A 576,716-nucleotide genomic window follows, 5' to 3' on the forward strand; every position below is an offset into this window, starting at 1 on the left:
GGGAGGGTTGAAGAGGGGGTGGGTTTTTTTAATGGCATTTATTAAGCGCTTACTATGTGCAAAGCACTGTTCTAAGCGCTGGGGAGGTTACAAGGTGATCAGGTTGTCCCACTGGGGGCTCACAGTCTTCATCCCCATTTTACAGATGAGGGAACTGAGGCCCAGAGAAGTTAAGTGACTTGCCCAAAGTCACACAGCTGACAATTGGCGGAGCCAGGATTTGAACCCATGACCTCTGACTCCAAAGCCCGTGCTCTTTCCACTGAGCCACGCTGCTTCTCCGGCAGTAGGGGGAGAGAGCTCAGTGAGCATTTTTAAAGCCAATGGTCAGAAGTTTCTGCTTGGTGCAATTCAGGTGAAATCCCTGATGATTTTAATTATAAGCTTCACATGAGGTATATCCCATTCAAAATCTTCTTGGAAAATATTTCTTGAAAAAAATTCATTTATCCTATTCAGATATCCTTATCACATCCTATTCTGCCTTGATTACTGTACCAGCCACTTTGCTGACCTCCCTGCTTCCTGTCTCTCCACACTCCAGTCCACACTTCACTCTGCTGCCCAGATTATTTTTCTACAAAAATGTTCAGGCCAAGTTCTCCCCACTCCCTGAGAACCTCCAGTGATTGCCCATCCACCTCCGCATCACACAGAAACTCCTCACCACTGGCTTTAAAGCCCTGGATCACCTTGCCTCCTCCTACCTTACCTCGCTACTCTCCTACTACAACCCAGCCCGCAAACATCGCTCCTCTAATGCTAACCTTCTCACTGTACTTCAATCTCGGCACCAACCTCTCACCCACATCTGCCTCTGGCCTAGAATAACAATAATTATGGTATTTGTTAAGCTCTTACTATTGTCCAGGCCCAGTACTAAGTGTTGGAGTAGATACAAGGTAATTGGGTCCCTGTCCCTGTCCCACATTGGGCTCACAGTCTTAATACCCATTTTACAAATGAGGTAACTGAGGCATAGAGAAGTAAAATGACTTGCCCAAGGTCACAAAGCAGACTCAAGGAGGAGACAGGATTATAAACACTGGTCCTTCTGACTCCCAGGCCCATGCTCTATCCATGAGACCATGCTGCTTCCCTCCTCATATACTGTACTCTCCCAAGCGCTTAGTAAAGTGCTTTGCACACAGAAAGCACTCATTCATTCATTCAATCATATTTATTGAGCGCTTACTGTGGGCAGAGCACTGTACTAAGCACTTGGGAAGTACAAGTTGGCAACATATAGAGACGGTCCCTACCCAACAACGGGCTCACAGTCACTCAATTAATACCATTGAATTAATCCAACAGACAATTTCTCTCCTCCCTGTTTAAAACCTTATTGAATTATTATTATAGTTATGGCATTTGTTAAGCACTTACTATGTGTGAAGCATTGTTCTAAGTGCTGGCGGGGGGGATACAAGGTGATTAGGTTGTCCCACATTGGGCTCACAGTCTTAATACCCATTTTACAGATGAGGTAACTGAGGCATAGAGAAGTAAAATGACTTGCCCAAGGTCACAAAGCAGACTCAAGGAGGAGACAGGATTATAAACACTGGTCCTTCTGACTCCCAGGCCCATGCTCTATCCATGAGACCATGCTGCTTCCCTCCTCATATACTGTACTCTCCCAAGCGCTTAGTAAAGTGCTTTGCACACAGAAAGCACTCATTCATTCATTCAATCATATTTATTGAGCGCTTACTGTGGGCAGAGCACTGTACTAAGCACTTGGGAAGTACAAGTTGGCAACATATAGAGACGGTCCCTACCCAACAACGGGCTCACAGTCACTCAATTAATACCATTGAATTAATCCAACAGACAATTTCTCTCCTCCCTGTTTAAAACCTTATTGAATTATTATTATAGTTATGGCATTTGTTAAGCACTTACTATGTGTGAAGCATTGTTCTAAGTGCTGGCGGGGGGGATACAAGGTGATTAGGTTGTCCCACTTTGGGCTCACAGTTTTAATCCCCATTTTACAGATGAGGTAACTGAGGCACAGAGAAGTTAAGTGACTTGCCCAAAGTCAAACAGCAGACGAGTGGCGGAGCTGTGATTAGAACTCATGACCTCTGACTCCCAAGCCCATGCTCTTTCCACTGAGCCAGACTGCTTCTCTAAGGCACATCTCCAAGGGGCCTTCCCTGACCAAGCCTTCTTTTCCTTTCCTTCAGCTCCCTTTTGCATCACCCTGACTTGTTCCCTTTATTCATCCCCCCTCCCAGCCCCATAGCACTTACATACATATTTGGAATTTATTTATACTGATATCTGTCTCTGCCTCTAGACCGTAAGCTCGCTGTGAGCAGGGAACATGCCTGTTATATAGTTATGTTGTACTCTCCCAAGCACTTAGTACAGTGCTCTGCACACAGTAAGTGCTCAATAAATACGATTGACTGACTGACCCATCAATTATTTGACCAGGGGAAAAAAAAAACAACTGAAAACTAACATTTCTTGTTAAAACACAGCTTGACAACTTAAACTTTTAGAAATCCTCTCCATATAGGCTATTCATCTACACAAAATTAGCCTTCACATCATATTAAGGTGATGTTTAAAGATGTGAGCAATCCACTGTGGGAGGTAATACGTTCAATTTTCCCACAGGCATCTTGATTCCCAAGCCTCTTGAAGATCATCAATTTGGCTGTAAAAAGCAGAGTAGCCTAGTGGAGAGAGAGCACAGGCCTGGAAGTCAGGGGACCCAGGTTCTAATTCTAGCTTGTTTTTCATAGGGGCAGAAGGTGGGTAAAGGAGAACCTCGTTTGCCAGACTGGGGAATGAAGAATGGCAGTTAAAAAGGCATCAAGATATTGCCCTGAGCAAATTTGCCAGCATTTCTTCAAATGTTGTCATGTTATCTTTGAGATTTAATTGCTATTTCTCAGTTTTCTAATCTGTAAAATGGGGACCTGCTCTCCTACCTCTTAGATTGTGAGCCCCATATTGGACAGGGACTGTATCTGATCTAATTATCTCGCAATCCACTGAAGTACTTAGTACAGTGCTTTGGCCCGCAGTCAATGCCTACTAAATACTATCATTATTACTATTATTATTATTAATAGTACCTGAATCCCCTAATTTTTTTGCTTCACAACCACAGTCCACTTCCTAGGGAAGTGAGCCATGAATAACTCTTCTCGGATTCAAATATCCGAGCACAGGTGCCCATCCACCAATTTGTCCCCCTGACAGCTACACCATTGATGTCACCATTTTTTGTTTGTTTTTATGGTATATGTTAAGTGCTTTACGAGGTGCCAGGCGCTGTACTAAGTGCTAGGGTAGATAGTAGCTAATCAGGTTGGACACATAGCTAATCAGGTTGGACACGGTCCCTGTCCCTCACAGGACTCAGAATCTTAATCCCCATTTACAAATGAGGTAACTGAGGCACACAGAAGTGAAGCGACTTGCCCAAGGTCACTCAGCAGACTTGTGGCAGAGCTGGGATTGGAACCCAGGTCCTTCTGGGGTCTAGCCTTCTAGTTCTCCACCACATCAGCTGTGTGACTTTGGGCAAGTCACCTCACTTCTCCATGCTTCAGTCACCTCATCTGTAAAATGGAGATTAAGACTGTAAGCCCCACGTGGGACAACCTGATTACCTTGTATCTACTCTGGTACTCAGAACAGTGCTCGGCACATAGTAAGTGCTTAACAGATAACACGATTCATTCATTCAATCGTATTCATTGAGCGCTTACTGCGCCGAGCACTGTATTAAGCACTTAACCATCTGTGAGCCCGCTGTTGGGTAGGGATCGTCTCTATATGTTGCCAACTTGTACTTCCCAAGCTCTTAGTACAGTGCTCTGCACACAGTAAGTGCTCAATAAATACGATTGAATGAATGAATTATTATCATTATTCTGACAATCAATCAATCAATCGTATTGAGCGCTTACTGTGTGCAGAGCACTGTACTAAGCGCTTGGGAAGTACAAGTTGGCAACATATAGAGATGGTCCCTACCCAACAGTGGGCTCACAGTCTAGAAGGAGACTCCCAGGCCTGTGCTCTATTCACTAGACCACACTGCTTCTCAAAGCACCTTCACAGCAAAAGCAGGAAGCGACTGGGCTGCCCCACCTTTTTAAGCCAAAAAGGGGCGGAAGGGGGAGCCAAAATGGCAGCTCCGTGCCTCGCCAGATGGCAGGGTGAGTACAAGCTTTTCTCATCTCCCCTCTACCCTTCGTAAGCTTCACCTGCCGGGCCACAGCATGCAGCGGTGGCCAGCCTAACCAAACAGGGAAGGGGGATCACTCATCCCCCAAACCAGCGAGGGCCAAGAGCAGTCCCCGTGCTGGTCACCGCACATGCTAATAGCAGCCGCCGGTTGGCTAAGTGCTGGGCAAGGAGTGAGCTTCAGGAACCAGTAGGAGTTTGAATCTTTCTCTCTCTCTCTCTCTCTCTTCAGCCCCCTTCCGCCTCACCGCCAACTCCCATTTTTCTTCTCTCTCCTTCCGCCCGGTAGTACACACACCAGTCTTACCAAACTCCCCAGCCCTCTCCTCATCCGGCTTCTCTTGCTGGCACTAGTATGAGTGGAGAGTTTCCCCTGAATCTGTCCTGAGGCCTGGGCAAGAGTTGGGGTGGTGTCCAGAACACGGCCTCCAGTCTGCCTTCTCCCCTTTCTGCTCAGCAGCTTTTCAGAACCGGGCAGATGGGGGACGAAGGGAGGATTTGCAGGGCACGGGCAAAAGCTGGCTGAAAAACTGGCAAGTGCACGGGAGCATATTGTGCATAGAGCTTTAATTCTATTTGTTCTGACGATTTTGACACCTGTCTACATGTTTCATTGGTCTCCCTCTTCTAGACTGTGAGCCCGTTGTTGGGTAGGGACCGTCGCTATATGTTGCCGACTTGTACTTCCCAAGCGCTTAATACAGTGCTCTGCACACAGTAAGCGCTCAATAAATACGATTGATTGCATGAATGAATAAATGAATCCACGGTGGGCAGAGATTTTGCCTCCCTCCAGCTGATACTTGTGGTGGAAACTCCCTCCCTGGCCAGACTTCAGCGTGGATTTCCAAGTCAGAGCAAGGCCCAGGCCTTCTGGGGCTACCTACTGTTGACTCCCTTCCCTCCTCCTCCTCCTCCTCTTCCCCTCCACCCCCATCTTAGCTGGAGACAGCAATTGCTAAGTAGGCCCAGACGGTGCGAACTGCACGGCTCTTCGCACAGCAGCCGTGCAAAGGTTTCGTTTGATTTGGCCCCTCTGCAAAGAGAGGCTGCCAACCCCTCCACTAGACTAGCGTTTCCAATGGAGTCTGGGCCTCAGTTACCTCACTTCTGGGGGCCCTGTGAGATTTTTAGGGCCCAAAGTAGCTGGTGGAGGAACGGACGAAACAGGGTTAGGTCAAAGAGTGCAGGAAGCAAGGAGAGGAACCATGCCGGGGAGAAAGAATCAAGAGACCTGAGATGATGTGTGGACGGGACAATTACATTTTAAGTGAGAATAAACACGTTCAGATTTCATCAGTTTTTCCCCCCTCCCCTTCAGGGTGGTCAACCCCTTGTGCTCAGACTACCCATTTGACTTGACTTGTTCACATTTCTGTTTTGTTTTGCTCAGTTTCAATTGAACTTGGCCTTTGGAAAGTGAGTTAGAACCACCTTGTATTCACAGAGGATAAATGGGACCAAGAGTCCATGGGATAAACAAAAACTTTAAGAGGAATGACTGACTGCGCATTCTGCTTCTGGGCGAAGGTTAAGGTGGAAGCTTGAATTAGCATCAAGAATAAGGGCAAAAACAGTGCCCTATCCCAGACTGATCAGTTTCAGAAGGGCAAAAGGTCACCAATTCCTTGTCTTTTTCTGCAAACCATCTGGCTCTCTCTGTTTAACCCAGAAGTTTAGATAATCAGTATCAGAGATCAGCATGAGATAGCTTTGCAGTATTTTCCAGCCTTAGGGGGCAAATGTGCCTGTGTTTACATAGAGAAGCAGCGTGGCTCAGTGGCAAGAGCCCGGGCTTGGGAGTCAGAGGTTGTGGGTTCTAATCCCAGCTCCGCCGCTAGTCTGCTGTGTGACTTTGGGCAAGTCGCTTAACTTCTCTGGGCCTCAGTTACCTCATCTGTAAAATGGGGATTAAGACTGTAAGCCCCACGTGGGATAACCTGATTACCTTGTATTCCCCCCCCCCCCCCCCCCCGGCGCTTAGAACAGTGCTTGGCACATAGTAAGCACTTAACAAAAGCCATCATCATCATTATTATTATCATCACTATTACAGCCCTTATACCATAGGGTATCCCAGAATGGAACTTCAAAATAAGGCAGAATTGAGCTTGCTGCTTGTACAGAAATTTGGAATTGTACTACGGAAGGAAACCAAAAATCGACAAAGTTCCACTTTATGGAAGAGAAAGGAGGTGGGTGGGCTAGCATGACATCCGCAGTCTCAATCTCATCCTACTGGACTGTCACAGGCTTATAACCAAGAGGCAGTTTCATTTCAACAATGCTGATGAAGGCTTCAAGATTTTACCTGCAACTTCCAATCCTCACAGGAACATTGCATAACAAAACTGCTAGGCTTGAACTATGTTCCTGTCACAGTATCCACATTCTATTTCGATTCTATCAGTTCATGACCTTTCTTCTAGGAAAAAAAACCCCACAGGCCAGTGATATTTTGTTGTTATGAACATGAGAGGTGCGGAATTGACTAGGGGCAAATCAAGCACCGGCAAGTATTATGCAACCTACCGCTGAATAATTTTAGCAATACTGCTGGACTCTGATACTTGACCTGGGTCTTCACACAGCTCTGTAAACATGCCACAGACCTGACCTGTACTTCCCTTTGGTTAATTTGTGCTCTGGGCTTTTCCCGGGCAGGAGCCCACTGTTGGGTAGGGACTGTCTCTATGTGTTGCCGACTTGTACTTCCCAAGCGCTTAGTACAGTGCTCTGCACACAGTAAGCGCTCAATAAATACAATTGATTGATTGATTGATTGAACCGTCAATGATGTGATGTTGCTAAATGATAGAGCCCGAGCTCAGAAAGCCAATTTCACTTGTAACCTAAAAGCAGACCCAAAAAAAGGCTCGCAGCGGGAAAGTTTACTTGAATTCATCCCTCCCTACCCCAGGAACTGCTCCACCTCCCCTCCCCCTCCATCGCCCTCCCCTTCCTGCTTGATAGCCTTTATCAAATTGAGTGAGACTCCAAAATTAAAAGGTGAAAAAAAACAAGGAAAGCCCACTTTGGTACAGTCAGGAAAAGGCATGGAAGGAATTTAAAATAGGACAGGAAGCGTGGAAATCATTTTGCTTCATAACTGGGAGGTTTTTTTTTTTTTCATTTTTAAAGATAGGTCAAATTCTACCTTTGTTTCATCCCTGAAATATCGTCCCCATCCATTTTATGGCACAATCGCTGCCTCGTGAGCTCTCCTTTTCAATCTTCTCTTCGGATGCATATTTAAACGCAGTGGAAAACAAAATCTCAGTGTGTCACATGGAAAGCTGCCACGTTGGACTCTATTTTTTAATAATCTGCCGGAACATCTCCGATACCAACCCATTTTACCTGAACAGCAAGATCTACTGTCATAGTTTTCTCACAGCAACACCCAGGGCTTGTAGGGGCCCAATTCATAAAGGATGTGACAAAATGAGAACTGTGGATCAGGCTGATATACTTTGCGGGCAAAACAGAAGTTGAAAACCAAAAGCTTACAGCCCCATCTAGTGCTTAAAGTGAAAACTTGAGCTGAAGATGGGTTGGCCTTTTCCCCACCTCACCCCTCTGGCACAGGCCAATAGCTCAGGAGAAACTGCTCTTCCACCCTCCCAGCTGGAGATCTGCCAAGAGGAGAGCCGCTGGAGGATTCAGGCCTCCAGCCTAGAAGGTAAGTTCGCTTGAGACATTAGCCTCCCAGGGAGCGGAGGCAGTTTGGCTCTCATTCCATCCCTCTGTCCCTGTAGTTTTTGTCCCTCAAAGGAGTCTTTAGTAAAAAGTTGAAGAAGTCAAGCCTCTGCATCTGGTCAGAGTGAAAACTGCCTGCTAAGGAGCAAAAAACTAGTTTACAATTGGATGATGGATGGACGGGGCGTCCAATGGCTGGAAACTCCACTAACAACCTAATGGAAGAGCTGACAATGGGTCAATCTTGTGGAGGGTGGGTAGATAATAATCATAATCATAATAATTGTGGTATTTGCTAAGCACTTACTATGTGCCAGTGACTGTACTAAGCGCTGGAGTGGATACTAGCAAATAGGGTTGGACACAGTCCCTGTCCCACGTGGGGCTCACAGTCTCAGTCCCCATTTTACCTATGAGGTAACTGATGCACAGAGAAGTGAAGTCATTTGCCCAAGGTCACACAGCAAACAGGTGGCAGAGCCAGGACTAGAACGCATGACCTTCTGACTCCCAGATGTCTATTCACGACACCACGTATGCTGCGTCTGCCCTGCCCAGACAAAGCAGTAGACCCCTAGGAGTAGCACAACTGCAGGGGTGGACAGCAGCAAAGTGCTTCTGACCCCATTCCCTCTCACCTTATAAAAACTCTCACTCCTTCCCTCCTCCCCTCCTTAACTTCCATCTTCAACCGCTCACTCTCCAATGGCTTCTTCCCTTCTGTCTTCATACATGCCCATGTCTCTCCCATCCTAAAAAAACCTCCCTTGACCCCACTGCCCTCTCCAGTTATCATCCCATCTCCCTCCTACCCTTCCTTTCAAAACTCCTAGAGCGAGTCATCTACACTCGCTGCCTCGAATTCCTCTCCTCCAACTCTCTCCTGGACCCAATCCAAACTGGCTTCTGTCCCCTCCACTCCACCGAAACTGCCCTCCCAACGGTCACCAATGACCTCCTTCTTGCCAAATCCAACGGCTCCTACTCTATCCTAATCCTCCTCGACCTCTCGGCTGCCTTTGACAGTCGACCATCCCCTTCTCCTCAACACTAGAGTATTTCTACCTAGACTGTGAACCCGTTGTTGGATAGGGACTGTCTCTACATGTTGCTGATTTGTACTTCCCAAGCGCCTAGTTCAGTGCTCTGCACACAGTAAGCACTCAAATACAATCTAATGAATGAACACGTTATCCAATCTTGGCTTCATGGACTCCGTACTCTCCTGGTTCTCCTCATCTCTCTGACCGTTCATTCTCAGTCTCCTTCATGGGCTTCTCCTCTCCAGCCCATCCCCTAACTGTAGGGGTTCCTCAAGGGTCAGTTCTTGGTCCCCTTCTGTTTCCCATCTATACTCACTCCCTTGGTGAACTCATTCGCTCCCATGGCTTCAACTATCATCTCTATGCGGATGATACCCAAATGTACATCTCCTCCCCTGTTCTCTCTCACTCCCTCCAGGATCGTATCTCCTCCTGCCTTCAGGACATCTCCCCCGGTTGTCCACCCACCACCTAAAACTCAACAGGTCCAAGACTTAGCTCCTTATCATCTTCCCTCCCAAATTCTGTCCTCTCCCTGACTTTCCCGTCACTGTGGACGGCACTACCATCCTTCCTGTCTCACAAGCCCGCAACCTTGGTGTCATCCTTGACAATGCTCTCTCATTCACCCGACACATCCAATCCGTCACCAAAACCTGCCGGTCTCACCTTCACATCGCCAAGATTCGCCCTTTCCTCTCCATCTAAATCGCTAGTTGTTAGTACAATCATTCATCATATCCTACCTCACCTCCCTTCTCTCCTTCTACAGCCCACCCCGCACCCTCCGCTCCTCTGCCGCTAATCTCCTCACCGTACCTCGTTCTCGCCTGTCCCACCATCGACCCCCGGCCCACATCATCCCCCTGGCCTGGAATTCCCTCCCTCTGCCCATCCGCCAAGCTAGCTCTCTTCCTCCCTTCAAGGCCCTACTGAGAGCTCACCTCCTCCAGGAGGCCTTCCCAGACTGAGCCCCTTCCTTCCTCTCCCCCTCGTCCCCCCTCCATCCCCCATCTTACCTCCTTCCCTTCCCCACAGCACCTGTATATATGTATATATGTTTGTACTTATTTATTACTCTATTTATTTATTTATTTTACCTGTACATATCTATTCTATTTATTTTATTTTGTTAGTATGTTTGGTTTTGTTCTCTGTCTCCCCCTTTTAGACTGTGAGCCCACTGTTGGGTAGGGACTGTCTCTATATGTTGCCAACTTGTACTTCCCAAGCGCTTAGTACAGTGCTCTGCACACAGTAAGCGCTCAATAAATACGATTGATTGATTGATTGATCCCGACTGGATTACTGCATCAGCATCCTATCTGATCTCCCAACCTCCTGTCTCTTCCCACTAAAGTCAATGCTTCACTTTGCTGCCCGAATTATCTTTCTACAGAAATGCTCTGGGCATGTCACCCCCACTCCTCAAAAATCTCCATTGGTTGCCTATCAACCTTCGCATGAAGCAAAAACTCCTCACTATTGGCTTCAAGGCTCTCCATCCCCTCGCCCCCTCCTACCTCACCTCCCTTCTCTCCTTCTACAGCCCAGCCCACCACACCCTGCTCCTCTGCCGCTAACCTCCTCATTGTGCCTCGTTCTCGCCTGTCCCGCCATTGACCCCAGGCCCACACCCTACCTCTGGTCTGGAACCCCCCTTTTCCTCTGCTCCGTCCCCCCTCCCCATCGCCCCTACTCCCTCCCTCTGCTCTACCCCCCTCCCCACCCCACAGCACTTAAGTATATATGTACATATTTATTATTCTATTTCAATGATGTGTATATATCTATAATTCTATTTATTTATATTGATGCTACTGATGCCTGTATACTTGTTTTGTTTGTCTGTCTCCCCCCTTCTAGACTGTGAGCCCATTTTAGGGGAAGGATTGTCTCTATTTGCAGCCGAATTGTACTTCCTAAGAGCTTAGTACAGAGCTCTGCACAGTAAGCGCTCAATAAATACGACTGAATGAATGAGTGCTAAAGAGAGGCAACCTTCAGCTTTCTACTATTTCTGCCATTTTAACTGCTGCACCCATTAGTTCCACTGTAATGATGACAAATATTGAAATGCATAGAAGAGAGCAGCAAAAGATTATCACCGTTTTATAATTTACCAAAGTGCTTTACCTATGGAGACTTCAAATGCCCTCTGCTAGCAGGATGCAGGCACTGGCCCAGGGACCTATTAGTCATTTCCCTTGTCCCTGTCTCCACTTCTCCCCCCTCTACACACCCAAGGCCATCAGCACGTAGCAGAGACAGCAGTAGAGGGCAAGCTAAGCCAGAGTCGCCCAGGGCGGGCAGCACCTTGGTAAGGGGACAGAGCTGTGGCCTGGCCCAGATTCATTCATTCAATCATATTTATTGAGTGCTTACTGTGTGCAGACCACCGTACTAAACACTTGGAAAGTACAATTCGGCAACAGAGACAATCCCTGCCCACCATGGGCTTACAGTCTAGAAGAGGGGAGACAGACATCAAAATAAGTAAACAGGCATTAATGTAAATAAATAGAATTATACATATGCACATATATACACAAGTGCTTTGGGGCGGGGAATAGAGCAAAGGGAGCGAGTCGGGGCGGAGGGAAGGGGGAGCTGAGGAAAAGGGGGGCTTACTCTGGGAAGGCCTCTTGGAAGAGGTGAGCCTTCAGTAGGGCTTTTGAAGGGGGGAAGTGTGATTGGCGGATTTGAGGAGGGAGGGCATTCTAGGCCAGAGGTAGGACGTGGGCCAGGGGTCGACGGCGGGACAGGTGAGAATGAGGCACAGAGAGAAGGTAAGCACCAGAGGAGGAGATGGGATGTAGGAGAGAAGGGAGGTGAGGTGATGGAGAGCTTTGAAGCCAATACTGAGGAGTTTTTGCTTGATACGGAGGTGAACAGGCAACCACTGGAGATTTTAGAGGAGGAGGGGTGACATGCCCAGAACGTTTCTGTAGAAAGATAATCCAGACAGCAGACTGAAGTGTAGATTGAAGTAGGGAGAGACAGGAGGTTGGGAGGTCAGAAAGGATGCTGATGCAGTAATCCAGTCGGGATAGGATGAGTGATTGTACTAACATGGTAGCATTATGTTATGTAGCATTACATAGATTATTATTATTATTATCCTTATGGTATTTGTTAAGCGCTTACTATGTGCCGAGCACTGTTCTAAATGCTGGGGTAGATACAGGGTAATCAGGTTGTCCCACATGGGGCTCACAGTCTTAATCCCCGTTTTACAGATGAGGTAACTGAGGCACAGAGAAGTTAATTGACTTGCCCAAAGTCACAGAGCTGACAAGGGGCAGAGCCGGGATTAGAACCCACAACCTCTGACTCCTAAACCTGGGCTCTTTCCACTGAACCACGCTGCTTCTCAGTAGATGAGCTGAGCGATGGTGCAAGGGGCCACTGCTGCTCTTGCCACCTACTTCATCGATAAAACTGAAACCATCAGGGGTGCTCGCCCTGAAAATCTTCCCTGCTACTCCCACCCCTTCTTCAGTTCACCCATCTTTCCTGGCAGCATCTCGAGATCTCCCACTTTCTCTTAAAATCCACCCCTCCACATCTGCCTCCAACCCCATCCCTTCACACCTTAACAAAACACTTGCTTCCTCCCTTCTTCCCTCCGACCACCATTTTCAACTGTTCCTTCTTCAATGGTTTCTTCTCCCTCAACTCTCAAACACACTTAAATATCCCCTATCCTAAAAAAATCCTCCCTGGATCCCACGGCTCCCTCCATCACCCTCATCTCCCTGACCACTGAGTTGTCTTCGCCTGCTGTCCCAAGTTCCTCTCCTCCAATTCTCTCCTTGACCTCCTCCAATCTGGCTTCCACCCCCTTCACTCCACCCAAACTGCCCTCTCAAGGTCACCAATGAGCTCCGGCCTCTACTCCATCCTAATCCTCCTCAACCCCTCAGCTGCCTTCAACACTGTCATAACCTTGGCTTCACAGACACTGTCCTCTCCTGATTCTCCTCCCATCTCTGGCCGTTCCTTCTTTTTGCAGGCTCTTCCTCTGCCTCTCACCCCCAATCTGTGGGAGTCCCTCAAGGCTCAGTTCCGGGTCCCCTTCTATTCTCAATCTATGATCGACCCTCCCTTCGAGAACTCACTTGCTCCCATGGCCTAAACCACCATCTTTATGCAGATGATTCCCCAATCTACATCTCAAGCCCTACTTTTGTCCTTCTCTGCACTTTCCCATTTCCTCCTGCCTTCAGGGCATCTCTACTTGGATGTCCCAGACACCTGAAACATGTCCAAAACAGAACTCATCTTCCCACCCGAGTCCTGTCCTCCCCGACTTTCCCATCACCGTAGACACCACCACCATCCTCCCTGTTTCACAAGCCCGTAACCTTCAGCCATTATCCTCAACATCTCTCCCCTCACTCTCCCCACCTTCAAAGCCTTGGAGGCCCCATCTCCTCCAAGAGGCCTTCCCCGACTAAGCCCTCATTTCCCCTACTCCCTCTCCCTTCTGCATTGCCCTTGCACTTGTACCCTTTATTCACCCCACCCTCAGCCCCTCAGCACATATGTACATATCCATAATTTATTTTTTAAAGTCTTTCTCCCCTTCTAGACTGTAAACTCCTTGTGGACAGGGAAAATGTCCTCCAATTCTGTCATACTGTACTTTCCCAAGTGCTTAGTACAGTTTCTGCACACAGTAAGCATTCGATACAACTGATTGATTCTACTGAGAAGCAGCGTGGCTTAGTGGAAAGAGTGCAAGCTTGGGAGTCAGAGGTTGTGGGTTCTAATCCCAGCTCTGCCACTTGTCAGCAGTGTGGCCTTGGGCAAGTCATTTAACTTCTCTGTGCCTCAGTGACCTCATCTGTAAAATGGGGATTAAGGCTGTGAGCCCCACGTGGGACAACCTGATTACCTTGTGATTACCCAGCACTTAGAACAGTGTGTAGCACATAGTAAGCTCTTAACAAATACCAACATTATTATTATTATTGCCCCAAGGACTTGCCCAGTGCTTTGAACTCAGGGAACACTCACTCTACCGTGGTATCCACGCATACACACTCATCTATGCCCCTCCAAGATAAACATTCACTATGCAAGGAAATGGTGGTGAACTATTTACCAGGTCAAATGGTTATATTTTTACCCAGACAACTTTTATCAACCTGTGCTTAGAGAAGCAGTTTGGCCTAGTGGGTAGAACACGGGCAGGGGAGTCAAAACGACTTTCTAACTCCATCCTTTCTAACTCCATCACTTGTCTGCTGTGAGACCCTGGGCAAGTCACTTGGCTTCCCTGGAACTCAGTTACCTCATCTGTAAAACCGGGATTGAGACTGAGCTCCCCTTGTGGGACAGGGACGGTGTCCAACCCGATTTGCTTGTATCCACCCCATTCATTCAATCGTATTTATTGAGTGCTTACTGTGTGCAAAGCATTTTACTAAGCGTTTACGAGAGTGCATATAATAAACAGACACATTCCCAGCTCTCAGTACAGTGCCTGGCACCTAGAGAAGCAGCGTGGCTCAGTGGAAAAGAGCATGAGCTTTGGAGTCAGAGGTCACGGGTTCAAATCCTAGCTCCGCCAATTGTCAGCTGTGTGAGTTTGGGCAACTCACTTCACTGTGCCTCAGTTACCTCATCTGTAAAATGGGGATTGTGAGCCCCTCGTGGGACAACCTGATCACCTTATAACCTCCCCAGCACTTAGAACAGTGCTTTGCACATAGAAGGCGCTTAATAAATGCCATCAGCATTATTATTATTATTAAAGCTTAAAGGCTACAATTATTACTATGACGGCAACTTGGTATTTGAGATCTTGGCCCCAGAGAAACTCTAGAATCCAGGGTGAAGTCAGGGCTGAAAGAATTAGTTACATAATTATGGATAAGGGAAATTATATAGAGATCTACGGATATGGAAAGGTTCTAACTTATTTGAGAAACATGATATGAAAACATTTGCTGGGAAACATCTTACAAATAGGGTATGGATTTTTTTTTGAGAGATTAACCTGATTTCTGTCCACAGAATTTCTTATAGGATTAAACCCCTCAAAATTAAGGGGGTTTTGGGGGAACATTTTCACTGCCAAACTCAAGTCCGTTTACAAATCTATCTTCCTTGGGCATCAGCTGAGCTGTACAGGCATTCCCGGAACTGACAGTGCTAGATGTTGCAAAGCACAGCCAGGGCTAAAGAAAAATTGGAACAAATTTTCCGAACTCAATTACCGATAAGAAAACTGTTGGTCCAGTGGGAAGAGCACTTCTCTGGGAACCGGGAGCTGTGGATTCTAGTTCTGGTTCAGCCGGCTGGGCCTGTGCCATCAGCGGTGAAGGTTTCTGAGTCAAGACTCAACTGGGGCACACAGCTGGCCTAACGTGGGTGGCAAAGACTGTAACCGCCTAGTTAGGTCATAAGGCCCAGCTTATGCCAGGGGTCGCGTCAGTCATCAACGAGTCTTGCAGGTACAAAAATCTTTGCGCGCATTTCACAGTGTGCTGACGACTGAAAGCCCCCTGTGGGCAGGGATCGTGATTACCAACTCAATCATACTGTACTTTCCCAAGTGCTTAGCACACTGCTCTGCACATGATAAGCAATATCACACTACACGGAGATCAAAATAAGACTGTTTTAAAGCGGGATGTCTGAACAGCTTGGTCATTTTTCAACATCTTCAATTTTTCCCTCGGGCAGAGTTCCTTTCTTTCCATTCTGTTATGTCTGACATTTCCTTAGGTAAATGTCATCCATGGTCGGTTTTTAATTCATCTCTAGGGTGTCATCATTCTTTTTGCTCCAAAAGGACCCTCCCACCTCAAAAAAAGTTCAAGTTTAGATAGACTTTGGAGTCCAGTATCCTAGGTTAAAGCCAAGTGGCCAAACACTTCAATATGCCATCAGGTAGCTGCAAGGGCACAAACAGCTCTACAGCCAAATCCTGAAAGAAATATTACTAGAAAAATGCTTACTTTGCAGGATGTCCAAAGTCTCTCCTCAGCATCTCCTCGTTAATTCTTATCTGTCTCTTAAGAAGAGATCTCCCACCTGCTTTCATAACCTACACCCTTCATATGTGCCGACTCCAACCCTTCACATTTTTATAAACACTTGTACTCCCTCTTCTTCCTCCTCTGACCGCCACCTATGACAACTCACTCAGATGGCTCCTTCCCCGCTGCCTTCAAAGCCCACCCACTTCTCCCCTATTGTAAAAAACCCTCCCTTGACCCCACCTCCCTCCTACCATCTCCAAACTCCTTACGCGATTCGTCTACACCCTCTGCCTCCACTTCCTCTCTCCAACTCTCTGCCATTTGTGTTTTGCCCACCACACTCTACTGAGACTGCTCCAGGCTCACCAGTGCCCTCCTTTCTTGCCAGATCCAACAGACTCCATTCCATCCTAATCCTTCTCAATCATTCAGCTGCCTTTGACACCGTGGAACCATCCTCGTCTCCTGGAGAGTCTCACCCGGTTTCACCGACAGTCCTTTCCTGCTTGTCCTACTCTCGAGCCGATTCTTCTGCCCGTTCTGCTGGCTCTTCCTCTGCCTTCCATTCCTTAACTGCTGGGGGCCCCTCAGGGTGCTGATCTGGGTCTATTTTTAATATGCTGAGAAGCAGCGAGGCTTAGTGGATAAAGCATGCTCCTGGGCATCAGGAAGACCCAGGTTCTAATCCCAGCTCCGTCACTCATCTGCTCTGTGACCTCGGGCAAGTCACTTCACTTCTCTGGGCCTCAGTTCCCTCATCTGTAAAATGGAGATGGACACTGCGAGCCCCTCGTGGGACACAGACTGTGCCCAATTGGATTACCTTATATCTACCCCAGTGCTTAGAACAGCTTCCGGCACACGGTAAGCACTTAAACACCATGCGAAAGCAAAAACGAAACAAAACCAAAACCTACAAATGCATTTGATCCCAGGATTAGAGCCCAGATCCTCGGACTCCCAGGCATGCGCTCTATTCGCTGGGGCATGCTGCTTCCCAGTCCCATCCCTCTTCCCCACTCCATGCATTCTGGAGTCAGGAAGTAGGTGAGTGGAGCTTGGCTCACCCCCTCCCAGGCACTCAGGCCGGTGGGGACGGGGACCCAGGCTTTGCTCCCGAGCGCACAGGAATCCGGCACCTCTCGGGAACTGATAAAAGGCAACGGACAATTTACACAGGCTGTCTAGGGGAGGGAATACGTAAAACAGGCAAACCAATAAAAGGCCAGATTTGCAGGCTACACGGCTTTGCTGCAGTTGGCCCAGTGGACGTGTGCTGGGACTCCCCAAAAGGAAAGGGGAATAAAAGCACTTGAACTGGAGTGAGCTGCTGTTCTGGTGTTTCTATGCTACACCTCTCCTGGAAGTGGTAGCAAAACTAAAGACCTAAAAAAATTGTTTTTGTTTTTTGTTTTACCCTGTGGGGGGTGGGGAGAGATTCCTAATGCTACATATTTTTTAAACCCCCTGCCCTTTAAAAAAAAAATTATCCCCCCACCCCAGACATAAATTCGGGAAGATTTAGGTTTTCAAAGTTTGGTAGCATTCCAATTTCAGATGCCTGAGAAAACTGGATAAACTCTGATAGCCCTACTCTGGGTTTCTTCTGTTTGTTTACCTAAATGTTCAAAAATGATGCTTGGATAAACCCAGCAATGCAGTGCATAAAAAAACTTTCTTTTGTATCAAAAGCTAGTCAATGCCCCTCAACCCCAGATAGCTTCCATAAAAATCCATTAATACATACAAGAACACTTATTCCTGCTTGACTCACCCCTTCAAATGAACTTCTTTAACTTATCACATCCAGGGAGTGGCCCAAACCCTCCTGTTACCTGCTCCACTCCACATATCTTAAATGCATTTGTTTTCCTTCCCACTTTCACTGTCTTCCATTGGTGCTACTGAACCTCTTGTAGCTGCCAGTATTTTATACACCAGAAGTGAGAATTTCACTGAGCAATAATTTACAAAGTGGATCTACGCAAAAGTTGACTGAACAAATATAGCATGCCCCCCCGCACCCCCCACAAAAATCCATGGTTCATCTAGTGGAGTCAGATTTTCCAAAACGAATTTACTTTTGAGGTGGAACTGTAAAATAAGTCTGGAAAAAAGTTTAAGAGTAAATTCGGGGGGGAAATTTCAATATAAAAATTACCTCGCAAAATGTAAGGACACAGCTACCATGGAGTTTATGTAATCTTAATGCACTTTATTCACAACACTCCACTGCTTATCTATGTGACCTTGGGCATGTTCCTCAATTGTATTTATTGAGGGCTTATTGTGGACAGATCACTGAACTTGGAAGGGTACAAAAATAACAGAGTTGGTAGACAACTTCTCTGTGCCTCATTTTCCCCCATCTGTAAAAAGGAGATGAAATCCTACTCTCCTAATTAGCCCCATCTGGGTCAAGAACTGTGTCCAGCCTGATTATCTTGCATCTACACCAGTGTTTGGCACAAAGTGCTTAACAAAACATTAAAAAACCCCCAGAAAACAATACCCTTCTTGAAGAAACAAAGACTGAAAGACTCAAAAGCCTTATTAAAAACACATCTCCAAATGGCCTTCTCCAACTAAGCCCTCCTTTCCCCATCTCCCCCTCCCCTGTGCACTGCCTTTGATTTGTACCCTTTATTCACCCCACAGCACATATGTACCTAACTGTAATTTATTTTAATGTCTGTCTCCCCCTCTTGACCGTAAACTCCTTGTGGGTGGGGAACGTGTTATGATGTACTTGCCCAAGTGCTTTGGACAGTGCTCTGCACACAGTAAGCCCTCTATACAATTGATGCACTCACAATGCAAGTTTTCTTTCCCCTTCAACTCTAATACTGCGACCTCAGAGACTAATTCTGTACCACACCTCTGCACTGTAAATTTCTTGTGGGAAGGGGACGTCTACCAACCCTACTGTATCGTACTTGCTCAAGTGCTTCGTACAGTGATCTGCACACAGTAGGCACTCAAATACCACTGACTGATACGGAAACAGTTAAACGAACATTTTACCCCGTGGGTCGTGCTTTACAGAAATCACAAGACAACTGGCTGGTGAAAAATTCGAAGGACAAACCATATTTAATAAAAAATAGATTATAGGAACTGAAAGGAATAAACCAATTTTGCATTTAAAGTTTCCGCATTATAATGTGTACACTTGAGGGGCCTAGGAAGGCAGAAAAGATAAAGGCCTTGTACATTTTAAAGTTGTTGACTCACAGATAATTTGTAAATAACACAGATTCTGGCAAAAGGGGGAAACACAGTTGTGGGTGGCTGTTTTTGTAAACTCTTTTACAGGAACAATAGTACAAAGCCCCCGATTTTCCAGAGTAAATCCTTAGTTTCAACCAACTCGCAAAGGAGGAGCTACCAGTACAACACCATCGCCTCGAACAAACAGCATGGGAATATTCCGCTTGGTGGACTGAGAAGAAGAAGAAGAAGAAAAAAAACCTTAGAGGTGACATCTAGGACTGATGCTTATGCATCATTACATTTACAGATGTGGAAATCACCTGAGTTAAAAATGCACCCAGAGCAGCAGAAACCCAATCAGTTGATCAGTCGGCTACTTTTCCCAGCATAATTCAGGTAGTCCCACCGACAAGGGTGCCGGCTCCTAATCCTCCACTCAACTGTTACTAATCCACAATCTATTTTTCCCCATTAGCAAAACTGATTGCTATCAAGGGTCCTCTGGACAGACGGCACCCTGTCACCTGAGATCTTTCTGTCACCACCTTGAGTTCCTCGAGGGGCCATTTAGGTCCAACTGCTAATCAAACCAGTCCTCCTCTACTACTTGTCCTTTGGACTGAGGGAGGGATGTCAGACCTGGGGAAGCAGTTCCCAGCCAAACACAGAGAGCCATTATTGACTGGGTGGGGGTGAAGAGATGAAGGTCTGAAGGGGGGTCTGGCTTTAAAATGCTAATAGGCCAGAAATCCACCATCTTGGGGGTTTTCAGACCTAACTGGAAACTCTCAGGTCTTGATAAAGACCTAGAATGAGCAGGCACAATAAGCTGACAGTTGCCCCCCATCACCCCCATGGAATGGGTCCCTATAATAAATTAGGAGGAATAGTCCCAGTAGCCATAGTTCTCAGCTGGCATGTAAATAGGAATCACTACCCAGTGTTAGTCAACTATTCTTTCTTTCATTGGTCCTAATATTGCTCCTTCTCAATTCTATCAGTCTAAGAGTACATCTGCTGGGTTGACTATTTTGGGGGGGCAGGGGGGGCAGAAAAGGCACACAAGTCATATAGGCGCTAGTGTTCTGGGCTATTTTTGGCCGGGTTAGCTAACTAGCTGGAATGCCATTGTTTTTGGTACTCACTAGCCTCTCTGTGGATGGTCCTCTGGCTTTTCCTGCCCTTTGGCCATTTTGCTATTCACTGGCAACTCCACAGGAGCAGAAAGTGAAAGGAGGTGAAATTCCAATCAATATAGCTGTGTTTGCATTCATCCACCAAATTTTTTTAGCAGGCTAGTAAGCAAAGTTTTAGGGAGAGAAAATTTTGGCAATTACTACCAAGATGAATTCAAACACCCAGCAACTTAATAACCATAACTGTAATAATAACAGTAATAATAATAATGGTATTTGTTAAGCACTTACTATATGCCAAGCACTGTTCGAAGCACCGGGGTAGATACAAGGCAATCAGGTTGCCCCACGTGGGACTCACAGTCTTAATCCCCATTTCACAGATGAGGGAACTGAGGCACAGAGAAGTGAAGTGGCTTGCCCAAGGTCACACAGCAGACAAGTGGCGGAGCTGGGATTAGAACCCACGTCCTGAGTCCCAAGCCCGTGCTCTTGCCACTAAGCCACACTGCTTCTCATTCGGTCAATACACTGATCTTCCGAAAAGAAATTTTGCATGAGGGTGAACAGAACAACTCCACTTACTTTATATATCTCTTCGTAGGTTTCTTCGTCGATTTCTATAGTTGTCACGGTCTCCTCCACATCTCCCAAAATCATATTTAAGTGCTGATCGTAAGCCTACGGTAATACAAGAAACAGTAGCAAACTGAATTGTGAGGGAGGGGACTGTAAGCTCCTTGAGGGCAGGGAATGTGTCCATTTACTGTGACAGTTGTACTCTCCCAAGTTCTCAGTACGGCGCTCTGCACACGGTAAGCAAAACGCCACCAATCGATAAGCACACCTGCTCCACGGTTGTAATACGGTCCTTGAAAATGTGGGCGTATCACGCAGCTACTGCAGCTGCTCCCGGACCCCCGAGAAAATCCCATCCCCGGTGCACAGGGCTGACGTACTTGGGCCCCCCCGGCCACCCCGCTCCCTACCCCGGGAAAGAGCTCAGCCAACCGTGAGAACGCCTCTGTCCTCGCCGGCTCCTTGGCTTCCAGCTAGCCGGCGACCACCTTCGCTCTCCCTTTCTTGGGCACACCTCCTCCTCCTCGCTCCCTCGCAAAGCCTCTGGCAGAGTGGCCAACTTAGTCACCGGGGACAGCAGGAGCCACATCAACGGGGCACGCGGCCACGTCAGCCCGCTATACCAAGGGACTGAAGTCTGGGGGGACTCAGAGTGGCCACCGTCGCCCAAGCAGGGCCCTGAAAGCATAGGGCTCAGGCACGCACAGTGGGGGACAGGAGGTCAGACCTGACAATGCCGTGAGGGGAGACGGTGAGGCAAACCGAGCCAACTCCCTGCCGCTCGGGACAGAGAAATGGGGCAGGACCCAAGTGCTTGGCCACTGAAGGAAACGCGGTGACATTGTCCTACACCCCTGCTACTGGTAGCCCACAGCTTGGCTTCTAATCCTGGCTCAGTCGCATGTCTGCTGCATGACCTTGGGCAAGTCACTTCACTTCTCTGGGTCTCAGTTACCTCGTCTGCAGAATGGGGATTGAGACCGTGAACCCCACGTGGGACAAGGGACCATGTCCAACCTGATTTGCTGGTATCCACCCTAGCACTTGATACAATGCCTGGCACAGAGTAAGCGCTTAATAAATACCAGACATCAAGCAGACATCAAGCACCCTGCCGGATTAAAAAAAGAAAAACACCACTTAGGAGCATGGCTAAAGGCTGGCTCACGGCAGTGGAGATCCCAAGGAATCTTTTGAGGCCACTCTCCTCGCACGCTGCTCCAGACCATGGTAGCTTATTTGAACTGCAGTTCCTGGGTTTTCTTTTTCACCAAGTCTTCCCCAGGAGAGCAATACCCAATGGTGATCACTTAGCGGAAAGAGCATGGGCTTGGGAATCAGAGGTCGTGGGTTCAAATCCCGACTCCGCCCCTTATCGGCAGTGTGACTCTGGCCAAGTCACTTAACTTCTCTGGGCCTCAGTCACCTCAACTGTAAAATGGGGCTGAAGACTGTGAGCCCCACGTGGGACACCTGATCACCCTGTATCTACCCTGGTCTAAGAACAGTGCTTGGCACATAGTAAGCGCTAACAAATACCACTGTCATTACTACTTACACATTTTATCAAGAGCCAGGAGCATCTGAGAGATGCTCCTAGTGACAGGAGATCCCTTCTAGTTACACAAGGGCAAGAATACGAACAACGGTCATCCACCATGCAGGCCCCTGGCACAGTCTGCACCCTTTTCATTCATCCATTCGCAGGTATTAAGCACAGAGCATTGTACTAAGCACTTGCGCGAGTACACTACAGCAATAAGCCATCATATTCCCTGCCCAAAACATGCTTACAGTCTAGGGTGGGGGAGACAGACATCAATCATCATCAATCGTATTTATTGACAGACATCAATACAAATAAATGATATCATAGAGATGCACATAAGTGCTGTGGGGCTGGGAAGGGGGGGAAGAGCAAAGGGAGCAAGTCAGGGCGATGCAGAAGGGAGTGGGGGATGAGGAAATGGGGAGCTTAGTCTGGGAAAGCTTCTTGGAGGAGATGTGCCGTCAGTGAGGCGCAGGGGGCGTAACTATCTGTCGGATTTGAGGACGGAGGGTGTTCCAGGCCAGAGGCAGGACATGGGCTAGGAGTCGGTGGCGAGACCCCTTCCACCCACTCCCCCCCAGAGTTGACTCTTCACTTTCAGAAATTGGACCCAGCTCTGGAGTTGGGATGCCACAAAGGCCTCTGGCCTAGGTGGAGCAGGAAGGAAGTTCCATCGGGTTCAGGAGACCTTACTCACATGTAGTCTTCCTCGAAGCTCTCGGTCATTTCTCATTTTCACATAAATTCGTTCATCTAGACTGAGCCTGATCAGGTCCAGGGGCTCCTCTACAGTGTTGGTAGTTTGTTGCTGGTGAAGAAAACCATTTGGATAAGGCAAAAGAAATGCAACGAAAGGGGCCACCCCAGACCCAGGGACTTGGATCTGGTCCTTGACATTCTTGGGCTACGAAGCAAGCAAGCAAGTTTCATCTTTCCAACATTTAGCGCTATCATTCAGTGGCATTTGCTAAGTGCTTACTGTGTGCTGAACACTGTACTGAGTACTCAGAAAGCACAGTTCAGCAACAGAGAGAGGCAATCCCTACCCACAATGAGCTCGCAGTCTAGAAGGAGGTGGGGGGAACCCAGCTTCCCCGGGGAGAGGTGTTTATCCAGAGCGTTTTAAAAAGGAGCGGGGAGAGGAAAGAAGTCACTTGAGCCGCCTTGTTCAGACTCCACGGGGGGGAACGATCTGGCCACCTACTTCATTAATAAAATTAAATCCATCAGATCTGAGCTCCTCAAAGTCACTCCTCCCCCTTCTCCAACCCCCCGGCTCTCAACCCTTTCAGCTACTCTCCCATCCTACCCAGCAGTATCCTCAGATGAGATCTTCTCCCTCCTCTCAAGTGCTACTCCAGCCACCTGTGCTTCTGACCCCAATCCCTCTCATCTTATGAAATCTCTCGCTCTGTCCCTCCTCCCCTCCTTAACTTCCATCTTCAACCGCTCACTCTCCACTGGTTCCTTCCCCTCTGCCTTCAAACACGCCCACGTCTCTCCCATCCTAAAAATCCCTCTCTTGACCCCATCTCCCTTTCTAGTTATCACCCTATCTCCCTCCTACCATTCCTTTCCAAACTCCTTGAACGTGTCGTCTACACACGCTGCCTCGAATTCCTCAACACCTACTCTCTCCTCGACCCCCTCCAGTCTGGCTTCCGTCCCCTACATTCCACAGAAACTGCCCTCTCAAAGGTCACCAATGACCTCCTGCTTGCCAAATCCAACGGCTCCTACTTTATCTTAAACCTCCTCGACCTCTCAGCTGCCTTCGACACTGTGGACCACCCCCTTCTCCTCAACACACTATCCAACCTTGGCTTCAAGGACTCTGTCCTCCCCTAGTTCTCTTATCTCTCCGGCCGTTCATTCTCGGTCTCTTTTGCGGGCTCCTCCTCCCCCTCCCATCCCCTTACTGTAGGGGTTCCTCAAGGGTCAGTTCTTGGTCCTCTTCTGTTTTCTATCTACACTCACTCCCCTGGCGAACTCATTCGCTCCCACGGCTTCAACTATCATCTATATGCTGATGACACCCAAATCGACATCTCTGCCTCTGCTCTCTCTCCCCTCCTTCAGGCTCGCGTCTCCTCCTGCCTTCAAGACATCTCCATCTGGATGTCTGCCCGCAATCTAAAACTCAATATGTCCAAGACTGAACTCCTTATCTTCCCTCCCAAACACATCTGGCAAAAACTCCTCACTCTCGGCTTCAAGGCTCTCCATCACCTTGCCCCCTCCTACCTCACCTCCCTTCTCTCCTTCTCCAGCCCAGCCCGCACCCTCCGCTCTTCTGCCGCTAACCTCCTCACTGGGCCTCGTTCTCGCCTGTCCCGCTGTCGACCCCTGGCCCACGTCCACCCCTGGCCTGGAATGCCCTCCCTCCGCACGTCCGCCAAGCTAGCTCTCTTCCTCCCTTCAAAGCCCTACTGTGAGCTCAACTCCTCCAGGAGGCCTTCCTAGACTGAGCCCCCTCCTTCCCCTTCCCCCTGCCTTACCTCCTTCCCCTCCCCACAGCACCTGTATATATGTATATATGCTTGTACATATTTATTACTCTATTTATTTATTTTACTTGTACATATTTACTATTCTATTTATTTTATTTTGTTAATATGTTTTGTTGTCTGTCTCCCCCTTCTAGACTGTGAGCCCGCTGTTGGGTAGGGACCGTCTCTATATGTTGCCAATTTGTACTTCCCAAGCGCTTAGTACAGTGCTCTGCAAACAGTAAGTGCTCAATAAATACGATTGAATGAATGAATGAAGGAAGGAAGGGGGAAGAAAGGGTCTTTTAAGGGTAGAGAAACTGCGTGGCTTAAGGGCAAGAGCCCGGGCTTGGGGGTCGGATGTCGTGGGTTCTAATCCCGACTCTGCCACTTGTCAGCTGTGTGACCTTGGGCAAGTCACTTAACTTCTCTGGGCCTCAGTTACCTCATCTGCAAAATGGGGATTAAGACTGTGAGCCCCACGTGGGACAACCTGATCACCTTGTATACCCCCCCCCCAGCGCTTAGAACACTGCTTCGCACATGGTAAGTGCTTAACAAATACCATCATTATTCTTATTCTCTGGGCCTCAGGACCTCATCTGTAAAACAGGGATGAAGTCTGTGAGCCCCACGTGGGGCAACCTGATACCTTGTATCTACCCCAGTGCTTACAACAGTGCTTGGCACATTGTAAGCGCTTAACAAATACCATCATTATTATTATTCTCTGGGCCTCAGTACCTTATCTGTAAAATGGGGAGGAGGGCTGTGAGCCCCACGTGGGACAACCTGATACCTCGTATGTACCCCAGTGCTTAGAACAGTGCTTGGCACATAGTAAGCGTTTAACAAATACCAACATTCTTATTAGTAGTAGTACTGTTCTGCGCTTAGAACAGTGCTTTGCACATAGTAAGCGCTTAACAAATGCCACTAGTAGTAGTAGTAGTTAGGAGCTCCCTGGGAGGGAAAAAATGCAGGAGCAAAGGCTAAGAATAAGGACTTAACTGAGGTGCACCAAAGAAATCTTTGTGGGGGGAAAGGAGCTACTTGGGGTACGGGGGAGTAAAAGAAAAACAGGGGCGGGAACATCTGGCCTTCACCCACCTGGTCCGCGTCGTCCGCCATGTTTCAAACTCGCTCCTTTTTTTTTTTTTTTCCCCCCCCTCCACCCCCCTCCCCTTTCCCCACGTCTCGCGAGACTCAGCCGAATTCGCGCGAGCGCCCGCTCCTTTAAACGAGCGCCACGGCGTCGACGTGATGACGTAGGAGCTCGAGCTAGTGGCGGGTGGTGAGGAACGGTTTGCCTCTTCAGGAAAGTGAAAATTAGGTAAACTAAAATGGAGCGGGGTGGAGGCAAAGAATAGGGCGGAGCAACAGAAACCGCGGTTGTGGAGTGGACCACAGTCCTGGAGGCGGGGTTTTCTCTTTTCCCTCTCTCCACCCCCACTTTTCTATTGGGCCGGTAACGGTCGGAGGGGCGGGCCGGGGGCGGCTGTTTCTCTCCTCGCCTTTACCTCAGCCGGCCGGGGGAGTCGGGTTCGTGTGCGTGCGTGTGTGTGAGAGGGAGAAAGAGCGAGCGAGCGAGGCTGGGGTCCTCAACATGGCTCGGAAGCGCCTGGGCCCCGGGGAGCCGGCGAGGGAGTTGCCCGTCAAGAGACGCAAGGGCGATCGGCCGGCCCCGCGGGCGTGCGCCCCCTGGCGGCGGGGGCAACAGTGGGAACCGGAAGAAGATGAGAAGAGTGAGTGAGTGAGAGAAGGAGGGGACAGGAGAGGCGGTCGTGTAAGTGGTTAACGCAGTCCTGGAAGGGGCCGCGGCTCCCAGGTGGCTCTCCCCCCCCTTTCTCCTTGGAGATTCTCCAATTCCCGTAGACGGGGGAGTCGGCCACTGGGGTCGGTGGTCCATCCTGACCGTTGGAAACACCTTAGATGTCCACAGAGAGGTAGGATCGCAGTTTTTTCTACCTTTCCCCCCTCGTCGAGAAGCAGCGTGGCTCCGTGGAAAGAGCGCGGGCTTGGGAGTCAGAGGTCAAGGGTTCTAATAGTAATAATACTAATGATGGCATCTGTTAAGCAATTATCGTGTGCGAAGCACTGTTCCAAGCGCTGGGGAGGATACAAGGTGATCAGGTTGTCCCACGTGGGGCTCACGGTCTTCATTCCCATTTGACAGATGAGGGCACTGAGGCCCAGAGAAGGGAAGTGACTTGCCCAAAGTCAGACAAGACAACAGGCGGAGCCGGGATTTGAACCCCTGACCTCCGACTCCCAAGGCCGGGCTCTTTCCACTGAGCCACAATGCTTCCCCACGCTCCGCCGCTTGTCAGCTGTGTGGCTTTGGGCAAGTCACTTCACTTCTCTGTGCCTCAGTTACCTCACCTGTCAAATGGGGATCAATCAATCAATCAATCAATCGTATTTATTGAGCGCTTACTGTGTGCAGAGCACTGTACTAAGCGCTTGGGAAGTACAAGTTGGCAACATATAGAGACGGTCCCTACCCAACAATGGGCTCACAGTCTAAAAAGACTGTGAACCCCACGTGGGACAACCTGATCACCTTGTATCTTCCCCAGCACTTAGAACAGTGAAGTACTATGTAAGTACATAGTAAGCGCTTAACAAAAGCCATCATTATTACCAACCCTCTTTCCCAAACTTGGAAAAGAGACCTTCTGTCCCTACGAGAATTCTCCAAAGGGTAGCACACGGATGGGAGATGTCGAGGAAGTGGGGATTGCCATCTCCATTCCTCGGAAAGGAAAATGAAGCAGTTTACCATGTAACATAACCTGGTCACAATCATAAGGGCGTGGAGTTGGCTAGGTAGGGGATTGACTTTCCGAATTTCTTATTCAAAAGTACACTTGAACCTCAAGTATTTTTTTTTTACATAGAAAAACACTTAAAATCCCCAGTTTTCACGCCCTGCGTTTCAAACCTTTCGAAATCGAAATTCATAAATCCCTCTTCTGGAAACCTAACCTGGCGATATCCTGGCAGTTGGAGCTCTGCCGTGAGTCTTTATGAGTTGGATTTTTTTGATCGACGGAGGTTACCCAAACACCCCATAATTACATCAGTGTCTGGGAGGTGCCGTGCTTCCACGAATGTACTTTAGAAGAACCGTGCTTCTAGACTGTGAGCCCACTGTTGGGTAGGGACCGTCTCTGTATGTTGCCAACCTGTACTTCCCAAGCGCTTAGTACAGTGCTCTGCACACAGTAAGCGCTCAATAAATACGATTGATTGATTGATTCTACAAAGATAAAGCACATTTGCTGAAGGCCTCGATCTCGAAGGGTATCTGTGTTTTGGATTGTAAACATTGAAGGCATCGTTGCCTTGTGATGCCCAAGCTAGGCTAGCCCCGCACATAAAAAGGAGGGAAGCGTTCGAGGTTTCTAGAACAGAGAAACAACCTACTCCTCAGGATCCCTCCCTGAGGGAAAGCTCTCTTGCAAAGGATGTCATTCACTTGGCTGTGTTTCAGTTGATGCCAATCCCCAGGGAGCAGGGGGTTAGGAAAGTGGGGGAAGAACCCCAGAACCCAAAGGAGAGAGGAGTCCGTTTTAGGTGTCTGAGGGTAATAGAGCTGCTGTTCACCAGGAAGGCTGCAGTTCAGCAGGGTGAACTAAGGAAGGGCCTCCTGGATAGTACACCTACAGAGGAGCTGTTAAGGGAAGTTCAGGGCATAGCCTATAAATACAGCATGGTCATGTCCCTTGAAAATGTGGTTGTTGTGGGACACATTTCCCCTGGATTTACGTGTGCAAAGTTAGGCTCTAATCTGTACCAGAAGCTCTGGAAAAAAAGAAATTACTTTATATGCCATATATTATAATGTTAAACATCACTAAGCTATTATTTCAACTTTGTTAAAGTAGTTCGACTAAAGCGGTAATCTGAATCTTTGCAAGAGGCTGCAGAAGTACAATCTTGTTTGGCCGATCATGGTAGTGGATTCTCAACTGTAGTGAAGAATTTGTCCAGCTTAGGTTGAACGGCAGCCTTCTCCTTTTCGTCTTAAAGTACTTGTAACAGGTTAACTCTTTCTGAACACCTCTAAGCATCTTTGAACTCCTCACAAAGCACGCTGTTCGGGGTGTTCTTCTGAACTAGGTGAGTAATACCATCCCCTGCCTCCTCCACTCCACCCTCCACTCCCAGCAGCTCCTCTGTGCCCAAGACTTGCCCCCCGCCCCCCCGCCGTACCCCCAACTGCACTCTATAGTACAGCACCCTGGCTCCCCTTTTCATCTTCTTTAATCCCAGCAGTTGCCACAGCAGCCGCTGCACCCCCCGCCCCCCGGCCCATCACCCTTCCCCTCCTGCCCCGCACCAACCAGCCTGTACTCCTTCCTGTCTGGCCAAAGCCACCAAGACAGGGGATACCGCTGCCTCCATACCCCATTCCATCATCATCTCCATCCCAGTGACCCGGGTTGGGGCAGCGACGTGGGATCACATGCCAGCAAATGGGCAATAATGGGAGGTCACACCGGTTGTAACAGTTCGGTACGGAGGAGGGTTGGCCGAAAAACAGCCAGGAATGGAGGGAAAGAGAGAAATTGGTTGGAGGGTGATGATTTGGCAGTAACAATGGGGCCAGAGTGTAGGGTTTGTGAGCAAACCGTAGCACATATTATGTGGGGTTGGAAATCGGGGCGAGATGTACGTCGCAGTAGGTATCGGCAGGGAGGTGATGCCTGAGTTGAAATTAAGAACAATTTCCAGATTAGGGACAAGGAGGGATTCCTGGATCTAGGTTAAGATTCTTTTGTACCGGCATTAGCCATTTCCCACCGCATTTCTGACTATTGACTTCAAGGCTTCGAAGTTCTTTCCTTTTTGCATATCTGCTCTTTTCACATATTAGTATGCAATTGGAGCTCACATTCTCACTCTGCCTCTCGCTCTAGCATCTCCTGGATTTGACCCGATGCTCCCACTCCCCCCCCCCCCCCGCCCAGCCCCCCACACCCCCTCCTGAAATTCCTCCCCCTTTCAATGGGCTTAATGGCAGAAGGGTGAATCGGTTATGTGACTTTTGGGGAGGCATTTTACAGATGGAGGGAAACCAAAGAAAGAGAACCTTCATTAAACCAGGGATAGAGTCAGTATCGGAACCCACGTCTTTCCCTTCATACTGAGACATGAGCTCAAAACAATAGTATTGCTAACGCTTCCACTGTTTTTCCTTGTGACCACCCAAATATGCTTATAGGTCAGATTCCTGCAGAGAACGCACACCCCTCAAAAGTTCTACCCAGAAAGAGAAAGAGAAGGTGTAAGGATCCCGGAGATCCAGCAGAGGACATGGCTGAGAAGCAAGGAAAGGCAAAGGCGAAGCTGAAACACCTCAAAGATGAGGATAAAGATGATGATGAATGGGCAGGTTTCAGGTAAGCTGTTTTTTTTGTGTCTCAGAACATATAAGCACAAAGTGCACCTAATGGCAAGTTGGGGCGGGGCGGGGGGGACGACCCTTTTAACTTTCGTATGGGTTCTCAATGATAATGTTACCGTGTTCATTATGATAACCTAATGAAAGGCAGTAACTAGCCTTTTTGTTGTTACTAAGCACGGTATGACTAGAGAATACTAGGCTGAGCGTGAGCAGGTAAAGTATCCACGCCAATGGGATTTTATTATCCCTTGCAGCTCGACTAAAAGGTCGATGTTCTCTATTGGCCAAATTATTATTTTTTTATAGTATTTGTTAAGCACTATTAGGTGTCAAGCACTGTTCTAAGTTCTGGGGTGGATACATGGCTATGCCCTCCCTCCCAACATCCGCCAAGCTAGCTCTCTTCCTCCCTTCAAGGCCCTACTGAGAGCTCACCTCCAGGAGGCCTTCCCAGACTGAGCCCCCTCCTTCCTCTTCCCCTCGTCCCCCTCTCCATCCCCCCCGTCCTGCCTCCTTCCCTTCCCCACAGCACCTGTATATATGTACATATGATTGTACATATTTATTACTCTATTTATCTGTTTTCCCCTATGAACCGTGTCGGCAGCAATATCTATTTACTCCCTGCGCCCCGGTAATAAAGTACTACCCTTGGAAAGAGGTTTACAGAATGTCATCTGCCAGGCCCAAACTGGGAATAATGAGAGGCAGTGAGCTGTTTCACCTTGGAAAGTGATCATTTTTCGGTTGAGGCCATTCGGATCTTAAATCGGGCATTTGGGGGTTTATCAAGATCTTAACCCACCGGGATGTCCCCACATTAGCTTCATGGAACATATATCTTATAAGGGTCTGTAAATGACATCGAAGAACAGGGCCTGGCATTCATTCATTCAGTCATAGTTATTGAGCACTTACAGTGTGCAAAGCACTGTACCGAGCATTTGGGAGAGTATGGTAGAACAAGAGATGGACACATTCCTGCCCATAGTGAGCTCACAGACTAGAGTACATAGTGGATGCTTAACAAATACCATTATTGTTATTATTATCATTAACTCCTCTGAATGAAGACGATAGCATAAGGATCAAGCATGTGTCTTAATCAGTGGGGTTTATTGAGCACTTACAATGTGCAGAGCACAGTACTAAGTGCTTGGAAGACTACACTACAATGGAATTGGGTTACGTGTTCCTGGCCCCTAATGAGTTTATGAATATAAATTCCTGAAACCCCACTTGTATTTGGATTTTTCTGTTAAATTTATCCTGATATATATATATCTGCTTTTAGATAAAGCCATTACCTGTAGATAATGTTTGAGAATCATTTCTGTTATCAGAATAGCTTTTGAGATAGGTAGTAATGGGTAGTGTTCCACTGCTTTTTGTTCTTTAATCAGCATGTTAAAATACATAAAGGTAATTTCCTCAGCAGTCGGAAAACAACAACAAAAGGAAAATGAACAGCACCTACTGAGGCATTAATTATTTCCAGACTCATTTTTTGAAGCCAGCAAAAAGGAGCTTGGGAACTATTACTGTAGTTACTATAATAGTGTATTTTTTTATGGCATCGATTAAGTGCTTCCTATGCCTGGCATTGTTCTGAGCGCTGGGGTAGACCCGAGCTTAATCAGATTGGACATGATCCCTGTCCCACATGGGGCTCACAGTCTTAATCCCCAGTTTACAGATGAGGTAACCGAGGCACAGAGAAGTGAAGTGACTGGCCCAAGGTCACCCAGCAGACAAGTGGCAGAGGGAGGGTTAGAACCTACATCCTCTTACTTCCAGCCCTGTGCTCTTTCCACTAGGTCACGCTGCTTCTCAAAAGTAATACGCTTTGTTGCATTTGAACTCCGATAACTTGGCAAATGCTTGGTTGAGACACTGGAAACAAGACAGCATGTCTGTGATATGTGCTTTCTCGTATTTGCTTTCTTGTATTTTCTTTTTGATTGCCTGGAAACCTAGTTGATATCCAGGTGCTATGGGCCTTGGGCTCCTTCCCTATCCTGCCACTGGCCTCCTTGGGTCTGGAGACTGTCCAGTGGCCATCGGGCCTGGCAGCAGAATAGCGGGGTAGGGAGAGGAGGTGGGAAAGCATGCCATGGGCTCAGCCAACCAGGTGGACCTAGATTCCTAGGAACACGTTTGGTAGCACAGTTGAGGCATGATTTTCCGATTTTTTTTTTTGAGATTCAAGGTAAAATTATTTTTTTAAGTGAATAATTCTCTCCAGCAAGCACACGTGCCTTAAGTAGGCTTATTAGGTAAATTAGTAGCCCAACCCTTGGTGTTTCATTTCAGATGCATTCTGATGAGAGAAGTCAAACCTACTGGGAACAGAACTGCATTCAAACTATTGAAAAAAAAATGTTAAAGGATGAAATGCCAGGGAAAGGGGGCATTTTGTTTACATTTTAACCAGATACTTAAATTCCCTTGTGGGAAAAAGACTGTGTCCAACCTGATAAACTTGTATATACCCCAGTGCTTAGAACAGTGTTTGGCACATAGAAAAGTAGTACTGAAACGTTTGAGCCTTATTTTTTTTAAAAAAATATTTACAGTGGCCGTCCAAGTGCCCTCAGAGGGGAAGAACATTCACCAAGAGAGGCAGCGCTTAAAATTACTAGCAGCGAAGAGGATGAGTGGGAAGATGTAGAAGGTAAAGTCATTTTATTTTTTTTGGGTCTGTCGTGATAATGCCATCATTGCTGAATTTAATCAGTGGCCCCTACAGCCCAAATATTCTAACAGTGACAAGATGCTTGAAGAAACCATGTGATGGTTGCTCTCCTTGAGATCCATTTGAATCATGAAGGGTGGGCCATCCAACATTCCTAGTTTTCCTTCTAGGAAACCATTATAATCTGCTTCTCCATGAAGTTATGCTCCTTAAACCTACTAATGTTTTCTGCCTGCGCAACTTCCTGTGCAAACAGGTTCCATTTGCTTACTACCATTTGTGTGCAGTGTATCCTTTTGGGTTTTTCTTTTTGTTTTTTAATCTACCACAATTGAGCCTCAATGGGTGTCCCCTTGTCCTTGTGCTGAGATTGTGAACAACAGCTTCCCCAGTATCAGCTAACGTCTCCTGATCATGTTCTTCCCCCTGGTTAGGTGTCCTATATAAGTTTGGAATTCCATCCAGGGGTTCACTCCTTATCCAGTAAGATTTTTATGATGCTCCTCTTTGTTGCCCCTCCCAGTGTCAACTTTTGCCTTTGTGCCCATCCTGATCTTTCCTACAGTTCCTATAATCATATTGAGTGCTTAAGTAATACAGTACAACAGAATTATCAGAAACTTCCCCTGCCCATAACGAGCTTACAGTCTAGAGGGAGAGACAGGCATTGATATGAATAAATAAATAATTTATAGTATATAATTTCAAGATATGTAAATGAGTGCTGTGGGGTTGGGGGTGAGGGGGATATCAAGTGTTCAGGGGTCATAGATTGAAGTGCCTAGATGACACAGAAGGGAGAGCAAGCCAGGCAAAAGAGGGCGGGGAAGGCCTCTTGGAGGAGATGTGACCTTAGTAATACTTTGCAGATGGAGAGAGCGGTGGTCTGGTGGAGGGAGTTCCAGGGTAGGTGGATGACGTGGGAAAGGGGTTGGCGACCAGCTAGATGAGATCAGGGCACAGCTGGTGCTTAGAGGAGCAGAGTGTGCAGGATGGGATGAGATAGGATGAGGCGAGCTGATTGAGTCTTTTAAAGACAGTGGTAAGGAGTTTCTGTTTGATGTGGAGATGGATGGGCGGGCATCAGAGGTTCCTGAAGAGCGGAGAGACACAAACTGAACGTTTTTGGTGGTAATCTTTCTTTTCTATACTGCGTCTCTGCTTTTCTTCCCTCCAAGTCTGAGATGCCAATTGTGCCAAGGTCCTCCCTAGGCATCATTTAGTTGTTGGGCATCTAGCAGTTATATATTTTGACTTGGCTTTTTTTTTCTACTTTCCACATCTGCCATCCTCCCAATTTGATGAACAATCAAACTGACCCTTATTGTTTCCCCAGTAACCCCACTTTTTTATGGTGTTTGTTAAGCATTTACTAGATGTCAAACACTGTTCTGAGCACTGGGGTGGATACAAGTGAATCGGATTAGACACTGCCCCTGTCCCACGTGGGGCTCGCAGTGTAAGTAGGAGGGAGAACAGGAGAACTGAGGCACAGAGAAGTGAAGCGACTTGCCCAAGGTCACACAGCAAGCAGTTGTCAGAGCTGGGATTAGAACCCAGGTCCACTGACCTCCACTGGACCCGGGCTCTATCCACATGATAACTTCTAGATTTCATCAGCCCTCCCTTTGACATTGAGCCATCTCCCTCCCAGGAGTTGGATCAGTCTGAGTCCCATGCTTTTCCACACTCACTGACTTTTCTCTAAGTGGTAAAGCAGTTTTTCCAGGCCAGCAGCCTGATGCTTTCACAAAAGACTCCCCAGGTCCTAGTTTTTGTAAACCTCTCATCTCTGCACCATTGTTGTACCACACATTGAGACCTTGCATCTTTGACTGCCTCTGGGCCCTGTGTGTGGAATCTCTAGTTTTCCAGGGATCACTGTCTTGGAGGTCTTGAACTTGAACATGGCCTCCCACAACTCTCTGCCTCCTTTTCTACTGTGACCAAGGGCTCCTCTCCCACCCCTAATCTAGTTCCTCACGGGGTTCACAGTCTGTCGGGAGGGAAGGCAGATGTTAAATCCCCATTTTACAGATGGGGAGACTGACATTGAGAAGTTAAGTGACTTGCCCTGTCACCCAGCCAGGCCAGTGGTGGAGCTGAGATTAGAACCCAGCTCTCCTGGTTCCCAGTCCAGTGCCCTTCCCACTCAGCCACGCTGCCTGGCAAACCCACAGTAGCAGAACTTCATGCTGAAATCACTTTGACAGCAAGTGATCTCTGTTAGGCTGACGTGGAACTTGTTGGTTTAGTTTAATGTTGATTCTGCCTCGCCTCTTTCTCCCTTCCTGCACTCAATGGAAGTCATCGTTCTTTAGGTTATGTCTTATGAATCGTAATTGTGTTCCAAGACAGACACGTTCAGTTATATATGCCACATATGCTATAATGCACAATTTCACTAGGTGATTTGACTAGTATGCTATTCGGGAACACTCACACAACACGAGCCCGACGGGACACAGTACATCGTGGTGATGGAAGAATCAATTGGCATGCACACAGGCCACATCAGATAGAATGTTACAACGTGAGTTTTCTTTAATATTGGGTTTTGCAGGAATGCAACCCCATGCATTATAGGAGAGCTGAGTATATTGCAGATATATTTTGGCCTAATTGTGGTCCTTCCTCCACTCCCAGAACTTTTGAGGAAGATATGTATCTCTAAGAAGAGGATCATCACAAACCAAATAGCCAAAGTGGTCTGCTGTAAATCAGGGCAAGGATTCAAGAAATGGGTTCCAATCTCAGTTCCTCTCTCTGGCTTGCCAAGTGGGAATATATAAAATCATGGTTTGGGGTTTTGGTTGTGGCTTTTCCATAGAAAGCACTGTTCTATACAGGATTAAGTTGGATATCTGATGTCTAATTACCACTATTTTTGGTTGCTGTGTACAGTAAAGGGACCTCAGGCATGGACTCATGTTAATGTTTTGTTGGTAGAACTTACAGACTGCGTGCCATATGAGAAGAAAGGATCTTCCTCTTTCTTTGAGCCATTCTGGTCTAACAAACCTGTGGAAATAGAGATCGAAACCCTGGAACAGGCAAAGATAAGAGAGAGACGGTAAGATCAGTGGGGCTGCTCGGTTTAGATCCCTCTCCCGAATAAGAAACAGTACCTGCTACACTTGAAGCTACTCATTTATTCATATTAATGTCCGTCTCCCCATCTAGATTGTAAGCTTGTCATAGGCAGGAAACGTGTCTGCTAATTCTGCTGTGTTGTCCTCTTCCAAGCGCTTAGTACAGTGCTTTGCACATAGTAAGTGCTCAGTCAATCCCATTGATTGAGTGATTGCAACTTTTTAATCAAGGAAGGAATGCTGAACACTGACAATTTCCCTTAAAAAGCTGTTGGACCTGATTGGGAATCTCCTGGCTTCACTGTGATGTGTGAAGGTGTAGTGGAGACTTCCTTGACACTGCAGAGCCTGGGATGTTTCCCGCTGTGGCAAGGAGTTAACTGTTAACTGTTCCACCTCACTGTCCCCCTGCAGAGCAAATAGGGTTCATGGAAAGGGGGGATGGAGGGAGCAAAGAGCCCCAGAACTGGGGCTTCCTCAAACCCATTTGCCTTGGGAGTCCAAGGAAAGGAAGGGCGTAGTCTGGACAAGCCTCTTGGAGGAGGTGTGGTTTTAGTACAGTTTTGAAGGGGAGGACGGTGGTGGACTCTCAGATATAAAGGGGGCAGGAGTTCCAGGCCAGATGGAGGACGTGGTCAAGGGGTCGGCAGCGGGATAGAGAAGATCGAGGTACAGAGAGTAGTTTGGTGTTAGAGGAGCAGAGTGAGCAGGTTGGGTTGTAGTAGGAGATCAGTGAGGCCGGGTGGAAGGGAGAGAGCCGATTGAGTGCCTTAAAGCTGGTGAGGAGTTGATGCAGAGGTGGACGGGCAACCATTGGAGGTTTTTGAGGAGGGAGGGGATATGTGGACTGAACATTTTTTCAGAAAAATGATCCAGGTAGCAGAGTGACATATGGACTGGAGAGGGGAGAGGCAGGATGCAAGGGAGGTCAGTGAGGAGGCTGATGCAATAGTAAAGGTGCGAAATGATTTTCACCTTGAGGGCAGAAATTGGGTGGGGTTTTTTTTTATGTTTCCAAGGAACCTAGTACAGTGCTTTGCACCCAGATGTAATCGTGATAATCGTGGATGCTGCTTTTTATCTTTGTCTTCTGAAATCAGTCAGTGGTATTTGAGCACTTACTGTGTGCAAAACACTGTCTGAGTGCTTGGGAAAGTACAGTAAAATAGAGTTGGCTCATTAATCCTGAACGTGGCGTTGCATTTTGAATAGGGCTTCATCCTTTTGCTAGGTATGGAGAGAACTGAAAATTCTTTAGCATGGAAACTTGAAGCTGATGCCTAGTAAACTGGCTGGCTGAAAGCTTAAAAAGCACATTTTATTTTCTTTTTACTTTAATGTCGCAGTTATTTATGCATCCCTATTTTTTATGGGGTTTTTTGTTTGTTTTGTTAAGCACTTACTACGTTTTAGGCACTGTACTAAATGCTGGGGTAAACCCAAGATAATCAGGTCCATGTCCCACTTGGTCCACAGCTTTAATTCCCATTTTACTGATGAAGTAACTGAGGCTTGGAGAAGTTGTGACTTGCCCATGGTCACACCTCAGACAAGTGGCAGAGCCACGATTAGAACCTGGTACCTCTGACTTCAAGGCCTGTACTCTTTCTACTAGGACATGCTGCTTCTGTGCTTCCCGAGTTGCATTTCTCCTAACTTGTCTTCACACGGTGGCTGATTTTTCAGGATCAAATTGTAATTTTCACTTGAGAAATATCTCACATCATCCTAGAATTAAGAAATTGGCATAAGAGCAGCTACCAAGCAAATATATGTGGTGCATACTTCTGGCTTAGAATGGTTGTAATATATCAATCAGTTGTATTTATTGAGCGCTTACTGTGTGCAGAGCACTATACTAAGCGCTTGGGAAGTACAAGTCGGCAACATATAGAGACGGTCCCTACCCAACTGTGGGCTCACAGTCTAGAAGCGGGAGACAGAGAACAAAACAAAACATATTAACAAAATAAAATAAATAGAATAGATATGTACAAGTAAAATAATAAATAAATAGAGTAATAAATATGTACAAACATATACATATATACAGGTGCTGTGGGGAAGGGAAGGAGGTAAGGTGGGGGGGTGGAGAGAGGAAGGAGGGGGCTCAGTCTGGGAAGGCCTCCTGGAGGAGGTGAGCTCTCAGTAGGGCCTTGAAGGGAGGAAGAGAGCTAGCTTGGCGGATGAGCAGAGGGAGGGCATTCCAGGGCAAGGGGGTTGACATGGGCCGGGGGTCGACGGCGGGACAGGCGAGAACAAGGCCCGGTGAGGAGATTAGCGTCAGAGGAGTGGAGGGTGCGGGCTGGGCTGTAGAAGGAGAGAAGGGAGGTGAGGGAGGAGGGGGCAAGGTGATGGACAGCCCTGAAGCCGAGGGTGAGGAGATTCTGCCTGATGCATAGGTTGATTGGTAGCCACTGGAGATTTTTGAGGAGGGGAGTAACATGCCCAGAGCGTTTCTGGACAAAGACAATCCAGGCAGCGGCGTGAAGTATGGATTGAAGTGGGGAGAGACAAGAGGATGGGAGATCGGAGAGAAGGCTGATACAGTATTCCAGACGGGATAGGATGAGAGCTTGAACGAGCAGGGTACGGTTTGAATGGAGAGGAAAGGGCGGATCTTGGCAATGTTGCGGAGCTGAGACCGGCAGGTTTTGGTGACGGCTTGGATGTGAGGGGTGAACGAGAGAGCGGAGTCGAGGATGACACCAAGGTTGCGGGCTTGTGAGATGGGAAGGATGGTAGTGCCGTCAACAGTGATGGGAAAGTCAGGAGAAGTTAAGTGACTTGCCCATGGTCACACCTCAGACAAGTGGCAGAGCCACAATTAGAACCTGAGACCTCTGACTTCAAGGCCTGTACTCTTTCTACTAGGACATGCTGCTTCTGTGCTTCCCGAGTTGCGTTTCCCTTATCTTGTCTTCACGCAATGGCTGAGTTTTCAGGATCAAATTGTAATTTTCACTTGAGAAATATTTCACATCATCCTAGAATTAAGAAATTGGCATAAGAGCAGCTACCAAGCAAATATATGTGGTGCATACGTCTGGCTTAGAATGGTTGTAATATATGTAGCTAGGCACTCGTTTAATAATAAGTGGTGACAAAACTCTGAAATAAAGATAACGGATAGAAATGGCCTCTCGTGCTAGCTAGACAGTGAGGCCGGTGACTCTAAATTAGGCGGTTTTCAATGTACCCTGTTTAGTATCTATTTCAAAATCCACTGGGCCACTAAGGCAAAGTGCAGTATTACTACCCCCATAATTCATTTTTCCTTACAGTAATACACAGAAATTCCATACTGTCAGTGTCACTGCATCATTTTGAAGAATTAATATTTATTTGTTGTACATTAGAGACATATCTGGCTAGATCCGATTCTGTCTTCACTCTTTGGTTTTGAATTGGTTGCAGAGAAAAAGAGCAAATTGAATTTCAGACTTATCTCCGGAGAACAATCAAGCGTTTTCATAAAGAAGTCACTGAGGATATGCACAAGGTGGGAAGATGGTCTGAAAACAAGTTTTTTTCCATTAGAGTAGATCAAAGGGAACTGGGTTCTCTCCTCTAACCCACCCCTCTTCGCCCCCTCACGCTGCCCCCCCCCGCCCCCCAAAAAAGTTGATTCTTCAGCCAACATTTCTACTTGGTTTCAGTCTGAACTTTTTTCTTCCCTTCCCCTTTAATAGGTTCATCTGCTCTGCCTCCTAGCCGACGGCTTGTATCAGAATTCTGTCTGCAATATGACAGATCTTCAAGCCATCAGTTTCTCTGTCATCCCAGAAGAATTTACGACAGTACCATCCAGAAATATGAATGTTTTGTACCTCTCCAACTTGGTAAAATGGTATGATCTGATAGGCCACACCTTTTCCTCTCATTCAAAATCTTTCTGAAATCTGACCCCCCAACAAGCCTTCCCCAGTCGACTCCCAACAACTCCAAGTTACATGAACTTTTAGCATTTGTATACTTATACCCTCCTTCATCACTTATATATGTATAATTGATTGTTCAGTTAATTTCTTTTGATTACTCTATTTGTAAATATTTTTATGTCTGGCTCCACCGATAGAGGAATGTTTCCTGCTTCTGTGTGGGCAGGAAACATAGTTCATGCTTCTCTTGTACTTTCCCAAGCGATTAGTACACTGCATTGTACTGGGTGAACACTGAATGGTTTTTTTTGTACTATTACTACTACCATTTCTAGTACTACTGCCACCTTGTTAATGGTGGTACTTTTCATTTACCCCCGAGGAGTAGTCTGGTGAATTTAAATTACTTGAACTAGAACCTTGTTCAGACTAAAGCTCTCAGGCCTGGTCACCCCAGTTGAAGTCCATATCAGTCATTCAGTGGTATCTGAGTGCCTCCTCTGGGCAAAGCACTGGGGGAAAACATGATAAAGGAAAAACGAGACTCTGTCACCAGCCTTTAAGGAGCTCATAATCTAAATACCAGCACTTAAACATCCAGTTAGTGAAACGGAACGGAAATTAATTAAAACTCAATTCTCGAGACACTGTCCCTGAGGCTGCTGTCCCGTCCCTGTCCCCCCCCCGTTGGTCCCACCTTCACAACATCACTAAAATCCGCCCTTCCCCCTCCATCCAAACTGCTACCCTGCTAATACAGTCACTCATCCTATCCTGCCTGGATTACTGCATCAGCCTCCATGCTGACCTCCCAGCCTCCTGCCTATCCCCACTCCAGTCCATTCTTCACTCTGCTAGCTGGATCATTTTTCTACAGAAACATTCAGGACATGCCTCCCCACTCCTCAAAAAACTCCAGTGGTAACCCATCCTCTTGCACATCAAACAAAAACTCCTCACCATTGGTTCTAAAACAGTCAATCACATGGCCCCCTCCTACCTCACCTCGCTACTCTCCTACTATAACCCTTCGCTCCTCTAATGCTAACCTTCTTACTGTGCCTTGATTTTGTCTATCTCAATCAATCAATCATACTTATTGAGCGCTTACTGTGTGCAGAGCACTGTACTAAGCGCTTGGGAAGTACAAGTTGGCAACATATAGAGACAGTCCCTACCCAACAGTGGGCTCACAGTCTAAAAGGGGGAGACAGAACAAAACCAAACATACTAACAAAATAAAATAAATAGGATAGATATGTACAAGTAAAATAGAGTAATAAATATGTACAAACATATATACAGGTGCTGTGGGGAAGGGAAGGAGGTAAGATGGGGGGGATGGAGAGGGGGACGAGGGGGAGAGGAAGGAAGGGGCTCAGTCTGGGAAGGCCTCCTGGAGGAGGTGAGCTCTCAGTAGGGCCTTGAAGGGAGGCAGAGAGCTAGCTTGGCGGATGGGCAGAGGGAGGGCATTCCAGGCCCGGGGGATGACGTGGGCCGGGGGGTCGATGGCGGGACAGGCGAGAAGGAGGCACGGTGAAGAGATTAGCGGCAGAGGAGCGGAGGGTGGGGGGTGGGCTGTAGAAGGAGAGAAGGGAGGTGAGGTAGGAGGGGGCGAGGTGATGGAGAGCCTTGAAGCCGAGGGTGAGGAGTTTCTGCCTGATGCGCAGATTGATTGGTAGCCACTGGAGATTTTTGAGGAGGGGAGTAACATGCCCAGAGCGTTTCTGGACAAAGACAATCCGGGCAGCAGCATGAAGTATGGATTGAAGTGGGGAGAGACATGAGGATGGGAGATCAGAGAGAAGGCTGATACAGTAGTCCAGACGGCCTAGGATGAGAGCTTGAACGAGCAGGGTAGCGGTTTGGATGGAGAGGAAAGGGCGGATCTTGGCAATGTTGCAGAGATCTCGCCGCCGACTTCTTGCCCACGTCCTGCATCTGGCCTGGAACACCCTCCCTCCTCCAATCCGATAGACAATTACTCCCCCGCCACCCCCTTCAAAGCCTTATTGAGGGCACATCTCCTCCAAGAAGCCTTCCCTGACTGAGCCCCCTTTTGCCTCACCCTGACTTGCTCCCTTTGTTCTCCCCGCCAGCCCTGCCTCAAGCCCCACAGCACTTATGTACATATCTGTAGTTTGTTTATATTAACGGCTATCTCCCCTCTCTAGACTTGTAAGCTCATTTTGGGCAGGGAATGTGTCTGTTTATTGTTATATGGTACTCTCCCAAGCACTTAAGTACAGTGCTCTCCTCACAGTAAGCACTCAATAAATACAATTGAATGAATGACAGGGACTAACATGTCTGGAACTTTGACAGGTTGCATGATAGTTCTCCAGCTCCTGCACCATGGCCTCTCTGGTCTGAAACCCAGAAATGGAGTTTCTCCTGTCCCTTTGGTGCTCCTCTTCGTAGCCTCTCCAGCCTGGTTTTCTCCCTTGCCATTCTGCCACTCCAAGGGGGTGAGGGTTGGATGGGACCAATGTTGGTGAGAAATTACCTTTGCATGCACATTAGTTCTGGTAACCTACCCATATCCTTGCTTTATTAACATAGTAGTTATTTTGTCCCCTGAGGTTCAATGCAACATTCACGATCAATCCCGACCTCCCTGCCGAAGGTCAAAGGAGCCTGGAGTACACCTTAAGCGGACGATTTGCTATCTATTCTGCACGTGATGAAGAAGAATTAGTCTATGTGAGTAGAGACTTCTGTAATGATGATCATTGCCTTCATTTTTATTAATATGAAGTATTATTGTACTCTCCCAAGTGCTTAATATAGTGTTCTGCACATAGTGAGTGCTCAATAAATGTGATTGAATGAATGACTCTGCCACTTGCCTGATGTGTGAACTTGGACAAGTCACTTAACTTCACAGGGCCTTTGTAACTAGGCCATTTCTCCTATTCACCCTCTCTTCTGCATCAGCTGTTCCCTTGGATCTATACCCTTTATGCAGTTGTTATTCACTCCACCTCCAGCCCCCCAACACTGTGGCCTATCCCTATACTCTCCCATATCCCTTTTCAGTAATTTAATGTGTCTCGCCTCTAGATTATAAATTCCTTGTCGGCGGGGACCATGTCTGTCATTTCTACTGTATTCACTCCCGAGTGCCTAGTCCAGTATGTTACAGCTCAGCACATAATGCTCAATATATTGATTGTTCAGTGTCTCAGATTTTCTGACAGGCATAATGGGGATTAAATACCTGTTCTCCTTCCTGGTTAATCTGTGAGCTCTATAAAGGACAGGGTCTGTTTGACCAGATTATCTTGTATGTACCCCAGCACTTAGTACAGTGCTTGGCACATAGGAAGTGCTTAACAAATACCATAATTATTATTATGATGATGGCTAGTTCTATTCACTCTTGGAACTCCTCCCTTCTCATTCTTCCATTCCCCTAAAACCCATACCGCCCGATTTCGCATCCTCACTCACAGTGAAATGCTGGCATCCATGATCCCAAATCTAACCCTATAACTCCTCATTTTGAGGATAAAATCAAGAATGAATTGCTCCAATTGAATCCATCTTGGGTTCATTTAATTGTATAACCCCACTTTTAACTGGTTTTTTTTGTAGATCAAGCATATTTGGGTGGGTTGCTCCAAGCCTCTTCACCATGTATGTACATACCATACGCACCACAGCACCTAAGTACATATCTGTAATTTATATTAATGTCTGACTCCCCCTGTAGACTGTGTAAGCTCACTGTGGGCAGGGAATGAGTCTGTTCATTGGTATATTGTACTCTCCCAACCGCTTAGTCCAGTGCTCTGCACTCAGTAAGCGCTCAATAAATATAAATGAATGAATAATTGTCATTGATTCATGGAGCATTTTAATGTTTCATTAAATGCTGTAGAAAAACTTTCACTGTTCTTCCCTGAGGCCCTATGACTTGAGTCCATAATTCTGTATTATCTTCTCATTACAGATGAGGACACCAAGGCATAGTGTCTTCATGGAGGTCCTGATCAATTTAAATACTGGTTTACTGCTCTACCCCAGCTAGGGCTCTTAATTGGTTCCAAAAAATACAGTGACATTAATGATGATGATAATGACTGTGGTATCTGTTAAGCACTTAATATGTGCCAAGGGTTGGGACAGATACCAGAGAATCAGGTCTGACACAGTCCCTGTCCCTCATTGGGCTCAAAGTCTAGGGGTAGAGAGAGAGAACAGGTATTTAATCCCCATTTCACAGATGAGGAAACCGAAGCACAGACAGGTGAAATGACTTGCCCAAAGTCACACAACAGGCAGGCGGTGGAGCTTAGCTTAGAACCCAGGTCTCCTGACTCCCAGTCCTTTGCTCCGTCCACTAGGCCATGCTGCTTTTGAGTGGTAATCAAAAGAACACTAGAGAGTAGTTTTCTATAGGAAATAATGTAATAATCCAGTGCAATGTATTAATGCATTCCTAAATTTCAAAAAATTGAGCAAAACAATATAAGTATATTAAACATCCATATTATTTAATGTAATCATATATTAATATTATACAATGTTGTAGTATATATTTTGTGTTAAAATTAATAACACTATAGTTGTGTGATCATAGAGCACTATAAATGTAAACCAATAGTGAAATAATTTTAATTTGATGGTTTTATGGATGTAAATGTGGAATGGAATTTCTTTTTAGTGTCATCTTTCGCATTTTATTCAGCAAAAAGACACTTGTGATTATCTCTGCTAAATAGATCTGTTGTCATTATCTCTGCTAAATAGAAGTATTAGCATTGATTGATTGATTGATTACATTAATAGAAGTTTCCAAGTGACCTTGCTTCCATCAGAGAAATTGACATTTTGCTTCATTCTGTTTTTGCACAGATGTTTTTACTGATTCTCCGATCATTGCAATTTCTTGCTCGACTGGTATTGTCCCTGCAGCCCATTCCTCTGAAGTTACATCTTGCAAAGGTAGGATTTTCTGAACTTCAAGAATAGAGGGGAGAGCTCTCATAAAAAAGTGAGAGAACCTTTCAGGCAGTTTTGAAAAGAAGCCTTCCTAGTTGTGCTCCGGGTTTCCGATGCAGATTGCAGCCCCGTCACAATCCAAAACATTCTTGCTTGAAAGGCAGGCTAATTAGCGGAGTATAGAACTGATCTTGGGTCACGAAACTCTGCCGCTGATTGCTGATTTATTTGGGGCAAATGGCAAAACCTCTCTGAGCCTCCATTCCCTATCTTTAAATAACCAATCAATTGATAGTATTTATTGAGCACCTAAGCGTGTGCAGAGCACTACTAAGTACCTGGGGGAGTAAAGTCGAATTAGTAGATGTGATTGCCGAGCTCCAGGATTTTTCACTGGAGACAGAGTTAGTGTGGATGAGGCTTTTCAATTTTTTCTTGAGTCGGTTTTAATAGGAATGAATCAAGTAGAGTAAAACTTCATTAATCTAAATGTTAATACTTAAAATTGGCGCAAGTGCTCACTACTGCTTAATGGCTCCCTGCTTCCTCCCCTGCCCTCTTTACTATCTCCAACTTTAAAGAAGGAAGAGCTTGATTAACACTGTCAGCAGGAGATAGGCAGTTGCAGCAATAAGGAGAGACAGACAGCATGCACTAAATCTCTTCAGCCATTGGCAAATTTAGCTAGAGAAAGAGATATCCATACAGACATTGGCCAACTAAGCCCAAGTCTGGCTACCAAGGAACACAACCAACCACTTAAAAGTGAATTTAAAAAAACAAAACACTTTTACATTTCAGACCTTTCACTGTTTCAAGTTGGACCTCTCCCCCCTCATCACCCCCAAATCCAAATTAGTGAGGTTTCACTCCACAGGTATGAGATAGATGTTATCCAAAACTCTGTAGGTCCAGAGATGATAGGTGGTTGGACAGACGAGGAAAGAAGAAGAGCAGGGCAGGAAAGCTAGTGGTGAGATGGAGTGTGAGAGGAGAGAGGCGTAGAGGAAATGAAAGAGAAAAAGGTGGGAAAAAAGGGTTAAATTCTCATTGCTCCTCCTTCAGATATTACATTCATGAGTACTGCTCCCATTCTTGTCTCCCAGCAATCTTACTTTCTTTTGGGAGTAGAAGAAAAAAAGTGAGGTGGTATTGTGAGTGAGTGGTACATTCTGCACACGTCTCCCCATTCCTCAAAATCTTCCTTTGGTTGCCCGTTTATCTTCACATCAAACAAAAACTCCTCACCACTTCAAGGCATTCAGTCAGTTCGCTCTTCTCCCACTCCGGTCCGGCCTACACACTCTACTCTTCTGATACCAACCTACTCACTGCACCTCACTCTCTTCTTTCTTGCCTTTAACCCTTTGCTCATGCCCTCCCTCCTGCCTGGGACTCCTTCCCCCTTCACATCTATCAGACCACTTCTCTCTTTGCCATCAAGATCCTACTAAAATCACATCTTCGCCAGAAAACCTTCCCTGACTGAACTTTCATCTTTCATTTATGCCATTATTATTATTATTATTAGTAGTAGTAGTAGTAGTACTACTACTAGTAATACTACTAGTAGTAGTAGTACGTCATCCCCCGGGCCTGGAATGCCCTCCCTCTGCCCATCCGCCAAGCTAGCTCTCTTCCTCCCTTCAAGGCCCTGCTGAGAGCTCACCTCCTCCAGGAGGCCTTCCCAGACTGAGCCCCTTCTTTCCTCTCCCCCTCGTCCCCCTCTCCATCCTCCCGTCTTACCTCCTTCCCTTCCCCACAGCACCTGTATATATGTATATATGGTTGTACATATTTATTACTCTATTTATCTATTTATTTATTTTACTTGTACATTTCTATCCTACTTATTTTATTTTGTTGGTATGTTTGGTTCTGTTCTCTGTCTCCCCCTTTTAGACTGTGAGCCCACTGTTGGGTAGGGACTGTCTCTATGTGATGCCAATTTGTACTTCCCAAGCGCTTAGTACAGTGCTCTGCACATAGTAAGCGCTCAATAAATACGATTGATTGATTGATTGATTGATAGTATTATCTCCCCACCCTATTTTCCCTCCCTCCTTCATCCCCTAAGGACTTGGGTCCGTATCCCCTAAGCACTTTGGCAGTAGCCCCATCCCCACCCCCCACAGCACTTATGAGACATCTTTATGCTTGGTTGCCTTGTGTACTTCTAACGTATTTCAGTGTCTGCCTCCCCAGCTAGATCGTAAACTCCTTGAAAAGGGGATCATGTCTACTTACCCTGTGGTCTAATTCCCACCAGTATACTCTTTCCCAGTGCTTTAGAACAGTACTCTGCACAAGATAAGCCCTTAATAAGTACTATTCTATTGTTCTCTTCCAAGTGAGGAGTACGGAGCTCTTCACAAATTAAGCACTCATTCATTCATTCATTCAATCGTATTTATTGAGCGCTTACTGTGTGCAGAGCACTGTACTAAGTGCTTGGGAAGTACAAGTTGGTAACATATAGAGACGGTCCCTACCCAACAGTGGGCTCACAGTCTAGAAGGGGGAGACAGACAACAAAAGAAAACATATTAACAAAATAAAATAAATAGAATAAATATGTACAAGTAAAATAGAGTAATAAATATATACAAACATATATGCATATATACAGGTGCTGTGGGGAGGGGAAGGAGGTAAGACTGGGGGGATGGGGGGGAGACGAAGGAGGGGGCTCAGTCACTCAATAAGTACCATTGATCAAATTGGTTGATCATTGAGAATATCCATCTTTGAAGTTAAGGCAACCTGCTTGCTAAAATTCTGGGCATTTTAGGCTCCTTTTTTTGAGGATGCGTTCTGGTCTGATAAATACGGCTGTTTTTCTGGAAATCCCCCAAATATTGGCCAGGCCTTGACTCATTGAGCAACAGAGCAGCATCCCAGGATGGTAGAGAGAGACAGGAGGAGTATCTGGTTAAATCAGTGGCCAGGCTCAGAATGAGCACCAGGCTCATGCTGCTCAGTTAGGCGGCAGAGTGATCTAGGACCAAACAGACATTTTCAATGTCACTTCCTTTCAGGGTAAGAAAACCTCCAAGTTCAACTTCCTTGAAGGTCCTGGGGTCTCTACCATTAAGCCTGAACAGGCCGACAGAGGAGAAGAACAAGGAACGAGTTATTTTAGAAGCCTATGGGATGATAAAAGTCCAGAGCTTGCCAAGGACCCACTGTGCATGGACAGGTCCAATATGGAAAGAGAGGATTGGGAACAGCCTACTTCCAGCAAAAAATGCAGAGCTGAGGAAATGGAGGAAGCCCAGAGGACCGAGAGTGAAGAGCAGGATCCTGCGACCCCACAGGGGCTGTACAAAGAGGAGAGTGATAGTGACAATGACTTAAGACTGATTAGCGGAGATGCCATACCAAATGTAGATTATAAGCCTGGCACTTGGTGCCCCAAACCAAAGAAGAAGTCGCAAAGTAGTGCCAGAAAGCTCACGGCAGCAGGCCCTCTGGAAATTAAACAGCACACGTTCGAGGCCAAGATTCCGAGCTCCTCAAGGACCAGAAGACGTAAAATCATTTTCACCGACGAAGAGGAGGAAATGAGGAGAGCAACTGGGATGGACCAGTGGCTGGAGGTGTTCTGCGATGAGGAGGATAAATGGGTTTCTCTGGACTGCGTGCATGGGATGGTGGGGCAGCCCGAAATCTGCTTCAAGTATGCCTCAAAGCCCGTGTCCTACATCCTGGGCCTTGATAATGATGGCTTTGTCCAGGACGTCACCAAGAGGTATGACCCAGCCTGGATGACGACCACTTGCAAGAACCGTATTGACTCGGCATGGTTGGCCAAGACCTTGACTCCGTATGAGAGCCCTTTCACAGCAAGGAGAGAAAAAGAAGAATGGGAGGTAACTCTCCGTGTGGAGTAGTAATTACTGGGTTACTGGAGGCTAATCCTGCCAATCGATAAACATGGGGTTGGGTAAAATTCGGGTTGACTGATCGGAATGTATCACTGACCAAATTAAGTGAAAGGAGGTTAGGAAAATGGGCAGAAAAGGGATGACCTATTTAGCCCCTTAAGGAGGTACAGTGCAACGTGGTAAAGGGAGAAAATTAAGCTCTTGAGTATAGAAGGGTTCAGCCTAGTTTTCCACCTGTTTTTTTACCCGAAAGTGATGTTCTGCCCACTTTGCAATTAAAAATGGGGATGAAGTTCCAGGTCCCTCTAGGTTGAGCCACTCCCTCAACCTCATCTCTTATCCTGGCTAGCCGAATTAAATACAACCCACCTGCCCATTTGACATCAGGGTTGCATTTACTTAAGCTGACCTGAGAAGAGAGTGATCTTCTTTAGTGTTTGTTGTAGATTAGATTTTGTGTCAGTTCTCCTTAGGAGCCTTGATTAGGCGATTGTCTCTGTCCTACTTCTGTAGTGCTGACAGCAGGTCAGTTGGTATCTCAGTGATGAGGCATTGTTCTGCACCTCAGACAGAGTGGGGTGACAATTGATCTGTCTTTCTCCCCTGAAATGTAAGGAAAAGGAAATAGAGTTATAGCAAGAAACTTAAACTTCCATGGAATTGTGAAATCTCCTTCAGTAGCGGAAGCGTCTCACATCACTGTCTGTTGGGCTTATGCAGTTTCAGACTAAACTACAAGACCAACCTTTGCCCACTGCTATTGGAGAGTACAAGAACCACCCTCTTTATGTCCTGAAGAGACATCTCCTGAAATATGAAGCCATCTACCCAGAGACTCCCCATATCCTTGGGTACTGCCGAGGGGAAGCTGTATATTCCAGGTGAGATATAGATCAGAGACCGAGAGAGAGAGAGAGAGAGAGAGAGAGAGAGAGTGTGTGTGTGTGTGTGTGTATGTGTGTGTGTGTGTGTGTAATATCCACACACATGTGCTTCATCCTGGTCTATGGCAAGCATCTTGTTCTGTGACAGATGATCTTGTGTGTCTGTTCTATAGCCTGCACACAGTTTATCTTATAACACTTTTTGAGATACTGTCCACTTTATGCTTTATGAAACTTGTGTGTTAGAAATTATAACAGCATTTCATTCATTCAGTTGTTTTCCATCTTGCCAAAATTCTCCATCTCTTACCTAGCCTTAGCAATATGAATCAATGGCCAGTGAAAATTTCTGATAAACCAGTACAAGCCAATTTCAGTTTCTCATATTGCTCATGGGGTAGGATTTTAATAAATATAGGTAAATTTCACAAAGTCACACTCTTTTTAGTGTCCCTATCTCTCTAAAAATATTTGAAAATTATTTTCTCTGGCTTCCCTTACATTCTGATTTGGGGGATGTGGTGTATCTGTTTTGGTGATACCTGATGAGCTGCTGCAGCTTAACCCTAAATTAACCCTATGACTTCAGCATCAAAAATACCTGTGATGTGTCTGTGTGGTCTCTCTTTCTCTCCATCCAGCATTCAAGTGCAGAAAATCTGGGTTCAGACTTTCTGCCTGGCAAAACAGGCAGCAGAAGTACAACTCAATGGGTATGAAGGGGTTAATGCCAAATAACCACTGCACAGTGCAGCTAAACCCGTAGTAGTAGTAGTATTCACTACTGTGTGCAGAGCGCTGTACTAGCGCCGGGAGAGAATGCACATGTGGGAATTGAGCAAGGGAAACGGAAGGGAGCAAACAGTTTGGGAGAAGAGGATTAAGGGAGCAGGAGCGGAATCATCTCAGTGTGCAGGGGCGGGGAGTGATAAAAAGGGATGCTAGGGCTAGGATGAGAGCAGTCTGGAGGGAGCTCGGGATAGAAGGCATGGAGGAGGTTAGCTGAGAAAGCTAAAATTTGACCTTCAAATAGGTCAAATTTCGGAGAGAAAGTAGAGAAAACAGATTCCCGATTCTGCTGATTTTTTACTATTCTTAGTCAACATTTAACCGAATGTTTACTGGAGCCGCTCTTAGGTTCTCTAGGGTGCTTGACAGAAAAGTCAAGTTACTCACCAGTTGGACTTGAATTTCAGAAATTTTTCTCCCCATTGCTTCATTTAGGAGTTGTGTGCACACTCTGCACTCCAAGGATACCTGGTTGAAACAAGCAAGAGTGGTGAGGTCTGGGGAAGTGGCATATAAGGTAACTGGACTTGGGAAACACAACCTATGGGCTGGATCTGGATTCCAGGCAGACTCACCTGCCTCCAAGGTTTGATAAAGTGGGAAACGAGCAAAGACGGTTGGGGGTTGTGTGGGGGGCGGGGGCGGGCGCTGCGGGACAGTGAGTGGAGACTGGGAAGTGATGGGGAGGAACAGGGATGAGGAAAGGGGAGGCTCCTGCTATCCAGGTGTCCATCCAGACAAATCTGACCGATGTAAATCAGATTGGAGTTGAGGCAGAATGAACATGCATCATGTCGAACTGTACACTTTTCATTAATCAGTAGTGAAAACATGTTCTCCCACTGCATGCAGAGTGTTCTTCCTGAAGCTATTGGCAATTCGTGAAACAGTCCTAGTGATTGAGGCAGCGGAACTTTCCTATGCTTTTTCTTGCCATGGGCCTGATTTGACACCCAACAGCATTTTGGAAGCTCTGTTTTTATTTTTACACTTCCTTTTTCTGATCTTCTTCCCCACCCCCTCCAAATATCTGCCAGCCCCTGTTCAGTTATTAGTTCTGTTGGACTATACTGCCTAGCCCTTTCGTACTGCTGACCTTCATTACAGGCCTTGATTCTTCTCACAAGACCCCTACATAAATTACAGAGAAGGTCTGAGGATCCCCAGATCACATTTTTGGAAACATCTAAAGAATTCACTGGGGGTACAGAATCCTAGAGCTGGCTAGGGATCCAGCTCCTTGTATCTGGGCAAGTGAACACCTTACTACTAGCCAAGGAAGATGGGATGAAGACTTCATACTCACCGTTGGTAGCTTACTCCCAAGGTTTCATCACTCAGAGTCAAATGTGTTTTTCCATATGTCCAAACAGACTTTCAACCCTAACTCCTTTATTAACTCACTGCATGTCCCTGGTCGAAACACACCCCTTCTCACCCTCTAAATCAAAGGCAAGAGTATGGGAGTACGGATTCCTAGGACATCGTCGTGGGATCCATTCAGAGAGGCATTCCCTGTGGCGTTTTCTCTCCAAGATGCACCTGAGGAGGTAAGCCATGTCTGTTCCCTCTGGTGCAGATGGTGAAAGGATATTCCAATCGAGTGCGGAAAGCCCGGCTGGCTGATCCCCGCGGCCAAGAGCAAGGCAACTTGGCGCTCTTTGGCTTCTGGCAGACGGAGCCATACCAGCCCCCCGTGGCAGTGGATGGAAAGGTAAATGGCCTATCCTGGTGGAATTGGTGGTCGTGACTAAGGTATTTTTCAGACCGGCCTCTCTGACCAACCTGATTCCTTTGTGTCCGTGGCAGGTTCCCCGGAACGCCTATGGGAATGTCTACCTCTTCCAGCCCTGCATGCTTCCTATTGGCTGTGTCCACCTGAAACTGCCCAGCCTGCATCGTGTGGCCCATATACTGGGCATCGACTGCGTCCAGGCTGTCAGTGGTTTTGAATTTTATGGCGGCTATTCACATCCAGTGTACGTGAGACATCTGACCTACTTCAATCCAGTGTGAAAGGAGGGCCGGAGGTGGCTTCTCAGAGACAGGGAGTGGGAGATGGTTCCCGGAGTGCTTGGTGACTGGGTCACGTGCTCAGCCAGCCTTGAAAATCGGTTTAGAGGAATCATCCTCCGCTACAATGTTTCAGCAGCGCCCCCGCAGAAAGGACAACATTTTTTTTTCTACTCACTGGGCATTAGAGCTACTCAGTGTTTAGAGAGGGGGTGTTTAATGTGTGGCAGGGACAGATGAATCAGGGAAGTCATCCTGGGGGAGATATGATTTTAGTATGGCTTTGAAGATGGGGAGAGCAGTGGTCTGTCAGATCTCTGTGAGCAAGAGTTGGCGACAGGAGAGATGAGAACAAGGAACAGTGAGGAGATTGGCTTGAGAAGCACAGAAAATACCCAAGAGCCCCCTCATCCTCAGAGCTGGTTTGCTCCGGGCTCAAGGGGCATGCAGACCTTGGTGTTGGAAACTTCCCTCTCCCTTCTGAGTTCCCGTGGTTCAGCATGTGACTGTGTTTTCTCCTCTGCAGAACCGATGGCTATATTGTCTGTGAAGAACACAAAGAAATACTCATAGCTGCTTGGGTCAACGAGCAGGAAATTATTAAACAGAAGCAGACCGAGGTGAGCGGCCACCAGGTTTCCAGAGCTCTGCCTGGTGTCAAGACTGCTGGGGTCTGGGGTAGGACAGCTATGCAGCATGGGACCCAGGGCTTCAAGATTTCCCCACCCTGCCAGCAGGTGGATTTGAGAGCCCACTGATGGGCTCCTGCTCCTGAAATCCTCTTTGACTCCTAGTGTCCTCAGGCCTGAGAGATGTGACTTACCTGTCTGGTTTCTGCCCTGTGTTCCCAAAGACCACCTCTGAGCCACGCTTACACACTGCAAGGCAGAGGCAGGTGGGACTGCAGTTCATTCAGGCACAAACACACTTCTTCCCAGTGCTGTTGGAAGGGGCCTGGGGTCGGCGAGGGGAGAAATGCTTCCGTTTAAACCAGAGCATGATTTAATGAGGGTGGGTCTATAGCCAACAGTGTCTCTCAACCACTTTCTCTTTGTGAGCCAAGAAAACTGGAGGTTACATGCTCCAGGTTGGGAGTGCTGCTGATCATTAAAACTGGGCCTTGGGTTCCCAGAGACCTGAATCCTAGGTCTAGACCCACCTCTGTTTGACCTTCCCATCTCTCAAACCTCCCACCAGGTCCAAGTTTTGTTAGCCTTTGGAGGCCAGATCCCTTTTATCAAGAAGACTTGGGATGAATGCAAAAGTACTGTTCTAACTCCCACATCCCCAAAATACTTTGAAATGAAAATCTGGTTTTAATGTGTACCTCAAAACTTACTAGGCAGTTTTTTCTACATGACTGTTGCTTTGTTCCATCTAGAAACGAGAGAAGAAAGTACTGGATAAATGGGTGATGCTGATGAGGGGACTTCTCATCAGAGAGCGCCTGAAAGTACGATATGGGGTGAAGGTAACTAACTCCATGCTATTTTAGACAGGTTCTATTATGGAAGAAATCCAGTGTTACTTTGAGGCTCTACCTGGTTCCCATTCATCACATAATAATAATGATAGTAATTATGGTACTTGTTAAGCGCTTACTATGTGCCAAACACTGTTCTAAGCCTTGGGGTAGATACAAGTTCATACCGTTAATACACAGAATACTGGTTTATCCATCCCCGATAGGCCATGTTGCTGTTGGGTCAAATAGTTATCAAATGCCTACAAGGCACGTTGTAATGTTAAAATTGGCAGCTGAAAGTATACAAAGAAAATTAAAATTGAAGATGGCACCTTGCCCACAGGGATCTCACAACCTAGGGTTGAACCTACAGACAGCTGGCAGTTCAAACCTCAAAGAGAACATTATTTAAGCTATCTTGCCAAGCTGTACTATTCCCCCACAGAGACCTCTGACTTTTTTTGACCTAATCCAATTTTCTCAACTCATCATGTCCCACTTAGCCTCCATACCCAAACTAACTTCCCTTGATGACCAAATTGACACTGTCAACACTGCATTCTCTCCTGAACTCAACTCACTCCCCATCCGTTCATCAATCTCGTACCACTGACACACAGCCCTAGATCACCTGCGAAGTCTGCCTCCTTCACTCTTCTGCATGAGCCACGGGGTGCTGCTGGCGGAAATCTAAATATCGGGCCGACTTCATCTGCTTCAAGTTTATCCTTGCCGTGCTTTAACTCTGCCCAGCAAAATTATTTCTCCACCCTTATTGACACCCATGCCCATTCCCCTCGCCAGTTGGTCCAGAAATTTAACTCCCTCCTCAGGCCCCTTGCTCCCCAGCCTCTCTCACCCCTTGTCCCCGAAGACCTGACCACCTACTTTATTAAGAAAATTGACACTGCCAGGCATGAGCCTCCTAAAATCTCCCCAGTCCCTCCCCCTCCTGGCCCCCTCTTCAAATTGCCCATCCTTCCCATCAGTATCTCTACAGATCTCCTGCTGCCTCTCAAAATCCACTCCCTCCACCTGCTCATCCGGCCCCGTTCCTTGGCACCTTAGGAAAACTCTTGCCCCCTCCCTTCTTCCCACCCTAACAGCCATCTTCAACTGTTCGCTTTCTAATGACTTCTTCCCCAGTGCTTTCAAATATGTCCATGTCTCCCCTATCCTAAAAAATCCCTCCCTTGACCCCACGGTTTCCTCCACTTATCACCCCATCTCCCTCCTACCATTCCTCTCCAAACTCCTTGAGCGAGTTGTCCTCGCCGCTGTCTCAAATTCCTCTCCTCCAATTCTCTCCTTGACCCCGTCCAATCAGGCTTCCATCCCCTTCACTCCACAGAAACCGCCCTCTCAAAGGTCACCGATGATCTTCGTCTTGCCAAATCCAAGGGCCTCTACTCCATCCTACTCCTCCTCTACCTCTCAGCTGCGTGCAACACTGTCCACCACCCCCTTCTCCTGGAAACATCCAACCTTGGCTTCGCTGACAGTGTCCTCTCCTGGTTCTCCTCTTACCTCTCCGAGCACTCATTCTCAGCCTCCTTCGCGGGCGCCTCCTCTGCCTCCCATCCCCTAACTGTGGGGGCCTTTCAAGGTTCAGTTCTGGATCCTCTTCTATTCTCCATCTAAACCTTCTCCCTTGATGAACTCATTCGCTCCAACTACCACCTCTGCGCAGATGATACCCAAATCTACATCTCTAGCCCTGATCTCTCACCCTCTCTGCAGTCTCACATTTCCTCCTGCCTTCAAGATATCTCTATTTGAATGTCCTCCCGTCTCCTCAAACTTAACATGTCTGAAACCGAATTAAGAACTTCATGAGTTTACTGCCCATTGTTGTTCTAGACTTTGAGCTCCTTGTGGGCAGGGAATTTGTCTCCCAACCATTAGTACAGTGTTCTGCGCACAGTAAGCACTCAATAAATACCATTGATTGTGTTCAAGAAGGGGTTCCTTTTGTTTTGAAACTAGCCCAGTTGTGGGATTTGGTCAACAATAATTGCTTGTTTGCCCTAGCCATCCCCTGTATGAGTTTATAGATTTCAGTCATGTTCCCCCTCAGCCTGTACCACTTTTCTTAGGTCTCTTACGAAGTCTCAAGTGTCGTCTTAATTCTCTTCTCCTAAGAAAACTTGTCTCACCTCCTGGTCATACTGATTGACAGACTGCAGCTATACTGTGAGCTTCCTAAAACAGGGCTCCTGGATGTCGGCAACGTTCCACATGTACCATCTCCCCTCCCGGGTTCTAATCCCCTTGAAGTCAGGGATCAGGTCTCCTCATTCTGTTATACTTTGCCAAGCACACAGTAGGCACTCAATAAATACTATTGATCAAATGATTTAAGTGGCAAAACCTGGGCATTTTTGAACTGACCGCCAGCAGAGGAGCAGTGGGTGTGGGGAATGAAGAAATCTAAGTTCTGTTACCAGACCCAAGAGAGCTGAAGTAACAAGCTGGTCCCCATGCTTAAGTCCTGAAGAGATCCACGCCCAGTTAATTTTCAAATTTCCATCAGAACAGCTTCCATCTCAGGCCTTGGGAGTTACTTCTAGCCTCTCGCTTTGCCTCCGTGTGCTCATTTTGGCTCTGGGATTTTGAGCTGAGCAGGGGTGGCATGGGCTGAGACTGGGGAGCAGGTGGAGTGACTGAAAAGGCCCCTATTTCCATCTAGCTGTTCCTGTCCCAAAACGGCCACTTCTACTATCCCCCCTATATCCTGGATAAAGTAACATTCCTTAGGTAAATGGTAAGTTAGCTCAAGATGTACAACCAGGAAGTCTTCATAGACTTAAGCAACCAGAATCAACACACAATCACCTTCTTGTCTTTTCAGAAAGGATGGTTGCCTCCACCTGAAGAAGAATTTTCTTCTGGTGAAGAAGGTACCAGCTCCAAGGCAGGCGCCAAGGATTTGGCTGTCACTGGGGCCCAAAACCGTCAAGCCAAAGAGGAGTCGAAAGAGGAGAAAACTAAGAAGACCAATGAGAAAGAGGGAAAAGAAGGTGAAGATCCGTAGAGTGGAGCAACGTACTGATTGCTCTGATCCTGCAAGCCTTATTTCAAAACCCTGATCATTAATTGCATTTTAATTCTCAGTTTACAGTTTTAAGGAGAGAGTTTACACTGTATGTGTCCAGATGCTAAAAGGCAACGGTTGTATGTGTTCAAAATTTAAATGCATACAATTCAAATTTGCAACAGTTTATAGAGTTTGGATTGGCAAGCGGCCGGGGTTCCGCCAGTTGGGAGCTGTGCCAGTTTGGAGATGGGCCATTTCTAGGCTGCGCCAGCTATGGAGCTATCCAGTTCGGAGCTGCACCACATCAGAGTTGGACCAGTTTGGGGCTGGGACAGGTCAGGGGTTGGCCAGTTTGGGGCTGGTGGCACAGTTGAGGGTTGAGCCACTTTGAGGTTGGGCCAGTTTGACGTTGTGTCAATATAGAGTTCAGGGTGGCACTAGTTCAGCATGGTGCCGGGGGGGAGTTCAGGGTTGTGCTTTGGCCTGGGGGGTGGGTGGGAGAGGGAGGGGGAGGTGCTAGGGTTGGCCGGGGGTGGGGGTGGGGGGTGGGATGGGGTCCTAGGGTTGACCTTCGGGGGTTGGGGGGAGAGGGGTGGTGTTAGCCATTGAACCAGGTCCCACCAGTTGCCCCCATTCAGGGTTCAACAGTTACCAGTTGTGCCAGTTCAGACTACGTGGTTCACCAGTTCAGGGTTCCACCAGTTTGTACCAGTTCTGAGTTTCAAGTTGTATCTTCTCAGCCTTTAGAATGCAATTTTGCTACCCTTCAGGCTGTTGGGGCACAGCCTCTCAGGGTGCAGCCCTCCTGGTTACAGGGTTGCAGCTCTTTGGCGTTTTAGAGTACAAATTTGCAACAGTTCAAGTTTTGAAACCACTTCTAGAATTCCAGTTTCTAATTTGCAACACAAAGCGGAAGTTCCCACCATTCAAAATTTCAAGTTTCATGTATTTATCTGTTTTTTACTTAAAGTTTACATTTAACCACTGTCTTCCTGTCGTCATTCTTTGAACTGATGAATGCAACCTCTCCCATAAAAAGTCAGAAAATGCTAGAATATAATCCTTCACAGGCCTTAATGTCTACTTATGGTTAAATGTTATTTGAGAAAACTTCTAGACAATACAAATCTAGCCACACAAATGCAACATAGTGGGATGAAATGTAGAGACTGCAGCTACTTTTCTTGGATTTTTTTTATGAAATGGCTCCTTTAGAAAAGCTCCAGAAATAAAGTTTTCAAAAAAAAATAATTAAATGGGCAAAAGCAAAACAAAAAAAAACCCATCTTAGAGGTCTAACGGTGTTAATTGGAAATGAAAGGTAACTGAAACATAGGAATACACTAAAACTTTTACTTTACTCAAATTTTTGGCTTTCATTTTAGACACGGAGGAAAACATCCTAAGACTTAATACTTTAAAGTGCCTAATGAAGGCAGTGCACTGTATTAGGCCTAAGGGGTGTCAAAAGGACAAGGCACGATCCCAACAAGGAGTTTACAGTCTAAAGGGGGGTGGGGGGTGTTGGGCATGAACATATTTGCAAATAACTGAGTATAAAATTTACTATACATTTATACCCAAGTGCTGAGGGTGGCTACAAAAATTCTTAGAGGTGGCTGTCGGGTGGTATGACATGCAGTGGTGTGGGCAAGATGAGAGTAGGGAACATTTAATAACATTTAAAAAATTCTAGCCAAGCACTGGGCTAGATGCAAGGTACCCAGTTCTCATCTCACATGAGGTGGGGGTCAGTCTAACGGGGAGGGAGAACAGGTATCGAACCCCCGTTTCTCAGATGAGGAAATTGAGGCCTAAAGAAGTGAAATGACTTGCCCGTGATCCCATGGCAGGCAAGGGAAGAGATGTACCGGGCAATCTTTCAGGAAGGTGATCTAGGCAGCAGCAGCATCGACTGAAGCAGGGAGAGGCTGGAGGATGATGCGGTACCCTGGTGATGACAAAGGGCCTGAACCAAGGTCTCAGACATTGGGTGGATAGGAAGGAACTGACCCGGAGGCTATTGGAAAAAAAAAAAAAGCCAGCAGGATTTGTTTAGTGATAGGTTGACCGTAACAGTCAAAAGACAGCGAGGAGTCAGAGATGACACCACGGTGGCCGGTTTCTGAAGTTTCAAGGCTAGCCCCAGAGTTCAAGCAGGTAGTTGCTATTTGGGACCACCAGGTCACCCGTACGAGCTGTCGAAGGTGTGTTTTTCGTTAGGTCGGGACTCTTGCCTGGTCACCCAAGCCCCTCCGGGCATTCTTAATCCAAACAGAGCTGAATCGCGACAGGCTACTACACACTCCTCGCCATTGTGCTGGATTGAAAAAGGCTAGGAATGTTACTTTCTTCTGAATCATCATCTGAATGTAAAAGTGACTGTTGCTTTGAAAGCAGGGAGTGGGACATTTTTGCTAGAATGACTGCTGGAGAATGCAGTGAGCCAGTTGCTTATCAAACTATGCGCCTTTGTGTTGCAAGTCACTTTCCCTGCTTTTGTGACTAGTGGCAAAAAGGATGTAGATGAGGTAGCTATGTGCCCTAAATAACTCTACCCACTTAGATCAGAGAAGCAGCGTGGCTTAATGTAAACATCATCATCAATCGTATTTATTGAGCGCTTACTATGTGCAGAGCACTGTACTAAGCGCTTGGGAAGTACAAATGGGCAACATATACAGTCCCTACCCAACAGTGGGCTCATAGTCTAAAAGGGGGAGACAGAGAACAAAACCAAACATACTAACAAAACAGCCCAGGCTTAGGAGTTAGAGGTCGTGGGTTCTAATCCCAGCTCTGCCATTTATCAGCTGTGTGACTTTGGGCAGGTCACTTAACTTCTCTGGGCCTCAGTTACCTCAGCTGTAAAATGGGGATTAAAACTGTGAGCCCCACGTGGGACAACCTGATTACCTTGTGTCAACCCCAGAGCTTAGAACAGTGCTTTGCAAATAGTAAGCGCTTAACAAATACCATAATTATTACTATTATTATCAGTCACAGAAGACCAGCCTGGTAAGGAAATGTACACATGGGGTCGACTGATTTGAACAGACCAGGAGGACACAAAAAAACATTCCAAGTATCTCTGACGGACGGACGGTGAGCTTGAGTCGACTGAAGAGCAGACCTAGCCCTATCTGAATCTAGGATGATGCTGGAAACACCACCACAGGCCGGGACTCTGTGCTGTAACAGGCTCAGGGATAAGATGAGGAGTAGTATATTAGAATGGGTGCTATGAAAAGCACAAGAGTCTAGAGTTCTAGTTGCTTCTGAGCCTGTGGACCACCCCCTGCTCCTAGAAACACCACATAACCTTGGCTGCACTGACACTTTTCTCTGCTGCTTCTCCTCCTGTCTCCCTGGCTGCTCTTCCTCAGCCTCCCACCCTCTAACTGTGAGAGGGCCTCAAGGCTCAGTTCTGGTTCCCCTTCCCATCTCCATTTACACACACTACTGGAACCCACCCAATTCCTCTCCATCCAAACTGCCGCCACACTGGTCCAGGCACGTGTCACAACCCGTTTCCACTACTGCAGCAGCCTTTCACCTCTCCAGTCCATACTCCGCTGCCTAGATCATTTTTCTAAAAAGCTGCTCTGCACACATCTCCTCAAAAACCTCCAAAGGTTGGTTGCCCTTTTGTTTTCACAGGTAGAAATGTCTGGCCCTCAGCTCTAAGGCACTCATGCTCTCCCTGCTATTTAATCTCACTCCTCTCCCATTAAGTTATCTGACAATGACTCTCTCCCACTTTGAAGCCTTATTGAAGACATATCTCCTCCACGAGACCTTCCCTAAGTCCTCCTTTCCTTTTCTCCTACTCCCTTTGGCATCATCCTGACTTGCTCCTTTTATTCATCGTCCATCCCAGTTCCAGGGCATTTACGTACATCAAAATAGTTCATTTATATTAATGCCTGTCTCACCCTCTAGACCGTAAACTCATTGTGGGCAGGGAATGTATCTTTTTGTTACATTGTACTCTCCCAAATGCTTAGTACAGGGATCTGCACACAGTAAACACTCAAAAACAGTTGACTGACCATTACAACTCAGCCCACACACTTTGCTTCTCTAATCCACTAAATTGCTAGATCCTTGAGGGCAAGGAGCGTGTCTACTTTATTGTACCCTCCCAAGCACTTAGTACAGTGCTCTACTGACAGTAAGAACTCTATAAATACCACTGATTGAGAATGCCAACCTATTAACTGTGCCTTGCTCTCATCTCTCTCACCACCAGCCTTTTGCTCACACCCTCTCTCCTGCCTGGAACTGGCTTCCCCTTCACATCTGGCAGACTGCCACTCTTCCCATCTTGAAACCTTTACTAGTATTACATCTCCTGGAAGCCTTCCCTGATTCTCTCTCTGCTCCTTATCCTGTTTGCCCCCAGCGCATCACTTAAGCACTTACTGTACCCACTCCATCTACAGCAATTATGTACCGGTCTTTACTCTTTTGCTTCCTCCTACTTGTGAATTATTTTAGTGTCTGTCTCCCCATTTCGACAGTAAGTCCTTGAGGATGGGGAGCACGTCTACTAACTATTGTACTCTCAAATCTAACTATTGTGTCCTCAACCAATAAGTTTTAGTGCATACCGTGTGTACAGTGCTGTACTAAGCACTTGGGAGAGTATAACAGAATAGGTAGATGGGTTTCCCTTCCCTCAAGCTTACAATCTAGCCAGGGAGACAGACATTAAAAGAAATTACAAGTAGGAGAAGCAACTGAGTAGGAGGATAAGTGCCCAAGTGGGTTGAGTACCAAAGTATTTCAGGGCAAAGGCGACACAGACAGAGGAAGGAAGATAGAGTAGGGAGATGAGATTAGTCAGGAAAGGTTCCAGGAGGAGATATGATTTTAGTTGGCCTTCTCAGATGGGGAAGGAGTTCCAGCCAGGAGGGAAGTCAAGAGTGGGCCGCAGTGAGTAGTTTGGTGTCAGAAGAACTAAAACTTGAGGGTGAATTGTGCAGGAGAGAGCTGATTGAGTGCCTAAAAGCCAATGGTCAGGAGTTTCTACTCGATGCAACGATGAATGGAAAACCATTGTAGGTTTTTGAGGAGTGGGGAGATGTGCGCAGAACAATGCTTTAGAAAAATGATCCAGGCAGAGTGAATAATAATAATTGTGAATTTGTTCAGGGCTTACTATGTGCCAGTCACTGTAGTAAGTGCTGGGGTAAATATAAGATAATCAGGTTGAACATAGTCCCCGTCCCACATGGGGCGCACAGTCTAAGGAGGAAAGAACAGGTATTGACTCCCCATTTTCCAAATGAGGAAAATGAGGCACAGATAAGGACTTGCCCAAGGTCACAGTGGAGAACAGACTGGAGAGGCTGGAGGCAGGGAGGCCGAGGAGGCTAATGCAGTAGTTGAGACAGGATATAGGTACTGGACCAGTGTGGTGGTAGTTTGGATGGAGAGGAAGGGGTGGATTCTAGAGATGTTGTGAAGATGGAACCCACAGGATTTGGTGACTGAATATCTGGGTTTGATGCAATTTGATAGAAATTTGATAGAAATAGAAAATGCCCCAGGATCACAGCTGTTAGGAATGTTGAGTATGCTTTGGCTAAACACTACAGAGATGAATCACCTGGTAGCAAGATCCTGGACCAGTGCAAACATGTTGAGAAATAACTGTAATGTTCCTATAGAAACCCTATCCCAGTAAGGGCAAAGTTTAATTTAAATTCCCTGTAGCATGAGATCTTACCTTTCCTTTCAGTAAGCCTAATCAAGTTGTGTCATTTGCACTGTCCGCAAGAGCAATGCTGAATCTGGGGAGAAACCTCAAATTTTCAGGTCCATGTCATCTCTGTTTTCAAGGATCCAAAACACAAGACAGTTTTAAAATTCAGAAAAATATCCCAGGTAAGTATCTGCGGCTTTAATGGTGGATTTAAATTCCCAAAATGTCTTAACCCTAAAATATAATTCATCCTCTGAAAAAAGCAACTTTCCACTTTTTCGGGACTTGTAGATCCACAAAGCTAACAACTATTTAAAAGAAAGTGGATGATGGATTCTTCTAGGCTGTTTCTTGAAGATAATGTGGGTTACTTGGTTTAGAGGCCAGTTATAACGGAACATTAGCACACCCTTCAGTAAAACTGCAAAGTATCTGAATAAGGTACTTTCAAAACTCATTTTAATTGGTAAAGGCTGCAAAAAAGGAAACATCTCATATTACAGTCTTGATGCAGAGACATTTGAGAAATTTTAAGAAATTTATTCTTCTTAGAAACCCAAAAGGTCAGTATTCAGTTTCCACTGAAGCATCCCAACCATTTTCAAAATGACATTAACAATATTTTAGCTCGAGAGCAATTTAGAAATCGGCAGACTTTTGGAACTTGCAGGAAAGAGCAGATACAGACAAACTGCTTTCCAAATCGCCATTGTTCTTCAGTGTTGACAACTGGAAGTTACTTGTGTTCATGAACCATCTTTCAAGAGTTTCAAATGTAAATGAGAGGAAGAGCAACACCCAATGTTTACTGCTTACCCAACAAGAAGTAACCACTCTAACTTATTTTAGTTACTAAGTAGAAAGAGCACAATTCAAAAAAAAAATGTAATGAGGATTCTTGACATTGGCCATGCTCCCGAGGTACGGAAGGTGAACATAAGAACCAATGATATACTAGGCTTCAACATGTCTTACTCCATACCGGAATCCTAACTGATCTAGAAGAGAATCATTTCTGAATATTTAACAGAAGAAAACATACCATGAACCTTCCTAACTCTGAGGTTACAACATCATTATCTTCAAAAGGGTGGGAAAGTGATTGAGAAAGGAGGATTGCTTGAGTTTACTGGGTTGGACGGGTGGGGATCGTTTGTTGCCAGTTATGTTATGGCAACAGGTAACCCACACCAGAAAAATTTTTACTAACAGCATTTAGATTAGGTAGCCTGTATCCAGGCTTCTCCCCTCAATCACCCAAATGGGTAAAATACAACCTCAGCAGTTCCCACAAGAGATAACCTATTTCCATGACACTCTCTAATAACCATAGCGAGACCCTTCCTTTCCTACTGATGTCCCACTTCTTTTCCCTGTTTATAAAAAAAAGTCTCTGCCAAAAAGTAACTCCAAGGAACTCAAACAGCACCATATTGTAGTTAGATACCTTTGGTTCAATTTCTAACCCTTTCTTTTTAAAGCTTCATCTAGTCCTGCCCACCCAAGAAACTCATAACTGTTTTCAAGTAAATAACTATTTTGCCAAAAATTGCATTGAAGATTTCATAAAGCGTATAATTAGGATAAATGTGAAGACCATTTCCCTACTGCCCTCTTCCCTTTTTCCTATCTTCCCTCCTAGTCCCACCCCACACACACAAAAAAAAAAAAAATTTTTCACTAACGATTTTGGCCAAGTGACGTTTGACTTCAAGATTGACAAACAGGAAAATTGCAGGGAAAAATGCCTGAATGGTCATTTTACCCAGTGAAAAACATTCCTTTAAATAATTAAAATAAAAACCCACACACAAAGCTTTACTAGGCAGGAATAATATTTTTCTACATCTACACAGAACTAATTTTCAAAGAGAGAGCTGCATGTATTGTTGTGTAACAGCCTGAAATGTTGACAACAGTTAAATGAGAAAGAAAACTCAAATCTCTGACCTAAAGTAATTTTCTTCTTAAAATAGGATATGGAAGCAACACTGTTATTCCCAACAGGGGCAAACTGGGAAATAACCTACTAAAGAGAACGAGTTATGAACTTTATACCAAAGCTCAAGTTCGTTCATCCACAAGTGTGGCACACCTCTGGCCCCCCCAGTCTTTTCACTAGTAGGGTAGGTTGATAATACTTTGCACAATTAACACATTTTATTAGAGGATCTTGCCTTGTGTGAAAGGCCAGTTCCTTTAGCTCTATCTGGCCAAAGGGTCAAGTACAGCAACAACAAAAAAGCCTCTTGCCCAGCCAAAAGCACCGCTCCTACTTGCCAAAAGCTGTTAGAAAGAAGAGAGGGAGGCTTTAAACCAGCTGATCCCCAGGCTGTTATCCTCTGGAGGGAGAATGAAAGATTTTTTTAAAAAGGTCCCATGCAGATACTTTGGCGCCCAGAGTTGTTGACAAAATGGCTGTCAGACTGCTGGGAGGGCTTGAACTGTGACAGATGCTCCTTAGGGGTAAAACTCTCCTGCCCTACTTCATCATGGTGAAGGCAGAAAGAGTAGAAACTGGAGCCACCTTCAGTCGTGCTTCTTCGCTTGCACCCGGGATCGGGCGATGATGATGGGAACTGCAGCCAGCAAGCCGATGAACACAGCCCAGAGGGGACGGTAGAAGAGCCAGCCAACGGCAATGGTCAGCAGAGTCAGGGAGGTGGCCACACAAAAGGCAAACGCCTTCAGTCCGATGTTGACCAGATCGCGGACGAGGGGAAACCAGTCCACTGTGGGGAGAGGAAGGCAATGAAGCTGCTGCTGATGCAAAGATTTGGAGACTCACAAGCAACAGATCATTCAAACATCCTATGCATCTCTAACCCCATGCAGCCTACGCAAAGATAGGGAGAACAGCGACGGGATCAGAGTCGGTCTTGGGAGTAGTGACCATGCCACGGTAGACCAGAAGTGGTCAAGGAAGAGGCGGGATGCCCAGCGAGGGTCCCCAGCCACTGCCAGAGAAGGGTATGCCAGACAGGATGTGTCGACAGGAACACTCTGATGCTCGTGGTTGGGGCTGTCGATGATAGAGGGTCTTGGTCCACCTAGAGAGGCCGGGAGTACACAGGAGAGGCTGACCCAGCCCTGAGGATGGGGAGAGGAGTCTATAAATAGGGTCAGCTCCCATCCAGAGACTATCCGCCTGCTGGCCTGGCTCCAGCTCATCCCCAGAGAGAAGGCCAAGGGAGCCAAGGCAACTCTGAAGAGACCCAGGTTTCGGGTTTGCTCCAGGGCAGGCTCAGGCCTAATCTGATTCCCTGAACTTCCAGATTATCCTTGGAACCAAACTGACCCCTAGGGAGTCATCCAAGGCTGAGAATGGCCAGGGCTGCCCATCTGCTCTGGAAAAGACTCCCAGAAGACGATGGCTGATGATGCAAAGCTCACGGGAGCATTAGCCTCGCTGTGTAACTGCCGGTCCATGAGGGGTACTGAGGTGGAGGGGGAGGGGGTGGAGAAGGGCCTAGGCGCAGACCCTCCAGCCCCACCATCTGGCTAAATCCAGGCAAGTGATCCCCTTTAATTACAATCTCTTTAAACAGCGTTACACAATACGGATGGCCCAAGTCGGGGTTCTGGCCAGGAAGCAACCTACCCAGAGTATAAAGAATTCTAGTCATGAGATTGATGCCGACAAACATAGCTAGCCAGCCCGCGCCTCGCAGGCCCCAGGTCTTCATTGTGTTGCTCTGGTGCTCCTTCTGGAATACCTCCTGGAAGACAAACATCAGGAATGACCCCTCTCCTCCTCACCCTTTCTGCCAAGAGATTTTTCTTGAAACCTCAAGTCCCATCCCCGAGTGTGGCCCCGCCCAAATCCTTCTGAAGCGATCCACAGAGGGCAATATGTGGATCATCTTTGGCCATGCTGGTCAAGGACCCTTCTTCCTCACCCCTTAAAGCCAGGACAAATGCCATGAGATTTGTATCCATCCCAAGCTGAGTTCTCTGGGGAGACGGTATCTGGAGAGCAAAAAGCCAGCCTCCAGAAACCAGTCCCATCTGAATGGAGAGCACTGTCTGCTTCACATCAGTCACACAGTGACTGTTCTGAGCACTCAAGCATCCGAGTCTTACGGTTTGGATGAGGGGCAAGTCCTTGACCGCTTTTTTATTTTTAAATTCACATGATTTTTTTCTTTAAAAATCAAAGAATACATGCCAGGGCAAAGGCACATAGTTCAACAGTAGAGTCAGGCATCTGTCAGACAGGGAGTTAGGTGCCCGGGTAGCGTGAAGAGTGGAGCAGGGAAAAAGCCACTTGGACACTCTAGGGGTTGCAGCTTCCACTTTCTACAGAGTGAGAAGCAGTTTGATTGACCTGAAAGCTGAGGACACACCAGAAGTAGAGGTACAGCAGGACCAAGAACAAAGAAAAAAAATCCATCCAGGCAGAAGAACACGGCTTATTTTACTTCCTGTTTTTGGAACCTCCTGGAAACCTTAACATGAGGATGTCACCCGAGTGGGTGAAAGACTTGTTGGCCCTGGATACCGTAGTACCAGTGAAAACAGTGACTCACAGTTGGAGCTGCTGAAACATGCCAGACTCACTGGGACTGGAGCCTGAAGGCTCCACCCAGAGACGGTAGTAACAAACACGAGGGAATTTGGGCCTTGGAAACCAGGCTGACGGCAACTGGAGTACAGTACGAAGAGTCCTGCCACCCAGGGAAAAGGGAAACTCCTGGTATAAGAAGAGTTTAGTCTTAGGTAAGACTGTTTGCCCTTGGCTAGACAGAGGAAGGGGGCCCAAGAGGCAAAGATGGATGTGAACTTTCTTCCTGCAGAAGGGCAGCAACTCACCTCGGCCGAAAAGTCCCCATGGTGCAAAAGCAGCAGCGAATCCCCAGATTTGGTGGAATAGGCAACCAGCTGGTCTCCCCTTTGGCGAGCTATCACAGTCACCTTCAGAGAAGCAAATAATGGACAAAGGAGAATCATTTATTGTGCCCTCAGAGTGCCTGCCTTCTGCTCTGCTCACCACAATCCTGTTCTCTCGTGCTGCCACCCCAAAGCATCCATTACCGGCCTCACACTGGATCAACTCACTCTCATCCAACCCAATCGCCACCCCCGTGCCGTTCCCCCTCCTCGGTCCCCTCTCCACTTCACAACCCCACCTAAATACAGGCTGTGGAAGCCCCGCTCCGTCATCGGCAGGCTCCTCTCCATCCTCGACCTGTTCCTGGCCCTGAAACTGTCACTGAAACCAGGCTCTCCCCAAAGGGCACCATTTTTCCCCACTGCTTTCTCCTGAGGTGACTTCACCTTCTCTCAATCCCCTCCCAACCAAGGGGGAAAAGGGAGAGGAGTCCACTAGCTCCTCGCCCCTTTAGTTCCCTCCCTTTCACACATACCTCTGACCTCTAGACCCCTTCCACTTATCCCAAACCACCATACCCTCATTTGAAACCCCTACCGAACCTCCCCTCTCGTTACCCAAATCCACACCCTCAATCTTCACCCTTCCTGCCTAATTCAATGCCCTCACCCCTCCCAGTCTCTCACACCACCAGTCCCCAGCCCTGGATCACCTCTGTGGTCTTGCACTCATGTCACGGTGTCCTATTAACAGAAATCCAGGCACCAGGCTGACTTTGGTCTCTTCAAAATTCATCCTTACTTGCTAGAACTCTGCCCTCTCTTCCACTCAGCATCACTGCTTCTCCTCCCGTATCCACTGTCTCCATCAACTACTCCAGACCTTTAAATCCTTCCTGAAGCCTCCAGTACCCCCACTTCCCTTCTCTCTCTCTCATGACCTTGCCAACTACTTTGACAACAAAAACTGAAACCATCAGGCATGAGCTCCCCGAAATTTCCCTCGCCTCCCCAACTTCCTCCCAACCCTACATCCACTCTTATCCTTCTCAGTTGTCTCTCAAAAGAAGATATTCCACCTGCTTACAATACCTATCCCCCACTCACCTTATAAAAACATTTGTATCTGCTTTTCTTCCCTCCCTGACTGCCATCGTCAGCCACCCCTTTCTCTCTGCTAATCTACCCACATCTCCCCTATCCTGAAAAAAAGTTTCTCCGGACCCCATGGCACCCTCCAGTTATTGTCCCTCCTCCCTCCTCCTGTTCCTGTTCCAACTCCTCCAATGGGTTGTTTACACCCACTGCCTTCACTCTCTTCCTCCTAATCTCCCAAATGACCCTCTACGATCCAGCTTTCACCTCTTCACACCACGGAGACTACTCTAAGGTCGCCAACGGTCCCCCCTTCTTGCCGAATCTAATGAATTTATTCTTTTCCTCCTCAACCTCTCATCTGCCTTCAACACCAGACCACTCACTTCTCCTGGAAACACCACTGAATATTAGTTTTCTCTGACACAGTCCTCTCCTGGTCCTCCTACCTCTCTAGTTGAACCTTTTCAGGCTCTTTCACTGGCTCCTCTGTCTAGCCGTGGGAGTCCCTCGGGGTTCAGTTCTGGGTCCCCATCTACACCCTCTCCCTGGAGGAGCTCGTCGGTTCCCGAGGCTTCAACTACCCCCTCTAGGCAGGTGACTAGACTAGACTTGATCTCTTTCCTTCTCTAGAATATCGCATTTCCTCCTGACTCCAGGACAACTCTACATGGATAGCCTGTTGCCACCTCCAACTCAATATGTCCAAAACTGAGCTCGTCTTCCTCTCCTTTACCGAACGCCCATCACAGCTGACAACACTGCCATGCTCCATGCCTTCTCAAACCCTTAGCTTTATCCTTGCAGATCATCCTGCCTTCAGTCTCCCCCCTTTGCTACCCAGATTTTGCATACATCTCCCTAAGCCTCCTCTGATTGTCATTCCTCTCGTCATCATCATCTCCTGACCATTGGCTTTAAAACACTCAATCAGCTCCCATCCTCCCAACTTCTTTTATTTTGTCTTAGCTCTCTTCTCCCACTACACCTCAGCTCACACTCTTCATTCCTCTCAAGCTGACTTACTCACTGGGTCTGGTTCTCATCTCTCCCCCCGCTGACCTCTTGCTCATGCCCTCCCCTCAGCCTGGAACTCCTCCCCCTTCATTACAGAAGCAGCGTGACTTAGCAGAAAGAGCCCGGGCTCGGGAGTCAGAGGACGTGGGTTCTAATCCCAGCTCCGCCACTTGTCAGCTGTGTGACTTTGGGCAGGTCACTTAACTTCACTGTGTCTCAGTTACTTCATCTGGAAAATGGGGATTAAGACTGTGAGCCCCATATAACCTTGTATCTATCCCAGCACTTAGAACAGTGCTTGGCACCTAGTAAGCGCTTATCAAACACCATCATTATTATTATTCATTTATTTTATTGTAATTTTATTGATTTATATTAATGTCTCTTTCCTCCTCTAAACTGTAAGCTCATTGAGGGCAGGTAATGCATCTGTTACACTGTACTCTCTCCAGCCCTTAGTATAGTGCTTTGCACAGAGTAAGCACTCAATAAATACAACTGACTGACTTCATATTTGAAGATGGGGAGAGCTGTGGTCTGTCAAAGCCCTTTGGAAATCACACTTCCTCTACGGGGCCTTTACCCAAGTACCTTTTAATCTCCCCACTTTATATCCTCCCAAATTCCACTTGAGCCTTTCCACGCCAAAAGCCCTCAAGCACTCGCCATCCCTCAGATCACTTATATCCACATCTTATATGCTCTAGTACTTCCCCTCTCTGTTTTCCACTTGTGTCTGTCTCCCCTACTTGATAAGGTCTTTGAGGGAAGGGCTCACATATACCAATCTTGTTCAACTCTATCAAGCCTGAATAGACTGCTCTGTACACCGTAGGCACTCAACAAATGCCTTTATTTTTTTTTAAATGGCATTTGTTATGAACACTTTTGCAATCCTGGAGATGCAGGCTAAGCATTAAAGAGGCCGGCCCTTGTAAAGAGTGAAATTTTTTGCATTTTGACAGGCCCACTGGAAAATGGAGGAAAAACACTGTAGCCACAAGACAGGATGCCAAGTTAAGCAAATTGTTACAAGAGAAAATGAATTTACCACATGAGATGGGCCCAAATTGGGGTCATCTCCACTTAACCCTGCATAGGAAAAGGAAACTCGGATGTCTCCAACCTGGAACAACAGGAAAAAAAATAACTCCTAAGTTGCATCACATTCAAGACTTTTCGACAAAGACAAATGTGTGTTATTTTTCGGGGGGGGGGGGGGCGGGAGCGGTGGCGCAGAGGGAACACAAAGATGACATTTCAAGTAGTTCTGACAGATCAACAATTAAACAATGAGTGGAGAAGGGGGAGAACTGAGTACTGACACTAGTCTGAAACGCTCCTTAATCATCTCATATTTTAATCAGGCTGCTTTAATGCCGTTTTTCCACCACTGCCCCATTTCCGTAAGCTTTTTGGGGGCAGGGAACATGTCTTGTGCTTCTGCTGAACTTGCCCAAGGCCCTTAGTGTACTGTCTTGCACCCAAAGGGTGCTCAAGAAACACCCTTACTACGAGACGGGGTGGGGGGTGGGGGGTTACCTTTTTTCTTGGGGGTGGGGGGGAAGGCTTACTTTAATTTCCCCAACTTGCCCAGGGCAAAGGGCAAGTCCCAAGACAGGGACCAACCTCACTTCTCATGACCCGCTCTGTAGCCCCGGAAAGCCCTCAGTTCCCAGCACCACATTAGCAACTGGCATCAGGACTGCCAGGGCACCCGGAGAGTTACGGAATGGCCGAGGAGAGCAAGGAATCACGGACCACTCTCGGTAGTTTGAAGGGTCTGGGGTTGGTTGGATCTCACTGGCTTAAACCGCCACTCGATTTTCTGGCCACATCCTCCTTCTTACCTCTGGATACTTGGGGTTCTCACTGTGGTAGAAGTGGTCTCCTCTCCGAATGATGTCCACGTGCGGATCCTCCAATCTGGACAGGCTCAGGGGTTTAAAGTTGTCAATCTTGTCAATGAGACCTGAACAAGGTAAAGTGCCATTCTGTCACTAAGACTTTTAAAAACCAACACAAAACTATGCAATAGGCAGTCACCCAGAGCACGATGACAAACTCTTCCTTGTGGGTTTAGAAACCGTTTCCCTTTCAAAACGTCAGCGTGTGCACACATTTTGCAAAGGCAGATTTTCTGCTTCTGCACTGCAAATGCCTGCAGGAAAGTTTCCAGGTGGGATCGGAATCTTCCTGCCTTTGCAATCTCCTTGACCAAAACTTCCACGCAAATTTCCCTGTAACAGGAGGGAAGGTGATCCTGAAGATGGTCTACAGGAAGGGAAAGGAATGGATAAAAGGTGGCCAGATGAGCAGGAGTGATGGGAGCAGAGAGCTCTCCTCTGTCCTCTCCATGCTTCACCCCCACCCTGCACCTCCAGGACTCACAATCCTCCCTCTCCATAGTAGAGTCAGGAAAGCAATGCCAGTTTTCTTTGTAACCAAACACTTATCCTTCGGGGATAAGGTCTCCTGGGTGACACACGAGTGGCAGCAGCTCTCCAAAGGCAAAGAGCACCCCCATTCAGCCAAACCAGGAGGAGCTGTGTTAAGCAATTCTTAGGTAGAACCTCCTCCTTCCTATACTACATCAGCTTCCTTTCAGGAAAACTCCTTTGGGGCAGAGTCCATGCTATTTCATTTGCTTTGTGTCAGCATGTCGCATGGCACTGTGGGCCTTACTGTGATGCATAGGTGATTACTGGAAAGGCTAACAGATGGGATAGGGTCTCCAGCTTCCCAGGGTTTGCACACACATGGCAAGGTAGTTTTTCCCCACTGGTTTCAGCCCCCTGCCACCCTTCCCTACCCCCACTATCGTTCCTCTCCCAGATCTTTCCTCAACCTGAGGTAACCCAACTGTTGCTGCCCACTCAGGACACCAATCCCTCAACAGCTACCTGCACCGGGACCTAAAGTTTCCATGCACTGAGCAATGTATCCTGGATGAGGAGAAAAGTGACCAGAAAGATCCACCCTGATTTCTTGCGGGTGAGAGTGTGGTGTCAAGAAGAATGCTGCATTCTGTGTTTTAATAATGGAATCAAATCTACTTCAAATGATATTTCAAATGTAAGAGAACAAGACTTACCAGCTGAAAGGAAGAATCTGCCAATCTGGACAAAAGGAGCAACTGCAGTAAATGATTCCACAGCCATAGCACTTCAGGGGAGAGAAAAAAAAAACTTAACAGATTACCCGATCATCACCATCACCAATGCTAACTACTGGGTGGCAACTCTGTGCAGCGCACTGTACAAGATGCAACCCATACAGGCACATACACATATATCTGACGGGAGGAGAGTTCCTGGTGTCCCCCAGGACCAGGTAGAATGAAATCATCTAGGGGTTAAGCAATGAGTTACACTGGGCCCATGAGATCAGACCACACAAGCAGCTCCCTCATCTCTGCTCTCAATTCCGGAGACACATTCATCTCAAGGGACCAGTCACACTAGTAAGGGAAACACTTCTTTGAAACAAAACCTCGGTTAAAACATTTTCTTGTGGCCTGAAAAGAGAACACCTGCAAACACCAAACTCCCGTATAACCAAGTCAACCCAGATTGGGGGCTGCGTTTCGTTTCTGATGTTCGACTCAAGGGCACTGGGCCTACTGGGCCTGATTCTCTGCTAGGGAAGGACCAGAGAGGGATGATCAACACAATGGAGGGGGTGGGGGCGGAAAGGGAAGGAGGGAAGCGTGAGAAACAAGCTCAGGAGTCCAGGAAGCCTTTCTATCTGGAAAGGGTATCTAAAGACCTAAGGTCTATTCACTTCATCTCTACACTGTAAGGTCGTTGTGGGCAGGGAACATATCTACCAACTCTGTTGAACTGAACTTTCCCAGCTGCTTAGCACAGTGCTCTGCACACGGTAAGCACTCAATAAATACCACTGATGGATTGGAGAGGCTTGGGGAGGGGGGCGCTGATCCTTTTGTATCGACGAGGAGAAGGGAGCCAAAGGGGGGAAGTGAGTCGCGGTAGTCGATTAGTGAGTAAGCAGTAAGACTGAGGCTGCAACGCGGACATTTCCCCCGCCCACGTCACTGGCCTAAAAACGTAGTTCTGCCCCCTCCTGAGTCAGGGGGAAAGCTGCAGCTTCTGAAGACGTGTCTTACCTGGGGTTCTTATGACCAATCTCTCGATCAAAGTTCCTGCTATTCACAACTTCTGCTTTCCATTCAGTATCTGGAGAGAAAAATTAATCTTTGAGAAAAGAAAGTCCTGCTTTCGGGTTGTCCCTACAAACCCCTCATCCCTTGGTCTGCCACCTCTGTTCTGTATTTTCTGCACCATATCTCCTTTCCCCTAGTATGGATAATTGAGGGATGACTGCAGAGCTATGCAGAAGGACAGACTGAGTGGGAGAGATAGACCCTTAGTGGAAAATCTCCTCAACCCCCTTTGGCATGGCTTCTTGCAGATGTATTTCATTTGAAAAAAAAAAAACAAACAAAAAACAAACAAACCCCAAACCAACAGCACAATAGCCTCGGTGAGCTGGGCTTTGCTACTGAAGGGTAAGAGGTCTGTCCTAGGGACAATGCAACACTCATTATTCAAAGGAGGGAGAATGAACGGCTCCTTGCCTTCCTCTCCCTCCCAACTCTGATTCCTCAAAAGGCATCAAAGTTTAATTTCTGGACAATGATTCTGTCTGACCCGTCTCTTGCTTCGATAGAGAGCAGAGGTTAGAGAAAAGGGCATTTACAACCCACACAACCTAAAAACATTCACTGCAACAGTTGGGTATGACATCTGGATGTGTGCCACGTAGCTTCCAGAGGAGAGCAACGGTGTCATTTACATGCTCTACGCAAGCACCAAACCACAACAATACTACTAGAGGGGCAATGCCGTGAACAAGTAAAGACTCTTCTCTCAGCCACACAGGGCAACTACAGACTTCAGCTTGAACAAAGGACAGTTCCTGTCAGCCCAGGCATGCTTACGATACTTACTATATGAGTATTTTCTTTCCGTCTTCACTTGACCATCTTCTTTATATTCCCTGCAATGAAAAGAAGCATACACAGCATGACTGGCCAACCCAGCCCCCAAGCATCATGGGCAATTCACTGCAGAGAAGGGGAGAGGGACCAAACAGGGAAGCATCCCTCCCTCTCATCATCACTGAAATTCATTCCACTGTCCCAACCCTGTTAGGAAAAACACCAGGACCTTAAAAGAGACAATTTCCTGCTGGGAGGCTCAATTAGCTCTTTGGTGTCTTTAAATGTTTTCTTCCTACTAAAAAATGCTTTATTTTCAATCAGATCCTGAAGTACTAAATTTGGCATTTTAAGATTTTACAGCATTTTCAACTGGTGGATTTTCCAGACTCTCCCGATCCCCGCATTTATTGACTAGAAATGTTTCTGGGTCTTTATGTTTTGAAGTGGCAACTTCTGAGGTTGAGATTTATGAAAACTGAACATTCTGAGAGGCTGGATTTTCTAGCCCACAGTTTAACCTTATACAGATGTGTTTCACTTTCTTTTCCTGAAACATTGCAAGCCGCAGACTTTTCGCATTCCAACAATTTACCTGGATTCTTCATACTCCACCCACTGGTACATTTCCACTTGTCGCTTCAATTTCACAGCTGGAATGTAGATCCCATAGTTTGGATCAGAAAGGAGCTTTAAAAATCAGAAATATTCTAGTCAGCACAGACAAACAACCCTCAGGTATAGTCACCTTTCAACCACAGGTGGGAGAGCCCAATAGATCCTTAGAATTCAGTACTCAAAGGGAAAACCAACTCCCCTGAAGAAAAAAAGAATCCACAAGTGTAAAAAGTTAACTTGCAGGTGAACCAATTTTGAAGACTAGACAAATGCAATACTCTTGACAAAGATACCCATTGTTTTTCTTGGTCTTTCTACCATAAATCTCAAAGAACAAGCTTATAAAGAGTTTTACGGAGTGCCTTTTTGAAGTGGACATATTTCATTTTTGAGGCAGATGAACTGAAGCAGGAAAAATAAAGTCCATCATCACAGACCAGAGTCAGCAAGAGAACCCATGGAATGCTGAAGCTGAAATGGCCTGAATACTGACCAAGAAAGCTCCTCCTCTAAGCCCGTTGTGGGCAGGGAATGTCTGTTTATTGTTATGGTGTACTCTCCCAAATGCTTAATACAGTGCTCTGCACACAGTAAGCGCTCAATAAATACATCCTGGTTCCCATGCTCTAACCACACTAATGTAGCCTAAGGCCCTAGAACACAAAAGCACAGCACCTAAAGAAGAATGACACAGCCATTTCCTTCTCAGGCCCCACTGCTTTGCTCAGATCTGTGGGGCCTGATCGCTTTTTTTTTTTTTTTGTTAACCGATTCAGGGACTTTTACCTTTGATGTTCGAAGGGAACCGATCAAGTGTACAAGCCTCCCCTCATTTTCTGGAGCCACTGAGTGAATGCTGTCAAGGGAGACCACAAGAGAAAGCCCCTCGGCCAGAGATGTCGCCGTCCTCAAGGCTCGGCCCTATCAGAGAGGGGGACAAGACAGCTGATCAGTTCCGGCTCCATGGGGTCACCATTAATAATAATGAAATGAACAACTTGTTAATATTAAGCACTTTACTTACAGGAATGCATGCAGGTATTTCTGTTTGTTTTTAATGACATTTGTTAAACGCTTACTACGCGCAAGGCACTGTACTAAGCGCTGCGGTGGATACGAGCAAATCGGGTTGGACATAGTCTCTGTCTCACATGGGGCTCAGTGTCTTAATCCCCATTTTACAGATGAGGTAACTGAGGCCCAGAGGAGTTGAGTGACTTGCCCAAGGTCACACAGCATTCAAGTGATGGGGCTGGGACTAGAACTCAGTTCCTTCTGACTCTCAAGCCTGTGCTCTACCTGCTAGGCAACTCTGCTTCTCACAAGGTATCTGACATTTTCATGTATTAGTAAGCGTGTTACAGTAGTTGAAACAACAGCAAAGAAAGTGTCCGGTATAAATGCTCCTCTTCCACATAGGTAAATAAACAAGTCCAAACCCTGCATTGAAAAAGAGCAATGTTTTAAGACACTCTGTAACATAAAATGTGAACGGGCTTCCAGCTCCTCCCAACTCAGGATTAAGGGCCTAAATCAGAGGCTCCAGTCCAAACCGTGGCTTAGTGGAAAGAGCCCGGGCTTGGGAGTCAGAGGACATGGGTTCTAATCTCACTTCCAGCACTTGTCTGCTGGGTGACCTTGGGCAAGTCACTTAACTTCTCTGTGCCTGTTACCTCATCTGTAAAATGGGGATTAAAAGTGTGAGCCCCACGTGGGACAACCCGATTACTCTGTATCTACCCCAGCACTTAGAATAGCACTTAGCACATTAGAAGCACTTAAACACCATCGTGAGCCATGATAATATGACCATCATAGCCATAATAACCACCATGATTATTATTAGAGAAGCAGCATGGCTCAGTGGAAAGAGCACGGGCTTGGGAGTCAGAGGTTATGGGTTCTAATCCTGGCTCCGCCGCTTGTCAGCTGTGTGGCTTTGGGCAAGTCACTTAACTTCTCTGTGCCTCAGTTACCTCATCTGTAAAACAGGGATTAAGACTATGAGCCCCATGTGGGACAACCTGATCACTTTGTATCTACCCAGTGCTTAGAACAGTGCTTTGCACATAGTAAGCACTTAACAAATACTATTATTATTATTATTATCATTAAACCCTCTAAGTTCTCTGAGGTAATAAACAAGGAAGGAGTCTTAAAAAGGAGCCACTGGGAAGTTCAGGCAAGGGCATCCTGGTTTGCCAGATGAAATGTTCCCATCAATCTACACAGGGTAGGCACATTTTAAAGAGCACAAAACATTAATGCTTAATGCCTTGGAACTTTACCTCATTGGTGAAAATCAGGTAAAAGGAGAGTAAGAATGTCACTAATCCAACAAACATTCCCCCAGAAGTCTCACTGAGACGCTCCAGGAATCCTGGTTGATTGTCACTTGTAACTTTGACATGTTCTTTTCTGTTACTTGTGTCAGAGAACTGGAGAAGGAAAAAAAAAAAGGCAGAATGCAATTAGAAGGGTTTCTTTTCCACTTAGGAATACGAGCATAACTGGAAGTATAAAAACCAATCAACTGGTTGTATTTATTGAGAGTTTACTGAGTGCAAAGTACTGTACGAAGCACTTGGGGGGAAAGTGCAACGCTACAGATCCCTGCCCACAAGGTGCTTACAATCCACATGGGGAAAGACTTCATTCCAACCAAGGTCTAGACACAATTTCACCACACATCAAAAAAAACAAGGTTTAAAAAATAATGATGAAATTAAAAGAGTTGGTATTAGCCAATTCTTCTACAAGGAGCAACTGCAAGCAAAGAGGGTAGCATCATCAAAATCAACGGTATTTATTGATCACTTACTGTGCGCAAAGCACTGTATTAAGCACCTGGGAGAGTACAATACGACAGAGTTGGTAGGTATGTTCCCTGCCCACAACGAGCTAGAGGGGGAGACAGACATTAATATACACAAAGAATTTTTAATACATAATATATATATATATATATATATGTTTATATATAAATTATCTAGTAATAGATGAAGAACCATTTAAAGATAGTGAAGACCTATCCCAAAAAATGCAGTACGGCAGCAGATTCTTGGGAGACAATAGTGGTAGACTGACCACGCTATATAAGCAGCAATCAGGAGCGTGTGTCGTCTTTGAATACATTGGACAACTATGGGTGTGTGTGTATGTGTGTCTCTTTTTAGGCAGAAGCTTTGATAATAATAATTATGGCACTGGTTAAGCAATTACTACGTGCCAAGCACTGTTCGAAGCACAAGGGTAGATACGATTCAATCAGGTCAGACACGGTCCCTGTCCCACACAGGGCTCACAATCTAAGGAGGAGGGAGAATAGGTACTGGATCCCCATTTTACAGATAAGGAAACTGAGGCCCACAGAAGTTGTGGCTTGCTCAAAGTCACACAGCAGATAAACGGCACAGTGAGGATTAGAATCCAGGCCCGTGCTCCTTTCACTGGGTCATACCGCTTCACCGTTTTAGGAAAAGTGGGATGCTCAGAGGCAGAAAATGGTGGCCAGGTGCATACAGCAAACAATATAGCACTGATCTTTTCAGTTACAACGACAAGCTGAAAAAGTTGACATCTGTGGGGCTGCCTTCAAAGGGCACCTACATGTAAGTAGTATGTGCTCAAAAAGCGGGGTGGTTTGCCAAGGGAAGAGAAAATGGGGGAAATGAAGAAGTGGAATGGTTCATTCAAGTGCGGAGAAGGTTCCAAAGCCACTAAAAAAAGCAGTGGATTGGTTTCAGACCCTCTTAAAAAGAAGGTGGGGGGTGACATTCTTCTTCTCACCGCCCGGCTCCAGGACTTGCCTGCTGTGTGACCTTAGGCAAAGTCACTTCACTTCTCAGTGCCTCAGTTACCACATCTGTAAAATGGGGATTAAAGCTGTGAGCCCCACGTGGAACAGGGACTGTGTCCCACCTGATCAACCTGTATCTACCCCAGCTCTTAGAAGAGTGCCTGGCACATAGTAAGTGCTTAAGAAATACTATAAAAGCAAGCCACCTCTCATCACGCTGGGTACACTGGCAATTTGCACAACACTCTTGGTGACCTGAGCAAGTCACTAATCCCCAAATAATGCCATCATGAGGAAGGGAAAGGGAATGAATTAGATAATGTCTGTGAAGTGTCTTCACATTAGAGGCACAATATATAAATGAACTGTGTTAACTTTGAACACAATCACCCTATCGGTTGCCCTATAAGCAATATTTTATGGGCCACAGCTTGAAAGCTTTGTGCCCACTGTTAGTCATTGCATTAGGATATTGACACAAGTAATAATGAGAGGGTAAGGGAAAGAAATCACCAACATTGATTTCCCCCAGACGAGGCTGAGGCAAGCTTCGAAAGCAGATACCATTCCTTAAATGCTGAAAATGCTTCAACTTAAAAGTGGTCTGGCTAACTTCTAATGCCGGTACATGAAGCTTAACTCCGACTAAAGCACTGACTTTGCCCTAAAACTAATCAGCGCTTTCCATATCGTATATGGGTTTGTGATCAGAAAAACAGGCCACTGGACTCAGACATCCTGTACTTACCCTTTCTAATAAAGGCAGCTGCTCGACCTCCCCCCAGATACCCCTTTCCAATCCCACCTCTCAGCCACCATCCTAGTTCAGGCCCTGACTGATTCACACCTCAATCACTGTCAACAATCTCATCTCTAGTCTTCCCACCTCTTGACCTATCAGCTTTCCAGTCTGTCTAGCCCGCACAGCAGTAAGAATCATCTTCCTATGGGACCAGTAGCTATGGTTGGCTCCCAGATGCTACTCATGACAAAAAAGCTGGGACCTCAAGATACAGTGAAGCTGAAAAAGTCCAACTGAAAAGAAGGACGGGGAAGTTTGCTAAAGTGAAAACCCCAAACGGGAGAAATTTACTTTATTTTTAAAAGATCTCCTTAAAAGGGGACACTGCAAACTTACTGGGTCACTCATTTCAATAATAATAATAATAATAACAACAAAGTATTGAAGTGATATGTACCAAGCACTGTGTTAAGCGCTGAGGTAGATACGAGAGAAGCAGCGTGGCTCAGTGGAAAGAGCACGGGCTTTGGAGTGAGAGGTCATGGGTTCAAATCCCAGCTCCGCCAATTGTCAGCTGTGTGACTTTGGGCAAGTCACTTAACTTCTCTCTGCCTCAGTTCCCTCATCTGTAAAATGGGGATTAAGACTGTGAGCCCCACGTGGGACAAACTGATCACCTTGTATCCCCCCAGTGCTTAGAACAGTGCTTTGCACATAGTAAGCGCTTAACAAATACCATCATAAAATAAATAATCAGATTGGCACTGTCCCTATCCCATGCGGGGATGGGATGGTCCACAACCTGAAGTTAGGAAGCTCTCCCTATGGCAACATAAATCCCTTGAACTGCAGGTGAATCCCATTTCCTCTTGTTTCTGTCCTCAGTGAGGATGGCCAAGTAGACAGCTGATCATCTTCTGTATAAAAGCCAATAATATGCTTGTCAACTATTGGCAAATCATCCATTGAATTGCTGAATATCAGTTCCTCTATTAATATGAATTTTAAAATCGCAAATATGCGGTGAACAGAATCAACAGCCTGAGCTAACCGCACATCACTCCTTCGCAGAAGGAGATTAATTCAACAGGCATGTTCTTCAGGAAGCCATTCTTGAAATTACCCGGAAACCCCTTCTCTTCTAGTTTTAACAATAATAATAATAATGGCATTTACTAAGTGCTTACTGTGTGCAAAGCACTGCTCTAAGCGCTTGGGAGGCTACAAGGTGATCAGGTTGCCCCACGGGGGGCTCACAGTCAATCCCCATTTTACAGATGAGGTAAAGGCGCAGAGAAGTTAAGTGACTTGCCCAAAGTCACACAGCTGACAAGTGGCGGAGCCGGGATTTGAACCCATGACCATTTGCAAATGGTTGCTGAATGATTTTTCACCCCATGATTTTCCCAGGTAGAGAATCAACCAATCAGTAATATTTATGTGTGCAGAGCCCTGGACTAAGCACTTGGGAGAGTACAATATAACAGAGTTGGTAGACACGTTCCCTGCCAACAAGAAGCTCACAGTCTAGAGATTACAGGTGTCTGCTTTACAGGGTCATCATCTATTTCCCCCTTTTCAAATGCTTTGAGAGAAGGGACTGTCCTGATTCGAGGCTTAACCGTTCTGACCACAGAAACATTTCAGACTCCAAATCCTTTCCTTTCAGGCTGTGGAATAATAATAATAATTGTGGCATTTGTTAAGCACCTACTATGCGCCAAGCACAGACTGTGAGCTCGTTGTGGGCAGGGACTGTCACTTTCCATTGCTGTACTGTACTCTCCCAAGTGCTCAGCAGCATGCTCTGCACACAGTAAGCGCTCAATAGATACGACTGAATGAATGGGGTGGATGCGCGATAACCAGGTCACACACGGAGGCAGCATCGGCTCAGAGGAAAGAGCACGGGCTTGGGAGTCAGAGGTAATGGGTTCAAATCCCGGCTCCACCACTTGTCAGCTGTGTGACTTTGGGCAGGGCACTTAACTTCTCTGGGCCTAGTCACCTCATCTGGAAAATGGGGATTAAGACTGTGAGCCCCACGTGGGACAACCTGATCACCTTGTAACCTCCCCAGCGCTTAGAACAGTGCTTTGCACATAGTAAGCGCTTGATAAACGCATCATTACTATTATTATTATGGAGTTCGCAGTCTGAGCAGGAGGGGAAACAGGTATCGAATCCTCTTTCTCGGATGAAAGAACTGAGGCAAAGAGATGTGAAGTGACTTGCCCAGGGTCAAGCTGCTGACAAGTGGCTGAGCCGTGATTAGAACCCAAGTCATCCGACTCCAGGGGCTGGGCTCTTTCAATCAATCAATCAATCGTATTTATTGAGCGCTTACTGTGTGCAGAGCACTGCACTAAGCGCTTGGGAAGTACAAGTCGGCAACATATAGAGACAGTCCCTACCCAACAGTGGGCTCACAGTCTAAAAGGGGGAGACAGAGAACAAAACCAAACATACTAACAAAATAAAATAAATAGAATAGATGTGTACAAGTAAAATAAATAAATAGAGTAATAAATATGTACAAACATATATACAGGTGCTGTGGGGAAGGGAAGGAGGTAAGATGGGGGGGATGGAGAGGGGGACGAGGGGGAGAGGAAGGAAGGGGCTCAGTCTGGGAAGGCCTCCTGGAGGAGGTGAGCTCTCAGTAGGGTCTTGAAGGGAGGAAGAGAGCTAGCTGGGCCACCCTGTTTCTCTCGATTTTACACACCCAAACCCATGCAGCATTCCAACAGTCCTTTAAAAAAAATCTGCTCAAATCAATCTCCCACTATGTCGGCTCGGCGTCAGGAGAGAAGTATGTGGCGCGCGGATGGAGCGCAGAAAAGTCGCCCGCGAGGGAAGAGGGAGAAGCAAACGCAGCTATTTTAAGAGCCTGCCAGCAGAGCACGGCCCGCCAAGGAGCTGGCAAAGGGGCCGGCGGCCCCGTCGGCTTGGTGCCCGGGAAGGGCTCTGGCCTGGGCGACGAGGCTCTTAAAGTACAACGCCGCTGGGCCACTGCGGGGCCAGGGGGGAGCCTCTCGGGGCTTGGGCGGATCCCGGGCCACCGAGGAGACGATGGGTGGGGCCCGGGCGAGGACGATACTCACATTCCTGGACATGGTCAGCCTCTACTGCCGTCACTCGCCCTGCGGACGGAGCTTCGATAACGGGGAAAGCACGGGGGGCCACCGACCAAGGCCGCACTCGGCCTTCCCTCCGCAACGGCAAACTGCCGCGTCCCGGGACGGGCCTGGACTCGCTTCAAAGTTCCCACCCGGGATACAGGGTCGGGGAGAAGAATGCGCCTGCGCAATGCACGGCGCCTCCACCCCACCTGTCACCCCCATCCGGCCCGAGGCCTCCTGGGAAATGTAGTGCTCGTCTGAATGGCCGCCACTCATTGGTTGGTCAGGGCGGAGCATTCTGGGAATTGGAGGCCGTTGGGGGGCGGGGGGTTTGCCGTCAGGCGCGCGACGGGGCAGCCCGTAACGGGTCGGGGGCTTCGCTCGCTTTCCCGCTCCATCGTCCGTCTGGCCTTCCGCCTGCTGAACGGTTGCAGCGTGGAGCTCCCCGGCCCAGCCATGTCCTACTGCCGTCAGGAAGGTGCGAGTGGGGCGGGAGGGAGGGAGGGAGGGTGTGTCGGGGCATGGCGTTCGCCACGGGGTCCGGACCCTGAGGAGCGGAGAAGGCAGAGGATCCTGAGGGGGAGAGAGAACGGCCCCCGTGCAAGATCCGGGGCCTCAAATTGCTGTGGCCGGCTGGGAAGCAGGAACCTGCTGACGGAGGGGATGGGAACCCCTGGGGGCCTCCTGGGTCGGGGGCAATAAATGCGCCTAAAGTGGGGGGTAACGGAGAGGCCGGTGGCTGCGAAAGGTTGCGTCGTATTACGGGCCCTCGGCGGAAAGAATCTTCCCGCGAGGTACTCTGAAAAGTGGTAGTGAATCACGATTTCACTGAGACACTCTGGTTCTTAGACTCACTCTCTTAACGCGCAAAATCCCGAATACTAATAATAATCATGGCATTTGTTCATTCATTCACTTAATCGCATTTAATGAGCGCTTACTGTGTGCAGAGCACTGTACTAAGCGCTTGGGAAGTACAAGTTGGAGCGCTTGCCAGGTGCGAAGCACTGTTCTAAGCGCTGAGGGGCTACAATAATAATAATAATAATGGTATTTGTTAAGCGCTTACTATGTGCAAAGCACTGTTCTAAGCGCTGGGGGGATACAGTGTGATCAAGTTGTCCCACGTAGGGCTCACAGTCTTAATCCCCATTTTTCCAGATGAGGGAACTGAGGCTCGGAGAAGTGAAGTGACTTGCCCAAGGTCACACAGCAGATCAGGTTGTCCCACGTGGGACTCACAGTCTTAATCCCCATTTTCCAGATGGGGGAACTGAGGCCCAGTGAAGTGACTTGCCCAAAGTCACACAGTAGACAAGTGGCGGAGTCGGGATTAGAACCCATGACCTCTGACTCCCCAGCCCATGCTCCTTCCACTGAGCCATGCTGCCGTATTTCACCTTGGCCATTTTCCGAAGACTTTTCTGCCCGGGGGAGAATCCCTGCGACGCATGGGGAGGAGGCCGGGTCGAGGAAAGAGGGGGGTCTTGTTCGACTTCACAGGCTAGTTCGGGGAGGGCTTTTGAGAGGGAAGGGTGGAAACTTGGAAGTGAAGCCCAGCAAGCCCTTGGGAAGACCGTCCTGCCCCTTTGAGAAGCAAACGAAAGAGTCAATTCCGAGGCCAAAACCTTTTAACTTGCATGGAATGCAGAGGGGTAATTGCTAGGATTGCACCATAGCCCCAGGGTGCACTTTGACCTTCACCGGCAGGCGTTTCGATAGAGGAACTCCTTTCTGCATTTTTCGTTAATTTAGAAGGAAGCACTCCAAATGAAATCCGGGGTGTGCCCTGGGGATTCAATGGTTGATGTCGTCCACCTTCCCTGCAAATCAGTTAAAGTGCCCGTCGTCCCCTTGGTAAAAAGCCAAAGGTGGCTCTGGTATCGCTCTTTCCCAGTGCCTTTATTGAATTATGAATTGTTTCAACACTAAAAAAAGGCTGCTTTAGCTGGTGTAGGATCCTTCCCTCCGTTTCCCAGCCATGTGCATAAAATTAGTAATTGTGATATTTATCAAGTGTTTACCGTGCTCCAGGCGCTGGGGTAGATATGTGCTAATAAAGACGGGATCCGTTAATAATAATAATAATAATAATAATAGCATTTATTAAGCACTTATAAAAATATAATGGCATTTGTTAAGCGCTTACTCTGTGCAAAGCACTGTTCTAAGCGCTGGGGAGGTTACAAGATGATCACGTTGTCCCACTGGGGGCTCACAGTCTTAATCCCCGTTTTACAGATGAGGGAACTGAGGCCCAGAGAAGTTAAGTGACTTGCCCAAAGTCACACAGCTGACAATTGGCAGAGCGCTAAGCCCGGGCCTGGGAGTCAGAAGGACCTGGGTTCTAATCCCAGATCCACCACTTGTCTTCTGTGTGACCATGGTTAAGTCACTTCACTTCTCTGGCCCTCATCAGTTCCCTCATCTGGAAAATGGGGATTACTGTATGTTAAGCGCATACTGTGTGTCGAGCACTGTTCTGAGCACTGGGTTAGATACAGGCTAATGCTATTCAACTCTGTCCCTGAACTGGTGATGCCGCCTTCTGCTCCTGACAGAAGAGGTTAGGTTTGGATGAAGAAATAATCTCCATGTGAATCTTATTGATTGATTGATTGATTGATGTAGGTGAAGAATTTCCTGGCATGTGCCTAATCAGATAAAGTGATCCATTAAGTTTTGTGTGGACTTTTTTGTTTTGCTGATTTTATTGAAAACGTACAGCGCATGGCTGCAAACCCAGCCTGATTTGTGATGTTACTCTCCTTTAAGACTCTAGGATTTACTTTTTGCCCCAGTATCTTTCTACACTGCATTTTGTCTTGATTTCCGTAGACTCGTTCTCTTTCCCTCTGCTTATTTCCATTTCATTGCCCGTCCGTGTCTTTTTCTCCTAATTTCCCATGATGGCATTTCACTTTAAAAATTGCACTAGCAAAGATTCAGTGTGTTTGGTAGCCGGGGGAGAATCCAAGCTCCCACTCACTGCTCAAGGTCACCTTATCATATACAGTCTCAGAGCACAGCATGTTATAGTCCCCTCCTCATATGGACTCAGGGAGCTCTCCTTATTTTCACGGGGGTGGCCATTTTGGATTTACCAGAGGTAGCTTTCCAGAGGGCCTGGTGTGCTGTCCTTGGGAGGGGGAAACCAAGAGTTTCTGCTGAAGGCCTAGGTCAGGGAGAGAAATGAGGAGTTTTTGGCCTGTGGTGTCCGCAGAGCAAGCTGCGACAGAGAGACAGGAGGAGGGAGGCCATATGGATGCCTGTTCCATACCTTAGCTTGACTCCTGGTTCCTGGCCTGTCACTGCTCTCCAGAAAGAAAATGTTTCCGGGGGCACTCTGCATGAAGTTCCCGTATGCCCGAAACCTGAGATGGCCCTTTAAACCCTGAACAAGGAGCTGGGCAACTCAGCAGACTAGAAGAGGGCTCCCCATTCTCCAGCCCCCTTCCCGGTTTGATTGCTTCCCGGGGGGAAGGGGTGGGGAAATCACCCGGGTGAGCGTGGCATGTCTGGGTTTCGCTTCGTGGGACCGTGGTTCCTGGCCCTGTGGAGATCATTTTGTGGAGCAGTGATTTTAAACTTTTGTGGCCCACCCACGGAAGTGAGTGTGATGTGGTTGATCAGACCAGAGACGTCCACTCTCCCGGCAGCTCCCAGGGGAAGGGTCTCGGGCCGGGGCCCGGAAGCGGGGGAAGGGGGTGCCCCGGACACGGTGGACAGTGGACCGTGAGCCTCCCCCACCCCCCAGATGGATCCGACTGCATTGACCCCGGGTTGACTGGAGGCTGGGCCTGAAGACCTTCCACTCATCCTCTGCAGTCAGTCGCCCTGAAACCCCACGTAGAAACCCGCCGGCTCGCAATACCCGAGAGACTGACTCGCGACGCACAAACCGGGGGGGTCTCTCTGCTCCAAAACGGGGGGCCGGGCCCAGGGATTCAAGGTTACAAGGCTGCTCGTGTTTTCCACAAAGCCAAATAAACGGCACATTTTGTAAATGTGAACACCTTATTTATTTTCTATTTATTTTATTTGTACATGTTTATTCTATTTATTTTAATATGTTTTGTTCTCCGTCTCCCCCTTCTAGACTGTGATCCCGCTGTTGGGTAGAGACCGTCTCTATATGTTGCCAACTTGTACTTCCCAAGCGCTTAGTACAGTGCTCTGCACACAGTAAGCGCTCAATAAATACGATTGAATGAATGATCAGAACTCATCTTGGCCCAAATTCCCATCTTATTCTAACAGAGAGGAGCTAACCAAGGAACAAATCCAGAAGAATATTATATATTAGGTGGGGTTAGGTCAGGAAGACTCCCATGTCTCTGCTAACATTGTACCACCAACAGTCATACAGATAAACTGGACTTTTTTGAATATGGGATATATATATACACACACCCACATAGAGAATTCCTTGCCAAGTCAATAAACTTCAGACAAGGCCTTGATTTCTGTGTTACTGTTTATTTATTTTAGAAGCAGTAGGGTTTTGATTGTATTTATCAACTGTAAGTTTTAATGGCCCATATTCTTTCTGGTCATTGCCATTATCCAGTACAATACCTACTCCTAGCTAGGTACACTGCTTGTTAATTGCACCCTTTTGTAAGACTCAGGTGACTTGCAGATATCACATGCTTATATTTACCCAAAATGATTTTACCGATCTTTCCATGTCATTGCTTGTTCCTCACTGGGAGGTCACATCTGAGCTCTCAATGATGAAAAATATTTCCACACTGAGCACTTAAAGCTGGCCTGTCCAACTGAAAGGAATAACTAAGCACCACCATCATTTATTAACCCGTAATTTGCAGTGTTAATCTCAGATTTTAATGAATGCTAGGGGTATGCTCTGGGCAAAAATAGCCCTTTAAAATTGCATAGTGCCCTCTGAGCTCTTATTAAACTTGGTTCATTTTCTTGAAACATAAGGTACCTGATTGCTACATGTTTTTTAGCCCCAGAGCAGGAGTGTTGTTCAAAGCCACCAAATGACCTTTGTATTGGCCTACTTCAGTCAGGCACGAGACCCAGATGCCTGGGGAAGGTGCTGGGGGTAATGGCAGCAGAACCTTGCACTGACTGAACCTCACCTACAAGTCCTGGGTTGGTCTGAATCCAGTTGGATTTGGATCCCGGCAGAGAATGGGTGGTAGCACAATGGCTGAGGGGCTACACGGTGCTCTGAAATACCAAGGCCAAATGGCTCTGTGGTAGCATCCTCCTAAGGAGGGAACCAGGATGGAATTTTGATTTGGTATCCGGAAACCGGATCCAGGAGGTTGGACAAGGATCTGAAAAGCTGTACGTGTCCTTATACGCTACTGTTTCCCCTACCTGTAATTTAATTTGTCCGTCTCCCCCTGTAGACTGTAAGGTCTTTGTAGGTGGGGATCCTGTCTACCAACTCTGTTGTAGTGCAGTTTCCCAAGCACATAGACCAGTGCTGCGCAACACAGTAAGGGCTCAGTAACTACCTTTGGTTGAGTGATTGATTTATAAGCCACAGCCTGGGGTTTAGAGGCTATAGCCAGCCATCCTGTAGAGATGAAGGGTAATCTCCCAGTCCTTCGGCCTGCCCGCTGCTGGATTGAGCAGTCAGACAAGACCGTCTGGGGTGAGAGCCGTACTATGCTCTGCCAGTTAACAAGGGTATCTCCTCATTGAATGTTGACCTAGCCACTCAGACGATCCCCCCCGTTTCTCCCCCCCCCCAATTTGGGATCCAGTGTGCTGGAGTCTAAATTTCTCAGTGCCTGAAGGGTTTGGGCTGAACCCTCGAAATCCAGCCCTCACCAAGTGTTGGTCTGATTCCCAGTCACTCAATCAACTGTATTTATTGACCATTTATTATGGGCAGAGCACTGTACTTGGAAGAGTACACTATAACAGAATTAGCAGACACGTTCCCTGCCCTTAGCTTACAGTCTAGAGAGGGAGCCAGACATGAATATGAATAGTTCTCATGAGATCCCTCTAAATTAAGCTACTTGTGGGCAGAGAACATGTCTACCAGATCTGTTATACTCTCCCAAGCACTGAGACAGTGCTCTGCACATAGTTAATGTTCAGTCAATACTACTGATTGAGGGATTGTTTTAAAACACCGCAAATCGCTGCTTTTCAAGTGAAGAAAATTCAGAGATAAAATAGACAGCATCATTCTTTATTATTCATCTGGCAGAAATCTTAACTTACTGGGGTGAGTGCACAGGTTTTGGTATGTTTAAGGATGTTTCTACTAACTCCCCATGAGGAGGCCTATGTAACCTTTAAGATGAAACCTTATGGAATCTTTTCATCTGGGAGAGCAAGCACAGTGAGCTGCTTCCTCTGGGGTGCGATTCGTTCCGCCATCCCTGAGTGTCTAATTACTCTTTGAAATCCCTTTCAGCTTCCAGGGCTCATAGCCTATGTCAGTCCAGTTAAGCAAGCAAACAAGGATCTCAGTATTTCTTAAATTACCCTGCCTCATCTTAAGCTCATTATCTCTCTTCTCTCCTCATTAATGAGAATAATTGATGCCTGCTCTCTTTAGAAAAATCCCTTTCTGTTTACAGACAATTTTGTTTGCCTTAGTCGTCCTTTTTCTTCAGACGTTCTCTTAACCTTTCCTCCAAGGTCTGATGTCTTCTGGAACTATTTTCATCATTTTTTTGTTGTGACTTTCCTTTGACCCCCCCCTCCAATTTGTGTCTTTGGAAAAGAAATTGGTGTCCCGAACTAAAGACTGTGTTCTGATTGAGCCGTAACCAGGACCAAGTAGAGCAGAACGATTAGCTCAAAAAATGAATGCAGCTGTTTATACATGGTGAGCAGTTGAAAGATTTGTACTGGGCAACAGCTCTGTGAACAGACTTTTTAGCTCTCTATCTCTTCTTTCAAATGACAGGAAAGGACCGCATTATATTTGTGACCAAAGAAGACCACGAGACTCCAAGCAATGCTGAGTTGGTAGCGGATGATCCCAACGACCCTTATGAAGACCACGGTCAGTAAACTGTAACAGCAAAGTGAAAGGGCAGAGGAATCACATCCATAGGCTCTATCTGATAAAAGCTGTTAGCGAGTCCCGTGCATGTTATTTAATGATAATCTAAACAGGATTATAGTTTTCAGGGGTAGTTCCTTGATTCTGGACATTTCGGGAGTTTTACAATGCTTCAAAGTTGAGGCTTTCCCAAATTTTGAAAATCCACAGCTTCTATTTTAGTTTCCATATTGAAAAGGTACTTGGCAAGAGTCAACCAAGAAGGAAGCTGGTTCCGTAACCAGATTTTTAAGCTGGTGTTTGTTTCCGGATGTTGTCTTTAACTCCCTTCTCCCCACAGGGCTGGGAAAAGCTGGCTCTTCCTACCAAGCAAATAGTTGTCAATTTATGGTAGGCTTGTGAAAACTCTGTTTGCGAAGTTGGTCAAAAGAGAATGAGAATTTTATTTGCAGATTTTGCCACTGACGTTGGACACTCTTCAGTGAGCTATTTGGGGTGCAAGGGACCTGCAGAAAGGATTATAGCTGGGGTTGGTGTCGGTAGAGCTGGTGCTAGTCCTGGCTGTACCTCTGACTAACTCAGAAGACTCTGGGCAACTTAACCACCTAGCATCTTCGTTTCTGCATGTGTACACCAGGGATAGTCCCTGTCCACCTCTTCCTCATTGGAATGCTGGAAAAACCAAATGAACTAGTGCCTGTGAAAACCCTTTGAGCTCTTAGAAAGATAAGCCTAAGGTATAAGTCTATTTCTGTTTCTCAGCTTGATGCGGCACTACTTATAACAATATGCATGTCCACAGTCTTCTTTGGAAAACCAAGATCTCCTGGTTGTGCTGGTTCTAAATTGATCCTGATGCATAATGAACCCCAGATCTCCAACTCCGTAGTACATTTAAGTATGTAGATTGACCTCAGTCTCCAAACCTTCATTTTTTTGTTGTCTGTACTCTATGATGGTGGATCTTCAATCTCCACATTTTAGCTGCTGTACCAGCCCCTTATTATGTACATATCTTTAGATTATTTATTATAAATTATTCATAATAGTGTCCGTCTCCCCCTGTAGACTGTAAGCTCATTAAGGGCAGGGAATGTGTCTGCTAATTTGTATTTTACTCTCCCAAGCGCTCAGAACAGTGTTCTACACATAGTAAGCGCTCAATAAATGCCATTAATTGATTTTGTACCCACTTCTTTCTTGTATATATGTTCTTGGAGTATTTCTGCTTAGGAGAACAGCATTATCAATAAGCTTCACTCTTTGAGTAAGCTCATCAAAAGCCAGGATGTCTTATCTGTTGGTCGTACTTTTCTTCTACCACAGATCTGCCCCAATTGATCCGATTTCCAAAAGGCAGTGAGTGAATGAACACCAAGTAACTTGCAGTCGAGGGCTACGTGGTGATGGGCATTTCCCACAGCAGAGGCATTCTCCCAAGTGTTTAGTACAGTGCTCTGCACACAGTAGATGCTCAATAAATGCAATTGATTGATGAATTGGTTTGGCTCAACCTCCAATTACATGGGTTATTGTCCTGTTAACAGGTGTGTGTGTGTGTATATATGTTTATGTACATATATACACACACAGAGGCAGTTTTTAAGTTAAGAAGTTTAGCACTTAAAATGTTTCTAAGTGTTCCCCTTGTTTTTAGCTATTCAGTACTAAGCCTCCTTTATTGTCCCTAAGTCCCAAGGCTTGGGGAAAGCTATGGGGAAATAGGGGAACAATTTTGAAAGCCATGATCAGGAGGGAATGGGAGAAAAGTTTGAAAGATAGAGGAAGGGGTTACCTGATCATCAGGTAAAGTTACCAGAAAGCGTCAAACCATTCTTTTTACTTCCAGTGAAATGAAAGTCTGCTACCCTATTGTGGACCCTCTCAGACTTAATTAAAAAAATATAATAATATAACTATTATTGTCCATCTGCCATCCAAGCAGCATGGCCTAGTGGAAGGAGCATGGGCCTGGGATTCAGAAGATCTGAGTTCTAATCCCAGCTCCACCACGTTACTTACTGTGTGACCTTGGGCAAGTCATTGAACTTCCCCGTGCATCAGTTCCCTCATCTGCTAAGTGGGGATTCAATACCTGTTCTCCCTCCTTAGATTGTGGGACCTGATTATCTTGTATCTACCCTGGCGCTTAGTTCAGTACTAGGGACATAATAAGCACTTAGCAAATGTCACATCATTATTATTATTATTACTACAATTGAGAACACAATTCTGGGTGGTTTTGTTAAGAAAATAATAATAATAGGGTATCCAACCTCGGTTCAGGAATCAATTTCCAGTTTATCACGTTGCGCCTAGGAGAAAATGGGTTTTGACTTTAGACACAGTTGTCAGGAACCAACTGTGCCGTAAGCCCAGGGAGTATCTGGAGAGTGTTATTTTTTTGGTGGGAGTTTAGACATATGGCAAATGATGCACACTGGGTGTGAGGGTCTCATGACGGTTCATGTAAAAAAACTATTAACTCCTCTTTGAAGAAAAAAAGAATGAAGGAAAGAGATTTAGAGGTGTTTCAGGGGTTAAAATGAAACATAATGGGCAAAAATGGAGGAGACATAGAAGTACAGCTAACAGAATCATCAAATTGGGGCTCTCCTGGAAATGCTTTCCTCTTCTATCTAAGGAACATAAAATATTACACTGTTCAAGAGTTAACCTATAAGTGCTATTGCCGCTAATACAGGGGAGTTAATATATAAAACCTCCCTCTCTTTTGGGAGCACAGTCACCCTGCAGAGAGCACTTTTATGGCCCTACCCATTCCAGCACAGCTCCCAATACACTGCCTCATTCCCTCTGATAGCTCAGTGTCCCTGAGAGGCACTTGGGAGAGATGGAATCGGCAGTGGTCCTCTAGGCTGTAAGCTCGTTGTGGGCAGGGAATGGGTCTACCGATTCTGTTATTTTGTACTTTCCCAAGCGCTCAGTATAGTACTCTGCATAAAGTAAGTGCTCAGTAAATACGGTTGATTGGTGTCGACAGCTGCTTCCAGTGGAGCGATTCAGCTTTCTGGAAAAAACAAGGAAAGAGTGGAGGGAGGTTGTTAGCGAATTAAGAACTCCTTGGCGGTTCAACTGTTAGCCAATGTAATTTGAATGAACAGGTACTTTTTAAAGGATGGTATTTACCCAGTTTTGTCAATTATCTTCAGAACGGTTCACTGTACTTGAACGTATTCACTGAAGCCTGTAGTCCCCTCTACATTGTAATTAGGGATCAAGTGTCTAGCAACGTTCTGATGATGTACTCTCTCCCAAGTGTGTCATCCAGTGCTATGCACACAGTACACACTCAAAAAAATATAACTGATAGATTGATTAATGCCTGGTTGAAAGTGTCAAACAAAGCAGCTTGATAGGGAGCAGTCCATATGGGATGCCTACACAAAATATGAAACAGGGTTTGTGTGTACCAAAGGTGGGCAACGTGCCGCCTGAGGACTGCATTCCATCCACCGATTGATTCTCTGTGGCCCACCTCTACTTCCAGCAGCAAGTGAAGATCTTTCTAGCATCACTGCACATGAGCATTCCTGTAGCGAGTTTATAGGGATTATCAATCAGTCAATCGTATCTATTGAGTGCTTACTGTGTGCAGAGCACTGTACTAAGCGCTTGGGAAGTACAAGTTGGCAACATATAGAGATGGTCTCTACCCAACAGTGGGCTCACAGTCTAGAAGGGGGAGACAGAGAACAAAACAAAACATATTAACAAAATAAAATAAATAGAATAGATATGTACAAGTTAGAGTAATAAATACGTACAAACATATGCATATATACAGGTGCTGTGGGGAAGGGAAGGAGGTAAGGCGGGGGGGAGGAGGGGGAGAGGAAGGAGGGGGCTCAGTCTGGGAAGGCCTCCTGGAGGAGGTGAGCTCTCAGTAGGGCCTTGAAGGGAGGAAGAGAGCTAGCTTGGGCGGATGTGGGGAGGGAGGGCATTCCAGGCCAGGGGGATGACGTAGGCTGGGGGTCGATGGCGGGACAGGCTAGAACGAGGCACGGTGAGGAGATTAGCAGCAGAGGAGCAGAGGGTGCGGGCTGGGCTATAGAAGGAGAGAAGGGAGGTGAGGTAGGAGGGGGCGAGATGATGGAGAGCCTTGAAGCCGAGGGTGAGGAGTATCTGCCTGATTATAAATGTGTTTGGAAATGAATGGAAGCGTTCTTGATCCAGTGAATACGTACTGTAACAGGTTTATTTTCAGTTATCATGAACGCTAATTATTTTATGTTGTGTGACTCTCAAATGCTTACCAAAATCCCCCAGCCCAAATATTTGCCCCAAAACTTAAAATGATAAACCTGTAGTATAGGTTTATTGTACAGGATAATTGACTTGGGATGAGTTTAGTGGATAGACAGTGGGCCTGGGAATCAGCTGGTCATGGGTTCTGTTATGTGACCTTAGGCAGGTCACTTCACTTCTCTGGGCCTCAGTTCCCTCATCTGTAAAATGGGGATTGAAACTGTGAGCCCCACTTGGGACAGGGGCTGCGTCCAACTCAGTTTGCTTGTATCCACCCCAGCGCTTAGTACAATGTCTAGCACATAGTAAGCGCTTAACAAATACCATCATTATTAAACTCACCAATAATTTCTGGAGGAATCTCAAACTATTTGCCTGAGAAGTAGACAGACAAGGGCTACATTACAAAGCCTAAGGTTGTGGTCATTTTCAAACACTATTTTGTGGGCCCAGACCTTGCCCTATCTGTGTCCTAAGTCAGGGTGGACAAATCTTTTCCTGATGGCCACATGAGGGTCTGGAAATTATTTGGTGGGCCATGGATGGTCTTTTGAAATTAACAGCCCTTGATCTCCTTTTCTGCCTGCCCCCTGCACCTGGGGTGGGCAGGGTTTCTGCACAACAGTGATCAGTAGCAGTGTGATGGTTGGTGGCTCAAGTTGCATTAATCCATCACCCACTCCTTAGTCTCACGCAGTGGAGCTTGAGGGCCAGCTGAATTAAAAGCCTGGCAGGCCAGATGCCGCTTGCAGGATATACTTTGCCCACCGCTGCACTAGATCGTGGAACAGAATCCAGGCATACCACAGGGTTCCAGCCACCCCGTTATACATACAACCGGGGGTGACTGCCATGATTGTTTGACACCTTGACAGTCTGGTGCATCAAAGTGAGAGGCCAAAAGAGATGGAGAAGGTACGCTCTATCCACCACCAGCTGAAGTTTGGGGATTAAGAAGTCTCGCAGCAGTTGTGAAGAAAAAAGATGACGTTAGAACAGTGATTCTGAGGGACAGAGTTTAAAGTGTGAAGAGGTGTTCAGGAGTTGGCCTGCTCCAAGATACTCTGCAAAGACAAGAAGGCTGTGGCCCGATCTAAGTTGGACAAACGTGTCACAAAAGTTGCAAAACCGCTACCCCAGTCAGCAGAATAAGCTTCTACTTTTGCAGCTTCTTGCACACTACAACTCCTCATTTGGTTCGTTATGCAAATATTAAATAGTTTAGTGATGCTTGATGTAGCAGTTATTTATTACAAAAAGTAACTGCAGTTGCATATTATTTTTTCAGGGGTGATGGAGTAGAGCCTTATTTATAACATGTAAATGTACACCAGGAAGAAGCCATTCATGATATATCTGTGTTTCCAAGAACTACGTCATGGCTATATCTTGGGGTACACCTATGCTGGTATAGAGGTGAACAAGTTCAGTGCTCAACACCCACACACATGCGTTCACAATCACAAGGAGAAGATTTCTGGATATGGTGTCCTCTGGTTGTTTGTCAAGTTTGACGTATGTTTATAGATACATCTGGAGCTAGGTCTATATCTTTCTATAGATATAAATATAGGTATATCTCAATCAGTGGTATTCGTTTTGCATTTTCTGTGTGCAGAGCTTGGGAGAGTACAAAACAACAGAATCAGTAGACATGTTCCCTGTCCACAAGGAGCTTATGGTCTAGAGGGGGAGACAGATATTAATATAATGAAATATAGATGAACACTATAATTGAACTGTTCTTAAGCCAAGTTCTGAAACCAGATATGAAACTCTAGGGGGCAGCATTCGTGCACACTCACTCCCTTGGTGACCTCATTCGCTCCCACGGCTTTAACTATCATCTCTACGCTGATGACACCCACATCTACATCTCTGCCCCTGCTCTCTCCCCCTCCCCCCAGGCTTGCATCTCCTCCTGACTTCAGGACATCTCCATCTGGATGTCTGCCCGCCACCTAAAACTCAACATGTCCAAAACTGAACTCCTTGTCTTCCCTCCCAAACCCTGCCCTATCCCTGACTTTCCCATCACTGTTGACGACACTGCCGTTCTTCCCGTCTCACAAGCCCGCAACCTTGGTGTCATCCTCGACTCCGCTCTCTCGTTCACCCCTCACATCCAAGCCGTCACCAAAACCTGCCGGTCTCAGCTCCGCAACATTGCCAAGATCCTCCCTTTCCTCTCCATCCAAACCGCTACGCTGCTCATTCAAGCTCTCATCCTATCCTGTCTGGACTACTGTATCAGCCTCCTCTCCGATCTCCCATCCTCTTGTCTCTCCTCACTTCAATCCATACTTCATGCCGCTGCCCGGATTGTCTTTGTCCAGAAACTCTCTGGGCATGTTACTCCCCTCCTCAAAAATCTCCTGTGGCTACCAATCAACCTGCACATCAGGCAGAAACTCCTCACCCTCGGCTTCAAGGCTCACCATCACCTCGCCCCCTCCTACCTCACCTCCCTTCTCTCCTTCTACCGCCCAGCCCGCACCCTCCGCTCCTCTGCCGCTAATCTCCTCACCGTGCCTCGTTCTCGCCTGTCCTGCCGTCGACCCCTGGTCCATATCATCCCCCTGGCCTGGAATGCCCTCCCTCTGCCCATCTGCCAAGCTAGCTCTCTTCCTCCCTTCAAGGCCCTACTGAGAGCTCACCTCCTCCAGGAGGCCTTCCCAGACTGAGCCCCCTCCTTCCTCTCCCCCTCCTTCCTCTCCTCCCCCCTCCTCCTCTCCATCCCCCCCCGCCTTACCTCCTTCCCTTCCCCATAGCACCTGTATATATGTATATATGTTTGTACGTATTTATTACTCTATTTTACTTGTACATATCTATTGTATTTTATTTTGTTAATATGTTTTGTTTTGTTCTCTGTCTCCCCCTTCTAGACTGTGAGCCCACTGTTGGGTAGGGACCGTCTCTATATGTTGCCAACTTGTACTTCCCAAGCACTTAGTACAGTGCCCTGCACACAGTAAGCCCTCAATAAATACGATTGATTGATTGAAGTAACCTCTTTGTTTTCGCACATGGGTTTGTGTTTAAACTAGCAGAGTTTCGGAGGCCATTACTGGTTCAGGTCCTGATTGCGACACTATTTGAGAACCATGAATCCTTTGACTTTTATGATTACCTAATTGAAAATGGGGAGAAAAAAGGGAGGCATGGCTTTTGTAACAAATAAGTTTGATTTTGGTGATTCTTTCAGCATCAAATAAGCTGCCTTTTAAGGTACAACAGATCTTTTCCAGACCCTTTTTTTTTTTTTTTTACCACTTGATTGATTACAAAGTCAGCAGTTCCTGTTGGAGTTTAGGTCTTCCTATTGAGTGGATTGGTAGTCTGGGATGATGTGACAATCAGGATATCAATTTATTTGCCCCACTGTACAATTGTTTAAGCCAGTGAGATGAGGCAAGAAGTCGCCCTGTCATGGACCCGTCAAGCTCCAATCGAGCGTTTCAAGATAGTCCAGTAAAGAACAGTCCAGATTTATATTTATTTTTATAAATCCTCTGAAATAAATGAGCACTGATATTAATGAGAAGGCTTCTAGTCTGGTGTAGTGTAAACTAGGAATTCATTATTGTTACAGTATTCACCCAAGTCCAACTGTCAAGATTTCTTCAGTTCCAAATATAGAAGAATTTATACCACAAGGGGCCTGCATCGTTCCGTCTCTAGGACTCTTTCCCCCATCCTCTCAGTTGTCCACAGAGAACCAGAGTACCCCTTCTCCAAACTCAGTTTTCCAATTTTTGATCCTGAGCATCCATCCCCTGTTCCCCTTCCTTTTCTCCAGGGATGCATGTCCTCTTCCCAGTTCATGCCCCTTTTCTACTGGTCAGTAGGTCACTGGTTCATCTCCTTGAGCTCTTTTGAAAAACTGACCCACAAAAGCCCATGAGAATTGCAGGAAATCCTTCTGATTTTCCATTTTTAATCTAAATATTTGGTCCTCACTTAATATCCCTTGTCCTAGTTTCATCAACAGTGCAGATCTGACCTTAGGAACTGTGCTTGACCTTAAACTTTTTGATTCCTGGCCGCCCGTGCTCTCCATGGTTTGCAAAGGTGAACTTGGGTCCTGGATCTGACTTCAGAGGAGCCCTTTGGACCCTTCTTGCTCTGGGTCAGCTCTGTTCCCAGCTTCCCCTGTGCAAAATTACGCTCCGATTCTCCTCTTCCTTAAAAGTTGGCCAGCTTTGAACCTATTTGTTTTCAAGGAAGGGGAAAAGTGGGAGTGCAGATTCCTGCCACCCTGAAGAAGGAGCTCTGGGTGATAGGGACGTGCATCACCGGAGACCCCTCTTGCCCAAGTGGCCTCGAGATAAGCCTCCTGCTGTGCATAGTTGGCAGCTGCCCGTGGACTGTCTGAGGGCGTGCAATGTGTCTGCCAGCTTCTCGTGGCCTCGCCAGAACACTTGGCTGCTCCGATGCAGCTTACTCACTGTGCCCTGATTTCATCTATCTTGCTGACGACCCCTTTCCCACATCCTCCCCTTAGCCTGGAGCTTCTTCCCCTCCATATACACCAGACCACCACCCTCCCCACCTTAAAAGCCCTATTAAGGTCACATCTCCTCCAAAAGGCTTTCCTCAATTAAGTGCTTACTGTGTGCAGAGCACTGTATTAAGCACTTGGGAGAGTACAATATAACAGACATATTCCCTGCCCACCACAAGCTTACAGTCTAGAGGGGGAGACAGGCATTAATATAAATAAATTAATTATCCATTTGTACATTAAGTGCTGTGGAGATGGGAGAGGCCTATTCCTTCAGTCGTATTGTGTGCAGAACACTATACTAAGTACTGGCCTATACACTTGAATCTGTGACCTTTGGGCATTTGCTGTTCACCCCACCCTCAACCCCTCAGCACTTAGGTATATATCTTATAAATTATTTATATGAATGTCTGTTTCCTCCTCTAGACTGTAAGCTCATTGTGGGCAGGGACTGTGGCTACCAACTCCATTATATTGTATTCTCCCATGTGCTTAGTGCAGTGCAGTACAGTGCAGGGCACGGTAAGCGCTCAATACCGGTGATGGTAATGATGCTGCCTTCCAGTTGCTAATTGTACGGTATATAGTCTGTGCAGGTTAGTTCGGTATATAGTGTAGTTTATAGATGGGATGAGAGAGTCTGCCCATGGGGCAATCCTCGGGATAAGCCAGCACAAAAAGACTGATAAATACCATTTTGTGACACTGTAGAATTCAAAGCTGAAGTGACCTAGCACTTTTTACTGACTCAGAAGAAGTGGTACAATCTCACTAGTTTTCCAAGTGTTTAGAGGTGACCTGCTTGATGTCATTAATATTTATCTCTCAACCCCTTCAAGTTGTAGAGAAAGAATTGGCTGTCTTGTTCTCTGACTGGCAGTGTCTGACATTTTAGGAAGATGGATGTGATTTTTAAGTGTAGTGTCTGCCCCTTGCCTTACTGTTCATAGTGTCAAAATATTTTCAGTTCTGTCTCACTGGCAGAGATCCACACCCACTTATCACATCACTGAAAATTAGTGAAGAATAAAATATGCTTTTAAAAAATAAAATAGGTATAGTTAAAGAGATTCGTTGCCTTAAAAATAGATACAACTGTGGCAAGATACATGGAAGGGAAGGGATGGGGTTACTCCGCTTCTCCACCCCACCCCCATCACCTCCCCACACAATTTGCAAACTGAGACACAGAGAGAGAGAGAGGCTAAATGGCTTTGTTCAGTTTCCATGGGCAATAGAGGAACTGGGTGTGAACCTCAATCTTAGGACTCCAAGCCTAATGATTTTCCCTTGGGGCGACACTGTCCACAGGTCTCTGTCTCCATTGGGACTAAGGAGCTAGCTAGATTTTTTTGCCTGGCAGATAAAACCTTGGAATAGAAAGTGAGATTGACCCATTTTAAACCCTAAGTAATTGTGTTTTGTGCTTCTTTTCATCTGGCCTACTGGGCTATGTATACATAGCCACTGGGCTATGTATTCATACCACTGGGCTATGTATACATCGAGTTTTTCAAACTTGTCTTTCTTTCCAAATAATGCTGCCATGAAGTTTCCCAAACACAGGATTTCAGGCTTAAGATCATTGTGGGTTCCCTGGTTCGGGGGGCATAAGGAAGCTAGGAGGACAGATTTTGACCTGGGATCCCTGTAGCTCATACTGGGAGGATTTGGAACTTATAACTTGGAACCCATCACCTCTTCTGGGGAGGAGTTGCTTTGTTTCATTGCAAATGGTGGACCATATTTGAACAAGAGAACTCTGTTCATTTTCTTGGCTGCAAGTTAAAGTGGAGGTTGGACAGTGAGATCAGGTGCTTTTGAGGGCATTGCGTTTAGTTCTACCCGTGGGCAGTCTCTTCATTCTGGGGTCTGGCAGAGAGGAAAAATGCTTTCCTCTGGGAGATCATTAATAATAATTGTGGTATCTGTTAAGTGCTTAGTACGTGCCAAGCACAGCATTGAGTGCTGTAACCCAGATCAGGCACAGTCCCTGTCCCGCTTGGGCTCACAGTCTAAGGGGGAGAAAGAACAGGTATTTCATCCTCAGTTTCTAGATGAGGAGACAGGCACTAGGAAGTTAAATGACTTACCTGAGGTCACAGAGTCATTTAGATCTGTGTGGTTCCTTCTTTCCTCCTCGAGAGCTAAGTTTCCAGCCACTTTTTACCATGCCTATCAAAGAAGGTACCAGATCGGATGTACTGTGAGTTACTGCCCGACACAAGCCTTTGAGGCTGCTCCAAGGAAACCCCAGAGCGCTGTGAGATGGCCAGAGGATAACTGCTGGGAAAAAAGGCAGGAGGCATTTTGCATAGGGGAAACTTGACTGCAAATCTTAACATCCCAAAGAGGTAGGTATAGCAAGTATTATTCCTCATTTGTTATAGTTCAGAAATAGTGCTTTTAAAGGCTTACTTTGTCAAAATGGTTCTCCAAAGGTGGGTAGTGGACGTGCCAGACGGTCACTCTGGTAGCCACTCCTGGATGCCCTCAGGACTTGCCCTTGGAAAGCTTAAAGGGGCTGCCTCCCAGGAGAGCAACAGCTTGACCAGAAAGCGGTCAAAGCTCCGCTTCTCCCATGGATCTAAGGAGGCCAGCTCCTTCCTCCTCCAGTTTCTCTCCTGACATCTAGCAGTAAGGACCTCAGAAGAGTTCTCCTTCAGGTAAGCTAAATTTGGGTCCAGGCTTGGGGAAAGTGTATCACCCCTTCCCCCAAACCCACCCAGTCGCATGACCACTTGCTTGCCAGGCTCCAGCGCTATTAACTCAGTTTGGTCCCCAGTTCCTCCCCTACATTCTCGCACGCTGAGAACTGACTGGGAGAGGAGCTGCCGCACCGACCTAATTAGTGGGCCCCTGAATCTGCGGAGCGGGGTGGCCCCTTTGGCACAAAAGCAGAAGCTTTCCCCTTTTCTACCAAGACCCCTTCTGGCTCGCACAGGGGCTTTGGTCCCAGACCGCTACCTGGCTGCTGTGCTGCACGACAGGTCAGAAGGGACCTTCACGTAGAAGTCCCTCCCCAGGACACAACCCCTCCACACTTCCCTCCTACCCTTGGGAAGGTCATGGCTGCCTAGGCAGGTGTGACCTTAGCCCTGCCTAGGTGGCTGCCCCGCTCCAAGTAACCGATATTACTCCTCAGTTTGTCTACCACATCCCCCATTAGATTGTAAGCTCCTCAAGGGCAGGAATCTTGGCTGTTCTTTCTTGTATCCACTCACTGCAGCACCCAGGAGACGTTCCGATACTATGGTTGTGTCTCTCCGTGCATCAGAACTCTCCCCCTGACGGGCTGTAAACCCTTCTGAGAAGTCCCCTGCAGATACTGGGCTCAGGACCCCACTTTGTCCCACGTCTCCTCCCCCGCCCCACAAAAAAAGAAGAAAAAGACAAAGCAACTGCAAGGCCTGTATTTTTTTCAGGCCCCCACAGCAAGTTCAACCACTCAGTTAATAGTGGCGGTTGAAGGCTTGACCGTCAATGGGTGTCCTGTGTCCCATTGCATTCCCGTAATCACCCACACTCGCTCTCACCACCCTTCACACGCAGATCCTCCCCCACCTCCCCATCATATTTCATGTTCAGTGCTTAGAACAGTGCTTTGCACATAGTAAGCGCTTAATAAATGCCATTATTATTATGTGTCAGGTGCACGTTTCACCAGACCGGAAGTGGAGGCAGCGGGGATTGATTGACTCATTTACAGTTCTTTTCTTGGAGTTTCTTCCACCTCAGCTCTAGGCCCAGTTCAGAGACCTAACTGGTGATTATTTTTGCCTAGCTTTGCTCCCTTGAGTTTGCCTCTCACATAGCTGGACCCAGGAGACATGGAATTTGCCTGCAATACATAGACTTTAGATCCTTCAGTCATACCATCATAGAATCAAATTCTGAGTCTTCAGATGATTCACTTGTTTGTCCACCTTCACGCACCCCAGAGGGCGAAGTCTTTCTGGTCTCTGTTGACCCCACAAGTCATTGAAACCATGAAATCCCCTGTCAGATTTCATGGCTCAGCAGATGGTGACTCTGTAACCCCTTGCCTCTCGCATCAAACTCCTTGCCCCGCCCTGCCCTTCTGTTCCCCCAGAACATTTCCAGGGTACCCTCTGCTCCTGAAAGGGAAGGAGTTTCAGGGGGTGGTTTTTCATGGAATTATTGGGACCCAATGATTCTGAAGAGGTCATTTCAGCAGAAAAGTAGAAATTCGAAGCATGCTGTGGTAACGCTAATGTAATCCTCCCAGAGGTCTGTCAAGAGCAGAGCCTTAAGATTGATGATTAGATTCTGGGTAAAGCAGATTTCTTTACTTGTAGTATTTAGTGATGCTTACTTACTGGTCACCTCAATGGTAGTTTGCTGCTATTTTGCCTTCACTGCCTTTGAAGGTTGTTAGGCAAAGATTTTACGTGCAGGACAACCTTTTTAACCTCGGCTTGTTCTTCATTAACTCTGGATTTCACAAGGGACCGTTTCTGTTTGAGCACAAGAAAAGTGACGTGACCGGTGTTAGGCCTTCAGGGACAGTGTAGTCCGTGAATCTCTAAGCTTAAAAAAAGCTTTGAAACCACTTGAAAATTGTGATTTCCAGGTACCTTAAGTAGCCTGTTCTTTCATAGAAGCATGGGGAGAAAACACTCTTCAAAGTTCAACCCGAGGGGTTTGCTTCAGGAAATTAGGACAAGGGGATGGGAGATCGTAGATGTAGGGCTGACTTCAAACGATGGGGTTCCGCCCGATGCTTGTGTATCTCAACTTGAGCTATGTTATAGATACTTGAATTGGGGATCCATAACAACCATCTGCTCCCTGGCCATAGCCCAGCAGAGCCCCCAGCTCCTCACCTTCAGAAGATCGTGCAAGGTCTCTAAAGATGGGCTCAGTTGGTCCTCCAACCTGCAGGTCAGAGAGGTCAGGTTGGCACAGATCCATGGAGAGAAGTTTCCTGCCGGTTCCCCACACAGAGCTGCCATAATACAGCCCTCTGCCATTGCTTAACTCACCAGCTAGTTCCAGGAGTCGTTGCCGTTGGGGGACAGAGGCACAGCAGCAGCTTTCCTAGAAGTGCCTTTGCCAGGTTTGGGAAGCGGCTTTGCTGGCTGCCACAAAGGCTTGAGAAGTTTGTCTCCCCTCCCCTCTGCTTTTCTGAAGGACTTACTCTGGCACCCCACGGGAGGAGGTGCAGGTTTATCGGGGCCGGCCAGATCCCTCTTCCTACTCTTTCTAGAAAAACGAAGGTTTTCAGTGACCCCGTGAAAACTGACGTTCCTCTTCCTCCTCCTCATTGGTTCTCTGGCCTAGGGCTTAGGTTTAAAAGCAGTAGTCGATCACAGCAGCTTATGCAGCTGCCGGTCTTGCTGTTCATGATCACTGCAGCGGTGGAAGTTTCACTGAACTCCAGTTTTGCTTTTTCGGAGGCTTTCTAGCGCCGGACATGAAATATTCTCTGTTTCCTTCTTCCCTCCCAGGATTGATTCTGCCAAATGGCGATATTAATTGGAATTGCCCGTGCCTCGGGGGAATGGCCAGTGGCCCCTGTGGGGAACAGTTCAAATCGGCCTTCTCCTGCTTCCATTACAGCAAAGAAGAAGTAAAGGGATCTAATTGCATAGATGAGTTTCGGGCCATGCAGGAATGCATGCAGAAGTATCCAGACCTCTATCCTCGGGAAGATGAGGAGGAAGAAGAGAAGGCAAGTGGAGAGCCTCAGCCCCCTCCTGCAGAGGAGAAGGTAGCCAAAGAAGAGGAAAAATTGAAGTAATAAAAGCAGAGGGAGGAATGGGTCTCCCTCTAGTCCTTCAAGTTCAGAGATATGGACCTTAGACAAAATGTCTTCTACTTTGTTGTCAAGAAGTGACTTACCACTTCAGGTTATGTGCACTATATTGAAATAAGTTATTTTGTTGGCAAGGGTCTTCTATCCAATGGCAGAAGCGTTGGAAATCAAGGTGGAGCGTGCATGCGTACTTGTCAGCAGACGTAACCACTGCTTTTGACCTCTTTTCGTTCTCCAGAGCACCCCGAGTTTGCCATCTGGTTACCATGTTCACACCGACCCAGACAGATGCCATGGCATCAGTCAATCAGTTAATTGTATTTATTTGCAGTAGTGTGCGGAGCACTGTATTAAGTCATTAGGAGAATACAATCGGACCTCATCAGGCTCTGCACTTGAATCTGGTCTCAATCTTTAATGTATTTAGAAAGTCTTTATAGGGACTATGAAGTATCGTATTGAAGAGGGTTGGTATTTGAACTGCTGCATTTTCAAGAAAGCAATCTCTGATATCACATTATGCAAAAGGAAACTCTTTTGAGTTCTCATTCTCAATAAAATCTGGGAAACAAATGTGATTGTACAGAAAGTATGCATTGAACTCTCATTTGGCAAGCAGAAATTTGCAGCTGCATTGAGCACCGTCCAGTTGGAATTCCAAAGTGTTAGAAAAATGCCAATCACTATGTTCATTGTTGTTCAGGAAGTGCTGGTTTAGAACCTTGTTCTGTCTTAACAATCTGAGTGGTGGAGACTGTTACATGAAGTCACTACTTCATGGAAAATATGTGAATTTAAGTGCACATTAAAAGAAAATATTTTCATCTGGCTTTGAATCTGTTGGTATTTTTATTATTAGAGAATTTTAAATTAAGAAAGGGTAGGTTATGAATAGTGGTGTTTATATTTCTCTTGAAAGATCTTTTCAATCTAGCAAAATACAGAATATTTTATTATAACTCTCGTGCAACCCCATAGGTGGGGAAAGTGAATTTTGTGGAGTTAATAGATTGGCTTTTTTTTTTTTTTTTTGCCAGTGAAAACAGTGTCATGTAAAATCCTCACTTTAACTACTAAGGCCTAAGTGTTTAGTTCAATACTTTGCACTCAATAAATACTTTACTCTTGGTTCTTAAATTCGATGACCCTACGTCCTTTTCAGCAGAGATAGTCCCAGATTTTAATTTTAATGATAATTAAGTGCTTACTATGTGCCAGGAACTGTACTAAGTGCTGGGGTAGATACTAGATTAGCAGGTTGGACCCATTATCCGTTCCACTTGGGACGCACAGTCTTAGCTCTCATTTTACAGTGAGGTAACTGAGGCACAGAGAATCAATCAACCCATCATAATTGATAGGCGCTTGGGAGAATACAATATAACAGAGTTCATTCATTCATTCAGTCATATTTATTGAGCGCTTATACTGTGTGCGGAGCACTGTACTAAGCACTTGGGAAAGTGCAAAACAACAATTAGCAATGACATTCCATGCCCACGGCAAGTCTAGAGGTGAGGAGAGAGACATCAATACACATAAATGAAATTACAGAGCTGTACGTAAGTGTTGTGTGGGGCTGGGAAGAAGGGATGAGCAAAGGGAGCCGTTCAGGGTGATGCAGAAGGGAGTCGGAGAGGAGGAAAAGTAGAGCTTACTCTGAGAAGGCCTCTTGGACAGAGTTGGTAGATAGCTGGTTCCCTCCCCACAATGAGCTTACAGTCTAGAGAAGTTAAGTGACTTGCCCACGGTCAAACAGCGGGCAAGTGGCGGAGCCGGGATTAGAACCCAGGCCTGTGCTCTTTCCACTAGCCCACACTGCTTTAGACTATTCCAAACAATCCTGGCAGTTGCTGTCAAAATCATGTACCATGCAGTCTTGAGAAGAGGCCCCAACGTTTGTCCTTTTCTTCTCCCACCAAAAAAAAAGATGTACTCTCTGTGTAAATGAGAAACACCAAAGGGTATTGTTCTTTATCCCAGAATCTTGAAATTTGCAACAAGTCTTTAACAATAATAACAGTAATAATTGTGGTATTTAAGTACTCTGCCAGGCACTGTACTAAGCAAATCAGGTTGGACACAGTCCCTGTTCATTTATTCATTCAATTGTATCTATTGAGCGCTTACTGTGTGCAGAGCACTGTACTAAGCGCTTGGGAGAGTACAGTATAACAATAAACAGACACATTCCCTGCCCACAACGCACTTATAGTATAGAGGGGGAGTCAGACAAGTGCTGTGGGGCTGGAAGGGGAGATGAACAAAGGGAGCAAGTCGGCGATGCAGAAAGGAGTGGGAGAAGAGGAAAGTCAGGTGTAGTCAGGGAAGGCCTCTTGGAGGAGATGTCCTTTTGATGAGACTTTGAAGATGGGGAGAGTAATTGACAGATTTGAGGAGTGGGGGTGTTCCAGGTCAGAGGGAGGCCACGGGCGAGGGATCGGTGATGAGGTAGACGAGATTGAGGTACAGTAAGAAGGTTAGCATTAGAGAAGCGAAGAGTGCCGGCTGGGTTGTAGTGAGGTAGGCGGCGGCAAGGTGATTAAGTGCTGTAAAGCCAAAGGTGAGGAATCTTTGTTCGATGCAGAGGTGGATGGGCAACCATTGGAGTTTCTTGAGTGGGGAAAGATGTCGTGAACATTTTTGTAGAAAAACGATCTGGGCAGCAGAGAGAAGTATGGACTGGAGTAGGGAGAGACAGAAGGCTGGGAGGTCAGCACAGGATGCCGATACAGTAATCAAAGTCCCACTTGGGGCTCTCAGTCTCAATCCCCAATTTACAGATGAGGTAATTGAGGCCCAGAGAAGTGAAGTGACTTGCCCAAGATCACACAGCAGACAAGTTGGCAGAGCTGGGATTAGAACCCATGACCTTCTGACTCTGTGGCCCATGCTCTGTTCACTGCACCATGCTGCTGCTTGTCTTGGAAGTCAAATCCATACTGGCCTTGCTTTCACGGTACAACCTTAAGTAGGGAAGCACAATAGGTGAATTGCTCCTCCTGAGAGTCGGAGGACCTGGGTTCTAATCCTGGCTTCACTGTTTGCTCTGTGACCTTGAGTGCTTACTGTGTGCAAAGCACTGTACTAAGCACTTGGGAAACCCCAGTTTCCTCATCTGTAAAATGGGGAGTCAATGCCTGTCCTTAGACTGTGAGCCTCCATGTGGGACTGGGACTGTGTCCGAGTTGATTGCATTGTATCTACCCTAATACGGTGCTTGGCACATGGAAAGCGCTGAACAAATACCACAATTACTCATTATTCTCCTTATTACAGAAGAGTTAGGTAACAGCTGGTCAAAGGAAGTGTATGCTAATTAATTGACCGATTTGAGCTTTTAAATCACCTCCACCCTTGCTCACCCTGTTGTGAACAGCAGGAGTTGAAGCCAGGGGCATGGATAATCCACAGTTTGGGTAATTCACTGCAGAAAAATTGAGAAATAGATATTCTGAAGGCTATTGCCTCAACTAAGGCTTATGGTCCTTAAAAGGATTTATGCTTTTCCTTGGTCCCTAGTAACTAGTTCTGGGAGGTGAAAGGACCTCAGAGCTTCCAATCCTGTTCTCTCAACCTTCAACCGTATAGCATGGGATTAAGGCTGTTTGCTTCAATGTCACATGCAGCTTGAGTTGGGTTGGCCATTCACTTTGGGTCCTAAATTCCAGAGCCTGTTACTCAAAGCGTTAACTGCCCCCTTTTCCCCAGAAATAGAGCTATATATCTCGATTTGGGTAATTTACCTAGCCCTCAGGTGGCCTGGTTTTTGAATACATTGTAGATTTTCCTCTGCGCAGTGAAGAGGGAAAGCTAGTGAGCAAGAAGAACTAGAAGTAGAATTGCCTCTAAGGTATTTGGCAGTTTGTCACAGATTCCCAGTACAGGGATTTGGATTTTATGGCACAGAGATTTACCCCAAATCAGCTAGGCTAGCTAACCTAATGGGAGTCAAGGAAAACTCTGATATTTCTATGAGCAAATCATAATTTTATTGATTCACTTATCTGCTGGCATATACTTCCCTAATGCACTCACACATACGTGCCTCCTCACATGCACACACATACATACATGCCTCCGCCCAATCACATAAATACCTCTTCCAACTCTTAGCTGGCCGGACTAAGGGCAAGAGGTTGAGCTGAAGCTGGGAAACCACTGCATTGGACTTTGGGCTGGTTCTGAAGGTCTTAGTCCCTAATACCCTCCTGGCCTATAAGTGTTCAGGATACTTACGCACCAGATACTAGTCAGTCTTATTTGTTGAGCACTTACTGTGTGCAGAGCACTGTACTAAGCATTTTGGATAGTACAATGTAACAGACGCGTTCCCTGCTCACCGTGAGTTTACAGTCCAGTCATATCTGTGCTTATTCAGCATAGCTCAGTGGAAAGAGCACAGGCTTTGGAGTCAGAGGTCATGGGTTCAAATCCCTGCTCTGCCAGTTGTCAGCTGTGTGACTTCGGGCAAGTCACTTAACTTCTCTGTGCCTCAGTTACCTCATCTGTAAAATAGGGATTGACTGTGAGCCCACTGTGGGACACCCTGATCACCTTGTAACCTCCCCAGCGCTTACAACGGTGCTTTGCACATAGTAAGCACTTAATAAATTTCATTATTATTGTTATTATTCTTTCTTCCTTTTGACCTGAGCAGTCCAATTTCTTCTGGCCTTCAGATATTGCTGACTCCTCTCTGACCATACCAAAATATCAGTGTGTCACCAAAGGCATCCCCTTATCCAGATTCCTCCTCTGTGTATGTATATCCAGGAACATTTCACCATCAGCACAGACAGCTAGATGGGTAGGTTACATCAGTTGGTTTCCTCTCCATAGTCTTCTGCCACTACCACCCCATTTTTTGTCAGGCACTTACCGTGTGCCAGACACTGTACTAAGTGCTGTGGTGGAGACAAGCAAATCAGGTTGGACACAGTCCCTGTCATTCATTCATTCATTCAATCGTATTTATTGAGCGCTTACTGTGTACAGAGCACTGTAGTAAGCGCTTAGAAGTACAAGTTGGCAACATATAGAGACGGTCCCTACCCAACAACAGGCTCACAGTCTAGAAGGGGGAGACAGACAACAAAGCAAAATATGTGGGCAGGTGTCAAATCAGAATAAACAGAAATAAATCTAGATGCACATCATTAACAAAATAAATTGAATAGTAAATATGTACAAGTAAAATAGAGTAATAAATCTGTACAAACATATACAGGTGCTGTGGGGAGGGGAAGGAGGAGAGGAAAATGGGGGCTCAGTCTAGGAAGGCCTCCTGGAGGAGGTGAGCTCTCAGTAGGGCCTTGAAGAGAGGAAGAGAGCTAGCTTGGCGGATGTGCGGAGTGGGGGCATTCCAGGCCAGGGGGATGACATGGGCCAGGGGTCGACGGCGGGACAGGCGAGAACGAGGCACGGTGAGGAGATTAGCGGCAGAAGAGCGGAGGGTGCAGGCTGGGCTGTAGAAGGAGAGAAGGGAGGTGAGGTAGGAGGGGGTGAGGTGATGGAGAGCCTTGAAGCTGAGAGTGAGGAGTTTTTGCCTGATGCGTAGGTTGACTGGCAGCCACTGGAGATTTTTGAGGAGGGGAGTAACATGCCCAGAGCGTTTCTGCACAAAGATGATCCGGGCAGCAGTGTGAAGTATAGACTGAAGCGGGGAGAGACAGGAGGATGGGAGATCAGAGAGGAGGCTGATGCAGTAATCCAGTCGGGATAGGATGAGAGGTTGAACCAGCAAGGTAGCGGTTTGGATGGAGAGGAAAGGGCGGATCTTGGCAATGTTGCGGAGGTGAGACCGGCAGTTTTTGGTGATGGAATGGATGTGAGGGGTGAACGAGAGAGTGGAGTCGAGGATGACACCAAGGTTGCGGGCTTGTGAGACGGGAAGGATGGTAGTGCCGTCTACAGTGATGGGAAAGTCAGGGAGAGGGCAGGGTTTGGGAGGGAAGATAAATTCAGTCTTGGACATATTGAGTTTTAGATGGCGGGCAGACATCCAGATGGAGATGTCCTGAAGGCAGGAGGAGACCCGAGCCTGAAGGGAGGGAGAAAGAGCAGGGGAAGAGATGTAGATTTGGGTGTCATCAGCGTAGAGATGATCGTTGAAGCCATGGGAGTGAATGAGTTCACCAAGGTAGTGAGTGTAGATAGAGAACAGAAGGGGACCAAGAACTGACCCTTGAGGAACCCCTACAGTAAGGGGATGGGAGGGGGAGGAGGAGCCCGCAAAAGAGACTGAGAATGAACGGCCGGAGAGATCAGAGAACCAGGAGAGGACGGAGTCTGTGAAGCCAAGTTTGGATAGCGTATTGAGGAGAAGGGGGTGGTCCCACTTGGGGTTTACAGTCTTAATCCCCGTTTTACAAATGAAATAACTGAGGCACAGAGACGTGAAGTGACTGGCCCGGTGTCACACAGCAGACAAGTGGCAGATTAGAACCCAGGTCCTTCTGACTCCCAGGCCCATGCTCTATTCACTAGGCCACACTGCTGCTTTTTAGCCGTGGCATAGCCATGTTTTTCCACATTAACTCACACCTACACACATCATACCCATACACCCTTATGAAATTTATGAAATGGGAGGAGAACAGTGGATGGACCTGTCCTAAAGATAGGACTGTAGATAGAAGACTAGTCTTCTAGACTGTGAGCCCGCTGTTAGGTAGGGACCGTCTCTATATGTTGCCAACTTGTACTTCCCAAGCGCTTAGTACAGTGCTCTGCACACAGTAAGCGCTCAATAAATATGATTGAAGGAATAGGGGGGAATCTGGATCTGAATAGAGGGAGGGAGGGAGAGGTTGAAGCTGGGGAGAAAAATTGGGAGTGATCTGCCAATAGAAGAGGTTATCAAAGGGTGTCAGGTGTGTGGCCTACTGGAAAGCACAGGGCTGGGAACTAGGAGATCTGGTTATTCATCCAGGCTCCACCACTTTCCTGCTGTGTGATGTGAGGCATGTTGCTTACTTCTCTGTGCCTCAGTTTCCTCCCCTCCCACCCCACCTCCCTCCCTCTGCTTAGACTGTGAGCCCCATGTGGGACAGGGACTGTGTCTGATCCAATTATATTGTATCTGCCTCACCGCATAGCACAGTACATGGCACAAAGTAAGCACTTATCAAACACCGCAGTTATTATTATAATGAGAGCTGGTATTGAGAGAGAGGGCAGAGATCTGAGGGGATAGCCACATACGTGGAGTGGGGGAAGGAGAGCAAGCCATCAAAGAACAATAGAAGGAATAGGAATAGGTAGAGGAAGAGGGTGAAGCCAAAATCTGATTCTCACATAGCCCAGTGGAAAGAGCATGGGCCTGGGGGTCGGCAGACCTGGGTTCTAATCCCGGCTCTGCCACTCGCCTGCTGGGTGACCCTAGATAAGTCATAATAATAATAAGAAGAAGAAGAACACTAGTAACACTTGTTAAGTGCTAATTATGTACTAAGCATTGGGGTAGATACAAGGTAATAAGATTGGACTCTCACTAAGGGGATGGATTAGCCCAAGCCTTCACCACTTAACTGCGAAAGCAACTCAAGTGCAGGTCCTGCTAGAGGGAGTATATACCTTTCCCTTATTAGCCCCTGGTGTCTGAGCAATGCTCAGCCACAATGGCAAGGGACCAGAAAAGGTGCACTGCTGTATTTCTGTGGACAAAGTATGGAAGAAATTATTTTTCAAACATTCATACACATGGTTGAGGTCCCATTGTTGGCAGTGTCATCTTTGAACCGAAGGTCAACTCTTTTAACAAGCAACTCTACTAACAACTCTACTTAATAAATACCATAATTATTATTATTACTACTGCCTTTTGGGATGATTTCTCTCCCCCAAGTATTCAATTTCCATTGTGTTGTCAGCAGTAAGCAGGGACTCTACAAAGGTTGTAAACAAAACTCCAGCTGTTTCCCCTGATGTAGCATTTTGTGAATGATTAGAGAAGCAGTGTGGCTCAGTGGAAAGAGCACGGGCTTTGGAGTCAGAGGTCATGGGTTCAAATCCCGGCTCCGCCAAGTGTCAGCTGACTCGAGCAACTTTTCTGTGCCTCAATTACCTCATCTGTAAAATGGGGATTAAGACTGTGAGCCCCATGTGGGACAATCTGATCACCTTGTAACCTCCCCAGCGCTTAGAACAGTGCTTTGCACACAGTAAGCGCTTAATAAATGCCATCATTATTATTATTACTATTAATGATTCATTTATAATGGCTTTCTTGAGGTACATTCCTAACTTGTTAGGTTTAGATGTCACGGAGGAATAGTATAGTTCCTCTCAGTGTCCCCTTGCCACAGTTGGAGACAATACTGGGCTGGATGGACCATTGGCCTGACCTAGCAATGGCATTGTTTTTATTCTTTTTAACTTAAAGGGAACTCATTTTCTCAGAGCTGCTTGGGGCAATCAGGGTGATGACTGTCCCAGGCAAGATGGCATTGGGAGAAGAGGGGGTTGAGAGAGGATTCCGTCTCAGGGCAATGTGTTCATTCCTGAAGGTGTTTGTCTTCCTCAAGGCATATATTCCCTTTGGAGAGGGTGAAAGTAGTGCATTGTATGACTACATCTCAATTCTTTTGATGTGACTACCCAGTACTATGTTGGCTCACTAAGTGATGGCACTCAAGATGGCCTTGAGGAGGAAAATACCCCCTTTGGGAGCCATGTCAATCTCGGGGGAAGGAAGAGAGGGAGGGTAGAGAGCGAAAGTCCTACCCTTAAATCCTCCCTTCACTCTCCATCATTGTGCAGTAGTGGCACTCAGTTAATGCCTGTTTACTTGTTTTGATGCCTGTCTCCCCCCTTCTAGACTGCGATCCCATTGTGGGCAGGGATTATCTCTATTTGTTGCTGAATTGTACTTTCCAAGTTAGTACAGTGCTCTGCACACAGTAAGTGCTCAATAAATACGATTGAATGAATCGATGGTGTTTATTGAGCCCTCATTATGTGGCAAGCACTGTACTAGTCATTTGGGGGAGACTGATTCTGCAGAGTTGGTAGGCACATTCCCTGTCCACAAGGAGTTCCCAGTTTAGAGACGGGGGACGCCCAAGAAAGCTGCCACTATTTCTGCCACCTCTCTGGGTCTCCCAGATGAATAGCTTTTGTGAAAGATGAGTGAGTTGGGTGCCCTTAGGAGGCATAAATGTGTTTCATTCGATCAATTAATAATTGATCGATTAATACGATTCATTCGATCGTATTAATTGAGCTCTTACTGTGTGCAGAGCACTGTACTAAGCGCTTGCACTGTACTATGTCACTTTATACTCAGCCGCAACCTCTCTTTTCAGCAGTCTCACGTGTCTTGCCTCCGGAATATCTCCCCACAGATGTCCCACTGAAACCTTAAGCTTAATATGTCTAAAACTGAGCTCTTCTTCCCTCCCAAATCTGCTCCTCCACCTACCTTTCGCATCCCATTTGACAGTACCACCATCCTACCCGTCTCAGAAGCCCACAACCTGGGCATTACCCTTAACTCCCCTCTTTCAACTCCCTCAGGTCCATCACCAAATCCTATCAGTTCTTCCTCCATAATATTTCCGGGATCCATCCCTTCCTTTCTATCCAAATGGCCATCATATCGGTCCAGACACTTGCCTGCTGGGTGACCCTAGACAAGTCATAGATCCCAGCGTGATTACCACATCTGCTTCCTCACTGGTTCCCTTCTGCAGCACCCATGATTCAAGTCTGTACCCCCTATGCCCAAGTAGAAAGATCCTGAAGGCAGGAGGAGATGTGAGATTGCAGAGAATGCTTGACATTAGATATGTCTCCATCAGTGAGTGTAGGAAATGAATAGAGGTGTCATCACTCAAGAGATGGGAGTCATGTAGGGGAATATTTGCCTCTGGGTGTTGGGAAGGAGAGCTTTCCTCCATGGATGGCCCACCAATACATTAAACCTTCTGCCTTTTGTATTAGGGGATGAATGTCTATTCATTTGAGGCAGGACATATATGATTCAGTCACTTTTAAACTTTGTTCTGGACTTCAGCTTTTGTCCAGGTTGAGTTGGAATAGAGTTATAGTTTGCCCTTCTGTAGCTCCACCCAGCTGGGGCAGAGTGGAGGGTTTGGGTATTATGTCTTAATAATGATTACCCAACCAAGATGAATTGCTTATTTGTTTGCTTTCTGTAGCCAAAGGTGTGAGAGCAGGAGTCTGGAGCCTTGAAGCAGCGTGGCTCAGTGGAAAGAGCACGGGCTGTGGAGTCAGAGGTCATGGGTTCAAATCCCAGCTCTGCCAATTGTCAGCTGTGTGACTTTGGGCAAGTCACTTAACTTCTCTGGGCCTCAGTTACCTCATCTGTAAAATGGGGATTAAGACTGTGAGCCCCCAGGGGGACAACCTGATCACCTTGTAACCTCCCCAGCGCTTAGAACAGTGCTTTGCACATAGTAAGCGCTTAATAAATGCTATTATTATTATTATTGTTATCTGGCTCTTCTTGGAATCAAATCTGCTTCCCCAGCCAGGCCAAGGGCAGGTTAGGCAGAGGCATTCCAAACAGTCGCCCAGGACCTCAGGCTAAGGCCGGGTGGGGGGAACCCCCCCACACAGTGCAATGCAATGGCAGTCAGCGTGGGGCCACTGGGCTCCATCCAGCTATGGCCACTGGGGGTGGGAGGATTCAGCAACAAGCAACCCGCCTGGCGCCCTCGGCCAGCTGTGGTGGTTCAGTGCCGAGCCCCAGAATAATAATAATTGTGGTATTTGTTAAGCGCCTACTATGTGCCAAGCACTGTACTAAGCACTGGGGTGGATACCGGCGAAATCGGGCTGGACGCAGAAAGGCCACAGACTCGGTCCTCTACCGCGGGGGCCCCGTGGGCCGGACCCAGGGCTGCTTAGACTGCTCACCCTGGGCTGTTCAGTCCTGGGAAATCCTCGCCCCGTTCCACCCGGGAAGGGAGTTCCCGCCCCTTCATGGAAGGGCATCTCCGCCCACCTCGGAGGCTCTGTAGACTCAGCAGCTCTTCGGAGCCAGGATGGAAGGAGGGAGGCAGGTGCCGTGGGTGGGAACAAAGACAGAGGCAGGGCAGGAGAAGGGGCAGGAGCACGTTTTAGATGCCCACCACCCAGTTCCAGGAAAACCTTCCCCTCTCCCCGCCACCAAGCAACACAGCCTAGAGCTGTCACTCTCCACAGGGTGGCCAGGGACGCTGTTCTACCCTGAGGCGGGTATAACTGGATCCGCCTGGCTCCAGAGACCTTCCTGCAGCCCTTGTCAGGGAGGAGGAGGGGCTTCTGTTGGGGTGGTGGGGAAGGGGCCGCACTGTGGTGGTACTTGATAAGCACTTACTTTGTGCCAGGCACTGTAGTAAATGCTGGGGTAGATACCAGCTAATCAGGTTGGACACAGTCCCCGTCCCACATGGGGCTCACAGTCTTCATCCCCATTTTACAGATAAGGAAACTGAGGCCCAGAGAAGTGAAGTGACTTGCCCAAGGTCACACAGCAGACAAGCGGCGGAGCCGGAATTAGAATGCAGGTCCTCTGACTCCCAGGCCTGTGCACTTTCCACTAGGCCATGTTTCTTCTCAGAGCTGCTGTCTGTTGCCGTCCCTGGGGCGATGGGGAAGAAGAGGAAAGGAGAGGAAGAGACTAACCACTGCCAGTGCTGACCTGACCCGTTACCTCTCTGATTCCCTCTCCTCTCTTCCTCACCCTTAACTTTCCTTTCCTTCCCTTCTCCGCTCGCTTCCCCTCTCCTCCTAGCCCCTCCTCTCCCTATCTCTTTTCTTCCTTTCCCTCTCATCCCTTCATCTTCTTTTCCCCTTTCCCTCCCTTCCTTCCCTCTGCCCTTCAATAACGACAGCTGTTTCTGTGACGCATCTGAGCGGCACAATGACATTGTCCCATGTCATATGGAAGCCCAATAAAACCAAGTAAACTTGGGCTGAGGGAGGAGGCAGAGTGTTAATCCGAGATGTTGGCCAGGAGTTGGGGTGAGGCATTGTGGGGGACAAGGTGTTTAAAAGCATGAGATTCGCAGTGAAGGAAGTGGATGTGTGTTTAAGTGGTACGATTGACTCTTTGTGCGCCAACTGCTAAGATGTGTCCTTTTGTTTGGCTTCTCTGGACGAGAAAGGATGCCGATCCCTGTGTTAGACCACTCTGGATGATTGGGGATGGGATACGTTAGGAAGTTTAATTCATTTCCAGTAGACTAGGATCTTCAGCATCCATTTGGGTGAAGGGCCTCCCTAAACAGTGAGTGTGTGAGACAGTGATGTGGAAAGGAATTGACCCTAGGAAACGTGGCTTGGCCCGAGGCGTTGACATTGGTTGCAAAGCAGAGACCGCACCTTCCCCAACTGGCTCTGGAACGATAGCAGAACCTGTGGCCCCAGAGGCCACGAGGATGGCTCCCAAGTCATGGTAGCAGTTGGGGTCCCTCTGAGCATATCCCGACTGCTTCCATTTCCTCTCCATCTTCTTGGCCTGTCTTGTTCCTGGGCTTTCTGTCCCTCCTCTCCCTCTCCCCCCTCCCCTACCATTGCATTAATCTAATTGTCAGTCGTTAAACTTTAATTAAACTCATTGCCTGCTCACTGCTATCAGGGGCAGAGTTAGAGTAGGGACTTCCTGTAGCGTGGATGGTGAAGGTAGGAAGAGATTGCCTACATTTTTTGGACACTGAGTTTGACATTTCAGCACAGCACATTGATTACCATCATAAATGGTATTTATTTAGTGCCTAAAATGTGCAGAGCACTCTACTAGGCACAGAGGGGATATACAGAAGTAAAAGACAAGATGCCTGCCTTCAAAGATACAGTGACCAGACTTTCACGAGTTCAAAATGGAGCCCGTGGGCAAGAGGACTGTGGGCTGCAGGAGGGATGAGTCGTGAGGTCAGGGAGAAGGAGAAAAAGCAGAATGAAGCATGAGGGGAGAGAGGTAGAAACAGACGCCGTCAGAGACTCAGTACATATCTTACATGAAAGTCACTGGAAGCAAACCACGGTAAGGCCAGAATCAGTATTTTTCTAATACAGAATCTTCATGGATTTGCATAAGGTTCCTCTGAAGAAACTCCTTTTCCTTCAGGGCTTTCGACTGACCTCTACTTTGAACGGTAATAAGGAATCCTGGGATGTTGTTTTGACGGGTGGGGATGGGAGGTGTTGACCTTCTCCTCATCTATTTTTTTTCAAGATCCCAGGGATTGAGATTCCACTACCTCCCTTGACAACCTAGTCAGTATTTTATCACCTTGGCAGTTAAATTCTGAATCATCTTCTGCTCTAATTTAAACCCATTCTATTACTCTATGGACATGGACAATAACTAATCAAAATCAACCTCATATACTCAAAGGTAGTTATAGCCTTTCCTGGCCTTGCCTTTTTCAAGCTTCAAACTCACTCTTTTAACCTCTCCTCATGGGACCTATTTTTAATCCATTCACTATGTCTCATTCTTCTCTGAACCCAAGTTTCAACTCAATCTGGAATTCTCTATGATAGAATCATTTCCCGGGATGAGTCAAGAGCCATTTCCCTTCCCTGCCGAGTGTTCCCATTTCCTTCACTGGCTTAGACTGGAGCAACCTTTGAGCGCTTTGACCCTCTGGAGAGGCCAGGTCTGAAAGTGCTGAACCTAAGATTTCATTTCCTCCAGTGTGGTGGTTTCAATGAATTCCTTAATAATGGGTCCTTTGTGACTTGGAGGCTGATAGAGAATCCTCTGGGATGGGGGATCATTCAAAGTAAGCAGAGTCGGACCTGTGGCTCCGGGTCATGGGAGAAACATGTGAGTGGAGTGACCTGATGGGAGTGCTGTCATTCTTGCCTCTCCATGGTGAGCTCTGTTTTCTCTACAGGGCTTAGCCTTTCCCCCAACGGCCTCCCAGATGGTGGTAAATCTGTACAAACCACAGGACGAAGTGAGGATAAAGGCAGAAATGCAGAATCTAAATCACTAGCAAGTGGAACAGCTCAGCTTTGATTCACCCTAGAGTAGACTGCTTCTTCAGTCAGCCGCTGTCTCAGCCGGCAGGAGGAAGTGGTGGGGTGTGGGGAGGGTGGGGAGGGGAGTGTCAAGTGTTGGGTATGTAGGATTATTAAATGGCTAGCAGCACACTGGGACCCAACCGATTACTCACGTGGACTCCTGGGCCTTACAAATTACCCATTCACTTGTCAAATTTTTCCCTTCATTTTATGCTGGTTAGAAGATACCTACATTTTCATGGGTAGAATCAGCTGGGGACCCTTGGGATTCAGAATTGAAACTAAACCTCAAGACAATCTCCTAGGCTGTTCCATCTCTGGCCCCCAGAAGTCTTCATTACTGGTGCTACAGGTAGATGCCCACTTAAGACCACCAAACTCCCCACTCCCCACCACCACCTGGAATTCCCTCTCCTGTAAGGGCATCAGGGATTTCGTTTCTGCCAGTAGGTATTTAGTACTTCTTGCAGTTTCTCCACTTCCGCCCACCTTGAGGGGAAGTGCCTGCTAATGAAGGTGTAGGCATGTATCTCCGCCCCCATAGTGGCTGGATCAGGAAACAAACCCTCTCTCTCCACCCTTCCCTTCCCCCAAGACACAGCGAGAGGCTTCAAGTGGGCATTCATTCATTCAATCGTATTTATTGAGTGCTCACTTTGTGCAGAGCAGATCTGACTCCCTAAACTCTCAAAGTGTTGGTCATTTTTGGAGGAGGATCTAGGTTGAGAGATCATGTCTAGGCCAAGAGGGAATCAGGCCACTGGGATTTCTGTCACTTTTGTGGGGTCACCCAACCATGGTATCTGCTGTGGTGTGGTGCTTGCCGGGGGGCCTGTAAGTAATGCAACTGGGCTCCATGCCACATCACAGTCTAACCTGCTGCAAGAGATGAGTTTGAATCAATCTTGAGCCTGAGAGATTTTCCATGGAGATGACAAAGTGTTCCTCTTTCATCACTCCTCTTGCTTGCATTGCTTGAGTCTTAACAAACTGGCAAGCTACTTCCACTCCTCAGTGCTTTACTCAATTAAGGCCTACCAGATTCAGATTACCACTTTAGGTGGCTGAAGGCACCACAGACACCCACTACTGAGCTGCTCCTCAGGCTCTTCAATCACCACTGAGAAAAGCACCATGCTAACTGCTGCCTTCCCTCCTGGAACCAAGGGTCCCAGCTCCCGACATGCTCCATGAGCCTCGGGCCAGGGATAAAAGGTGCTGCAGGCACTCTCAGACTCTTCTGTCGCTGCCGAGAAATACACCAGCAGCGGCCTTCCCCCAGCACCACCGAGGGTCCATGCTCTCTGACTCCTCTGATCCTAAAGTGTGAGAACTTAGTCCTCTAAGGCCACTGCTGCATCAGCTTGCTTAAGTTATTTCCATTCTCTCCAGAGGACATGCAGGAAACCAAAGTGTGATGACTAGTCTTTACTCCCAAGTTGCAAACCCCAACCCGTTCTTTCTAAGGCCAACTGAGATCAAATATGACGACTTCTCGCCGTAATGCCTCGTGCTCAAAACATGGGAGAGCTCAGCCCCGCTACCTTTGTTTTTGGTGGATGGGAAGGAAGGGCCCATTTTTATGCTTTAAATTTAACTGTTAAATCTCTGAAATGCACCCATAAACAGAACCAGTTAGCAGGACCAGAAACCTCCCATGTACAGGCCCTGTTAATATAGGCCAATGTTCAGACAGGGCAAGGAAGGAAAAGGCCGATTTTAACATGAGTGCTTCATTGATCACTGGCCAAAATTGGCTTCAGGAGGATGAATGTGGGAGCAGGTCCCATAAGGAAATGGGTCAGTGCCAGCCTCTTCTTTTCCTCAGGCCAGTAGAGGGGTTAGGAGCTGGCAGAGAGCAGACTGTTGGGAGCGTGTCTACAGCAATTCTCCTGTCATCACAGCAGCTCCTCCAAGCTTTTCCAGAGGGAGGAAAGACTCTTCCTGTGGAGGTGAGTGGAGGTACACTCCTCTCCTCAGCAGCAGCAGTTGGGCTATTCTCCCATTCAACCAAGCTTTCACCAGGGGGTTGGTTGGAAGGGAGCAGATGAGCGCTGCAGGGAGACTAGCATCTCCTTTCTGTGCCCAGGAAGACAGAAAGCTGGAGCCCTTCCTGAAAGGGGACAAGAATCCAATAAGTCAGGTCAAGCATGATGTCTGAAAATGTTACTTTTCTGTGGAAAACATGACCCGAGAGAAAGTTAAAAAATGTAGTGGTGGAGAAGAGAGATTTAGGGATGTTAATTGATCTATCCCTACACATTGAGATGGGAAACCAGCACATGGTTCCTCTCCAGAGCCCTTGTTACCACTGATAGAGACAGAACACTGGGCTGTAAGAAGCAATAGTCTAACCCAGGAGTGGCATTGCTTATACTCTTCCATAGACTGTAAGCCCCTTGTGGGCAGGGAATGTGTCTACCAATTCTGTTGTACTCTTCCAAATGCTTAGTACAGTGCTCTGCACAGAGGAAGCACTCAATAAATACCATTGATTGATACCATCCTGTCACAGAATCCAGTAAGCCGAATTCTACTGGCCCCCAATCCATTGGCTAGATGAAGGGAAAGAGGCTAAGTGATGAGTTTTTCTCCGCTTGTGGGTGATTTATGAGGCTTCATTTGTCCATTTCACAGCTCATGGCTGTCAGAATGGGCCTGGGCTCAGGCAGGGGGAGGCAAACAGTCCCAGCAGGGGGAGGATGGGTACACACTTCCCCAGGACTCAGGACCTGTCCTGGCTTACTCAACTGTTTGAACGGAGCAAGCCAATCAGGTTTTCCTTGGAGCAGGCTATCGAGTGACGCAGGGTTTTCATGCCAGGCTTCTCTTATGCCTGGCCAGCTTGGGTCTTGTATCTCTCTTTGAAGTAGTATTAGGGGAGTTGGTCAGCACACGTCACCTCCTTCCCTCCCCCTGCTTTTCTTGGAGGTAAAGGAGAAGCCATGGTAACCCTTTCCCCACTCGGCTCTATCCACTTTGGCCCTTTTCCCAAGCCGCTCCGTCTGCTGTTAACTCCAACTCCCTCACTGTTAAATTCTTCAAGACTGGATGCCAGAGCCTAAGATGTGATAGCAATCAGGAGTCAATCACTAGCTCCATTTCCTGCTGAAAAGAGGCACCCCATGTGCCTCTAAAGGAGATTCAGGTCTCCATGAGGCCATGTTCACAAGGGATCTCTTACAAAACACACTTAACACTTTGATTATTTCCAAACACAGCTTTCTGTAGGCATAGCATGAATCTACCAACTCTGTTATTTTGTACTCTCCCAAGTGCTTAGTACAGTGCTCTGCACACAGTAAGCGTTCAATAAATACCATTGATTGATTTTTTATGGTATTTTTAAGCACTTACTATGCACTAAGTACCAGCTAATCAGGCTAGACACAGTCCATCTCCCATATTCATTCATTCAATCGGATTTATTGAGTGCTTACTGTGTGCAGAGCACTGTACTAAGCGCTTGGGAAGTACAAGTCGGCAACATATAGAGACAGTCTCTACCCAACAGTGGGCTCACAGTCTAGGAGGGGGAGACAGATGAAAAAACAGAACAAGTAGACAGGCATCGATACCATCAGAAGAAATAGAATTATAGTTATATAATAATAATAATGATGGCATTTGTTAAGTGCTTACTACGTGTGTAGCACTGTTCTAAGTGGGGCAGGGGGGAATACAAGGTAATCAGGTTGTCCCACATGGGGCTCACTCTCTTCATCGCCATTTTGCAGATTCATTCATTCAATCGTATTTATTGAGCGCTTACTGTGTGCAGAGCACTGTACTAAGTGCTTGGGAAGTACAAGTCGGCAACATATAGAGACGGTCCCTACCCAACAACGGGCTCACAGGCTAGAAGATGAGGGAACTGAGGCACAGGAAAGCGACTTGCCCAAAGTCACACAGCTGACAAGTGGGGCTCCCAGTCTTACTCCCCATTTTACAGATGAGGTAACAGACACAGAGACATTAAGTGACTTTCCCAAGGCCACCACAGCAGAGAAATGGCAGAGCTGGGATTAGAACCCAGGTCCTTCTGACTCCCAGGCCCGGGCTCTATCCAGTAGGCCACGCTGACTGATTAAACAATTTAGAGGAAGGAAACTGAAAGGAGAAAGAGGGAAGCTTGTCAGATGGGAGTAAACAAAGCGATTTTATAGAGGCCTTTCCATAGATCTTCAGGTAAGCCCAGTCTCCGGGAATACGTGAACTGGGAGATGGAAATGGGATAGCAATTTGACACTGGATGCTTCCAAAACACAAAGTCTAACTGCAGGCCAAAGTGGCAGTCACTCTGTGTTGCCAGGCCCACCTCAGTAAGCCACAGGCAGTTTTCAAATTGGCCTCCCGCTTCCGGCTCCCGACGATGTTATCTTACTGCAAATTTGGCCAGGCATGCATGCACCTGATCAGAAACAGGTCAGGTGTTTCATTTAGATCAGTGAGACATAGTTGAACTTCACAGTCACAACAAACCGACACATTGCTTCCTGGGATTTTCTTTGCCAAAGGAAACTGGTGAAAACTCAGAAAATGAATCAGCTGTCACAGGAAATGCTGACTTTTGCCACTTTTAAGGCTAGCAAAACAGACGAGCCATTCAGAAAAAGAAAATGACACCTTAGAAAGCAATACATTTTGTAAGCACTTCATACCCATTAATATCAGCTTTGTATTTGCCATGTGGCCACAAATAATCCCTAGTGCCTCAGACCTGGCACTGGCGTAATCCGTTATTGGCTAAGGCTTTGTTTTGCATGAGTTATATGAACAGTTTGGATGGGGATGGGGAGAGAGAACCACAAGGGAACCAAATCTGGAAGGTCTAAGGAGTGAGGGGAATCCCTCGCTTTTTACCTTGAAAGTTTGTTTTCCTGAACGGTAAACTATCTATTTGTGCCACTTTAGTGTGTGAAGCTGGATTTCCCCTTGCCTTGAACATCAGGAGAGATTATTTGCACCCAGTTCGCAGGATGTGTGCTACTTGCTTTCCCAGAAACGCCTTCCAAGGTTTCACCAGGCTATTCATATTGACTAGGAGTTTCCCATTCCTTGTATCCTCCTGTCCTGCTACCAGATAGTCTGTACCTGTTTAAGAAAAATGAGGGAGGAAAATGTACTTAATAACGGCACTACGGGACTTTTACAGACAGTGCTTCAGCTCTTCACTCTATCAAAAGGCACAGAAATCCTCTCACCCTTGTTTGTAACCATTCAACCTTTCCTGCCCTCCACAGTATACCTCCTATATCAGGTTGGATGGGTCTATCCTGGAAACACTATTCTGCCTAGTTCCTTCCAGTCTCAATTACAGCTGGTGTGGAGACCCTGAAAGAATGTGTAATGCCATTACTGAGTCCATCCAACCCAGTGTTCTGTCTCCAGATCCTTGGAGGAACACCACGACGGTTGGCCTCTTGGACATCTTAACCATTAAGGGTGTACCCTCTAACAACCCTAACTTTTCCCTGTATCCATAATTACCAACTGGGTTGGGGGAAAGGGTTTGGGGCCTGTGGCGCCCACCACTTTTTGGGTAGGGTGGGCACCTGAGGTTGCCCATCTCCCCACCCCACCCTGCCCCTTGAAACCGGCAGGTAGAAATTCCTGCCTCTGATCTGAACCTAGTGACCAGGGCCAAATAAAAAAATACTATCATCCTCCTCATCATTAGAAGCAGCATGGCCAAGTGGAAAGAGCCCGGGCGTCAGAGGACCTGGGTTCTAATCCCGGCTCTGCCACTTACCTACTAAGTGACTTTTGGCAAGTCACTCTGCCTCAGTTCCCTCATCTGCAAAATGGGGATTCTCCCTACTACTTAGACTGTCCCATGTGAGACTTGATTATCTTGTATCCAACCCACTGCTTGGTATAGTGCCTGGCACATAGTAAGTGCTTAACAAATACCACAATTATTATCATTATTATTATTATTATTATAGCCCAGTAGAGCTGGGTCACCCGGTGGGTGACCCAGTCAGCTCACCTCACCCCATGCCCAGGAGCCCGGTAGGGACCGTGAGACAACAGGGCAAGCCAGTGCTGGTCAGAACATTTGTGTGTCTCCAGAGCAGGGACGGGGCTGTTTATGCCTCACCGATCTTCCCACCAGAGTCCATGGCCAGCCAAGTTGCAAGTCTTTGCTTGGATTCAGGGTACAAGTTTAGGGTCCCTCAAAGCCCCATTTCTCTAAGTCACTCCCGACATTTGCCACCCAGGCTCCAAATGAAAAGCTGGCACGTGTTCCATTGCCATGAACACATTTCCTGAAGTGTAAATATTTTGAGTAAGGACTTTCTTCATGCTTCATGCATTTAGCACCTAGGAAGCTCTTAAACCAATATGTGTGTTTACCACCACCAGAGGAAGATGAGGGAGATGAAGAATAGGGCACAGAATACCAAGTTATTCAACTCCCTTCCTGTTAAATATTCCAATGATCCATTTCATCCAGCTCCATAAGATACTGAACATTCTCAGAGAGACTGATTCAGATGCACTGGGATTAGCCACCTTTTACTCTTAAAACTTCATTTTAGCTTTCTGAAGCAGGGGAATCCTCCATGGTTTTCAATCTAGAAAAACCCCAAACTTCCACTGCAGTTTCAGCACTGGAGCCATAACAGGTCAGACAGAGCTTTCCTCACACTCTACACAGCCCCGGAATAGTGGTAGGATAAAATGCTACACTCACCTCGGCCTGGGGGCACAAAAAGGGCACATCTCCTCTGCTGCTGTGGATGCGGGGAAGAGGTGCTGAGCCAGAGGAATGGATTTCATTCCCCATTCCCACCCTGGTTGAACACATCACCTAACTAAACTATCAGGGAAATCACAGGCTTGGCAGAGGCAAGGATGCTCAGGGAACTATTCACATAAGGCTGTTTCCCAGGACAAGCTCGCTACTTCCTAGGAGCAGTGCAGCACTATATTACGGCACCAGGTGCCAAAATGACCAAGCGCACACTCACCGCCTTTATCAGAACGGTGCTGAACTGAAGACATCTGTGGTGTGAACTGTGAGAATGAGCAGATGTGGCAGATTGTGGGTGGGGACAGGTCAAGGGATTGACTCAAATCCCCTCGACTGCCGTGGAAGGGAATATTATTTGCCGGCATCCCAATCAAAGGAAATTATTTGATACATTGGTATCCCCTCATGCCTGCTTTCCTGTTGCATGAAGAAGCAACCGTCCATCTTGGTGCACGAACAGTGGATGGCTCTACCTTTCTCAGAAGCAGTGGCAATTAATGCCTATTGACTTCTCAACTGGGCATTCTATGCCTTGGTACCCATGCAACATTTCATTTAGAGGCCCAAGTAATAATAATAATGATAATAATGATAGCATTTATTAAGTGCTTACTGTGTGCAAAGCACTGTTCTAAGCGCTGGGGAGGTTACAAGGTGATCAGGTTGTGTCAAAGGGGGCTCACAGTCTTCATCCTCATTTTACAGATGAGGGAACTGAGGCCCAGAGAAGTGAAGTGACTTGCCCAAAGTCACACAGCTGGCAATTGGCAGAGCTGGGATTTGAACCCATGACCTCTGACTCCAAAGCCCGTGCTCTTTCCAATGAGCCATGCTGCTTCTCTAGTCACCAGCAGGGTCTTGCCTATGGTGTAACATACATCTAGGGTATTTTTCCTCTTCCTTCTAGTATGCCAGGAGTCTCCTCAACTTATCCCTCTCCCCTCATAGTCACAAGATATTTCCAGGCAGGTCAGCTAAATCGGCAAGATCCCGAACCGCCCAGTCCTTACAGGATGTAAAGGAAGAGCTTTGCTCCTTACCAGGATTCAGGATGGGACAGGTGCAGCCTCTGTTCATCCAGGACTCTGGGTAGATGCTTCTGTTATTCCGGGAGATTTTCACTTTGCCTGACTTCAGGATCTTCTTCACTTTCACCACAACCTCAGCATGGGTACCCCTGTCATGAGCCGAGACTATTCTGGCTTTTATCACTACCCAGGGACAGACGGATACACAGATATACACACACGCAAACTCAGAATTGGTTCTCTGGTTAAACTGGGACTTTTTTAAATCTTGCCAAAAGATGTGAAGCAGGACCAACTGGAACTGTTCAACTTTTCTATTCAACCCACTAAATGATCCCTCTCCCAGGTAATCATGCTTTGACCCCAACTCCCACAAAGGACAATTGAGAAGCAGTGTGGCTCAATGGAAAGAGCATGGGCTTGGGAGTCAGAGGTCATGGGTTCAAATCCCGGCTCTGTCACTTGTCAGCTATGTGACTTTGGGCAAGTCACTTAACTTCTCTGTGCCTCAGTTACCTCATCTGTAAAATGGGGATTAAGACTGAGCCCCATGTGGGACAACCTGATTACCTTGTATCCCCCCCAGTGCTTAGAACAGTGCCTGGCACATAGTAAGCACTTAAAACATGCCATCATCATCATTATTATTATTATTACTGCCTGGAGGCTTGTCAGGACCGACGAACCCACTCACTCAGAAAAGAAAGGACTGGAAGTGGGAGGTGAGGGGAGATAGGAATAGGAGGGGTATTTCTTCCTTGAGTTAGCAATAAGTAACTGGAGCATCATATTTGTATGCCTTGCTCTTCCCCCACCTCCTCTTCAAGGCCAAGACAGAAGGATCTAGCCTAATCTCCCAGGATCTGGCATTAATCTGGTGTCAAAAGCCAGAGGGAAGTCTGAGGCTTACACTGGAATGAAAACAAGCAAATTGTGCAACCAGAATCCTGCAGCCTAATGGCGGGTCAATTCTTACGCGAAGGACTGGTGAACTCATCCATGAGTTCTAATCCCTAGCTTTGTTCCATTAACACCCCTTCTGGGACTCAATCAATCAATCAATCAATCGTATTTATTGAGCACTTACTGTGTGCAGAGCACTGTACTAAGTGCTTGGGAAGTACAAGTTGGCAACATATAGAGACAGTCCCTACCCAACAGTGGGCTCACAGTCTAGAAGGGGGAGACAGAGAACAAAACCAAACATATTAACAAAATAAAATAAATAGAATAGATATGTACAAGTAAAATAAATAGAGTAATAAATATGTACAAACATATATACAGGTGCTGTGGGGAAGGGAAGGAGGTAAGACGGGGGGATGGAGAGGGGGACGAGGGGAGAGGAAGGAGGGGGCTCAGTCTGGGAAGGCCTCCTGGAGGAGGTGAGCTCTCAGTATCCTCATCTCTGAAACTACACTGATCTAGTTGTCATACGGAAGGCCTAATCATACAACTAGTACAGTGCCGTGTTATAAGAATAACTGTGGTCTTTGTTAAATGATTATGTTCATGTCTTCTGTGGGTGGTCCAGAAATACTTTTTGATGGTATTTAATAAGCGCTTACTGTGTGCTGGGCACTGAACTAAGCGCTGGGGTAGATACAAGATAATCGGGTTGGATGCAGACCCTGCCCCAACTGGGGCTCACAGTCTGAATCCCCATTTTATAAATGAGGTAACTGAGGCTGAGAAAAGTTAAGTGATTTACCTAAGGTGACACAGGAGACAAGTAGCAGAGCCGGGATTAGAATCTGGGTCTTCTGGACTCCTAGGCCCGTGCTCTATCCACTAGGCCATGCTGCTTCTCTACCTGCTGACTGATTGGTACGTGGGCTCGGCTATGGAAATGTGGTAATTAGGTAGCCAAGCTGGCCGACTGGTTGGATACGAGCCAGTGTCTCATATATTTAAAGGCAAGTGCAACTGTTCTTCAAATGAAGGAAATAGGAGCTGTTCCCCCCTCATTAAAAACCTCATCCCCATAGGCCACAAGGCTGAGGCCTCATTTCCCTCTTTCCTCTCTCCCAACATCCCTGTAATACCAGTAACAGGTAAGGACAATGAAAAAGGGGTGCAGGGAGATAATAGGCAGGAGTGTGACTCCCATATTACAAAGGAAGGGAGAAACTGAGTTACAGGGTGGCCTTTCCTGGTGCTGAAAAGCAAGTTGGGGAGTGCTTTTGCCACTTACCATACGCAAATTTCATTTGGCAGAAGTCACTGACACTTCTAAGAACTTTCTCCTTGCAGACACACTTTTCTAGCCAGGGAGTGGCAGATTGTGCAGGTTGAGCAGGCCAGAGCATGAGAACAGAAAAAAACAAATTAAGTCACCAATAACAAGTACTGAGTTGGCTGAGGCATTCCAAAAAGCATAATTATAAGTACAGGTAACCAAAAGAAAAAAAATATAGACAAAATAACAATAGTGGTATTGTTTAGTGCTGACTTTGTGCCAAGCGCTGTTCTAAGCACTGGGGTCTTCTCTTGTCTTGGGATGTCAAGTCGTTTCCAACCCATGGCGATGCCATGGACACATCTCTCCCAGAAACGCTCCACCTCCATCGGCAATCATTCTGGTTAGTATATCCACAGAGTTTTCTTGGGAAAAATACGGAAGTGGTTTACCACTGCCTCCTTCCGTGCAGTAAACTTGAGTCTCCTCCCTCGACTCTCTCCCATACCACTGCTGCCCGGCACAGGTGAGTTTTGACTTGTAGCAGATTGCCTTCCATTCGCTAGCCGCTGCTCAAGCTAGGAATGGAATGGGTATACCTCTGCTTGACTCTCCCTCCCATAGCCGAGACGGGTAGTGTACTGGAAAGTCTTCAGGTGTGATCCTGAGAGGGTAAACACTGGGGTAGATATGAGGTAATCAGGTCAGACCCAGGCCCTGTCCCACATGGGGCTCACAGTTTTAATCCCCGTTTTACAGATGAGGTAACTGAGGCAGAAAAAAGTGAAGTGACTTGCCCAAGGTCACACAGCAGACAAGTGGTGGAGCTGGGATTAGAACCCAGGTCCTTCTGATTCTCAGGCCTGTGCTCTTTCTACTAGGCCATGTTGCTTCTCTGAACAGAGGTGTACCGAAGTGCTGGGGTAGCTGGAGTGAACAGCATGACCACGGTTAGAGAATGACACTAACTTGGAAGGGCTTCATGTTGGAAATAAGATTTAAGGAGAGCTTTGCAGGAAGGGAAGGAAAAGGTGTGATGAAGAGGTGTGGGGAGGCCATTCCAGGGTGAGGGACGGGTGAGTGTGGACCCCCAAAAATATGTTCATGAATCCAGCTCCGATCACAGACCTCCAGTGAAGTTTCTTATTAAACTAGAGCTAAACTGCATCAACAGGCTTCAAGCTGAGCAGTTCCTAGATGAGGGCAACCCCATTAGTGGAATATTGCGAGAACCATCTTTGGAAAAATGAAATTTTCCAGTAGGAATAAAAAAAACACCAGGACCTAAAGGAAAAGTTATCTGGGAATGTGTCTACCACCTCTGTTATATTGTAAGCATGGCTCAGTGGAAAGAGCATGGGCTTTGGAGTCAGAGGTCGTGGGTTCAAATCCCGGCTCCGCCAACTGTCAGCTGTGTGACTTTGGGCAAGTCACTTAACTTCTCTGTGCCTCAGTTACCTCATCTGTAAAATGGGGATTAAAACTGTGAGCCCCCCATGGGACAACCTGATCACCTTGTAACCTCCCCAGCACTTAGAACAGTGCTTTGCACATAGTAAGTGCTTAACAAATACTATCATTATTATTATTATTACTCTCCCAAGTGCTTAGTACAGTTTTCTGTGCACAGTAAATGTTCAGTTGATACGACTGATTGATTGATTATTTCATTGGCAGACTGAGTCCATGGGGCTGGAGAAAGGCTGGTTGTAGTTTGTAGTTTGTCTCCTCAGAGTGTAAGCATCTTGTGGGGCAGGTAAGTATGTCACTTTGTTATCCTGTATTTGCCAAGAACCTAGTACAGTGTACTGCACCAGAGTGATTGTTAAAAAGTGAAAGAAAACTATAAATAAAAGATGAAAGGAGGCAGTCACATCATTTTTCATTGTTTACCTGACTTTGAACTGAACTAATGAATACCTGAAGATACATGTACTACATCCTGCTTGTTCTTCTTGCTCCCACAATTCGTAAATCATTTTTGACCGTCTCCCCTAACAGAGTGTAAACTCCCTGAAGGCAGGAAATGTAATTTCCTTATGTTTTACAATGCTTTGCACTCAGTAGATGCTCAAGAAATACCACTGATCATTGATAGAGAGTCCCACATGTCAGAGAACCAGCATGGCCTAGTGGAAAGAGCCCTGGCCTGCGACCTGGGTTCAAATCCCGGCTCCCCACTTGTCTGCTGTGTGACTTTGAGTAAGTCACTTCACTTCTGTGCCTCAGTTTCCTCATCTGTAGAATAGAGACTAAGACTGTGAGCCCTATGTGGGACAGGGACTGTGTCAAACCTAATTATCTTGTGTCTACCCCAGTGCTTAGTACAGTTCCTGGCACAGCATTTTACAGAGGATGTCAAGGACTACCCAAAACTCGAGTATTTCTCCGGGGCTCCCCTGACCTCCTCACTTGGCCCAGCAGGAGGCTGGGTGCTGAAAATAAAAATACTGGACAGACAAGCAGCGTGGCTCAGTGGAAAGAGCCCGTGTTTAGGAGTCAGAGGTCATGGGTTCAAATCCCGGCTTCACCACTTGTCAGCTATGTGACTTTGGGCAAGTCACTTAACTTCTCTGTGCCTCAGTTACCTCATCTGTAAAATGGGGATTAAGATTGAGCCCCATGTGGGACAACCAGATCACCTTGTATCCCCCCCAGTGTTTAGAACAGTGCTTTGCACATAGTAAATGCTTAACAAATGCCATTATTATTATAAAGGCTAGATTCGTTCTGGGCAGGGGCCAGACCAGCTGAAATCGGGACTGTCTGGTAGAAGATCAGACTCACTGAGTTTTTTCCAGCCAGCCTCCAATCTGCAGGGTGCATTATTATTCAAAGTCTCTATGGATCCAACAGTAATAATAATAATGAGGGTATTTATTAAGCACTTGCAAAGTACTGTTCTAAGCTCCGGGGGGGATACAAGGTGATCAGGTTGTCCCACGTGGTGCTCACAGTCTTAATCCCCATTTTACAAATGAAGTAACTGAGGCACAGAGAAGTTAAGTGACTTGCCCAAAATCACATAGCTGACAAGTGGCGGAGTCGGGATTAGAACCCATGGCCTCTGACTCCCAAGCCCAAGCTCTTTCCACTGAGCCACGCTGCTTCTCCAGTACCAATGCTTCCACAAGAGATTGCTGAGGCAAAATGAACACCTTACTGCTTTTATGAAGTAACAGTGGATCCTCAGGCTGGAGCCCAGGCTTAAGAAAAAAAATGGCAGCAAGGTCTTTCTCTCTCCTATTGTTATGTCTTAGACTCAGAAACCTCCCATGGTCATGGACCTGTAAATGCCCCTTTGGAGCCTACCTGGGTGTCTCAGGGCTGAAAATCCCTGCTCATGACCATTCCATTTCCACTGCTCCTGGCTCTCATTCTCTGGTGTCTGAACGAGGTCAGGGATCTGCCCACCCACGGGAACATGGAAGATCGGCTCCTTCTCATACCTGGGAAGAGTAAAGGACAACATTAGGCACTGAATGCTCCCAACTGGGTGGGGGGGTCCTGATACTGGAAGGGTCTTCCAGAGGACATCTGGTTTCCCCCCCCGAATCCACACTCTGCCCATAAAATGAGCCCAGGTAGCTGTATCACCACCAACAGTGTTCACTGAGCACCTACTGGGTACAGAGCACTATACTAGACTTTGGGAAACACACAAACAATGGCCTTCATCCTAGAGCTCCATAGAATGTGATTCCACTATCCAGAGGGTAACGGCCCTCACAGTCAGAAAGTTCTAATAGAGAAAGCTCATCTAAATCCCTGACTTGCAACTCAGGAAATGGAAGTGGGAAGGTGAATGATGTTCCCCTCATCTTTCTCTTTGTGCTGCCCCTAGGAAGATCCAGTTCCACACTGAATCTGTGGGGTTCATTTCACAACAGTCACTAGCCGGTGCGGGGGAGGGCTCCATATCCACTGGCAATAGCTCTAGGAGGGCAGAAACTGCCTCTTCAGGGGCAATGGAGTGTTGGGGGGAGCAGGGAGGGGAGGGACGACAGGCGGTCACCATGCAAAACATGTTCTGTTTCGTTGTCTGTCTCCCCCTTCTAGACTGTGAGCCCGCTGTTGGGTAGGGACCATCTCTATATGTTGCCCACTTGTACTTCCCAAGCGCTTAGCACAGTGCTCTGCACACAGTAAGTGCTCAATAAATACAATTGAATGAATGCATGAACAACCAAGAATCTTCCAGGGTAAGCCAGCACCCATGGAAGCTGACCTTCCCCCCACCCTACCCTACCAAACCCTATTAGCATGCAGGCTCAACTAGTCCTGACTGTAAGCTCCTCGTGGTCAGGGACCACTTCTATCAGCTCTATTGTATTTTCCCAAGCACTTAGTACAGTGCTCTGCACACAGGATGCACTCAGCGACCACCAAATACCTTTTGTTCTATCTTCAATTCCTATCTTTCCCAGTTTCCATCTCCAAAGGGTAATACTCTCTAAGGATCAGACCCACCTATTGTTTCACTTAAGGACCAGTAGGTTTAGTGAATAGGAGGATGCATTTTTCCTCAAAAGATTTGCTTACCCAGTCAGACACTCCCCATTGTGAGGATCACAATCTCTGGAGCAGTTGCAAGGATAGCAGCCACTTTTTCCAAAGCCCCAGTAGCCCATCAGGCATCTGTCGCAGTTGGGGCCAGCCACCCCGGGCTTGCAGAAACAGTATCCTGTCTTTGGGTGGCACCTCCAGGTCCTGTTGAGCATCCCATTGGCTAATCCCAGAGACTGGCAAGAGCAAGCTAGTGAAACAAGAGATGCCACTGAGGGTAGGTGTCCCGATTGGCGTCTAAGGCTATAACCCCACCCAAGAGAATCCTAGCTGTTGGAAATACCACAGGCAGCTCTTTGATCCCTGGTTCAATAATACCCCTACACGCAACACTCCCCTTTCCACCCTACCTTTAGCACCTGGAGGTGGGATGGTGCTACGAAAACACTGCTAAGAAAGGACACCTGAGAACTTTGCCAGAGCTGAACAAAACGTGCAAGTAATTATGTTACATTGACAGGTTTTCACCCCAGGGCCAGCTTCAGACATTCTCCTTGACCACCTCATTCCACACGATGTCCTCATGTCACGATGGATGTGCATGCAACATAACGTAACAGTGTCATAAGCAACATCTGGTGGGATAACTTTTCTCTGCTATGGCCCGCCGCCACCCCTGCACATGCACCCTCCCTTAGCCTCTTCTAGACTGTGAGCCTACTGTTGGGTAGGGACCGTCTCTATATGTTGTCAACTTGTACTTCCCAAGTGCTTAGTACAGTGCTCTGCACAAAGTAAGCGCTCAATAAATACGACTGATTGATTGATTGATTGATTAGCCTCCACTCAGCTGAGCACCCAGGGCAGTTCAGCTCCAAGACCCTGACTTACGCCTAGCTAATGGAATCACCTCCACCCCACTGCCTCCTTTTTGGGGGGAAGGGCAGTGTGGCAACCACCTTTGAGGGAAACGATGCCATGGTCACTTCAGGGAAGGACCAGGTGGCCATCATCTTTGCTCACCTCCACCCACATCTTCCCGAGTTGACAACTTACCTCGCGAACTGACTGAAACCAACACTGCTTTCCCTCTTACACTCAGGGGATGAGGACACATGCAAACACATTCAAATTTGAACCTCCAAATCACATGTTGCCAATTTGTACTTTCCAAGTGCTTAGTACAGTGTTCTGCACACAGTAAGCACTCAATAAATAAATACGATTGATGATGTATTTTAGAGATGGCGGTGGAGAGGAAAGAGAGCATCTGAGATTCCTTCTTATTGATGGCTATTATGACTGCATCCAATTCTGCTGGCCAGAAGGGAGTAAACATGTGTGGGAGGAACGATTAACTCTGGGAACCATTCAATTCTAATTGATACAGTTACCTCAAAGAGACAATATCCCTAACGAAGGTGAACAATAAGTTTTCTTCTTTCTGGTAGGATCAGGCTTATGACAGTGTTGACCTAAGCTTCTTATATACTACAGGTTGACGCCCAGCCACATTCTATTTGATTTTAGTAATCTCCTTTAAAAGGCCTTCCCTAACTTAGCCCTCTTTTCCTTTTCTTCAACTCCTTTCTGTGTCACCCTGACTTGCTCCTTTTATTCATCCCCAGCTCCCAGCACCACAGCACTTATGTACATAACTGAAATGTATTTATTCATATTAATGTCAATCTCCCCCTCTAGACTGTAAGTTTGTTGTGGGCAGGGAATGTGTCTGTTATATTGTTATACTGTACTCTCCCAAGCGCTTAGTACAGTGCTCTGCACACAGTCGGCATTCAATAAATACAGTTGACTGACTGACTGACTGACTAGTGCAACTGGAGCTCTGGTTTCTGCCCCATGATATCACAAACTAAGTTATATGGGCTGAACCTTAAGACAAACCCTGACAAATCGACACCCTGGAAAGTGACAGGATGCCACTACCGGGTCCCTGCTTGGTCAGGGAGGGGGAAGGACCACAAATTCCTGCTTTAAAGTTAATTCTTGTGGATTTTCCCCACAGAACTTGTTATCCTGTGAGGAAGAATCCCCCAACAAGGAATTGACCTGTGGGAAAGAACCCTGGGAATTAACTTTAAATTGCAGGGCACGGGGAGGGAGAGACTGGAACCCCGCTAGACTGTGACTGTGAGCCCGCTGTTGGGTAGGGACCATCTCTATATGTTGCCAACTTGTACTTCCCAAGCGCTTAGTACAGTGCTCTGCACACAGTAAGTGCTCAATAAATACGATTGAATGAATGAATGAATGAATGGGAAGCTATAGAAACTCCACCCCTACCCCCCACAGGTTCAGTATCACCCAGATGCAACAGAGTGCAGGCCACTGCTCTCCAGATGAAGATCTGCCATGTCTGTGGAGTAGGATTTAATCTCCATTTTACAGATGAGGAAACTGAGGCACGGAGAAGTTAAGCCACTTGCCCAAGGTCACAAATGGTGAAGCCAAGATTAGAACCCAGGTCCTTTGACTCCCAGGCCCATGCTTTTTCCACTAGGCCATGCTGCTTCCTGATATATGTGTATATAGCACCCCTCCTCTTCCAAGATGATCCTTGAGTCAGCGATCCTATTGTGGGTAGGTGTACTGTGGCTAAAAAAACAGATTAACAGCCAACAGTCACCAACTAAGCCAATATTTTCAGCTCTGCTTGTCTAAAGAACATTTAACAAACATGCCTTCAATCAATGACCATTAAAATCAGTATTGTTATGGTATTTGTTGAGTACTTACTATTTGGCAGGAACTATATTAAGCACTGGGGTGGATATAAGCAAATCGGGTTGGACACTGTCCCTGTCCCACGTGGGGCTCACAGTCTCAGTCATGAAGCCCTTTCCCCAAGTGGGCCAACCCTTTAAAGACAAGTGAAAGTATCATTTCTCTCTTGATTTGCTCTCTTTTTTCACTTGGGAAACATGCATTTCCATTTGTATTCCTTGCTTCTTATGGTGCAGGAAACACAGGGAATATGTCTACTTCAACAGTGTTGATGCCCCCCCCACTGTTCTGGGGATATGCTTGGTCTCTTCCCTCTAGTCCTATTTTGGTGACAGATTTGCAGGATGGGAAGTTCATATTTTCATGACTGAGGGTAGTGGATATGAAAGCTGAAACTAGTTTTTCCAGCATGTTGTTCTTCACATCAGTAAAATCGAATTTGGTGCAGCAGTGCAGCACTACGAAAAATTTCTTTGAGTTGACTAGGTGTGTTTTATTTCCCCCCCCCCCCCCAAACTGTCAAACTTAAGTCACAGGGAGGAGTATAAACGGGGGCGAGGGGGAGTGTGGTGGGAGACTGAGGAAGTAGCCATACCTTGAAGTAGGGAATCGGTAGTCAGGACCTGGTTCAGACCAGCCCTCCTCATAATTAAAATGGTGCAACTAGATGGAGGCATCACAGGCTACTGGATGAAGCTTCTAGGTCCAATCTTCAGGGGTGGGGAGGGGGCAGGACTTCCAGGGATCAGTGGTGTCTCTAGTGACAATTCTAGACTGAAGGATGGGGTGGAGATATTGCTCAGCAGTTGCCCACCAACTACAGCTGGCTCCTCCCCATAAACCCTGATACCCTCTGGAAACATGTAGGTTAGTCTTCAGGTGATTGGCATCAGCTTGAAGTCCGCCTGGGTCTGTTTGACCCTGGTCCGAGATTCCCGAGTTCTCAGGTCTCAGCAACTCGCTACATCACTTTAGATAACGTTGTCATATTTGTGTCAGGCTTTAGTGGCTCACTGGTAGACCTGCAGAGGGGCTGTGCCCTCAAGGTGAAGGAGGCTGCAACTCAATGCATTCCTGTTTCACCTGTACTTGATTAGGGTTTTGCACATTAATGTCCATTAATTCACAGAAAAAGTATATAGGGATGGTGGGAAGATGAAGCTATTGGTGGTGAAGTTGTATCACTGTGTGTGAGTGTAACTGAGGAGACCTGTAATACGATGGTCACTCCCTTCTACATGGTAGGCATGGAAAGATTGCCTCTTGCTTCCCACCCACTGTGCTTGGTGCTTTTCCCTTTCTCCCCTTTTACCTCATGGTCTTTCTGAAGCCTCTGCTCTAGGAGAGTCATCTCTAATTGCCGTAAGCTAGGATTTCATGTCTTCTCCTCCTCTCCCTCGTCTGTCCACAAGTCTGCCACACTGTTGGAGGTTTTACTTCATTGCATCTGTAAAACATGGCTTCCGTTCAGCAGCTCCCTCTATTGCAGCTGTATGGGTAGCTCTGCAGGTGTCCATTTTCCTCACACATCTTGCTCAAAGAAAATGTGATGTGACAGGTGTTGTTTCAGTGCCGGCAGACTCTCTTGATTCCAACACCACATGGTCTGTGATCCCTTCTTGCCATTTGACGTTAGGTATAGTTTGTCAAATCAGAGTTGAAGATGCCCTCTCTGACTTCTCATCACTATCAGAGTGAAATAGGCCTTTAAGTTAGGTCCAGTTTTGTCCAGCCTATTCTGTCTTCCCATGCTTGAGGATGCAATGAGGGATCTGAGAGTTGGAGTCAGAATATTTATTTATTTATTTATTTATTTATTTATTTATTTATTTATTTAGGTATTTTAAAATGTACTTCCACTCCTCTTGAAAATTCTTCCAGCCCAACAGGCTATGATTATCAGCAAAAGCACTTGAGACAGTAATTTAGGAACTGCTATATGCAGATGACTGTGCTCTTGAGACACATACACAAGATGATATGGAGAGGATTATGGATGGCTCTGCAGATCTGACACAGCCCCATAAACTGACAATATGTCCAAATAAAATGAAGTCAAAGGCAGTCTGCATCCGGAAAACCCGGCCCACGAAGTTTTTTAAATTGGCAATGCTGTCCTCAAATTCTGCCACTTAGGCAGTGTAGTCCATCTAAAGATGCACCAATAGACAAAGAAGTGGAAAACGGAATAAAAAAGGCCAGCATGGCTTTTGACAGACAGAACGATAACAACAGGGCCTGAGGGTACATACCAAATTGAGTATCTATAAAGCTGTTGTGGAATCACACCTTCCACGTGGCTGGGAGACCTGGCTCTACTACAGAAGACACATTCAGCTTTTGGAGCAGTTTCATTAGCTTCACCTCTGAGCCAGACCCAAATTCAAATGGAAGGACAAGATAATTGATTAATGAGGTACTGTAACACAATCAGTTCACCAACACTGAAGTAATGTTTATAGTAACCCAGCTTTGCTGGGTGGGATATGCAAGGAGAGCAAGATAGCAGAGCAGTTACTTTATGGTGAAAGGAGGCCCAAACAAGCAGAAAGGGGAGAATAAACCATATAAGAGACTTAAGGAAGCACAGTCTTAAACAGTGTGACTTTTGGGAGACCACTGCAGCAGATAGACTAGTCTGGTGGGAAGCAATCAGGAAAGGGATTTCTCTCCTTGAGCAAGATTTCATCAAGCTCTAAATACCCAGGGGCCGGCTCAAAGGTAAAGCGAAGTGAAAGCGAGTGCCTGACTGAGCCGGAGTGTGGCTGGAGAATGAAGTGCTGCTGCTGAGAGAAATTGCTCTCTGGAATTTCTGCCTGCAGTTCCCCTGTGCTGGAAATATCTAGGGAATAGTCCCCAGCAGCAGTGATGGCAGGGGTACCTACAGTCGAGAGCAAGAGTCAGGTTGCTCACAGCGATGGCTGTGCTGTATGTCTCCTTCTGTCCCCTGATTTCCTTCCTGAAAGAAGAGCACATGCAGCTACTCTACTTGAGAGTGTGTGTGTGTGTGTGTGTGTGTGTGTGCATGCGCATGCATGTGTGTGAGCATACATGCAATCAATATTTATTGAGCACCTACTGTGGGCAGAGCACAGTTCCAAGTATTTGGGAGAGTACATTACAAGATTGTTGGTTAGACACATTCCCTGCCCACAAGGAGCTTATGAATGTAAATATTCTGTGTGTGTCTGTGTGTGTGTGTGCGCACGCACATGTATGATTGTGACCTCTGCTTATGCATTCTTTTCTGTGTTTCTGCATGTATAACTGTCAAATAATGGTACTGGAGTGATTACTCTGTGCAAAGCACTGTACTAAGCACTTGGGAGAGTACATTACAACAGAGTTGGTTAGACACGTTCCCTGCCCACAAGGAGCTTATGAGTGTGAATAGTGTGTGTGTGTGTGTGTGTGTGTGTGTGTGTGTGTGTGTGTGTGTGTGTGTACAGGTGTGTGATTGTGAGCTCTGCTTATACATACGTTTCTGTGTTTCTACATTTATAACTGTCAAATAATGGTACTGGAATGATTATTCTGTGCAGAGCACTGTACTAAGCACTGTACTAAGTACAATACAATAGAGTTGGCAGACACGATCCTGACTGCAAAGGAGCTATCTAGCCATAGGAATGTGTTTGGCATTCTTGCTTTAAAAGTCATTGGACTAAGTACCTGCCTTGAGGATGCTAAAGGGAGAAGAGCCTTCCTTCCTGAATTCTCTCCCCTACACTATGTCCTGATGTAGGGTAGAAGAGCCCAGCAAACCACTGATAACCACACTCCAGCTCAATCAGGCACTCAGCTCCCCTGCTTCTACCTTACCTCACTGATTTCCTAGTACAACCCACCTCACACACTTCACTTCTCTAATACCAACCTTGTACCTTGAGCTCATCTCTCTCTCATAGCTGAGCACTTGCTTCCCCACTTACATTTCACTCTCACTCTAGACCAGAAACGGTGGCCATCATTGGCTGGTTCCAAAGTTGAGGCCATAACTTGGAGGTCCTGAACTGGTGGCCATCCTTGTATCAAAGATGTCCTCCTGTGCCTGTCTGTCAACCTCCAAGCCCATAAGAAGTGGGCTCCATTTCTCATTTATCCTTATATCCTCTCTGGGGACTAGATATCACATGCCTGTCTCCTTCCTCGCAAAACCCCGTTCTACGGAAAGCTTGTCCAATGCCACAAGCAGGCACACATTTCTTCTGACACCACAGCGTGTAGTAACCAAACAGGCTGGCGATGTCAGAAGCACATTCCTCAATTTCCTAACACAAAATATGTAGTGAAGAAGATGCTAGTATTTGTTAAGCGCTATGTGCCAAGCCCTGTTCTTAGTGCCGGGGTAGTTACAAGGTAATCAGGCTGTCTCACGTGGGGCTCACAGTCTTAATCCCCATTTGACAGATGAGGGAACTGAGGCACAGAGAAGTTAAGTGACTTGCCCATAGTCACACAGCTGATAAGTGGTGGAGCAGAGATTAGAACCCACAACCTCTGACTCCCAAACCTCTTTCCACAAAGACAGGCTAGATTGTAAGCTCCATGAGGGCAGGGATCATGTCTACTTACTCCACCGAACTCTCTCAAGTGCTTAGTTTTAAGCAGCCCCCCTAAAATAATCGATTGATTGAATGGCATGTATTCCTGGTTTATGAAGATAAGGAAACAAAGACATGGCATTGTTAAGCATTTTGCCTGAGATCACATATCATCCTACTGGTAGAGCAGTAAATAAAAGCCAGATGTCCAGCTTCTCTACAGTGGAATAACAGAAGACTGGCAGTTAACCTGGAGTAGACTGAAGGTTTGTATCAGCCTGCATTCTATAAGCCACACACACAACCCAGGATCCCTTTTGGTGACACTGAACTTTGCTATTCGGGTAGCATTTTGTCCAGTGATGCTAGACTAGGCAGAGAGGTAGAACACCGAGTCAAAAAGGCTGGCAAATATTTTAGGAGTCTGACAAAGTGTGGCACCAATGTGATATCAAGCTTCAAGCCAAACAGAAGATGCACAGGGCAACTGGCAACTTCCCAAGGCCTGTGAGACCTGGACTTACTAAAGACACCACATCGGCCTGCTAGAGCAGTTTCACCATTGCTGTCTTCATGCCATACTTAACATCGAATGATCACAACATTGGGGTCACAAACCATGAGATGTTGGCAACATTTGCTGAGTGGAGTGTACGAGGGAAATGGACAATAACAGGATACTGAAACACCTGCTCTGTGGGGAACTGAAGTGGGGAAGGGGTGAATGGAATCGGAGCAAGGAGGAAAGGAAAAACATTTTCAAAGTCATAATGAAACAAAACCTTCAACAATGTAGCATAGCTTTGGACAGTGGTGGTATGGCAGCCTGGCATAATGACCGTTAGAAATGTGGCAATGACTTTCTCAAAGCAAAAGCTTTGAGAAGATCATGACTCCAAGAGATAGACTTGAAAACAGCACCAGACATTGTAAGTACAAATGTGACAGAGCTACAAGGGACGATCTTTATGTGCACATGACCTGAAAGGAATTCTCATTCAAGCAACGGTTTATCAGATGTACCCACACAAAGGAAAAATCTCACCATCAGTATTATCATCTTTTGATACCAAAGAGCAGCACTCTATTTGTAAATGCATATATCCAAGGGACGATACTTGGATGTACAGAACTGTCTTACGTTTATTGTATATTCCCAAGCCCCAGTACAGAGCTCTGCACCTAGAAGGCTCAAAGAAACCCTGATGATGGGACTTTATCTTTAAAGTCACTCTCCGAAATACTTTAGGGAACTCGCCACTTATGTCTGAAGAAACAGCTAGCCAGAGTTTCCAAGACATTTTGCTTAAAGCTTCTAAGATACATTTAAAACTGAGGGAAGAATGGAGTAACTCAGCTGGCTGTAGATATGGAACTGATTTCACTGGATTTGAGACTCACAGTTCTCACTGTAACATGACTACACTGTTAAGTCCCATGTTTTCCAAACTACAACCAAGTATACGTGCCAGATACTAGCCTCCTTTGGACTAAATCGCATCAAAACAAGTCACTGCTCACACCTGTCTTCTGTTGCTTAGATCCAGGTAGCAGGCATAGTGTCAGAGAGACAGGCAGATGAAAAGGGTCAGTAAATGCACTGTTGTGTATTGAATCTCAGCTATGGTTTTGTTTTGAAAAGGGAGAATTCTTCTTGGCTTTGCCATTGTAAGTCACCAAAGGGGGTTTGGCTAGCACAAGGGCATCCAGCCTTTTTTTTTCTTTCCTAGAAGAGTGATTGGGAGAGAATGCTGCTGACTCATGTGCTTAGAACAGTGCTTGGCACATAGTAAGCGCTTAACAAATACCATTAAAAAAAATCCCTAAGGACTCTCCTGAGCCTTAGAACTGCCCAGAACTCTGTTAACCTTTTAAAGGGTCTTCTGTTGCCCCCCTCCCCTGCCCCCACCACCCCATTTCACCTTCCAAGGCAGCTGCATTAGTCTTTTCTCCAACTTTATGCTGAAGGCTACATCAGAGGAGATTAAGTCCAGGCTTGCATTCATCTCTCTCTCCCTTCTAACTTGGGAACCTCGTTATCTAGAAAATGTTACTCCCCTGTTGTCCCCTGTTTCTCAATGTTCCCCTTCTCCCAGTGGGAAACAAAGGGTTTGAAAATAAGACCCACATTGCCACCATGGGGGCATTTGGTCATAAGGCTTCCCTCAATCAACTAATTGTGAATCCTCAGTTTGGTTTGTGAAGTTCATTCATTCATTCATTCAATCGTATTTATTGAGCGCTTACTGTGTGCAGAGCACTGTACTAAGCACTTGGGAAGTACAAATTGGCAACATATAGAGACAGTCCCTACCCAAAAGCGGGCTCACAGTCTAGAAGGGGGACACAGACAACAAAACAAAACATATTAACAAAGTAAAATAAATAGAATAAAATATGTACAAGTAAAATAAATAAATAGAGTAATAAATACGTACATATATACAGGTGCTGTGGGGAGGGGAAGGAGGTAAGGTGGGGGGGATGGGGATGGGGAGGAGGGGGAGAGGAAGGAGGGGGCTCAGTCTGGGAAGGCCTCCTGGAGTAGGTGAGCTCTCAGTAGGGCTCTGAAGGGAGGAAGAGAGCTAACTTGGCGGATGTGCAGAGGGAGGGCATTCCAGGCCAGAGGGAGGATATGGGCCGGGGGTTGACGGCGGGAAAGGTGAGAATGAGGCACAGTGAGGAGGTTAGCGGCAGAGGAGCGGAGGGTGCGGGCTGGGCTGTAGAAGGAGAGAAGGGAGGTGAGGTAGGAGTGGGTGAGGTGATGGAGAGCCTTGAAGCCAAGGGTGAGGAGTTTTTGCCTGATGTGTAGGTTGATTGGTAGTCACTGGAGATTTTTGAGGAGGGGAGTAACAGGCCCAGAGCGTTTCTGCACAAAGACGATCCGGGCAGCGGTGTGAAGTATGGATTAAAGTGGGGAGAGACAGGAGGATGGGAGATCAGAGAGGAGGCTGATGCAGTAATCCAGTCGGGATAGGATGAGAGATTGAACCAGCAGGGTAGCAGTTTGGATGGAGAGGAAAAGGCGGATCTTGGCGATGTTGCGGAGGTGAGACCGGCAGGTTTTGGTGACGGATTGGATGTGAGGGGTGAACGAGAGAGCGGAGTTGAGGATGACACCAAGGTTGCGGGTCCCCTCCTGTCTTCAAGATTTCCAGGACTGGGGATTTCACAAATCCAGTGTACCTTGTGTCACCCTTTTAGCGATGTTTAGGTTAACAATCACAGCTTGAAGGGGTCATTTTGGGAAGGGTTTGGGAGCAGGGAAGACAATCTAATCATGTAATGTAAGGGTCACTGAACAAAGATGCAACCAATAAATAAGGATGGAGAAGTAGGATGGCCCTAAAGGAGCCTCTTGTCTAGGCAAGGTTGCACATTGGGAATTTTCAAGACAAAGCAAATGGTAATAATAGTAGTATTTGTTATTCATTTTTTATTTATAGCATTTGTTAAGTGCTTGCTATGTGTCAAGCACTCTTCTAAGTACTGGGGTGGATGCAAGTTAATCAGGTTGGACACAATCCACAATCCATGTCCCAAATGGGGCTCCCAGTCTTAATCCCCATTTCACAGATGAGGTAACTGAGGCACAGAGAAGTAAAGTGACTTGCCCAAGGTCACACGGCAGGCAGGTGGCAGAGCCAGTATTAGGAGTCCTTCTGACTTCCAGGCCCACGCTCTATCCATGCTGTAGCCAGTAGGCCATGCCGCTTCTCTAAGTGCTTAGGGTGTGCCGAGTACTATACTAAGTGCTGGGGCAGATACAAAATAATCAGGGCCCACACAGGGCTTGCTGTCTAAGTAGGAGGGAGAACAGGTATTGAATCTTCATTTTGCAGATGAGGGAACTGAGGCTCAGAGAAGTTAAGTGATTCACCCAAAATCACAGAGCAGGCACATGGTGGAGCCAGATTTGTGCCAGATCCAGTGGCCTCTACTCCACCCTAATCCTCCTCGACCTCGTGGCTGCCTTCGACATTGTCAACCACCCCCTGCTTCTGGAAACATTATCCAACTTTAGCCTCTCTGACTCTGTCCTCTCCTGGGTCTCCTACTATTTGTCCAGCCGCTTGTTCTCAGTCTCTTTTGTGGGCACCTCTTCTGCCCCCCACTCCCTGAGAGGGTCCCTCAAGGTCCCCTTCTAGTCTCCATCTACACCTACTCCCTTGGAGAACTCATTCACTCCCACAGCTTCAACTACCACCTCTATGCAGATGATTCCCAAAATTACATCTCCAGCCCTGACCTCTCTCCTTCCCTGCAATCTTACATTTCCTCCTGCCTTCAGAACATCTCTACTTGGATGTCCAGCGTGGCTCAGTGGAAAGAGCATGGGCTTTGGAGTCAGAGGTCATGGGTTCAAATCCCGGCTCTACCAACTGCCAGCTGTGTGACTTTGGGCAAGTCACTTAACTTCTCTGGGCCTCAGTTACCTCATCTGTAAAATGGGGGTGAAGACTGTGAGCCCCCCGTGGGACAACCTGATCACCTTGTAACCTCCCCAGCGCTTAGAACAGTTTTTTGCACATAGTAAGTGCTTAATAAATGCCATTATCATTATTACCTCAAACTAAACATGCCCAAAACAGTGCTCCTTATCTTCCCAACCAAACCCTGTCCTCCCTCTGTCTTTCCTATCACTATAAATACCACTATTTTCCCTACCTCACAAGTCTGTAACCTTGGTGTTGTCTTCCACTCGTCTCTCTCAGTCCCCTCACATATTCAGTCTGTCACCAAACCATGTCAGTTCTACATTCACAACATTGCTAAAATCTGCCCTTTCCTCTCCATCCAAACCACTACCTCGCTGATCCAAGCACTTATCCTACCCCACCTTGCTTACTTCATCTGTCTCCTTGTTGAACCTCCCTGCTTCCCATCTCTCCCCACACCAGTCCATACTTCACTCTGCTGTATGGTTTATTTTTCAACAAAAATGTTCAAGGCCACGTCTCCCCACTCCTCAAGAACATTTAATAGCTGACCATTCACCTCTGCATCCAACAGAAATTCACCATTGGCTTTCATGTACTCAACCAGCTCACCCCATCTTACTTCACCTCACTTATCACGTACTACAGCCCAGCCCACACACTTCGCTCTTCTAGTGCCAGCTTACTCACAGTGGCCCGATCTCGTCTATCTTGCCACCAACCCCTTTCCCACATCTTTCCCCTAGCCTGGAACTCCCTACCACTCCATATACACCAGACCACCTCTCTTCCCACCTTCAAAGAACTTATTAAGATCACACCTCCTCCAAGAGGCCTTACCAGATTAAGGGCTATTTTTCCCAGCTCATTCTTCCTTCTGCATCGTCTATGCACTTAGGTCTATGGTCTTTGGGCACTTGTGTACATATCTTTAAATTATATATTATAAATTATTTATTTACAATAATGTCTGTCTCCCCCTCTAGACTGTAAGCTTGTTATGGGCATGTTCTGTGTTTGCTAATTCTGTTGCATTGTATTCTCCCAGTCCCTTAGTATAGTGCTCTGCACATAGTAATAATAATAATTGTGGTATTTATTAAGCACTTACTGTGTGCCAGGCACTGTACTAAGCGCTGGAGTGGATACAAGCAAATCGGGTTGGACACAGTCCCTGTACCATATGGGGCTCACAGTTTCAATCCCCATTTTATAGATGAGGTTAACTGAGGCCCAGAGAAGTGAAGTGACTTGCCTAAGGTCATATAACAGACAAGTGGCCGAGCCGGGATTAGAACCTACGACCTTCTGACTCCCAGGCCTGTGCTCTAGCCACTATGCAATGCTGCACTCAGTAAATACCACTGATCGATCAATGGATTGACTGATCATCTATCTCACCGCTGACCCCTTGCCATCCTGCCTCTGGCCTGGACCTCACATATCCGACAGATGCTCACTCTCCCCACCTTTAGAGCCTTATTAAAAGCACATCTCCTCCAAGAGGCCTTCCCTGACTAAGCTCTCATTTCCTCTTCTCCCATTCCCTTCTGTGTCACCCTTGAACTGGGATTTGCTCTCTTTATTAACACCTCTCTCAGCCCCATAGCACTTATGTACATATTCATAGTTGGATTAATTTATATTAATGTCTGCCTCCCCCTCTAGAATGTAAGTTCACTGTAGGCAAGGAACATGTCTACCAACTCTCTTCTATTGTACTCTCCCAAGCTCTTAGTATGGTGCTCTGTAATAATAATAATGATGATGGTATTTATTAAGCGCTATGTGCAAAGCACTGTTCTAAGCTCTGGGGAGGTTACAAGGTGATCAGGTTGTCCCATGGGGGGCTCACAGTCTTAATCCCCATTTTACAGATGAGGTAACTGAGGCACAGAGAAGTTAAGTGACTTGCCCAAAGTCACACAGCTGACAAGTGGCGGAGCTGGGATTTGAACCCATGACCTCTGACTCCAAAGCCCATGCTCTTTCCACTGAGCCATGCTCTGTACACAGTAAGCACTCAATAAATATGATTGATTGAACAGGAGCAGGCAGTGCAAAGTGAATGACACACTGGAGTGGAAGAACAAAGATTCAGGATTCCCAGTGGGGCAGGAAAATGGATTAAATATTCAGTGGCTGAGAAGCTGAATTATCTTAAGGGGGCAGGGGGAATGGAGTAATCCTTGAGGACCAAAATGGTCAATGCAGAATCACTCCCAACCATGGAATTTCCTTGCTTTGTTGCATTGTTGCATTCTCCCTCTACCTACTTGCTTTTAACACCTCTCTTCAATGGAGATTTCTGCACAGTGACAAATGAACCCTGGTCCTGAGACTTCAGGACCAAGAATCTGTGTGTAGGAATTTACTCTAATGATAGTTGTATGCATAGGGCCATTCACACTCTCTCTTCTTGGCCAGACACACTTCCACTGGGGCACACAGTGCAACCAGCGTGTAGGTAGTTGTGGCGGACCAGCCCTTTTTCCTGCTGAAGGATTAGTGGGGGGGGGTGGGGGGGGGGAGGAGAGGGCGGGGAGCCGGGACAGATGCCCAACGGTATTTGAAAGGTCATTCTCCTTTCTCCTTACAGGCAACCACCGGGCCACTACCTCCATTCCTCAGATAGTCAGCCAAAACAGAAAGGCGAACATTCAGGGCCCATCCTTTCTCCCTCCCTCAGCTTCCCATGCAAACATGGAGCCACCAGCACCCCTAATCCAACCCAGACATAGACACGAGAACGCTAACTGACTTTTAATAGAAAAAGATAGAGAATCTTAATGAATAAGTTCAGCAATAAAGATAAGGGAACTGATCTAAACACCTTTTCTCTCAAATAGATTATGCAAAGGTAAATGCTCCACTCCACCTGGGACCCTTTCTACTTTACTTCATTCATGTTCCATTCCCTCTCCCCGCACCTACCTCAGAGAACCCCAGGATTCAGGCTCGTTCCTTCCAGATCCCTTTCTCAGAATGTTCAGGTGCCAGCATGAAGATCCAGATGATGGCTTCCCCAGTCTCAAACAAGATCAAGCCAAGGATCATCACTCCGCCCTGAAGAACTCTTTCTCCTGCAATCCTGTCCTAAAGATTGCTCAGTCCCAGGAACTTCTTGGCCCGTAACAATAAAATGATTATCCCCCCCAACACTGCCTCTTTCCCTAATCCTCTCCTGTGATTGCCCGTGTTCCAGATAGAGCCATGAGCTAAGTGTCTGGCACTTAGATTAGCTTCCCACTGTGGTCGGGGGTTTCCAGGAGTAAGGTTTTACCTGGTCTAGAAACTCCTTAATTCCTGCTGTTTTTTCTACATTGTGGCTAACTTGAGTGCCTCTCAAAGCAGGCCAGGGGCACACCACACATTGACAAGTGCATGTGAAGGTTTTTTACATGCAGGACCCATTTTGGGTTGAAGAAACCGTAGAATAGTGTTGATGCTCTATCAAAAAGCCTGGATATGGCTGGTAGGGTTGCCTCTGTGATTTTGGCCACCCATTTTGACTGACTGTTTTTCAGGAATCCTGCTGAGCCTGAAAACCACATGGACTGCCCTAACGGGGTTTTTTTCCCAGTCAGAAACTTTCACCACTGATGGAGTGGCCCAAGCCAGCAAAACCGGAGCTAGAACCCACATCTCCTGATTCCCCTAGCAGTGCTTTTTCCACAAGACCAACAATAGACCCTAACACATTTCTTACAGGGCGAGGTGTGGGAGAGAGGAAGAATCGAGTTAGATGAAGGAGAGCTTTTAGATTCTGTGGTTTTTTATTTTCCTATGTTAGGGATCAAAGGTCGATGGCAGAGATGGGCAACCACTAGTGCAGGTGCCAAAGTGTTGGCAAATCAGGTCATCTCACCTGGTGTGCCTGTCCCTTGCTGAGGTTCTTCTTCTGTCTATCTGTAGAGACCTGCACCATCTCTTTCAGGTCTCTGCTAGTCTGCTGCTTCTCTAATTGCTGTTCTGGACTCCCTGTCTCTTTGGGGGCTTTCTACCACATCCAGGCCCCCTGTTTCTCTGACTTCTCTACCCCCATCTCTTGCCTGTGATGTGAGCACATAACCACTGCTGATCCAGCATGTATTCTCTCCTTCCCTGCACCTGGCCCAAAAACATGTCAACAGTGTCCATGCCTGGTTTCCAGTTTAGGGTCAGAGGCCTATACATGGGCTTCTTCTACTCACTTGACTCAGGACATCTTGACAATGCATCTCTCTCTCTTTTTTTTCAACCCTATAATGTTGTGGGCATAGAGAGTATCCTGGGAGTCCAAGGCAGAGCTACTACTGGAGAAAATGGGGTGAGTTCCCTGGGGCCCATTAGTAGTGCTAAGAAGCCCTCGGGCTCAGCTGCCTCGGTTTAGTTGCAGGGTAGACACCCTGACTTCCATGCAGAGCAAGCCCTGGACTTGCTCATGTGGAGCTTTTAGCATCAGGGCTTGGAGCACACATCTGGAACTATGATTCCCAGAAGCACTGGAGAGTTTTAAGCTCCCTTGGAGCTCTGTCCTGGGCCTGACAGCTACATTGTTCCACCACCTCCAGAAGAGACGCCCACGCCCGAATGTTGTAGAATAAACCTGGCTGAGGGTGGCAAATTCAGTCCACCACTAACCATCACTACCGAGCCCCCAGCCCCTCATTTAAATGGAGTGCATCCTTACGTTTGCAGGCCTCTGGGGATGACATGAGCTTGCTCCGGTCACGGTAAAATCCTGGCTTGCATCTCTGGCAGCGATGTCCCTCTGTGTTGTGCTTACAACCATCACAAACACTGCCGCTGCGTTTCCCTGACCCCAGCCAGACGCCTGGATCGAAGTGGCAGCTGTCAGAGTGATTGTGGCAACGGCACTCTGAATGGAAAACAAGGAGGATATTACTTAGATGCACCATTTCACCCCCAGGGTATCTCCCTTCCTGTCCTCCGCCTGGGCCATCAGGAAGCGGTCCCTGAACTCTTTATCAATCAATCAATCAATCAATCGTATTTATTGAGCGCTTACTATGTGCAGAGCACTGTACTAAGCGCTTGGGAAGTACAAATTGGCATCACATAGAGACAGTCCCTGCCCAACAGTGGGCTCACAGTCTAAAAGGGGGAGACAGAGAACAGAACCAAACATACCAACAAGATAAAATAAGTAGGCTAGAAATGTACAAGTAAAATAAATAAATAAATAAATAAATAGAGTAATAAATATGTACAACCATATATACATATATACAGGTGCTGTGGGGAAGGGAAGGAGGTAAGACGGGGGGATGGAGAGGGGGACGAGGGGGAGAGGAAAGAAGGGGCTCAGTCTGGGAAGGCCTCCTGGAGGAGGTGAGCTCTCAGCAGGGCCTTGAAGGGAGGAAGAGAGCTAGCTTGGCGGATGGGCAGAGGGAGGGCATTCCAGGCCCGGGGGATGACGTGGGCCGGGGGTCGATGGCGGGACAGGCGAGAGCGAGGTACAGTGAGGAGATTAGTGGTGGAGGAGCGGAGGGTGCGGGCTGGGCAGTAGAAGGAGAGAAGGGAGGTGAGGTCGGAGGGGGCGAGGTGATGGACAGCCTTGAAGCCCAGGGTGAGGAGTTTCTGCCTGATGCGCAGATTGATCGGTAGCCATTGGAGGTTTTTGAGGAGGGGAGTAATATGTCCAGAGCGTTTCTGGACAAAGATAATCCGGGCAGCAGCATGAAGTATGGATTGAAGTGGAGAGAGACACGAGGATGGGAGATCAGAGAGAAGGCTAGTGCAGTAGTCCAGACGGGATAGGATGAGAGCTTGAATTAGCAGGGTAGCGGTTTGGATGGAGAGGAAAGGGCGGATCTTGGCAATGTTGCGGAGCTGAGACCGGCAGGTTTTGGTGACGGCTTGGATGTGAGGGGTGAATGAGAGAGCGGAGTCGAGGATGACACCAAGGTTGCGGGCTTGTGAGACGGGAAGGATGGTAGTGCCATCAACAGAGATGGGAAAGTCAGGGAGAGGACAAGGTTTGGGAGGGAAGACTTTACCCGCTCACTTATCAAAGTACGTCAGCAAGTACCAGGCTCGGGACCAGCTCTCTGCCCAACCTCACCGCAGGAAAGGGTGAAATGAATCAGGCAAGGTTGCCACTGGAGTCTGCCTTGGGCTCTCTGTACTGCAATACATCAAATAGACTGAGTACAATTAAAACAGAGAGGCCCACTGATAGAGTTTGCGAGCAGAATTCAGTTCATTCTTCATCAGCTACCAGGGTGCCGTAAATCCATGCCGAGTCCCTGACTTGCAGTTTAGCCTGTCAGCTATTGATTCACTGCTCTGAGACCCAGAACCTATAAGTCCCCGGTCAACCCTTTCCACTTACTCTTGCATTCATTTGGCTCTCCGGTTTTCCCATCTCCAGGCTTCCATGGCTGGTCGTTATAGAGCGGAGCACACCTCTCACAGTGCTGTCCGGCCGTATTGTGGCTGCACAGGCATTTCCCATGGACCTGTGGGGTCAGAGAAAAGGCTTTCAAAGAATCGCAAATAGGGAAAGACTAGGGAATGGAATCATAGATGTCTCTTGCTGGGCCCTCCAATTGATCAATAGTACTTACTGGGCACCTACTGAGGGCAGAGCACTGTACTGAGCATTTCCCCCTTAGCAGCAGTAGCTAGAGACCCGCATTATGACAAGCTTCCTTGCCTCTATTTTACGGATGAAGGAACTTCTCTGGGCCTCAATTCCCTCATCTGCAAAATGGGGATTTAATCCTTGTTAATAATAATAATGATAGCATTTGTTAAGCACTTACTATGTGCGAAGCACTGTTCTAAGTGCTGGGGGGAATACAAGGTGATCCCCATGAGGGGCTCACAGTCTTAATCCCCATTTTACAGATGAGGTAATTGAGGCCCAGAGAAGTGAAGTGACTTGCCCAAAGTCACACAGCTGCCAATTGGCGGAGTCTGGATTTGAACCCATGACCTCTGACTCCAAAGCCCGTGCTCTTTCCACTGAGCCACGCTGCTTCTCTTGTTCTCCCTCCTACTTAGTCAGTGAGCGTGATGTGGGACCCGATGATCTTCTATCTACCCCAGCACTTAGTTCAGTGCTTGACACACAGTAAATGCTTAGCAAATACCACAATCATCATCCTTATTATTATTATTACCTGTCAGTCCCCATCCTCAGAAAGGCTCTAGCAGCTCTCGCTCCCTCCTTTTTATCCACTCATCTCCCACTACACCTCAGCCCGCACTTTTCATTCCTCAAGCTCACTCGCTATGCCTTGCTCTCATCTCTTCTGTCGCCAAACTTTTTTTTAATGGCATTTCTATATGCCAGGCGCTGTAGTAAACCCTGGAATAGGTACAAGCAAACTAGGTTGGACACTGTCCCTGTCCCACATGGGGATAACAGTCAATCTCCATTTTACAGATGAGGTAACTGAGGCTCAGAGAAGTGAAGTGATTTGCGCAAGGTCACGTATCAGACAAGTGACGGAGCTGGGATTAGAACTCGGGTCCTTTTGACTCCCAGGCCTGGGCTCTATCCATTAAGCCACGCTGCACCTCACCTCTCTCTGACGCCCTCCCCTCTGCCTGAAACGCCCTCCCCTTTCATGTCCGAAAGATCACAGCTCTCCCTGTTTCCCAAGCTCTTCTGAAATCACAGAAGGGCCCTGGGAGGCCTTCTTTGATGAATTTCTCACCCCCCCCCCCCCTTATATCCCTGCTCCTGCCTGGTCAGCAGCGCCACCCCACCTAAGCTCTTCAGCACACACAACCTCTCGCAGCACATCTTCCTCATATATTACCTACCTTATTGCTTAACGATTAACTCGTGTACATATCCCCTTTTTCTTCTCCTATCTGTCATGTATTTTAGGGTCTGACTACTCCACTCAATCATAAGCTCTCCAAGGGCAGGGATCCTGTCCACTAATTCTACTCTCCCAAGTGCTTAGTGCTGTGTTTGGTGCAAAGTAGGTGCCCGATAAATACTATTGATTGAAAAAGCATCAGCCCGCCCCCTCGCACCCAAGAGCTAAGGAACCTCTCAGGGTCACACCTGGAGAGTTTCCGGTACTCTACTAGCCTTGACTATGGGAGGGAGAGTCAAGCAGAGGCATATCCATTCTATTCCTAGCTTGGGCAGTGGCTAGCGAGTGGACGGCGATCTGCTACAAGTCAAAACTCACCAGTGCTGGGAAGCAGTGGCACGGGAGAGAGTCGAGGGTGAAGACTCAGGTTTACTGTGCGGAAGGAGGCAACGGTAAACCGCTTCCATATTTTTACCAAGAAAACTCTGTGGGTACACTACCGGAATGACTGCAGATGGAGGTGGGGCATTCTGGGAGAGACGGGTCCGTGGCATCGCTATGGGTCGGACACGACTCGACAGCATAAGACAATAACAATAATGAGAGCTAAGGTCCCACCATGGTTGAACCCAGTAGCATGAACCCAGCTTGGTTGCCTCATTCCCTACGGGAGAGCAAAGACAGAAGCAGCAGGCCGTAAGCTCGTTACGGGCAGGGAATGTTTCTGTATTGTACTCTCCCAAGACCTTAGTACGGTGTTCTGCATATGGTAGGCGCTCAATAGATACAACTGATTGATTGAATGAGACGCTTCCAAAAGTCACTAGAAAACCTTGCCATCCCCTACCTCACTCTGACTGTGTTTTGGGTTCAGGATGCCAGCTCACATCAATCAATGGCAGTTATCGAGTGCATGCTGTATGCATAGCAGCATTCTAAGTGTTTGGTACAGTACAGTTGGTAGGAACTTACAAGTCTAATGGTGGAGGCAGACAAAATTAAACTATAGGTAAGACAAGCAATGGAGTGTAAAGATGTTTACATAAGTGCTGTGGGGGGAGGGGGCTTGGCAAGGGGTATCTGTGCTTACGGAATGTGTCTACCAACTCTGTTGTATTCTACTCTACCAAGCACTCAGTACAGCACTCTGTACACAATAAGCACTCCATACATGCCACTAATTGATTGCTTAGAGGGTGGGACTAAGTTCATGGGTAAGGCAGTAGGGAGGGGAAATCGGGGGGTGGGGGTGGATGAGAGTGATCAGTCTAGGAAGGCTTCCTGGAAGAGATGAACTTTTAGTAGGACTTTGAAGATGGGACAGGAGTTCCAGGCAGGAGGGAGGGTGTGAGCGAGGGACAATGAGCAGGTTGGAATAGGAGGAGTGAAGAGTGAGGGGTGGGTTGTAGTGGGAGAGGAGTGAGGATTGAGTGCCTTGAATCCAATGGTGAGAAGTTTCTGCTCGATATTGGAGGCATTTGAGGAGTGAGGAGACATCTGAGACTTGTATTTCCCAAGCACTTAGTAAAGTGCTCTGCACACAGTAAGTGCTCAATAAATACGATTGAATGTATGAATTTAATAGACCAGAGGACAAGCCACACCCAGTATCTCTAAGTCTCTCTTGTTTCCTCTCCTTTGGGTTTCACCACTTCTTTCCTCACTCTAAATTACTGACTTGACTTGCTGGTTCTTGCTGGGATGGGTTTGGATGGTGTGCTGTAGAATAAACTGTCACTCAGGCTATATCCCGAGGAGACACTGAGACCAGGAATGGGTTGGCATGTAGATTTTTTTTCCGTCTTGTTACTGGTAGGTGCAAAGACCATGGACAGAGGTTTCTCCGTTTCTAATGGCCGTTTTCTCACAATGTACATTTTGCACTTCTGTGGCTTCAGAGTGAAAGCTCCCAAAGCATCTTCCATCATGAATCAACCAACCCCATGACAGTCTATCCCCAGAACAGGGAGCCGGCCACTCAGACAAGGCAACTCAGTGAAGGATTGGCTGCCTCAGCAGTAAAAAGAGGAAAGAGGAGAGTGAGCAAAATAGGGCTGTGGCTCGTTTCATCCGGGCTGTAGCTTCATCTAATCCTTGGGTGTCTCTCACCTTTCCCGGAATGCCAGCTCCCTGCTCTGACTGTAGGTAATGTGAGATAACGATCATGCTGAGAGAGACCCTCCTTACCGTAACCTTCCTTTCCACCCCCTCGTCTTTCCGGCTAGCTTGCTACAAGGGTTTTTTTTTTCCTGCCTCAGCTGAGATATTTCTTGTAGTTAGCAGAAAAGGAGCGGAACGGAGGCTACAGCCCCATGCCAGCTCTCTCCTCTTTGAGGTTAGCTGGCAGGTTGCTCAGAGAGCTTGGCTGCCTCTTCATGGAAGGCTGAGCACAGACTTTGGGGATGTGCATTTCTCTCTTGGAACCTAGTCATCCCCAGGGGCATTTTGGGGGCGGGACACAGTACATAATACTGTTCCTAACCAGGTGGTTAAACCCTAAGGCCAGCTGAGTTCCCTGAAGTTCAGTTTGGATTTCAGAGAAATGAAACAAACAGTGGATCTCTTCATTCATCCTAGTTTGGCCTTGAACTGTTTTGGAACTTCTTCCCTCCAGGCACAGACAAGGCACCAAGTATGCAGAAAAATCACCATGAGGCCAGAAAAGCAACAGGAGAGGATGTTGGCCCCCTGTTCACCTCCCTTCCATCCCTCGTTAAGTAAACGTCCTCTCGATGTTGACATGCAGATGAACAAAATGGACTCTCTACTTTTCCCTAAAAAATGGAAAAACTTTATGTTCATTCATTCATTCAATCGTATTTATTAAGCACTTACTGTGCGCAGAGCACTGTACTAAGCGCTTGGAAAGTACAATTGGGCAACAGAGACAATCCCTACCCAACAACAGGCTCACAGTCCTGTTGGTGCCTGGCTCCCTAACTCGCTTTATTTAGCTTCTCAGCTTTCATTAAAATAAAACCTTTCCATTTGACAGAAAAAAATACCCTCCAGAATGCAGAATCCCTTAGGGCAAGAAATCCAAGTAAACAGGCTGAGACCAAACTCTACCCTCTTGTAAGTGAGGGGCTTTGGCCAAGACATGAACTCCTTTAAGGGCCCTGGGGTTTCATTTAGTGCCTGGGAATAATCCTTTCCAAAGTCAATTTACCAATCTCCCTCGTTAGATACCCGTTTCTCTGCATATTCAGCAAAAACTCCTGACCACTGCCTAGATTGTAAGCTTCTTGAGGGCAGGGTCTTGTCTACTTACTCTTTTGAACTCCTCCATGTATGTAGTACCATGCACTGAGCCGAGTAAAGGCTCAATAAATACTATTGATTGATTGATTTAAAGCACTTGATCACTTCTCTCTTTTCTACTGAACCACTCTCTTCCCTCGCGACATCCCTGCTCACACGCCTCCTTCCTCTCAAACCCATCTGCACACTGTGCCTTGTTTTCATCTGTCTCCACCGACCCCTTGCTCACACACCTCCTCCTGCCTGTAACTGCTTCAATCAATCGGTGGCATTTACTGGGCAGAGCACTGTACTAAGCGTTTGGGAAAGTACAATACAACAGAGTTGGTAGACATGTTCCCTGCCCACAGGGAGCTTACAGTCTAGTGGGGAGACAGTCATTAATATAGATAAATTACAGGTAAGTACGAAACTACTGTTGGTCTCAGGGTAGGGTGAATATCAAGTGCTTAAAGGGTACGGATCCAAGCGCATCGGTGATACAGAACGAAGAGGCAGTAGGGGACATGAGGGCTTAGTGGGGAGTGGCCTCTTGGAGGAGAGGTGATTGTAATAGGGCTTTGAAGGGGGGCGAGTTGGTGGTCTCTCACATACAAAGGGGGAGGGAGGACATGGGCAAGGAGTTGGCAGCCAGACAGACGAGCTCGAGGTACAATGAGTAGGTTGGCATTAGAGGACCTAAGTGTGCTGAGTGGGTTGAAGTAGGAAATCGGCAAGGTAAGGAAGGAGAGGGAGAGCTGGTTGCGTGTTTTACGGTCAGTGGTAAGGAGCTTCTCTCTGATGTGGAGGTGCATGGGCAACCACTGTTGGTTCTTGGGGAGTGGAGAAACAGTGGACTGAACTTTTGTTTTAGAAAAATGATCTGGGCAGCAGAGTGAAGTATGGACTAGAGCAGGGAGAGCCAGGATGCAGGGAGGTCAGTGAGGAGGCTGATGTTGTAATCAAGGTGAGCTGTGATAAGTGTTTGGATCAGCATAGTAGCAGTTCGAATGGAGAGGAAAGGATGAATTTTAGCAAAGTTTTGGAGGTAGAACCGACAGGTTTTGGTGAAATTGAATATGTGGACTGAATGAGAGAGACCAGTCAAGGCTAATATCAAGGGTAACAGATTGATTTTGTCTACAATGATGGGAAAGCCAGTGGGAGGACAGGGTTTGGGTAGAAAGATGAATTGTGCTGTTTTGAAAACATTTAGCTTGAGGTGTTGGCAGGCCATCCACCCAGCTGGACACGTCCAGAAGGCAGGAGGACATGCAAGACTGCAAAGGAGAGAGGTCAGGAACAGAGGAAGCAGGAGGCAATACCCAAGTAATCTTCCCAACTCGTATCCCCCCAACTGTAACTTCAGCCCTCCTGGGCCACCCAAGCACTTAAGTTACCACAGCCTCCTTAGTGCTTATGTACATATCTTATATGCCCTCTTATTCCCCTTATGGGTAATTGATTTAAGTGTTCGTCACTCCACCTGCTAGACTGTAAGCTCTTTGAGACTAAGAGATCGTTCCTTCTATTTTATACTCTCCTATGTGCTTGACACCGTGCTCTGCCTGCTGGAGATGATAATAATAATAATAACAATTACGATATTTGTTAAGCTATTACTATGTGCCAGGGACTGTATTCAGAATCAAGATAATCTCTTACATGCTCAACAGATGCTATTGAAAATGAAGACTGTAACAATAAGTGGTTTATTCATTTGATCTATTAATGAGTGCCTGAAGGCATGGAAGTACACAATATAGAAAAGACATGGTCCTTGTCCATAAGAAGTTTCAAAGAGTGTGGCTTAGTGGAAAGAGCATGGGCTTGGGAGTCAGAGGATGTGGGTTCTAATCCTGGCTCTGCCACTTTTCTGCTGTGAGACCTTGGGCAAGCCACTTAACTTCCCTGTGCCTCCATTACCTCATCTGTAAAACGGGGATTAAGACTCTGAGCCCCACGTGGGACAACCTGATTACCTTGTATCTACCGCAGCTCTTAGAACAGTGCTTGACACATAGCGCTTAATAAATACCATAATTATTATTATTATAGACAAGAGAGATTAGGGGCAGGGAATGTGTCTGCTAAGTCTGCAGTATTGTTCTCTCCCAAGTGCTTAGGACAGTGCTCTTCCCTTAGTAAGCACTCCATAAATACTATTGACTGATTACAAACAGCCAAAACAGTAAATATCCCCCACAGTACTTATGTCCATATCCTCATACTTAGTTGCTTCCCCTAACTGTAATTTATTTTAATGTCTATCTCTGCTGCTACACTGCGAAAGAACAGAGATTGGGTCTCCCTTCTCCAGTGAACTCTCCCAAGGGCATAGTATTGTACAGGGGATTCAGTGGAAGAATAACAAGGAGGGCTTTTAGTGGCACTTATCCAATCTAGCGCGCGAGGCCTGAACGAACACACCACATATCTCCTCTCCCCGTGCCAACCCGAAAACTGTGGTCCCCTTGTTTCATATTCCTGGGAGGAAGGTCCCTGATAAAGAAGAACCGCATCGCTGCACCAGGTGCAGGATGGCCCAACTCCGGGAATGTAGTCATTATCTCATAGAGCGAGGATGAACACAAAAGTCTGGATGGGGGGGCGGGGGAAGCGGGGGGGAGAGAAACGCCGGACTTGGTCCGGAGGATACTTCCCAAGGCGATAACGCGCCCACAGTCCCCCTCCCTCTACTGTTCTGCATGCAGTTGTTAGGGCTTCTCCCTGCACCGATCGGCGTGTGAGTATGCTTCCCTATTGAATCTGCTTACAAAACCCAGCTTTGCATGCCTTGGAATGCCTTGCATCATTGGTACCTTTGCGAACCTTATCTTGTGCACCTACAGCTGCTATCTTTGCGCACCACGTTTCATCCATTTACAAGTACATGCTTAATATCAACCACCGTTGTTGTTGTCGTATGCTGTCGAGTCGTGTCCTACCCATGGCGACGCCATGGACACATCTCTCCCAGAACACCCCACCTCCATCTACTATCGTTCTGATAGCAGATCCATAGGGTTTTCTTGGTAAAAAATATGCCCTCAACTCTTTCCCCTGCTGCTGCTGCTGCCCAGCACAGGTGAGTTTTGACTTGTAGCAGATCGCCATCCACTTGCTAGCCACTGCCCAAGCTAGGAATGGAATGGATATCCCTCTGCTTGACTCTCCCTCTTAGAGCAGAGACTGGTAGAGTACTGGAAACTCCCCAGGTGTGACCCTAAGAGGGGAATCAACCACTGATTGATTGGTAAAATACAGTATATATAAGGTGAAGCTTAGATGATCCATATGGGATTTCAAATATTTAGTTCAGGGAGGTGGCAGTTTTTTCCACTGCACCACCAGCCTCTCCTGTCCCAAGACACCACCCCCTCACTAATTCTCAGACTCCTCTTCAGCCCAAACAAACCCCGGGACCCTCCCTAAACCACTGTTACCAGGAGATATGCTGCCACAGACACAGATTCTGAGGCTAGCCAATCATCAGGGTGTCATATGCCCGACAGATATCAGGGGAAAAGGTCCAAAGCTTCTCTTGCCTGATTTGGGTAGATTTCCTAGAGAAGGAGACTCTAGGGAAGAGAAGGAGGAGGAAGAAGAAAAAGAGGAGGAGGAGGAAGAGGAGGAGGAAGAGAAGGGTCAAGGAAGAGCAAATGTGGCACATAGCAAACTGGTGTGACTGAAGGAGAGAGAGAGGGAGGAGGCAGAGCAGGGGCAAGGATAAAATGAGTTCGAATTAAGGACTTTAAACTCTGTTAGATTTTGATCATGGTATAGGGAACAATTGGTGGCCATCTGGGGGTTCGGAAGAGAGATGTGTGATTATAGCAGGGGGTGTGAAAGGGGAATGGCCCTTTTCTGAAAGTGAAATAACTGATTTCCAACCTGCTTGCTTATCTTGTTTGCACATATGCCCTTATCCCACAGCTATTTATAAATAACATGTTATTCGGCATTTATTTGATTTTTGAACAGCTGTCTGGACACTGGAATAACTGTGATCTTTTAATCTGTTTGTCTGCATCTATATTGTCTTTCTTTCCCTGAAGGGTGCACTAAAGAAAGGGCTGTGTGTTTAAATTGTTTTTTAAAAGCCTTACTTCTCCCAGGGGATTGAGCCAAATAGGAAACTGCAACCTAAAAGGAGGAAGTTATCATAGGTACACATACTGAATTTCAACTGGAGGCCCATTTTTTTGGTTTCTCCACCAACTTTAACCCCTTCCTGGGGTAGCAGGAGAGCAGGAACTCTTGCTCCCTACACCTCAAAAACTCAAAGTGGCTAATACAATGCAGAGCAAGTGTCTCAGACCTCACGGTGGGCAGCTGTACACCACAGACCTATCCCATTTTGCCTTCGAAAAGAGGAGGGCCCCACAACATCTTTCTTGCCCCATGGCACGGGCAGTTAAGGTTGAGTCGGGGGAAGTAAAGATCTCCCCTTTGCCCCAGGCAAAATGGCTGTAATGGGATTCGGTAGAAGCAGCAGTAGGAGCCAGACGAAGATGGGTCCCCTCCCTTTCTCAAGGGACCCTCCACAAGTAAGGCAGCCTGAGACAGCACTCAGAAGAGCCAGACCCCAAGACACACCTGATGGCACACGTATTATGCTGGCACACAATTTTTTGCATACATTCTCTTTCAACTGAATTCACCCAAACCTAGAGCAGTCCTTTGTGGTGTTCTGACCCTTCCGATTTTTTCTGGAGCATTCCCTTCCCACGTACGGGTAAATTTGGGCACCACGTCTGAGCTGAGGAACTTGGCACAGGGGGAGGCTCGGTGCTGAAAATAAATATACCGGACCCATGCAGCCGGTGCCATATCTGCACTGGACAGACCAGAGTAGGCTGTCTGAAAACTGTCCGTTGTAAAATCAGACCACTGGCCACTATGCCAGCAAGTGTTGGGGAAAGGCTAGGAAAGAGGGGCACCATGTGATACCTCTTCTTCCAGACAAATACCTCCCAGCATACAGCCCCACTTTCCTTTTTTCATGTCAGTTCCAGCCAGTTCCTCCCCTACCCCAAAGCCCTGTGCACCCTCAGAGTTCACAAGGTCTGCCAACAGTGAGGCCTCAGTGATTGCCTGTCTAGTTCAGGTTCAAACATAAAGGAGCAGAAGGTCAGGAGCAGGTTTGAGGGCTGACTTATTTTCCAAAGTTGCCAAATAATAATAATAATAATAGTATTTGTTAAGTGTGTTCATGTGCCAAGCACCATTCTAAGCACTGGGGTAGATACAAGGTAATCAGGTTGTCCCACATAAGGCCCATAGTGTTAATCCCCATTTTACAGATGAGGTAACTGAGGTACCGAGAAGTTAAATGACTTGCCCAAAGTCATACAGCTGACAAGTGGTGGAGCCGGGATTAGAACCCACGACCTCTGACTCCCAAGCCCGTGCTTTTTCACTAAGCCACGCTGCTTCTCAGCCAAATCTTGACCCAGCATGCCTACAAAGGTTTGCTTTGCTCCCCTAAGTCCTTCTTCTCACCCTTGGCTTGACTGCCCTAGTGTGAGTCTCTTGCTCCCCACCTTCTGATCGCCATGGGCAGGGAACGTGTCTGTTTACTGTTGTATTGTACTCTCCCAAGCACTTAGTACAGTGGCCTGCACACAGTAAGTGCTGAATAAATATGACAATGAATGAACTTGTCCAGCGAGAATCAATGCTATGCACAGAGTGCTTGCTGTGTGTAGCACATTCAAAGGAGAATAGTTTTGAAGTAATATGGCTCTCTTTTTCTCCCCTTCTCTACCTGTCCAAGAGATAGGGGGCATGGAGGTGTTGGGAGAAGATACAGGAGAGAGTTTGAGGATGTGCTTTTGGTCTTTCCTATTACTTCATCTGGCAATTTTCCACTAAATTCCACTTCATTTTCTTAATGCTAATGATGGTATTTGTCAAGCACAAGTGCTTACTGTGTGCCAAGCACTGTTCTAAGCACTGGGGTAGACACAAGGTAATCAGGTTGTCCCACGTGGGGCTCACAGTCTTAATCCCCCTTTTTACAGATGAGGTAACTGAGGCACAGAGAAGTTAAGTGATTTGCCCAAAGTCACACAGCTGACAAGTGGAAGAGCAGGATTAGAACCCATGACCTCTATCTCCCTAGCCCAGGCTCTTTCCACTAAGCCACGCTGCTTCTCATGGGATTAAAACCCTTCAGGATTGCTGTCCATGGGACAGATTTTGCTCATTCCTGTGCACTGAATGTAACGCTTCTATAGACATCAAACGTCTATCCAATTTTCTACCAACTGTGCATGTTAGAGCACCTATTACCAGAGTTCCAAGTTCTACATATGGAAGAGAACTCAGAAGGTTATGAAAATTGGCCCATAGAATACCGAAAACCCAGAACTACTCTACGGAATTTCAAAGCTTGGGATAGAAGACAGATGTTATTATTGTTGTTGTTGTTATTATTATTGTTGTTATTTTTAGGCACTTACTATGTGTCAAGTGTTATTCTAAGCACTGGGGTAGATGTAAGTTAATAAGGTTGGACACAGGTCCTGTCCCACATGCGGCTCACAGTATACGTAGGCGGGGGGGGGGGGGCGGGGGGACGGGACGGGACGGGACCACGAGTTATTCAATCCCCATTTGAGGAAAATGAGCAATGCTGACGGTCACACAATAGGCAATTAGATTAGAACCAAGGTCCTCTGACTTCCACTTGGCCATGCTGCTTCCCTCAATAGAGACTGTATTCTTCCCTCAGCTGTCTTTTAAATGGTGCATTTCTATTCCATTTCATCATTAGCAAATTTTGCCATTCAGTGTATTCAGTTGGTCTAAGATGGGTCCGTATTTTTCCATGCATGGAGGCTAAGAATATCCCCCAATTTCTCAATAGTAATCTTGGAAGATTTACAGATCTGTAGTTTATTTAAAAATGAAATAAAGTATGCACCAGTCACCCAATTTCAACCAAATGAGTAGAGATTAAATGACCCATTGCCTTGGCAGGGAATGCCTGTGCCCTCTAAAGCACTAGCTGATTAAATTCGTCTCAGTTTCCCATATATAGAAATAGCTGCCCTTCATGTTCAATGATGATGCCATTCCACCCCTGGACGTGCATATTCCTGAACTTGATTTGCGTGTCAATATGCAGGCTTCTGTAAGCCTCTTCTCTAAGATTCTGAAGTGTGGCCTGGTGTTGTTAAAGCAATGTTGGTTTGGCCACTTTTACCTATGAATCACTTTCACAGACGCCCACCTGCCCGGCCCCGGTAAACCACTTACTATTTTATGGTTTCAATTTCAGATGGAGCTTGTAAGGGCTCTTAAATAATGCTATGGAACTTATTCATTTTCCAAGAATGTAACATTTTGTTGCTTCAGTGGTGGGGCGGGACACTTTTTAATACATTGGAGTGGGTGAAGATCAGGCTTCCTCTGAAGAGAGCAGCAGGGGAGACAGTGTCATGTGGGGAGGGCCAGGTTTCAGTGTGGGAGAGGAGGAGGAGTGATTGGGTCAGGAACAAGTCAAGGATGAAGGGAAGCTTCCCCACGACAGAGCCGGAGTTCCACAGGCCGCACTTGGTTGAGGCTGTGGGGTTTGGGGGAGGGGATGACACAAGGGGTGGAGGAGGTTGGATGAGAGTGAATTGATAGGGGCCGGCGTAGGGGGAGGGGATGACAGGGATGGAGTGAGGACAATGAAAGGGTAGGCAGGGGTTGGGCTGGGGAGGTGAAGGGGGAGGTGTAGTGGGAGAAGAGGACTAGGATGGGCTGATTGGAGGGCAGGGATCTAGGGGTCATGGTGAGGTCAGTGAAGTTTAAGCATTGTAGGTGAGGTAATCCACCCAAGTCCTCTGACCCTTGTTCTTTCCAGTAGACCAACTTTTATAATAATTATAATAATAATAATAGTAGTGGAATTTGTTAAGCGCTTACTGTGTGCCTGGCACTGTACTAAGTACTGGGGTGGATATAAGCAAATCAGGTTGGATATGGTCCCTGTCCCTCATGGGGCTCACAGTCTCCATCCCCATTATACAGATGAGGTAACTGAGGCACAGAGAAGTAAAGTGACTTGCCCAAGGTCACACAGCAAACACATGGCAGAGCTGGTATTCAAACCCATGACCTTCTGACTCCTAGGCCTGTGCTCTATCCACTACACCATGGAGTGGTCTGTCTCTTGTCTCCAATCGACTGATGTGTGTCTCATAATAGTAATAATGATTATGGTATTTGTGAAGTACTTGCTATGTGCCAGACACTGTACTATGTGCAGGGGTGGGTATAAGCAAGTTAGGTTAGATACAGTCCCTGACCCATATGGGGCTCACAGTCTCAATCCCCATTTTACAGATGAGGTAAAACTGAGGTCCAGAGAAGTGAAGTGACTTGCCCAAGGTCACACAGCAGACAAGTGGTGGAGTCAGGATTTGAACCCACAACCTTCTGACTCCCAGGCTCATGCTCTAGCCACTACACCATGCTGCTTCTTTCATCTCCAACTGACAGATGTGTGTCTGTGCCACTGGGCTCCCCACAGGGACGTGAGCATATCACAGTTGGGGAATAAATGACCAGGTCCCCATATAAAATAACAGAGGTACAACAGAGTTTTAAGAATAGGACAGACGCCTACATGTCAGGGGTTTTTAGCTGCAGGGATCCATTCTCGCCTGGTGATTCTGTGGCTCCTGGAGCAATTCTGGAGTATTTGCCATCACTCTAAGTGTTAGTCTGCCCTGCCCAAGCCAACAGCCAATCACACCCTGTTTCAAAACTGCTCCATTGGCCTAGTTCAGTGAAACCAAATGACCTCAAACTAAAGCTGCCACGTGCTGAGTTGTGCTCATCCAAATCTGTTTTCAGGTTTTCGCCCTCAACCCTGCTCAGGAATCAGTCCACAGCTGAAATATTCCAAGCAGCTCATTTGGAGAAGCAGCATAGCTCAGTGGAAAGAGCACGGGGCTTGGGAGTCAGAGGTCATGGGTTCCAATCCCGGCTCCTCCACTTGTCTGCTGTGTGACGTTGGGCAAGTCACTTCACTTCTCTGTGCCTCAGTTACCTCATCTGTAAAATGGGGATGAAGACTGTGAGCCCCATGTGGGACAACCTGATCACCTTGTATCCCCCCCCCCCAGCACTTAGAACAGTGCTTCGCACATAGTAAGTGCTTAACAAATACCATTATTATTATTTAGGATATTCTGCGAAGCAAAAAGCTTCTCACTAGAGAGGAAACCCTGGCAGTGGATGTTACCCAGACTAAGAAGCATTTCCACATCAAAAGTAACACCACCTCTGTTTCAATTCACTTGCCTGCCTGTGTTCCATTACATCTACATTAGAATAGCGCTCTCTCATTGCCCCAAAAGTATGACATCATAAATTTTGTTTGGATGGTTTCAAAGGGATGACTGGAGGAGCAAGAGAACTACTGCAATAAGGTACCAAACTAGGAGGTTTGCTCAGGATGTCAAGGTCACTCACCACATTCTCTGAGCCCCCTGTCCCGTTTGCTAGCTGGCACTGTTCTGCATGGCCATTACAGAAGCAACTCCCACGGATGATCAGGTCATAGATGGCATAGTGGGTGAACCTCTGAGGCTTCTCCAGCAGCCTCCCTGTCTGGCAGGGGCAATCCTGCCTCTTCAGGAGCAGGAGACGTAAATTGGTGAGTTTCAGTAAGTCTTGGGCTTCTGGGCCGTAGGGGTCTTCAATCTGACTGGCTGGAGTTAAGGCCCGGTAGATCACCTGGGAAACCAATACAGAACTAAGCTGGTTAGTCAGCATTTTCATAGTTCATTTCTTTTGAGGGTCTTAAAGTCCTTGATCAATATCAACTAAGCTTCACGCACTGAAAGACCTAAGCAGATTCTGTGTGTGAAACACCTGATGTATCTGCCTTGGTTTTTCTGGTTGAAAAATAGGACGGAAACCATCCATCATCTTAACTTGCTCGGTTGTGGGGGATTCTTAATTCTTCTCAATTGAATAGAGTATGAGGCCGCCAGCTTTCCTCACCCCAAGGTCAACTCACCCCAAGGCAGTAAATGGAAGAGAATGGGCCTAAGGCTCAGGAGTCCCAAAAGGAGGAAGCATACCTCCTTGTCTTCCACTCCCTAGCACTGAAAAATAGAGATTCCAAATAGGAATGGTTTCCTCTCCAGAAGTAGCACTGTTTCTCAAGTCTGAGGTTTCAGGGACCAAATAGCTTCAGCCAAGCAGTCTGCACAGTGAAGGCACTAAGAAAAGCATCAGGACCAGGAGCATAGGAAGGAAATGAAAATGTGAGCAGGGCCCTGTTCTTTGGACTTGCTTTGGGGGCTTAAGTGTTCAAGATATCCACGTGCAACACCTGGAGGGTTAAGACCCCAAAAAATCATTTGTCCCATAGATAGCAAAAGCAGGATGCCTATTTTGCAGGGGCAAAGGATAGCTGTGAATGGCTTTCCCTACACTGACTCCTGGAGAAACAATCCTTTCCTTTAAAGATGGTTCTGACTTCCTTTTTCAGTGGTGACCCATCACACAGTCAGTTCCTCCAGAACATGGGGATTGCCTTTCTGCAGAACTCCATGTCAAGAAAAACTCAAAATTTAGCACTCACACCACGCCTAACGCCGTGCGCACCAAAACTGAGACCACGTCACGCTGTAAGCAGAGAGACGCGTGTGGTCGGAAGAACGTTCCCTGAGTTTTGTCATCACCGTCTACTCAGATGGCATAGTGAAAACCCGCGTTCTGGACGAACTGAATGCATTTTAGTGCAGGTCACTGAATGCCCTGTTAGTTGAGGGAACAGGCTCAGTCTCTGGTATCATCTCCTGTTGGACCTTTATTCTGAAGGAAGGATTGAATTACTGTGCCCTCCACACCAATGCACTGGAGGGCAGGCCACATTAGTTCCCAGGCTTAGGTTCCCTTTATGGATGTGCTAGCTCCAATTTGAAATCTATTTTCTCATTTGGCAGACTTTTGCCATCGTAGTAGAGGTACTTGCCCTGGGGGCTCTCTGGCCCCGGCATTATGAGAGGTGACAGTCTCTGTCAGTCTGACTCTATCAGTCGAGTCAAAGCTTTGTTTCCATAGGGATTCCCTCACTCTCTTTTGCTCGGCATTTTTTCGAGTGGACAGGCAAGTTAAAATACTTGCTGTGTATAAAATATTTCTTCCATTACTTTTTTTGTTGCGAGGGGTCAGAAGAGAGGTAGTTGTTGGTGTCTGCTGATGTTCAGTAGATAATTCTATTGTAGGCTGCACTGTGCCACTGGCACATATGCAAGATCAAATCCATCTGAAAAAGCCCCTGGTGAAATCTCCTGACTCAGTCACAAACCCTCACCTAGAAACTCCAGCCCATCTGCCGGTCCCTGTGCTGCTTTGGAGGGGGTTGCTCTTTATTTCCTCCTTCCTCCAAAACTAGGGCAGTCACGTACGGCACGGCAAATGACCCTAGCGAGGCCTCACCAAGGTGCTCGCATTCCACCAGCCAAAGGAGCCATGAGCAAATAGTTCCAGCTGGTTAGTCCAGCTGTCCACATTCCCCGGCTCAATGGACCCGTGAGCAAGTGTTCAGTGCAGGTGCCTACATTCCCCGAATCAATGGAGCCATGAGGAAGGGTCCCCATCCATTCAGTCCAACCAAGCCCCCACATTCCCCTGGTCATTGGAGCCATGAATCAACTGCTCAGGCTATTCAATCAAGTCCTTCCATTTTTTTTTGGCTGACAAAACCCTGTGTTACGGGATCAGGGTATTCACTCCGGGCTTTCTTCTTCAACTGAGTCACAGGCCCTCCCTGGCAAGTACAATATGCTAGATCCCCGACACCATCCAGAAATTCCACCATCCACTGACCTCATCTTAACCTCCTCCATCCACTTTGTTCTCCGGCCACTGGGCTACAGAATAAATCACTGGCCTGGGGTAAACCATCCCTTCAATATTTTATAGACTTATGAATGCTGGCCACCTTGTCTTTAATGCCAAGGCAAAGTTGCTCCAGGTAGCAGATGGTGAGCTGCAGAATGCAACTCAATTTGAACCCAGACATCGTAAAGCTGTCTTCTCTTGGTCCAATCAAATTTTCCCTGAGAGGAAAACTGACACTCCCCCAAAATAAGTTAGTTCTTCTGAAGAGCTCAAAGAACAAAAACACAAACACTGTGGGAAAATGTGGGTATTCAATACTTTAGGATGATATGAAAAGCAAAATAGATATAGGTTGTCAACTATCAGAATACTAAAGACATGTTACATGTGGAGAGAGGGAGAGGGAGAGAGAGGGAGAGAGAGGGAGAGAGAGAGAGAGAGTTAAATGCATCATTCTCCCTACCACGATAGCAAAGGGCCAGAAAAGATGCAGACTGTAGTTTCTTGGGCACAGTAAGAGATTCTCAGTGTGACATTAACATCTCTGGGTATTATCTCACCATCAGTAGTTTTGTCTTTGAACCTAAGTACTGCTCTATAAGTAGGAAGGTGTGTATATGTGTGTGTATATATATTTGTGTGCATGTGTGTGTGCTGTACGTATATATATATATATATATGCGCATATATGTAGGCATGTGTGTGAATGTATATGATTTTTATGTATATATATGTATGGATATGTGCGATATACCAGAGACTTCCCTCCATACCTGCTGGCAGTGGAGTCCTAACTTTAGAACAGTGCTTGGCACATAGTAAGTGCTTAACAAATATCATTATTATCATTATTATTATTATTATTATTCAGGGAACAAAGTCAGCTTGATTCTCCCCTCCAGATTGGGATGCATGTGTTCCTAGATTCTCCCCTCCACTCCTGCTGTGCCTAGGTGAAAGGAAGAAAGAAAGCTTCCTCCCAGTTGGGTACGAGAGACCTCAACTTCCTGCACTGAAACAAGACCTTGGCCTCTGACTAGGAAGACTCAAGTTAGTGCCAATGCCAGTTTCTTTAATAGAACCACTCACCTCCCCTCTGGTGCAGGGCACTGCATCTGAATAGTTGGAAGTGCAGATTGAGCCTTCTTCAGTGAGATCGTCCTTGAGCCCAAAAGTGGCAGTGCAGTTAATGGCAAAATATTTGTAAGGCCGCCAGGTCTGCCCATGGTCCTGGGATCGCTCCAGTATCATGGCAGCTGGCCGAGGGGACTTGAAGACCACGATGACATGGGTCAAGTAGAACTCAGTCTCTAAATCCAGCCGAATCTCCTCCCTGTGGACACCCTGGGCTGACTGCCACCAGGTACCGGGATGAACAAAGAAGTCGTCGGTCATATCAGGTGGCAGGTGGGCCTTGTCAGGCTGCTGAGCATTGCACTTGGTGCACCTGGGCTGACCACAGCCTGAAAGGGTGGGCAGGAGAGCCGGTTCATCTAAGTAAGAGCAGTACAGTTCGGTGGCATTCTGCCCGCAGGTGGTTAGCGTAACGGGGGTCCGGCCGGTGGCCAGGTTTGCCACGGGAGGATTGCACGCATGGCCATCGCAGCGGAAGGGGGCCAATCTCACTGGATCTGCAACAAACATTCACCCCCGCCCCATCCCAAATAGGAGTTTAATAATAATAAAAGAAAAGGTTTCAGGTTCTTCTTTACCCCTTCCCTCCGCCCTACCATTGCAGATCCACTAGGTGGTCACCGACCCAGGAGACTGAACTGCCAGCAGCAGTCAGCTAGCTGTTCTTATTCCAAATCAGAGGAAGTTGACCTTTGGAATGTGGCTCAGCCCCTAACTGTAAACATGGGAAGAGATTGAAAGAAGCCCCTCCCAATAAAGCTGAAGATCGGAGAAGCCCAGGTAGGCGGCTATCATTTGGCTAAGCTATCTCATTGCAGATGTTTACGTGGCTCAGTGGAAAGAGCACGGGCTTTGGAGTCAGAGTTCATGGGTTCGAATCCTGGCTCCGCCAATTGTCAGCTGTGTGACTTTGGGCAAGTCACTTCACTTCTCTGTGTCTCAGTTACCTCATCTGTAAAATGGGGATTAAGACTGTGAGCCCCCCGTGGGACAACCTGATCATCTTGTAACCTCCCCAGCGCTTAGAACAGTGCTTTGCACATAGTAAGTGCTTAATAAATGCCATCATTATTATTATTATCATCCTGTTACGCTTAGAAGGCCAGTTCCCAGAAGGCAAGGATCGTGTCTCTCTAAACGGTGAGTGCAGAGCAACCAGTCCACCCTGGTAAAACTTGATAATTCCTGGTAATAACCATAACCAGGGATTGAGCACACAGTAAGCGCTTAACAAATACCATTATTATTATTAAGAGGTGGGTAATGAGAGAGGGTGAGAAGCCTAATGCCGAGAAACACACAGTTCCAGGACCTTCTGGCACCATCAGTGTGGAGATGACAAATGGGAATATTGGTAGATAAATGCTACTACTAATAATAGAATTTGCCAAGGCTGCAATTGAAACAATTTGAAGAACAGCATGGCCTAATAGATAGAGAGTCAGAAGGACCTGGGTTCTAATCACAGCTCTGCCACTTGTCTGTTCTATGACCTTGGGCAAGTCACTGGACTTCTCTGTGCCTCAGTTCCCTCATTGTAAAATGGGGATTGAGACTGTGAGCCCCATGTGGGACAGGGACTGCTGGTATCCTGATTTGCTGGGATCCACTCTGGCGCTCAGTACAATGCCTAGCACATAGTAAGCGCTTAACAAGTTCTATCAATAAAGAGGAGAGGACTGAGAATCAGGCAATTTGAGTTCTAATCCTGCCTGCTGTATGACCTCAGACAAGTCAATGACTTATCTATGCCTTATCTGTAAAATGGGGATTAAAAACTTGTCCCCTCCACCCCCACTTAGAATGTGAGCTCTTTGTGCCTCAGTTACCTCATCTGTAAAATGGGGATGAAGACTGTGAGCCCCCCGTGGGACAACCTGATCACCTTGTTAACCTCCCCAGCACTTAGAACAGTGCTTTGCACATAGTAAGCACTTAATAAATGCCACCATTCTTTTAGTCTGTGAGCCCACTGTTGGGTAGGGACTGTCTCTATGTGATGCCAATTTGTACTTCCCAAGCGCTTAGTACAGTGCTCTGCACATAGTAAGCGCTCAATAAATACGATTGATTGATTTGTGGAACATGGACTGCGTCCAATCTGATTATCCTGTATCTACATCCCAGTGCTTAGTACAGTGTTTAACAAATACCATTTTAAAAAGCACATTACTTTGTGCTATTATTACTACTGATAATAATAATAATAATAATAATAATAATGGTATTTGTTAAACATTTACTATGTGCCAAGCACTGTTCTAAGCTCTGGGGTAGATACAAGGTAATCAGGTTGTCCCATGTGGGCTCACAGTCTTAACCCCCATTTTACAGATGAGGTAACTGAGGCCCAGAGAAGTTAAGCGACTTGCCCAAAGTCACACAGCTGATAAGTGGCAGAGCCTGGATTAGAACCCATAACCTCTGACTCCCAAGCCCATGCTCTTGTCACTAAGCCACTCTGCGTTATTGTACATAATGGTGTTTTTCTGGATTCTTGGTTAGACAAGTCACCCTGTATCATTAAGGACACCATAAGAACTGTGCTGAAGTTCTCCCTCATGTTCCAAATCCCCAAATCCTTATACCTTCCAATACCGGGCAATGTTACGAGCACAAACCTATGTCTTCATCTAGAGAGAAGGAAGGAGAGCAGGATGGACTGGGTTGGGGGGACCCAAAGGGAAATTAAGATTTTGCTTTGATTCCCAATTTTATCATTAACTGAAGTGTGTTAAGGCTCTGTAAAAGGGATGTTAATGGGCACTTCATTTTGGCCACTAGCATCACTATAAATCAGTTATTTAATTTTACAGTCCTGAGGTCACATGAGCATGCTTGCAAAAAATAACATGAGTGGGGTATCAGAAACCATCTTAATAATTGGAAAAAGAACTGTTAGTTCAGAAAGAATGGAAAGTTAGCAACAAAATATTCTAGGGCTGCTTAGCAGAGTTTGAGAAAGAGAGCCTACTTAAGGAATGTCTTGATCATTTAGCTCCATTCAGCCATATTTATTGGGAGCTTACACTCTCCACGCTCAGGCCCTCCCATTATTGTATATTTGTCCGTTTATGCCTTCTTGACTTCCCATTAGATTGCAAGCCCCTCTACAGCAGGGATTACATCTTATACATCTATGTGTTCCCCAGATCCTTACAGTGCTCTGCACACATTAGGTGATCAATGAACAGTGTGACTGATGATATTAATGATCAGTGAGATCTGATTGGCCACCACATTCTTCAAGATTTTCTATAGCTACTGGAGGGTGAGGTGATGGTTTTTCTTAATTGTACCACTTTGCTGCCGGCCTTCCCTCCTCCCCACTGTCGTGTTGCTAGCTCCCACGCTTCTCCCTGAGCAGGAACCGTGGGAAGCTGGTGGAGGATGGAGACTTTCATCCCAACCCGAAATTGCCAGAAGACACCACCCATGTAGTCCCATTATGCTCATCTGATTCGGGGCCCTTACAGATTCACAAATTAAAGGCCCAAAGTCACCAAGTGCCTAACTGCTGTGTCCATTTGACCTTTATCCATGCTGTCTTCCCTACCCAGGGTTTAGAAAAGTCAATCCCAATCCTGAAGGACTGCAAAGCCAAACCCTGGCCCTGCCTCATACCCAAGCTTGATCTTTACTTAGTAGTAACAGCAGTATTAATAGCCACTGCTGATTGGACCACATTAAAAAATGATGGTGTTGCACTGGAAAGAAGCAAATTAAAACCCCACGAGTTGCTTAATGAACACCATTACTACTACTACTGCTATCACTACAACAATTACTGCTACTACTCCCCTCCCAACCCCCTTTACTAGTGAAAGGGATGCACTATGGCTTGCCGTACCATATAGGCCTCTGAGTCTTTGCAGAGCGTGGGTCAGACAGGTTGAGAAAAATGAGCTATGAGCAGGGATGCATATTGGTCTTTTTTTTTGATGGCATTTATTAAGTGCTTACTATGTGCAAAGCACTGTTTTAAGCGCTGGCTTCTCCTTAGTGTGTAGGCACAGAATTATGCCACCTGCTGGCACCAGGTCAGTGATTATCAGGATCACAGTTCTTGGAGAGAAATTATTTTTATTTTCAATCCCTTGGGTGGAAAGTAGCAGTCAATTTCATGAAGCAGGGAGAGCCAGGCTGACCCTAGGCTTTGAGAGGACAGAAAGGTTATCTGCCCCACTGGTTAATGCAAGGACATCAATACCCACTTCCTGCCTGGGCTTTTGTGTCATTAGGCAAAGGCAGGGGAAACAAACTACAAATGAGTGGAGGGAACAGGGCAGGGCAGGACGGAGACTGAGGGGCTATGATCAATGGAGGTGAATAAGAAAATGAGCCAGAAAGATGGGGAGAGAGAACTAGAGAGTGCATAGGCCAGCTGGAATGGAATTGATTAGTTGCCACAGATGGCCAACTCTTGATCACTTAGCTCTTCCCTGTTGAGTCTCACAATGGCTGGGATGGGGCAAAGCAAGGGAGACAAGCAGCTGGAGGTTTTCTGTGTGCCAGGAGGGACTGACTCACTGAATATTTCATGAAGGGCTGAACAGTGGGAATTCAGTGTGCAGTTCTCTGTCCTGGAAGGTGCGTGTTGAGATTGATTAACTTTGGTTCCTGAGATGGGTAACTGCCTTAAAACATCAGTATTTTCCAGTCTTTCTTCACTTTTACCTCCCTTTCCACGGGCCAGGTAATTTTTTTTAATGGCAGTTGTTAAGCACTTACTATGTGCCAGGAACTGTACTAAGCACTGGGATAGATACAAGATAATCGAGTTGGATACACTCCCTATCCCACCTAGGACTCCCAGTTTTCATCCCCACTTTACAGATGAGGTAACTGAGGCACAGAAAAGTTAAGCAACTTTCTCAAGGGCACGCAGCAGAAAAGTGGCAGTCGGAATTAGAACTCAGGACCTCGGACTCCCAGGCTTGTGCTCTTTCCACTAGGCCAAGCTGCTTCTCATGAAAAGGCTAGGAAATGGAGTTGTCGAATACTCCATTCTTCTCAACCCTCCTGCTCTCCCCTCTCTTCCCATCCCTATTCAAGGCTCCTGGTAGCTAAGCTGCCTAGGATAATAACAAAATAATTTCCAGTCCCTTGGGCAGATAGAGTTATCAGGGATCCTTGTTGCATTCCAAAGCCTGGAAACATAGGTACAACTCACAACGTTGTGTGTCTGCCTTTCCCTTTTAGAATCTTGGGTGCATGCGGTTTATGATTCAAATCAAATTTGAGGTGCAACCTTGAATATTTTGCATATGCAGTGCAAACTGCATTCCAAATGCAAGCAAATCTCCCAAGGACTCCAGCTTCCTTCTCCTAGTCCCTGCCCTGAGGGATTGGATTAACCTGGCCTCTAATTTTGGAAGGCAGCATGGTCTGGTAGAAGAGGCATGGAGCTGAAAGTCTGGACACCTGGTCATTGGCCTGCTGTGTGACCTTGGCCAAGCCAGTTACCCTCTCAGGGGCTCAATTTCCTCATCTGGAAACTGAGAATAAGAGAGATTGTGAGTCCCATGTGAGACAGGGACTGTTTCCGATCTAATAGCCTGTATCTCCCTCAGCACTTAGCATGCAGTATTCATTCATTCAATAATATATATTGAGTGCTTTCTGTGTGTGGAGCACTGTACTAAGCACTTGGAAAGTACTATTCAGCAATAAAAAGAGACAATCCCTGCCCACAACAGGCTTACAGTCTAGAAGGAGGGAGACAGACATCAAAACAAGTAAACAGGCATCAATAGCAATAAATAGAATTATAGATATGTACACACACACACACACACACACACACACACACACACACACACACGAGTGCTATGGGGCCGGGGGGGTAGAGCAAAGGGAGCGAGTCAGGGCAATGCGGAGGGGACGGGGAGCTGAGGGAAAGGGGGGCTTAGTCTGGGAAGGCCTCTTGGAGGAGGTAGGGCTTTGAAGGGGTGGGGAGGTAAGTGTGATTGGCGAATTTGAGGAGGGAGGGCGTTCCAGGCCAGAGATGCATGGGTGCCGTGGGCCAGGGGTTGATGGCGGGACAGGCGTGAATGAGGCACAGTGAGAAGGTTACCACCAGAGGAGCAGAGTGTGCAGACTGGGATGTAGAAGTAGAGAAGGGAGGTGAGTAAAGAAGGGGCAAGGTGATGGAGAGCTTTGAAGCCAATAGTGAGGAGTTTTTGTTTGCTATAGAGGTTGACAGGCAACCACTAGAGATTTTTGAGGAGGGGGGTGACATGCCCAGAATGTTTCTGTAGAAAGAAAATCCAGGCAGCAGAGCGAAGTATGGACTGAAGTGGAGAGAGGCAGGAGGTTGAGTGGTCAGAAAGGAGGCCGATGCAGTAATCCAGTTGGGATAAGATGAGTGATCATCAAGAGTGATCATACGGTTTGGATGGAGAGGAAAGGGCAGATCTTGGCGGTGTTGTGAAGGCGAGACCGGCAGGCTTTGGTGACAGATTGGATATGTGGGGTGAATGAGAGAGCAGAGTCAAAGATGACACCAAGGTTGTGGGCTTGTGAGATGGGTAGGATGGTCATGCCGTCCACAGTGACGGGAAGGTCAGGGAGAGGATAGGGTTTGGGAGGGAAGATAAGGAGCCCACTGTTGGGTAGGGACTGTCTCTATATGTTGCCAACTTGTACTTCCCAAGCGCTTAGTACAGTGCTTTGCACACAGTAAGCGCTCAATAAATACGATTGATTGATTGATAAGGAGCTCTGTCTTGGACATGTTGAGTTTTAGGTGGTGGGCGGACATCCAGGTGGAGATGTCCTGAAGACAGAAGGAGATACGAGCCTGGAAGGAGGGAGAGAGAACAGGGGAGGAGGTATAGATTTGGGTGTCATCCGCATAGAGATGATATTTGAAGCCGTGGGAGCGAATTAGTTCTCCAAGGGAGTGAGCATAGATGGAGAATAGAAAGGGACCAAGAACTGACCCCTGAGGGACCCCTACAGTTAGGGGATGGTGGGGGGAAGGAGGAGCCCATGACAGAGACTGAGAATAAATGTAACTAAGTGCCTTAATTCTAGATCCCAGCCTTGATGGCAGCTCAGAGAACAAGAAGTATTCCAAGCAAAGCAGCCATAACAACAAGATATGACCGCTCCAAATTAGAGCAGTTCAATGCTGCCATGGCCGTGGGGTGGGAATAAGGTGAACAGAAATCCCACATTAGGCAGAACAGTAATGCTTCTCAGGATTGTGGCCCAGTGTCCAAAAAGCCTGAGGTGGGATCCATTAGGCGTTCCATTGTAGGCCAGGGCAATGATGGCAATCCAACCCTGGCCAAACTGACAGAACTGGGCAATGGTGGAGAGAAGAGGTTGGCGACAGACATAGCAGCTCAATTGTAGAGGTAAACCCCTCTCCCCCCACCCCATCTCACTCTACCTCCTCTACCCCTTTTCCTCCTCCCTCTTCCCTTTTCCCTATCCTCTTTTCCTTTCTCTCCTTTTAATTCCCCCCCCCCCCCCCACTCCTCTTCTCCCCAGGCCCACCTCCCTCTTTGCCCTTATCTGGCTTCACATCTTTTGGCCAGATTTCTGGTCACCTTAGATAGAGAGATGATATTTCCCCAGACTTTATGAGTAAGTAGTGAAGCAGCCTAGAGAAGCAGTGTGGCTTAGTGGAAAGATCACAGGCTTGGGAGTCAGAGGTTGTGGTTCTAATCTTGGCTCTGCCACTTGTCTGCTGTGTGACCTTGGGCAAGTCACTTCACTTCTCTGTGCCTCAGTTAGTTCATCTGTAAAATGGGGATTAAGACTGTGAGCCCTACGTGGGACAACCTGATTACCTTTTATCTACCCCAGAGCTTAGAACAGTGCTTGGCACATAGCGCTTAACAAATCCATTATTATTATTGTTATAATATATATAATATTATTATGAATAATAATAATAATACAGGTCTCCAGAGACCCTAAGGGATCAGAGTCCTAAAGACAGGGTAAATAGAGACAATGATAGCAAAATAATGGAAACTTCTGCCACCAGCTCAGGTTAATCTCAAGGAAATCTGTCAATAGCCCGATCAAAGGGTCAGATAGTCCTCAACATGTGGCTACCTAGCACCTCACACCCTCTGGGAAGGTCTTACTACTAAATCAGGATTTCAGGCAAATGCCCAGCAGTGGCGACTAATGTGCCCTGGGGTGACCCAAAGCTATGGCCAGGGTGGCAGCTGCAGTATCTGTTGACAGTGGTAAAACTCCTTGAGGGCCAGGATCGTGTCTACGTACTCTGTTTTTTTATGGCATTTGTTAAAGTGCTTTCTATGTGTCAGGCACTGTACTAAGCGCTGGGGTAGATGCAAGCTAATAATAATAATAATGGTATTTGTTAAGCACTTACTATGTGCCATGCACTGTTCTAAGTGCTGGGGTAGATACAAGGTAATCAGGTTGTCCCATGTGGGCCTCACAGTCTTCATCCCCATTTTACAGATGAGGGAACTGAGGCACAGAGAAGTTAAGTGACTTGCTCAAAGTCACACAGCTGGTAAGTGGTGGGGCCGGGATTAGAACCCACAACCTCTGACTCCCAAGCCCGTGCTCTTTCCACTAAGCCACGGTTGGACACAGTCTCTATCCCACATGGAGCTCACGGTCTTAATCTCCATTTTACAGATGAGGCAACTGAGGTACAGAGAAATTAAGTGACTTGCCCACCAAGGTCATGCAGCAGACAGGTGGCGGAGCTGGGATTAGAACCGAGGTCCTTCTGATTCCCAGGCTCGGGCTTTACCCACTAAGCCATGCTGCTTCTCTATTATTATATTCTCCCAAGTCCTTAGCAAAGTTCTCTTTAGACAGTAAAGGGCTTGATAGATACCACTGATTGACTGGCTGACTGATTGATTGATTACTGAGCTCTTGTTCCAGGCCTGGCTCTTCCCCGAAGCTGCTTTCCAGCCTAGCTTCAGGGATGTCATGTGGTTTCACAGGCTTGTGACTCTCCCTCAGGGGCATTGAGGTTGCACTTGAACTGCCCTGGGGGTGGAGTGGGCGCTGACCAGAGACACCATAGATGGCCAGAGATACCAGGGCACACAGAAGACCTGTTTTGGGGGAGGGGTTTATGGTATTTCTTAAGCACGTACTATGTGCCAGGTACTGTACTAAGCTCTGGGATAAATCCAAGCTAATCAGGTGGGCCACAGTCCCACCCGGGGCTCACAGTCTTAATCCCCATTTTATGGATGTGGTAACTGAGGCCCAGAGAAGTGAAGTGACTTGCCCAAGATCACACAGCCGACAAGTGACAGAGCTGGGATTAGAACCCGAGTCCTCTGACTCCCAGGCTCCTGCTCTTTCCACTTGGCTATGTTGCTTCTCTATACTGTGGGCCTGGGGCACCAAGACTGTAGTTGACCCCTCAACCTGTGAGGGTTCAAGAAGTAGGCAACCCCAGCAGAGTCACTTTCCCTTAAAGTCCTTTTGGGCTGTATTTGTTGGATCTCTGCTTTTGTGCTCTGTGCATTATGTCAGTTGCTGCTGCCTTCAGGGACTGGCTAAATTTGCTGTCCACTGGAGCTCAAGTTGCTTAGGGAGGATTGAGGCTGGTTGGAAAAGAGTGACTCGCTTGAGGTGGTATGGCTAGGAAGCAGTGAAAGTGGCTAAGGAAGTATGGACTCTGGCGCGTTAGCATGAATCTAACCTGACTGTGTGGACAGAGATCCTCTTGTTTGGTAAATTCCCCAAGTCTGAGATTGTTTTAAAAGTGGCTTTATAAAGCAATCGTTCACTTTCTCAAGCATGTTTACGGTAGATCTTGGCATTGCTAGTAAAGAGGGGGCATGGTGGGGGGTTGGAGGCAGGGTGGGACTCCCTCCACTGCAGGACCACCTCCCCAGAGATCACCCAATTGCCTCCAATTTTTGTGGGAACAGGATCTGTCCATTTATTTCCAATTTTAAAATAATAATAATAGTAATAGTGATAACAGTATTTGTTAAGTGCTTACTATGTGCTTACTGTACTTACTGTACTAAGTACTTAGTAAGTACTAAGTACTTACTAAGTACTGTACTTAGTACTTACTGTACTAAGCACTGGAGTGGATACAAGCAAACCAGGTTGGACACAGTCCCTGTCCCACATGGGGCTCACAGTCTTAATCCCCATTTTACAGATGAGGTAACTAAGAAACAGAGAAGTTAAGTGACTTGCCCCAGTTCACACAGCAGACAAGTGGCACAACTGGGATTAGAACCCAGATCCTTCTGACACCCAAACCCGCGCTCTATAATAATAATAATAATGGCATTTATAAAGCACTTACTATGTGCAAAGCACTGTTCTAAGCGCTGAAGAGGTTACAAGGTGATCAGGTTGTCCCACCATCTTAATACCCATTTTACAGATGAGGTAACTGAGGCACAGAGAAGTTAAGTGACTTGCCCAAAGTCACACGGCTGACAATTGGCGGAGCTGGGATTTGAACCCCTGACCTCTGACTCCAAAGCCCGTGTTCTTTCCACTGAGCCATGCTGCTTCTCTATCCACTAAGCTATGTTGCTTCTACTGAAGCTGGAAGCAAAGATCCCAACTGCTTGCCTCCTCTGACCTCTCCTAGTCCTGCTCCCAGCATGGAAAAAAGCCCAGGGTTTTTTGCGGGGATTTGTGGGGAAGCAGGAGAAAAGCTACCAGCGCCAATCCTTGGGCAAGGGCTGGGGAATATTTTCAGCTTTCCCTCCCACTCCTTTGCAGTTTAGTATCCAATGCCAAAAGGTATTGAAACCCTACCAGGCTCTCTCCCTTCCACCCTAAACTCTAAACTCCCTTCTCTGCCCCCCTCCCCCGGAGGTGGTCTGGGAAACTGTCAGCTGCCATAAGAGGCAAGACACAGCGGGTACTCGGTGCCCACAGTACCCAACCTCCTGTGTTCCAAACCAGAGGAGAGTGCATCACTTTCATGGGGGACCCAACCGGTTCCTGCCTAGGGGAACCAATCAGAGGAAGTGGTGGGAGGGGCAGATTGAAGCCTAGTGTTTCAAGTGGAGGAATCTAAACCACAAAGTTTTTGCAGAAGCCTTTCATTTGCCACGGGAGTCTTAGATCAGCAAGCCACAGATTGCAATTGGGTCCCTGGTGAAGCTGTTTGCGAGATGCAGAGGCTTGAAGGATGGGAAGGCTGGTAGTAGTAGTTTTGTCTATTTCTGGTTTTCTGAGACCGCAAGGTGGCTCTATTTGCATTTTGTTGGTAATTAGAACTCTGTGACACATTCCCGATCCCCTTCTCAGCTCTGCCCAAGGCAGCTGCCCCGTTGGCCCTACTCTGATTATGTCACGGGCATGAGAAAACACCTACCAGTCACAAATGAACATCAAAACATACTTTACATAAACAGTATACACACCTATTATCCATAGATGCATTTACACATATGAAAAACTAAGAAGATGCTACCCCCAAAATAGGGGGAAAAGGGTAAACACCAAAGAAAAATACCCAGAAGAAATATAATATGAAGGAAGTGCAATTTCTAAGGTGGAATGGGTAGAATTCAGTGACTATTTAGGTGGAAGAAGGATAGAGTGGAGTGGCCTAATGGGAAAACCTTGGGACTGTGGGAGAGGAGACCTGAGTTCTAGTCACAGCTCTATCACTGGCCCACCTTGGGCAAGTAGCAACCTTTCTGGGCCTGGATTTTCTCTTCTGTAAAAGTGGAGATAATAATTACCTGCCCCTCCCTACCTCACAGACATATTGTAAGGATAAAATGAGATAACTGATATGAAAGCATTTTGGAGAAACCTGACAAAAGGCTATACAAAAAATCTAGAAGAAACAAGGTAGGAGAGGGGGAGGCGGTGGGAAATAATGGCTGAGAGGAAGACTGTCTGGGGAGGAGGAAGGCCAGATGTGTGGGAGGGTGTGAGAAAGAATGTCAGCAGGTACCACAGTACTGCAATTTGGGATGAAAGCCTTGGATTTCTTGTTTTATTCATGCCTTGCTGATCCTCTCTCTCTGTCATTAGTTTACTAGCTTCCTCCCTCCCACTCACAGGATTCCCCCCCTTCACCCAAAGAAAATACAGCATTTCTGTCCTTTTGGGTCATGGAGAGAAAAACAAAGCCCTGATAAACAATTCCTTGGTCTTTTGGGGGTGGGGGGAAGGGAGTCTACGTGCACACGTGGGAGAGGAGGTTGGTTGGGTGTTGGGGAGGACTATGCAACTACAAGGATGAGGAAGAGGGATGTGACAGACTCCAGAGACTGGTGTCCTTCAAAGCTGAATTGGTCAGACACCTGCAGAAGGATCTCAGATTCTGTACCTCTCTCCATTATTGTATTGGAGCATTCCCCTGGCTCCAGGTGAGCCGGCAAAGCCTGGACTGGGATGATGAAATGAGTTGAGCGTGTGAGAGAGAGGTGGTGCCCACAGGTGTTTGAGGGATGGGGTGGGGGGCAGTTGTGATCTGCATCAGGAGATTTTTAAAATAAATGGAGTGGTATCAGAGGAGGATGGGGTGACATCTGGGTGTCGTTTACCTGCCTCGCTGTGGCAGGTCACGATGTATTCCAGGAACACTAGCAGAGCGAGGCTTCTGGGCTGCTTAGCTGCCAGTCCTGAGGATCCACCGGGGGCCACAACAGTCCGAGAGATGCCTAAACGCTGGGGCCCCTCATCTCGCTCGGGGCTGGCATAGGGCGGGGTAAGCTGCATCTTTCCCGGGCGTGCTGGCGACCAAACCAAACGCAAAGGCTCGAAGCAAAGCCCTGTGATGGCCTCAGGCGTCCCCGGAGAGGGGCGGGGGAATCCGGAACCCAGAACTCGTGGAACGGAGATATCTTCCCTGGTCACGTTAAAATTTCATCTTCATCCTTCTGGTACCTAACCCCTGGGAGGGCTAGTGAGGGCTGATAGGGGGTCTTGGGCTAAATCTTGGGAGACGGTTTGGAGGCGTTACTTCCCCGCCCCCCGCTTCTTTTCTGATCAAGAGTCTTTTGCCCCTTGCTCTTCTCTCTGTAATCAGTCCTTCTGGGTTTCTTGCAGCTGCTCGAATAAACCCTCTGCCCTAACTGGCCAGCTGTCGATCCGCTCCCCGTGACCCGCTGCACAGAGAAGATAATTCTAACCCATAAGCTGCCTTTCGGTGAGGGTGGGGTGTTGAGTCTCTTCTTCCTAAGCTTGTTTTAGCTCCTGAACTTAACTTGCGCTTCTGTTTTCCCGGCACATCAGCTAGGGAAGCCTGGCGGCCGTTGCGCTTTTGGGCTCTTGCCCTTTAAATTCAATCCCCAGCACGTGGACGATGGCTCCGCCCCCCGCTCCCGGCCAGATCTGACTCGTTTCCGCAGCGCCATCTACCGGGCATCCGCAATCATTACCCCCCTGCCCCGGGAGGACGTGGGCAGGGAGGACCCCTTTTCCAACCCAAAAACGATACCGGAAAGGAAACTCTGAATGAAATTAAAAAGCGAACTGTCGCAGCCTCGCCGTCCAAATCCCTGGAAGGTAATTTGACATTAAATAACCGAGACGGAATCGAGCTGGTGCAAGCCAGTCTTTCAGTGTCCGGCCAACGTTTCAGTAAGTTACTGAATAATAATAATAATGGTATTTGTTAAGCGCCTACTATGTGCAAAGCACTGTTCTAAGCGCTGGGGAGGTTACAAGGTAATCAGGCTGTCCCACGGCGGGGCTCACAATTTTAATCCCCATTTTACAGATGAGGTAACTGAAGCACAGAGAAGTTAAGTGACTTGCCCAAAGTCACACAGCTGACAGTTGGCGGCACCGGGATTTGAACCCATGACCTCTGACTCCACTGAGCCACGCTGCTTCATGAGCTCAGCTCTCTGTTCCTGAATGAGGAGGATTCTCCCCTGACCCAGTAGATTTGCATTCACTCATGCCAGCTCAGGCCTGGGTATCATCATTGTTATCACCCTCAAGAACGAACCCCCTGTCCCTCCACGACCCAAATCTCTTGCCCCTAATGACCTGGTCACCTACTTTATTGAGAAAATTGAAACTATCAGGAGTAATCTCCCTAAAATCTCCCCTGCTCCTCATCAGTCCCTCCCTCCTCCCGTCCTTTCTTCAACTCTACCATCTTTCCCAGCAGTATCTCAAGAGGAGACCTCCTGCCTTCTCTCAAAATCCACCCTGAACTAATTTGCTCCCATGGCTTCTAATACCATCTCTATGCAGATGATTCTCAAACCTACATCTCCAATCTTTCTCTCTCTCCCTCTCTGTTTTTTTGTATTTCCTCTTGCTTTCAAGACATCACTACCTGGATGTCCCTCCGATACCTCAAACTTAACATGTCCTAAACAGAACTCCTTATCTTCCTCCCGCAAATCCTGCCCTCCGACTGATTTTCCCATCACTGTAGGCAGCACCACCATCCTTCCTTTCTCTAATGCTTGTAACCTTGATGTTGTCCTTGACTCTTCTGTCATTCAATCCACATATTCAATCTATCATTAAATCCTGTCATTTCAACCTTCACATCACTAAAATCTGCCCTTTCCTCGCCATCCAAACTGCTACCATGTTAATACAAGCATTTAGTCATTCATTCATTCAATTGTATTTATTGAGTGCTTACTGTGTGCAGAGCACTGTATTAAGTGCTTGGGAAGTACAAATCGACAACATACAGAGATGGCCCCTGCCCAACAATGGGCTCACAGTCTAGAAGTGGGAGACAGACAACAAAACAAAACAAGTAGAAAGGTGAATAATGGAATTCGTTAAGTGCTTACTATGTGCCAAGCACTGTTCTAAGCGTTGGGGTAGATACAAGGCAATCAGGTTGTTCCACGTGGGGCTCACAGTCTTAATTCCCATTTTCCAGATGAAGGAACTGAGGCACAGAGAAGTTAAGTGACTTGCCCAAAGTTACACAGCTGATAAGTGGCAGAGGCGAGGTAAGAACCCATGACCTCTGACACCCAAGCCCGGGCTCATTCCACTAAGCCATATCCCACCTTGATTACTGTCTCATCCTCCTTACTAACCACCTCCCTGCTTCCTGCCTCTCCCCACTCCAGTCCATACTTTATTCTGCTGACCAGATCATTTTTCTGCAAAAAAGTTCAGTCCGTGTTTCCCCACCCCTGAAGAACCTCCAGTGGTTGCCCTTCCACCTTCTCATCAAACAGAAACGCCTTACTTTGAATCACTTGATCACCTTGTTCCCTCATACCTCACCTCACTGCTCTCCTTTTACAATCCAGGCCACACACTTTGCTCCTCTAGTGCCAACCTACTCACACTACCTTGAGCTCATCTATCTCGCCCCCAACCTCTCACCCATGTCCCATCTCTGGCATGGAATGCCTTCCCTCTTCATGTCTGAAAGACAGTTACACTCTCCACTTCCAAAGCCTTATTGAAGGCACATCTCCTCATTTCTTCTTCTCCCACTCCTTTCTGTCCCTGATTTGCTTCCTTTATTCACCCCTCCCTCATTCCCATGGCACTTATATACATTCCACAATGTATTTATTTATGCACTCTAGCCTGTGAGCTCACTGTGGTCAGGGAGTGTGTCTACCAACTCTGTTATATTGCACTCTCCCAAGTGTTTAGTACAGTGCTCTGCACACAGTAAGTGCTTGATAAATACGATTGATTGATTGACACTTGGGGTCCATGCCCTAGTCTGGACCCTGCCCTTGGGGGCATTGCAGAGCAACTGGAGAGACAATGACAGACCCATCATTCAGTGGTATTGATCGAGTGCATATGCTGTGCAGAGCACTGTTGTAAATGCTTGTGAGAATCAGATGGAGCTAGTAGATAGACATGATCCCTGCCGTCAAGGAGTTAAGTGCTTAGTACAGTGCTTTGCACACAGTACGCTCTCAATAAATGTGATTGAACAAATGAGTTTATGATCTAGTCAGAGAGACAGACACTAAAATAAATTACAAGTAGGAGGAAGCAACAGAGTATAAAGAAAAGTATGAAAGTACATCGAGGTGGTGAGGAGGGGGCAAGGGAGGAGAAGGTGAGTAACCAGGTGATTAGGTGATGTGGAATATAATCAAATCAAATAAAGAGATGCATCTGAATCCTAATTAAAAGAATGGATTGAAGGGCTGGAAAGAGTGGAGAAGGAGGAGTACATTTTTTCTTCTTTTCTGGCTCAGCAATATGAACAAATTTCTTGGAGGCGGGGCCTCAAGCTGAGTTTTAAATGATGGGAGGGTGGTCTTATGGGCTTCAAGTTCTCCCTGTACTTTTGTGCTTCCATAGTCCTTTTGGGTAGTTCCTGGCCTGTGTCTATTTTGTGAATAGGTGCAGAGATTTTGCACCATACCTAAAGGTTAGCTCGGGCCAAGCCTTGGACACAGGAAAGTGAGGCCCGGGGCTGGGAGGCTACAAGAAGGAAAATGCAGACCGGGAGGGAGATGGGCATAGAACAGTGCTCAGTGCTTAGAACAGTGCTTTGCATATAGTAAGCGCTTAATAAATGCCATTATTATTATTATGGGCAAGGTGCAACCAGCTGGTGGTGAGCTTGTTTTGATCCGGAGGGCAATGGAGACTGGAAGGCTGAATCATGGAGTGACATGGTCAAAGAGGGAGGCATGGAAGATAGTTTTAGCAGGAGTGTGTAGAATATTTGGGTGTGGGAAGAGGCTGGGAAATTTAAAAAAAGTGGCATAGTGAGAATCAGGATCGATATTATCATCACTGACTGTATTATTTGAGGGCCCTACTTTATGCAAGATACTGTACCAGGCACCAAGAACTGTTACAAAAGAGGGAAATAGCAAGGTCACTTGTCCTCATGAATGGAATTGAGGTCCAGAGAGAAGCATTTCTTTGTCCAATTGCCCAGCAATTTTGTCATGGGGCAAACAGCAGAATGCAATATTAGCCCCAGTACCTAGAACATTTTCTTCTTCCCTTTCACCCCATATGAAATGGCAAACCCTGATCTTTTCTTAGTGTTGCTTTGTTTCCTAATACTATAACTGCCTTCTCGACACCATTTCGCTGGTTGAAGCCAATCTTTTATTTTTGAAATGGGAAACGTTTTTACACATGAAATGGGAGGGAGCAGGAGGGAGAGAGAGAGAGAGAGAGAAAGGAGTTTCCCACTGGGGTTTTACTTCTTGTGAACTGAATCACATACAGATTAGTTTTCACCTTCTGATTCCTTCTGCGCCTTATCCCTAAAGGAATCTGACTTGGCCAGCTACTACCCCTCCTCACCCTCGGCTATAAGGCTCTCCATCACCTTGCCCCCTCCTACCTCACCTCCCTTCTCTCCTTCTACAGCCCAGCCCGCACCCTCCACTCTGCCGCTAATCTCCTCACCGTGCCTCGTTCTCGCCTGTCCCACCATCGACCTCTGGCCCACGTCATCCCCCGGGCCTGGAATGCCCTCCCTCTGCCCATCTGCCAAGCTAGCTCTCTTCCTCCCTTCAAGACCCTACTGAGAGCTCACCTCCTCCAGGAGGCCTTCCCAGACTGAGCCCCTTCCTTCCTCTCCCCCTCGTCCCCCTCTCCATCCCCCCATCTTACCTCCTTCCCTTCCCCACAGCACCTGTATATATGTATATATGTTTGTACATATTTATTACTCTATTTATTTATTTATTTATTTTACTTGTACATATCTATTCTATTTATTTTATTTTGTTAGTATGTTTGGTTTTGTTCTCTGTCTCCCCCTTTTAGACTGTGAGCCCACTGTTGGGTAGGGACTGTCTCTATATGTTCCCAATTTGTACTTCCCAAGCGCTTAGTACAGTGCTCTGCACACAGTAAGCGCTCAATAAATACGATTGATTGATTGATTGATTGATACCCCCATGGAATTATTGAATTCCATAATTCAGGGAGCTGAAATACCTTGAGAGCTTGTTTTGTTCAGGCTCTTGTCTCCAGGCAAATAAATGGTGAAACCACTGAGGACAGATAAGTATCTATCCTTTCTTTAAGTGTCTCCAAAGATGGAGGTTCCAAAAACTTCTCTGGGAAGTGTTTTATCACTCGGCACTAATAGCAGCACTGTATTGGGGCTGGAGGGAGCTCTGGGCTGCTACTGCCCCAACAGACCATTGTCCCTAGAACCACCAGCTCCAGGCTGGGGTTTCCACTTTGGCAACTCAATTCCCCTGGCCCTGGGTCAGTGCAGCCTCCTAGAAATAACCTGATAACCCAAATGAAGAGCTCAGTGAGGGAAGCAATGATGACGCAGAGCTAGGGGCCAGACTTTCCTGGCTCCAGAGCTTGAATAACATTGTGACCAGAAGCCTGGGAGTTGGAGGACCTGAGTTCTAATCCTAGTACTGCCACCATCTTGCTGTTTGACCTTAGGAAAGTCATGGAACTTCTCTGTGCCTCATTTTTCTCATCTGTAAAATGGAGAGTCCATACCCGTTTTCTCTCCCAGTTGGACTGGGCATCCCAGGTAGGACGGGGTCTGTGCACGACCTGATTATCGTATATTGTGTATCTACACCAGTGTTTGGCACATAGGAAGTGCTTAAAAGATGACATCTCCATCATTATTATCATTGTTATTATTATCATTATTATTATTATTATTATTATTATCACCACCCTGGAACCCAACAAAGTTTCAAATGGCTCTGATGAACACCATATACACACACATTTACCCAACCCCCCCCGCATGAAGCAAAAACTCCTCACTATTGGCTTCAAAGCTCTCCATCACCTTGCCCCCCTCCTACCTCACCTCCCTTCTCTCCTTCTACAGCCCAGCCCGCACACTCCACTCCTCTGTCGCTAACCTCCTCACTGTGCCTCCTTCTCGCCTGTCCCACCGTCGACCCCCGGCCCACGACCTTCCTCTGGCCTGGGCTGCCCTCCCTCCTCACATCCGCCAAACTAGCTTTCTTCCCCTCTTCAAAGCCCTGCTGAGAGCTCACCTCTTCCAGGAGGCCTTCCCAGACTGAGCTCCCCTTTTCCTCTGCTCCTCCTCCCCTCCACGTCACCCCTACTCCCTCCCTCTGCTCTACCCCCCTCCCCGCCCCACAGCACTCATGTATATATGTACGTATTTATTATTCTATTTATTTTATTAATGAAATCTATTTATCTATTTTATTAATGAAATCTATTTATACGGATGCTATTGATGCCTGTCTACTTGTTTTGTTTTGTTTTAGTATGTTTGGTTTTGTTCTCTGTCTCCCCCTTTTAGACTGTGAGCCCACTGTTGGGTAGGGACTGTCTCTATGTGTTGCCAATTTGTACTTCCCAAGCGCTTAGTACAGTGCTCTGCACATAGTAAGCGCTCAATAAATATGATTGATTGATTGATTGATTGATTGATCGTCTGTCTCCCCCTTCTAGACTTTAAGCCCGTTATTAGGTAGGGATTGTCTCTGTTGTTGAATTGTACTTTCCAAGTGCTTAGTACAGTGGTCTGCACACAGTAAGCGCTCAATAAATACGATTGAATGAATGAATGAATGAATGAATGAATGAACACTGGGAGAGAAGTGAAATCGACAAATCTCAGCGAGGGAGAGGCATTGACTGAGAGCTCCCAGCCTCCATCCTTGTCTGCCAGTCTCAGAGGAACGAAATCTGGGAACAGACTCAACCAGCCCTACTCTGGACACCAATCCTGCCCTTATGCTCATGGTCAAGGCCTGAAGGGAGACCAACCAGTCCCATCTTCCCCAGGCTGACGCCCGACTTTCCTCTCTCCAGGCCCCAACCCTTGGAAACGCAAACAGCTTTGAAGGTGACACTGTGAATCTCTGGTCACCCAGGGGGGCTGCCAACCAGAATAATCAACAGACTGTAAGCTCACTGTGGGCAGGGAATATGTCTACCAACTCTGTTATATTGTACTCTCCCAAGGGCATAGTACAGTGCTCTGCACACAGTAAATGCTGAATAAATAAGATTAATGGATTAATTGATTGATTGGGGGTAGGGGGACTGCTCTGTGACATCAGCAAGGGGAGGAAATGGCAGCCTGGCTAGCAGACAAGAGCACAATAGGAGGGCCATAAAGCCAGGTGAAGAGAGTCCCCTTAATGAATGAGGGAAAATCAGGCAGCCAAATTTAGAGAAGACTCCAAAAAGAGAACAAGAACCAGGCCAACCCAAGACACCCTTCCCCCACAAGTAAAGTCCCTGGAGCTAGGCTGAGAGGGGAATCCCTGAAAAGAGAGGTCTGAGCTAGATCAAGAGAGGTGCCCGGAAAAGGGGCTGAATGGGGCATACCAACTAGAAATCTTCTCATTAGCACATTCAAAATCCTCCTGAGGCCAAATGCCTGATTCTCTGTGAAGAATCTCACCCAGTTGGCTCTTTCTTAGCCAATGTCAGGTTGCAGTTCAGCTGGACTTGATTGACTGGTATGGTGGAGTCCTAGAAATACAGAGATAATTAAATTCCTTATGAGAGTAACCTCCCTCCCTCACCCATCCAAGAGCTGGGAAAATGTGAGGCCTGGAAAGCCTGGATTCTGCATTCTGGACAGCACCAAGGTCTCAAGACTGTGCCCTTGCCACTTATCCTGATATAAACCAATTCGCATCACTTTACTTCAGTCTCCTTCCCTGTAAACTGAGGCCCATGATATTCACAGAATGGTGAGGATGAATTCATAGAAAGGATCATGAAACCCTCTGAAGAAAGTGCCATAGAAATGAGTCTTTACTCATACTCCCAGTAGCTTGAACTGACCGTATATTTTAGTGCTCAAGTCCAAACAGGGTTGGGGCCTCTGGAGGTTGGAGCAGAAAAGGCAGGTATGAAAGCCCACCAGAGGTGGAGAGGAAGGGCAGAGAGAAAGGGGAACAGACAGAGACAAAGAGGAGGAGGAGGGGACAGAGATTTGAATATATAGGTGGAGGTAGGGTGGCTCAGTGGAAAGAGTGTGGGCTTGGGTGTCAGAGGTCATGGGTTCTAATCCCAGCTCTACCACTTATCAGCTGTGTGACTTTGGGCAACTCACTTAACTTCTCTGTGCCTCAGTTACCTCATCTGGAAAATGGGGATTAAGACTGTGAGCCCCATGTGGGACAACCTGATTACCTTGTATCTCCCCCAGCGCTTAGAACAGTGCTTGGCACATAGTAAGCACTTAAATACCAAAATTATTATTATTAGGGTGGAGGGCAGAGAAGAAAAGAGAAAGAAAAAGGGAAGGCGGAACATGGGGAGTTCTGTGCCTGCCTCTGCTCAGCTCATGACAACACTAAATCCCAGGTCGTGATGGCAGCGGCAGTATTCATTCATTCATTCAATCGTATTTATTGAGTGCTTATTGTGTGTAGAGCACTGTACTAAGCGCTTGGGAAGTACAGTGTTGGTGCCGTTGCCCAAGTTGTTTCTTGGAGGTTGCTGTTGGAGTCAAAAGCATGTCATACAGGCTACATTGGAACCTCCAGGAAACAGCTTGGGAAGCACCATTTTAGCCAAAGCAATGACAGTGGCAGTTGCTGTTGCTGCTGAAGAGGAGGACGAGGAGGAAAAGGAGAAACAAAAGAAGGAGAAGAAAAGGAGGAGAAGAGACCGAGGAAGGAGAAAAGAAAGATAAGGAGCAAGAAGAGAGAGACTTCTATTTTTTTCAGTGGTATTTGTTCAGTGTTTACTATGTTCCAGGCACTGTACTAAGCACTGGGGTAGATACAAGCTAATCAGGTTGGATACAGTCCCTGTCCCACATGGGGCTCCCAGTCTTAATCCCCATTTTAACGATGTGGTAACAAAGATGCAGAGAAGTTAAGTAACTTGCCCAAGGTCACACAGCAGACAAGCAGTGAAACTGGGATTAGAACCCAGGTCCTCTGACTCCTAGGTCCGTGTTCTTTCTACTAGGCCATGCTGCTTCTATTCCAATTTTTCTCCTTTTCTGAGAAATGTGCCTTTAAGTGCACAGCAGTGAACAGTGATGGGATGTGTCAGTGACTACTGCAGCCACAAACCAGAGGACATTCTCTAGGGAGCAGCCTATGAATAGGGACAGGGCTGTGAGATGTGTGTCAATCTTCCGTCATATACCCCACCCCGGGCAGATAGGCCATCAATAAGATCATTTTAAGGCAACAATGCTGAATAATAATCATCCCAATTCTTCCCTCAGCCACAGGCATCAGACTTCAAATAGAAACTCCTGACCATTGACTTTGTCCCTCCATCTGCTCTCTTCTCCTTACTTCTCCACGCTCTTGTCTCACTCTACCCTAGTTCTCCCTCTTCATTTCCCTCAAGAGAATCTAGTCACTGTGCCTCTCTCTCATCTCTGATTTCTTGCTCAAAACCCTTCCGCCTGCTTCTTCACCAGACCATAGCAAGCCCCATCACCCCAACCCTTCTGAAGCCACAATTCATCCAGGAAGCCTTCCCCAATTAATTCTCCTCTCCTCCAGGTTTATTCCCTTTTATTCCCTTAACTACCACTACAGCACTTTGCGCTTACTGCATACTTACGCAATTCACAGTCTAAGGGGAAGGAAGGTATGATTACTCTGCACACAGTAGATGCTCAATAAATACTATTGATTGATTGAGTCAGTCAGCGTTTACTGTGGGTGGGGTGCTGAATTGGGTGCTATGGAGAGTTATAGAGGAAGAAAAGTACTTGGTGTCTGCTCTTAAGGTCCCTGTATGTATATGTCCTCCTCTTTCACACATTCTCTCTCTCTCTCTCTCTCTTCCTTTCTCTTTTTTTCTGCTTTTTGGAACTCTACCCCTAGAGACCCATCCCCTGTTCTGCTTTGCCCTTCAGATAATATGGTCACTTTAAATACTCCCCAATGTAACTGATTGATAAAAATAAACACACTATTTGCCAAGGTATGCAGAGGAACTCAGGGGACAAACATCAGGGCTGTGAATAATTGACTTCCCAAGGGGGATTGGTGGCCAATGAGAATGGCCAGGGAGAGTAGGTGGGAGCTTAGGTCATGAAAAACCCCAGGATGTTGTGGTTCTCTGTTGGTTCCCCTCATCCATTAATACTCCCACTTCTCTACCTTCCATTCAGATTCCAGGCAATTGCTCGTGTTCCAGGCATCTAGATTGGCTCCTCTCAGCAGCAGACATGTCCAGCCTGGAGCAGCTTTGTCAGGGACTTCCTCTCAGTCCCCTCCCTGAGAATAAAGGGCGAAGAAGTGGAGTGCCCCATGCCCCTGTGAGAACTCCAAACCTGAGTCTAGAGGAGGAAAAGGTAAGATGGCTTGGGCTTACCCTTTCCTACCCAAGCCCACGGCTACCTTACTGTTGCTTTTTCCCTCTAATCCCTCTTTTTCTCCCCCACCTCTCCCACCTTCATCCTAGGGGACCTCCAAAGCAGTGGGGGTCTGGAGATTAGTACTGGGTGAGTCTCAGGGAATCTTGGGATCATAGCAGTGTGTCATGTTTCTGAAGAACAGGGATGGCTGGGGCCCTTTTTCTACTTTTTCGTGATCTTTCCGGAATCTCACTTGTTTAGACGTTGTCTCATTCCTCAGCCTTTCCTGCGGGTATGTATCCCTTTACCCGAGAATTATGACCACATGAAAACAATGAGTCCACTGGGGACTTTCAAGCTGTAAAGACATAGATGTGGCCTATATAACCTCAGCATCCCCCCCCTCCCCAGGATGCAATGCATGTTTGAAAGCTCTCCTAAAACAAGACTTAACTTGTCCCAAGGTCAGCTCCAGAACCTCCTCAAATTTCTCTCCAAAAGAAATGTATAATGTACCTGGAGAAAGTGGTTGTTTTTCCAAATTGCACAATCTGCTCTAATGCAAACGTCAAGCATTTGGGTTAATGATTTGTTCTACCTTGGGCAACTGTCCTGATTGGCTCATCTTCTCATGTTCCTCTGTCACTCCCTTGAATTAGAAACTGGGTAAGAAAGGAAACTGAAGATGTTCTCTCCATTTAGTGTTCAAGTGGATTTTGAACTTGATTATCATAAAAATGGAAATACTTCATCTTCTAGGAAGGATTTTGGCATCCATGTGAGAATCTTTGGGTGTGCTTAGGGATCCTCCCTTTCTCATCACACTCATAAAAAAGAGAGAGAGAACAGGATCACAAAGGCCGGTCCAGCCTTCAGAAGACTGCAAAGCAGTTTTCATGTGGACAAGGAGGCACATGTGACATCACATGCATTACTCCTGGCAGGCTATTTAATGTGATAATGTCACATTTTGTGGAAGTTCAAGTGGTCCTAGAGTGCTAACCTCGGGGGCGGGGGGGGTGGGGCAGGTGAAGAGAATCCCTGCCTCCCCCAGCCCCACTAGCCCCAGAGCTGTTTCGTTTCCCTCCCAGGTCCATATGAACCACGGAATTCAGCAGCAGGAGTCATGGCAGAGGGAGGCCTGGAGCTGAAAATCTAAAAAACAGACATAGGAGTGTCCGTTTCTCTAGTGGAGCAGGACAGGGGACAGGGTGTCTGAAAATTGGAATTCCTGGTATAAAACTGGACAACTGACCACCGTATCTGTAAGGCTGTTGTGGCTTCCAGCCTGCTATTTGGCTGTGAGATCTGGACCTAATACAGGAAACATTTCCAGCTTCTGGAGAAGTTTCATCAGCTTCGGGTACCAGCCGGACTCAACATCAAATGGAAGAACCGAATTACTGCTACTGAGATCCGGAAACACAGTCAGCTCACCAGCCCTGAAGCAATGCTCACAGCAGCACAGCTCCCCACTTCCTGTCTTCTTTCATTTCTTATTATGCCCCACCTGTATCTTTTTTTCCAACTAAGCCTCCCTCACACACCTTCCTCCTCCACCTCCTCCACCACCTTCTGAGCCACTGGGCAAGTTGTCCCTTATCAGGAGACAGTATTTCTGCTCCTGCCTAGCCAGCCCCATTCTCCATGCCCCCTCTTTTAAAATTGCAACTCGAGGCCCAGCTTCTCCAAGAAATTACCCCTGATTAACTCTTCCTGCCATTTTCAACCACAATTTCCCCTCAGTGCACTTGGAATTACTTGTTATTGTTTTTTAATGGTATTTGTTAAGGCATTGTATTAAGCACTGGGTAGATATAAGATCGTATTTGTTGAACACTTTGAGCACTTCGTACTCAGGTTGAACATAGTCCATGTCTCACATGGGGCTCACGGTCTTAATACAGATTTTACAGATGAGGTAACCGAAGCACAGAGAAGTTAAGTGACTTGCCCAAGGTCACACAGCAGACAGGTGGTGGAGCTGGGATTAGAACCCAGGTCCTCTGACTCCCAGGCCACCTTGCTTCTCTATATACAAGTATATGTATATATGAAGCGCTTAGTACAGTAAGCGCTTAGTACAGTGCTCTGCACATAGTAAGCGCTCAATAAATACGATTGATGATGATGATGAAGGTATTCATTCATTCAAACATATTTATTGAGTGCTTACTGTGTGCAGAGCACTGTACTAAGTGCTTAAGGTATGTTTTAGCATTTATTTTATGCTTACTAGTATTGACTCCCTTATTAAAATGTATACTCCTTGAGGACAGAAACCAACTTTATTTTGTAATATAAACCTTGCGAGCCTAGCATAGAACTATGGATCCTGTGGAGACTCAATAATTCATTCAATCATATTTATTGAGTGCTTACTGTGTGCAGAGCACTGTACTAAGCGCTTGGGAAGTACAAATCTGCAACATATAGAGATGTTCTTTACCCAACAACGGGCTCACAGTCTAGAAACTAGAGTGAAGCCAGGTCTCCACTAGAAAATTATTTAAATAATTCAGAACATAAATACACTCATGAGTCTGAAATCACTAGATCATTGAGGCAGAAGTAATTTTTTTGCCTAGCGTATATCTGGCCAAATTAATTTTTTTTTTTACCTTTACCACAGTCCACTCACCAATTTGTACCACGTGTAATTACTATTTTTTGGTTTATGCACCAAGATTGAAGATAGATTTCAAAGTAAAAGGCTATAATTTCTAACACTATCTTACTTTCAAGTGCTCAGTACCGTACTCAATAAATCCAACTGATGGATTGAAAGGAGTAGCTCTTTTTAAGCAGAAGCTTCATAAAGCTCTTGAGACAAGGAGGCAAAAGATTCAATTCACCTCTACCCACTGTGCTGTCACGCATAGCAAACAGCAGCTTCTGGGACATGAAGGATCCTGATAGGTTCTATAAACCTTGACCCAGAGTGGCAATGAATTTTTGTGGTGAGGGACAGACAGTTTTTGTAGAAAAAAAAGAAATTAGAGTTAGGATGGGCACAAGTTCAGAAGCTGAGGCTGTAGCCATGGAGTCCAGAACACTCCACCTTCAGGGCTTCTGAGTTTGGTCCTCCCTCCCCTACCCCGACTTACTATTGCTGAGGGAAAGTCTTGTCCTTCAGGAATGGAGTGGGTAGAAGCCAAGTTCCCAACTTTTAGATCGTGACTAGCCCTGGATTATCCCCAGGTACCAAAAGTTTTAGATGTTACTTGGTTGCCTTAAAGGGGTGTGGTCTGTTCTATCCTTCTTACTTTTTCCTTCCTACCCACTTGCCTGGGGGAGTTTGGTCACTGTACAGTGGAAGTGAAGGTGGGGCAAACCAAGCAACACCCCTCCAGCTATATATATATATATATATATATATATATATATATATATATATATATATATATATACACACACACACACACACACACACACACACACACACACATACACACACACACACACACACACACACACACACACACACACACACACACACACACACACACACACACACACACACCCAACTCTCTCATTTGGCCAACCAGGGCCCAATGTACCTTGACTTTACAATAACATAAAAAGAAAAGGCCATATACTTGACAGGCATTTCTAGGTATCTGCAGGGCTATATAAATGTGAAATATTAATTAAAAGCTATTGCAAAATATGCTGAAGGAGCACCAATATTTACCTTATTCACCTCCTATATTGTAAGGCAAGGATAGTGTCTACTTATTCTAAAGGCTTAATACAGTGCTCTGTACATAGTAAGAATAATAATAATACTGATGGCATTTGTTAAGCGCTTACTATGTGCAAAGCACTGTTCTAAGTGCTGGGGGGGATACAAGGTGATCAGGTTGTCCCATGGGGGGCTCACAGTCTTAATCCCCATTTTACAGATGAGGTAACTGAGGCACAGAGAAGTTAAGTGACTTGCCCAAAGTCACACAGCTGACAATTGGCGGAGCCAGGATTTGAACCCATGACCACTGACTCCAAAGCCCGGGATCTTTCCACTGAGCCACGCTGCTTCTCCAAGCGAGAAGCAGCATTGCCTAATGAATAGAGCATGGGCCTGGGAGTCAGAAGGACCTGGGTTCGAATCCCTGCTCTGCCACTTATCTGTTCTGTGACCTTGGGCAAGTCACTTAACTTTTCTGTGCCTCAGTTACCTCATCTTTAAAATGGGGATTAAGACTGTTAGCCTCATGTGGGACATGGACTGTGTCCAACCTGATTAGCTTGTATCTACCTCAGCGCTTAATACAGTACCTGGCACATAGTAAGCACTTAACAGAGTCCATAAAAAAGTAAGTGCTCAATGAATACCATTGATTGATTCATTGATTAAGCACAGCATCCCTGAATTAACTGCTGTCTCGAGTATCATTCCCACTGCCGTGAACCTGACATTTCTGACAGTCACCCGCTTAGAAATACTGCTTTCTTCTTTCCTCTTCCTCTGGCAGCTGGCACTGAGGAATTCCCTCCGCTACTTTCCTCCTGAAGTCCATGAGGTACTAGCACCAGAGTTTGCCGAAGAACTGAGGTGCTACGGGCATATCTACATGTACAGGTTCTGTCCACAGATCGAAATGAGGTAAAGATATTTGGGGAGGGCACATGGGGAAGAAGAGATGGGAAGGGGAGGAGTTGTAAAACACTAAGAGGTTCACAATGTAGGCCTGGGAGTCAGAAAGGCCTCGGTTCTAATACCGGTTCTACCACCTGCCTGTTGTGTGACCTTGAGCAAGTCACTTAACTTCTCTGTGCCTCAGTTACCTCATCTGTACAACGGGGATTAAGACTGTGAGCCCCATGTGGGATATGGATTGGGTGCAACCTGACTAGCTTGTATCTGCCCTAGCACTCAGTACAGTGCTGGGCACATGGAAAGCACTTAGCAAGCACCAATAAAGAAAGTCTGTGGTGTCTCCAGACTTGGAAAGTTTTAAGAATACACAACCTTACGTTCTGGGTAATTGAGTCATTTGGCTGCCCAGATGACATTTTGAGGTCCTTTCCCCCCCCCCTACTATTCTACAAATGTTTGGAAAACATCGGCTTAAGGATAAGACCAGAACTGCTGTTTATTCAGACTATATTCTGAGGGGTTTGCAACTAAATGTGTTTTACCTGAGCTGAAAAGAGAGCAGGGTTGTTTGGAGACCTGAGAACCAAACCTAGCTCCTAGGCTGTCTACACAAATATATTTATTCATTTAGTCGTATCTATTGAGCGCTTACTGTGTGCAGAGCACTGTACTTAGCACTTGGGAGGGTACAATGCAACAGTAAACAGATACATTCCCTGCCCACAACGAGGCTCAATGGCTTGACTCTAGGCCCCACATAGCCTTTCTCCATTCTGTTCACATAGCCAACATTAGTTGCTGCTGGCTGCTCTTGAGACTTGTTTTCACAATTCATGAGTTCTACTCGCAGTCTGAAAATTTCATGGAACAGCCAGTTTCACTCCAGTAGCCAAGACCTTCCCTGAAGATACCTGAGCTGCAAGTAAGCCTGAGCCAGGGCGAAGCATCTTCCTCACATTTAGGGTCATTCAATCTCCAGTACAAACACGCAACAGAGAGCAGGCCATATTTAAGGGAGCTCATATTTTGGGATAAGGTATGGGACCTCCAAGGAGTGGGGCCAAAAGGTACAGAAAGACACAGAAAGAGACAGAGGAATCTAGGGAAAGAGATTCAAAAAGATTTGTAAATCATTTTTGCCTGTCTGTACTTTTGGGACTGTAAGCTCCTTGGGGCAGGAAACATGGCTCTTGCTTCTTCCATACATCAGTTGATTGAGAGAAAAAAAGAGTGAGAGGGAGTGGGAGGAGAGAGAGATATAGAGAAGGGTGGTCAGAGAGGGGGGATGTCACCCATCGCCCGGGGACAGGTTCGTTCAGGAATTGGTGTGGCGATCGGGGGTAGAAAGGCTGAGTTTTATACAAAATTTATTCTGTGAAGTGAATTGAATTATTTGATTATTTTGGACACAGTGATTGAATTATTTGATTCTTTTGGATGCGGCGAATTGAACTATTTAATTATATTAGAGCTTCCCTATGGGAGGAATATACTTATGTGTTACTCATGTGGTGATACACCCAGGAGGAATTCACTTATGGCTTGTTTGCACGTGGTGAGGTGGCTAGCTCCCACCCATGAATGCTTCCCACTTGGGAGGAATCCATTTCTGCCTTACACACCCATGGCGAAGCACCTAGCTTCCAGCCCCATGAGTGTTCAGCGGGACACTGACCCATCCCACAGCTCCTCAATTGGTGCAGGTAGAGCGGGCAACTCATGCTCGGGCAGAGGTGACTCGCAGCCGGGTACTGCAAGTCTCGATCCACGGCACAGAAGATCAGAGGCTGCAGGTATTTATCACCTGTGCTCCTAGGCCATTCTAGCTTCCGGCCTCAGTTTATACAATCTCCCCCCTCCCCCCTCCTCCATACCTAATTTGATTGGCACGGGGGTGAGGGACGCCTTCTGTATTCCCGGCTTGGGCTGTCAATCTAGCAGTTTTGGTTGTGGGGGTGGTATCCCACCCACACTTCTGAGTTCCGCCTGTTGGCTTAAGCGGTCACGAGATAGCATTTGACCTTGAGATGGTGGGTACCCCGGGTTCACCTTGGGACAGGGGGTTAGAAAGGAGAGGTGGGAGACATACATGCTCATTCACATCAACACACACACTTACAGATTGTACTCATCCAAACACCGTTGTTTCATTTTTTTATTACTGTCACTTGGGTCATGGAAGCAGACATCACAGTTGCTGCCTTCCAGTTCATTCATTCATTCAATCGTATTTATTGAGCACTTACTGTGTGCAGAGCACTGTACTAAGCGCTTGGGAAGTACAAGTTGGCAACATATAGAGACAGTCCCTACCCAACAACGGGCTCACAGTTCTGGGGACCCTCAGATCCCTTTGGGGTGGGAGTGTCCTGAAGAGATGGGAACCCAGTTCTGTCTATATCCTCCAGATTGGGTGACTGTATTATCAATCAATCATATTTATTGAGTACTTACTACATGCAGAGCACTGTACTAAGCTCTTGGGAGAGTACAGTATAACAGAGTTGGTGGACATGTTTCCCTGCCCACAACGAGCTTACAATTTTGAGGTGAACCTGAGTAGTGAAAACTCGTAGAACTCGCCATTCAATTAAAGTCTGAAGTAGCAGCTTGGTCCGTGAAGGCCTAGCAGATGAGTTTCCTTGTTCCCACACTAATATGTGAGTCAGAGACCAGGCTGTCTCCCAGAACTCTGGGGCTGGATCATCTCAAGAGCAGCTGAGTGGCCACAGGCCATCTCCAGTCCATAATATATGGTTGATGGCTATCAGGTTTGGAAACAGGCATGATATGGATATACGACTAAATTCGGGGGAGATATGCCCACAGCTTATCAACTGACCATTTAACTCTGCTCTTGGAAGCAAGGTTTATGTTCTCCACTAGGTCACCAGCTGGGTCTAGAAATGTGCATAAGTGATTCCAATTTGTACTGAGGGCATTGACTTTCTTTTTGAATCTAGGCTAGGAGATGCTAATCATTCCAGCCTTTCCTTTTTCCACTCAATCATTCACCAATCCTTCTCCTGTGCATGTCTGTTTCAGGGCCTATCCGATTGACAAGTACCCGTGCAAGATCAAAGCGGCTGCTGCAATAATGCATATGATCATGAACAATCTGGATCCTGCAGTGGCTCAGGTAGCAAAGTTGCTCAAATGGAAAGTTAGATTTTACCTGCCCTGCAGAGATTGATGTGGAAACGATAGCATTCTGGCTGGGTACCCACAAAATTATTCAGTTAAACCCAGGCTCCTCAAAGGTGTTTTGATTTGAAGAACCTGGATATTTCTGAACTATTTTTTTATTTCATCTGAACCACCTGATGGAAGAGCACAGAGTTGAGAGTCAGAAGACCTTAATTCTATTCCCAGCTTCACCATTTGCCTGCTATGTACCTCGGGCAAGTCATTTAGCTTGCCTGGGCCTTAGTTTTCTCATCTGCAGAATAGGGATTAACTACCTATTCTCCTTCCTACTCAGATTGTCAGTCCCATGGGGGACAGGGACTGTGTCCCACCTGATTATCTCATATTTATAATAATGATGGCATTTGTTAAGCCAAGCACTGTTCTAAGCGCTGGGGTAGATACAAGGTAATCAGGTTGTCCCACGTGGGGCTCACAGTCTTTTAATCCCCATTTGGCAGATGAGGTAATTGAGGCACAGAGAAGTCAAGTGACTTGTCCAATGTCAGAAATCTGATCAGTGGTGGAGCTGGGATTAGAACCCGTGACCTCTGACTCCCAAGGCCGGGCTCTTTCCACTAAGCCACGCTGCTTCTACCCCAGTGCTCGGCACATAGGAAGCACTTAACAAATACCACAGCATGGCGTAGTGGATAGAGCACGGGCCTGAGAGCCAGAAGGTTTTGGGTTTTAATCCCCGCTCAGCCATTTATCTGCTGTGTACTTTGGGCAAGTGACTTTACGTCTCTAGGCCTCAGTTACCTCATCTTTAAAATGGGGTTTTGAGAGTGTGAGCTGAGCCCCACATGGGAAAGAGACTGTGTCCAATCCGATTTGCTTGTATCCACCCCAGCGCTTAGTATATAGTGCCTTGCACATAACAAATATAATTATTATTACTGCAATTATTATTTGTATTATTATGCATTATTTGTTTGAAGAGTATCTTTAGATGCTGATTATCTGAATAATTTGGTGTCTAAATGTATGCTAAAGCAGATGGGCCATTTTGAATTTAAGATCTAAAATTGTACAAGAAACACTGTCTCTTTGAGGGGCAGGAAAATTATTTCCACCAACTTAAGTCTCAGTTTGAAGTTCTAACCAGTGCTTGTTGGGATTTTGAGAATTTTAGAAGTCACAGTGGATAGTCATTCATTCCAAAGTGAATTTTTCTGCAGAAAATGTATTTAGCCATACAGGGCCAGGCTGCACTCAAGGCTGGACAATCACTCTGGAGCCTGGTAGGTGCCATAAACCAGAAGGCCCCCATCAAGTCCTGTTGCCAAGCCCACTTCTGGAATCCTGAGATCTGCCCTTCTATCTTCCCCAACCCCCTTGACTGATGAAAAGCACTTCAGGCTTTTCCAGTTCCCCATCTCCACACCACCACCAATCCAGGCGGCCCAAGAACAATCCCTAGAATGGCAGCCAGTCTGCATCTGAGCCAGGGAGGACGAATGGCAGAAGAATCTAGTAGAAAGAACACAGGCAAGTGAGTCAGAGGACCTGGGTTCTAATCCTGGCTTTGCCACTTATCTGCTATGTGACCTTGGGCCAATCATTAAACTTCTGCACTCATCTGCAAAAGGGGGATTCAATACCTGCTCTCTCTCCTACTCAGACTGTGAGCCCCATGTGAGATCTGATTATCTTGTATCTACCACAGTGCTTGGCACATAGTAATTACTTAACAAACACCACTGTTATTATCATGGCAACCAAAATTCTGGCTGATGGGACTGGTCTCCCCACCCTGAGGTCCCGCTTTTGGCGGAGTAACAGTATGGGTGCTGCAGTCAGCAACCGGTAGTCCAAAGCACCAAGATAGCAGCAGGGGAACTGGCTGATCAGGAGCAGCCTTCCCCACTGATTGCCCGATGCTGCAGCGATCCCTGCTTTAGGCATCAACTTTCAAAGTCATTTCTGCCGCGACCTCTAGGGAGCAGCTTGGAGTCGTAGCAGAGATGACCTCAGGAATCAAGGTCAGCCACCAGGAACATGTGGCCGCAGAGCAGCAGAGGGAAAGGCTGCCCTGCAGTCACAATTTTCCCTAGGATGAAGGCATGGCCCAAGAGGCTGGAATAGTGGGAAACAGAGCAGCTGCAGGCTTGTCCCTCCCCCAACTGCATCTTCCCTGCTGTGGCCCTGCCCAGAGCCCGGAGAGGGACAAAGGGGAGAGAAGGAAAAACGGGAGAGAGGAGCAGAGACAAAACAGACAAAGGGAAAGGAATAGAGGTGAGAAGGGCAAAGAGTCGAGAGGAAAGACCCTCCCTCCCCAGCCTCTGCCCCCAGTGCTCCCACTCCTATATTTTCTGTAGGTCAAAGTGCAGAAGGAAAGGTGAGGCTTTAGGGCCAGGGCCAGTGTGAGATTAGAGTGAGAGAGAAAAAGAAAGAAAGAAAGACAGAGACAAAGACAGAGAAGCAGAGAGAGAGAGAAGACAGATGCAGAGAGACAGAGACACACAGAGACAAAGACAGACACAGAGAGAATGAAGATACACAGAGACAGACAGATAAATAGAAACAGATAAACAGAGAGAAACAGATAAATGGAGAGAAACAGAAAAACAGAGAGGAAAAACATAAACAGAGAGGAAGAAAAGAGAGAAAACCAGATAGAAAAACAGAGGGGAAAAAAAGAGAGAAAAACAGATAGAAATAGAGAAAAACAGATAGAGAGAAACATAAAGATCATAGAAAAACAGGGGGAGAGAGAAATAGAGGGGGGAGAGGGAAACGGGAGGGAGAAACAAAGACAGGCAGAGAAACAGGTAGAAAAAGGCAGAGAGAAGCTGACAGAGATAAACAGACAACAGAGAAATAGAGACAAGGACAAACAGAAAGACAAAGATAGGCAGAGAGAAACAGAGAGATGGAGAAATAGAGACAGACAGAGAAAAAGAGAGAGACAAAAGAGGAAACTGAGACAGGCAGAAGGAAGTACAGTGACTGGAAGTCTCACTTTAGGTGGGGCCATCCCAATTTTGGGGGCTTCTGTCCACCGCCAAATTGCCTAAGGTGCATCCCACTGATGGCATGGCTTTTTACCTGGGTGATGGGAGGGCGTGGTGCTGTAGGGAGGAGAAGGAAAACAAGGAAGAGGTATTTGCTTGACTATAATGGCGCCTGTTAGGTCAATGCTTGAGTAGGCATTTTGATATATATGTGCCCAAATCCCCTATCTATCTGCATATGGTCCCACCAAGGGATGACACAATCAGGGCAGTTACTACTGCCACCTCCACCCAAGACTTCCACCATGTAGCCCTGAAGGAAATACTACAAAACAGCTCAGTTCACCACCACTGCTGCCAATTGTGTGTAGTGCTAGATCAATAAGAAGCCACACGTGGAAGTTCTACCTGGGATCCGTAGACTTGTTTCCGACTTAGCTCTAATTTAACCCAACTCACTTGTCTCAATGCCAACTCCAATGAATTGCAATGCAGTGACCAGTTAACTAGTTCCCATTTCGTTGGCCTGATTGTTAAGTCGTGGGTCAGATCTGTTCAAATTTGTGATTGCCTGCAATGGAATTCTCCTGTGGTGGACACCATATCAAAAATCTCAATAAGGGCTAATGGGAGAGTTTGAGAGAGAACAGTGTGGCATTTGAGGGACAAGGGGAGAAAATGGAGCTGCTCTTTCCCACTTCCCTCATCTCCCCAAGGCCCTGATCTTCTTTTTTTTTATCGTCTCCTATCCTCACCCACCCCATTCTCCCCGGGGCTCTGGCCGGGACTCCAGAAATGCAGTAGTATCAGCTATGATTCCTCTCTGGTTGGAACAGTGAATTTTGTGGGAACTTACTATTGGGTCTGGTCATAAGACTGTTTCTAGTGATAAAAATTCCCAGAATTCACTATTTTAACTGTGATTTGTGGTCCAAAGTGGTGATAGGATACATGAAAATTCATATATAATTGTCTAGCCAGTCAAAGGAACCTTTTAAATTGAATGGTTTTAAATTGACAAAAAGAGATTAAATTTTGTCATTTCTGTTTTAATTACTATCATGCTGGCTTAGTCTATAATCCAAGAGAAATGGTGAAATGTGTTGTTTTCAAAGCTTCAAGAAATTGCTAAAAATTTGATGTTTTTCTATAAAGTTTCTCTGATTCCCAAAGTTCAATTCGGTGCAGAGATTTCATCCAGAACAGATCTAAGGACAAAAAAAATCCCTTTTGGAAGAGTTTGTCTTTCAGCTAACGTGAACTAACTCTAGTATATGCTATTTGAATATTCTGGAATATGTCTAATTACTAATAGCTTGCATTTAATTTATTATTGGCTAATAAGGTTCGCAGCAATGAAACAGTTGGAGAAAAGCACAGTCTGGAATGCTATTTTTTTTTCATTTTCCAGTTTCCCCAGGAGCTTGTAACTTATGGAGGAAATGGACAGGTCTTCAGCAATTGGGCTCAGGTATGGTGGATTTTCCTCTTGGGAAAGTGGTTTCATTGTTAGGGTGTTGTTCCATGTATTCTATTTAAGGTTTCTATTTCTGTCCTTGGGCCATAAGGGAGACATTGTTGTTTTGTGGGTAGAACGTAGGACTGAGATTTGGAAAATCTGCCACCCCCAAGTGCAGTCAGATCGATTATGCTTTTCCCTCATCTACTTGCTTTTCCCCATAACTCCCTCCCCCGTCACAGTGGAACTCTATCCCCTCCATTTCAGCATGAAGAGGAGTTCAGTGCATATATTCTTAGCTCTGTGTCTTGGAGACTGCCTTACTGGCCCCCTATTTGGTCCAAGAGGAGAGTAGAACTCCTTGTTACCAGTATGACCTACCCCACTGGGTAACTGGGTTCAAAATTGTGGAGAGATGCAGTAGTGTATGTATGTTATAAGTGGCCAAACAGAGTAAAGCAACATGAATACTGTGAAAGGACAGACACTTGATTTGTAAACATTCCAAAGTGCAAAAGAGGTCATGGAGGACATGAGTGATTGCCCCAAAAGCCTTCTGAAGTGAGCTCCTAGCCTCACTCATCCCAGGCCTCTGACAAGACCTGAGAACTTCCAGTCAGGGCCGAAAAGGTCCAAAATGGTGGCCCTATAACCTGCTACTCTTAAGATTGATAGCTCTTGGAAGTCTGTTCTCTTGGATGTGGGTTCTAATCCTGGCTTTGCCACTTGTCTGCTGTGTGACCTTGGGCAAGTCACTTAACTTCTTTGGGCCTCAGTTACCTCATCTGTTAAATGGGGATTTAGACTTGTGAGCCCCATGTGGGACAACCTGATTACCTTGTACCTACCCCAGCGCTTAGAACAGTGCTTAACACCTAGTAAGCGCTTAACAAATACCATAATTTTTTTCCAGTCTCCTTTTCTCCCCAATTTCTGTCCTCTTTTTGCTCCCACATTCAAAATGAAAATAGGCCCTCTGCTCAAAAGAATGGTATATGGTTTTCACCGTTATGTTTGGAAGAGTTTTTCATAATCACAAAATCTGGAAGTTTTTGAAAGCCAATTGATCTTTTGGGAAACAGAAGACATTGAATTGGATTTAGGATTTTGTTCATGAATAACTTCTGATGTGACCTTGGGCAAGACATTTAACTCTCAGTCAAAAATGGGGATTTACTTCCCAAGTGCTTAGTACAGTGCTCTGCACACAGTAAGCTCTCAATAAATATGATTGATTGATTGATTGATTTAAGCAATATGCTGATTGCTTTTTGGCAAGGTGGAATCCTAAAATTTGTGACCATTCTGTCTAATATATAATACTTGGTCATTTTGAATAGCAAGCATCTTACCTAGCTTACATTCTAGCTTGTTTTTATTTTTAATGATATTTTTTATATTTCCATTTATTTAGGACTAATGTGAACAGGGAGAGGGAAAAAAGTGTGTGTGTGTGTGTGGTGGAAGGCAGGGAATTTGGCAGGGAGGTAGAGGGGTGTCATAACAAAACATTTTGTATTTGCCTTTGAGAAGGGGGCCAAAAAAACTACTGAAGTATAAGCCCCCATTTCTGATGCTCTGCAGGCAATGAGTCAATAAATATTGATTTGACAAAAGCAAACCAAAATGATTTATCCTTGAGCTGAAAGTGGGTTTCAAACTGCTTAACTGACATGCTGGAAAGTTTCACTGTGATTTTTGGTTGGAGAAAATTAATCTCTTTTTTTCTTTGCTGTTGGGAGCAGTCAGGACTGATTCTCTAATTTATAGCTCTTACTAAACTGTGTCCTTTAACCTGACTCAGGATGTGGTATGGTTTCTGAAAACCATTTATCTATAAATACTATACACTCCTTTGTGCTGGGGTTTTACTACACCATCTCGACGGTGCACAATTAAAGATCAATGCTGGATGGAAACTCATTAAACCATTTCTTTCTTCCTCTTGCCCTTCAGTTCTGGTTGGTTATGTTCTACTTGTCAGAGATGACTAAAGAGCAAACCTTGGTCATGTACAGTGGACATCCCTTGGGCCTCTTCCCCAGTGATCCCAGTGGACCTCGTCTAGTCATCACCAACGGAATGGTGGGTATGAGCAGCCTTTGGAATTCTCGTGTCTATCAGAAGTGACCTGCACGGCACAGTGAAAAGAAGAACCAAGTGGATATTACCCATTGGCCAACTTGTACTTCCCAAGCGCTTAGTACAGTGCTCTGCACACAGTAAGCGCTCAATAAATACGATTGATTGATTGATTGGCTGACGTGTTTCCAGTCTCATTTTTATTGGAGTGAAATCCAACCAGATAGGCTCCCACCCTGGGGGTCAGTGGACACAGGGTTGGAGGGGTATTGCTCAATCAGTGGCATTGATTGAACACCTGTTGGGTGTGAAGAAGTATACCAAGAGCTTGGGAGAGCACTGTATTAACTGACGTTCCAGGCCACATGGCTGCCAACATCTCTGGAGCTGGCAGCATTGTAGATGAAAAAAATCAGTGCTGATTAGTGAACATAAAGCCACTGACTTTCTCAGATTGACTGTGGCCTTCAGTGGCCAACTGTAGGAGTGGCCGCGTGACTTCACCCTTGACGAATCTGACCTTTGAACACAGACGTCTCAGACATCTTCAGTCTGAGGCAATTGGGCAGTTGGGCAATCAATCAATCAATCATATTTATTGAGCACTTACTGTATGCAGGACACTGTATTGAGTGCTTGGGAGAGTACAGCATGGCTTAGAGAAGCAGCATGGCTTTGTGGAAAGAGCACGGGCTTGGGAGTCAGAGGTCATGGGTTCTAATCCTGGCTCTGCCACTTGTCAGCTGTGTGGCTTTGGGCAAGTCACTTAACTTCTCTGTGCCTCAGTTCCCTCATCTGTAAAATGGGGATTAAGACTGTGAGCCCCATGTGGGACAACCTGATTACCTTGTATCTACCCCAGCGCTTAGAACAGTGCTTGGCACATAGTATGTGCTTAACAAATACCATCATTACTACTTAAAACACAATAATATAAGAGACACATTCCCTGCCCAAGAGGTCCATTGCCTTCTCCAAGTCATGGGACTTGGACTTCTACAGCCCAGCCCGCACCCTCCGCTCCTCCACCGCTAATCTCCTCACAGTACCTAGTTCTCGCCTGTCCCACCATCGACCCCCGGCCCACATCATCCCCCGGGCCTGGAATGCCCTCCCTCTGCCCATCCGCCAAGCTAGCTCTCTTCCTCCCTTCAAGGCCCTACTGAGAGCTCACCTCCTCCAGGAGGCCTTCCCAGACTGAGCCCCTTCCTTCCTCTCCCCCTCGTCCCCCTCTCCATCCCCCCCATCTTACCTCCTTCCCTTCCCCACAGCACCTGTATATATGTATATATGTTTGTACATATTTATTACTCTATTTATCTTACTTGTACATATCTATTCTATTTATTTTATTTTGTTAGTATGTTTGGTTTTGTTCTCTGTCTCCCCCTTTTAGACTGTGAGCCCGCTGTTGGGTAGGGACTGTCTCTATATGTTGCCAATTTGTACTTCCCAAGTGCTTAGTACAGTGCTCTGCACATAGTAAGCGCTCAATAAATATGATTGATGATGATGATGGGACTGGCTTCCACTGGCCAAAGTCTCATTATGCAATAGTTTTTTGTTGTTGTTTTTTTAGGTCATTCCAAATTATTCCTCCAGGAGTGAGTACGAGAAACTGTTTGCGATGGGAGTCACAATGTAAGTTGCCAACTTCTTATGCTGTCAACTCTCAATTATTCACAACTGCATTTTCCACTTTTTAGATTATTCATGTCCCTTGCTTCTTTTCCTCCATCCTGGGCAACATCTCTAGCAGAGGGAGAGAGAAGGTGAAATGCAAACTGCCCAAATGTTACTAGTTAGCAGCTGCGGTAAAGATGTGATGATGGAGGAGATTCAGGGAAGGTCCAACCCCCTCGCCTTTCCCCCATGGAAGAGACAGTCTTAGCTCCAGAACAAAGGCATTCAGCTCTATTTTCCCCTTCCTGTGGGTTCTAACTTTGCCGCTTTCTGGAAATGGGAGCGGCGACATCCCCAGTATCCACTACTTTACATGGCACTCTCCCCTCTATCTAGAGCTCTGTTTGCCTGGATCAATCAAGCAATCAATGGTATGTATTAAGCACTTATTGCTTGCAGAGCACTGTACTAAGTGCCTGCAATAGCATTGTTAGATGTGATCCCTGGAGCAGAGACTCTCCAGATATTTCAGCTGCTTAGGTCGTGGGGGCGGGGGAAAGCCAACATGACATTAAACAAAAAAAAAGGGAATGCTAAGGGCGAGTGCAGAAGAATGTCTACAGTGCAGATGTCACTGTTTACAAGTGATGTTCTTTGCTACGGACAGGTACGGACAAATGACGGCAGGAAGCTATTGCTACATCGGACCCCAGGGAATTGTTCATGGCACAGTGGTAAGGTAACTGGGGAGGTTATTTCCCGCACAGAGAAATGATTCCCGGCAGGATGGTCATAGCACCTAGGGAGCATGTAAATATTTGGAAAAGTACAGGAAGTGAAAATCCCTCCAATGAACCACTTCTGCCCTTTTCTACAGCTGACCGTGCTAAATGCAGGCCGTCGTTACTTGGGACTGGAAAACCTAGCAGGGAAGGTTTTCGTCACCTCTGGCCTTGGAGGGATGAGCGGGGCACAAGCCAAGGCAGCGGTCATCGCTGGGTGTGTGGGAGTTATAGCTGAGGTGAGAACAGCATGCTTTTGTTTTTGGCCTTTGTTTCCTCTCTCTGCTTTTTTTCCACTTATGAGTTTCACAAGTTTACCCTGGGGGATAAAATTGGCTGAAGGAGGAATAAAACTGGGCACCCACTTATTGGATTCTCACACATCAAGGCAATGCCCCAGCTGTGTGTTCGTTATCAGGGTTCGTCAGTGGAAAGGACTAAATGACAGCTCTCTGCTCCCTAGAGGTTCTAAGTAACTAGAAGCTCTGTTCTGTTCTCCTCTAGACTGTAAGCTCGTCGTGGGCCAGAAGCGTGTCTACCAACTCTTATATTGTTACATTGTACTCTCCCAAGTGCTTACTGCAGTGCTTGTATAGACAGTAAGCACTCAGTAAATAAAATTGATTGATTCTCCCTTCCCCTTAGACTGTGTCTGAACTGTATCTTGTATCTGCCCCAGCACTTAGTAGAGTGCTTGGCACATAGTAAGCACTTACAAAGACCCCAATAACTGTGGGAAACAGCATGGCCCAGTGGAACTAGCACAAGACTGGGACCCAGGAGACCTGGGTTCTAATTCCAGCTCTGCTACTTGTCCGCTGTGTGTCCTTGGACAAGTCACTTAACTTCTCTGCGCCTCAGTTACCTCATTTGTAAAATGGGGATTAAGACCATTAGCCTCATGTGTGACAGCGACTGTGCCTACCCAATTTGCTTGTATCTACTACAGTGTCTGGCGCATAGTAAACACTTAACAGATAATACAATTATAATAATAATAATAATTGTTATTACTGTTAGCTTAAAAATGCACATGTGGTGAGAGGCCATCTATGTGACCAAAAGTATCCCTATAAACAGTACGAAGTTGGACTGTTTATAGGGATATATTTGGTCACAGAGTACCTCATTAAAGTTTAGCCCTGAACTCATGACCCCCATGAGTCTGTTGGGAGAGATCAATCAATCAATCAATCGTATTTATTGTGCGCTTACTGTGTGCAGAGCACTGTACTAAGCGCTTGGGAAGTACAAGTTGGCAACATATAGAGACGGTCCCTACCCAACAGTGGGCTCACAGTCTAGAAGGGGGAGACGGAGAACAAAACCAAACATACTAACAAAATAAAATAAATAGAATAGATATGTACAAGTAAAATAAATGGAGTAATAAATATGTACAAACATATATGCAGGTATACGGGTGCTGTGGGGAAGGGAAGGAGGTAAGACCGGGGTGGGGGGGGGATGGAGAGGGGGGCGAGGAAGGAGGGGGCTCAACAGCGCTTGGCACATAGTAAGTGCTTAATAAATGCCATCATTATTGTTATTAATCAATCAATCGTATTTATTGAGCACTTAGTGTGTGCAGAGCACTGTACTAAGCGCTTGGGAAGTCCAAGTTGGCAACATATAGAGACAGTCCCTACCCAACAACGGGCTCACAGTCTAGAAGGGGGAGATGGAGAACAAAACCAAACATACTAACAAAATAAAATAGAATAGATATGTACAAGTACAATAAATAAATAAATAGAGTAATAAATGTGTACAAACATATACATATATACAGGTGCTGTGGGGAAGGGAAGGAGGTAAGGCGGGGGGGATGGAGAGGGGGGCGAGGAAGGAGGGGGCTCAACAGCGCTTGGCACATAGTAAGCGCTTAATAGTAAGCTGCTTAGAGAAGCAGTGTGGCTCAATGGAAAGAGCCCGGGCTTTGGAGTCAGAGGTCTTGGGTTCGAATTCCGCTCCGCCACATGTCTGCTGTGTGACCTTGGGCAAGTCACTTAACTTCTCTGAGCCTCAGTTCCCTCATCTGTAAAATGAGGATTGACTGTGAGCCCCACGTGGGACAACCTGATCACGTTGTATCCCCCCCAGCGCTTAGAACGGTGCTTTGCACATAGTAAGCGCTTAACAAATGCCATTATTATTATTATTATTATAAATGCCATCATTATTGTTATTAATCAATCAATCATATTTATCGAGCGCTTACTGTGTGCAGAGCACTGTACTAAGCGCTTGGGAAGTACAAGTCGGCAACACATATTACTATTATTACTATTATTACTATTATTATTCTTAATCCCCATTTTCCAGCCAGAGAAGCTAAGTGACTTACCCGAGGTGACAGAAACACAAGCCCCTGGGGGTTTACCCCCTGTCACCCCACCCTGCAGGGGGTCTGTGCCCTCACCCCCTCACCCACCCCCTGACCATCCCCTCCCCCCCAGCTGAGTCCCCCTCTGTCCCCTCCATCTCCTCAGGCCGGAGCCCCCCGGAGAAGAGGCGGGGATGGTGGTAGGGACGTTGCTATGGGTCAGAAAGGATTTGCCAGCATAAGGCAGGGACAAGCCAGGGCGTCTGTTGAGTGGTTCTTGCAGTATGAGGCTATCGGCAGGGGGCAGGTCCAATCCAGCATGACGGTCATTCATTCATAACTTTCGCTGAGCTGAAAGGGATCTCAAGATGGCCAGACTAATTGCCAGACCAAGGCTTGAATCAGTGACCTTTATTCCAGTGAAGAGAATTACATTAAGGTGACTGAACCCTAAACTACAGAATAAATATCAGTCACCTACTGTGTGCGTTGCACTGTACCAAGAACTTGGGAGAATGCAACAGATGGCCATGTAGGGGTGTTCTACGGGCAAGAGGCAATGCAAGACTGCAGACGGGGAGAGGGGTCAGGCAGGCGAGAAGGATTTGGAAGTCATCCACATAGACCTCTGAAGGTATGAGTTCCCCAAGGAAGTGAGCATAATGGGTATCCATAGACTTGTGAGCCCCATCTGGGACAGGGACTGTGCCTGACCTGGTAAACTTTTACCCACCCCAGGCTTAGAACTAGTGCTTAACACAGACTAAGTGCTTGGGAGCCAGAGAACACAGGTCCTAATCGTGGCTGTGGCCCTTATCTGTTCCAGGAGTTTGGACAGGAATGGGAGCAGTGAAATGGGACTGTAGTTGGATGGTGTAATAGAGAACACTTTTTTATTTAATTAATTGATTGTGATATTTGTTAAATGTGCCAAGCACTGTTCTAAACACTGGGGTAGATACAAGCTAATCAGGTTGGACACATGGGGCTCACAGTCTTAATCCCCATTTTACACATGAGGTAACTGAGGCACAGAGAAGTTAAGTGATTTGCCCAAGGTCACACAGCAGAAACATGGTGGAGCCAGGATTAGAACCCAGGTTGTCTGCTTCTTAGGCCCATGCTCTATCCACTAGGCCATGCTGCTTTAGTATAGGGGAGACCTGAGCATGTTTGAAGGCAAAGTGGAAAGTTGGCCCAGTCCCCTACTGATAGGTCTAAGCTTTTGGTCTAGTAGCTGGTTATAAAGATAGATTACGTACCTTTCTTTAATAGTTGCCCGGTTCCCTTAGGGGTTCTTTCATAATTCTCAGGTGGATGCCATCTAGTCCTGGAGATTGGTTTTTTGTTGGTTTTTTTTTAAATGATATTGGTTAAGCATTTACTATGTGCCAGGCGCAGGGTAGATACAAGATAATGAGGTTGGACACAGCCCATGTTCCACATGGGGCTCACAGCCAAATGATTTACTTCGAGTTTATCTATTTGGTCTAAAAAATACCCAGTGGGAATACCACAACCTGATCTGAGTCCTTCAGTGAGCTTCCAAGCAATCACCTTTTTATCCCTGAAGGAATCTTTAGTTCATGATCATCAAGTGGCTCCACTGAGTCCCTAGCAGTCTTCTGGCTTTTGATATATTTGAAGAATCTCTGGTTAATAATAGCTAACATCCCTTGTAAAATGCTCTTCAAACTCCTTTTTGGCCTGCCTAATTTCCCATTTGCACTTGACCTATAACTCCTAATGGGCTGTGCTGTTCTTCCCACTTGGGCGAGCTTTCCGTATTTGAAAGAACGGCTTTTTCCCCCTGACAATATCAGTCAGAAGGACCTGGATTTTAATCCTGGTTCCTCCACTTGTCTGCTATGTGTGACTTTGGAGAAGTCACTTAGCTTCCCTGGGCCTCAGTTACCTCATCTGTAAACTGGGGATTAAGACTGTGAGCCCTCTGTGGGACATGGACTGTGTCCAACCTGATTATGGTTTATCTATCTCAGTGCTTAGTACAGTACCTGGCACATAGTAAGCACTTAACAGATACCATAAAAAAAGAGGAAAAAAAAGACAATGGGTCAAATACCTCTTTGAGATGACAGATCCCAGACAGAGAGAGATCCACAATGTTTGTCCCTGTGCTTTGGGCCAGAATGCTGAGAAAGGACAATGTGTTTGTTACTCAAGGCCACAGCTTTGATTCCTTTTTTTGAAAACCACTGGCTTCCTAATTCCTCTAAACTCTACTCTGGCTTGGCACCAGGAAAAAACAATCATCTAATATTGCCCACAGAACAATCTTTGAACATTCTCAGTTCCTTTCCTCCAAGACCTTCGAAACACTTTATAGACATTCCCTAACTGCAAGGACTTTGCAGATATTCCCTAACTGAACCCCAAACCCCATTAGCAACAGACCCACCCAGAGAGCCCTATAGGCTTTAAATTCCCCCCAAACCCTGTGTGAGTTGTGGGGGGTAGCCCCAAACCAGTGCTATTCTCCAATTTACTCCTCACACATTCACTGTCTTTGCTGATGTTTTAAGCCCACACTACTCTCTGGAACAGGTTATTAATACCACTGCTGGGGCTCATTCCGGGCATCAATGTCCCTGGAAGGACTCAGATTGGGTCCCAGACATCTAGGGGGTGATTAGGATATGCTGTGACTGGGGCCCCAGGGCCTGAAGCTATGCCACTATACTGGTGGACTCTTGCTTTCTCCCTCCAGTTCCACCACAGTTTGCTGGACTTTGTTTTATGACATGTTAATGAAGCTTAATCCTTCCAGATGATCCCATTCAGTGGTGCTCTAAAGAATTGACAGACCTGCTCTCTGCCAACTTTATACTATGAATTCACCCTTTCCAAGCAGGGAATGGTGCTGGGGAAGAGGGAGGTGGGACTTTAAGCCGAAAGCCATGTGATGTGATCCAGACTGTTCCAGGTGGAGGGAGGTCTCTTCACTCTGCCTTCCGCAGCAGTCCTGCCTTGCAGCCCCAGCCGGGCAACGTGGAAGCTGGTATTTGTGAGACAGGCTACGACCCTGGAATAAGTTTCACTCCGAAGATAAGATGGAGGTGGAGAAACAGGGAGTGGGGAAAGACAGACGGAGAAGAGAATTTACAAATAATGAAATTACGCTCCTCTCACCACTGCTCCCTCTCAGATTCAACCATCCATTTAAGGAGAAGAGGGACCAGGGTCTTCCAATCCACATCACACATGGTGCTGGCAGTGGTTCCAGCCAGTTAACTTTTTGCTGGATCCCTGATGCTCCAAGGGAGTCACTCCAGCCTTCCAGCAGGGAAGACCGGTGGGCAGAAGTCTGCCTATCCACCACAGAAGTCCAAAATTGGCTTCAGGGCCACCTCCAGCGCCCAAGCAGACTGGTGGTGGGCTGATAGGGGCAGTGAAGAATGACCAGAGCCCCTACCTCACTGCTCTCCTAATTGCAGTCCTTCAGCCTTATCTTTCAGACATTCTCTTCAACTGTATAAATGTACCACAGAAATCGGAATCAGTGTTGTGAAAGATTTTAATTGTACTAACGAAAAGACGTACATTTTATTGCCTTTCTGGACCTTAACCCATGCCTTACTTGCGAAATCACTTATTGTCATTAAAACAAAGTGACTGAATGATGTTCTGTAGCTGGACAGCCGAATAGATGGACATTTTACTTGGGTGGTAAGCCCCATAAGGGGCAGAGACTATGTCCGATCTGATTCTTTTGAATCTACCCCAACACTTAGAGTGCTGGTACTGTAAGCCTGTTACAAAAACCATGATTATTATTATTATTACTACTACTACTAATTATTATTATTCTAGCAAAAACAATGGGCAGGGTCAGAAAGTCAACAAGTGTAGAGTGTAGTGATAAAGAGAAAGTGGCCAGTGGCCACTGGAGAGCAAGATTTCAGAAAATGCCTCCTTACTAAACTGGGCCTAATGGGGGCCCTCAGCTTGACTCATAACTAAGTGGGGACAAGAGGTCAGCACAAACTTGGCCCTCTTTCAGCCAGCTGATTCACCAAGGAAGAGGAATCATAAATTACTCTTCTGCCCAAATGTAGACACTTTGGCAGTCCCCATGCTTGGGCAAGGTAGGTGGTATTTCAAGAGGAGGGGTGCCTTGGGCAGACCATGAGTGAGCATGGCAGGTCCTAGGGGTGGGACGAAGAGGACGATTGCCAGGGCCAACCATTTTAAGGGACTGTCATCTGGGGGAAGATCATCCCTGGAAATGATAGCTCCTGAGCTTGGTTTGTGTGTGGCTTAAAGACAAGAAGTTCCACAGTGTCCAGTAGCTCCACTCCTTTAAACCCCTTCTTCAGATGGGAGCAGTTCTGGTCTGAACTTGGAGTGGGCTGCGAACAGAGTATGTGGTATGGAGGGTGGTATTTTCCACCCATTGTGAAAATCCACCACAGAGCTTCCGCTCCGTGGGGAAACATTGGACTCAGTGTGAAATCTTTGTACTACTTCTCTCAGGTTGATAAAGCTGCACTCGTAAAGCGTCACCAGCAAGGTTGGTTAATGGAGATCACCGACAGCCTGGATCACTGCATTACACGGCTGAGGTACAACTCATAAATACTATTTGTAAGACTAACAATGAATGGCATTCCAGAGGGCTTTAAGGTGGGCCTGTTTTCCATCAGCCTCTCAGGACAACAGTTTTCCTCTTCCAAGTGCCTCATAGCCTGACGTCCTCCCTCACAGTATCCCTCTACATGTCCGGAAGCAGAGCTATTGGGATTAAGTGGTTTTCCTATGACCACTGAGGTGCCTAAAGTGGATTTGGAAAGTGAAAATGCTAAGAACTCATTCAATGCCTCTGTTTTACCCATTAATTTTTTCATTATTTTGCAGTTTTTTTCATTTTTTTAAGGAGTCTGTCCTTTGTCACACCTAACATCCAAGCAGTGCTCTGATGTGTCTTGCAGAAACTGATGATCGCAAAAAGTAATTTTGAGGTGGTGGTGAGGGGAAGGAATTAAATTGAATCTATCCGTTGCCCTAAAAAATGGTGACTTCAGCATTACATACTGTTAATTAAATCACTGAATTATGCTGGTCATTCATCAAGTTTTGTGGCAGACAGTCCAGTTTTCAGTTAGTCTGCCCCCTGTCTGGTATAGACATGTCACTGGGAACCTTTATGTCCAGTATTTGAATGTTCAGCCACTCAGCCTCCCTCCTCCTCTGCTCCTACTGCGAAGTTTCTTGACTCAGAAGCGGCATCCATGTTCACACGGATTTGGGAAGGAATCATTGACTTTGGAGCAAGTAACATAGGAAGTCAGGAGTCCCCCTGGAGAAACACTCTAGATTCGGGAGAACTTGGCCTTCTTCAGCAAAATAGAGCATATAATATCATCAGGCTATGCTGAGGGCCCGGCACATGTGGCTTAGTGGAAAGAGCACAGGCTTGGGAGTCAGAGGTGTGACCTTGGGCAAGTCACTTAACTTCTCTGGGCCTCAGTTACCTCATCTGTCAAATGGGGATTAAGACTGTGCGCCCCATGTGAGACAACCTGATTACTTTGTATCTACCCCAGCACTTAGCACAGTTCTTGGCATATAGTAAGCACTTAACAAATACCAACATTATTATTATTAAAATCCAGATGCCCCTCATTGTCTGGTATTCTTGAGTGCTATCAGTGGCCAGCCTAAACAGAGTGCCTGAGGCAGACAGACTATGTAATCCTGGGCTGTCAGGACTCATTCTGGCCCCCTGGCACAGAGGGACCAGGCTAAGATAGAAGTAGAGGCTGGGCTTTAACTGAGAAGCACAAGGCTTGATGAAGGGACTGTAGGAAAAATGGTGAAACAAAAAACTTCTCCACAATCCATGGTCCCAGCAGGCAAGCGATCTAGGCCTAACCAATCCCTAGGATTTCATCCCTTTTCTCACCGCCCTCCTCCTTCCCTGACCTCCCCTCTTCATTCATTGTCATATTTATTGAGTGCTTGCTATGTGCAGAACACTGTACTAAGCACTTGGGAGAGTGCAACAATACAACAATAAACAGACACCTTCTCTGCCCATAATGAGCTTACAGCCTGCAGGGGGGAGACAGACATTAATCTAAATAAATAAATTACAGCGATGTACATAAGTGCTGTGGGGCTGGCATGGGGGAAGAACAACCTCTTGTCTCTCCCCACTCTAGTCTATACTTCACTCTACTGCCCAGGTCATCTTTCTACAAAAACATTTAGGACGTGTCACCCCCCGCTCCTCCCACAAAAAAATCTCCAGTGGTTGCCCATCCACCACCGTATCAAACAAAAACTCCTCACCATTGGCTTTAAAGCACTCCATCACCTTGCCCCCTCCTACTTCACCTCGCTTCTCTTCTACAACCCAGCCCGCATACTTCACTCCTCTGGTGCTAACCTTCTCACTGTGCCTCGATCTTGCCACCGACCCTTGGCCCATGTCCTGCCACTGGCCTGGAACACCCCCCCTCCTCAAATCCGACTCTCCCCACCTTCAAAGATTTATTGAAGGGACATCTCCTCCAAGAGGCCTTACCATACTAAGCTTCACTTTTCCTCATCTCCCACTCCTTTCTAAGTTGCCCTGACTTGCTCCCTTTGCTCTTCCTCCTACTCCTAGCCCCAGAGCACTTATATATATGTAATTTTGTTTGTATTGATGTCTCTCTCCCCACATCTAAACTGTGAGCTCGTTGTGGGCAGGGAATGTCACTGTTTATAGTTGTACTCTCCCAAGCTCTGTAGTACAGTGCTCTGCACACAGTAAGCACTTAATATGATTGAATGAATGAATGAATGAACAAAGGGAGTAAGGCAGGGTGACGCAGAAGGGAGTGGAAGAAGAGGAAAGGGGGACTTAGTCAGGGAAGGCCTCTTGGAGGAGATGTGCCTTCAGTAAGGCTCTGAATGGGGGGAGAGTAATTGTCAGATTTGAGAAAGGAGGGTGTTCCAGGCCAGAGGCAGGACGTGGGCAAGGGGTTGGCGGTGAGATATGCCACTCTTCCATCTGATCCCCAATGTTCCCGTACAACACTCAGCCAGTGTTAGAGCCAACCATTTTTATCCATGGACTAAAATGAATAAATGAGAGGAAAAAAATGAATTTTTAACCTAATTTCCATCTCCTCTCCAACCAAAAGTCTTACCAAGTTACAAACAAAATGCAAAATGAGATAGTTTGAATTTCACCTCTTTTCTTTTCCTTTTTCCATGCACTGGTAGTGGTGCTGTGGAGCTCTGAAATTTCCTGAAAGGGAGAAGCTGTTGGCCTGGATGATCCACAGATTGAATAATCTGCCCCTGTTTAGTTTAGAACTGTTCACTTTGTTTATGCTTAATCCTTGGGCCTTTCCCTCTTTAGATGGTTCCACGACAGCCCAGTGGAAATCACATCCTGTTGAAGTGATTTCCGCTTGGCTTTCCGTGTTTGCAGATCTGTCAGGTAAGTAAATCCCTTCCCATCCTTGCCCTCTTTCCCCACTCTCCCCAGTTCGTGGCTGAACTTTCCTGCCCCTCTTCTATACTCACTGAAATCATCCTCTGGCCCTGATTATCTCCCCAGTCAATCAATCTGTTGTATATATTGAGCTCCTACTGTATGCAGAGCACTGTACTAAGCCCTTGAGAGAGTACAATAAGATATGATTGTTGCCTTCAAGTTGGGGTACCTTACAAGCCACATTCCACCCTTCTCATGGCTTGACTTTCGTCTTTGTTTACTTATTTGTTTCTTTAATAGATTTAGATCAGCCACCCTTATCGCCACTGCTAACCTCTCCCCAATGTCAAACTGGCCCAGGTCCCTAATCAATCCTCTTTTTTGAAAATTTTATTAACTTTTATTTAAAACGTAGTGATGCTGTCACTGCTACCACCACCACTATCCAGCTTGCAGCTCCACTGACCCATCCTGGCTGAAGCCCTCCCTGACTCCTGAGAAAGGGGGAGTGGGGATAGCACCTAGTTTAAAAGAAAGCACGTCCTGAAAACCATGTATTTCACTGACTGTAACAATCCATCAGTAGTATTTGTTGAGCGCCCAATCTGTGCAGAGAACCTCCCTATGTTCTTTGGAGAGTACAATAGAATGAATATAGATGATATCTGCCCTCAAGGGGCTGACAATGCAGTGGGGGAGGCAGACACTAAAATAAATTACAGGTAGGAGGAATCAATACTATAAAGATATGTACATAAATGCACCGAGATGATATGAGTCCCCAAGTGCTGAGTTGATGCGCAAATGCTAATGTGGCAAGTGGGGGTATATAATAATAATAACAAATGATGTTAAGTGCTTACTATGTGCCAACCACTGATCTATGCACTGGGGTAAATACAAGGTTATCAGGTTGTCCCACGTGGGGCTCACAGTCTTAATCCCCATTTTACAGATGAGGTAACTGAGGCACAGAGAAGTGAAGTGACTTCTGCTGTGATGTTAATACAATCACCCATCCTATCCCACCTGGATTACTGCATCAGCCTCCTCGCTGACCTCCCAGCCTCCTGTCTCTCCCAACTCCATTCCATACTTCACTCTGCTGTCTGGATTATTTTTTTAAAAAAATGTTCTGGACATGTTTTCCCGCTCCTCAAAAAACTCCAGTGGTTGCCCATCCACCTCCACATCAAACTAAAACGTCTCACCATTGCCTTTAAAGCACTCCACCACCTTGCCCCCTCTTATGTCACCTTGCTTCTCTCCTACAACCCAGCCTGCACACGTCGCTTATCTAGTGCTAACCTTCTCACTGGGCCTCAATCTCGCCTATTTCGCCAGTGACCCCTAGCCCATGTCCTGCCTCTGGCCTGGAAGGCCCTCTCTCTTCAAAGCTGATAGACAATTACTTTCCCCTGCTTCAAAGCCTTACTGAAGGTACCTTTCCTCCAAGAGGCCTTCCCAGACTAAGCCCCACCTTTCCTCATCTCGCACTCCCTTCTGGGTCACCCTGACTTGCTCCCTTTGCTCTTCTCCTGTGCCAGCCCCACAGCACTTATGTACATATCTGTAATTTTATTTATTTGTATTGATGTCCTTCTCTCCCTCTCTAGACTGTAAGCTCATTGTGGGCAGGGAATGTTTCTGTTCATTGTTGTATTGTACTCCCCCAAGTGCTTAGCACAGTGCTGTGCACACAGTAAGCACTCAATAAATACGATTAAATGAATGAATGAAAGGAACTGGTCAAGGATGAAGCGGTCCTATGATGGAGCGGAGGTTCCCCAGGCCACACATGGCTGATGCTATTAGTGGGGGAGGGGACGGAGTGAGGGACGGGGAGAGGTCGGATGGGAGCAAGTTGACGGGGGCCCACGCAGTGGAAAGGGGACGAGCTTTGGTGCTGGAATAGGGTGGCGGGGAGGAGGGGTGGGGAGGAGTTGGGTGGCCGATGGGGCGGGGGACATGTGGTGGGAGGAGAGGACAGGGATGGACTAACAGGATGGAAGGGATTGAAGGATCATGGTGGGGTCGTTGAAGTAAATGACAGCAATAACAACTTAATCTGGTGATACCCAGAGGAGATGGTTGAATTGTCCTTGGGTCATTGAGAGTGAAAAGGCCAGTGTTTAGGAGAACCCTTAGGAGATAGTCGAATTGTCTTTGGGTCCTTGGGAGTGAAGAGGCCAGTGATCAGGAGTAAACAGCCTGGGTTGGTGTGAATGTAGCAGAAAGCAGGTGGTGGGTTGGTGTGAAGGCACTTGTCTGCTGTGTGACCTTGGGCAAGTCACTTTTCTGTGCCTCAGTTACCTCACCTGTAAAATAGGGATTAAGACTATCAGCCCCATGTGGGACAGGACTGTGTCCAACCTGATTAGCTTGCTTCTACCCCAACATTTAGTACAGTGCCTGACACATAGTAAATGCTTAATAGAAAGGGCTGGGATGGGAGCATGTTCAAAACCCAAAGGGGATATGGGCTACACTTCCAGAGAATTCTTTCATGCATTTGATGAGTTGGTGCACATTTAGTGGTTCCTGTGGGCTACTGAGACTACAAACATGGCAGCAAGGCAGTACCTTAGCGCCAACATGGCTCTGCCTCCTTAGTTTTCCCCGGTCCCAAATTTGGCTAGAAATAGGAAGGTATTAATAATGATGGTATTTGCTAAGATCTTTCTATATGCTAGGCACTGTACTAAGCACAGGGGTAGATATGAGTTTATCAGGTTGGACACAGTCTCTGCCCCATGTGGGGCTCACGGTCTCAATCCCCATTTTACAGAGGAGGTAACTGAGGCCCAGAGAAGTGAAGCGACTTGCCCAAGGTCACACAGCAGACAAGTGACAGAGCTGGTATTAGAACCAATGACCTTCTGACTCCCAGGCCTGGGCTTTATCCACTACTCCGTGCTGCTTCTACTAGGGGGCACCGGGGGCATCAAAGGCTGCACAAATTCAGCTGGTGTTTCCAGGGTGGCCCGATACAGTCCACTGGGATCAATGGGCAAGGCCTGGCCCAGGCAGGGTTTTATGGTGTAAAACATGAAACCCAGGTCACCATCTTCAGATGAAGATTCATTATTTTTTCTAGCAGCCTGCACTAACTCATCATCATTTAGGTTGTCTCTGCAAAAGGAAACCAAAGGGGACAGTTGAGGCAATTACTGGAAGATAATTAAAGGGGAAATATTCCTATTGAGGCAAAGTGGTGTTTTTTAGGCTTGAATTACTATTCAAATGGACTGCCTATACTGATCAAATTATCTGGATAATGATGCAGCCTGACACTTGACTTCCAAATGTCTGTTTCAGTTTTCTGTAAGTATGGGAAAATTGATTCAGAAAGAATCATTCAACTAATGCTGTTCACTTTTTTTCTCATCTGCAACTGAATGGCTTTTTACAGGTTTAAATTATGTTCTTGCTTGCACATGTGTTGGTGGGGAGTCACTGACAACTACCCATATATGCTTCATCCATTCCAGTTCCAATTCTCTTTCAGGGAAGCAAGAAAGAAAAAAATCTCCCTCAGTTTAGGCTATCACGGGAATGTGGTTGACCTTTGGTAAGTGCTGTGATGTGGTTAGGCTGTTAGTTTCCTCTTAAGTCTGTGTCAAATCTATATTGTTCCAGGATGGTATTGGACTGCTGAAAGAAAGAGCTTAAAGAATATTAGCTCCAGTACCTGGATGGGTGGGCATATCGAGAAAGGGTTGACAAGTATACTCTCTGAAGGTAAAAAAGATGGAGGTAGTTCAATAATAATTATTATTTTAATGTCATTTATTAAGTGCTTATGATAGAGCTGGGGTAGATACAAGGTTATCAGATTGGACCCAGTCTCTGTCCCACACGAGACTCACCATTTGTCTTATTCCCAATTTTACCGATAAGGAAACTAAGACTCAGACATGTGAAATAATAATAATAATAATAATAATAATAGCATTTATTAAGCACTTACTATGTGCAAAGCACTGTTCTAAGTGCTGAGGAGGTTACAAGGTGATCAGGTTGTCCCACGGGGGGCTCACAGTCTTAATCCCCATTTTGCAAATGAGGTAACTGAGGCACAGAGAAGTTAAATGACTTGTCCAAAGTCACACAGCTGACAATTGGCAGAGCCAGGACTTGAACCCATGACCGCTGTCTCCAAAGCCTGTGCTCTTTCCACTAAGCCACACTGAAATGACTTGCCCAAGGTCACGCAGCAGGCCAGTGACAGAGCCAGGACTAGAACCCAGTTTTCTGACTCCCAGTCAATCAATCAATGCTATTTAATGGGCACTTACTGGGTGTTGAGTACTTGCAGTTCCACAAGTACTTGCTAGATATAGGCTGGAGGTCTGGCACTGCAGTCAGCCACCCCGACAATAATAATAATAATAATGATAATACTAATAACAGTGTTTGTTAGCACTTACCGTGTGCCAAGCACTGTTCCCAAGCACTGTTCTAAGCACTGGGGTAGATTCAAGATAATAAGGTTGGACCCACTCCCTGTCCCAAATGGGAAGGGATTGCTGTACCCTGTGTCTGTGAAACTGTGTGTAGAATGAGTTATGTTAGAATGAACTGGCAAGTGTTATGAAAATGTATATTGTGCACTGTGAAGAGAAATTCCTACCTTAATTTGGATAACTCCACAGTTTGAGAGTCATCTCATTGGTGCCGTGTTTTTAGTCCTTTTCCCTTCCCTCAGCTTCTTGAAGTCACCCAGTTAGTTGCAGGAATTCTGCAAGTAAGCCATGGGGGTAGGAAGCCTAACCCACTTCCTTTTAGGGCCTTATTGGAAAGTGTGACACTGCAAAGGAGGGAATTGGGACAGAATTTGCAGTTGCTTTCCTGGCTAGAAATGCCTGTAGGGGTGGTGATGTAATCTCTATTTCTGAAATTATATGGCAAGCCACATGGCCTAGTGGAAAAAGCCCGGGCCTGGGAGTCAGAGTACCTGTGTTCTAATTCCACGTCCACCACTTGACTGCTGTGTGACCTTGGGCAAGTCACTTGACTTCTCTGTGCCTCAGTTGCCTCATTTTAAAATGGGGATTGAGGCGGTGAGCCCCATGTGGGACACGGACTGTCCCCAACCCAATTTGTTTGTATCCACCCTAGCGCTTAGTACAGTGCCTGGTACACAGTAAGAACTTAACAAATACCAGAATTATTATTATTATTAATAATAATAATAATAATAATCCCCATTTTACAGATGAGGGAACTGAGGCACAGAGAAGTTAAGTGACTTGCCCAAGGTCACAAAGCAAACAAGTGGTAGAGCTGGGATTAGAATCCACGTCCTCTGACTCCGGAGCCTGCTTGTTGTCTCTTCTTTACCCAGGGAGAGACTCGTCTTTGAACTGGACACAACAGGAGACCTGCTAGTCGACTTGGGATCAGACCAGACCTCCTGTCACAATCCTTTTAATGGAGGATACTATCCTGTGCAGCTCAGTTTTCAGGAAGCAAATCAGCTCATGGCCACCAATCCCGCCAAGTTTCGTGACCTAGTGCAGGAAAGGTAAGAGTAGGTTTCATCTGAAAATCCTTTGGGAGTTTGGGGATTCACCATTTTCCTAGTTTCTCACAAGTCCATTTCCCTTTTTGGCATATCGAAGTCCAAATTGGACTTTCGAATCCTTGCCACAGTCGATGCTGTTCAGTAATCACATGAACTCATGCAAGAACAATTTTGAAGAGTTTTTTTTCCCCTTTCCTTGCAACTGCTGAAATTCAGGGTGAAACAATGCTTATCGGTCAAAATGGACTGCTGAGAAAGGTGCCAAAGTGTTAGGCCCCATTTTACCTATTAGCATCAATATCCTGCTAATCCACCATTCCAGTAAGTGATGTCTTTGTGAAAGCTTGAAATTTCAAGTTTGGAAAATATGAGATAGGTAGGAGAAGGTCTCTGTTCTACAGGGCCTCTGATGTATGACTTTATGGTACTCACTTTTGGGTCATCTCTCCTGGTAGCCCAATTTACCCACAAGCCCTCGCTTGATGATGATCCTCACCTTAGACACAACATGCTGTTTGTGCTTTCAGTCTGAGAAGGCAAGTGGCTGCTATTAACAAACTCTCAGAGAAGAACTTCTTTTTCTGGGATTACGGCAATGCTTTCCTCCTGGAAGCTCAGAGAGCTGGTGAGTAGCCCTGCAAATGCAAACAGGTGGCCTCCTCCACTCTGTAACAGTTATGGAGTCATACCTTAGTCCAGATCAGGGGGGTCTCAAGGGTGCCCAATCAATAAAATAATCAGTTAAGTCAAAATAACCAATGTTCTCAATTGACTAAATTCCTGTTCCCCTAAATCCCTTTCTCTTAAAACAATTCACCATTACTATCCTAATTTTTTAAAACTGCAGCTTCAAAACTTTGGTGGTCACTTCAATAGTGGCAATGATAGCCACTAATCTAGAAGATATAACCAAAGCAGTTGTTCACGTTAAGCTCAGAAGTCACAGTGAAATTTTGATTTGAGATTAGCAAGCCTTGGCCTTACATAAAAAGTTTTTTGTCCTAGCTGATTTTCTTTCCTTGTTTCTTTTTTTTTTTTTTAATTTGCTACTGGAAAAAAATATTGCTTTTTTGTGTTTCTCTTTGATAATGACAGCCACAAAGAGTACTTTTAATGACAGTTTTATATAGAAGAAATGTCAGCAGATTTGAAAAGTACATAGGCCTTTGAGCTCGAATAGGAAAGCTCATGACTAACACCTGCTTGCCATTATGCATTGACTTGAGTTCAACTTTGAGAACTTCACCCTCACTTTGGACTGTAAAGCTCCTTGTGGGCAGGGACTGTGTCTCACAACTCTGTTGTACTCTCTCAATGTTCTGCACACAGTAAGCACTCAGTAAATATCATTGATTGATTCAATTACTCTGATTCTGATCCAGGTTTATTATTCAAACCCTATAAAAAGCCCACCATGACCTTTAATTGGGCATGTTTTGCTGACAGCATAGCTGTAGCCAGAGTGCTACTTGAATTAAGGCTGATTTGTTGCTTCTTTTCCCCGCAGGGTTTAACGTCAGGCACACTCTGAAAAGAAAGCGTATGGACTTTATTATTATTATTATTATTACTACTACTACTAATAATAATAGTGTCCATTAAGTGCTTACTGTGTGCTGAGTGCTGTGTTAAACACTAGGGTTTAATACACAATTTAAGCACATCAGACACAATCCCTGTTCCACACAGGACTCAGAGATTAAGAGAGAAAGGAGAACAGGCATTTAATCCTCATTTTATAGATGAGGAGACTGAGGCACAGAGAAGTTAAGCGATTTGCCAAAAGCCACCCAGCAGGCAAGTGGCAGAGTCAGGATTAGAACCTGGGTCTCCTGATTCCCAGTCCTTGGCTTTCCATATTGACTTTCTTTTGCTGTGTTCAATACACATTGAACATTGATGACTTGGTGTTCCAAGCCTCTGGCTCTTCCTTGGTCTTCCAATATTTTGGTGTTTGTATTCCTTTTGCAGGTGCTGATATAGAGAACAAAGGAGCCAAGAAAACGGAATTCCGATATCCTTCATACGTTCAGCATATTATGGGGTATGTGAGATGGGGAGTCACAGAGCCTCTCAGGGAGGAAGCTGCTCTGGGGAATACAAAACCATCCCACTGTGGAAGTTCTGAAAGGATGGAGTATTTCTGCCAGAACATATTGGGCAGCGATTGGGACTCTTCCAGTCTGAGCCTCTCTAATCAGCTCCTTAGGAAGGGAAGGGTCAAGGGGAAATTCCCGTAAATCCAATTGAGACTCCAAGCAGCTGGAGGACTCCAGGAGTGTGGCCAGTTTGTGGGGAAGCTGTGGGAAGAATCCTGGTCACCCTCAAGCACCTTGGAATCAGGGTGGGTGCAGTAGGAACACTTCCCCACCTTGCTGGTAGGGTCTAATACAGTGTTAGCAGGGATTGCCCTCTGCCATTAAAGATTCATGTTTTCACAACCATGCAACCCTCGTGCCTGCTCAGAGCCAGCCCAAGACTTCTAATGTCAGCACTCCAATTGAAATACACTCTGGTCTTACTCTGCTCCTGTTCTATCACCCATCCCACTGCCACTCTCGCATTCCTATAACTCCTTCCTGGCACCAAGTTACATAAAGGTGTCAGGATCTTCCCCACACTCCTAGGGTTTGGAACACTACTGACTATGGGCCTAGGATCTCCAAAGTAATAATAATAATAATAATTTGGGTATTTATTAAGTGCTTACTAGGTGCCAAGCACTGTTCTAAGTGCTGGGGGAGATACAAGGTGATCAGGTTGTCCCACATGGGGCTCCCAGTCTTAATCCCCATTTTCCAGATGAGGTAACTGTGGCACAGAGAAGTTAAGTGACTTGCCCTAAGTCACACAGCTTATAAGTGGTGGAGCCGGGATTAGAACCCATGACCTCTGACTCCCAAGCCCGCGCTCTTTCCACTGAGCCACGCTGCTTCTCTGCTTCGCTGCTTCAAAGTGTCCTGGAGGTTCCAGTTGATCAATATTTTCTTGTCATCTATTCCCTTGGGGGTGCTTAATGAAATTGCTGGTATTTATGGAAAATGCTTCAAGCAAATGTCAGCTGGCATGGGCATATATGAAAAATGTGGCCAGCAGTTTGTGCATTTACAACTATCATCATTCAATCACTTTTAAGTGTTAATAATGTGCAGTCAGGGTTCAAGATGCTCTGCCTTTTAGAGGATTACATTCTTAAGAGTGAGTTAACCTGTCAGAAAAATTAAAAACTGGCCAGATCTTAATTCAGGGCAATCCCTGATACCCTTCTAATTTGGAAGTAGTCACTTCTATGTCCCTGTCACTGATAATGTTGTGGGCATGAGGGTTTATTTTTTTCCGGGGGGGGGTGGGGGCGGGTTGTAACATCTCCAAGCAAATGCCATGTTAGAGAACTTCCTAACCATCTGGCACCACTGCAAGGCTACATGAAGATGCATTTTCTTTCCAATGAATTTTCCAGTGGTGACCTTCCTGGAAAGAGGTGGTGGAAGGCAGGGAGAGGGGAGAGGATTGAAAGAGAGGAAGGAAGTGTCACTGGAGTCAGAAACAGAATCCTAAACCTGAAAACAGAACGAATGTCAAATTGCTGATCGCAGAGCCTACCTATCAACCTGTGGGCAATCAACAGATAGTACAGAATGATCATCTGGAACAACCTTTAGAATGAGATATGACTTTTAGAGGCATAGCTGAAGAAACTGGATAATCAGAGCCAGCCCCTGGGACCAATTTTTTTCTTGTTCACTCTAGCTGGCCTTGTAGGCCTTTGCACACTATTCCCAAACAATCTCTGTGGGCTTATGTGGGCTGTGGGCTTGGGGGAACTGCCCTGCGGGCAAATATTTTAAAAATTTTGAAATGACAATCCGAAGCAGTCTCTGCTTGGATTAATTTGTTCAAAATGCTTTGAATTCTTCCTCTTTAATGAAAGAAAAGCATTCCCAGCTGCCAGGACAAGTGGGGCAGGAATATGAAATATCTTTTAATGAAACATATTCTATTTCCCAGAGAGATATTTTCCCTGGGATTTGGGCCATTCCGCTGGGTATGTACCTCTGGTGACCCACAAGACCTGGCGACTACAGATTTGATTGCCACTACGGTGCTGGAAGAGGCTATAAAACGAGGAGGTATGAGATCACATCCTGCTCCAGGAGCACACTGATTTTTTTCCTCTAGACTCTAAGTTCCTTGTGGGCAGGGAATGGGTCTACCAACTCTGTTGGACTGTACTCTCCCAAGTGCTTAGTACAGTGCTCTGCACACAGTAAGCACTCAATAAATACCATAGATTGACCGATTCTCCCTTAGCATTAGTCTGAAGAGGACTTGGGATGGCGCCTGTTTGGAAGCAGAGGAATGGACAAGATGACTTTAGAATGCTAGGTTTTTCTGACTCCATGGCCATTTCTGCCTGTGGCACATTGAACAACTTTCTCGGAACCTAGTGTCTTAATGGTGCCTAAGGTATCAGACTTATGGGTGTACAAACATAAGCCATTTCATTATTGAGTCAGACCCATGGTTCATCAATCAATCAATCGTATTTATTGTGCGCTTACTGTGTGCAGAGCACTGTACTAAGCGCTTGGGAAGTACAAATTGGCAACATATAGAGACAGTCCCTACCCAACAGTGGGCTCAATTTTGTCTCCATCGGCCAACAGTATGCCGGGAGGAACTGTGCAATGGTTGTCCTCCTTAACATCCATTCTAATCTTAGGGATGTGCTATCCAACATCTCTAACCTTTTCCTTTATCAATCAATCAATGGTATTTGTTGAGTGCTTACTGTGTGCAAGCACTGTACTAGGTGCTTGGGAGAGAACGATTACAATATAATTGATTGGCACATTCCCTGCCCACAAGGAGTTTACAGTCTAGAGTCTTTACACTCCTAGCTTTCTCTCTAGTAATTCCTTATGGGTTGCTCATCAATGGATTTATCCAAACCCCCTCTTGAACTTAGTATATTTTATGCCTGTATAACTCCCTATGGTAATTCCATATGTTCACCATCTGCTAGGTGAAAGGGTGTTTCCTTTGCTTTGAATTTACCATCTTCAAATTTCACTGGATGTTCTCTTGTCCTGTTATGCCCCATCATCATTTTGTCAGCTTCACTCATGTCTCCTTACAGCTGCCTTACTCCGGACTGGGATCTTAGCCCTTTCGGCCTGTTCTGTAAAGACGTTTCTCCAGTTTTCTGATCATCTTGGTTGTTCTTCTCTGTATTTTGCAGAGTTTTATTATGTCAATCAGTCAGTCAATCAATAGTATTTATCGAGCCCTTATCATGTGCAGGGCATTGTACTAAATGCTTGGGAGAGTACAAGAAGCAGTGTCTTGGGAGTCAGAGGTCACGGGTTCTAATCCAGACTCCACCACTTGTCACCTGTGTGACTTTGGGCAAGTCACTTAACTTCTCTGTGCCACAGTTACCTCATCTGTAAAATGGGGATTAAGATTGTGAGCCCCACGTGGGACAACCTGATTACCTTGTATCTACCTCAGCGCTTAGAACATAGCGCTTAACAAATACTATTATTATCATTATTATTATTGTTACAGTACAACAGAGTTGGTAAACATGTTCTCTGGCCACAGGAACTTACAGCATAGATGGGGAGACAGACATTTAAATCAATTATGGATATGTACATAAATGCCAAGGGCCTGAGAGTGGGGTGAGTAAAGGGTACAGATTCAAGTGCAAGGACAACGCAGAAGGGAAAACAAGTAGAGGAAATAAGGGCTCAGGCGAGGAAAGGCCTCTTGAAGGAGATGTGATTTCAGTAAGTCTTTGAAGTGAGGCTAGAAGTACTCTGTCAGGAAGCAGCATGGCCTAGTGGAAAGAGCACAGGCCTGGGAGGCAGAGGGCCTGGGTTCTAATCCTGGCTCTGCCATATGTCTGCTGTGTGAACTTGGGAAAGTCACTTTACTTCTCTGGGCCTCAGTTTCCTCATTTGTAAAATGGGGATTCAATACCTGTTCTCCCTCCTACTTAGATTATGAGCTCCATGTGGGACAGGGACTGTGCCCAACCTGATTACGTGTATCTACCCCAGCACTTAGTTCAGTACTTGGCACAGAGTAAGCACTAAGCAAATACCCTAATTATTATTATTATTATTATTATTATGAAGGGAAAGGGAGTTCCAGGCCAGAGAAGTGATAAGGTTGTGGTTGAATAAGGGGATTTCAGAGTTGGTGAGGGTAGAGATTGACTAGTGAATAGAGATGATGAGCTCAAGCATGTGTCCTAGTTAGTGAGTGGCTGGGGTGGGGTGGAGCAGGAGGTCAGTGGAGTTGAGGAGTGAGAGGAAACGGGCAGTGAAGGGTCATTGGGAACATCCACATGGATATTGAAGTTCTTAAGGATCAATGTAGGGATGGAGAAAGAAAGAAAGAATGTGGGAAAGGAGTCAAAATGGTTCAGAAAGTTGGAGGTGGGGCCTTGGGGGCGGTAGTTGACTGTGATTAGTAACTGGAGTGGGTGGTAGAGGCAGATGATAAAGGGCTTCAAAGGAAGGGAGAGAGAGGGATGGGGGAGGTGGAATGGTGTGAAAGCGAGAAAAAAGCTGACTCCTTCCCCCTTTCCCAGGGAGTCTTGGGGAGTGGGAGAAGATGAGTCTCTGCTCTTGTGAGAGTAGCAAAGGAGACAGTGTCATATGGGAAGAGTCATGTTTCAGTAAGGAGCAGTGACTGGGTCAGGAACAGGTCAAGGATGAAAGGGAGCTTTCCCATGATGGAGTGGAGATTCCACAGGCTGCATTTTTAGCTGAGGCTGGGTTCGTGGGGAGGGGGTTGGATGGGAATGACCAGATGGGGACCGGCATGGGGGAAGGGGAATGAGGGGCAGGGCTGGGAAAGAAGGGCAGGGATGGGGATGGGGAGGGATGAGGGTACATCTTGGGGATGGAGGAAGAAGGACAGGGATGGTGGGGGGGAATGTACTTTCTAAGATGTAGCAACCAGAACTACTTGGGTATTCCAGGTGTGGGGGTGTACCAAGGTTTTACAGCAGCAAAACTTTGTCCATTGCTTTTTTTTAATGGCATTTATTAAGCGCTTACTATGTGCAAAGCACTGTTCTAAGTGCTGGGGAGGTTACAAGGTGATCAGATTGTCCCACGGGGGGCTCACAGTCTTAATCCCCATTTTACAGATGAGGGAACTGAGGCACAGAGCAGGGAAGTGACTTGCCCAAAGTCACACAGCTGACAATTGGCGGAGACGCGATCATCATCATCGTCATCATCAATCGTATTTATTGAGCGCTTACTGTGTGCAGAGCACTGTACTAAGCGCTTGGGAAGTACAAGTTGGCAACATATAGAGACAGTCCCTACCCAACAGTGGGCTCACAGTCTAAAAGGGGGAGACAGAGAACAAAACCAAACATACTAACAAAATAAAATAAATAGAATAGATATGTACAAGTAAAATAAATAAATAAATAAATAGAGTAATACATATGTACAAACATATATACATATATACAGGTGCTGTGGGGAAGGGAAGGAGGTAAGATGGGGGGATGGAGAGGGGGACGAGGGGGAGAGGAAGGAAGGGGCTCAGTCTGGGAAGGCCTCCTGGAGGAGGTGAGCTCTCAGTAGGGCCTTGAAGGGAGGAAGAGAGCTAGCTTGGCGGATGGGCAGAGGGAGGGCATTCCAGGACAGGGGGATGACGTGGGCCGGGGGTCGATGGCGGGACAGGCGAGAACGAGGTACGGTGAGGAGATTAGCGGCAGAGGAGCAGAGGGTGCGGGGTGGGCTGTAGAAGGAGAGAAGGGAGGTGAGGTAGGAGGGGGCGAGGTGATGGAGAGCCTTGAAGCCCAGGGTGAGGAGTTTTTGCCTGATGCGCAGATTGATTGGTAGCCACTGGAGATTTTTGAGGAGGGGAGTAATATGCCCAGAGCATTTCTGGACAAAGATAATCCGGGCAGCAGCATGAAGTATGGATTGAAGTGGGGAGAGACACGAGGATGGGAGATCAGAGAGAAGGCTGATACAGTAGTCCAGACGGGATAGGATGAGAGCTTGAATGAGCAGGGTAGTGGTATGGATGGAGAGGAAAGGGCGGATCTTGTCAATGTTGCGGAGCTGAGACCGGCAGGTTTTGGTGACGGCTTGGATGTGAGGGGTGAATGAGAGAGCGGAGTTGAGGATGACACCAAGGTTGCGGGCTTGTGAGATGGGAAGGATGGTAGTGCCGTCAACAGAGATGGGAAAGTCAGGGAGAGGGCAAGGTTTGGGAGGGAAGACAAGGAGTTCAGTCTTCGACATGTTGAGCTTTAGGTGGCGGGCAGACATCCAGATGGAGATGTCCTGAAGGCAGGAGGAGATGCGAGCCTGGAGAGAGGGGGAGAGAGCAGGGGCGGAGATGTAGATCTGGGTGTCATCAGCGTAGAGATGATAGTTGAAGCCGTGGGAGCGAATGAGGTCACCAAGGGAGTGCGTGTAGATCGAGAACAGAAGGGGACCAAGCACTGAACCTTGGGGAACCCCCACAGTAAGAGGATGGGAGGGGGAGGAGGAGCCTGCAAAAGAGACTGAGAAAGAACGACCAGAGAGATAAGAGGAGAACCAGGAGAGGACGGAGTCTGTGAAGCCAAGGTCAGATAGCGTGTTGAGGAGAAGGGGGTGGTCCACAGTGTCGACGGCAGCTGAGAGGTCGAGGAGGATTAGGATAGAGTATGAGCCATTGGATTTGGCAAGCAGGAGGTCATTGGTGACCTTTGAGAGGGCAGTTTCCGTGGAATGTAGGGGACGGAAGCCAGACTGGAGGGGGTCGAGGAGAGAGTTGTTGTTGAGGAATTCTAGGCAGCGAGTGTAGACAACTCGTTCAAGGAGTTTGGAAAGGAATGGTAGGAGGGATATGGGGTGATAACTAGAAGGTGAGGTGGGGTCAAGAGAGGGTTTTTTTTAGGATGGGAGAGACATAGGCATGTTTGAAGGCAGAGGGGAAGGAACCAGTGGAGAGTGAGCGGTTGAAGATGGAAGTTAAGGAGGGGAGAAGGGATGGAGCGAGAGATTTCATGAGATGAGAGGGAATGGGGTCAGAAGCACAGGTGGCTGGAGCAGCACTTGAGAGGAGGGAGGAGAGCTCCTCTGAGGATACTGCTGGGAAGAATGGGAGAGTAGCCGAGAGTGTTGAGAGCCGGGGGGTTGGAGAAGGGGGGGAAGTGACTTTGGGGAGGTCAGACCTGATAGATTTAATTTTGTTAATGAAGTAGGAGGCCAGATCATTGGGGGTGAGGGAAGGAGGAGGGAGAGGAACCGGGGGCCTGAGAAGGGAGTCGAATGTACGGAAGAGCTGGCGGGGGTGATGGGCATGGGTGTCAATAAGGGAGGAGAAATAGTTTTGTCTGGCAGAAGAGAGGGCTGAGTTAAGGATAAACTTGAAGTGAACGAGGTTGGCATGGTGTTTAGACTTTCGGCAGCAGCGTTCGGCAGCTCGAGCATAAGAGCGAAGGAGGCGGACAGTGTCAGTGATCCAGGGCTGTGGGTTAGTGGTACGAGAGCGGCGAAGTGAAAGGGGAGCGAGTGAGTCTAGCTGAGTAGAAAGGGTAGAGTTGAGAGCAGTAATCTGATCATCAAGACTGGGTAGAGAGGAGAGGGCGGCGAGGTGGGGTGTGAGGCACTCCGAAAGATGGGTGGGGTCCAGAGAGCGGAGATCTCTGTGAGGGAGTAATACGGATTTACAGGGGAAAGGAGTGTGAGTGAGGAGGCAGGTGAGAAGATTATGATCAGAGAGAGGGATTTCAGAGTTGGTGAGGGTGGACACAGTGCAGCGATAGGAGATGATGAGGTCGAGGGTATGACCAAGTTGGTGAGTGGGTGAGGTGGGGTGGAGGAAGAGGTTGGCAGCGTCAAGGAGAGATAGAAGGCGGGCGGCAGAGGAGTCGTCAGGGATATCCATGTGGATATTGAAGTCTCCGAGGATCAGAGTGGGCATGGAGAAGGAGAGAAGGAAGGTGAGGAAGGGGTCAAAGTCGTTAAAGAAGATTTGAACCCATGACCTCTGACTCCAAAGCCCGTGCTCTTTCCACTGAGCCATGCTGCTTCTCTAATGCTGTTTTCCATCCCATTTATCCATGAGTTTCTCCTTTTGAGGCAGTTAGTCATTTGGGGTTTAGTCTAAGCTTCCACCTATATTGCAACTCCCTGAGGAGTCGTGGAAACAATTGGGAAATCACTTCAAGATGAGCAATGTAACCATCCACTAGGCAGAGGCAGTTTTCCTAAAAAAAGAAAAAAATAACATCTCTTCAGATGAAGTCATGGTGAATAGGGGACTGGATGGTTCCAGAGACAGAGCTATGCTTAGATATCCCTGAAACTAAGGCAGAATTCTATTCTTTACCCCTGCCTCCGGCAAGCCCACTTCACCATTCCTTCCTATTCCAGCACCCGGTTCTCAGTGAGGTAGACAGAAACACCATCAAATAAATCTAGCTGACACTAGCCCCACCCCATCCAGCAATTTACATTCAAATTCTTCACACATTTTGAAACTTCTTTTCCTCAACCCTCACCCCCTTAAACTCTTAGCCTAGAATGATGGTCATACTCTCCACATTTTAGGCACGGTTTTACCCAGAAGACTTAGATGTTATCACAGCCTAACTATTGGTTGAAATCTGGAGATGCTGGCACAAACTGTGAGTAGTTGCCATGCCACAACTCTTTAGGAACAAGGGTAACTTGTGTTGAATACCTCGAAATCTTGGAGGCAGTGTCATTGGAGTCAGAAACCAAAACCTAAACCTGAAAACACATTAAGTAAGTGTTCAATAAATGTAATTGATTGAATGATTATACTGAAGATGGTAAAACACTCATAGGAGAAAGTCAAAATAGGGAAGCAGTATGCCAAGTGGAAAGAGCCCGGGCCTGGGAGTCAGAAGACCTGGGTTCTAATCCCAGTTCTGCCTCCTGTTTGCTGTGTGACCACGGGCAAGTCACTTTACTTCTCTGTGCCTCACCTCATCTGCAAAAATGGGGATTAGATCCTCCTATTTATACTGTGAACCCATGGTGGACAGGGACTATGTCCAACCTGATTATCTTATGTCTACCCCAGTGCTTAGTGTAGTGCTTCTAACTTCTGGCTCAAGCCTGGTAGTGAGACTGGGGAGAATGGGGTAAGTTTCCCCCAAAATCTTGGTCCCAAAGACTAGACAGAGAGGGGCCTCTGAAGCACTCAATAAATACCATGTTTGAGTGAATGAGTTGTTTGGAGGTTTAGAGACAGAAACAGGGCTGCTCTGAAAAAATACTATTCCTCCACTTGTCTTGTTTTAGGCTAGGTGTTTGCTCTCCTGAGAAAATACTGTTGGCATTTATTGGACATTCAAGTGTATTTTTTTGTCACCCATGTTACCAAAAGTATTTATTTTACTGCATTCCTACAGAGAAAAAGCAAAAGGATGATTCTTCCAGCGACAATTAGATTAGCTATAAAAAAGAACTCTCAGTCTCTTTTGCGGGCTCCTCCTCCCCATCCCATCCCCTTACTGCAGGGGTTCCTAGAGGGTCAGTTCTTGGTCCCCTTCTGTTCTCTACACTCACTCCCTTGGTGAACTCATTCGCTCCCATGGCTTCAACTATCATCTCTACACTGATGAAACCCAAATCTACATCTCTGTCCCTGCTCTCTCTCCCTCCCTTCAGGCTTGGGTCTCCTCCTGCCTTCAAGACATCTCCATCTGGATGTCTGCCCACCATCTAAAACTCAATATGTCCAAGACTGAACTCCTTATCTTCCCTCCCAAACCCTGCCCTCTCCCTGACTTTCCCATCACTGTTGACGGCACTACCATCCATCCCGTTTCACAAGCCCGCAACCTTGGTGTCATCCTCGACTCCGCTCTCTCGTTCACCCCTCACATCCAAGCCGTCACCAAAACCTGTCGGTCTCAGCTCCGCAACATTGCCAAGATCTGCCCTTTCCTCTCCATCCAAACCGCTACGCTGCTCGTTCAAGCTCTCATCCTATCCCGTCTGGACTACTGTATCAGCCTACTCTCCGATCTCCCATCCTCTTGTCTCTCCCCACTTCAATCCATACTTCACAGTGCTGCCCAGATTGTCTTTGTCCAGAAACATTCTGGGCATGTTACTCCCCTCCTCAAAAATTTCCAGTGGCTACCAATTAACCTACGCATCAGGCAAAAACTCCTCACTCTCGGCTTCAAGGCTGTCCATCACCTCGCCCCCTCCTACCTCACCTCCCTTCTATCCTTCTACAGCCCAGCCCGCACCCTCCGCTCCTCTGCCGCTAACCTCCTCACTGTGCCTCATTCTCGCCTGTCCTGCCGTCGATCCCTGGCCCACGTCCTCCCCCTGGCCTGGAATGCCCTCCCTCCGCACATCTGCCAAGCTAGCTCTCTTCCTCCCTTCAAAGCCCTACTGAGTGCTCACCTCCTCCAGGAGGCCTTCCCAGACTGAGCCCCGTCCTTCCCCCTCCTCCCCCTCCCCACCCCCCCCGCCCTACCTCCTTCCCCTCCCCACAGCACCTGTATATATGTTTGTACAGATTTATTACTCTATTTTACTTGTACATGTTTACTATTCTATTTATTTTATTTTGTTAATATGTTTTGTTTTGTTGTCTGTCTCCCCCTTCTAGACTGTGAACCCGCTGTTGGGTAGGGACCATCCCTATATGTTGCCAACTTGTACTTCCCAAGCACTTAGTACAGTGCTCTGCACACAGTAAGCGCTCAATAAATACGATTGAATGAATGAATGAATGAACTTTCTTAGACCATAAGCTCCATGTGGGTAGGGAATGTGTCTACCAACTCTGTTATATTGTATGCTGTACTAAGCACTTGGGAGAATGCAATATAACAATAAACAGACACATTCCCTGCCCACAACAAGCTTACAGTTTAGGATTGCTCTGCACACAGTAAGCGCTCAATAAATTCAATTGATTGAACCTTTTGATCATGAAGGCTGTGCAATATTGAAACAAATTAGCCAAGGAGATTCCAGCTTACCTTTCTGCTGGAAATGCTTAAAATAAGACCTTCTTCCTCCTTCTCCTTCTTCCTCCTTCTCCTTCTTCCTCCTTCTCCTTCTTCCTCCTTCTCCTTCTTCCTCCTTTTCTTTCCTCCTCCTCCTTCTTCCCTCTTCTCCCCCCTTCCTCTTCCTTTCTTTTCTGAGTAGCTTGGACTGGCAACTCTGGTCTGCCGGTCTGGCCTGCCCCTTCACTGGTGTGTGTGCCAAGGAGTGGGCTTGGCCCTAACACAGAGATAGCCCCCACTCCAGGCTGCAAGGTGGGACTGGGCTGCAGTATGTCAAACAGCCAGTCCCTTGATTCCCCCACCTCTGTTCCAACTTGAGGTGATTTTTATTTTCACCACTGCCTATGATCGTGCTTTTTAAAAGCACCCCTTCTTCCCAATCCCCTGCCCCCCCACTTTAATTTATCTCCTGTTTTCATGAACCATGGTAATCAGAAGTCACTTTTGTATCACAGGCCCAAGTTCCCGAATGCTTCTTGAATAGTGAAAATCTTCTATTAAACCCAAGATTTTGGAGGCCACATCATTAACCATCTGACCTTTCTTTAACTCTCCTTCTGCCTGACCACAATTTTCCAATTTATCTGCATTCCCAGATATCCATTCTCTCACCAACTGAGGCACTGTCTAGTTTCTTTTGTTCAGTCTTTTTATACCTTTCTTCCCTCCTCATTTTTTGCATGTGTCCTGGAATTACGAACAAGTGTTCATTCCTTCATTTTGATCAACTGTTTATTGAGCACCCACTTTGCACAGAGAACCACCCCAGACAAATGGAAAGCTATGAAATAATACATAAGACATGGCCCCTGCTTTCAAGGACCTTAGAGTCTTAGGCTTCAGAAAAATAAAATAGAAAATTTCACACCAAGCAGAATTCTGGAGGGAAAGGGGGCTTTCAAAGCTCAGAATTCATGCATGCATAGTCCAAGACCCGAACATGTTATTTGTCTAGCACCTGGGGGCTGCTGGGAATTGTAGTTTGCATATCAGACCCACTACTAGAAATGTGCCAAGCATCCCCAGCACATGGAGGTCCCAGCGATGAGCCAAGGAGGTCTGACCCCAGAAAGACATAAGCCATCCCTCACCAGACCTGAGTTAGACCTAAACTTGGGTAGCCCATCTGCTGATCATGGGTTGAAGTGGCCCGTGCAGAGCTCTCAAAGCAAGGGCAGGGAGGTAGGGGAGGTAATCACAGTGCTGGGAGGGTAAGAGGAGGGAAGAGACATAAGGACCAGTGGTGAAGCTAGATTATGGCAGATTGCCAAGGGAATCGGTGGAGCAAGTTGCACAGAAAGCACAAGATAACTGAGGTTGAAAGTGCTGTGGGTGATTCAAGGTGAAAGAGAAGTTATGGCTCGGCACACAATCTGTTTGCTTGTCCAAGGGTTCCCTCTGTCACTTCAAGAGGGGACTGAGAGGAGGGTGGATATCAGAATGCGATGTGTTGAGTAACATCAAAAAGAATATTGATATTTAAAACATCAGCCTAGTCAGTCTGAGGACAGCTCTGATTGAATCTGCTGTTGTGCTTGGCAGAGCAACGGCCAGAGGAATTCAGAAAGATGAAATCTGTCCAAGGATGGCATCTATTAAATTTGGATGGTTGGTGAATTCCAGATTCCAACGACTCCACTTGTCTCTCTGCTCAGCAGCTTTAGTTGGGGGTCCTGAAGATGGGAAGGACTGAGGGACTCCGGATTTGAGAAACTGGAGGAATTAGCTGTGAGTCACGATGATGACAAGTGTTCTGGGTCTTGTGAGTTGATTCCTGAGCTTTTCAGTTTCCCAGTTTCCTAAGTGAAACACTTTGAGGAAGAGAATGGCACGGTGGAAGCCAAGGGTGAGGAAGACCATTTTTGTGACAATGAGTAGATTAGATTGGATTGGGAGGAAGTTGGAGAGAGAGGTCAGTAATGACCAGCAATTACAAGAAATGACCAGAACCTGGAGCAGAACTTTGACAGGGAGGAGGGGACACATCCATGTTTTAAAGTGGTAAATTTTGCAGGTGACAATGTATATGTCATTATTATTTACTGCATTTGTTAAACACTTGTTGTGTGCCTAGCACAATGCTGAGGAAAGGTATAGTGACATTGATTCAGATACTGCTACTGGCCCACAGAGGGCTCAGAGGCTAAAGAGGGGAGAACTGATGACCAGGAAAGAAATAACAGGGTAAACAGAGCAAAAATAATAGATCAATGATAACAGTGGAGAGGCAGGGTGGTCTGGTGGATAGAGTATGGGCCTGAGAGTCGGGAGGACCTGGATTCTAATCCCAGCTCCGCCATTTGTATGCTATGGGACCTTGGGGGAAGGGGTGACTAAAGGGTGCAAACCCAAGTGCAAGGGTGACACAGAAGGGAGTGAGAGAAGAGGAAATGAGGGCTTAGTCACAGAAGGCCTCTTGCAGGAGATGTACTCTTATTACAGCTTTGAAGGTGGGGAAAGTGATCATCTGTCGGATACGAAGAGGGAGGGAGTTCCAGCCCAAAGGCAGGATGTGGGTGATGGGTCGGCAGTGCGATAGAAGAGACAGAGGTACGCTGAGTAGGTTGGCATCAGAGGAGCAGAGTGTGCAGGCTGGGTTGTAGTAGGGAATCAGGAGGTAAGATAGGAGGGGGCAAGGCGATGAGTGCTTTAAAGCCAATGGTAAGGAATTTCTGTTTGATATGGAAGTGGATGGGCAACACACTAGTGGTTCTTGAGGAGTGGGGAAACATGGAGTGAACAGTTGTGTAGAAAAATGATCCAGGCAGCAGAGCCAAGTATGGACTGAAGTGGGGAGAGACAGGAGGCAGGGAGGTTGGCAAGGAGGTTGATGCAGTAATCAAAGTGGGCTAGGATGAGTACTTGGATTAACATGGTAGCAGTTGGGATGAAGGAGAAAGGGCAGATTTTACCAGTGTTGTGAAGGTTGAACCAACAGGATTTGGTGACATTGAATATGTGGGTTGAATGAGGGAGATGAGTCAAGGAAAACGCCGAGATTATGGGTTTGTGAGACAAGGAGGATAGAGGTGCTGTTTACAGTGACAGGAAAGTCACTGGGAGGACAGGGTTTGGGTGAGAAGATAAGGCGTCCTGCTTCAGACATACTCAAGGAGAGAAATCCCTCTTTGATAATCCTTTGGCTTCAGTCGTCTCCTACCAGTCCATTGCTTTAGAATGGAGCTTCACTGTACCCTGGAAACTAGGCTTGGGGCAGGGTGGGGTAATGGGTGGAGGACAAGGCCGCGGCTGAGGGACCTGGCTGGTGGACTGCGCTCTGCTGGTTGGACCGAGCCGAGCCAGGGAGGCGCTGTGAGGTGTGGCCCTTCATTCCCAGTGCTGTTGCCTCCAGTCACCCGCTCTGACGATGCTGCTCCTTACGGGCCTCTGAGTGGAGCTCTGCACCCAGTCCATTGCTGACTCCTGTTCAGAGCCTGGTTTCTGGGTTATGGAGGTGAGAGCAGCCCATTCGCTAGCTCCCTCATCCTGCTGCTTGCTGCACAAGCAGAAGTCATTGCCTGTGTATTGCGTTCTCCAGGGTCTGTGAAGTGACAGTTGCAAAACAGTTTTTCCAGCTGTAATTTTCTTTCCAGATCCCTTTTCTCATACGTCCAGGGTTACTTTCCACCCCTAGTTGTAAACTACCACAGATTTATGAATCCTTAATTTGGTTTGAAATCTGATATCCCATCATCACCCAACTCCATCTGTCCATTCCTAAATGAGCATGCTGGCCTTCTTGATTCAATTTTCTATTATTATTATTTTTTTGTCAATCCATGCATCCTTGAAGGCTGAAATGTCTAGGTATCAGAATTTGCTGAGAGGAGTATATTCTGGGTGTTGTTTTGGGTTTTTTTTTCTTAATGATATTTGAGACTGGGAGCCCCACGTGGGACAGGGACTGGGTCGTGCCCGATTTACTTGTATCCACCCCAGCGCTTAGTACAGTGCCTTGCACATAGTAAGCACTTAACAAAAACTCTTTGGTTGGGTGAAAGGTTTCCCTGGGGCTGACTGAAACATGCCTTGGCCTTTTTTTTTAAATGACATTTGTTAAATGCTCAGTATGTGCCAAGCACCGGACTAAGCACTGGGATAGATACAAGATATTCAGGTTGGATGCACTCCCTGTCCCACTTGGAGCCTCACAGTCTAAATATGAGGGAGTAAGCTCTACTATCCATTTTACAGATGAGAAGACTGAGGCCCAGAGAAGTTAAGTGACTTGCCTAAAATCACACAGCAGGCAAGTGATGGAGCCAGCATTAGAACCCAGGTCCTCTGACTCCCAGGCCCGCTCTTTCCGCTAGGCCACACTGCTTCTCTTTCAACCTTCTTGTCCATCCGTACTTCCTCCTCAAATCTGAAAATTACTCTCCCCCACCTTCAAAGCCTTATTGAAGGCACATCTCCTCCAAGAGGCCTAACCAGACTAAGTCCCACTTTTCCTCATCTCCCACTCCCTTCTGCATTCCCCTGACTTTCTCCCTTTGCTCTTCTCCTCTTCTAGCCCCACAGCACTTATGTACATGCTTGTAATTTTATTTATTTGAGATCTCTCCACCAAGCAGCCACTCAAAACCCCACTCAAAACATGATAGGAACAACCTGGTCTAATAAACTGAATTGAGAAACAATGTGACCTAGTGGATAGCCCATGAGCCTGGTAGTCAGATGGATTTGTGTTCTATTCCCAACTCTGCCAATTTTCTGCTGTGATACCTTGGGCAAGGCACTTCACTTCTCTGTGCCTCATTTTCCTCATTTTTGAAATGGTGATTAAAAGTTAATGATGTGCATCTAGCTTTACTTCTATTTATTCTGATGACACCTGTCCACATGTATTGTTTTGTTGTCTGTCTCCCTCTTCTAGACTGTGAGCCCGTTGTTGGGTAGGGACCATCTCTGTATGTTGCCAACTTGTACTTCCCAAGTACAGTGCTCTGCACACAGTAAGTGCTCAATAAATACGATTGAATTAATGAATTAATGAATTTATTTGTATTGATTTCTGTCTCCCCTGCCTCTGTTGTAAGCTCATTGTGGGCAGGGAATGTTACTGTTTATTATTATATTTTATTTTCCCAAGCTGTTAGTACAGTGCTCTGCACACAGTAAGTGCTCAATAAATATGATTGATTGAATAAATACCTCTGTGCTGACTTTGCAAAGCATCATATAGTCATCTGCGTGAATGTGCCTTCAGAGCAAAATCATTAACGTAAAGCAGCTTCTAGGTAATTGTCTTGAAAACTTTTGATGCTGCTTGTGGCCTGTTAGAAACTTCCAGATCCAAGAAATCAAACAATAGTCTTTATTGAGGGCTTACTCTATGTTGAGTACTGTACTAAATGGTTGGGAGAGTACAGTAGAGCTAGAAGACATGATCCCTGCCTTCAAGAAGCTTATAATATAGTGGGGAAGGCAGGCCCCGACTGAGCCCCCTTTTTCCTCTCCCCCTCCCCATCCCCCCCACCCTACCTCCTTCCCCTCCCCACACCACCTGTATATATGTTTGTACAAATTTATTACTCTATTTTACTTGTACATATTTACTATTCTATTTATTTTGTCAATGATGTGCATCTAGCTTTACTTCTATTTATTCTGATGACTTGACACCTGACCACATGTTTTGTTTTGTTGTCTGTCTCCCCCTTCTAGACTGTGAGCCCGTTGTTGGGTAGGGACCATCTCTATATGTTGCCAACTTGTACTTCCCAAGCACTTAGTACAGTGCTCTGCACACAGTAAGCGCTCAATAAATACAATTGATTGAATGAATGAATAATAATAATAATAATAATGGCATTTATTAATGATGGAATTTATTAAATGATTACTATGTGCAAAGCACTGTTCTAAGCGCTGGGGAGGTTACAAGGTGATCAGGTTGTCCCACCGGGGGCTCACAGTCTTAATCCCCATTTTATAGATGAGGTAACTGAGGCACAGAGAAGTTAAGTAATTTGCCTAAAGTCACACAGCTGACAATTGGTGGAGCCAGGATTTGAACCCATGACCTCTGACTCCAAAGCCCGTGCTCTTTCCACTGAGCCACGCTGCTTATCTAAATAAATTACAGGTAGGAGAAAGAAATCAAGTAAAAAGAGCTATGAGTAAGTGCTATGGAGGGATGTGAGCATCCAAGTGCTTAGGTGACTTGGAAGGATGGAAGTGGCAGTTGGGAGAGAAATAAAGTGGGGAGATGAGAGGTTAATCAGGGAAGAGATGTGATTTCAGAAAATCCTTGAAGATGAGTCACTGAAGCAGGTTCTGAGAGTTTAGAGACATCTAAGGATTATCTGGAGTATGGAGCCTGGAATGCCCTCCCTCTGCCCATCCGCCAAGCTAGCTCTCTTCCTCCCTTCAAGGCCCTACTGAGAGCTCACCTACTCCAGGAGGCCTGGCCTTCCCAGACTGAGCCCCTTCCTTCCTCTCCCCCTCGTTCCCCTCTCCATCCCCCCCATATTACCTCCTTCCCTTCCGCACAGCACCTGTATATATGTATATATGTTTGTACATATTTGTTACTCTATTTATTTTACTTGTACATATCTATTCTATTTATTTTATTTTGTTAGTATGTTTGGTTTTGTTCTCTGTCTCCCCCTTTTAGACTGTGAGCCCACTGTTGGGTAGGGACTGTCTCTATATGTTGCCAACTTGTACTTCCCAAGCGCTTAGTACAGTGCTCTGCACACAGTAAGCACTCAATAAATACGATTGATGATGATGATGATGATCAGAGCCTCATAAACTGAGTGGGTGAGGATAGAGCTGTACCCATAATCCCTCTCTGTTTTGGTTTTTGATTGCAGTGAAAGCTTCTGTGAAGCAGCAGTATATAGACAATATCCGCTGGATCCGGGAAGCAGGAAAGCATATGCTGGTAAGTGGTTAATACCTATGGTATTTAAGTGCTCACTATGTGCCAAACACTGTTCTAAGTGCTGGACTGTGAGAAAGTGACCATAGATCGACATCCCCAAATCTAGGATTTGAAGCCTGACTAATTAGGTACAGAACTGGCTAGGCTGTACTAGATTCTGCTGAATCTGAGATAGGAATTTTTCCAGATGGAGATGCAGATGAGAAGCAGCATGGCCTAGTGGGTAGAGCAGGGTTCTGGGAGTCAGAAGGACCTGGGTTCTAATCTTGCTTCTGCCACTTGTCCTCTGTGTGACCTTGGGCAAGTCACTTCACTTCCTCTGTGCCTCATCTGTAAAATGGGGATTAAGATTGTGAGCCCCATGTGGGACAGGTACTGTGCCAACCTGATTATCTTGTGTCTACCCCAACGCTTTAGGAAAGTACCTGGCACATAGTAAGCATATAACAAATACCATTAAAAAAAAACCCCAAAATAAACTCAGCTATGATGTCAGGGCCCAAGAACTATGGCAAAGCTGGGAATGAGGAGGTAGAACTGGAGGAGAGTGCCTTTAGAAGAAATGAGGTTGCCTGCTTCTCATTTGGAGTGTGTGTGGGGTGAACTTGGGGTGTTCTTCCAAGAGGTGTGGCTTATAGGGGTTGAGCCCCCTGCCAACCCTTGACCACCCAGTTGGGGCCCAAAAGGCACCAACTTCACCTGAAGCCAGATGGGATGGAAAATAGACCCTGCTCAATGCCAAAGCTCAGTGGAGCATAAAAGTTTTTTGCCCTGGAGCCCAGCAGAGGCAAGAGAAGTGCAGAGCTCACCTGTGACACCCCACTGAGCTCTGTTCCTGGGATAGGGGAAGAGGAGCCCCTGGATCAGCCCCAGAATCTAGGAAGAAAGTCCCCTGACTCATCCCCAAATCCACTGTCAAGTTCAAGGCTCAGGTCAGGGCTAAAAAGCCTTCATAACTCAGGGATGGTGAGACCATCCCCAGGCTCCTCACCTGGCTATTGCTCTGTTAATGCCAATTTCATAAGGGCAATGGCCCTCCTTTTCCCCTTGGTGTTGCACCCTCAATGAGGGCAGACAGTCTGGGAAACAATAAGAGCCGAGTTGGCAGTGTAAAGTGGGGCTGGAGTGACGTAGCACAAAGCCTAGGGCAAGTGGGAAAGGATCCACTGCTTTTCTCCTCAGGAGTTTGGAGTGATTGTACCTACCAGTGATGAATAGGGTGGCCACCTAACCTTGGGGTGAGACGGGCTGAACTGGGGTGCAGTTCATGAGTCTGCTGGCCAAAATCTGTGAGTGTAGCTTTGTGAGCCATTTACCAGGGGCTGGAGGTGGGGCTGCCAAAGAATCTTTCAGACTGAGCTTCATAGCAGTGGCCTCATGCACTAGTCAGTCCTTAAGCCATGAACCCTGTGATTTCCTTGAGCTGGTTGTTTCTCTAATTCCCGAGTCAGGAGTGCCTTTGAGACAATTTTGACTCTTGCATACTTCTTCTGGGGTGGGGGAGGGATGGGGGAGAGGAATGGGGAAGGGGTTGGTGTGGCAGCAGACTGTTTTAGCTGCCCCCTTCATATGCTCGAGTAATGAATTGGAGGGTAAGGCCAAGGGGAAAGGCACAGTCATTTAGTCAGTGTGACATTCACGAGAAGTAGCGTGGCTCAGCATCAAGAGCACGGGCTTTGGAGTCAGAGGTCATGGGTTCAAATCCCGGCTCCGCCAACTGTCAGCTGTGTGACTTTGGGCAAGTCACTTAACTTCTCCGTGCCTCAGTTGGCTCATCTGTAAAATGGGGATTAAAACTGTGAGCCCCCCGTGGGACAACCTGATCACCTTGTAACCTCCCCAACACTTAGAACAGTGCTTTGCACATAGTAAGCACTTAACAAATATCATCATTATTATTCACGATAACAGTGGTATTTAAGTGCTTATTATGTGTCAAGCACTGTGCTGAGTGCTGGGGTAAATACAAGATAATCAGATCAGACATAGTCCTTGCCCCTCAGGTGAGCAAAGATATTCTGGGAGACAAGGCTCTAAAGAATGGCTAATATTAGATTTTGAGACGATCTGTGAGTTCATTTATCTGTGTCCTCCGCCGCCAACCCACACCTCTCTGGCTTTGAACACTGAAAGGTGTTGCATGCAGCAAACTTACGTTGGTTTGGGGTTTTTTTTTTGTTTCTTTCTAGGTGGTGGGCTCACAAGCTCGAATTCTTTACTCTGATCAAAAGGGTCGTATGGCCATTGCTATGGCTATTAATCAAGGCATCGCTCAAGGAAACATTAAGGTGGGCTACTTCTACTGTAGAAACTGGATTCAAAAGTTAACCCTGGGAATCAAGAGTCTGGTGAAGGGAAATCACTGTATGAATAATGCCACCGAGCTAGTCACTGGAAGATTCATGTTGTGGTCAACACAGTCAAGGCCTATGATGGCCAATTCTAGTGGACAATGTCACCCTTTGGATAGCTGCACTAATTAATATTTTCCATTAGCCCCAGCTGTGTCAGGCAGTCACAGTCAGTCAGGGAGACTACATTTTCTAAAGTTCTGGCCCACATTTCCACTTTAAATCTTCCCTTTTCCATCCTTCATGAGGCAGGAGGGGAACGTGGAGGTCCGTACTGGTCCTGATGGGCTACTGGGTCACTGGTTGGAGCTCACAATCTGTGGGCAGCAGCAGTGGGCTAGAAGTGACTGGACTCACAATATACCCTCAGACAGGAAGCAGAGAAAGCCTGTGCTTTTTTCTAAACTTTACTGAATCCTAATCAACTTGGAATGCATTCTGAACCCTAGTTTTAACCACAGCACTGGCAGTCTGGAGAAGCTTGTCTTTTTAAAGGAGGTTGAAGTTCAATCATATTTATTGACTGCTTACTGTGAGCAGAATGCTAAGTGTTTGGGAGAGTACAATACAACAGAGTTGGTAGATGTGATCCCCACCCACAAGGAGCTTACTCTCTACAGGGGGAAGCAGACATTACAGTAAATTACCACTAGGAAAAACAGTTGTTCATAAGTGTTGTGGGGCTGAGGTGAGTATCAAAGTGCTTAAGGGGTGTCCAGCCACATGCATAGCTCTGATCTGCAGCCCTGGTTCACCTCCACAGTCTTCTTCCTCCACTTATGAGCTGTGGAGCACTGCAGGCAGAAATCTAGAAATCTAGACACCAGGCCAACCTCGTTCATCTCAAATTCATCTTCACCTGCTTCAACTCTGCCCTCTCATCCATCTGGCAACAAGAGGTCAATGGGGACATAGACAAGAGCGAGGCACAAAGAGTAAGCTGGGGTTAGAGTAGCAAAATGTGCAGACTGGACTGTAATGGGAGATTAGCGAGACAAAGTAGGTGAGGAGGAGGAGAGTTGACTGAGTGCCTTAAAGGCAATGGTGAGGAATTTCTATTTGATGCAGAGATAGATGGGCAACCATTGGAGGTTCTAGACTGTGAGCCCACTGTTGGGTAGGGACCGTCTCTATGTGTTGCCAACTTGTACTTCCCAAGCGCTTAGTACAGTGCTCTGCACACAGTAAGCGCTCAATAAATACAATCGATTGATTTGAGGAATGAGGAGATGTGCACAGAATGACTTTTTTAGAAAATTGATCTGGGTAGCTACTTCCACCAAGATCTGCATGGACTGGGGAGAGATGGGAGGCAGAGAGGTCAGTGAGGAAGCTGCTGCAGTAGCTGAGGTGGGATACGATAAGTGCTTGGATCAGCATAGGAGCAGAATGGTTGGAGAGGAAGAGGTGGATTCTAGAGATGTGAAAGGAGAACCAACAGGATTTGGTGGCTATGGAATATGTAGCTTGAAAGAAAGATGAGTCAAGGCAATGGCCATGTGGGCTTGTGAGACAAGGAGGATGGTGGTGGTATCAGCAATGTAGGCAGTTCCCCCGGTGATGATTCACAGAGGTTCCATTCTACATTGTGGAAAACCAATCCAACCATTTTAGGAGGCAGATGGTGTCTGAAATGGGTGTTCTCCAGCAACATAATCTGGATCAGGTGGGATTTAAGCATTTTAACCAGGGATTTTTCAGCTTCAGTATCCTTTTTTTTTATGACCAATGGGATGAAAATGGCTTGGAAATGAATTGGCTTTGGCTTGCGGTAAGGGAAAGCTTGCAAATGGTTTTCCCAAAACATTAGGCTCATAAAATTGCTTCTCTATGGTCCATGATTTTGAATTTGCTCTCTCTAATGTCAATCAATTTCCCACCTGCAAATTACTTTCAATTTACTGGGGGAGACAAGCATTCACAAATTGTTAAATATGCAATAGGTGAGAGAGTAAGAGCATAGATTAAAGTGATAAAAAACAGAAGCAAGCAATGAAACATGATGTATTAAATGGATCATATACATATGAGAGCTAAGGAGGATGCTGGGATGGCATAGCCAGTAATGTAGGAGGGAATTTTAGGGGACATTTGAAGGTGGGAAGGATAAATATACTCAAGATTCACAGGCCCAGGGCTAGCCCAGGATATTTTGGTACCCCCAGCAATTTTTTTTTTAACTGCCGGTCCAGTTAGTCAATGCAACAGAGTGGGTACTGGGCAACTACATACTGTGTACAGCGTGCTGTATTGAACACTTAGTCCAATGCCCAGTTGGCATTGGGGAAGCAGTCAATGGGTGGATTAGAACTGGGGACCTAGGTCAGACTGAGAACCTGAAACCATCAGTTCGGTTAAAGGCCTAGCTGACACCTCAATCAATCAATCAATCATATTTATTGAGCGCTTACTGTGTGCAGAGCACTGTACTAAGCGCTTGGGAAGTACAAATTGGCAACATATAGAGACAGTCCCTACCCAACAGGGGGCTCACAGTCTAAAAGGGAGAGACAGAGAACAAAACCAAACATACTAACAAAATAAAATAAATAGAATAGATATGTACAAGTAAAATAAATAAATAAATAAACAGAGTAATGAATATGTACAAACATATATACATATATACAGGTGCTGTGGGGAAGGGAAGGAGGTAAGATGGGGGGATGGAGAGGGGGACGAGGGGGAGAGGAAGGAAGGGGCTCAGTCTGGGAAGGCCTCCTGGAGGAGGTGAACTCTCAGTAGGGCCTTGAAGGGAGGAAGAGAGCTAGCTTGGCGGATGGGCAGAGGGAGGGCATTCCAGGCCCGGGGGATGACGTGGGCCTGGGGTCAATGGCGGGACAGGCGAGAACGAGGTACGGTGAGGAGATTAGCGGCAGAGGAGCGGAGGGTGCGGGGTGGGCTGTAGAAGGAGAGAAGGGAGGTGAGGTAGGAGGGGGCGAGGTGATGGAGAGCCTTGAAGCCCAGGGTGAGGAGTTTCTGCCTGATGCGCAGATTGATTGGTAGCCATTGGAGATTTTTGAGGAGGGGAGTAACATGCTCAGAGCGTTTCTGGACAAAGACAATCTGGGCAGCAGCATGAAGTATGGATTGAAGTGGGGAGAGACACGAGGATGGGAGATCAGAGAGAAGGCTCCATCCTATCTCCATCTTTCATCCCACTGGGAGGGAAGATGGGTAGTTAGCCCCTCCTGTGCTTGAACCCCTGGCCCTGTGGGCCCTGGCCTCAAGACACCTGGGTGGCGGGGAGAGTGATGCCACAGTCATCAGAAATCAGCATGGTGGCAGTGATGGTGGTGGTAGGAGAGACTGCATTGGTCCAGCCACTAATTCTGCAGCTGTTCTCTGCCCCATGCGGACACCATTATCCTAATGAGGCTCAACTGTGCTCTGTGGGCTCAAAAATAGCATTGACTGATGGATTGACTGATTTGATGAACCTGCAGGCCAACAACAACACTGTGTGCTGCACTGGGCTATCTGGAAAGCAGCGAGGACTGCAGGTCTCAAGGCAGGTGGGTGGGCAGAAAGTAGGGATGAATAACAATCTGGGAGTTTCCGCTTAGTCATTCATTCAATAGTATTTACTGAGCACATGCTGTGTGTGCTCTGAGAAAAAATACACAGATGAAAATTAGATCAGTCCCTGTTTCCCTGGGGCCTCACAATTTAAGAATAAGTTGTGGGGGGTGGGGGCGGTTGGCAAAAGACACATAAGGAAAGCTGAGTATTCTCCATGATCCTACTGGTGGGGAAATCTTCCCCTTGAGTCCCCCACAGCAGTGCAGCGATGGGAACAGCTTGGAAGTGGCAGGAGCACAGTTTCAGGGAGACTAAGAGTTCTTTTTGTAGCAAAAGTGGAAATCCTGGGGAAAAGGCTATGAGGCTCTCTGTTTCCTAAGTCTCCTGGCTACAAGTCCCAGGCCCTTTCTGTAGCAAAAGAGGCAGGGGGAAGGGAAGAGCAGTTTGGATGCAATCGAGGGTACGGTCGGCTAGATACGGCAGTGAGGAGATGGCCAACTTTTGAGGAATTTGCCAAATAGGAGGATCGCCACATTAGCTTCATGGTACCAATTAGCATGAAAATAATGTTGGAGGAGGGTAGGTCTCCATGCGTGTGCATCTCTTTTCTACCTCTGTAAAAACCCAACCAATATTTAAAAAGAATGGATCATTTTGTTCTGCAGAGACAAAAAATTGAACAGTTTGGAGCACTGTTCGGCTTTCCTTTATATCAGCACAATGGAAATTATTAGGGTCATTTATTTATGTGACAGAGTGAAATGAACAGAAATACATGTTTTGCCTTTTAGTGAGTCAGGAATTAGACATGTTAAAATGATCAGATGCATCACAGCAAGCTATTGAAGTACCCTATCTTGACTTTTTTTAACTTTTTGAAGAAAGCAAGTTCATTTCACGTTAATGAGGACAAGGATGCATGTGACTACTTCCACATATCTGTTTCTTATAAAATAACTGTTGGCCATATTTCAAATGCCATTTTGCATGTTGCTTTTTTCCTTTTAACATTTTCCTGGCAATTTTATTTACAATTCTGAAGAAGAAAATAAAAATCATTTTTGGTATCTTTAAAAACCAGGTCAGGTTCCACTTCTCCACAATTTTGGGGGTCTCTTCCCGTTTTTCACATCATCAGAATTAGTGTTCTTACCCAGTTATCTCAGGTCCTTTAACAAAGAGATCTCCTTACAACGACTTGACCATTCCCGTTGTCCCAATCTAAAGTGAGTTTTAATTTTACACAGAGATATTTGTTTTAAATTACAGCTGTGTTACATATAGCACTGCAAGGGTGAACACTGTCTAGCAGAGGTAATCGCTGAATGCCAAGGCCATTTTTAAGGACTCATCTTAAACTCGGGGTGAGTTACGGATAGTCACTGTATTTGGGGTGCAGGATGTATGAGGGCTGCAGATGATTGGAGTGAAGAGATAGAACAGTAATTCTGACTCATTATTAGCTGATTAGTTTTTCTCCTTATTATCATTGGCTACTGTGGAGGGTAGGCTTTAGGCTCACCCACTTTTGCTTGAGTAAAATGATTCTGGGCAAAGGGAATTTGTTCAGCAAGAGCAGGGCTGCCTAAAGAACACAAACAATTGTTGGAGCTCCTTGGGAAAACAGTTAAGATCCAGTCTGCTCTGGCAGGGAGGGTGGGGACCTCTCGTGACCCCTCCCATATGCCTCCTGCTCCCCTGTCCAGAATACAAGGAATTTAAACGTCACTTGGCCCTACCTCTTCTCCACCCTGCCCTACTCTTCAGTCCTGGCTTCCATTCCCCCCAGAGTCCTCCAAGCTGCCCTGGCCCCAACGAACTCTTCCGAGTCACTACCCCATTCTGATCCTTTCAGATCTTACTAGCTCCTGTTATTTTCTCCCACCCACCCACTCACTCATTTGATTTTCCTCCCTTTGCCCCAGGGGGAACATGATGTCAGGATTTTCTTCTGTTCCAGAACTCTGCTTCCGATGTTCTACTCATGAAGCAGTGTGGCCTAAGGGGAAGAGCCTGGGCCTGAGAATCAGAGGACCTGGGTTCTAATCCAGCTCCGCCACTTGCCTCCTGGGTGACTCTGGGCAAACTGTTTCACTTCTCTGTGCCTCAGTTTTTCTTATCTGTAATATGGGGATTCAATAGCTATTCTCCTTCCCTCCTAGAATGTGAGCCCTATGAGGACTAGGAACTGTGTCTGACCTGATTATCTGGTATCTACCCCGGTGCTTAGTACAGTGCTTGGCACATAGTAAATGGGAAGGAGACCTCACAGACTCAAGTAACCTCATCTAGTATTTCACATCTTCTGCCATGATGACGTTTGCTCTTTCTTTCTGATCGGCCATTGTAGGCCCCTGTAGTTCTCAGCCGGGATCATCATGACGTGAGTGGAACAGACAGCCCTTACAGAGAGACCTCCAACATTTACGACGGCTCGGCCTTTTGCGCAGGTGAGTGGGGCTGTCTGGAATGCATTAATGGTTGTGTTTTTAATCCTACCTTATTCAAGTTTAAAAATCCCTAACCACGCTCATTTTGAAGGCTGCTGCTTAGCGGGCCCTGTTCCCCTCTTGTACGTGGAGGGAGATGACTCCATATGGCCAGGGCTCCCTAACGAAGCTAGGAGTCAAAGCGCATCCCCGCCCTTCCCCTCCACACACCTAGGCTCTAGGTAAGAATGCAGAAATGAGATGACACCCTCCCAACCCTGCCCCATTCAATGCAGGGCTCCAGCGTGATCGTGGCGACTGAAGCCAGAGTTGCCATCGCCCTTTGTCGGGCACTGTATTTATTGAAATAAAAGGCAGAAAAAAAATTGTCCATGTAATGTATTGATCGATCAATCAGTGGTATTTTTTGAGTGCTTATTGTGCACAGAGTACTATACTAAGTGCTTGAATGTATGTCTGGATTTCCTGGGTTTAGAAATAAGCATGCCCGAATGTTCTATAAGGAGTTGGGGCTACAGGTTTTAAAGGTTAAAAGAAAAAGGGGATAAGGCAGAAAGAAAAGTTCCTACATATCTCCACCTTAAGCTCCCACACCTTTCTCTAGAGGAGAATCAGGTAGGGGGGCGTCGAGGCTTGGTTTTCTTTCCTTTAAGCCTAGAAGGTTTTGTGGCGATCAACCTCCAGGATGCAAAGCAGAGAAGCAGGCTCCGTAATAACTGCACTGGTAAGTGCCCATAAAATGCCAGGTCCACGAAGATAAAACTAAACTGAGGAAATATCACTAGTATTAATCTAAGTAACATTGAAGTGAATCAATTTCCCCAATAATCCACACTGTTTGAAACTCATAGCTGAACAGGATGCTGTGTGGAACTGGGGTAGGCATCTTTGACGATGCAAAGGGGGAACGAGAAGATTTTGTTATCGAGATCAGAGAAGATATGCTGTATTTCCAGTGGCATCCCACAGGCTCATAGCTGCTGGGGGCTGAATGGTGGTGGCAGAGCGGTGACAGTTCTGAATAAAGCTGCAGGCCTCATCGGAGCATCCAAGGGCTGGGCAAAGAGTCAAGGGAGTGCTTCTCGAAGGAGACACGTGCCATGTCTGGATAATAACAATGGACATGGAGGGGAGGGCAACCACTTTAATAACAACAACCATAATAATGATGGTACTCATTGAGCGCTTACTATTTGCCAAGCATTGTGCTAAGTGTGGGGGTAGATTCAGGATAATCAGAGAAGCAGCGTGACCTACTGGAAAGAACATGTGCCTTGGAGACAAAGGACCTGGGTTCTAATTCTGGCTCCACCACTTGTCTGCTGTGTGACCTTGGGCAAGCCACTGAACTTCTCTATGCCTCAGTTACCTCATCAGTCAGACAGGGATTAAGACTGTGAGCCCTATGTGGGACAGGGACTGTGTCCAACCTGATTATCTTGTATCTACCCCAGCACTTAGTACAGTGCATAACAAATACATTAAAAAAAAAAGACAAAAGATCAGACACAGCCTCCAAGAGGGAGGGAGAGCAGGGACTGTGAGCCCACTGTTGGGTAGGGACTGTCTCTATATGTTGCCAACTTGTACTTCCCAAGCGCTTAGTACAGTGCTCTGCACACAATAAGTGCTCAATAAATACAATTGATTGATTGATCTTACCCCCATTTTACAGATGAGGCAACTGAGGCTCAGAGAGGTTAAGTGACTTGTTCAAGGCCACACAGCAGGCAAGTGTAAGCACTTAACAAATATCATAAATAAATGAATAAAAGTGGTGACTCCTAGGCCTCTTTTCACTAGGCCATGCTACAGTGGGGCCACAACAACTTGCAATCAATACCTTCTTCCCTTCCAGCCATCAGACTCTGGGTCAGATCTTTGCGTGGGTTCTAATTTTAGTCAGCTCTAGCAAAAGCAATGATTACTTTAAAGATGGGGGTTCTATACTTTTACATAGAAATGAGATATTGGCTCTACCACAGAACAGCACAGTAGTTTAAAGAAACAAAAACAAAAAGAAAGGGGGTATGTCCCATCCGCTGTTTAGCGACTGAAGCATTCCCAGACTTATTTTTAATCTAAACGTAAAGGGGATAATGATTTTTTTCTGGCAATTTAGCCCAGTTGACCTGGGGAGTCAATGCAGTGACTTCCATCCCTGTGCATGACTCCTGATTGTAGCAGGAACATGCTTGATTGATGGCCGATAGCAGGGGGTCCCAGTAATATTCATAATAGTATTTATAAGTGCTTACTATGTCCATAGCAATCTACTAAGAACTAGGAAGGAAATAAAAAGTGTAGGAATTAGAAGCGGTCCCTGGCCCTCAAAGGGCTCACAATCTCAGAATAAAAGGAGGAGACAGGATTCATTCATTAAGTTGTATTTATTGAGCACTTACTGTGTGCACAGCACTGTACTAAGTGCTTGGGAGAGTACAACAATAAACAGACACGTTCCCTGTCCACAATGAGCTTACAGTCTAGAGAGGGGGGAGACAGACATTAATATAAACAAAGAAATTACAGATACGTATGCAAGGGCTGCGGGGCTGGGAAGGGAGATGAACAAAGGGAGCAAGTCGGGGCAATGCAAAAGGGAGTGAGAGAAGAGGAAAAGGGGGCTTAGTCAGGGAAGGCCTCTTGGATGAGATGTGCCTTCAATAAGGCTTTGAAGCGGGGGGAGAGTAATTGTCTGCCAGATTTGAGGAAGGAGGGCACTTCAGGCCAGAGGCAGGATGTGAACGGTGGCGTCAGTGGCGAGATATACGAGATGGAGACACAGTGAGAAGGGTAGCATTAGGAGAGCGAATTGTGTGGGCTTGGTTGTAGTGGGAGTGTAGCGAGGTGAGGTTGGAGGGGACAAGGTGACTGAGTGCTTTAAAGCCAATGGTAAGAAGTTTTTGTTTGATATGGAGGTGGATGGGCAACCACTGGAGTTTCTTCAGGAGTGGGGAAATGTGTCCTGAGCATTCTTGTAGAAAAATAATTTGGGCAGCAGAGTGAAGTATGGACTGGAGTAGGGAGAGACTGGAGACTGACACACAAGGAAAGCTCCACCCTCTAGACTGTAAGCTCATTGTGGGCAGGGAACATCTACCAACACTGTTGTAGTGTAATAATAATGTTGGTATTTGTTAAGCGCTTACTATGTGCCAAGCACTGTCTAAGCACTGGGGTAGATACAGGGTAATCAGGTTGTCCCACATAGGGCTCACAGTCTTCATCCCCATTTTACAGATGAGGCAACTAAGGCACAGAGAAGTTAAATAACTTGCCTAAGGTCACACAGCTGACAAGTGGCGGGGCTGGGATTAGAACCCATGACCTCTGACTCCCAAGCCTGTGCTCTTTCCACTAGGCCACGAGTGTACTCTCCCAAGTGCTTAGAATAGAATAGCACATTGTAAACACTTAATACCACTGAAGATGATGAAAGCTGAAACATTAAAAAGCCAAAAGCAACACAAAAGATGAGGACAGGAATAAACACAAAAATAAAGCTAAAAAGGAGTAGAGTCCCAGAGACATTAGCTGGTTAAGCACTATAACCTAATAGTTCTAGTCCTACAGTAACGTGGATTTTTCTTTCTTTCCAGACATGGCGGTGCATAATTTTGTGGGCGACTCATTCAGAGGAGCCACGTGGGTTGCCTTACACAATGGTGGTGGAGTAGGCTGGTAAGGAGGACCGAGAGAAAGAGAAATATCATCAAGTTCATGTCATGGTTGTAGTTGTAATGCCAGGGACGGTTAAACTGGCCAAGGTCTCCTAGAATGCCAGTTCCTCTTCAGGGGCTGACTAAACCCTCTACCGAGTTTCTTTACATTGCCCAATGCAGTGAAATGGGAGGGGAGAGAATCAATCAATCAGTGGTATTTACTGAGCACTTCCTGTGTGCAGAGCACTGGACTAAGCGTTTGGAAGAATTCAGTACAACAGAGTTGGTAGACACGTTCCCTTCCAACAAGAAGCTTACAGTCTAGAAGGGAAAGGAAGAGGTGAGGGAAGAAGGGGTGAGCAAGGAGAAGCAGAGGTTGGCCAACATCTGCAGTTCACTACATCAACTACATCCCCCAAACCAGGGCAGCTACAGAGCCTCCATCATCATCATCAGTTATGAACCCTGTTCAGAATGGAGTACCTATGATGCGTTTGTTAAAGTTTCAGAGACAAGTCCAAAAAAGTCCAAGTTCTTTTCCTCAGGGGGCTCGCAATCTCTTGTAGGGCACACAAAATATGGAGAAAACTGCAAGAACCTTTACAGTAACCATAATCAAATGATAAAAAAATCCAGTGAGCAAAAATCAATCCTCAGAAGGTTAAAAACTCAGGGGTTCACGGCTTCCCCTGCCTCACAAACTTTTCTCAGCAATTGGGTGTGTTGGGTCCGTGACAACGGCTTGGTATTTTCCCTGTACAGATCAGAAACCCCAGGATTGTCTCAGCTTTCGGGTTTCCTCAAACTGAGAGGGGCTGTTTTGTCCTGCTGTGGACCCTCCAGAAAATGGAATGGAACTCCCAGAGCCACCACAGTTCCAATCCTGTATTACAGCAGGGTGGATGGGGGTGGTGGCGGTGGTTGAAGATGCCCAGAATACAAAATGTGTCCTTTGGATAACCAGACACCCTCAGATAACCGGGTCTGCCCTGAGCCAAGTTTTAGCCATGCTGCCTTTCATTCACTCATTCAATCATATTTATTGAGTGCTTACTGTGTGCAGAGCACTGTACTAAGCACTTGGGAGAGTACAATATAACAATTAACAGACACATTCTGTCAGCCATGTTCTCAGGCAGTTTTACAAAGGACGCGAGCTGCTGCTAGCTACTGAAGTCAGCCAGCTGCGAGCCTGTGAAGTACATGGGGGGGGGGGGGGGGGGGCGGGCAATGTCCAAGAAGCAGAAGATCAAGAGGAGGTCACTGGTATTAAGACTGTGAGCCCCACGTGGGACAACCTGATCACCTTGTAACCTTCCCAGCGTTTAGAACAGTGCTTTGCACATAGTAAGTGCTTAATAAATGCCATTATTATTATTATTACTGGTGATTTGCCTGGGTACTGAATCAGCATTGCAGATTGGGCCCAAGACATTCAAATTAATGAATTAACAATGATGGAGTCTCTTGTCCTAAATGAGAGCTAAGCCTTGGTCCCATCACTCAGATTTTGGAACCAAAAACTTGAGTAAAGGAATTGATTGTAATGTTAGTGGTCTGCCCAGTGCCATTTACACTCCCTTGTCCCTGGCCAGTTGTGTCCCTGCTGGGACATGGAGGGCAAAGAACATGTAGGTGGGCAGGAGTGCAGTCCACAGAGAATAGGTAAGAATTTGACATCCAAATCAATCAGTGGCATTTACTGAGCACTTGCTGTGTGCACAGCACTGTACTAATCACTTGGGAGAGTACAATAAATACAACAGTCAGCTATCCTTAACATTCATTACTTTGGCCTCTGCCTGTTGAGGAACGAAAATTTTGTCTCCATAATGCTACTGCCTAGAAAAGAAAAAGAATTTTGGCAGTCAATGTTAAGGAACTTATTTTTAGCTGGTTTTTACCTAATGTCTCCACTTTTAGTAGCTAAAAATGTCTTACAAATGTCTAGATTTATTGACAGTGCTAACCTTGAAACAGAAAATTCAGTTTCATTTTTGATTTGGTTAAGTCTGCCTAGGAAGGCATACTTATTGAAAATTGTTTTGGTTTGAAGCTCATTTTATGAAGACTGTTTTCTAGCAGGAGAAAGAAATCCCTCACCTACTGTAACAGAGGCAACAGTGATTTAAGAATCGAAAGACCCAGGAGGCAGTGTGACATTTAGATGGGGCTAGGGGCCTACGTCCCTTTGATCTCTCTAGAAGGAAATATCTGGAAATTATAGGAGGTAGAACAGGTCAGAGAACCACATGTTTCTTTAGCTGAAAATATGACCTCATGAAAGCAAAAAGTGCCCCTTTTAAATGAGAAAGGCTTGACTGGGGCCAGTGTAATTTATTTGGGATTTTATTTGTGAAGCTTTTAGGGAAATTTTCTAAGCTCATGTTGGAGCATGGCATTTGCAGTAAATTTCTACTTTATCTTTATGTAGTGCTTTTCTCTACTTGGTCCTCTCAGCATTTTACCATGATCTAATGCATCATCCTCCTCCTCTGGTTTCTAAAAGGAAACTGAGGTATGGAAAAGCAAGTGACTTTCCCTGTTCTCAAATTGAACATGTTATCAGACCTAATCCTGACCTAATGTTGACTGGCTTCCTATCTCCATTCCCATCACCACCCCCATCCCTCCCCAATGCACTCGACAGGTCGCTTCCCAGCTTTTTTTAAAAAAAAAAAGTTTTCCAAACTAATAAAAGTATTTGACTCTTAAAGGGGTGAAGTGATCAATGGAGGATTTGGCCTGGTACTGGATGGAACAGAAGGAGCTGAGCGCAGAGCTAAAATGATGCTTAGCTGGGATGTCTCCAATGGAGTAAGTAAAATCAGATTGATGTCCTGAAGCTGCACCAGGCTTCTTTTTTCCTCTTGCAACAGTGAGAAGTAATCAGTATTGGAAATCTCCAAAATTCCAACAAGTGGGTGATTGGTCACAAGTGGTGGGACACAGGTGAATACATAAATAATAAATACATGGCCAGACCCTGCTTGCCTATAAAGATTCATTCTTTCATTTATTGAGCGCTTACTGTGTGTAGAGCACTGTACTAAGTGCTTGGGAGAGTACAATACAACAATAAACAGACACAATCCCTACCTACAATGAGCTTACAGTCTAGAGGGGACAACACTAGAGAAATATTAGAGTATTGGTGTTAGCCCATAGTCTAGCAGTTAAATTGAAGGAGGGAACCCTCTCCCTCAGAATCCTGGTTGGTTTAATGCCTTTTGGGAGCATGGCACTGTTTCAAAAAAATAAATGATAATGAATACTGAATCTTAATTCACTTTATAATTACAGTTGCAACCTGGTGATAGTATTCAACTTTCATTCATTTTTAGATAGCAGAGTGAAACCTGCTACTTTCTACCTCCACCCTTCTTCCCTCCTTAACTGCCATCTTCAACTGTTCACTCTCTGCTTCTTCCCAACTGCTTTCAAACTTGCCCATGTCTCCCCCCTCCAAAAACCCTCCCTTGATCCCACAGCTCCCTCCTACCCTTATGGCCCTATCTCCCTCCTAGAATTCCTCTCCAAACTCCTTGAGCAAGTTGTCTACGCTTGCTGTCTCAAGTTCCTCTCAATTCTCTCCTCGACCCCTCTCCAATCTGGCTTCCGTCCCCTTCACTCCATGGAAACCACTATCTCAAGGTCACAAACGATCTCCTTTTTGTCAAATCCAGCAGCCTCTACTCCATCCTAATCCTCCTCGACCTCTCGTTTGCCTTTGACTATGTCTACCATCCCCTTCTCCTGGTGAGATTATCCAACCTCGGTTTCACTGACACTGTTGTCTCCTGGCTCTCCTTCTATCTCTCTGGATGCTCATTCTCAGTCTCTTTCATGGGCTCTTCCTCTGCCTCCCACCCCCTAACTGTGGGTTTCCCTCAAGGTTCAGTTCTAGGTCCCCTTCTATACTCCATCTACACACACTCCCTTGGAGAACTCATTAACTACCACCTCTATGTGGATGATACCCAAATCTACATCTCCAGCCCTGATCTCTCTCCCCGTCTCTGCAGTTTCACATTTCCTCCTTCCTTCAAGACAGCTCTCCTTGGATGTCCTCCGGTCACCTCAAACTTAACATGTCTAAAACAGAACTCCTTATCTTCCCACCCAAACTCTGTCCTCCCCCTGACTTTATCATCACTGTAGATGGGGCTATCATCCTTTGCGTCTCACAAGCCCATAAGCTTGGTATTATGCTTGACTCATCTCTCTCATTCTACCCACATATTCAATCCATAACTAAATCCTGTCATTTCCACCTTCACAACATCACTAAAATCCACCCTTTCCTCTCCATCCAAACTGCTTCCACATGAATCGAAACACTTATCCCACCTTGATTACTGTATCATCCTCTGTGCTGACCTCCCAACCTCCTGTCTCTCCCCACTCCAGTCCATACTTCACTCTGCTGCCCGGATCATTTTTCTACAAAAACGTTCAGTCCATGTTTCCCCATTCTTCAAGAACCTCCAGTGGTTGCACATCCACCTCTGCATCAAACTCCTCACCATCAGCTTTAAAGCACTCCAATCACCTTGCCCCCTCCTACCTCACCTCGCTACTCTCCTACTACAACCCAACCTGCACATTTCGCTCCTGTAATGCTAATCTCCTCACTGTACCCAAATCTCGTCTATCTCACCGCCAACCCTTCACCCTTGTCCTGCTTCTGGCCTGCAACACCCTCCCTCCTCAAATCTGACAATTAATCTCCCTCCCTTCTAAGTCTTAGTGAAGGCATATCTCCTCTAAGAGGCCTTCCCTAATTAAGACCTCTTTTCCTTTTCTTCAATTCCCTTCTGGGTTGACCTGACTTGCTCCCTTTATTCATCCCCCTTCCCATTCCCACAGCACTTATGTACATATCTTAATTTATTTATTTATATGAATGTCTGTCTCTCCCCCCCGCCCCTCCATAGACTGTAAGCTCATTGTGGGCAGGGAATGTGACTGTTGTTGTATTGTATTCTCCCAAGTGCTTAGTACAGTGCTCTGCACACAGTAAGCACTCAATAAATATATTTGACAAGAAATCTGGGGCAAGCCTTAAGGCAGCAGAGAAGAGTCCAAGACCCTGAGGCTAAAAATAGCTCAAGAGGAATGAAGGTGAAAAAATAGGAAAGGCAGCAAAATAGACCAACAGCAATCAATCAATCGTATTTATTGAGCGCTTACTGTGTGAAGAGCACTGTACTAAGCGCTTGGGAAGTACAAGTTGGCAACATATACAGTCCCTACCCAACAGTGGGCTCACAGTCTAAAAGGGGGAGACAGAGAACAAAACCAAACATACTAACAAAATAAAATAAATAGAATAGATATGTACAAGTAAAATAAATAAATAGAGTAATAGATATGTACAAACATATATACATATATACAGGTGCTGTGGGGAAGGGAAGGAGGTAAGATGGGGGGGATGGAGAGGGGGACGAGGGGGAGAGGAAGGAAGGGGCTCAGTCTGGGAAGGCCTCCTGGAGGAGGTGAGCTCTCAGTAGGGTCTTGAAGGGAGGAAGAGTGCTAGCTTGGCAGATGGGCAGAGGGAGGGCATTCCAGGCCCGGGGGATGGCGTGGGCCGGGGGTCGATGGCGGGACAGGCGAGAACGAGGCACGGTGAGGAGATTAGCGGCGGAGGAGCGGAGGGTGCGGGCTGGACTGTAGAAGGAGAGAAGGGAGGTGAGGTAGGAGGGGGCGAGGTGATGGAGAGCCTTGAAGCCCAGGGTGAGGAGTTTCTGCCTGATGCGCAGATTGATTGGTAGCCACTGGAGATTTTTGAGGAGGGGAGTAACATGCCCAGAGCATTTCTGGACAAAGACCATCCGGGCAGCAGCATGAAGTATGGATTGAAGTGGGGAGAGACATGAGGATGGGAGATCAGAGAGAAGGCTGATACAGTAGTCCAGATGGGATAGGATGAGAGCTTGAATGAGCAGGGTAGCGGTTTGGATGGAGAGGAAAGGGCGGATCTTGGCAATGTTGCGGAGCTAAGACCGGCAGGTTTTGGTGACGACTTGGATGTGAGGGGTGAATGAGAGAGAGGAGTCGAGGATGACACCAAGGTTGCGGGCTTGTGAGACGGGAAGGATGGTAGTGCCGTCAACAGAGGTGGGAAAGTCAAGGAGAGGGCAGGGTTTGGGAGGGAAGACAAGGAGTTCAGTCTTGGACAGCAGAGAGAGAGGGAGAAATAGAGAAAAAAAATCAGAGAGCGAATGAGAGGCAGATGATGACATACACCCAGAGAGACAAACCCATACATACACAAGAAAATAGTCAACTCATCTCTCTCCCAAGCACTTAGTCCAGTGCTCTGCAATCAATCAATCATATTCGGGTGCTTACTGTGCACAGGGAACTGTATTAAGCACTTGGGAGAGTACAAACAACAATATCAGACACACATTTCCTGCCCACAGTGAGCTTACAGTCTAGAGGACACAGTCAGTGCTTAATAAATACCACTGATGGATTAATTGATCCATTCCTGATGTCTCTGTTGCTTTTGCCACCCAGATCCTTCCAGCAAGGCTTCCCATCCCCACTGCAGAAAGGAGGTCTTGCTCTTTTTCAGCAGGCAGTAATAATAGGAGCCATAATAAACATGGCTGTGGGGTTCCCTCCTGCTACACTACAGCCAAATACAATAACCTTAATGGGTTCTGCCTCAGGCCTTTTAGGTGGCTGAACAGTATCCTAAAATGTATGACTGCCGTGTCTCATCCAGGACAACTAGTTATTTTTTAAAGCAAGTCATATCCCAGACTGAGCCCCCTTTTTCCTCTCCCCCTCCCCATCCCCCCCGCCCTACCTCCTTCCCCTCCCCACAGCACCTGTATATATGTTTGTACAGATTTATTACTCTATTTATTTTACTTGTACATATTTACTGTTCTATTTATTTTGTTAATGATGTGCTTCTAGCTTTATTTCTGTTTATTCTGATGACTTGACACCTGTCTACATGTTTTGTTTTGTTGTCTGTCTCCCCCTTCTAGACTGTGAGCCCGTTGTTGGGTAGGGACCGTCTTTATATGTTGCCAACTTGTACTTCCCAAACACTTAGTACAGTGCTCTGCACACAGTAAGCACTCAATAAATACGATTGAATGAATGAATCCGGGCTAATCTTCCTCTAGTATAATTGGCTCCTATAATGTCTCTGGAGAATTTTATGCAGGGTCTGTCCTCGTTTTTACATTTGAAAAAAGTGATTGCTAAACAAAGACAGTAACTGAAGCTTAGTTACTTATATCAAATAGAAAATCTTCTAGTAAATGAAAGGAAAAAAGTGAAATTTATTCATTTAATCATTCATTCAATTGTATTTATTGAGCACTTACTGTGTGCACAGCACTGTACTAAGTGCTTGGGAAGTACAAGTCAGCAACATATAGAGACAGTCCCTACCCATCAACAGGTTCACAGTCTAGAAGGGGGAGACAGACAATGAAACAAAACATGTGGACAGGTGTCATCAGAATAAGTAGAAATAAAGCTAGATGCACATCATTAACAAAATAAATAGAATAGTAAATATGTACAAGTAAAATAGAGTAATGACCCCATGAACTCTCCGGGACCCCACTCGTGTCCTCATATGACCTCATGAACCCTCTGTGACCCCATTTGTGTCCTCAGATGACCCCACTTTCACTTATGAAATTGGGAAAATTTTCGGAAAGCAGCTCAATGTCCAATTTTTCCTCAAATGACCCCATGAACTCTCTGTGACCCCACTTGGGTCCTCATATGACCCCATGAACTCTCCGTGACCTCATTTGTGTCCTCAGATGACCCCATTTTTACTCTTGAAATTGAGAAAAATTTCAGAAACCCGTTTAATGTTCCATTTGACCTCAAATGACCTGATGAACTCTGTGACCCCATTCATGTCCTCAGATGACCTCATGAACTCTCCATGACCCCATTTGTGTCCTCGGATGACCCCACTTTCACTTATTAAATTGGGAAAATTTTCGGGAAGCAGCTCAATGTCCAATTTCACCTCAAATCAATCAATCAATCAATCGTATTTATTGAGCGCTTACTTTGTGCAGAGCACTGTACTAAGCACTTGGGAAGTACAAGTTGGCAACATATAGAGACAGTCCCTACCCAACAGTGGGCTCACAGTCTAAAAGGGGGAGACAGAGAACAAAACCAAACCAAACATACTAACAAAATAAAATGAATAGATATGTACAAGTAAAATAAATAGAGTAATCAATATGTACAAACATATATACAGGTGCTGTGGGGAAGGGAAGGAGGTAAGATGGCGGGAGATGGAGGGGGGGGCGAGGGGGAGAGGAAGGAAGGGGCTCAGTCTGGGAAGGCCTCCTGGAGGAGGTGAGCTCTCAGTAGGGCCTTGAAGGGAGGAAGAGAGCTAGCTTGGCGGATGGGCAGAGGGAGGGCATTCCAGGCCCAGGGGATGACGTGGGCCAGGGGTCGATGGCGGGACAGGCGAGAACGAGGTACAGTGAGGAGATTAGCGGCAGAGGAGCGGAGGGTGCGGGCTGGGCTGTAGAAGGAGAGAAGGGAGGTGAGGTAGGAGGGGGCGAGGTGATGGAGAGCCTTGAAGCCGAGGGTGAGGAGTTTCTGCCTGATGCGCAGATTGATTGGTAGCCACTGGAGATTTCTGACGAGGGGAGTAACATGCCTAGAGCGTTTCTGGACAAAGACTCCATGAACTCTCTGTGACCCCACTCGTGTCCTCAAATGACCCTGTGAACTCTCTGCAACCCCATTAGTGTCCTCAGATGACCCCACGTTCACTTATGAAATCGAAAAAAATTTCAGAAAGCAGCTTAATGTCCCATTTCACCTCAAATGACCCAATGGACTCTTGTGACCCCATCAGTGTCTTCAGATGACCCCACTTTCACTTGCCTGCTGTGTGACCTTGGGCAGGTCACATTGCTTCTCTGGGCCTCAGTTCCCTCATCTGGAAAATGGGAATGAAGAACTGGGAGCCCCATGGGGGACAGGGACCGTGTCCAACCCGCTTAACCTGTAACTACCCTGGCGCTTATGATGGTGCTGGAGACATAGTAAGCACCTAACAAACACCGTGGAGAATCAATTTCTTGTTGATTCTCAGGTCAACACAGAAGGAAGTTAAGGAAAAGGACAAGAGGACTTAGTCTGGGAAGGCCTCTTGGAGATGTGCCTTCAATAAGGCTTTGAAGGGAGGGAGAGTAATTGTCTGTCGGATTTGAGGAGGGAGGGTGTTCCAGGCCAGAGTGAAATTTCTTGTCGATTCTAAGAGAAATAGTCTATGAGCATATAATCTGGTCTCTGAGTGATCTATTGCAGGTGAGAACAGAATTTCCCAAAATTCATATTTCTGAGAGGGGGGGAAGAAAGGATGTTTCTATCCAGGAATGGAATGGAAGTGGGAAGACAGTTCTTTTTTCCTTCCTCAATTGGCACTGGTGCTACTGTGGATTTTGGATCAGGTATCTCTGTTCCTTAGCTCCCCCTGCTTTTTGTCTTGCCCACTACCTCAGTGGGTGGCCCCCTTATTCTTGAGCAAAACTTCACCTTAACTCAGACTGTCCGTCAGAGCCCTGTTAGAGTTCCTCTCCCAAGACTAGCATCAAGGCCAACCCTTATCAATATTCCTGGATTTAGAAAATGTAATTATCCTTTGGGACTTGTTTACGGTCAATGAGACAATGACTAGCTGTTCTATGTTATGTAGAATAGGAAGGAACTGCAGACCTTTGATCCACCACCTGAAAAATGGCAGGAGCCTCTAAAATTTTGTTTTCCACTGGGTGGTCATAGCAGCCAACTGTGGTAACAGGAAGCCCAGGGTGAGGTAAAGTGCTTAGTACAGTGCTCTGCACACAGTAAGTGCTCAATAAATACGATTGAATGAATGAATGAATGAGGTAGCAGTAGCTGGCCAGCAGAGAAGGGAGGAAAGGCAGCCAGACTGCCCCTCTGCTACCAAAACCTTAGAGCTATAATAATAATAATTATGGTATTTGTTAAGTGCTTACTATATGTGCCAGACACTGTCCTTAGTGCTGGTTGGCTGCCATGGTTGCTTTCATCACTGCTGCTGCTTCTGCAGTGAGCTTTCAATCAATCAGTGGTATTCACTGAGCACTTACTGTGTGCAGAGAGCACTGTACTAAGTGCTTGGAAGAGTACAATATAACATCAGACACATTCTCTGACCACAATGAGCTCAGAGTAAGCGCTCAATAAATATGATTATTAATAATAATAATAATAATAATATGGCCCTTGCTTACAGCCTAGAGGGGGAGGCAGACACTAAAAAATTATAGATATGTAAATAAGTACTTTGGGGCTGAGGGTGGGGTAGATAACAATTGCTTCAAGAGTACGGATCCAAGTTCCAGGGTGACGCAGAAGCCGCACATCCGCCAAGCTGGCTCTCTTCCTCCCTTCAAAGCCCTACTGAGAGCTCACCTCCTCCAGGAGGCCTTCCCAGACCGAGCCCCCTTTTTCCTCTCCTCCTCCCCATCCCCCCCGCCCTACCTCCTTCCCCTCCCCACACCACCTGTATATATGTTTGTACAGATTTATTACTCTATTTTACTTGTACAGATTTACTATTGTATTTATTTTGTTAATGATGTGCACCTAGCTTTACTTCTATTTATTCTGATGACTTGACACCTGTCCACATGTTTTGTTTTGTTGCCTGTCTCCCCCATCTAGGCTGTGAGCCCATTGTTGGGTAGGGACCGTCTCTATATGTTGCCAACTTGTACTTCCCAAGCGCTTAGTACAGTGCTATGCACACAGTAAGCGCTCAATAAATACGATTGAATGAATGAATGAATGGGGCAAGATGGGGGAAGGCCTCTTGGAGGAGATGTGATTTCAGTACGACTTTCAAGGTGGGGAGAGTAGGTAGTCTGTCAGATACAAAGGAGGAGGGAGTTCCAGGGCAGAGGGAGGATGGAGGCAGGGGGTCGGTAGAGAGATAGATGAGATTGAGGTAGAGTGAGTAGGTTGGTGTTAGAGGAGCGAAGTGTGTGGACTGAACTGCAGTAGGAAAGCAGCGATATAAGGTAGGAGCAGGGAGCTGATTGAGTGCCTTATGGCCAGCAGTAAGACATTTCTGTTTGTTGCAAAGGTGGGTGGGCAACCACTGGAGATGCTTGAGGATTGGAGATATGTGGGCAGATTTTTTTTTTTTTTAAGAAAAATGATCCACGCAGCAGAATGAAGTACAGACTTGAGTGGGGAGAGACAGGAGGCAGGGAGGTAGGTCATCAAGGAGGCTGGTGCAGTTTGGATGAAGAGGAAAGGGCAGATTGTAGAGATGTTGTGAAGGTGGAACCGGCAAGATCTGGTGGCAGACTAAATGAGAGAGATTAGAAAAATGAGGGGAAACCACTTGTAAGGTAGCAATGCCAGAAACATCTGGGCAGCAAGATGCATACTCTTTGTGGTCATTCAAATGTACCAAGTTCACCCAGAGCATTCTTAGTGCTCTTAAGGAATGAAATGTTGCCCTATTTCTTGAATCAAGATGGAAGTGTGCCTAATTGTACATTTTTTGAAATGTTGAAAGTAAATCTGTTTAGAGGAGGAGTGAGGAGAAAAAAACTCATCTAAAACTCTCCCTCTTCTGCCTTTTCTCCATTCCTTTCTCTGTGATTTGATAGGTGGCTCGTCGCTGCTGGTCAGGCAATAGGAATGCCTATGAGATCATCTGTCAGACAATGGATGAAAATCAGAAGCTGAAAGTGACCCTCCCATACACAGTGGCAGATGAAAGCATTTTGGAGAAAGCCTTTTGTCGCTGAGAGTCTCAGGGATGTATCTCATTCCCTTGGCAGGCAGGCTTGGCATTTTATCTTCTAATTGTCTATTTCCCTGGAACATTATTTGAAAATAAAATAAAACATGCTGTGAACACCTCCTGGATGGGAGAACTGCTTTGATACAGAAAAGTCCTGAGAACATGTAGTGTCCAGCAGAAAGGTATTCAATAAAAAGGTGTTTAATGGAATGCTTAATGAAAATAAAACAATATAACACTCTGTGTTCAATTATATTTATACATTTGAGAGTCCCACTTAGGAATAACAATAAATTCATACCAAATCTCCATACGTAAACTGACAATATATAAAACTAGTTCACCATTCTCCAGAAATATAAGAATAATTAAATCTATTCAGTCTGCAAATGCAAATTGTCTACATAACTGTTGACAATTTGACCTGCATTAAGTATTCTGAAACACATCTTTTGTTCCCAGAGGGTTGAGAGAGAATTGATGATATGAAGACCCATTGCCAACAACCTCCTCCAAATCTGGGAACACCATTACTGGGTTTTATTGCTTTCTTGAGATGGCTTGGAAAAGTAGCACTTCAGGAATTCTGAGCAAGAATAATAATAATAATTATGGTATTTGTTAAGCGCTTACTATGTGTCAAGAACTATTCTAAGCGGTGGGGTAGATAGAAGGTGATCAGGTTGTGCCACGTGGGGCTCAGTCTTAATCCCCATTTTACAGATGAGGTAACAGGCACAGAGAAGTTAAGTGACTTGCCCAAAGTCACACAGCTGATAAGTGGCAGAGCCAGGATTGGAACCCACGACCTCTGACTCCCAAGCCCGTGCTCTTTTCACTAAGCCATGCTGCTTATAACAAGAACAAAAATAGTATTTGTTAAGGGTTTACTATGTGCCAAGCACTATACTAAGCACTGGGGTAGATGCAAGAGGGGAGGAGTGGAAGGAAGGAGAGGAGGCAGTCACTCATTCAGTCAACCAATGTTTACTGAGAGAGAAGGAGAAAGCTTGAGGGATGGAAGAAAGAAGGGGGATGAAATGAAGATAGGTAGAGATTGAAGAGAAGGTGGAGATTATCAAAGGATAGTCTTAAGATATCTTTATAGCTACAGTTTTTATAGTAAATAAAACCATGCCAATATGGGTTTTAATGGTAATAAAAAATAGCAATTGATCTATACCACTGGAAATCACATTTCCTAGTACTTTTTTTCTTTCCAAATGAAAATGACATAAACGCTAACAAAAAAAGATGCCAGTTCTGGGATGGTGTGAGATTCACTTGACTTTTCTAGTTGTCAAGCTATGTGTCATTAACTTATTTAGCAACAAGAAATACTGAGTGGTTTTTGTAACTTGATGGTTTTCAAGTGTAGTCTAGCACCCTCTGCTGTAGATAAATTCCAGTTCTTTCAGCCAACTACTATATTCGTTCACTCATTCAACCATATTTATTGAGCACTTACTGTGTGCAAAGCACTGTAATAATAATAATAATGTTGGTATTTGTTAAGTGCTTACTATGTGCAAAGCACTGTTCTAAGCGCTGGGGTAGATACAAGATAATCAGGTTGTCCTAAGTGGGGCTCACAGTCTTCATCCTCATTTTCCAGATGAGGGAACTGAGGCCCAGAGAAGTTAAGTGACTTGCCCAAGGTCACACAGCTGACAAGTGGCGGAGCCGGGATTTGAACCCACGGCCTCTGACTCCAAAGCCCATGCTCTTTCCACTGAGCCACGCTAAACACTTGGAAGAGTAATATATAAGAATAAACAGATATTGAACAGAATAATTTATTCTTTTATTCTATCATTTAACAGAATAACCAATAACATTCCCTGCCCACAATGGGCTTACAGTCTAGAGGGATAGACAGACGTATAAAATGTATTCCATTTTACATTATATCTAGGCCCAGGTAAGTCTTTGCTTTGTAGGTTAATACGTTAAGTGCAGAAAAGTGTCCTGGCCCTAGCCCAGAGCAATGGAAAGGCAGCCTCTGTTTCCTCCTTATTGTAACTGCAATCCTCATGACCCCCAGTGTTAAATGAAGGGAGCCCTGGGCCTCAGCTGTGAGCAGCAGTAGGCAATTATACCTAGCTCCCCTGGCCTAGAACAACTTAGGTTTTGTTCTCCTTCCCCTGCTAGGAAGCGGAAGCGAGGGGCTCCAAGGTTCCATGGTGTATAGGCTGGGCAGTGACGGCACGCCAAAAACCCAAATCTCGAGAAGCACATGACCTCACACATGCTCCACTGCCATGCAGCATGATGCGATGATGCCATAGGTCACCATTTTGGGGATGTCTGCCCAATTCAGCTCAAACCAGCATGAACCTACGGCATTTCTCTGGGGTATCCTAGCCCTTCCCAATTGCTTGAGCCTTTGCTTTGCCTTCCAGTGCAGGTGAACTCCGATACTGCCTCTAAGCCATGGAATTCAGCAGTGAGAGCCACAGCGGAGGGAGACTGGCCACTGAAAATTTAAACACCAGACGTAAAAATGTCCAGTAGCAAGAAGAGGACAGACCAGGTGACAAGCAGATTGCCTCTCGCAAAGCCAGAAAAATGGTGTCACCCTAACAGTGGGTGACATGGTGGATTGTAGGGATCAGGGACAGAAAATGTGAGGGCTATTGGAGTCAGAATCTAGGATCTATCTGAGGACATTTGTCCAGCAAGGCCCTAGACCAGTGATGCAAGCAAAAGCAAAATGGGGGGGGAGGGGGGGTTGAAACTGGAGTCATAAACCAAAAGCATGGTGAGTAGAACATCCCAGGACCCCCTAAGCCAGGAGAGAGGAACGAAACCCGGGGTTGCCTAGGGGTACGAAGAGCACCATCATCATCGTTATCATCTACACTGCTAGCATTTGTTGAGCTTACGCAGGCAGGCACAAATAACATATATACAATGGCGGGTGGGGAAGGAAACCACAAATATAACCGGTAACAGCAAAAGTAAACCATAAAGGAACAAGTGGTGTAAACAAAAAGCCCAACATGATAGATACAGAGGTGCTAAGAGTGGCTAAATGGGATGACCTGGTCAAGGGACAGTCTTCCGGAATAGCGATCTTAGAAGGCTAACCCTAGCTCTTACCTTCATTTTGCCTTTGAAAGATTGGCTTTCATGAAGATGTGATCTGCCATTCTGCAGCCAGAACTGCTGAATAAAGATAACAAGAAATCATCTTAAAGTATGTGTGGCAAAGAGGGGGGACTGCTGACAAGGAGTAAAAGCTGAAACACATTACTTCAAAATTCTAAAGTTCTCTATTTATGAGATAGATCAACTATGATCAGTTCACCAGAGCAAGTTCCACTAACTATGGAAGACTGTTAAACCAAAACACAATAGGGAAAGAAATTCATTCATTCATTCAATTGTATTTATTGAGCGCTTACTGTGTGCAGAGCACTGTACTAAGCGCTTGGAAAGTACAATTTGGCAACAGATAGAGACAATCCCTACCCAACAACGGGCTCACAGTCTAGAAGGGGTAGACAGGCATCAATAGCATCAAAATAAATAGAATTATAGATATATACGCATCATGAATAACATGAATAGAGTAATAAATATACACAAATATACATAAGTGCTGTTGGCAGGGAAAGGGGTAGAGCAGAGGGAGGGAGTAGGGGCGATGGGGAGGGGAGGAGGAGCAGAGAAAAAGGGGGGGCTCAGTCTGGGAAGACCTCCTGGAGGAGGTGAGCTCTCAGTAGGGTTTTGAAGAGGGGAAGAGAGCTAGTTTGGAGGATGTGAGGAGGGAGGGCATTCCAGGCCAGAGGCAGAACGTGGGCCAGGGGTCGACGGCAAAACAGGCGAGAATGAAGCACAGTGAGGAGGTTAGCGGCAGAGGAGCAGAGGGTGCGGGCTGGGCTGTAAAAGGAGAGAAGGGAGGTGAGGCAGGAGGGGGCTAGGTGATAGAGCGCTTTGAAGCCAATAGTGAGGAGTTTTTGCTTCATGCGAAGGTCAAAAATTAAGAATGTCCCCCAAACAGAACTGGTATTCCAATCAGTAAGACTTACTGCCATGTATCCTATGTATTGGAAGATGCTATCGTGGAGATGAGCCTTTATTTTTGATAAGTGATATTTGTACGTGGTGTTCACCCCACACTCAGCCCCACAGCACTGATGTACATAAACACAATTTATTTACTTATATTAATGTCTGTCTCCCTCTCTAGACTGTAAGCTCCTTGCAGACAAACATGATTACCAATTCTGCTTAGTACAGTGCTCTGAACACAGTAAGTGCTCAGTAAATACCACTGATTAATTGATTGATTGATGGGAGGGAGGATCTCCTGAGAAATGGAAAATGGCAGATGCTATTTCCCTGTTTAGAAAAGGTAAAGAAGATGACCCTGGTAATTACAGACCAGACAGCTTATGGGGGAAAATGCTACAACAAATCAGTCTGTACGTTCCTAGTGGAGCAGAAGGGACTACGATACAACCCACATGATTTTGTAAAGTGTAAATCATGCCAGATCAACATAATTTATTTACCAATTAATCAATCAAGGGTATTTATACAATAAAGGAACAGGCCAAGCAAATAAAGAGGGGAAAGCAAAAAGAAACCCTTCTGATTTGGTGTTCTAATATCATCTAATGATCGAGTTGTGAAAGTATGGTCTGATTCAACAGACCATGAGTAATACAATCACTCACCCAATCCCGCCTGGATTACTGCATCCGCCTCCTTGCTGACCTCTCTGCCTCCTGCCTCCTGCCTCTCCCCACTCCAGTCCACACTTCACTCTGCTGCCTGGGTCACTGTTCTACAAAAATGTTCAAGACATGTCACCCCACTCCTCAAAAAACTCCAGTGGTTTGCCCATCCACCTCCGCATCAAACAAAAATTCCTCACCATTGGCTTTAAAGCACTTCACCACCTTGCCCCCTCCTACCTCATCTCGCTACTCTCCTACTACAACCCAGCCTGCACACTTTGCTCCTTTAATGCTAACCTTCTCACTGTGCCTCAATCTCATCTATCTCACTGCCGACCCCTCACCCACGTCCTGCCTCTGTCCTGGAATGCCCTCCCTCTTCAAATCCAACAATTACTCTCTCCCCCTTCAAAGCCTTATGGAAGGCACGTCTCCTCCAAGAGGCCTTCCCTGACTAAGCCCCCCTTTCCTCTTCTCCCACTCCCTTTTGTGTCACCCTGACTCACTCCCTTTGTTCTTCCTCCCGTCCTAGGCCTATAGCACTTATGTACATACCTGTAATTTATATTCATGTCTTCCTCCCTGCTCTAGACTGTAAACTTGTTGTGGGCAGGGAATTTGCCTGCTTATTGTTGTACTGTAATCTCCCAAGCACTTAGTACAGTGCGCTGCACACAGTAAGTGCTCAATACAATCGAATGAATGAATTTTGACTATCAGTTTTGCTCATTCAGAAAGAGGATCAATCAATCAACCAATTAATCACATCTATTGAGTACTGTACTAAGGGCTTGGGAGAGTACAGTATAACCGTATAACAGACACATTCCCTGCCCACAACGAGCCTACAGTCTAGAGGGGGAGACAGACAGTAATAGAAATAAATTACAGACATCTACATAAGTGCTGTGGGGTTGGAGAGGGGATGAATAAAGGGAGCAAGTCAGGGCAATGCAGAGGGAGTTGAAGAAAAGGAAGAGAGGGCATAGTCAGGGAAGGCCTCTTGGAGGAGATGTGCTTTCAATAAGGCTTTGAAGCCCGGCCAGTGGGCGGGGGGGAGGGGGGGGGGGAGGAGTAGCTGTCTGTCAGATATGAAGAGGGAGGGCATTCCAGGCCAGAGGCAGGACGTAGGCGAGAGGTCGGCGTCGAGATAGAGGAGATCGAGGTACAGTGAGTAGGTTGGCATTAGAGAAGCGATGTGTGTGGGCAGGGTTGTAGTAGGAGAGTAACAAGGTGAGGTAGGAGGGGCAAGGTGATTGGGTGTTTTAAAGCCGATGGTGAAGAGTTTCTGTTTGATGCGGAGGCAGATAGGCAACCACTGGAGGTTCTTGAGGAGAGGGGAAACATGGACTGAACGTTTTTGTACAAAAATGATCCAGGCAGAGAGTGAAATCTGGACTGGAGTGGGGAGAGACAGGACACAGGTAGGTCAGCACGGAGGCTTATACAGTAATCAAGGTGGAGATGGGAAAAGTCGGTCAGTTAGTCATATTTATTGAGCGCTTACTGTGTGCAGAGGCACTATACTAAGCACTTGGGAGAGTACAACAACAGACATATTCCCTGCTCACAATGAGCTTACAGTCTAGAGAGGGAGACAGACATTATTATAAACAGATAAAATTCCAGCTATGTACATAAGTGCTGGGGGACTAGGGGATGAATAAAAGGGGGGCAGATCAAAGCGAAGCAGAAGGGAGTGGGAAAAGAGGAAAGGAGGGCTTAGTCAGGGAAGGCTTTGAAGGTGAGGAGAGTAATTGTCTGTTGGATATGAAGAGGAAGGGTGTTCCAGGCCACAGGTAAGATGTGGGCAAGAGGTTGGCAGAGAGATAGACGAGATTGAGGTACAGTGAGTAAGTCGGCATTAGAGAAGCCAAGCGTGTGGGCTGGGTTGTAGCAGGAGAGTAAGCGAGGTGAGGTAAGAGAGGGCAAGGTGATTGAGTGCTTTAAAGCCAGTGGTAAAGTTTCTGTTTGCTTGGATTAGAGACGCAGCGTTGCCTAGTGGACAGAGCAAGGGCCTGGGAGTCAAAAGGACCTGGGTTCTAATCCCCGCTCCACCACTTATCGACTGTATGACCCTGGGCAAGTCGCTTTGCTTCCTCTGTGCTTCAGTAACCTCATCTGAAAGATGGGGATTAAGATGGTGAGCCCATGTGGAGCGCGGACTGTGTCCAAACTGATAATCTCGTATCTACCCCAGTGTCGGGTACACAGTAAGCGCTTAATACCTTGAAAACAATTAACGTGGTAGCAGTTTGGATGGAGAGGAAAGGGTGTATTTTAGCAATGCTGTGAAGGTTGAACTGACAGGATTTAGTGATAGATTGAATATGTGGGCTGAATGAGAACGAGGAGTGAAGGATAATGCCGAGGTTTCGGGCTTGCGTGACAGGAAGGATGGTGGGGCCATCTACAGTGATGGGAAAGTCAGGGGAAGGACAAGGTTTGGGTGGGAAGATAAGAAGTTCAGTTTTAGACATATTAAGTTTGAGGTGACAGACAGATGTAGCGACATCTTGAAAGCAGGAGGAAATGTGAAACTGCAGAGAGGGAGAGATCAGAGTTGGAGATGTAGAATCTAGGATGAAGTGAAGAGGGGACAAGTGCAAGTGGGACTCCTAGGGACAGAAAACCAACACCAATCCGGGAAGGGAAGTTTGGGTAAGTACAAGTACATGTAGTACTGACATAACAGGTTTTTTCAATTAGCTGCAATGCTCTGTGGCTCCTATTGCTTTAACTGTTGTTTTTTGTGGCCTTGTGATTTGCCTAGCCTTACTGTTCGTTCAGCTGAAAGAGCACAGCTCTGGGAAACTGGAAACATGGGTTTGAATGCCAAATCTCTGTCAGTCAAACTGTGGTATTTATTGAGCGCCTACTGAATGCTAGGCATTACACTAAATGTTTGAGAGAAAGTAGAAGAGATGTAGATGACACCGGGAACCTGCAATCTAACAGGGGAGCCAGGCACAGAATGATTTGTGAATAGGAGAAAGAAAGTCTTAAATGATAGAGTAATGCATGAAAGCACGTTGAGAGGTCAAAAGCACTGAGATGACAGTTGAGGGGGGAATCCCACCCTCCTGGTTGGGGATGGGATTTCAGGACAGCTCTGAAGATGGGGAGAGCTGAGTTCTGGTGGATTTGAAGGGAGAGGGCGTTACAGGCATGAGGAAGGGCTTGGACCAAGGATCAGAGACAGGTATCGAGAGAGAATAGGAATTACATCCAGCGCTTAGAACAGTACACAGTGCTTAGAACAGTGCTTGACACATAGTAAGTGCTTAAATACCATCATTATCAGGTGGGTTTCACAGTCTCAATGCCCATTTTACAGATGAGGTAACTGAGGTAGTGATGTTAAATGAGTTGCTCAAGGTCACACAGCAGACAAGTGGTGGAGCAGGGATTTAGAACCCACGACCTTCTGACTCCCAAGCCCGTACTCCATCCACTACACCTTGCTACTTCTACACACCATGCTGTTTCTACAACTCCTCATCATCGGTTTCAAGGCCCTCCACCATCCAGCTCCACCTTACCTGTCTGTTCTCTTCACCAACTATTCCCCGGCTCATTCCTTTTGTTCCTCCCATGGTAATCTTCTAACTCTACCTTGCTCTCAACTTTTTTAAAAAATGGTACTTGTTAAGCACGTTACATGCCAGGCACTGTACTAAGCGCTGGGGAAGATACAAGCTAATCAGGTTAAACACAGTCTGTGAATCACATAATAATAATAATAACAACAATAATAACACCACCACCACCAAGAATAATAATAATTTGGTACTTGTTAAGCACTTTCTATGTGCCAAGCAGGGTAGGGACAAGTTAATCAAGTTGGACACAGTCCCTATCCCACAAGTGGCTCACAGTCTAAGTAGGAGGAAGTAGGATTAATCCCCATTTTACAGATGGGGAAACTGAGGCACAGAGCAGTTAAAGTGACTTGCCCAAGGCCACACAGCAGACAAATGGCAGAGCCAGGATGAGGACCAAGTCCTTCTGACTCCCATTCATTCATTCATTCAATTGTATTTATTGAGCGCTTACTGTGTGCAAAGCCCCAGGCCCGTGTTCTTTCCGCTAGGCCAATCCCCATTCTGCAGATGAGGTCACTAAGGCTCAGAGAAATTCAGCGACTTGCCCAAGGTCACCCAGCAGACAACGGGTGGTGCCAGGATTAGAACGGAGGCCTTCTGACTCCCAGGCCCATGCTCTTCCCACTGGGCCACACTGCTTCCCCCAACTTTCTTGCCTCTCTCTCATGCTGCTCCCCCAGTCTGCCTGTCCACTTGTTGTGTTTGGTTGCCTGTCTCCACCCTCTAGTCTGTGAGCCCGTTATTGGGGAGGGATCATCTCTATCTGTTACCAAATTGTACTTTCCAAGCTTAGTCCAGTGCTCTGCACACGGTAAGCGCTCACTAAATATGATAGAATGAATTCCATCTCTCATCTGACAGACATCTCTCATCCCTCCCCACATTCAAAGCCCTACTAGACTGTAAATCCGTTGTGGGCAGGGACTGTCTCTCTTCATTGCTCTACTGTACTCTGCAAGCGCCTAGTACAGTGCTCCGCACACAGTGAGCACTCGATAAATACTATTGAATGAATACTAACACTAAAATTTCTCCCTCCCCAGCAAGCTTTCACTGAGTAATTCCCAGCGCTCTAAATCCCATAAACCCACCAGCCCTTCCTAGTACTTACATCGTGAACACCCATCCTCAGCATTTTGGCATATTTGCCTATTCAACTGCACATTGCATTATTCATTTCGACTTTGTGGTTTGTTAATATTTCGTTTTGTGTCCCCCATTAGCCCACCAGCTCCTCACGGGCAGGGGAGTTGTCACCGCTTTGTCCTGTATTCCCCAGGTGCTTTGTACGGTCACTGCACGCAGTGGGCGCCAGATGGAAACTAATGCTGCTGCAAAGAGACCCAGCATCAAGTGCCCTTTAACCCTCCTCGACGCCAATCCAACCATCGGAGGAGGTGCTGTGCGTCGGCTCTCCTTGCCTTCGTTTCCTTCGGCCCCAAGTTGACTTCCACGCTCGAAAGTGGAATCGTCGCCTGCCTTGCCCGGGCCCCTGAGCTCTTTGCTTTCTTTCCTTCCCCGCCGCACCCACGGGGGCTGCGGGCAAGACTCGCCTACACGTCCGAGGCATGGGCACAGCTGCGACGGCAAAGGTAAGCAGAAGCCCCGACAGGGCAGTCAGAGCGGGGTGCTTTGGGGGGCCCCGGAGACGCCCCCTTCTGCAGCTTCTGCGGCCCGGCCCGGCCGGAAAGCGGAGCCCGGCCCGATACTCCGGCCCAGGTTTTGCAGCTCACTGGGCTCGAGCGAGAGCCGAGGCGCGCCCTCAGCGGGTCGGCGGCGCGCAGGGCGGAGTCGCGCCTCCTCCCGCGTCTCCTGTTTCAGCCGCGGCTACAGGGGCACCCAAGATGGAAATCCAGGGGCTGCTCGCGGGCCGGACCCCGCGCGGGCGCCAACATGGCGGCGGCCGCCGCGTCGGGGCCGCCTGCCCCCGGCCACTCCCGCCTTCCGACCCGCCGCCGGGCCCTTGTGTGCACGGAGGTTCCGACCCGACTGCGCTCGCCGCGGCCACCCGGAGACGCCTTCTGCTCCGGGGGCCGGAAGATGGCGGGGGCCGGCGGCGGGAGAAGCCGCCACCGCCGCCGCCGCTCCCCGGGGAGGGCGAGGCCTCGGACGAGCTGGGTTTCCCCGGGTTCCTGATGGAGGAGAAGCCGCCGCCGCCGCCGCCGCCGCCGCCGGCGGCCGGGGAGCCGGGCCCGGGCGCCGCGCCTCCGGCCGGCCCGGACGGCAGTGGCGGGGACTCCTTCCTGGTGGTGTTCAACTTGGTGCGGGGCGGCGGGGAGGACGAGGGACGGGAAGCGGAGGGCCCGGCCCCGAAGCCCAAGGAGGCGGTGGCGGCGGAGGAAGAGGACGAGGACGCTGAGGACGCCGGCGGCTGGAGTCGGGGCTGTAACGGCCGCCCCGGCCCGGCCCACGCCCCTAGATCTCGGGGCCTCCAGGCCGAGCCGCGGCCCCTCCCCGAGCTGCAGGCCCTGCAGCTTCTCCCCGGGCCCGCGCCGGACGGGAGGGCCCTGCCCGCCGAGGGCTTCTCGGGCACCATCACCATTAACAACCAGAACCTGATCGTGCGGATCGAAAATGGTTTCCTCACCCTGGCGGCGCCAGGGGATCCCCTCGGGCCTGTCGGGGCCAAAGAGGCGGCGGCCGGCGGGCCCGGGCTGGGCCCCGGCCCTCAGGCCTTGCCGGAAGAGCAGGACGGGAGTCAGGGCGCCGCGCTCTGTGCCGTGGACCCGGCCGATTTGGGCCTCCCTGATCCGGTGGCCAATTTCCTCCTGCCGGAGCCCGGGGACCCCCTGGGAAAGGCGCCGGAGGTCGAAGGGGCCAACCCGGGCGCCAGGAAAGGGGGCGCGGGGGGCACCGGGGTCGTTCTGGTCTACCACTGCCCGGAACCCAATTGCCCGCAGACCTTCTCAAAGAAGCATCAGCTGAAACTGCATCTGCTGTCTCACAGCAGCACCCAAGGCCAGAGGCCTTTCAAGTGCTCCCTGGACGGATGTGGGTGGGCCTTCACCACCTCCTACAAGCTCAAGAGGCACCTGCAGTCCCACGACAAGCTGAGGCCTTTCACCTGTCCCACAGGAGACTGTGGCAAGCGATTCACCACAGTCTACAACCTGAAGGCCCACATGAAGGGGCACGAACAAGAGAACACTTTCAAGTGCGAGGTGTGTGCCGAGCGCTTCCCCAGTCATGCCAAGCTCTGCACCCACCAGAGGACCCACTTTGAGCCAGAGAGGCCCTACAAGTGCGAGTTTCCTGGTAATGTGCCCTTTTCAGCCTCCCCAAATACCTGTTTTGGCCATTTAGGAAAGGTGATTAGAGCCGTCAGATGTGGGGGGGGTTTAGTCGAGGCGACCGACGCCTCTCCCTTAGCGCCACGTCAGAATCTCAAATTCATCTCCTCGGAAGCCACGTTTCTTAAATCCGACACGACCGGTTTCATTTTTTTAATAAAAATATCGCAAGGTTTTTTAGGAACCAGTGTTGACCGGTGGCCATCTGTAAGGTAGCTAAGGCTTCCCGAGTGGAAGTGGTCAGTAACGTGGATGGATCATTTAGGTGTGTTTGTATACTCACTTTCTCCTGGGGGATTAAATCAGCCTGCTCGAGGATTTCTGTAGCCAACTCACCAACCTACATCTTTCCAATAGTTTATGAAGCATTTCTCAAACGAAGCTCTGGATTCCAGGAATAATGGCAGCGTGGCTCAGTGGAAAGAGCCCGGGCTTGGGAGTCAGAGGTCATGGGTTCAAATCCCGGCTCTGCCGCTTGTCAGCTGTGTGACTTTGGGCAAGTCACTTACCTTCTCTGTGCCTCAGTTACCTCATCTGTAAAATGGGGATTAAGATTGTGAGCCCCACATGGGACAACTTGATCACCTTGTATTCTCCCCAGTGCTTAGAACAGTGTTTTACACATAGTAAGTGCTTAACAGATACGAAAATTGTTATTATTATTCATAAGTATTCAACCTGTGGGCGTGAGCTCTGTCGATCACTGCCATTTTGAGCGTTTATTCATTGTCATATTTATTGGCTGCTTACCGTGTGCAGAGCACTGTACTAAGCACTTGGAAAGTACAATTCGGCAACGAATAGAGACAATCCCTACCCGGGCTCTCAGTCAGTAAGCGTTAACTCTGTAGAGCACTGTACTCTGAGCGCTTGGAAGAGTACAGCACAATTAGCAGATAATTCCCCTGCCCCTAAGGAGCTTATGGTCTAGAGGGGGAGGCAGCCGTTAATAAGGATAAGTAATTTATAATATCGAATACGGTCTAGAGGGGGAGGCAGACAATAAGAATAATATATAATGTAGAATTTGAAAGATGTATGTAAGTGCTGCTGGTCAGGTGGGATGGGATATTTTTTTCAAGTGTTTCTAAACCTCGGTACGGTTCGGTGGCAAAGCTTCCACTTGAAAAGTTCAATTAATTTATGAACATCCTGCATTTTCAAAATGAAAACAGTTGTTTCTTGGTAAGGTACTTTGGTACAAATTATGTTGTAAAACAGCATAATACTGTATTACAGAGAAAAGTGGTAATTGATGGTGAAGTGACTGGTGAAGTGCTCTGTATTCCCAATACAAGTTGCCCCAATCCAGCACCCCATTGGAGGCTTTGTGAACAAAACGAAAAATTGTATGTAAAAAAAGGACAGTCTTCCCATCATGACCAAACTGCTTGTCTAGGGTGGTGTAGGACTAGAGTTTCCTCTGACTAAACGTGGCTGTAACGCATGTGGACAGTTGCTGGAGTTATTCTCCTGATTTAACATCTGAATACCAGGGGGCGTGATGGGATCGATGACCAGGCAAACGCTTGCCCTTCCTTCCGGGCGCCCTTGAAACGAAGATTTAGTACTAGCAAGTTCAGCTGATTGCTTTTTTTTTTTTTGCCCATGAAGGACAATGCTTAGGAGCTAATTTGAATAAATCAAGAATTAAATCTTATAAAGTAGCAATCATAGCAATCACTGTCACAAGTCCTCATGACCTGTATTGAGTGTATGAAACCAGACATAACTTGCTTGGAATATCAGCCTTACCTCAAATGGCCGTAAAGGAACACATCCCAATAATATCAGATTTCAGAGTAATTGAAAATGCCCCAGGGTTAAATTGACCATTGTGGAAACATGAAAACATTTTGAGCTGCCTTCAGAGTCAACAGTATCGATTGAACACCCGGTGTGTGCAGAGTAGGCCGGGTCCACACTTGGGAACAGGCAACTGACAGTCTTAGAACATACAGAAGATCTTCTGTTCTTCAGGGGCTCACAATCTAATGTCATCTTTGTTACTATGGTGCTTGGTCTCCCCAGATGCTTGTAGCCTTTTGTATGCCTGGCAGAAGCTACATTTCCCCACCCCCACACCCTTGTCACAGCAGAGTGGTTTCAGCCATAAAACTGAACTGAAATTGAAATGGCCCTCTTGCCATTCCTTATTACTGCATGTGGCTTCCTAGGTCAATTCTACACTAAACTGAATTCACTTCTGTGTTCTTGCCGTGACTTGTTTGGCTCTGCTTATCTAGAGTGTGCTAATGACTTCTCCGGGTGGTAATTTTGATGTTAAAGAAAGTAAATGTAGAGTTAGCCAGTTCACTAAGATTTGAGGAGGAAGAGGAGATGTGAATTCCACCCCCAAAGGATATTAAACTAATATAGGTTTGGAGGGAGAGGATTCGATTCAATTGCTAATTGTTTGCATTATCATCAGTAGTAGACTGTTCTCCCATTGTAGATGTATCTTTAGAAGTAAGTAGGATTTTCTCCCGTATTCGTGTTTGTTTTGGGTTTTTTTTATGGTATTAAGCACTTACTATGTGTCAAGCACTGTTCCAGGTGCTGGGGTAGATGCAAGTTAATCATTGTATTCATGTGTGTGTCCTTATTTATATCTACATTAAATGGGGTGCAAGATTGAGAGCAATTATTTTTCTTGCCTTTACCACATCAATGGAAGTGTACGTGCCCTGATAAACACCTTTTCTTTCCATTATGGAAAGTGAGAATCAAGGGCAACAGATAAGACTGTATTAAGCAATGGGATGTTAAGTTGATCTCCAATCGTACCAAAATATATTTTCCTTATGGTACCGTCTACCTTCTGAGAGCAAGACTGCTCGTTCCAGAATTGCTTCCATGCAGCAAGCAAGGACCCTCAATTCTGCCAGAATTCGTGATTTCACTACACATTTTAGAATGTGACAGCAGAATTAGGGAACGTTCTTCCGACAACGCACGTCTGTCTGGATACAGCGCGATGTGGTGTCGGAAGGAACAGTTGTTGCATGCATGCGGCATTGGACTCGAGGTAAGTGCTATAGCGCGAGAACTTGGTGTAGTTTTATTTTTAATGGAAGGATCAACCCATTCTAGTTTAGGACAAATCTAAACAAAAAACCAGAATCTGCTCCCACTTTTAGTAGAAGTGGTAGGATCCCAAGCGTATTTTGGAGTTAAAATTTTTACTACTGCTTAAACTTGTTCCTTTTTTTTCTTCCTTGCTCCCCTCCCCCACCCATCCTCACTTCTCTATTCTCATTCACCCACCCCAGTAAGTGGACAGTAGAGAGTGGAGAAGCACAGACAGCCAGAGGAAGACTGAGAGAGTTGTACATGGCCACCAGAAAACTTGACTAGTATGAAGTTAGGAGGGCACTCATTTAGACAAGTCTTTGGAAAATATGGTGCACCATGGTTGGTTGTCCTGTTGTTTTCCGGTGGCCCTTTATTTTTTAGTATAAGGAGCCCGTCGTATATTAACTAGCCCTCAATTCTGCCTTCTATGCCCCCAAACCTGACACAGCTGGGTGGAATTCAGGATGTAAGTCGGTGGTTTTTGTTGCCAACATGTTGTCGTCTTCTTTTTTGTTTCTCTCCCCCCCCGCCCCCCCACCCCAGGTTGTGAGAAGACATTTATTACTGTAAGTGCATTATTTTCCCATAATCGAGCCCATTTCAGGGAACAAGAACTATTCTCATGCTCTTTCCCCGGCTGCGACAAACAATACGACAAGGCATGTCGGCTGAAAATTCACTTGCGAAGTCATACAGGTATGAGCTAGATGTCAGTGCATCTGGTAAATGCATTCCTTTGCTTGGTTTATCTCAAAACTGTATGAACACAGAATGCTCCAGGTACACATTTACCAACACTGTCTTCGTATCAGTAATTGGATTTATAATTACAGTATTTAACTTTTTTTTTTTTAAGGTGAAAGACCTTTTATCTGTGACTTCGATGGTTGTGGCTGGTCCTTCACTAGCATGTCTAAACTCTTAAGACACAAAAGGTAAGTTAAATATTTTAGTATATAATTTTTTCCATAGTTTGAACATGGTTGCGTTCCTAATTTACTGAAATCCATTTACGTTTCAATGAAAAAAGATTCATATACATTTAAGAAAATGTCTTTGGCTAGATGGATCTTTTAAGAATTGTAACTAATGACTCGATGAAACTAGCACTCTCCCAACCTAATTTTGTTTGTAGCTGTCAACCGAAAAGTGGGCAGATCAGACAAATTCAGATTCTCGAAACTTTGTCTTAAAAATATAGTGCAAGACTAGTTTGCATATTTGATTGTAGGGGGCTATTTATAAAGCCAGTTTAGTCAGCATTGAGCTTTTGGATACCAAAGAGGAAGAAGTAGGTCAGAAGAGTACTGAAAACTAACTGGTTTCATTTTTCTTCAATTTCCCAGTAATTTTATTTGTTGGCAACTGACAGTTTGTGGGTTAGTTCATTATTTTATGGCGAATAATTGGAAAATATGCAGTTAAATCTCTGTAATCGCTCTAACATCTACCAGGCATTAGAAATTAAAAAATACATATTTGAGTTTTGAAAGTAATGACCTCTTCTCTTCTTGAATATCTATTTTGGGTAGGAAACATGAAGATGATAGGAGGTTTACCTGTACTGTAGAAGGCTGTGGGAAGTCTTTCACAAGAGCAGAACATTTGAAAGGCCACAGTATAACTCACCTGGGCACAAAGCCATTTGAGTGTCCTGTAGAAGGTAGAGTATGTTGGGTTTTTTCTTTTTTTTTAATACCATTTGTGCTTCCAACCAGTTGATATATTCACAGTTCTACTTTATTTCAGCATTTTAGGGTTTTTAGACCTCCTGATTTTCAAAAGCAATTTTGAATACATTGTCGTATTTACTGAGCTCTTACTATGCGCAGAGCACTGTACTAAGTGCTTGGAAGGATACCATATAACAGTAAACAGACACATTTCCTGCCCACAGCAAGCTTACGGTCTAGAGCAAGAGACAGGCATTAATATAAATCAGTAAATTACAGATATGTACATGTGTGCCGTGGGGTTGGGAGGGGAGATGAGTAAAGGGAGCGGGACAGGGCAACGCAGAAGGGAGTGGGAGAAGAGGAGAGAGGGGCTTAGGCCTCTTGGGGGAGATGTGCCTTCAGTAAGGCTTTGAAGGATGGGAGAATGATTGTCCTGTCGGATTTGAGGAGGAAGGGTGTTCCAGGCCAGGGACAGGCCCTGGGTGAGGGGTCAGCGGTGAGACAGACTAGATGGAGGTACAGTGAGAAGGTTAGCATTAGAGGAGCAAAACGTACAGGCTGGTGCTTAAGGGGTACAGACGCAAGTGCATAGGGCATGCCTAAGGGAGGGCGAATAGGCTGGGGAGAAGAGAGGTTAATCAGGGAAAGCTTCTTAGAGTAGGTATGATTTTAGTAGGGCTTTGAGTAGTGGTCTGTTGGCTATGAAGGTGGGGGCAGCGGGAGTTCCGGGATAGAAGGAGGCCAGGAGCAAGGGGTCAATGGTGAGAGAGATAAGATCGAGGCCCGGTGATTAGGCTGGTGCTAGAGGAGCGAAGCGTGCGAGATGGGTCATGGTAGGAGGTTAACAAGGTCTGGTAGGAAGGGGAGAGCTGATTGAATGCCTTCAAGCTGAGGTGAAGCAGTTTTTTGCCTGCCCTTGACTCCTCTCTCTCCTTCAACCTGCATATTCAGTCAGTCTCCAGATCCTGCTGGCTGGTTCTACTTTCACATCATCTCCAGAATCCGCCCCTTCCTCTCCATCCAAACTGCTACTGCTTCGGCCCAAGCACTTGTCACATCTTGTCTCAACTTCTGCATCACCCTCCCTCATCCCACTGCCTCTGGCCTTTCCCCTCTCCCATCCATGTTTCACTCTGCTGCCTGGATCATTTCTCTAAAATGGTTCTGTTCACATCTCCCCATTCCTCAAAATCCATCTCCGCCTCAAACAGGAACTCCTGACCATTGGCTTTAAGGCACTGTCGGCTTTTCCCCTTCTACTTGTCCTCTCTCCTCTCCCGCTACAACCCAGCCCGCACGCTTTGCCCCTCTAATGCTAACCTACTTTCTATGCCTCCCTCTCAGTACAGTGCTCTGCACACAGTAAGCGCTCAATAAATACAATTGAGTGAATGAATCTCTCCCACCGTTAAACTCCTTGCTTCCTTGCTCACACCCTGCCTCCTTCTCAGAACTACCTCCCCCTTCATATCCAACAAATCAGCACTGTCCTCTTCTTCAAAACCCTAGTAAAATTGCACTTCCAACAGGAAGCCTTTACTCATCTCCCCACCTCATTTTTACTCCCTTCTGCAGCACCTATGCACTGGAGGCCATACACCACTGCCCCCCCCCCACCCACCCCAGCAAGCACTCACAAGTAGTCACTCCCACCCCTACGGCATTCACTTATGTACGAATCCTTATACTAAGTTGCCTCGTTTACATGTAATTAATTTTAATGCCTGTCTCCCCTGCTAGATTGTAAACTACTCAAGGGCAGGGATCGGGTTTGCCTATTCTTTTGTAATCTCCCAAGCACTTAGTACAGTAAGCGCTCAAATAACGACCGGTTGGTTGGCAAAATAGAAACCATTAGTCATAAATTCCCCCAAGAGTCATTCTTGCCTCCTTATAGCTCTCCTGTCCCACTCCACATTCTCTCTTCTAGCAATTCATTCAGATAATTGAATGTACAATTGAATATTCGTACACATGGGCTAAGACTGTGTATAATTACAGTAAATCAATCAATAGTTTTTATTGAGTGCTGACTATGTGTAGAGCGCTTGGGACAGTATTATGCAACAGAGTTAGCAGACATGTTCCCTGCCCACAATGAGCAGGGTGGCTGTCACGTTGCTGTGACTTGGGGTGTTAGGAATTAATCTGGAGGTGGGAGGGCTTTGAAGATGGAGAGGGCTGTGGTCTGGAAGATTTGGGATGGAGATGTAGTTCCAGGCCCCGGGAGCAGCAGGAGCAAGGAATCGGAGGTGGACAAGGGAAGTACAGTAAAAAGGTGATCTTGGGAGGAGTGAATAGTGTAAGCCAGGGGGGACCTGGTGAAGAGAGCTGACGTGTAAGATGGAGAGGGCTGGTGAGCTTTGAAGTCTTAAAAGGATTTTGTCATGATGCAGAGGGAGTAAACAGTGCTCCCCACACAGCAAGCGCTCAATAAATATGATTGATTGAGATAGTAGCCATCGAAGGTCTTTGAGGAGTGGAGAGACATGTGCTAAACAGTTTTTCAGGAAGATGATCTGGGCATCAGCCTGGAGTAAAGAATAGTCAATCAGTTGTATTTATTGAGCGCTTACAGTGTGGAGAATACAGAGACGAGGGTGGGAGACCAGTGAGGAGACTGATCCCAGAGTCTAACTGTGGAATGAGGAAAGCTGGAATGAGAGTGGTGTTGGTTTGAGTGTAGAGGAAGGGCCAGTCTAGGAAAAGTTTTGGATGAAGACCTGTCAGGATATCTGGGAGCTGAAAGATGCTGAGGGGTTGAGGATGACACTGAGGAAAGTAGTATTGCCAGAGATGGGGAAAGTTAGGAGGAAGGAAGGTGACAAGTTCCTTTAGAGACGTTGAGTTTGAAGTACTGGCGGGCCCTCCGAGTGGAGAGGTCCTGGAGCCAAGTGGAGATGTGAGAATGAAAAGAAGGAAGAAAGGTCAGGGCTGGCTAGGTAGATGTGGGAGTCATCTGCAGAGAGGTGGGAACTGAGACCGTGCAAGTGGGTGGGCTCCCCGAGAAGTGTTAGAGCAAGTGAAATAGGGACCCAGAACAGAGCCTTGAGGGACACCCAGTGTTGGAGAAGGAAGCAGAAGATCACAACCCCCTAGTCGTGTCAACCCAACACCACCCTTAACACTTATGAGCCTTTATTCTTATCCTTGGCATTTTTTTTATTAATGGTATTTAAGTGTGTCAGGCAATGTACTAAGCTCTGGGGTAGATACAAAGCTAATCAGATTGGACACAGTCCATGTCCCACATGGGGCTCAGTCTTATTCCCCATTTTACAGATGAGGTAACTGAAGCTCAGAGAAGTGAAGTGACTTCCCTGGGTCACATAGCAGACGTGTGGCGGAGCCGGGATTAGAATCCAGGTCCTCTGACCCTCAGGCCCGTGCTCTTTCCGCTAAGTCATTTATATACATGTGTGTATTTTCATTTGCGTATTCAGTTATTCAGCTTTCATCCTGATTCAGTTGTACTACTTCCTGTTACAGCCTTTTTCTTCCTCCTGCTCCCACTATTTGTAAATAATGTTTGCACATCCACCCCATTAAATTGTAAACACCTGGATGACAGTGATTGTGCATATTGCATCTTCCTGTATTCTCCCAAGTGCTTAGGATGTCAGCAGCATCGCCTAGTGGATAGACAATGGGCCAGGGAGTCAGAAGGAGGGTCCTAATCACCGTTCTGCCACTTGTCTGCTGTGTGACCTTGGGCAAGTCACTTAACTTCTCTGTGTCTGTTACCATATCTGTAAAATGCGTATTAACACTGTGAGCCTTGTGTGGGACGTGGACTGTGTTCACCCTGATTGGCTTGTATCTACCAAGCACTTAACAAATACTGCAATATATCCCATGTACAGGTACTCAGTGCTTCACACTCAGTAAATAGTGTGGATGATGATTATGATTCATTAATTCATTCAATCGAATTTACTGAGCACCTGCAGTGTGCAGAACACTGTACTAAGTGCCTGGGAGAGTACAGTATAACAATAAACAGACATATTCCCTTCCCACAATGAGTTTACAGTCTACAGTGGGGGAAGACAGACATTAATAAAAATAAATTACAGATGTGAACATAAGTGCTGTGGGGCTGGGAGGGGGGATGAATAAAGGGAGCAAGTCAGGGTATCGCAGAAGGGAGTGGGAGAAGAGGAAAGGGGGCTTAGTCAGGGAGGGCCTCTTGGAGGAGATGTGCCTTCAGTAAGACTTTAAGGGGCGGGGAGAATAATTGTCGGATTTGAGTAGGGAGGGCATTCCAGGCCAGAGGGAGGACGTGGGCGAGGGGTCGGCGGTGAGGTAGACGGGATAGTACAGTGAGAAGGTTGGCATTAGAGGAGCGAAGTGTGCGGGCTGGGTTGTAGTAGGAGAGTAGCGAGGTGAGATAGGGGGCAAGGTGATTGAGTGCTTTAAAGCCAATGGTGAGGAGTTTTTGTCTGATGCAGAGGTGGATGGGCAACTCCTGGAGTTTCTTGAAGAGTGGGGAAACATGTCCTGAACCTGTTTGTAGAAAAATGATCCAGGCAGCAGAGTTGAAGTATGGATTGGAGTGAGGAGAGATGGGACAGGGAGGTCAGCATGGAAGCTGATATGGTAATCAGGGCGGGAGAGGAAAAGTGATTGTATTAACGTGGAGCAGTTTGGATGCAAAGGAAAGGGCGGATTTTAGCAATGTGAAGGTGGAACTGACAGGATTTTAGTGATGGATTGAATACGTGGGTTGAATGAGAAAAAGGACTCAAGGATAATGCCAAGCTTAAGGGCTTGTGAGACAGGAAGGGTGGTGATGCCATCTACAGTGATGGAAAAGCCAGGGGGAGGATGGGGTTTGGAAGGGAAGTTAAGGAGTTCTGTTTTGGACATGTAATACTGGAGGTGACAGGAGGACATCCAAATAGAGATGTCTTGAAGGCAGGAGGAAATGTCAGACTGCAGAGATGGAGAGAGATCAGGGCTGGAGATGTAGATTTGGGTGTCATCTGCCTAGAAGTGATAGTTGAAGGCACTAAAGTTTGGTAGCGTTCAAGGTGAAGGGAGTAGCCTATAGTATTAACCAATATCTTTGTAATGATATTCCCTCCTCAAATCCTGGCACTTAGAATGTGCCAGGCATTGGACTAAGTGCTGAGGTAGAGACAAGATAATCCTCAGTGACTTCACTAAAGAAATTGCAGATGGCAGTTCATTAACTGGGATACATTTGAGAAATAAACCTTTAGAAATGACCAGTTGTAGATAGCACATTCGAGAACAGGAAACATTAAAGGTGAAGACTGGGCAGGCATGAGTATCTGGAGGGCCATAGTGTACTCCGGACTGGATATGAGGCAGGAATGCAGTACCATTATTGATAAAAAGCTAACCTGGAACTAGGATGCATTAAAAGGATTATGCCATGGAAGAGTGAGGAATTTGTCTTTCTTCCACTCTCTGCAACTTGTAGGTAAAGTGGGAGGAGCCGGCCTGCTCTTTGCTCTCCACTGTGCCACTTTGGCACCGTTTCTTTCCCGTCTTTTCCTTTAAAGCCCACTTCATCATCTCCTCCACACACTACAATGGTTAGTTGTCGTCACCCACTGCCCCCTGACTCCACCTCTTATTTCCTGAGCAATTTTGATGCCTTTATCATCTTCTCTCTTCCTCCTCCTGCTCACCGGTCCTCAAGGATTTCAACAATAATGACACCACCGCTGCCCGTTTTCTGTCACTCAACTCTGCCAACCTCCTGCCTCATCCCACCTCACTCACTCATCAATTCGGACATCTACTGGATCACATCGTCACTCTTAATGTCTCTAACCTCACCAACCATGAATCCTCTTCCTTCCTCTGACTCCCAAGCCCATGCTGTTTCCACTGAGCCACATTGCTTCTCTTATGTCTGTCTCCCCCTCTCGATGCTAAGCCCCTTGCAGGCAGGGAACTCTGATGTATTGTCTACTCCCGAACACTTAGCACAGTGCTCTGCACATTGTAAGCGTTCAGTAAATGCCATTGATTGACCCTACTTCTTGGAGTTGTTTTCCTCTTCCTCTGTTGTTGTTCCTGCAGTTCCTTCTCCCCTCACTTCTCTTCCACCCCTTTCTCTGGCTGGAGCTTATCGTGACTGGCTTGTGGGGGCGCCAAAGACGCGTTTCCAGTCTCACCACGTAGATTGCATCAGGTTTGGTTAGTGAAATCTACTCTCACACCCCCAGTCCCCACACGTGTAACAGGTAGCTAAGTTGGACTCAGCTCAAGTGAGAAATTCATCCACATTTGAAGCACATCACAGGCTGCCCACAGTATTTATGAAAGCTCTTTTCTAGACCCAGACAAGACCTAGTGTAGCGTAGTGGAAAGAGCATTGGCCTGGGAGTCGGAGGACCTGGGTTCTAATCTGGCTTCGCCACTTTTCTGAAGTGTGACTTGGGGCAAGGCACTTAACTTCTCTGTGCCTCAGTTTCCTCAACTGTAAAATGGAAGTTAAATACTTGTTCTCCCTTCTACTTAGACTGCAAGCACCATGCGGGATAGGGACTGTGTCTAACCTAATTAACTTGTACCTACCCCAACATTTAGAACAGTGTTTGACACACAGGCACGCAACCTCGGTGTCATCCTCGACCCCGCTCTGTCGTTCACCCCTCACATCCAAGCCGTCACCAAAACCTGCGGGTCTCACCTCCGCAACATCGCCAAGATCCGCCCTTTCCTCTCCATCCAAACCGCTACCCTGCTCGTTCAAGCTCTCATCCTATCCTGTCTGGACTACTGCATCAGCCTTCTCTCTGATCTCCCATCCTCGTGTCTCTCCCCACTTCAATCCATACTTCATGCTGCTGCCTGGATTGTCTTTGTCCAGAAACGCTCTGGGCATGTTACTCCCCTCCTCAAAAATCTCCAGTGGCTACCAATCAATCTGCGCATCAGGCAGAAACTCCTCACCCTGGGCTTCAAGGCTGTCCATCACCTCGCCCCCTCCTACCTCACCTCCCTTCTCTCCTTCTACAGCCCAGCCTGCACCCTCCGCTCCTCTGCCGCTAATCTCCTCACCGTGCCTCATTCTCGCCTGTCCCGCCATCGACCCCCGTCCCACGTCATCCCCCGGGCCTGGAATGCCCTCCCTCTGCCCATCCGCCAAGCTAGCTCTCTTCCTCCCGTCAAGGCCCTACTAAGAGCTCACCTCCTCCAGGAGGCCTTCCCAGACTGAGCCCCTTCCTTCCTCTCCCCCTCGTCCGCCTCTCCATCCCCCCATCTTACCTCCTTCCCTTCCCCACAGCACCTGTATATATGTATATATTTTTGTACATATTTATTACTCTATCTTGTACATATCTATTCTATTTTATTTTGTTAGTATGTTTGGTTTTGTTCTCTGTCTCCCCCTTCTAGACTGTGAGCCCACTGTTGGGTAGGGACTGTCTCTATGTGTTGTCGACTTGTACTTCCCAAGCGCTTAGTACAGTGCTCTGCACACAGTAAGCACTCAATAAATGCGATTGATTGATTGATTTAACAGATACCATTTAAAAATAACAACAAAAAAAACCTCATTCTTCTCCCCTCCTCCCCCCCCCCCCCCCCCCCCCCCCCAATTAAATATGTGCAGTCTTTATTATCCTGGGCTGGCTCAGGGGAAGAATCATGAAGCTTTCCCACGGTCCTTTCTTTTCTCCTTCTACCAGCCTTTCTAAAGGTAGTGGTAAACAGTCTCCAATTTTTAAGCTCAGGTCAAACTTCTTTGAACCCGGGATCCAGTGATGGCCTTTGTATCCTTTGGCCTGATGCCAAGGGACCCGAACACTAAGGTATCCACCACAGAACTCCTTTGGGTGCACTTTGCCACCCCTTCCGGCAACTCCAGCCTTGTCACACATCTCCACTTGAATGATGTTTCTCCCATGCCATCCTTCTAACTCTATGTCCTCTTCCTCAACTCTCGTCATCCTCCTCATCTCCATCTGAAACGAGAGAGCCCGGACCAGCCTCCTTCTCTCCACTTGGCCATCCCACCCATCTGTCTGTTCAGTTGTGATTTGTCAGGCTTAGACTCCAGCTTCATGGGGCCCAGCAGAGTCATGTCCCCCACCTCAGTCAAGCAGACCGCATGCGTAGGGCTCTGAGGGGTGGCCGGAAGTCTGAGTCAAGCCATAAACAATTGTGTGTTTATGAAACATTCCCAGGGTATGCATTTTTGGTAGAAAAAACCCAACAACTGTAAATCCAGATCTGTGCAGCCCAAGAACTTGAGTACAGTGAAGTAGACCTGGGCAGATTTTCAAGTGGGGCACGATAACCAATAGATAGTTCAGTTGCTTGGAATGGCACCATCGCTATGGTCTGTGTTTTTCTTTGCTTCAAGTCCTACCTCTGGCCTGGAATGCCCTCCCTCCTCACATCCACCAAACTAGCTCGCTTCCCCCCTTCAAAGCCCTACTGAAAGCTCACCTCCCCCAGGAAGCCTTCCCAGACTGAGCCCTTTTCCTCTGCTCCTCCTCTCCTCCCCATCGCCCCTGCTCCCTCCCTTTGCTCTAACCCAGTGCTTAGAACAGTGTTTGGCACATAGTAAGTGCTTAACAAATACCATTATTATTGTTATTATTATTATTATTATTACCTCCCTCCCCACCCCACAGCACTTCTGTATATATGTACATATTTATTATTCTATTTATTTTATTAACAACATGTATCTAAAATTTAACTTATATCGATGCTATTGCTACTTGTTTTGTTGTCTGTCTCCCCCCTTCTAGACTGTGAGCCTGTTGTTGGGTAGGGATTGTCTCTATTTGTTGCCGAATTGTACTTTCCAAGCGCTTAGTACAGTGCTGTGCACACAGTAAGCGCTCAATAAATAAGATTGAATGAATGATGCTTCTGCTGCTCATTGCTTATATTTGGGGTGTATTTTATATACACGTATATGTACACAAAAAGGTACGTATGTTCGGGTGTCAAAATATAGAAAATCACCTTTTTAACGATTTTTGTTTTATTTCCCAACAGGGCATTTTAAGTATTATCTGCTTTTTGGCACCATCTGCCTCGAGTTAAACTTTTTCCATACTTCTGTTGTAGGGTGCTGTGCTAAGTTCTCTGCACGTAGTAGTTTGTACATTCACTCTAAGAAACACCTTCAAGATGTGGATTCCTTAAAAAGCCGCTGTCTTGTTTCCAGTTGTAGTAAACTATTCACATCGAAGCACAGTATGACGGCTCACATGATCAAACAGCACAACTTCAGTCCAGGTAGAATATTTGCTTCAACTCTGCGAGAGGGAGAAGTCTAATATAGTAAAAGGGCAAAAGCTAAGTGGCAAAATATGCGCTTTGGAGGGCCTTTGCGTTTTCAAGTTATTTTTACGAGAACTGCTCTAGAGAGCTCAAGTAAAATGTAGCCAGTTTTGATAGGAATTTTATGACGTGTGACAGAATGTACTTGCCAAATTGAGAGAGACTTTTACAAATCAGAAATGTAGAAAGCTTATTAAGTATTCAGGAACCAAAGCCAGTCCAGATGACATTTTGATAACCAAACAGAATTAGATTTTGGGCACGAATGTGCCAAATTTTGTTTATCTTTCTGTGTTTTTTAATGATTGTCCATAGTAATCCAAATTCATGTAACTACTTGATTTGAATGATCAAAGTGTAGCTATTCAGCTTTCCATGATACTCAGAATTTGCATTACATTTGAGAGAGAGATGAAGGGTACTTAACAGTACCTCAGGACAATTGAATGTATTTAGGCATATTTTGTTTGCAGATTCTGTGACATGAGATGATCTTTTCAAAAAGAACCCCATACTATTTTGCATTAAATATCTATTCTGATGGTGTTTGGAGGTTATTCCTGAAGATTTATGGAAAGATCAGGAACTGATTTTGTTTAGTGAAAGAGTCATGGTCTGATTCAGTTCTTCCTGAAACCATGAATGAATTCATTCAGAAATGTGAAATGCTTCCCTTCCTCCGATTTCTGGTGATTTATTGGTTGATTCCCATAAATTCAGGGTTTTATTTATATAATAAGTTCTAAACGAAATACTGGAAGAATGTCTACCAATTATTTTATAATTTTATATTTTGTTTTCCCTCTAGGGATTTAATTAGGAATGGAAATTATGAAGAAATGAACCTAGGAAAGGTAGCAAAGAAAACACTTTGGGGTCTAAGCTGTTTTTAGAGGGATTTGATTCAGCTTCCACCCCTTTCGCCTGTAAGTCAGAGTAGGGGCAAATCAGGGTACTGGCAGAGCCTTCCTTCTTTCTCAGCCTGTGATTTTAAAGTCTTTTTGCCCCAAGTTTACCACACACTGGCTCCTGGAAGTGGAGCAGTGACATACCAGATGTACCTGTTCCTATGTAAATTAATGGTACTTACTGAGCGTTTATGGTGGGCAGAGCGCTGTACTAAGTGCCAGATCACGATGACACTGCCACAGGCACTCAGATGCGATAGGTATGGACACCAGAAGTTTGGAGCCTAGTGGTGTGGCATCAGAGGGGGAATTCCAGGAACAGCGAGGGAGCTTCTATTGCTCTGGAAGGACCAGTCCATGCAATTGCTTGAGGAGAATCCTTGTACAAGGCTGCTGTTTCTGGAGGTACCCTGGCTCCCAGACCAATTCTCTGGGTTCACATTGTCCTGGCCCAGTAGCGCTGAAACTTTCCACTGATTTACATGCCCTAAGCCTATAGCTAGTTAGCCCTGTAGCTCCCCAGGGAAGTATAAAGCAGGACTGTGATTCTTCAAAATAACTGGCGTTCAGCTATGTAAAGCAACGTTCAAAGGCTGCGCCGCTGTTTCCCACACTTCTTCAGTTAAAATGCGTAGTCGGGATACAACGGAGGTCACAGTTCTGCTCACAGTATCTAGAATGATTACTACATATTTAAAAAGAAATGCTTTGCATCTTGTTTTAAGGATTGGAAAGGTTCACCCAGTGCCCTCATACTTTATGCTAGCTCTTTTGATACTTGATTGTCCCTTGAAGATTTTGCTAAACTCCTCCTAGTCCTTTGACTTTTGAAAACAAGGCTCCCATTTTATGCTCTTTCTGCTCTTTCTCAGAAGGGGTCCTTAGTGAGCGAGGGACCATCTGAATTTGATAATGTCGATTTTTTTAAACTCCAAAATGACGACCTGGGTGCTGCCAGAAAACCAAGTATCTGAATCCCCCCCCCGCCCCACCAACACCATTTTTTGGGGAGGTGCTCTCCAATAGTTATGTTTATCAGTACAGCCGATTGAAAATAACAAAGCAGGCAGTCTCGCTAAGCATTCATAGTTTAATGCTATGCTAAGTTTGGGATTAGCTTGCAGGTGCTGCAGGAAGGACTAAATTTTCCCTGCTCTGCACATAAGGATATTGGCTTGAGGAGGTGGGATGTGGGGGCAGTGGGGAGGGGAGAGGGGAGGTGGGGATATATGCATCAGCACAGGAACAGTAATCACAGATTCCTAGGAAATGAAGCCTAATCTGAGCCTTAATCCACCCCCCTAGTTATTTGGCTCCTCCCACCCCCAGCTTTCTGACTCTCAGGTACTGGGGATTGCAAACTCTCAGACTTACTCGGCAAATCTCCAACAAACTAATAAGGACATCATTTGTCTTTTAGCAGAAACACCTATTGAGCTATGCTGTTGGATGCTTAATTTATTTACCGATCTCACCAGTAATAACAATTAATAATAATAATAATAATAATTTTATGGTGCTTGTTAAATGCTTACTATGTGGCAAGCACTGTACTAAACACTGGGGTAGATATACATTAATCAGGTCGGACACAATCTCTGTCCCACGTGGGGCACACACTCTAACTAGGAGGACGTAGGATTTAATCCCCATTTTACAGATGAGGTAACTGAGGCCTAGAGAAGTGACTTGACCAAGGTGAGGCAGCAGACCCATGACAGAGCTCTGACTCCCAGGCCTGTGCTCTTTCCACTAGGCAACACTGCTTTTCCAGTAACAAGCAGCCTCTCTTGTTGCACTTGAGGGTAGTGCAACAAGGGGGCCAATTTGCTTGTTTTACAGGCTGACCTGCTGCTCTCTCCTCTCCCTCCCACCCTCCCAAAGCTGGTTTGCTTCTGGTCATCTTCCTGGTTAAGGGGCAGATCAGGGGGACAAGTGTAAATGACCATTCTTCTTTGGTCCAGAGATGGCCTAGAAGTTTGGGCTTACTCTAATACATGACCCCAGAACAACTCCAACCCAGACTCTGTGGGTGAAGTGACCAAGCACCGTTCACTCTGGCATTTGTCTAAGCAATGATGTCAACAAAAGTTGGTTCAAACTGATTGAATTCCCACTGAATTGGGTGTATTGAGGATTGGTGTATAAATTTGGCACATTCCCTACCTTTAATGGCATAATAATAATAGTAATGGTATTGGTTAAGCATTCACTATATGTCAAGCAGTGAACCATGGGGGAAACAAGACCGCCACTCCAGAGTCAACGTATCCCTAGGTAAAGGTTACATATCAACCACACGCCCAGGGAATGTTCACTGAAGTCCCGGGGAAACTATATCCTGAGCCCGGTGTGAGGTAGTAAGCAGTTCTAGGTACGGGGAATAGATTGGGCAGAGGACAGCGTGGTGCTTAATCTCTTTAATATGGATAAAGTCTACTGTCCTTTGGTGCCCCAGAATAACCATGTGGAAAACTCATTCTTTTTTAGATCTCTTAACCCAGCTTGAAGCTACAACTTCCCTTACACCTAGCAGCGAACTTACCAGCCCAGGGCAAAATGATCTCAGCAATGTAGATCTTGTGTCTCTCTTTAATGTATCTGGTAATGGTTCTACAGTTGCAACCGACGTAGCACTGGTGAACTCTGGAATTCTCACTATTGATGTTGCTTCAGTGAGTTCAACTCTTGGAGGGAACCTTCCTGTTAATAATAATAATAATAGCAATTCCTTAGGGCAGACGGTGGACCCATTGATCTTGGTGGCTAGCAACGATAACCCTCACGGTTTGGACAATTCTCTCTTACTTGGAACCACTGCCACCGTCTTACAGCAAAGCACTTTAAATCTGGATGATGTACAGACTGTAAATGCAGAAGCCTTAGGTTCTCTGGCATCCTTATCCTTGAAGAATTCCAGTCAGGATCTCCATGGCTTGACATCCAGCAATAATCTCACAATAGACTCTGCCACATTGACCCCGTCAAGCAGCCTCAGTGGAAACTGTGTCCCTGAACTACTGACGCCAACAAAAAGCGAACAAAACTTGCTTCCTGGCTCAGACGTTGTCGGACAGCAGGAAGGAAGCAAAGTGGTGACTCAATTTGTATTCTCCAATCCCACGGGAAGCTACAGTGCTCAAAAAGAAATGGATCTTAGCACAGTGACTGGCAGCTCATTTTTGGTATGCAGTAACTATATTCAGTATTCACCGGATGACTGAATCATCTTTTTTTCTTCTTTTTGAGGATGTTCGAGTGCTGGCTTAAATTTATATGCAGACCTTTCTCACATGTTTCTTTTGGTGAAGGAAATAAGACTTCATAGCAAAGAGAGATGTTGAGGATGCTTCCAAAGACTTCTTAGGGTCATGAGGGGGAAGAAAGACACCGTGTAAATTTTTCAAAAAGAGCAGAATTGGGTATTTGCTCACTACCAGATTAAAAAATTAGGCCTTGAGGGAGAACACTAACGAGGGAATGTATAGAGGGGGACAGATCATTTTGTGTGTGTGTGTGTGCGCGTGTGCGTGCACGTAATGCAGTGTTCATGAAGGGTTGTAGAAGTAAGGAATTTAGCTTCATGGATGGATCTATAATAGGAAAAAAACCACGTGGGTGAATTTGTCTTGGAAGGTATTAATCTTCCACCTCCAGCAGTTTGGACTAATTTATCCTCTTTTGGTGGAGGGCGACCAAGCATTTTTCAATAATGCTAATGAATAACCCACTTTGACTTTAGAGTGCATTAGTGTTATTTACACTGGCAGGTGAATAGATTTTAAAAAAAGTTTTAAAGTTTGTTTTTTTTTCAAACTTTCGGCTAAATGGGCAGGAGAAGCAAACAAAGACCTTCCGGGTCTCAGAGTTGAATTATCTGTTATAGATCCAGCCCAAGTCCCAAACCCATTTCTTTTTATTTTAAAACAAGGAAATGCCGATTCTCATTTCTTCTTTTCCAGTGCAACATTCAGGTAAATATTTATCAATAGTTACCAGGACCTGCCTATTAACAGGTGGCCACACCCACATGATGCCATTCAGTTTTAACCAGGGAAGTTAGAACCTAATGGATTGGCAAGCCAACACTGGGGGAGCTCTTTTTCACTTATCCTGGGGACTTCTTGAAAATTGGCCCCCGAGAAACCCTAGTTCTCAGTTACAGCAGGTCAGGCAGAAAAGCAAGCCAGAGGCCAAACTTGAACACAGTGTAGGGTCCTCCTGGAGAAATCATTCACTGGTTATTTATTGAGTGCTTACTGTGTAGTGAACAGTTCTAAGCACTTAGGAAAGTACAGTGTAATGGAATTGGTAGGTATGTTCCCTGCCCACAAGGAGCTCACAGTCTAGAAGAAAGTGATGGAGAGTGGTCCTTACTCTAAACCCCTCCCCATACAGTCTTTGGCAATGGGCCTGTCGGGCTCCTCCCTAAACAGGCTGGAAGGGAGACCTCTAAATCCCAGAGCTAGGTATGCCAAGTGCTGACTCCTGGCCCCAGGGAAGTAGTCCTGGGGTACTGCCCCCTGCTACTATCTAGTGGGTGGTTCCTCCGTTCCCCTGTACTCCCAATATCCTGAGCCTCCTTGGGAAGGAGGGAGGTAGTCCTCTTGAAATACTACTACTAATACTACTACTACTAATAATAATGGCATTTGTTAAGTATTTAAACGGTGTACAAAGCACTGTACTAAGCACTGGGGTTGATACAATATAATCAGAGTGGTCCCTGTCCCATGTGGGACTCACAGTCGAAAAGGGAAGGAGGACAAGCACCAAATCCCCATTTTGCAGATGAGAAAACTGAGGCACAGAGAAGTTTATTGATGTGCCCAAGGTCACGGAGCAGGCAAGTGGCAGAGCTGGGATGAGAACCCAGGGATTGGGATATACCCTCCCTTGAATCCTTATGTTCTCCTCACCCAGTTTAATTCCTTGCTAATGGCAAGGGAGAGAGATCAGAGGGGATGACTACTTGAGCTGCCTCCTCCCTCCCTCCTTTCCTCCCTCTCCACCTTTACTTGTCCTTTGACTTCCCTGCTGCTGACACGGGAGTTCTATTGTTTCATTTTTCTGGAGTTTACTGAAAACACAGAATGCTCTTATTTAGATATTGGTGTACAATAGTTATATTTTTATAGCTACCTGAACTTTATAGTTGTATAAACTCTATGTTGCTATAGTTATCTGTTTTCTAGATATATATATATATATATATATATGTATATAGCTATGTTATAGTTCAATTTTTATACAAAGACTCGAACAGAATTGCAGCATGCCGTTTGAATCTTTGCAATTCCAGTGGCCAGAGAGGGTTGGACTGCTTCAGTTTGTGAGCATTGGGCACATGTGAAGCCAGCAGCTTGCCTTTTGGTATGCATTGTTCTTAATATTTATAATAATTATGGTATTTTTTATGCGCTATGTGCCAAGCACTGTTATAAGTGCTGGGGTAGATATGAGTTAATCAGGTTGAACATGGTCCCTGTGTCCTTGAATTTTTTTAATTACTCTTTAGATAAGTGATTAACAAGCTTTTTCTCTTGTCTTGCTAGGAGAGTGGAGGCTCAGCCAGGACAGACTACCGAGCTATTCAACTAGCCAAGAAAAAAAAGCAGAGAGGAACAGGAAGCAGCACAGGTGAGGATGTATGTGCCATACTGATTCTCTGGTGGTTTTAAAATCAGATTCTCTACAAATGGATCAGCTGATTTTGTTAGAACTATGAAATCTAGGGAAACTGGGATTCAAGAATCAGATTAGAACCTGTGGTTTGATGCTAAATTATGTATTAATGCATTTGAGCTTCATTAGCAGTTGAACAAAATGTTTTTTCAAAGCCACTTGCTTTGTGCTTGGATCAACTCTTTAGCTCCAAAAAAACCAACAAAAACCCCACCGACACCCAACTACAAGGATTGCAAAGTTCAATGATGTGTTTTTGTGACGTTAGCATGATTGAATTTAACTGAGGTGCTGATGGTATGCAGAGATCAAAGCACTGTCTAAGAAGCTAGTAGTCATCTGCATTTCTTACTAGCCTACTATGAGAAACACAGACTTCATAGTTGCAGTCAACTGGAGCGTTTTCATAGTTTCTTCAGAATTTAGTAATCATAAACTGGAAGAGCTGGAGGTGGCGATAAGAAATGGAAGGAGCAGCCACCTCTCGGGAAGATGCCAGTGCTGACCTTGCGAAGGTTGTGGCAACGAGCAGATTTGGGAAACAGGTCTGGCATCAGGGAGGGAAAAGCTGGATTGAATGGCAGCCAGTAGAATTTTATGGACGTGGGATTGTTGCTATAGATGGTCCAGGTTTCTATAGACCAGGGGTTGGCAATCCTTTTGGACAGAAGAGCCAAACAAAATGTGCATCAACTTCTCAAAGGTTTCAAAAATCCAATCACACAGTGTACGGGCCCACACGTGTTGTTGCGTCATGCTGCACATGGCCCAATGTGATGAAGCTACTGCTGCGTGGCTGCTTCCTAGCAGCAGTGACTGCCATCCGAGGGGAGGATTGGCGCGATATGACAGGTCGGTCATCATGTCAGAGGTCAGTTTCTTCCCCCTCCCCATGTCCCAGGGATGCGAGAGGCCAGGGCCCACTTGGCTGGGCACAGGTAGTAGCACTGGGGCTCCTTCCTCACCATTTGAATCCCGCAGCAGAGGATAGGAGTCCTTCCTCATCCCCCACAGAAGCTGAGAGTGGTCTTGCTGTCCCCGGCTGTCCTTGCCCTATGGTGAGTCACAGATATCAGTTCTCCTGCTGTGGTGTGAGGGTAGTGGGGAGAGTTTCCCATAGCCCCTGACCTTGTTCCTTCCCCTCCCCATGTCTCTCCCCATCCTTCCCCCATCTCCCCCATTATCTGGATTGGTGGCTGGCATTTTCTGTCTTCCCTCCCGGCTTTGGAGGGCTGCCCAGTCTGTGGGAGCCCCCAGTTGGGTGGGGATTCCCCCTCCACAAAGGGTTGAGAACACCCTCCCTGGGCTTTATGGGTAAGGATTCTCTAAGTTGGGAGGGCCGAGCGGCATGAATCCAAGCCCACCTGGGGCCACTTTTTGAGTCGCGAAGTTCCCCAAGGCAGGGGCTGGCAGGCTGGGGCTGAGTACCCACCCTGCTAGTTGGCTGCCTCTTGCTAACTTAACCCACCTTCTCTCCCTCATACATGGCAGCCCTGTGCCCTCTACTGGGGCTATTAGATGGCTCATGACTGCAGTGCCGTAAGGTGTTTGGCAGGTGTCTCTCCTTAGCCCGAGGCTCTGGTCTAGCCCCTCTGGTGCTAACCTTCTCACTGTGCCTCGATTTCACCTGTCCTCGACCCCTGGCCCACGTCCTACCTCTGTCCTGGAATGCCCTCCCTCCTCAAATCCGCCAAACAATCACTCTTACCCCCCCTTCAAAGCCCTACTGAAGGCTCACATCCTCCGAGGCCTTTGCAGACTAAGCCCCCCTTTTCCTCAGCCCCCCTCCCTTCCACATCACCTTGACTCGCTCCCTTTGTTCTTCCCCCCCCTCTTCCCACCCCACAGCACTTCTGTATGTTTGTATGTATCTATAATTATACTTATATTGATCCTGTTTACTTGTTTTGATGTCTGTCTTCCCCCCTTCTAGACTGTGGACAAGAATTGTCTCTATTTCTGAATTGTACTTTCCAAGTGCTCAGTACAGTGCTCTGCACACAGTAAGCACTCAGTAAATACAATTGAATGAATGAATGATTGAGCGCTCACCTCCTCCAGGAGGCCTTCCCAGACTGAGCCCCCTTTTTCCTCTCCCCCCCATCCCCCCTGCCCTACCTCCTTCCCCTCCCCACAGCAGCCGTATATATGCTTGTACAGATTTATTACTCTATTTTTTTACTTGTACATATTTACTATTCTATTTTGTTAATGATGTGCATCTAGCTTTACTTCTATTTATTTTGATGACTTGACACCTGTCCACATGTTTGTTTTGTTGTCTGTCTCCCCCTTCTAGACTGTGAGCCCATTGTTGGGTAGGGACCATCTCTGTATGTTGCCAACTTGTACTTCCCAAGCACTTAGTACAGTGCTCTGCACACAGTAAGCACTCAATAAATATGATTGAATGAATGAACCATATTTGATTCCAAGAAGAGCCATAGGTTTCTGCCCCTGTTTTAGGCAGAAGGACTTGTTAGCATCAGAATTGATTGAGTGCCTGCAGTCAGAGTCTACAGGCTCATGAGAACACAGAATATAAGTGAAAGGCATGATCCCTGCCCGCAAGAAGCTTTCGAGGAAGATGGCAGACATAGATTGTATGTGTCCAGAGGGAGCAATAGGGAAAGCATAGAAACAGATGATAATGATAAAAGTCAACTGGGGGAAAAAAAATCGAATGAATAAGCCAATTCATTTTTAAAATGCTAAATAATAATAATGATGGTATTTGTTCAGTGCAAAGCACTATTCGAAGTGCTGGAGGGATTCAAGGTGATCAGGTTGTCCCACGTGGGGCTCACAATCTTAATCCCCGTTTTACAGATGAGGTAACAGGCACAGAGAAGTTAAGTGATTTGCCCAAAGTCACACAGCCAATACGTGGCGGAGCCGGGATTAGAACCCATTACCTCTGACTCCCAAGCCCGTGCTCTTTCCACTGAGCCACGCTGATTCTCTAAATGCTAAAGGTTGCAAATAAGAAGATTTGATAAGGGAGGTGGGGATTGCTTCCAAGATCTGTAACTAATTTGAATGTCTGTCTCCCCTACTAGATTGAAAGGTCCTCAAATGTTGGGATCGTGCCTACGAACTCTATTGCATTGTAATAGTTTTTATTAAGCACTTCACTATATCCAGAGCACTGTACTAAGCTCTGGGAAGGAGTATATAGATGGGAGTTAAACATGGAAGCTTAGTACAATGCTCTGCCCACAATAAGAGCTCAGTCCCGTTAATTTATTGATCGGAGAGTGCCTCCTGGAGACGGTGTTTTCTAGGAGGGCCTGGAAGGTTGAGAGGGTTGTGGTTTGGGGAATTTGAAGGGAAGGATGTGCTCACTGGATTGGAGACCAGAGCTTCAAAGATAACATTTAGAAATGGAGTGATACATGCTTCTAGGTGCTGAACTTGAAAATATTTAGTGTTTGTTCTTTAAACTAGAAAGGTATTTGAATCCTTGGGAAGATAAGGCAATTCCAGGATTGTTCTAGGGAGTTTGGGTCTGCTCTTGGGCAGTCTCGGATGGAGGAGGCAGTGTGGGGAGGTGTGCTCATCTGAGTTTGGAACCTGCCCCCTCTTCGGTCTCTATACCAGTCTCTGAATTGGTCTAGTTTCTTGGGATGTTTTTGGTTAGGGCAGTCTAGTCCACTACCAGAATTCAGTCAGTTTCACAGGCAGGGGCAGGTGTATAGGGTCCTAAATGAATCATTCTAGACCTTGATATAATAATAATAATGATGGCATTTATTAAGTGCTTACTATGTGCAAAGCACTGTTCTAAGTGCTGGAAAGGTTACAAGGTGATCAGGTTGTCCCATGTGGGGCTCACAGTCTTAATCCCCATTTGACAGATGAAGTAACTGAGGCACAGAGAAGTTAAGTAACTTGCCCAAAGTCACACAGCTAAGTGGCGGAGCCAGAATTTGAACCCATGACTTCTGACTCCAAAGCCCATGCTCTTTCCACTGAGCCACGCTGCTTCTCAAGCCACACCATGCCAGAGTACATGGTGGCTTTGTAACCCTTGTAGGCAAATCTGTAGATTCAGCTGGCCAGCCAGTTAATCGGTGGACTACTGAGTGCTAAATGCATGCAGAGCACTGTACTAAGTGTTTGGGATACTAGAAGTTTTGGGGATTTTCATGGTAAAGGGTTTTAGAATGCTGTGGCATTGGTAGTTGCTACCAATTGATGTATTTGGTCTGCCACGTGAATGTTAAATGTGTGTGTCATATGTTACCCTGTTTCAACTCAGGAGCGTCAGGCTCTGCTCAGAGGAAAAGCAAAAGCGACAAAGTCAGTACTCCCAGCGTCTCCACAGGTCTTAGCTGTCGGTTGAGTGGAAGCATCGTAGTGCCAAGTGGAGGCTTAATGATACGAGATCCAGCCACCGGAGCCCAATATGTTCAGATCCAGTTATTGCAGGTAAGAGGGAGTGATTCAGAGGAAGGAAAAGATCACATTAGAAGTTGTTTGGAATCTGATGTGTGTTAACTTGTATTATAATATTGAAATGATCATACATGATATGAATGACTACACACTTTACTCTTTATTTCATCTCAAAACTTAGTTTGCTTATACTTTGCTACTGTGCCCCTCTTTGGCCCCCACCTGAGAGAAATGAAAGATCAATGAGCAGGTTTGCAGAAATGGTGGATCAGGTTATGAATAGCACCTAGAAAACCAGACTGGTTTTACTGGTGACTTGGGTTTGGGAGCAGCCCTTCCACTGCTGCTTCTGTTTCAGAGGCTTAGCTGCTCTGCATCTTGTAGCCCTGGAGCCCTTAAACATTACCAGTTCCCTCCCTGTGTGGTTGGCCAAGGGTGGCGGTTGAGGGAGAAGGGTTAGAAAAGCACCAAGAAGGTGTCCTGGATCACATGCAAGGTGCTGCTATCAGATGCCTGGCATTGCAGCAATTTTTGCTGCAGTGTTGGGCCGAGCACACTGTGCACAACGTGCTTTCTGCCAAGGTAAGTCTTTCCCTGCCCCGCCCCCTGCCCCCGCCCCGCCCACACTCTCCTCTTGACCTGGTCTCCCGGCACTTAGGGTTGCCGCCGATGTGGCTTTCCTGCCTCCATCTCTTTCCCCCTCGTGTCCCCCCCCCCACAAAACTTTCCCCCACTCCCCATCCCCATGGGCGCCCCCCCACGCTCTCCCCTCCTCTGCTCCCCTCCAGGCCAGTCCAACAATCGTAACCAGTCCTGGCTTTTTTCTTTTCAAACTGGGGTGGCAGCAGTTGTTTCCCGGTCTCCTTCTCCTACCTGCCTTGGTCCTCCCCCATCCCTGGACTCCGGCAACTCCAGTAAGGGTCGTCTTCTGTGGAAACAGGGGAGTGATGGGAGGTTGTGACTAAGCTTTTTTGTTTGTTTTTTCAAAGTTTTCTAAAAGAGAAAAGCCAGGTCTGGTTATGAGTGCTGAACTTGCCTAGCGTGGGGGGGTCGGAGGGTGGCGGGAGGACAAGAGAGCGTGTCCGGGGGGGCGTGCAGGGAGGGAGAGAAGGTAAGTTTGGGGTGCCAGGGGGAGCGGGGGTGGTGGTGGTAGAAAAGCCCTGTTGGCAGCAGCTCCAAAAGCAGGGAGGGCTGGGTGAGGTGGGGAATGGGCGGGGAGGGCTGACTTATCTGGCAGGTGAATCCGCAAACGCGGAAAGCCGAGCACAAATCATTTCATCGCGAAGTGATTTTCCGCCAGGCTGTTGTGGAACCTGCCCGATAAACTGATTTGTCATTGCTGAGAAGACTGAGTTTTTCCAGCCCTGCCCATAATCCTTTATTGTAGGGTGAGTCCACAATCCTGGCAAATCCTGCATTTAAAAACAATCCCATCCTGTTATGGAAAAACACCAATGTACTCCACTACACTCCCTCCTTGGATTATTTCAACCTCAGGGTGACGCCCCTTTGCATCCTGTCCTGCAGGTAAGGCCAGCACTTCACTGACGCTAAGAATCCCCAAGGACCACTTTTTAGGGCTTAGGAAAACCAGCCAATAGCACCATTCCTCAAAGCCTCTATATGCTGAGACAGACATGATGGGTTTGAGGGTTCTGAAAAATGGGTTTGGGATTAGGTTGGCTCAGACCTCAGTCAGATCCTTCGTTTAGACAGAGGAGAGACTGCAGGGGGCCTGGGTGTTCCGTTAGGCAGATGTGTGGAATCTGGCAGCATCTATATTTGCATTCTGGGATCATTTACCCTTCCTTCCCCTCTTTTCCATGCTGCATGTGACATTTTATAGAGGGACAAGAGTTCACAAATGTCAGACCAGTTTACAGTTGCCTGGGGTTTGGGTTGAAGTAAAATATTGCCCCTCATCCCAGGTTTAGCCCTGTGCTAGGTTCTTGCTATTGCTATCTCCAGAAGAGGCCCCAATGTAGCTGATGATAGGGTCGAAACAAAAAACAGGAAATTCTAGCATTATTTTGGAATTCACGAGAAGTATCTTTACTTGGAAACATTTTTTTACACTGTTAAATGCAATCTTCATATCATTTAAATGGACAGTATCCCTCTTCACCCCCAACTATGCCCTACTTCCGTCCATTCTACCTCCTCTCCCTTCCTGCCCACCCCCTTTCCTGGAGTCTCACAAAACAGCTTCCCTTTGCACCTTAGAAGCTGCAAATGCTGTGCTATTGGCAGAATGGCAAGTGATCCACAGCTGTTGGCACTGCCGCCAGTATTCCTCAAACCAAACCCCCAAACAGGACAGTTTTGCAGTGAAACTTGGCAAGGGGGAAAACCGGTCTTTCTTCCCCCACACCCATTGGGTAAATGTGCACTGTGTTCTGTGACCTTACTCTCTTCCTCAGTCCTCCTTACCAACCCAGACTTTGCCATTGTTTTAAATCTTCACTAATAATAGGAAGATTTTTTTACCTGCCAGGCAGGGAGTTGCCACCTGTTGCAAGGGTGGCCAGACTTATTTGCTCCTGGGGCTGTAAAGGGACTGCTGCTTAAGTCCATGGTCCACTTCCAGAGATCAGGAATCACTTTTGTCATCAGGAGTGAGTGATGATAGTCTGCGAGCACGCTTGATTGAGCCCATCGCTCCGCTTTACCCTTTGAGATTATATAACTAGGACCAGAAGTGAGGTCTCCAGACTCAAAAGGGGCTGAGGAAGTGGATTCCTCAGGCTGTTCTTCTAGGGCCCTACTTCAATATTGTGGCCCAAAGTAGAAGCACTTGGGGTTACAGCCTTATGCCATTATTATTCCTATAGCTTGAGTGGCCCAGATTCCCCTGACTTGAAGGTTCTTTGCCCAGTAGCCTATGAAAGAGCCCTTCATGGGCTCAGGCCAGCTGGAGAACCGATCACCAAAGCCATGCCAGTGTGACAGGCAGCCAAACATGATTTCCTTCTTCCCTGTCTCCTCCTTCTTCTCTCTCATCTTAGACAAGTGCACAGACCTAATCCTGCCCCTTAGAAGTGAGGTGCTTAAACCTTCTAATGATACCAACTCAGCCTGTATGCCATGATCTCTAGACCAGTCTGGGTGGATCAGTCTGCTGTTTTCATGAGCATTTGGGTGAGACACCCGAATAATTTGGGGAGAGGGCAGGTGTTAACTTGACTAGCTTAGTTTCATAGTATATAGACTTGTCCTTAAAGAAGCCCGATTTTTGGCAGTTTTGTGGTGTGTTTTTTTTTTAACATTTTGACATCTCCAATAAAGAAGCATTTAGCAGTAGAGAATAAAGGCAATAAGATTACTTTATCTGATTAATAGAACCAATGTCCATTGCATGAAAAAGAGCAAAATATGTTTTTATCTTGAACAGAAGCTCATTAACCTTTACCTCAAACATGCTTCTGGGCATCAAATTACTCCTTTTTTATGGTATTTGTTAAGCACTTAATATGTGCCAGACATTGTACCAAGTGATGGGATAGATACAAGATAATCAGGTTGGACACACAGTCCATGTCCCACATGGGGCTCAGAGTTTTAATTCCCATTTTACAAATGAGGTAACTAAAGCACAGAGAAGTTAAGCGACTGGCCCTAGGTCACGCAGCTGACAAATGGTGGAGCTGGGATTAGAACTCAGGTCCTCTGACTCCTAGGCCCATTCTCTTTCCACTAGGCCACACTGCTTCCGTGTGCATGTGTGTCACTTGCTGTGGAGAGAGTCAAATATTGAGTGCCCCCTTGGTTTGTGACACTCTATGAGCAACTTTGGGATTTATATAGTTTGGGAAAGGCACAGTTCCTACCGTCCAGGGGCTTACATAATGGTGGGGGGCCTGGGTGGGGGGCATGACTGACAAACCTTGATGTGATGGGTTATGTAGAATGCATAAATCATATATAAGCCAGCACATAGATACACAAGTTGCGGTACAGTGAGATGGGTGAGAGGGGAATCTGAATCAGGGGAAGCTTCCTGAAGGAGAATGATTTTAGTCAGGAAGAAGGGGTGTTTGAGGACTGGTGAGCAACTTGAGTAATGAAGCTAAGTGAAATAGGACCAGTCTTCAGGATGTTAAGTAGATTAGCATGTGAAAGGAACTGAACCTTGCTCTGTGGGGGAGGCAGTCAACCAAGTCAATGGTATTTACTGAGTGCTTACTGTGTGCAGAGTTCTGGGGAGAGTATAGTACAACAGAATTGGTAAAAAAAAAAAAAAAAAAAAAAAAAAAAAAGCCCAAGTGCTTAGTACTGTGCTCTGCACACAGTAAGCGCTTAATAAATATGATTGAATGAATGAATCCCAGCCTCCAAGGAGCTTTAACAAGCTAGAGAGGGAGAGGTCATGAACTGCCTAGAAAATCCCTATAAATGGGAGTTTTTGCCTGACCCTTTGGGTGATACTGAGCCATTGAAGGAAGCTGGGGGTGGGGGTGGGGGTGCCATGATACTACTTTGGCTTCAGTGTGAGCTAGCTTGAAAAAGAGAGGATGTATGAACTCCTCAAAGATAAACTCTATTGTATGCTGCTCTTTCAAGCACTCAACACAGTGCTCTGCACAGAGTCAGCATGGCCTAGTGGATAGAGCATGGGCCTAGGAGTCAGAAGGATCTGGGTTCTAATCCTGACTCCGCCACTTGTTTGCTTTGGGCGGCAAGTTGCTTAACTTTTCTGGGCCTCAGTTACCTCATCTGTAAAATGGGGATGGAGACTGTGAGCCCCATGTGGGACATGGACTGTGCCCAATCTGATTACCTTGTATCTACCCCAGTGCTTCGAAAAGTGCCTGGCACACAGTAAGCCCTAAATAAATACCATGGTTTGATTCATGTAATGTAGGCAGAAAGGCAAGATTTGGCAGTGGAGTGATGTGGTGCTTGAAATCTAAATTGTCTGATGTTTCTGTAGAATTGAAGGCCAGGAGAGGGCATTACCTCAGTTCCACAGAAGCCAAAGCCAGAGCTTGTGCACTGAGGACAGATAATGATGTTTCAGGGCAATACAGAGGGCAAGGAAGGTCAGTGTAGAGAAGGGGTCTTTGGAATCAGGTCCAAGTAGGTCATTGGAGGCTTTTTCTATGAGATTAGTTTCAGTGGAATGCTGAGGAGGAAAGCTGGACTGGTAGAGATCCAGGAGGAGAGGGACTGGAAGCAGTGGAAGTAAGCAGCTGATTGGAGGAGTTTGAAAATTAATGGAAGGAGAAAGGCAGGCACCATGGCTCTTGGTAGTTTTTTTGAGAATGGGGTGACGTGGGAATGTTTGAAGACTGCAGGAAGGAGCCAGCGGTAGAGCTAGCATTTGGGTGATTGGGGGAGTATAGTCAGGAATTGCAGTGGGCAGGTACAGATAAATTCCTTGGTGCAGGTGGAAGAATTAACTTGGTTAGTGGTTGTACCCTATTATTCATTATGCTTTTCCCTTTGAGTTTTATTACATTAACCAGTAGAAGTGGCTTTAAATGTAAATGTGAAAGTGGAAAACAGTGTGATGCTTGCAGACTGGTGGGTTGTTGTTTTTTTAAGTGAAGTTTTTCCAATTGTTACTTCCTCTTCAGGATGATCCTTCAGGAGATGGAGACTTACCATTTCAACTCGGTTCTCAGTCTTCCACATCCCATTCTCATCTTACTGTTGATTTGCCAGTACATATTCTGCAGGTATGGGTCCTTAAACTTTTGGATTCTCACCCTCAAAAGGTGAACACAGCTGGTTCTATTCTGTTGGTTGCATAAGTTATGCGGAGCTCACAGTCGAGTGAGTCTCTGCGCCAAGTGATACACACATGGGCTATCAGCCACAAACCCAAATCCCAGACCGGGAGTCACACCAACATACAGTGCATGAAGTGGGATTGGCACCCAAGTACGTATGCTAATTGTTGGGCAAAAACATGTTCATGCTTCATCCTCTATAATCCAAATCCTAGTTGGCCAAAAATGATGCACAGCAAGATGTGGACTTTGAATTGCGGGGCACTGAGACACAGCAGGGACTACCTGTCACTCAGTGCCCCCCTTCACTTCCTTGAGGGAGGTAGTGAGGAGAGTATCACATGAGTAGATATGGGATTCCCAGTCTCTTGTCTGAGTGGGCAGGGAAGTACAACAGAACATGTAAAATGCCTTTACTGAATCAGATCACTGGCCATCCAGCCCATTTTCTTGTCTTCAGTGCTGGCTGTAGAACCATATCATCATATCGGTGCCATTCTCTCTGATCTCCCATCCTCGTGTCTCTCTCCACTTCAATCCATACTTCATGCTGCTGCCCGGATTATCTTTGTCCAGAAACGCTCTGGACATATTACTCCCCTCCTCAAAAACCTCCAATGGCTACCGATCAATCTGCGCATCAAGCAGAAACTCCTCACCCTGGGCTTCAAGGCTGTCCATCACCTCGCCCCCTCCTACCTCACCTCCCTTCTCTCCTTCTACTGCCCAGCCCGCACCCTCCGCTCCTCCACCACTAATCTCCTCACTGTACCTCGCTCTCGCCTGTCCCGCCATCGACCCCCGGCCCACGTCATCCCCCGGGCCTGGAATGCCCTCCCTCTGCCCATCCGCCAAGCTAGCTCTCTTCCTCCCTTCAAGGCCCTGCTGAGAGCTCACCTCCTCCAGGAGGCCTTCCCAGACTGAGCCCCTTCTTTCCTCTCCCCCTCGTCCCCCTCTCCATCCCCCCGTCTTACCTCCTTCCCTTCCCCACAGCACCTGTATATATGTATATATGGTTGTACATATTTATTACTCTATTTATTTATTTATTTATTTATTTTACTTGGACATTTCTATCCTACTTATTTTATTTTGTTGGTATGTTTGGTTCTGTTCTCTGTCTCCCCCTTTTAGACTGTGAGCCCACTGTTGGGTAGGGACTGTCTCTATGTGATGCCAATTTGTACTTCCCAAGCGCTTAGTACAGTGCTCTGCACATAGTAAGCGCTCAATAAATACGATTGATTGATTGATTGATTGATTATGCCACTGCCATAATAATGATGGTATTTGTTAAGCGCCTACTATGTGCCAAGCACTGTTTTAAGCGCTGAGGTAGATAGAAGGTAATAGTTGCCCCACGTGGGGCTCACAATCTTAAGAATCTTGAGAAGTGGCATGGCTCAGTGGAAAGAGCCCGGGCTTGGGGGTCAGAGGTCATGGGTTCTAATCCTGGCTCTGGTGTTTGTCAGCTGTGCGACCTTGGGTAAGTCAGTTAACTTCTCTGGGCTTCAGTTACCTCATCTGTAAAATGGGGGTTAGGACTGTGAGCGCCACGTGGGACAACCTGATCACCTTGTATCTTCCCCAGCACTTAAAACAGTGCTTCTCACATAGTAAGCGCTTAACAAATGCCATCATTATTATTATTATTATTATTAATCCCATTTTACAGATGAGGGAACTGAGGCACAGAGAAGTTAAGTGACTGGCCCTAAGTCACACAGCTGATAAGTGGCGGAGCTGGGATTAGAACCCACGACCTCTGACTCCCAAGCCCGGGGTCTTTCCACTAAGCCACGCTGCTTCTCTATAGAATGATGGTATTTGTTAAACGCTGGGGTAGATGACAAGGAAATCAGGTTGACAGGGAAATCACAGTCAATCTCCATTTTACAGATGAGGTGACTGAGGCACAGAGAAGTTAAGTGACTTGCCCAAGGTCACATAGCAGGCAAGTGGCAGAGCCGGGATTAGAACCCACATCCTCTGACTCCCAAGCCCCGGGCTTTTTCATGCCGCAAAAAGTGTGATATAGTGGAGAGAGCACGGAACTGGCAGTCAGAGGTCACAGGTTCTAATCCCGACTCTGGCACTTACCTGCTCTGTGACCTTGGGCAAGTCACTTCACTTCTCTGTGCCTCAATTCCCTCATCTGTAAAATGGGGATTGAGACTGAGCCCCACGTGGGACAGGGACTGCGTCCAACCCAATTTGCTTGTATCTACCCCAGTACCGTGCCTGGCTACATAGTAAGTGCTTAACAAATATCAGAATAATAATAATAAAATGTGGCTATGTAGAGAGGATGGGGCTCAAGTATGTGAGGCAAATAAAGGGAATTTTAAAGTGTCATTTGTTTTCTTTGTAAACTGCAGTGCACCTGCTTCTCCATTTAGTATTTGCAGTCCCACTGAGAGGTAATGAGAAACCAGTGTCACTCTGTTTATTCATTCATTCATTCAATTGTATTTATTGAGCGCTTACTTTTCACTTTCAATCGTATTGAGTGCTTACTGTGTGCAGAGCACTGTATTAAGCGCTTGGGAAGTACAAGTTGGCAACATATAGAGACGGTCCCTACCCAACAGCGGGCTCACAGTCTAGAAGGGGGAGACAGACAACAAAACAAAACATATTAACAAAATAAAATAAATAGAATAAATATGTACAAGTAAAATAGAGTAATAAATATGTACAATATGTACGATGCAGGGTCCACTTGCATCGGCTCTCGGCATCCCCCTAACAAAGTGGAGAGCGGATTCATTCAATCGTATTAATCGAGCACCCCCTCAGTGGTGTATCCCAAAGCACTCAGTCAGACAAGGACAAATGCCCCCGGCCCCCAGAGTCGCTTCAGTAGGGCCTGGGCTTGCCTGGTCATGGTCTAACATTGGACGGGGGGGCCACGGGCAGAGCTGTGGCAGATGCCCAGAGTCCCAAAGGGAGGCAGAGGAGATGAGGCCAAGGAGGGGGCCGGGAGAGAACCCACTAACGAAATTTCTGGGGTTGGTGGGGTGTGGGGGGAAGGCCTGGTTGGTGCCTTCGCATCCTCCAACAGTCTCAGCCGCTTGTCCCGCAGTCCCGGGGGGCTCTCCAAGAGCAGTGGGGGTGGTCTGGGCCCCCTCCCTACAAAGGAGCCCTCTTGTGCCTCATCCAACCTCTGGGCCGGTGGGCCCGTGGGGCGTGAGCACTCAATAAATTTGTTCTGACGACTTGACACCCATCCCCATGTTTTGTTTTGTCGTCTGTCTCTGCCTTCTAGACTCTGAGCCCATTGTTGGGTAGGGAGTGTCTCTCTATGTTGCCGACCTGGACTTCCCAAGCGCTTGGTACAGTGCTCTGCACACAGTAAGCACTCAATAAATATGACTGAATGAATGAATACGACCAACCGACCAGCACCGGCTTGGGGAAGCAACCCGGCCCAGTGGCAAGAGCACGGGCTTGGGAGTCAGAGGTTGTGGGTTCTCATCCTGGCTCTGCCACTCGTCTGCTGGGTGACCTTGGGCAAGTCACCACTCTGTCCCTCAGTTCCCTCATCGGTAAATTGAGGATTAAGACTGTGAGCACCATGTGAGACAGGGACTGATTAACCTGTATCTAGCAGTGTGGCTCAGTGGAAAGAGCCCAGGCTTTGGAGTCGGAGGTCATGGGTTCAAATCCCGGCTCTGCCAATTGTCAGCTGTGTGACTTTGGGCAAGTCACTTCATTTCTCTGTGCCTCAGTTCCCTCATCTGTGAAATGGGGACTGAGACTGTGAGCCCCACGTGGGACAACTTGATCACCTTGTATCCCCCCAGCGCTTAGAACAGTGCTTTGCACATAGGAAGCGCTTAACAAATACCATCATTATGGGAAGCAGCGTGGCTCAGTTGAAAGAGCACGGTCTTTGGAGTCGGAGGGCATGGGTTCAAATCCCGGCTCTGCCTTCTGAAATTGTGATCTTCATTTCTCTGATTGGTTTTTCAGGAGCCGCACACTTCAGCTGAGGATGATGCTGGTTCTGACAAATCACAATTCACAGGAAGCACAATAAATTTACAGGACCTAGAATAGTATCAGTACAGCTTCTTAAAAGAGGAAATAGTGCAATCTTGTTCTGTCATATGAAAAAATACATTGTTTAGAGCATAATATATTTTAGAAAGTATGAAAACATGGAGCTAATGTGCATTTTTGTGGCTTGAAGTGGATGGTTTAATTGCATTGGGGAGGAAAATAAGCAAATTCCACACCCAGTGTAATTTTGTGGGTCTAGCCTAATAATTTTCAAATTGCTCATGGAAGTGGCTTTTCTTCCATTTTGTCGTGTCAACAGAAGGTGTCAAGGGCAAACTACTTGAAAAACTGCCTTGTTAAAGACGATATTCACGATGATTGCCTTCAGAGAAAAGCAAATGCTTTTCTCTCAGTACTCAACCACCTTTCACATAAGGCCATCTCTCCCTTCTGCAGCTTAAATCATCCAGCATTTACCTCATTGGACCTAGGTCTAGAAAACCTTCTAGGGGCTGTTTGATTGGCAGTTGAAAGAGCCCATGCCCAGTTTTACTATGAAAAAGTTTTCCAATCTACTAGAAGTGCAAAAAAAAAATTTCCAGCTCACTAGCGTTAAGATACTTTCAAACTAAAAGTAAGGGGTATAATAGTTTGCTTATTTGAATGGGGTTCCCTTTCCTTTTGAGATTTTTCACTGCCTTTATTTGGCTAATTTCTGTCAAAATTTGAAGGAAAAAAACTGAAGTCCAGCTGCCCAGCAAACAACATAGAAGTATTTGTTTGAAATGGTATTAGGGAAATGTCCAACTTCTCTGTAAACTCCCTTTTTGAGGGCCTGGGTGATTGGTGTCAATTCCAAATACAAAGATTATGTTCAACAGCCACACAAGTGCACAGAAATGATAAAGCAGATATTTAATCTTTCCAAGCATCTGATGAAGCTTACGTTCCCACCATCATGAAAGCATTACCTAAATATGAGTGAAAGAAAAATGTAATGATTGAAACATGGAGGTTGTAAATGCTGCAAATTTAAATCAAAATGTCGCCCATCCTCTACCTAGACATTTCATAGCCCAAGTAAGCATGGGTGATAAATGTTCCTTTTAGAGAGAGTCAACAAAAGCAAAAAACGGATCCTGCATTTATGTAAGAATATTTGTTGGCAGGTGTCTTTTTATTTTAAGTAGTGTACTGAATGCCTACAAAATAATGTGTGGGACTTTAATCATGGGATGCATATCTCTGTTTTTTTAATTATGAGTTTCAAGGCATGTACATATATATAAATATATATTTTTACAAAGTAAGGTATGTCATGCAAAGGACTTGATTTTATTATCTTGCACATATTTATTCTTTACAGATCTGGAATCATACAGGGTCATTCAGAAATGCTTTTTTTTTTCCCCTCCCCACCCCTGTGCCTTTTGAAGTAATTGCTTGTGTCCAGACATTGCTGTTTGGACTTGAAAGAAGAACTTCAAGTATTTTCCACTCTGCATTTCCTATCTGTGACACTTGTTCATTCCACTCAGCTGTATGTACAGTCTGTTCCCAGGGCACTTAAGCCACACAAGACCACAACTCTCAGCTCCGTTTAGGTGGGAAAATTTAACTCATATGATTTCTTTGTTTCTTTCCCCAAAGATTTGTTGCACATCACTGGCCAGATTCAAGGAGGTAAAATTGGCTGATAAGCCAATTGCACCACGTCTACCAAGGGTTGTTAGACCTGTTCTCTTCAGCGGGCGGGGGCCAAGAGTGGGTTTTGCAGATGCCTAAGCTTCCCTTGAATGATGTGAACTGGAACTGCTTGAGAGTAAGAACTGCCTGTTCTTACTGCAAAAGAACGAGCAGAGATATGCTCTCATTTGACCTGAAGCGGAATCTACTTTTGAACATGTACCTTACTGAATGTAAATCATGATCTGTTTTGCTCTCCCATTTTCCTTGGTTTTTAGAGTTCGTTGCTGGCAATGGACACAGATGCTTGTGCAGAAGAATAAAGCTTTTTTTTATGGTCGTCTTGCACTGTTTTGATTTAGTACATGTAGAGTGAATGTTATGGAATTAAGGCTCTGAATCTGTAATAGATTTTTGTGGATGAAAATGTTGCATTTGTTCAAATTCTGGAAAGTGCTGCCTTTAAGTTAAAACAAGTCAGTTCGTCCTTGGTGGGATTTTGCTTACCAATTTCAGCAGTTTCTTGAAGAACTTTTTGCTAGCTAGACTCAAGTAGATAATCATAAGTATTAGAAGAAATGGCTATTGAATTCTCATCTCTTTTTGTCTCTACAAATGAGCCACCTTGGGTATTATTAGAGGGTCATATAATTTTTCACTTTGATTTATCGCTCTAGCTTTAGATGTGCAATTCCTCATATCCTCTTGCCTCCAGGACACTGCCACTCAGGTGTCCTGCCAGCACCTCAGACTCAATGCATCTAAAGCGGAACTGCTCATGTCTCCCTAAACCCACTCCCCTCCCCTTAGCTTCCCCATTTCAGTTGACAGAACCATCATACTTCCCATCCCAAAAGCCCACATTCTTGATGTCATCCTCAACTCTTTGCCATCATTCAACTCTCACATTGTCTACTGCCAAATCTTTCTGGTTCTTCCTGCACAACATCTCCCAGACCCAATTCCACATTTCCACCCCAAAGCTTTGCTCTTGCCCTGGTTAGGCTACCTGAACAGCCTCCTTGTTGGTCTCCCAGCCTCCACCCTCTCCCCCTCCAATCTATACTCCAAGCTGCTGCACAGATCATCTTCCTGTCTCATGTCTCTCGGTATCAAACAAGGCTCACAATTGGCTTCCAGGTTCTCCATCCCACCTTACCTGTCTGTTTTCTTCACCCGTCATTCCCCAACTCGCAACCTTTGTTCCTCCCAAGCCGATTTTGTAGGTGTGCCTCACTTTCAATTCTCCTGTCTTTGTGTCCTCGGTCATGCTGTTACCCTGGCACGGAGATCTCTCCCTCCCTCCATCGGACAGATCATAATGCCCCCCCCCGCATTCAAATCCCTCCTAAATTCCCAAGTCCTCAAACAAGCTATCCTTGATTAATTTCCAAGCACTGTGAGCCAGATCTCAAGTCAGCTCTAGCACTTAAGAATTTATGTACACCCTCCTTTGCACTAATGTATGTAGCACTGCTCAATTTATTCATTTAGAGCAGTTAGAGTTGTATTTGTAGGTTTGTCTCCCCTGTTAGGGTGTAAACTCCTTGTGGGCAGGGAATGGGGCACTTCCTTATTCTGTTCCTCCCAAGCACTTAAGTGGAGTGTGCCTCCCCATGCTACTTGAACTATGTAGAACAGAAGAAAGGCTTTTTTAGGCAGTAAAACACTTGTTTTATTAGAGTAAAGCCAGACTGGCCACTTGGCCAACTCTCAGTTGCGTGTGGAGGTTTAAGTAAAGTAAAATATTTGTTCTTCCTTCTCCTTATCCATATAGCTGTGATTTGATCGTTGTTTGTATTTGAGCGTATGGGGCTCCGAGCGAAAGGAGAGTCTTCTCCCAGTCTGAAAAGAAAGAAATAAGCAGAGAAAAACAATTATTTAATCAGAGCATGCTGGGATCGGGGCAACACACACAATTAAAGTGGCATTTCAGGCAGGGGCTGCTTGCCGATTGGAAAACTTTTTCATAGTAAAACTGGGCATGGGCTCTTTCAACTGCCAATCAAACAGCCCCTAGAAGGTTTTCTAGACCTGGAGTATGGAAGTTCTTACATGAGTAAAAATTGCCAAATGTTTTTGCCAGGATTCAAATGTTATTTGTTGTCTGTAGGTTCCTTTTCCTTTCAAGCACATCAATCTCTGGTAGAGTGATATCTGGATACTCCCCCTAGAAGGTGCTTAAACAGTTCAACACATCAGGATGTTTGGCCTAGTGGGATGAAGAGGTACTAGACTCCCCCCAACCTGTTCCCTCATCTGAGTCTTTCAAGTTGGGCCCTGGAGTGTTATGCCAGGATGCTCTGGAACCCCCCTGGAGGGTCTCAGAATGCAGCAGAGCCTTCCCCTGAAAGTCAGTAGGGGGATGTTTCAGAAATGGCAAGGGAGTCTCAGATGGAAGTTGCTTCAGAGCAATGGTAGAGAAAGGAATAAAATTCTCACTCCAGGACTCTTCCTCTAAAAATTGTGAACCAAAAAGGCACCAACTGTAATAATATTGATTATTATGGTATTTGTTGAGTGCTTATTACAGGCCAAACACTGTTCTAAGCGCTGGGGTAGATAAGGAAATCCGGTTGTCCCACGTGGGGCTCACAGTCATCTCCATTTTACAGATGAGGTAACTGAGGCACAGAGAAGTTGTTACTTGCCCAAGATCACACAGCAGACAAGTGGTGGAGCCAGGATTAGAACCCCAAGCCTGTGTTCTTGCCACTAGGCCATGCTGCTTCTCTGCTTCAACTGTGAAGAGTCTTTACAGTCTGAGTCTTTTGGACTCAAATATCCACAGATGGTCCAGTTCCATCCAAGCACCAAAGGTTTGGATTCAGTGAGGGAACCTGCCCAAATTAGGGTGGTGCTGGTTAGGGTTAGTCCTTTTGGTGACAGGCCTGGGGAACCTATACTGACCCAAGCAAGTCTTAATCCCCAAAACCCTTGGGGAAAGACAGCCTTCAAATTGCCCCTTAGGGTTTGAGAATGGGGGTTGCCAGGTATTGTTCCAGATTCTCTGGGATAGCTAGGGGAGGGAGGTGAGCTCCTGGGCTCACCACAGAGCCAGCCTGTACCTGAACGGGTGGGCTTTAACCAGAATCAGACAGACGAAAGATGTCAAGTGACCTATTTGACTCATGCCCAACAGCTGTTTCTGACCTTGGACATGCCGGTCTTTGTGTGTGGGTGGTGGTGGGGAAGGGGAGGGAAGGTTGTAACCTTTGGTCAGGCAACCAAGTAAATAAATGATGGGCCAATAGCACTCTTTAAAGACTCTTCAGGAAAAAAACAACAACTGGCTTTTGGTTAGGGGTCATTTGTCCTTTGGGTAGCCAGGTTTTAAATGATCTGCTTTCTACTGCAATGCTCTTACTAGCAGCTCCGAAATAGGCAGTGGCAAAGAAGTCAGGAATCTGTTTTCAGCACTCCCAAGTGGATTTGATTTATTTTTCACCTCTCCCCGATGGGTGGTATTTCCATTGCCGTGTGTATGCTGCCACTTTAAAAGCAAGATAGATGAGTTGACCTGAAATGTGGGAGAGTCATCCTTTGGTTCAAAGATGACGCTGCTGATGATTCAGACTACATCCGAGAGCGTGAGTGTCTGAGAGAGAAACTCTTGCTCCCTTGCCCATTGGATCCATGATGATCCAGGAATTCAACTCTTCTGGCCCCTGGCCATTTTGATGAGCGTTGGGCAGACACCGATGGTCAAGAGAGGAAAGGGGAATGTCCTACCACTAGCAGGGCCTGCACTTGAGTTGTTTTTGTAAGAGTTTGCACTGAGCTCTCCCTGCACTGAGTTCTCCCCACTCTCTCACCTGGCTCCCCTGTGCCCAGCTGCACACCCTGCAAGGCAGCTGGCAGGGAGAGGTGGGTGCAGCTTGTGGTCATAGACTATTCTTATCTCTGACCTCAACAGTAGCAGGCACCACTGTGTGGAGTGTGGTGATTAGCTGTGGGTCACCTTCATCAAGCCTGTGGCAGTGCTTCAGGTACACCAACATAACCCAATTTCCTTCACTGAAAGTTGGGGCCGGCAAGGAGGAATTCTAAGGAAAGAAGAGTTAGGACCAAAATATGTCAAACTGCAATAATCAGATAGCGGTCTACCTTTCTCTTTATATCTGCCTGGGCTCTGGCCAGTGCTCGCTGCAGTCTCTCCTCTTGCAGTTGTCTCTGCATTCGGATTTTATCCTCTCTCATCCTGTGCACAATGGAGCCCCAAAAATGGTATTAAAAAGCCAGAACATCAAAACATTGTCTCTATCTAAGGAAACCCCTCACAGTTATGAAAGAAGTCCCTGGGACCTAGTGGAAACAGAAGGAAGAACCAGGATAGAGTAAGAAGTAGTGCAAGTGCATCCAGATGAGAGAGCTCAGTAGGTGATTGAATGTACAAATAAATATACTTCATAATAAGTGTTGAGGATAGGAATAAAATGCAGATGTGCTAAGGCTGGGTGTCTTGTGAATTAATTGAGGAAGACTTCCTGAAGGAGGTGGGATTTTGTTTAGGAGGACTTTGAAGATGGAGAGAGCTGTGTAATGGTGGATTGAGGGTGGGAAGGAGTTCCTGGCTGGGGAAACAGTGTGAGCAAGGGTTCAGAGCTACGGAAGTCTCCAACAAGGGAGTTAGAAGGGGAGCTGGGGCAGAGCAAAGAGTGTAAGATGGGGAGTAGTGGCTGAGGAGGGAGATGCAGAGAGCTGGTCTAGGGCTGTGGGGAAAATGATCAGGGGTTTCTGCTTGAGGTGGAAGGAGACAGGTAGACATTAGAACCGTGTGAGAAATGGACAAATGTCTGACAGATGAGCGACAATTCAAAAAGATGGCTCCCTCACAATGTGGAATATGGAATGAAGTAGGAAGAAAGGGTTGGAGAGAAGGTTCTTTTTAGTAGAAGGGAATCTTGAGCACATTTGAAGAAAGAGGCAATTGAGAATGAGAAGACAACAATAAGGGAGAGGAGAAGAGTGGGAGCAAATTTTTTAAGAGATGAGAAGGGATGGGGTCAGAATCACAGGAAGAGGGGAGGATTTAGAGAGCAGAAGGCGGATCTCTCTTCACCCCCACCCTCCAGCTCCCATACCCCACCAGGAAAAGGAGTCCACAAAAAGAACCCCCTAAGACCATCTTTGTTCCAGTACAATGTAAGCACCTCATCTTCTGAATACCTTTTCGCAATGCCCCTTTGTAGGGGTTCATGTCGATCTGACTCTCGTTTAGTATGGCACAAGTGGGATGTTTCTCAGGTTCAAGCCCAGGCCAGGTGTTAGTTCATCTGTTTGCTCTCACCTTATCCTTCGTTCCTTCTCCTTGACTTTTTCAGCCTGTTCGATCTTAGATTGGGGCACTTTCTCCAGACATTCCAACAGGTCATCCAGTTGGTGTTCAATAACTGTAAGCATTTGTAGGGTCCCCAGACTGGACTCGCTTTCCCCAACACACTGGCGATAGACCTCAGCCACCTTTTTGTGCAGACTGTCCAACATTCGATCCTAGAGAGGAGGAGAAACAATCAGAGAGAGGATTCACTCATAGTCTGGCTTTCTGGTCTAGGCTTCTCAGTTCACCTTTTTAAGTGGCCTCACCTCCCTAGGTGTCATGCTTCCCTACCTGTGTCCTGAGGCTTTTTCCCTCCAAAGGTTAGTTGGAGAGGAAATAGATGACAGTCCCTGCAGATGACCATGACTTATTACCTCTCTGATTTGTGACAGCCTGGAACCCACCAAAACTTTCTCACAGGGAAGGGAGTTCTGAAGAGCAGGCAGTAGGCATGCAAGAATAGTCGGGGAGTAGCCTAGTTGGCCCTTGGCTACTCAAGGAGCAGAGCCTGAAAGCAGCCACACATGGGTATCTTCTTCCTCCTCACCTTAAGCCCCAGAGAAACTGGTCACTGAGTCGCCTGGGATTCTTCTAAGTGCACGCTTCTGCCAGGCTGGGCTCTTATTCAGGCCTGCATCCATTTTGAGTATGAAGCTGCAGCCAGTGGGAAATCTGGGAGGAGGATGGCCTGTGAGGTTGCCTTGTTGCACCCCACCCCAACTCTGGCCCGTGAGAGGTGGGGGGAGAGGGGCGAGAACTGGACTCCTTGAAAATAGTCCCTGCTGTGAGACCCAGTTTTCATACAAGCATTAGTTCCATACAGTCTCTTTTAGGCCCACCCTGGGGATCTTAGTCCTACAGCTGAGTACCCTCCCCCACACACCAGAAAAAGAAATATCACCTTCCCACTCCCAACCTGCCAGATTGAGACCTACCTGGTGCTCTGCTTTATACTCGCCGAAGGAAAAGACACGAGACTTCAGCTGCAGATCGGCTGCGATCTCTTCCTCTTTTGAGATGGATGCTCTCAGGGTCTTGGCCAGCTGCTTTAGCTGGTCTATCTCACGGTCCCTGGCCCAGGAAAAAGGAAAGCTGGGCTGAAGAGAGCCCTCTGGAGACCCCTTTCTCAGTCAGCATGCCATCCAAGGAGGTTGGTGGCATGCAGGGAGAGTGTATCATAAGTCAAAATCAATCAGTGGTATTTATTGAGCACTTACTGTGTGCAGAGCACTGTACTAAGCACTTGGGAGAATGCAATATAGCAAAGTTGGTAGAAATATTCTCAAAATGCATGTTCCTCACCCTCAAGGAGCTTGCACTCCAGAGTAGCCTAGAACCAACATCCTCCCCTAGCTGCCAGGGACCTCCACTGTGCTCAGCAATGGAATCCAAATGCTCTCCATGCTGGGGAGAGTGGGTGACATTCAGGAACTCTCAGCCCCGGGTGTGAGAGTGGCAATGAGGAAAACAGAGTGAGAAAGTAAAAGGGTCAAAAATATTTTATCCAAATGCTCAGGAAGCTGCTTACAAAGCTGGTCACTAGCCCAGGGAAGGTAGAATTTTCCTGAAGTGCTCAACAAATAGTGAGTCAGTATACTGATACAGATGGACAGATCTGAATCCCTGCAAAGGCCATCAAAAGAAATATGGGAGTCATTGCTGTTGTTTTCCAGATTGCCACTCAAGGACTCATCCTTGTACTCCAGGAAGGAGAATTTATCTCAAACAGAGGGAGTACTATTACCACGTCACGCTTTACTTTTTTGTGTGGAAGCAGCATGGCCTAGTGGATAGAGCACAGGCCTGGGCATCAGAAGGACCTAGGTTCTAATTCTGGCTCCGTCTGCTCTGCTCTGTGACCTTGGGCAAGTCACTTCTTTTCTCTGGGCCTCAGTTATCTATAAAATGGGAATGAAGACCGTGAGCCCCATGTGGGAAATGGACTGGAAGGAAGTCAAGTCACCTCTCTGTGGCTCCATTTGCCCAAGGGTAAAATAATCCTCGCCTAACACCAACCTCCCTGGGGTGTCCTGAGGATCAGTGAGATAATAATAATAATGGTATATGTTAAGCACTTACTATGTGCGAAGCACTGTTCTAAGCACTGGGGTAGATACAAGGTGATCAGGTTGTCCCACGTGGGGCTCACAGTCTTAATCCCCATTTTACAGATGGGTAACTGAGACCCAGAGAAGTTAAGTGACTTGCCCAAAGTCACACAGCTGACTAACGGCGGAGCCAGGATTAGAACCTGTGACCTCTGACTCCCAAACCTATTGAGATCCAGTCACAATGAATCATTGAGCTCTTTTGGCTAGTGTTTGAGAAACATACTTTCAGACAATTATAGGCTGACCCTTCCGGACTTACATTTTGTTCCGTGTGTTGACCAGGGTTTGCTGGATCTCTTCCAGCATTTCCTCTGTCTCCTGGGAATTCTGGATTAGGGATAGATTCTGCTCCTCCAGCTCTGTAAAGATGTTCAGCAGCTGCTGAGGGTCAGTGAAATACAGCTCTAGAACCTGAAAAAAAGCAGAGTTTCTTTCAGGGCTCCCAGGAGCAAAGCTAAAGAGCAAGGGAAAAATGCTATTCTTGGATGGATGAAGCAGCTTGGCTTAGTGGAAAGAGCCTGGGCTTGGGAGTCAGAGATCGTGGGTTCGAATCCCGGCCCTACCACTTGTCAGCTCTGTGACTTTGGGGAAGCCACTTAACTTCTCTGTGCCTCAGTTACCTCATCTGTAAAATGGGGACCAAGATTGTGATTCCCACGTGGGACAACCTGATTACCTTGTATCTACCCCAGCATTTAGAACAGTGGAGAACAAATAGTAAGTGCTTAACAAATACCATTATTATTATTTTATTATTATTATGGCATCTCCCAAGGGAGGTGTTCAACAGGCCAACAGTTCTCAAACTTTCCTCACCCCACTAGACCCATCACCCCATCATTCCCACCCCTTAAAAAGAAGCGGTAAGATTGTTTTGCTGTCAGGAAGGGAAAACGACAGCATCGACTTTCCTTGTTTGACCCATTTGGGAAAGGGTCAGGTTCTTACGTGAGCAATGGTCTCCAAGACTATGTATTAAAAGCATTGGGAAAAACTGGAAAGCAGTACCAAGTAGGCCAAGGAGGAAGAGAGACAGACAAGGAGTGATAGATAGCAAAGGGTTCCTGACCTCATCTTCACTTTCAGAATTGTTTGATTCCTGGGTTTCGGTTTGATTCTTGACCAGAGTACTTCTACCAAAATAGAATATGGGGTCAGGGAGGTAAAGCAGCAGTTAACTTTATGTACAAGGTATTCTCTTTACACCCAAATCTACATCTCTTCCCCTGCTCTCTCCCCCTCCCTCCCTACCATCCTTCCCGTCTCACAAGCCCACAACCTTGGTGTCATCCTCAACTCCGCTCTCTCGTTCACCCCTCACATCCAAGCCGTCACCAAAACCTGCTGGTCTCAGCTCTGCAACACTGCCAAGATCCGCCCTTTCCTCTCCACCCAAACCGCTAACCTGCTCGTTCAAGCTCTCATCCTATCCCGTCTGGACTACTGTATCAGCCTCCTCTCCGATCTCCCATCCTCTTGTCTCTCCCCACTTCAATCCATACTTCATGCCCCTGCCCGGATTGTCTTTGTCCAGAAACGCTCTGGGCATGTTACTCCCCTCCTCAAAAATCTCCAGTGGTTACCAATCAATCTGCGCATCAGGTAGAAACTCCTCACCCTCGGCTTCAAGGCTCTCCATCACCTCGCCCCCTCCTACCTCACCTCCCTTCTCTCCTTCTACAGCCCAGCCCGCACCCTCCGCTCCTCTGCTGCTAATCTCCTCACCGTGCCTCGTTCTCGCCTGTCCCGCCACCGACCCCTGGCCCACGTCATCCCCCTGGCCTGGAATGCCCTCCCTTCCCACATCCACCAAGCTAGCTCTCTTCCTCCCTTCAAGGCCCTACTGAGAGCTCACCTCCTCCAGGAGGCCTTCCCAGACTGAGCCCCCTCCTTCCTCTCCCCCTCCTCCCCCTCTCCACCCCCCGCCTTACCTCCTTCCCTTCCCCACAGCACCTGTATATATGTATACATGTTTGTATGTATTTATTACTCTATTTATTTATTTGTACATATCTATTCTATTTATTTTATTTTGTTAATATGTTTTGTTTTGTTCTCTGTCTCCCCCTTCTAGACTCTGAGCCCACTGTTGGGTAGGGACCGTCTCTATATGTTACCAACTTGTACTTCCCAAGCACTTAGTACAGTGCTCTGCACACAGTAAGTGCTCAATAAATACGATTGATTGATTGATTGGTTCAACCACGTCAACCCTGTCCATGAGCTGAAAACTCAAGGTTTGGATCCCATTTTGAGGGGAAAATGCTCAGTACAGCATCCCTTTTCTGTTCACCAAGTTTTTCAGTGATTCAAAAGTTGTATTGCAGCACCCCCAAACCTTTCCTCTTGCCCATTCCCCTTCCCTCCCTCCTCTTCCCAGGGAAGGAGGCGGCTGTGCCTTTTTACTCCTTGGCAACCAGTACCTTTAGAGAGGTCTGCCTCAGCCCACCCCATCCCCTCCATACACAGGCTTCTTCATGACTTGTCTACTCTCCACTTACTGTTTTCTGACAGACTGCGGGTGCATATTCTGTTTGGGAGGCACCCGGGCATCATGGAGAAGTTCTTGATGTGTCTGGTTGAAGTTGACTGTTTTTTCAGTCAAGTTATTGCCAGTGAGAGGCACAGCTGGCAAGCTGACTGGGACGGGAGGAGTCTTGTTTGGTCTTTGCTTCTTCTGAATCTCCCGTTCTGGAAGAAACAAACATTTCTTCAGGAGAAGGTAGTGGGGGGCACCCTTAGCTTTAGTGCCAGCAGGAGAGGTTTAAAATTGTCTGGCTGGTAAACATTTCTTTTAAATGTCCAATATTTGAGGGGATTCCCTCCACAGGATCAGCCTGTTCAGTTGGGTTCTTAATCTGACCCCCTGTGGGGACCTCCGCCAAACACCCCAGTGGAGGTTGGTTGAGGGACTCAAACCCTGGACTGAAGAAGTCTCCATCTCTGTTCTCATCTCACTTTCTTCAAAACATTCATTCATTCAATCATATTTAGATGTTCTTCTCTTCTGAAGTCCCACCCTTGGAAGCCCTGGGCCCTGAGAACTTTGCTCCTAGAAACCCTGTCACTTCTGGGTTTGCCCAGCCATTTCAAGGGGATCCTAAGGCTTGGATCCACTTGTTATTTGCCCTAGAACTCCTCCCAACCATAGCCTCTTGGCCTCTGTCTCCATCTTCCTCTTACCTTCTCCCTCTGATTCCTTTTTAACTTTGTACACACTAGGAAGAGACTGCAGCTTTTGCTTTGGAAGTTCAAGCTTCTGTTTGGCTGCCTTGGCTGCCAAACGCTTCTTTTCATGATCGATTAACCATTCCTTGGGGGACAGCTGATAGAGGAATTTTCTGTATGACCGGTAGTCCTGCAAGGTTTCTTCTAATTTGGCGACTTCGCTGGAAGGTGAAGAGAAATCATGTCAGTTATCCTAAACTTGTAGATGGGCTTTAAAAAAAATGCCCCACGGTGGTGGGGGGTGGGGGGCAGGGAAGGGTGCGCGAAGACACACATACAAACACATGCAGAGACACAGAGACAACTGTTCTCTACATTCACTGGCAGATGAGATTTAATCAGCCTGCAAAGCTGGTAAAGTTCCCAGAATGTGTAAAACAGATCCAAAGCCTGAGAGAAAGAAGTCAGGGTGTGGTCAAAGGTAAATTCAATACAGTAATGATAGGATCTTTGCTCACATGGCCATTGGCGGCATCATTGCTCTGCACTTATTTCCAAAGTGCTTTCACATGAAAGAGCTCAATTTCTGCTCACCACTTCCCGGTGAGGTGGGGGAGAGACAGGTATTAACTAGCTCCATTTTGTGGATGAGGAACCTAAAGTATGATGAAGTTGACCCTTGCCTGAGGTCACTGCACTTGGCCAGTGGCAGAACTGGGACAAAAACCCAGGTCTCCCAACTCCCACACTCATGCTCTTTCCATCAGGTCACTTACCGACTTCCCCATGTGCTGCCTCCCCTTTGGCTTTGGCAAGTTTGGCTACTCAGCAACCTCCAGGCCCACGGGCTTGGAATTTGCACAACCCTCAAAATCTGCAGACCCAGAGCTCAGGAGGAGGCCACAGTGGCTGGAGATCTGGATCCATGTGGCCAGAGCTGGCAGCTCTGGATCCACGTGCTTGGGGCTTGCAGGGTGGCTGCCCTCTCCATCATTCACCCCAGCCCCTTCCTTCCCTACATAGGGGATCTCACTCAATGGGTGAGCTGTGAGCACCTCTCAGCAGACCAATTTTATCTCCCTTGAAGAACCTAAAGGGTGGGGCAGGACTAACCCTGAAATTTCAAGACTCTCCTGGCTACACTGGGACATCTGGTCATCTTAGACCACTGGGGCTCCAAGGTCAGTTTTTAATTCAGAGTTGAGAAAGAAAGAGCATGTGTGCTGGAGTGGGAACACTACAGCCCAGAGATGTGGCTACAGTAGGGGAATTGGGGCTCCTGGATCAGGCCTTCCAGGACAAATGCAGAGTTTGGTCCTACTACCATAAAAGCCTCCAATGGGACCCACTGAGGGCCTGCTTTTGTTCTGGGGCGGGGAGGTTGGAGGGGACTCGGCCACTGCAGCAGCTGCTGCCCAAAAACTGCAGCAAGTAAGGGGAGGGAAGGAGAAGCTGGGGGCGACCAAAACTGACCTACTCCTACTCCTTCTCTCCACTTCCCTCTCTCCCCTACCTGTCCTCCTCTCCCTTTCCTGCCAAGCTTTGCTACAGACTCTTTCAGTGCAGTTTTCTTGGCCCAGTTGTTTTTATAGCACTGGACCCCAAGGCAACTGTCCTTTTATTTCTTTCAGTGACCTTGGAGCTGATTACAGGCATCCAGTCCAAGAAAACAAAAAAAAGGACTATTAAATTGTTGAAGCTCACCTCTTCATGGTCATGATCTGTGAATTAAGATCACGAAGTTCATTAATCTTCCTTATTTTGGCTTTGGTCTCTTTTTCAGCCCTGGAAAGAATGAGCGCAGAAGAAAGAAGAAAGTATAAATGCAGTGATCCTCGATCCCCAGCAGAGGCTCTTGGATTTTGCCAATAAGGATTGAACTTTCTGGGCTCTAGGTGGTCCCAAGATTTTGGACCACCCCTCCAACTGATTATGAAAATCTGCCCACAAATCTGACTGGTGGTGAGGGGACTTTTGATCAGGTGGCCCTTCCACCTTTGGCTAGAAGCCAAGATGTAAAGATGACAGGGCAGAGAGGTATATTGTTAAGGTTGTTTGGAAGTGTGAGGCTTACTCACCAACTTGGACATACACTTGATTTCATCATCTCTAGCCACTGCACAATCTCTAACCTCACCAACTCTGGAATCCCTCTACCAGACCATAAACTCCTCACCTGCCTTCTCTCCCACACACCTCCTCCCTGAAAATCCGGGCTGTTCCCCCATAGAGGTGTCCAATCTTTTGACCCCATCCAATTTTCTCAACTCACGCCCTATTTAGCCTCCGTACCCAAACTACCTTTCCTTGATGACCAAATTGATGCTCTCAACACCACCCTCCCTAATGAACTCAACTCATTCGCTCTCCTCTCCCTTTATCTATCTCGTACCACTAACCCACAGCCCTGGCTCTCCTCCACAGTCTGCTTCCTTCGCTCTTGTGCATGAGCTGCAGAGCACTGCTGATGGAAATCTTGATATCAGGCCGACCTTGTCCACTTCAAGTTCACCTTTATGTGCTTTAACTCTGCCCTCTTCTTTGCCCAGCAAAACAATTTCTCCATCCTTATTGACACCCATGCCCATTGCCCTTGCCAGTTGTTCCAGACATTTAACTCCTTCCTCAAACCACCCATCCCCCCATCTCCCCAATCCCTTGCCTCTAATGACTTTACTGTGAAAATCGAAACAATCAGGCGTGATCTCCATAAAATCTCCTCTCTCCTCCCCAGTCCCTCCCTTCCTCTTACCCATTCTTCAGTTCTCCCATTTTTCCCAGCAATATCTCAAGAGGAGATCTTCTGCCTCCTCTCAAAATCCACCCCTTCCTGCTGTGCATCCCTTCACACCTCATTGGAACATTTGCTTCCTCCCTTCTTTCCTCCCTACCACCATCTTCAGCTGCTCACTCTCCAGTGGCTTCTTCCCCATGGCTTTCAAACATGCCAATGTCTCCCCTATCCTAGAAAAACCCTCCCTTGACCCCATGGCTCCCTCTAGTTATCGCCCCATCTCCCTCCTGCCATTCCTCCATAAACTCCTTTCAGTGAGTTGTCTACACAGACTGTCTCAAGTTCCTCTCCTCAATTCTCTCCTTGACCCCTTCCAATCTGGCTTCCATCCCCTTCACTCCACAGAAACTGCTCTCTCAAAGGTCAAAAATGATCTCTCTCTTGCTAAATCCAGTGGCTTCTACTCCATCCCAATCCTCCTCAACCTCTCAGATGCCTTCGACACTGTCGACTATCGACTTCTCCTGGAAATATTATCCAACCTTGGCTTCACTGACACTGTCCTCTCCTGGTTCTCCTATCTCTCTGGCAGCCCATTCTCAGTATCTTTCACGGGCTCCTCCTCTGCCTCCCACCCCCTAATTGTGGGTGTCCCTCAGGGTTCAGTTCTGGCTCCTCTTCTATTCTCCATCTATACCCACTCCCTTGGAGAACTCTTTCACTCCCATGGCTTCAACCCACCTCTATGCAGTTGATTCCCAAATTTACATCTCCAGCCCTGATTTCTCTCACTCTTTGCAGTTTCACAGCTCCTCCTGCCTTCAAGACGTCTCTACCTGGATGTCCTGGTGTCACCTCAAAATTAACATGTCCAAAACAGAACTCCCTATCTTCCCACCCAAACCCTGCCCTTCCCCTGAGTTCCCCATCACTGTAGACAGCACCACTAACTTTCGTGTCTCACAAGCCTGTAACCTTGGCATTATTCTTGATTACCCTCTCTCATTCAACCCACATGTTCAGTGTATCACTAAATCCTTTTGGTTCAACCTTCACAACATTTCTAAAATCCACCTTTTCCTCTCCATCCAAACTGCCACTATGTTAATCCAAGCACTTATCCTATTCCACTTTGATTGCTGTATCAGCCTCTTTGCTGACCTCCCAGGCTTCTGTCTCTCCCCACTCCAGTCCATACTTCACTCTGCTGCCCAAATCACTTTTCTATAAAAACATTCAGGCCACGTTTCCCCACTCCTCAAGAACCTTCAGTGGTTGCCCATCCACCTCCCCATCAAACAGAAACTCCTTACTATCTTCTTCAAAGCACTCAATTATCTTACCCCCTCCTGCCTCACCTAGCTGCTCAACTACAACCCAGCCTGCATACTTCACTCCTCTAATACCAGCCTACTCACTGAACCTCAAGCTCATCTATCTCACTGCCGACCTCTCGACATCCTACCTCTGGCCTGAAATGCTCTCCCTCTTTGTATCTGAAAGACAATAATTCTTCCCCCCTTCAAAGTCTTATTGAACATCTCCTCCAAGAGGACTTTCCTGACTAAGCCCTCTTTTCCTTTGCTTCCACTCCTTTCTGCAAAATCCTGGCTTGCCCCTTTTTTTCATCTCCCCTCCCATCCTAGCCCCACAGCACCTATGTACATATCTGTACGTGAGAAGCAGTGTGGCTTTGTGGAAGAGCACGGGCTTGGGAGTCAGATGATGTGGGTTCTAATACCGGCTCTGCCACTTATCATTCATTCATCCATCCATTCATTCATTCATTCAATCATATTTATTGAGTGCTTACTGTTTGCAGAGCACTGTACTAAGCGCTTGGGAAGTACAAGTTGGCAACATATAGAAACAGTCCCTACCCAACAGCAGGCTCACAGTCTAGAAGGGGGAGACAGACAACAAAACAAAACATATTAACAAAATAAAATAAATAGAATAGTAAATATGTACAAGTAAAATCAATAGAGTAATAAATTTTTACAAACACAGATACAGGTGCTGTGGGGAGGGGAAGGAGGTAAGGCGGGGGGATGGGGAGGGGAAGGAGGGGGAGAGGAAGGAGGGGGCTCAGTCTGGAAAGGCCTTCTGGAGGAGGTGAGCTCTCAGTAGGGCTTTGAAGGGAGGAAGAGAGCTACCTTGGCGGATGTGCGGAGGGAGGGCATTCCAGGCCAGGGGGAGGACGTAGGCTGGGGATCGGTGGTGGGACAGGCAAGAATGAGGCACAGTGAGGAGGTTAGCAGCAGAGGAGCGGAGGGTGTGGGCTGGGCTGTAGAAGGAAAGAAGGGAGGTGAGGTAGGAGGGGGCGAGGTGATGGAGAGCCTTGAAGCCGAGAGTGAGGAGTTTTTGCCTGATGCATAGGTTGATTGGTAGCCATTGGAGATTTTTGAGGAGGGGAGTAACATGCCCAGAGCGTTTCTGCACAGAGATGATCTGGGCAGCAGCATGAAGTATAGATTGAAGTGGGGAGAGACAAGAGGATGGGAGATCAGAGAGGAGGCTGATACAGTAGTCCAGTTGGGATAGGATGAGGGACTGAACCAGCAGGGTAGCAGTTTGGATGGAGAGGAAAGGGCAGATCTTAGCGATGTTGCGGAGGTGAGACTGGCAGATTTTAGTGATGGATTGGATGTGAGGGGTGAACGAGAGAGCAGAGTCGAGTATGACACCAAGGTTGCGGGCTTGTGAGACGGGAAGGATGGTAGTGCCGTCAACAGTGATGGGAAAGTCAGGGAGAAGAGATAAGGAGTTCAGTCTTGGACATACTGAGTTTTAGATGGCAGGCAGAAATCCAGATGGAGATGTCTTGAAGGCAGGAGGAGACCCGAGCCTGAGGGAGGGAGAGAGATCTGGGGCAGAGATGTATATTTGGGTGTCATCAGCATAGAGATGATAGTTGAAGCCGTGGGAGCGAATGAGTTCACCAAAGGAGTGAGTGTAGATCGAGAACAGAAGGGGACCAAGAACTGACCCTTGAGGAACCCCTACAGTAAGGGGATGGGAGGGGGAGGAGGAGCCCGCAAAAGAGACTGAGAATGAACGGCCGGAGAGATAAGAGGAGAACCAGGAGAGGACAGAGTCTGTGAAGCCAAGGTTGGACAGTATGTTGAGGAGAAGGGGGTGGTCCACAGTGTCAAAGGCAGCCGAGAGGTCAAGGAGGATTAGGATAGAGTAGGAGCCATTGGATTTGGCAAGCAGGAGGTCATTGGTGACCTTTGAGAGGGCAGTTTCAGTGGAATGTAGGGGATGGAAGCCAGATTGGAGGGGGTCGAGGAGAGAGTTGGCATTGAGGAATTCGAGGCAGCGCGTGTAGACGACTCGTTCAAGGAGTTTGGAAAGGAATGGTAGGAAGGAGATAGGGCGATAACTAGAAAGGAAGGAGGGGTCAAGAGAGGGTTTTTTTAGGATGGGGGAGACTTGGGCATGTTTGAAGGCAGAGGGGAAGGAACCAGTGGAGAGTGAGCAGTTGAAGATGGAAGTTAAGGAGGGGAGGAGGGACAGAGCGAGGGATTTCATAAAATGAGAGGGAATGTGGTCAGAAGCACAGGTGACCGGAGTATCAGCTGTGTGACTTTGGGCAAGTCACTTAACTTCTCTGTGCCTTAGTTCCCTCATCTGGAAAAGGGGGATTAAGACTGTGAGCCCCACGTGGGGCAACCTGACTACCTTGTATCTACCCCAGAGCTTAAAATAGTGCTTCGCACAGAGTAAGCACTTAACAAATACCATCATTATTACTATTAATCAAAATTCCTCAAAAATCTCCAGTGGCTACCAATCCAACTGCGCATCAGGCAGAAACTCCTCACCCTCGGCTTCAAGGCTCTCCATCACCTCACCCTCCCCACCTCACCTCCCTTCTCTCCTTCTACAGCCCAGCCCACACCCTCCGCTCCTCTGCCGCTAATCTCCTCACCGTGCCTCGTTCTCGCCTGTCCCGCCATCGACCACTGGCCCACGTCATGCCCCTGGCCTGGAATGCCCTCCCTCTGCCCATCCTCCAAGCTAGCTCTCTTCCTCCCTTCAAGGCCCTACTGAGAGCTCACCTCCTCCAGGAGGCCTTCCCAGACTGAGCCCCCTCCTTCCTCTCCCCCTCGTCCCCCTCTCCATCCCCTCCGTCTTACCTCCTTCCATTCCCCACAGCACCTGTATATATGTATATATGTTTGTACATATTTATTACTCTATTTATTTATTTATTTATTTTACTTGTACATATCTATTCTATTTATTTTATTTTGTTAATATGTTTGGTTTTGTTCTCTGTCTCCCCCTTCTAGACTGTGAGCCCACTGTTGGGTAGGGACTGTCTCTACATGTTGCCAACTTGTACTTCCCAAGCGCTTAGTACAGTGTTCTGCACACAGTAAGTGCTCAATAAATATGATTGATTGATTATTATCTGTAATGTATTTATTTATATTAATGTCGGTCTCCCCCTCTAGACTGTACACTCATTGTGGGCAGTGAATGTATCTGTTATTATATTGTGCTCTCCCAAGTGCTTAGTACCGTGCTCTGCACACAGTAAGCGCTCAATAAATATAACTTATTGATTGCTTGATTAAGAGCAAGAGGCAATATGACCTCTTGAGTATCCTTTCAAACCTGTGACTCCTAAACTAAAATACTATTATTGATTGATTGAAGAGCAAATCTAAGTCCCAAACGATCATCCAGTTAATCTCCCCCTTCCTCTCCCCTCCCCTTCATCCCCAGGTCCTTCCCTTCAATTTACGTTTTCAAGGCCTGCACGGAGCTGCGGTCATTCTCTTTCAGGAACTCATCAAACAGGGCTGCATCTTTCTCCAGGTACTTCTCCATTTTATCCAACCTTTCTTCCTCTGTTTCCACCAAGAAGTTCAGCTTCTGCATCTCACCTCTCTTTACCTCCAGTGCAAACTAAGAGCAGTTATTATGTTTTAGTTTAATTCTTACATATGTTTCCAGCACTGTCCTAAGTGTTGGGATAGGTACAAGTTAATCAGGCCAGACCCAGCACATAGAGCTCACAGTACAAGTAGCAGGGAGGTCAGGTACTAAATCCCCATTTTACAGATGAGGAAGCTGAGGCACAGAGGAGTTAAGTGACTTGCCCAAGGTCATACAGCTGGCAACTGGTACAGCCAGGATTAGAACCTAGATCCCCTGATTCCCAGGCCATGCTCTTTCCATTAGACCAAGCTGCTTCACAATGAGAGCAAATGAGAATGAAGCAGAGATTCAGCCAGCGTCTTTCCCTGGCTACCATTACTGACCCCTAAAAAGACCAGCCCCAGGGGACAGGAAAAGACTTCTTTAGATGCTGCATTGCAGGGACAATTGGCCTTTAGAATGCAACTGGGATCATCGCTGTGTCACTATTAAGCCCACATTTCCCACATTACATCACTGCTTTCAAAGAAGAGTTTGCATTCTGGCATGTTCAAGTAGCAGATCCAAAATACAAAAATAATAACAAGTTTGGACTAGACAATATGTGAAAAATGGTTACAAGTTAAAATACCTCGAGTAGAAACAGCTGGCGCTCCTGGTCTATGTAGCTGTGAATGCCCTCTCTATCAGGATGTTTTCCTGCAATGAAAAAAGACAAAAACAAACAAAGAAACCCAAAAGGTGGTGCAACAGAGACCAGTTAAGCCCTGACCAGGAGTCCACCCAAGACCTCTCAAAAGGCTCCTGGGAGGAGGAAAGTCCAATTCAATCATATTACTCTTTCTTGGAAAGAAAGATGTCACCCCTCTAAGTGGGAAGGTCACAATTTGCAGAGTTCTGTCCCACCATCCAAATGACCTAAGGTGGAAATCATATGGTCAAGTGCTACTCCGGCCACCTGTGCTTCTGACCCCATTCCCTCTCATCTCATGAAATCTCTCACTCCGTCCCTTCTCCCCTCCTTAACTTCCATCTTCAACCGCTCACTCTCCACTGGTTCCTTCCCCTCTGCCTCCAAACATGCCCATGTCTCTCCCATCCTAAAAAAACCCTCTCTTGACCCCACCTCACCTTCTAGTTATCGCCCCACCTCCCTCCTACCATTCCTTTCCAAACTCCTTGAATGAGTTGTCTACACGCGCTGCCTCGAATTCCTCAACATCAACTCTCTCCTCAACCCTCTCCAGTCTGGCTTCCGTCCCCTATATTCCACGGAAACTGCCCTCTCAAAAGTCACCAAAGACCTTGCCAAATCCAATGGCTCATACTCTGTCCTAATCCTCCTCGATCTCTCAGCTGCCTTCGACTCTGTGGACCACCCCCTTCTCCTCAAAGCGCTATCCAACCTTGGCTTCACAGACTCCGTCCTCTCCTGGTTCTTCTCTTATCTTTCCAGTCGTTCATTCTCAGTCTCTTTTGCAGGCTCCTCCTCTCCCTCCCATCCCCTTACTGTGGGGGTTCCCCAAGGTTCAGTTCTCAGTCCCCTTCTGTTCTCGATCTACACTCACTCCCTTGGTGACCTCATTCACTCCCACGGCTTCAACTATCATCTCTACACTGATGACACCCAAATCTACATCTCTGCCCCTGCTCTCTCCCCCTCCCTCCAGGCTCGCATCTCCTCCTGCCTTCAGGACATCTCCATCTGGATGTCTGCCCGCCACCTAAAACTCAACATGTCCAAGACTGAACTCCTTGTCTTCCCTCCCAAACCCTGCCCTCTCCCTGACTTTCCCATCACTGTTGACAGCACTACCATCCTTCCCATCTCACAAGCCCGCAACCTTGGTGTCATCCTTCACTCCGCTCTCTCATTCACCCCTCACATCCAAGCCATCACCAAAACCTGCCAGTCGCAGCTCCGCGACATTGCCAAGATCTGCCCTTTCCTCTCCATCCAAACCGCTACCCTTCTCATTCAAGCTCTTATCCTAACCCGTCTGGACTACTGCATCAGCCTCTTCTCTGATCTCCCATCCTCGTGTCTCTCCCCACTTCAATCCATATTTCACGGAGCTGCCCGGATTGTCTTTGTCCAGAAATGCTCTGGGCATGTTATTCCCCTCCTCAAAAATCTCCAGTGGCTACCAATCAATCTGTGCATCAGGCAGAAACTCCTCACTCTCGGCTTCAAGGCTCTCCATCACCTCACCCCCTCCTACCTCACCTCCCTTCTCTCCTTCTAAAGCCCAGTCCGCACCCTCTGCTCCTCTGCCGCTAATCTCCTCGCCGTGCCTCGTTCTCGCCTGTCCCGCCGTCAACCCCTGGCCCACGTCATCCCCCTGGCCTGGAATGCCCTCCCTCCCAACATTCGCCAAGCTAGCTCTCTACCTCCTTTCAAGGCCCTACTGAGAGCTCACCTCCTCCAGAAGGCCTTTCCAGACTGAGAGACTGAGCCCCCTCCTTCCTCTCACCCTCGTCCCCCCTCCCTCCCCCGTCTTACCTCCTTCCCTTCCCCACAGCACCTGTATATATGTATATATGTTTGTACATATTTATTACTCTATTTATTTATTTATTTATTTTACTTGTACATATCTATTCTATTTATTTTATTTTGTTAATATGTTTGGTTTTGTTCTCTGTCTCCCCCTTCTAGACTGTGAGCCCACTGTTGGGTAGGGACTGTCTCTATATGTTGCCAACTTGTACTTCCCAAGCACTTAGTACAGTGCTCTGCACACAGTAAGCGCTCAATAAATACGAATGATTGATTGATTGGTCTTCTAATAATAATTATGATAATGATGGCATTTATTAAGTGCTTACTATGTGCAAAGCACTGTCCTAAGCTCTGGGCAGGTTACAAGATGATCAGGTTGTCCCTCGTGGGGCTCACAGTCTTCATCCCCATTTTATAGATGAGGGAACTGAGGTACAGAGAAGTGAAGTGACTTGCCCAAAGTCACACAGCTGACAAGTGGTAGAGCCAGGATTTGAACCCATGACCTCTGACTCCAAAGCCCATGCTCTTTCCACTAAGCCACGCTGCTTCTCAAGATCAAGATCTTCTGGGAGTTGTCCAAATAGAGGTGGTGGCTGCACTGGAAATGCCTATTCAAGCTGTGACAGTACTGTGGGTGAGGAGTCCCCTCACACCACCATGACCATATTCATTCATTCATTCAATCATATTTATTGAGCACTTACTGTGTGCAGAGCACTGTACTAAGCACTTGGGAAGTACAAGTCGGCAACATATAGAGACGGTCCCTACCCAACAATGGGCTCACAGTCTAGAAGCAGTGTGGCTCAGTGGAAAGAACATGGGTTTAGGAGTCAGAGGTTGTGGGTTCTAATCCCAGCTCTGTCGCTTGTCAGCTGTGTGACTTTGGGCAAGTCACTTACCTTCTCTGTGCCTCATTTGTAAAATGGGGATTAAGATTGTGAGCCCCAAATGGGACAATCTGATTACCTTGTCTCTACCCCAGTGCTTAGAACAGTGCTTGGCACATAGTAAGTGCTTAACAAATATCATCATTATTATTATTACTATTGAAACTCCAGCCTGTTCCTTCTGCCTCCTGCACATCGCCATCTGGATGGCTCTCTGGCCCTTTCAAATCAATATGGCCAGCGCTGAACTGAATGCCTCAGCTGCCCTTCAAGATACTCTCTCCTCCTCCTAAATCTTTCCCATTTCATTCTACACCACCATTCTTCCTGTTCCACAACCTCATACCCTGGGTGTCATCTTTGACTCCTCTCTGTCATTCACCTCCCATGTTCAGTCTGCCTCTACTTTTGGCCGGTTCTTCCTCCACAATATTTCCTGACCCATGCCTTCCTCTGCAGTCTTACAGCCACCACCCCAGAACACTCTCATATTATCTGGCTGGATAATATGGATAATAGCCTCCTTTAGAAGCCTCCCCACTTCTAGCCTCTCCCCTTCTTTACATCTCATCTTTGTTAAACAATGATCAGAGTACAAGACTCCCCCCACCCCACTTCCTAAAAAACCTCCAACAACTCCCCCTTGTTTCTCACATAAAACAGAAACCCCTGCCCAGGGGCTTCAAGGCTGGTTCTCTCTCTTGTCCTGATACACAGGGAGGGTAGCTGCCAGGACCTGGGCAAAAGTGAGGGTGGCTTTGGCTGCCCCTGCTAAAATTGGCCCACCCTGGGGTGGTCTGCCTCCTTTGATCTCTTTTCCTCCCTCTTCAGCTGGATCTGTATGTTTATAAGTGCCCCCTCATCCCCCATGCTTTTTTTTTTAATGGTGTTTGTTATGCGCTTACTATCTGTCTCCACCCCTCTAGACTGTAAACTCATTGTGGGCAGTGAATGCATCTGCTTATTGTTGTATTGTACTCCCCCAAGTGCTTAGTACAGTGCTCTGCACACAGTAAGTGCTCAATAAATATGACTGAATGAATAAGCACTTTTCTCCTATTTCAGTTCATTAGGCTACATGGCTGTGATTATATCTTTGACAAATATTTGCATTCCCCACAAAGCCTCATCAGGGGCTGCATTTGACACCCAGGGCTATGGTAGTAGCCCTGGTACTCACTGAATACTTGCTTTGTGCTAAGCACCAGAGTACCTTTTGGACCTTGAGAATCCCTGCCCTGGATGTATAGTTAATTTAAGGAGAGACTATAGCCTCTCCCAGATCTTGGAAAATTCAATAGCCGGGACAGGGTCCATAGCACCTAGACAGGGATCCACGAGGCCCTTCTGAAAGGAGTAGGTCAGTGCCTTGGAAAGGCATTAGTTTCACCACAGGGTCCACCTCTCTCCAGGACTGTGACTGTTTGCTGCATGGCTGGCCACTCACAAAGGAAGAGTTGTGACCCAAGGGCCTGAGTTGGATCTTTGGAACTGCTGCTTTGGTTCTACAGATGGATGTGCATACCCTGTTAACCCAGACATCCCCAAATGGATGTAGTTTATTTATGAGGGAACAGATCCAGCACAAATTATTTAATTACATTCTTACAATCCTGGTATTCTGCACTAAATAAATATTGTTGACTGAGGGACAGTCTTCAAGCATCTGAATGCTTAGGAGGACAGAGACCCTTGATTTTCATCCCCGCTGAGGTATGACAAAAGAAAATTGGTTTAAACTACAGGAAGGGAATTTATTAAGATAAGTATCAGGAAGAAAGTCCTAAAGAATGTGGCCTAAGAGGTCTGGACACCCCATGGTGGACAGGGGAAAAGTTAGAGGACATAAATGGAAAACATGCCTGCCTACCAATGATTGGAACTGAAACTGAGGGTGTAGGGTTTTCTTCCCTGGATGTCTTCAAGCCCTGGATGGGCATGCATCTTTCTTACAGGGCAGCGATATAGCCCTGTCTGAAAGCGGTGGGATTGACTAAATCTTTGAGGGACGCAGACAGAAGGGCAATCCTATTCAGTCACAGGCCAAGGATTTTCTTTCTGGGACTGAAAAGCACCAAGGAAGCTGACAATAGGCTTGCAGCCTGTCCCTCAGAAGTCTGGGTTCCACGGTCTGCCCTGTACTAGCTCAGTGGCACCTCTACCTGCATATCCAGGGACCCTCCGGCCGATGTTTTTTCGGAGCTCATGGAGCCATTGGCTTTCATCTTCAATCTCGTTTTCTTCCTTCGCTTCCTCACGTTGCATCTCTTTTTTGAAATCTAATTGCTTTGAGTTCATTCTGGAAGTGTAGGTCAACTTTTGATGGATTTTCAGGGGCATCCTCTTTTCCTGGAGGAAGCAAGAGAGCCCATGGAGGAATTGTGCCATTTTTCCCATAGGAAAGGGAAAATGTATCCTGGAAGGAGCCTCCTTCCCAGATGCCCCTCAGAAAGCATCTCACCCTTAAAAGGCTAAATTGGATGAATCAACTAGCACCCTACCCAGCAGGAAATTCAGGGACTGGCCCAGCCTAACCTTCTTAGTACAAGCCCCAGATACGGCACCTGAGGGCTTAGCCTGACTGGTCATGGAGTCCAGGCTTTACTCCTGGGTGCAACTACTGACCTAATGGGGTGTTTGCGCATGAGTGTACCATTTCTGCAGACTTCTAGACCAACTGTGCATATGTGAAAAGCTGCCCAGGCATAGCAGTACCCTTTCTGCAGCCCCTCAGTCTGAAATCCCTGAGCCACAGATTGGCATCATCATCATCATCATCATCAATAGTATTTATTGAGTGGTTACTATGTGCGGAGCACTGTACTAAGCACTTGGGAGAGCTGAAGAGAAGCTGCAGAATTCGAGGGGTCTGACCTAAATGTCAGCTAGGGTGGTTGCCGATGGCTCTCCTGAACACTGGACAACAAGATGCCCGTAAAATCACTCTGGTTCCGCAGGGCATGTCCTGGAACAAGATGATGTCACAGGGTGCCACTTTCTGGAAGCTTGTGAATTTCCCCTGATCCTAGAGTGTTTTCCAGAGATACTGGGCCTCTGTTGCTCCACCCCAAATTCATCCCTTGCCCCATGCTCGAAATGAAAAGTTGCTACCCCTGAAGGGCAGAATGTTTTTAGCTGCTGTGTGGAGCCTGCAGCCAAATGCACCCAAGCCTTCTATAACTGGTATTTGTTAGGCAACCTGAGGCTGGAGGTGAGGTAGCCTGGGGGAGAAAACCAGTGGGATTCCTTACCAGAAGAATCTTTTCTTTTGACTTATCTCTGAACAAAAGGAAGTCAACATTTCTGGGCACTCTAAAAGGGTTGCTTTCAATTTTGTAGTCAGTCTCATCTGTTGGAAGAAGAAAGGAACATATGTGTAGGGGGTGGTTGGAGGATGAAGAAAGAAAAATGTGGAAAAAAGAATTAACACCATTTCTGAACTGAACTTGACCAAACAGATCTTCACTCTACTCCTTTTGGGGGAATAATCGATTGGTGGAAGCTAAGGAATACAGAATGCTGATGTTATTGATTCACCAATTTGTATATCTCAAGCTAGAAGGGAAAGTGGGGTCTGCAGACAATTTTGGTGGCCAATGCACTTTAAAAAATTACTGTACATATATGTGAAGAATAGATTTAACAGTTCCATTTTGGGTTGGTGTTTGTTAAGGACTTGTTATGAGCTGGGGTGGATATATACAGGGTTGGATATATGCACTGATTATCCATAAGATAATGAGGCCAGACAGAGCCCCTGTCCCGGGTGAGGCTCACAATATAAGGGGGAGAGAGAAAAGTAATTGAATCTCTATCTTACAGATGAGGAAACTGAGGCACAGAGAAGTTAAGTAATTTTCCAGAGATCACACAGCGGGTAGGTGGCAGAGCCGGAATTAGAACACAGTTCCCCTGACTCCCAGGCCTGTGCTCTTTCCACTAGACTGTGCTGTGTCTCATTTCACTGTTCAGTGATTGAGCTGTTCCCTGCCTTTAGGGTTCAAATCTTAAAAACAGACAGGCAAATTGGAGTAATACTACTGATAGAGCAGGGAACTTGCCCACCAGGCATGGGGAAGGGAGGGAGGGTGGGAAGGAAAGAGGAAGAAGGGGAAAAAAATGAAAGAACCTTTCTAATGGGATCATTTACCCACAGTCACTAGGATCAGAGAGGGTATCATTCCTGGTTCTAGGAATCCAGGAAAATCCTTCTGGATTTTATGATATGGGAAGGAAATTGGGTAGTTCCTTTCTGATGAGTTAAAGTCTGAAAGTTACCTGAAATTTTTTCAGTTCGTCCTTTCTGGATTGCATCTTTCAACTTCTTAGCAGAAGCCACTGCTGATGGGGAGGCTTTGCCTGGACTGCCTTCTGGAACAACAAAAATCAACCATCAATCAGCAAGGATCCCATCCTACAACCACTAACAAGCAACGTTCCAAGGTAGATTGGATGGACCATGCCAATTTGTTAGACTCACAGCATCAGATCAGTTACCCATAAGCTCTTACTGTGTGTAGAGCACTGTACTAAGTGCTTGGGAGAGTATGATTAAGTAGACCCAATTCTTGCCACTCAAGGTGCTTACAGTCTAATAATGATAATAATAATAATAATGTTTGTTTTAGAACCTACTATAGACCAAGCACTGTTCTAAGCACTGGAGTAGATACAAGATCATTGGGTCAGACACACTCCGTCCTGCTTGGAGCTCACTGTCTCCAAGGGAGAGGGGGAGGCAGAATAGGCATTTTAATTCCCATTTTACAGATGAAGAGACCGAGGCACAGAAAAGCTAAGTAAGTTGGCTAAGGTCACATGGCAGACAAGTGGTGGAGGTAGGTTTGGAACCCAGGTCCCTGGACTCCCAGGCCCAGGCTCTTTCCAGTATACAACCCTGCAACCTAATTTCACAAACTTGATTTGAGGGGATAATTTTTCCATAGGACCTGTTATTTAGGCCCCATGTATCCAGGGGGTAAGTCAAACACTCAGAAATAACTGAGAATGCTAGTTGTGCTGGCATCGTGCACACATGTATGATTCTCCCGAGCTTCCAGGAGGAAGCATTACATCCATCCAGTTTGGCTAAAATAACTAATTTCCAGTTTTAATCCGTAGATCTTTTGTACACTTACCCCACATGAAATGTCTAGACTTTTCCCATATGAGGAATTCTTCCTTTAATTGGAGGGTGAGGACTGTTCAGTAATTTGTTATTTTTGGAAATACTATTAAAATTGGAAAAAAAAAACTTACTTGAAGGCTTGGTTTTTCCAGCGCTGCTGCTGCTGCTGCTGCCGCCGCCACTGTAACTACCACTCAATTCTGTAGATGGTGTTTGTGACATTTTGGGGTGTACAGACTACTGGGCCTTTTCCATTATTCAATACTGAACCAAGTAATAGTTGAAGAACCTGGACTGGAATAAATACATAATAAGAGAGTGCCGCAAACCCGCAGGGATCCTGTTTTCTATTTTTTTTAATTTTATTTTGTATTTGTTAAGCACTTACTATATGCAAAGCACTGTTCTAAGCACTGGGGAGGATACAAGGTGATCAGGTTATCCCATGTGGGGCTCACAATCTTAATCCCTATTTTACAGATGAGGTAACTGAGGCACAGAGAAGTTAAGCGGCTTACCCAAAGTCACACAGCTGACAACTGGCAGAGTCGGCATTTGAACCCATGACCTCTGACTCCCAAGCCCGTGCTCTTTCCCCTGAGCCACAATGCTTCTTTTTGAAAACGTCTATTGATGTTCCCTAGCATCCTCAATACAGTGTGCTGCATCCAACACTCAAAATTGCTGTGCTGAAGCTACTCAAGTTACCTGACAGTGCAGCTTTTGGAAACCAGGTCAGACCACAGACTGAAAATCTTCTGAAAAGTAACAGGCCCTGAAAGTTCTGTAAATCAACGCGGGGCGCTAGGAAATGAGCAAAGTACAGTGCTCTGCACCCAGTAAACTCTCAATAAATACGATTGAGTCAAAGAATGAAACTCAGAATCTGCAATCCGTCCTTTCACCTCTTTAGCGCCCTCCCCGCCCCCTTTCAATCAGTTAATCAATCAATCAATGGTACTGCTCATTTTACTAAGGGCTTGGGAGAATTGAGTTGGTAGACACGATGAAATTCCCGAAAGTCCGAGTTAAGCCCCCGAAGCCCAAACAAACTTTTCGTTTGATGGAGACAAAAGAAGCCTCTCTCTGCTTCCTGCTACTCACCCTCCGAGACGCTCCTGCTAATCGTCGAGGCAGCAGGTCCACACCTCAACTTGATGCGGAGCCGGGGAGAAAAGCACCTGTCTCTAACGGCAATTCCAGGCTCTCCGACTCTGTTTACGTTGCCAAGGCAACCTGCCACGTCACGACGAAGGCAGTTTTTGGAACGTTTCGAAGCACCGCCTCCTGCTCTGTTGCTCGCCCGTTCTGGTCTGGAAAAAAAAAGGCAGTGAAAGCAGGATTCGGGGACAATATAGGCGGCTTTCTCCTTTGGGGGTTTGAAAGCATCTGCAGGTGAACACCCGATGTCTTCGCTCTGAGCATGCTCCCCAGATAATATTTGTTAGAGAGCTCATCTCGTCCCGTTTCTAGGCAAGCTAATTATAAAATTCTCCAGTTCGGATGTGTAACTCATTCTTTTTCATATTTTTTTTGCTAAAGCAGTAGACAAAGAATATTCCACAGACCCAAGCCCCGCCCTCCCAGAGGCTGTGAGCCCGTTGTGGGCAGGGATGGTCTCCATTTGTTATTGAATTGTACTTCCCAAGCGCTTAGTACAGTGCTCTGCACACAGTAAGCGCTCAATAAATACGATTGAATGAATGAATACATAAAGTATTAAAGCTCATGACCTCATTGCAGACCTGTAAAAATGCACTATTCTGGTTACAACTCGGGGGGAGGGGGCAGGGGAATTGCTAATTTTCTGGTCAATTCATCCAATCATATTTATTGAGCGCTTACTGTGTGCAGAGCACTGTACTAAGTGCTTAGAAAGTACAATTCAGCAACAAATAGAGACAATCCCTGCCCACAGTGGGCTCACAGTCTAGAAGGGAGGGAGACAGTCATCAAAACAAGTAAACAGGCATACAGTCACTCATCCTATTCCATCTGGATTACTGTATCAGCCTCCTTGCTGACCTCCCAGCCTCCTGTCTCTCCCCACTCCAGTCCATACTTCACTCTGCTGCCTGGATCATTTTTCTATAGAAATGTTCAGGACATGTCACTCCGCTCCTCAAAAAAACTCCAGTGGTTGCCCATCCACCTCCACATCAAACAAAAACTCTTCACCATTGTTTCTAAAGCACTCCGTCACCTTGCCCCTCCTACCTCTCCTTGCTACTCTCCTTCTACAACCCAGCCTGCATGCTTCGCTCCACTAGTGCTAACCTTCTTACTGTGCCTTGATCTCGTCTGCTTCACTGTCGACCCCTAGCCCAGGTCCTGCCTCTGGCCTGGAACGCTCTCCCTCATCAAATCTGACAGAAAATTACTCTCCCCCTCTTCAAAGCCTTATTGAAGGCACATCTCATCCAAAAGGCCTTCCCAGATTAAGCCTCCCCTTTTACCTTCTCCCATTCCCTTCTGCATCACCCTGACTTGCTCCCTTTGTTCTTCCCCCTCCCAGCCCTGCAGCACTTATGCACACATCTGTAATTTATTTGTATTGATGTCTGTCTCCCCCCTTCTAGACTGTAAGCTCTTTGTGGGCAGGGAATGTGTCTGTTTATTGTTGTAGTGTACTCTCCCAAGCACTTAGTACAGTGTTCTGCATGCAGTAAGCACTCAATAAATACAGCTGAATGAATAAAGAGTGAACAGGTGAGAAGCAGCATGGCCTAGTGGAAACAGCACAGGCCTGGGAGTCAGAGAACCTGGATTCTAATTCCAGCTCTGCCAAATGCTTGCTGTGTGACCTTGGGGAAGTCATTTCACCTCTCTGTCCCTCAGTTTCCTGTTCTCCCTCCTATTTAGACTGTGAGCCTTATGAGGGACAAAGACTGTGTCCAACCTAATCCACTTGTACCTTCCCCAGCACTTAGAGCAGTATTTGACATATAGTAACAAATCAATCAATCAATCAATCAATCGTATTTATTGAGCACTTACTATGTGCAGAGCACTGTACTAAGCGCTTGGGAAGTACAAATTGGCATCACATAGAGACAGTCCCTACCCAACAGTGGGCTCACAGTCTAAAAGGGGGAGACAGAGAACAGAACCAAACATACCAACAAAATAGAAACGTACAAGTAAAATAAATAAATAAATAAATAAATAAATAGAGTAATAAATATGTACAACCATAATAAATATGTACAACCATAATAATGCCATAACAAATGCCATTAAAAAAAGAAGAAAAAAAGAAGGAAGGAGGAGAAAAGAAGGAGGTAAGAGGGCCCTTGAGATCACATCCTGTACTTTCATTGTACTGTTCTAAGCACTAAATTCAGGGATCTGCACGAAGAAGAAACTCAATGGGTGAATGAACTTTCACTGCCATGCAGTCTCCTGCTTTTCCTCTGTTGCTCACCAGGCTGAGGTCCAGACCAAGAGAAGAAGAACTGTGAAAATGATTTCCTGAGACTGGTCAAGAGGTTGTTTACGCCCTCTTCTCTACCCTCAGGGGCAAAGCTAATGGAGGTGCCAAACCCTGGGGGTGATTGCCTTCCCCAACCCCAACTCATTTGAGCTGGGACCTGTAGATTCATATACAATATCTGTCTAGCAAGGGTGAAATCAGAGATGGTCTGAGCAAAGTACATATATGACCAAGCAAACTGTTGATATCTGCTCCCCGCTGGCAGCTAATGCTAAGGTAACCTAGCTTGATGTAGGGAATCAGACTCCAGAGTCAATCCCAAACTTATCATTATTATCATTATTATTATTCATTGCATTTCTTAGGTGCTTATTTTGTGACAAGCACAAACTGGGGAAGGGACTGGCCCAGTTATGAAGCAGGTTTAAAAAAATTCAAAAAGCAGCACAAGGTGGGGGAAGGAGAGAGGTGGCTGTAAGATGGCAGGGGGGTGGGAAGGGTGGATTTTGGGTGTGGGAGAGGGATGTGAAAGAAATACATGAGGAAATGGGGAGGACGATTTAAAAATCCCGATAAGGTGGAACGGGAGAGGCCAGGAGATCGGGTGGCAGCAGGATTGCCCGATTTCCAGGCAGAGACGCCTTGCACTTTTGCTGAAGTGAAAGTTGCCTACCCTATGATGGGACCAAAATGACCTGTCTGAGTCCCCAAGGAAGCCAGTAGCTTATTTTTCAAGGCTCCACTGGACATTGAAGTGAGTCCAGGAAGGGAGCTCAATCTAAGTTGCTGCCTGCTTTTACTATTTTTAAGATAGATGTAAAGAAACTTAAATCTGGAGTCTGAGATAACATTCATCTGTTCCCCAATGGTAGGCAACTTCTTTTTTTTTGCAGCACCATTGAGCTAAAAGGTGACCTTAGGATATGTCTCTCCCATCCTAAAAAAACCCTCTCTTGACCCCACCTCACCTTCTAGTTATCGCCCCATATCCCTCCTACCATTCCTTTCCAAACTCCTTGAATGAGTCGTCTACACATGCTGACTCGAATTCCTCAACACCAACTCTCTCCTCGACCCCCTCCAGTCTGGCTTCCGTCCCCTACATTCCACGGAAACTGCCCTCTCAAGGGTCACCAATGACCTCCTGTTTGCCAAACCCAATGGCTCATACTCTATCCTAATCCTCCTCGACCTCTCAGCTGCCTTCGACACTGTGGACCACCCCCTTCTCCTCAACACGCTATCCAACTTTGGCTTCACAGACTCCGTCCTCTCCTGGTTCTCCTCTTATCTCTCCGGTCGTTCATTCTCAGTCTCTTTTGCAGGCTCCTCTTCCCCCTCCCATCCCCTTACTGTGGGGGTTCCTCAAGGCTCAGTTCTTGGTTCCCTTCTGTTCTCGATCTACACTCACTCCCTTGGTGATGTACACTCACTCACTCACTTCGCTCCCACGGCTTCAACTATCATCTCTATGCTGATGACACCAAAATCTACATCTCTGCCCCTGCTCTCCCTCCCTCCCTCCAGGCTCACATCTCCTCCTGCCTTTAGGACATCTCCATCTGGATGTCTGCCCTCCACCTAAAACTCAACATGTCCAAGACTGAACTCCTTGTCTTCCCTCCCAAACCCTGTCCTCTCCCTGACTTTCCCATCACTGTTGACGGCACTACCATCCTTCCCATCTCACAAGCCTGCAACCTTGGTGTCATCCTCGACTCCGCTCTCTCGTTCACCCCTCACATCCAAGCCATCACCCAAACCTACCGGTCTCAGCTCTGCAACATTGCCAAGATCCGCCCTTTCCTCTCCATCCAAACCACTACCCTGCTCGTTCAAGCTCTCATCCTATCCCGTCTGGACTACTGTATCAGACTCCTCTCCGATCTCCCATCCTCTTGTCTCTCCCCACTTCAATCCATACTTCACGGTGCTGCCTGGATTGTCTTTGTCCAGAAATGCTCTGGGCATGTTATTCCCCTCCTCAAAAATCTCCAGTGGCTACCAATCAATCTGTGCATCAGGCAGAAACTCCTCACTCTCGGCTTCAAGGCTCTCCATCACCTCACCCCCTCCTACCTCACCTCCCTTCTCTCCTTCTAAAGCCCAGCCCGCACCCTCTGCTCCTCCGCTGCTAATCTCCTCACCGTGCCTCGTTCTCGCCTGTCCCGCCGTCGACCCCCAGCCCACGTCACCCCCCTGGCCTGGAATGCCCTCCCTTCCCACATCCGCCAAGCTAGCTCTCTTCCTCCCTTCAAGGCCCTACTGAGAGCTCACCTCCTCCAGGAGGCCTTCCCAGACTGAGCCCCCTCCTTCCTCTCCCCCTCCTCCTCCTCTCCATCCCCTCCACCTTACCTCCTTCCCTTCCCCATAGCACCTGTATATATGTATATATGTTTGTACGTATTTATTACTCTATTTATTTTACTTGTACATATCTATTCTATTTATTTTATTTTGTTAATATGTTTGGTTTTGTTCTCTGTCTCCCCCTTCTAGACTGTGAGCCCACTGTTGGGTAGGGACCGTCTCTATGTGTTGCCAACTTGTACTTCCCAAGTGCTTAGTACAGTGTTCTGCACACAGTAAGTGCTCAATAAATATGATTGATTGATTGATTGATATGTTGGAATAGTAAGACATTCTGAAGTCCAACGTTCAGGGGCGTATAGAGCCAGAATGTTTAGTGGCTGTCTGCAACATAAAGCTCATGTCAGTTAGCAGTGCCAAGCTGAGGGGGCTACCCCCAGCCTGCAATGCAGACTGCGGAGCTGCTTCAGAACCTCCTAGAGTTGCCCAGAGCCTTTGGATTTGGACCAGAGTAAACCTGGAGGCCAGCTTGAAATATCTTACTTTGGGCTTGAGCTCAGTTTCTAGTCTGGAGACTCTTGGAGTGAGGGCTGGTTTCCAACCCTTCTCCCCATCCTCTCCCCTGCCACCCAGCTCCCAGGGATTCCAGTTCAGCATTGCAAGGGGATCCAGTGGATTCAGAGAAGCAGTGTGGCTCAGTGGAAAGAGCACGGGCTTAAGAGTCAGAGGTCATAGGTTCTAATCCCGACTCTACCACTTGTCTGCTGTGTGACTTTGGGCAAGTCACTTAACTTCCCTGGGCCTCAGTTACCTCATCTGTAAAATGGGGATTAAGACTGTGAGACCCATGTGGGACAACCTCATTACCTTGTATCCCCCCCCAGCGCTTAAAACAGTGCTCAGCACATAGTAAGCACTTAACAAATGCCATCATTATTCATTATTATTATTATTCAGGACCCTGAGTGGATTAGAACCATAGGGGCATAAAAGGGTTAAGAGAAATGTCGAGGCCCTCAAGAGACAGGGTCTTTGTCTAATTCTCACTTGTATACCCTTTCCCAGTGCTTAGTATAGTGCTCTGCACACAACAGTGCTTGGCACACAGTAAGCACTTAACAAATGCCATCATTATTAATAAATACTACTGCTACTAACAAAGGAAATTCACTCAGTAGCCTGGCCTGGAGAAGAAAGCACCAAGCTGGGAGCTTGGGCAACTGGGTTCTATTGCCAGCTCCATCCTGACCTTGGGTGAGGGACTCCACCCCTTTAGGTTTCTCTGGCTATAAAATAGTAGTGAGACTGCTCTTTCCCTCATCTAAAGAATTCAAAGGACTTTCCTCAGTGTCCTCAGTGTGACCTAGTGGAAAGAGCACAGAAATGGGAGTCAGGTAGGCTCAGTTTCTAGTCCCCACTCTGCCGCTGGTCTGCAGTGTGACTTCTCTGGGCCTCAGTTTCATTATCTGTAAAATGGGGATTACATACCCACAACAACAATCTCTCTCTCTTAGTTTGGGAGTCCCATGTAGAACAGGGACTGTGGGCAATCTAATTATCTTGTATCCACCCAGTGCTTTAGCACAGTGCCTGATACAAGTACATGCACTTGGATCTGTGACCTTACACTTGCACTTGGATCTGTGATCTTTGGGCAGTTGCTTTGCACCCCACCCTCAACCCCACAGCACTTATGCACGTATCTTTAAATCATATATTATAAATGATTTATATTAAAATCTTTCTCTCCCTGTAGACTGAAGCTCGTCATGGGCAGGGAAATGTATCTGCCAACTGGTTTCTGCCCCCTTCATTCCACGGAAACTGCCATTTTAAAGGTCACAAATGATCTCCTTGCCAAATACAATAACCTCTACTCCATCCTAATCCTCTTTGACTTCTCAGCCATGTTTGCCACTCTCGACCACCCCCTTCTCCTGGAAACATTTTCCAACCATGGCTTCACTGACACTGTCTTCTCCTGGTTCTCCTCCTATCTCTCCAGTCAGTCCTTCTCAGTTTCTTTAGTGGGCTCTTCCTCTGTCTCCATCTCCCTAACTGCGGGAGTCCCTCAAGGCTCAGTTCTAGGTGAGCTTCTATTCTCCATCTACACCCACTCCCTTGGAGAACTCATTCACTCCCATGGCTTCAACTACCACCTCTATGCAGATGATTCCCAAATCGACATCTCCAGCCCTGATTTCTCTCTTCTGCAGTCATCATCATCATCATCAATCGTATTTATTGAGCGCTTACTGTGTGCAGAGCACTGTACTAAGCGCTTGGGAAGTACAAGTTGGCAACATATAGAGACAGTCCCTACCCAACAGTGGGCTCACAGTCTAAAAGGGGGAGACAGAGAACAAAACCAAACATACTAACAAAATAAAATAAATAGAATAGATATGTACAAGTAAAATAAATAAATAAATAGAGTAACAAATATGTACAAACATATATACATATATACAGGTGCTGTGGGGAAGGGAAGGAGGTAAGATGGGGGGATGGAGGAGGGACGAGGGGGAGAGGAAGGAAGGGGCTCAGTCTGGGAAGGCCTCCTGGAGGAGGTGAGCTCTCAGTAGGGCCTTGAAGGGAGGAAGAGAGCTAGCTTGGCGGGTGGGCAGAGGGAGGGCATTCCAGGCCCGGGGGATGACGTGCGCCGGGGGTTGATGGCGGGACAGGCGAGAACGAGGTACGGTGAGGAGATTAGCAGCAGAGGAGCAGAGGGTGCGGGCTGGGCTGTAGAAGGAGAGAAGGGAGGTGAGGTAGGAGGGGGCAAGGTGATGGAGAGCCTTGAAGCCCAGGGTGAGGAGTTTCTGCCTGATGTGCAGATTGATTGGTAGCCACTGGAGATTTTTGAGGAGGGGAGTAACATGCCCAGAGCGTTTCTGGACAAAGACAATCTGGGCAGCAGCATGAAGTATGGATTGAAGTGGGGAGAGACACGAGGATGGGAGATCAGAGAGAAGGCTGATTCAGTAGTCCAGACGGGATAGGATGAGAGCTTGAATGAGAAGGGTAGCAGTGTGGATGGAGAGGAAAGGGCGGATCTTGGCAATGTTGCGGAGCTGAGACCGGCAGGTTTTGGTGACGGCTTGGATGTGAGGGGTGAACGAGAAAGCGGAGTCGAGGATGACACCAAGGCTGCGGGCTTGTGAGATGGGAAGGATGGTAGTGCCGTCAACAGAGATGGGAAAGTCAGGGAGAGGGCAGGGTTTGGGAGGGAAGACAAGGAGTTCAGTCTTGGACATGTTGAGTTTTAGGTGGAGGGCAGACAACCAGATGGAGATGTCCTGAAGGCAGGAGGAGATGCGAGCCTGGAGAGAGGGGGAGAGAGCAGGGGCAGAGATGTAGATCTGGGTGTCATCAGCGTAGAGATGATAGTTGAAGCCGTGGGAGCGAATGAGGTCACCAAGAGAGTGCGTGTAGATCTTGCATTTCCTCCTGCTTTCAGGACATCTCTACCTAGCTGTCCCACCACCACCTCAAACTTCAAAACATAACTCCTTATCTTCTCACCCAAACCCTGTCCTCCCCGACTTTCCCATCAGTATAGACGGCAGCACCATCCTCCCAGTCTCACAAGCCCTTAACATTGTTTTCCTCGATTCATCTCTCTCATTCAACTGACATATTTAATGTCACCAAATGCTGTTGATTCAACCTTCACAGCATCACTAAAATCTGCCCCTTCCTCTTCATCCAAATTGCTACCATGTTAATCCAAGCACTTAGTCTATTCCACCTTGATTACTGCACCAGCCTCCTTGTTGACTTCCCTGCCTCCTGTATCTCCCCAGTCGAGTCCACACTTCACTCTGCTGCCCAGATCATTTTTCTACAGAACCATTCAGTCCGTGTTTCCCTATTCCTCAAGAACCTTCAGTGGTTGCCCATCCACCTCCAAATCAAACAGAAACTCCTTACCATAGGCTTTAAAGCACTCAATCACTTTAATTAATTAATTAATGATGACATTTATTAAGTGCTTACTATGTGCAAAACACTGTTCTAAGTGCTGGGGAGGTTACAGGGTGATCAGGTTGTCCCACAGTAGGCTCACAGTGTTAATCCCCATTTTACAGATGAGGTAACTGAGGCCGAGAGAAGTGAAGTGACTTGCCCAACGTCACACAGCTGGCAAGTGGTGGAGCTGGGATTTGAACCCATGACCTCTGACTCCAAAGCCCGTGCTCTTCCCACTGAGCCATGCTGCTTCTCTTCACTTTGCTCCCTCTTACCTTACCTCCCTAATTTCCTACTACAACCCAGGCTGCACAATTTGCTCCTCTGATGCCAACCTATTCTGAACCCCAATCTCATTTGTCTCGCCACTGACTTATCACCTACATCCTGCCTCTGGCTTATAATGCCCTCCCTCTTCATAGCCAACAGATGATCCTTCTCTCCACCTTCAAAGCCTTATTTGAGGTACATCTCCTCCAAAAGGCCTTCCCTGACTAGGCCCTCACTTCCTCTTCTCCCACTCCCTTCTGTGTCACCCTTGTACTTGGATTTGCACCCTTTATTCACATTCCCTCAGCCCCACAGCACTTAGGTACATATCTGTAATTTATATATGTATTTTAATAATGATGGCATTTGTTATGCGCTTACTATGTGTGAAGCACTGTTCTAAGCACTGGGGGGGATACAAGGTGATCAGGTTGTCCCACGTGGGGCTCGCAGTCTTAATCCCAATTTTAGAGATGAGGTAACTGAGGTACAGAGAAGTTAAGTGGCTTGCCCAAGATCACACAACTGACAAGTGGCAGAGCTGGGATTCAAACCCATGACCCCTGACTCCCAAGCCCATGCTCTTTCCACTGAGCCACGTTTTTAATATCTGTCTCCCCCTCTAGACTGTAAGCTCATTGTGGGCAAGGAACTTATCTACCAATTCTGCTTTATTGTACTCTCCTTAGCGCTTAGTACAGTGCTCTGCACACAGTAAGCACTAAAGACAATTAATTGATTGATACTCCCCCAAGTGCTTAGTACAATGCTGTGCATTTAGTATGCACTCAATAAATACCATTGATGTTGAAAATAAGTGCTTAATAAATACCATTAATGTGATTCTTAGCAAGTATTACCTTACAGATAGGGAAACTCATGTTCCAAGGGGCAAAGTGACTTATCCAGGCCAGTGGTGGAGTCTGATTTAGAGCCTGGGGCTCAGCTTTCCTCTCCCAGATACTGGGAAGGTGAAGGAAAACATATAGTTGATTGTTTCAGACACTGATAGTTTCAGAAATTGATTCAGACACTCTCACTGGCTCATGGGGACTCAATGTCCAACAAGGGGAAACTGGCAACAACAGTTCTTCCAGCAGATGTGTTTTTACTATGTGGTTTGTGCTATCACTCCCAGTGAGGTGTAGTGTGGAGAACGCAAAAGCACCTTTAATTCCACTCTACCGGTCCAGGCACAGAGCAGTCCAAGGACTGAGTGGTCTATATACTGAGTGGTCTATGTAACTAAGCACAGGCCACTTACATGGGTGGGGTTTTAGCACATCCTTTCTTTTGCATAAACCCGCTCCTGGTAGCTCCCCTTGGGCCTCCCAAAGATGCTCCCACAGGAGTGAACTCTCATTAGTTCCAGTGCCATCAGGTTCTGCAGCTTCTCATTGGCAGTTGGGCACCAAGTTGGCAGCCCTTGTTCTCCAATGGTCCTCCTCTAACGGTCCATCGGTCTCCGCCTCATGGCCCCATCTGCCATCTTAGAGCCATGTGGCCCAGGGTGGGGAGCCACTCTCAAAACATCAAGGCACTGGGGAAACACAGGGAGCCAGGGTCAGTTCCAAGCTATGATAGGGCTGGGGTCTGAGGTGTCTTGCAGTGGCAGCGACTTCAAGAGCCACTGCCACACGTGCTGTGACCCCTTTGGTGTTGGGTTGTGTGAGTGGTGGGCACCACAGGTGAGAGGGGATGGGGGAGGGAAGGAGAGGGGCAGTGTCAGCAGGTCAGAATCGCCTCTCTGTGCTGTGGGGTCACCTTGGACCGTGGGAGCGACAATGTGGCTTGAATCTCCCTCCCCACACCGCGGCGGAGCTCAAACCCAGACCACAGTTGGGAGCCAGGGATGGGAAGGAACAGTGGGGAAAAACCGCCATGCCAGCAAAGGGTCTTTGGAGGGGCAGCCTGAGGATACCCTGAGGCAATGAAGGTTCTATGCATGGGGCTCTGTGTTAGAGACCTTGAGCTCTCACCTCCCTAATCCAGAGCTCAAGCCTGAGGAGGGCAAGAGCAGCAGTTTGGCTGGAGTGTTGTTTGGGAATAATAATGATAATAATAACATTTGTAAAGCACTATTATGTTCAAGCACTGTACTAAGCGCTGGGGGAAATTCAAGAAGATCAAGTTAAATGCAGACCCTGTTGCAAAGGGGGTTCACAGTCTAAGTAGCGGGGAGAACAGGTATTAAATCCCCATTTTACAGATGAGGAAACTGAGGCACAGAGAAGTCAAGTGACTTGTCCATGGTCAGCCTGAAGACAAGTGGCAGAGCTGGGGTTAGAAGTGAGGTCCCCTAACTCTCAGGTCTGGGCTCTTTCTACTAGGCCACACTGCCTTTCTGACAAGATGCCATGGTGTCAAAAGACATTATGGGTTGTGAACCTGCCTGTGGTACTAGGCATGGGCAAATACTTCAGCCAGGGCCACATTAACCCACCTGCGAGCTTTGAGGCTGTTTGGCTTTGTGGGGTCCACCCAACATTATGCATGACATCATTTCACCACAATATGATGGCATGATTGGATTGGTCTGCTCTTGCATATCTTCCTGAGTTCCCACAGGGTTGAAACCCATTGCCAGAGCCCAGAGCTCTGCTGCTCCTGCAAGACAGGGCAGTAAGAATCTACACCACTACACCCACCCCTCTCCTTTGTCACTGACCAGCCCCCACAGCTGGTGGCCCCCTGGGGAGGTAGGAGGGGAGGGGAGGGGGGCTGAATGGAGGAAAATCTGTAATCCCATAGATCCCAGATGCCAAGGTAAATATATGCTTTTAAAAGTGCCTGCTCATAAATGTTTTTAATTTTTTTGGGGGGGGGGCTGCGAATATCAAATACCCATAGGATACAGATCCAAGTGTATAGACATAGACAAGAGCATAGATCTAAGTTCAAAAGGGAGAGGGAGTAGGGGAAAAGCTCAATCAGGGAAAGCCTCTTGGAGGTGAGATGACTTTAACAAGGCTTTGAAGGTGGCGAGAGTGGTTGTCTGGGGAATATGAAGGGGGACGTAGTTCTAGGCCAGAGGGAAGAGGAGGGAAAGCGATCAGTGAGATGGATGAGATCAGGACACAGTAAACCAAGTGGCACTAGAGAAGAGAAGTGTGAGGGCTGAGCTGTAGTAGGAGATCCGAGAGATAAGGTAGGAGGGGGAGAGCTGATTGAGTGCTTTAATGCCAATGGTAAGGAGCTTCTGTTTGATGCGGAGATGGACGGGCAACCACTGGAAGTTCTTGAGGAGTGGGGAGACAGATGGAATGTATTTTTAGAAATATGATACAGGCAACAGAATGAAGTATGGACTGGGGTGAGGAGAGGCAGGAGGTAGGGAGGTCTGTAAGGAGAAGCAGTGTGGTTCAGTGGATAGAGCAGAAGGACCTAGGTTCTAATCCTGGTGCCACCACTTGTCTGCTCTGTGACCTTGGGCAAGTCACATAACTTTTCGGTGCCTCAGTTACATCATCTGTAAAACAAAGATTAAGGTTGTGAGCCCCATGTGGGACATGGACTGTGTCCTACCTGATTAAGCTGGAGTCAGTAAGCACTTAACAAATACCATAAAAAGAGGACGCTGATGCAGTAGTAAAGGCAGGTTAGGCTCCAGTGCTTAGAACAGTGTTTGGCACATAGTAAGTGCTTAACTAATGCCATCATCATCATCTACATGGTAGCAGTTTGGTTGGAGAGGAAAGGGCAGATTTTAGCGATGTTGTGAAGGTAGAACTGGCAGGATTTGGTGACGGATTGAATGCATGCATTGTAGGAGAGAGATGAGTTGAGGATAATGCCAAGGTTACAGGGTTTGTGAAATGAGGATTATGGTATTGTCTACAGTGATGGGAAAGTCAGCCAGTGGTTAGGGTTTGGGTGGGAGGATGAGGAGTTCTGTTTTGGACATGTTTAGTTTGAGATGTCGGTGGGACATACAGGTAGAGATGTCCTGAAGGTAGGAGGAAATGTGAGACAGCAGTAAGCTCATTGTGGGCAGGGAATGTGTCTGCTTAGTACAGTGCTCTGCACATAGTAAGTACTCAATAAATGCCATTGATGAGAGTAGAGAAGGAGAGATGTCAGGGCTGGAGAGGTAAGTTTGGGAATCATATGTGTAAAGATGGTAGGTGAAGCCCTGGGAGCAGAGAAGCAGTGTGGCTCAGTGGAAAGAGCACGGGCTTGGGAGCCAGAGGTCATGGGTTCTAATCCCGGCTCCGCCACTTGTCAGCTGTGCGACCTTAGGCAAGTCACTTAACTTCTCTGGGCCTCAGTTACCTCATCTGTAAAATGGGGATTAAGACTGTGAGCCCCTTGTGGGACAACCTGATCACCTTGTATCCCCCCCGCCCCCAGCACTTGGAACAGTGCTTTGCACATAGTAAGCACTTAACAAATGCCATCATTATTACTATTATTAAATGAGTTCTTCAAGACAGGGGTGTAGATGAAGAATATAAGGGGAACCAGAACTGAGGCTTGAGGGACCCTCACTGTCAGAGGGTGGGAGGCAGAGGAGGAGCCTGCAAAAGAAACTGAGGAGCAGGCAGAAATATAGAAGAAGAAATAAGAGAGGGCAATGTCGTGAAGCCAAGGTTGGCTAATATTTCAAGGCGGAGGGGGTGGCCCGCAGTATCCAAGGCAACCGAGAGGTCTAGGATGCTTAGAATGGAGTAGAGACTGTCGGACCTTAGAGACGGCTGTTTCCATGGAGTGAAAGGGGTGGAGACCAGAATTGGAGGAGAGGAACTGGAGACAGTGTGTGTGGACAAATCTCTCAATGAGTTGGGAGAGGAATGGTAAGAGGGAGATGGGGTTATAACTGAAGAGAGCCATGGTATCAAGGAAGGCTTTCTTAGGATAGGATAATAATAATAATAATAATAGTATGGTACTATGTGTCAAGCACTGTTCTAAGCACTGGGGTAGATACACGGTAATCAGGTTGTCCCACGTGGGGCTCACGCTTTTAATCCCCATATTATAGATGAGGTAACTGAGGCACAGAGAAGTTAAGTGACTTGCCCAGGATCACACAGCAGACATTTGGTGGAGGTGGGATTACAACCCACGTCCTCTGACTTTCAAGCCCGTGCTCTTTCCACTAAGCCACACTGCTTAAGCTTTTGTCTTTCCAGATGAAAAAATCCTAGTCATTTCAGTCTACCCTTATACAGAAGCTTCTCCATCTGCTGATAGTTATGGCCTGGGTTCTGTCACTATACCAGGATGCAGACCTCAGTAGAAAAAGACCATTTCCTCTAGAGTCCTCTAGACTGTAAGCTTGCTGTGGGCAGTTGATGTGTCTACCAACTCTGTTATATTGCTATATTGTACTCTACCAAGCTCTTAGTACAGTGCTCTGGAAGCAGTGTGGCTTAGTGGAAAAAGCATGGGCTTGGGAGTCAGAGGTCGTGGGTTCTAATCCTGCTTCTGCCACTTGTCAGCTGGGTGACTTTGGGCAAGCAGCGTGGCTCAATGGAAAGAGCACGGGCTTTGGAGTCAGAGGTCATGGGTTCAAATCCCGACTCCCTACTTGTCAGCTGTGTGACTTTGGGCAAGTCACTTCACTTCTCTGGGCCTTAGTTACCTCATCTGTAAAATGGGGAAGAAGACTGTGAGCCCCCCGTGGACAACCTGATCACTTTGTAACCTCCCCAGAACAGTGCTTTGCACATAGTAAGTGCTCAATAAATGCAATTATTCTTATTATTCTCTGTGCTTCAGTTACCTTATCTGTAAAATAGGGATTAAGACTGTGAGCCCCATGTGAAACAACCTGATTACCTTGTATCTACCCCTGCGCTTAGAACAGTGCTTAGCCCATAGTGAGCACTTAACAAATACCATCATCATCATCATTATCATCATAACAGTAAGTGCTCAATAAATATGATTAGTTCATTGATTGATTGAGTTCTTGGGAAGATGGGGTAGGATCCGATGGCATGACCGGGCTTTGCTCGACTGTGTAAAGTTCCCAGTTCTTTTACAGCCTGAAGCATCAGGATTTATAACCCCTAGAGAGAGATAATTTCAATTTCGGGCCTTGATCCATAAGGAAGGAGTCTCTACGATGGAAAACCTGCAAGCAGCAAGGTGATGTGATCATTTGCACTCAAAGCAATACGAATAATTACCACCTGGTGTCACTAGGCACTTTAAAAAAAGCTACTGGAAGGAATTTATTACATCAGCAATTCACGTGATTGTGCCAGTCCTTCATTTCCAGGGAGCATTTCAAATTGTAAACGACCTTCTTGTCCAAATGAAGCTTACAAAAGAGAAAACCTTTTGTCCACTGGGTTGAGGTGGTGAAAGATTTCTAGTGACGCAGGCTTGTAAACGTTTCAAAGATGCTGTTAAGGGGACATGTCAAGGTTAGAAGGCACAAACACGGCTGTAATCTTACTGACCTTGGACCCAGCTGGAATTGCTCACTCAAGGTGGTTTATTTTTTCATTGCAGCTGATCCAGACCTGACAAATCACACACAGAACTGCGTTTATTTCAGGGTGAGGCTACATCAGGAGAGATGAGACACTCTGTGTCAATCAATAAAAACAACTTAAACAAGGCAGGCTGGACAGTATTTCATGTAATGCAGTTCAGTCTACTAGGTGCTGAGCCCTGTTGTTTGGTCCAGTGGAAAGAGCTCTACTCTGGGAGTCAGGAGGTCAGGGTTCTAGCCCCGGTTCGGCCTGCTGGGGCCATGCCATCAGTTGGTGACTGTTCCTGGCCAGAGAAACTCAGGGTGTTAGAGGTGGGTAGTCCCAGCAGGGATCCTGAAAAAGAATTGGCTGATATAGGTGGCAAAGCCTGCAGCAGGGTCATGGCATGGTCATGGTCATGGCCCAGTATTGGCACTACACTGCGGTCACTTCAGCGGTATGTGGGTCCTGCACATAAAAAACAAAACCTTTGCAATGTGTTTCCTCCCTTCCTGCCTACTCACTTGTGGCACTCTCTGAGCCCCAATGGGCACATGCTTGGAAGGGCCGAGAGAGCGCATGGGCCACTGAGCAAACCACTAGCACTAAAATCAGTTCCTCTGCACAAGTTTTCTCAGTCCTGAAGTGAGGGCAACAAGGCTCATTCAGTGTTCTCTATGGGAGACTCCATCATCATTGTCACTTAAATGCTGAGAGGAACGATGAGTAAACGTGACAGATGTCCCAATTTGAATGGGATCGTCCCATTTTTTAGGGTTCTGTCCCGACACCTGAAATATTACCCTTTCAGCTGTGGGGGTAGGAGGGAGCCCAAGGGTTTTGATGTAGGGTGGCAGCAACACAGCAGGAGGAACAAGATGCTGTCCAACCTCCTCCTTCTCATTCTTTTCTATGGTGGTGGCAACCATCACTGCCACCATAGGTGAACTAGTCCTTCATGCTTTGTTCCTTGTAGTTTTTAGCCCAGCTGGAATGACATATTTCTGCCTGCCCTAGAAACTTTGGTAAATGGCCGGAAAGGGCCAGTTCAGTCAGAGTGCCTGCCCACTGCCACTAGCAACACTTCCACCTCCCTCAGCCTGGATGGTGGCAGTTAATTGTGGCAGAGGAAGAGGAAGTAGTTGTTGATGGTGGCTCAATGACTCCTTTCTCTCTCTCTTCCCTTGCTTTCATATCCTCTCTTCCTTTTCCTCTTTCAACTCGTTAATCAATGGCATTTATTGAGTGCATTTATTGAGTACTAAAGTGCTTGGGAGAGTAAAATACAACAGAGTTGGTAGATACGTTCCCCTGACCACAAGGAGCTTACAGTCTGGAGGGGGTGACAGGCATTAATATAAAGAAATAAATTATGGATATGAGCATATGTGCTGTGTGTCTGAGAGTGGGGTGAATAACAAGTGCTTAAAGGGTAGCGATCCAAATACATAGGCAATGCAGAAGGGAGAGGAAGTTGGAGAAATGAGGGCTTAGTCGGGGAAGGCCTCTTGGAGGAAATGTGATTTTAATAAGACTTTGAAGACATCTTCTCTATCCCCCTTTCTTTCTCTCCATCTTTCTCTAACACCCCCTCTTTCTCTTTCTGATTCTCTCCACCTTTTGATTCCATCCCATTTCTTTTTAGAAGTGATATAAAAGACAAAATCTACGTCCTTGAGACATTTGCAGTCTAGTGGGGAAAAAAGCGACCATTTACTTTGAAATAACTTCTCACTTATTTACAGGTAAGAACCCAAGTATTGAGGAGTTGGTAGATGGCACAACCAGGGCAGATAGGAACGAATTAGGGTGACTTTTGAATAGGATTCGAAAAAGGGAAATGATATGGCTTGGAAAAGCTCAGGTGGGAGGGTTAGTGGGAGCCATGGCCCAGAAGCAAAATTCTCCAGTGTGAGGGATGGTGAGAAGGTTAGCCCTCTGTGAAGTCAGGAGCAGAAATTGGGGTGTTAATGAGAGAAGAGGTCGGCTAAGTTTGGAGACAGCGAGCTGGTGGCGAGTCTTGAACCGAATGGTCAGGACTTTTAAATTGGATGTGGATGACAATGGGGGTCTCTGAAGGTTTTGGAGGAGGAGAGTGATGAACCTTCTTAAGGTCACATTTCCTCCAAGAGATCTTTCCTGATTAAGCCCTCTTTTCCCCATCTCCGTTGTCTGTGCACTTGAATCTGTCTTCCCTTCTAGACTGTAAGCTCACTGTGGGCAAGGAATGTGTCCAACAACTGTCATGTTTTACTGTCCCAAGTGCTTAGTACAGTGCTCTGCACACAGTAAGTGCTCAATAAATGCTATTGATTGATTTTGGCATTTGGAATTCGCCCCACCCTCAGTCCCACAATTTGCATAGCTATAAATTGTATATTATTTATTTATATGAATGTCTGTCTTCCCCTCTTATATTTAAATTCATGCGGGCAAGGAACTTGTCTACCAACTCTGTTGTATTGCACTCTCCCAAGCACTTAGGACAGTGCTCTGCTCACAGTAAGCTCACAATAAATACCATCAGTTGATTTACTGATTGATATCTGCTTTATGTTTGCAAAAGATGATTTGTACTGCTATGTTTAGCATGGATGGGAAAGGGGAGAGGCTGGATGATGAGGAAGCTGTTTGAGTAGCCAAGCATTAGGTGTTGAGATGGTGATAATGAGAGGGGAGAGGAATGGGTGGAACTGAAAGTATTACAGGTAAAATCAGTGTAACAGGGAACCAGGCTGCTTCCACCTGCTTCCCCAAAAGAATTCCAGTAGGAAATGTCTGTCTAATTAAGGTTGAGACCCAGTTCTAATCTCCTATTAAACATAAGGGGGACTCTTCTCCTTTCCTTCTTCAGTCAAATCCGTAAGTGGGCTTAGCTCCTCCATTGTGGATGTGGGGAGGAGGAGGCAGGATGAAGGAAGGCACAGCCTTGAAATCGAAGCTGAGGTAGGGCAGGCAGCACACACTGTCCTGATTAGGTCACCATGAACTAAAGCCCAGTGGTTCCCACCTCTTCTAGTCACAAATTTAACTTCAATCTCCTCATGGGAAGTCGATCGATTTGATTTTACAGACAGGAAGATGGAGAGGCAGGGTAGGGATGTGTCCTATGTAATTCTGTGTATTATTTATTCAATAGAAGCAGAGTGGCCTAGTGGAAACAGCCCAGCCTTGGGAGTCAGAGAACTGGGTTTGATTCCTGGCTCCACCACTTGTCTGCTGAGTGACCTTGGGCAAGTCACTTCATTGTCTGTGCCTCAGTTGTGGGGAATAAGACTGTGAGCCCTGTGTGGGTCAGGGATTGTGTCCCACTTGATTACCTTGTCGACTCCCGGCCCACGTCCTCCCCCTGGCCTGGAAGACTGGTGCTTGGCATATAGAAAGCGCTTAACAAATACCTTCAAAAAAATAGAGCAACAGCCAAATTAAGCATCACCACACCCTGTATTCCAGTTGAGATGGCTTTTACGTAGCTTCCAGAACTCCATTCTCTCTCTCTCTTTCCCACCTGTGAGTCTCCATTCATTCATTCACTCATTCATTCAATCGTATTTATTGAGTGCTTACTATGTGCAAAGCACTGTACTAAGCACTTGGGAAGTACAAGTTGGAAACATATAGAGATGGTCCCTACCCAACAGTGGGCTCACAGTCTAGAAGGGGGAGACAGACAACAAAACAAAACATATTAACAAAATAAAATAAATAGAATAGTAAATATGTACAAGTAAAATAAATAGAGTAATAAATCTGTACAAACATATATACAAGTGCTGTGGGGAGGGGAAGGAGGTAGGGTGGGGGGTTGGGGAGGGGGAGAGGAAAAAGGGGGCTCAGTGTGGGAAGGCCTCCTGGAGGAGGTGAGCTCCCAGTAGGGCTTTGAAGGTAGGAAGAAAGCTAGCTTGGCAGATGTGCGGAGGGAGGGCATTCCAGGCCAGGGGGAGGACGTGGGCCGGGGGTCGACGGCAGGACAGGTGAGAATGAGGCATAGTGAGGAGGTTAGTGGCAGAGGAGCAGAGGGTGCGGGCTGGGCTGTAAAAGGATAGAAGGGAGGTGAGGAAAGAGGGGGCGAGATGCTGGAGAGCCTTGAAGCCGGGAGTGAGGGGTTTTTGCCTGATGTGTAGGTTAATTGGTAGCCACTGGAGATTTTTGAGGAGGGGAGTAACATGCCCAGAGCATTTCTGCACAGAGATGATCCGGGCAACAGTGTGAAGTATAGATTGAAGTGGGGAGAGACAGAAGGATGGGAGATCAGAGAGGAGGCTGATGCAGTAATCCAGTCGGGATAGGATGAGAGATTGAACCAGCAGGATAGCAGTTTGGATGGAGAGGAAAGGGCGGATCTTGGTGATGTTGTGGAGGTGAGACTGGCAGGTTTTGGTGACGGATTGGATGTGAGGGGTGAACGAGAGAGCAGAGTCGAGGATGACACCAAGGTTGCGGGCTTGTGAGACGGGAAGGATGGTAGTGCAGTCAACAGTGATGGGAAAGTCAGGGAGAGGGCAGGGTTTGGGAGGGAAGATAAGGAGTTCAGTCTTGGACATATTGAGTTTTAGATGGTGGGCAGACATCCAGATGGAGATGTCTTGAAGGCAGGAGGAGACCCGAGCCTGAAGGGAGGGAGAGAGAGCAGGGACAGAGATGTAGATTTGGGTGTCATCAGCGTAGAGATGATAGTTGAAGCTGTGGGAGCGAATGAGTTCACCAAGGGAGTGAGTGTAGATAGAGAACAGAAGGGGACCAAGAACTGATCCTTGAGGAACCCCAACAGTAAGGGGATGGGATGGGGAGGAGGAGCCCGGAACTGAGAGTTCTTTTTTATAGCTAATCTAATTGTTGCTGGAAGAATCATCCTTTTGCTTTTTCTCTGTAGGAATGCAGTAAAATAAATACTTTTGATAACATGGGTGACAAAAAATACACTTGAATGTCCAATAAATGCCAACAGTATTTTCTCAGGAGAGCAAACACCTAGCCTAAAAGAAGACAAGTGGAAGAATAGTATTTTTTAAGAGCAGCCCTGTTTCTGTCTCTAAACCTCCAAACAGCTCATTCACTCAAACATGGTATTTATTGAGTGCTTCCGAGGCCCCTGTCTGTCTAGTCTTTGGGACCAAGATTTTTGGGGAAACTTACCCCATTCTCCCCAGTCTCACTACCAGGCTTGAGCCAGAAGTCAGAAGTTTAGGACTGGGGTAGGGTATTATTATTTTGATAATAATAATAATTATTATGGTACTTGTTAAGTGCTTACTACATGCCAAGCACTATACTAAGCACTGGGGTAGACATAAGATAATCAGGTTGGACACAGTACCTGTCCACCATGGGTTCACAGTATAAGTAGGAGGAAGGAGGATTTAATCCCCATTTTTGCAGATGAGGTTAGGCACAGAGAAGTAAAGTGACTTGCCCGTGGTCACACAGCAAACAGGAGGCAGAACTGGGATTAGAACCCAGGTCTTCTGACTCCCAGGCCCGGGCTCTTTCCACTTGGCATACTGCTTCCCTGTTTTGACTTTCTCCTATGACTGTTTTACCATCTTCAGTATAATCATTCAATCAATGACATTTATTGAACACTTAATGTGTTTTCAGGTTTAGGTTTTGGTTTCTGACTCCAATGACACTGCCTCCAAGATTTCGAGGTATTCAACACGTTACCCTTGTTCCTAAAGACTTGTGGCATGGCAACTACTCACAGTTTGTGCTAGCATCTCCAGATTTCAACCAATAGTTAGGCTGTGGTAACATCTAAGTCTTCTGGGTAAAACCATGCCTAAAATGTGGAGAGTGTGACCATCATTCTAGGCTAAGAGTTTAAGGGGGTGAGGGTTGGGGAAAAGAAGTTTCAAAATGTGTGAAGAATTTGAATGTAAATTGCTGGATGGGGTGGGGCTAGTGTCAGCTAGATTTATTTGATGGTGTTTCTGTCTACTTCACTGAGAACTGGGTGCTGGAATAGGAAGGAGTGGTGAAGTGGGCTTGCCGGAGGCAGGGGTAAAGAGGGGTGAACAAGAGAGGTAAATGAGAGAGCAGAGTCGAGGATGACACCAAGGTTGCGGGCTTGTGAGACGGGAAGGATGGTAGTGCTGTCAACAGTGATGGGAAAGTCAGGGAGAAGGCAGGGTTTGGGAGGGAAGATAAGATTCATGTTGTCTCACGTATAGTGTCTCACGCCTTCCACTTCCTACCTGCTAAACTAAATCCCTCCTCATCTTTAGATTGCAGTGGATAAGGCACAGGATTGGGTGTCAGGAAACCAGGGTTTTCATACTGGCTCTGCAACTTGCCTGCTTTGTGACCTTGGGCAAGTCACTTAACTTTACTGTCCCTCCATTTCTTCATCTGCAAAATGAGGGCTACTTACCTGTTCTCCCTCTCCCTTAGACTGTGAGCCCTGGGTGGGACAGGGACAGTCTGATCTGATTATCCTGCATCTATCCCACCACTAAGCACAGTGCTTGACATATAGTAAGTACTAACAAATACCACCACTAAGCTCCTCCATGAAACATTCCCCGATTAATCCTACTCATTCATCAGTCCATTAGCAAAATTTGGGATCTGATCTTCCCAATCAACCCTTTCTTGTAATGGCTATGTACATATCTGCCTGGGTCATTTAATACACTATAAATGTCTTGAGGGCATGGACTGAATCTGATTCTTTGCATATGTTCCAAGGGCCTAGGATAGACCTGGTCATTCGGTGGGCCCAGTAAATACTCATCGATTGAATAAACGGCCATGGCAACTTGGCCAAACTGCTCCCAGGCTCTGAACATTCCTTCCAAGCTCACAGTGATAAATGCTGAATTTCAGTCAAGTAGTGTCTTTGCTTGGCCACGGTTCAGCTGGAAGTGGGGCTGCAATGTGGCTGAGTGATTTTCTGGGAGTTGCTGGGGAAAAGTACTCAGAGAAATCAGGAGGCTTCAGTGGTCAGGAGGGCTCTTCTCCTTGATGCTTTGGAGGGTATGGAATTCCTCCTGAGTTCAGGGGAGATAGGGTTTTTAGAATCATAGATGTGGAAAGACCCCCAGAAGGTCTTCGAGTCCATCCTCCTCCCTCCAGGTGGGCTTCAACCAAACAAATAGGTGCCTATTTTATTCTGGTAATTTTACCATCTTTCTTGGTAACTTGTTCCAGTGATTACATTTTCTAAATTTCTGAGAATTCTTCCTTGTCTCTAATTCCCTGCTGTCACTGTTTAGGCACATTTCTTCTTGTTCTGTTCTCTCAGAGGACATGGTTATCTGGATATCAGCTCTGTCCCTCATAAACTTGAAAAGAGTTGCTGACAACTCTGAACCTTCTTTTCTCAAGGTAAATAAATCACTCTAATTTCCTTAACCTTTCTTTGTGTCCGCCACCCCTCGGCCCTCCTCTTGCCAGCCTGGGGCTCCCTCCCCCTTCATATCTGAGAGTCCACAGCTCTGCCCATCTCCAAAGCCCTTCTGAAATCACATCTCCTCCAGGATTAATCTTCCCTAAATAAATTTCTCCTCTCCCCAGTTTATATCTCCCCCCACACCGTCACTTCAGCACTTTTGCGCCACCCAGGCACTTACGTACTTTCAATTTATGTACCTATTTTGACTCACCGATTACTTAAGGACTAAATCATTCAAATATCCTCTTTCCCTTCTTCCTCCTTTCTGTCATTAATTTTCACATCTGTCTCCCCTGCTAGAGTGTAAGCTTTCTGAGGGCAGAGATTATTATGTCTACTAATTCTCCTGCACTCTCCCAAGCACTTAATACAGTGCTCTGCCCACAGTAGGGGCTCAATAGTCTATAGATTGAGTGATTTAGTAAGGTTCTATTCTCAGCCATTTAATCTTTGAGACCCTTTCCAAGTTCTTCACATGAGAGAATCACTTAATTAAATAATCATAGAGCTACAAGTGGCTAAGGTAATTTGGTCCATTCCTCCGACTCCAGGCAGGTGAATGACTAAGTTCACAAGACGGGTTATCTGTTCTTCTCTCCAGGGATGGAGACTCAGTTGACTGTTCCAATGTTTTAACATCGTGGCAATCAAGAGGTTCTTTATATTTAACTAAACTATCTTCTGCTGAAATTTAAACCCATTTCTTCTTGTTCAGTCATCTGTGGACAAGGAGAATGACTGATGAGTGCCTTCTTTAAAAAATAATCTTCATTTACTTGAAGACAGTTAATAAGTCACTCCTTGGTCTTCTCTTCACCAAGCTAAACAACAATAGTTCTTTAATTATTCCAAATCAAGTCAGTTGTCCATCTCTTTAATCATTAATGTCACTCTTCTCTGGGCCCACTGCAGCTTCTTCACTGCATTTTCAAAATGGCCAAAACTAATGATAGTTTGACCAGTCAGAGAAGCAGCGTGGCTCAGGGGAAAGAGCATGGGCTTTGGAGTCAGTGATCATGGGTTCAAATCCTGGCTCAGCCAATTGTCAGCTGTGTGACTTTGGGCAAGTCACTTACCTTCTTTGTGCCTCAGTTACCTCATCTGTAAAATGGGGATTGACTGTGAGCCCTCCGTGGGACAACCTGATCACTCTGTAGCCTCCCCAGTGCTTAGAACAGTGCTTTGCCCATAGTAAGCACCTAATAAATGCCTTCATTATTACTATTATTATTAGCATATAAAAGGGTGGATAGAAGAAAGGTTTCTAAATCACAATAGCAACAGAAAACAGCAAACTGGCCTGGGCTTGAGCGGCACTTGGAGACAACAGAGTGGGGGCAGAGGTAGAGTGGGGGCAGAGGCAGAGATGGTGCAGCTCAACACCGGGCTGAGGGAAAGACAGAAAAGCATGATGTCAGATGGGGTGAGGGTGAAAGGTGACTTGGTGCAGGTTCAGAGGAGGCCGGGGCAGTGCAGCAGCAGCAGCAGAGAGAGCTGGGGTGGCCTAGGTGCCCACTTCTTTGCTTAGCACCATGGGAGCGATGCCATTAGCTTCACTCCCAAAGCTTTTTGATCAGGGTGCATAGAGGTGGGATCAAGGTGGCTCCATTTCTTGCCCTCCGCCAGCAGGAGGAAGATGACGAGGAAGCTACAGCCATGTTTCTGGTCCTCATCAGTTGGTAGCATCTGCTTCACCTCTCTCCTTCTGCAAAATAGTACATTGTGTGCACAGTGTGACATAAATGATTGAGGCAAACTGACTCATGTCCCCGCGTCAGGAGTCCGAATGTCTGAAGCTGGCCCTGGCTCATTCATTCAATCATATTTACTGATTGCTTAAGGTGTGCAGAGCACTGTACTAAGCGCTTGAGAGAATGCAGTACAACAGAGTTGGTAGACACATGCCCTGCCCACAATGAACTTACAATTCAGCTTCTCCCCTCAGCTCCCTTTCCATTTAGTAACTGCAGCATTCTCTCCTGGCCCAATTCTGGGCTGTCTCATTCCCTCTCACCTTATAAAAACTCTCACCCCTTCCCTCCTCCCTTCCTTAACTTCTATCTTCAACCGCTCACTCTCCAACAGCTTCTTCTGCTGTCTTCAAACATGCCCATGTCTCCCCCATCCTAAAAAATCCCTCTCTTGACCCCACTCACCTCTCCAGTCATCACCCCATCTCCCTCCTACCCTTCCTTTCCAAGCTCCTAGAGAGAGTCATCTACATCCATTGCCTCGAATTCCTCAACTCCAACTCTCTACTGGACACCCTCCAATCTGGCTTCCGTCCCCTCCACTCCACCGAAACTGCCCTCTCAAAGGTCACCAATGACCTCTTTCTTGCCCAATCCAATGGCTCCTACTCTATCCTAATCCTCCTCGACCTCTCAGCTGCCTTTGACTCTTTCAACCATCCCCTTCTCAACACATTATCCAACCTTGGCTTCACGGACTGTGTCTTCTCCTGGTTCTCCTCTTATCTCTCTGGACATTCATTCTCAGTCTCCTTCACAAACTCTTGCTCTCCCTCCCGTCCCCTAACTGTAGGGCTTCCTCATGGGTCAGTTCTTGGTCCCCTTCTATTCTCCATCTATACTCACTCCCTTGGTGAACTCATTCACACCCATGGCTTCAGCTATCATCTCTACAGTGGAAAGAGGCCGGGTTTGGAGTCAGAGGTCATAGGTTCAAACCCTGGCTCCGCCAACTGTCAGCTGTGTAACTTGGGCAAGTCACTTAACTTCTCTGTGCCTCAGTTACCTCATCTGCAAAATGGGGATTAAGACTGTGAGCCCCCCGTGGGACAACCTGATCATCTTGTAACCTCCCCAGTGCTTAGAACAGTGCTTTGCACATAGTAAGCACTTAACAAATACCATCAATATTATTATCATTATTACACAGATGACACCCAAATCTACATCTCCTCCCCTGTTCTCTCTCACTCCCTCCAGGCTCATATCTCCTCCTGCCTTCAGGACATCTCCACCTGGATTTTCTCCCGCCACCTACTCACTGTAGGCACTCCCTCAAGCACTCAGTACACTTCTCTGCACACAGCAGACTGGAAGTTTCTGGCAGGTAGGGATCATGTCTACTCGCTATATGGGACTCTCCTGCATGCTCAGTATACTGCTCTGCACACAGCAGACTGAAAGCTCCTCAAAGGCATAGATCCTGTCTGTTTACCCTACTGGGCTCTCCCAAGCTCTCAGTACACTGTTCTGCACACAGCTTTAGGTTTAGCTCTAGGGCAGGTTCCCTCTCTACTTACTCAGTTACCTCATCTGTCAAATGGGGATTAAGACGGTGAGCCCCACATGGGACAACCTGATTACCTTGTATCTACCCCAGTGCTTAGAACAGTGCTTGGCACATAGTAAGCGCTTAACAAATACCATCATTATTGTTATTATTATCTACCGCCTTCTGGACCTGCCTCCAATTTTCTGAATCATTTTGACACATTTTTTCTTTCTTCTCTCATGTAATAGTAATCATAATAGTATTTGTTCAGTACTTACTATGTACTATGTACTATACTAGGAGCTGGGGTAGATACAAGATAATTGAGTCCCACATGGGGTTCACAGTCTAAGTAGGAGGGAGAACAGATATGAATCCCCATTTTACAGTTGAGGTAACTGAGGCACAGAGAAGTTAAGTGACTTGCCCAAGGTCACTCGGCAGGTATGTGGCAGAGCTGGGATTTGAACCCAGCTTCTCTGACTCTTAGGCCTGTGCTCTTTCCACTAGGACACACTGCTTCTTGTGGCCTTCTTCTCTCCTTTACTAATGCTCAGGGACTTAATTATCCACAGGGAGGTTCCCAATGGTCCACCAGTCACCAGCTTCTTCTCCCAGCTCAACTCCACAGATTTCCCGCTCGAATCTACCTCATCCATACATTAATTTGGACACACATCATGATAACCTCACCAACCTCACTAACTCCAAAATACAACTTTCAGACCACAACCTCCTGACTTGTGATATCTCTCACACCCACTCCCTAACACTGGATATCCAAATCCATTCCTTTAACACTGCCCTCTCCATCAAACTCAACTTCCTCAGCCCCGGTCCTTTCGTTGATCTCGATCCACCAACCCCCACATTTGGATTACCTCCAAATCTCTCCTCTCCTCAAAAACCTCCAATGTTCACCTATTCCTCTCCACATCAACCAAAAACTTCTAACTTTTGGCTTTCTCCCTCTCTTCTCCCATTGCTCTCCAGTTTGCACTCTTTGTTCCTCTCGAGATAACCTATTGTACCTCATTCTCATCTCTCCTGTCTCCAACCTCCTGCTCACACCCGTCCCCTGGCCTGGTTATCCCTCCCACTTCAAATCCATCACATTAATATAAATAGATAATTTATAATATATAATTTACAGATATGAACATAAGTGCTGTGGGCTTGAAGGTGGGGTGAACATGAAATGCCCAAAGGTCACAGATCCAAGTGCAAATGCGGAAGATGTGTGCCACAAGATGCTAGTGAAATTTTTTGAAATACAGATTCATTCATTCATTCATTCAATCATATTTATTGAGTGCTTACTGTGTGCAGAGCACTATACTAAGCGCTTGGGAAGTACAAATTGGCAACAGATAGAGACGGTCCCTACCCAACAACGGGCTCACAGTCTAGAAGATAAAAAGTCTAGAGATAAAAAGTAAACTCGGAGGCAGAGACGAAGCAGAGAAGGAGTGAATTCAGTTAAGAGCGAGAGGAAGAGAGGGAGAAAACAGTAAAAATGGAAAAAATGGCAAGTCTGGAAAGGTAAAGGAGGAGCAGGAAAGGGGGAGTGGGATAGAGGGAAAAAAACCACGTAAGTACTGGAAATGTTCATAAGTGAGTTATGAGGTCCAAAATAAAAACCTAACCAAACAGGAAGCTCGCCCACTCAGCTGCCGACACAAGAGTTTCCCCCTTCAGCCATAATAATAATTAATAATAATAATGATGGTATTTGCTCGTTCATTCATTCATTCATTCAATCGTATTTATTGAGCGTTTACTTGTGCAGAGCACTGGACTAAGCACTTGGACGGTACAAATCGGCAACATATAGAGACGGTCTCTACCCAACAACCGGCTCACAGTCTAGAAGGGGGAGACAGACAACAAAATTCATTCAACATACGACTGAATGAATTCATTCATTCATTCAATCGTATTTATTGAGCATTTGCTGTGTGCAGAGCACTATACTAAGTGCTTGGGAAGTACAAGTTGGCAACATATATGAATGAATGAATGAATGAACAAAACCAAACAGGTAGACAGGTGTGAAGCACTTACTTTGTGCTGAGCACTGTTCTACGTGCTGGGGTAGATACAAGGAATTCAGGTTGTCCCACGTGGGGCTCACGGTCTCAACCCTTGTTTTACAGGTGAGGTAATTGAGGCACAGAGAAGTTAAATGGCTTGCCCAAGGTCACACAGCTGAGGAGGTGAGGGCTTCCCATCACTTTCCTTCGGCAACTCAGACTGAGCCCCCTCCTTCCCCTCCCCATCCCCCCTGCCTTACCTCCTTCCCCTCCCCACAGCACCTGTATATATGTATATATGTTTATACATATTTATTACTCTATTTATTTATTTATTTTACTTGTACATATTTATTCTATTTATTTTATTAATATGTTTTGTTTTGTTGTCTGTCTTCCCCTTCTAGACTGTGAGCCCACTGTTGGGTAGGGACCGTCTCTATATGTTGCCAACTTGTACTTCCCAAGTGCCTAGTACAGTGCTCTGCACACAGTAAGCGCTCAATAAATATGATTGAATGAATGAATGAATGACCCAGCCCAAAAGCCACCCCTAAAGTCCTGGCAGAGGTCATGCCCGCTTATCGGTTCGGGCTGGGATGCCAGCCAGGATCTAATTCCCTCTAATTACCAAGTTGCCAACTCCAAAACCAACTGAACGAGAGCTGTCTCGGAGGGGAGAACCCAACCCGATGGCTGAAAATGGGATTCCATGCAGTTATCAGAGTACATACCAGAATATACAATTTTATAAGGCCAATTTTTCGAGAGCCCTAGGTAGATTTCTTGGTCTCAGACTTCAAATCCAACCTGATCCACTTCCTATTGGGAAGAGATTCAGCTCACTATTCCTGGGTGACCCTGCCATACATGCAAACACAGTGGCTGATTGAGGGGCTTTTGAGAACCCCAGACTCCTGCTGGGAGTCCAGCCCAATCTGAGCGGCACAGGAGCAACAAGGGGTAACTGAACTCCCCCAGATATGCCTGGATGACCTCATGGGGAATAGGGGACTGGTTGGACTCAACATATCCAGGTTATCCCTGTAGGAGCCCCATCTACAAACTCTGTTGTATTACGCTTTCCTAAGCATTTAATACAATGCTCTGTACACAGTAAGAATTCAATACATGCCATTAATTGATTGATATTCCCTGCCCAGGCAGGGTGCTCTTCAATGTCATCTAGCAACATTAGAGAAGCAGCGCGGCTTAGTGGAAAGAGCACAGGCATGGGAGTCAGAGGATGTGGGTTCTAATCCTGGCTGTGCCTGTCTGCTCTGTGACCTTGGGCAAGCTACTTAACTTCTCTGTACCTCAGTTACCTCATCTGTAAAATGGGGATTAAGACTGTGAGCCCCATGTGGGACAACGTGATTACCTTGTATCTACCTCAGTGCTTGAAACAGTGCTTGGCACATATTAAGCATTTAACAAGTACCATCATTGTTATTACTATCATTATTATTATCTAGCAGCAGCATGGCCTAGTCGAAAAAGCACAGGCCTGGGAGTCAGAGGACTTGGGTTCTAATCCCAACTCTGCCAACTGCCTGCTCTTTGACCTTGGGTAAGTCACTTACCTTTTCTGGGCCGCAATTTCCTCATCTGTAAAGTGGGAATTCAATGCCTGCTCTCCTTCCTACTTTAGACGGTGAGTCCCACCTGGCACAGTGACCATATCTGACTTGATAAACTTGTTTCTACCCCAGCACTGAGAACAGTGCTTGACACATATTAAGCATTTAATAAATACCATAATAATCATAATTATTATCATCTAGCAACTAACTCTAGCCCTGTCGCAACAGGGAGTCCTTTTCTCCCACTTAGGAGAATGGGTTGCCTGGTAACTGCCACCTCCAAACTGCCCCTAGCCCATAATTCCAGGTTTTCTATATGCTCCACATTAGCTGTGTACATTGTGTAACAACCCAGCAGCTGGACTGTCTCCTCATTTCAATAAAGATACTGTGGAATAATCTACGGGGGAATTATCCTGCAGGGGAACTAAGGTCCAGGCCTGCAGCTTTCCAAGCCCCTTGCCTCTGACAGCTTGAGCTAAGGCGCATAATTAATCGCCCTCCAAATGGAACTGGCTGGCTCATGTTACCTGGGGATGGAAACAACATCTGAATAAATGGCAAGGAAGCCACCCTTGCTGCTTTTATGGGGCCTCCCTAGGGCCTGTAGCTGAAAGGCACAGAAATAGTTGGCAGAACACTAGCCTCTTCTGTGGACAATGAAGAGATAGAGAGAAGGGCTTCATCTGTCTGTGGTAGTGACTGTTGTAAGAATCCCAAGGCATCAAACTTAGCCCAGACAGTGGTGTCTTTCCCAGATGACTGTTTCAGTAGAAAGTTTCATTTTTGCCACCATTTTCATGTTAGCACAATAAGTAGAGTAAAACTCAGCTTCCCCACCCCGTCCCCTGCATTCCTGGCCCCTCACCCCAATTGTGGCCACTTGAAGAAGTCTCCAGGCACTCCAGGCACTGGCAGCTCAGTGGAGGGGGAGAGGTGAGAGAGCAGGTATCCAGGCACCCCTAGAACCAGCTCTAAATTATGTGATTGTTGGGCCAGTTCTGATCTCCCAACCTCCTGTCTCTCTGACTTCAGTCTATACTTCACTCTGCTGCCCAGATTATCTTTCTTCAGAAATGCCCTGGGCATGTCACCCTCCTCCTCAAAAATCCCCAGTGGTTGCCTATCAATGTCAGTATCAAGCAAAAACTCCTCACTACTGGCTTCAAAGCTCTCCATCATCGTGCCCCCTCCTCCCTCATCCTTCTCTCCTCCTGCATCCCAGCCCTCACACTCCGCTCCTATGGTGCTAACCTTCTCACTGTGCCTCGTTCTTGCCTGTCCCACCTTCGACCCCTGGCCCACATCCTACCTCTGGCCTGGAATGCCCTCCCTCCTCAAATCCGCCAAACTAGCACACTTCGCCCCTTCAAAGCCCTAATGAGCTCACCTCCTCCAGGAGGCCTTCCCAGACTAAGCCCCCCCTTTTTTTTCTCTGCTCCCCCTCCCCTCCACATCACCCTGACTTGCTCCCTTTGCTCTACCCCCTCCCCGCCCCACAGCACTTATGTATATATGTACATATTTATCATTATAATTCTATTTATTTTTATTAATGATGTGTATATATCTATAATTCTATAACGATGTGACTGATTCCTACTTACTTGTTTTGATGTCTGTCTCTCCCCCTTCTAGACCTTGAGCCCATTGTGGGCAGGGACTGTTTCTATTTGTTGCTGAATTGTACTTTCCAAGCCCTTAGTACAATGCTCTGTACACAGTAAGCGCTCAATAAATATGACTGAATGAAAATCAAGAAAATCCACATCAAGGAGCTACTGCTTTGGCTCTATGAGCCCCAACTAGCTTTTCCCAAGCCAAATGGACTGAGTCGTGACCCAAAAGGCTTGTTTTAATCACCTTACATTTTAGGTTGAAAATGAAGCAAAGACCACAGCATAAATGAAATAGAATGGAGATTTGACAATTATCTAGCTAATTCGATCCATTGAGCCATCCAATCTGGAGATGCTCAGACCCCAAAGTAATTTTTTTTTGGCCCCAAATGTATAGTTTTGTTGACTATTATTATTAAGTGCTGTGACTATTGGAATTATATAAACAGGATTATTGTCAAATCACCAATTTTTTTAACAGTAGTTTCTAAGCACTTACTATGTGTCAAGCCCTGTTCTAAGCACTGGGTAGATACTGCACACAGTAAGCATTCATAAAATGTCATCAATTGATTGATTGATTGAGCAGGAGCTTTGATCATAGTTTTCTAACTGAGCCGATCACCAAATGATTAAAACATTCACTGGTTCAGAACAGTCAGTGCTTCCTTAGTTGGCTCAGGGTCATAACCAAGAACAAGAAACTTCCAAACAATGGAAGGCATGCCCACCCCACTGGAAAAACAATGGAATTGCAAGGAAACAATGTGGGAAGTGAAAAGCATTGCAGTGTGCTGAATAGCATGTATAACCTTGATGAATCTTCTAGGAATGCACATTTGCCCCCTCTGGAATTTTTCAGGCATTTGTTTTTGGCTTGGAGGAATCAGATTCATTCATTCATTCATTCAATCATATTTATTGAGCGCTTACTGTGCAGAGCACTGTACTAAGCGCTCAGAAAGTACAATTTGGCAACAAAGACATCCCTACCCATCAACGGGCTCACAGTCTAGAAGAGGGGAGACAGACATCAAAACAAAACAAGTCGACAGGCATCAATAGCACCAATATAAATAAATAGAATTATAGCTATATACACAGCCTTAATAAAATAAATAGAATAATAAATATGTATATTTATACACAAGTGCTGTGGGGCGGGGAGGGGAATAGAGCAGAGGGAGGAGGTGGAAGGATGGGGAGGGGAGGAGGAGCAGAGGAAAAGGGGGGCTCAGTCTGGGAATGCCTCCTGGAGAAGGTGAGCTTTCAGTAGGGCTTTGAAGGGGAAAGTGTATTAGATTTGAGGATGGAGGGCATTCCAGGCCAGAGGTAGAATGTGGGCCAAGGGTCGATGGCCATTCATTCATCCATTCATTCATTCATTCATTCATTCAATCGAATTTATTGAGCACTTACTGTGTGCAGAGCACTGTACTAAGCGCTTGGGAAGTACAAGTCGGCAACATGTAGAGACAGTCCCTACCCAACCATGGGCTCACAGTCTAGAAGGGGGAGACAGACAACAAAACAAAACATGTAGACAGGTGTCAAAACCGTTAGAATAAATAGAATTATAGCTATATGCATATCATTAATAAAATATAGTAAATACGTACAAGTAAAATAAATAGAGTAACAAATATGTACAAATATATACAAGTGCTGTGGGGAGGGGAAGGAGGTAGGGTGGGGGGGCGATGGGGAGGAAGAGAGAAAAAAGAAGGCTCAGTCTGGGAAGGCCTCCTGGAGGAGGTAAGCTCTCAGTAGGGCTTTGAAGGGGGAAGAGAGCTAGACAGGCAAGAATGAGGCACAGCGAGGAGGTTAGCAGCAGAGGAGCAAATTGCATGGGCTGGGCTGTAGAAGGAGAGAAGGGAGGTGAGGTAGGAGGGGCCAAGGTGATGGAGAGCTTTGAAGTCAATAGTGAGGAGTTTTTGCTTGATATGAAGGTTGATAGGCAGCCACTGGAGATTTTTGAGTAGGGGGGAGACATGACCAGAGTGTGTCAAATCACGCTGAGTTGCTGATCAGATGCTGAGACCAAAATTTGGAAGCCAAATGGGATCTTGGGAAAAGTTGAAAGGTGCTGAAGGAACAAGTACTTTATTGATATGGAGCCAGTGTTGCTCATTTCCAACTCAAAAACCTCAAAATTCACTCTATGTCAGTGGCATAGTTTGGCATAGGTTAGAGAGACAAAGATTGGAGAAAGGAATATAGAACAACCTTCCTTATGCTGATGATACTACCCTATTAGCAGAAAATAAAGAAGATTTGAAGGGCATATTATTAAAAGTTAAGGAGCGGAGCAAAACGATGGGCCTGTATTTGAATGTCAAAAAAATAAAGATCATGACAACTGGAAGTTTTAAACACATTTAGGGTGGATGGAGAGAAGATTGACACAGTTGATGATTTTTCTCTCCTGGGATTGATAATCAATAATAAAAGAATTAGTAGTCAAGAATTAATCCAAAGATTAATGTTAAGACAATTTGCTATCGAAAAGCCTGAAAAACATCATGAAACGTGCTGATTGCCACAAAAATACAGTGTGGCTTAGTGGAAAGAACACAGGTTTGGGAGTCAGAGGACATGGGTTCTCGTCCCGGCTTTACCACTTGTCTGCTGTGTGACCTTGGGCAAGCCACTTAACTTCTCTGCACCTCAGTTACCTCATCTGTAAAGTGGGGATTAAAACTGTGAGCCCACGGTGGGACAATCTGATTACATTGTATCTACACCGGCGCTTACAACAGTGCTTGGCACATAGTAAGCACTTAACAAATACCGTAATTATTATTATTATTATTACAAATTGTCAATTATATGGTGTTTCCAGTAGCAATGTATGGCTCCAAAAGCTGGAGAGTGAAAAAACGGGATAGAAAGAGCATAAATTCTTTTGAAATGTGGTTTGGAGAAGGCTCTGGCGAAAACCATGGACTGCCCAAAAAACAATCAAATGGGCTTTGGAGCAAATTAAGCCAAAGTGGTCTTTGGAAGGCCAAGTGTCTCAACTTAGATTAGCATATTTTGGACACATCATCAGGAGGACTAATTCTCTGGAGAAGACACTAATGCTAAGAAAAGTCCAGGGAAAACGCGGAAGAGGCAGACCAGGAGCTAGATGGAGAGAAACCATAACAACAATAATGGAAGACCCGTTAGCAAGGTTATGGAATATGGCAGAAGATAGGACGTTCAGAAGAAAATATATCCTTAGAGTCTCTATGAATCGGAAATGACTCGATGCCATTTGATAATGAGAGCCAAATTCCAGGGGCTATCCCTACCAGACCCAAGACTCACTTGGACATGCTTACCACATCCCAGACACCTGCAACCTGGCTAAAATGGTTAAAAGCTCCTTGAGGTCAGGGATATTTTCTACTGATTCTTTAGGTATGTCCAGAGAGGTGATGCCCCCTCTGAAGATCCCAGTCTCATCAGCACTCTGCCTTGATGCTGAGCCAACCACTAGTCCAGATGAGCACTCAATCTGGCCCATTCTCTATCTCACCAGCATGATCTGACTAGGTGCTGGTCTGGCTCTGAAATCGTCACTGGGAAATCCCAACACAAACCCTCAAGGGCTAGAGGAGGGGCTTGATGAGTGTAAGGTTCCATTTCTGCCCATCACCTTCCTAACTGGCTCCGAATAGCTCCTACACTATTTACTGAGCATCTTCTGTGTCTCCAGCATTGTACCAGACGCTTGGGACCTTAGATCTGTAGACCATAAGCACCTGATGGGGAGGGATTGCAGCTCCCAACTTTGTTGTATTGCTCTTTCCCAAGCGCTTAGTACAATGCACTGCACATAGTAATTACTCAATAAATTACTGATTGATTGATTGATTGATTGATTGGGAACCTGAAATAAAGGTAGATAGCCTAGTCCTTTCCCTCTAGGACCTTCCAATCTAAATCTTCTGACGGTCCCTGACTTTAGCCACCTTAGCCCCCTTGTGTATGTTGGTTTATTTCTTTCAGTCAATCAATCATTCGATCAGTCAGTGGTATTTCTGGTGTACTTGCCATGTGCAGAGCTCTGCACTAAGCCTCTGGGAGAGTACAATGCAAATGAATCGGCAGAAAAGATCCCTGGCCTCAAGGAGCTTACAATCTTTTTCTCGATGCTTTTGTTTTTAGCCTTAGTATCTCTGCCTTTACTCTTTTACCTATTGCCATTTGACAATTGTGTTTGCTGCCTCCTCCAATAGATTGTCTCCTCTAGTCAGGAAATGAGCCAGGGGAGGGCAGGGAAGGAGGCCTAGGAAGAGACAACCACCATCCTTCCCCTCCCCCATCCTGGATCAGTCATCCCAGTTATGGTAGTCCCAGGGGCTGCAAGCTGGGAATTGGCCAGCCGCCACGATGGTGGTAAAACTAGTTTAAAATATTGCAAGGTCCTTGAGGACAGGGATCAGATCTATTAACTCCATTGGTCTATACACTCCCAAGTGCTTAGTTCGGTGCTCTGCATACAGTAAGCACTCAATAAATACCATTGATTGATTGGCTGATTGAAAAAAAATGTAAGGGATGCCAAGTTGGAGGGAAAGAGAGCTCTAGGAGCTAGCGGGAAGAAATTGGGGAGAGGAGTGTTGCAGCCACTGATCCAGCGGGAGCATGACTGACAGGGAGGAGAGAGTGCAAGAAGTGCTGTGCAAGCCATTATGATGAATTCCTTCACCACACAGGTTTTCTGTCCTGAAGCCACTGTGACTGAACCGAGATTCATCCATTGGTTATTTAACTCATTCTCATGCATCCAAGCTCCTGGGCACATCATCAAAGGAAAAACACCCCAAGTTTGTGCTCAGGGAGAGGGCACACATTTTGTTCCAGCCTCTTTCACTTTCCCCCTGCCTTCCTCTCCATCATAAGCCTGGCTTCTCTTCAGGGTAGAGGGAGGAAATAATGTGTGCTAGGACCTGCCAACTCCAAGCCTATCACCATGTCCTATTTTCAAGGCTCAGGGAAAGCCCCTGAGATGTGATTCTCCGGTGGCTGCGCTACTACATCCTAGCTCTAGGCTTCAGCTAAGCCTTCTGGGCACAGCTGGTGGCATGTAGTATGGAGCGGGGCCAGGTTTCACAGCACAGACTGTCCCCTAAAGGCTTTTCTCAAATCCTGGGTATAGGATGTGAACCCCTAGGCTGCCCCTTTCTTTCTCCCTTCTGCTTCCATCAGATGGGAAGTTGCAGAATCCAGAAGAAAGAATCCTCCGAGTGCCCTTCTTTACTCATTCCTTGCCTGCACAAGGAGGAATCAATCAATCAATCAATCAATCAATCGTATTTATTGAGCGCTTACTGTGTGCAGAGCACTGTACTAAGCTCTTGGGAAGTACAAGTTGGCAACATATAGAGACAGTCCCTACCCAACAGTGGGCTCACAGTCTAGAAGGGGGAGACAGAGAACAAAACCAAACATATTAACAAAATAAAACAAATATAATAGATATGTACAAGTAAAATAAATAAATAAATAGAGTAATAAATATGCACAAATATATATACATATATACAGGTGCTGTGGGGAAGAGAAGGAGGTAAGACGGGGGGGATGGAGAGGGGGACGAGGGGGAGAGGAAGAAGGGGTCTCAGTCTGGGAAGGCCTCCTGGAGGAGGTGAGCTCTCAGTAGGGCCTTGAAGGGAGGAAGAGGAAGTGCCCACCTGTTGACTCCCTCTTCTTCATAACCCCAATTCTGCCACCACACATTGGTATCTGTCTTCAAGAATGAAGCTCTCCAGATAGAGAACAGTGGAGGAAGTAAAGAAGGTCAGAGCCCTAAAAGAGTCTTCTTGTCATTCAATGGGCAAGTCATTCTGTACCGCTTTTTTGTTACTCCTGGACATAAACCAGCCATGTGTGTTTCTAGTCCTCTAGACTGTAAGCTCGTTGTGGGCAGGGAATGTGTGTTATATTGTTGTATTGTACTCTCCCAAGCTCTTAGTACAATGCTCTGCAAACAGTAAATGCTCAATAAATATGATTGATTGATAGATTCTTTCAGAAAGGTAAGACAAAACCCTTTTTGGAAGCCAATCATGAATGCCACAGCACACACCATCTTCGCTCTGATTTAGGAAAACATGGGGGTACTCCCTCTTTACACTTCTTTTCTCAAGTAATCTCCAAAAGCTACTCTTTCACTGATTGAAAGGGAGGGAACTGGGAGGGAAAGAGGTTATGTAATGTGAGGGAAGGAAGACCTGGAGCAGAGAGGTGGGGAGAGAAGTAAAGAAAAAGAAGGCAACCCAGGTAGCTTACATAACCCGAGGTATGACCTCAGTGGAAGAGTGATCAGCAGTCCCAGGACTACTGGTGAGTGGTGAAAAGAGTAACTAGTCACGGCAAATTGCACTTCAGTCCCATGTTAATGATCTGTCCTACAGGAATTCCCCCATCAAATGCCATTCTCCTGAATATACAAATAGAAATGAATGTTAGTAGAGGCTTTGGCTTTTGGAAACTGTGAAGAATCTTTACTGAGCGTGGGTGTCAGTTTGCCATCCCCCCCACCCCAGTTGTGAGGAGTCCCAGAAGGCAAAGGCATGGGGATTCTGAGACCTAAAAGGGCTCGAGTTCCATGTATTATACTAGTAGGGGCCAGGCAGGCTCCATGACTCCATGGAAATATATGGTGCTGGTTGGACTTTGGCTCTTTTGCTTCATGAGATGGAAATTGGGGCTGCTTAGCTGTATAACGCCCAAGCTAGAACCAAAATGAACCATCCTGTATTAGAGCTCTCCAAGGAAGACATGGGATTAGAAACTCCAGCCAAGCCCGCTGAGAGTTTTGTGAAGGACCCAAGCGGCTAAGACAATGTCCAAATAAACAATCAATGCCATGAGTTGGAATGAAGAGCAAGAGAAAAGCCCAAAACTGAGGTTTATCAGATGAAATTTAAAGCTACTGGGGTTCAAAGCTGCAGCCTATCCTCATGAACTGATTCCGAGAAACCAGACACCTAATGTTTCTCCACATGGCTGTATGATGGCTTGCTTGAGGAAATGGCTGGAAAAAGTGTTTAGTCCGAGATAACCCCGAAATTAACTCACCCTAGTTTCCTTTTTACCCAGGGGGAGTTTAAGCAGAAAGAAACACTTTACCAGAATCCTTCCTGGTTCTCAACTAGGAACTGATCCCCACGCACACAGTCCAGGAACACAGGAAGCTCCAACTGCTTGACTTCTTCTCCATATTTGCCTCAGGGAGAAACCTGGCCCCGCCTCCAGGAGGTGGGGGCTTTCCTACTATTGGCAAAGACTTTAGGGTGAAAACAGCCCCTTTGCACTATGGGAATTGTTGTCTGTGCTCCCTTCCCTACACCCTATCTGGCAACCCTATTTTGAAAGGATTCCAAAGCACATTGCTCCAGCTGTGGCCTTGTTCTCCATGAGTGTTATGCTCCTTTCCAGAGTCTATTTCTACTTTCTGATTGGTAAAGGCAGAACAACATAGACTATATGGCAGGTGATGATGACAATGGTTTTTGTTAAGCGCTTGCAATGTGTCAAGCACTGTACTATGCGCTGGGGGAGAAGCTAATCAGGTTGGACACAGTGTCTGTCCCACATGAGGCTCACAGTCTTAATTTTCATTTTACGGATGAGATAACTGAGTCACAGAGAAGTGAAGTGACTTGCCCAAGATCACACAGCAGATAAGTGGCAGAGCCAGGATTAGAACCCACGTCCTTCTGACTCCCAGATGTGAAGCCATATGGGCTATGTCCTTGGTGGGATAAAAATGCACCCCTATTTCCCTCAGCTATGAACCTGGAGGGGCTTGCTCCTTAGATGGGTGGAAGGAAGGAGGAGTCCTGACAGCTGTCAGCACACCACCTCCTTGACGCTGAGCATGCTTCTGCTCATCTGTGCTCAGCGCTGTTCTGTGCGCAGGGGAGGATACGGGGTCATCGGGATGTCCCACGTGGGACTCATAGTCTTCATTCCCATTTGACAGATGACGGCCCCCGAGGCATAAGGAAGTGACTTCCCCAAGGTCACCCAGCTGACAGGTGGCAGAGTCAGGATTGGAACCTACGTCCCAAGCACAGGCTTTTGCCCCAGGGCCGTGCTGCTTCTGGAGGGGAGGAAGGCAATCATTTTGACTAAGGGCTCCAGCCACACTTTCAAGTTTGGCCAAATGCTGCGTGATTAGTAGAGGTCGAGGGGTTGCGCAGACCACCAGTAGCCACAGGTCGTTCCCCCCCAAGGCTAGTTTAACCGACTGCCCAGTCTACCTGCCAAGACCGATCCCAGTCAAGGCCAGGGCAGTTGGGGCCCTTCCCTGCTGCCCACCATCAATAAGAATTACATTTTTTAAAAAAAACCAACATATGTTCAGAGTCTTGACTTGCACCGCTGATAGCCGTCTAGTTGAAAAAGTGGGGATTAGAAGCCCTGGCCTTTTCCTTTGAGACATTTGGGATCTTTTAGTGTCAGACATCCACGCTTTTGTACCTAAGACAGCAGTTCTTGAGCACCTCATTCATTGGTGACCGTTTTACTTTTTTTGAACATCAAGGAATTAGTGCTCCACTTGAAAACATTTATTTTTCTAATGTACTGATACAAGGAAACCCGGAACCGGTGTGGTGTTTTGGGAAAACATTTGAGTTTTAGAGTTATGTTTTATGCTCCACCTGCACAGGACTGAAAATTTAAAACTTACTGAATCCAACATCTCAAGTTTGAAACCCGGCTAGCAAGAGGAAAAGTGAGAAGAAGGAATACTGAAAAGGAGAGTACATTGTGTAGGAGCTGCAGAGATGAACATATTCTTGGAAGATCCAGAATTTGCTGAAATTTTTCTAAGGGCAGAACAAGCAATTGATGGTGGAGTCTTTCCGGAAATAATATCTCAAGGGTCAAGTGGGAGTTACTTTGTTAAAGATCCCAAAGGGGAACCGCAAAGAAATTGCATTTCCAAACATTTGGTAGTAGGAGAGATGTTTCCACCAAACTTAAAGCAGAAAATTATTGGAGTGCTTAAGCCAAAATCTGTCACCTGAACCCCAGATGGACCAAATATTGTTATAAAGTCTGCTGCCCATGCTGTTTTGGCCGAGGCTGCCTTGTTCCTAATCAGGGATACCTTTCTGAGGCTGGTGCCTCTCTTGTGGATGACAAACTCGGTCTGGGAGTTGTCCCTAAAAACTAAGATCATCTGGCTTGTCAGTGAAACATTCAACTATAGTGCAATAGATCGTGCCAAATCAAGAGGCAAAAAAAAAAAAGTGCCAACAGTGGGTAGAAAACTTCATCGAATAGGACTGCCTCCTAAGGTGAAGTTGCCCTGTGAAAGGGCTGTGTATGACCTGGGCCCTGAGGCCTCTTTCTATAAGGGAATAACCAAAATTAGATGTGGGTGTGGTCTGGAGCCTAATGAATGTTTTTGGAACACAGATGCCTTCACAAGGATGAAAATGCATTAAATCAGTTTGCCCCAATTAATGTTATCTGGATTTCAAGTAGTTTGTGGTTTCAATTCAATATTACCCTGAAAGGCATGTTTTATATTTCAGTTAACCCTATCTGAAACAATTATAATAATCACATAAAATCACATCTCCTCCATGAGGCCTTCCCAGACTAAGCCCATTATTTCCCCTGCCCACCTTCCCCTCTGTTTTGACTGTGCACTTCGCTATGTACTCCATGAGCACTTTTGTACTCACCCTAGCCCCACAGAATCTATGTAAATATTCTTATGCTGTAGTAATAAGTTTTGTTTTGTTGTCTGTCTCCCCCTTCTAGACTGTGAGCCCGTTGTTGGGTAGGGACTGTCTCTATATGTTGCCAACTTGTACTTTCCAAGCGCTTAGTACAGTGCTCTGCACACAGTAAGCGCTCAGTAAACACGATTGAATGAATGAATGAATTTGGGTAATGGTGTGACAAACAGCCTGGTGTGGGAAGGATGCACAATCTGTAGATGCCAAAATGAATTTTGTTTAAATTTTAATTTTTTTTAAAGCACACTCTGGCCCATGTAGGGAGTTGAGTATTCAGTACCAGAGAAATGGGGTGTGCTGAAGGCCAAGGGGGACTTACACCCTCCCTGGGCCAGCTTCAGACATTTGGCCATCCTGGGTCCGGGGAAAATTCCTCCCCACCCCTACTCCCGTTTCACATAACATCATTATGTTACTCTGCCTATAACATAAGTGCAGAAGTCTATCCAAGCCCCAAACCCTGAAGCTTTTCTTCAAGGGGGCCCCTTTGCCCACCCCCATTGCTCCAGAGCCATGTGTTCCCCTCCCAGTTCCTGGTTCAAACAGGCAGCTATTCCAACTTGGGCTGGGCACTTTAACATTTTAAAACTCTGCTCCCAAGACTGACCCTCTGGGCATGCTCCCTGAGGTGGCAGCCTTACTCATTTAATGTCTGAGGCCATCCTTACCCTCCTTACCTTAAGTGCATTGCCTCCCTCTTCCTCCCACCAGCCCCAACTCAAGCATACACCTCATTGCTCCTCCAGCATATCTTCACTGTAGCTCTGGCTGGAAGAGAGTGGACATAGATAGGTAAGAGGGCTTAGTGACTTGGTGGGGAAGCGAGGATGAAGGCGTAGCTAGGATGGAACTCCTTGTGCAATGTGCCCAGCTAGCTCAGGTGATAGAGCATGAGATTCTTAATCTCAGTGTCATGGGTTTGTGCCCCACACTGGGTGCTTACTTTTCTTGAGAGGCAGCATGTGGAAAAAGCATGGGCCTGGGAGTCAGAAGGTCAGAAGGTTCTGGGTTCTAATCCTGACTCCATCACTTGTCTGCTGTGTGACCTTGGACAAGCCACTTCTCTGTGCCTCAGTTCTCTCATCTGTAAAATCAATCAATCAATCAATCGTATTTATTGAGCGCTTACTGTGTGCAGAGCACTGTACTAAGCACTTGGGAAGTACAAGTTGGCAACATATAGAGACAGTCCCTACCCAACAGTGGGCTCACCGTCTAGAAGGGGGAGACAGAGAACAAAACCAAACATATTAACAAAATAAAATAAATAGAATAGATATGTACAAGTAAAATAAATAAATAAATAAATAAATAGAGTAACAAATATGTACAAACATACATACATATATACAGGTGCTGTGGGGAAGGGAAGGAGGTAAGACGTGGGGGATGGAGAGGGGGACGAGGGGGAGAGGAAGGAGGGGGCTCAGTCTGGGAAGGCCTCCTGGAGGAGGTGAGCTCTCAGTAGGGCCTTGAAGGGAGGAAGAGAGCTAGCTTGGCGGATGTTGGGAGGGAGGGCATTCCAGGCCAGGGGGATGACGTGGGCTGGGGGTCGATGGCGGGACAGGCGAGAATGAGGCACGGTCAGGAAATTAGCGGTAGAGGAGCAGAGGGTGCGGGCTGGGCCAGTCCTCCTCTGGGGATGGGCAGAAGAACCTCAGTTTCATCGGAGTGAAGTGGCACTGGAGCTTCTCCTCTGGTCCCAGCCCGTGGACATGTTGAGTTCTGAACCCTGGTCTCGAGACACCTAAACAAGTGATCCTAAGCGTCTGACCAGGACCACATTCAGTCCTCCTTCAGTCCTCCTCTGGGGATGGGTAGAAGAACCTCGGTCTCATCGGAGTGAAGTGGCACTGGAGCTTCTCCTCTAGTCCCAGCCCGTGGACATGTCGAGTTCTGAACCCTGGTCTCGAGACACCTAAACCGGTGATCCTAAGCATCTGACCGGGACCACATCTTCCTGCAGAAGAAGTCAGGGGAGCCGGTGCCGATGGCCAGCTGTACTATGTACGTCAGGGTCTCCCGGACAGTGAGGTAGCCCAGAAAAGTGTCCTCTTGGATCCCGGAGGAGTTGGGCCGCAATGGACACATGACGCCTTTCGCCATTAGAAATGCCCCCGGTCGCACGGCTCCCAGTCAGCATGTCCGCCACGTGGCTGAGGCTCAGCTGGCTGTGAGCCCCATATGGGACATGGACTGTATCCAACATGATTAGCTTGTATCTATCACAGTGCTTAGTACAGTGCCTGGAACATAGTAAGCACTTAACAAATACTATTAAAATAAAACACTACCTGTTTCATTTAAGTGCCATACCAACACTGTGTGGCAAAACAGGATCAAAAACAAGCAAGGGAATGTGTCTGTAATATTGTTCTATTGTACTCTCCCAAGCGCTTGGTACAATGCTCTGCACACAGTAGGTGCTCAATAAATACTACTGACTGACTGAAATGAAGTCAGTCTGTTAGCATCAAAGTTATGTTCCCTTCAGGGGTATTTGAGAAGAATGGATGACAGTGGATCATCCAAAAAGCTGCTGCGTGGTGAGTTGGAAAAGGTGACCAAAAAAAGGGAAGGCAGAGGAAACATTATAAGGATGCAGGAAAGCCAGGTCTTAGGCAGTGTGATATTGTAGTTCAATTCTGGGAGATAGCAGCAGCAGACTAGCATGGCATGCTCCAACCAGGAGAGGAGTGGTTCTTTTTGGGCAGAAGAGACAAAAGCAAAAAATAGCACCAGATACTGCAATTATAACAACACAATACAGAACCCAATCTTTGCACGTGCATTGTGTGGTCCAGATTGTGGGTACCACATTGTCCTTTTTGGTCATACACTTATTCATAGGTGAATTTCACCACTAGTGTTATCAATTTCAAGTACAAAGGACAAATAGGTGTGTGTGTGTGTGTGTGTGTGTGTGTGTGTGTGTGTGTGTGTTCATGTAGTGGATTATGGGTAGGTGGTTGAGGCATAATTAATAAATATAGGGGAAGATTGAGAGCTTGCCAGCAAAGTGAGCAATGGATTAATTTATGCTATTTCTGCACACGTTTGCAGAGCACAGCCTTACTGATACATAGCATTAAATAATATAATCCTTCTGTTTCTGAGCACAAGATGACTAACACCAGGCAATAAATAAAATAGTTCTTATTTAGCAGAAGGCTTTTTTCAAAGAGCTCAAAGTGAGAGACTTCATCTTATGAATTCTACTACCACCTCTGTGAGAGGTGTTGGAACAGAACTCATCGGCCTTCTTCGCTTTTACATGTGAGGAAATTGAGGTACAGAGACGTGGAGTGACCATCCTTAAACCCCATTGTGAGCCCGAGTATTTAAGAATGGATGCTCAAAAGGGTGAATGCCAGATTCTTCTAACGTTCTGCAGGACCTAAGGTGTTGGTTAGAGGTGGCATTGGGTCAGTAAGCTCAATATCATTTCTCTGGATAGAAAAATCCACATGGAAGACACTATGTTTTGAAAGAAATATTCTGTTCCACTTAGTAAAACTAGAATGTTGTTGAGACTTTTTTATAGCAACTGGAAGGAAATGAATTGCCAACTGGCATTTGACTCTGCTGAATATATAATTTTTATTGACTGTCATGTAGACACAGAATCTGATCCATCCTAACATTATTCAAACCTAATTAGTTTAGAAAAATAAGCCATTTCACTGGAGACCAGGCAAAGAAAGCTGAAAACCTTCATGGAACAGAAATGTTCACAACTGGGAAAGACAAATTCCATCTATCAGAGAGTGATGGTGCAAGGTTCATTGCAGGCTAACCAGAGAATTGGGCCAGAATTATCTGCATTTGGTTTCAAAACCTACTCTGGCTTTGGTGGAAAGGAGATCCATTTAACTTTCTCCTGCTATTTTCATACGAAAATATGCTTGTAGTTACTCTTAATTGGGAATCCCTAGAAATAGGGTAGTCAGATAGCTGGTTTGCAACTGGTCTGTCCCGTATATGTTACCAATATGGTCTCATGGGCTTTCATGTCCAGTATATTTACTGTTAGTGCCCAGCCTTCTGCATCCAGGTCCCATGGTTTGGATGTGGTGTGAGAGTTCACACAGTGCTGGGATGAGAACATAATGCCCCTGCAATAATTTCAGAGGTCAGTGTCTTTGGGAGAAAGGCCATAGTTTTGAGCCAAGTCTGGCCAAATTGTGTGGGCCCCCAGAAAAATGGCAGCCCTAAGATGCCATCATATCAGGCTGAATACCAAGGTAGCATGAGCCATCACATGAGTCATGGGATCCAGTTTATTAGGGTGCCACTGATGGCCACCCTTCCTAGAAAGGCCTTTCGTAAGGTAGTAGAAAAGTAACATGATCTAGGGAAGGATCTAGGGACTGGGAGTCAGGAGAGCTGGGTTCTCGTTCTGGATCCACCACTCCTGCCTGCTGTGTGACCTTGGACAAGCCCCTTAACTTCTCTGAGCCTCAGTTTCCTCATCTGTAAAGTGGGGATAAAATACCTGTTCTCCCTCTCCCTACCCCTTAGACAGTGGGATAACTCAAGTGGGATAAGGGCAGTGTCTGATCTGATTGCAGTGTGACTACCCCAGAACTTTGCAGAATGCAGGCACATTGTAAATGCTTAACGAGGATTAAGCTGATTGATGATGACTATGATTAGGTGCCCAGAGCTAATAAAGGTAATATGGCTCCATTTGGAGTCACAATACACCCAGTTCGAGATTGTGAATGAAGCAAGCCATTTCCTCAGGTCAGCATGTGGTTGTACCAGACCACTCAAAGGTGGTGGCATTCATTGTCCTTTTCAAAAGTAGTCCCTGCATAGCTACTCTCTAAGATGACTATGCTCCTTCCCTTCAATCAGTCAGTAAGTCAATCCTATTTTTTGAGTGCTTACTGTGTACAGAGCACTGTACTAGATGCTGGGGAAGAGTACAATGGAATAATAAACAGACACATTCCCTGCCCACAATGAGCTTACAGTCTAGAGGGGGAGACAGACATTAATATAAATAAATAAATTACAGATATGTACTTAAGTGCTGTGGGGCTGGGAGGGGGGATGAATAAAGGGAGCAAGTCAGGGTGACGCAGAATGGAGTGGAACATGGAGAGAGAACAGGTATTTTACCCCCCATTTTACAGATGAGGCAACTGAAATGGAGAAGTTAAGTGATTTGCCTAAGGTCAGAGCAGGCAAGATGCAGAACCAGGATTAAAATCCAGGTCCAGTGACTGACACTCTTTCTACTAGTCCACGCTGCTTCAAATGTTGCATGACAGTTTGAGCCCCACCCCAGCCCTTCTCCCAATTGAAACAAAATTCAAGGGTAATAGGGCTCGGATGCATGGAGGCAGCCTCAAAGTTCTAAAACTCTTGGCTTTGCCCCCTTTTTAAAAATAGTACTTGTTAAGTGCTTTACTGTGGGCCAGGCCCTATACTAAGTGCTGAAGTAGATACAAAATAATCAAGTTGGACATAGTCCCTGTCCCACATAGGGTTCACAGACTAAGTAGGAGGAAGGAGTATTGAACCCCCATTTTACAGATGAGGTAACTGAGGCACAGAGAAGTTAAGTGACTTGTCCAAGGTCACATGGCAGAAATGTGGTAGAGCCGGGATTAGACCCCAAGTCCTCTGACTCCCAGGCCCAGGCTCTTTGCACAGGCCACACTGCTTCTGGACTGGCAACTTTTCATAGTCCCCAAAGAATGCCCTGAGAAATTCACCCCTCAATTCATTGTATTGCACCCACCCCGGCTTGGCTCCCCAGGAACGGACCCCAAATGCCATGGGTATAAGTGTGGAGTCCCGCTAGCCAGTCCTGCTTCAAGAGAGCTGGTAGCACAGAGAGATTTAACAGCTTTCCTTTCCCTCTATTTCCAAATAGTGCTCTCTCCAGCCAGCCTGGGGCCTGCACCCTTTCCGCTCAACTAAAGCACCAAGGTTAGAACTTCAAATTGGTTTTTAATGGACAGTGAATTTTATAAATAACATTTCTTAATCTAGGTAGCAGTTGTAAAATAAACCCAGGCTTAAATACATACATTTACTAAGGGGTCAACTCCCATCTGCATTCCTACCTTTGGACTGGGCTACTTCCATGGAAGACGCTCCCCCTGGGGTCTACCATGACCTGAAATGCCTCTTCCAAACCCAGCCTCTTGGCGAACTCCACCTGAGCCCCAGCCCCACAGCACTCTTGTTCAGGTCCTTATACTCTTATTTCCCCTCCCCGCAATTTATTTTAATGTCTGTCTTCCCATGTAGACTGTGCTTTGCACACAGTAAGCGCTCAGTAAATACCATCGATTGATTGATTCTCAGACCACACTCTGGCTCATACTACAGGATTTTTGGAGGGAGGCAGAACTTGCCGTGGGTCGAGTTTCTCTGAACACATGTCCTCCTCTGTCAGCATAGCTCAATGGAAAGAGCACGGGCTTGGGAGTCAGAGGTCATGGGTTCAAATCCCACCTCCACCAATTGTCAGCTGTGTGACTTTGGGCAAGTCACTTAACTTCTCTGTGCCTCAGTTCCCTCATCTGTAAAATGGGGATGAAGACTGTGAGCCCCACATGGGACAATCTGATCACCTTGTATCCTCCCCAGTGCTTAGAACAGTGCTTTGCACATAGTAAGCACTTAACAAATGCCATCGTTATTATTATTATTATAACATGGTTGATCTTCTCCTTCCTAGCTCACCCACTCTCCTCTCTGATTGACCCTGTTTCAATTGAAGCCCAGAGGTAATCATTGACACATTATGCAGATCAGCTTAATCCCCTTAGCCAATAGTTGGACACCCATGCTTATGAATTTTCTTTTGAAAGGAGCAGCCCAGCAAATAAAATGTCATCCTGGACCTTTATATGTTCCTGGGACTAGCCTAAGATTGCCCCCCAATAAATGGATGGTTTCTTCTCTCTATTTTTTAAAAAAAATGTAAGAGCTCTTTTAGAAGGGTCCCAGCAACTTCAGCAGATGTGGGGGGACCTAGCTAGAATGACCTTCATTGTGACATCATTATGTTCTGTTGTGTGTGCCCATAGTGCATGGTCATGATGTCACTTGGAATGTAGGGAAGTGGCTGCTTTGGCCCTGCCTCAGGGCAGCTGAATGCTTGAAGCCAGACCTGAATATGGTGCTCGTGCTCTTGCAAAATCTTGTGTTAAGGAAAACTCACATTGTGGTACTTATTGGGTTCAATGCACAGGTGCATGCATTATTTTTTCCAACACTGGACCTTGCATTGTCAGATAAATGTTCCCTAATTCCCAAATAGTATTCTAACCCAAGTGGGTAGAGAAAATATCTGTTACGGCAGAAACTGAGTGGGCCCATTTGATGCAGTTCAGGGAATCTGTCTCCAGGCTTCCCCCATAAGCACATCCTTATGGATGTGGCCTAGTGGATAGAGCATGGACATGGGAGTCAGAAGGACCTGGGTTCTAATCTTGGCTCCGCCACAAGTCTGCTCTGTGACCTTGGGCAAGTCACTTCACTTCTCTGCTCCTCAGTTACCCAACTGTAAAATGGGAATTAAAACTGTGAGCCCCATTGGGGACAGGGACTTGTCCAACCTGATTACTTTGTATCTACCCAGAGCTTCGAATAGTGCCTGGCGCATAGTGAACGCTTAATCAATCAATCAATCAATCGTATTTATTGAGCGCTTACTATGTGCAGAGCACTGTACTAAGCGCTTGGGAAGTACAAATTGGCATCACATAGAGACAGTCCCTACCCGATAGTGGGCTCACAGTCTAAAAGGGGGAGACAGAGAACAGAACCAAACATACCAACAAAATAAAATAAGTAGGATAGAAATGTACAAGTAAAATAAATAAATAAATAAATAAACAGAGTAATAAATATGTACAACCATATATACATATATACAGGTGCTGTGGGGAGGGGAAGGCGGTAAGGCGGGGGGATGGAGAGGGGGACGAGGGGGAGAGGAAAGAAGGGGCTCAATCTGGGAAGGCCTCCTGGAGGAGGTGAGCTCTCAGCAGGGCCTTGAAGGGAGGAAGAGAGCTAGCCTGGCGGATGGGCAGAGGGAGGGCATTCCAGGCCCGGGGGATGACGTGGGCCGGGGGTCGATGGCGGGACAGGCGAGAGCGAGGTACAGTGAGGAGATTAGTGGTGGAGGAGCAGAGGGTGCGGGCTGGGCAGTAGAAGGAGAGAAGGGAGGTGAGGTAGGAGGGGGCGAGGTGATGGAGAGCCTTGAAGCCCAGGGTGAGGAGTCTCTGCCTGATGCGCAGATTGATCGGTAGCCATTGGAGGTTTTTGAGGAGGGGAGTGATATGTCCAGAGCGTTTCTGGACAAAGATAATCCGGGCAGCAGCATGAAGTATGGATTGAAGTGGAGAGAGACACGAGGATGGGAGATCAGAGAGAAGGCTAGTGCAGTAGTCCAGACGGGGTAGGATGAGAGCTTGAATTAGCAGGGTAGCGGTTTGGATGGAGAGGAAAGGGCGGATCTTGGCAATGTTGCGGAGCTGAGACCGGCAGGTTTTGGTGACGGCTTGGATGTGAGGGGTGAATGAGAGAGCGGAGTCGAGGATGACACCAAGGTTGCGGGCTTAACAAATACCATAAAAAAATCCTTGGGAACCCATTGCATATTTGTGAGTCCACAGAGTGGAGTGCCTACAGAGAATTCACGCCTCTAACGCTATGCAGTGTCAATGTGTAGGCAGCAGAATCACTGCCAGTCACCCCTAGCCTGACCTCCAAATGGGGTACACTGCATATTGTTGGGGCATGCTGTTAACAGAGATGCTGGCTAAATAACAGAGTTGGGAGAAAATTATCCTTTAACCCTTGCCCCTCCTCCTTTCCCTCCCTGTGGGGATTACACCTCTTACCATCTTCTCCAAGCCTCTGTTACAGGACAGAGCCAGCTTGTTGCCAGCTTGTACTTCCCAAGCGCTTAGTACAGTGCTCTGCACACAGTAAGTGCTCACTAAATACAATTGATTGATTGACAGCCACACTAATTCTGATGGCCATATACCAGCTGTTCTCTGCAGTCTCCTCCCGTCAGTCTATAACTTGGCCATCTTGTCTGAGTTTGTGCTTCACAGTGTCCTCAAAGAGTTTCTTTTCTCCTCATGCCATCTTAGTCTTCCAATCTTACTGAAATAGGAGTTCAGTGACTGACAGGAAGCCTTCCCAGACTGAGCCCCCTCCTTCCTCTCCCCCTCTTCCCCCTCTCCATCCCCCCTTGCCTTCTTCCCCTCCCCATAGCACCTGCATATATGTATATATGTTTGTATGTATTTATTACTCTATTTTATTTGCACATATTTATTCTATTTATTTAATTTTGTTAGTATGCTTTGTTTTGTTCTCTGTCTCCCGCTTCTAGACTGTGAGTCCACTGTTGGGTAGGGACCGTCTCTATATGTTGCCAACTTGTACTTCCCAAGCGCTTAGTACAGTGCTCTGCACACAGTAAGCACTCAATAAATATGATTGAACGATTGAATGAATGACAGGGAAGAGAGAGTGTGAGTGCTGCTGCATAAATCACTAGCACTAGAATCAATTCCTTCAGGACCAGGACCAGGACCAGGGCCAAGAACATAAAGTCTCAGGACTGAGACTCATCTGACATTCCTGATGGGAGACTCTATCATCATCCATCCATCAATCAATGGTATATATTAGGTGCTTTCTTTGTGAGCACACTATACTAAGTGCTTGGGAGAGCACAATACAATTGATAGTCACATCATCACTAAAGCAGTAGGATCCCAAGATGCTTTGGCATCTTCCTATCATCCATTCTCCTCCTGTGTTCTGGTCAGTAAAGCTGGATTCAATCAGGTAATCAATCAACACTATTTACTGAGTGCTTACTCCTTGCAGAGCACTGTGGTAAGTGTTTGGGAGAGTACAATAGAGTTAGTAGATAATAACCTGCTGGCAAAGAGCTTACACTCTTGCAGGGGAGACAGACACTAAAATAAATGACAGATAGAGGAAATGAGAATCTAAAGATATGTACTTAAGTGCTGTGGGAAGGGAGGGTGGGGTGAGTACCTAAATGCTTAAGGAGTAATGAGCATTGCTTTGATGCCAGTAGACACATTGCATTTCAAAGCTTTGTTATCTGTAATCTGACCTGTCTTGCTATTGAATGTTGAGTATTTCATATAAACAGCTCTAATTAAACTATTGTAAAAGCTGAGTGGAAGATCTATGATAAATCCAACTTTCAGAGCCATGAAGAAGGTCGGACACTACTACTGCACGTTGATCAATCCATCAATCAATAGTATTTATTGACCACTTACTTTTTTATGATATTTCTTAAGTGATCACTAGGTGCCAGGCACTGTACTAAACTCTGGGGTGGATACAAGCTAATCAGGTTGGACATAGTCCATGCCCCATATGGGACTCACAGTTTTAATCCTTATTTTACAGATAAGATAACTGAGGGACAGAGAAGTTAGATGATTTGCCCATGGTCAAACAGCTGATAAGTGGCAGCAGGTCCCTTTGACTCCCAGGCCTGTGCTCTATCCACTAGACCACACTCCTTCTCACTAGAGTTGGTAGACACATTCCCTGCCCTAAGCACATGGGAGAGTACAATAAAATAATCAAATAATAATAATAATAATGAGTAAACAAAAAACTCCAGTGGTTGTCCATCCACCTCTGCGTTGAACAAAAACTCCTCACCATAGGGTTTAAAGGACTCCACCACCTTGTCCCCTCCTACTTCGCCTCTCTTCTCTCCTTCTACAACCCAGCCTGCACGCTTCACTCCACTCGTGCTAACCTTCTCACTGTGCCTCAGTCTCGCTGCTGACCCCTAGCCCACATCCTGCCTCTGGCCTGGAAGGTCCTCCCTCCTCAAATCCAACAGATAATGACTCTACCCCCCTTCAAAGCCTTCTTGAAGACACATCTCCTCCAAGAAGCCTTCCTAGATTAAGCCCCACTTTTCTTCATCTCCCACTCCCTTCTGCATTGCCCTGACTTTGCTCTTTGCTCTTCCCCCCTCCCAGTTCCACAGCACTTATGTACATATCTGTCATTTTATTTATTCGTATTGATGTCTGCCGCTTAGTACAGTGCCCTGCACACAGTAAGAACCCAATAAATATGACTGAATGAATGAATAATAATTGTGGTATTTGTTAAGAGCTTTCTATGTGTCAAGTACTATACTAGGCACTGGGGTAGATACAAGATAATCAGATCCCAGATGGGGCTCACAGTCTAAGTTAGAGGGAGAACAGGTATTGAATCCCCATTTTGCAGATGAAGGAACTGAAGAACAGAGAAGGTAAGTGACTTGTTCAAGGTCACACAGCAGACAAGGAAAAGAGCTGGACTTAGAACCTAGGTCCTCTGACTGCCAGGCCCAATCCCTTTCCATGAGATCACATTGCTTTTCAATAGAGTTGGTAGACATGATCCCTGCCCTCAAGGAGCTTACAACATTGGTGCCTTGTTGGTCCTGGGCTTTTCAAACCCCCAAAGGGCAAACAATTATTAAAAAAGGGAAGAAACAGTCCACAATCAGGGATAGCATGACTATACTACTATTTTATGGTGTTTTTTTGTGCAGTCTTTTCTCTAGAGGAGGGTGAGCAGATGCTTGTGATAATAATAATAATAATAATAATCAATCAGTCAATCAATCAATCATATTTATTGAGCACTTACTGTGTGCAGAGCACTGTACTAAGTGCTTGGGAAGTACAAGTTGGCAACATATAGAGACAATCCCTACCCAACAGTGGGCTCACAGTCTAGAAGGGGGAGACAGAGAACAAAACCAAACATATTAACAAAATAAAATAAATAGAATAGATATGTACAAGTAAAATAAATAAATAAATAGAGTAATAAATATGTACAAACATATATACATATATACAGGTGCTGTGGGGAAGGGAAGGAGGTAAGACGGGGGGATGGAGAGGGGGACGAGGGGGAAAGGAAGGAAGGGGCTCAGTCTGGGAAGGCCTCCTGGAGGAGGTGAACTCTCAGTAGGGCCTTGAAGTGGGGAAGAGAGCTAGCTTGGCGGATGGGCAGAGGGAGGGCATTCCAAGCCCGGGGGATGACGTGGGCCGAGGGTCGATGGCGGGACAGGCGAGAACGAGGCACGGTGAGGAGATTAGTAGCAGAGGAGCGGAGGGTGCAGGCTGGGCTGTAGAAGGAGAAAAGGGAGGTGAGGTCGGAGGGGGAGAGGTGATGGAGAGCCTTGAAGCCAAGGGTGAGGAGTTTCTGCCTGATGCGCAGATTGATTAGTAGCCACTGGAGATTTTTGAGGAGGGGAGTAACATTCCCAGAGCGTTTCTGGACAAAGACAATCCGGGCAGCAGCATGAAGTATGGATTGAAGTGGGGAGAGACACGAGGATGGGAGATCAGAGAGAAGGCTGATGCAGTAGTCCAGACGGGATAGGAGGAGAGCTTGAACGAGCAGGGTAGAGGTTTGGATGGAGAGGAAAGGGCGGATCTTGGCAATGTTGCAGAGCTGAGACCGGCAGGTTTTGGTGATGGCTTGGATGTGAGGGGTGAATGAGAGGGCGGAGTCGAGGATGACACCAAGGTTGCGGGCTTGTGAGACGGGAAGGATGGTAGTGCAGTCAACAGTGATGGGAAAGTCAGGGAGAGGGCAGGGTTTGGGAGGGAAGACAAGGAGTTCAGTCTTGGACATGTTGAGTTTTAGGTGGTGGGCAGACATCCAGATGGAGATGTCTTGAAGGCAGGAGGAGATGCGAGCCTGGAGGGAGGGGGAGAGAGCAGGGGCAGAGATGTAGGTCTGCGTGTCATCAGTGTAGAGATGATAGTTGAAGCCGTGGGAGTGAATGAGGTCACCAAGGGAGTGAGTGTAGATCGAGAACAGAAGGGGACCAAGAACTGAACCTTGGGGAACCCCCACAGTAAGGGGATGGGAGGGGGAGGAGGAGCCTGCAAAAGAGACTGAGAATGAATGACCGGAGAGATAAGAGGAGAACCAGGAGAGGATGGAGTCTCTGATGCCAAGGTTGGATAGCGTGTTAAGGAGAAGGGGGTAGTCCACAGTGTCGAAGGTAGCTGAGAGGTCAAGGAGGATTAGAATAGAGTATTTGTTAAGCACTTACTATGTGCCAAGCACTGTTCTAAGTGCTGGGGTAGGTACATGGTAATCAGGTTGTCCCAAGTGGGGCTCACAGTCTTAATTCCCATTTTACAGTTGAGGTAACTGAGGTAAAGAGAAGTTAAGTGGCTTGCCCAAGGTCAATCAATCAATCAATCAATCGTATTTATTGAGCGCTTACTATGTGCAGAGCACTGTACTAAGCACTTGGGAAGTACAAATTGGCAACACATAGAGACAGTCCCTACCCAACAGTGGGCTCACAGTCCAAAAGGGGGAGACAGAGAACAGAACCAAACATACCAACAAAATTAAATAAATAGGATAGAAATGTACAAGTAAAATAAATAAATAAATAAATAAATAGAGTAATAAATATGTACAACCATATATACATATATACAGGTGCTGTGGGGAAGGGAAGGAGGTAAGATGGGGGGATGGAGAGGGGGACGAGGGGGAGAGGAAGGAAGGGGGCTCAATCTGGGAAGGCCTCCTGGAGGAGGTGAGCTCTCAGCAGGGCCTTGAAGGGAGGAAGAGAGCTAGCTTGGCGGATGGGCAGAGGGAGGGCATTCCAGGCCCGGGGGATGACGTGGGCCAGGGGTCGACGGCGGAACAGGCGAGAACGAGGTACAGTGAGGAGATTAGCGGCAGAGGAGCGGAGGGTGCGGGCTGGGCAGTAGAAGGAGAGAAGGGAGGTGAGGTAGGAGGGGGCGAGGTGATGGAGAGCCTTGAAGCCCAGGGTGAGGAGTTTCTGCCTGATGCGCAGATTGATTGGTAGCCACTGGAGATTTTTGAGGAGGGGAGTAATATGCTCAGAGCGTTTCTGGACAAAGATAATCCGGGCAGCAGCATGAGGTATGGATTGAAGTGGAGAGAGACACGAGGATGGGAGATCAGAGAGAAGGCTGGTGCAGTAGTCCAAACGGGATAGGATGAGAGCTTGAATGAGCAGAGTAGCAGTTTGGATGGAGAGGAAAGGGCGGATCTTGGCAATGTTGCGGAGCTGAAACCGGCAGGTTTTGGTGACGGCTTGGATGTGAGGGGTGAATGAGAGAGCGGAGTCGAGGATGACACCAAGGTTGCGGGCTTGTGAGACAGGAAGGATGGTAGTGCCGTCAACAGAGATGGGAAAGTCAGGGAGAGGACAAGGTTTGGGAGGGAAGACAAGGAGCTCAGTCTTCGACATGTTGAGCTTTAGGTGGCGGGTGGACATCCAGATGGAGATGTCCTGAAGGCAGGAGGAGATGCGAGCCTGGAGGGAGGGGGAGAGAGCAGGGGCAGAGATGTAGATCTGGGTGTCATCAGCGTAGAGATGATAGTTGAAGCCGTGGGAGCGAATGAGGTCACCAAGGGAGTGAGTGTAGATTGAGAACAGAAGGGGACCAAGCACTGAACCTTGGGGAACCCCCACAGTAAGAGGATGGGAGGGGGAGGAGGAGCCTGCAAAAGAGACTGAGAAAGAACGACCGGAGAGATAAGAGGAGAACCAGGAGAGGACGGACCAAGGTCACACAGTAGGCAAGCGGCAGCACCAGGATTAGAACCCACGTCCTCTGACTCCCAGCTTGTGCTCTTTCCACTGAGACACCCTGCTTCTCAGCACCTCCGTGTTGCTTGTACCACATAGCCTGAAGTCCCCATGTCATTGGGACTCAACAAAGCAATCAATCAATCATTAGTATTTGGAGAGTACTTACTCTGTGCAGAGCACTGTCACTTGGGAGAATATAATAGTTGTGAGAGACACAGTCCCTGGTCATAAGAAGCTTACAGTCTAGTGAGGAAGACACAGGATAACTTATTTTATTTACTCTCTTTATTTTATTAATGATGTGTATATAGCTACAATTCTATTTGTTCTGACGATTTTGACTCCTGTCTACATGTTTTGTTTTGTTGTCTGTCTCCCCATTCTAGACTGTGAGCCCACTGTTGGGTAGGGACCATCTCTATATGTTACCGATTTGTACGTCCCAAGCTCTTTGTACAGTGCTCTGTCCACAGTAAGCGCTCAATAAAGGCAATTGAATGAATGAATGAATGAACTTATAGATAGGAGGAAGTAATGCTTTAAATAGCAGAATATGTAAATTGATATGTTCAGAAGTGCTAGAGGATATGGTGCATGCAAAAGTGCTGGGGGGTGCAAAAGTTCTGAGATGATGATTGGAAGGATGTAACCTGAGTAGAAGAAAAGTAGTTGGGGAAACAGAAACAGGAACTCTTTAAGATCGACTTTGAAGCATTCAATCACCTTGCCCCCTCAATCAATCAATCAATCGTATTTATTGAGCGCTTACTATGTGCAGAGCACTGTACTAAGCGCTTGGGAAGTACAAATTGGCAACATATAGAGACAGTCCCTACCCAACAGTGGGCTCACAGTCTAAAAGGGGGAGACAGAGTACAAAACCAAACATACTAACAAAATAAAATAAATAGAATAGATATGTACAAGTAAAATAAATAAATAAGTAAATAGAGTAATAAATATGTACAAACATATATACATATATACAGGTGCTGTGGGGAAGGGAAGGAGGTAAGATGGGGGGATGGAGAGGGGGACGAGGGGGAGAGGAAGGAAGGGGCTCAGTCTGGGAAGGCCTCTTGGAGGAGGTGAGCTCTCAGCAGGGCCTTGAAGGGAGGAAGAGAGCTAGCTTGGCGGATGGGCAGAGGGAGGGCATTCCAGGCCCGGGGGATGACGTGGGCCGGGGGTCGATGGCGGGGCAGGCGAGAATGAGGTACGGTAAGGAGATTAGCGGCGGAGGAGCGGAGGTTGCGGGGTGGGCTGTAGAAGGAGAGAAGGGAGGTGAGGTAGGAGGGGGCGAGGTGATCGAGAGCCTTGAAGCTCAGGGTGACGAGTTTCTGCCTGATGTGCAGATTGATTGGTAGCCACTGGAGATTATTGAGGAGGGGAGTAATATGCCCAGAGCGTTTCTGGACAAAGATAATCCGGGCAGCAGCATGAAGTATGGATTGAAGTGGAGAGAGACATTCCTTACCTCCCTGATTTTCTACTATAATCCAGCTCGCACACTTGGATCCTTTTATGCCAACTTACTCACTGTAGCTTGATCTTGTCTATCTCTCCACCAACACCTCACCCATGCCCTGCCTCTGGGATGAAATGCCCTCCCTCTTCATATCTTACAAGCAATCACCCTTCCCACCTTCAGTCTTACTAAAATACATCTCCTCCAAGAGGCTTTCTCTGAATAGGCCCTCATTTCCTCTTCTCCTACTCTCTTCTGCATCACCCTTACACTTGGATTTGCGCCCTTTTTTCACCACTCCCTCAGCCCCACAGCACTTATGTACATATCTGCAATTTATTCATTTATATTAGTGTCTGTATCCCTCTCTAGACTGTAAGATCTTTGTGCACAGGGAACGTGGCTACCAACTCTGCTATATTGTGCTCTCCCAAGCTCTGCACACAGTAAGCACTCAATAAATATAATTGATTGATTGAAAAACCTTTCTGAGGAGGTGGGATTTCAGAAGGGATTTGAAGATGTAGGGAGCTGAGGTCTGGTGGATTTGAAGAGGAAGGAAATTCCAGGCAGGAGGAAGAATGTAAATCAGGGGTTGGAGGTGGGAGAGTGGAGAATGAGGCAGAGTAAAAAGATGAGCTTGGGAGGAACAGAGAGTGTGAACTGGGGAATAGTTGGACAAGAGAGTGAGTAGGGAGGACGGAGTGGACTGATGAGGTGCCTTAAAACCAGTGGGATTTCAGTTTGTTGTGGAGTGGAATGGGTAGTCATTGAAGGTTTTTGAGTAGTGGAAAGATATGTGAGTATATAATCTATCTGATCTGATCATTCATTCATTCTATTTATTGAGCGCTTACTGTATGCAAGCACTGAGAAGCAGCGTGTTTTAGTGGAAAGAGCACGGGCTTGGGAGTCAAAGGTCATGGGTTCTAATCCAGACTCTGCCACTTGTCAGCTGTATGACTTCGGGCAAGTCGCTTAACTTCCCTGTGCCTCAGTTACCTCATCTGTAAAATGGGAATTAAGACTGTGAGCCCCACGTGGGACAACCTGATTACCTTGTATCTACCTCAGCGCTTAGAACAGTGCTTGGCACATAGTAACTGCTTAACAAATGCAGTTACTAATGCAATTAACAAATGCAATTATTATTACAATTAACAACAGACACATTCCTGCTCAAAACAAGCTCACAGTCTAGAGGGAACTCACATCCTGTTCTTATCCCAGTGTTTAGACCTACTAAGGCTTAAAAAAGTCCATCATTAATTTGCAATCTAAAAAGCTCACATTACATTTCACTTTGTACCCCAGCAGGCTTTGAACACCTTGATGAGGCAGTCAGGAACATGGAACATTTTTCCAATTTTATAATTGTGAGAATGGAGGACCATATTAGGCAAGTGTTCTAGCGAAGGGACACACAACAGTAAAAACTCAGAACACAGCCCAGGTCTCACACTGTCTGAGGCTCCTATGGCCTGTAAGAATTCAAAGAAGGTTTTCTAAGTTACATTTCTGCGTCTTCCCTTTACTTTTCTGCTCCTTTCCTTTCCATTTCTCAGTGAGATTGGAGCCAATACCACCAAGTCTTTCTTGCTGCTGTTGCAGAGACCAGGCTCCGGAGACTGTTCCAGGCTGGGTTTCAAACTGAACCTTTAGGAGACATACTCTACCTCCTTCCATTGTTCTCCTTGAGGAGGAAATGAAGATGTACAGGTTGTACTAACCTAACCTTGGAATAGGGTTTCAGAGATTACTTTTTTTTAAAAAAAGAAAATGTACTCCATTTCTTCTTCCCTCTTGTCAGAAAGGGCACATTTATCCATTCCCACTTGAAAAAGCACCACATCTGAAATTCTGTGTGATCAAAACCAATAGGAATCCCGCTGTGGATCCATAGTGCAATTCCTGGGCAAGACTGCCACAACACCAAAGAGCTTTGCAAATGACTGCAGTGTGGAAAGCAGATTTTTCTGTACATCTGTTATCCTGATTATCTAGCTCAAATAACTGAAAAAAATGGAACAAATATCTATCTTAAAGAATCAAAAAAGTTCACAAAACTGAACAAAATTGATTTTGATTTTTCTGGACTAGTCTCAGACTCTCTATAGTACCAAAACAATTCGCCAGTTCACACAAAGGTTTTACTTTTCCTGAGCTCCAGGACATAGGCATTAAAAAGGTGGAAATTTAGCATTTGTTTTTGTTACTAGGCAATGGGTGAGTGGGTGAATGGGCAAGGGGCTATTTGCGAGAATACGTCAATTTACAGGAGACTTTGAGAGCTTCTCCACAAGGTTGTTGTCTGTCCTGTGCCCAGAAAGAACACTGCAAAGCCAGGAAATAGGTCAATGGCAGCTACTTAGCACTGCCTTCAAAGGGCTGGGCTTGCAGGGGTCATTTAGGCCCACATGTAGTGGAGATGGCAGCAGTTATTTTTGCCACCATCACTACCATTACATGAATTGATGGCATATCCCATTAGAACTAGAAGGAGATAAGAGGAAGAGGATAGTGTAGTGGGGTAGCCTTACCAAGCAGCGTGGCTTTGGGGAAAGAGCACGGGCTTGGGAGTCAGAGGTCGTGGGTTCTAATCCCATCTCTGCCACTTGTCAGCTGTGTGACTTTGGGCAAGTCATTTAACTTCTCTGTGCCCCAGTTACCTCACCTGTAAAATGGGAATTAAGACTGTGAGCCCCACGTGGGACAACCTGATTACCTTGTATCTACAACAGTGCTTAGCACATAGTAAATGCTTAACAAATATCATCACTGGTATTATCCCATATCTAACAGTAGTCAGGTCCCAGAAAAGAGGAAGAGACCATCTAGATGCTGTGATTTTTTTTCTTTCCAGATCCAGAAGGTTTATTCCATGGATTAGACCTTCATCTTGATTGGGGTGGTGAGGAACCTGACACTATTCCTTCCCAACAAAGACATACTGCTAGTCTTGTTGTTTGTTGCAGCTTTTGTTGAATTGATCATGACTTTTGTACTGTGAGTGTTATCGACCAACATGACAGGGTCCCTTCATGGTTGCCAAAAACGGTTAACGACCAACATGATGGTGTCCCTTTGTGGTCGCCAAAAACTGTTATCAACAAAAAGGGTTAACATATGGGTTCGTTTAGTCGATGAAGAGACGAGTGACTCCGAGAGAACGAGTCATAGATCAGGGCAGTAGGAAAGTGGCAAGCAGCCCATTCACCCTGATGGGGTACGAGTGACTGCAATGCCCCGAGCCACCGGTGTAAATCGGCCACAGAGTTCGAGAACCCAAGGTGGTGATACAGATAGAAAAAACGACTCGGAGACACAAGTTCAGATAGAGCAGTAAAGGAGGAAGGTGGCTACCTGCCCGTTCACCTCCCGAGAGAGGTACGAGTGACAAGCAGCCCCGAGTTCCATTCCCACTGTCCTTTTATTGAATTACAGCAACGCAAGAGTGAGTAAGCAATGGGAACTTCAGGGAACCACTTAGGACAAACAGGATGGTTCTAAATTCTCATTAGTCTCTGTTCTCACAGCCTTGTACAGAGGGGAGTTATTTGTTATCTACCCTACGACCTTGCATAGACAGGTGTTACTTGTTACTGGCCTGAAGACCTTCTGTTGTTGAGCCTTGCATAAAATACAAAAAGGAGTTGTTCTCCCAGCCTGCACAAAATGGAGGGTTACTGTCGGTATGCACAAAATGGAGTCAGTCATGTCAAGTCCACTAGTGGACAACATGAGTCAGCTCTCCCCATTTCTAGATTGTGAGCCCCCTCTGGGCCAGGGGCCATACCTTTTTTTTATCTCTCCCAAGTTATGCCAGGTCATCTTGGCTTGCCAGCCTTAGGATCCATCCTCTGCTCTGGCTCTAGTAAGGTAAGCCTTACTAGACTACTTACTGACTATTTCCAGGTGGGGGAAGAGGCCAGGGAGGGGCCATCGCTGCCCCCCCCGCAACCTGTAATCCTGCCCTAGTTTGGTTCCATCCCAGAGGTCCTGAAGGTCCCAGGAGGCACAGGCTGTAAACCCCAGGAGGACAAACAGGATGGTTCTAAATTCTCATTAGTCTCTGTTCTCACAGCCTTGTACAGAGGGGAGTTACACCGCGCGGCCTTGCTGCTCCCGGAAAGATCCTCTCCTCAGAGCGCCACCATAGACGCCCGGGACTCTGTTCCCGAGAGGCCCGCCCACCCGCCCGCTATCACACCGCGTGGCCTTGCTACTCCCGGAAGGATCCTCTCCTCAGAGCGCCGCCATAGACCCCCGGACTCCGTTCCCGAGAGGCCCGCTCGCCATCACACCGCGCGGCCTTGCTGCTCCCGGAAGGATCCTCTCCTCAGAGCGCCGCCATAGACCCCCGGACTCCGTTCCCGAGAGGCCCGCTCGCCATCACACCGCGCGGCCTTGCTGCTCCCGGAAGGATCCTCTCCTCAGAGCGCCGCCATAGACGCCCGGGACTCCGTTCCCGAGAGGCCCGGCCACCCGCCCGCCATCACACCGCGTGGCCTTGCTACTCCTGGAAGGATCCTCTCCTCAGAGCGCCGCCATAGACCCCCGGGACTCCGTTCCCGAGAGGCCCGCCCACCCACCCGCCATCACACCTAGTGGCCTTGCTACTCCCGGAAGGATCCTCTCCTCAGAGCGCCGCCATAGACCCCCGGGACTCCGTTCCCGAAGGCCCGCCCGCCCGCCCCCCCCCGCCATCACACCGCATGGCCTTGCTGCTCCCGGAAGGATCCTCTCCTCAGAGCACCGCCATAGACGCCCGGGACTCCGTTCCCAAGAGGTCCGCCCGCCCGCCCGCCCTCCATCACACCGCGTGGCCCCCGCTGCTCCTGGAAGGCTCCCCTCCTCCAAGCGCCCCCATAGACGCCCCCAGCTTCCACCCCCCCACCCTTAAGCGACCTTCCTTAAAGTGCCCCCCATTCTCCCCTTCCCGGTCCGGTCCTGACTGACTCCCCCCCCACCCCAGGTAAAAGGCCCTTGTTAGCACCATGTTACATTAACGACAACCTCATTGGCACCTCCTCAGCCCTCCCATGCTAGTTGGCTGTTCGCCCCTCTCCCCAGGTATCTCTGCTCCCTGACACCCCTTAACAGGCCCACCCTACTCCAGCACATAATAGTTTGTAGGTGCTCTCTGTGACATCATTATCTGCCAATTTTTATTATTGCCATAGCATATTGATTGCTTAACTACACCCTGTGATGCCATTGCCTACTTATATCATTGCTACTGTTTTATTGCTTCTGCATCTCAATTGTTAACCTCCTGCTGTACTGTCACTCGCCCTGCTGACCTAACCATGAACTTTCAATTCCCTTGCTCCCAACTGCCATTCCCATTTCTCACCTTCCCCTTCCTCTCTCCCACCCAGCTTTTTCCCTCCCTCTCACCCACCAAGACCACTCCCCCTCACCCCCTACCAAGGATCCCTCTGTACCAGCGCCAGTCCTCCGCTCCTCCCTCCCAGCCCCCTCCCTCCCCTTCTCCCCGCCCCCACCCCATCCCAGTTCTCCTTTCCCTTCGCCACCCCCCTTCCCACTCTCCCCGCCCAGGCCCCCGCCAACTCATCCCAATCCAAACCCTCCCCACCCCTCGCACCCTTCCCCCTCCCTCCCCTCCCTCGACAGCTGCTGCCAAGTGTGGCCTCTGGAACCCCCGCTCCGTTTTAAGTAAGATCCCTTTCATCCTGGACCTATTCCTTTCCAGCTCTCTACTCCTCCTCGCCCTAACTGCAACATGGCTGTCTCCGGACGACACGGTCTATTCTGCTGCTCTCTCCAGTGGAGGCCTCTTCTTCTCCCACTCCCCCAGACTCACCGGAAAAGGAGGAGGTGTCGGTTTCCTTCTCTCCCCCCAATGTCGCTTTCGCACTATCCCTCCTCCCCCTTCCCTTTCCTTCCCTTCCTTTGAAGCCCACATTATTCGCCTCTACCACCCCCTCCAGATTCTTGTAGCCGTCATCTACCGCCCTCCCGGCCCCACTTCCAACTTCTTTAACGACTTTGACCCCTTCCTCACCTTCCTTCTCTCCTTCTCCATGCCCACTCTGATCCTCGGAGACTTCAACATCCACATGGATATCCCTGATGACTCCGCTGCCGCCCGCCTTCTATATCTCCTCAATGCTGCCAACCTCTTCCTCCACCCCACCTCACCCACTCACCAACTTGGTCATACCCTCGACCTCATCATCTCCTATTGCTGCACTGTGTCCACCCTCACCAACTCTGAAATCCCTCTGTCTGATCATAATCTTCTCACCTGCATCCTCACTCACACTCCTTTCCCCTGTAAATCCATATTACTCCCTCACAGAGATCTCTGCTCTCTTGACCCCATCCATCTTTTGGAGCGCCTCACACCCCACCTCGCCTCCCTCTCCTCTCTACCCAGTCTTGATGATCAGATTACTGCTCTCAACTCTACCCTTTCTACTCAGCTAGACTCACTCGCTCCCCTTTCCCTTCGACACTCTCATACCACTAACCCACAGCCCTGGATCACAGCCACTGTCCGTCTCCTTCGCTCTTATGCTCGAGCTGCCGAATGCTGCTGGCAAAAGTCTAAACACCATGCCAACCTCGTTCACTACAAGTTTATCCTTTCCTGCCTTAACTCAGCCCTCTCCTCTGCCAGACAAAACTATTTCTCCTCCCTTATTGACACCCATGCCCATCGCCCCCGTCAGCCCTTCCGTACATTCAACTCCCTTCTCAGGCCCCCGGTTCCTCCCCCTCCTCCTTCCCTCACCCCCAACGATCTGGCCTCCTACTTCATTGACAAAATTAAATCCATCAGGTCCGACCTCCCCAAAGTCACTTCCCCCGCTTCTCCAACCCCCCGGCTCTCAACACTCTCTGCTACTCTCCCATCCTTCCCAGCAGTATCCTCAGAGGAGCTCTCCTCCCTCCTCTCAAGTGCTACTCCGGCCACCTGTGCTTCTGACCCCATTCCCTCTCATCTCATGAAATCTCTCGCTCCATCCCTTCTCCCCTCCTTAACTTCCATCTTCAACCACTCACTCTCCACTGGTTCCTTCCCCTCTACCTTCAAACATGCCCATGTCTCTTCCATCCTGAAAAAACCCTCTCTTGACCCCACCTCACCTTCTAGTTATCGCCCCATATTCCTCCTACCATTCCTTTCCAAACTCCTTGAACGAGTTGTCTACACGCGCTGCCTCGAATTCCTCAACAACAACACTCTCCTCGACCCCCTCCAGTCTGGCTTCCGTCACCTACATTCCATGGAAACTGCCCTCTCAAAGGTCACCAATGACCTCCTGCTTGCCAAATCCAACGGCTCATACTCTGTCCTAATCCTCCTCGACCTCTCAGCTGCCTTCGACACTGTGGATCACCCCCTTCTCCTCAACACGCTATCTGACCTTGGCTTCACAGACTCTGTCCTCTCCTGGTTCTCCTCTTATCTCTCCGGTCATTCATTCTCAGTCTCTTTTGCAGGCTCCTCCTCCCCCTCTCAACCCCTTACTGTGGGGGTTCCCCAAGGTTCAGTGCTTGGTCCCCTTCTGTTCTCGATGTACACTCACTCCCTTGGTGACCTCATTTGCTCCCACGGCTTCAACTATCATCTCTACGCTGATGACACCCAGATCTACATCTCCGCCCCTGCTCTCTCCCCCTCTCTCCAGGCTCGCATCTCCTCCTGCCTTCAGGACATCTCCATCTGGATGTCTGCCCGCCACCTAAAACTCAACATGTCGAAGACTGAACTCCTTGTCTTCCCTCCCAAACCCTGCCCTCTCCCTGACTTTCCCATCTCTGTTGACGGCACTACCATCCTTCCCGTCTCACAAGCCCGCGACCTTGGTGTCATCCTCGACTCCGCTCTCTCGTTCACCCCTCACATCCAAGCCGTCACCAAAACCTGCCGGTCTCAGCTCCACAACATTGCCAGATCCGCCCTTTCCTCTCCATCCACACTGCTACCCTTCTCATTCAAGCTCTCATCCTATCCCGTCTGGACTACTGAATCAGCCTTCTCTCTGATCTCCCATCCTCGTGTCTCTCCCCACTTCAATCCATACTTCATGCTGCTGCCCAGATTGTCTTTGTCCAGAAACGCTCTGGGCATGTTACTCCCCTCTTCAAAAATCTCCAGTGGCTACCAATCAATCTGCGCATCAGGCAGAAACTCCTCACCCTTGGCTTCAAGGCTCTCCATCACCTCGCCCCCTCCTACCTCACCTACCTTCTCTCCTTCTACAGCCCACCCCGCACCCTCCACTCCTCTGCCGCTAATCTCCTCACCGTATCTCGTTCTCACCTGTCCCGCCATCGACCCCCGGCCCACGTCATCCCCCGGGCCTGGAATGCCCTCCCTCTGCCCATCCACCACGCTAGCTCTCTTCCTCCCTTCAAGGCCCTACTGAGAGCTCACCTCCTCCAGGAGGCCTTCCAAGACTGAGCCCCTTCCTTTCTCTCCCCCTCATCCCCCTCTCCATCCCCCCCATCTTACCTCCTTCCCTTCCCCACAGCACCTGTATATATGTATATATGTTTGTACATATTTGTTACTCTATTTATTTATTTATTTATCTTACTTGTACATATCTATTCTATTTATTATATTTTGTTAGTATGTTTGGTTTTGTTCTCTGTCTCCCCCTTTTAGACTGTGTGCCCACTGTTGGGTAGGGACTGTCTCTATATGTTGCCAACTTGTACTTCCCAAGCGCTTAGTACAGTGCTCTGCACACAGTAAGCGCTCAATAAATAGGATTGATGATGATGATGATGATGATGATAGCAGTGAGCCTGGTTATAGATGGATTGTGGGCTTAGCGAAAGGGAAGGGGAAGTAATGGGGTGGAAGGAAGGGTGAATTCAGGGGCACTTGGTGCAGGGGGCAAGTGTGGGAGCAGTGGAGAGCTATGGAGAGGATGGGAAGGGTGGTGGAGGGGTGGACACCAGCATAGGAAACCACCAACACAACCTAGTATCACCAGAAAAGCAAATGTTCCACACTGTTGTGAAGCCTTTTTCTAGTCAGCACATTTCACCTTGTATGCACTTTTATGCTCTTACTACTACTAATAATGATGGCATTTGTTAGGCGCTTACTATGTGCAAAGCACTGTTCTAAGTGCTGGGGGGATACAATGTGATCAAGTTGTCCCACCTGGGGCTCACAGTCTTAATCCCCATTTTTACAGATGAGGTAACAGGCTCAGAGAAGTTAAGTGACTTGCCCAAGGTCACACAGCAGACATGTGGCAGAGCTGGGATTCGAACCCATGACCTCTGACTCCAGAGCCCGGGCTCTTTCCACTGAGCCACGCTACTTCCCCCAACTACTACTATTCCTGACTCGGGCCTCCTGTCTCAGACAACCCCTTCCTGTTCTCCTTTATGTCTGTGTTGTAGGCTTTCTGAGATTGACCACCCAAACCCAAAAGCAAGGACAATAAAATTAGTGTTAGCATGTCTGTATGAAGTAACCTATGAGTGAAATCAACAGGGAAGCACAACATTGTTTTGTCTATAATTCTGCCATTTTAAATTACCCAAGGTGCTGGATGTGTTACCTAAAAAGAAAGGTGAAAGACAACAACATCCTTTGCTTTGGCTAGGTTTCTTCATCAGCAGTCCAATAAAGAAGGGTTGCTGCATCTAAAAACATAGCTCAACCTTTTCAATCAGTTAGCAGTAGTACTGGTATTTATCGAACTCCCACGAGGTGCAATACACTAGATCTAATTCATTCTATTTGGACATAATGGTGTCTGTAAGCTGCATCAGAAATGAGAAAACACTTTCCAAGGATCCTGGATTTAATGAGACAGAAGATGAGACATAAAATGGGGAGGCTGATTCCTCGTGATTCATTCATGATTTTAAAGCCAGTTCATTCACTTCCAGTGTTTCAAATTGCCCTTTAATGGAGGTTTTCAAAACCCACTCCCTATTCTCCACATACCAAACTCTCTCTGCAGATCCTTTCAAGATTTCCATTCCTCAAAATATCCCCAAGGTATTTTTACTAGCCTCTGCTTCACATGATCTTTACTGCTATGGCTCAGAGAAAGAGTAAGCAGAGCCGAAGCCAAAAAACCTCCTCCCTCAGCCTTGCTGGCTTAGTTTCAGGGACGGAGAAAGTACGGTGGGGGGGGGGGAGAGAGAGAGAGAAGAGCGGCAGGGAAGGAGGGCGGGGGGGGGCGGGGGGAGCCGAGCGCAGAAGGGATAGGATGCCAGACGCTTCCATTGACGACCAAAGCTTTAGTCCAGCCCCTCTCTGCCTCTTCGGCCAATGAATCCTCTAGCTTCAGCCGAGCCTCCTTCAAGCCTTCCCCTAGTTTTACTGTGATAACCTCCTCGGCAGTCATGTGATTAGGATATAGTACTATACTAGGGGAGCTAAGGGACATATCAGCAGCACTGCTGCTGCTGCAACTCCACCGCTTCCTCGGACCAATTTCAAGGGCAACCCGACCAGGAAAAAGTTGTTTGTTTTTTCTAGCAGCAAAGGAGATACCGCAGAGTGGGAATCTGTATGCGCTTTATTTCCTTTTGACTGTTTTGTAAAATTCTCATCGTGTGGAAAGTTCAGGTAGGAAATCGGCTCCCTTTTATTTTTCCTGGACAGCCCTGGAAGAGATGGGTGCGGGGAGGGGGGAGGGGGCGACAATGCTGAGAAAGACAAATTCCTAGGTTCGGTTCCAGTGTGTGTGTGTGTGTGTGTGTACACACGCGCGTTTCCTCAGGTGGTTTGCTATGAGCGGAGGGGTGGAGGGGGTCAGTTCCGAAGGACACGGTCCTAATAGTTGGCTTGGTTTACTTGGCAGAACTGAGCTGCGGGTTTTCCTCCCCGCATCACGCTCCCCTCCGACCCCGCGGACCGTGCCCGATTCCTTCTCTGGGAAAATTGTCGATTTGTTTACAACCATATGTTCGCTTGGGAAAATGGCTTTCCCACTTGAGCCCAGAGAGCGGCGTTCGTGCCAACATGGCATATGTACCTCCTTCCCCGGACCCACGCTCACGACGGCAAAGGACTCCCCGGTGCAAAACCCAGTGCAACGTGTGCCTTGGCCGGGGGGTTGCCCAAGTCGATCCGCCCACCAAGACCCGTTTCCACGGGGGTGGGGGAGTGGCGTGGAAGAATGAGTCCGCGGGGACGTGGAACGGGTCTGAAATGTTTGACAGATGGGTGCGGGGGCAAAACTCCAGCCCCTCGCTCCAGGGCAGAGCTCTGGGCGATAGGAAGGGGATGGGCAGCGGGGCATCCCCTGAAACCATTTCCGAGACGCCACCTCCCCCCCACCCCGCAGCTCCCCGAAAAGGTTGATGCCTTGTTTTTACGTGTCTAGAAGTGTAATTCCCGAGGATGACTTCTTGGGAAAGCTCCTTCATTCCTTCGCGGAACTGGATGGAAATCCTGGTTCCCGGGGAAGGACAGTAAATGGGGAGCAGCTTGGGTTTCCCAGCAAACTTTGCCGATGGCCGGGTTTAGGGTTGTTTTGGAACGAGAGCGGGGAGGAGAACTTTAGGTGCTGCTGCATGTGCCTCTCTCCGCTGGCTGTTATGGTAATGTTGACAGGAGAAACGGAGAGACAGGGTTACTGTCGGTCATTTGGCACTCTGGGACCAAGGAAAACGCGGGCGTGGGGGAAAGGGGGGAGGAAGGAAGGGGGAGGCCAGGGGGGCCTAAGAGGCAATAACAAAGATTTGATAATGCGCCATATAATCCAAATACTTCAGTGCTTCTGATGCAAGGGCCAAAAAAGAAACAAGGTGTGTTTCACACATACCCTTGTCATTTCGAGATATGTATTTAGGAAGAAAAAAACAACCAACCAACAGGTGCTTGGTGGTAACGTTTAAAAATAACTTGTGTCTTAATGGAAGGAAAACGCACCCCCCCACTTTTCCCCCTCCTATGCCCTGAATCGTTGCACTCTCTGTGCAGAGCCCATTCACTCGGCATAAATTAGCATAGAAATGCCTGGAACTGTTTGTGTGCCGGGCATGAATGCCAGTCGACTGTTCATATCTATGCTAAGTGCAAAGTGGGAGAGATTTCTTCTGTCTCGATAGTGACGGGGGTCAGTCATACGAACTAGAGTGTCTCCACCAAATAGACAAGAGGTGGAAGAAGTTTAGAGAGAGAGGCAGGAAAGGACCCCTCCTGCCTAAAGCCTCCCCTAGCCTTTTCTTTCCCAGGGAGGAAACCTAAACTCTTAAATGTCTATTCTAACCGTCAGGCATGAATAATTTTGCATTTATATTATTTCCACCCAATCACATCACAGTGTATTAAATGGATCTCCCAAATAATACACCTTGCCCTGAATTAATTAGTATTGTCCAAGATGAGTCGATGTCCTGCATATGCATTTTTATGAAGAAAAGGAATCTCCCAGTATTTTAAACCATCAGCTTTACTAGTGTGTTGCCTAAATTCTTAAATGGTGTAATAAAATCTTCAAAGGTTCAATCTGGGGAGGGATCAATCAGGAGGACCCACGAGGACCATTTCACTTCTCTTAAGGAGTTGGAAATTCCTCAAGCATATGAAGTGTAAATGAAGTGTGATGCAGCAATTCCTAAATTTAGGCATCAGAGCAGGAAGTTGAAAAAGCCTTTGTTTTTCCAAAAGAACGGGGCTTTTTCCAAGAAAAAGATTGTCAGGACATTCCCAGCTTTTTAGCCAAGACCTAATAGGAAGATGTTGTCCTTGGCATGCCCTTGTTATCCATTCAGGTGGTAATGGATAGTCAGAGGCCTTTCATTGTGACTAAGAGGCTGAGCATTTTTTGTGACTGTTCATTATAACTGAGAGTGTTGGCAGTTTTTCTCCGTCCTCATCCTAAGATATCTAGATGCACAAATGTTGACTTGAGCCAGGCTACTGGGGGCCTGGGGGAGGGAGTGGGGCATTAGAGATCAGGTACTTTGAGAAACTTGAATATCCCAATTAGTGATTGTTCTGAGAAGAGGTGTATTTGAACTCCCATCCCTCCTAAATGCTGGAGAGCTTCTGGCAATGAAACTGGGGGGTGGGGGGCGGTGGCATCTTGCAGCAAAAGCCCAGAAGACTCCTTTCCCAACAGGACAGGCCTGTAGGAACTCCACTTCTTTGAAAGATTTTCACATAACAGTGGTTGTTTGGTGCCCATTAATGAATACCCTCAATGTTTCCACTAATCACTGCCAAGTTTCAAGGGAATGCTACTCTGCAGGGCTGGGATGTTAAAAGATGAGACCATCTGTGGTGTCACCATTTCAGAAGAGCACAAGAATTCTCAGGCCTCCTGAAAACTTTTTCTTTTTCCATTTCTTGTTTTTCTGGAGTGCCATGGATTTTATAACTCAAATGTCATGCCTCCTGCAAATAATATCATAATAATAATGATGGCATTTTTTAAGTGCTTACTATGTGCAAAGCACTATTCTAAGTGCTGGGGAGGTTACAAAATGATCCGGTTGTCCCACGGGAGGCTCACAGTCTTAATCCCCATTTTACAGATGAGGGAATTGAGGCCCAGAGAAGTGAAGTGACTTGCCTAAAGTCACACAGCTGACAATTGGCAGAGCTGGGATTTGATCCCATGACCTCTGACTCCAAAGCCCGTGCTCTTTCCACTGCGCCCCGCTGCTTCTCATAATTTTGGTATTTGTTAAGTGCTTACTATGTGCAAAGCACTGTTCTAAGCACTGGGGAGGATGCAAGGTGATCAGGTTATTCCAGATGGGGCTCACAGTCTTCATCCCCATTTTCCAGATGAAGTAACTGAGCCACAGAGAAGTGAAGTGACTTGCCCAAAGTCACACAGCTGACAATTGGTGAAACCAGGATTTGAACCCATGACCTCTGACCCCCAAGCCCGGCCTCTTTCCACTGAGCCGTGCTGCTGCTGCTTCACGCTGCAAAGTGAGCAAGGCTAAATCTATCCTATATTCAGAGCCTCTAGGTATTAGAGGATCCATAAAATCAGTCCAGATGGGACATAATAATAATAATAATAATGGTATTTGTTAAGCACTTACTATGTGCTAGGCACTGTTCTAAGTGCTGGGGTAGATAGAAGATAATCAGGTTGGACACAGTCCCTTGTCCCACATAGGCCTCACAGTCTTAATCCCCATTTTGCAGATGAGGGAACTGAGACACAGAGAAGTTAAGTTACTTGCCCCAGGTCACACGGCAGACAAGTGGCAGAGCCGGGATTAGAACCCATGGCCTTCTGACTACTGGGCCCATGCCCTATCCACTAGACCATGTACATGACATGTTTCCTCACTTTGTCAGCCGATCAGTCTGAGCTTTGGAGACCAGAAAGAAATAGGGAAGTTGTTAACTGGGGCCCCGTTGCATGGTGGCAGGAGGCTGCACACAGATTTATGCAGGGTGGCTGGCGATTTCCTTATCATTCCCCTGAGTGATGGGGTAAGTTAACACAAACTCTCCATTCACCTTGCTTGCATTCCCCTTGCTTGCATTTCCCTATGTGGAATGCACTGGAGTATGGAGAAACTCTCTTGGTTGATTTCAAGGGATGATTGCTTGATTGGGTTTCATCCAGTAAAAATTCTGGCTGCTCCTTCTACCCTTGTATTTTTGAAATATCCTATTTGGATGGTTATGTTTTAAGAAGCGTATTTTTTGCGGTCACTTTCCATAGGATGATACTAAACTCGTTGAGGAGGTCGGTGTCAAAGCTAGAAGTTTTGGCTACAGGATAAAGTGCATTGCCCCCAGTCCTCTCCTCCCTCTACCTCCACCCCAAATTGTATAAACAAGACAGCTACAATGGCTTTGAAGGGACAACTTGTCCAAGACGTAACTACTCTGAATGGTCAGAGTTAAGTCTGTTTCTTTGATTGTTCATGGCATATTATCCCCAGCCCATGCAGTATGCAGAAAAGGACAGTGGTGTTAAGTGGAACTGACATTCCCTTCATGCTCAGTTGCCTGCCAACTACAGATATCCTGCTCCCTGAACCTAACCCCCTCTCCTCCTCTCACCCTCTACCTTTTGGGAAGGTTAAACGGCTCCTCTTTTTCAGAGCTGTACTTTCCATCAAAAAGTTCGGTTGATTTTTGGCCCAGTGTTCTGTTTCCAGCCAGCCACCCTGTCTTGAGCAAACAAACAACTGATGAACCGGGTTCCTTCCAAGCATGAAGATGGCCTTAAGTCACTTGTGACTTGCTCTCTATTCTAAGAAAAAACGGGACGCTGGAAATGTAGAAAATCATGTTGTTCAAGCAGGTTACCAACCTGTAGTGAGTTGAATGGGCAGGAAAGTTCCAGTTTCTGGATTTAGAAGGTGATGCCAGGGTTAGAGTAGCCTAGGGAGGAACTTAATGTGAACAGGGAACCTATTAGCTGATTAGGGTGGATCAATTAGCCCCAGGATGATGTCAGCTTTAGCAAGAGGGTTGTGACCAGCAATGAGTTTGAAGACTGTCTCCTCCCAGTCTACTCAAAATGAACTCAAAGTCAGGAGGCAACAGAATTCAAATTCACATTAATTACCCAGCAAGTCATTTTGAGACTGGCAAAGAAGACAAATTGATCACTCCATAACTGTGGAAATTACGAATTAGGATTCCCAGGGGTAGGAAAAAATATCCAGTCCAGTTCTCTGCAGGCACCAGGTTTAATGTAAGATGCTTAAATGATTTGGGGGAAGAGTGCCTTTGTTTCCTTGGCTTGGGCTCTAGGTGCCGGTGTCTGTGAAATACCCAAGTGATTGCATTTAGCGCTTTTCTTTCTATGGAAATAGATCCCAAATGTGTCGACTTCCGAGTTTCAGCTTGACAGGGGGAGCAGGGTGGGGAGGAGAAGGGGGAAGATTCCTCCATAACTTGGACTTGAAGAATGGAGTTTGGGGAATCTGAATTGCTGGTCCCTGGCAGATGGAGTTTGGGGGATCTGAATGGCTGTTTGGTGGTGGTGGTCGGGGGCAGGGTGATTCTTAAACTTCTTCCTTTAACTCATCCTTCCCTAGCTTGGGTTTGCTGTCTTGTTGTTGACTTTTGACATGTATTGAGCATCTATTGTGTTTTTTTCATCTTCAGCACTAATTGAGGTATGGGAGAGCTTCTACAGGAAATCAAAAAGCCAACCAAAAAAAAAGGAAAAAAAAATCCTGGGTGGATTGCTTCTTTCCAGTAAAATTCTGGAAGGAAGAAGCTTGTTTTAAACCAAATGTTGTGAAATCATTTTGGAAAGTATTCTTTTGCCATTGGGTGGTGCAATCTTGGAAAATGCTTAGGCAGTCAGAATTCTCCTGCGATACAGCAATATCAAAGCATGTGGCAACTTGTGTACTCAGGGAGTCTGATTTGTCAGACTTTCACCTGAGTTGGGTGGCCAAATGGAATGAGTGGCTAGAAATGGGCAATTCGATCTGAGTTCTCATTGTCATTGTTTTTGTTCCCTCTACTTAGGAGTTCATTTGACCTTGCCCTGCCTTGGTATATGCTGGTGGGAGACCCATAAACAATCATCTAGGAATGGTGGATCACTTGCTTCCTGCTGATGAATCTTATTCGTCTACAAAGTTCCCTATTGGATACCTGGGGGACATGCCAGCCAGTAGGAGGTCATACCAGATGCTGCCCTCTCCCTTGTCGGAAGATGATAGTGACTCTTCCAGTTTCTGTTCGTGTTCCAGTCCTGACTCCCAGGTTCTCAGCTCCAGCTATGGGAGCACATCTAGTGCTGAGAGTCAAGATAGTATCTTAGATTACTTGCTGTCCCAGGCTACTCTGGGGAATGCCCCCACGACTTGGTGGGATAAGCCGAGGTTTCAGCCGGTGGTGAAAGAGGAGCATTTTCAATTCCCCGAGTTCTCAGTAGACCCCGAAGATGCAGGACCATTTCAACCCACTCTGGAAGAGATTGAAGAGTTCCTGGAAGAAAACATGGAACTGGAACTCAAGGAAGGGGCTAAAAGTGAGACCAAGGACTTGAGGGTTGGCAGCCAAATTTCTTTGGGGCAGCATAAAGATCACATGCTCCCGGGGGGTAACTTTAAAGAAAGTAAAAGCAATCAGTCCAGCAGCTCAGCAGAAGGGGCCCATGATTCAAATGGAGCAACAGCCATGGAGAACGGAATCCCTGTCATTCTCCAAATTCAACCCCTCCAGATCAAACAAGAAACAAACACAGGGCCTAGTTCACCAGGGCAAACCCAAGACAACATTAAAATCGCCCAACTCCTAGTCAATATCCAAGGGCAAACTTTTGCACTGGTGCCTCAGATTGTCCAGTCCTCCAACTTGAACTTGCCCTCTAAGTTTGTCCGCATTGCCCCGGTCCCCATTGCTGCCAAGCCCATAGGACCCGGGGGCGTGGTGCAGGGTCAGACAGGAATCATCGTGGGTCAGAAATTTCAAAAGAACCCTGCGGCTGAACTCATTAAAATGCACAAATGTACTTTCCCCGGATGTACCAAGATGTACACCAAAAGCAGCCACCTGAAGGCCCACCTGCGGAGACACACAGGAGAAAAGCCATTTGCTTGCACTTGGCCCGGTTGTGGCTGGAGGTCAGTATCCTAAAGCAGCACAACATCTCGCCCCCAACCAGAATCCCAGAATCTTGTGTGGCATTTCCCTTGGGCCAATCCAACAGGTTCCAACTCTTCCCAGGCAAACAATGGCTGGTCTCTAAAACCTGTTTAGCCAGGTTTTCAATGAAAACCATTTCTCCAAATGTTAGATAAACCAGGAGATTTGAAAGTTGAGTAGGCCAGTATCCTCGCCTGGCCCTGGCTGCTCAAATGTTTGTTGATTTGTCCCTCTGCATATTAAAGCAGGAAACCAACTGGTTTCAAGTTTCATAACGACCAGGTAAGGCTTGCTATGGCTTGCATAGTGTCCTCTGATGGTCCTGTTGCAACACATTGTTTGCACAATAGCTAATCGAGTTGGACAGATTAGGAAACCAGGCCATGGGGATGGAATTACTCTAGTGTAAATATGATTTCTGGGATGCCTGTCTCTTGGTGACAATGGGGCCCAAATTCATTATTCAGTCTCCCCGGTTTAGTAGACACCAAACGTTCCACCAAGCCTCATCAGCCTTCTCTCTTTTTAAAGGAGGGAACCGAGCTGAAAGACCCAGGCCCCAAATCATGGAGCATCAGATTAACTCTTTTAGATCATTAGGTTAGTCATTCCCAGCTGCATGCCCACTTGACTTTTGGAATCGCCATGGTGCGTTCCAAGGATTTGGGTGCCGCCATCTTTGATTTCAGCACATACGTGTAGGCTTGTTCTCCAGCTTGGGAGGGTGGGTGACTGTGCATGTGCAGTATAATCCAAGATGGTGGTGACTCAAAGTGGGAACTCTGCCACTAGATTGATTGAGCGTCCTGTGTACTCCCCACCCCACTTCCATATTCTTCAGAGCACCTGTCCTTGGAAGGGGCTTGCACCTATATGAGAAGCAGGCTGGGTGACCACTTAGTGCTGCAGTACTTCATTGAATCAGCAGTTCATTCATTCATTCAATCGTATTTATTGAGAGCTTACTGTGTGCAGAGCATTGTACTAAGCGCTTGGGAAATACAAGTCGGCAACAGAGACGGTCCCTACCCAACAACGGGCTCACGGTCTAGAAGGGGGAGACAGACAACAAAACAAAACATGTAGACAGCTGTCAAAATCATCAGAACAAGCTTTGGTACCTTGAGAGCCCCACTTTTAGTAAAAAATATTTTTTCAGGGCCCCCCGCCCCCCCCCAACCAATCAAGGGTAAGAGCCATGTCCGTGTTTGACTGGACTAAAAGGTCGCCTAGTGATTTGAATGAGTTAACGTACCTACTACCAATCAATCTGTAGTATTTGAGTGCTTTCTGTGTGCAGAGCACTGTACTAAGCGCTCAGGAGAGTACAATATAACAAGAGTTGGTAGACATATTCCCTGCCCACAGTGAGATATGGGCCTTTGGAAGGCTGGAACCCAGTGTGTGGTTTCACAGAGTCTCTCTCTGCCAGCTCTAAAGTTCTCTGGTAGTGACAGAGCCAAGATTCAAACTTTCAAACTCACGATGTTAACATTCCCCCCTGACTGTGCCAGCAAGGTTGTAATTGTGCCCCCCCCGCGCAAGTGTTAGTGAACAGACCTGATTGGTCCTGGTTTGCAAAGGAGGATGAGATTCCTGCTCCCTCAGTGAATTATACAGGAAACCACTGGAGTGTGAAGATCCGGTCTCTTGTCTACATACCATCACAGGTATTTACATATAGAGATAAAGCGCCTTAGGAGAGGAGAGAACCATAGTGGGCTTCCGGTCAATTAGTGAGTTGCCTTGTTCATCCCTCCTATCCAACCACACCCCAAACGCACACACAACAAGCCTGAATTAGTTGAGCTTTGCCTGTCTCTTTATGCTAGCTTGATCAGTCATTCCGATCCCTGAAAGACGCCTCCTAGGGCTCCCCTCTTGACTAGGCCCTACCATGTATTTCCAGTTACCAGGAGCCAGCAAGTAGCAGGAGTACAGGGCTCATCCAGAGAAGAAATCCCATTATTCAGTGCTTCTGGGACCTATCATCTGAAGAGTCAAGGGTAGTTCTCAGATAGCAACACTTTTGCGTGTTGAAACTCAATTTGAGAGTTTAACTGAGTTCTGTATTCTAATGAAAAGAACATTGACCTGGGAGTCAGGACAGTTAGGTTCTAGTCTTGATGCCATGTGCTGTGTGACTGAAAACATATCAGCTACCCTTCTGTGCCATTCATTTCCCGCCTGTTCACAACCCACGGTCAGGGGATGAATAAATGAGGTCATGTGTGAAAACCCATTCGATTTTAGGTACCACTGACCTTGATTCTCCCTTGTGTATGTGTGTGGGTGCTTAGGGAGGGTGCAAGAAATTCCCTCACCTAGGTTTGGAAGGGCCTGGAGAAAATCCTTTCTCTCCACCCCCTCACCCCCCACCCCCCCTCCCAGATTCTCATCTTGAACCTGTTTGAAAAGGACAGTAGCTTCCTGCATGGCTCCTGGGAGATCTACTCCCTTAGCATCTTGAGCAGATGGTCTGAGGAGTACAAGACTGCTAGGTCTGCCCCAGTCCACCTCCATTAATGCCTCCAATGGCACCTTGCACTAGTATGCACTGCTTAGTGACCCTGAATTTGAGCATGGGAGACACCTTCTTTTTCTTCCCAGGTGAAAGTGTGCTGATGAGCCGTATTTCACGCTCCCCCTCTCTTCTTTCTACCAGGGATGGTAGAATATTCTGAGCCAATATTCTTAGGCACCCAGAAAACCTGTATACCTACCAGAATCATAAGGTTTTGGTTTTTTGGGGTTTTGTTTTAATAATTTTACTATTACATGCACATCTTTGTTTTCCCAATGCTGAGAACAGTGACTGTGAGATCAGAAGAGAAGAAGGCTTCTGTTAATAGAATGCAGGAATTCCAGTATTTTCCACACCTTCTTTTCACACATCATATTTCTGTTGGTAGGGACAAGTTGTAGCCTAAAGCCAAATGAGATCTGAGTAACACAGAACACGCTCAACAAGGAAGAATGTTTACCTTTTACAGAAGTTCAGCGCAGGCTCCAAGGACTCTTGTGTTTGTAGGTTGCTGGAGCCTCTGATCTTTCCAGTGGAATTTCCAGACTTCCAGGGCTGCTGCCTTTCCAGTTCCTTTTCCTTTCTTTCCTTATGAGCATGAGGTGAACAGCCTTTCTTTGAGGAAAAAAAAACATCTGAGTTTGAAGTTCACCAAAATAGTAAAGTTTTTGGTCTCCCAAGTAATTGCAACCAATATGTTGAGCTTGGAGGTGGAGAAAACTGTCAAAAGCAATGCTCCTTCTTCCTATATGGATAATGAGCCTCCAGTGTCTGTATTAAAGTAAGAACACTTACACCAAAATGAACACTCAATCCTCAACAGTCCCTTTCCAAGTAGGGAACTCAACTGGCTGGAGAGAACTTTCTAAGACAATCTGTTTGATTTTAAATGCTCTTTGTGAATGATTGCAGTAACCAGTGACCATCTGTCACTTCACTTCATTCTACTAGTTCAGCTGAGACTAGGAATTGCTTTCTTCAAACCTCTCAGGCAGAATACAAGAGAGCCACAGAAAAATCTCCTTGCCTTACTCTGGTCAATGCTTTCCAGTGATACGGGACTTTTGCTTCACTCTAATGAGCCAGACGGGACAACGTTTCTTCCTTCCTTCCAGCCTACCATTTTACAGTGAAAAACAAGAGAGGATTGGAGCCTTACTCTAGCATCTTTTTCAGATGGGTAAGGGTTTCTAACATTCACTGCTCCCCCAAACATCTTTTCATTATGGGTCTGATTGGGCAAATGAGCAGTATGAGGTTTTGTGTGCAATTTTCAGGACAGTGCTGGGAATGGGTATATCCACAGGACCACGTACCTCATGCTATCTTGAAGCTTCTGAGATGTGGCAGTATGCTGTACGACAGAAACCAGGGGCTGACTGAGTGGGGTTTCTGGAGAACCTGGCTGAACCAGTCTTCCATGACCCTCCTGTGATGATTAGAAGATTCCCTGGAATGGGCTTGGAGTTGGCCTGTACAGAATAACCCATGGGGAAGACATCCCCTGCTGTTTGCTCCTGCTACAAACATTCACTGCCCCTGCCAAACTTGCATTTGGAAACACCTCCATGAAAGGTATAAACAAGAAAGCCAAATATCAGCATTCTTGATTGGGGATTTGGCTACTGAATCCTCCCACCCCCACCCCAATATGAGTTCCCTGTACTAGTAGTAGGAGTTATAGTAATGACAATTATTAAGTGAAAAGCACTGTACTAAGCACTTGGGAAAGTACAACAGAAGCAAATTGCCAGGTCACTTGCCCATAAGGAATTTACATTGTAATTGGGCCGGTGTGTGGGGGTGAGGTGGGGGCGGGGGGAGGGAAGGTGTTTTAGTAAACTTGCTGCCAAAGTATCCAACCAGCAAACCAACATTCAGGACCTTCCCTACAAAACCAAAGGCTTGATAAGATTCCCTTCAAAAACTTTCAATAGCAGCAAATTACACTAATTTCATAGGCTACCAAAAAGCCCACTTTCTTTCGCTGGTCATGATATTTTCAGTTTTAGTAGGCATACTTTCTTCTCCTATCGGGAACTGGTTAGAAGTCATCAGGCCCTAAACCATTCATTATGTTGTAGATGAAATTCAGCACAGAGAAATATCAGGTGATGCCCACTGGAGAGAAAGACCTGAGTGATTTTGTTCTGCTGGAGGAGTCTAAATTCACTGCAACCTTTCAGGAACAGTTCTGGGGAGCATTATGCCTAGCTCAGTGCAGTCATCCACTTAGTTCATAATAGCAGAAAGAAACAAATGAGACATTAGACTGTGTGAAGAGAAGGGTGGAGAAGCATGTACAAAATGCTGTTGTTTCAGCTGAGGGCACATCCCTTAAACAGCACATTCAGTTTTTGACAACTCATCCCAGTAGGGAAAGCAAAGGTGAAGAGATGGGTAAAGTGCTTAGAACCGCTCTTAGAACAGTGCTTGACACATAGTAAGTGCTTAACAAATACCACTATCATTATTATTATTCTTAAAGTGGAGGGTCTTTTGTGGGAGTTAGGATTGTCACTCCTGGGTCTAAAATGGGAAGTTTTCCAGGAGATCCTGGAGTCCTACAAAATAAGGACAAAGCCAGTTTAGGACTCTCTCTTTCACCTTTGCCTTTAATTTCATTTCCCCAAAGGGGTATATGCTGGCCATTTCCAAACAAATGCAAAGCAATAAACAGTCAGTGCAACATACCATACTAGGTAAGGGAGTTTAGGAAAGGATTAGCTAGTACATGCATTAAGCCAGCTTTTTGCAGAAGTCCTTGCTGGGATATGGTATTAGGAATAAAGCTCGTGCTTGAAGCTACAATCTCCAACTATTAGAGTGGCGGGAGCCAGAGGGTGGTGGTGGAGGTGGTTCGGGGTGTGTGGGGGTGTCAATAGAATTTCCTCCGTCACTTGGTCCATTAAATACTGTGCAAGTGTTTAATAATCACAAGACGTCACTGCCTTGTGGCCTGATTGAGTGACCATCCTAACAACCATTTGTCCCTGATTCTTATTTGGAAACAGGAGCTGCTTATCAATCAATCAGTCAATATTTATTGAGCACTTACTCTCTGCAGAGCACTGCACTGAGTTCTTGGGGGAGTACAGTACAACAGAGTTGGTAGACACAGCCCCTGCCCAAAATGAGCAGTTGGAAGAGAAGACCACTAGGCTACCTACAGGGCCTGGGGACTATGGATTATGCGATGCAAAATAGCCCTTAAATGCCACAGGCAGTGGGATCACTGAAGGGGAAAAGAAACTCTGGCCTGTCCCTTACTGATCTGCAGATGCAAGCATGACACAATAGCAACCCCATGCTTTGCTGAAGTGCGCTGCATTGTCATTGAATTTAGTGACCCTGGTGCACAATTTGGGTTCACATTGTTTCTTGATTTTATTCTTTCACATTTTCTTCTGGCTCTAGAATGGTTGAAGAACAAACCAATTATCCTTCTGAGTTTCACTTTGTTCCTTCATAAATTCTGGATTGCTACTTTCAGCCATCTTGTGCGGGCATCTATGAAATGGTGGGTTGGACAAGACTATTCAGAAAGCTAGGAGAAAGCTAGATGCCATTGGAGATGGCAGGGGAGCTTATGTGGGCAGTTTTCACTCAGGAAAAACACTTCTCTTGAATTTCTTCCCAATTTCTAACTTTTCAATTCCTTTGACTTCCATGGGGAGCAGAGAACAATCAAAAGAACTGTTTGACTTGGAGAAGGCCCCAGGGAAGCAGTGTAGCATAGTGGAAAGAGCACGGGCCTGGGAGTCTGAGGACCTGGGTTCTAATACGAGCTCCACCACTTGTATGCTCTGTGACCCTGGGCAAGTCATTTAACTTCTCTGTGCCTGTTACCTCATGCCCCACGTGGGACATGGACTCTGTCTAATCTGATTAGTTTGTACCCAGTGCTCAGTACAGCAGATAGTAAGTACTTTACAAATACCATTAAAAAAAAATATGATTGGCCCAAATTGTGCCATTGGGATAAATGTCATGAAAAGATTTGGCAGTTAATGAGTTCAGAAGTTACCCTCATATTTCAAGCTTGCTCCCTGCGGGGAGAGAAAGGCAGGGCTATCAGGTTATTGACTGATTAATAGGATGTATTGAGCAGCTACTGTGGGCAGAACAGTGTACTGAGCATTTGGGAGAGTACACTGGGATTAGAAGATGCTAGCCTTACCCTCAAGGAGTTTAAAATCAAGCTAGGTGGATGCATGTAGTCAATATGACCTGGTAGGGACATGCCTCCAAGAAGTTCTGTGGTTTCTTGAATGTCCTAAAGGGCCTTAGAGAAGCAGCATGGCATAGCATGGGCCTGGGAAAAAGTCAGGGGTTCTAATCCCAGCTCTGCCACTTGTCTGCTGTGTGGCCTTGGGCAAGTCACTTAACTTCTCTGGGCCTCAGTTACCACATCTGTAAAATGGGGATTAAGACTGTGAACTCCAGGCAGGACAGGGACTGTGTTCAACTTGATTTGCTTGTATTCACCCCAGCACTCAGTGCAATGCCTGGCACATAGTAAGTGCTTAACAAATACCACAATTATTATTATTACTACTGTAGAAATGTAACTGTGTGAAACTACAGAATTCTTTACTCTGGGCTGAGACTGTGGACACCATTGGGCAGGATTGAGCTGTATTTGCCTAAATCATTCCCCAAATCACCCCTAAAAACTTGAATTTCAGAGAGCCCAAACCTAGAAAACAGGAATCCTTAAATGGTGAGATGAGGGTAGAGAGAATTCCAGAAAGATGGCATCTGAATTTGACTCTCATTCCTCTAAAGGCAAGAAAGGGCAGCTGCACTTTTAATATCTGGTATTATTTCATGTTCCGTAACCTTCCTAACTGTTCCAGGTAAGGAGAAGAGTATAACCTAGGGAGCAGTGCTTAATTTGTCTAGGAAGAGGTGCAAGGGTGCTAAATATCCACACCTCTCTCAGTCTTGGGCCTCAGCGAGCTCCCTGCTGCAAGGCTCTAGGAAGAGGGAAGGAGAGGATGAGAAATAGAAATACTTGTATGTCTGGGACAAGGGGACAAAGTGCTGCCATCTCTCAGCTGGTGAGAACCTGAGTTTTCTGAAGAGAGATTAGTTCCTTTTGATGATTAGCTGAAAGGTTAGTTTGTGATTGCTTACCCTTTAGTGGCCCCAGAAAGCCATCACAGGCCTTGCCCTGATTGAAGGCAGGGGAGTGGGGAGGGGACTGGTAAGAGAAAATCCTCTGGGGAGAGATGAGGTGAAGGCTGGGGCCAGGACAAGAGAAGAGAGTTTTTGAGGGAAGAAAGGGTGATTCCTACTGCATTGCCTTGAAATAGCAGTGGGCCGGGGGGAGTCCAAAGTCAACACACTCTTCCTTGTCTTCTAAGCCAGGAGAAAATCAAGTTTAGTGTTGAACTCAGCAGCTACTTAGGTAAGGTGGCAGGAGAGTGAAGGACTTGGGCAAGGGGAATTGCAGCCAGCTGGCCAGGTATACAGGCAATCAGCATCCTGAGCTTTTGTCAGCTGGGTAACCTCCAGGCAAGAGCTGTTGTAGTCCTCCTGTTGAATGCATAGGTTTAGAGAGAAATCAGCCTTAAACCTCCCTGAGCTTCTCTCCCATCCCATTTGATTCATAAAATGCATTTTGTCCTTTGATCCAGGAACTTAGTTGTTTCTGGTTCTTGATCTTTGTTTTAGGAATTGTCCTTTTGTAAACATTCGGGGTGCCAGGAGTTTATTTTGGTGAACCCAGTAAGTTGATCTGGACAGGACTCTGGGGAACAGCATTGCAAAATTCTTGCTCCTTAACTAAGGGCTTGGTTATGAGACCCAGTATATTTTTAACATATTAACTCACATTAGCTGCCACAGCTCAAGTAACACATGCACCTCTGACATGTGACTCCCCTCCAGCCCCTTCTGGGAATCTTTCTAAATAGATGAACTGTACTTGTTTTGTACTGAGCTTGTTTCTCGCTCCCTCCTGCCACCACCAATCAATCAATTGGTCAACTAGTGGCATTTATTAAGTGCTCATTGTGAACAGAGAGTTGGGAGATGGACTTTTTTCAAGTTCTCCCTTGGCAGTGAGGTAGTACTAAAGACCCAGAAGACTGGGGAACACAGGCCTGTCTAACCCTCTTCCTGATCAACTTGAGCACCCTGATTTCTGAAAATGGTTTCTGGCCCTTTAAGCACTTTGGTTCTTCAGTCCCTTGGAAAGCAACTTCCTTCTTTTCCTGCCAAACACACTGCTCTGTTGCTCAACATGCCCCCTTCTTGTGCCTAAAAAGCTTGTATGGAGCTTTGAGAAGTGTTAGGAAATGTGAACAATACTTTTTAGCCGAAGAGAACCATTCTCCCATCTGGAGGATGAGAGGCCAGGCCACTCTGTTCCCCTCAGTCCAGTGGGAGCTTTTCCCAGGACTTGAGGACTAGATTAAGCCTTCATAAGAATGGTGGCTGGGACATAGAGGGTTTGACTGCCTACTTCTTGACCAGGAGTGTGCAAGCTGTGCACTCTGGGCCTGGGGAGTCAAGAGCCTGTCTCTGCTCTTCTCACGGATTCTCCATTACTGCAGTTCTTCCACCCAGATTTACTGGAGAACACTCAGGCTACCGACTGTCTTCAGGCAGGGAGATAGCCTGTGATGTTGCAATTCCCTGTGCTAAGAGTTTGGGAAAGTACAACAGAAGCATGTGATCCATTCCCTGGCCTCAAGGAGCTTACCTGTGAATGGGAGAGACAGACACAAAAATATTTAGGCAGAGCAGCTGTCTCTTTAAGCTAGCCCATTTTCCTCCACAATGGTAGGAGAGAAAGGCTCAGTAATACCCTCCCATGGATCTTAAAGCATTGTAACAGATTCTCATTTTTAATCTTATGCAGCCTTGTGACTCTCTCTGAATACCAACTCCCCAGTCAGGGTTTGAGGCACCCTATCCCAGCAAAGAGGCCTGAGAGCCTCATCCAGGTATTTGAAGTCACCAGGAAAGCATTCCTACAGTCACATTCTTTTTTCAAGTAATTGTAGAGTTAAAATTTTCTTCTAGGGTATTTGTTTCCTGATTTTTCTCTCCTCTGTACCTTTTTTCACTCACTCTTAGTTGACCCACAAACCCTGAACCTCAATACTCAACTTCTGCTGATGCTGACCCTGGCTCAGCATGCGCACCCTTGGGCTTGAGAGATCATAGACCCCACCTCTGAGCTTTCTTTTTACATTCTATATCTGGAGCATTACACAGCTTCTCGCCTGAGCCCTTGCACCTCTTTCATTACAAACTAGGCACTGAGAGAACCAGAGGAAGAAGACAGTAGGGGACGGTAGTGGGGTCATCCAACATCTTCTCCGGGCCACTGGTAGCCCCTAGACCAGGGTTGGAGACCACTGCACTAGACCTGCTTTCAGTGAGGAGGGTTTGACAATAGGGAGGGAGACTCTGAAAAATTACTACAAAATATTTCCTAAAGGTCGCATGGCTTCCTTCCTGCATGAAACCATTGTTCTCCCATGAAATACTTGGCCACTTGATCACTTGTATCTTTCCTCCCAAGTTGGCTTTTCTAACCCCCATGGATATTTATCTACTCCCTTTGTTAAACAATTCATTTCCCAAGTCGGTAGAGGCCCATTCAATTCTCTGGCCCTCCACGGGAGAATGATTCAAGCTGGGCTGACACAGCTTGAAGTGAAGAGAGTTGGCAATTTTCTAACTAATTTGATAATCATGGAGAATCGTTCTGAAAAATTCTGTCCCTCAGATAGATTTTTGGCTGGAATAATCTGATTTTGCTCTCTGAGTCTGCCAGCTGGCCTCTTCGCTTTCTCCTGGATGTAGTCATCCATAAAGTTCCCCCTAAAGTTTCCTAGGTTGTGAATTGGGACCATTGTTCCGATTTTGAGTAGTGTTTTTGTTTCTCAAGCACAGTTTCCCTCCTATTTTGTCCCCATATTTCGGGAAACAGCCAAGAAGCAACATGGCGTAGTGGATAGAGCACGGGCCTGGGAGTCAGAAGGTTGTGGGTTCTAATCCTAGCTTCACCACTTGTCTGCTGTGTGACCTTGGGCAAGTTACTTCACTTCTCTGTGCCTCAGTTGCCTCATCTGTAAAATGGGGATTGAAACTGTGAGTTCCACATGCGACAGGGACTGTGTCCAACTTGATTTGCTTGTATCCACCCCAACACTTAGAATAGGGCCTGGCATATAGTAAGCATTTAACAAATACAATTTTTATTATTACTATTATTCTCTGAATAAACAAATGATAGGTTTTCTTCTAGATGTCCTGTTCCTCTCTTTACTGCTATTTGGAGCAGTCATCAGCCTGCTGAAGGGTAATCTTGTGGCTCCCATTCAGAGGAGAATATGTTTCTCAAAGCTTTAACCCTTGAAGTCTTAGCACTGATTTGCCTGAGCAATGTCCAGCCCCAGTTCAGCTGGCCTCCCCAACTTTCACAAGGCCAGTAAAATTTATGAGGGCTCTAAGATGTTTCCTGGAGTATCTTGCATGAGAGATTTCCATAAGTGCAATTAAGACTATGAGATTTCACATTAGTAACTTGAGCCATGCCTAATCTTTTCCTCAAGAGAGGCTTGCACCTCAGTTATATTCTAGCATTGCAAAATAAGGATAGTATCTCTTACTGCACCTTTTTGACAAGGGAACAGAAGCCCATCTCAGGGAAAAATGCTCATCTCAATGCCCAGATCATTTTTGTAAAGTGACACTTTGCATACTTGTCCCCTCTCCTCAGAAATCTCCAGCAGTTGCCCATCCCTCTCCACATCAAGCAGAAATTCCTGACCACTGCTTTTAAGGCAATCAGCTCTTGCCGACCTAACTATCCACTCTCTTCTCCCATTACACCCCATCTCGCACTCTTCATTCCTCTTAAGCTAACTGGGGCTCGTTCTTATTTTTCCTGCCACCAGAACTCCCTCCCTCTTCGTTTCTGACAGTCCACAGCTGTCCCCATCTTCAAAGCCCTTCTGAAGTCCTATCTACTTCAGGAAGCCTCCCCAGGTTAATCTCTCCTCTCCCTACTTTATATTTCCCAATTTCCATGTCAGTATGTTTATACCACCTATGCACTTAAACAAGGTAGCACAACCATAGGACTTAGGTAGATATTTTATATACTCTTTCTTCCCCCTCCTCTGTAATTTTCTTCCCCACTAGATTGTAAGATCCTTGAGGATGGAGATGGTGACTACCAATGCTACTGTACTCTCCTAAGCACTTAGTCTAGTGGCCCTCAGTACATTGCTATTGATTGATTGATTGATTGATCAATAATATGATAGTGAGTCAGGTGACCGAAGGCTAAGCGAAAGCTTCCGAGTATAAATGACTGCTATTAGGTACATGTTCTACCAGCTAACTGATTAACTTATAGGCAGGGTGACAGGAGAACATGGTCATTTGAAGAACTGGGGTCTGGAGGTTTCCAAATTGGCATATTAGTGGGTGCCTCAGTTGGAGGAAAGGTGTACCAGCAGGAAATGAGGGTTTCCTCTGGTTTGCAATGCAGGACCTAAGTCAATTCTGTTTCTAGCTTTCTCACTGCCACGTGCTGGAAGACACTAGTTGCTCCTCCTTGTTTCTCTGTGCCCTAGTCTCAGTGAAACGTGGGAGGCAACATGTCACTCCCCCTTGGTTGAGGATGAGGGGGGTAGAATTAGTAAGTGCTTGTCTTTGCTGGAATCCTCCTGTGACAGGGACCAAAAAGAATTCAAAGCATTATCCTGACTGGAGCTGTGGCCTGCCCAAAGCCTATAAAGTGCTCCTTTCTGGGCTTGATTAGGTGCCCCTCATTGTCTTAGTACCTGTGAACCTTAAATGATGGTAGTAGTAGTAGTAGTAGTAGTAGTAGTAGTAGTAGTAGTAGTAGTAGTAGTAGTAGAGCCCATTGTTGGGTAGGGACCGTCTCTATATGTTGCCAACTTGTACTTCCCAAGCGCTTAGTACAGTGCTCTGCACACAGTAAGTGCTCAATAAATACGATTGAATGAATGAATAGTAGTAATAGTAGTAGTAATGATACTTATTGAACACCCACTGGGTGCAATGCACTACTAAACTCTTGGGAGAGTACAAGAAAAAGGAATGGCACAGCTCCTGCCCACAACGAGCTTACCCTCTAATGGGGGAGACAGACATCAAAATGTTTACAAACTAGAGAAAACAGATTAAATGACTGACTATACAATCGATTAAACATACATAAAGGGGAAGGGATGGAATTGGAAGATACAAAAGCTCAAAAGGTTGCTTCTTTTCTGCTGTGTGGCAGGTTTTCCAGATCAGATGAACTCTCTCGACACAGACGATCCCATTCGGGAGTGAAGCCTTACCAGTGTCCTGTCTGTGAGAAGAAGTTTGCACGCAGTGATCACTTGTCCAAGCACATCAAGGTGCACCGGTTTCCCAGAAGCAATCGTTCGGTGCGTGCAGTGAACTGATCGGTCCCTCTCCACCCACTTTCCATCTATCCATTGGTCTGAAAACAGCTGACAGCGCTCTGTTCACTATTTTATAGTGATAATTTATTTGTCTCTGAAACAGTGATGCTGTTATCTGATGCCATCACATGTGAATGTTTGGGTTGGAAAAATAGAATTTGAGAATGAAGCTTTTTGCAGTTATTTTGTTCCCCTTTGCCCCTCCCTTCTTTTCACTTCTTTGCTTCTCCTTGGAAATTACAGTGTTTTATTTTAAGCTGTTTTCTGCCACACAAGGAAAATTTATGGGCTACTTGCAGCTAGTTAATTACAGTTCTGGCATTCCTGTGGGCTTTGCTCATATACAGAGCTATTCATTGTGAGTTTTTATTAAGCTGAGTCTATTTGTCCAGTTTGGATATGGCAAATTCCTTTTGAGAAATAAAAACAAGTCCTTTGTGTCTCTGTGGCCTCTCCCGGGGATTTGGAATGGATGGAGGAGGCTTTGGAACTTGCATTTGTGCTCCGATCCTCCTGATTTCACCCTCCATAGCACCTTTAGTTAGTCCTCTCTTCTTTAGGGAGAGGGGAAAAAAGATTTTAAATAATGGTAACTTTGACCTTTTTGAAGCACTCACTAAGGGCTAAGCACTGGGGGAGTTACAAGGTTATCACATGGGGCTCACCGGCTATCTTAGTCCCATTTTACCGATGAGGAGACGGAGGCCCAGCAAGGTTGTGACCTGCCCAAGGTCACGCGGCAGGCCAGAGGCAGAGTGGGGATTAGAACCCAGGTCTCCTGACTCCCACCCCCCCCACCCCCACCCACCAAGGCTTCCACTAGGTCCCACCGGCTGCCTGGGTCTGAGAGTACTTTCAAAGGCCCTACCGGTGGAGCTTGGTCCAGATTAGATCACAGGTTTTCTACCACAGTTTGATGTAAATGATCATGTTTTAGGGCTCGCTTCTGTGTACTTACCATAAAACCATTTTACTGTATCTGTTCTGTAGCCTGCAGGTTGCCTGTGGGTGTTGAAAGTGGTAGGTACTGTTTTGCTTCTAATTGAGATGATTCTGTTCACTAAATGTCATGCTGGCATTCTGTTGGTGAGTCAACAATAGCCAACAGAAACAAATCTCACTGATAAGGGGAAGTTCATCCTTGCCAGCTACTGAGCTAAATAGTTGAGAAGAAAAAAATGTAATGGAAGCAGCAAGCTATTGACTCCTGTTAATGAGTACTTCTTGTTTTGTGTCTGTGGGTGAGTGTGGGTGTGTGTGTATACATCTGTGCTCTGCTTAGTGTAAGAAACAGTAGAGTAAAATAGAAGTCAGTAACTAGAGAAGATCATATAAGAGGCTATTTTCTTATTCAAGATTTTGCCATTCAAAGATACTTGGTTTGCCTTCTTTCTATGTTGCCTGGGCAAATCGGAAATAAAACACTGCAATTCTAGCATTAGTAAAGTGGAAGTGGAGACCATGCTGTATGTGAGACTATTAGATAGACTTGAACTACCTTATTTTAGCAATGCATTCCTTCTGTCCTAGAAATTAATATAAAATGAACTAGCTTGTACTGACTGGTTTATCTCACATCCTATGAATGTATGTAAATAAACTGTACATAGATGCATCTATATAAGATATCTTTTAATAACATATCAAAATTTGTGTAAATTTGAAAAAAATCTATAAAGCTTGTGTACATAAGTTACATTTCTGTATATTTTCTTTTGTTCTTCATAAAATATATTTACTTTGCCAATAAAAAGAAGGAAATTTTAAATACCTTTTGAAATCATGTGTTTTCTTTGTATTTGTTCAGCTGTTAACTTGGGAACAAAATATTGCCTTATTGGCTTTCATAAGGAGACCTGAAATTTGCAGAATCAAAGGCTGATTACTTGTTAAATATTTACTGGGCGGCCAGGCGCTATATAGAACAAAGAGGGCTCCCAAGCTAGTCACCTTGCCAGTGTTTATCTTGAAAGTAGCAGACTTCATGGAGAATAACCCTTCTCAATCAAGGATGGGTTTTTGTGAAAGCTTTCAACTCTCTCCAATTGGTAGCTTCTGTTCCACAGCCTACGCTCTGGGACTTCTCGCTGTCAGTGTCCTACAAGGTTGCCAGGCACATAATAGCACCTTCAGGAGCAAAAACTGGAGGGATGTATTGTGATTATTTAAGTAAAATTTCCTCAAATGGAGCCTTAAAAAGATCTCTTGGATTCATGGTTTTACTTGGTCAATACTGGTGGTCTGAGCATTTGCCCCACATGCATGGCTTCAAATTTTAGTCAGCATCAGAAAATTTCACAAGGGAAATACGGCTTCCTGGCTCCTGCTCCCACATTCCTTCTTATGAAGAACGCCCACCAAGATGATTGTGTTTACCCTCTCAGGGTACGAGCCGAGCGGACCGGAATTCCAATGTACTCAGTTGACAGTTTGTAATGTTGTAGCCACTGAGTAATTGATTACTGACAGCATGCCTGGGCTTAACCTTCCCCTATTGACCAGTTGCTTGTCTTAATTTCTTCATCACCAAAAAGCTAAGCAAAAGCCAGAAATAAAATCAAGTTCAAGATTTGGCAGGGCCTACTAGATTGAGTCTTGGTAAAGAGAGCAAGAGGTGCCGGTGCCAAGGAAAATTAAGAACAACATGAGCAGAGGCTTCACATTCCTGTAGGACTCCTAGGCTCTGCCCTCCAGCAGTTCCCAGGATTAGGGCCCTGGAACGTCAGCAGGACATGTTCCTCCTTTCTAATGTTTTGCTGTGTGGTTGAGCTAAACAAGCAGGTGACTCCAGAACAAAATGAACTGCCAAGGGCCCAAGCTTAATAATTACCACCACCAACCTTCACAGTTTTCAAAGCCTTGATATTCTGCTACCAAACCCTGTCAGGTGTAGTCTCGCAACCTCAGGAGTATTAAACGTCCGACCCTCTGCTGCCTTGTGGGAAACCTTTTGCATTTTCAAAGCAAAAGTTTCCCACAATAATAATAGTGGTGTTTATTAAATTTTTACCATGTGTCCACCACTGTACTAAGATAATCAGCTTTGCATTCATCCTCCAGATTATGGGAGTGGAAAAGGTGGTGGGGGGGTTAGCTCCCTTTCCCTCCCCTCAATGCCTCCAGTTCTCTGCCCATATGTCTGGTTTCTCTGGCTGCACCCCGCAAACCCACATAAGAACAAGCTTCTTTTCCCTTTTATCTGAAATCTTCAGTTCTTGTTTTGGCTCTGGAGAATGGCATTCCCTCTTCTCTGTGACTTCTCCGTGCCTTGAATCTCCAGACTCCACTAGTGTTCAGGATGCAGAGGCTCTCACACTCCCAACTAGACTGTAAGCCCCTTGAGGGCATGGGTCGTGTCTACCAACTCTATAGTATCAAACTTTCCTAAGTGCTTACTACAGTGCTCTGTGCACAGTAAGTGCTAAGTAAGTTGATTGATTGACTCCGCGGTGTCCATGGGGCATGCCGCACACCACCTCAAGCAATTCCTCCTACTTATTGATTGGTATGACGAGCCGGTTCAGGGTTGTCTTGTTGATTAAAGTTTAAATGTAACTTCTTCCTCTTGTTTTCAGTGAACTGTGACGTTTTGGCATTTTTAAAAGGCCAGAGAAATGAACCAATGCAAACATCCTGATGATCCAGGATGGTGTTTGCTGAGGCAAAAGGAACTGGGTTCTGCTCTATGTGCAGTCAGTCATTCAGTCAATCAGTCAATCATATTTATTGAGTGCTTACTTTGTGCAGAGCACTGTACTAAGCACTTTGGGGAGTACAATATAACAACAGACACATTCCCTGCCCACAACAAGCTTACAGTCTAGAAGGGGGAGACAGGCATTAATATAAATAATTAAAACTACTATATATATATATATACATATATATATCCACTGTAGGAATGGGAGGGGGGATGAATAAAGGGAGCTAGTCAAGGTGGTGCAGATAGGAGTTGGAGAAGAGGAAAGGAGAGCTTAGTCAAGGAAGACCTCTTGGAGGAGATGTGCCTACAATAAGGCTTTGAAGGTGAAGAGAGTAATTGTCAGATATGAAGAGAGAGGGCATTCCAGGCCAGAGACAGGATGTGGGTGAGATGTCAGCAGTGAGATAAATGAGACTGAGGTACAGTGAGAAGGTTAGCACTAGAGGAGTGAAGTGTGTGGGTTGGGTTGTAGTAGGAAAGTAACTAGGTGAGGTAGCAGGGGGCAAGGTGAGTGAATGCTTTAAAGCCAATGGTGAGGAGTTTTTGTTTCATGCAGCAGTGGATGGACGACCACTGGAGGTTCTTGAGAAGTGGAGAAACATGGCCTGAACATTTTTGTAGAAAAATGAGGTGAGCCTCAGAGTGAAGTATGGACTGGAGCAAAGAGAGACAGGAGGCAAGGAGGTCAGCAAGGAGGCTGAAACAGTAAGCAAGGTGGGATAGGATAAGTGTTTGGACTAACCTGGTGGCACGTCAGATGGAGAAGAAAGGGCAAATTTTAGCAATATTGTGAAGGTCGAACCAAGTTGATTTAGTGATGGATTGAATATGTGGGTTGAATGAGAGAGAGGAATCAAGGGTAATGCCAAGATAGCACGAGAAGCAGCGTGGCTCAGTGGAAAGAGCCCGGGCTTTGGAGTTAGAGGTCATGGGTTCAAATCCCAGCTCTGCCAACTGTCAGCTGTGTGACTTTGGGCAAGTCATCTTAACTTCTCTGGGCCTCAGTTCCCTCATCTGTAAAATGGGGATTAAGACTGTGAGCCCCCTGTGGGACAACCTGATCACCTTGTAACCTCACCAGTGCTTAGAACAGTGCTTTGCACAAAGTAAGCACTTAACAAATACCATTATTATTATTATTATTATAAAGCCCATAGGCTTGTGAGACAGGAAGGATGTGGTATTGTCTACAGTGATGGGAAAGTCAGGAAAAGAAATGGGTTTTGGTGGGAAGATAAGGAGTTCTGTTTAAAACATGTTAAGTTAGAGGTGGTGGCGGGACATCCAAGTGGAGATGTTTTGAAGGCAGGAGGAATTGCAAGACTGCAGAGATGGGGAGAGGTCAGGGCTGGAGATGTAGATTTGGGAATCATCCGCATAGAGGTGGTAAATGAAGCCATGTGAGTGAATGATTTCTCCAAGGGAGTGGGTGTAGATGGAGAATAGAAGGGGACCCAGAACTGAATCTTGAGGGACCCCCCCCCCCCCGCCCACACGCACAGTTAGGGGTTGGGAGGCAGAGGAGGAGCCCATGAAAGAGACTGAGAATGAGCGCCCAAAGAGATAAGATGAGAACCAGGAGAGACAGTATCAGTGAAGTCGAGATTGGGTAATGTTTTCAAGGAGAAGGGGATGGTTGACAGTGTCATAGGCAGCTGAGAGGTCGAGGAGGAATCAGATGGAGTAGGGGCCATTGGGTTTGGCAAAAAGGAGATCATTGGTGGCCTTTAAGAGGGCAGTTTCTGTGGAGAAAAGTGGATGGAAGCCAGATTGTAGGGGGTCAAAGAGAGAACTGGAGGAGAGGAACTGGAGACAGCAGGTGTAGAAGACAAGTTGTTCAAGGAGTTTGGAGAAGAGTGGTAGTAGGGAGATGGGGCAATAACTGGAGGGACTTGTAGGGTCAAGGGAGGGTTTTTTTAGGATAGGGGAGACATGGTCTTGTTTGAAAGCAGTTAGGGAAGCCATTGGAGAGGGAATAGTTGAAGATAGTGGTTAGGGAGGGAAGAAGGGAGGGAGCAAGAGTTTTGATAAGATATGAAATGACGTTGGATATGCAGGCGAAGGGGTTGGATTTTGAGAGAAGGCAGGAGATCTCCTCCAGATACTGCTGGGAAATATAGGAGAGTGAAGAAGGGGCAAGAAGGGGGAAGGACTGGGGAGGGGCAGGGGAGATTTTAAGGTGGTCACACCTGATGGTTTTAATTATCTCAATAAAGTAGGTGGTTAGATCACTGGGGGCAAGGGATGGGAGAGATGGGGGGCAGGGGGTTTGAGGAGGAAGTTAAACATCAGGAATAACTGTTGAGGGCAATGGGTATAGATGTCAATAAGAATGGAAAAAAAAAGTTTGCTGGACAGAGGAGAGGGCAGAGTTAAAGCACTCAAGGATAAACGTGCAGTGGATGAGGTCGGCCTGATATCTGTATTTCCTCCAGCAGCACTCTGTGACTCATGCACAAGAGCTAAGGAGGCAAATTGTGAAGGTGATCCAGGGCTGTGGATCTGTGGTATGAGATAGACCGAAGGATAGGGGAATAGAGTTCAATAGAGTTCAATAGAGCAGGTGGGTGTAGAAAGCATCAATTTGGTCATCAAGGGAAGGCAATGTGGATATGGAGGCTATATGGGGCATGATGACTTGAGAAAATTGGATGAGGTCAAAAGATCAGAGGTCTCTGTGAGGGAACAGCACAGATTTGTGGAGAAGAGGTGGGTAGGAGAGAAGGCAGGTGAGGAGGCTCTGGTCAGATAGAAGGAGTTCAGACTTGGTGAAGGTAGAGATTGTGCAGTGGCTAGAGATGATGTGATCAAGTGTATATCCAACTTGATTAGTGGGCAAGCTAGGGTGGAGCAGGAGGTCAGTGGAGTTGAGGCAGATGGGCAGGCTGTTGCTGACCCTACAGTTCCCAAATACCCCCTGGAATGTCAGAGTACACCCCTTCTTTCAATTTTTCCTTAACACTCCCCCTCCCCCACAAGCACACACACACACACACACACACACACACACACACACACACACACCTGCCTCCCATGCACCAGCTAGACTGTCCTGTGAGGCAGCTGCTTTGGCGATGCTCCACCCCAGTGAATAACTCCAGAAGAGAGCATTCTCGTGGGTGGTTGGGCTGGAGAAAGGTGATCAGAATCCTGGTCAACTTGAGAAGGGGGGAACAGGGATGGGTCTAGAGGAGGTCAGGTCCAGAGGGAGTTAAAGAGAGGGAAGGGGAAGAGATAGAGGGGAAAGGGAAGATGGGGAAAGAGGAACAGGGAAAGGGGAGTGAGGAGAAAAGGAGACAGGAATAGGGAGAAAGGGAAAAAGGAACAATACTCACCTTCCATGGCCATGGCCATCTTCTACTGTCTTCCATCCCCTCCAGAACTACTTAAACAGCAGTGGCTAAAGCAGCCTGGCCTAGAATAGGCCAGTTGAGTCAGGGTGGCTGCGAGGGCCCCTGCTGTTTTCACTAGGGTGGCAGCAACAGAGGTGAAGGGGCAAGGCACCAGCTCAGTTGAGCGCTGCGGGAATCCTCCTCCTTTTTACTTTCCCTCATGTTTGCCTCCCTCTGTAGGGAGGGTGAGATGTGTCAATAATCAATCAATCAATCAATCACATTTATTGAGCGCTTACTGTGTGCAGAGCACTGTACTAAGCGCTTGGGAAGTACAAGTTGGCAACATATAGAGACGGTCCTTACCCAACAGTGGGCTCACAGTCTAGAAGGGGGAGACAGAGAACAAAACAAAGCATATTAACAAAATAAAATAAATAGAATAGATATGTACAAGTAAAATAGAGTAATAAATACGTACAAACATATATACATATATACAGGTGCTGTAGGGAAGGGAAGGAGGTAAGGTGGGGGGGGATGGAGAAGGGGAGGAGGGGGAGAGGAAGGAGGGGACTCAGTCTGGCAAGGCCTCCTGGAGGAGGTGAGCTCTCAGTAGGGCCTTGAAGGGAGGAAGAGAGCTAGCTTGGTGGATGTGGGGAGGGAGGGCATTCCAGGCCAGGGGGATGACGTGGGCCAGAGGTCGACAGCGGGACAGGCGAGAACGAGGCACAGTGAGGAGATTAGCGGCAGAGGAGCAGAGGGTGCGGGCTGGGCTGTAGAAGGAGAGAAGGGAGGTGAGGTAGGAGGGGGTGAGGTGATGGAGAGCCTTGAAGCCGAGGGTGAGGAGTTTCTGCCTGATGCGTAGGTTGATTGGTAGCCACGGGAGATTTTTGAGGAGGGGAGTAACATGCCCAGAGCGTTTCTGGACAAAGACAATCCACGCAGCGCCGTGAAGTATGGATTGAAGTGGGGAGAGACAAGAGGATGGGAGATCGGAGAGGAGGCTGATCATCATCATCATCATCAATCGTATTTATTGAGCGCTTACTATGTGCAGAGCACTATACTAAGCGCTTGGGAAGTACAAATTGGCAACATATAGAGACAGTCCTTACCCAACAGTGGGCTCACAGTCTAAAAGGGGGAGACAGAGAACAAAACCAAACATACTAACAAAATAAAATAAATAGAATAGATATGTACAAGTAAAATAAATAAATAAATAAATAGAGTAATAAATATGTACAAACATATATACATATATACAGGTGCTGTGGGGAAGGGAAGGAGGTAAGATGGGGGGGATGGAGAGGGGGACGAGGAGGAGAGGAAGGAACGAGGGGGAGAGGAGGGGCACGAAGGGGACGAGGGGGAGAGGAGACTGATACAGTAGTCCAGACGGGATAGGATGAGAGCTTGAACGAGCAGAGTAGCAGTTTGGATGGAGAGGAAAGGGCGGATCTTGGCAATGTTGTGGAGGTGAGACCGGCAGGTTTTGGTGACGGCTTGGATGTGAGGGGTGAACGAGAGAGCGGAGTCGAGGATGACACCAAGGTTGCGGGCTTGTGAGACGAGAAGGATGGTAGTGCCGTCAACAGTGATGGGAATGTCAGGGAGAGGGCAGGGTTTGGGAGGGAAGACAAGGAGTTCAGTCTTGGACATGTTAAGTTTTAGGTGGCAGGCAGACATCCAGATGGAGATGTCCTGAGGCAGGAGGAGATGCGAGCCTGGAGGGAGGGGGAGAGAGCAAGGGTAGAGATGTAGATTTGGGTGTCATCAGCGTACTCCCCAGGCCACGCCTCCTATCCATTGAGAGCCATATGCATCTCAGCTGATCATTTCTTCTTTTGATTTTTCAGGACATAGAGGAGTCCTAAAGAACCTAAACCATCATGTCAGTCCCCTAACAATGGAGATTTTATGTAAAGACCATTTCGTCTCTTAGTAGAACAGAAAAAGATAGCCATGGAGGCTATCCACTTCAGGAAGAAATGGCAAAATGTTTTCTCTCTTCTGGGCTAGGGAGCAAGGCGAATTGGCTGAATGAAAACTCTCAGAAGGGACCGTGTCTAGTTTCAAAACTGAGAGCCCACAAGCCAAGAACAAGTCCAGGGAAAAAGAGGAATTTTAGAAATCATTCATTTTATTAATTCAACAGCATTTATTGAGGGTTCTCTACATGCAGAGTAGAGCACTATCCTGGACTCTGTAGAGAATTCTCAAACAGAAGCCATTCATAATTATTCCCCTTAAGGAAACCAAGATACACAGAATTCAAAGAATACAAAAGGCCATCAAAAGTGAGTGAGTTTTGGTCCATGAAAGGTAAGTAGCTTCAAGCAACAGAGCCATACTTTATAGAGGGGAGCAAACACTTCAGGATTCTAGTGGGACTTGAGTGCTCTGTCAGTGAGGCTAATGATTATGATGATGATTGTGGAATTGATTAAGCACTTCCTATGTGCTTAGCACTGTGCTGAGCATTGAGGCAGAGACGAATAAACCTTCCAGACACAATGGAGGAGGACAGAAACCTAGAAAAGGTAAACAATGGGAGGAATTAAGAAGCAATTAAAAAAATTGAGGCCATCATATGGGAAAAGGGTTCCTGGAGGGGGACCTTCAGTAGCAACACAGCTCCAGGCCCCAGTCCTTTGTTACAGATGGCTCAGACTTCCTAACTTTCTGGGGGTTGGAAAAGCCAATTTAAGGCACTCAATCAGTTCTCTCCCTACTATCAGTCGATCATATTTATTGAGCACTTACTGTGTGCAGATCACTGTACTAAGAGCTTGGGAGAGTATAACATAACAGAGTTGGTAGACATGTTTCCTGCCCATAACACGCTTACAGTCTAGAGGGGATACAGACACTAATTGGCTGGAATCAGACAGCTATATTAATGTCAGCTGGAAAAGGATGGGATGTATGTAGCACCCATCCTGAGCTGGATCAAGGTAGGGAGATAAGGCATTGGCAGCTAGTGGGCTAGTTTGGCTAGTTTTAGCTTTTGTCTAGTTTTCTGCAACCGACTGACCAGTAGTAATAGTGTTGGAGTTTCCGGCTAAAAATAGCCCAGATGAGTCTCTATCTGGTCACCTCAGGTGTATACATGCTACCAGGTCTTTGAGGACCAAGAAGGTTTGAGGACTGAGAACCTGTGCATGGAATCATTCATTCATTCATTTAATCGTATTTATTGAGTGCTTACTGTGTGCAGAGCACTGTACTAAGCGCTTGGGAAGTACAAGTTGGCAACATATAGAGATGATCCCTACCCAACAACAGGCTCACAGTCTAGAAGGGGAAGATAGACAACAAAACAAAACATGTGGACAGGTGTCAAGTCATCAGAATCGACTGGAGCGTTGTTGGTTTGAGCAACACCCACCACCTGCACTCTTCCTTTCCTGCCAGCTGTGTTCACCCTGGAGCAACAAGTGCAACAAACCAGTAATGGCTAATAGTAATGGCTAATAGATAAAGACCTAGAGATTGGTGAGAGGAGAAGAAGCAGAAGCAGAAGAGAGGAGGAGAAGCAGAGAAGCAGCAGCCTGCCAAACATCATTAGGTGTGTGGCCTAGTGGAAAGAACACAGGCCTGGGAGTCAGGAAACCTAGATTCTAACCTCAACTCCCTCATTTGACTGCTGTGTGATCTTGGGCAAGACACTTGATTTTCTGTGCCTCAGTTTCCTCATCTATAAAATAGGGATGATATACCTGCTAAAAACCATTCAGTCAATGTTTCCCCACTCCACAAGGACCTCTGGTGGTTTCCCATGCACTTCCACATCAAACAGAAACCCTTTTCAATTGGCCTTAAAGCATTTAATCTCTTGGTAATAATAATAATGATGGCATTTATTAAGCACCTACTATGTGCAAAGCACTGTTCTAAGTGCTGGGGAGGTTACAAGGTGATCAGGTTGTCCCACGGGGGGCTCACAGTCTTCATCCCCATTTACAGATGAGGGAACTGAGGCACAGAGAAGTTAAGTGACTTGCCCAAAGTCACACAGCTGACAATTGGCGGAGCCGGCATTTGAACCCATGACCTCTGACTCCAAAGCCCGGGCTCTTTCCACTGAGCCAAGCTGCTCCTCACTGAGTTCCTACTACAACCCAGCAGGCTCATTTTGCTCCTCTAAAACCAACCCTGTACCTTGATCTCATCTATCCCTTCACCCAACTCCTGCCTCCGGCCTGGAACTCCCTCTTCCGTCATATCTGACAGACCATCCCTTTCCCCACCTTCAAAGCCTTATTAAAATTGCATCTCCTCCAAGAAGCCTTTTCCAACCAAGTCCTCATTTCCCCTACTTCGTCTTCCTTCTGAGTCACCCTTGCACTTGGATTTGCACCCTTTATTCACCTCACCCTCAGTACCACAGCACTTATGTGCATATCCATAATTGGTTTTAATGCCTGTCTCCCCCTCTAGATTGTAGGCTCAGGACATGTCTACCAACTCTATTATATTGTACTGTTCCACGAGCTTAGTACAGTGTTCTGCACACAGTAAGTGCTCAATACCTGTGAACCCCTCTAGGACAGGGTCTGTGTTGGACCTGATTATCTTGTATCTTCCCCAGCATTTTAGCGCAGTGCTTGGAAAGATAGTAAGCACTTAACACAGACCACAATTATAATTTTTATTTTGGAATGAAGGGCAGACCAGCCTACCCTCATGGGGAATGAAGAGAGGCCTGCATAAGTTTTTCTCTCAAGAGATCATTTCGAGGCTTGAGCTCCAGTCTTGTCAGGGGAACATGGAAAGAATTAGCTGAGCCCAATTCAAGAGCATGACCTATGCCTTCCTGTTCTTGATTGCCTTTTCTTCCTATGAATCTAGAAGCTGGCAGAGTTTCTGCCCTTTCATTTAGCTTTTTTGCAGAACAAAGCAGAATGATGCAGCTTTATCTCCGATGCAGTGCACTCATCTCCTCTCATGTTGGCCATGGATTCCATCTCCCCATCTTTTGAGCCAAGATGAACACTTTCTCTAAAGGAGCCCACATAAGGGAAGGGGGAATTTACTGAGGAAAGCTGTCAAATATGAGCCTCTCTCAGTGCCAGAAGAAGATTTGAATCCTTTCAAGAAAACACAAATTAAAAAACAAGAGGGCATATGATGGCTGGTGGGCTGGGGTGGGGTTAGGCTGTGGAGAGGAGAAGGGAGAAGCAGTGTGGACAAGTGGAAAGAGCATGGGTCTGGAAATAAGAGGACATGGGTTCTAATCCCAGCTCTGCCACTTGCCTGATGTGTGACTTCACTTCTCTGGGCCTCAGTTTCCTCAAATGTAAAATTGGGAATTCAATACCTTTTCTCCCTTCTACTTAGGCTGTGAGCCCCATGTGGGACAGGGACTGTGTCCAACCTGATTAAATTGTATCTACCCCAGCTCTTAGAACAGTACTTGACACATAATAAGTGCTCAATGGATAAAAAAGGGAGATCTTGTATCTTTGTTTTCTCTTTTCACAAAGAAAAAGGGATTGCATCAGGCTGATTTTCATTATGATAAGTCCAAAGAGGACCTGGTCCATTACTGTTTCCTTGAAACTAGATTATAGACACTTTTCCAGGCATTGCCTTAGTTCCATCATTTGTTCTTATCCAATCATATTTATTGAGTGCTTAGTGTGTGCAGAGCACTGTTCTAAGTGCTTGGGAGAGTAGAATATAATAGTAAACAGACACATTCCCTGCCCACAGTGAGCTTGCAGTCTAGAGGGGGAGACAGACATTAATATAAATAAATAAATTACAGATAGGTACATAAGTGCTGTGGGGCTGGGTGGGGGGATGAATAAAGGGAGCAAGTCAGGGTGATGCAGAAGGGAGTGAGAGAAGAGGAAAGTAAAGTTTAGTCAGAGAAGGTCTCTTGGAGGAGGTACACCTTCAATAAGGCTTTGAAGGTGGGGAGAGTAACTGGCTGTCAGATTTGAGGAGGGCGGGGGTGTCCCAGGCCAGAGATAGGATGTGGGCGAGGGGTCGACAGTGAGATAGATGAGATCAAGGCACAGTGAGAAGGTTAGCATTAGAGGATTGAAGTGTGTGGGCTGGTTTGTAGTAGGAGAGTAGCGAGGTGAGGTAGGAGGGGGAAAGGTGATTGAGTGCTTTGACACCAATGGTGAGGAATTTTTGTTTGATGTAGAGGTGGATGGGCAACCACTGGAGTTTCTTGAGGAGTGGGGAAACGTGTCCTGAATATTTTTTGTAGAAAAATGATTCAAAGGAAGAGCTGAAGAGGAAAAAAGAAGTAGAAACATAGTTCCATGGGGCCAGAGTTTCACTGAAGGATGGGTGAGAGAAGGACAATCAATCAATCAATCAATCAATAGTATCTATTGAGCATCTACTACTCACATAGCACTGTTAGAAGTACTTAGTAGAATACAATAGAAGTAAAAGACATAGCACTGTTAGAAGTACTTAGTAGAATACAATAGAAGTAAAAGACATGGTCCCTACCTTTGAGGAACTTGCAGTGTAACAGGAGAGACACTCCAAATTATTTTCAGGTAGAAGGAAAAAAGAGAGATAAAAGAGAAGGGAAGGATGGGTAAGTGGGGCGGTGCCTTGAACCAAGTTCCAGAGTGAACTGGTTCATCTTCTGGTACTCTCAAGAAGCACTGGGATGGATTGGGGTATTCCATGGAGAAGCAGCGTGGTTCAGTGGAAAGAGCCCGGGATTGGGAGTCAGAGGTCATGGGTTCTAATCCCGGCTCTGTCACTTCATTCAATCATATTTATTGAGTGCTTACTGTGTGCAGAGCACTGTGCTATGCGCTTGGGAAGTACAAGTTGGCAACATATAGAGATGGTCCCTACCCAACAACGGGCTCACTTTGGGCTGTGTGACTTTGGGCAACTCCCTTAACTTCTCTGTGCCTCAGTTACCTCATCTGTCAAATAGGGATTAAGATTGTGAGTCCCATGTGGGACAACCTGATCACCTTGTATCCCCCCAGCACTTAGAACAGTGCTTTGCACATAGAAGGTGCTTAAAAATACTATTATTATTATTATCATTATTATTATTATTATTATTATATGGCAATTGTCAGGGAGCCCTATTGGGGAACTCTACAGCTTGACTTGAATCAAGTTACATTAGCCTTTCATAGATAACATTCATTCATTCATTCAATTCATTCAATTGTATTTATTGAGCACTTACTATGTGCAGAGCACTGTACTAAGTGCTTGGGAAGTACAAGTTGGCAACATATAGAGACGGTCCCTACCCAACAATGGGCTCACAGTCTCAGCTGTGTGACTTTGGACAACTCACTTAACTTCTCTGGGCCTCAGTTACCTCATCTGTCAAACAGGGATTAAGATTGTGAGTCCCACGTGGGACAACCTGATCAGCTTGTATCCCCCCAGTGCTTAGAACAGTGCTTTGCACATAGAAGGTGCTTAAAAAATACCATTATCATTATTATTATTATTATATGGCAATTGTCAGGCAGCCCGATTGGGGAACTCTACAGCTTGACTTGAATCAAGTTACATTAGCCTTTCACAGATAACAGTTTACTCTTGATTCAGTTCCCAGGTTGGCTAATGCTGCCTAGAGTTGTGTCTGGATGGCGGGCAGAGAGAGAAGGCAGAAGCATGGAAAATGCTCAGACCTGATTGAAGCTACCCCAGGAGGCCAGGTAGGCCTTGGTCAGGAGGACCTCAGAGAGGTGGAGTGGGTTCTTAGGTCACCTGGATCCTTGCTTTCCCAAGCAGATCTGATTTCACCTGGCATAGGCTACATAAATCTGGAATCTTCCCAAAAGGAAGCGATTTAGGATACAGAATGTGGAGATGGCTTTTTACAAGCTTCTATACACACACACACACACACACACACACACACACACACACACACACACACACACGCACGCACGCACACACACACACACACACACACACACTTCCAGTCTATCATGCGTAAAACAAATTTATAATGAATGCCTGAATGCAAACTTACAGTCCAAACAGTCGTCTTCCATGGAGGTTAACCAAGTCAGCATTTCAGCTTTATGATGAAATGTAAGGTTTCCCATGAACAGGTAAATCCTTCATTATAAGCACGTTAAGGGCAGGGACTGTGTCTTGTTTCTTCTTTGTTATCCCTAGTCTAGCTCAGGACCCTCCATTCAGTAGGGGTTTCATCAATTGTATTAATCAAATAGTGGGAATTTAAAACAACAAATATTCTCTGGCCTAACATTTTCATTTTATTATTACTTGGCCACATTCTCATTCATATTACTTCCTCACCAATCAGCGTTCTTTTTTTTGAGATAATCAAACCTGCGATGATAGGCATGTTGGCTTCATTGATTGGAATGATCTACTTTAGTGGTATTATTTCTAGTTAAAGATGCCTTTGTTCTTTCTAACACACTTCCAGTGAATGATTGATTATGTAAGGAATGGAGATATTTTCCTGCACTGTTTTGCCTCTTCTTTCATCAACTTGGTCTTTCCTCATTCCCTAACTCCCTTACGGCCCTACCTTTGCCCCTTTCTCTTTCTCAAAGTGACTGTCTGAGTGCTCCCTGTTAGTATTTGCTGTTGAGGAGCTCATTGTTTGGCTCCAGTTCAATCCACCCTGATATACCTGGCCTCCCTCCTTGGAGACTGAAGCTGCCTCTGACCCACTAATACCCACCTCCCTAAGTCCCTCATCCCACACATATTCCTTATACCCCTGCCATGCTCTAACCTTCTTGCTTCCCCTATTTTTTAAAGGGTCAGAGCTGTAGGCACATACTGCACAGTGTCCACATACTCTGTGGTTGAGCTACTGCCACCTCTATCCCTCTGAGCTGCTGGGATCTCTTTCCAGTGTCTGGTGACCAGATGAGGTGATCCAATCCTGGCTCTACATGAAAGCACTTTAGAAATTTCTTCTTGAAATCAGATTGGGTCAGGGGCTGGGATTTAGTTCAGGCTGTGCAAGTAGAGGATCATTTTAAGAACCAGCTCAGCTTCTGTTCAATCATTCCCAAACCAAATTCAAAGGGACATGGGATAAAGAAAACAAAAAAAGGGTAATTTTCTATCCAACAGATGGAGTTGGTTAGTCATGTCTGCCAGATTCACGTCCTTGTCTCATCACTGGGGAATTTACTGAGGAATTCCTAGATGAGCCACCTGGAAGCATTTCTTATAGGCTGTATGTCACAGTTGGTGAATAAACATATCCTGAGAATTGGTTTCTGAAGATATCATTGATCTTCCTAGAAAGAGAACTCTCCAACCAAAGCCAACACACTTACAGTGTCCAGGGGAGAAAGTATAGTAGAAAGTTGATAATCCTGAAATAGCCAGTAATCCAACTCACCCATTTAGCCAAACTTAGGCTAGTTTAGATAACCCAGAAACAGTTCATAAAATACAACAAACCAATTAAGCACCATTTTTAAATAGTATTTTTGAAGCATTTACTATGGTCCAGGCACTGGACTGAGTGCTGGACTAGATTCAAGATAATCAGGTTGGACACCATCCATCTCCATTTGGAGCTCACAGCCTTAATCCCCATTTTACAGATGAGGTAACTGAGGCACATAGAAGTTAGTGACTTGCCCAAGGTCACACAAGCAGACAAGTATCAGAGCTGGGACTAGAACCCAGGTCCTCTGACTTCGAGGCCCATGCTATTTTCACTAGACCACACTGCTTCTAACAGCAGTACCTGTCCAAAATTGTCCAAGCCACCTGAACTTCCAATTATAGGCAAATTCAAGTAATCCAGCATGGGTTGGAATCAAATGTTTTCTGGATTCTGCATACAATTAATCAATTTACTCAGGAAACCACCAGATTAAGCAGTTATTGCTACTGATAACCTCAACTATGACCCTTTAACTTCCCTGACCTCACCATGACCCCTCAATCCCCAGCCTCCAGTCAGCCCATCCCTGTCCTCCTCCATCCAACCCCTCCCCCATCCCTTGGGCCACGCCTACCCTCCTCCCTCACTCCATCCTCTTATCCTGTCCCAGTGCCATCCTTCATCCACCTTCTCCCACTCTAGCCCCCGTGAGCTAACTCCCATCTAAACCCTCCCCCAGCACTCCCCTCCCTGTCAGCCTCAACTGAGTGTGGCCTGTGGAACTCCAGCTCCATTAAGGGAAAGCTTCCCTTTATCCTTGACCTGTTTCAGACCCAATCACTGCTCCTCCTCTCCATCACTGAATCTTGGCTCTCCCCAGACAACAGGGTTTCCCCTGCTGCTCTCTTCAGAGGAAGCCTGCTTTTCATCCACTCTCCCAGACTCACTGGGAAATGAGGGGGGAGTCGACATCCTTCTTGCTCCCCAGTGCTGCTTTCACAACATTCCACCACCCCCATCACTTTATTTCCCATCAGTCGAAACCCATATCATCCGCCTGTACCACCCACTCCAGTTACTAGTAACAGTCATCATCCCCCAGGCCCCACTTCCAAAGTTTTGAACCATTTTGATCCCTTTATCACATTCCTTCTCTCTTTTTCCATTCTTAAATTGATTCTGGGGGACTTCAATATCCACATAAATGTTCTTGACTACCCTCTGCTGGACACTTTCTATCTCTCAACTCCACTGACCACCTGCTCCATTCCAGCTCACCTAGTCCCCAACCTGGACACATATTCGATCTCATCATTTCTAATCACTGTACAATCTTTACCCCCACCAACTCTGAGATGCCTCTAACTGCCCACAACCTCCTCACCTGCCTTCTCTCCCACACAACTCCTCCCCACAAATCTGTCCTGTTCCCACACAGAAACCTCTGATCTTTTGATCCCATCCAATTTTCTCATGTCATCAACCCCCATTTAGCCTCCATACTCAAACTATCTTCCCTAGGTGACCAAATTGATGCCCTCTACATCACCCTCTCTACAGAACTCAACTCTCTCCCTCTCCTATCCCTTCGTTGATCACATAACACTAACCCACAGCCCTGGTTCACCTCAACAGTCTGCTTCATTCACTACTGCACACGAACCACAGAGTGCTACTGACAGAAATCCAGATATCAAGCTGATCTTGTCCATCCTCAAGTTCATCCTTGTGTGCTTTAATACTGCCCTCTTCACTGGCCGTCAAAATGATTTCTCCATCCTTATTGACACCCATGCCCATTGCTCTTGCAAGTTGTAATGCCCTCCTCAAAACCCCTGTCCCCCTGCCTCACCCATCTCTTGCCTCTAATGACCTGATTAGCTACTTTGAGAAAATTGAAAGTATCAGGCATGATCTCCCTTAAATTTTCCCCTGCTCCTCTCCAGTCCCTCCCTCCTCCTGCCCCCTTTTCAACTCTCCCATGTTTCCCAGCAGTATTCTCAAGATGAAATCTCCTGCCTTAAACTCCATCCCCTCCATCTGCTTATCTGACCCCATCCCTTCACACCTTATCAAAGAACTTGCCCCATCCTTTTTTCTCTCCCTAAACACCACCTTCAACTAACTGTTCTCTCTCCAATGGCTTCTTCTCCACTGCTTTCAAACATACTAAAAAAACCCTCTCTTGACCCCAAGGTTCCCTCCAGTTATCATCCATCTCCCTCCTACCATTCCTCTCCACACTCCTTGAGTGACTTCTCTACATCCATTGTCTCAAGTTTCTCTCCTCCAATTCTCTCCTTGACCCTCTCCAATCTGGTTTTCATCCCCTTCACACCACAGAAACCACCCTCTCAAAGGTCAAAAGCGATCTCCTTCTTGCCAGTTGAAGTGACCTCTACTCCATCCTAATCCTCCTCAACCTCTCAGCTGCCTCCAACACTGTCATCCACCCTCTTCTGGAAATTTTATCCAACCTTGGCTTCTCTGACACTGTCCTATCTCTCTGGCCATTCATTCTCAGTCTCTTTCACGGGCTCCTCCTCTGCCTCCCACCCACGATTGTCAGTGTTCCTCAAGGTTCAGTTCTGGGTCCCCTTCAATTCTCCAACTACACCCACTCCCTTGGAAAACTCATTCACTCACATGACTTCAATTATCACCTCTAAGTGGATGATTCCCAAATCTACATCCCCAACCCTGACCTCTCTCACTCTCTGCAGTCTTGCAATTCCTCCTGCCTTCAAGACATCTCTACTTGGATATCCTGCCACCACCTCTAACTTAACATGTCTAAAACAGAACTCCTTATCTTCCCACCCAAACACTGTCCTTTCCCTGACTTTACCATCACTGTAGAGAGCACCACCATCCTTCCTGTCTCACAAGCCCATAGCCTTGGCGTTATCCTTGCCTCCTCTCATTCAACCCACATATTCAGTCTATCACTAAATCATCTTGGTTAGACCTTCATAACATTGCTAAAATCCGCCCTTTCTTTTCCATCCAACGGGCTACCATGTTAGTCCAAACATTTATCCTATCCCACCTTGATTACTGTATCAGCCTCCTTGCTGACCTCCCTGCCTCCTGTCTCTCTTCACTCCAGTCCATACTTCACTCTGATGCTTACCTCATTTTTCTACAGAAATATTCAGTCCATGTTTCCCATTCCTCAAGAACCTCCAGTGGTTGCCCATCCACCTCTGAATCAAACAGAAGCTCTTTACCATCATCTTTACAGTACTTATTCACCTTTCCCCCTCCTACCTCATCTTGCTACTCTTCCAGTCCGCACACTCTGCTCCTCTAATGCCAACCTACTGTACCTCAATCTCATCTATCTTGCCACCGGCCTCTCCCCCATGTCCTGCCTCTTGCCTGGGATGCCCTCCCTCTTCATATCCAGCAGACGATTAATCTACCCTCCTTCAAAGCCTCATTGAAGGCACATCACCTCCAAAGGCCTTCCCTGACTAAGCCCTTATTTCCTTTTCTCCCATTCCCTTCTGCATCACCCTGATTTGCTCCCTTTATTAACCACCCCAACTCAGCCCCACAGCATTTATGTACATACCCGTAATTTATTTATTTATTTATATTAACGTCTGTCTCCCCTTCTAGACTGTAAGTTCATTGTGGCAGGGAATTTGTATCTTATATTGTTCTCTACCAAGCACTCTTGGTGCTCTGCACACGGTAAGTGATCAATAAATACGATTGATTGATTGATTATTGATGTACTGTGCGTGTAGCCAGGAAAAGGATGCTTTAAGGACCCCTCTCTCCTCTTCTTTCATTCCTCTTCTGAATTCAGGGTCCCACTTTTGGCCAGTATGGTTGGAGGGGATACAGTAATGAAGGTGGTGGCAAGAAGGAGGGAGAAAGATAAGAAACTTGAAGAGAAGGAGGTGACTCCTGTCTTGCTTGAGATGATGCCCAGCATCAATGGCTACTGCTGCTGAAGAGCTGGAGAAAGAAAAGGCTGCTCAGTCTTCTCCTCATTCTCCTTTTAAGAGGAAACAGTCTTTGACGCTGTGGCCACCACAACCACCGTGGCTATGGCCCATGGTGGGGTTGTGCTTGAGTAAGACTACGCTATTATGGCTGGGTTTGCAACATCTCTTCATTCATGACCTCAACAAAGGCCAATTGCAGGTAGGGCAGTTACTGGGGCCACTGTTCTTACTGAGTAGGGCATGACAATGGCAGTGTCAGGGATCTTGGCACCTAACCCTGATGAATGTGGTTATCTTGTATATACCTCAGTGTTTAGTATAATGCCTGGCACATAGTGAGCACTTAACAAGCACCATTATTATTACTATTATTGTTACTGTCATTGCTAACTAAGAGAAGCAGCGTGGCCCAAGTGGAGTCAGGAGGACCTGAGTTCTAATCCCGGCTCTGCCACTTGTCTGCTGTGTGACCTTGGGTAAGTCACTTCACTTCTCTGTGTCTCAGTTACCTCGTCTGTAAAATGGAGATTAAGACTGTGAGCCCAATGTGGGTCATGGACTGTGTCCAACCTGACTAGCTTGTATCTACTCCAACACCTGGTACAGTCCCTGCCACATAGTAAGCACTTAACAAGGACCGTTAAAGACAACAAAAACAAAAACAACCAAAAACCCTTTGAAGATCATACTATTGCCACCACCGCTTCCATCTGATGTTTCCAATGGCAACCTGGCCTAGAGAAGACTAGCTTACTTGGGACTGCCACCAGTGCCATCACCACCCAAGCAGAAGTGGTAGCCCATCCTGCATAACTGCTGCTGCTGCTGCTGTTTCAGCTGGTAATGCATCTACAGGGATTGTCTCTGTTGCCGAATTGTACTTTCCAAGCACTTAGTACAATGCTCTGCACACAGTAAGCACTCAATAAATACGATTGAATGAATGAATCTACAGCAATTATAGTTCTCCAGATGAATACAGAACGTTTGTAATTGAGGTCTTTTAAGGGGTTTCCAAACAAGGTTGGCATTTGAGAATGTGTGAAGGTCAAATGTCTGTGCTCCTTTCCCATCTTGAGTCATTAAGCACATTTAACTTTACAATTGCCTTTTCTTTTAATGTGTCACCCATAATACATTTTAAGTGTATGTAAATACCCAGAGTCTGAAGTGATTCTGGGAATGAAGAGGTTGTGATTTACTGACGGGAATCCAAATCCCCTTTCATGTAAGCGGTATTGTCCTGGCCAAAAGGCAGCATTTTAGGGGAAAACCATCTCCCGATAAGAAAGTTCCAATCCCCAATTTACGAGTTCCGTCTCCCAGTAAGAAAGGAAGAGGAGCCTGGGGAAGAGGGTAAGAATGAATGAGGGAAGAGATAGACTTCCCAGCAACTTGGGCATTCCCTTTCCTGAGAGAACAGGAGCATCTTGCAGAACTCATTTTCCCCAGCTCAGGAACCCTACAAGATGATGTAATCGGGAATGGGGACAGAAAGGAAACATGGTAGCTGATCATTCATTTCCAGACCAATAGGTATGAAAAATATGTTTTTCCCCTTAAAGAGAAGCCTGACATCTCAATGTCCTATCCCAACCCATTGAGTGCTTTACTGTTCCTTTAAAGCTTTTTTCCTGGGGATAACTGGGTGATTTTTGGGTAAGTCACTTAACTACTTGGTGTCTCAGTTTCTTCTTCTGTAAAATGAGGAAATGATATATGCCCTCTCCATCTCTTAGACTGTGAACCCCATGTGGGGCAGGTCTCTTGTCTGAAATATTTATCTGTTTTTATCACAGTGCTCAGCACAGTGCTTGGTTCAGAGTAAAAATTGAAGAAGCAGTGTGAAGCAGCAGGGTCTAGTGGAAAGAGCATGGGCCTAGATGTCAGAGGACCTGGTTCTAATCCTGGCTCTGCCACTTGTCTGCTGTGTGACTTTGGGGAAGTCACTTGACTTCTCTAGTCCTCAGTTACCTCATCTGTAAAATGGGGATTTTTTAATGAGCCCTATGTGGGACAGGGACTGTGTCCAACCTGATTATCCCAGAGCTTAGTACAGTGTCTGGCACATAGTAAGCACTTAACAAATACCATAAAAAGTAATATAATAATAGCAAGTATTATTTTGCCATTAAGGAATTGATACAGAGTATATTGAGTTCATCAAGGACTGTTTGTGGCAAGGTCCCTTGATTTCTAGGGTTAATGATAATCTTTTTTAGAAGGCTGTTTCCAAGAAGAAACTCCCCTCTTTATATTGGCTTCCCACTCCCGCTAATAATAATAATAATAATAATAATAATAATAATAATAATAATAATAGTTATGGTACTTGTTAAGCACTCACTTGTTCTAATTGCTGGGGTAGATACAAGTTAATCATGTTGGACACAGTCTCTGTCCACATGGGGCTCACACTTTAGTCCCCATTTTACAGATGAGGTAACTGAGGCCCAAGTTAAGAGACTTGTCCAAGCTCACACAAGCAGACACGTGGTAGAGCTAGGATTAGAACTCAGGTCCTTCTGATTCTCAGGCCCATGGTCTAGCCACTAAGCCACGCTGCTTCCCTCTAACATTTTACCTTCCCAATTTTCATTCTGCCCAAGGGAAACTCCTTCCTCCTGAATTTCTGAAAGGGAAACTCTTGACTCAAGACCAATTCTTCCAGACTTCTAGGGCCTGGTTTTCACTTTCCTTTAACACAAATGTTCAGGCCAAGGAAACAAGAAGACTGGATGGGGTCAAGTCTTTGGTTATACAAAGATTTCTCACTCTGAACTTGATAGATAGGGATCAAGGGAGATGTAGATATTCACAAAGGGCATCAGAAACATCATCATCAATCGTATTTATTGAGCGCTTACTATGTGCAGAGCACTGTACTAAGCTCTTGGGAAGTACAAATTGGCAACATATAGAGACAGTCCCTACCCAACATTGGGATCACAGTCTAAAAGGGGGAGACAGAGAACAAAACCAAACATACTAACAAAATAAAATAAATAGAATAGATATGTACAAGTAAAATAAATAAATAAATACATAGAGTAATAAATATGTACAAACATATATACATATATACAGGTGCTGTGGGGAAGGGAAGGAGGTAAGATGGGGGGATGGAGAGGGGGACGAGGGGGAGAGGAAGGAAGGGGCTCAGTCTGGGAAGGCCTCCTGGAGGAGGTGAGCTCTCAGCAGGGCGTTGAAGGTAGGAAGAGAGCTAGCTTGGCGGATGGGCAGAAGGAGGGCATTCCAGGCCCGGGGGATGACGTGGGCCAGGGGTCGACGGCGGGACAGGCGAGAACGAGGTACGGTGAGGAGATTAGCGGCGGAGGAGTGGAGGGTGCGGGCTGGGCTGTAGAAGGAGAGGAGGGAGGTGAGGTAGGAGGGGGCGAGGTGATGGAGAGCCTTGAAGCCCAGGGTGAGGAGTTTCTGCCTGATGCGCAGATTGGTAGCCACTGGAGATTTTTGAGGAGGGCAGTAATATGCCCAGAGCGTTTCTGGACAAAGATAATCCGGGCAGCAGCATGAAGTATGGATTGAAGTGGAGAGAGACACGAGGATGGGAGATCAGAAAGAAGGCTGATGCAGTAGTCCAGACGGGATAGGATGAGAGCTTGAATGAGCAGGGTAGCAGTATGGATGGAGAGGAAAGGGCGGATCTTGGCAATGTTGTGGAGCTGAGACCGGCAGGTTTTGGTGACGGCTTGGATGTGAGGGGTGAATGAGAGAGCGGAGTCGAGGATGACACCAAGATTGCAGGCTTGTGAGACAGGGAGGATGGTAGTGCCGTCAACAGAGATGGGAAAGTCAGGGAGAGGGCAAGGTTTGGGAGGAAAGACAAGGAGTTCAGTCTTCGACATGTTGAGCTTTAGGTGGCGGGCAGACATCCAGATGGAGATGTCCTGAAGGCAGGAGGAGATGCGAGCCTGGAGAGAGGGGGAGAGAGCAGGGGCGGAGATGTAGATCTGGGTGTCATCAGCGTAGAGATGATAGTTGAAGCCGTGGGAGCGAATGAGGTCACCAAGGGAGTGAGTGTAGATTGAGAACAGAAGGGGACCAAGCACTGAACCTTGGGGAACCCCCACAGTAAGAGGATGGGAGGGGGAGGAGGAGCCTGCAAGAGAGACTGAGAAAGAACGACCGGAGAGATAAGAGGAGAACCGGGAGAGGACGGAGTCTGTGAAGCCAAGGTCAGATAGCGTGTTGAGGAGAAGGGGGTGGTCCACAGTGTCGAAGGCAGCTAAGAGGTCGAGGAGGATTAGGACAGAGTATGAGCCGTTGGATTTGGCAAGCAGGAGGTCATTGGTGACCTTTGAGGGGACAGTTTCCGTAGAATGTAGGGGACGGAAGCCAGACTGGAGGGGGTCGAGGAGACAGTTGGTGTTGAGGAATTCTAGGCAGCACGTGTAGACAACTCGTTTAAGGAGTTTGGATAGGAATGGTAGGAGGGATATGCGGCGATAACTAGAAGGTGAGGTGGGGTCAAGAGAGGGTTTTTTTAGGATGGGAGAGACATGGGCATGTTTGAAGGCAGAGGGGAAGGAACCAGTGGAGAGTGAGTGGTTGAAGATGGAAGTTAAGGAGGGGAGAAGGGATGGAGCGAGAGATTTCATGAGATGAGAGGGAATGGGGTCAGAAGCACAGGTGGCCGGAGTAGCACTTGAGAGGAGGGAGGAGAGCTCCTCTGAGGATACTGCTGGGAAGGATGGGAGAGTAGCAGAGAGTGTTGAGAGCCGGCGGGTTGGAGAAGGGGGGGAAGTGACTTTGGGGAGGTCGGACCTGATGGATTTAATTTTGTTAATGAAGTAGGAGGCCAGATCGTTGGGGGTGAGGGAAGGAGGAGGGGGAGGAACCGGGGGCCTGAGAAGAGAGTTGAATGTACGGAAGAGCTGGCGGGGGTGATGGGCATGGGTGTCAATAAGGGAGGAGAAATAGTTTTGTCTGGCAGAAGAGAGGGCTGAGTTAAGGCAGGAAAGGATAAACTTGAAGTGAACGAGGTTGGCATGGTGTTTAGACTTTCACCAGCAGCGTTTGGCAGCTCGAGCATAAGAGCGAAGGAGGCGGACAGTGGCAGTGATCCAGGGCTGTGGGTTAGTGGTACGAGAGCGGCGAAGGGAAAGGGGAGCGAGTGAGTCTAGCTGAGTAGAAAGGGTAGAGTTGAGAGCAGTAATCTGATCATCAAGACTGGGTAGAGAGGAGAGGGCGGTGAGGTGGGGTGTGAGGCGCTCCGAAAGATGGGTGGGGTCCAGGGAGCGGAGATCTCTGTGAGGGAGTAGTACGGATTTAAAGGGGAAAGGATTGTGAGTGAGGAGGCAGGTGAGAAGATTATGATCAGAGACAGAGATTTCAGAGTTGGTGAGGGTGGACACAGTGCAGCGGTAGGAGATGATGAGGTCGAGGGTATGACCAAGTTGGTGAGTGGGTGAGGTGGGGTGGAGGAAGAGGTTGGCAGCATCAAGGAGAGACAGAAAGCGGGCGGCAGAGGAGTCGTTAGGGATATCCATGTGGATATTGAAGTCTCCGAGGATCAGAGTGGGCATGGAGAAGGAGAGAAGGAAGGTGAGGAAGGGGTCAAAGTCGTTAAAGAAGTTGGAAGTGGGGCCGGGAGGGTGGTAGATGACGGCTACAAGAATCTGGAGGGGGTGGTAGAGGCGAATAATGTGGGCTTCAAAGGAAGGGAAGGAAAGGGAAGGGGGAGGAGGGATAGTGCGAAAGCGACATTGGGGGGCGAGAAGGAAACCGACACCTCCTCCTTTTCCGGTGAGTCTGGGGGAGTGGGAGAAGAAGAGGCCTGCACTGCAGAGAGCAGCAGAAGAGACCGTGTCGTCTGGAGACAGCTATGTTTCAGTTAGGGCGAGGAGGAGTAGAGAGCTGGAAAGGAATAGGTCCAGGATGAAAGGTATCTTACTTAAAACGGAGCGGGAGTTCCAGAGGCCACACTTGGCAGCAGCTGTCGAGGGAGGGGAGGGAGGGGGAAGGGTGCGAGGGGTGGGGAGGGTTTGGATTGGGATGAGTTGGCGGGGGCCTGGGCGGGGAGAGTGGGAAGGGGGGTGGCGATGGGAAAGGAGAACTGGGATGGGGTGGGGGCGGGGAGAAGGGGAGGGAGGGGGGCCGGGAGGGAGGAGCGGAGGACTGGCGCTGGTACAGAGGGATCCTTGGTAGGGGGTGAGGGGGAGTGGTCTTGGTGGGTGAGAGGGAGAGAAAAAGCTGGGTGGGAGAGGGGAAGGGGAGGGTGAGGAATGGGAATGGCAGTTGGGAGCAAGGGAATTGAAAGTTCATGGTGAGGTCAGCAGGGCGAGTGACAGTACAGCGGGAGGTTAACAATTGAGATGCAGAAGCAACAAAACAGTAGCAATGATATAAGTAGGCGATGGCGTCACAGGGTGTAGTTAAACAATCAATATGCTATGGCAATAATAAAATTGGCAGATAATGATGTCACAGAGAGCAGATACAAACTATTAAGTGCTGGAGTAGGGTGGGCCTGTTAAGGGGGGTCAGGGAACAGAGACACCTGGGGAGAGGAGCAAACAGTCAACTAGCATGGGAGAAACATGTGATCAAAAATAAATTTAGGAGTGGTGTCTCCAAAGGAAATACTTAAGGGTGGGGTGTGGGGTTAAATGAAGAACAGAGGAATGAAAATGAGTAAAGGGAACATTTGGCTCAACATCAAGGAAAGCTTTGCTTGCACTGGGAGGGAATCATCTCTGAAAAGTACTGGTGGGAACTTCATTAAGGATTCATAAGAAGGCTGGACAAAACGCAGGACAGCAGTAATGAATCTGATTCTCCTCGCAGGCACAAGCAGCATGTTTTCCCCTGGTTCTCCTCCCCATTCTGATTTTCTATTCCCTGAGAATCTGTTGGCCTCTACTGCAACTACATTATTATTGATTGATGGTTGAGGGCTGAGAGAAGTTGTTTACACTGTCTGAAAACCAGAAGGTAGAGCATGGGCTCACATAAAAGAATGTAATAACAACAAGTGACCAGTGACCCACCTGGCCTAGTATTCTGTCTCCACCAGCAGCAATAGGATCCTCGGAAGAACCAAATCCTGTCAGTTCTATTTTCATAACATCACTAAAATCTACCCTTTCCTCTCCATTCAAATCACTACCAGGCAGATCCAAACACTCATCCTATCCTGCCTTGACTACTTCATCGGCCTCCTCACTGACTTCCATACCTCCTGTCTCTTCCTGCTCCAGTACATATTTCACTCTGCTGCTCAGATCGTTTTTTTTTTTTTTAAAGTCAGTCCATGTTTTCCCACTTCTTCAACACCTTCAGTGGTTGTCCATCCACCTCCACAACAAATAGAAACTCCTTTCCATGGGCTTTAAAGAGCTCAATCACCTCACCCCCTCCTATCTTATCTTGATGATTTCTTACCTGGGTTGTAACCCAGAACGGTCACTTTGCTCCTCTAACACCAACCTACTCACTGTACCTTGATCCTGTTTATCACGTCCTGACCCCTCACCCACGACCTGCCTTTGGCCTGGAATGCCCTCCCCCTTAACAACAACAACAATAATAATAATAATAATAATAATAATAATAATAATAATAATAATGGTATCCTGTCAGTTCTACCTTCACAGCATCGCCAAAATCTGCCCCTTCTTCTCCATTCAAACTGCTGCCACATTAATGCAAGCACTTATCCTGCCTCGATTATCCTATTAGCCTCCTTGCTGACCTTCCTACCTTCTGCCTCTTTCTACTCCAGTCCATACTTCATTCTGCTGCTCGAATCATTTTCCTTCAAAAACATTTGGACAATGTTTCCCCACTCTTGAAGAAACTCCAGTGGTTGCCCATCCACCTCTGCATCAAGCAAAAACTCCTGACCATTGGCTTTCAAGCACTTAATCACCTTGTCCCCTCTTACCTCACCTCGCTTCTCTCCTACACAACCTATCCAGCACACTTTGTTCCTTTGGTGCTAACCTTCTCACTGTGCCTCAATCTCGTCTATCTCACCGCTGACCTCTCGCCCACATCCTACCTCTGGCCTGGAATGCCCTCCCTCCTCATAACAGAGAGATAATTGCTCTCCCCCACTTCAAAGCCTTATTGAAGGCCCATCTCCTCCAGGAAGCCTTCTCTGACTAAGCCTTCTTCACCTCTTCTCTCACTCCCTTCTGCACCATTCATACTTGCTCCTTCATTCGTCCTCTCTCCTTTCCCCGCAGCACATATGTATATACTGTATATATCTGTAATTTATTTATTTATTAATCTATTTGTTTATTTATATTAATGCCTGTCTCCCCCTCTAGACTGTGAGCTCACTGTGGGCAGGGAATGTGTTGTTATCATGTACTCTCCCAAGTGCTTAGTACAGTGCTTTGCACACAGTAAGTGCTCAGTAAATATGATTATTATTAATAATAATACTAATGGTATTTGTTAAGCACTTACTATGTGCAAGGCACTGTAATAAGCACTGGGGTGAATACAAGCAAATCGGGTTGGACACAGACCCTGTCCCATGTGGAACTCACAGTCTCAATCATCATTTTACAGATGAGGCACAGAGAAATGAAGTGATTTGCCTAAGGTCACACAGCATACAGGTGGCAGAACTGGGATTAGAACCCCTGACCTTCTGACTCTAAGGCCCGTGATCTATCCACTACGCCATCTCCCCACCTTCAAAGCCTTATTAAAATCACATCTCCTCCAAGAGGTCTTACCCAACTAAGCCTCTCATTTCCCCTACTCCCTCTCCCTTCTGGGTCACCCTTGCACTTGGATTTGAAAATTTTATTCACCCTACTCTTATTCCCACTGCACTTTGTACAGATCCATAATTGATTTTAATGTCTGTCTCCCCCTCTGGAATGTAAGCTCCTTGTGGTCAGAGAACATGACTACCAACTCTGTAATTTTTTACTCTCCTAAGAGCTTAGTAGAATGCTCTGTCCACAATAAGCACTCAATAAATACCATTGTGACTGATTGATTGATTTATTGATTGAACTGTGGATCGTTTCCCTCCTGGCATCCAGATATTCTGGCTCAGTTCTTCTTTACCCTTTCCCTGATGCCCAAAATGCCTCCTAACAGGACAGGGTACCAGGAGGAATGTATACTGACTGAGGCTGAGCATAATGCCACATCTTATGGACACTGAGATGAGAGCATTCCTCACTGCATTTTTTATAGTGTTGGTTAAGTGCTCACTATGCATCAAACACTGTTCTAAGCACCAGGATAGATACAAGTTAATTAGGTTGGGCACTAGCCCTGTCCCTCATGGGGCTCACTGTCTAAGTAGGAGGGCAAACAAGAGAACCGAGGTTCAGAGAAATTAAGTGACTTGCCCACAGTCACACAGTAAGCAGTTGGAAAAGCCATGATTAGAACCAAGGTCCTCTGGCTCCTACCCAAGTGTTCTTTCCACTAGGGCATGCTGCATCAAGTAGAAATTCTTGACCTTTGGCTTCAAGGCACCCAGTCAACTCTGCCCACCTTTAACTTTGCACCTCTCTCACTACACCCCAGCTCACATGTGTGGCTCCTCTCGAGCAACAACCTGCTCATTGTGGTTTATTTTCATTTCTCTCACTGCCAACCTCTTTTCTTGCCCTCCCTCCTGTCTGAACTCCCTCTCCCTTCATAACTGGCAGACCACTGCCCTCCCCATTTCAAAGTATTTTTGAAATCACAAAGCCTCTGGGAGGGCTTCTCTAATTAATCTCTCATCTTCCTCCAACTACTGCCACTTCAGCACATACAGAACACCCAAACACTTATGTACTCCCTCTCCCTCTCCCTCTCCACTCCAACCCCCGCCCTGAGCCCTTATTACATCTTTATAAACTCTGTTGCTTCCCCCTACCTGTAATTTATCTTAATGCTTGTCCCCCAAGCTGAATTGTAAGGTTGTTGAGGTTTGAGGGCTGGGATCTTGTTTACTAATGCTACTGTCCTATCCCAAGCACTTAGAACAATGCTCTTCACAAAGTAAACATTCAATAAATACCATTGATTTATTGATTGAGGTGAGCTAATCTCTGCTGAAGAATCGAGAGGGATGTGTCCTATGACACTCTCTGGACTTTATAATTCATCTGATGACATGCCCCCTTGGAAGGGTGACTGTCTGAGTCTTTCTATGGGCGCTAGGGCTGCATACATAGAAGCAAAACCTGCCTTGATAGAGGTGCATAGAAATCTCTTTGTCTCACTTAAACATCTCCTACTATGCTATTCCCAATAGAGAGTACTGAACTCAATAGTAAACAGACTTAGTCATATACATTAGAGTCTGTGTAGTTCAGTTGAGCCTGTGAAGGTCCCTGACAAGACTTGCTTTGATGTCTGTCTCCCCCGTGTCTAGGCTGTGAGCCCATTGTGGGCAGGGATTGTCTCTCTTTACTGCTGTATTGTAATAATAATAATAATAATAATAATGGCATTTATTAAGCACTTACTATGTGCAAAGCACTGTTCTAAGCGCTGGGGAGGTTACAAGGTGATCAGGTTGTCCCACGGGGGGCTCACAGTCTTAATCCCCATTTTACAGATGAGGTAACTGAGGCACAGAGAAGTTAAGTGACTTGCCCAAAGTCACACAGCTGACAGTTGGCGGAGCCAGGATTTGAACCCATGACCTCTGACTCCAAAGCCCATGCTCTTTCCACTGAGCCATGCTGCTTCTCTAAGTATTGTACTTTCCAAGCGCTTAGTACAGTGCTCTGCACACAGTAAGCACTCAATAAATACGATTGAATGAATGGATGACTGAATGAAGCTTTGGGAATCTCAGGGACTGCCTTCTTGAAGACTTTCCAGCTAATGTACAGTGTGCTGTTGGCTCACACATTCATGTGACTATTGATGCTTCTTTGTTTGCTCCACTGCTCTTCAGTACTATGGGGCAAGGAGAGGGCTGGAGTGCTAAACCAACTGAGAATGCCAACAGGAGGCATGTCCCACATTGGAAAAGGTTGGGTAGCACTGTTCTTATTTTTTTTAATACCTTCATCTTTCCTGGCTCTTTTACTCACTGCCTTTGCTCAGGTCAAGTGAACTCACCCTCTGACACTTTGGTTCATTCCTCCCATATGTCTCCTTCTAGGCTGTCCCATCCACCTGATACACATTCTTCTTCGCTATGCACCAAGCCCCTTCCCTTCATTCCTCCAATTTTTTTTGGTAATCTCAACTCCTCTGGGAAGCTCATTCAGATGATGAGAGAGGGTGAAGGGAACATCATTCCTCAGTTGTCAATATCAGTAGACTAGAAGAAACTGTACTACAGTGAGGGAGAGTCATCTCCTTCTAATAGCAGATGAGAAGTGAAAGGACGAGCACAAATAGAGACCCTCTGAACTCAGTCACCCTACCAATGGTCTTACTGGTCTGAGTAGCTCAGACAGAGAAGAGGCAGAGAGGGGTGACTGTGAGCCCACTGTTGGGTAGGGACCGTCTCTATATGTTGCCAACTTGTACTTCCCAAGTGCTTAGTACAGTGCTCTGCACACAGTAAGCACTCAATAAATACGATTGAAGGAAGAAGAAGGAAGGGGTGGATGTGAGTTGTAGGTAGTCTCAAAAAGTCAATCAATCAATGTCAAAGTTATTGAGTGCTTATTGCGTGTTGAGTACTGTACGAAATACTAAATCATTGCACTCCACAGCTTCCCTATGCCTCCTCAGAAGCTGAATTTCTGCATGTGATGATGGTTGAACAATTCTGAGGAGCTCACCTCCATGTGGGGCCATAAAGAGTGGCTCCTCTTCTCCGTCCTCAGAAGCAGGGGTGGAATGAACCCCACATAGGTTTCATTAGATCTCTCCACTCTCATGTCAATTCACCAAAGGTAGTTGCTTGAAGACCCTTCCCCCCCACCCCGCCCCCTCCCTCCACTCCCCAGATAGTCCTGTATCCCGGAGATGGGGCACACACGTAGTTTATGCTTTGAGCTCTGACTCCAGAAATCAGATCTCACTCAGAGCCACACAGGACTTCATTCTGAATGGTCAGGGCCCATCTTCAACTTTTCAATAGGACCTTCAAAGAACTGAGAATAGATCTCTTGGCATGAAGGATGCCCCCACAAGCTGATAGTGTAAAAAAGTTAATACTCCACCTGTGTCTTAATAGCACTAACAATATCTACCTCATTTTCAAGTTGACAAGAAGGACTTGTTAGCTAGTGATTTTTGTCATGTCTTAGCTTGTAAAGCTGGAACACTCTAGATGGTGCCCTTAGAGACAAGTCATGTGTGTTGAGGGATTGTTTCCTAGGGGGTGCTTCCTGATTAATTTGGGATTCCATACAATTGACAGTGGTTGTGGGCTCTGCTCCCCTCACCTCCCCTGGCCACCAGCCTGCAAGATTCTGGGAACCATTCTGAGGCCATCCTAGAGAGGTCAGGGGGCAGGGGAGAAGGGGCGAGTGCCAGAAATGCAAGATGCTGTCTCTAGCAATCAGGCAGACATATTTTCACCAGCATTCCTAGAGTGGGCTTTTGAGTTGGAACTAAAAGTGAGAGACTCCCTTATGATAATAATTGTGGTATTTTTGAAGAGGGCTTACCATGTCCCAAACACTGTGCGAAGTTCTAGGATAGATCCAATCGGATCAGACATAGTCCCTGTCCCAGTCACTTTGTCTGCATGGCCCAGTCACAAGTAATATCATGCCAATTCAGGCGTATTCAAATCGGGCCATTCAATAAAATGTCACTCTTGATGCCAATTTAGGGTAAATACAATGTTTTTTTTGGGAAAAAGTTTCTACAATAAACATGCTTGCATTCCTGCAAACACATCCTTTGAGATAACTGTGGCTTTCTCTTAAAATGTCATGAAAATTAGCTTAGGTACATGGGCCTAGGAAGCCAAAGAAATTAGATGAGTCCTAAAATAAAGTATCAGCTCTATTCTTCTCTCCAGCAGTTCTGCAAGAAACTCCTCTGGCTGTTCCCTGGACTGTGGCTTTAGGAAGCTAAGCTTTATGCCCAGGTCCAAGCACAGAAGACAGCAAACTGTGCAGGGGTGCAGGGGAGCAGGTGGGTGTCCCCAAGAATCCAGAAGAGTGTGTTTGCTGCATTCAATCAATCAATCAATCAATCAATCAATCGTATTTATTGAGTGCTTACTGTGTGCAGAGCACTGAACTAAGTGCTTGGGAAGTACAAGTTGGCAACATATAGAGATGGTCCCTACCCAACAGTGGGCTCACAGTCTAGAAGGGGGAGACAGAGAACAAAACCAAACATATTAACAAAATAAAATAAATAGAATAGATATGTACAAGTAAAATAAATAAATAAATAGAGTAATAAATGTGTTCTCTTTTGGCCTTTCCTGATCATGACCCCTTATGGACCTCTGAGACCAAGGCTATTGGCAAGCAGCCCTAAAATGGAAAAATCAATAATTAATCAATCATATTTATTCAGTGCTTACTGTGTGTAGAGCACTGTACTAAGCACTTGGGAGAGTATGAAGCAATAGAGTTAGTAGACAAGTTCCCTGCTCACAAGAAGCTTAAAGTCTAGGGGGAGGAAGAAGGAAGGGCTTTCTGAAAGCCATTTTGTCCACTCCTCTCAATGGGCAGCAGAAGCAGCATGTCCTACTGGAAAGACCACGGGCTTGGGAATCAGAGGACCTGACTTCTAATCCTGGTTCTACCACTTGTCTGCTGTGTGACCTTAGGCAAGTAACTTCACTTCTCAGTTACCTCATCTATAAAACGGGGATTAAGACTGTGAGCCTCATGTAGAACATGGACTGTTTCCAATCTGATTAGCATGTATCTACCTCAGCATTCAGTACAGTTCCTGGCACACAGTAAACACTTAACAAACACCACAGTTATTATTATTATGTGCTTGGGGAAATCAAATCTTTCTTTGGTAAGAATTTTAATCAATACGGAAATTCCAACTCCCAACATCAGCACTGCACTTTTGCTGGGCTCCAGTTCATCCAGATCTAATAAGGTACACTCAGTGCATTGGTAAGAATGTGTTTTGCAGGCTGGTACAATTTTGGGAAGCTCTCTGGCAGGTCTGGATAGATAGCTGAAGGGAGAGAGATTTCCTGGTATTTGCATAGCAAGAGGATAAATGTGTTAACCTACCCTCCGGTTGGGTTAATTTGCCTGTTTATTTTTAGGTCCACTTGACAGATGACATGAATTAGTGCTGTTGGGACAGCTACTGAAGCCCATCCAGGCAACATAACAATGCGTACGACAGTGACCCCAAGCTTCATAAGGACACTGCAGAGCACTCTGTCCTGTCCCAAGTTCCCCCTTGCCCACTCCCCCCACCCCAACACACACACACACACACACACACACACACACACACACACACACACACACACACACACACACACACACACACACACACACACACACACACACACACACACACACACACACACACACACACACACACACACACCCATTCTGGCTGTCATAAAGTCTCCATTAGGCAGTGGAGCTTGTAAACATGGAAATGTGATAACCAGAGGCAGTTAGAGCAGAGATAATTACTTTATTAGGTTTGCATTTCAGTTTCCTTCCCTTATAAAAGCCTGGAAAGTGTTATTCCATGCCTAGAGCGAAAGTTACAGCAACTGTTACCTTTGAGGAAATGGTTATTTAAAGGACAACTCAAGCTGTTTTACTGCTGCCCGTTTCAACAGGGCTCTGTTTCCCATGATCTGTTTTTACCCTTTGGATAGTGGAAAAATAACTAGATCTTTGTAACAGGAACTGTGAAACTGTCCGCCCAATTATTCAGACCACTCTGATCTTACAGATGAGGAACAGCACTTCATTATCACAACAGCATGTGGTCTTTAAAAATAGAGGAGAAAGCAACATAAAGTTCACTCCTGATTATCCCTGGGGAATTCATGCCTGCTCCCAGAACCCTTTCCACAGACAGCCCACTTTTTTACTGGGCCCCTGCCACAGAGGCCCAGAGCTCATTAGCAAAATGAGGACAATTCTCACCCCGTTACCTTCCTCATAGGGCTATTGTGGAGACGCATCTAAAAGTCAAAATGGCTGCCCTCTGTGTGAGAGATGAGACAAGCAGACAAATGGGCCACAGGGAATGCTTGGGGAAGAAAAGTTGTGAGTAAATAGAACATAATCAAGGGACAGGGAGTAGGGGAGAAAGAGAGAGAGAGAGAGAGAGAGAGAGAGAGAGAGAGAGAGAGAGAGAGAGAGAGAGAGAGAGTATTGTCTGTGGGTATGGAGTAGAGAACACATGAGCCTTAGATTTGACAGAGGAGCCTGAAGTTTGAAATTGAGAACTTTTATTTTAAAAAAATATTGTCACATCTGTTACTTCATTTTGTCCTCACACCATCTCTGTGACTTAGGGGTTATTATCGCCATTTTATAGGTGAAGAAACTGAAGAACAGAGAGGGTAGCTCACTTGGCCAGCCACATAGCAGGCCAGAAGCAAAGCCATTAGAGTTTGACAGACCACTGAAAACCAGTTGGCCTAAGGCTACAAAGCATGTGGCTGGTTGGCCCTTCTTCAAGATTTTCTGGCAATGTATGGGAGGTGCTAAATTGACAGGTCTTTTGTGAAGCATTGCTCAACGTGTTGCAAGGAGTTATCAAAAATCATTAGTTATGAAAATTTTCCATTTGGCTAATAACCAATTCTTCCTGCAAGTCGCCATAACTGTTTTGGAGGCTGACTCTCCTGGCCACCCAACCACAGGGTGGAATGGGTTGTTTGTAAAGGTAGAAAGAATTCCCAGGATACCTTTATTCTCCCTGTTAAGCAATGGCTGGCACATAACCAACAAGTATGTCCAACAGCATTTCTGTTAAAAACATATGCTTTGCTCCTCTAGAGTAGTAACAGTAGTCATAGTAGTAGTAGTAATATTATTATTTATTAAATGCCTACTGAGAAAGAATCCTCTTCGTCCCCCCTTCACAACATCGCTAAAATCCACCCTTTCCTCTCCCTCCAAATGACTACCAAATTAATCCAATCACTCATCTTATTCTGCCTGGATTACTTTATCAGCCTCCTTGCCAACCTCCCAGCCCCATCTCTCCCCACTCCAGCCCATACTTCACTCTGCTGCCCAGATCATTTTTCTACAACACTGAGGACATATCACCCCTTTCCTCAAAAAACTCCAGTGATTGTCCATCCACCTTCACATCAAACAAAAACTCCTCACCACTGGCTTTAGAGCACTCAATCACCTTGCCCCCTCCTACCTCATCTCTATTCTCCTACTACAACCCAGCCCACAGACTTCACTCCTCTAATTCTAACCTTCTCACTGTGCCTGCAACTCGCCTATCTCGCCACCGACCCCTTGCCTGCATCTTGCCTCTGGCCTGGAACACCCTCCCTCCTCAAATCTGACAGATAATTAATCTCCCCCCTCCAAACCCTTATTGAAGGCATGTCTCCTCCAAGAGGCCTTCCCTGACTAAGCCCCCTTTCCTCTTCTCCCACTCCCTTCTGCATTGTCCTGACTTGCTCCATTTGTTCTTCCTCCTTCTTAGCCCCACAGTACTTATGTACATATCTGTACTTTATTTATATTAATGTCTGTCTCCCCCTTCTAGACTGTAAGCTCAATGTGGGCAGGGAACGCGTCTGTTTATTGTTGTATTCCACTCTTATAAGTGCTTAATACAGTGCTCTGCACATAGTAATTGCTCAATAAATATGACTAAATGAATAAAAGTAGTTGGGTGAGATATAAACATGGTCCCTGGCCCCTTGTTGTTGTCTTATGCTGTCGTCATGTCCGACCCAAAGTGATACCATGGACGCATCTCTTCCAGAACACTCCACCTCCACCTGCAATCATTCCGGTAGTTTATCCATAGAGTTTTCTTGGTAAAAATACAGAAGCAGTTTACCATTGCCTCCTTCCGTGCAGTAAACCTGAGAGGTGAGTCCTGGCCCCATAGGGGCTCATAATGTAAGAATAAGGAGAGGAGGGGGGGTGGGAACAGATACATGAGGAAAGATGGAATAAAGTTATAAATATGACAGGAGCAGCAGCATTTCAGTCTCCTCCTGGAGCAGACCAACAGTCACAGCACCCATCCATAGCTGCCACCAGCAACCCTGGGATGGCCTGTTCACCCATCCCCTCTTGGCCTGGCATGCTGGTCAATGAAAATAAGTTGCTGATGCCTAGGTTGGATTGAATACAACTGTCTTTCATTTTCAAAGATGCCACTAGCGATGGTGAGATCCTAACCATGGGTGTAAAAGTGGCTGAAAAGACTGATGTCAGATTCATTCATTCATTCATTCAATCGTATTTATTGAGTGCTTACTGTGTGTAGAGCACTGTACTAAGTGTTTGGGAAGTACAAGTTGGCAACATATAGAGATGGTCCCTACCCAACAGTGGGCTCACAGTCTAGAAGGGGGCGACAGAGGACAAAACAAAACATATTAACAAAATAAAATAAATAGAATAAATATGTACAAATAAAATAAATAAATAGAGTAATAAATACATACAAACATATATACATATATACAGATGCTGTGGGGAGGGGAAGGAGGTAAGGCAGGGGGAAGGGGGAGGAGGGGGAGAGGAAGGAGGGGGTCATACCTACACCTCCTTCCCCACTTTGTTTGCATGAAAGGATAGATCCATGTTGTGTTAATGGGTTTGTACTTTACAGGGCCTGTTGGTTTTTGAGCCTGTCTCTTAATATCCTGGGCATCATGAAACCTTTGCTTAAGTAGAGTAACCTCTTGATTGATTGCTGCCGCCCAAGACTGGTCTGTCTGCTAGAATGGTTTCCTGACAGTCCACACTACCCTGTCACATTGCTCGAGACTATGCTTCATCATGTCTTTAAATAATTTATTGTGTCATCCTGGCTTTCATGTGCCCCCTTTCAGTTCACCATACAGCAGCTGCTAGAGTATCCTGTTGTCATCCATTCTCCTAGCATGTCCTGCCCAGCAGAATATAGTTTGTACAGGAGAAAGGACATAATTTGAGTACTAAGATTTGCACAAGCAAATACTGATATACTGAATACTAGTATTTTGGCTTCTGTCTCTGATCAGATGGGAATCTCTCTATCTCTCTCTCTCTCTCTCTCTCTCTCTCTCTCATAAAACCTCCCTCCATAATACTATTGCTTCCACTGTGACTAAGAGTTATGGTTCCTTTTAACTCTGAGTTATTTATTCTTTCTGACTGATTTCTGCTTAGCAGGATTACAAATCTGGTTTTGGCATTTCTTTAAATTCCTGTGGGTCAATAGGTGTGTGAGATTTTGTTACTGTCTGCATACCTGGACCATTGAAGGTGAAATCAGCATCATCTGAGTGGTAAGACATTTCTTCAGGAAGAGAAAGTAAATGCAAAGTGCATCAGGGGGAATAAAACAGCTCAGGAAACATGAAAACAACTTGAGTCTTTCCAACAATGGACACCAATCTTGACTTTAGGTTTTGGAGGCTATATGCTAAGTATATCTGGGTTGCCCCTTTCAGGGTCGCCCCTGTCTCGACTATGGGAGGGAGAGTCAAGCAGAGGCGTACTCACTCCATTCCTAGCTTGGGCAGTGGCTAGAGAGTGGAAGGCAATCTGCTACAAGTCAAAACTCACCTGTGCTGGGCAGCTGCAGCATGGGAGAGGGTGGAGGTCAGAGTCTCAAGTTTACTGCATGGAAGGAGGCAATGGTAAACCACTTCTGTATTTTTACCAAGAAAACTCTATGGATACACTTCCAGAATGATTGCAGGTGGAGGTGGGGCGTTCTGGGAGAGATGTGTCCATGGCATTGCTATGGGTCAATCACGACTTGATGGCATAAGACAACAACAACAACATCTGGGTTAATTCCCTTTGTTAAATTTTCACATTTGAAGATTTTTCTCCATTTTACACTCCCGACTGTTTTCAGGGAGACTAAAACTTCATCAGTGGGCTGTTTTTCCAGAGCAAAGAAAAATGATAAGTTTTGTATAATCTCCAGATGCTATAAGAATCAGAGACAACAGGTGTTAAGCTATGGAATTGATTTCCAAAATGATATAGTGCAGGTAGAAAATATCAATAGGTTCAAGATGGATTTGGATGGGTTAATGAATGATAAGTCCATGATGGGTTATTAGAGGGAAGAGGGAAGGATATCGGAAGGTACATTCCTAATCATGAGGATGGATGACAAGGAGAACAAATATCCTGTCAATCAGTCAAAGTTATTCACTGAGTATTAACTCTGCAGAAGCACTCTATTTAGCACTTGAACCCTGTCCTTAAGAAGCTTATAGTCAATCGGGTGCAGAGCACTGTACCAAACACAGGGGAGTATCATAGACAAGATTCCTGCCCTTTAGGAGTTTACAAGCTAGTGGTCCCTCCAAGCAGCATTTGAGGCCAGTGTCAGTGCAGAACCCTTCACCTGTCCTGCTTTCCCCCCGCCAATAATCGTATCTCTACTCCATGGAAGTCCACCTACTGAGGCTATATCTGCAAGGAAATAATGAACTCTTTTGTTACCAACTCTATGCAACTGCTTAATTTTCTTTTGTTCTATGTAACTGTAATGTATTAAGTTGTTAATAATGCTACAAAGACTCAATTAGCAATTTTCAGTATTATTCATTCATTCATTCAATCGAATTTATTGAGCACTTCCTGTGTGCAGAGCACTGTACTAAGTGCTTGGAAAGTACAATTTGGCAGCAAATAGAGACAATCCCTACCCAACAATGGGCTCATAGTCTAGAAAGGGTTAGACACCCAACAAAACAAAACAAAACAAAGCAAGTAGACAGGCATCAATAGCATCAATATAAATAAATATAATTATATATATATATATACACACCATTAATAACATAAATAGAATAATAAATATGTACATATATACACAAGTGCTGGGGGGTGGGGAGGGGAGTACAGCAGAGGGAGGGAGTCAGGCCAATGAGGAGGGGAGGAGGAGCATAGGAAAAGGGGGGCTCAGTCTGGGAAGGCCTCCTGGAAGAGGTGAACTTTCAATAGGGTTTTGAAGGGGGAAGTGTGCTAGTTTGGCAGATAATAATAATGATGGCATTTGTTAAGCACTTGCCAAGCACTGTTCTAAGTGCTGGGGTAGATACAAGGTCATCAGGTTGTCCCATGTGGGGCTCACTGTCTTCATCCCCATTTTACAGATGAGGTCACTGAGGCCCAGAGAAGTTAAATGACTTACCCAAGGTCACACAGCTGACAAGTGGCAAAGCTGGGATTAGAACTCATGACCTCTGACTCCTAAGCCCGTGCTCTTTCCACTAAGCCACGCTGCAGATGTGAGGAGGGAGGGCGTTGCAGGCCAGAGATAGGATGTGGGCCAGGGGTCGACAGTGGGACAGGCCAGAATGAGGCACAGTGAGGAGGTTAGCAGCAGAGGAGTGGAGTGTGTGGACTGGGCTGTAGTAGGAGAGAAGGGAGGTGAGGTAGGAGGAGGCAAGGTGATGAAGAGCCTAGAAGCCAATAGCGAGGAGTTTTTGATTGATAAGTATTAGCAAAATATTAATAATTAGTATTAGCATTAGTAAAGTGTGACCCTTACAAATGTATCACTCCTATTGCATTCCATGCACAGGGTTGTGTTTGACATGCCTGGTCTAGCACATTGTGAATAGCTGTGTTTATAAAAAGCATGTGAAATGGAAAACTCACCTGTGAATTTGATCAATGTAGGCAACCCATCTGGATAAAAAAAAATCAATAACATATTTGGGACCTGGTGTTGACAAGTGAGTACTAAGAAAGACTTGGCTGAACAAAGCTTTTCCCATATTTGCCTCTCAAACACTGAAGGCAGATAGGCCACCTTCCTGTCCTTTCCCTGTAATTCTCCTCTAAATCTAATAATAATAACAATAATGGCATTTATTAAGCACTTACTATGTGCAAAGCACTGTTCTAAGTGCTGGGGAGGTTACAAGGTGATCAGGTTGTCCCTCAGGTGGCTCACAGTCTTAATCCCCATTTTACAGATGAGGTAACTGAGGCACTGAACAATTAAGTAATAATAATAATAATAATAATGGCATTTATTAAGCACTTACTATGTGCAAAGCACTGTTCTAAGCGCTGGGGAAGTTACAAGGTGATCAGGTTGTCCCTCGTGGGGCTCACAGTCTTAACCCTTATTTTACCGATGAGGTAACTGAGGCACAGAGAAGTTAAGTGACTTGCCCAAAGTCACACAGCTGACAATTGGTGGAGCCGGGATTTGAACCCATGACCTCTGACTCCAAAGCCCGGGCTCCTTCCACTGAGCCACGCTGCTTCTACTAAAATCGAAAATCTAAAATCACACCCTGGGCCAGTGCTCAGAGTTAGGTGGCCCTGGGTGAGCAGGAATTCTGTGGCCCTGGCTGAAGCAGGGTGGAGTGAAAGGTTTAAGTAGCAAACCTACCTGCCTCTCCAGTAGTTCCACTTCTTAAACTGCCCCCCTCCATCACTCAAACCAGGGGAGCATTGATTCCTAGGTCTGACGCTGGTCTGAGTTCAGCCTGGAAAGAGGTAAATTTAGCTGGAGCAGCCAATTAAGTGGCAGGGAGTTCTGTTCTTTAAGCTCCCCCTTCCCTTTCAGCCCCAGAGCTATAGGATACTGTTTTTGCCTGGGGACACTGACACCCGGTTCTTCTGGGTTGGGGAGAAAGACAGGACTCTCTTCCATTGGCTGAGAGGGGTGAGACCCAGAAACAGTAAGTAACTTTGAATTGATGGCCCTGAGCACCCACCTGATTAATCCATTCCTTAAACTGACTCTGAATATATCTGGTAGGAAGGGATATTGTCCCAATCAAGAATGGACAAGCAGTGCAATCAATCAATCAAACCATATGTATTTAGCACTTACTGTATGCACAGTGCTGTACTAAGCACTTGGGAGAATACAATACAAAAGAGTTGATGATGGTGATGATGGTGGCATTTGTTAAGCACTTACTATGTGCGAAGCACTGTTCTAAGCGCTGGGGGGGGGATACAAGGTGATCAGGTTGTCCCACCTGGGGCTCACAGTCTTCATCCCAATTTGACAGATGAGGTCACTGAGGCCCAGAGAAGTTAAGTGACTTGCCCAAGGTCACACAGCAGACACGGAGGGAGGGGGAGCCGGAATTAGAACCCACGACCTCTGACTCCCAAGCCCGGGCTCTTTCTCTGCCTCTGCTCTCTCTCCCTCCCTCCAGGCTCGCATCTCCTCCTGCCTTCAGGATATCTCCATCTGGATGTCTGCCCGCCACCTAAAACTCAACATGTCCAAGACTGAACTCCTTATCTTCCCTTCCAAACCCTGCCCTCTCCCTGACTTTCCCCATCACTGTTGACGGCACTACCATCCTTCCTGTTTCACAAGCCCACAACCTTGGTGTCATCCTCGACTCCGCTCTCTCGTTCACCCCTTACATCCAAGCCGTCACCAAATCCTGCCGGTCTCAGCTCCGCAACATCGCCAAGATCCGCCCTTTCCTCTCCATCCAAACCGCTACCCTGCTCGTTCAAGCTCTCATCCTATCCCATCTGGATTACTGTATTGGCCTCCTCTCCGATCTCCCATCCTCCTGTCTCTCCCTACTTCAATCCATACTTCACGCTGTTGCCCGGATTGTCTTTGTGCAGAAATGCTCTGGGCATGTTACTCCCCTCCTCAAAAATCTCCAGTGGCTACCAATCAACCCACGCATCAGGCAAAAACTCCTCACCCTCGGCTTTGAGGCTCTCCATCACCTCGCCCCCTCCTACCTCACCTCCCTTCTCTCCTTCTACAGCCCAGCCCGCACCCTCCACTCCTCTGCCACTAATCTCCTCACCGTGCCTTGTTTTCGCCTGTCTCGCCGTCGACCCCCATCCCACGTCATCTCCCGGCCTGGAATGCCCTCCCTCCACACATCCGCCAAGCTAGCTCTCTTCCTCCCTTCAAGGCCCTACTGAGAGCTCACCTCCTCCAGGAGGCCTTCCCAGACTGAGCCCCCTCTTTCCTCTCCCCCTCATCCCCCTCCCCATCCCCCCGCCTTACCTCCTTCCCCTCCCCACAGCACCTGTATATATGTATATATGTTTGTACATATTTATTACTCTATTTATTTTATTTGTACATATTTATTCTATTTATTTTGTTAATATGTTTTGTTTTGTTCTCTGTCTACCCCTTCTAGACTGTGAGCCCACTGTTGGGTAGGGACCGTCTCTATATGTTGCCAACTTGTACTTCCCAAGCTCTTAGTACAGTGCTCTGCACACAGTAAGCACTCAATAAATACGAATGAATGAATGAATGAATGAATGAATGAAAATTGGAACAAGAGTGAGAAATCAGGACTAGAGATATAGATTTGAGAGTCATCTACATAACAAACTTGACCTTATCATTTAATCATCTCTCCTTGAACTCCAGTTTTTGGTTTGGACTGACTAGAAAGAAGGGAGTGGGGAGGGCCGGGTGGGGGGTGGGGGTGGGAACTGAACATTTTAGGAACATTTTGTTTATCAAAATAAAGGAAGATATAGAGAAAGGGAGGAAAATGAGGGAAGAAAACAGAGAGGAGAATGAAAAGGAAAGAGGAGTAAGATATAGTAGGGCACAGTATAGATAATAATAATAATAATAATGGTATTTGTTAAATACTTACAATGTACCAGGCATTGTACTAAGCACTAGGGTGGATACAAACAAATAGGGTTGGACACAGTCCCTGTCCCACGTGGGGCTCACAATATCAATCCCCATTTTACAAATGAGGTAACTTGATGAACAGAGAAGTGAAGTGACTTGCCCAAGGTCACACAGCAGACAAGTGGTGGATCCAGGATTAGAACCCATGACCTACTTTCCACCAAACTTCCTATGGTGCTTTTAGAAACAGAAGAAAACATTTCTTCACCCAGGGGATGGTAAACATTAGTTGGCAGAGTGTTGTGCAGACAAAAAATATCGGTAGGCTTAAGAGCGGTTTGGATGAATTCATGAACAAGTGCTCCATAGTTGATTACTCAAAAAGAGCAGAAGAGCTAGGGATTGTAGTTGGTCCATGTTCATTCATTCATTGGTTCAATCGTATTTATTGAGCACTTACTGTGTGCAGAGCACTGTACTAAGTGCTTGGGAAGTACAAATCAGCAACATATAGAGACAGTTCCCACCCAACAGTGGGCTCACAGTCTAGAAGGGGGAGACAGAACAAAACAAAACAAGTAGACAGGTGTCAATACCATCAACATAAATAGAATTATAGCTATATAAACAAGATTAATAAAATATAGTAATAAATATGTACAAACATACATACAAATAAATGTATGTATAAATATGTACATTTGTTAAGTGCTTACTATGTGCCAGGGACTGTACTAAATGCTGGGATAGCTAGAGGCATGGTGTAGTGGATAGAGGCCGGGCCCGGGAGTCTGAAGGTCTTGGGTTCTAATCCCAACTCTGCCACCTGTCTGCTGTGTGACCTTGGGCAAATCATTTCACTTCTCTGGGCCTCAGTTTCCTCATCTGGAAAATGGGGATGGAGACCATGAGCCCCACGTGGGACAGGGACTATGTCCAACCCTATCTACTTGTGTCCACCCCAGTGCTTAGTACAGTGCCTGGCACATACTTAAGCCCTTAACAAATACCATTATTATTATTATTAGTAGTAATAATGCTAATCAAGCTAATCTAGTGCTTAGAACAGTGCTTGGCACATAGTAAGCACTTAACAAATACTATTATTATTATTATTATTATTATTATTATTATCATTGTCTAAACATTAGGATGGCTGTGCAGATGGGCAGCCCTCACATGGAGACCTCCATACATCATGTTACAATGTTGGAGACAGAATACTGGGCTGGATGGATCATTGGTCTGACCCAGGAATGGCATTGTTTCTGTTCTTATGTTCTTACAGACGACTCACCTGTAGAGAAGCAGCATGGCTTAGTGGTAAGAGCCTGGGCTTGGGAGTCAGAGGTTATGGGTTGTAATCCCACCTCTGCCACTTATCAGCTGTGTGACTTTGGGCAAGTCACTTAACTTTATGCCTCAGTTACCTGATCTGAAAATGGAGATTATTAATACTGTGAGCCCCATGTGGGACAACGTGATTATCTCGTATTTACCCTAGCTCTTAGAACAGTGCTTGGAACATAGTAAGTGCTTAACAAATACCAATATTATTATGTTGTATGTTCTTAAAGAGGACTCAGTTCCTCCTACAGAACTCAGAAGCTCAGCTATTTTCCAACTTAATGTTTTGCATCTTCTGGTACATCTTGTTTCTGTTACTTCCAATTTGAACCAAAACCAGTGCCCTCACCCTCTTTCCCTTTTCTCCTGCCCCCTTGAAATTTATGTGCATTCCCTTAAATGGTTTTTGGCCCTTAGAGGACTGTCAAGGGAGGAAGAAAGAGGATCTGGATGCCTTTGAAGAGATAGATGGGAATAATTGAGAACAGATAAACATTCACTTAATCAAGCAGAGGAAACCCTGCAGCCACTTCAGTACCACTCCCACCTCCCATCACCACACATATATCTTTCTTAGAATAATGTGGGATAAGACCTACCACTGGTTAGTCCTTTGAGAAATTTTCTTTTGCCTGAAATGCATTAAATATTTGAGGAGCATGAAACTATTTGCTTCTAGGCTCTAATCCCCCCTGGGTACCATCATCATCAGTATTAATTGAAAGCTTGCTAGGTGAAGAGTGCTGCACAGGAAATCCACTACTGAAGACTCTTGGAATTATAATGAATGGCACTTGCAACATTTCTAAATCTTCACCCTGTTTTAGCTTTGCAATGCATTGATTTGTGGCTTATGACTTCGCAGCGTGAGCCTTCTTTATGGCACACACTCCAGAGGCCCAGGGCAGTAGGAGGTGGTGCACAAGAACCCAGAGGAAAGGGGAAAAGCCACAGTGGGGGGAGAAAAAGGGAGGCAAGTTTGAAAAGGGCAGGGCCAAGGGGGCTGGGGGAAGGTTTACCTGAACTCCAGAAGGAGTTAACAGGGAGGTCAACCTTATCTGTTTTATTTCTCATGAAGTAAAAGTTGGCTACTCTACATGTTACCCCTTTGACTCAAGATAAATATATCACTCATCTATACTTCTGAGTACACAGTTCTGGGTGATTTGGGGAAAAGTAAGGTCTCCAACCTTGGTTTCGGGACCAATCCCTCATTTATAACTGTTCTTAGAAGAAAACTGGTCCTGACATGTTTGGACTTAAGACACAACATTTGGGAATGAACTATGATCATAAAAGAGAAGCAGCGTGGCTCAGTGGAAAGAGCACGGGCTTTGGAGTCAGAGGTCATGGGTTCAAATCCCGGCTCCACCAGTTGTCAGCTGTGTGACTTTGGGCAAGTCACTTTACTTCTCTGGGCCTCAGTTACCTCATCTGTAAAATGAGAATTAAGACTGAGCCCCACGTGGGACAACATGATCACCTTGTAACCTCTCCAGCGCTTAGAACAGTGCTTTGCACATAGTAAGTGCTTAATAAATACTATCATTATTATTATTATAAAACTAAGGACATGTTAAAGACATGATCTCTGTCTTCAAGGACTTTACAGTCTAATGGGACCGAGTGCCAACGGGGACCGGAGACTGGCTCCAAGGGCACAGAGCATATCCCACTCCGCTCCTTTCACCTCTCATCCACAGGCATTGAGATGTGTCATGTTGTGGCGGCCTGGTTAAGGGGCATCTGTAGGCTGGAGTTTCGAAGGGGCAAGGGAGAGCAAAGATATCCCAGCCTAACTGCAATGATTCTACATCCAGCAGCTGAGACAATGACGGGAAAGCAGACCCTTATTTCTAGGCATGCATAGGCTTCTTCCCCTACCACAGCTGTGGTGCTGGGAAAGCATCACAGTATGACAGGAGGGTAGAATGTGGTAATAATGATAATAATTCTGGTATTTGTTAAGTGCTTACTATGTGCCAAGCACTGTTCTAAGCACTGGATAGATACAAGGTAAATTAGGTTGGACACTGTCCCTTTCCCATGTAGGGCTCACACTCTTACTCTCATTTTACAGTTGAGGTAATTGAGGCACAGAGAAGTAAGTGACTCACCCAAGGTCACACAGCAGAAAAGTGGTGGAGCCAGGATTGGAACCCACAGCCTCTGACTCTCAGGCCCGTGCTTTTGCCACTAGGCCAGTGGGGAGGGCACAGTGCAGAGAAGCAGCGTGGCTCAGTGGAAAGAGCCTGGGCTTTGGAGTCAGAGGTCATGGGTTTGAATCCTGGCTCTGCCACATGTCTGCTGTGTGACCTTGGGCAAGTCACTTAACTTCTCTGAGCCTCAGTTACCTCATCTGTAAAATGGGGATTAAGACTGTGAGCCCCACATGGGACAACCTGATCACTTTGTATCCCCCCCAGTGCTTAAAACAGTGCTTTGCACATAGTAAGCACTTAACAAATGCTAACATTATTATTATTATGGTAGACTGTCTCCCCTTATACCATGCCAAGGAGGAGCAGAGCCAGTTCCCTTCATAGTGAGGTGGTGGAGTGGGGTGAAGAGCTACAGGATTCTCTTCCTATTTATGTCTTTCAGCATATCCCTCCTAGGATTGAAGAAAGGATCACATAGGAGTCTTTTCAAAACGAGATTGGTGGCCTCTCAATAGGCCATTAGTTACAGAAATTAAACAAACTGCAATAATAGAAATGAGTGAATGCCGAGCAACTAAATATTTCTCTTCACCCTCCACCCCTTTCCCACATGCACACATACATACACACATAGAAACGCGCACGCACACACACAGAAAAGTGACAGAAAGAGTTCAAAAGGAGGGAGGATCTGGCTATTACTCATGGTTTAAAGTGACCCAATTCTCTTGAGAAGAAAGGAAGAGAAGACAGCCAGTTTCCCACATGAGGCACAACAAAAATAGCAAGTGCTGAAAGGAGTTGTTTCAAGTCTTCAGAAGATGAATTCATTTATCTGCTGAGTTAGAACAATGCACACTGTTGTTGGTAATCCAGCCCCCTCCTACTGCACGGGTTGCATTAGAAAGTGATTGGGACTATTTTCAGTTTGGCAAAAAGAAGAAAGGAATCCCACAAACCTGTTGTTCACTGATGCAGAAATCAAAGGGCTTCCATGGGACATTGATCTTTAGTGATAATGATGGTATTTGTTAAGTGCTTACTATGTGTCAAGCACTGTTCTAAGTGCTGAGGTAGATACAAGTTAATCATGTTGGACACAGTCTCTGTCCCACATGGGGCTCACAGTCTTAAATCCCATTTTACAGATGAGGTAACTGAGGCACAGAGAAGTTAAGTGACTTGCCTATGCAGACAAGTGGTAGAGCCGGAATTAGAACCCTGGTCCTTCTGACACCCAGGACCATGCTCTATCCACTAGGCCATGCTGCTTATCTAATGCTATCATTTGAGTCTGCCCCCAAGGACCGAGTTTCGTGCCAGGAGGTAGAAATGATCAGCTCATGGGTCTCCTCCCTTCAGTTGTCAAGTCAGACTAGATAGATCCTTTTGAACCCCTTTTGTTCATTCATTCATTCATTCATTCATTCAATCGTATTTATTGAGTGCTTACTGTGTGCAGAGCACTGTACTAAGCACTTGGGAAGTACAAGTTGTGTTGGGGGCAAGCTTGGGGAGACTCTTGAATCCAAAAGTCTGAGAGGTTCAGGCTCATGGTTTATAGCCTTTATGGTCTGGGTGAACTTGGAGCCGATGAAGGTGAAGGGGTCCCCAGCTGATTTGGTCTCCCCAAGAGTCCTTGTCCATGACAATGGGAACCAGTTCAGACTCATAGTGCAGTCTACTGTCAGTGAGCACAGACTACCCGGTAGAACCTTGGACTTTACTGGTGTCTTCCCAAAAGATGAGGAGAGCAGGACAACAGGGGCCAAGAGACCTTTATCTTACTCTTTCTGGCTCCCTTTAGGACAATATTTTTCCCAGGGATGGTGGAAGGGGATGGGTTGACGGAATCCTTAAATTTTCTGTTTATCCACTCAATTGTAGAAGTCTGGGCAGTGACTATGCCAGTTCCCCCTCACCAACCTCCAGCCTCTGAGCCTCAACCCTGGCCCAGAGGGACCACCTCTGCAAATGAGAGAGTACTTGGCTCCTGATACCCTTTCGATCTTCGTTCTCTGGGCCAAAACTGCAACAAGGGTGCCCACAACAATGGCTGTCTCAATAAGAGGAACAGAGCTGTAGCTACTAGCCTGCTAACATTATCTATTTCTACTGGAGCCAGGTTTTCAGGTGACAGAGGATCCAGAGGCCTGATTCTCACATGTTCTTTTACTGTCCAGGACCTGGAGCAGTAGAAGATTTAGCTTTTCCATGTTCTATCACTAGCAAGCCCCTAAAGCAGCTAAATGACTTTTCACTTCAGTAGAAATAACTACTTGTTTGGTCAATAACACCACCTGGACTCTACCTAATCTAGTCCACTAGCAAGTCCACACATGATTCTGGGCAAATTGTTTTATTTCATGACACCTTCATAGCAACAGCAGGAAGACACCCACCTGACAATTTCACCTCTCCCCCTTTCCTCTCTTTCACTGGCTACACCCAGGACATTTTGCATTACCGGTTGGATTGGGGAGCCCCACCATTGCTGACTGAAGACATTTTGGGTTGCTAAGTGATGGGGCACAGGCCATTGCAGCATTCTGCAGAGGGTTGAGAAACCATAGCGAGTCCAAGCCAAAGCCCAGGCACAAGCACAAGTACCAGCTCAAACACTTTTTCCCCAGTTTCTGACCATATTTAGGAGATCTATGGTAAGGACTAACATTTAGGCTCAGCCCAGACCATAGGAGATTCTCTGAGGGATATTGCTTTATTTGAGGTCGTTTCATAAAGCACATATTGTGCCGTACAAAATATTAGTGCGCACGCAGCTGCGGCGGGCTGACGTACAGCCATGCGTGCGTGCGTGCATGCGTGCCAGTGCCTGTGGTCCTCGCTCGGTTGTGAGGCGCAGTTGAGGGAGCCGCCATGGCGCTTCACGTCCCCCAGGCCCCGGACTTCGCCCAGATGCTCAAGGATGGAGCCAAGCATTATTCTGGACTAGAGGAGGCCGTGTACAGAAACATACAAGTGTGCAAGGAGCTTGCCCAGACCACCCGCACCGCATACGGCCCCAACGGAATGAACAAAATGGTTATTAATCACCTGGAGAAGCTTTTTGTGACCAACAACATGGCTACTATATTAAGAGAACTAGAGGTCCAGCACCCGGCTGCCAAGATGATTGTGATGGCTTCCCACATGCAAAAGCAAGAGGTGGGCAACGGCACCAACCTGGTCCTGGTGTTGGCTGGCGTGCTACTGGACCTGGAGGAAGAGCTGCTCAGGATGGGCCTGTCTGTGGCCGAGGTGATCGAGGGCTATGAGACTGCCTGTCACAAGGCCCATGAGATTCTCCCCAACCTGGTGTGCCGCTCCGCCAAAAACCTGAGAGACGTGGAGGAGGTGGCTTCTCTGCTCCAGACCTCCGTCATGAGCAAGCAGTATGGCAATGAGGTCTTCTTGGCCAAGATAATCGCCCAGGCTTGTGTTGCTATCTTTCCTGACTCGGGTCACTTCAACGTTGACAACATCAGAGTGTGCAAAATATTGGGGGCCGGGATCTACTCGTCTTCGGTGCTGCACGGCATGGTCTTCAAGAAAGAGACTGAAAGGGATGTCATATCTGTAAAAGACGCCAAAATAGCCGTGTACTTCTGTCCTTTTGACGGCATGATCACCGAAACCAAGGGAACGGTCCTGATCGAGAATGCCGAGGAGCTGATGAGTTTCAGCAAAGGGGAGGAGAAGCTGATGGACGCTCAAGTCAAGGCCATCACCCAGTCCGGGGCCAACCTCATAGTGACAGGGGACAAGGTGGCAGACATGGCTCTTCATTACGCCAACAAATACGACCTCATGCTGGTCAGGCTGAACTCCAAGTGGGACCTCCGCAGGCTGTGTAAGACAGTTGGAGCTATGGCCCTCCCGAGACTGACACCCCCAGTGCTTGAGGAAATGGGCCACTGCGACAGCGTTTACCTGACAGAGGTTGGAGGAGGACGGCGCCATCGCCACCATCGTGCTGCGTGGCTCCATGGACAACTTAATGGATGACGTCGAGTGGGCATTGGATGACGGCGTCAACACGTTCGAAGTGCTCACGTGGGTCGGTCACGGTCCCTCCCCCTGGGCATGGGAGGCCATGGGGCTTTGGGGCCCCCTCCTTTCTCTCCCCCTTCTCCCCCTCCCCATCCCCCCGCCTTACCTCCTTCCACTCCCCACAGCACCTGTATATATGTATAAATGTTTGTACATATTTATTACTCTATTTTACTTGTACATATTTATTTTATTTTGTCAATATGTTTTGTTTTGTTGTCTGTCTCCCCCTTCTAGACTGTGAGCCCGCTGTTGGGTAGGGACCATCTCTATATGTTGCCAACTTGTACTTCCCAAGCGCTTAGTACAGTGCTCTGCATATAGTAAGTGCTCAATAAATACGATTGAATGAATGAATGAATGAATAGTGCCTAACACACTACTAAGCATTTAATAAATACCATTCATTCATTCATTAATTCAATCGCATTTATTGAGCACTTACAGTGCACAAAGCACTGTACTAAGCACTCGAGAGGGTACAATACCACAACAAACGGACACATCCCCTGCCCACAACGAGCTCACAGTCTAGAGACCATAATAAATATGTTAATATAATATGTAATGGACTTCCTTAGCAGCTTCATGTATGGTCGAGATGAGACAAAGAGACAGACTCCAGTTAGACACTGGAGTCAAACTGTTTTACTGGTTCCCCCTACCTCTTAGATTTGAGCCCTGTGTGAAATGGGGACTGTATCTGATTTGATTATCTTGTACCTATACCCCAGTACTTGGCACAGAATAAGCACTTAATAAATGTTATTATTACTATCATTATAACCTTCCAGCTATATTTCATTTTTGACTGTCCCCTCACTCACACTGTTTCCCCTGCCTGGAACTTCCTCCTTCCACTAATCTGACAGACCACAGAGACCAACCAGAGAGACCAACTCTCTCCGTGTTCAAAGCCCTCCTAAAATCCTCTGACAAACCTTCCCCAATTAACTACCCACAACCCAAGTCACATCAACCCATCAGCCACCTCTAGCCCTTACATATTTTTTATAACCCCCCCTCAGCACTTACATAAATATGTATAATTGATTGCAAGGTCAATTGATCCCTTCTGATTACCTTACTTGTAAATATTTTTGTCTCCCTTATTAGGGCGTAAGCTCATTGAGGGCAGGGAATGTGTTGCCTGCATCTGTCGTGCTTTCCCAAGAATTTAGTACAGTGTATTAGACCCAGTGGGGGCTCAATAAATTCCATTACTACTACTGTTACTACTTTTATTTCCTTCATAGCTTCCAAATGGTAGTCACAGCCACTAACCAGAAGAGACCTTATACATATCCCAGTGTAAAAAGGACTATCCACATTGGTTGTCTATTGATCTTCCCATCTATTTGTGTGTTTCCCATGTAGATTGCAGCATCTGTGAATACAAATGACAGATCTATATCTCTGCCCTCTATCTTTATATATATTTTATGGAAAAATAATATTGAAATGTTTGTTCAGGAACCACAAAGGCATTGTATATTTAGTACATCTATTTCAGCAAGTAATTTAGCAGGCTAAAGGTCTTGGAATGTAGTTTTGGGGAAACCATTCGGTGGAAAGTAGTACTAGTAGCAGTAGTAGTAACAGCATTTATTGAGCTCCCACTTAGTGTGAGGCACTGTTCAAGGCACTTGGGAAGTGCAGAATAACAGAGTGACAGATTCCCTGTTCATAAGGAGCTTATACAAACCTAAATCTATGTATAATCTGAGGGGTCAAAATAAATAAATTGAACAGTCATATTTAAAGGAGTGCTGAAGAGGGTGTAAATAAGTTCATAAGTGCTAGAGCTGGCTGAAGGGATGATATGATTCAAAGTGTTGGGAAATTTTTGGGGGAAACCTTGATTGGAGGAGATGAGATTTTAGGTTGGATTTGAATGTGAGGAGAGCTGCGGTCTGGCTGATGCTGGGAGTGAGGGATTTCCAAGTCAGGGGAACAGTGAAAGCAGGGAGTCAAGAGGCAGGAGAGTTGAGAATGAGGTGCAACTGTTAGGTTGGCTTGGGAAGAATGAAGACAGAGTGTTGGGGAATAGCAGAAGAGACACAGGGAGCCAGTGGAGGGTTTTGAGGAGAGGAGAGATGTGGGCCAAAGGACGCTTCAGGAAGAAGATCCGTGCAACACTGTGGAGAATAAATTGGGGTAAGAAAAATAAAGCTGCTCATAAATGTATTACAGAACTACTTTGATATCCACATTTAAACAAGGGCCCCTAAACCTACACAAAACTTTTTGCTCTGTTTATGGTACAAAATCAGGCAGATTGGCATCTGTGCAAGTAATAACATCTTGAACCGATTCTCTCTTTTTAGAAATTTTGGTAGTTTAGTTCAGGAGTACAGATATAATAATAAAAATGATGATGGTATTTGTTAAGCACTTACTATATGCCAAGCACTGTTCTAAGCGCTGTGGGGGATACAAGGTAATCAGGTTGTCCCACATGGGGCTCACAGTCTTAATCCCCATTCTACAGATGAGGGAACTGAGGCACAGAGAAGTTAAGTGACTTGCCCAAAGTCACACAGCTGACAAGTGGCAGAGCTGGGATTAGAACCCATGACCTCTGACTCCCAAGCCCATGCTCTTTCCACTGAGCCATGCTGCTTCTTGGACACACACATAGGGGCCCACCTGAGGTAACACACACACACACACACACACACACACATATACACAACCACACCCCCATTCCAACAATAGCTGAAGGAACCATTTTCTTTCATTGGAACTGAAAGACAACACCACTTTTATTCATCATTTTCCTTATCTCTGAGGGAATTGCCAAACTTGCCCTTTGCCTTCACTTTCCTTGTCATTTCACAATTTTGCTGAGAGAACATTTCAGAAGAGTTTGGTAATTGATGAAATGCCATGCAGAAATGACAGACCACATTTCATCCCCTCTTCCTGCCCTGTATTTTGGAAAGCAAGTTAATGTCAAGGCTAGTGGTCAAGATTAGGACATGGCAGCTTTTTCCTGACAAACTTGAAATGAGCAGGCCAGCTGTTATGTGCCTTCCCTTAATCCAGGGACTCCAATATGAATGAAACCACCAGGCCTTCGTCAAAGCTGTTTGCTTGAACCACCAGCATCACCTAGAAAATGTGCCTGGTCTTCAGTCTAAGCAGGACTGACTTCCATACCCAGCCCTGCCACTGATGTACAGAAAGGATTTTAGTTGTCCCTTAGTGTTCTAGGGCTCATTTTTTCCAGCTGTACAGTAGAGGCATTACTAGCAGTAGTGGCTTTGATAATGACAACAAAACAAAACAAAAAAACCCAAAGAGTCTTACGGCTTTCAACTTCTGGGACCTGGCCTTGCTGGGAGACTAGGAAGATGAGAAGGAGAGAGAACTATACCGCAGTAGCGTCTGTCCTGGAGTAGTCTATCTAGTGATTTGGAAGGCTCTGAACAGCTGTTGGTGGTATTCGGGGCAAAAAAATAAAACTTTTTTCCCCACTTGCTTTTCCTGGCCAAGAAAGGTGCACGTACTTCACCCTTGCCTTCTTAATATGGAAAGACAGTACTGATGGACAACAAGGATTATGTCTTTTCACTGAACTGTCTGGAGTCTACCATAACATGCAATCTTCAAAATTCAAATAAAAATATTCAGTCTGATCTTCCCCTTTTGTCCAGGAATACACAACCTCCCAGGCACGGAGGGAAGAAAACTTTCTTTCTGCTCTCCCCCACATGCTTCCCTAACTAGAAGACAGAGTCACTCTTTTCAAGCCAGTGGTCTCTAGGACACTGACCATATAGCTTCCTTGCTCTGTTTGAAAGTAGCCCAGCACTGTTTCCATGAAACTGAGGTCAGATAGCACTTCTCGACTTCTGTCAAAGGCAGTCGAGAAGGCAAGAAGGATTAGGAGCAAGCACAGGCGAATAGATTTGGCTAGGAGGTGGATTAGACTTACCTGTCAGTAGCATCATCTTCAAATACAAAGGACAGCAATCTATAGCCCCAAGTGTAAAATGGAAATAATAAAACCTGGCTCTCTCTACCTCCCAGGTAGGGCATAAGGACAAAAAATGAGGTAAATGATGTTTAAGTGCTTTAGAAAAAGAAAAGCTTCCTACAGGGTACTCTTGGAAAGAGTTTTTCCAGTTCTCCCATTTAAACTGGCCTAGCCTGGTTTCCCACTTATTCAAAGTGAATCATTGAAGGGTCACTCCTATATATCTGCAAGATCTCCAGTTGGTATGAGTGAAGGCCTGAGTTATGGGCATTTCGTGTCACCATTATAGCCCACAGTTAAGTGTAATTGCTTTTTAATTGCTTGATTTACAATCTCAGAGTCTAAAATGATCTGTTTGGGGCAACCCTTTGACAATATGTGACATCCTTTCTTTCTTTGGAGATAATAATGTCCCCCTGACCTTGGCCTTGATTCTCTCTTCCCTTCTTCCCTCCCTCCCTCCTCCCCTCACCTGTTTCCTCCCCACTTGCCTGCACCCTAGAGACCCAGAATAAACCCAGCTGCCTACTCAGAGTAAAGTGAGTGACTTAATGCTGGGGAAGGGTGTGAGAGAGTCAGGAATAGGGAGGGAGTCCAGAATAGGTACCCAACAGCTTTGGGCATTTCAATTGAAAGGCGTGTTTTCAACATCTTTGCAAACTTCCTGCATAATTTGCATCAGACTGAGAAGTCTTCTTTTAGAAGGGCTTTCCATTTGTCTCAGGGCACAAGTCCCACCCCATCTTTCCACAGCTAATGAATGGCTCTTCATCCAGCTGTCGTCCCCCTACAACCTCCTTCAGGCAAGGTTCATGAAACGTGGTTAACGAAAATATTATTAAGAAAATGTTTCCCCCAACCTCCATTCCTCCTCTCAGTTGTGAGCTATAGAGCAAAGAAGAGCTGAAGAGCTGCAGAAAAGGAACTTTCCATCTAAATGGTAGAGAGGTCATTCAATTCTATTCTCTTTTCACTATTTTGCTTTTTGATCTTTTATTATTTATTCTCCTCTCATAGTGATAAATTTTCTTATGTTGATATTTTGCATGGGGCTTATAATAAACTGAGAACTAAAAACTGCTTTGCAATTTGAGGCCACCGCCACATAGTTTCTCAGAGTGGTCCCCATATCACTGTAATTTTTGATGTGCGACAAAAGAAATGCAGAAAAAAGAATGATGTTGATTTCAGGTTCTGTTAGAAATCAAGAGACATAAATCAAAGATTACCCACCAACAAGACTGAAGACAAAGAGTACCAGCGAAAGAAGACTTATTTTCAAGCCACTGCAAAATTTCCACCCCTCTCCCACAACTAACCACCCTTCTTCCTTTCCCCTCACTTTCACTTCTGGGAAAGAGAGAAAGGATTGCTTTAGGACAGGGTTTAGGCTTGCTAGCTACATATGGCCCTTCTTGGAATCAAATGTGATTCTTGAGCGCAGGTTCCCACCCACTGAGTTGGCACAGTGAGGGTGGTACCATTAGCCACCACAGTTAAAAGCTATGGGAGAAGCTGGGCAGGAAGTGGCTGGGCTGCCCCACCTCTTCTAGTTAGAAATATGGCAGTTCCATGCCTTGCCGGACAGTAGGGTGAGCTTAGGCTGCTCATGTCTATCCTCCTCCAAGTAGCAGTGGCACTAAGGTGAGCCAGCTCACCTGGAGAGGGAGGAGACTGCTTACCCACCATCTATGCAGGAATCGAGAGCAGCTCCTGTGCCAGGCCCCAGGCCCACCACCTACTGTTAGCTACAGATGGGTTAAGCATCAGGCAGGAAAGGGCCAAGGCAGGGAGCCCCACTGTTTCAGGTGCCACAAACACTAACCACAGATCCCTCTGCCTGCTAGGTTCAGGAGCAGCCGCTATAGCAGAGAAGGAGGAGTCAGTTCTTTCCTTCCCTTTCTCTTTCTCCTTAGTCCCTTGTTTGCCACCATTGTTATATGGAGATGACAAACCCCGGTCCCACCAGATCCCCTTGTTCCCTCTAGTCCAGCAGGAGCTGGCAAGAAAGCTGACAGAGGGCTTCCTCCAAATTGGTCCCACAAGCCTGGCAGGAGCAGGAGGAGGAGTGGGAGCTGGAGCTGAAGCCAGACATGGTCTCTGACTGCCTCTTGCCTTTCCTAGTCAGCACCTTTTACTGTGGTAAGGGGGACATCAGGAGACTTGGGGCAGGGGTGGGGGGCAGGGGCCCAGAATAAGGGCTGGCCACAAAACTACCTGAGCAAATGGGAGCATGTAGGATGTGGAATGGTTCAAAGATTTCATTTGGTTTGGCTCTTCTGCCAAACAACGTTATCTATCCTTGCTTTGGGCATATGGACTCATACTACCCGGCCTCACCACCCTCTATCCCTTCCTCCCCAACGTTGACTGCAGGACAATTTTTCCTTTTTGCTTCCTCCCCTGTCCCAACTTCACCCACCCCATCTCATTCCCTGTTACCTAGCAGAGATGACTACGTTAAGACCTTTGTTAAAGAGAAAATCTCTTTGATCAAAGCACTGGGAAGGGGTTAGCGTGTGTATATTTGTCTTCTTCACAGGTTGTTTAAACAAAAGTCAGCTCCATTTTCATGGAACCTTCAGTATTTATGCAGGTTGTTGGCACTCAGAGTAACGCTCCCCCTGAACTAGGTGTCATGTGGGCTGGAGGTGGTGGTGGCTGAGAGAAGGTTTTACCTAGGCATGGAGGTCACAGAATTACTGCATCATTTACTCATAGATAGTGGGTAAGCAGTTATCTGTCTGTATTTATTTCTCTGGGTTCGAAGTATTGTTGCCTTTGGAAAAGAGAGCTTTTCCTAGGTGATGGTTGAAGGATCATGCGATAACTGCCTTTGCTGTCCAGAACTTCATGTGTTAAAAATTTTGCATCAGGTGCAGATCTGGTGCTTTCCAGTTAATATACGCTTTAATTGCTTCTGTGTCTTCAGTTCTGATAGTCTAATGAGTAATGATTCATTCCATGATTCCACCTGCCCATGTTTTCTTACAACCACATTGTTTCAGCATTATGAAATTTTGGGATTTCACGAATTCCAAAATCTCTTCAATTGGCAGTCTATCCTTACAGTAATTAGCTCTTTGCACTTCCACTTCCCAAGACTCATCTGGGAAAGGGGAAGGAGTTGGTTTTCTTCTTGCCCCCGCAATGCCACCTTTGCATCATCCCACTCCTACACCTCTCTTTCCCCTCCTTTAAAGCCTACATTGTCCACCTCTACCATCTAATATCTGGTTGTCCTCATCTACTGCTCCCCCACTCCAACCCAAGGACTCATCACCAACATTCTGAATGATTTTATGCCTTTCTCATGTTCCTTCTCTCCTCTGTCCCTTCGCTGATCCTCCGGGTCTTTAACATGGATGCTTCTGACAACCTCTCTTCCTCCCACTCTTCAACCCCGCTGACCTCCTGCTCCACATCAATTCGCCTACCCACCAATTTGACCACACACTTGATCTAATCATCTCTAGTCACTGAACAATCTCTAACATCATCAGCACTGAAATCCCACTCTCCAACCATCTGCCTTCTCTCCCACACACACCCTCCCTGCAAAACTGTCCAGTTCCCTCACAGAGACCTCTGATCTCTGAGTCCCCTCCAATTTTCCAACATCATCAAGTCCCCTTTAACATCAATCAACCAATCAATGGCATTTATTGAGTGCTTATTGTGTGCAGAGTACTGCAGTAAGTGCATAGGAGAGTACAATACAAAAGAGTAGGTATAGACAATTCCTGCCCCCAAGGAGCTGAAAGATAGAGGAGGAGACAGATATTAAAATAAATTACAGATGGATATGTACAAAAGTGCTGTGGGGCTGGGGAAGGGGTGAATATCAAAGAGATTAAGGGAAACAGACCCATGCACATAGGAAAAAGGGAAGTGAGAGCTTAGTCAGGGAAGGTCTCTTAGAGCAGATGTAATTTTAGTAGGGCTTTGAAGATGGAGAGAGTGGCGGTCTGTTGGATATGAAGGGAAAGGGAGTTCCAAGCCAGAGGGAAGACACAGGCATGGGGTTAGCGGAGAGAAAGACAAGACTGAGGTACAGTATGAAGGTTGGTATTAGAGAAGTGTGCAGGTTAGGCTGTAGTAGGATATAAGAGAGGTTACATAGGAAGGGAGAGCCAGTTGGGTGTTTTAAAGATGATGGTAAAGAGCTTCTGTTTCACGTGGAAATGGATGGGCAACCACTGGAGATTTCTGAGAAGAGGGAAGAAATGCACCTGAGGTACAAATCTCCCCTTCTCAAAAATCTCCAGTGGCTGCCTGTCAACCGACGAATCAAGCAAAAACTCCTCACTCTCGGCTTCAAGGCTCGCCATCACCTCTTACCCCTGCCTCCTACCTCACCTTCCTTCTCTCCTTCTACAGCCCAGTCTGCACCCTCCACTCCTCTGCTGCTAACCTCCTCACTGTGCCTCGTTCTCGCCTGTCCTGCCATCAACCCCTGGCCCACGTCCTTCCCCTGGCCTGGAATGCCCTCCCTCCACACATCTACCAAGCTAGCTCTCTTCCTCCCTTCAAAGCCCTACTAAGAGCTCACCTCCTCCAGGAGGCCTTCCCAGACAGAACCCCCTTTTCTCTCTCCTCCTCCCCATCCCCCTACCCTACCTCCTTCCACTCCCCACAGCACTTGTATATATTTGTACAGATTTATTACTCTATTTTACTTGCACATATTTACTATTCTATTTATTTCGTTAATGATGTGCATATAGCTATAATTCTATTTGTTCTGATGATTTTGACACCTGTCTACATGTTTTGTTTTGTTCATCATCATCATCAATCGTATTTATTGAGTGTTTACTATGTGCAGAGCACTGTACTAAGCGCTTGGGAAGTACAAATTGGCAACATATAGAGACAGTCCCTACCCAACAGTGGGCTCACAGTCTAAAAGTGGGAATGGGGTCAGAAGCACAGGTGGCCAGAGTAGCATTTGAGAGGAGGGAGGAGTGCTCCTCTGAGGATACTGCTGGGAAGGATGGGAGAGTAGCAGAGAGTGTTGAGAGTTGTTATCTGTGAGCCCCTTGTTGGGTAGGGACCGTCTCTATGTTTTGCTGACTTGTACTTCCCAAGCGCTTAGTACAGTGCTCTGCACACAGTAAGCGCTCAATAAATATGATTGAGTGAATGTCCTTAACTTTGCCCGCTCCACAGAACTCAACTCCCTTGAATCCCTGTCTTTTTCACAAGCCCTTAGCCTTATTATTATCCTTGACCTGTCAGTCTGTTTCAACCTGTCATCAAATCCTGTCCATTCAACCTTCACAACATTGCTAAAACCCCGTCTTTCCTCTTCATCCGAACTGCTACCACAGTAACAGACTGAGCCCCCCCTTTCCTCTGCTCCCCCTCACCTCTCCATCACCCCTACTCCCTCCTTCTCTTCTATCCCCTTCCCCACCCCACAGAACTTGTGTATATTTGTACATATTTATTATTCTATTAATTTCATTAATGATGTGGTATGTATCTATAATTATATTTATTTATATTGATGCTATTGATGCCTGTCTACTTGGTTTTTTTTGGTTGTCTATCTCCCCCTTCTAGACTGTGAGCCCGTTGTTGTGTAGGGATTGTCTCGATCTGATGCTGCATTGTGTTTTCCAAGTGCTTAGTACAGTACTCTGCACACAGTAAGCGCTCAATAAATATGATCGAATGAATGAATAATCCAAGCACTTATTGTATCCCACCTTGATTACTGCATAAGCCTCCTTGCTGACCTCCCTACCTCCTGTCTCTCCACACTCCAGTCCATACTTCATTCTGCTGCCCAGATCATTTTTCTACAAAGCAGTTCAGTCCACGTTTCCCCACTACACAAGAGCCTCCAGAGATTCATTCCTTCCTTCATTCATTCAATTGTATTTATTGAGTGCTTACTGTGTGCAGAGCACTGTACTAAACCCTTGGAAAGTACAAGTCGGCAAGAAATAGAGACAATCCCTACCCAACAATGAGCTCACGGTCTAGAAAGGGGAGACAGACAACAAAACAAAACAAGTAGACAGAAACCAATAATATCAAAATAGATAAATAGAATCATAGATATACACACATCATTAATAAAATGGAGTAATAAATATGTATAAATATACACAAGTGCTGTGGGGAGGGGAAAGGGGTAGAGCAGGGGTGATGGGGAGGGGAGGAGGAGCAGAGGAAAAGTGGGGCTCAGTCTGGGAAGGCCTCCTGTCGGAGGTGAGCTCTCTGTAGGACCTTGAAGAGGGGAAGAGAGTTTGGCGGATGTGAGGAGGGAGGGTATTCCAGGCCAGAAGAAGGACGTGGGCCAGGGGTCAATGGCAGGAGAGGTGAGAACGAGGCACAGTGAGGAGGTGAGTGTCAGAAGAGCGGAGTGTGTGGGCTGGGCTGTAGAAGGAGAGAAGGGAGGTGAGGTAGGAGGGGGCAAGGTGATGGACAGCTCTGAAGCCAATGAGGAGTTTTTGCTTGATTTGAAGGTAGATAGGCAACCACTGTAGAGTTTTGAGGAGGGGAGTGACAGGCCCAGAGTGATTGCCTATCCACCTTCCCATCAGACAGAAACTCCTTACCATTGGCTTTAAAGTACTCAATCACTTTGCCCGGTGCTACCTTACCTCCCTGATTTCCTACTACAACTCAACCCACACACTTCACTCCACTAATGCCAACCTACTCGCGGTACCTCAATCTTGTCTATCTCTCTGCCGACTTCTCATCCACATCCTGTCTTTGGCCTGTAATGACCTCCCTCTTCATATCTGACAGACGGTCACTCTCCCCACCCTCAAAACCTTATTAAAACCACATCTTGGGCAGGAATGTGTTTGTTTGTTTTTATATTGTACTCTCCCAAGCGCTTAGTACAGCGCTTTGCACACAGTAAGCGCTCAATAAATACTATTAAATGAATGAACATCTCCTCCAAGAGGTTTTTCCTGATTAAGCCCTCATTTCCTCTTCTCCCACTCCCTTATGCATTACCCTTTCACTTGGATTTGCACCTCTCATTTACCCCTCCCTCAGCCCCACAGCACTTGTGTACATAACCATAATTTATTTATTTATATAAATGTCTGTCTCCCACTCTAGACTGTAAGCTTGTTGTGGGCAGGGTATGTGTCTTCCAACTATGTTATATTGTACTCTCTCCAAACACTTAGTACAGTGCTCTGCAAACAGTAAACACTCAATAAATACAATTGATTGATTGATTGACTGATCTGTTGGTTTCATATCACCAACCCACGGCTCTGGATCACCTCAAAAGTACATTTCCTCTGCTCATGTGCTCATAGCATGGCCTAGTGGCAGGAGCATGGGCTTGGGAGTCAGAGGTCATGGCTCTAATCCCAGTTTCACCACTTGTCTGCTGTGTGACCTTGGGTAAGTTACTTAACTTCTCTGTGCCTCAGTTACCTCATCTGCAAAATGGGGATTGAGACTGTGAGCCCCACGTGGGACAGTCTGATTACCTTGTACTTACCCCAGCACTTAGAACAGTGCTTGGCACATAGTAAGCGCTTAACAAATACATAATTATTATTATTACTGTTATTATAGTTGCTGCTGATGGAAACCCAGAAATCAGGCTGACCTTGTCTATCTTTAACTCATCCTCTCCTGCTATAACTCTGCCCACTCCTCTTCCCAGCAACAATATTTCTCCACCATTATTGATGTCCATGCCCATTGTTTGTTTGTTTGCTTGTTTAATGGTACTTGGTAAGTACTGTTCTAAGCAGATACAAGTTAATTAGTTCGGACACAGTCCCTGTCCTGCATGGGGGCTCACAGTCTTAAATAGGAGGTATTGAACCCCCATTTTACAGTTGAGGAAACTGAGGCACAGAGAACTTAAGTGACTTGTCCAAGGTCACACAGCAATCGATTGGCAGAGCAATTGGCAGAGTTGGGGTAAGAACCTAGGTCTTCTGACTCCCAGTGCTCTTTCCACTAGGCCACTCTGCTTCTTGCATGGAAGTTGTTTCAGATGTTTAACTATGTCCTCAAACCCCTTGTCCCTGTCCCATTTCTTGTCCCTAATGGCCTTGCCACCAATTTTTCAATTGATAAAATTGAATTCATCAGGTACAATCAGAAACCATTTCCCCTGCACCTCTCTCGTCCTACCCTCCTCTTGCCTCCTCATCAACTCTCCCATCTTTCCCAGCACTATCTCAAGAGAAGATCTCCCACCTCAACTACCTCCTCCTCTGGAACCTTCGACCCCATCCCTTTGCACCTTATTAGTACACCTGCTTTCCCACTTATTCTCTCTGACCATCATCTTCAACCCCTCACTCTCCAATGGCTCCTTCCCTGCTACTTTCAAACATGATTATATATCTTCATCTTTAAAAAACCCTCCCTTGACCCCATGGAACCATCTAGTGAAAGACCCATCACCGTCTTTCCATTCCTCTCTCAATTCCTTGAGTGAGTTGTCTACATCTACTGCCTATATTTCCTCTCCTCCAAATCTCCCCCTGAACCACTGCAATCTGGCTCCTACCCCCGTACTCCATTAGAACTGCCCTTTCTAAGGTCACCAATGACCTCCTTCTTGTCAAATCCTACAGACACTACTTCATCCTAATCCTCCTTTTCCTCTCAGCTGCCTTCGACACTGTGGATCACTGCCTTCTGGAAATATTGTCTAACCTTAGCTTCACTGACACTGTCCTCCCCTAGTTCTCCTCCTATCTCTCTAGCTGCTCCTTCTTAATCTCTTTTGCTGCCTCCTCTTCTGCTTCCCCTCCCCTAACTGTGGGAGTTACTCAAGCCTCAGTTCTGAGTCCCCTTCTATTCTCCATCTATACCCATTGTCCCAGGAAAACTCACTTGCTCCCATGGCTTCAACTACCATTTCTATGTGGATGATTTCCAAATCTACATCTCCAGCCCTGATGTCTCTCTTTCTCTGCAGCCTTGCATTTTCTCCTGCCTTCAGGATACTGCTACCTGGATGTCCTGTTGACACCTCAAGTTTAACATGTCCAAAACACAACTCATCTTCCCACCTAGACCATGTCCTCTTCTTGACTTTCCCATCACTGTAGACAAAACCACCATGCTCCCTGTCTCACAAGTCATTATCCTTGACTCATCTCTCTCATTCAGCCCACATACCCAGTTAGTCACTAAATCACGTCAGTACTACTTTCACAACGTCTTTAGAATCTGCCCTTTCCTCTTCATCCAAACTTCTACCATTCTGGGCCAACCACTCTGATTCATTCAGTCATACTTCTTGAGTGCTTACTGTGTGCAGAGCACTGTACTAAGCACTTAGGAGAGTATAATACAACAATAAACAGACACATTCCCTGCTCACAACGAGCTTACAGTCTGGTGGGGGTGGGGGTGGGGGAGATAGACATCAATACAAATAAATAAATTACACATACGTACATAAGTGCTGTGGGGTTGGGGGGGGGGAGGAGAAAAAAGGGAGCAACTTAGGGTGATGCAGAAGGGAGTGGGAGAAGAGGAAAGGGGTGGGGGGCTTAGTCTGAGAAGGCCTCTTGGAGGAGATGTGCCCCTTCCTGAAGGCTTTGAAGTTGGGGAGAGTGCCTGTCAGATTTGAGGAGGGAAGGTGTTCCACGTCAGAGGCAGGATGTGGGCTAGGGGTCTGCAGCGAGCTAGGTGAGATTGAGGCACAGTGAGAAGGTGAACATTAGAGGACTGAAGTGTTTGGGCTGGGTTGTAGAAGGAGAGTAGTGAGGTGGCAAGGTGACTGAGTGATTGAAAGCCAATGGTGAGGAGTTTTTGTTGGATGCGGAGTTGGATGGGCAACCTCTGAAGTTTTTTGAGGAGTGGGGCAACATGTCCTGAACATTTTTGTAGAAAAACGATCTGGGCAGCAGAATGAAGTATGAACTGGAGTGGGGAGAGGCAAGGGGCTGGGAGGTCAGCAAGAAGGTGATGCAGTATTCCAGGCAGGATAGGATGAGTGATTGTACTAACTGGTAACTGTTTGGATGGAGAGGAAAGGGAAGATTTTAGTGATATTGTGAAGGTGGGACTGACAGGATTTAGCGATGAAGCAGCATGGCTCAGTGGAAAGAGCACGGGCTTTGGAGTCAGAGGTCAGGGGTTCAAATCCCAACTCCGCCAATTGTCAGCTGTGTGACTTTGGGCAAGTCACTTAACTTCTCTGTGCCTCAGTTAACTCATCTGTAAAATGGGAATTAAGACTGTGAGCCCCCGTGGGACAACCTGATCACCTTGTAACCTCCCTAGTGCTTAGAACAGTGCTTTGCACATAGTAAATGCTTAATAAATGCCATCATTATTATTATTATTATATGTGGGTTGAATGAGAGAGAGGAGTCAAGGTAGCTCCAAGGTTATGGGCTTGTGAGACAGTATAGATGGTGGTGCCATCTACAGTGATGGGGAAGTCAGGGGTAGGATAGGATTTGGGTGGGAAGATAGGGAGCTCCGTTTTGGACATTTTAAGCTTGACATGACAGGAGAACATCCAAGTAGAGATGTCTTGAAGACAAGAAGAAATGCGAGATTGCAGAGAGGGAGAGAGATCGGGGTTAGAGATGTAGATTTGTGATATCCCACCTCAGCTATTGCATCAGCCTCCTCTTTGACCTCCCTGCTTCCAGCCTCTCCCCTCTCTAGTCCTCACTTCTCTCTAATGCCCAGCTCATTTCCTAAAATATCGTTCTGGGAATCTCTCTCCACTCCTCAAATACCTCCAATGGTTGCCCATCAATCTCTGCATCAAACAGAAATGCCTTACCATTGGTTTTTAAGGCACTCAGTCAGCTCCCCCATCCTACCTAACCTAACATCTCCCACTACAACCCAGCCCACATACTTCACTCCTCTACACCAACCTACTTACTGTATTTTGGTCTCACATCTCTCACCATTGACCCCTTGCTCACATCCTCCCTCCTTCCTGGAGCTCCCATAACCATCACATCTGACAGTCCAACACTGTCCATCTTCAAAGCCTTATTAAAATAATTCTCCTCCAAGAAGCCTTCCATGACTAGTCTCTCATCTCCCCACTCTATTCAAACTCCCTTCTGCATTGCCTAGGTACTTGGGTATGTACCCACTAAGCTCTTTGATACTCATCCCACTCCTACAGCACTTTTTTCTGTATCATTATACTCTGATGCTTCCCCTATATGTAGTTTATTTTAACATCTGTCCCTCCCACTAGATTGTAATAATAATAATAATAATAATGGCATTTATTAAGCACTTACTATGTGCAAGGCACTGTTCTAAGCCCTGGGGAGGTTACAAGGTGATCAGATTGTCCCACAGGGGGCTCACAGTCTTCATCCCCATTTTACAGATGAGGGAATTGAGGCACAGTTAAGTGTTAAGTGTTAAGTTAAGAAGTTAAGTGACTTGCCCAAAGTCAAACAGCTGATAATTGGCAGAGCCGGGATTTGAACCCATGACCTCTGACTCCAAAGCCCGTCCTCTTTCCACTGAGCCATGCTGCTTGTAAGCCTCTGAAAGTCAGGGATCATGTCCACTAACTCTATAGTATTGTACTCTCCCAAGTGCGTACTTCAGTGCTCTGCACACAGTAAGTGGTCAATAAATACCCTTGGTTGATTGATAGTGGAAATTCTTTTAGTTTCATTTACAATAAGCCCTGTTGTTGGTCCAGGGGAAGGAACACATCGCTGGGAATCAGGAGACCTGTTTTTTTTGTCCCAGCTCTGCAAGTAGATGAATGCCTGTTGGGGCTTTGCCATCAGTGGAGAAGGTTTTTTAACTTAAGAACTGTCTAGGGCATTTTGGATGTTGGACAAGCCCAACAGGAATCATGATAAATAGCTGGCTAACCTGGGTGGTGAAGATCACATAGCTACCAAGTCAACCACCTGTTTTGTTGCACAGCATTTGTATTAGGCTATGGTGCTTTGGCTGCAAATGGGATCTACATTTTAAAATATGCCTCTGCATGCACTTCGCAATGCACCACACCCCACCTGCCTACTCATGCATTGCATTACATGCTCCAGTGGGAGCCTGACTGGCAGGATCCAGAGAGTGTAAGTATTAGTATTATCAAGTGCTGTCAAGTCGTTTCCAATTTATAGTGACTCTATGGATATATTTTCTCCAGAATGTCCTGTCTCCTGCCGCAACCTTTCTAACTGTTGTTCCATTATCATTGTTATGGCCTCTATCCATCTAGCTGCTGGTCTGCCTCTTCCACGCTTTTCCCTGACTTTTCCTAGCATTAGTGTCTTCTCCAGAGAATTAGTCCTCCTGATTCTGTGTCCAAAATATGCTAATCTAAGTCGAGTCCTTTGGTCTTCCAAAGACCACTTTGGCTTAATTTGCTCCAAAATCCATTTGTTTGTTTTTCACGCAGTCCATGGTATTCACAAAAGCCTTCTCCAGCACCACATTTCAAAAGAATCAATGCTCTTTCTATCCTGCTTTTTCACTCTCCAACTTTCGGATCCATACATTGTCACTGGAAACACTGTAGAATTGATAATTTGTATTTTTGTGGCAATTGTAGCTCTGCACCAATCATTAGCACTAGAATCAACTCCTTCACACACGTTCTCGGTCCCAGAGTCTCAAGAATGACACTTGTCCATCATTCTTGATGGGAGACTCCATCATCAGAGAAGCAGCGTGGCTCAGTGGAAAGAGCCCAGGCTTTGGAGTCAGAAGTCATGGGTTCGAATCCCAACTCTGCCAATTGTCAGCTGTGTGACTTTGGGCAAGTCACTTAACTTCTCTATGCCTCAGTTACCTCATCTGTAAAATGGGGATTAAGACTGTGAGCCCCACGTGGGAGAACTTCATCACCTTGTCACCTCCCCAGTGCTTAGAACGGTGTTTTGCACATAGTAAGCGCTTAATAAATGCCATCATTATTATCATCAGCTGTGCAAATGGAGGGGAGCCATCATAAAGATAATTAAAAGTCATGGATAATCAAAGAGTCACTCATCTCTGTCAGAGACGAAAAGTGGCTTCCCAAAGCTGAGGACTTCCTATGCTATGAGTTCATGAGTTGACAATCACTCAAGCATCAGCAAAAAACAACCCCAATCAGGAATGGATTTAGGTCTTCTACTGGGGAAATCCATATGATTTTCAGCAGGATCCTGAGTTTTTCTATGAGCGGTACAAACAAGCTCACGGAGTCGCAGAACTGCCTTTTTCCTTGGAAAGAAATGAATTTGAAGGAGTGACTGTGTGTGTGAGGTATATGTGGGTGTGTAAAAGAGAAAGAGTGATAGAAAGAGAGAAAGTGTGAGAGTGAAAGTGTGAGAGGGCATCTAGAAGTCAGGAACATGGTGGTGGTCTAGGGCTGAGAGGCAAACTGTTTTGGAATCAGAGGCACATCAACTGCAGTACTCTAGGAGGGAGGAGAAGATCCATGGAAAATCCACAGTGTTGTTAATCTGTCTGCCTAACATCAGGCATTTACTGAATATTGACCATTTTTTCAAATAAATGGTTAATTTTGGCTTTCATTTATCAGTTATTTCTTTCAATCTTACTTGACTCAATTCATAACAAAGTATGGTTAATTAGGAATTTTATTGTTTAGTCTGCTTGATCAGTTATTGCATGTTGACTAAGCCTGCCTATATTTTTTCTGAGTTGTCCAATTTTCAATTCCAGTGTTCTTTGTTTTTCAGCTAAATTTTACCCTGTTCATTACTTGGTGGCAGACTTTTTTGAAGACCGAATACACGTGATTCTCCTGACTGGATCCTGCAGAATGCAGGTAATATGCTATCCTTGATTCCTAAGGAAGAAATCCCTAAGTGCATTTCACACGTGCCATCTTCTTTGTGCCTGGCAGCCTCTGTAGCAACCAGAAACACAGCTCTTACTTGTGCTGCTGGGAAGCAGCTGGGAAAGAGCAAGCTCACGCCAACAGCTGCAGGCTCACCCAGCGACCCATTGGAGCAACTGTGTGACTGAAGCTTCTTCCTTGCAAGGGATCTCCACTTACGTATCTGGAGGAGGGAATTCTCTCCTCCAGTGTAATTATTGGCTGGTTGTGCTAACTCAGGATTATGCAAGACTGATTTCCCCAATTCTTATGGTAGAGAATTTGGCGTATTAGAATTTGGCATATTCTTCCCGCTTGATCCAATAGTATCACCCAAACAGTAGATAATATATTGTAAATATTCCAAAGTAATTGTTTATTGTAAATAAACCAAAGTGGTCTTTGGAAGGCCAAATGACTCAACTTAGAGTAGCATATTTTGGACACAATCAGGAGGACTAATTTTCTGGAGAAGACACTAACACTAGGAAAAGTCCAGGGAAAACGTGGAACAGGCAGACCAGAAGATAGATGAATAGAGACCAGAACAGCGATAACAGAAGAACCATCAGAAAGGTTGCGGATTATAGCAGAGGACAGGACATTCTGGAGAAAGTACATCCATGGAGTTGCTATGAATCGGAAATGACTCGACAGCACTTAATAATAAACAATATTCCAGATCCTGACATATCTTTCTAGATGCTAGGTTAATACCTGATTATTTGGGTATTACAAAATCAAGCTCATCATTTTGAAGCTTGGTGTCTTCAGTCTTCCCACCTAAACCATGTCCCCCCCACGACTTTCCTATTGCTGCTGAGAAGCAGCATGACGTAAGGGATAGAGCATAGGCCTAGGAGTCTGAGCCCCCTTCTAGACTGTGAGCCCGTTGTTGGGTAGGGACCATCTCTATATGTTACCGACTTGTACTTCCCAAGTGCTTAGTACAGTACCCTGCACACAGTAAGCGCTCAATAAATATGATTGAATGAATCCTGGCTCTGCCACTCGTCTGCTGTGTGACCTAAGGCAAGTCACTTCACTTCTCTATGCCTCAGTTACTCATCTGTAAAATGGGGATTGAGACGGTGAGCCCCATGTGGGACAGGGACCGTGACTAACCCTATTTGCTTGTATCCACCCCAGTATTTAATAGAGTGCCTGGTACATAGTAAGCATTTCATAAATACCATAATTGTTATTATTAGTATTATAGATGGCGACACCATCCTTCCTGACTCACAAGCACATAACCTTGGCATTATCCTTGACTCCTTTTTTTAAATCTCATTTATTTAGCAGTTACTGTGTTCAGAGCACTGTACTAAGTGTTTGGGAGAGTACAATATAACAACATAATAGACACATTCCCTGCCCACAGTGAGTTTACAGACTAGAAGAGGAGACAATATGTCCAAGACTGAACTCCTTATCTTCCCTCCCAAACCCTGCCCTCTCCCTGACTTTCCCATCACTGTAGACAGCACTAACATCCTTCCCATCTCATGAGCCTGCAACCTTGGTGTCATCCTCAACTCCGCTCTCTCATTCACCCCATACATCCAATCTGTCATCAAAACCTGCCGGTCTCAGCTCCACAACATCGCCAAGATCTGCCCTTTCCTCTCCATCCAAACTGCTACTTTGCCAGTTCAATCTCTCATCCTATCTCGACTGGATGACTGCATCAGCCTCTTCGCTGATCTCCCATCCTCCTGTCTCTTCCCACTTCAGTCTATACTTCACTCTGCTGCTGGGGTTATCTTTTTACAGAAACACTCTGGGCATGTAACTCCCCTCCTCAAAAATCTCCAGTGGTTGCCTGTCAACCCGTGAATCAAGCAAAAACTCCCCACTCCCAGCTTCAAGGCTCTCCATCACCTCGCCCCCTCCTACCTCATCTCCCTTCTCTCCTTCTACAGCCCAGCCTGCACCCTCCACTCCTCTGCTGCTCACCTCCTCACTGTACCTCGTTCTCACCTGTCCCACCATTGACCCCCGGGCCACATCCTTCCCCTGGCCCAGAATGCCCTCCCTCCACACATCTGCCAAACTAGCTCTCTTCCTCCCTTCAAAGCCCTACTGAGAGCTCATCTCCTCCAGGAGGCCTTCCCAGACTGAACCCCCCTTTTCCTTTCCTCCCCCCCTTCCCCCACCCTACCTCCTTCCCCTCCCCACAGCACTTGTATATATTTGTACAGATTTATTACTCTATTTTACTTGTACATATTTACTATTCTATTTATTTTGTTAATAATGTATATATAGCTATAATTCTATTTGTTCTGACGATTTTGATAACTGTCTACATGTTTTGTTTTGTCATCTGTCTCCCCCTTCTAGACTGTGAGCCCATTGTTGGGTAGGGACCATCTCTATATGTTGCTGACTTGTACTTCCCAAATGCTTAGTACAATGCTCTGCATGCAGTAAGCGTTCAATAAATATGATTGAATGAATGAATGAATGAATGAAGAATGGGAGTCAGTTAGGGTCAGCCTTCTAACTTCTGGGAACCATAGTATAAAAGGGGGTGGGTGAGGAGGAAAAAAGGAGGAGGAGAAAGAGCATAGCCAAGGGCTCACAAATAGAGTTTGGAATCAAAAGTCTGCTATCATTCTGCTGGACTTCGGAGGACACAAGATGCTAACTGAAGTGCCCCATTTCCCTAGCAAGGACACTCAAGCTCCTAAACTACAGACTCCCAAGAGTCCATTGTGCAGAGAAGACTCATTAGGCAAATGCTTCTCATCCTGTGTCTCTGATTCGGTTACTGTACTTAAAGTCCAGCCACTCAGTTCTGAATCCACTTTCCTCTAGGGAACAGGCTGACATCGGATACTGTAGGATTTGGCCTTGTACCCAAGCTCTATGAGCCAAAAATGTTTTGGTGATGAAAGCCAAATTGTCAGAGGGATAATAAATATCTTGACTGGGGAGTTAGAAACCGAGAAGGTTAAAAAGGAGCAACCTCTCTCAGTCCCCCTGATCTGTGTCGGGGGCAGGTAATAGAACAATGACATCAAATGTCAGTCCTTGATTGGCCTTTCTTCCTAAACTGGAAGTAGGTTTCCCCTTTGGACTTGAGCAATCTGAAGGTCATAGTCTTCCAGTTTGCCAGATTCTGTATCTAACAAAGAACCTATTGAACTGACATTACACATATACAGAGCACTCCCAAGGAAACCGGACTTCCCAATCCAAGCTGGAAAAAATACAATCAAGGCTTCAGACTGAAATGAAAGGTAATTTGAAATCACCAGAATTCCAAACTCCGTACTACCCCCTGGTCTTCAATCTCTGGCCGTTGGACGGTTACTCAGTTTCAAGGTTTTTCACCTTCACCTTTCACCTCAGGACTGAGAAAATGATAGACAAACTGACTAGTGGAAAATAAAGAATGACACATTGGATGTGTAAGCAGAACTGGAAACTTACTGACAGCTGTGAGTGCTACAAATTAGGATACACTCAGTGTATCCTCCTTGGTTGCTTCCCTCACCTATAATTTCTTTTAAAGCCAGTCTCCCCTGCTAGACTATAAATTCCTTGAGGGCAGGGATCATGACTACTAACTTTATTTTCTTCTCCCAAGCACTTAGTACAGTGCTGTGCACCCAGTAAGTGCTCAATGAATACCATTGATTGACTCATAGTTAACTTTTTCATAGTTTCATAGTAAACCTTTTTATTGTTAACTTTTAAAAAGTTAAATATCTTGGGTTGTGGGGTAGGGGTGGTATTCACCCTCCACCCCTGCCCACACGTGAGCTTGGCATGATATAGCTGCTAGGTCCACCTCTAGCCCCACTCCAGAAGAACATGGCTCCCAGCCCCTACAATCTTCCATTCTTCCTTATCAGATAATTCTTACCCTCAGCCCCTGAACACGTGAGAACAAGCTGTACAAGGCCACTGTACAGAGTGTTTAAGCCAGTCTCCTGGCCATCATGACTGCAGGGTGAGCAGCAGTAGTTCTGATTTAGCTGCCTCATCCAAAGCTGGCTTTGGAGTTGTTGATGATAGTGACAACAGGGCCTGGGACAGGAACAACACCAGGCCTGGAAGTGGTCCTTCCTCACCTCGCTTCTCTCTTTCTGCAACCCAGCCTGCATTCTTTGCTCTTCTGGTGCTAGCCTTCTCACTGCACCTCCATCTCACCTGTCTTGCCATCAACCCCTGGCCCACGTCCAGCCTATGGCCTGGAATACCCTCCCTCCTCATATCCACCAGACAACTATTCTTCCCCCTTCAAAGCCTTATTGAAGACACATCTCCTCCAAGAAGTCTTCCCAGACTAAGCTACACTTTTCCTTATCACCCACCCCTGGACTCTCCTTGCCATTAGCCTTTTTGATTTGATTGACCCATGGACAATTCAACCTTGTACTCTGGGCGTCATCCGCTTATGTTGTTGTTGCTGTTGCATGTTAATCGTTAACTGCTCTCAATGCTGCAATTTACATCACTATCCAGGGGCTTTGCTAGGCCATGATCTGTGGTGGAGCAGCATCAGTCTCTGTCATTGGCATCTGGACTCAGAAAGGACCCTCAACAGGACCTGGATGGTGATGGACAGTGGTCTGCAATGGTAGCCAACCAGGACTGTGGGACCATTGTGGTGCAATGGTGGACAGACACCATTGGTGATCACTGCAGCTGCCGGATTGACCCAAACCGGTTGTTCAGTAGCTGGGTGATGACTGGTTAAAGGGTTAAAGGGTTCTGTCTTTTGGGATGTAGGACAGAACCCAAAAATTGGAATGGTTCCACCCAAATCATGACTTCTGTCATCTTATTCTATAGTTCCTAGTGAAAGTCTGTTGATTCTTCCCTTTACCTGGGGCATGACCCCGGGAGAAAGCGTGAACCAGCTCATGCTCTTTTCTCCTACCCAGCTAACCACATAATTGTTCCTGTCTCTTAACTATCTCGTCTCTGACCCATCACTCATGCTCTTGACTCCAGCCTGAAATTCCCTCCCACTTCAAACACACCAGACCACAGCTTTTCTCATCATTAAAGCCCTCCTCAATTAATCAACAGGCTTGATTGAGAGCTTATTTATTTATTTATTTGTTGCCGACTTGTACTTCCCAAGCACTTAGTACAGTGCTCTGCACACAGTAAGCGCTCAATAAATATGACAATGAATTTAGTGAGCACTTACTGTGTGCAGAGCACTATACTAAGCACTTGGGAATGAAAAGTCATTTCCTCCAGGAGTCATTCCCCATCTAATCAATCCCCATTTCCTCATGTCATACCATTAACCACCCCAAAACATCAATGTCTACATTTATTTATTCATTCAATTTTTTAATTCACTAATTTTTTTTCATTTTTTGCTGTTACTCCATTGTAGGTATACATTTTGTATCTGCCTGTCTCCCTCACTGGATTGTAAGCTCCTTGAGGGCAAGGAGAACTTCAGTGAGAACTTGCCTGCTGTGTGACCTTGGGCAAGTCACTAAACCTCTCTTTACCTCAGTTTTGTTACCTGTAAAATGGGGATTCAATAGCGGTTCTCCCTCGTTTTTAGACTGTGAGCCCCATGTGTCCAATCTGATTGACTTGTATCTCCCCTAGTGCTTATCACAGTGTTTTAACACACAGTAAACACTTAACAAATACCATAATAATTATTATCATTAGGAATGAAAAGTCATCTCCTCCAGGAGTCATTCCTCTACGAATCCCCACCTCCCAATATCACGTCACACCATTAACCACTCCAAGCACCTATGTCTACATTTATTTATTCATTCCATTTTTAATTCACTAATTTAATTCACCAACTTACAATAATAATAATGCTACAATCATTATTATAATAATCATAATCATTATTATTATTAATAATCATTATTATTATTAATGCTCAAAAATCCATGCTGTCACTGCTATCTCAGGAAATGGCTGAACTGCTTAATTCATTAATTCATTCAATCGTATTTATTGAGCACTTACTGTGTGCAGAGCACTGTACTAAGCATTCAGGAAGTACAAATTGGCAACAAATAAATAAATAAATAAGCGCTCAATCAAGCCTGTTGATTAATTGAGGAGGGCTTTGATGATGAGAAAAGCTGTGGTCTGGTGTGTTTGAAGTGGGAGGGAATTTCAGGCTGGAGCACTGTATCTCTGACTGCATCTCTGACTCTTCTGTTTTTTGGCTTTTTTTTTTCATTTCCTTCCCCCATCAACAAATCAAACTGCCTTTTCATTCAGGAGAAAAATCTTCTAAGAAAATCTCATTTGAGTGAAGGATGCTTCCATTTGGCAATTTTTTCACGTGAAAAAAAAACTTCAGTAAGCAAATCCTCTAAACATATTAGTGATTGAAACCATTTTCATGTGCAACCAAAATAATGGCTGTAGTATCTCCCCAACACATCAGTCATCAATCGTATTTATTGAGTGCTTACTATGTGCAGGGCATTACACTAAGAGCTTGGGAGAGTACAAGACAACAATATAACAGACACATTCCCTGCCCACACATTTCACGTCACATTCGCAACTAGAACAGGGATCTCTTGGGAGAAAGATTTCCCAAGCTAAAAACTTACATTAAGCTCCAACTCTGACAAGAGCCATTTGGAAATATTGGTTTCAAAAGCTGCTGAGCTTTGCCTTTTGCAAAGGCTGGCAGCTTTCTGACTTCACTTGAGCAGCCTGTGAACAATATGTCCTTGATCCAAACTACCTGGCTGAGCAAGGCATAAGGAGAACCAGCACAAAAAAACCCTGAAAGTCTTTAGCAAAGCAGCATTACCACTGCCAGGTTCCAAATAGGCTAATCTCAGTTTAAATGGGGTTTTGATGAGAGAGGATTAAATGCTGATCTGGAGAGTGTCTCCCAGCTTTAGAAGTCACATTAGAGACTTGAGAGATTTAAAACAGCCCGAGCCTAGTGTGATATCTTATGTTACATTCACTGGATGAGGGGCACATGCATTCTTGAGCACTATTCACAATACAGTAATTTACTAAGGATCATAACTCCTCCCAAGGGGCTGTATAGCTTTCATAGTCCATGGTTTCAAAGGCTTAGAGGAACTTCAGATGAAGAATGTATTGCTACCTGGGAACAAGACCACTGATCTAAAATGACCCTGTGACACCTTAATAAATAAAATGGCCACCACCCTGGTTCAGTAATCAAAATCATAATCATAATAAATTGTAATAATAGTTGTATTTGTTCAAGTGCTTACCATGTGCCAAACACTATACTAAGTACTGTTGTAGATTCAAAATAATTGGTTGGACCCAGTCCCTGTCCTACATGGGGCTCCCAGTCTCTCTTCACTTCCTTACTAGGCTGCAGTATCAGTCTCCTCCCTGGTTTCCCTGTCCCCAACCTCTCCCCTAACCAGTCTGTAAATTTACTCAGCTGTCCACATCATCCTTCTAAAATGATGATACAACTCAGGCTTCTCAAGTCCTCGAGAAATGGGTGGCTGCCCATTTCTCTCCACAGTGAGTAGACACTCCTGACTATTAGCTTCCAGTCTCTCCACTACTTCTGTCCTTACTCTGTCCTGACTCTTTTCTCCAGCCATTCCCAGCTCTTTCCAATTCTCAGCTCTCTTGCCTTCAGTTCCTTGCTCTTTCTCCTTACTGGATCCCCTACCATAATGATGTCATATAATAATAATAATGATGATGGCATTTATTAAGTGCTTACTATGTGCAAAGCACTGTTCTAAGCACTGAGGAGGTTGCAAGGTGATCAGGTTGTCCCACGTGGGGCTCACAGTCTTAATCCCCATTTTACAGATGAGGGAACTGAGGCCCAGAGAAGTGAAGTGACTTGCCCAAAGTCACACAGTCATATGGAACTGTGGAAGAAGGAGTGATAAATTTTCTCCCATCTCTGCAGCAAGCTTGGGTCCTGACTCACACACACTGGATAAATCACCCTTCTAACAGTACTGCTTTAGGTTTTTACTTTTGCATGACGATGGAAGGAGCAGCAGCCCTCCAGCCTGCCCCCAACCCCCCCCCACCCCCAACCATTGCTGTCATACAGGTCATTGCTAATTTCCAGAAGTATCATCCCTCACTCCTGGAAGCTCTACCCAGTGCTCTGGTATTCCAGAAATGTGCTTGACCTGCTAGTTGGAATAACCTAACCCTGCTAAAACATAGACAGAAACAGACCAATAGCAATGGCTACTGTTCAGGCTAGCTGGAGTATTAGAGTTCCGAGAGTTCAGAGAAGAAGCATAGCCTAGTGGAAAGAGTATGGCCTGGGAGTCAGAGGACCTGGGTTCTAATTCCTGTTCTGCCACTGTGCGATCTTGGGCAAGGCACTTAACTTCTCTGGGCCTCAATTTCCTCATCTGAAAAAAATGGGTATCAAGACAGTGAACAGTATGTGGGACAGGGACAGTGTCCAACTTGAGTATTTTGTATCTAACCCAGCATTAGTACATTGCCAAGAACACAGTAATAACAATAATAATTCTGGTACTTGTTAAGCACTTACTATGTACCAGACACTGTACTAAGTGCTGCAGTGGATATAAGCAAATTGGGTTGGACACAGTCCCTGTACCACATGGGGCTCATGGTTTCAATCCCCATTTTACAGATGAGGTAACTGAGGCACAGAGAAGTTAAAACTTGCCCAAGGTCATACAGCAGACAAGTAGCAGAGTCGGGATTAGAACCCATGTCCTTCTGACTCCCAGACCCGTGCTCTATCCACTGCACCATGAAGCACTTAACAAATGCCACAAAAAACCTCTGAAAACAATGGCCACAAAAAAAAAAACAACTAGCCACTGAAGTGGAAGGAGGAGCGATCAGGCAAAACATCTCATGTTCCTTCTGGGCTTGCAAATTCCCCCCTTGTAGAAAAGCAGTCTTTGTTTAAAAACACTTTGCTATTCTAATGCCAACTTATTCACTGTACCTCGATCTCGCCTATCTCACCGCTGACCTCTCGCCCACTCACTCTCGCCTCTGGCCTAGCCGGCTCTTCTTCATAGCTAACAGACAATCACTCTCCAAAGTACATCTCCAAGAGGCCTTCCCTGACTAAGCCCTCATTTCCTCTTCTCCCACTCCCTTCTGTGCCACCCTTGCACTTGGATTTATTCACACCCCCTCAGCCCTACAACACTTATATCATCATCATCATCATCATCAATCGTACTTATTGAGCGCTTACTATGTGCAGAGCACTGTACTAAGCGCTTGGGAAGTACAAATTGGCAACATATATATGTATGTATATAGCCATTACATATTCATTTATAACAATGTCTGTCTCCCCTCTAGACTTTAAGATTGTTCTGGGCAGGGAATGTGTCTACCAACTCTGCTATATTGTACTCTCCCAAGCGCTTAGTACAGTGCTCTGCACATAGTAAGTGTTCAATAAATATGATTGATGGATTGATTAAAAATAAACCAAGTTGCATTACTTTCAGAGAAAATGTTAATCACCCTTGTAGCCTACAGAGCCTGGCTATTTCCTCTTTCTGGGTGCTAAATAGGTCACTGCTGGGTGGATGCTGGATATGACTTTAGACCCTTTCTTATCATTGTCAATTCTCACCATCTGTGAGTTGATCCTTGCTAATCTTGAGTGCTTGCAGTTGGCATCTCTTGTCCAGTTCAGAACTGGGAAGTGACCCATCCAAGGAAATACACTGGCCATATCTGAATGAAGATGTTTTTGAAAGATACTCTTAGAAAGAAAATTACATTTTTCACCTTCAAATGCTAAGAGTAAAGTTAACTTTAAGCCAAACCAATATTAGCAGGATTACCCCAAGTAGATGAGACCAGGGTTCTGCAGTAAGGATCAGCCCCAGGAAGCAGGATGTTAGCACATCTTTCAGATTGGTGGAAAGCGCATCAAAGTTTCTAGTCCCCTCACCCTGATGCCACCCTTAGTGGACCTGGGTCCAGTTAGGCTGGTTGAGGGATGCACAGAGCAGCACTAATCTGGTTGCAGCAGCCAATGCCAATTAGGTGGACTTTTTATGGTATTTGTTAAGTGCTTACTATGTGCCAGGCACTGTACTAAGCACTGGGGTAGATACAAGATAATCAGGTTGGACACAGTCCATCTCCCACATGGGGCTCACAATCTTAATCCCCATTTTACAGATAAGGTAACTGAGGCACAGAAAAGTGAAGTGACTTGCCCAAGGTCACACAGCAGACCAGGTGGAGCCAGGATTAGAATCCAGATCCTTCTGACTCCCAGGTCCAAACATTTCCAATAGGCCACACTGCTTCATAGCAATCTGACTTCTGTGGTAATCAAGAGTCGGACCCAAGGACGCTAATTTACAGATTAAAAGTCCTATCTGTAGGACTTTATCCAAATGCTTTTTAGTCCTTCCATGCTGAACTGCAACAAAAAATACTAGCAAATCTCCCTACAGGCAGTCATTGGACTTATATATATATATATATATCACATTTGATTCTTGAATACAGGGTAATATCCCAACCAATTTCCTCATAGGAAAATCTTATTATCAAGTGGCCTAGCGGTAAGAGCACGAGCTTGGGAGTCAGAAGAACTGGGCTCTAAACTCTGCTCCACCACTTGTCCTTTGTGTGACCTTGAGCTAGTCACTTTATATCTCTGTACCTCAGTTTCCTCAACTGTAAAATGGGGATCCAATGCCTGTTCTCCTTCCCCCTTAGAAAGTGAGCCCCACAAGGGCCAGGGACCAGTTCTCATCTAATTGAATCTCTCCCAGTTCTTGGCACCTAGTAAGCACTTAACAAATGCCATTATTATAATAATTATTATTATTATTACTGTTGGAATTGGTTCCTGAATAAAGGTCAGATGCCCTGTGTTTATCAAAAATTGTTCAGAAGTTTGAGAAGCAGCATGGCTGAGAAGCAGCATGGCTGAGAAGCAGCATGGCTTAGTGGAAACAGCCCGGGCTTGGGAGTCAGAGGTCATGGGTTCTAATCTTGCCTCTGCCACTTGTCAGTTGTGTGATTTTGGGCAAGTCACTTCACTTCTCTGTGCCTCAGTTACCTCATCTGTGAAATGGGGATGAAGCCTGTGAGCCCCACACGGGACACTCTGATTACCTTGTTTCTACCCGAGCGCTTAGAACAGTGTTTGGCACATAGTAAGCACTTAACAAATGGCATCATTATTATTGAGAAGCAGCATGGCTTAGTGGCAAGAGCCAGGGCTTGGTAGTCAGAGGTTGTGGGCTCTAATCCCGGCTCTGCCATTTGTCTTCCGTGTGACCTTGGGTAAGCCACTTAACTTCTCTGGGCCTCAGCTAACTCATCTGGAAAATGGGGATGAAGACTGTGAGCCCCACGTGGGACAACCTGATGATCTTGTATCTCCCCCAGCACTTAGAACAGTGCTTGGCACATAGTAAGTGCTAACAAATACCATCATCATCATATTTTTCCAGTACATCATGGAATCTATGACAGAGGTTGGAATAGATCCAGGAATTTAAACTAATCATTTACACAACTTAAAAGTGGTCCCCAAGTCTTTTTCTGCCATACATATCAGAACATCTAATTACTCCTGAAGGCAAATTTGGCCAATTCCCTTTCCCTTTTTCTATAGAGAGATTTCCTCTATTAGGCCCTCAGTCAATGAACCGGAGGCTGAGATGTGACAAATGTGGTATGACCTTTGTGTTCCAATTTGGTTCTGACAATCCTGAAAATTTGTGATTTGAAGGTATCCTCTCCAGCTCATTTCCCCCAAGCCAGTTTTCTAGCTGTTCCTCACTCTCAACTCTCCCACCTCCATCCCCACACTCACACTTTTAAAACTGTTCCCCCAGTTTAAAAATCCCTTCCTCTCCACATCAGAACACAGCCCCTCCTAAAATCCCATCTAGTCTGATAAACCATCCCAGATTAGCTCCCAACGTCCAATTCACAGCAATCCATCAGCCACCTCTAGCACTTACATATTTATGTATTCCCTCTTCAGTGCTTATGCATATGTGTATGATTGATTGTTCATTTCACTTATTTTTTTCTTCCCCACGGTAAACATTTTTACGTTTGTCTCCCTGTTAGAGTGTGAGCTCCAGGTGGGCAGGCATCATGTCTCATGCCTCAGTCCTACTTTCCCAAGCATTCAAGTGGGCAGTCAATATGTATTTTTAATATTCCCATTAATGCTGCTGCTTCTGCTATTACCAGTCTACTACTACTACTACTACTACTACTACTACTACTACTACTACTACTACTACTACTACTACTACTACAACAACTCTACAGGGACAAAGGAGGCTATTGCCTAACAAATACCATTGTTGGTACCATACCATACCATAAATTGGCACTAAGAGGGCAGAACCACTATCTCTTAGCTTCAACCTCCCTAGTAGCAGTAGCAACAAAGCTCAGTTGGTCCATCCTAGTTTGGAGCCATTACTGCTTCTGAAGCTGCAGCTAGTGGCTCTGAATGAGAAAGCAGCAGAGTCTGTCCAACTCTTCAGGGTTCAAACATCTACCACAATAATTTTGCAGCACCAAACTTAACTTCATCCCTGGAAGATCCTCCATCTGGCTTCCTGGGAGGACCAGTGGGGAAGTAGGGGAATGGCTAAAGTGCTTGGAATTCCAGGACCAAAGACAAGAGCCCATTGAAAGGAGCACAGCTCTAGCAACTGAGGAGTTGGCAACTGCAGTCATGATGTAGTAGGGAGGTTGGGAACCTTCCTTTACCTCTCCCCCACTTTCTGCCTCCTTTTCTCTCTTTTTTCCTCCTTCCTCCCTTCCCAACCCACCCAAAACTTCACCCGACAATGTCCCTCCCTCTCAATACCCCACCTTCCAATGTCCCACCCCAAGTTTGCCTCCATATGCAACATGAAAAGTTGACACACCTGCGTGCTGTTGACAGTGATGGGGAATTTGGGAGGAGGCAAAGATTTGGTAGGGAAGAAGATGAGTTCAGTTTTCCACATGTTTCTCCTGGAGGCAAGTGGTTATACAGGACTGGAGAAAAGGTTAATGGTCAGGATTGGTTCCACAGATTGAAGAGTCATCTGTACAGTGGTGATAATTGAAAATTTAATGATCAAATTAAGTAAAAAGAGTGGAGGGCCCAAGATGGACACTTGGGTGGTGTCCACAGTTAAAGGGCAGTATAGGAAAAGATTACTTATTTATATTAATGTCTGTCTCCTCTTCTAGACCATAGGCTCATTGAGGGCAGGGCTTGTCTACCAATTCTATCGAATTGTACTCTCCCAAGCACTTAGTACAGTGGTCTGCACAATAAATACCATTGATGATGATGATCATGATGATGCTAGCAAAGGAGACAAAAAATGCAGTCATAGGAGAACTATGGGAGTAGAGTGAATCTAAGATCAGAGAAAGTTTCAATAGTCAGTGTCAAAGAGAAAGAAATAAATGTCCAGAAGGATTTAAATCAAGAAGGAACCATTGGATTCACCCAGGAAGAGGTCACTGGTGATGTGTGAGTGTACTATCAGTGGAATAGAGAGCAAAATACAGATCGAATGGAATTAAGTCTAATGTTAAGAGTGAGTCTGCAAAACATATGCATGGTGTTCAAACCTGAATGGGAAACGGGAAGTGAAATGGAACCTAGGGTAATTCAGTGAAAATTTAATTTTCAGAATGGGGGAGGTTTCCACCTATTTAAAGGCCAAGAGGAGGAAAGTAAAGAGAGAAGCTGATGATAACAAGGAAGGGAGGCTAGAAGGGCGAGTGCAAGATATTTTTTGATGTTAGAGGGGATTATGTTGAAGCTCATTTAGCGGTTTTAGGAATATATTCATTCATTCATTCGATAGTATTTATTGAGCACTTACTGTGTGCAAAACACTGTACAAAGGGCTTGGGAGAGTACAATATAACAACAGACACTTTCCTGCTCACAATGAGCTCACAGTCTAGAGGGGGAGACAGACATTAATATAAATAAATAGATAAATAAATAAATCACAGATATATACAGATATATACATATGTATACATATGTGACATATTTATGTGCGTGTGTATAATACATACATACATATATATGTACATATGAGAAAGAAGATCTTTTTGGAGAGATCTAAGTAGGAAGAGAGAATGAATGATGGTGGAGTGGATTGTTGAGCTAGGGAAGATGTCCTTAGGGGAGCATCTATTTTCTCAGTGAAGTAGATTTCGATACCATTTGCTATAACATCTGTGTCTGCCCGTCTTCCCCATTATATTATTGTCAGCACCTACAGGGACTGGACCATGTGTTATACACTGCTCCACACACAATAGTTGTACAATAAATACTGATGGTCGATGGTTTAGGACTTCCAACTTTCAGCTTTTAGACTCATCCAAGATGGGTCCATAAAGGAACCTGAAAGACTCGGGATGAAAAGTGCATTTGTTCTACTGTGGTTGGGGAAAAATGGAGAAGCTGCCAGGAATGCAACACCACAGGCTAAGAGCTGTTGTCTCTCCAGCCATCCCTTCTTGAATTCTAAGACCTCCTGAGAAACTGTTGCCTAGACAATTCCCAGTTTGCAGACCCCACCCACATGAGATTGCTGGACCAAGAAAATCCTGACTAGCTATCTGTAAATACTGGTACCACTAGGAGAGAGTCCTTAATGTCATAAGACACATCTCTGTGTGCTTAAAAACTTCAGAATTTGAATTGGGGCCCAGGAGGAAATGGAGGAGGAAAGACTCTTAGAAAACTTTGAGGAAATAGCGCAACTGAATGTCCAACTGTTTAATGTCAAGGAGTGCCTTATTCAAAAGGTAATTATAGTTCCATGATAGAAACCATTTGTGCTTGCCCAGTGCACAAATTTCATGATGTGCGTTTCACAGGGGTGAATGTGGAGTAGAGCCACGTGCCAACAATTACTGAGAAGTGGTGGCTTAGTGAAATTTTCCTTGCAGTAGCTCAGTGTGTTGTTTTCATTTTTTTACTCTTAGAAGACATGTCGCCTTTACACTGAAAGTTGACTCATTTTATTACACTGGAATTCTTATACCCTTGGGCATTTTTTTTGAAGCCATAATGCAATTTCACAGTTTATAAGGAGACTAGAAATAGAAACTGCTTGTCTCCACTTTATGCCAGACTCCACTGTTTTTGCAACTTTATTTTTTTTTATTTCAGGGCTTAAGGTTTTTTTTTCACTGTGCTTAACTCTCCACGGCAGCAGCTGTAAATCTCAGCTTTTGTTAGTTTCCAGGAAGTAGGTAGCCATTCTTTGTTCAGGAAAGTATCAAGTAATTTAAGCACTCCTTTCCCTCAGCTCTACCCACCTCATGAAATTTCTCATGGTGGATGTCAATTCAGCAAGATGGGTCTTCTCTAAGTTTGGTTTTCTTGGAATAATAGTTCATAAGAAGTAATGGTTAAACGTTTTTAAAGGCAGTTTTTATGGTTTCTCAGCTCTAGTATGGCATCACTGAAAAGCACGGGTGGAGCCACCCTCATCACAGATGGAGGAAATTTGTCAGAAGCACTACAGTGATCTTCTGAACATACTTTCCACCATTGAGGAGGAGCCCCTTCAACATATAGAAAAAACAAGCCAAATTATGAAAGCATTTACCTTGCTCTGACTTTTGAGGTCATTGCCACAGTCAAACCAAGGAAAATGGTAAAACATCTGGAGTTGATGATATCTTGGTATATATTCTCAAGCCAGGTGAACCTCATTCCACTCCTGGAGCCTTTGGAAGTGAGAATCTGCATGAAGGAAAGGATTACAGGGGGACTAGAAGTAGTCATGCTATTTATTCAATGCCTACCCAATGCAATACAGTATAATAAGAGCTTGGAAACTATAATAGAAGAACAAGACATGTACCCAGGCCCAAAAGTGGTAGTAGTAACAGTTGTACTTGGGTTCCCCAAGGTTCAGTGCTTGGTCCCCTTCTGTTCTCAATATACACTCACTCCCTTGGTGACCTCATTCGCTCCCACGGCTTCAACTATCATCTCTACGCTGATGACACCCAGATCTACATCTCTGCCCCTGCTCTCTCCCCCTCCCTCCAGGCTCGCATCTCCTCCTGCCTTCAGGACATCTCCATCTGGATGTCCGCCCGCCACCTAAAGCTCAACATGTCGAAGACGGAGCTCCTTGTCTTCCCTCCCAAACCTTGTCCTCTCCCTGACTTTCCCATCTCTGTTGACAGCACTACCATCCTTCCCGTCTCACAAGCCCGCAAACTTGGTGTCATCCTCGACTCCGCTCTCTCATTCACCCCTCACATCCAAGCCGTCACCAAAACCTGCCGGTCTCAGCTCTACAACATTGCCAAGATCCGCCCTTTCCTCTCCATCCAAACCGCTACCCTGCTAATTCAAGCTCTCATCCTATCCCGTCTGGACTACTGCACTAGCCTTCTCTCTGATCTCCCATCCTCGTGTCTCTCTCCACTTCAATCCATACTTCATGCTGCTGCCCGGATTATCTTTGCCCAGAAACGCTCTGGACATATTACTCCCCTCCTCAAAAACCTCCAATGGCTACCGATCAATCTGCGCATCAGGCAGAAACTCCTCACCCTGGGCTTCAAGGTTGTCCATCACTTCGCCCCCTCCTACCTCACCTCCCTTCTCTCCTTCTACTGCCCAGCCTGCACCCTCCGCTCCTCCACCACTAATCTCCTCACTGTACCTCGCTCTCACCTGTCCCGCCATCGACCCCCGGCCCACGTCATCCCCCGGGCCTGGAATGCCCTCCCTCTGCCCATCCACCAAGCTAGCTCTCTTCCTCCCTTCAAGGCCCTGCTGAGAGCTCACCTCCTCCAGGAGGCCTTCCCAGACTGAGCCCCTTCTTTCCTCTCCCCCTCGTCCCCCTCTCCATCCCCCCGTCTTACCTCCTTCCCTTCCCCACAGCACCTGTATATATGTATATATGGTTGTACATATTTATTACTCTATTTATTTATTTTACTTGTACATTTCTATCCTACTTATTTTATTTTGTTGGTATGTTTGGTTCTGTTCTCTGTCTCCCCCTTTTAGACTGTGAGCCCACTGTTGGGTAGGGACTGTCTCTATGTGATGCCAATTTGTACTTCCCAAGCGCTTAGTACAGTGCTCTGCACATAGTAAGCGCTCAATAAATACGATTGATTGATTGATTGATTGATTGTAGCAGCAGCAGCAATAGCATTTGTTGAATTCCACTGGTGCAATGCACTGTACTAAGGGCTTGGGGAGAATGACAAAAACAAGGGATGTATTTCCTGCCCACAAGTCGTAGTAGAAATAGTAGAAGTAGTAATAGCATTTATTGAGTGGCACTGGCTGCAGTGCAATATATTAAGTACTTGGAAAGTACAAAACATGCAAGTGACACATTACTTGCCCACAAGGACTTTGCATTCCAACAGGGGAGCCAGACATAAAAGTATTCATAATCAGAATGAAGAAAATAACTGATTAAATGCCCTTCAGGATAAATGTATATACATAAATGCTGAGGATTATTATTATTATGATGGAGGCATTTATTAAGCACTTACTATGTGTCAAGCACTGTGTTAAGTGCTTAGATAGATAAAAGATAATTAAATAAAAGATAAAAAGATATGATTGATTGATAGATCAGACATGGGCCCTGAACAGCATGGACTCATAATCTAAGAGGGAGAAAAGATATTTTACAGAAGAGGAAAATTTTACCTCATCTGTAAAATGGGGATTAAGACTGTGAGCACCATGTGGATTAAGACTGTGTCCAACCTGATTAGCTTGTATCTACCACAGCACTTAGTACAATGACTGGCACAAAGTAAGCATTTAACAAATCACATTAAAAATATCACAATTATTATTATTCTGGGTTCTTATCATCATAATCATCAATCGTATTTATTGAGTGCTTACTGTGTGCAGAGCACTGTACTAAGTGCTTGGGAACTTATGAGGTGCTTTGGTATATTGCTTTTCTAACCCCTGCCACCTCCCAAAGATCATGTGTCGGGGTGCCACAATCCTGTTTAATGAGCATATTGATCCAATCTTAATTTTTCTGAATTCCTCTGAGTTTCACTGGTCTTGAAACACTTCGTCTCATTTCTAAGTGTATTCATGTTAACAGTAGAGTTAACATACTTGGTCTTTAGATGCCTGTGAATATTGGTTGGAGAAGCTAATTTCACAGCAAAACATTAAAGGAATGTTCTCTGCGTCTGGCACATGCACCCAGTTCTGTAGAAGAGATATTTAACATGGTTGTGCTCTTGTAAAACCCACATTAAGGAAAACTCTTGATGTAGTTAGTGATCACTGTTGGACTCCAGTGCACGTGCCCAAACCTTTCTTCTAGTATTATGTCATGCTGTTGGCTCCCTGGGAGTACTCTTTCCACTAGGGACATAAATAGGTGATAAAGATGAATTATGGGGCTATGTTGTTTGGGATGTTGGGAACTAGTTGGGAAAGATATATTGGAGGAGGTAGGGTATTGGGAGAGTTCTTGGATTTGGGGAAGGAGGGAGTTCCAGGCTGGGGGAACAGCATTCATTCATTCATTCAATCACATTTATTGAGCACTTACTGTGTGCTAAGCACTGTACTAAGCGCTTGGTAGAGTACAATACAACAATAGACACATTCTCTGCACACAATGAGCTCACAGTCTAGAGGGGGAGAGAGATATTAATCTAAATAAATAAATAACAGATTTATTCATATGTGCTGTGGGGATGGGAGGGAGAATGAATGAAGGGAGCAAGTCAGGACAACCTGACTTGACAACAACCTGGAGGGAGAAGAGGAGAGGATGGCTTAGTTAGGGAAACTAGGGAAACAACATGAGCGAGGGGATGGAGGTGAGGGAATCAAGAGGAAGGTACAGGTAGAAGGATAGTTTGGGAGGAATGAAGAGAGCTGATTGGAGTGTAGTGGGTGAAAAGGGCAGATAGGTAAGGTGGGGCCAGATAATGCAGAGACTTGAAGCCGGCTGTGAGGAGTTTTTCTTTGCTGTGAAGAGATTCGGGGAGCCAGTGGAGAGATTTGAGAAGATGATAGATGCATATAAGTGTGAATGTCCTGGAGGCAAGAGGAGATGTAGGACTCGGTAGTGGGAGAGAGGTCAGAACTAGGGAGGTAGATTTGTGACTCATCCACACAGAGATGGTAACTGAGTCCATGGAAGTGGATGAGTTCCCCACGAGTGAGTGTAGAGTGAGAAGAGCAGGGGACCTTTCACTAAGCCACGCTGTCAGTGGGACATCAAAATAGAGATGTCTTGAAGGCAGGAAGAAATGTGAGACTGCAGGGAAGGAGGGAGATCAGGACTGAAGATGTAGATTTGGAAATCATTCACATAGAGCTTGTAGTTGGAACCATGGGAGCAAATAAGTTCTCCAAGGGTGTGGATAATAATAATAATAACAATAATAATATTTGTTAAGCACTTACAATGTACAAAGCACTGTTCTAAGCGCTGGGGAGGATACAAGGTGATCAGGTTGTCCCACATGGGGCTCACAGTCTTAATCCCCATTTTACAGATGATGTAACTGAGGCACAGAGAAGTTTAGTGACTTGCCCAAAGTCACACAGCTGACAAGTGGTGGAGCCGGGATTAGAACACATGACCTCTGACTCCCAAGCCCGGGCTCTTTTCACTGAGCCATGCTGTGGATGTAGATGGAGAATAGAAGGATATAACAGGCATCAGGATGAATATTTTGAATACATAATTGATATGCAAATAATAATTCAAATTTAAACAAACATAGGTATTTAAGTGCTGAAGATAGGAATGAAATATATACCTGGTAGGGTTGGCTACTGGGCTGATGTCATTGAGTTGATGTGAATTAATCAGAAAAGCCTTTTTTCATAGGAAGTATGATTTTAGCAGGACTTTGCTACTGGGGAAAGCTGTGGACTAGCAGATTTTGTGGGGAAGGAATTTCAGTCTGGGAAGAAAACAGCAAGTACAAGAGCTTGCAGGAAAGCCAAGAGCAAAGTACAATTAGAAGAGGAGTTTGAGAGAAGCATAGAGCTCCTAGCCAATGAAGAAAGTAGATGCATAAGGAAAGGCTTGAAGCCAGTGGTAATGACTTCAGCTTGGGTGACCAATGGAGATGATTGAGAAGTGAAGAGATGAGTTGCCGAGTGACACTCTAGGAAGATGATTCATACTGCAGTATATATTTATACAATAGCCTAGAGGCAGAGACTGATACAATATTCTTATCATGTTATGACAAGATCATGATACTACTGTTTGGGTGGGAAGCAAAGTGGGGAGCTGGTAAATGGCATGGAGGTTAAGTAGACAGGATTGGCCCATTACCACTTTGTAGATTATCCAGGACTCGCTTCTGCTTCTGCTAATTCTCTTCTTTAGTGGCATTTTATTCCATTTTAACACCTCTTCCAAAAAATGGTTGGGCAGGGGCAAAGAAAAAGGAGGTGACAAACTATCAGTCAATTTATATAACTGGTATCAGACCAGGTAAAAGGGTTGGTGGGACTAGATGGCTAAACATGAGAGTGCTTGATTACCCATGGATGCCAATAATCATTTGGAATTGAGAACTGGCAGTAAGAAGGAAACTCTACATATTGCAGAAAAAGACTAGAAAGTAAAGGCAAAGACAGCTCTTGAGTTCACTTTTCTTGTCTTTCTAAGGGTCTCTATAGCTGTATCTCCTTCCTCCCCACCCTCTTCCTCTGTGTCCTTGGAGTATTAGATTTCCTTGTTTACAGTCAGCTTAATCTGGAACTGAAGTTCCTAAAAGAGCAGGAGAACAATATCATGGGACCAGGTAGAGATTCGGTTTCTAGAAAAAGAGGACAAGGTCATGGGGTTTGAGAGGGGTGGGTAGGGGTGCTGGGAAAGGGGGTTGGAAATGGAAAGAGCAAGGAAAACTGATTTGGGGTTAAAGACTTTTCTAAAAAATCCCTGAGGCAGTCTCTGTGGTGCCAAATATAAATTTGTAGGAATGCATGATTGGTTTCAGGCTGCATCTATTTTCTCTAGTTCCGATTTCTTGTTCTCTGCTTTGGGTACAACTGGTAGTGACATTTTGGGTGGAAACCAGATCTGTATTGCTTAAGAGTTCCACTGCTCCTGCTGTTTATTCCTCACCTAAAGTCATGTCCCTCTATTTGTTACACACAGTTCGTTGCTGTGGAAATGAATGTGACTTCAAGAACAGATGAGCCCTTAAGGAACAAAAACCCTATTTTCTTGCAAAAGTCCCTTACAAGTAGAAATGAGGAAAGAGAACTTCGCACACCCAAGAAAATGCAATTTAAGGAGAGAATTGCTTCCAGAGTTTTCTGAGACCCTGTTGCTCTTTAAAGTAGGAGAGACCTTCATTTAAGAAATAATGCCTGCTAATTTCACTAATTGAAACTTTCTGGAGTTCACCAATTATTAAAAACCAGTAATAATACAATATCCTTCTTTTGGCCTCAAAGTGGCTCATGTCTGGCTTTTGGCACATTTGCAATGAACGCTAATTACCAAGCTTTATTTCTGGTTTAAAAGAGATTTATTTTACCTTCTAAATCATCTGTCTGGCACTGGTAACTTCTGATCAATTTCTGTGGAGAAGCCAGCATCTACAGCTGATTTTGCATTGTGAATGTTTCCAAAGGTCCAGGAAGAGTCTTCAGTGCTTGGATGGTAATGAGCACTATTTTCAGATAGGCTAATATCAGTAACTCATGAACAAGGTACAAACACAACTGCACATGTCTGAAGGACAAGTACACACACACACAAACACGCACAAACACACATACAGCATGGCCTAGTGGCAAGAGCATGGGCTTAGGAGTCAGAGGACATAGGTTCTAATCCTGGCTCTGCCACTTGTCATTCATTCATTCATTCAGTTGTATTTATTGAGCGCATTCAATCGTATTTATTGAGCACTTACTGTGTGCAGAGCACAGTACTAAGTGCTTGGGAAGTACAATTTAGCAAAAGAGACAATCCCTACCCAACAATGGGCTCACAGTCTAGAAGAGGGGAGACAGACAACAAAACAAGTAAACAGGCATCAGTAGCATCATTATATTTATATCTAAATAGAATTATAGATATATGCACATCATTAATAAAAATGAATAGAATTATAATTATAAATATGTACATATATACACAAGTGCTGTGGGGCAGGGGGTAGATAAAAGGGAGCGGGTCGGGGCAATGAGGAGGGCAGGGGGAGTAAAGGAAAAGGGGGGCTTAGTTTGGGAAGGCCTCCTGGAGGAGGTGATCTTACAGTAGGGCTTTGAAGGGAGGAAGTATGCTAGTTTGGTGGATTTGAGGTGGGAGGGCATTCCAGGCCAGAAGTAGGACGTCGCCAGGGGTTGAAGGTGGGGCAGGTGAGAATGAGGCACAGTGAGAAGGTTAGTACCATAGGAGTGCAGGGTGGGATGTAAAAGGAGAGAAGGGAGGTGAGGTAAGAAGGGGCAAGGTGATGGAGAGCTTTGAATCCAATAGTGAGGAGTTTTTGCTTGATATAGAAGTTGATAGGCAACCACTGGAGATTTTTGAGGAGGGGGGTGACATGCCCAGAATGTGTCTGTAGAATGATAATCCAGACAGAAGAGTGACTGAAGTGGGGAAAGACAGGAGGTTGGGAGATCAGAAAGGATGCTGATGCCTAAGGTCACATAGCATCTTACTGCAAGTCACTTAAATTCTCTGTGCCTCAGTTACCTCATCTGTAAAATGGGGATTAAGACTGTGTCCAAGATTACCTTATAGCTACCCCAGCATATGTAAGGACTTTTCAAATACCATAATTACAGGAACAGTGCTTTGCACATAGTAAGCGCTTAATGAATGCCATTATTATTATTATTCTATGTATATATATATATATATATATTCATATAAAGCAATCTTGCTACACTGATGGGTTTGATTCATACAGGGCTGGTCTCCTGATTTTTGCCTGTTTCCCATTGTTTGTGACTGGTTCACTGTGTCTACAAATAATTTATCCTCTTGCTCCCTCTCAGTTTACCATATAGCAGCTTTTTGGGTATACTGCTCTCATCCAGCATGGCTCAGTGGAAAGAGCCCGGGCTTTGGAGTCAGTGGTCATGGGTTCAAATCCCGGCTCCACCCCAAGTCTGCTGTGTGACCTTAGGCAAATCACTTAACTTCTCTGAGCCTCAGTGACCTCATCTGTAAAATGGGGATTAAGACTGTGAACCCCCCGTGGGCCAACCTGATCATCTTGTATCCCCCCAGCGCTTAGAACAGTGCTTTGCACATAGTAAGCGCTTAACAAATACCATCATCATCATCATCATCCATTCTCCTTAAAAAAATCCTTCTCTGCTACCCAAACAATCAATCAATAATATTTATTGAAAGTTTACTTTGTGTAGAGCATCATACTCAGCACTTGGGAGTACAATAGACTTAGTAAACATGACCCCTGCCCTCAAGGATTCCACCAAATCTTTCTGCTTCCATTCCTGTCCAAACTCTTAGAATAGGGTGTTTATACCCACTGCCTCCAATTTATCTCCTCTAACTGCATTCATGGCCCTCTGCAATCTGGTTTCTGACACCTTCACTCATTCAGCAATCATTCATTCAATCGTATTTATTGAGCACTTACTGGGTACAGAGCACTGTACTAAGCACTTAGTCAATGGTATTCATTGAGCACTTACTGTGTGCAGAGCACTCTACTAAGCACTTGGGAGAGTACGCTATATCAGAGCTAGTAGATACTTTCCCTGCCCACAATGAACTTAGAGACTAGAAGGAGAGGCAGACATTAATATAAATAAATAAATTCTAGATATGTACATAAGTGCTGTGGGGCTGAGAGAATGGTGAATAAAGGGAACAAATCCAAGTGCAAGAAAGATGCAGAAGGGAGTGAAAGAAGAATAAATGAAGGCTTAGTCAGGGAAGGCCTCCCAGAGGAGATGTGCATTTAATAAGGCTCTGAATGTGGGGAGAGTGATGGACATGAAGAGGGAGGGCATTCTAGGCCAGAGGCAGGATGTAGTCAAGGGGTCAGCAGCAAGATAGACAAGATTGAGATACAGTGTATAGGTTGGCATTAGAAGAGTGAAGTGTGCGGGTTGAGGCTCCACTCTCTAAGGTTGACTTAATCCTCCTTGACAGCTCAGCAGCTTTTCAAACTGTGGAGGACCAGTCCTTTTACCTGCCAATGTTATCCAATCTTGGCTTTACTCACACAGTTCCATCCTGGTTTTCCTCCTACCTCTCTGACTGCTCTTTCTCCATCTCTTTCACCGGCTCCTCTTCTGCCTCCAACCCCTAATTGTGAGTGCCCTCAAGACTCTGTTCTGGATCCCCTATTCTTCTCACTTAATACTCAAACTCTCAAGGAGCTCATTTTGCACTTCTATGTGGATGATTCCCCAATCTATCTGATAGATCCTCACCATACCTACAAGAGAATGTCCCCCTAGCACCTCAAGCTCAATATGTTGAAAGCTGAACTTTTCATCTTTCCTCCCAAATCCTCTCCTCCACCTAACTTTCCCATTACAACACCATCATCTTCCTTGCTTCTAGACACAGTCACATCTTCTAGACTGTGAGCCCACTGTTGGGTAGGGACCGTCTCTATATGTTGCCAACTTGTACTTCCGAAGCGCTTAGTACAGTGCTCTGCACGCAGTAAGCACTCAATAAATATGATTGAATGAATGAATGCTTCCAAAGACCACAACTTTGACATCATCCTTGGCACTTCACTCTTTTTCAACTCACATAATCAGTCTGTTGCTAAATCCTGTTGGATTTTTCTAATAACACTTTACAGATCTGCCCTTTCCTCTTCATCCAAATGGCAACCACCCTGGTCCAGGCTTTCCTCATATCCTGGCTTGACTACCATATCTGCCTCCTCACTGGTTTCCCTAACTCTAACTTCTCTCCTCTTCAAGCTATACTTCACTCTGCTGCTCTGATTATCTTTCTAAAATGTTGTTTTGCCCATGTCCCTCCACTCCCCAAAATTTCCAAAGCTTACCTCTCAGCTGTGTGACTTTGGGCAAGTCACTTAACTTCTCTGTGCCTCAGTTACTGCATCTGTAAAATGGGGATTAAGACTGTGAGCCCCACATGGGACAACTTAATCACCTTGTATGCCCCCCAGTGCTTAGAACAGTGCTTCGCACATAGTAAGTGCTTAACTAATACCATCATCATCCTTATTATTGTTCATGTTCACATCAAACAGAAACCCTTAATCATCAGCATTCCATTCTATCAGTTCTCTCTCTCTCTCTCTCTCCCGCCACCTCCCCACCCTGCCCCCCACCGCCAAACACATACACATATCCACTCTCTTCTCCTAACTGTTCATCCAAAGTTCACCTTCTCACTGTTCCTTGTTCTTAATTATCTGGCATATGACTCCTGACTCACCCTTTCTCCTCCCCTTCCCCTTCAGGGAACTTCCCCTTACCACAGATCTCCTCACCTACAAAACTCTTCTGAAATTCCTCTTTCTCCAGGAGGCTTTCCTGATAATTTTTTCTTCTCTCCAGGTCATAGCCCCTCTACTGTCATCTCAACATTTTTGCACTCTCATTACATTTTTGTACATATCCTTTTACAGACTATACTGTTTGAGCACTCCTTCCTCTGCTTCATAAATTATTTTATGTCCCACCTTCCTCTAGCTGTCCCCTTAGACTGTAAGATCTTTGGGTACAGGGATTGCTTCTTCTTCTATTATACTCTAGTATAGTGCTCTACACATAGGAGGTGTTCACTGAACATTATTGATTGATCTTCATATGTCCTGTCCAGCAGAACTGTGTTGTTGGAAGCATTGCTTCATTGCTAGTGACCTGACTGCATTCTGGGACTTAACATGTCCTGCCATTTGATACTGAGACTAGTTCAAAGGTCATGCTGGTGATGCTGCACCTGAAGATAGACATAATGCCTGTACTGGACTGGGATGACACAGTGGGAAAAGGTGTATTGGTCATATGTTGGTATTCTCAGCCATCTTTGCACGATTAAGTTCTTACCATCATCATTGAACCCTCTGAGGCCTGGAACTCCCTCCTTCTCCCTAAAATCTGCTTGACCTCAGTTCTATCCATCTTTGAAGCACTCCTAAAATCCCACCTCCTCCAGGAAGCTTTCCCCAGTGCATTCACAATAACCCAAGTCACATCAACACAACCACCTTTAAATATTTTGGGCTCATCTTCAGCATTTATGAAATGAGTCTATTCAATTGTATATCAATTATTTATCCAGCTATTTTGACCTGACATGCCCATAGTAGTACTACCTGTTATAAGCTGGTTCTTCCTTCTGCCACACTATTTGTAAAAAAAATTTAAAAAGCCTGTCAATCCACCCAATTCATTCATTCATTCAATTGTATTTATTGAGCGCTTACTGTGTGCAAAGCACTGTACTAAGCACTTGGGAGAGTACAATATAACAACAGATACATTCCTGCCCACAACGAGCTCACAGTCTAGAGGAGGAGACAGACAATTAATATAAATAAATGAATAGATAGATAAATAAATAAATAAATTACAGATATATGGAGATATAGTCATTTATGCTGTGGGGATGGGAGGGAGGATGAATGAAGGAGCAAATAAGAGTGGCGCAGAAGGCAATGGGAGTAGAGGGGAGGAGGGCTTAGTCAGGGAAGGCTTCTTGGAGGAGATGGGCCTTCAATAAGGTTTTGAAGGTGGGGAGAGCAATTATCTGTTTGATAGGAGGTGGGAAGGTGTTCCAGGCCAGAAGTAGGATGTGGGTGAGAGGTTGGTGGAGGGGGTGTGGGTGCGTGGGGTGTGTGTGTGTGTGTGTGTGTGTGTGTGTGTGTGTGTGTGTGTGTGTGTGTGTGTTTGTGTCTGTGTCTGAGAGAGATTGTAAATGCCAATGTGGGCCCCATGGGCCCGAGTGCATTGTGTACATAGGGCCCGAGTGCATTGTGTACATATTCAAGATGCAATGATAAGAGAACTTTTATAAGTGATCCAGTAGGAGTAATGAAAACTGGAATTAACCATATTTTAAGGACATCCAAGGGGTGGAGCTTCGAGAGGGTGGGAGTGAAGGAGAGCGAGCCATAGACAGAAGTGTGGCCTAGTGGAAAGAGCTCAGGCCTAGGAGTCATAGGACCTGGGCTCCAATCTCGGCTTTGCCACTTGTCTGCTGTGTGATTAGACTGTAAACCCCATGAAAGGAAGGAAATGCATTTTGCTTCTGTTGTACTCACAAATGCAAGGCAGGGATTTACACTCGGAAGTGCTCAATGAAGCAGCTCATGGAACAGAGGTAAGTGGTTCGTCTCTGAATTCAGAGGTTGTAGGTTCAATCCTGTGGGTCGGTCTGTAAATGCAATGTGCTTCTGTGTGTGCCTGTATAGAGATAAGTACTGTAATGCATAAATAAGAGAGTGTGTATAAGTATCTGCATAAAGCAAAATAAAGTTGTAAATGTACATGTGTACCTGCCTTAACCTGAATAATGTGTTTCTTCCATAACCAACTTGTACTTCCCAAGTGCTTAGTACAGTGCTCTGCACACAGTAAGCGCTCAATAAATACGATTGAATGAATGAATGAATAACATTGATTCATTCATTCATTAAAAAGACATCCATCAATCTATTTTTAGATGCTTCTCAGTCTGAAAATATCCTTAATTGTTGTTATTATTATTATTATTATTGTATTTGTTATGCACTTACTATGTGTCAAGCTCTGTTCTAAGCATAGGGTAGATACCAGTTAATTAGATCAATCAATCAATCATATTTATTGAGCACTTACTGTGTGCAGACCACTGTACTAGGCGCTTGGGAAGTACAAGTCGGCAACATATAGAGACAGTCCCTACCCAACAGCGGGCTCACAGTCTAGAAGGGGGAGACAGAGAACAAAACCAAACATACTAACAAAATAAAATAAATAAAATAGATATGTACAAGTAAGATAAATAAATAAATAAATAGAGTAATAAATATGTACAAACATATATACATATATACAGGTGCTGTGGGGAAGGGAAGGAGGTAAGATGGGTGGGGGGATGGAGAGGGGGACGAGGGGAAGAGGAAGGAAAGGGCTCAATCTGGAAAGGCCTCCTGGAGGAGGTGAGCTCTCAGTAGGGCCTTGAAGGGAGGAAGAGAGCTAGCCTGGCGGATGGGCAGAGGAAGGGCATTCCAGGCCCGGGGGATGACGTGGGCCGGGGGTCGATGGCGGGACAGGTGAGAACGAGGCACGGTGAGGAGATTAGCGGCGGAGGAGTGGAGGGTGCGGGATGGGCTGTAGAAGGAGAGAAGGGAGGTGAGGTAGGAGGGGGCGAGGTGATGGAGAGCCTTGAAGCCGAGGATGAGACATAGTCCCCATTCCACATGGGGCTCGTCGTCTAATCAGACAGAGCTCTGGAGACTTGCCCTAAATTATGGAGATGCAGTCCAAAATCTGGAGAAGTAGCTACCATAGACCCACCCCACTCCAAAGAAGCCTGTGTGTCTGGGTTTGTGCTTGGGAGTCATGCTGGGTTAGTAGCATCACTGTGCCCAGGCCCAGGGAGAGCCATTCTCTCTTACATAAATCCAAAGAGAGCTTGCTTCTGCCCTGGGGAGGCTTTTCAGAAAACCTTCCCTTACGACATAGTCAATGTTTTATGTCCTGTCTATGCATGCAACTTTCAATTTTCCACATAAGACATTTTCCCTTTTAAGGCATTTTAGTAGATGGTCCTTTGTCCTGTGTTCTGATTTGACTTGTTTGGATTTGATTCCTTTTTGCAGTTTATGTGCTTGTGTTCAGCAAGCTCTGGGAATTGGGTGACTTGGATTTTTGTCTCAATTCTGCCTGTAGCTGACTAATGTGGACAAAGACTGCACATGCAATTAACAATACCTTACATTTGTAAAGCTTCTTTGACATTTTCCAGTGTGTTGCCATATGAATCATCTCATTTTATTCTCACAACATCCTGGGAGGTATACTGAGACAGTTATTTTCATTCCCATTTTACAGATGAGGAAACTGAGACCCAAAAAGATTAAGTGTTTTCCCTGAGGACACACAACAGGTAAGTGGCAGAGCGGGATTAGAATGCAGACTTCCTGACTCTCAGACCCATGCATGCTCTCTTCACTGTAGCACTGTGCCTCAAGCCTACCATTTTTTCAAAAATATCAGATTGAGCCTACATTTGGAAATCCCATGGTTCAGAAAGCAGATGTCTGGAGAATGACTTTTCTCTGGACCTATTTTTTATGAGTATTTTATTATTTCCTCATTTCCACTACTCTTGAAAACGTCCAATCTTTAAAGACAAATACATTCAGTATTTCAGCCCCTTGAAGATTGCTGACACTATATTCAAAGCACCCTGAGATTGCCCTGGTCTCTTTCTCTCCAGGGACAATCACTGCTTTGTTTCTTACACCCCTAGAGTGACCTTGAAGCTTCACTCAAATATCTTGCTTTCTTCAGTCTTCCTAGTAATCCAGATTTCTCACAGTATGGAGTGTGTCTACCTCTGGGGAGCCTACTTTGATAGAAATTCTCTTTCATTCCATTATCAATATGCCTGAGCAGTGCTGAGTTGAGGTGTGTGGCTAGTGTAGCCACAGCCATAAATTGAATGGGGGTTGGGTAGGAGCCCAAGGCCTGGGGGCTTTAAAAATGTGTCCAAGGATTTATTCTGAGTCCTTAATTGTTCAATTGAAAGCATTTAAAAATGCATTCAGCTCCAGGGAAACTAAGTACTGGAGGAGGTTCGGGAAGGGAAGACACTACATACTAGTTCTTCTGACTCCAGTCCAGACCTGTGGAGAAATGAGAAAACTACAGTTAAGGGATGAGAAGCATCATGACCTAGTGGAAAGCACCCAGGATTAGGAGCCAGGAGACCTGGATCATAATTCCAGCTCGGCTACTTGCCTGCTGTGAGACCTCAAGTGAATCACTCAGCTTCTTGGTGCCTCAGTTTCCTAATCTGTAAAATGGGGATTAAATACCTGTTCTCCCTCCCACTGAGACTGTGAGCCCTTAGTGGGGACAGAGACTGTGTCCGATCTGATTGCATGACAACCAGCACAGTGTATGGCACATAGTCAGACCTCGATTATTATTATCTCCAGGAGTCTACTCAAGTTGAGTTTGCAACAAGGCCAGTTAAAGGCTCTGGTGAGTCCTGTGTAGTGAAAGCCATGGGGGCCCCCAGGACAATATTAGTCCCAGCCTAGTATGACCAGGCACAAGATGCATGTGATGCTGTGTGCATAATGCCAGGCACACAGTGTACTATTAAGACATCATATGGAACATTTTGGGGAAATCTGTTTGAATCTAGAGGGTTGGTCCAGGACGGTCTTTGACACTCTTCCCCTACTCCACCTCCCCTCCCCACCACACACACACACACACACACACACACACACACACACACACACACACACACACACTTGTTTCAGAGCCATTGCGTTCCTTTCCCAGGTCTGTGTGAAAACAGGTGCCACTTCCAAGTTGCGGAACCCAGATTGCAGGGGCTGGAGTAGAGGGAGTGAGATGTTTAAAATCACAATATCAGACAGAAAGGCATGCAGTGCCCTATCTAAACCAGCTGATAACCAGACTGCCAAGTATAAAAATAGATGAATGGCCACCCTATCCCTACCATGCACTGCGGCCATATGGACCCATAGCACTGTGAGAGGCCTTCCCTCCTAGCATTTTCAGGGCATGGCCTAGTAGAAAGAGCATGGCCCTGCGAGTCAGAGGGTCTGAGTTCTAATCCATGCTCTGCCAGTTGCTTGCTGTGTGACTTTGGGCAAGTCACTTGATTTCTCTGTGCTTCAGTTTCCTCATCTGTAAAATGAATATTCAAAGCCTGTTCTCCCTCCACCTTAGACTGTGAGCTCTGAATGGGACAGAGACCATGTCCAATCTAATTATGTTGTAACTATCCCAGCACTTAATATAGCACTTGGCACAAAGTAAGTACTTAACAAATACAAGTATTATTATTATTGTTATTTTCAGACAGGGCAGGTATGTTGGAGGTAAAATCAGGGAAAGGGATGTGGATACTGGTAGGCCTTCTGGGCAGTGATTGCCATGGATATCGGGGAGGGGTGATCCCCTTGAGAGGGCACCCTCCCCTCCCTCTCCCCCATGTGGTGGGGCCTGGGAAAAGGCCCATTGGAAAAAACAAATCTAGTTTGCAAATTTGGATTTTCACTTAATATGAGCAGAGATCACTTAAGGGACCGAAAAATCCCAGAAAGACTCAGACTCCACTTTCTTAAAGCTAAGTCTACACCAAGGGCAAATAATGTCAGTGTTTGGCCCAGGGATTTGGAAGGAATCCATGCTTGATTAGGCATAACAGTTTTACAATATGCTGTTCTGGACCAAAACCTGCTGGCCCCACCTTCAAAACATCGTCAAGATCCACTCTTTCTTCTCCATCCAAACTGCTACCAAGTTAGTACAATCACGCATCATATCACAACTGGATTACTGCATCAGCATCTTTTCTGATCTCCCAACCTCCTGTCTCTCCCCGCTTCAGTCTATACTTCACTCCGTTACCCAGATTATCTTTCTAGAGAAACATTCCGGGCACGTCACCCTCCCCTCCTCAAAAATCTCCACTGGTTTCCTATCAACCTCCATATCACTTAAAAACTCCTTACTACTGGCTCCAAAGCTCTCCATCACCTTGCCCCTTCTTACCTCACCTCCCTTCTTTCCTTCTACAGCCCACCCCACACACTCCGCTCCTCTGGTACTAACCTTCTCACTGTGCCTTGTTCTCGCCTACCCTACCGTCAACCCCTAGCCCACGTCCTACCTCTGGCCAGGAATGCCCTCCCTCCTCAAATCCGCCAAACTAGCACACTTCCCCCTTCAAAGCCCTACTGAAAGCTCACCTCCTCCAGGAGGCCTTCCCAGACTAATCCCCCCTTTTCCTCTGCTCCTCCTCCCCTCCTCATCACCCTGACTCACTCCCTTTGCTCTACCCCCTCCCCACCCACAGCACTTTTGTATTTATGTACAAATTTATAATTATAATTCTATTCATTTTTATTAATGTGTATCTGTCTATAATTCTATTTATTTATAATGATGCTAATGATGCCTGTTTGCTTGTTTTGATGTCTGTCTCCCCCCTACTAGACTGTGATCCCTTGTGGGCAGGGATTGTCTCTATATGTTGCTAAATTGTACTTCCCAAGCACTTAGTGCTCTGCACACAGTAAGTGCTTGATAAATAAGATTGAATGAATGAATGAATAGCCTGTCAGCATGTTCAGCCATTTTAAAGTGGTGGCCCTAGCCCACCCACACCAAGTAGTTTACCTTATTCTTTACTTGTTTTGTCCTTCCCCTTGAACTAATCTTATCAATGGCCTCTGAGTCTTGGGAGTTTGACCAAACCACCTGTAGGCCAATGCCGTCCATACTGGGTCAATTTAGTGCTACGATGAAAGCATTTTACGGAATCTACATTTATTTATAATGGTTCCAATTGAATCTGACTTAGCCTACGAAGCCATGGAACATGCGGTCTCCATATAGTATTGCCTAGATGCAGGACTTATTGGTGAGCTACTATGATATTCCCTGAACACTCTTCAGGGAATATCACCACTCACTGGATGTCTTGCATGAACTTTGAGCTGACAATCAGTATAAAAAAGATCTAAGTCATGCATCAATTGAAGTCCATTAACCACAGCTCTTACCCCATTGGCATCATCCATTGATAATGTGCATCTTAAAGACTGTGATATTCTGCTACTTGAGCAGATTACTACTATTGATGACGATACTTCAAGACATATCGGCATGACCAGTTCAGCATTTGGAAAGTTGTATCAATGGCTCTAGAAGGAAAAGGGAGTCAGCTTAAAGACAAGGATCAGCACCTACTGTACTGTTGTCATTGTTATTGGCTTTAAGGCCTGGACACCATATCCACGACAGATATAACAACTTGACCAGGTCCATCGTGAAGCATCATCGAGAAGCAGCATGGCTCGGTGGAAAGAGCCTGGGCTTTGGAGTCAGAGGTCATGGGTTGGAATCCTGGCTCTGCCACTTGTCAGCTGTGTGACTTTGGGCAAGTCACTTCACTTCTCTGTGCCTCAGTTCCCTCATCTGTAAAATGGGGATTAAGACTGTGAGCCCCCTGTGGGACAACCTGATCACCTTGTAACCTCCCCAGTGCTTAGAACAGTGCTTTGCACATAGTAAGTGCTTAATAAATGCCATCATTATTATTATTATTATCTACACTGATCAAGGCAGTTTCATCAACCTAAAATGGCCAGATTTCTGAAACACGGTGGGATCGCAGGCACTGAGGTGATGATGATCGGAGCTCAGTGATGGTGTGGTCATCTAATCTGAACAAATGATGAAAGGATTTCCAAGGTGATTTTTTCTGGAGAACTCAGAAGTAGAGCCTGCTCCAGTGGTGGCCAGAGGAAAAGGTGCAAAGACATCCTGAAGGCCATCCTCAGGGTGTGGTCCCTGAACACCAATGCTTCGGAGCTCACATCCCATGACAGGTCCTCTTAATAATAATGATAATATTAATGATGGTATTTGTTAAGTGCTCACTATGTGTCACTCACTGTTCTAAGTGCTGAGGGGGATACAAGGTAATCAGGTTGCCCTACGTGGGGCTCACAGTCTTAATTCCCATTTTACAGATGGGGTAACTGAGGCACAGAGAAGTTAAGTGATTTGCCCAAACTCACACTGCTGACAAGTGACAGAGCCGGAATTAGAACCCATGACCTCTGACTCCCAAGCCCGTGCTCCTTCCACTGAGCCATGCAGAACTGCCATTTGGCTATACAATCTTTTAGGTAAAAGCACATTGCTGCAGTGGAGGAGAGAGACACACTAGGCGACAGCATTGCTACAAAACAATCAGTGCCGATCTTCATGTGCACAATCTGAAGTTGGTCTCCATGCACACCTCAGAGTACACTAGAAGTGAGAGGACCGAAACTCACCCATTGTTCTACATGGAAGACTCCATACATCATTATCTTATATTTACCCCATCAGCTGGTACAGTGCCTTGGACATAGTAAATGCTTGATGAATGCCACTCTGAATTCTGTTTATATACTTGGCCATAACCCTAAACTCTACCCTAGCCCTCACTCAATCCATAACTCTAACCTAAGCCTTTTGAACCTGGTAGCTCTCCATTTCTAATTTTAGATGACTTAGATTTCTCCAGATGCTGATTTTCATTTGGTTGGCTCCAGGTTGTCCATTTTGATTGGTCTGTGGGACAAAGCAAATTATTTCAGGAGTCCAGGAGTGAGTTATTAACCTAGTTTGATCCTAGGCCAAGATTAAGCAATCTGGATTTAGGTTCAACATTTGAAGTTTTGAACTATTGGCTTTAAGGTTCTCCATCAGATATCTCCTTCAGCTCTCTCCCTCATAGAGATCCACTCACTTCTCACACAATACACCAGCTTGCATTCTCTATTCCTTCCAGGGTTGCCTTCTTATTGTGCCTCAAAACTGACTCTTCTGTCTCCAACCCCTGGCTCATGCCCTTCCTCCTGCCTGAAATTCCTGCCCCCTTCAAATCCATCAAACCATAGCTCTCACTGTCTTTCTTTCATTCATTCATTGCATTTATTGAGCGCTTACTGTGTGCAGAGCACTATACTAAGCACTTGGGAAGTACAAGTTGACAACATATAGAGACAGTCCCTACCCAATAATGGGCTCACAGTCTAGAAGGGGGAGACACACAACAAAACAAAACATGCAGACAGATGTCAAAGCTGTCAGAATAAATAGAATTATAGATATAGTCATTCATTCATTCAATCATATTTATTGAGCACTTACTGTGTGCAGAGCACTGTACTAAGCTTTTGGGAAGTACAAGCTGGCAACATGCACGTCATTAACAAAATAAATAGAATAGTAAATATGTACAAGTAAAATAAATAGAGTAATAAATCTGTACAGATATATACAAGTGTTGAGGGAAGGGGAAGGAGGTAGGGTGGGGGAGATGGGGAGGAGGAGAGGAAAAAGGGGACTCAGTTTGGAAAGGCTTCCTGGAGTGCGGAGGGAGGGCATTCCAGGCCAAGGGAAGGACATGGGCCAGGGGTCGATGGCAGGACAGGCAAGAATGAGACACAGTGAGGAGGTTAGCAGCAGTGGAGTGGAGGGTGTGGGATGGGCTGTAGAAGGAGAGAAGGGAGAAGAGGTAGGAGGGGGTGAGGTGATGGAGAACATTGAAGCCGAGAGTGAGTTTTTGCTTGTGAGGAGTTTTTGCTTCAAAACCCTCCTAAAATTCCACCCCCTCTAAGAGGCTTTCCTCAATTAAGTTCCATGTTTCCAGGTCTCATTCATCTGACAGTCGTCCTCCTCACTTATGCATATTCTCAAACTCTATTAACCTACAATTATTTGTTTCTTTATTTATCCTTCCATGTTTCTGCTACCAACAGCTGTAATGTTTCCTTCTCTTCCAAATATTTGTGAATGCCTTGTGCTTGTAAGCTCCTCGAGGGCAGAAACTGTCTTTGACTCAACTGTATTCTCTGAAGCAGGCCTGCCTGTTGGTTCAGTGGAAAGAGCACAGTTCTGGAAATCAGGAGTCCTGGGTTCTAGTTCTGTAAGAAGGGGAATGTCTCTTCCTCTCCTCTAGATGCTGAGATCCTTGTGAGCAGGGGATGAGTTTATCAACTCTGGCAGTTTGGCCTAGTGGAAAGGAGCATTGATCTTGAAGTCAGAGGTCATGGGTTCTAATCTCTTCTCTGCCACTTGCCTGCTATGTGACCTTAGGTAAGTCACTCAACTTCTCTGGGCTTCAGTACCCTTATCCGTAAAATGGGGATTCAATACTTGTTCTCCCTCCTACTTATAATGTGATGATGATCTTGCATCTCTTAATACAATGCTTGGCACATAGTAAGCACTTAACAAATACCATTATTATCATCATCATCATTATTACTATTACTCTCCCAAGCACATAGTACAGTGCTCTTCACACAGTAAGTGCTCAATAAATACCATCGATTGATTAATTGGTACTACACCATCAGTGGTGGAGGTTTCTTACCTAAGAACCACCTAGAGAGTTCCTAGGGGTGAACAGTCCCAGGAGGCAGCCTGAAAAATAGCTTACTAATGTGGGCAGTAAAGACTGGAGCAACTCCCAAGGCAACCACCTGCTTGGTCATGGTGCTGTATCATTTCCTCAGCACTATGCTCCATCACTTTGGCTGTAATTGAGTTCTGCAGATAAAAACACTTCATATGCAGCTTGCAAGGTGCCAACATTCCTGCCTACCTACTTGCTCGTTGCAGTTCATGTTCTAGTGGGAACATGACTGACAGGAATGGAGAGTGTGAGTGGCACTGCACAAACCACTAGCACTAAAATCTATTCCTCCATGCAGGTTCTCGGTCCTGGGGCCTCAGGTCCAAAGCTTATCTTGCTTGTGATGAAATACTCCCTCATCATCATCATCATCACCACCATCTTCATAATAATAATAATAATAATAATAATAATAATAATAATAATAATAATAATAATAATGGCTTTTGTTAAGTGCTTACTATGTGCAAAGCACTGTTCTAAGCACTGGGGAAGATACAAGGTGATCAGGTTGTCCCACATGGGGCTCACAGTCTTAATCCCCATTTTACAGATGAGGGAACTGAGGCACAGAGAAGTTAAGTGACTTGCCCAAAGTCACACGGCTGACAATTGGTGGAGCTGGATTTGAACCCCTGACCTCTGACTCCCAAGCCCGTGCTCTTTCCACTGAGCCATGCTGCTTCATCATCATCATTATTTTCCCAAATGCTTAGCCCAGTCCCCTGCATACAATAGTCACTCAATAAAAATTATTGATTGAGTGAATTTGCTGCAGAGGGTGATGGGAAGCCTTTGTAAATTTCTGTAGAGGGGAACAAGGGATCAGAGATGCAAACAAAAAAGATAATTTTTTGTTTCTGGCTTTTTGGAATGAGTGGATGGAAGGCACACAGTAAGTGCTCAATAAACACGATTGAATGAAATACAATTGAATGAAAGGCCACTGGAGAGGCAGTAGGACAATGGGTGGAAGAGAACTCAACCTGGACTAGGATTTTTGGCTGTGAGACTGGAGGAGAAAGATTGCACCTGAGTACAGCAACTGGGGAAGAAGTAGTAGGATTGGCATGCAGTTATCCAAATATCAATCAATCAATCAATCAGTCATATTTATTGAGTGCTTACTGTGTGCAGAGTAATCTGTTAAGTGTTTAGGAGAGTGCAATAGAGAAGCAGCGTGGCTCAGTGGAAAAGAGCCTGGGCTTTGGAGTCAGAGGTCATGGGTTCAAATCCTGACTCTGCCAATTGTCAGCTGTGTGACCTTGGGCAAGTCACTTACCTTTTCTGTGCCTCAGTTCCCTCATCTGTAAAATGGGGATTAAGACTGTGAGCCCCCCATGGGACAACCTGATCACCTTGTAACCTCCCCAGTGCTTAGAACAGTGCTTTGCACATAGTAAACGCTTAATAAATGCCATTAATATTATTATTACAATATAACAGAGTCGGTAGACACTTCCCTGTCCACAGTGAGCTCAATAGCATACAGAGGGATACAGACATTAATATAAATGAATAAATTACGGATATGTTCGTAAGTGCTCTGGGGCTGAGGGAAGGGTGAATTAAGGGTGCAAGTCCAACTGCAAGGGCAACACAGCAGGGAGTGGGTGAAGAGTCCTTCTCCTGACTTCCCCATCACCGTAGATGGCACCACCATCCTTTCTGTCTCACAAGTCCATTACCTTGGCATTATCCTTGACTCTTCTCTCTCATTCAACCCACATATTCAATCCACCACTAAGTCCTGTCAGTTCGGCCATCACAGCATTGCTAAAATCCACCCTTTTCTCTCCATCCAGACTGCTACACGTTAATCCTATCTTATCCTATCCTACTTTGATTGCTCTATCAGCCCGCTTGTTGATCTCCCTGCCTCAAACCTTTCCATACTCCAGTCCACATTTTACTCTGATGCCTGGATTATTTTTCTACAAAAATACTCAGGCCATGTTTCCCCTCTCCTCAAGAATCTCCAGTGGTTGCCTATCAAGTAGAAACTCCTTACTATCAGTTTTAAGCACTTGATCACTTTGCCCCCTCCTTCCTCACCTCGCTTCTCTCCTATTATAACCTAACCCACACATTTCACCCCTGTAATGCCAACCTTCTCACTGTACCTCTGTCTCATCTATCTCACTGCTGATCTCTCATGCATGTCCTGCCTCTGGCCTAGAATGCCCTCCCTCTTCATATCCGACAATTACTCTCTCCACCTTCAAAGCCTTATTGAAGGCACATCTCCTCCAAGAGGTCTTTCCTGACTAAGCCATCCTTTCCTCTTCTCCCACTGTCTTTTGCACATCCTCGACTTGCTCCTTTTATTCACCACCCCCTTCCCAGCCCCACAGCCTTTATATACATATCTGTAATTTTGTTCTGCAAAATTTTAATCTGCTCTGCATACAACACTCAATACATACGATTGACTGACTGACCAGAAGATTCCCCTGGAGGAGGTATGATTTTAATAAGGCTTTTAAGGTGGGGAGAGTGATAGTTTTTCAGGTATGAAGAGGGAGGGCATTCCAGGACAGAGGCAGAACATGGGTGAGAGGATGGCAGAGAGGTAGATGAGATCAAGGTTCAGTGAATGGGTTGGCATTAGAGGAGCAAAGTGTGCAGGTTGGGTTGTAGTAGGAAATCAGGGAGGTAAGGTAGGAGGGGACAAGGTGATTGAGTGTTTTAAAGCCTATGGTAAGGAGTTTCTGCTTGATGTGGAGGTGGATGGGCAACCATGGGAGGTTCTTGAGGAGTGGGGAAACATGGACTGAACAGTTTTTGTAGAAAAATGATCCAGGAAGCCTAGTGAAGTATAGACTGGAGAGGGGACCGACAGGAGACAAGGAGGTCAGCAAGGAGGTTGGTGAAGTAATCATGTTGAGATAGGTGCTTGGATTAATGTGGTAGCAGTTTGGATGGAGAGGAAAGGTTGGATTTTAGCGATGTTCTGTAGGTTGAACAGACAGGATTTGGTGACAGATTGAATACTTTGGTTGAATGAGAGAGGTGAGTGAGAATAACACCAAGGTTACATACATGTGAGACAGGGAGGATGGTGGTGCTGTCTACAGTGATGAGAAAGTCATGGGGAGAACCTCTGGGTAGGAAGATAGAGTTCTGTTTTGGACTTGTTAAGTTTGAGGTGTCAGCGGGACATTCAAGTAGAGATGCACTGAATGCAGGAGAAAATGTGAAATTGCAAAGGAGAGAGATCATGGCTGGCAATATAGATTTGGGGATCATTCACATAGAGATGGTAGTTGAAACCACTTCTCCAAGGGAATGGGCGTAGATCAAGAATGGAAGGGGACCCAGAAATGAGCCTTGAGGGACACCGACAGTTAGGGGGTGGGAGGCAGTTGAGGAGCCCATGAAAGAGACTGAGAATGAGTGGCCAGAGAGATAGAAGGAGAACCAGGGGAGGAATCCAGAAGTCAGTGAAGCCAAGGTTGGATGTTTCCAGGAGATGAGGGTGGTTGACAGTGTTGAAGGCAGCTGAGTGGTAGAGGAAGTTTGGGATGAAGTAGAAGCCATTGGATTTGGCAAGAAGGAGAACATTAGTGACCATTGAGAGAGCAGTTTCTGTGGAATGAAGTGGGCATAAGCCAGATAGGAGGGAATGAGAGAATGAGAGAACTGAAGGACAGGAAGTGGAGACAGAGGGTGTTGACAACTCTCTCAAGGAGTTTGACAAGGAATTGTAGGAGGGAGATGGGGTGATAACTGGAGGGAGTCCTAGGGTAAAGGGAGGGGTTTTTTTGGATATGGGAGACATAAACATGTTTGAAAACAGTGCAGGAAAAGCAACTGGAGAGTGAACAGTTGAAAATGGCACTCTGGGAGGAAAGAAGGGAGTTGGGCAAGTATTTTAGTTATGTGTGAAGGAATGGAGTCAGAGGTGCAGGTATAGGGGGTGGATTTTGAGAGGAGGCAGGAGATCCCTTCTTGAGATACTCCCTGGAAAGATGGGAGAGTTGAAGCAGAAGCAGGAGGAGGGAGGGGCTGGAGAGGAGCAGGAGAGATTTTAGGGAGATCACATCTGACGGTTTCAATTTTCTCAATAATGTATGTGGCCAGGTCATTAGGGGCAAGAGATGGAGGAGGCCAAGGGACAGGGGGTTTGAAGAGGGAGTTAAATATCTGGAACAATAATCTGTGAGGGCAATGAGATTTGGAATCAGTAAGGATGGAGAAATAATGATGCTGTGCAGAGGAGAGGGCAGAGTTTAAGCAGGTGAGAATTAACTTGAGATGGATGAGGTCAGCTTGATATCTGGATTTCTGGCAGGCGCTCTCTGCAGCTCATGCACAGGAACGAAGGAAGCAGACTGTGGATGTGATCCAGGGCTGTGGGTGAGTGGTTTGAGATTGGTGAAGGGATAGGGGACCGAGTGAATTGAATTCAGTAGAGAGGGTGCTGTTGAGGGTGCTGTTGAGGATGCTCTCCCATCCTAAAAAACCCTCTCTTGACCCCACCTCACCTTCTAGTTATCATCCCATATCCCTCCTACCATTCCTTTCCAAACTCCTTGAACGAGTTGTCTACACGCGCTGCCTAGAATCCTCAACAACAACTCTCTCCTCGACCCCCTCCAGTCTGGCTTCCGTCCCCTTCATTCCACGGAAACTGCCCTCTCAAAGGTCACCAATGACCTCCTGCTTGCCAAATACAACGGCTCATATTCTGTCCTAATCCTCCTCGACCTCTCAGCTGCCTTTGACACTGTAGACCACCCCCTTCTCCTCAACACGCTATCTGACCTTGGCTTCACAGACTCCGTCCTCTCCTGGTTCTCCTCTTATCTCTCCGGTCGTTCTTTCTCAGTCTCTTTTGCAGGCTCCTCCTCCCCCTCCCATCCTCTTACTGTGGGGGTTCCCCAAGGTTCAATGCTTGGTCCCCTTCTGTTCTCAATATACACTCACTCCCTTGGTGACCTCATTCGCTCCCACGGCTTCAACTATCATCTCTACGCTGATTACACCCAGATCTACATCTCCGCCCCTGCTCTCTCCCCCTCCCTCCAGGCTCGCATCTCCTCCTGCCTTCAGGACATCTCCATCTGGATGTCCACCCGCCACCTAAAGCTCAACATGTCGAAGACTGAGCTCCTTGTCTTCCCTCCCAAACCTTGTCCTCTCCCTGACTTTCCCATCTCTGTTGACGGCACTACCATTCTTCCTGTCTCACAAGCCCGCAACCTTGGTGTCATCCTCGACTCCGCTCTCTCATTCACCCCTCACATCCAAGCCGTCACCAAAACCTGCCGGTCTCAGCTCCGCAACATTGCCAAGATCCGCCCTTTCCTCTCCATCCAAACTGCTACCCTGCTCATTCAAGCTCTCATCCTATCCCGTCTGGACTACTGCACCAGCCTTCTCTCTGATCTCCCATCCTCGTGTCTCTCTCCACTTCAATCCATACTTCATGCTGCTGCCCAGATTATCTTTGTCCAGAAACGTTCTGGGCATATTACTCCCCTCCTCAAAAATCTCCAGTGGCTACCAATCAATCTGCGCATCAGGCAGAAACTCCTCACCCTGGGCTTCAAGGCTCTCCATCACCTCGCCCCCTCCTACCTCACCTCCCTTCTCTCCTTCTACAGCCCAGCCCGCAACCTCTGCTCCTCCGCCGCTAATCTCCTCACTGTACCTCGTTCTCGCCTGTCCCGCCGTCGACCCCTGGCCCACATCATCCCCCGGGCCTGGAATGCCCTTCCTCTGCCCCTCCGCCAAGCTAGCTCTCTTCCTCCCTTCAAGGCCCTGCTGAGAGCTCACCTCCTCCAGGAGGCCTTCCCAGACTGAGCCCCTTCCTTCCTCTCCCCCTCGTCCCCCTCTCCATCCCCCCATCTTACCTCCTTCCCTTCCCCACAGCACCTGTATATATGTATATATGGTTGTACATATTTATTACTCTATTTATTTATTTATTTATTTATTTATTTTACTTGTACATTTCTATCCTATTTATTTTACTTTGTTGGTATGTTTGGTTCTGTTCTCTGTCTCCCCCTTTTAGACTGTGAGCCCACTGTTGGGTAGGGACTGTCTCTATGTGTTGCCAATTTGTACTTCCCAAGCGCTTAGTACAGTGCTCTGCACATAGTAAGTGCTCAATAAATACGATTGATTGATTGATTGATTGATTGAGGGTGTCAATTTGGTTGGCAACTGAAGGTATTAGTCTGGGTATGTAATTAAATATTAAATAGGTAACTAAATTTTAAAAAGTTTGTGTAACTGGGCCAAATCTGACAGGTCCATGTCCCAGATAGGCAATTCCAATTTTGTTCAGTTAGCCAGGCTTTTAGTGATCAGAACTAGGCCCTGACCTAGGTAGTCTGAGTCAATGGCTTCTAACTGCCTTTTGTTTTGCAAAGGGCTTCTGTAGTACATTGGGGTCCTGGTCCATGACGACAGCAAGTGGCATTTCAAGGGCTATTTTTTCAGATACACATCCCAAACTTGGAGTTTGATTAGTAGGCAATGGTTGTGAAATTATTTGTTTTAAACATATGTGTTGCAATGACCAGTGGAACCGACTGGGAAACCAGAATTCTCTAAGTTCATTAACACCAAATCTGATTCACTTCAACTAGAGAGCACAGAGAGCTGTTTCAAAATCCACCAGCCAGGAGAGTGACACTGGGGTGGGAACAAAGAAGCTCAGCATGCATGACAGTTCCGAATGGGAAAGTTTAGGCTTGGAAGCTTGAGTTCCATCCTTGGCTGATTAATAGCCCAAATACTGTGACCGTCAAGAGAGTGGACCCTGGATGTGAATGGAATAACTATAAAAAAAACTGCAAAATGAAAAATAAGCAGCGAGATCCAACTGGAAGTAGAATGCCTGCTTAATGATCAGCATTACATTGAGTATTCGTGCTGTGAAACTGCTCAAAAGCTGCACTTGTGCTTCAAAGCATTCTTTCCACGCTGCTCAGGGAGCCATGGGTATTAGCTGCTTTGCACCACCTATTAATGAAAGAATCAGTCCTTTGGCTTCAGTGCTTGAATTTGCATGTGTGTGCATGCGTGTGTGTGTGTGTGTGTGTGTGTGTGTGTGTGTGTGTGTGTGCTTGGCGGGGGAGGGGGCAGGCAGAGGGAAGGAAGGGGTTGTCTGTACATAAAATGATCAGATTCTGCATTAAGCAGGACCCTGTTCTGAGTGGCCATCTTCTTCCTGTCAACCCAAGTCACTTCTTTGGAGTAAAACCTGCAGGGACTGGATGGGGCTGCCCTTGCTATTAAGAAAGGAGCAGAAAGAAGCAGCTGACAGGAGGGAGACCTGGTAAAAAATCCTCAGAAATGATTCCAAGGACTTATTTCCCCTTAGAAACAAACCTGGGCTTTGCTCTCTCAGCTTGACCCAAAGCATCACTTCAAGCATCCACCCCCAAATCTGCTCCCATGCTCAAAATGAAGTCAGGCCCTTTGATATCAATTTACAAACTTACATACTGAACAGTTTCCTATTTGAGCACTTATTCATTCAATCATTCATTTAAATATGTTTAAAAACATATTTATTGAGCACTTACTGTGTGCAGAGCTCTGTACTCAGTGCTTGGGAAAGTACACTACAACAATAAACAATGATATTCCCTGCCCACATTGAGCTCACGTCTATTCCTCCTACTTGCAAACCACTATGTGTCTGTCTCCCCTGCTACAATGTAAAACTCTTTGGGGGATAGAATCCTGTCTCTGACAGCCATTATATTTTCTTCAGCACTTAGAACAGTGCTTGGCACATAGTAAACACTTAACTAATACCATGATGATTATCATTATTATTATTATTATCATTATTATTACTTAGGAGAGTCCTCTGCACACAGTAGGAACACAATAAATATGATTGATTGAATGACTGATATCCATCAACCCTTTCTAATGCATAACACTTTTCTTTGGTGGTAATAATAATAATTATATTATGATATTTGTTATGTGCTTTCTATGTGCCAGGCACTGTACTAAGCACTGGGGTGGGTATAAGCAAATCATGTTGGACACAGTCCCTATCCCACGTGGGGCTCACACTTTTAATCCCCATTTTACAGATGAATCTGTAAAATGATCTGATCAGGGGTCTCTGTGGGCAGAGCTTCCTCCAAGATCCAGTCACTGTTGATTGTTTAACCTTAGTCTTTGTCAGAAGGGGGCAGAAATTGATTTAGGTACTTCTAATACTCAGCCAGAACATGGGAAATGCTAGGGAATACAAGCTCGGGTAAGGCATCAAACAATTATGGGTAGTGGGTTCCGTTGAGGGATAGTTGTAACCTGGAATGCACCTGTAATTTGAGTTCTTGTGTACCCACCTGAAGGTAGACTAGCATGATTTGTCATATTTTCCAAAGTCCTTGAAGAGTATGTCCTGTGGGGTCAAATTCAAAGATTTATTAGTGTCACAGGAGGAGGTTAGATTAGAATGATAAATTTTATGCTTTCCAAAGCAGGGTATGTTACTGTCCAGTATCCTGTTCATTTCTTTCCAGACATACATTTACAGATTTATGATTTCTATAGTCTTTTATAAATAGAATCACTGGTAGCATGGCTCAGGAACCCAAGGGCCTGCAGAGGTTTATTGTTATTGCTATTATTATTCCTAACATTTATTAAACACAAACAGTGTGCTAAGCTCTAGACTAAGTGTTGGGGTAGATTATACAAAAATTCACTTAAGACATAGTCTCTAGTCTATAAAGGACTCACAATCTGAGTGGGGGAAGACAGACACTCAAGTAAATATAGCCCTGCTGTTTGTCCAGTGGAAAGAGAACAGCTCTGAGAATCAGGAGATCCAGGTCCTAGCCCTGGATCTAGAGTAGGGGAATGACCACTGGGGTTATTAACTTTAGTGGTGAAGGTTTCTGACTGAAGAACCACTATTCTATGAGGAGGCCAGGCCCAGCAGAAATCCTCCCAAATAACTGGCTAATGTGTGTGGCTTATGGCAGTAGTAGAAGTAGTAGTAGTAGTGGCAGTAGTAGTGGCAGTAGTAGTAATACATGATATTTGTTTAATATTTACTAATGCAATGTACCTACCGTACTAAGAACTGAGAAGCACAACAGAAGAACATAAAACATTTTCATGCCCACAGGGAGCATGCATTTTAATGTGAAAGGCAACCAAAAGTACAGTTACAAGCAGTGGAATCAGAATAAATACAACTGAATGTTCAGTAGAAGACACATATATATACATGAATAAATTGGAACAAAAGTGCAAGAGGAAGTTGAAGGAGAGATAGGTACTGGGTACTGATAATTAGCAGGGGAAGGCTTGTTGGAGAAAGTAGGATTTTAAGGGGGCATTTAAAGACGGGAGGGTTGAGGACTAGCAGATTTCAGGGGGAAGGGAATTCCAGGCTTTGGGGACATCTTGAGCAAGAGGAAGGAGATGGGCAAGAAAAGAGCAAGGTACAGCCAGGAGGCGGGCTGGGGAGGAGCAAAGAGTGTGAGCAGGGGAATATTCTTTCAGTTTCATTCAATCGTATTTATTGAGCGCTTACTGTGTACAGAGCACTGTACTAAGCGCTTATGAGGGGAGGAGTGCCAAGAAGTAATGTGGAGAGAGCTGGTGGGAAGCCTGGAAGCCATTTGTAGGGAGACTTTGTTTGATGGACACCACAGTAGAATTTTAGGAGAGAAGAGACATGTTCTGAGTGACATTCAGGAAGATGATCCAGGCAGTAGCATGGAGTATGAACTGAAGTGGAGAGAGGCTGGAATCAGGGAGACTAAAGAGGAGGCTGATACAGTACTCTAATTGGGATATGATGAGTGTTTGAAATAGAGTGGTAGCTGTGTGGGTGGGGAAGAAGGGGAAGATGCTTTTGAGGAAAAATCAACAGGTTTTAGGAATAGATTGGATGTATGAGCAGAATGACAGGGAGGTATAGAGGGTGATGTCAAGGGCTCAGGCTTGAGTCACTGGGAGGATGGTGCTGTTAATGGAGATGGGGAAGTTGGGGGGAGAATTGGGTTTAGGAGAGAAGATGAGGTCAATTTGCACAAGGTACTACAACATAACAGAGAAGCAACATGGCTCAGTGGAAAGAGCATGGGCTTGGGAATCAGAGGTCATGGGTTCTAATCCTAGCTCTGCCGCTTGTCAGCTGTGTAAGTTTGGGCAAGTCACTTTACTTCTCTGTGCCTCAGTTACCACATCTGTAAAATAGGGACTGAGACTGTGAGCCCCACATGGGACAGAGACTGTGTCCAACCTGATTTGCTTGTATCCGCCTCAGCACTTAGTACAGTGCCTGGCACATAGTAAGCACTTAACAAATACCATAATTATTATTATTATTCCTGCCTGATGGTGAGGAGCATGAAACTGTAACTCCTATGGTATTTATTCTCATCCTTGTATTTTTATGTTGCTTTTCTGTTTATTGTTTCAGCTTTCCTTATCTGTCTGTTGCCAGCCTCTGTCCACCTGCCACCCCTCCCCAGTTATTTTTAGATTGATTATTCTTAAATTATTCTTAGATATACAAATATGTTAGAATTAAAACTGTCTTTGCTAATCGGGTCACCCTATCTCACTTTCCCTTCCCACCTTCCTGTCAAAGCGATTTCTGCTTGGGTTTTCATGGTTGTGGATTTGCCAATTAAGTAAACTCCCTCTCGTCTTTCCCACTCTCCCCTTCCTACATGGTTCCTGACTTGAGGCTTTCCTGCTCCTACTCTCTGCAGTCCAAACTCACCTGTCTGTCTCCCCATATTTACTTTTCATGCTCCTTTTCAACTCCTTAAACTTTCTATTTCTTAAACAACTGCTGTCATCACCGCTGCTACCACAGCCACCATCACTGGGAAGCAGCATGGCTCAGGGGAAAGAGCCCGGGCTTTGGAGTCAGAGGTCGTGGGTTCAAATCCTGGCTCTGCCAAGTGTCAGCTGTGTGACTTTGGGCAAGTCACTTAACTTCTCTGTACCTCAGTTACCTCATCTGTAAAATGGGGATTAAGACTGTGAGCCCCCTTTGGGACAACCTGACAACCTTGTAACCTCCCCAGCACTTGGAACAGCGCACATAGTAAGTGCTTAATAAATGCCATCATTATTATTATTATTATTTATCACTGCCACCAGCAACTTCCTCCCTGGTTTAAAATTCCCACCATTCAGGGATGCAAGCACAGAGTTATGGGCTGGACAGTGGCAGGGAAGGCTGGAAGAGGCCAGTGGCAGCAGTTCCCTCTCAGGCCTTCCCCCAACTCTGCTGCCACCTGCAGACCTTCTTCTTCTGCTGGGAACCCTGGCTGCCCCCACCACATATCACCACATCCCATCCCTCCCATCCCCAGATTCGGCGCTCCAAAAAGGAAAGGTTACAAGCTGGGGAAGGAGCTGCTGGTTGCTGTGGTGATAATGGCAGTGTAAGCAGCAGTGTTTAAAGAATAAAAGCTCACAGAATAGAAAATTCATGGGGCCTAGAGCATGAGCAACCAGAGAGACTGTGGCTTTCCTGGGAACTGGGGAGGGAAGGGCAAGGAAGGGAGAGGGCATGGAGGGAGTGGGGCTGGGATTATGTCTCTGAACCATAACAGGAAAGAGGTCAGGTATTACCTGCTTTATCCAAGTCACCAAACTGTTGGGTAACTCTTAGTTAAAAGCTGCTTCTCACAGACACACAGAGGAAAGAATTCCAAAGCAAAGAATGCTGGAGCCACAGTAGCTCAAAGCTGACGCATTTACATGTGAATAACCAGAATGCTTTTCAGTTCATAGGAGTTTCATAGCAGGCACTGTGAATAAAACATGGCATTTAGCTGGCTCTTCCTCTTTTTGTGAATTGAAGTCTGTCCTCCCTTGGCCCGGCCTTTTAGTAAGGGCAGATAATTAAAGCTCTGTCTCTTGAGGCTAGCTTGCTGAAGCCACCTGCCATTAAAGTGCCAACACATTTCAGAGTAGTGATGGGTTAGAAGGTGATGCTGACTGAGATTTTGTGGACCCCTGGTAAAGCCTTGCTCTGTGGTCTACTTCACCCTTCATCTTCTTGGGGTTTGGGATTTAGGGCCATTGGTCACATGACATTAGCACTGAGCAGACAAAACCCCTAACTTTGCCCTCCCCTCCCCATCAGACAGCTCCAGGGACAAGGTAGGTGTCCAGGCTTTAGAGTCACTGTGGCAGATGTATAAATCCCACAGGGATGGTTTACCCAGCCATTGCATCACTTCTCAGCCCAGAGCCACTGTCCTCTGTCATATTCACAGCCGCTTGGCTAATGATGGCAGTTGGGGCAATGGTGGCACCAGGGAGAGGAGGAAGAGAGGAAATGAACTGGAAGTGGAGGAAAAGCACCCTCTTTTCCTTTCCTCTTCCTTCCCTTGGTCTCCTCCTCCTTTTCCCTCTCCATCTTCCCCCAGCCTTTCAGACAATGGTGGGCGTGCTCCAGGGTGAAGGGGGGGTTTGCACCCCAGAACCTCTACCACAACTGTTTAAACCTCTGGGGCCAGTTTATACTAAGCTGCTTCCCAGCGCAGAAGCTTACACTCTAATGGGGGAGATGAACATAAACATATTTATAACTCTACCAATATCCCTGATTCAAAATGCCTCTCCCTAAAGTGGGGCTGACAGATGTAGGTCTGGGGAAAGCCTTAGGTCTTCTCTTAATCTGGTCATTGTATTGAGGTTGAGGTTCCTGAAATGGGTTTCCAGGCAAGACCAGTACTAGTGGTGGTTCAGTATCTGAAACTGCTGGTCATATCTTCAGAGTTCAGTGATAGCTAATGGTTCTTCGGTACAGATATCCTACACAGGGCTGCCTGCGTCATTTTCCTAAAGCATCATTGAAAATGCATCACTCGCCTGGTAGAAAACCTCCAGTAGCTATCCATTTCTTGTCACATCAAACAGAAGCTTCTCACCGTTGGATTTAAGGCTCTCCACCAACCATCTCATTTTTCTGCTTTCCTCTTCCACTGCACCCCATTTCGCATTTACTGCTTCTCCTCAGCTAGCCTCCTAACTGAATCTCACTCATGACTCTCCCATCTATGACCGAATGCACATTTTTGTTATTACTAGTTGCACATATGTTTCCCTCCTTTTTCCAATATGTATACTATATGTCAGCCAAGATGTCCTAGTAGATTGTTAATAATAATAATAATGGCATTTATTAAGTGCTTACTATGTGCAAAGCACTGTTCTAAGCACTGGGGAGGTTACAAGGTGATCAGGTTGTCCCACGGGGGGCTCACAGTCTTAATCCCCATTTTACAGATGAGGTAACTGAGGCACAGAGAAGTGAAGTGACTTGCCCAGTCACACAGCTGACAAGTGGCAGAGTCGGGATTTGAACCCACAACCTCTGACTCCAAAGCCTGTGCTCTTTCCACTAAGCCATGCCACTTCTCCAATGTTAGCTCCTCGAGGGCAACAATCATGTCTTTTACAGGCATATATCTAATACAGCTGAGGTGCATTCCTTGAAAATGTGCTTGCATTGTGAAAGACTGTATCATGGGGTATGTGTACCCATAGTTTCACATGTTATAGATTAGAATGAAATCTTTTAATCAATAATATTTATTGAGTGCTTACTGTGTGCATAGCATTGTACTAAGTGCTTGGGAGAGTACAATACAACAGATTTGGTAGACATGTTCCCTGCCCACAAGGAGTTCATAGCCTAGTGATTACAGTTCATTCCAGAACCTCTGGAAAAGTAATATGAAATTTCTTTGCATGCCATATACTGTAATGATAAATGTCACCAAACTACTGCGTAAACTTCATTAAAGTAATTCAAAGTATAACATCACATTATTAAATAAATGAGGAGTTGTAATGTGACAATGAGTTGTTGTGGAAAGATGAAAAGCTAAGAAACTTGTTCTGTTTACTGTACTGTACTTTCAATTTTAGGTTGAACAGCCCTCTCTTCCCTTGTAGCAGGCCAGCTTCCTCTGAACACCTCTTCACACTTTCCATTTCCTCTTTCCATTAGGGTCTTCTTCAATCACATTTTAAATTCACCTGCTTCCTTGAAAATTGATGTAAATCTTTTTAATCCCCTAATGTTAGCTGGTGGAGGAGAGACCATAATTTCTTCATAATAATAATATCTGTTAAGTGCTTACTATGTGCCAAGCACTATTCTAAGCACAGGGATAGATACAAGGTAATCAGGTTGTTCCATGTGGGGCTCACAGTCTTAATCCTCATTTTACAGATGAGGTAACTGAGGCACAGAGAAGTTAAGTGGCTTGCCCAAGGTCACACAGCCGGGAAGTGGCAGAGCCAGGATTAGAACCCTCATCCTCTGACTTCCAAGCCCATGCTCTTTCCACTAAGCCACGATGCTTCTCTATCTTGCAGTGATGCACTGGATGGTCAGTTTGACAAAGTTCTTACTGGGACAGTGATTCCTTTGAATAAGACAGAATTAACACGGAGACATCTAAACCAAGTTCCCTCCCCAGTTCACCTTCTTTGATATCTGCTCAAAGGTCTCTTGTAAGCTTTGAAAATTGGACATAAACTATAAGCAGAGCTTCCTCCAAGATCTATTCATTGTTCAATCGACTCCTTACCATTGGCTTTAAAGCACCCAATCACTGTGTCCACTCTTACCTTACTTTCTTGATTTCCTACTGTAACCCAATCAACACACTTCATCCATCTAATGCCAACTTTCTCACTGTACCTAAATCTGGTCTTTCTCGCCACTGACCTCTTGCCCACATCCTGCCTCTGGCTTGGAACACCCTCCCTCTTCATATCCAAAAGACAATCACTCTCCCCACCTTCAAAACCTTATTAAAAGGACATCTTCAAGTGGCCTTCCCTGACTAGGACCTCATTCCCTCTACTCTCGCATTGCCTTTTTTCTTGGATTTGCACCCTTTATGCACCCCTCCCTCAGCCCTACATCACTTATGTATATAGCCGTAATTTATTTACTCATATTAATTTCTGCCTCCCCTTTAAACTGCAAGCTCATTTTGTCCAGGGAACATGTCTACCAACTCTATACAGTACAGTGCTTGCATATAGTAAGCGCTCAATAAACATGATTGATGGAGTGTTTGGTATTTATTGAGCACTGTGGTAAGCACTGTGCTTGGGAGAGTACCATACATTCCCTGCCCACAATGAGTTTGCAGTCTAGAGGGGAAGACAGATAGTATAGTATTATTTATTTACATAAATAAATAAATAATTTATAGATATGCACATAAGTGCTGTGGGGCTGAGGGTAGGGTGAATACCAAATGCCCTAAAGGCACAGATCTAAGTGCATAGATGACACACAAGGGAAAAAGAGTTGGGGAAAAGAGAACTTATTTGGGGAAGGCCTCTTGGAAGAGATGTGATCTTAACAAGGTTTTGATGGTGGAGAGAGTGGTGGTCTGGCATATATAGAGGGGGAGGCAGTTCCAGACCAGAGGGAGGATATAAGAAAAGGATCTGCAGCAAGATAGATGAGATCAGGGCACAGTGAGCAAGCTGACTCTAGAGGAGTAAAGTGTGTTGGCTGGTAAGCCAGAAGAGGGTGAATTGATTGAGTGCTTTAAAGCTGATAGTAAGGAATTTCTGTTTGATGCAGGAGTGGATGGGTAACCACTAGAGGTTCTTGATGAGTGGGGTGTCATGGACTGAATTCATTTTTGCTTAATCTCTGTTTATGTAGGGAGGAGGTGGGAGGGATTTACCAACTCTGTTATGTTTTACTCTCCCAAATACCTAATAAAGTGCCCTGCACATAGCAAGCACTCAATAAATAAGATCAATTTACTTATCTTTATCACTTGGCCAGAACATAATAATAATAATTGTGGTATTTGTTAAGCACTTACTATGTGCCAAACACTGTACTAAACGCTGGGGTAGATACAGCATAACTGGGTTGGACACAGTCTCTATTCCACATGGAGCTCACAATCTTAATCCCCATTTTACAGATGAGGAAACTGAAGCAAGAAGCAAAGTGACTTACCCAAGGTCACACTGCAGACAGGTGGCAGAGCCAGGATTAGAACCTAGGTCCTCTGACTCCCAGGCCCATGCTCTATCCACTAGGCCATGTTGCTTCTGATCCACCTTATCCCCTTATCTGTCTGGGCCCAACATCAGCACAGATTGGGCTGAAAACAAAAATACCAGTAGTATCCCCAGTATGGCATAGTGGACAGAGCCCGGGCCTGGGAGTCAGAAGGTCCTGGGTTCTAATCCTAGCTCTGCCTCTTGTCTGCTGTGTGATCTCAGGCAAGTCACTTCACTTCTCTGTGCCTCAGTTACCTCATCTGTAAAAGGGGGACTAAGACTGTGAGCCCCATGTGGGGCGGGGACTGTGTCCAACCTGATTTGCTTGTATCCATCCCAGGGCTTAGTACAGTAATAATAATAATAATAGTGATGGCATTTATTAAGCACTTACTATGTGCAAAGCACTGTTCTAAGTGCCGGGAAGGTTACAAGGTGATTCGGTTGTCCCACGGGGGGCTTACAGTCTTCATCCCCATTTTACAGATGAGGGAACTGAGGCACAGAGAAGTTAAGTGCTTGTCCAAAGTCACACAGCTGACAATTGGCAGAGCCGGGATTTGAACCCATGCCCTCTGACTCCAAAGCCCAGGCTCTTTTCCACTAAGCCACGCTTCTTCTTACTATATCCCTGCCACACAGTAAGCGTTTAACAAATAACAAATACCACAATTATTATTATCATTATATGGACTGTGGGATGGCTGTAACATGGTGTATACCTGTATTTTTAGTGTACATTCCTCATGCACCAATATGGTACTGTCACACAGTAGTCAAATTCTGATGATGATGATGATAAAGATGATGATTGGCTTCAACTATGGAGAATCATGGCCAAAATTATAGATTTTACTGAAAAATTTCCCCAAAATGCACTTACCTTGTGTTGACACAAATCTATAGCTATCCAACTCAGGTTAATAGGCAAAAGTCTCCTGATCGGCTATAAGTAGGTCAGGTTCTCTCTTTACCTTTAACACTCTCTTGAGCTCAGAACAGACAAATAATAAGGAGAAAAAAATCGGGGGCCAAACAATGCAGAGTAATCATGAACCTTTGTGAAGACCCAGCCAAGGAGAGTTCAGTGTTTTTAGTGTTCATGCCAAATATCAACTTTTATTTAACTCTCAAAATTGCATTGTTGGCTGCTTGGACTGAAGACTGGTGTGTATGAGTGCCTGGGAGAAGCCAACTCATCTTTGTTTAGAAGTGTCAAGGGTGATAGTGATTTACACCTTTGCTATCTTAAGACCTTGTAGCTCAGCAAGTGTCCTCAGACAGTCCTTGTCAACAAATGCGCTCCCAAATTCAAAGTGGGCCAGTTCAAAATTCTGAAGGAAGAGTACCTGGCTTCTTTGTCTCATGATGATCCTTTTGACGCTTCTGCCTGGCATAACGCACATGCAAGTTTAACTGTCTGACATCCATGAGGGTCATCAGTGGCCACTCTAATTCATTCAATTTATTCATTCAATTGTATTTATTGAGCACTTACTGTGTGCAGAGCACTGTACTAAGTGCTTGGGAAGTACAAATCGGCAACATATAGAGACGGTCCCTACCCAGCAATGGGCTCACAGTCTGGAATCAGGACAGTCAGGTAAGCAAAACAGCCTGGTTTACAAGCAGAAGTCAGGATTAGCCCCAGGCAAGTAGGAATTAGCAGGTGGGCTAGACCCAGGGGCAAAAACTTAGAATAGGGTTCTAAAGAAGTTTTTTTTTTTAGTGTTATGTAAACTTAACAATTTCTCCTGAGTGACTGCTAAATTCCAATCCTTCTTTAACTTCTTAGCCTGGTCTACATTTTTTTTACTCATAGCTTGATCCATCACAACTACTCAACCATGCCAGCATTTTGCAATTCATCTTTGTGCCATGTCTTCCACTTTTTTTTCAGTTTGCTCTCTTACACTTGTACTGCAGGGTGTCATTGCTTAAACTTCTATCTGTCCCTTGACAACCAATAAGTTTAATTACATCATTCACTCCTTCTAAAACTGATCTTTTTCTCTCAATTTGCTTTCTCTGAGAGCTTTTGTTCTGTGGCATTCAGTATATGGGGGAGAATATTACATGTTTCATCCACTATCAGTATGTAGCTATGCTCTTCAGTATCTCTTCCTGAAGTAAAATCACTAACATCAGAGTCTTTACTATACTCCAATCTTATATTACAGAAAAGAACTTGCTTTTCTGTAGAATGACAAAGCCAAGTATATAATATTTCATTTTTATGATGACATGCAGATTTCCTATTCAATGGCAAATCCTTCCTTTCAAAAGGCAGAATCAGACTGTGCTTAAAAAAGAATTCCAGCTGGTTAAATGGAAGATGCTGAAAAAAGTCTAATCCAAGAATATTCTCTGGCTCAGGGCCTGTAGCATTTTGTGAATTGGTTCAATTTTCATTCACTTTGAACTCTTCCCTCTCACTGGGCCCAATTCAATTCGCTAAATCGCCCCACCCCCCTTTCCCAGAGCAGGGAGTAAACAAGCAGTCTGAAAGCTGCAGAGATCCCCTTTGCATTCCTCTAGAGATTATTTAGGGAGCAGAAGGCAAATTTCTTCCCATTTTTGCCCTAGAGATGTGGGGCTGAGTGGCCTCACCACACTCAGTACCCTGCCCCTAATAGTGTGGGTGGGATCAGCCACTGTGCACAAGGAACGAGGCTGCCAAAAGGCTAAAGGAAGCTGCCTCTCCACTTCCCCCCAGGAGCACCATGATCCATCACAGCACTCTGTGACTTGATGGCAGGTGGGGAGCGAATCTCTCCTTGAGCCAAGCATAAGCCAAGCTGATAGAGTGAATGCAGGAGAATAAAGGAAGGGCTTTCTTCTTGCTGCAACAGGGCAGCCACCTTGTTCATACCCTACTGGGTCAGATGGGGAGAAATGGACAAAGTGTTTGGTTCCTCTGAGAAAGCCAAGCAAGTGGCCCAAGTCACAGTGAGCTTAGTACTATGCACTGTGTACCTTGATGAAATGTCTTACTGGTACTGCTTGATGTCTTCCTATTAGATGGCAATTTTTCCAGGGAGAAATTGCACAAGAAATGTTAATATTTTCCTATCCTATTTTTTCTCCTCCTGCATCAACCCAGTCAGATTTTCCCCTCTCCTTTGCAGTCCCACTTTGGAGATTTTTGCATGAGCTATAAGTCTGGGCCTGCCCAGTCCAATCAGGAGCCTAGGTCCTGCAGGGCCCACAGGCTTCCTAAGCCTTTGTATGGTTCTACTATTCCTAAGATGACCACATTTTCAGGAGTTCAAAGAGGAAGAGGGAATGGGGCTCTCAGGGGTGAAGCCAAAAAGTCAGAAGTGAAGGTAGAAGCAGAAACTGAGAGAAGGGCAGAGATAGAGTGAGAAGCAGAGAAAGAAAGAGGCAGAGTCAGACATTTCTTTCAATTGCAGCTGCAGGCAACATCCCAACAGCAACAGAAATCATAGGAAAGAAAAGTGGCAAAAGTAGGGAGCCTTGTGGCATACCAGTAGCTGCAGCAGCAAGAAGCAGAAGAAGGAAGGTCTGCACCGGATCAGCTATTGTTTTCCCTACTCGCTGCTGCTCCATGTTCATTCATTCATTCAATCGTATTTATTGAGCACTTACTGTGTGCAGAGCACTGTACTAAGTGCTTGGGAAGTACAAGTTGGCAACATATAGAGGCAGTCCCTACCCAACAGTGGGCTCACAGTCTAGAAGGGGGAGACAGACAGCAAAACAAGACATATTAACAAAATAAAATAAATAGAATAAATATGTACAAATAAAATAAATAAATAGAGTAATAAATATGTACAAACATATATACATATATACAGGTGCTGTGGGGAGTGGAAGGAGGTAAGGTGGGGGGATGGGGAGGGGGAGGAAGGAGAAGAGGAAGGAGGGGGCTGTCTGGGAAGGCCTCCTGGAGGAGGTGAGCTCTCAGTAGGGCTTTGAAGGGAGGAAGAGAGCTAGCTTGGTGGATGTGCAGAGGAAGGGCATTCCAGGCCAGGGGGATGATGTGGGCCGGGGGTCGATGGCGGGACAGGCGAGAATGAGGCACAGTGAGGAGATTAGCGGCAGAGGAGCGGAGGGTGTGGGCTGGGCTGTAGAAGGAGAGAAAAGAGGTGAGGTAGGAGGGGGCGAGGGGATGGAGAGCCCTGAAGCCGAGGGTGAGGAGTTTTTGCCTGATGCATGGGTTGATTGGTAGCCACTGGAGATTTTTGAGAAGGGGAGTAACATGCCCAGAGCATTTTTGCACAAAGACGATCTGGGCAGTGGCGTGAAGTATGGATTGAAGTGGGGAGAGACAGGAGGATGGGAGATCGGAGAGGAGGCTGATGCAGTAATCCAGTCGGGATAGGATGAGAGATTGAACAAGCAGGGTAGTGGTTTGGATGGAGAGGAAATGGCGGATCTTGGTGATGTTATGGAGGTGAGACTGGCAGGTTTTGGTGATGGATTGGATGTGAGAGTGGAGTCGAGGATGACACCAAGGTTGTGGGCTTGTGAGATGGGAAGGATGGTAGTGCCATCAACAGTGATGGGAAAGTCAGGGAGAGGGCAGGGTTTGGGAGGGAAGATAAGGAGTTCAGTCTTGGGCATGTTGCCACTCCTCCCTGTTCTGGAATGGTTCCTGCCACTGCCAACACCACTGCCCAGGCAAAAGTAGGACTTTTAGGTGTCCTGCCAATCTCCTTTTTAATGCTGAGTTGCCAGTTAAAAAATGGAGATTTCTGGTCAATGCTTTTTCTTTTTTTATGGTTTTCATTAAGCACTTACTATGTGCCAGGCACTGTACTAAGTGCTGGGATAGATACAATCCGGTTGGACACAGTGCATGTCCCTCATGAGGCTCAAAATCTTAACCCCCTTTGTACAGATGAGGGACATGAGGCACAGAGAAGTTAATTGACTTGCCCAAGGTCACAGAGAGGACAAATTGCAGATCTGGGACTAGAACCCAGGTCCCTCTGACTCCCAGGCCCATGATCTATCCAGTAGTTCACTGCTCTACCCTCTACCATCCTATCTATTTTTCTGAAAAGAAGGAATTCTATTTGTGGTAGTCCAGGATTTTGAAGGTCTTTGAAAAGAAAAAAGAGGGTTCCAGGTTCCAGAGTGCTAGTCCTGAGAGTTGTGATTAGTTGTGGTGGTTCATTCTTTCATGACTCAGGCTGTATGAATCCCATTCTGTTCTTTGCAGGTTTGAGTGTTAGAAGTCAAAGTCTGGTTTATCTGCTTCCAAGCACCCAATGCCACCCATTCCGCTTACTCAAAAACATGTTGATGTTCTAAAGAGCCAGTAGAAGAGATATAAAAATCATGGCCTTCTGAGTAATAAGATAAATCACATGGGGATATGCAAGGGCAAGGTGGTTGAATGCTTTGAAGCCAATGGTGAGTATTTTTTGTTTGATGCAGAGGTGGATGGGCAACCACTGGAGTTTCTGGAGGAGTAGGGAAACATGTCCTGAGCAATTTGTAGAAAAATGATCCAGGAAGCAGAGTGAAATATGGACTGGAGTGAGGAGAGACAGGAGGCTGGGAGGTCAGCTAGGAGGCCGGTAAGTAATCAAGGTGGAATAGGATGAGTGATTGTATTAACTTGGTAGCAGTTTGAATGGAGAGGAAAAGGCAGATGTCTGATCTCATAGCCTCATGTGAGATCTCATAGCCAATCTCACACAGCAAGAAGCAATGTGGCCTACTGGACAGAGCACAGGCCTGGGAGTCACATTTTAGCTATGTCGTGAAGGTGGGACTGACAGGATTTTAGTGACGGATTGAATATGTGGGTTGAATGAGAAAGGGGACAAAGACAATGCCAATGTTACAGGCTTGTGAGACAGAAAAGATGGTGGTGCCATCTAGAGTGATGGGAAAGTGAGGTGGAGGCCAGGGTTTGTATGGGAAAATAAGGAGTTCTGATTTGGACATGTTAAGCTTGAGATGATGGGAGGACATCCAAGTTGAGGTGTCTAGAAGGCAAAAGGAAATGTGAGACTGCAGAGAGGGAGAGAGATCAAGGCTGGAGATGTAGATTTGGGTATCATCTGCATAGAGGTGGTAGTTGAAGCCATGGGAGCAAATGAGTTCTGCAAGGGAGTGGGTGTGGATGGAGAACTGAACCTTGAGGAACACACCCATTTAGGGAGTAGGAAGCAGAGGAGGAGCCCGTGAAAAAGACTGAGCATAAGTGGCTAGAGAGATAAGAGGAGAACCGGGAGAGGAAAGTGTCAGTGAGGCTGAGGTTGTCCCATGTGGGGCTCACAGTCTTAATCCCCATTTTACAGATGAGGTAACTGAGGCACAGAGAAATTAAGTGACTTGCCCAAAGTCACATAGCTGACAAGTGGCAGAGCTGGGATTAGAACCCACAACCTCTGACTCTGACTCTCAAGCCCATGCTCTTTCCCCTGAGCCACATTTCTTCTCTACAGTTTAGATGCAGAGACAGACATTAAAATAAATTACAGATGTGGGCATAAGTGCTGTGGGGTTGAGAGTGGGATGAATATCGAGTGTTTAAAAGGAAAGGGAGTAGGGAAAATGAGGGCTTGGCTGGGGAAGACATCTTGGCGGAGATATGGTTTTAATAAGGTTTTGAAGCTGAAGAGAGTGGTGGTCTGTCATATATGAAGAGGGAGGGAATTCCAGGCCAGAGGGAGGAGGTGGGCAAGGAGTTGGTGGTGATATAGATGAGATTGAGGTACAATGAGAAGGTTGGTGTTGGAGGAGAGAAGTGAGTGGGCTGGGGGCATTGTAGGAAATCAGTGAGGTAAGATATGAGGGGGCAGGCTGATTGAGTGCTTTAAAGCTAATGGTAAGGAACTTCTTTTTGATGCTGGAGGTTCTTGAGGAGTGGGGAAACATGAACTGAACAATTTTTTTTTAGAAAAATGATCCTGGCAACAGAGTGAAATATGGACTGGAGTGTGGAGATACAGGAAGCAGGGAGGTAAGTATTCAAGGTGGGATTTGATAACTGCTTGGATCACCATAGTAGCAGTTTGGAAGGAGAGCAAAGGACAAATTTTAGTGATGTTGTGTGGGTAGGACTGACAGGGTTTGATGATTGATTATGAAAGTGAGAGAGGTTGAAAGAGAGATGAGTTGAGGATAATGCTAAGGTTATAGACTTGTAAAACAGGGAGGCTGATAGTGGTGTCTACAGTGATGGGAAAGATAGGGCAAGAACTGTGTCAAATAGAGATGTTCTGAAGGCAAGAGGAAATATGAGATTGCAGTGGAGGAGAGAGGTCAGGGCCGGTGATGTAGATTTGGGAATCATCCATGTAGAGACAGTAGTTGAAGCTATGGAAGCAAATGAGTTTTCTGAAGGAGTGGGAGTAGATGGAGAATAGATGGGGACCCAGAACTGAGCCTTGAGGCACTACCACAGGTAGAGGGTAAGAGGCAAAGGAGAGCCTTGGAAGAGACTGAGAATAGGTGGAAAGGGAAACAGAAGGAGAATCAGGAGAAGACAGTGTCAGTGAAGCCAAGGTTAGATAATGTTTCCAAGACAAAAGCGTGGCCCACTCTGTCGAAGACAACTGAGAGGTCAAGAAGGATTAAGATGGAGTAAAGGCGATTGGATTTGGCAAGAAGGTGTGTCATTGGTGACCTTTGAAAGAGCAGTTTCTGTGGAGTGAAGAGAATGGAAACCAGATTGGAGGGGCTCAAGAAGAGAAATGGAGAAGAGGAAGTGAGGCCAATGAGTGTAGACAAGTCCCAATCAGGAGGAATTCACCTATGTGTTACTCACACATGGCAAATACCTAGCTCCCACCCATGAATGCTTCCCACTCCATTTATGCATTACGTACATGTGGCATAGCACCCTAGCTTCCAGCCCCATGAGTGTTCAGCAGAACATGTAGAGTTTGAGGTGTCAGTGGGACATCTAAGTAGAGATGTCCTGAAGGCAGGAGGAAATGTAAGATTGCAGAGAATAATAGTAATGATGGCATTTATTAAGTACTTAGTATGCACTGTTCTAAGTGCTGGGGAGGTTACAAGGTGATCAGGTTGTCCCACAGGGGGCTCACAGTCTTCATCCCCATTTTACAGATGAGGTAACTGAGGCATAGAGAAGTTAAGTGACTTGCCCAAAGTCACACTGCTGACACTTGGCGGAGCCAAAATTTGAACCCATGATCTCTGACTCCAAAGCCCTTGCTCTTTCCACTGAGCCATGCTGCTTCCCTAGGAGAGAGGGCAGTGCTAGAGATGTAGATTTGGGAGCCATTCACATAGAGATGATAGCTGAAGCCATGAGGGCAGCTGAGCTCACCAAAAGAGTGGGTGCAGCTTGAGAATAGATTGAGGGGCCACCATAGTTAGTGATGGGAAGCAGAGGAGTCAGCAAAAGAGACTGAGAATGAGTGGCCAGACAGATAAGAGGAGAAACAGGAAAGGACAGTGTCAATGAAACTAAGGTTAGATAATTTTCCATGAGAAGGTAGTGGTCCAGTTTTGAAGTCTTCTGAGGGGCCTCTAGAAGGACTGGGTTGGAGCAGTACATTAGATCTGGCAAAGGAGCATGTCATTGGTGACTTTGGAAAGAGCAGTTTCAGTGGAGCAAAATGGGGGAAAGCTGGATTTCAGGGGGCCATGGAGTTTGGAAAGGGATGGTAGTGATGGTAGAGATGGAGTGATAACTGGAAGGTGAAGTGGAGATGAGGAAAGATTTTTCTTAGGACAGTTGGTATGCCAAGGGAAGTGCTATGAGAAGTGTTGGATCATAATGTGGGAAAAACAGCATGATGTCAATCAATCAATCAATCAATCAATCATATTTATTGAGTGCTTACTGTGTGCAGAGCACTGTACTAAGCCCTTGGGAAGTACAAGTTGGCAACATATAGAGACAGTCCCTACCCAACACCAAAGGACTTGAAATTGACTTGAAAATCACTTTTAGGGAGACAGTGAATGTTGCAATACACACTGTTCTAGTCCTCCTGACTTCACAAAGTGGAAACGCTGCTGACCAATCACTCATTTCTGCTCCATGGAAGGAACCTGGGAATTTAACTATGGGTGCCAATTCACTGAGAGGGGTGGCTCCCCCAGGTTTCCAGGTATGGGAATGAAGTCTTGCTTCGTAGCCTCACTCATCCCAACTTAGATATGAGAGCTTTCAAGCAGGGATGAAAAGAGATCTTCCAGAGGGATAGGAAAGAACTCCTAATTGGGTTTCTCATCCATGATTTCTTCAAAACCTGCCAGTCATTACCAAGGCCCATCCCATTGTTTCCCTCCCTCCACCCCTACCCTCAAAAAAGGCACTACTAGTTCAGGTTTACGCAAATTCCAAAGTTTAAAAAAAACTCCTTAGTGATGTTATTTGCTAATGTTTTCATGCTGACTCTAAATGGTATAGTGGCAAGCAGGTGACTTTAGGGGGACAAACGTTAGTCACTGTAGAGTCCTACTCTTAGCCAAAGTTCTTGGCCTGGTTCAGCCCCACTCAGCCAGGCCCAGCACCAGCCCCAGCGTGACCCTAGTCTAAAATGACCAGGTATCCTGATTTAGATGGGGCAATCATGAAATTTTAGGGTCTGAATCTTCTCTCAATTCGTGGACTGGAGGCCCCCTGCTCCAGGCACACACATTTTAGGATACAATAGCTACAGATAGCCAGTGAACGTTGGGCCTCTAGATCTGGGACTAGATCTAGACCAATCACCAATGACGTGCTCCTTTGCCAGATCTAATGGACTACTCCAACCCAATCCTTCTAGAGGCCCCTCAGAAGCCTTCAAAACTGGACCACTCCCTTCTCCTGGAAAATTATCTAACCTTAGTTTCATTGACACTGTCCTTTCCTGTTTCTCCTCTTATCTGTCTGGCCACTCATTCTCAGTCTCTTTTGCTGACTCCTCTGCTTCCCACCACTAACTATGGTGGCCCCTCAATCTATTCTCAAGCTACACCCACTCTTTTGGTGAGCTCAGCTGCCCTCATGGCTTCAGCTATCATCTCTATGTGAATGGCTCCCAAATCTACCTCTCTAGCACTGCCCTCTCTCCTAGAGAAGCAGCGTGGCTCAGTGGCTCAGTGGCTCAAGCTCCTTCATGGGCCCAGAGTTTGCCAGGCAGTCTCTGGCACCAAAGCCACCCTGTTGGTCCAGACAAAATACATGCCAGTTCATATGGGCCCAGTCATGTCATCTTGGCAATCCAGGTAAAAGTGGCAGTTCTGATCCAAATGAACTGGTCCACAGACAAAAGGCACAGGCCGAAGACATAGGTAAGTACTGCCTCTCTTCCCCTTTGCTTTTCATCCCTTCTTTCCCCTGTCTCCCTCAATCCTTTGCCCCCTGTTATTTTTGTTTCTCTTCTTTTTTATTTTCTTCCCTCTCTTCCTATTTTTTTCTTTTCCCCTTGCCTCTCATTCTTCTTCTGTTCCTCTCCCTCCCTCTGGGTCCACTGATTTGGGTCTCACCCCCATCCCACCTAAAATGACCAGGTTTCTCATCACTTTACCACCAACCAAAGGTACACCTTTAATATGAGGTGTAAGGTGCACCTTACATCAACCCCAGAGTGAAGGGACCCAGCCTGGCCTGAATCCCAACACACCCTTACTGCATTTCTAGTGGGTGGGATCATGTCCATGTGGTGCATTCGCTCACATAATAATAATAATTATAATTGTGGTATTTGTTAAATCCTTACCAGATGCCAAGCACTATAATAAGCACTGGTAGAGACAAGATAATCAGTCTAGGTAGGCGGGAGGGGAGGTAGGAGGAGTGTTGCAGACGATGGAACTGAGAGCCAGAGAAATTACATGACTTGCCCAAAGTCACAGAGCAGTTAAGAGGCAGGGCTGGTGTTAGAACCCATGTCCTCTGACTGCCAGGCTCATGCTCTTTCCTCTAGGCCATGCTACTTCACATGCAGGAGTCTTTCAGTTCCACAGGAACTGTACATGTGTGAACACATCTCACATGTATGGAAGTGTGGTGGCCCCACAGTTGTCATACCATGGCCTTCCGGCTTGAACTGGCAGATGGTTGGGGAGGTGCAAGTCACATCACTCCAGTCCAAGCCCACCACAGCCTGTTCAGCAGACCAGCCCAACCCAAGGTTTGCAGACCAACCTAAGCCAAGCAGGGCTCTAAGCCTTCAGCCTAGTGTAGGTCCCATTTTAAGAGAAACCATCATTTGTTTTCAACATTCCAGTGTGTAGCTCCACCATTCTAAACCTCAACCTAACTGGTAATAATAATAATTGTAGTAATAATAATAATAATAATGATGGCATTTATTAAGTGCTTACTATGTGCAAAGCACTGTTCTAAGTGCTAGGGAGGTTACAAGGTGATCTGGTTGTCCCACAGGGGGCTCACAGTCTTAATCCCCATTTTACAGATGAGGTAACTGAGGCACAGAGAAGTTAAGTGACTTGCCCAAAGTCACACAGCTGACAGTTGGCGGAGCCGGGATTTGAACTCATGAACTCTGACTCCAAAGCCCGTGCTCTTTCCACTGAGCCACGCTGCTTCCCCTGTTAATACTTGTTAATACTAACTTCCCCTGTTAGTACTTGTTAAGCTCTTAATATGTGCTGAGCACTGTACTAAGCACTGGGGTAGATGCAATACAATCAAGACTGTGTTCAGCAAAGGCTAATATACACCATTTACCACTACCCTTTACAATGGTAATCCTCTAGGAATCTGAAAACAATTCATGTAACTGTGGAATCTTGTCCATTATTATTTCTAATTTGTATGAAGCAAATAGATGCAGCTTCCTTGGTGCAACTAGGTCCTTTAAAATGGAATTAGAAGACAGGGTATGGCCACAAAGCAAAATTGAGAGGGCCCTTTGGTATGCACTGCTGTCACCAGTGTCTTGAAGAAATTTAATAGGAAGAGTCAATGATGGAAAAATCCATCAGACATGATGAAATTCAGGGAAAGGTATTGGCAGTTCCCACCAATTAACATGCTGTTTCACAGTCAGCCAGAAGCACTGTTTGGTTATTTTTCTCTCTCTGACCTCCTAAACTGTCTGGACTCACACACACACCCCTCTTGGATTCATAATCTGACTGTTCTGAGGCTTCCCATCAGCAGCCTCAGGGGGTCTGGACTTGTATTAGTTCAACCCTGAATAGAAGTTGCATCTTCTCCAGGAGGCCTTCCCTGGGCTACATTATCCTCCACCCACAACTATCACCTCGGCAGTTCTGGTCAACTACATACTTGTGTACTCACAACTTCCTGTAGAACTTCTGTATGTATTGTTTTACATACTCTATTACTTAAGCACTCAGTCACCAATATATTCACTTTTCCATCTTCCTCTTATCTGTAAATTGCTTTAGTGTTTGTCTTCCCTGGTAGATTGCAATAATAATAATGGTACTTTTTAAGTGCTTACAATATGCCAAGCACTGTTCTAAGTCCTGGGGTAGATACAAGTTAATTAGGTTGGACACAGTCCCTGTCCCACATGGGGCTCTCAGTCTTAATCCCCATTTTACAGAAGAGGTAACTGGAGCCAAATTATTTGGCTTCATTTATTTATTTATTAAGTGCTTACTATCCTAGGGACTGTACTAAGCTCTGGGGTAGATATAAGATACATTTTACAGAGTGGGTTTAACTGAGGCACAGATAAGTTAAATGACTTATCCAAGGTCACACAACGGACATGTGGCAGAGCTGGCATTAGAACCTGGGTCCTCTGACTCCAAGACCTGTGCTCTTTCCACTAGGTCACACTGCTTCTCATTCATTGTCTATTTAAATGTGAAGTAGTAGGACAGATAGGCTATCAGGAGGCATTGGTAAATGTTAACAGAACCACTGAAAATTTGGTAGGGGGGTGTATATTTTCATGGGAGTCACAGTGCTCAGCAAGGCCCTGCCCAGAAGGTGGAAGTTCAAGAAAAGGGATGCCCACAGAACTTTATATTCAGAAGGAAAGGAAGACACACTATGGGAAATGGGACTGGCTAATGTGGGCCCCGCACTAGAAGGAGTCTGGAAGACTAGAATCTGAAAGAGGCTCCCCTGGCTAAATTTTCTGAACACTCTTGTAATAATAATGAGATCCTATCATAAATGACTCCACTGGAAAAGGCAACATTCAACACAGCTAGAAGGCCATCCTTCCTCTATGACTGGCTTAGATGCCCAGTCTATAGTGCTGCCCAGAGGGAGGTTTCTCATAGCCTGGACTCAGCACCACTTGGAGAAGGGATTTTGCTCACATCTACCTCTCAAACAGTAGCCCTGAAGAGTAATCAGGATTATGTTATCTTGGGATATTGCCTTAGTGAGTGGTTGCCCATGTGGTACTACTAAGATTCAAACTGTCCCTGTGTTTGCAAATGGGGCTGTCCATGGGAAGTCCCGACAATCATCAGTGTTCCAAGGTTCTGGGAAAGGGCTCAAAATCAGCAAAAAGCAGAACTCCTAAAATAATGGACCTGGCCCTTTCTGCCAAAGAGGAGGTTGTCAGCAAATCTTATCTGTAAGAAGGCAGCGGTAGGAAACACCCAGCATTGATCATGAGCCACTAGAGAGCCTCTTACTTCTCTCCTAATAGTAGGTATCACTTCGGGCATAACAGTCAAGGAGAAGAGGGAATCAAATTGGAAAGGAGGTGAAGAAGCCGACAGGTTGAAAAAAGCTCTGAGTGAGATTTCCTGAGTCAGTTCATGAGTGAGGTGAAAGGCGAGTTTGAGATTAATGGCCAAGGAGAGGTTTACACCTGGATGACTGTGTCCTCTCCTCTCAACAAAACAGAAAAATAAATAGTTGCAGCAAAACTGACCCTAAAGTAAAACAAAACTATTTCTAACAAAGAATGATTATATTTATACTAGAAGGATGTCTGCCACTTAATCGAGCTGGCAGAGACAGTTCCCAAAAGGCAATTTAAGCCCAGGTTGTATACGGTTTGGGCTCAGAGTCTGTAGAAATACAGGGCCTGTTATCTGAATGCTGGCCACAGCTGTTAAGGATTTTGAAGGAATTATATGTATTTCTGTTAAACATCTGCTTAATAAGCAAATTAAGTTAAAAAAAGGACTTGTTAATGCACTCAGATGCCTTTCAGCAGGGCTGAAGTAGGCACTGATTAAAACTCAAGCACATGCCGAGGACATGAAAAATTCAGATTCCCAGTGAATGACTTTGACCAGTGGCTGGTCACTTCTGGATCCTGGATTTGTCAGGACTTGGTTATGGAAAATAAGGGCTAGGAAGTCTACAGATTAAGTGAACTAGCCTGGAAAAAGTTTGTGAAAATGGTCATTACAACAAGTTGGTAAGAACACATGTTTTTCTCCTTCTCCAAGAACAATGAATTTTTTTTTCCTTTTCCTTCTCTCTGTATGTCTGAGCAGGATTTCCAAGAGAAGAATAGATTTACAACTTTGGAATTGTTCCACATGAGAATTCTGGTAAGGAGTGAACCTTGAAAGTTTCAGGCCAAATAAAATTTGAAAACTTAAGATCATCACTAACACATTTTAACATTTCCTTTCTCATTGCTTAATCTCCTCTCTCATCTTTTTTCCTATCCCAAAGCAGCACCATCTCTCTAGACCTCAATTTTCATCTGAATAAAGCCCAAACCTCACTCTCTTCAATCCCCAAAAATATTAACTGCAGGAATATTATTTCCACATGTTTGGGAGCTATTCTATGTCTACATCCTTGATCCCAGAAAAGAAACCCCACAGGTCTCTGTGCCGGAGGTTGGGGGTGGGAGTGTCTTTTAAAGATACCACCAGTTTTTGGCCTAAAAAGGTGTCCTAGCTGCATATTTGGGGGGAAAAGTCATCAAGGCTTTGGGAGGAAGCTCTGGCTATACACACATATATAGGCATGTCCCACAATACAGCCAAAATGCATTCCTCAAGAACGTGGCTGTAACATAAGGGTACATTTTCCCAAAGACTTACAATTTATGAATTGAGATCTGTTCTTAAACCTCTGGAAAAATATGAAATTCCTGCTACATGCTATGTATACTTTTACATTAAGCATCACTAAACTATTGTTTTATCTATGTGAACAATTCAAAGCACATCACGACCTGAAGAAATCTAGTATAATTGTGAATCTTTGCCAGAGCCTGCAAAATTAGAACCTTGTTCTGCTGACTGTGGTAGTGATTTTGGCTTCAGAGCTCTCCATCACCTTGCCCCCTCAGTTCCCCCTCCCCTCCCCATTGCCCAACTTGCTCCCTTTGCTCTACCCCCTCTCCCTGCCCCACAGAACTTGTGTATATATGTACATATCTATAATTCTATTTATTTACATTAATGCCTGTTTACTTGTTTTGATGTATCTATCTATCTATCTATCTATCTATAATTCTACTTATTTATATTGAATCTATTGATGCCTGTTTACTTGTTTTGATGTCTGTCTCCCCCCTTCTAGACTGTAAACCCACTGTGGGCAGGGATTGCCTCTCTCTATTGCTGAATTGTACTTTCTAATCACTTAGTACAGTGCTCTGCACACAGTAAGCACTCAATGAATACAATTGAATGAATGAATGATTACAGTGTAACAGAGTTGGTAGACAGGTTACAGTCTAGCAGGGGAAATAGTATTGAACCAAGGCATGGAAGAGAGGCCATGCATGGTTTAACTACCCACTCTGGAGCAATGGGATTGGGAGAGCCTCTGGAATTCAGGAAGGGTCTCTAGGTTCTATGTGGGCTGGGGGGATGGCGGTGGGGGAAGAGGAAGTGCCACTCAAGGGTCAGTAAACAAGTATGAGGACCCAAAAGGCATGTGAGCACAGTCTCCACCCCATAGGCCAAGCAGATTTTCATCACCTTAGGCCAATGGATGCCATTTTATGGGTCGGGACTGCCCATGTTTGATGTAGTCCTGGGTAACATCACTTAAGGAAAGAGCAGAGGCAGAATTTGGGAGCCAGCCAGCCACCACTGCCCCTCTCTCTTTCAAAGCATGGTCTGCTGCCACAGGCCCTTAGGTCCCCCCTACCAGCAACCATCTGGGAAAGGGGCCTCCTGGATTTCCCACCCCCTCCCCACCAAGGGACTGTTCCCCAGAAGAAAAGGAACTTAATCAGCTCTCCCCATTCTTCTTCACCTCTCCTAACACATGTTGCTCCCCTAACACCAACCTACTCACTGTACCTTCTACCTTCACAACATCACTAAAATCCACCATTTCATTTCCATTTAAACTACTAATACACTGATTCAAACACTTACCATATCCTGCCTCGACTACTGCATCAGCCTCCTTACTGACCTCCCTGCCTCCCCTTTCTCCCCACTCCAGTCATTACTCCAATCTGCTGGAGTGAATATGAAACAGTGCAATTCAGACATTGTCCCTGTCCCATGGGGAGCTCCCAATCTAGGTGGGAGAGTTCAGACACTTAGAAAAGAGAAATAAATTACAAACAAGGCACAGAAAGTGGGACACTTGATACCCAAATCTACATCTCCAGCCCTACATCTCTCTCCCTTTCTGCAAGCACACATTTCCTCCTGCCTTCAAGACATCTCTACTTGGATGTCCTCCCATCACCTCAAAATTAATATGTCTAAAACTGAATTCCTTATATTCCCACCCAAACCCCATCCTCCCCCTAACATTCCCCATCATTGTAGATGACACCACTATCCTTCCTGTCTCACACGCCTGTAACCTTGGCTTTTTCCTTGACTCCTCTCTTTCATTCAATCCACATATTCAATTCATAACTAAATCCTGTCTATTCCACCATCACAATATGCTAAAATCCACCCTTTCCTCTCCATCCAAACTGTTACCGCAGACTGTGAGCCCACTGTTGGGTAGGGACCATCTCTATATGTTGCCAACTTACTGCCAAGTGCTCTGCACACAGTAAGTGCTCAATAAATACGATTGATTAACCATTCGGTTATGCTACCCTGCCTTGATTACTGTATCAGCATCCTTGCTGACTTCCCTGCCCCCTGTCTCTCCCCACTCCAGTCCACACTTCACTCTGCTGCCCAGATCATTTTTCTACAAAAACACCCACTCCTCAAGAAACTCCAATGGTTGCCCATCCATCTCCCTGTCAAAAAAACCTCCTCACCATCTGCTTTAAAACACTCAATCACCTTGCCCCCTCCTACTTCACCTCACTAATTCTCCTACTACAACCCAGCCCACATACTTCGCTCCTCTAATGCTAACCATCTCACTGTGCCTCGATCTCGTCTATCACACCACTGACCTCTCACCTATGTCCTACCTCTGGCCTGGCCTGTATCTGCCAGACAATTACTCTCTCTGTCTTCAAAGCCTTATTGAAGGCACATCTCCTCCAAGAGGCCTTCTCTAAGTCCTCCTTTCCTCTTTCGATGATGATGATGATGATTATGGTATTTGTTAAGTGCTTACTATTTGCAAAGCACTGTTTTAAGTGCTGGGGAGGTTACAAGGTGAACAGATTGTCCCACGGGGGGCTCACAGTTTTAATCCCCATTTTACAGATGAGGGAACTGAGGCCCAGAGAAGTTAAGTGACTTGCCCAAAGTCACACAGCTGACAGTTGGCGGAGTCGGGATTTGAACCCATGACCTCTGACTCCAAAGCCCGGGCTCTTGCCACTGAGCCACACTGCTTCTCCAGCTTCTGCTTCTCTTTTCTCTCTCCCTTCTGTGAAGCCCTGACTTGCTCCCTTTATTCATCCTCCCTCCCAGCCCTACAGCACTTACGTCCATATCTGTCATTTATTTATTTATATTAATGTCTGTCTCCCCTGCTCTAGACTGCAAGCTCATTGTGAACAGGGGATGTGTCTGTTTATTGTTATATTGTACTCTCCCAGAACTTAGTACAGTGCTCTGTACACAGTAAGTGCCCAGTAAACACAATTGAATGAATGAATGAAATCATGATGTTTCTCCCAGCTTCAGGCACAGTCTGAGTAATGGCATCTTGGGACTGCATCTACCTGCCATACTCAGTCCCAGAAGAAGAGAAACCTACGCTCTACATGTATTTAAATTTACATATACAGGGTACTGTTTTTCAGTGCTTCTCTTAAGTGCCAGGGTAGCTGGAGTGAATAGCACGATCAGGAGAAGGGAGACTTGGATGACAAGGATTAGACCCACCATTTGGGTTATTCATTCATTCATTCATTCATTCATTCAATCATATTTATTGAGCACTTACTGTGTACAGAGTACTGTACTAAGCACTTGAGAAAGTACAACACAGCAAAAAACAGTGACAGCCCCTGCCTACAATGAGCTTACAGTCTAGAGGGGGATGATAGACATCAATACAAATAAATAAAATTACAGATATGTGCATAAGTGCTGTGGGGCTGGGAGGGGGGAAGAGGAAAAGGAGCAAGTCAGGGCAATGCAGAAGGGAGTGGGAGATGAGGAAAAGTGGGGCTTAGTCTGGGAAGTCCTCTTTTAGAAGATTGCCTGAGGAGATTGAATTGAACTTTCCAAGTGCTTGGTACAGTGCTCTGCATGCAGTAAGCGCTCAAGAAATACAATTGAATGAATGGAATGAATTGCCTTCAATAAGGCTTTGAAGAAGGGGAGAGTAATTGGGACACGGCATGACCTAGTGGAAAGTGCACAGGCCTGGGAGTCAAAGGGCCTGGGCTCTAAACCCAGCTCTGCCATTGCCTGCAGTGTGACCTTGAGCAAGCCACTTAGCTTCTCTGGGCCTCAGTTTCTTCATCTGTAAAATGGGGCTTAAATACTTGTTCTCCCTCCTATTTAGGCTGTGAGCCCCATCTGGGACAGGGGCTTTTTCTGACCTGATTATCTTGTTTCTACCTCAGTGTTTAGTACCATGCTTGGCTTAACAAATAGCCCACTTATTATTAATTGGAGTAACTGCCCCATGTTGTTTTTGGTGTGTGGGAGGTTGGTCCATAGTCCTTTGAGGTCATGTCCTCCAAAGGTCCAAAGGACAACAAGTAGTTCATTTTTAACAAACATTATGCTGGCTTGGCTCCAAAATAACTGGACCTGCAGTACAGGGGTTTAGAGTATACCCACTGGGCATTTATGTAGGTTTCTATTGGAATGCTGTGTTCCTGGCACTACAAGTCCTAAGGACACCTGAAGTTTTAAGCACTCTTATTCCTCTCTGACCCATTCTCATTTTGGCAGCTGGCAGAAAGGGAAGGAACTCGACCTGGAACGTTTTCCCAAGGTCCACAGGGAACCTGCTCGTCCACTGTGTATGATTCTGCTTTTTCTCTCCTTGACAGGAATGGGCCCCTGGTTCCTGTAGTTCAGAATTTTTCATACTGAAGGATGATGGGAGATTTCTAAAGCGGTCACAGAGTCCAGAGCTGCAGAGATCAGAACATTTGTTAGGGGATGGTATCATTGAAGTTGATAGGCAAGAACCTCCTCCCTGAAATGGAGAAGTGCTTAGTACATTCATTCATTCATTCAATCATATTTATAGAGCACTTACTGTGTGTAGTGCACTGTACTAAGTGCTTGGAAAGTACAATTCAGCAACAGAGACAATCCCTACCCAACAACGGGCTCATAATCTAGTACAGCGCTCTGCACACACAGTAAGCACTTAATACTATTAATACTAATACATGGGCATAGTCCTCATTATTGCTTTACTCTTTTTCTAGTTTGCTTACCCTTTCCCCCATTATATATCACCATTCCCACTATCATGTCTTCATTCCCTGTCCACACTTTCCTCTTTGTTTTTCCTTTCTGAGCCCCAGGTAAAACAAAATAAAAATGGTTCTGTGAAATCTTGACATGCTGTTGGTTGGTTTGTTTTTATGTAGGCAGTGGGGGGCATGGAAAATTTACAAGCCACCTAAGGAGAGAAATGGAATAACAAGCTGGAGAACCACTGGCCTAATTCTACTCTTTAGCTTTAAAGACAACCGTGATCCAGCTTAAGCTGAGCCCAGAGTCTCACCAGAAGAGGTGCTGAAGGAGGGATATGGAGGAGAAGTATTGGGCTGCATTTGTGCTAATTGTATACGTGAGGAGATCATGGGAGAGGGAAAAGGGAGGAAAGGGAAAAGAGGAACTGAACTTGCTTACAGGACAATCAGCGCATGTCTCAGCCTAACATTGCCAATTCAGGACAAACATTTTATTCAGGATGAATTAATTTTTCAAAAAGCATGATCATCTCTCCCTTGACCATCAGGGTTGAGAAAATCAGATGGCAGTGTTTTTTGTTGTTTTTTTTTTTAAAGGCAGCATTTACCAATGACAGAGTGCTTGAATGAATCAAGAAGTTACTACATGAAAATCACTGACAGCAAATTCTCTGTTTTCCCAATTTGGTGGTGATGCCTTCAACCTCTAAACTTCATAATTCTTTTTTGGCATTTTATAAAATCAAATAAAAAGTTTAGCTCATTGTTGATCATTCAACATTTCACTTTATCACAGGTAAACAATTAAGATTGCTAAATCAAGGTTTGGTGCCCAAGGGTAACTCCAGTTCATGAGAGTCGAGTCAATCAGTAGTTCTAATTTGATTTTCTCCACAACTTAAAAATATAGCCATGAGATGTGATGCAAATGTGGCTTAATGAAGATGCTCAGTTACATTATGACGACCTTAAGAAATAGTCTATTAGAATAAGTGTCCCATCAAAGTAACAGTATATCCTGAATATGGGGATTTTAGCTTCAGTTTAGGATCACCTTGAAACCACCCTGGTGATCAAACACAACTTTCCCAAGAGCTGAAACTTTTTTGTTTTAGCAAAACATCAATCACTGTCCTTGCCCTTTATTTCTCTGTGTCTTTTTCTCAACAGTGGAAGAGTTGAAAAACACAATTTGATTTTTGTCCTTTGGTTTCATCCTTGGGACACTGGAGTTGCCAGGGGAATTCTGGGCCCAAGTCCTTTAATTATTTCATTCACTTTTTTATGGTATTTGTTAAGCTCTTACTATATGCCAGGCACTGCACTAAGCACTGGGGAAGATACAAGATAATATGGTTGTATATAGTTTCTGTCCCACATAGGGCTCCCAGTGTAAATTGGAGGGAGGGGGATTTAATCCCCAATTGACAGATGAGGCACAGAGAAGTTAAATGACGTGCCCAAGGTCAAGCATCAGTCAAGTGGCTAAACTAGGATTGGAAAACAGGTCCTCCAATCCCAGCCCCATGCTCTCATTCATTCAATAGTATTTATTTATTTATTGAGCACTTGCTGTGTGCAGAGCACGGTATTAAGTGCTTGGGAAGTACAAGTCGGCAACATATAGAGATGGTTCCTACCCAACAACAGGCTCACGGTCTAGAAGGGGGAAACAGACAACAAAATAAAACATGTAGACAGGTGTCAAAATCATCAGAACAAATAGAATTAAAGCTCTATGCACATCATTAACAAAATAAATAGAATAGTAAATATGTACAAGTAAAATAGAGTAATAAATCTGTACAAATATATATACAAGTGCTGTGGGGAGGGGAAGGAGGTACGGAGGGGGGATGAGGAGGAGGAGAGGAAAAAGGGGGCTCAGTCTGGGAAGGTCTCTTCCTCCTGGGAAGGTAATTAAACTGTGAGCCCCATACGGGACAGGGACTGTGTCCAACCTGATTAGCTTATATCTACCCCAGGGCTTAGAACAGCGCATGGCACATAGTAAGTGCTTAACAAATACCACAAAAAAGCTCAGGTAGCCATTCTGCCAGCCCCCACCCTGAGGGAATAGTCCCCAGTCCCAGTGATGGTGTGAAGGCAGGTGATGGTGCCTCTTTGAGGAATTCTCCTCCAAGAAGCCTCTCCTGACTAAGCCTCCCTTTTCTCTTCTCCCACTCCCTTCTACATCACTCTGACTTGCTCCCATTTTTCATCTCCCCTCCCAAACTCACAACACTCATTTACATATCTGTAATGTATTTATATATATATTAATGCTCTCTCCACTAGGCCACACTACCTCCCCCCAAAAGAGTGAACTGATGGAGGAAGAAACTGAATACTGGCTTTAGTGGATTTAAAATGCTTTAAAATGTGAACATGTGGGAAAACGTGGTCTCTGGGGTCAGTGGTGCCTAGCAGATAGAGCATGGGCCTGGGAGTCAGAAAGACCTGGGTTCTAATCCTGGTTCCACCCCTTGACTGTTGTGTGACCTATGGCAAATCACTTAGCTTCTCTGGGCCTCAGTTACCTCATCTGTAAAATAGGGATTAAGACCATGAGCCCCATGTGGGACATGGACTGTGTCGAACCCAATTAATTTACATATAGCTCAACATTTAGTACAGTGCCTGGCACATAGTAAGTGCTTAACAAATCCGACTAAAAAAATTTGAGGCCTATGTTCCCCTAACAAAGGTTCCTGCTGGGTTCTATTTAGCCAAATTTAATCTGAAATACAAGGTCTTCTTTCTCACAGAGCCAGCAAATCTTTCTATGATCAGGATTGCTGCCATTTTGAGGTGTCATGGGTGTAAGCTTGACTCTGAGATGTCATGTGAAAAGTTGAGTTGGAAATAAGAACATAGCGCATCAACAATGCTATTCCTAGACCCTCGCAATCCAGAACAATATTCTGTCTCCAACACAGCTGACAGGAAGCTTGGAGGAATCCTGTGGTAGTTGCTCTGCTTTACCTCTATCCTATTGTTTAGGCATGTATCGGCTAACTCCCCTAGCTTTTCCCCTCTAACCATCTGTTCTAGACACCTAGATTTCCTACAATTCAGGTGTTGCATTTTTGCTAAACACTTTGTTTAGGGAAATTCCATGGTTGTACTCACTAGGTTCCCTTCTCAGGATCACACATGGAGAATTTCCAGTACTCTACCAGTCTCGACTATGGGAGGGAGAGTCAAGCAGAAGCATACCCATTCCATTCCTAACATGGGCAGTGGCTAGTGAGTGGAAGGCAATCTGCTACAAGTCAAAACTCAAGTGTGCTGGACAGCAGTGTCATGGGAGAGAGTAGAGGATGGAGACTCAAGTTTATTGCACAGAAGGAGGCAATGGTAAACCACTTCTGTATTTTTATCAAGAAAACTCTATAGATACACCTATCAGAACCATTGTAGATGGAGGTGGGGCGTTCCCGGAGAGATGTGTCCATGGAGTAGCTATGGGTTGGAGGCAACTTGACAGCATAAGACAAGACTTACTATGTTTGACACCACACACATGTGCACATGCGTATGCATGAAACCATTTCTTCCAACACCATCTCAAGCTCTATCCAAACAGGCTCACCTTGTTGGAAGAATGCTTCCATAATTCTGCCATCACATTTTAGCCAAATTGTGTAGTGAAAACACCTTTTCTGGCAAAACTGAGTGTGCACAATCTTCCATGTCTATATTCAATAGCTTTTTAGAATCCTAATGTTTATTTATAGACCACTTGCCCATGAACTTATCTAAACCATCCTTGAACTTACTGATACCTCTCTTCTTTCTGAGTTTTACGAGACCAATGCTGATACTTTATAAAGATGATTTATCAGTTATTCATCAAGGCTGAAACCTAACTGGATGATATAGGACAATGTGTTTACCTGTGATTCATTTGTTTTAAAATTTGACATTTTTTCTAACAGGAAAGTTAGAATTCTATCAAATGGAACTAGAGCTTATGTCTCATGGCTGACTGGTTGGAAGTTGCTTAGACAATTTAGTTGACATTAATTGCGTTTGCTGCTTTACATGTCTCACATTTTTAATCACTGACTAGATGAAATGAGTTTATTTGGGAACTGAAAGAAGGTGAAAAATAGTATCAACAGTATTTATTAAACACTAACTGTTTGCAGAGCACTGAACTGGACACTTGGGGAACATATAAGAGACACAAAAGACACAATCCTGCCCTTGAGGAATTACAGTCTTAAAAATGACTAATGTGGAATAGTTTAAGTGTGAAAGAATAGATATAAATAATAGGCATAAGTGAATGAATAACTCAATGACAAGTAACAAACAGATAAATAAAGATTCCAGTGCTGGCCTTCTAACAGACCAGGAAACCTAATTTTTGTGGTCCCCAAGTTAAAGAGGAGGGGGACAGAGGCTTAAGGGGTGGAACAATTGGGTGCCCAGAATTTCCACTCCTTGAACCACCCATTCCCAGATTGAGCCCATAAGGCATTGGTTCCATCAATCAATCAATCAATCAATCATATTTATTAAGCACTTACTGTGTGCAGAGCACTGTACTAAGTGCTTGGGAAGTACAAGTTGGCAACATATAGAGACGGTCCCTACCCAACAGTGGGCTCACAGTCTAGAACAGGGAG

General features: G+C 46.2%; 9 protein-coding genes and 3 non-coding genes across 18 annotated transcripts; 7 read left to right on the forward strand and 5 right to left on the reverse strand.

Annotated features, from left to right (window-relative positions):
- Positions 1–19,016: 19,016 nt before the first annotated feature.
- Positions 19,017–26,080, reverse strand: LSM3 (LSM3 homolog, U6 small nuclear RNA and mRNA degradation associated). Of its 2 annotated transcripts, XR_005457359.1 has the most exons (5): positions 26,029–26,080; positions 23,127–23,237; positions 20,887–20,982; positions 20,311–20,460; positions 19,017–19,394 (listed from the first exon to the last, which is right to left on the reverse strand). XR_005457359.1 is itself a non-coding variant. In XM_038772984.1 (4 exons), the coding sequence occupies exons 1-4, from the start codon at positions 26,047–26,049 to the stop codon at positions 19,314–19,316; spliced, it is 309 nt and encodes a 102-aa protein (XP_038628912.1). In that variant the 5' UTR covers positions 26,050–26,080; the 3' UTR covers positions 19,017–19,313. The 2 variants fall into 2 exon arrangements, 1 of the variants encoding a protein (XP_038628912.1); XM_038772984.1 differs by lacking the exon at positions 20,311–20,460.
- A 116-nt stretch (positions 26,081–26,196) lies between these two features.
- Positions 26,197–57,486, forward strand: XPC (XPC complex subunit, DNA damage recognition and repair factor). Of its 4 annotated transcripts, none has more exons than XM_038771980.1 (16): positions 26,197–26,251; positions 30,149–30,326; positions 32,908–33,005; positions 35,976–36,099; positions 39,536–39,620; positions 39,811–39,968; positions 42,582–42,702; positions 44,860–44,949; positions 47,985–48,818; positions 49,554–49,714; positions 50,942–51,023; positions 52,086–52,220; positions 52,316–52,485; positions 53,046–53,139; positions 53,901–53,990; positions 56,836–57,486. In XM_038771980.1, the coding sequence occupies exons 2-16, from the start codon at positions 30,241–30,243 to the stop codon at positions 57,016–57,018; spliced, it is 2,511 nt and encodes an 836-aa protein (XP_038627908.1). In that variant the 5' UTR covers positions 26,197–26,251; positions 30,149–30,240; the 3' UTR covers positions 57,019–57,486. The 4 variants fall into 4 exon arrangements, with proteins under 4 accessions (XP_038627908.1, XP_038627906.1, XP_038627907.1 ...); XM_038771978.1 differs by lacking the exon at positions 26,197–26,251 and adding an exon at positions 26,288–26,663; XM_038771979.1 differs by lacking the exon at positions 26,197–26,251 and adding an exon at positions 26,574–26,667.
- A 1,337-nt stretch (positions 57,487–58,823) lies between these two features.
- Positions 58,824–83,073, reverse strand: TMEM43 (transmembrane protein 43). 2 transcript variants are annotated; one of them, XM_038739832.1, is made up of 12 exons: positions 82,900–83,073; positions 77,543–77,692; positions 76,041–76,175; positions 75,232–75,326; positions 74,646–74,695; positions 73,803–73,872; positions 72,768–72,838; positions 71,524–71,645; positions 70,725–70,799; positions 67,544–67,645; positions 66,333–66,450; positions 63,174–65,463 (listed from the first exon to the last, which is right to left on the reverse strand). In XM_038739832.1, exons 1-12 carry the CDS (start codon positions 82,909–82,911, stop codon positions 65,261–65,263), a joined length of 1,203 nt encoding a protein of 400 aa, XP_038595760.1. In that variant the 5' UTR covers positions 82,912–83,073; the 3' UTR covers positions 63,174–65,260. The 2 variants fall into 2 exon arrangements, with proteins under 2 accessions (XP_038595761.1, XP_038595760.1); XM_038739833.1 differs by lacking the exons at positions 63,174–65,463; positions 66,333–66,450 and adding an exon at positions 58,824–59,041.
- Positions 83,074–83,283: 210 nt separating this feature from the next.
- Positions 83,284–105,313, forward strand: CHCHD4 (coiled-coil-helix-coiled-coil-helix domain containing 4). The gene is made up of 3 exons (XM_038772227.1): positions 83,284–83,395; positions 89,828–89,926; positions 104,177–105,313. The coding sequence occupies exons 1-3, from the start codon at positions 83,374–83,376 to the stop codon at positions 104,467–104,469; spliced, it is 414 nt and encodes a 137-aa protein (XP_038628155.1). The 5' UTR covers positions 83,284–83,373; the 3' UTR covers positions 104,470–105,313.
- UROC1 (urocanate hydratase 1) lies at positions 89,852–267,789 on the forward strand. Its single transcript, XM_038772226.1, has 21 exons — positions 89,852–89,926; positions 191,643–191,825; positions 196,304–196,434; positions 199,474–199,567; positions 203,983–204,042; positions 205,987–206,115; positions 207,692–207,753; positions 208,403–208,469; positions 208,613–208,756; positions 215,338–215,426; positions 221,802–221,864; positions 223,641–223,820; positions 224,348–224,445; positions 225,792–225,864; positions 227,829–227,950; positions 243,684–243,754; positions 245,944–246,042; positions 251,978–252,077; positions 255,680–255,761; positions 258,460–258,559; positions 267,412–267,789. The coding sequence occupies exons 1-21, from the start codon at positions 89,897–89,899 to the stop codon at positions 267,550–267,552; spliced, it is 2,118 nt and encodes a 705-aa protein (XP_038628154.1). The 5' UTR covers positions 89,852–89,896; the 3' UTR covers positions 267,553–267,789.
- On the reverse strand, positions 128,971–129,108 carry LOC119920129. Its single transcript, XR_005447894.1, has one exon. It is a non-coding gene; the product is annotated as a small nucleolar RNA SNORA7 (small nucleolar RNA).
- On the forward strand, positions 152,680–152,817 carry LOC119920457. Its single transcript, XR_005448202.1, has one exon. It is a non-coding gene; the product is annotated as a small nucleolar RNA SNORA7 (small nucleolar RNA).
- On the reverse strand, positions 158,788–158,925 carry LOC119920044. Its single transcript, XR_005447814.1, has one exon. It is a non-coding gene; the product is annotated as a small nucleolar RNA SNORA7 (small nucleolar RNA).
- Positions 267,790–277,685: 9,896 nt separating the features above from the next.
- Positions 277,686–315,922, forward strand: LOC119949907 (zinc finger X-linked protein ZXDB-like). The gene is made up of 11 exons (XM_038771761.1): positions 277,686–279,096; positions 282,750–282,902; positions 283,063–283,141; positions 283,739–283,869; positions 292,952–293,122; positions 296,566–297,260; positions 299,631–299,715; positions 304,022–304,191; positions 305,546–305,685; positions 309,735–309,836; positions 313,866–315,922. Exons 1-11 carry the CDS (start codon positions 277,686–277,688, stop codon positions 313,930–313,932), a joined length of 3,204 nt encoding a protein of 1,067 aa, XP_038627689.1. The 3' UTR covers positions 313,933–315,922.
- A 1,309-nt stretch (positions 315,923–317,231) lies between these two features.
- CFAP100 (cilia and flagella associated protein 100) lies at positions 317,232–343,529 on the reverse strand. Of its 2 annotated transcripts, none has more exons than XM_038739992.1 (16): positions 343,436–343,529; positions 342,463–342,620; positions 341,482–341,574; positions 340,455–340,552; positions 339,366–339,552; positions 334,439–334,506; positions 333,671–333,834; positions 327,885–327,965; positions 326,196–326,401; positions 325,514–325,703; positions 324,082–324,145; positions 323,272–323,423; positions 321,837–321,972; positions 320,872–321,074; positions 319,689–319,782; positions 317,232–317,426 (listed from the first exon to the last, which is right to left on the reverse strand). In XM_038739992.1, the coding sequence occupies exons 2-16, from the start codon at positions 342,551–342,553 to the stop codon at positions 317,313–317,315; spliced, it is 1,941 nt and encodes a 646-aa protein (XP_038595920.1). In that variant the 5' UTR covers positions 342,554–342,620; positions 343,436–343,529; the 3' UTR covers positions 317,232–317,312. The 2 variants fall into 2 exon arrangements, with proteins under 2 accessions (XP_038595920.1, XP_038595919.1); XM_038739991.1 differs by having other exon boundaries at positions 342,463–342,625; positions 343,436–343,517.
- Positions 343,530–410,848: 67,319 nt separating this feature from the next.
- KLF15 (Kruppel like factor 15) lies at positions 410,849–431,701 on the forward strand. Its single transcript, XM_038772294.1, has 3 exons — positions 410,849–411,058; positions 416,906–418,008; positions 430,837–431,701. Exons 2-3 carry the CDS (start codon positions 416,972–416,974, stop codon positions 431,003–431,005), a joined length of 1,206 nt encoding a protein of 401 aa, XP_038628222.1. The 5' UTR covers positions 410,849–411,058; positions 416,906–416,971; the 3' UTR covers positions 431,006–431,701.
- A 49,670-nt stretch (positions 431,702–481,371) lies between these two features.
- On the forward strand, positions 481,372–505,038 carry LOC119949858 (T-complex protein 1 subunit theta-like). The gene is given in 11 exon segments (XM_038771698.1): positions 481,372–482,438; positions 482,440–482,547; positions 484,738–484,805; positions 488,573–488,668; positions 489,374–489,475; positions 498,413–498,567; positions 499,567–499,663; positions 500,185–500,273; positions 500,361–500,535; positions 504,191–504,218; positions 504,870–505,038. Coding segments are annotated over 11 exon segments (2,154 nt in total).
- The last annotated feature ends 71,678 nt before the right edge of the window (positions 505,039–576,716 follow it).

The sequence above is a fragment of the Tachyglossus aculeatus genome, chromosome X1 (assembly GCF_015852505.1).
Source record: "Tachyglossus aculeatus isolate mTacAcu1 chromosome X1, mTacAcu1.pri, whole genome shotgun sequence".
NCBI lineage: Eukaryota > Metazoa > Chordata > Mammalia > Monotremata > Tachyglossidae > Tachyglossus > Tachyglossus aculeatus.

Bases quoted from the DNA above. Each gene is read 5' to 3' on its own strand.
- LSM3 (XM_038772984.1), bottom strand. From the start codon at position 26,049: ATGGCGGACGACGCGGACCAG. The intron at 23,238-26,028 runs GTGGGTGAAGGC...TTTCTTCACCAG, and splicing joins TGGCGGACGACGCGGACCAG to CAACAAACTACCAACACTGT. The intron at 20,983-23,126 runs GTGAGTAAGGTC...GTATTACCGTAG, and splicing joins AGCTTCGAGGAAGACTACAT to GCTTACGATCAGCACTTAAA.
- XPC (XM_038771978.1), top strand. From the start codon at position 26,525: ATGGCTCGGAAGCGCCTGGGCCCCGGGGAGCCGGCGAGGGAGTTGCCC. The intron at 30,327-32,907 runs GTAAGCTGTTTT...AAATATTTACAG, and splicing joins GATGAATGGGCAGGTTTCAG to TGGCCGTCCAAGTGCCCTCA. The intron at 53,991-56,835 runs GTAACTAACTCC...TTGTCTTTTCAG, and splicing joins AAGTACGATATGGGGTGAAG to AAAGGATGGTTGCCTCCACC.
- TMEM43 (XM_038739832.1), bottom strand. The intron at 76,176-77,542 runs GTAAAGTTCCAA...CCTCTCTGATAG, and splicing joins ACCTGATTTTCACCAATGAG to GGCCGAGCCTTGAGGACGGC. The intron at 74,696-75,231 runs GTAAATTGTTGG...TTTTCATTGCAG, and splicing joins GTGGAGTATGAAGAATCCAG to GGAATATAAAGAAGATGGTC.
- CHCHD4 (XM_038772227.1), top strand. From the start codon at position 83,374: ATGTCCTACTGCCGTCAGGAAG. The intron at 83,396-89,827 runs GTGCGAGTGGGG...TTCAAATGACAG, and splicing joins GTCCTACTGCCGTCAGGAAG to GAAAGGACCGCATTATATTT. The intron at 89,927-104,176 runs GTCAGTAAACTG...CTTCCCTCCCAG, and splicing joins CGACCCTTATGAAGACCACG to GATTGATTCTGCCAAATGGC.
- UROC1 (XM_038772226.1), top strand. From the start codon at position 89,897: ATGATCCCAACGACCCTTATGAAGACCACG. The intron at 196,435-199,473 runs GTAAAGATATTT...TGTCTGTTTCAG, and splicing joins TGTCCACAGATCGAAATGAG to GGCCTATCCGATTGACAAGT. The intron at 252,078-255,679 runs GTGAGTGGGGCT...CTTTCTTTCCAG, and splicing joins CGGCTCGGCCTTTTGCGCAG to ACATGGCGGTGCATAATTTT.
- LOC119949907 (XM_038771761.1), top strand. From the start codon at position 277,686: ATGGAAATCCAGGGGCTGCTCGCGGGCCGGACCCCGCGCGGGCGCCAA. The intron at 279,097-282,749 runs GTAATGTGCCCT...CCCCCACCCCAG, and splicing joins CTACAAGTGCGAGTTTCCTG to GTTGTGAGAAGACATTTATT. The intron at 305,686-309,734 runs GTAAGGCCAGCA...CTTCCTCTTCAG, and splicing joins CTTTGCATCCTGTCCTGCAG to GATGATCCTTCAGGAGATGG.
- CFAP100 (XM_038739992.1), bottom strand. From the start codon at position 342,553: ATGTCACAAACACCATCTACAGAATTGAGTGGTAGTTACAGTGGCGGC. The intron at 333,835-334,438 runs GTATTTTAACTT...AACTGCTCTTAG, and splicing joins GCCAGCTGTTTCTACTCGAG to TTTGCACTGGAGGTAAAGAG. The intron at 326,402-327,884 runs GTGAGCTTCAAC...TTCACCTTCCAG, and splicing joins CAGATCATGACCATGAAGAG to CGAAGTCGCCAAATTAGAAG.
- KLF15 (XM_038772294.1), top strand. From the start codon at position 416,972: ATGGTGGATCACTTGCTTCCTGCTGATGAATCTTATTCGTCTACAAAG. The intron at 418,009-430,836 runs GTCAGTATCCTA...GCTGTGTGGCAG, and splicing joins TGGCCCGGTTGTGGCTGGAG to GTTTTCCAGATCAGATGAAC.